The sequence below is a fragment of the Canis lupus genome, chromosome 22, assembly GCF_011100685.1.
Source record: "Canis lupus familiaris isolate Mischka breed German Shepherd chromosome 22, alternate assembly UU_Cfam_GSD_1.0, whole genome shotgun sequence".
NCBI lineage: Eukaryota > Metazoa > Chordata > Mammalia > Carnivora > Canidae > Canis > Canis lupus.
Genome location: NC_049243.1, coordinates 48,408,412 through 48,940,892, shown reverse-complemented (window position 1 = coordinate 48,940,892; position 532,481 = coordinate 48,408,412). Strand labels below are relative to the sequence as shown.

The window sequence follows — 532,481 nt, the reverse complement described above, 5'->3', positions numbered from 1 at the left end:
CATCAAGTTCTCATTTCCAAGTCAGAAGAAAAATCAAGTCCTGACACACATATTCCCTACCTGCCCTTTGCCCACTCACTCTGCCTGGATGGGTCCTCTTCATCTTCAGGCTTCAGGCCACTTCCCTGGGGAGTTTCCCATCCCCCAGCCTGGCTGTCTTCCCTGTGTGCTGTCTCACACCCCATGGCCTGGTGTGTTCTTACTGTCCAGCTCTGCCTACACTGAAAGCTCTGTGTTTGTGTCTGTTCTCTGGCACATGGTGGGCCTCGACATGTTACACGAACACTTTAAACCTCAGGCTAGGAGGCACATGATAGAAGACCAGAATGAGCCTAATGAATCAAGTCCAGCATGCAAGAGTAGCTACAAGAAACTACTAATTTTCCCTGTCCGATCACTCTGCCATTTGACTTACTTATTGTGCCTCTGACAGGGCAAACTAGTAGCTACTGTGATGAGCCGTTGGTGGTCATTATCTGCTCCTGCCAATAACTGAAAGAGAACTAATCCAAAATCCTCTAAAGATATTCTAGTCCTACCTGCCCTTACAGCTGCTGGGTAACACTGGGCATGTCTCCATCTTTTCAGTTTCATTTCTCCAACAAAGCAGAGAATACCACACAATCTGAGGTTTTAAAAATCCTTTGTTTTAGGGTGGCTGGCACACAATAGGCTCCCAAATATTTGAATGAACTCCCTGCTTTACTCTGATATTAACACTGTAGTATGCTTTGTGTATGAATGGAAATAATTCCTACATGATCTTTGTTGGCCTTGGAAAGACATGAGGAGAGCATGAAGACAAACAGGTGCACTGTGCTGATCAGGGCTGAGTTTTTAGAGTCATCCTCCCTCTAGCTATTATTTGACTACTTCTTCCAAATCTAATCAAGACTGACAGGGGTCAGCAGGGGTGTTCTAGATGTAAGACATTGGACAGTAGCAAATGTCATGGGGAGGGGATGCCAGAGGGGAGACAGGTGGCTGAATCAATAACCTGGGGTCTTTTGAGCTCTCAGGTTTTCAGGTTTTATGAAAGCATGTTTTCATGCTCTAAGTTCCGGGCTTATCAATGTACAACCAAAATAGTACACTGACTTGGTCACTGACTGACTGTTAAATACATGGGTCGAGCATGGGTTAGGGAGAGCACCTGGAATGGAAATGCTGGCATTGGAAACAGTAGGACTTACTTCATCACTTATACAGATTCCTATACCCCACCCCCCACCGTTATCTAAAAGTGGGGTGTGAGTGCTCTTATGAGACTTCTGTTAGCCCAAATGGTGGGAAGCCAAGAAGCAATTAGCATTAATTTATATGAAAAAATTCTAGTGCTCCTCGACCCCCAAAAATTACCTTTCCTACACTTTTCTGATACCTACAGACACATCTTGCTAACAGGGACACAATATAAATGGAGATAAAGCCCAGATGCTCACAGGGACAGTTCAAAGCTCTGGTAGCTGGATGCTGTGAAGCTGAGTATGGTCCTCAGGGAAGGAGCTTAGGCTGCGTGGCTCTTGCTGCTTGGGGTGCTTGTGGCCTCTGTAACAGCTCACTGCAAAACCAACACTGAATGTTATTTTTGCTTTTCACCTTTTTTTTTTTTTTTTGTAAGAGTGAAAATCCTCTTTGGATTTCTGTCTGCTAGCAAAAACAGCTACTAATGTAGGTCTTCTTTTTTTGTTGTTTTTTTAAAATATTTTATTTATTTATTCATGAGAGAGAGGCAGAGACACAGGCAGAGGGAGAAGCAGGCTCCATGCAGGGAGCCTGACGTGGGACTCGATCCTGGGTCTCCAGGATCACGCCCTGGGCTGAAGGCAGTGCTAAACCACTGAGCCACCCAGGCTGCCCTAATGTAGGTCTTCTATACAAGTCAAGTGGTATAATGCAACCTTTCAGAAAGCAGAGAATACCTATACCTAAAAGCCAAACTATTTTGAGAAATTTTTATAATATATATGAATCTTTTTCATATTGGCCTATTCTTGTTCTGTTTCCATATTTCTCTTGCTATTTTTTTAATAAAAATTTTGTGGATGTTCTTTCTTTAGGGGTACTAAAATATATATCTTACAGTCTATTTTAGACCTTATACAATTACTTTACTAAATGTATGTCCAAGTTTGGTTTTTGCTGACCACTTTGCATAAATTTTGTCATACCTGATGGAGGATTTTTTGCAGGCTCATTTTTTTATATGGCAAACGATAGTAGTCAACATTTATTGGACACTATGTATAGAGCATTAAGCATGCTATCACGTGAAGTTTATAAGCATTAATCCTTGCAACAGCCCTATAATATAGATTACTGTTCTTATTCCCATTCCACAGAAGAGAAAACAGCCACAGAGAAACCAAGTAGTCTGCCTACAGTCACATCCATAGTCTGGCTCCAGAGCCCAGATGGCCAGCCACTCCACAAACTTGCCTCTCACTGCCAACGTTTCATGGACAGTTTGGATTAACTCCATTTAATTCTTATGATAATACCAAAGAAGGTCTTATTTCCCCCATTTCACAGATGAGAAAACTGAGGAATAGCCAGTTTAAGTTACTTGCCCCAGGGTATATACCCAGTAGAGGTAGGATTGGGGAGCTGAGTCAGGGTTTGAAGCAAAGTAAGTGGGAACAGAAGGATCCGCCTCTTAACCACTGGGTTATTCTGTCTCCATTCACGTAGCAAAGTGCAAACACGTGATGGTGAGGGCATTGTGAAGGGGGACCCAGAAAGCCTCAGAGATGCAGCAGTTCCCTTGAATCCCAGGATGGACAGCCCAGGGCTGGGCTAGATGGTCAGGAGAGGCCATATGTTCGGATGAGGCCAAGTGTTGCTTGTTCTGTATCTCAGGCCCAAAAAGATGAGTTAATTCTTGAAGGAAATGACATTGAACTTGTATTGAACTCAGCTGCTTTGATCCAGCAAGCCACAACTGTTAAAAACAAGAATATCAGAAAATTTTTGGATGGTATCTATGTTTTTGAAAAAGGAACAATTCAGCAGGCTCATGAATAAGATTTGAATTATCCAGCTACAGAAACAGCAAGATGCCAGATGATTTTTCAGACTTAATTTGTGATATTTTAAAGATGCAATAAAAGCTATGCTGATTTGGAAATAAAAAAAAAAAAAAAAGAGAGAGGCCATAGGTAGGGAGGAGAGAGCCTTAAACAGAAAAAATTAAACACATTGCCATCTTAGAAGGAGCCAGTGCCTCCGCTAAGGACCTTGTGATTTTTTTTTTTAAGATTTTATTTATTTATTCATGAGAGACACAGAGACAGAGGCAGAGACACAGGCAGAGGGAGAAGCAGGCTCCCTGCAGGAAGCCCGACGTGGGACTCGATCCAGGGACTCCAGAATCACACCCTGGGCCAAAGGCAGGTGCTAAACAGCTCAGCCACCCAGGGATCCCTCTTGTGATGTTCTGAAAACAATGGAAACCTCTCCTGGGGATCTGAGTTTTGTGTGCCGCACTTGCCAGTAGGATTCCCAGCAGTGGCCCCTCTGGGTGTGATTAGCTCTGAAGGAGGCATGCAGGGGCCAGGGTCTTCCCGTGCGGGGGGGCGGGAGCGGGGGCAGAGGCAGGAGCCACAGGGGTGGTGGCCGGTCCTGGACAGGTCTGGAGAGAAAAGGAAACAAGAAAGTCACAGCAGGTAGAGGATGGCGGAGGATGTGCAAGCTGTCCTGTTTTGTTTTTTTTTTAAATTGTGGAAACACTTGCCATTTAGCCATTTTTAAATGTACGGTTCAGTGGCATGAGGAGCACTCACGTTGCTCAAGCAAATCTTCACACTCACTAAATAGTAACTCCTCAATGCTCGGTCCCCCCAGAGGCCTCCAGAAAAATAAAAAGTAATTCTCTTTCCACCTGCCTTCATCCTATGATATGCGAGGGCCTGGCCTGCAGGCTTTCTAGAGATAGACCCAGGCACGCGCAGCATTGGGGGCGTCTGCCTCTCACCTGATCAAAGGCAGTAAAGAGGGATCCCTGGGTGGCGCAGCGGTTTGGCGCCTGCCTTTGGGCCAGGGCGCGATCCTGGAGACCCGGGATCGAGTCCCACGTGGGGCTCCCGGTGCATGGAGCCTGCTTCTCCCTCTGCCTGTGTCTCTGCCTCTCTCTCTCTCTCTGTGACTATCATAAATAATTTTTTTTAAATAAAAGCAGTAAAGAGGGGCGAGGGTGCCCGGGCCTGGGGCTCTGAGGTCCGTCTGCAAGGACACAGCCCCACTCCATCCCGCAGCGTGACCGGAATGGCCTTCAGTCTTGCTTTCTTTCCCTCGTCCTGCTAACCTCTGGCCAGTCAGAGCCAGTGGAGTTTTTACTTGACGGAGCATCTGGCTGGGCCCTGGGATAAAGAGCCAAGCACTTCTCGGAGCTGACGGTTCCGGAGGCAAGTGCGAGCACTTTCAGGGAGCCTGGTAGTCAGGGGACCGGCCCGGGCAGCAAGCCTTCGTGCCTGGGGACGGTCCTGTCCTCGGACTTTCCCTCAACGGTCTCCACTTCGTGAAGCTCCTCACCCATACTCTGCCCCCCTCGCCACAGAAGAGAGAGAAGGGAGGTTCAGGCCACCTGCCCCAAAGCTCGGTTTGACCACGTTCCCTGCCTTGCCGTCACCAGCAAAGGATGCTAAGACCCCTTCCCTACACCCTACTTTGGGGCAGAGATGGCATTGCCAGCTGCCCCCTGCTGTTCAGCTCGGATTTTAGTCACTGGTAAGACTATACCCTTTGCTGAGTCCTTAGACTTACTGGTTCTTGGGAGGAATTCTTATTATGTCCCACTCAGCTGCCAAAAGTCACACCCATGTGTGTCCAATAAGTATTAAGGACCTACAGCAGGTATCCTGGGAGCAAGTGAGCCCTCGGGATGGAGGTAGTGTCCTCGTAAGAAGAGGAAGCATGAGGTGAGGCCTCTCTCCTCTCCTTCCCTCCCCTCCCTTCCTCTCTGCACCCCAAGCAAAAAGGTAGCTGTCAGGGCACCTGCGTGGTTCAGTCAGTTAAGCATCTGCCTTCAGCTCAGGTCATGACCTCAGGGTCCTGGTATCGAGCCCTGAGTTGAGCTCCTTGCTCAGTGGGGAATCTGCTTCTCCCTCTTCCCCTCTTGCTCTCCTACTCTCTCAAATAAATACATAAAATCTAAAAAAAAAAAAAAAAAAAAAAAGGCTTTCTGTAAGCCAGGAAGAGTAGCCTCACCCAGAGCCAACCCTGATGGAATCTTAATCCTGGATTCCTAGCCTCCAAAGCTGTGAAAAAATGATTTCTGTTGTCTAAGCCACCAGGTGTGCAATATTGGTAACGGCAGCTCCTACCGACTAATTCAGGGACTCATTGTCCCTGTTTGTCAGGGGCCATCCTGGGAATATCCACACAAGACTTATGAGACTGTATGGAAAGTGCTTGGGCTTCAAACAGTGCGTGGCATATAGTAAGTGCTCTATAAATGCTAGTGATTATTATTTTATCCCTTCAGCAACTATCTTTAGTTGCACACCTGCTCCGTGCCAACCATGCGCTAATATACTGGCGGTACAAAATAGGCCAAAGATAAACTTGCGAAGTTGACAAGCCTTTACTGGGTACCTGCACCAAATCAAAGGGGTCTAGTTGTGACTGGGATCATAGTGGAGGCCGTGTCAGAATAGGAGGACAAAGTCAGGCAAGGTTAGTCTCTGGGGGAGTGGCCCATAGGCACTTCTCTCAGTTGTCCCCCAGCCAAAGCCACCAAACCAAGAAGTCACCTCCATCGCTTCCTGTTCCTAACAAATGGGAGCCTAAGAAGATTGGCACCACCTGGGCCTGGTCAAGTGTCCACAGGTGTTTTGCCCAAAGGCTCTGGCTAAGCCCAGCTGCCAGAATTTCCTTTTGATAAAGCCAAATCAGGACACAAAGTTTGTCTGGAATTCCCGAGCATGGCCACAAGATGGCGGACAAGAACGTGCTTGGCGATTTGTGGCGCCAACAAAAGGCTTTTGTGCATGTCAGAAATGCTTATTATGAATTTCTCATGCATTCATATCAGAAGGCCTCATCAGATACAGAGTGTTTATTTCTAGAAGCTTCTTTCTTGGGACTGGCGTTAATGGACTTCCATTCTGTCTGGGACTCAGGTATAAATTCCAGTTGGGCCCGCTGTTCCTCAGGATGGCAGGAGGCATTATGAGGAAGCAACTGGGGTTTTGTGAATCAGGGAAAAAACTCAGTTATTGAGCTTTTCCTTCATGCCCAACTTTGCATTATTGTACATATTTCCTCTTCACTCATTTATTCATTCAACAAATATTTATTAAGCTTGTACTGTTTTCCAAGCACTGATATAAGCCAGATAAGTAAATATATAACATAATGGCAGATGTTGATAAGTGCTATGAAGTAAGGGGACACAGACTGGTGAAGGCTGGTATTTTAAATGGAGTGGCCAAGGAGGGCCTGCCTCTCTGAGGAGGTGACATTTGAGCAGAGACCTGAATGGAATATGGAAGCAAGTCTGTCAAACGTCTAGCAAAAGAACATGCCAGAAGGGGCCCTAACATGAGCATGTCCTGAGATGGGAATATGGTTGGTGTGTTTGAGAACAGCAAAGAGGTCCCCGTGTCTGGAGTGTGGTGAGCAAGGGACGAGGGAGGGGTGACCCAGATTGGTCATGTGGGCCTTGTGGGCCACCCTGGGGACATAGGCCTATGTCAGGAAGCCGTCAGAACAGTAGTTTCTCAATACTGGCTGCCTTTTAGAATCATCTGAGAATTAAACCTTTTTTTTTTTTAAGATTTATTTATTCATGAGAGACACAGAGAGAGAGAGAGAGAGAGACAGGCAGAGGGAGAAGCAGGCTCCATGCAGGAAGCCCAACGTGGGACTCGATCCCCCGTCTCCAGGATCAGGCCCTGGGCTGAAGATGGCGCTAAATCACTGAGCCACCTGGGCTGCCCTCAGTTTTAAGTTTCTATGTGAACTTCCTACTGTAGAGAAGGAGAACGCCATTCCCACCAGCTACAAATGCACACTCGAGGGGAGGACGATGTCTCCATCCTCCTGGCACAGCCATGTTGTGATTTCGGTTAAAGCAATGATCACTGTTACAGGATTGTGCTCATGTGAATGGGATTTTCATATAAGCCACACCAGAGGCTGTGATTCATTTTCCCTTCCATCCCCCATACCATAGTTTGTTCACCCTGGGGTTAATCATTCCTTTCCAAATTTGCTTATTTTCCTGCAGGTTGTTTCCAAATTCAACCTCTCTCGGCTTAGTAAGCCTCCTCTCAATATGACCAAATACACTACCTGTCCTACCAGTTTCATCATCTTCAAGGGTTTCTTCTAGAACCTCCTGAAGGCTTTGTTAAACAAGAAAACACAGGCCCAAGACAGGGTCACTTGCCCCCAGGACAGCAAACCAAGACTTAAATGCTATTTTAACCTCTGCAGGAGTGGAATTTGAAGCCAATTAATCTGCAATTTTCTGGTTAGTGCCTGTGAGCTGATCTGTGCCTGGGCCCCTCTGCCATCCCCCAAAAGATGAGGGATCAGACCTCATCTGCATGATCAGACCCCCTTCCCTTCCTGCAAAGGAAGTCCACCTTGCCAAAAACAATCATTTCCTTTCCTGAGCTAATAACTTCTTGCCGCCCTCCCTTTCCTATACAAACCTTCCATTTTGTATGCCCCCTTGGGGCACCCCACCCCCTCTTACTGCCTTATTCTGAATCACTTCAAGCCAATTAGATCTTCAAATTTACTCAGTTAAATTTTGGTGTTTTTTTTTTTTTAAACAGATTCCAACCTGGAGGCCAACAAGATCCTTTAAAAAAAAAACTCTTAAAATCCCCATCACCTCTTGACTTTGTTACCTCCCCTAGAGTGTATTTCATGCCCTCTTCTCCCTTACTTATTCCAGTTTTTGGTAGGGGACATTTCTACAGTTGATTCCTGAGAAATGGACATGGGGAACAAATTTTTCTAGGGTTTTGCATGTCTGAGAGGTTTTTATTCTAGCCTCCCATTTGCTTTACATTGGGCCAGGTGTAGAGTTCCACTTGGGAGTTTTTTTCCCCAGGAATTCTAAGACCATCCTCATCGTCTCTAAGCTTTTCAGTGTCACTTTTGAAAAGTCCAACCCATTCTGATTATTATCTTTCGGAGGAAAACTTTTTTTCTCTAGAGGCTTGTAGGATTTTCTCTTGGTTTCTGGGAGTTTGAATTTCATGGTGACATATGTTGGTGTGAGTTATTTTTTTAAAAATTTAATTCCAGTTAGTTAACATACCATGTTATATTGGTTTCAGGTGTACAAGACAGTGAGCGATTCAACGCTTCTATACATTACTCAGTACTCATCTTGACAAATGCATTCCTTAATCCCCATCACCTAGTTCAGCCATCTGCCCAGGTGTGGGTCTATATTTTATCTGTTGTGCTATATGTTTTGTGGGCCCTTCCGATCAAGGAACTCCTCTCCTTTGATTTGGGGACATTTTCATGAATTTTTTAAAAAGTCCTCAGGTCCTGGGTTGGCTCAGTTGGTTAAGCGTCTGCCTTTGGTTCAGGCCATGATCTCGGGGTCTTTGGGATTGAGCCCCACGTCAGGCTTCCTGCTCTGTGGGAGTCTGTTTCCCCCTCTCCCTCTGTCCCTCCTCCCCACTCCTCAGCCCCCACGCCCCCCCACTAGTGCTCCCTCTTTCTCTTTCTCTCAAATAAGATCTTTTAAAAAAATGTTGTAAAGATTTTATTTATTTATTCATGAAAGACACAGAGGCAGGCAGAGACACAGGCTCCATGCTGGGAGCCTGATGAGGGACTTGATCCTGGGTCTCCAGGATCACGCCCCAGTCTGAAGGTGGCGCTAAACCGCTAAGCCACCGGGGCTGCCCCCCCCCCCCCCCCCCGCCTTTTTTTTTTTTTTGCCCTGGGCCAAAGGCAGGCACTCAACCGCTGAGCCACCCAGGCGTCCCTTAAAAATTTTTTAATTAAAAAATAAAAATAAAAAATAAAATAATTTTCCCTCCATTTCCTCTGCTCTCTTTAGAACTCCTATTATTTAGATATTCCTCCTCTTTGACCAGACCCAAATTGGTTTATCCTTTCTCTCCTTTTTTTGCTTGTTTTATGTTTGAGAAATCCTCGATTTATTTTCCAGACTCTCATGTATTTTTCTTTTTTTTTTCATGTATTTTTCTTAAATTTCTGTCATCATGTCTTTAATCCAAAGAGTCTAATTACCTGATTCATTATTTATGATCACATCCAGCTTGTATTTCATGATGGCTGCTCTTCTCTCCTAACTTCTAGACTACCACTATGGGTATTTTGAAGTCTTCTTCCCCTGTATTGTCTCTATTTCCTCTCAGCTGCTTTTTTTCTGAGTTGCTTGTTTCTTAGTCTGTTCGTCAAATGGCACATTTCCTCAAATATCTTATGATTCTTGGCTGTCTGCTCAGATTTAAGAGGAGAGGTCTAAAGAGCTGGTTGGGAGCTCTGTGCACAAGACCATGGTCTACATATAGGTAGATCTGGATGAACCATTTTATTGCAGAAACCCAGAAGGTGGCATCCTTAGATTTTTTTTTCCCTTTCAGCTGATCCAGACCAGAGTGTGGAAGTGCAAAGAGGAGGAGGGAGGAGGAAGAGGAGGAGCTTACGTTCAGTGTGTAAACCTTCCTTCATGCCCCCCTGTTGTTTGTTATCTAGCACCTTATCCCCAGGTGCTAGATATTCCGGGTGTCTCCTGAGCCTGTAACCCTTGGTTTTACCCTCGGCAGAGATAAAGCTGCCACTGAGGTAGTGGGGCAGAAGCACCCAGGGGTGCAGGAGAAGGAGGGCTTAATGATCAAAATCTGACCTGATTGATGCCCCACCTTCACTCCTACTTCCTAAGGTACTACGGCTGCTGATTCCTCAGAGCTGTGTGTACGTATGCGTGCAATCTTAGTTGTCCTGTAGCTTCCCTGCTACTGGCTTTGGATCCAGCTTTCTGAAGACGGCTAAGTTACCATTCATCTATCTGCTGTTCAGCTTCCAAAATTGTCAATATTGTCTTCTCTCCAATTCTTGTGAGTTTATACACTTAAAAATATATATTTCACCATCTTTACTGTCATTTAGTGAGTGTAAGGAGGGAGTAGATATAAATATTTGTATTCAGTCCTGTCTCTATCCAGAAGTCCTAATTGCAGCCTTCTTTGTCATGAATATGTTTTCTGTCTCTACTCTTTCCAACAGTCTGTCCCCAGTGCTCAGGAAAGCTGCCCGCTCCCCCAGGTGTGTTTCCCTGACCTGTTTTTCCCAAACCCAAAGCCGTGTCTGCCAGACCCTCAGGGGCCGGCTTGCCATGAGCTCTCCTTCCATGGGACTTCCAGCCATGGGACTTCCTGCCATGAGCAAGTTCGCAGTGTCCACTCAGGACAGACCTGATGGGCTGAAACCCCAGGGATCTGGGAAGAGTGGAAGTGTTCCCATCGACATCCTGACACTGAGAATCAGGCAGCTTCAAATTCTGGTCTGGCCATCTTGCATCTGAAAAAGCTGTTTTCTGATTTGTTTTGTTTTTAATTTTTTTCCATCTGCTTAGTCATTTAGAAACAAGAAAAACAAGAAACAAAACAAAACAAAACCCTGGTGGTGCAATTGCCTTCAGCTGCAAGTAACAGAAACCCCAACCTAAACCAACTTAGGTAATGTGGACATAGTTAGGCTTCCATGATTGGAAGTCTGAGATGGGCCAGCCTTCAGGGCTCATTGACCCAGCTGTTCTATGATGTCATGAGTGCCCAAGTTTTTTCATTTTGTTTCCCATCTACATTATTCTTGTCTCATTATGAAACTAGTTCATCTTATGGTTAGAGGAAGGCTATGCCAGTAGCAGATCTTCCACTGTCATGGTCAATGTGAGTGCACATGCATGAGAGGGAGGGAAAGGGAAGGCAGGGGGGCAAAAGAAAGAGACTTTACCCCCAAATTCCTTTCCTTCATGATTGTGTGGACATATGTCACATGCCACATGTTAACAGGGAATGCCATGCACAGTGGGCTCTGGTCTGGGAGATGGGGAAGTCAGTCAGGAGACCAGAACAGGGCAAAGAAAATGAATGCCTTAAAACTGGAGTGGTGGCTGGGATGCCTGGCTGGCTCAGTCAGTAGAGCATGTGACTCTTGATCTCAGGATTGGGAGTTCAAACCCTAATGTGGGTATAGAGATTACTTCCAAATAAAATAAAATCTTGGGGTGCCTGGGTGGCTCAGTCAGTTAAGTATCTGAATTTTTAAAAAAAGATTTTATTTATTCATGAGACAGACAGAGAGAGAGGTAGAGACATAGGCAGAGAGAAAAGCAGGCTCCTTGCAGGGAGGCTGATGCAGGATTGGATCCCGGGACCCTAGGATCACACCCTGGGCCGAAGGCAAGTGTTCAATTGCTGAACCACCTAGGCGTCCCAGCATCTGACTCTTGATCTCAGCTCAGGTCTTGCTCTCAGGGTCATGAGTTCAAGCCCCATGTTGGGCTTCACTTAAAAAGTAAAAAAAAATAAAATCTTAAAAAAAATAAATAAATAAACATTGGACTGGTAGCAATGGGACCAGGACGGAAAGAAGAGTTTTGGGGTGGATAGTGTTTGAGGTAATTGGGAAATCAAGTAGGAGAGCAACTTGAAGAAAATGAACCCAGAAGGAGGACTAGTGAAGGATCCCAGGGGGCATGAGAGCCTGGAGGGAGAGAAAAACCCACTTGAGGCACCATATCAGTTGGGCCCTGTTGTGGGTTGAGCTTACTTTCCAGAAACATGTTGAAATCCTAACACCTTTGTACCTTTGTACTCGTACAAATGCTAACCATTTGTACCAATATGACTGGTGTCCATATAAGAAGAGACAGAGACACACAGAGATGTGCCGTGCAGTCCTGTGACGGGGGAGCGGGGATTGGAGCAATGCATCTGCAAGCCAAGGACTGATGGCAAAACCAGAAGCTGAGAGAAATGCCTGGAGGAGTCTCTCTAGAGCCTCCAGAGCGGTCACGGCCCTATGGGCAGCCAACATCTTGATTTTACAGTACTAAACTCCAGATTCTAAGAGAACAAATTTCTGTTCTTTTCAGCAGCTGTCATGAATATTTGTTACAGCGGCCCTAGGGAACTAGCACAGGCCCCTGCAAAAAACAGATGGCACACTCAAACAGGGAAGATAAGAAGGGTCTCTAGGAACCATAGCAGGTGCGGGTAAAGCTGGTGGACCCAACATAGCACCATTAAGCACCTGAGTCTAGTAAAAACCTCACCAGTGTCAGACTTCAGGAGCAAGAGAAGGAGCCATCTCTGAAAGCTAGAGAGAGCACGCAGCTGTAGGAGTTGCAGCCAACCGAGGCAATCTGGAAGGGGGAATTCTGGACTTCCTTCTCCTTGTACCTTTCCTTGGCTGAACCCAACCAGAAGCCAGAGCATGGGAGATGTTGATACTGTTCCTATAGACCAGCGCCCTGCTACAGAGAGCAGAGAAGAGATGGGTGGAGACCGGACCTGGAAGGGCCTGTGGAAAATATCCCTGGAAGAAACAGGAAATGTGGTTTCAGCTAGAATGTTCTTAGCCAGTCCATATGCTTGAAGCTTTTTTCAAAGGTAAGGTGTCTCAGAACGAGAGCCAACGAGCGTGACAACAGGTATGTTAGCCACATTTCCATGTGTCTATTTATGCAGGATTCTTCAGATTACAACAGTGTTGGTTCTCTAAACTATCAAAAGACTGGGAGGAGGGACTCTGAGGCAAAGAGAGGATTGAAACCAGAGCTCTCACGAGGGCTGACTTTGATGTTAGTGCCTCTCTCCCACCTGGTCTCCATAACTCATCAGCCACATTTCTTCCGAAGAAATGTGCTCATCAGGTTTTCTCAGCCCTGTTAACCAGCTGATGGTAATTTGCTTCTTGGTTTCCCCAGTTGGAATGGGTCTTAGGGAGCCATGAGAATAGGGTGGGTGTGGTTTGGGGGCTGAGAGACCAGTGCCTCAGACCCCACCTGGCTGTCCAAGTGACCCACCTGGCCTTGCCTGGGTTTTGTTCCTTCCCCTGGAAAAGGTTAGTACTATGCCACCAGTAGCTTGTTCTTAAGAACTCAGGACTCTGGGCAGCCCCGGTGGCACAGCGGTTTAGCACCACCTGCAGCCCAGGGCGTGATCCTGGAGACCCTGGATCGAGTCCCATGTCAGGCTTTCTGCGTGGAGCCTGCTTCTCCCTCTGCCTGTATCTCTGCCTCTCTCTGTGTGTGTTTCTATGAATAAATAAATAAAATCTTAAAAAAAAAAACCTCAGGACTCCTTTACATTTCAGATTTAGGCTAGTAAGTTGTTATGGAAATCATTCAGGCACTGTATTACGTTATAAAAGGCAGAACTTTTAATATCTAAATGAAATAATAAGAATTGAAAAATATACCTTAGAATAAAGCAAATAACCAAAACCCATTTAAAAACTAGATTGTTGTGCCTTCAATCAGTTTAAATCTATGAACCAAACATTTCCAAGGACAGAGGACTCAGAATTATCATAATGGTTCTGATACAGAACCAAACCATCCATTACTATCTCTTCTTGCATAAGCAGAGCTTTCATCCTCATTAAATTGTAAAAATGATGAAGCAGTGGCTTCCATGAGAAATGTAAAATGTTTTCAATTAAAAGATACTTTTAGGGAGAGGATTTTATTTATAGATATCATTACCATATTAGTTAAATTAATGTATCCATGTCAGATAGGTACCCAATAAATCATATTTCCATATTATAAGAATTATTTTGAGCTTCCTCGCCATACAGATTTGCACATATGGAAATGGCTAGAACTGGGATTTTTCTGACCATCTGAGATGAAAGATCACTGCTACAAAAAAGAAATAATTATAATAACAATCACTACCATATCTTGAGTTCTTCCCATGCTTGACCCACATGCATGAATTCATTTAATCTGCAGGAAAGCCCCACGGGGTGTGTTCTATTTTAATGACAGGCCATGTTTTGGCTACTATGCTTTCATCCTAAGGTTTAAGAGCATTTTCTTTTCATTCAGATTTAAATTTAAATCTAAATGAAAACAATTTAAACATTTAAAAACAAATCCAAGATTTGATTTTAAGAAGTCCTGTAGTTCAAGTGTAAATTGATAAAGACCTGGATTACAAGATTGACCATGAGAACACGGAAAAGAGAAATGCTCGCCAGTGAAGCTACAGAGGCTCTTGAAATTTGTGAAATTAACATGCTCCATATAAAATATACGTTTTTTGTTTGATTGATTGACTTTGAGAATTCAATCTAGTTTAATTCTAGGGGGTAACATGGACAAATAAACATGCAGGAATAGCAGGAAAACTCTAACCAAAAGGAGCATTGAGGGAAGGACTCCTCCATGAAGTGATGCAAACTGGGGTCAGAAATTTTATCCCACCTCCTAACAAGTTAGCTTCCCACAGGTTCATGATATAGTAGAAACCACGAGACACGTAACTAAAGCGAAGTGTCAGCAATATCAACATTATCAAGGGTGGGTTTCTAAGCCCTAATTCCCACAGGTGACACAAAGAGGGCCAGGTGGGTTGTATGACAGAGGAGAAGCCCTGGACTTAGGCAACCCAGATGTTTCATAATGCACAGAAGAATGCCTGCCCTTTGCTTCCAGGAAACATCATCTCTGTCTTCCAAGGCTGCTTGCTATACATATATCCTAAAACATAGCCCAGAACAAAGGCATCTTCAGCTCAAAAGATGTGCAAAAATGCAAGAAACCCAGAGACAGTTGTCTCCCAACAGATAGCACAACATATTATGGAAACTTTATAATTAAAACAGGGACAATGGGCCATGAAAAGACAAACAAATGGAATAAAATATAAAGATTAAAATGGACCCAAATTACATGGGAATTCAGAATTTGATGAAGCTGTCATATCAAATAATTGGGAGAAAGCATGGACTTTCAACAAATGGTGATAAGAAAATAAGGTCATTATCTGGGAAAAAATTCAGTTGGCTCCATATGTCACAATGTACTCAGAATAAGTTCCAGATGAAGCAAAGATTTAAATACTTAAAAAATGAAACTAGGTGGAATTGATGGTGCAACATTGCATCAAAATAATAATTATATACCATACCTCTGGGAAACAGTGGAAGGACTTAGCTTTATCTGCAATTTTCTGGGTTGTTTTAAAGGGTTAATAAATGTAGAAGGAATTATAGACATTGCATTTTGAACCATCATTGTAATGATTGACTAAAGCTAAAATTATCAGATGCTTAAACCATTGGATAAAAGTGTGAGGAGTGTGATGGTTACTTGTATGCGTCAATTAATCTTATAGATAAGATTACCATTCAAATCTGTAGACTTTGACTAAAGCAGACTGTCCTCCATAATGAGCCTCATCCAACCAGTTGAAGATCATAAGAGAAAAAGTCTGAAGTTCTCCAAAGAAGTGGGAATTCTGTCTTCAGCCTTCCACCCTGCCAATTTTAGACTCGATTACCTCCATTTTGTTTGAGCCAACTTCTTAAAATTAAATCTCCCCTCCCCTGCCCCATACATAGAGATGTACATCCTATCAGTTTTATTTCTTTAGAGAACCCTGACAAACACAACGAATTACAGGCTATTTACATATCTCAAAGTATATTCCCATGATTAACCTTTTTTTTTTTAATTTTATTTTTTTCATGAGAGACAGAGAGAGAGAGAGAGAGAGAGGCAGAGACACAGGCAGAGGGAGGAGCAGGCTCCAGGCAGGGAGCCTGATGTGGGACTCGATCCAGGGTCTCCAGGATCACGCCCTGGGCCGAAGACAGGCACTAAACCGCTGAGCCATCAGGGATCCCAATTTTTTTTTTTTAAGATTTTATTTATTTATTCACAAGAAACACACACAGAGAGGCAGAGATTTAGGTAGAGAGAGAAGCAGGCTCCATGCAGGGAGCCCGATGCGGGACTCAATCCCAGGACTCCAGGATCACACCCTGGGCCAAAGGCAGGCGCCAAATCACTGAGCTACCCAGGCGTCCCACCATGATTAACTTATTAATTGCAACAGGAAAAAGGGGAACTTTGTAGTAGAGATAACCTGGAGGGTACTACTTTACCTGAGTGATATCAATAACGGGATGAGCAACATCACATGCCCCCTGATGTGATGCACTGAGGACGATCCAGTATTACTGATATAGAAGCCCTGCCAAAAATGAACCACCTGATTCTAATCAAGAGGAAAGCTTATTGTAAGCATGGAGAAACAATCACATCTAAAATGGAGAAACATCGTACAAAGCAAATGAGCTGTACTCTTTAAAACAAAATGTCAATGTCATTGAAGACCAAAAAGAAGAAGGAAAAGGAGAAGAAGAAAAGGAGGAGCTGGCCTTGAATAAAGGAAAGTAAAGAAAGACATGACACCTAAATGTGATATACAATCCTGGATTAGATCCTGAGCCAGGAAAATTTGCTTATAAAGCATATTACTGGACAAATGGCTAGATAATAGAATCAAATTATGAAATCCCCTGACTTGGACTAATGGTACTGTAGTTAGGTAAGAGAACGTCTTTGCGATGTTCTTATGAGATGATTTGAGATACTTTGAGTGAGAGAGAGGGAGGGAGGGAGGAGACGAAGGGAGAGAAAGGAGAGAATGAGATCAAGAAAGCAGTGAGTAAAAATGACTAAGATCAGTGAACTCAGGTGAAGGGTATATAGAGTTTCTTGTACTTTATTGTAGTCTTATAACTTCCCTGATGTCTGAGGGTTTTATTCAGAATAAAAAGTTAAAATTTAAAAAAGAAAACATAGCATTGGAAATGGTTTTTAAAGATTTTATTTATTTATTTGAGAGAGAGAGAGAGAGAATGAGAGTAGAGAGAGGGAGGGGCAAAAGGAGAGAGAGAATCTCAAGCAGATTCTATGCTGAGTGTGGAGCCCAACATGGAGCTTGAGCTCACAACCCTGAGATCATGACCTGAGCCAAAATCATGAGTTGGATGCTCAATATTCTGAGCCACCCAGGAGCCCCAAGCATTGAAAATGTTTTTTTTTTTTAATTTTTTTTTTTAGTTATTTATGATAGTCACAGAGAGAGAGAGAGAGAGGCAGAGACATAGGCAGAGGGAGGAGCAGGCTCCATGCACCGGGAGCCCGACATGGGATTCGATCCCGGGTCTCCAGGATCGCGCCTTGGGCCAAAGGCAGGCACTAAACCACTGCGCCACCCAGGGATCCCCTGGAAATGTTTAAATCAAATATTAACAAGCATGCTTTGAAAAGACAAATGTGGAAGAATTTCCAATTCATGTGATTATATGGCACATTTTTTTGGACATCTCCACTGTTTTAGACTTATGATCATGATGAAGTGAGATATTGCTTGCCCTCCCCCATTATCTGGTATGATTCCTCCTGGGTCCTCACTCCCTATTAACTTGTAAAATCAGTACCCTTTCAAAGCCAGGTATTATTTGGCTTGGTACAAGAGCTGCTTTTTGTTTTGTTTTTTTTTAATGTCTGTGCCTATGACATATTTTTCTTTCTTTACCTATTTATTCCAAAGATTTCTTAAATTCCAGTTTATTTCCTCTTAATGCTCTGATCAAACACATTTCTATATTTAATAGTGTGGCAGCTGTGACACTGTTATGGGGCTTCAGCTCAGGTCAGGCCAGGAGCAGAACCAGCCCGCGCTGGACAGTTGATGCTCAGCAGGAGGGGGCATGCAGTGGAGTCTCGGGTTAGGCTCTGGGAGATGGAACCTGGCAATGAGCAGTAGGGGTGCAGCTACAAGCTTGGAGTTTCAAGAGCAGGCTATCCCAGTCCTGGAGAAACCAAGGCTTTTGGACAAAAGAACTCAGTCAGAGTGGGGACAAGATGGGAGTTCAGGTGCTAAAATGCTCATACCAAACTGGGTGTTGTTCTCAAAAAAGAAATGCAAACATCCCTTTCCTAAGAAGGAAGAGGGGTCAGTATAGGGAGATCCATGTTATCACATACAAGCTCTTGAGCTCACAACTCCTTGAGCTGTTTTGGTTACCTTTAATTTTTGCTTTCACTGTCCTTCATTCACCACCCACCCCGACCCATAGAGCAGTCATTCAGAACTGTGTAGATTCAGCTTAAAGGGGGCTCATCTGTGACTACAGGCGCATTGAATGTTTGTTTTATTTTATTTTTAAAGATTTTATTTGTTTGAAAGAGAGAAACAGAGAGACTGAGAGCACAACTAGGGTGGAGGGGCAGAGGGAGAAGCAGACTCCCCATCAAGCAGGGATTCCCCACGCGGGGCTCAATCCCAGGACCATGAGATCATGACCTGAACCCAAGGCAAAGACTCAACCAACTGAGCCACCCTGGTGCCCCTAGAAGTCAATTTTTAATTGAACATTTCAATATACAGGTGATTTCTTTTGTGATCACTAAACCACTTTATGATATTGGTCACTCGCTGTCACCTGAACTCAGTAGGGAAGTGAGATTTTTTTGGGCTTAGCCTCGCAAGGGCAAGGACCGACATTGCAAATGTTGTCGCTAGGGGGTCTCCCAATCAGATGGGGCGGCCACCAAATGTGAAGTGACCCAATCAGATGGAGGCCAGGGGGCAAGGGCAATGAAAGAATTCACCCAAGGCAGAACAAAGGAGATCAAACTTTGTTGTCTACACCACAAGGGAGTATGGGCAGGACAGCAACAGAGAGAGGTTATCTGCTCCAAAGTGGTGGTGGTGGTGGGGCAGTTGTATTTAAGGGGGAAGGTGAAGAGGGAAGGGATCCTAAGAAATTTTCACTATTTGGTACCTGGGTCCCGGTGTAAGAAACCCATTTGTTAGCCAGGGCTTATGGATATTTTGAGGTGGGTCATCTAATGGACCTGTTTGTATTCAGCCAGAGGTTGAAGGCGGTTCCCGGGAGCCTTCCTACCTTACTCAGATAATGGTATCCAAGCTGGTTGCCTAAAAGTGGCCTCTATAGTCTCCACGTTATGAAGCTTCTCTTCCCCTCCAGTGGCAAGTGACAAAGGTGAAGCTTTATCTATTCTTTATTTAACTTAAAGACTGATCAGTGGTAATAATGCAAGTTCATTGAAGCAATCTTGCAAACTAAGACCTGTGCCATGCTCTCAAACATGCTTCCTGAGAGTTTTTTATTATACATCGATGTTTGTTCATATTGAAAGTAAGTACTCTGATATAAGGATAAATGCAAACAGCATTCCTTATATCACTGGCATTGCTACACTGATCAGAGTTCATGGTAACCTAGGTGCTCGGGTAGGGGTGGAGTGGGAAGGCATGCCCGAAAAGACAAAGAAGTTGGCTCCCTGACCTTGCACAGGCACACCTGGCTGCGCAGCTGCATCATGGATTTGGGCCAAAAGCTGAGCCCACAACTAAGCGTCCTTGCAGCCTTATCTGCTACCAGGTATTTTTCTAGAAAGGTTTCCTGGTCTTTCTGCTGGACGTGTTTTGGGAAAGTTGAGGCCACCGTCTAGGCCCTTCCACCAATTTAGTAGTCTTTAAGTTTTAGCAAGCAGCTTTAGCCCGAATGAGGAATTCACTAAACCTTTTTTTTATCTCTAGATCATGCATTGTTTCCTAGAAAGACTCAGAACCCAGCCGTCTTGCACAACCTCCCCTCCCCTGCCCCCAGGCACCAATACGCCACCGCTGGCACCACTGGGTCTGCACACAATCCAGTGTTATATAGACCACGGTGCTTCCCCTTTACTGATTAACTGCCCTAAAATTCCTTTAAAAATCATCGGGTCAGGCGGAAACCTCAGAGTTGGTTTTTGGACAAGAGTCTGCCTTTTCGCCCAGGTGGCCGCCTCCTGAATAAAGCTCATATTCCTTTCCAACCAAAGCCTGTCGCTTGGGGCGCCTGGGTGGCTCAGTGGTTGAGCAGCTGCCTTCGGCTCAGGGCGTGATCCCAGGGCCCCGGGATCGAGTCCCACATGGGGCTCCCCGCACGGAGCCTGCTTCTCCCTCGGCCTGTGTCTCTGTGTCTCTCATCAATAAATTAAAAAACAAAACTCATCCCTTGAGTATTGGCTTTACCAGGGACAGGCAGCCAAGCCGGGGTTCCCGGTAGCAAGGTGAGGAACAACAGGGTTCAGACCCCAAGCCAGGCGACACAGCTGGGCTCAGTCCTCTGGGGGCATGCAGGGCGCGGACCCCACAGCCTGACCCTTTGCTCTCGCTGGAGGGACGGGCAGGGGCACAGTCTGTCCTGTGTCCCCGCGACGCGGGAGCAACACCCGACACAAAGCTGGCCACCCATCCATTGTCGTTGAAGAGGCGGATGAGCCACAAAGGAAGGCGCAGGAGGCTGTAGCAGTATCAGGTCTTACCTAGGATCAGATCCGCAGTTATCTGCCCTGAGGACGTTAGGTCAGGACCTGTCTGGAGGCAGAGGGTTTGACCTGATGGTTTAATTAAGATATTTTTCAACCTCTGAGGGCTTTGCTAAAACCCGTGGTAGGTGCCTGGGCTCCTAGGGAATGTCTCAGAAACTGAATTCGTGTGTGTGTGCACGTGTGTGTGATATGTGTGTGTGTGTGTGCGTGGTGTGTGTGGTGTGTGTGCATGTGGTGTACATGTGTGCGTGGTATGTGTCTGGTGTGTGTGTGCGTGTGTGCATAGTGTGTGTGTGGTATGTGCGTGTGTGTGGTGTGCGTGGTGTGTGCATAGTGTGTGTGTGTGCATGGTGTGTGTGGGGTGTGTGTGTGTGTGCGTGGTGTGTGTGTAGGGGGTGTGCATGTGTGGTGTGTGTGCGCGTGTGTGTGATGGTGTGGTACGTGTGTGGTGTGTGCGTGGTGTGTGGTGTGCGTGGTGTGTGGTGCGTGCGTGTGTGTAGTGCGTGTGGGGGTGTATGGGGTGTGTGTGGGTGTGTGTGTGGTGTGTGTGGTGTGGGGGGGTGGGAGGTGGTATGTGTGTGATGTGTGTGGTGTGTGTGTGTGATGTGTGATGTGTGTGTGTGGTGTGAGGGTGTGTGGTGTGTGTGGGGTGTGTGTGATGTGTGTGTGGGGTGTGGGGGTGTGGGGTGTGTGGTGTGTGGTGCGTGTGTGTGGTGTGGGGTGTGTGGTGCGGGAGCTCCGCGTGCCCGCAGCCCCGCCGGGCTCTTCAGTTGCGGGCGGAAGGGCTCGGACTCCCCACCTGACTCCTTTTTGCTCTTATTTGTCCGATATCGAAACCTTATCTTGTGCGTCAAGATCAGAGATGACAACGTGAGAGTGTAAGCGGGAGGGGGCAGGGAGGGGGTGGGCTGTGTGGGGAGAAGAAAAGGGGTGGCCGGGAGGGTGTCTCCAGCCAGGAATGCGGAGCCCTGTTCCCCGGGTGGCTGCTGGCGGCTCCGGGAAGACAAAACTCATGTGAACGGGGCCTGGCCCACCCCGCCATCCCCGCCTTGATGGCTACAGGGTTCTGGCTCAGTCCCCTGCACCAGCTCCGACTCCCTGACTCCTGACTTTGGGGGGGGGGCTTTGTCGGGGCAAATATAAATTAAAAATAAGAAGCTTAATTCTCCCAGCTGGAAGGAAGGGGAAGAAAACTCCCCCACCTTCCCCTGCTCTGTCAGAAGTCCTTTCTCCATCCTTCTCAAATGCTCATAAATCTTTTTTATTGGCCACACAAGCCACTTGCCAGTCTGACAACTCAGGATTGTGTCCTTAGAGACCTGGGGGTCATCTCTCCATGTATCACCATGGAGGAAGGTAACACCCCACCTCCCAGTGTCCCCAGGGGGAGATGCACCTAAATTTCACCTGACTCCACATTGTGAAACTTGCCTAACATAAAGGATTTATCCACTTAGCTCCCTAAGAGAGACGCTTTCTGCCTTTGCAACCCTTCTAGCTGGTTGCCTGAGATGCTCATCACATTCTGGTTTAATGTTGTTCAGTAACAGGGACGCCTGGGTGGTTCAGCGTTTGAGCGTCTGCCTTCAGCTCAGGGCGTGATCCTGGGGTCCCAGGATCGAGCCCCGTGTCGGGCTCCCTTCATGGAGCCTGCTTCTACCTCTGCCTCTCTCTCTCTCTCTCTCTCTCTGTGTCTCTCATGAATGGATAAATAAAATCTTTTTTAAAAAGTGTTGTTCAGTAATAAACCTGTTTTCTTTCTCATCTACCTTTGTGGGGAGGTTTGGGGGGTCGGGAGTCAATTTTTTTTTCTTTTTTTAAAATTTTTATTTATTTATGATAGTCACTCAAAGAGAGAGAGAGAGAGGCAGAGACACAGGCAGAGGGAGAAGCAGGCTCCATGCACCGGGAGCCCGACGTGGGATTCGATCCCGGGTCTCCAGGATCGCGCCCTGGGCCAAAGTCAGGCGCCAAACCGCTGCACCACCCAGGGATCCCTCAATTTTGTTTTTAATTCTATTCCCCACACTTTGTCCAACATGATTTTCACATCAAGGACACATGGGGACACACAAAATCCTGTCTATTGACGCAGCAAGCAGGGTCCTGACCAGCCCTCGAGAGGTGACTTCTCTCCTAGATTCCCAGCCACTGTTTTTCCCCCTTGTGGGCTTTTAACTGTGGGCAGAATGTACTCCATGAACCTCAGAATTTTGAACCCTAAGCTATGGGGACAGAATTTCCTAAGTGACCTGAGAGAGCTGCCGATACTCCGTATGGACCAATTCCATCTCCAACCCCAGAGGTCAGGGAAAAATCCAGCATGGTGACAGTCCTCTGAATTACATCACTCCAGGATGGCATCACATTCCTGTTCACTCCTGGTTTGGGGCCCTGCCCTGGGGTGTGGCTGTCCTCTCAACAATTAGAGCGGCCCTCCCGCAGCGCAGGACATAATTACCTGCTTCAAGATACTCCTCTCTGGGATTGCCGTGGATCTTTTCTCTGAATCACACCCCAGAACTTGCATAAACTGGAGCTGCATTATCTTTAACCAGCATCTTCTTTAGAGACGCAGAGTCATCTGGGAAGGCTCTGCAGCTATACTCACACCTCGATCGGTTCGCTTTTTGCAGGCGTCCACCAAGGTCCCCCACTTTAAGATGGAGTTTTAGAAGGAGAAGTTGAGGGCTGAGGAAAGATTGATTAAGGAAGAAGTTATTTTAGGGCTGGGCATGTAAGCAGAGTGCATCAGCAGAGAGAGGCATCTCGGGACATTTACGGAGGGCTCAGAAGCCAGCCTGCAGTACGAGTCGGTTCTAGAGGCGGTCAGACCACCCTGCCTCTGCACCCAGATCAGCGAGCTAGACAACAACCACTTGAGCAGTTGGGCAAAAAATGGCCACGACCTGACAAAGAGCTGCAAGCTTCCCTGATTTTGGACCCGGTTTCAACTTAGCGTCGATCAGAGAAAACCAAATATGTAGCCTAATCCATCACCTAGGACACCCTGATTGTAGTTAGCCCACCTCCTGCCTCCCCGGGCCAGCAGCCTCCAATCAGGGCGCCCCTGGGGCCTTCCCCTTCCCTCTGTGAAGCCCTCCCAGGGATCCTCTGCTTGCTTCCCAGTCTCTGCCAAACCCAAGTGATGGTGTCCAACTCCCTTGTTCCAGCATCTCTGAATAAGTAGCCTCTGCTTTTCTCATTTGGTTGGTCTTCATTTATTTCCACAGAGGGAAGAGCATGTTCTCTTGTCTCGGAAGAGACAAGGTGCGGTCCAGGTTGGCGGATGGGTGGGGGAGTGACAGGGCGATGTCCTCCCCTCCTGCCAAGGTGAGCCTGTATGACATGTCCAGGGGGCCAGGGATGATTTTTTGGGATGGAGCAGAGTTAGTGGTCACCCCAGGCAGAGGTGTATAAAAGATGTCACGCCACGTACCAGCATGAAGCATGAAAGCCCTCATCCTTCCAGAATCTCTGCATTGCGTTACATCACACAGGTTTCACAATGTGGAGTCGGGTGAAATTTAGGTGCATTACCTGTCACCTCATCCCAGCCCTCCCTCCCTAAGGAGGAGAGGATCAGATAGGAGCCTGGGGTGGTTTTCACATACTCTAGATACACCTCCCCCTCACGACATTCCTGTTACTCCAGCATCAGACCTGGGGGGATCATTTTGGAGCTTCATGGGAAGTGACCCTCTGGCCTGTCTCCTTTGGGAAGCAAACCGAAGTCCCACCAGAGGTCATATGGGCAGAGCTGTCGGCAGTGTGGCAAGTGGCAGCATGGACTGGAAGCAGGGAGAAACCACCATGGGACACCCTAACAGAATCAGCAGGACTCTGCTTGACACCCCCTTTGGGTAATCTGATGACTGGTGAGAGGGATGATCGGGTACAAAACACAGGCAGCCTCTTCTCTCCCACCCGAACCTCCACCTTCGGAGGAAGACCGAGTCAGCTTCCCAACAGAAACAGTGACTCAGACCCCGCAGGATAGAGTTTCATGCACTTTCTCCAGCGCTTCCTTCATGAGATGGAATAACTTTCCATGAAAATATTCAGAGGAGGTGGCCCTTGCCTTCGTCCTTTATGCTAAAGTCTTCAGGAAAAGCCTCCTATGTCATTAAAAGTGATTCGCCCACATTTTGAGAGTAACTCAGCCGTGTGGGATGTTCCGGGGATTATAAAGAAACATACAAGACCAGGCCCCCAAATGTCTGTACCTCTCAGACATTAGATTGGACCAGACGTCCTGGCTAACTCCAGTATTGTTCTTCTTTTGTTTGTTTTTGTTGCTGTCCACAAAAGTCCTGTAGGCCTTACAGAATTAAGGCCCCGGGTGAAAAGAAAGACATCCACAAAACAAGGCCAACAAGCATCTATGTGGCTGAAACCACTGTGCACCAGGGATGTTTCGATTTCATCTTGTCATCAAAATGTAGCCAAAAATGGATAGAGGGCTGTCCCGGTTGGCTGGTGACAGCAGTAATGTCTGCTTGGTCTGAGAACGTTCTCAAAACGACCCCCGTGTGAATACTTAACCTGGCGAATGCACTGAATTCCACTTTGTGGACCTTTTTTTGACTTAGGAGAAACGCTTTCCAAGCTCCCTCCGAGGAGACGTGTGGAGCATTATCATCAAACTCCCCGTCTCTCTCATTCTGTTCCAAGCCCCTTTTAGTACAAGTACAATGTGGAAGCTATTATGGGCCTGGGGAGACTTTCTCAGCCTCGCTCATTTGTAACTGTCTGTCACCACACTGGGGTTCTTTCACTTGCTGTTCCATTCGTGCACTAACGCATCTTCGGGCTTCCTATCTATCACTGCACCGTATTTTAGCCAATATGGTTTGCAGTGGAATTAAAACTCCACCAGGAAGAAAATATGCATGAGAGACGACACTAAAGCATGCACGTCAGTGGAGAGAGCTAAGCATCCAGATCCTGGGGTTCTGTTAGAGGCTCTCGGGCGAGGGGTGAGCCTCCCCTGACCCCGATACCAGAGCCTCTGGGGCCCGAGTCAGTCTAATGATGCTAGCATGCTCCCAAAAGGACAATTTACCAGCTGAAGGGCAGTTAGCTGAAAAAAAAAAAATATATATATGTATATATATATTTATATATATATTTTTTTATTGTGATGAAGCAGTGTGCAGCATTTTCTTAAGAAAAAATGGTAGCTCCTAGGCTAGGTTGCATTCTTTCCTCATTTAAGGTGGGGTGTCCTCATTCGGTCTGGAAATGTCAAGGAGAGCCTGAGTGATTAATGGAAGAGCTCAGGAGAGGCTCAGGGCTCTGCCAGCATTTCCCTGTATCTACAGGGAGACAGTTAACCACTCGTGACCTCAGCTTTGCCCTGTTGCTTGCTCTTAATCATTTTGCAGAAGAATACCTTGCTATTTCCAGGCGAATGAAGGTGATGCTTCTGGGGTTGAGGCAGAACCAGCAAGATACAAAGCAGTGGCCAGTTCTAGATCAATCCAAGAGAGAGCTGAACGCTAATTGTCTACCCTGCACAAAAGCCATCGACGTCAGAGTTTTCTACCAAAATGCTTTCTCAAGATCAATTTCTTACATCACTAAACATCATGTGAGAAATTCTTTTGAGGTTTCCCACAGCAACAAGTATGTGTCCATACATGGATACTTTGACATGGCTCTGCTAGAGTTCCTTCCTGGGACTCTGGGCTCCTCTGCCTCAGCCCCACTCAGGAGCACAGCACACCCCTGTTCTCCTAACTCTGCCTTCAATTTTACTTCTTCCCCTATGGGCACAAGGCAATGCTTGCCTCTCTGCTGCCCTTGCACCCAAAGCATAAAGCATGCGGAATATCACGTCCTTCTGCTCGAGGATCAGTTTTGATGGTGGTATCCCCATTCATCAGTGTCACAATCGCTAACTATGTAGTCCCCCGGACCTTGTCTGCCACTATTTATAAGACTTTCTCGGTGTTTGAGCTCTGCACTTCTCCTTGGATTTTGATATCACTGTGACTACTAGCACATAGGACTTTCTTAGCCACAGAACATCCCCATGCAGCCTTGGGTATCACCTGACCCAATACATCGGAGTTCCTAAACTCCTGGTCCTCATCTGCCCAACATCATTGCCTCCTATGCCTCCCCCTGGGGCTTCTGGCCTCAGCGTGACCAAGGGGAAGAGGAGCTCCTGGGCCAGTCAAGGCATGCAGTGGAATTAAAACTCCATCAGGAGGGGCACCTAGATGGCTCAGTGGTTGAGCCCACTTTCAGCCCAGGGCCTGATCCTGGAGACCTGGGATCGAGTCCTGCATCGGGCTCCCCATAGGGAGCCTGCTTCTCCCTCTGCCTGTCTCTGCCTCTCTCTGTGTGTCTCTCGTGAATGAACAGATAAAAATCTTAAAAAAGAAAACAAAACAAAACTCCATCAGGAAGTTGCCTCAGAGCTATTGTTGGAATCTCTAAGAGTGGCCTCACAAAGCCAGACAATCATGACAACTGTCTCTCTAGCTCAGTGGTTCTCAAAGTGTGGTCCTTGGATCAGCAGCAGCAGTAACCAAGGAGTTCCAAATGCACAGCTGTACTCAATCAGACTCTGGGCATGAGGCCACAAACGGGTGCTATCACAAGCCCTGCAGGTGATTCTGATGCACACAGGTCAAGTGGGCAGGGGGTAGGTGAGGGTGTTTCAGGGAAGACTACTAGGACATATTATGCCCTTTACACACCACCTTGTGATTCAGACAGTCACCTGGAGGGTTCATAGCCCTTGGCTGGCCCACTGGGCTGACAGGCCATGCAAGACCTTAGCCTCAGATTCCTGGACTGCTTCAGGAAGTCATCCCAGATACCTAGATAACCAAGGACAACAGGCCAAGATTTCCTGAAATGAGCTCCATGCAGACAAAGGGGATACAGCCCAGGCTGCCTTGCGTCACCACCACTTCCCAGCGCCCCCACCCTGGCTGGAAGGCTAGTGTCCAGGAAATGGACAGTGTTGTAGTGGCCCCAGAGGATCACCCGAGGCAGACTGTGGCTGAGCAAAGTTGACCTGAAAAATCCAGGATTGGCGGTTAAGTCCCCAATTTTGAATTTTAGGCATCCAGTAATCACTGACGAGGAACACGTTGCCTTGACCTTAAAAAAAAAAGAAATAGCGTGAGCACTCCAAGACCTCTGGGAAGATGTAGGTTAAAATAAATTTCTGTGTCAAGTGAATAATTAAGTATTTTACATTTATCACCTTAGGTACCAAGCATAGTACTGGGAATTTCTTGGCTGATCCTTGGAACAACTGTGAAAAACATATATTGCTAGAGAGATGTCAGGCATGGAGAGAATTGTGCTGGTGTCTGAACACTTGGGTTTGGGTCTCGGTTCTGCCACTGATGACAAACAGTGTGAAATAGAGGAGAAGTGGTGCTGGATTCCTGGGTCTTTTCGGATCGATATGTGAGAAAATGCCTAACAGGTGCTCAAGAAATAAGTTTGTGTTATAAATGGCTACTCCCATTTTACATATAAGGAATGCAAAGTTTGGAGAGAGTCTCAATGCTGGCTGCACAGTGGAATCACCCGCAGGGCTTTTAAAAAACCCAGTGATCCGCAAGCACAGCCAGCATAGCAGGCAGACTGAAGCCAGTGGGTGAAGTGAGTTGCCCGAAGCCCTGCAGCCGGCAGGTGGCAGGCCCAGGCCTAGAGCCCAGGGCTGCTGATACAGTCCACACCTTGAGTCACAGGGCAGATGTGGCGTGAGGATGCTGGCTTCTGCTGGGCTTCCCTGTGACAACACTTAATGTGTCACAGGAGGGCTGGTATTTTGCTCGCAGAGCCAGTTTGGAGTCTGTCTTAGGCGGTGCTGATCTCAGAGAAAACGACCCTTTGGCAACAGAGTGGACAAGAGCATAGAGACGAGGTAAAGGTTTCCTTCGGATTAAAGGGAATTACTCTGCCACTAGGGAAAAAGCCAAAACAAAATAGCTGCCTCGCGTCAGGTAGAGCTGTAAGCTTCCCAAAGCACGGTCACACTTACTTCCCAGCTCTGTTACTTCCCAGCTGAACGTCTTTGGGCAACTTACTTAACCTCTCTGTCTCTCATTTTCCTCATCTGAAAAACTGGGATGATAACTGTACCTATCCCAGCGTTTTTCTGTGATGATTGGAGGAGATGATACAGGTAAAGTGCTGAGAACAGGGACAGCATGATGTCAGCACATAATTGAATTTGGGGTTCACAAAAACCTGAGACTCAGCATCCTACCCCGAGTTCATGGCTGGTAGTGCAGAACCAGCATCCAACCCAAGTGTTCTAAGTCTGGATCTAAGGTTCCTCTCCTTCTATAGCTGCCCGGGGCAGGACCTGTCTTCATCAGGGCTGCCTGCCCACACCCCTGTGTCCAGGTCCTTCTCCATCCAACTCCTCCTTCCTCCTTTTTATTTATATTTTTAAAAAGATTTTTTATATTTATTCATGAGAAGCACACAGAGAGAGAGAGAGATAGGCAGAGGGAGGGAGCCTGATGCGGGACTCGATCCCAGGACCCCATGATCACACTCTGAGCTGAAGGCAGATGCTCAACCACTGAGCAACCCCCATACCCCTATTTACATGTTTAAAATTTTGTATCTGTTTTATTTGTTTCTGTGTTTATGTATCTTATTTTTCTTATTTTACGAAAAAAAAAATAAAATAGTTTACTTCTCACTGTAAAGGCAAAATGACAGCAGCAAAAAGCATGAGGTAAGAAAGATCCACCAATGACCCCACAAATCTGATGCAGCTCCTTGCTACACGGTTCTGTCCTAAGCTTACCGTCCTTTCCACCATGGTGCTCACTCTTTAGAGTCCATAAGAACCCCAAGGAAACTTGGTTCATGGTCAGGTTCCTGGATTCTAGCCTCCAAGGTCGTGATTCAGCAGAACTAGGACCAGACCCCCAGGTACTTGTGACAGCGTGGGCTCTGAGAAACATTTTTGTGGCGTCATGCATATTCCTATGCGATTTCATGGAGAGCCTTCACCACAAGCACCCCTCCCTGGCTTCACAGTTATCACGTGTCCCTCAGGGCTTCCAGCAGCCTTCAGGTGTGCGTGTCACAGTACAGGTTGTATTTTCCTCCCAACACAGCTCAGTCTTTGTTGCATTGAGCTCAGATTAAGCACCTGCTGGAAGGAATGTGACATTCAGTCATTTACCTCTGCTAGAACCTGTATACTGACTCCCTTCAAGCTGTCCAGGCAGGTCTGGGTGTGATTAAGCCAAGTAGGGAATCCAGACAAGAGAAGCAGACCCAGAATCTGAGCAGGCTCTATCCACCCGGCAAAGTCAAAGTCTGGAGCAGGAGGTCTGAAACTATAGAAGTTCCAGAAGCTGGTGGTCGGAGCAGCTGGAAGAAGGCCTAAACTACCAGCAGAGGGACCAGGGGGAGCCCGGGACCGGGGCTCAGAATGTCTCAGAATGTCAGGGGGCATTTCGCCGCACAACCCAGAGAGAGAATACCTCACCTGGTCCCTGCTCGGTTAACCACTCTCGCCTTGCCAACTGCTCACAAGATGCCACCGAGTTCTACATTAGAAAAACCTCTCCTGCCTACTGACCTGCTCAGGTTCACCCATCTGTTTCAGTCCTCTGGATGTAAAAGCCTCTCCTTTTTCCTTGCTTTTCCTTTTGTCTTGGTTCATTAATAAGATTATGTGCTCAGCTGAACTGATGGGTATGCAAAATCCTTCCATGGAAGAGGAAGAGCCAAATGACCTGGCGGTACACAGGCTTTATTTTCTATCTTCCCTACACTATGCTGTCAACCACTAGGGACTGACAAGGGCCTTGGTGTCAGGCTTTGTGCCAATCTGTGCACAGAGAACCACTCAGCTGAAAGGCATTCTTAATACCCTAAGACTGAAGGACTTGCCCCAGAAGCAAGATGACCACTTCTCTGGTTGCCATGAGCAAAGCCAGAGGCCTCCAGCTGTTTCCCGAAGTCCCAGCACTGCTGCTCCTGCAGTTCAGACTCTCCCAAGGGTGAGTGGGCGGGACTCAAAATCAAATTCTTCATTTATTAATTTGCAACAAAAGCAGTCATGTCTTCATTTTATCTGGTCAACTGAAAAGCAAGACCTCAAAAACAAACAAAAATAACAAAATACACCGAGGTCAGAGTTATATAGTAAGTACAAAATTAAAGTGAAAGAAGCCAGCTGGTAGGGCTCCTGGCTGGTTCAATCGGAAGACACGTGACTCTTGACCTCAGGGTGGGGAGTTTGAGCTCCACGTTGGGTGTACAGTTTACTAAAAAAAAAAAAAAAAAAAAAAAAAAAATGCCAGCCAGATGGTGTAAGAAGCACTTTCACCAAGCAGCGGTCAGGTAATCAGTTCTCTTTCTCGGTTTTCGAGACATGGACATTATTTTATCCAGGCCGTGAGCCCTTTCTTCTCTGATCCCATGGTCTCTGCTTCCTCTTCATCTTTCCTTTCTCTGAGAGACAAGCCAGCTCTCAAGAGTGAACTCATGGAACGATGGTGTCCTCGCAGTCCTTTGGGTGGGGTTTATGCCAATTTTCGTTGCACTTCCTCATTATGGCTTGATTGTTTTATGAGCATTTCTGATAGCTTCTCTCAGCTGTTTTCCACTCACCTAGTGCCAGACCTGCCTGCATGCCCTCCGGGGCCATTGAGTTCACAGGGTCAAGGAAGGGAGATTTTGAAGGGGCAGGGCTGTGCTGCCCAGCTTGAGAAACTGGTTTTGCAGGAAGCTCGCCTCGGTGAGAAACAGGTGTTCGAGAAAGAGCGACTGGCATGAAGAAGCAGGAATGTATGTCACAGGCACTTTTATTGGGCAAGGTCCAGCTCCTTGTGTCCACCGGGGAGCAGACTCCAGCGAGGTCAGTCTTCATCTGGGGAAAGGTTCAGGAAAGGTTTCTGGGAGCTGATGATGTCACTTGGGTGAAACTGCAGGACTTGCTCATGACCCTTTGCTTACTTCCTGTGCCCTTTGCAAATGACAGCCTGCCACAGGGGACTAGGGCCAGAAGCTCACATCCTATCTTCACTTCTCTTACCCCTAAATCACAGTGTCTTAACCTCAGCGTTGACATTTTGGAGCTGGATCATTCTTTCCTGTGGGGAGCTGTCCTGTGCATTGTTTATGACAACTCAGAATGTCTCCAGATGTTGATAAATATCCCTTGGGCTGGGACGGGAGGGGCCAGCCACCCCTGGCTGAGAACCACAGATGTAAAAGCTACCCTGTGCTTTCAGAATCACAGAGCAGAGGCTGGGCAGGGAGAGCAGCTGACACTAACTGCATCTAATGTCAGGGGATTGCAGAGAGAGAGAATGAGATTGGAATGAGGGAAGTGTTGGAATAAGTGGGTATCTCCTCAAAACAGAAGGCTCAGATGCTCCCTTGCTGCTACATCTCAAAAACATGTTTATGCAGCAAATTGTTTAAGTACACTCTGTGCAGAAATGTTCCCAACTGTAGATTCTGGCCAATTTCAGAGACCCACCATGAAGGCTCCCATATCTATTACATTTACCCACTCAGACTCAAAATAATCAGAATTTCAAAAATATTTTAAAAAATAGAATAAGATTCTGCTTTTTAAAGGATGCCTGAATGGCTCAGTCTGTTAACCATCTGCCTTTAGCTCAGGTCATGATCCCAGCGTCCTGGGATTGAGCCCCATGTCAGGCTCCCTGCTCAGTGGGGAGCCCACTTCTCTCTCCCCCACCTCTCCTTCTGCTGCTCCCCTTGCTTGTACGTGCTTTCTCTCTCTGTATCAAATAGATTAAAAAAATTTTTTAAAGACTTTACTTTTTTATTTTTTTAAAGATAGATAGATAGATTGATTGATTTATGATAGAGAGAGAGAGAGAGGCAGAGACACAGGAGGAGGGAGGAGCAGGCTCCATGCCGGGAGCCTGACGCGGGACTTGATCCCGGGACTCCAGGATCGCGCCCTGGGCCAAAGGCAGGCGCCAAACCACTGAGCCACCCAGGGATCCCCCAGACTTTACTTTTTTAAAGTCCTCACAGAAAAGTTCTCAAAGCCAGAAGTTACCACCAGCATCTTAGGAAGAATTACGGTTGTTGTTGGCATTGCATAAACAACATTGAGGTTAATTTAAAGAAAAGAAAAATTCTACTCTTATGACTTCTCCCAAATCCCACAGCTTTCATATTTTCATTTTTCTTCTAATCTTTTTTAAAATATTTATTTATTTATTTATTTATTTTAGAGATACAGATAGAAAGGACAAGTGGGAGGGGCAGAGGGACAGGGAGAGAGAACCTCAGGCAGACTCTGCACAGACCCTGAGATCATGACCTGAACTGCAACCAAGAGAAGGACACTTACTGGACCATGCCACCCAGACACCTCTTTTCTAATATTTAACCACACAAATACATGCTTTTGTTAAACTGAGTGGGAAGTTGAGTAGACCCAACTTCAAATTCTCAATGCCCCCTTCTATTGAACATTCATGGGATATGCACATGAGTCGTTCTTTTCATATCTGAAGATATTTTGAAAGAAAGTGTGCACAAATGTATATATGTTTCAACCATTAATTCAGCTGTGGCATAATATTTAGTAAAAGGTGTCTGGGAAGACCATTTCAGGCTTGATTACCCAGATGTGTCCTCATCATTCTACTTAATGATAGGACTTTAAGCAAGAAGTGACCTTCTGGAATCATCCAGGGTTCTCATTTTACAGGTAAGTTGTCACCCCAATATATTGACTGTTCTGCCAAGATAACATAAGGAGTAAATGACAAGGCAGGTAAGAATTCCTGATTCCCTGACCAACGTTGATGACTTGTTACCACATCCTCTCCCTTACTGCATGCCCATGAAAGTTTACTGAGGGAAGGACAAGTCAGAATGAACAATGATATTGTAATGTCTAATGAGATTATACAACTGATTTTCACAGAGGGGTTCTTTTAATGTTTTTTTTTTTTAAGATTTTATTTTATTTATTCATGAGAGACACAGAGAGAGAGAGAGGCAGAGACACAGGCAGAGGGAGGAACAGGCTTCATGCAGGAGCCCAATGTGGGACTCGATCCTCGGTCCCCAGGATCACTCCCTGGGCTGAAGGCAGGCACTAAACCGCTGAGCCACCCAGGGATCCCCTTCACAGAGAGTTTTAATTCAGTTTCTCAAACTGCAAGGATTAGGGTTCCAAGTCTATATGACATTTGTTAGAAATTGTCCAAGACCAAAAGTTAAAAAATATGGGCTTAATCTGGTCTCTACCATTTGTGAGGGCTAACGCCCTAGCTGAATTGCTTTACTTCTCTGAGCCTTGGCTTCTTAATTTGAAAAATGTCAGTAATAAGTCCTATCGAGTACATAATAAGAATCTAAAAAGCATTTTATCCTGTGAACCAATAATCTCCCACTTCAGGATTTCTGTCATTTAAGAAAAATTCTGGCACATAGAAATAGCACTCTGTGATCTCCCACCACCACCCTTTTGTAGTTACTGTTGGTTGAACATGCCATGTGAGAGTGCTGTCGTGCTAGCTGACTCATGTAATCGTCTCTGATCTTCATGACAAATCAGAGAGATGGGTATTGCAGTGTTTATTAAACAAATGAGGAAATGGAAGGCCAGAGGGGAGAAATTCTTTGCCCCAAATCACACAGGTGGTGAGTGGTTAAGACTGGAAGTCAAAGTCATGCCTGCCTCTTTTGCTGCCCATTTCCTTTCTACCATGGCTTGTTAGTCTCTGTAACGATAAACAGTACCCAATAACAGTGATTGATTTAAAAATTATAGAATGGAATTTTTTTCCACCATTAAAATATTGGTTTTTTTTAAGGTTTTTAATCATTTAAAAATATTTTATTTATTTGACGGGACGCCTGAGTAGCTCAGCAGTTGACTGTCTGCCTTTGGCTCAGGGTGTGATCCTCAGACCCGGGATCAAGTCCCACACTGGGCTCCCTAAGGGGAGCCTGCTTCTCCCTCTGCCTATGTCTCTCTCTTTCTGTGTGTCTTTCATGAATAAATAAATAAATCTTTTTTTATAAATAAATCTTTTTAAAAAAATATTTTATTATTTGAGAGAGAGAGAATGAGAAGGTGAAGAGGCAGAAGGAGGGGGACAAGCAGACTCTCTGCTGAGTGGAGAGCCCAACTCAAGGCATGATCCTATGACCCTGGGATCACGACCTGAGCTGTAGTGGGACATTTAACTGACTGCATCACTCAGGTGCCCCCAAGGTTTTTAATCACTTTTAATAAAAATGTTTAGTAGACTCTTCTACATAATAGAGTTAGGGAGGGACTGGGGTAGAAGGAAAGGTTGTCCATGCCCAGCACCTGGATGAGGAGAGAGCAGATAGGCTTGGGTGGAGGAGTTGGCAGCAGGGATGGGCATCAGACTCCCTTGTATGATAAGGCATTCACAAAGACACCAGGCCAGTGGATCGAAGATCAGAGTGAGCATAAAGTCCATGAGAACTGAGTATAAACTTGCCAGAAGATGGGTTGTTAGGATTTAGGTTTGGCTTCTTTAGCAGAGAAACATTTATTTAACTGGATGGAAGTCTGATTTTCTTGCAAAGAAACCCAGGTATGTTATCTGGAACTGCCAGAACCAGAAACCCAGCTTCCTTCTATTCTGTGGTTGTGCCATCCTAGACACGGCTTCCATCTCATAGGCCAAGATGACTGTTCTGGTTCCCATATTCTAATCAAGCAGTATGAGGGGAAGGGATGCCTGGGGGTCTCATTGGTTGAGAGTCGGCCTTTCTGCCTTCAGCTCTGGGCGTGATCCTGGAGACCCAGGATCGAGTCCCCCATCAGGCTCCCTGCATGGAGCCTGCTTCTCCCTCTTCCTGTGTCTCTGCCTCTCTGTGTGTGTCTCTCATGAATAATAAATAAATCTTGAAGAAAAAAGAAAGTATGAGGGTGGAAGAAAAGGAAACACTCTCTTTTAGGACCACAATCTAGAAGTCACAGGCATTAGTTTAACACATACCCTATTGGCTAGAATGTGGTCTCAATGCCTCATCAAATGCAAGGGAGTCTGGGAAATGTAGTCTTTAGAAGAGCCACCAAAGCCAAATTGATAATCCCATTTATATCAAATTAGGAGAGAATGGATATTAACGGACAGTTAACACAGAAGGCTAAGGAAAGGCAAACAAGAGAAGGGTTGTTATCCCTTTACCATCTGTAGAGACTGTGAAGGGAGCCACAATCATGAAAACAAAAAACGTCCAGAACCAATTTTACACTGCTCTAACTTTCCTTGAAGTTCTCATTGAAATTGCTTCGATTTTCTCCCATCACCAAATGCTTCAGTGACATCGAAGAAGTCCTACCTTATATGTGTTTTTGTTGGAAAATACTCCCTTCTGTGACTGATCCGGACAGGATAAGGCCTTTTTATTACTTTCAGTTTAAGAACCAGGACACAAATTTGCATACAAAGTCAAATTACAACTTTGATTCTTAAAGTCACAGGAATAAAGTTTTTGGGGAAAAAACAGCAATATGTGAGTGCTTTTTTTTTTTTTTTTGGTGTTAAGATTATAAATTTTTTCACTTTTTAAAAAAGATTTTTATTTATTCATGAGAGACACAGATTGAGAGAGAGAGAGAGAGAGAGAGGCAGAGACACAGGCAGAGGGAGAAGCAGGCTCCATGCAGGGAGCCCGACCGTGGGACTCGATACCGGGTCTCCAAGATCAGGCCCTGGGCCGAAGGTGGCATTAAACCGCTGAGCTACCTGGGCTGCCCACTTTTTTGTTTTTAGAGAGAAAGCAGGAGCATGTTTGAGGGTACCTGGGGGCAGAGCAAGAGGGAGAACCTTAAGCAGGCTCCACGCCCAGGGCAGGGCTCAATCCGACCTGAGATCTTAACCTCAGCTGAAATCAAGAGTCAGATGTTTAACTGAGCCACCCAGGTATCCCATGAGTTTTTCCACTTTTTTAAAAATTTTTTAAAAAGATTTTATTTATTTATTCATGAGAGACACAGAGAGAGAGGCAGAGACACAGGCAGAGGGAGAAGCAAGCTCCATGCAGGGAGCCTAATGTAGGACTCGATCCTGGGACTCCCGGAATCTCGCCCTAAGCCAAAGGCAGACGCTCAGCCACTGAGCTACCCAAGCATCCCCTTTTCACTTTTTAAAAAATTGTTTTGCAGCTGGACTATGTTAAAATAGCATTGGGACTACCTGAGTCCTTCCTTTCTTTCTTTCTTTCTTTCTTTCTTTCTTTCTTTCTTTCTTTCTTTCTTTCTTTCTTTCTTTCTTTCTTTCTTTCTTTCTTTCTTTCTTTCAAAAATTGTTTTGCAGCTATCTTCAGGGATCCCTGGGTGGCTCAGCGGCTTGGCACCTGCCTTTGGCCCAGGGCATGATCCTGGAGTCCCAGGATCGAGTCCCACATCGGGCTCCCTACATGGAACCTGCTTCTCCCTCTGCCTGTGTCTCTGCCTCTCTCTCACTCTATGTCTCATGAATAAATAAATAAAATCTTAAAAAAAAATAAAGTATCTTCAATGAGCATCTTGTGAGTTTTATATTCAGAAAAAAATTTAAATATTTATTTATAAACCACTGTCTTCCTGTCAATTCTTACGTAAAACAAATGAATACAGTATACGTGAAGTTGCTTTGAAAACTATAAGGAAAATTAGAAAGCAAAGTTTTTAGTATGTGTCATAACCGGTTATTTTTCAGGGAAAAGACACCAGCAATGCAGTGGATTCAGGTGCTACCAATTCTTCTACCAAGGCAGATCAGTTGTGTTTCGAAAGATATCTTTTCTTTTTTTTTTTTTTGAAAGATATCTTTTCTATATTAAAGTTCATTAGCATACTACCTCATATTTACTGAGCACTTACTATCTACTAGTCAGAAATTTTTCACACATGAAGGAAGTTCTATCGTTATCTCCTTTTTTTCTTTTTTTTTTTTTTTTTTTTTATTTTTTAAATTTTTTTTTAATTTTTTTTTTTATTTTATGATAGTCACAGAGAGAGAGAGAGAGGCAGAGACACAGGCAGAGGGAGAAGCAGGCTCCACGCACCGGGAGCCCGACGTGGGATTCGATCCCGGGTCTCCAGGATCGCGCCCCGGGCCAAAGGCAAGCGCCAAACCGCTGCGCCACCCAGGGATCCCTATCTCCTTTTTTTCAAACCGAGAAACTGAGGCTTCTGGTGATGAGGTAACTAGACTAAGATAACACAGTAAGTGATCTAATCTATAATTTTCAGAAAAATACTACTTATCAAAATTAATCTGTCTAAATAGACTAATTACCAGTAAAGAAATAGAGGAAGTAAAGAGCTGTCTTCAAACATACCCCAAGTTCCAGGGCACCTGGCTGGCTGGATGGGTACAGCATGTGGCTCTTGATCTCAGGGTGGTAAGTTCAAGCCCCATGTGTATGTACTGATTGCTTATATAAACTTTAAAAAAAATCTTTAAAAAAAAAAAAAAAAGGAATGCCTAGGTGGCTCAGAGGTTTGGCGCCTGCCTTCGGCCCAGGGCATGATCCTGGAGACCTGGGATCGAGTCCTGCATGGGGCCCCCTGCATGGAGCCTGCTTCTGTGTCTCTGCCTCTCTATCTCTCTCATGAATAAATAAATAAAGTCTTTTTAAAAAAATATTTAAAAAACCCACCCCAAGTCCAGATTTGACTGGACTATCCACCTTTAAAGATCAGGTAGGGGAACCTGGGTGGCTGAGTGGTTGAGCGTCAGGGCATGATCCCAGGGTCCTGGGATCGAGTCCCACATCGGGCTTCCTGCAGGGAGCCTGCTTCTCCCTCTGCCTGTGTCTCTGCCTCTCTCTCTCTGTGTCTCTCATGAATAAATAAATAAATAAAAGAAGAAAGAAGAAAAAGAAAGAAAGAAAGAAAGAAAGAAAGAAAGAAAGAAAGAAGAAAGAAAGAAAGAAAGAAAGAAAGAAAGAAAGAAAGAAAGAAAGAAAGAAAGAAAGAAAGAAAGAAAGAACGGACTCAGGTAGTCCCAATGCTATTTTAACATAGTCCAGAGCATGGAAATAGAAGGAAAACTGCCAAGCTGATTTTATGAAACAAGTGTTCTATTGATCCCAGTCCTTGATAAAGATGGACTAAGAAAGAAAACTACAGGCCAATTTCATTTATGAATAACAATCTAGAAATCTTAAATAAAACATTAGCAAACAGAAACCGACAGCACATTAATGGTAATGCATCATGTAGCTGGACTTTGATGCCAGTTGTGTCTTATTTCACCTCTTAGCTACCATACCCACTAAATAAAAACACACTGATTTTTTTTTTTTTAATGTAGGCTCCATGGCCAACGTAGGGCTTGAACTCACGACCTTGACAATAAGAGTCGCATGCTCTACTAACTGAGCTAGCCAGGTGCTCCAAAATACACTCAATTTTTAAAACTGTGTTAAATACATACAGAAATGTATACAATTGGTAGATTTTCACAAATTGGATATACCCATGCAGTAGCACTCATGTCAAGAAACAGAACATTATCAGAATCCCATAAGCCCTTTCATGTCCTTCACACTTGACCCCTCAAAGGTATCTACCATCTTGATTCTTAGTACCATAGGTCTACTGTGCTTATTTTTGAACTTTGTTTAAATGAACTCATTCAGTATGTATTCTTTTGTGTCTAGCTTCTTTTGCCTGACATTATGTTGGTGAGATTCACCTATATTATTGTATGTGGTTAAAGTTGATTCATTCTCATTGAATATAGTAAATATGCCATAATTTCTTTGTCCATTCTACAGTGGATGGAGAATTGGAGAACTTCCGATTAAGAACTATTCCAGTAGTGCTGCTATGAATATTCTTATACATGTCTTTTGTCAAACATGTGTATGCATTTATTTTGGACATCTACCTAAGGACTATAACTGGTGGGTCCCAAGGTATATGTTTGGTGGATATTACCAATTTTTCAAAGTGATTGTACCAATTTACACTCCCAACAGCAGTGTATGAACATTCTGGTTATTCCATATCCTGACTAATCCTCAGTATATTTTGGTCTTTTTCTAGGTTAGCCATTGTGTTGAGCATGTAAGTGTCACATTATAGCTTTAATAGCCCTCATGATGTCTAATGAGAATCTTATGTGTATTGATAATTCTTGAAATTACACTTAAATTTGTCAGCCCACTTTAATTTTATCTCATATTCCATCAGTAAACAGATTCACGTGTTAAAATTGAATGTGGGGGGCAGCTCAGGTGGCTCAGCAGTTTAACGCCGCCTTTGGCCCAGGGCTTGATCCTAGAGACCCAGGATGGAGTCCCACATTGGGCTCCCTGCATGGAGCCTGCTTCTCCCTCTGCCTGTGTCTTTGCCTCTCTCTCTGTGTCTCTCGTGAACAAATGAATAAAATCTTTTTTTAAAAAAATTGAATATGGCGGATACCTTTTGCATCTTCTGTAACCTGGCACTTAAAGAGCTCTCATACCCATAATCCAGTCTCAGAGTGGGGTGTGTGATTAAAGAAAAGAGTCCATCAAATAAAAAATTAATTTCAGGGGCACCTGGGTGATTCAGTTGGTTGATCATGACCTTTGGCTCAGGTCACGATCACTGGGTCCCTGCTCAGTGGGAAGTCTGCTTCTCCCTTTTCTTCTACCCTCCCCCTGTTTATGCTCACTCTCTCTCAAATAAATAAATAAAATCTTTAAAAATATTAATTTCAAAATAGTTTGAGTTCTTGTAATATAATTCTCAGACATCATGAGAAAAATGCATAGACTGCAGCAATGCCTCTTTAAACCTTTTCTCCTCTTATCTAGGCTTCACAAAAATTGGTGCACTAGCAGTTTCCAAGAAGCATTCAAAAGGAGAATTATAAAATAATTTTTAGGGGGAAAGTTTTCTCTTTCATCACCCAAAATCCAAATTTTATATAAGACCAATAAAAATATTGTCCAAAACATCATGCAAAGGGACGCCTGGGTGGCTCAGCAATTGAGCGTCTGCCTTGGGCTGAGTGCATGATCTCTAAGTCCCAGGATCAAGTCCCACATCAGGCTCCTTTCATGGAGCCTGCTTCTCCCTCTGCCTGTGTCTCTGCCTCCCTTTCTCTCTGTCTGTCATGAATAAATAAATAAAATCTTTTTAAAAAATCATGCAAAAACCCCACACAAAGTCTTCTGCTTCTGACTTGACACCTTGCTGAAAGTCCTTGCCAGAGCAAGAAGACAAGACCTAGAAATACAGAGTGTACACATTGGAAAGAGATCCAGATAGTTTCTAGGCACCGATGAGATGATGATGGTCTACATAGCAAATCCCGAGGGATTGACAAAAAGCCTCCTAGATATAACTAGTGGGTTTAACAGGTTGTGGAATACATAAAAATCAATCCTATTCCTACATACCAGCAATAAAACATGTACTGAAATTAACCCACTACCTACAGTAGCTTACTCAAAATGAAACAATTACGTATAAACCATTAAATATGTATAAAATCTGTATGCTGAAAACTACAAAACTTTAATGCTAAAAACAATGAAAGAATTAATGAATTCAACAAAGTAAAGATGTCAGTTCTTCCTAGTTGATCTACAGATTTAACATAATTCTAATCAAAACTGCAGGATTTTTTTTTTGTAGATATAGACGAGCTGCTTTTTTTTTTTTTTTTTTTTTTTAAGATTTTATTTATTCATGAGAGACAGAGAGAGAGAGAGGCAGAGACACAGGCAGAGCGAGAAGCAGGCTCCATGCAGGGAGCCTGATGTGGGGCTTGATCCCAGGACTCCAGATTCACGCCGTGGGCCAAAGGCAGGCACTAAACCACTGAGCCACCCAGGGATCCCTGATGAGCTGCTTCTTAAATGTATATGGAGAGGCAAAGAAACTAGAATACTCAAAATGTTTTGAAAAAAGAAAAAAATTCATAGGGATCCTATTTCTCCATTTTAAAACTTATTCTAAAGTGACAGTAATTAAGACAGTGTGGTATGGCAAGGGATAGGCATTCTGATCAATGGAACAGAATAGAGAGGCCAGAAATAAACCCAGATGAATATGGCCAATTGATTTTGGATAAATATGCAAAAGGCAAGACAATGGAGAAAGGAAAACGTTTTTTTATAAGTTGTATTGGAGCAACTGAATACCAACACACACAAAATGAGCCTGTCCTATTCTCACATCTTCTAGAAAAATGAAGTCAAAATGCACCATGGAGCACCCGGAGGGGCTCAGTTGGTTAAGCGTCTGCCTTCAGCTTAGGCCTTGATCCCAGGGTCCTGGGATAGAGCCCAATATCAGGCTCCCTGCTAAGTGGGGAGCCTGCTTCTCCTTCTCCTTCTGCCCCGACCCCCTGCTCATGCTCTTTCTTTCACTGTACTCTCTCTCTCTCAAATAAATAATTTTTTTAAAGGACCATAGATCTAAGTGTAAAATAATGTATCCAGGAGAAAATCTTCATGAACTTGGGTATAAACACTGTTCTTGGGCAGGATGCCCAAAGCATGATCAATAAAAGAAAAAAATGATTAATTAGACTTCATCAAAATTATGCAATTTTGTGTAATGCACACCAAATTTTGATCTGAAAGATACTAAGAGAACGAAAAGATAAGTGACACAATGAGACAAAATAGTTTCAAATCACATATCTGACAGAGGACTTACGCATGTAGTATCTGAAGAATTCTCTAAACCGAACAGTAAGAAAACAACCTAATTTAAAAATGGGCAAACGGCTTGAACAGATACTTTGCTAAAAAGGGATCATCAGCAAATAGGCACGTGAAAATATGTTTAGTATCATAACCAATAGGGAAATGCAAATTGAAACCACAATGAGATACTCTTAAACACCTATTAAAATGACTGAAATAAAAACAAATACTGTCAACACCAATTGCTGGGGAGGATGGAAAGCAATTTTGCTGGTGGGAATGCAAGATAATGTAGCCACTCTAGAAAATATTTTGCAGCTCCCTATAAAGTCAAACATACAACCCAGAAACCCCACTCCACTGTATTCGCCATTATATTCACACAAAAACCTATACATGAATGTTTATACAGTTCTATTCATACTTGCCAAAAACTGGAAACCACCTTCAATGGGTAAATGGATAAACCAACTGTGGTATATCCTGTATAATAGACTACTACTAAGCAGTTGAAAGGCACGAGCAGGGGTATCAGGGGGTTCAGTCGGTTAACTGTCTGCCTTTGGTTCAGGTCATGATCCCAGGCTCCTGGGATGGAGTCCCACATCCCATCATCATTAGCATGACCATCCAGCTCTGTGCTCAGTGGGGAGTCTGCTTGTTCCACTTCCTCTGCCCCTCCTCCTTCTCATGCTCTTTATCTTTGTCTTTCTCAATTAAGTAAATAAAATCTTTTTTTTTAGGATTTTATTTATTTATTCATGAAAGATACAGAGGAGAGAAAGAGGCAGGGACACAGGCAGAGGGAGAAGCAGGTTCCATGCAGGGAGCCTGATGTGGGACTCGATCCTGGGACACCAGGATCATGCCCCTGGGCCGAAGGCAGGCACTAAACCACTGAGCCACCCAGGGACTCCCAGTAAATAAAATCTTTTTTTAAAAAAAAGAAAGAAAGGAACAAACTGATGTTACAGCCACACCTTGGATGAATCTCATTAAGCTCATAAAGGCATTATGCTGCACTAAGGCAATCTCAAAAGGTTACATACTGTATGATTCCCTTTATAAAATATTCTTGAAAAGAAAAAACTATATATAGAGAGAACATATCAGTGGTTTCTAGAGGAACTGTTCTACAAACAGGTAGCCCCAAGGTGTTTTTTGGGGTGATGGCACTGCTCTGTATCCTGATTGTGGTGGTGGTTCCATGAATCTATCTATACATGCATAGATGTGTACACTAAAAAGTCTATTGTACTTTAAAAAAGAAAATTATATTTTGCATGGCAAAAAGCATCATAAGCACATTCAAAAGACAAATGTCATAGAAAATATATCCATATGACTCATACCACAGAGTACTGCTGTCCTTAATGTATAAAAATCTCTTCAATGTCAATAACAAGGCCAAAACACTCCCTGAAAGAACAAATAATATGAACAAACAGTTAACATTTAAAAGAAACATAAATGCCTTAAAATATAAATAGGGGTGCTTGGGTGCTCATTGGTTAGGCGTCTGACTCTTGATTTCTACTCAGGTCATGATTACGGGATCAAGAGATTGAGCCCCGCGTCAGTAGGGAGTCTGCTTCATTCTCTCTCCTACCACCAACCCTCCCCTCCGCTCATGCTCTTTCTCTCTAAAATAAATAAATCTTTAAAAAAATAAAATGTGAATAGACAGTTCCCCTTATACATAAGCAAAATGCACATTAAAGCTACAGTAATCTACTACTGTTTATCTATGAGATTGGCAAAAATCTCGAAGTTCGACAACACAAACTGTTGACCAAGCACGCTCATTCACTACTGGGGAATGAATATTAATGGATATTAGAAGATTTGGCACAATCTATCAAATATTTTCTCTGACTCAGGCATATTTATGCTATATGTGCAAAATGAGGTACATTCAAGGTTATTCCTTGCAGCATTTTTTGTAATAGTCAAAGAATGGAAACTATCCAAATTTTGTCACTAGGGAACAGGCTAAATAAATCATGGAATATATCCATTCATTGAACTACTCTGCAGCTATAAAAAAGAATGAGAGAACTTTCCATGCTCTGATAATGGATGATTTCCAGCATTATTATTGTTAAGGGAAAAAAAGCAAGGTGCAGAATGGTGTATGCAGAGTGCAGTTCTCTGTAGAAGAGGCAAGGAGTATAAGCATTGACATTGGTACTCGTATCACACAAAGAAACTCTGGAAAAATAAGCAAGAAAATAAAAGTGGCTTTTGGTGGGAAAGGGACGAGAGGGACAGGATGATGGAGAATAAAAGTAGAAACACACTGTTCATTGTCTTACTGTATACTTAATTTTTGAGCCATTTATATAAAATACTTGGACAAAAAAAATGTTCTCAAATAAAGAAGATACGTTTTCAGCGATCAATCATCCATCAGTTCCATGGGACACAGAAGAGGCGGAAGAGGATGGGAAGGATGAAACAGGAAACCAGAAGAAACACTTGCGTTGCACACAGCTTAAAATGCAGAAGGAAGTAGAGCTGGTGAAACCCTGGGTTTGTCAGAGAAATGGGAGCCAAGGAGTAAGGGAGTGGAAGGAAGAAACACTGTTATGGCTGTGGAAGACTTGAATTTAAGTCCTCTTTAAGCTAAATGGAGGAGCTAGGGGTAAGTGTTTTAAGTTCTCCAAGCGTGTTTTCTCTTCTGTAAGATGGAAATAACAAAAGTGATCTCACAAGTTTAAATAAGGTAAAGGCTGAATGAAAGAAAAATGTGAAAGCGCCTTGGAACAGGGACAGGGCTGTGTGCACATCAGGAAACAAGAGATATTGGTGGAGGACATGGAGAAAGGGGAACCCTCTTGCACTGCTGGTGGGAATGCAAGCTGGTGCAGCTACTCTGGAGAACAGTATGGAGGTTCCTCAAAAGTTTAAAAATAGAGCTACCCTATGACTCAGCAATTGCACTACCATGTATTTATCCAAAGGATACAAAAATAGTGAATTAAAGGGGCACCTGCACCCCAACGTTTATAGCAGCAATGTCCACAATAGTCAGACTATGGAAAGAGCCCAGATGTCTATCGACAGATGAATGGATAAAGAAAAGGTGGTATATATGTATGCAATGGAATACTACTCAGCCACTAAAAAAATGAAGTCTTACCATTTGCAATGACATGGATAGAGCTAGAGGGCATTACGCTAAGCAAAATAAGTCAGAAAAAGACAAATACCGTATGATTAAACTCGTATGTGGAATTCAAGAAACAAGAAGATGAACATAGGAGAAGAGAAGGAAAAATAAAATAGATAAAAACAGAGAGGGAGGCAAATCATAAGAGACTCTTAACTCTAGGAAACAAACTGAAGGTTGCTGAAGGGGAGGAAGGAAGGGGTATAGGGGGATGGGGAAGAGGGGTTGTGGGGGGAAGGGAGTAACTGGGGGATGGACACTAAGGAGGGCACATGATGTAATGAGCCCTGGGTGTTAGATGCAACTGATGAATCACTAAATTCTATCTCTGAAACTAATAATATTCTATATGTTAACTAAGTTGAATTTAAATAAAATGTTTTTTTTTTTTAAAGAAAAGGAACAGGCAGCTCGGGTAGCTCAGTGGTTTAGCACCGCCTTCAGCCCAGGGCCTGATCCTGGATCCTGGAGACCTGTGATTGAGTCCCACGTCGGGCTCCTTGCATGAAGCCTGCTTCGCCCTCTGCTTATGCCGCTGCTCTATCTCTCGTGAATAAATAAATAAAATATTTTAAAAAAGAAAATAAAAAAAGAAAAGGAAAACAGAAGAGCATCCTACATCTTTCTGATGCCTCTTTTCTCTGGAGACCTGGAGCCTTGCACCAAGGAAGCCGGAAAGAGCAGGCCTGGAAAGGTTGGATCTGCCTGGGAGGATGGGGAGACAGGGATGGAGAGGCACAGTCACAATCTCTGTCCCCACCATAGGCTGGGGGGAGAAGAAGAGGTCAGCCTGTTACAAAGGACTCTATCTCCAGATGAATTCCTCCTGAGTTTACTCATTTGGTCTCCTCACGGCCGACCATGTGAGGGAGCTTCTGCATCCTGAGAGCAAGGGCAAGCCATTGTTGGGGGCTTTAAGTAGGGTGGGGAGAGCACAGTGCTCAAACCTGTTGTGGGCAGAGAGTGGGCAAGAGGGTCACAGGAAGGCAAGTCTCAGGGCCAGGACGGTGTTGCCCCTGTCAGAGGCAACATTCCAGGGGAGAGAGGACGGTGGCCAGAACTGATGAGAAGGACAGAAGGACAGGGATAGAGCTGAGAGACACTGATGTGGGGAACCAGGAGGGCATCAAAGATACACACAGCTGGCTGTCAGGTACAGCAGTGGACACAGACCTTACTTGGTGACCACAGATAGGGAGGATACTGCCAAGCTCCTTTCCCATCTGAGCAGAGGTGACTGGGCATTTTAAAGGGAGAAGGAGGAAGGAGGGAGGGGAACAGAGGTTCTAAAACAGTCAGGGACATGAGAAATTGCAAAAAACAGGAAGGCAGGGTTGGTCCCTGTGAAACCATCTAGGTTTGCTGACTGGAGCTCATGGGAGTTAGGTTCCTGCCCTCCGACAGAGGTCAGGAGTCAGGGGCCCCGCTGTGGGGTGTTGGCTGGGCCAGTCAGTTCTCTGGGTGGGCTTGGGTTTTCTCAGGCAGGCACAGAATTCTGGTGAGAAGGGAGGTTCAGGTCATCCAAAGGACATGGCCATGAGCTGTGAGTGTTTGTGCAAGTCTTCAGAGGCCACGATTGAGGCCTAGTCTAGAGAGGGCTCATGGGAGGCTGGCCAGGGTTTGGTCAAGGAGAGAATCCCTATCAAGAATTTGGTAAGTGTCTGATGGTCGATTGTGGGCCAGGTAGGAAGAAGCAATGAGGGTGATGACTCCTGGTTTTGCTTGTGGGTGAGATTTTGTTCAGAGACAGAGAAAGTGGAATGAAACCAAGATTCATAAAGAAAAGATGGTGGTCAGTTCTGGCCATGGTGAACCTTAGTGCCTAGAGAGTGCAAGTGGTGAATATTAGGGTCCGGACTTAGCAGAGGTGCCAGGGCTAGAGACATCTACCTTCAAATACTCCCTGAGGGTGTGTGAGCCAGGGCCAGGCAGTAGATGCAGAACAGTAGAGAAGGCCCCAAGACAGAACCCTCGAGACTATCAAGTAACCTCCCAAATCCCACCTGGGGTTAGGAAAGTAGGTGCGATCATTCCCATCTGTCAGAGAACCACACTGGATTAGAGACTGAGGGTGTGACCAAAGTCATCCAGTTACTCCAGAATCATAGCCCTTAATGAATTATTGATCCATTAATTATTTATTAATTAATCCCACCGAATGCATTTTTGCTCTCAAATATTTCAGGAAATGAAATGACTAGACAATTGTGTATTTTCTCTTTATGGATTTTGATTATTTTAATATTTTTAAAAAAATTTACCCACAAAAAACAATTTGCCCACAAGGAGATAAAGACAACCAAAAAATAGGAAAAAAGGAGGTGTCTGGCTCAGTGATCCTGGGGTCCTGGGATTGAATCCTGCATCAAGCTCCCCACAGGGAGCCTGCTTCTCCCTCTGCCTGTGTCTCTGCCTCTCTGTGTCTCTCATGAATAAATAAATAAATAATTTTTTAAAATAAAAAAATTTAAAAATAGGAAAAGAGGTAGAAACAGCCACGTGCTCAACCAGGTCTAATAAATACTTTACTTCATTACGTGCAATATCTTAAACACGCTCTCTTTTTCTCAGTGACATTAACCCAACCAAAGCCATCTGTAATCTCTGCAAGGTCATGAGGTGTCAGAGCATACACCCAAGGGAGGAAAGATCTGAAACTTCTCAACGTCCACTAAAATCAGCACCCCAGCTCCATATGCCCGTCAAAGTGTTCCCGAAGTGGATATGGACACAAAAGCTGGAATAATTAGCTTTTCTTACCACATCTTCATCGTCGTTACCTCTTATGTCTAGAAACATACTTGATAGATCCAGAGAGATAATTAGCTCACCAGTGCCTTTCTCTTGGCCTTCACCTGCTAAAGTACTTTTTATTTTTAAAAATTTTTAAAGAATATTTTATTTATTTATTCATGAGAGACAAAGAGAGAGAGAGAGACACAGGCAGAGGGAGAAGCAGGCTCCATGCAGGGAGCCCGACATGGGACTTGATCCCGGCACTTGGGGATCATGCCCAGGGCTGAAGGCAGGCGCTCAACTGCTGAGCCACCCAGGCATCCCCTAAAGTACTTTTTAAAAATGGTTTTGCCATTTACTATTTTAAACTCATGATATGCTGCATTTAAAATAAATTTGCATTATCAATCAGCTCAGTTAGTTCAACACTGTTTTATTCCATGACGGACAACAATTCAACCATGAATATGAGGAAAACCTTAGTGATGTCCTTCATTTAACCTACATTGTTACTCACTCAGATTCAGAGTTATACATAAGTGCCTATCTTTAGGAAATTTGATTTCTAAGAACTAGGCTGTTTAATCCCACTCTGCCTATGGGAAAGCGTCTTCCCCAGAGGACAGGATTGAATAGAATCCCTCCTACCTTCAAATTCTTATCCTTCCTGGGGCCTCAAATATGACCTTATTTGGAAATAGGGTCTTTGCAAAGTAATTAGTTAAGATGATGTCATACTCATATTCACTAGGATGGCTATTGTGGAGAAAATACAAGCCAGCAAGTTGGTGAGGAAGTGGAAAAATGGGAACCCTTGTGCATTGCTGGTGGGAATGTAAAATGGTATAGCCACTGTGGCAAACAGTTTGGCAGTTCCTCAAAAATTACACATAGAATCACCATGTGATTCAGCAATTCTGACTCTATACACTTAGAAGAATTGAAAGCAGGAACTCAAACAGTTACTTGTGCACTGATATGCATAGCAGCATTGTTCATAATCACCAAAGAATGGAAATAACCCAAATACCCATTATCAGATGAATGGATAAACAAAAATGCAGTGTACACATTACAATGGAATATTATTCAGCCTTAAAAAGATTGAGAGTCTGACACGTGCTATGACATGGATGAACCTTGATGATGTGCTATGGTGTAATAAGACAGCACAAAAAGATAAATGTTGTATGACTCCACTTATCGGAAGTACCTAGGAATAGACAAATTCATAGAGACAGAAAGTAGAACAATGGTCACCAGGAGTTGAGAGGAGGAAACCTGGGGAGTTATTACTTAACTGATTCAGAGTTTCAGTTTGGGATGATGAAAACATTCTGGAAACGGATGTTGGAGATGATTGTACAACAATGCAAATGTACTTAATGCTACTGAGTTGTATATTTAAAAGTGTGGCTGGTGTCCTAGAAAAGAGAAGAGACTGGAGGGGAGAAGTCCTCATGAAGATAAGATGGGCATGGCAGCCACATCTCCACGAGCTGACGGCCTCCAAGGATGGATGGCAAGCATCAGACACTGGGGATGAGAGAAAGGATCCTCCCCCAGAGTCTTCAGGGTGAACATGGCCCTGCTGACACCATGAATTTGGATTTCTAGCCTCCAAAACTGTGAGAGAATCAATTTTTGTTGTTTTAAGCCATCCAGATTATGGTACTTTGTTACATCAGCCCTGGGGGACTAACACAGCATATTTCAGATAGTTAAATATAAAAAAAGAAGCCTTTGATTTGGGAGGTTGGGGAAGGACAGGAAGGGAGGGACTCAAGGGGACACTTAGAAAACTATTTTCCATCAGCTCATCTTAAAAAAACCACCTACGTTTGAATCTTGTCTGATGAAATCTCATTGTCTATTTACTGCTTATCACATGTACAGTAAACCCTATCTGAATGGTATTCCTACTTTACAGGAATTCAGGTGTTAAAAAAATGATAATATTTTTTAAAAATGACAATATATGCATGATGGAATACTATATTTTAGGTGTTTAATATATGGAAAGGTATTTACGAAATATACTAAAGTTCAGAGAAAAGGTTACAAAGCAACCTGACCCGAAACTTGAAGACACATGTATGTCAGTGCATTAACAGTGCCTATTTTCTCAGGAATGTTTCCAAAATTTTTTGCAGGGGAGCCTGAGTGGCGCGGTTTGGTTAAGGGACCAACTCTTGATTTCACCTCAGGTCATAATCTCAGAGTCATAAGTTTGAGCCCCACGCACTCAGCACAGAGCCTGCTTGGGATTCTCTCGCTCTCTCTCTCTCTCTCTCTCTCCTACCCCTACCTCCTGCCCTTTCTCTCTAAAAGAAATGAATAAATCTTTTTTTTTTTAAGATTGTATTTATTTATTCATGAGAGACACACAGAGAGAGGCAGAGACACAGGCAGAGGGAGAAGCAGGCTCCATGCAGGGAGCCCAATGTGGGACTTAATCCTGGGACTCCAGGATCACGCCCTGGTCCGAAGGCACACACTCAACCACTGAGCCACCCAGGCATGAGTTACTTTAGTGATCAGAAAAAAAATCAGGGATCCCTGGGTGGCGCAGCGGTTTGGCGCCTGCCTTTGGCCCAGGGCGCAATCCGGGAGACCCAGGATCGAGTCCCACATCGGGCTCCCAGTGCATGGAGCCCGCTTCTCCCTCTGCCTGTGTCTCTGCCTCTCTCTCTCTCTCTCTCTCTGTGACTATCATAAATAAATAAATAAATAAAAATTAAAAAAAAAAGAAAAAATCAATGTTATTACAAACATTTAACATTCAAAGTCAAATAACTGAATTGATGGGTTGAAGTTAGCGTCTTCAAGCCAGGGGTCCAAGAGCATGCTGCTGTCCATGAACCCAAGCCCTTGATAGCTGGTTGACATTCCTGCCCTCCCCACTCAGTGATCTGGAGAGGAGGTTATCACAGGAGTGATCTGGAGAGTATAGTCCTCCCAAGTTCCCCAGTTATCCTTGGGCTCAGAGCTTTGGAAGCAATGAGGCTCTGAGTTTTTCTCCCACAAGAATGATGTTTCCATGTTTAGAGACATTCTCTACATATTTGATTTTTTTCTCACTGAGAATAACAGTTTAGTTATCTAAACAGTTTAGTTTATATTGACAAATATTTATTTTACCCGGCACTGTGCTAAGTGTTGTGGTGGGGGGAGGAGAAGGGGGAGGCGTCAGGAGGGGGTAGTTTTGTGATCAGAACTGTGAGATCTAGAATCCAACCGACTGGGATTTGAATCCTGACTCTCTAATGTCCTCACACTGTGAAATGGGCAAATTACTTTTAACTGCTTCTTCCATATGCAAAATGGAGATAATACACTTAATCGAATCTAAGGTGCTTTGATTAGAGGCACCCGTTATTTACTCCTAAGAAAGACAAATGTTACCAATTAAACTTCAACATGTTGCCAGGAACAGTAGCCCTGTACAGTGTATGAATTGGTCACACCAGCCAGTCCTGGCTCTGAAATTTCTTTCACCTATGCCAGAAACCTAGCAATATCTTCTGCCTCCTATCACATCGTCTGGCATGTGATGGGCAGTGCCTTTGTGCAGCTGGGCAGCCCCGGTGGCTCAGTGGTTTGGCGCCTCCTTCAGCCTGGGGTGTGATCCTGGAGACCCCGGATCGAGTCCCCCGTCAGGCTCCCTGCATGGAGCCGGCTTCTCCTTCTGCCTGTGTCTCTGCCTCTCTCTCTCTCTCTGTCATGAATAAATAAATAAATAATATTAAAAAAAAATAGCGAAAACCGATTAAGTTTAACAAAACAAAACAAAAAGAACACAGCTTCATTTACCTGGAAGGGAGTCTCATGGCCTTACATCCGTGAAGCCCTTGGTCACAGCTTTGCAGGAAAATATAGAAGTGCTATCACTTCTCTACCAGCACATTTCCAGTTCTATTTCAATGATTTTTGGGCTCACATAGTCCCAACAATGCACATAACGCAGTTGAAGTCCCGACTGTAACAGCGATGAGCAGGTCTGGGTCCATAGGAGCAAAGACAGCTACTTATTGGCTGCTGTCTTGCCAATAGTGATTGTAGAACTCCACCAATTGTAAGGTGCATCAGGATTCTGAGATGTTAGTGAAAGAGTAAAAATGTTTAATATGTTAGAATTAATGAAATCGGTGGTACTGCCTTCTTGGAAGGTTGTGATAGTTACACACATGATTATGACACAATACCAGCCATTCTATAGGGCATAGGTTTTGAAACTTAGATCTAAAATGGGCTTCAAAAGAACTAATACCTGTGATTGTTAAGTAAGTGGAACCCTGGGGCCTTCCTTTCCTTTCCACATCTGCTCTGTTTCCTTCATCCCACCACTTAGCAAGCACATACTGACACTGCATAATTGATGCTGTGCAAAGGGCTCTCCAGGCTCGTGGGCAGCATTCAACAAAACCAAATTCAGCGAGCTGTGGCATGAAAGTGGTTGCAGGCCCTAAGCATTGCTCATGTTAGGTGGAACAGGAAGGTGATCAGGACGTCAAAAGAATAGCTGAAAAAGAAGCAGCTTTTGGAGAAAGTGGAAAAGCCTGAGGCCTTAAAGATGAAGGGAAAAGTAAAAATTGGGGGCACCTGGCTTTCTCAGTCAGTGGAGCATGCAGCTCTTAATCTTGGGGTTATGGGTTCAAGCCCCACATTGGGTTAGAGATCATTTAAAAATAAAAGAAGGAAGGAAGGAAAGAAGAGAAAGAAAGAGAAGGAAGGAAGGAAGGAAGGAAGGAAGGAAGGAAGGAAGGAAGGAAGGAAGGAAGGAAGGAAGGAGGAAGGAAGGAAGGAAGGAAGGAAGGAAGAAAGAAAGAAAGAAAGAAGAAAGAAAGAAAGAAAGAAGAAAGAAGAAAGAAAGAAAGAAAGAAAGAAAGAAAGAAAGAAGGAAGGAAGGAAGGAAGGAAGGAAGGAAGGAAGGAAGAAAGAAAGAAAGAAAGAAAGAAAGAAAGAATCCTTGAATAAGGAATGAGAACTAATTTCTGGTCCTTGCTTCTCCAAGTTCTTGCTTCTCCAAGTCAGACATTTCCTTTTCCATGTCTCCCTTCTAAGCATTATAAGAACATCAGGGTCCTTCATGTCCATTTCATGAGGTGACCTGAGGGAGACTTGACTTCTGGCAGGTCCATGGTGCATTCCCTCCCTTCCTTCTGTATTTATTTCCTATACTTATTAATTGTTGTATAATATGTTCTCAGTACAATGGAAGCACATTTATTGACAGGGATGTCTGTTTTTTTTTTTTTTAAGATTTATTTATTTATTTATTTATTTATTTATTTATTTATTTTTTAAAGATTATTTATCTGAGAGTGCACATGCACAAGGGGGTGGGTGGTGGAGGGAGAGAATCTCAAGCTGAGCACAGAGCCCAATGTGGAGCTCAATCCCATGGCCCATGAGATCATGACCTGAGCCCAAACCAAGAGCTGGCCACTCAACCAACTGAGCCACTCAGCGCCCCCGAGAGAGATGTCTGTTAAGCAATATTGCTTTCATCATAGCCAGGGAGGAACTTGATAACTTACAAATGAAGAATTCCTTAGCATTTGGGAAAGAAACAAAAAAAAAAAAAAAAAAAGAAAAGAAAAGAAATTCTATATCAACAACAAAAATATCTTTGTTAGGCAGGCTATAGTAAAAGAAACACAAAAACACCAAATAAGGAGAATGAGTTTGTGGGGTTTTTTTCCCCTATAAATAGACTTTTGGTTAAAGGGGCAAAAGAAAAAAAAAAGGGGGGGGCAAAAGACTTGAACTTTCCATTAAAATAATACTTTAAAAGCTGTTAATAATAATAAAAATGTTGTTTTTAGACCAGAGTGACACTTACATATATATACAGTATATAAAATTTGTATTTTGTAATAAATGCATGTATTTATTGCTTAAAGGTCTAAAAATAAGAATAAAAGCATAAACATGGCCAAACATAGCAGCAATGAGTGACATAAAGGTCTAGAATTCTGCCAGAAGCCCCTTTCCAATAAAAGCAGAGTCTCTGATAAATTCAAAACTTGCCTTGGTGATAAATCCATCTCCCAGATACTGAGCAACTGGAAAAAAATAATCAATCCCAGTGAAAGTCTGGGAACTTTGGAGGACAGTGACTCTGTCAGTAAAGAGGGAATGCTGGGTGCTCATGTAGGTTTTTAGGGTAAATAGGTCAGAGATCCTGGCTGGTTCAAGCTTAACCCCAAAGGAGAAGTGAGTTGAAGATTCAGGATCAGGCCACAGCACCCACAAATGGGGAAAGCTTGGGGCTTCACGAGGATATGAACCAGGACCTAATCTCTCAGGCACAAGGCTTTTCTGGTTTGTTTCCCTGGACTGCATGGTTCCCATCTGCTCTGTGAGGTTTTTCCAAACACCAAGGATTAGGGTGTAAGTGAGGTTCTCTGAGGGGTATTTCCCAAGGGCTGGGGAATGGGGAGTTCAGGAGTGTAAATTAGACCTCAGAGCTTGTTCTGCCTCAAGCAAAGGAGCTGGACTTCTGTATTTGCTCCAATCAGTTGATGATTATAGCCTAGGTGGGGTGCAGCAGGAGCCAGGAGCTCATGCAGTTAGAATAGAAACTCCCAGGGGCTCCAGACTCTCTAGATGGATGGTGTGGCTCCAGCGCCCAAGGGCACTCCTCAGGTCATTACTTGCAGAGGCTGGCAATAGGCATGCACAACACTGGTAAAAGGAACGCAAGGGGGTCTGGGCAGGGCGACAGCTGTGTCTGCTGTAGTCTTTCTGCTTTCTTCCATGTGCCTGCTTTGTTCTCTCTCTCTCTCTCTCTCTCTCTGCAAATCAGCTTTTCTCTGCCATCTACATGGGTTTGGGCCAAGTATGGCTGCTCCAGGCTCTGTTTCCTCTCACTTCCTGTGCAAGTGCCTGGAAGAGACCAATAGTCTCTGCATCCCTGTTCCATCTCCCCATGACAGAGACTCTCTGGGCTTAAATTGAACCAGGTGTCTCCACCTTAGTCCAACTAACTGTTGTCAAAGAGCCAGGGATGGTCCATAGGTCAACCACTGAGTGCAGGGTTTTAACCTGTGTATGTGTGTCTGTAATGTTGGGGTGGACAGATTAACAAGTTCTCGGGAAAAAGCCCAGGATGGACCTGGTCAACTCCATTTTGATCCCTTGGTCTGGGCTCACTCAATTACACACCCTAGATTTTAGGAAAGCAGATGTCAAAAATATCCAGAGTGAAGAAATATATCTGACTTCAAGGCCAGAGGCCCTAAAAGCTTAGTTGGCTCAAGAGGGCTGGGGACTTAACAAAAGCAAAATTCTGAACAAGCAATTACAAATGATGCTCTTTTTTGAGGAAGAAATGGGACAATATCTAAAAGAAGTAAGGTGGTATATGGGTGACACCAACACGGACAGGCTCTACACGATTATGTACAACACAGAAAACTGTATGTAGAGCCAAGTCAATGAAAGTTATAGAACTAAAGTAACTGGTAGAAGGAATTCAGAGAACGAAATATTCAGGAGCTTTAAAAAATAGATATGATTGAAACAGGATTAACAAAGAGAGAGCTCACTGCTTGAGACTGGGGTGAAAGGATAAATGACCAGCGTGAAAACACAGGTCTTTTCAAGACGGGTTGTTTGAGTGGAGAAAGCAAGTTTGAAACAGATAGCCAGTGGCATCATTGGTAAATATAGAATTAGGCTGGTATGCATGCAGTTAAAGAAAATGAGAGCCATTTGGGTATTGAATTTATGGGTACTTTCTTCTTCTTTTTCCCTCTATTTTGTAAACTATAAACTTCCATGGTTTATATAACAGGAATACACTTAAGAGAGAAAAAAGTAGAACTACTTAATTTCAATCTAGTTTTTTCTTTTTTTTCTTTTTAATAAGAAATTTTTCAAATGGAATGGGAAGAGCACAGTCCTCAAGAGGGTACAAAGGCCTGGATACAAGTGGAATTCTGTTCTCTGACTTCATGTTAGTCCAATCTTATAGTATGGATCCTTTGGTTCCCACCTTCTCTTGGTTAGAGTTGTGTTCGTACGAGTGACACCCTTCTCATTCCATGTATCTGTGCTCCAGGATCTTGTGGCTGAGTAGGATTTCATTGGATAATTATGCCACATTTAAAAAATATATTTTTATTTATTTATTTTTGAGAGACAGAGAGTGAGAGCAAGAGCAAGCACAAGCATGAGCAGAGGGAAGAGCATGCGGAGAAGCAGACTCCCCGCTGAGCAGGGAACCCAACATGAGGCTCAATCCCAGGACCCTGAGACCATGACCTGAGCCATAGGTAGACACTTAACTGAATGAGCCATCCAGGTGCCCAAATATGACACCTTTTGTTTATCCATTCTCCTAATGATGGACCAGCTTTTGCATTTTTTCTATTTTTTGGCTATTGTATATAAAGCTGCTATGAGCATTCTTACTTTTCATTTGTTTTTGTTTTGTTTTGTTTTGTTTTGTTTTGTTTTTTGAGAGAGCAAGTGGTGGAGGAGGGGCAGAGGGAGAGGGAGAAGAGAATCTCAGATTTTGTTCAAACTGTGGAGCCTGATGCAGGGCTCGATCTTGTGACCCCAACATCATGACCTGAGCCAAAATCAAGAGTTGGATGCTTAATGGACTCAGCCCACCTAGGCACTCTATCTGTGGTCATTCTTATTAAAAAAGAGGAAAAAAATAGCAGTTGTATGGGATACTTTTGTCCCACTGTCCCCTCCTCCCTGCCCACCTCTTTCTCCAGCCATTGCTTCAGCCATTGCTATGAGCAGGTGTGATTTGGCACCACCTCGCCCCAGCTGCCCTGCATATGGGGACTTCTCTAGCATGCAGTGTGGCACTCAAGTGTGTGGAAGATGACATGGGTGGAGAAACCTCTCCCTTCTATCTGTGGGTAGACAGTTCTGAGGCATGTTCTACGTAGCTCCTCAGGAGGCCCCCAGGTGCCCACAGTGGTGACAGTCATTGTATTGGCTCTTCCTCTCCCAAGAACTCTGCCCAGCCACTCATTCCTGCTCCCTGGGATCAGACCCCAGCTTCTGTCCATACAGAAGCCCAGGCCCTGCACTGGGGAGGAAGGCATCACAAGACAGCAGCTTCAGCATTTTACCTATAACTGTACGGGCAAAGAGCAGAGGTGAAAACTAAAAGCGTTCGAGGCTTAACTACATTGCAGTGCTCTCTAACTCAGAGACAGGCGAGTTTCTTCTCACTCTCCATCTGTCTCTCTCATCACCTATAAGATGAGAGAGATGCATTTCAATTTCAGAAGCATTGAGAAATAAGAGATCATGCATCTTCTGTGCAAGCCTATGGGGTGGTTGCAGGTCGTTTCCTTTGTGTCTGCCTCACTCACGCTTGTGACTTTCCAGGGCGGAGATGGAGTCTGATGTAAACACGTAAAGACATAGCAGGTGCTCAGCAAACATTTGTGAATAAGTGAATGATGGACAGCAGGGAAAAGGGAAGCTGAGAACGTTGAAGTCAGTTTTGGAAGATTTCCGAGAGGCAGATACTCAGTAAAAGACTTGAAGAGGAAAAAAACAAAACAAAAACAAAAACAAAACAAAACAAACAAACAAAAAAAGACTTGAAGAGGAAAGGCAATCAGATTGAACCCCCAGGAGCCTGAGCAAATCAACGAGGATGTGTGAGGAGGACGGTTTCCCCTGAAGCTGCCCCTTCACTAGAAGGTGACAGACAAGAGTCTAATAGCCTCAGCAGAACATAATGCTGTTGCCACTGTCCCCTTCCCAGCATTTCAGAGAAAAATGGACTCAAAAAAGATTATTTTAATAAGCCCGCTTCCTAAACTAGCTTATAGCAACTTTTCTGTAATTTCTCCCGGTTCTGCTTCTGTAATCCACGAAGCCAATTCTTATCTCAATTCCAGGTGACACTACTTCCTAGATAATGTACTTGGATTTTACAGATTAAGATGTTTACTGTGGATGAACAGAATACTAACTAGATCAAGAATGTCACGCTAATTAAGGACAGAGCCATTTGCAAATATAAAGATACAGATAGTATAAGACATCCAAAGGATGGCCTCAGTACATGTGTCTCAGTGTCTCATTGGAGAATCTTGTTTGGGCCCCAAGTAGGCCCCCAAGAAGGCTGCAAATGCTTGTGTAAGAAACCAGAGAAGGCTTGTAGCTATGGAGACTAGTTTAGGAAAATGAGCAGGTATTTCCCCCTTCTCTTCATTAAGGAAATCGGAGCTGGATTTGCTTTAGGGGAGTTTAGACTGGGCAAAAAAATAGTCTACTATCCTCATCCCATGTATAGGACAACGCAGGGACTTCTGTTCATTGGGATGAAAGAAATCTTCATTGGAGAGCATTATATGTTTAGCAGGTAAAGGCTGAGTTGTTTCTATGGTTGATGTTTCAAGTGGAGGCTTAACCTTTCTAGCCCTTTCAGAAAACTATAGATAATAGATATTAGGCTTGTGTGCTTAGGTAACAGACTAGTTTGGGGACCAACCGGATTTATTGGTTCAGGAATCTCACCACCTCTGACATCCTGCGGTACAATAGGGAGCCACTGGAGGCTTTGAAGCAGAGGAGTGGCATGATCCAACTTTTAACTGTATTATTCTGTTGAAAATAGATCAAAGGATCATGGGTGGAAGTGGGAAAACCAACCGAGAGGCCATTGCAGTCATTCAAGACAGAAGTCATGGTGACTTGGAGCAGTGTGGGTATGGTAGAGGTTGTGAGGAGGTGTCAGATTCCAGTTATATTTTGAGGGAGAGTCTAATGGATTTGCTAATAATCAGATATAGGATGGGAGAGTAAGAGTGAAGTCAAAGGCGTCTCTGGGGTTTTTGACTTGCACAACTGGCAAAATGGCTCTGGCATTTACTGAGATGGGAAAGGCAGAGAGAAGCAGGGTTTGGAGGGGGAGCTAGAGCTGTTTTAGACAATTTAAGTTTGAGATGCGTATCAGATATTATAGACGTTCAGTAAGCATTTGGATATGCTCCAGACTCCAGGATGAACTTTGTTGGAGATAATTCATTTGAGTGTCATCAATGCTGAATATTGATCTTTCCAAACATTACAATACAGCTATAATGGGAGGAAGGTGGGAGGAAAAAGTGTATGTGTGCACGGGGGAGGGGTATATGAGGAGCGGAATCTTTATGCTGTTATAGCAGGAACTCAGTGGTAGATAGCTAGCTAATGGGAAAAAAATCAAGAAAGAGCTGTATAAGCATCATAAGAAGCAATCATCCCTATTACTTCTGCTCAATAGCTCTACATTTTTCTCCCTCATCTTTTTTTTTTTTTTCCCTCATCTTTTTTAAGGAGGAGTATTTTTAAAAAGATTTTTATTTATTTATTTGAGAGAGAGAGAGAGAGAGCCAGTATGAGCAGGGCAAGGGGCAGAAGGAGAGGGAGAAGCAGACTCCCCACTGAGCAGGGAGCCCAACATGGGGGGGCTCAATCCCAGGACGCTTCGATCATGACCTGAGCCGAGGCAGACGCTTAACTGACTGTCACCCAAGCACCCTTAGGAGGAGTATTTTTAAGAGTTCATTTTTATTTCCTTTTTTTAATCACTTTTTTCTACCACATGGAGGCATTGAACTCATGTGGTTTTTTTACAGTAATCTCTACACCCAAGGTGGGACTTGAACTCACAACCCAGAGCCAGCCAGCACCTCCATTTTAATTTCTTTTTTTTTTCTAAAGATTTTATTCATTTATTTATGAGAGACACAGAGAGAGGCAGAGACACAGGCAGAGGGAGAAGCAGGCTCCATGAAGGGAGCTGGATGTGGGTCTTGATCCCGGGTCTCCAGGACCACGCCGTGGGCCGAAGGCAGGCGCTAAACCGCTGAGCCACCCAGGCGTCCCTCCATTTTAATTTCTTTAACAGCTTTCTCGAGATCTGATTCACCAACTATACAATTCACCCATTTAAAATGTACAATTCAGTACCTTTTAGTATATTCACAGAGTTGTGCAACCATCGCTAAAAGCAATTGTAGAAGCTTCTTATATGCCAGAAAGAAATCCTGCACCCCTTAGCTGTCAACCCTCAATCCCCTGTCCCTCTCCCCTAGGTTAGGCAAGCAATAATCTACTTTATGTCTCTATGGACTGGCCTATTCTGAATATTTCACATAAGTAGAATCTTACGGTATGTTGTTCACTTTGCTGGTTTGAGGTTTTTTGACTCTCCTCTTCCTTTCTCCCATGTTCTGTCTTTTCAAGCCCTCCCTACCCCCACCACCAAGCTTTGGGTTCTTTGGTCCCGACTTTACAGAAGCCTCTGTCATCACTCTTGAATTCAGTTGTCCTTAGAAAACCCTGCCCTTCTTTGGCCTTCCCTGATAAGAAGACAGACACTTCCCTACAACCCCACCCTTGACTGTCATTCAGTGCTGTAAATGAATCAGAAACGTTCCAGAGTATCTTGGACTGTGCTACCTGACAGCAGGGCTGCCTGATGATGTCAGCCAATATTCCAGGCAGCCTAATTAGAGTTTACCAGCAGTACCCCTTTACCTTGGAAATTATAAGGGGTAGAAAGCTTTTGAGGGGAATCTATGTTTCAGTGCATATTTTGGATTGGATTCCACAGCCCTATGAAATATTTCTATCCCAAATTCCTCTTTTATACTTAAACAAGTCAAAGGGGGCAGCCAGGGTCGCTCAGTGGTTTGGTGCCGCCTTCAGCCCAGGGTGTGATCCTGGAGACCTAGGATGGAGATCCACGTCAGGCTCCCTGCATGGAGCCTGCTTCTCCCTCTGCCTGTGTCTCTGCCTCTCTCTCTCTCTCCGTCTATCATGAATAAATAAATAAAATCTTTTTTTTTTAAGTGAAAGGAATATTTTTAAAATTGAATTTTATAGACTTGACAACAATGCTTTTGCTTTTAAAGCTCCATGGGGGTGTCTGGATGGTTGAATCAGTTAAATGTCTGCCTTCAGCTCAGGTCATGATCTCAGGGTCCTGGGATCGAGCCCCACATTGGGATCCCTGCTCAGCTGAAAGTCTACTTCTCCCTCTCCCTCTGCTCCCCACCTCCTTCCTGCTCTCTCTCTCTCTCTCAAATAAATAAATTTATTTTAATTTAAAAATCTCCATGGGTTACCTGTGACAACAAACCTTTTCCCACACTGGTATTTGACTGGGGAATTGAAACAGAGTGCTGAACCTGTTTGCAATATAAGTGGGTATATCAGAGGATATTCTCTGGATTTGTTCAAGTGTCCATCATGTCCAGAATACGGTCTTCCTCATAAAAAATAAAATAAAATTAGAAAGAGTTTTATTTTCCGTGCATCCAAAGGGGTTTCTCTCAAGCTTTCAGAGCATAATTTATGGCATTTTGCAAAGAAAAGCACTTCTTCAATACTTGAGGGCTTTTTATATGCATTTATTATGTGAATTAATGAACTACAGGAACTGAGAAATAGTTCCATTTACAATGCAAATATAACATTCGAACCAAAAGAAGGGACAAAATTAAATAAAACATTTCTTGATTAAAGGTATTTCAAAACACTAAAGCTGTCAAATATTTTTTGTGTTAAAAGAGATACAATAAAGATGTAAATTAGACAAAGGACAAGAGTATCTTGAATCTCAGCAAATAAAAGGAAAAGTATACAGAATATACTTTATTCTAAGGAAAATAGGAGGCTATTGAAAGGCTTTTAGTACATAAGTGACATGATTTGGTTTGCTGTGGGGAGAATCCATTGGAAGGGGCCAGAGTAGAATCAGGGAGCCCCGATGGGGAAATTACACTGGTTTGGAGAGATGCTTCTCAAGCTTCCATGTACATGCAAATCACCAGGGGTTCTTAGTGAATCTCCGGGTGAATATGATGCTCCTGATGATCATGGGCCACACTTGAGTAGCAAGGTTCAGAGTAGGGCAGTAATAGCACTGATGGAAAAAATGGATGGATAACCAAGGAATTTAGAGGACAGGTTTATAGGACTAGCTGATTAATCAGGAGGAGATGGAAGGGTCAAGGATGAGTCTCATGTATTTGGGCAAGTGGCTTTGTGTGGTTTAATTATTTGGTGTTAAGAACACTGGAAGAGGACCAAGTCTATGGGGGCAGATCTTGACCTTGGAAAACAAACAAATGGAGATGGCAGGATTTACAAGTCTTGAGCTCAAAAGAGAAGGCTAGAGATATAACTTTGGGAGTCATCAGGATACCCAGACAGTATAATGGACCCAAAGGAGTAAAGAGGAGTAAGGATGAGGAGGCCTGGAGTTTCTAGTATTTAAAGGTTTGGTGAAGTACACTGAGCCTGTTGGGAAGAGGAAGACAGAGAACCCTAAAAGGTGAGAGGAAACCAGGAGTGTGTGATACAGATGCCAATAGAAGAAAACGCTGCAAGGAGGCAGCATAGTCAACCACACCAGCTGCATTTTATTTTTTATTTAATTTAATTTATTTTTTAAAAGATTTTATTTATTCATGAGAGACAGGGAAAGAGAGAGAGAGAGAGAGAGAGAGAGGCAGAGACACAGGCGGAGGGAGAAGCAGGCTCCATGCAGGGAGCCTGATGTGGGACTCGATCCTGGGACTCCAGGATCACGCATTGGGCCGAAGGCAGGCGCTAAACCGCTGAGCCACCCAGGGATCCCCAGCTGCATTTTATTTTATGAAAAATAAAAGACTGCAAATTGCCCATGAGCTACAAATGCCTCCCTAGGTCACTGGTGAATTTAGCGCAGTCTGCAGAGTTGAGGGGGTACATCAGATTGGAGGGATCTGAGAGGGGAGAATAAAGCAAGGAAAGAAGACACACTTTCATCAAGGTTGTGGAGGGAAAGAGATGGTTGGAATGGTAGCAGGGCAATGTGTGGTAATGAGGGAATCTTGTCTTTTATCCTTCAAAATAGAAAAGACAAACATGTTTAAATGTTGATGGGAAAGACCGAGTCAAAAGGGGAGACCAAAGATCTAGAAATGGTGGGGACGCAGAAGCAGCATGAGGTCCTTGAAAATAGAGGGGGGTTGGAGGAAATGGATTTAGATGCAAGGAAGGACCTGTGCTTTTGCATTGTATTGCCTTGTATTGTAGCAAGAAGAGAGGATCAGGGCCAAAGTTAATAGGTTTGTAGACGTGGAGGTGAGATATTAGACATCTCTCATCCCATAGGTCCTGTTCTTGGCAAAGCAGGAGAGAGGGCCAACTGCTAAGAGCAATAGGGCAGAAGTAGGGTGCTGGGCTGTAAGGATAATGGAAAGGATGACCATCCAGGGGATCTTCCAGCTGAAGACCTAAACGAGACAGGTGATCTTACATCTACAGCTGGTCTGCCCCAGTGTTATTTCCAACAGGTGCTCAGATTCTCAGGTATAAGAAAGCAGGTGGGCATTTGGTCCATCAAGGGTTGGCAATTTGCTGAGTCAATGTGTAAGAAAAGTCCAAACAGAAGTAGAGTTTGGTTAAAGCTAGTGAAAAGAAAGTTATCTAGGCGATAGTGTCTGGCACCTAGTAGGTTTACAAGAATTGTATTCATTATTACAGGAGAAGAGAGTTCCCAGCCTCCCCGCAGCCCTCCCCCCTCCTACAAGACCACCGCCACTTACATTTTCCCCGCAAGATATTTGTACAAAATATGGAGATGCTTTTGGAAGTAGGTGTGATATTTATTTTATATAGTTATGTATATATAGTTATATATAGTTATATATAGTTTATATAGTTATAGTTTTCAGTTATTTTATGTGTCCCCACTGCATTATTATCTAGGTGAGAATGTAGAGTCTCAGAAATTAGGTTCTTTGTTCAGTTGTTCAGCTTACCACTGGAATAACATTTGGTGTAGCTAATTCTGAGTTTCAACAAATGATACCACTTAAGGAAAGTAATCATCTGATGAGCCACAGTATGTAATTTATTATAATCATAATAATTTTTTAAGATTCCTTATTGAGAAAATCACATTTTTCTAAATATAGTGGCACTTAAGGTCTATTTTCCCTTTAAAGTGGTTTATTACTGTTACTAGTCTGTAAGGCTTGCATTTGGTCTGCTAGCTGAAAATTAAAAGTTTCTACGGAAGAAGTAGATTTCAACACAAAGGTCCCATTAGGAATAAGTAGTGACAAAATCAGAAACATGTTTCAGTATAAAGAATTAGGAAGTTGGACAAATAATGCTGCTTCTTTTAAGAATGAGTTTCTTCATCTGTAAAGCTAGGAAATTAGAAAATATGATTCCCAACAGAGTCTATGATTGTACTATCCAAATGGTAGCAACTACCCACATGTGGTTACTTAAATTTAAATTCATTAAATTAAATAAAAATTCAGCTTCTTGGTCACACTTGCCACACTTCAAGTATTCAATAGCCATATGCAGCTAGTAGCTACTCTACTAGACAGAATGGATATAGAACATTTTCATCACTGCAGAAAGTTCTCTTGGACAATTCTGGTCTATAATTCCAGTTTTAGTACAGTTGCAGTACAGGGAAAATGTTAAGATGCTTCCATAAGTCATCATGTTGTAATTTTGCACTTAATCATAGTAGACAACATTTTTAGAATATACCTACATCTCACCAGGCCCAATGGATCAGGGGTAAACTAAGGAAAGGTGCACTTAGTGCAATGAAATATTCTCCAGGTAATGGAGAGAAAATACATTCTAGATCTCTCTAGGCTTCCTTCCCTCCCTGCCCTTCTTCCTTCCTTTCCCATATTGTTTAGTAAGTGCTAAGACTTGAGCCGGCTATTGGGTATTGAGAGATAATTGAATCTGTCCTTTGATCAGGGAGAAAAATAGTTGCTGACAACTCAATGTATTTGGTAAGAAATATGATAGAATAATCTTTGGGGTTCTCTGGAAGTCCATGGGAAGAGTACCTAACCCTAATTGAAGAGGCAAGGGAAAGCTTTCCAGGAAAGGTGATACTGAAGATTGGTGGTAAAAGATATGTATGAGTTACAATGGTTCCCAGGCATAAATATTTTGGTTTGCCATTAATTATGACCCTGTTGAAATGCAACAATTGAAAGAAAGAGCAATTTGAACAAAATAAGAAATAGTTCATGAAATTATTAGCATTACAAACTCTGTGGTATGCATCATTTGCAAAGTCACTGTCAAAATGTGAGAATGGTTCTTTTTATCCATTCTGAAGGGTTACTTGCCTCAGTCTTTTTAGTTGCTTCTGCCTTTGACTGAAAAGAACTGTGAGCTGCTTCTGCTAATGTGGTCCTATATCCCTCCTCAACTGTATTTCTCAAGACTACCACCATTTCAAAAAATGTTGCTTCTCAAATCTCTTAGTTTCTCAGAGCAAAATCTTTGGAGTTATTCTTGATTGTTCTATTTTCCCTCACATTTCACATCTCTTCCTTCAGATTCCATTGATCTTTGTCTTCAAAATATATTTAGAATTCTATCCCTTTCCCTAGGTCCCCTAATACCTCTGTGGTCCAAGCCACCATCTCTTCCTGAGTAGAGAAGAGCAAGAGATTTCTCATGGTCTTTTTCTAAGGTTGTCTTTTTACTATCAATTCTCCACACAGGGGACACCCGGGTGGCTCAGGGGTTTGGCGCCTGCCTTCGGCTCAGGGCATGATCCCGGAGACCCGGGATCGAGTCCCACATCAGGCTCCCTGCATGGAGCCTGCTTCTCTCTCTCTCCCTCTCCCTCTGCCTGTGTCTCTGCCTCTCTCTCTCTGTATCTCTCATGAATAAACAAATAAAATCTTTAAAAAAAAAATTCTCCACACAGCAGCCAGAGTAAAACATTTAGAATTTGTCAGATCACATCATGCCTCTGTTCAAATTCTCCAAAGTTTCCCATTTCAGAAAGATAAAGTTGAAAGTCCTCATCATGAACCACAAGTCCTACATGATCTGCTCCAAGCTGCTTCATCCCTTACCGTTCTCTTGCCCACTGAGACTGCTCCAGCCACACTGCTTCCCTTGCTACTTCAGGGATGATCCAACCATACTCAGTCTTCTTGGAACTGCTCAGGTTGGAAAAACACACGGATCATTTCCTCACTTCCTTTGGGTGACTGTAAAAATGTCCCCAAACACAGAGGCTTTCCTTGTCTCTCCTATCTAAAATAGCTCACTCTGAGGGTGTCTGGCTGGCCCAGTTGGTAGAACATGTGACTCTTGATCTCAGGATTGTAAATTTGAGCTAGTGTTGGGTGTGGAGATTACTTTAAAATAGAATCTTTAAAACTGCTCACTCTGTACAACCATCTCCACGATCATTCTTTATCCTTACTCTGCTTTGTTTTTCTTCAATGTACTTATCACCACTTGATGTGTTATATACTTGTTTGTTTACTAGAGTATAAACTCTATGAGAGCATGGATTTTGTCATGCTTACTGCAATACCTCAGCCCCTTGATCAGAGTCTGACTGAGGCATGTGCAGTTCATAACTGTTAATAAGTGAATAAAATTCACATTTTATCTATAATTATATGACCTCCATAGACTGTGAGTTCCTAATGATATGATTACATATTATTTCCAGCCACCAGCTCACTACCTAGAAGGTAAACTCACTATAAATGAAGTTCCTTAAATACACCTCCCTCATGTTGAAACTATAGGACCATAGACCCAAAGTGAATCTTAAGAGGTACTCTGGCTTATAGCCATGCCTTCAGGAGATGAATACTTATTCTATTTTGAAAGGCCACCTGGGAAGAAGAATCCATTGTTTTCTCTGTTTAACAACTTTAGTTCCAGGACATTCTTTCTTAAAACAAATCTAAACCCCATTTGCTTTTATTCTGGGATTAGAAGAATTTTCATAATAAACCTGGTCAGTTATATGTCAGTTATATCTCAATTTTAAACAAAAACAACTGGTCAGTATTTCTTTGTTCTTCTTTTTCTCTCTTTTGTTTCCTTTTTCATGAGGAATCTATGATCATTGTAGAAAAGAAAAGAAAAAAATTATCCATACTATAGTGCTCAAAGATAACCTATATAAATAGCCTTTCATATTTACATGTGTGTATACACATATGTTATAAATATTTTATTGACATATATGTGGGAAAAAGTACACAGATCAAACCCAGCTTGACAAATAATTCAAAGTATAACACTAGTGTAACCACAATTCAGGTCAAGAAATAGCCCCCTCATTCCCACAGCTAATTATTATTCCTTTTATCCTCTCAAATTGAACCACTTTGGATGTCTATCACTGTAGAATAGTTTCATTTGTTTTTAAATTTCACATAAGTGGAATCATACAGTACTCCATACATGCAATGTTCTTTTAATCTGCCTTCTTTTATTCAATTTCATGTTTTGAGCTTCAGTTTGTACACACACTGTACAAACACTGTTTGTGTTTGATCAGCTCTTAAACTCATCAAATTTTTAAGAATTTCAATTATAATTTTTATGTCTAGGATTTTCATTTGATTCCTTTTTTATATATTAATTTATTTCTATTTGTTTATTTATTTATTTTTTTTTTTAGAGAGAAACAGAGAGCATGTGCATGCAAGTGGGATGGGGAAGAGCAGAAGGAGAGGGAAAGAGAATGTTAAGCAGGCTCCATGCCCAGCACTGAGACTGATGTGGGCCTCTATCTCAGGGCCCTGAGATCATGACCTGAGCCAAAAATCAAGAGTCAGATGCTTAACCTACTGAGCCACCCAGGCGCCCCCATTTGATTTTTTTTTATAATTGCCATTTTTTTTCTGGAAAATTCTCAATCTTGTCATTTAATTTCTTGAATATATCAGTCATGTTTATTTTAAAGTTCCTTCTGATTACTTAGATCTCCTATGATCATGTTTCTATCATATAATTTTTCTTTTGGTCTTCCATCCTGTCTTGCCTTCCTGTATGCCTGGTTATATTTTGTAAGTTCTATTTCACTATGCCTGATTGTTTTTTATTGAGCACCATACATTGCTTATGAAAAAAATGTTCAGATGGTTTGAGACTCTAGATGATGGTATCTTCCTCCAGAAAGGATTAAGGTTTACTTCTGGCATAGCACAAGGCTAGGACAGATTGTCTTAATCTAATTTATTGAGCTGATTTGAAGCTAGACTTACTCCTTGAGACTTAGTCTATTTATTTTTTATTTTTTTAAAGTAGGCTCCATGCCCATTTGGAGCCCAATGCAGGGCTTGAACTTACGACCCTGAGATCAAGACCTGAGCTGAGATCAAGAGTCACACACTTAACTGACTGAGCTACCCAGGAGCCCTGAAAGTTAGTCTATTTCTGATTCACCTTCATTTTTAGTATTATAGTGCTTTGTGTTCCCAATCAAAAGTCTGGGTTATTTGTCAGAACTTCTCTTCCTTAGCACTGAAATCCCAACTTTGCTTACCTGGGCCTATGTAAGCACCAACCCTCTGTTTCATTCTTTTGCCACTCAATGGACTCTTTCAAATTAGCAATTACCTCAAGGAGGAGAGCAGCTCCCCATGCCAAGTCCACCTCTTGTGGCTTCCCTCTCTTCTGGATCTTGGCTCCACAAATTTCCTTGCTAACTCTCTGATAACTTCAAACACACATTTTAAAAAATTTATTAATTTGTCTATTAATTTATCTACCTTATCTGGCAATATTCTGAAATAATCTAGGTCAGAATTCAGCCATTGCCAGAAGCAGAATTTTACATATACTATAATGAAATATATTATTGCAATATACATGCATTCCTATAACTTGCTTTTCTCACTTACCCTTATGTGAACCATGAATATCTTTAATAAGTATGTTATTATTAATTTACACAATAATTAAGATGGTACTTAGAAGTTATACAATCCTATGAGTGAATCATAATCTTTTAGCCAAACCCTTATAATTGAATACTACAACTGCTTTTATTTTTTCTTTGTTATAAACAGCAATATGATGCTCATCTTCATATTACCTTTCTAAGTAGTTGTACTTATTTCTTCAGTATACCACCTTGAAATAAAAATATAATAGAAAAAAGTATGAATGTTTTAAGGTTTTTGTTACATTACTAAAGTTCCCTCTAAGAAATTTATACCAACTTACATTTCCACCAGCAATGTGTAAGCCCATTTCCTTATATTTTTAAGCACTTTCTGAATAATAGAATTCTAATTTTTAAACTTACCTGTTTCTGACATGCATAAGCAAATTATTATGTGATTCATCCATAGCTCCATATCAGAAACACTCTTGGGATCACAAGGAAAAAAACTAAACTTGGATCCTGATCTTAAGGAGTTCATGATTCTTCATAGGTTTTTTTTTTTTTTTTAATGATTTTATTTTTAAGTAATCTCTATACCCAGTGTGGGCTTGAACTCACAACCTCAAGATCAAGCGTTGCATGCTCCACCAACTGAGCCAGCCAGGTGCCCTTTTTCACAATTTTCATTGTAAAGGTCCATTGGTAATGTTCCCAGAAAGCCTGAATCTTCCATATAGAAACTTGCTTCCTTGTGTTCTCACCAATTATATTATGTATTTTGGACCCTGCCTTATCTTTAATTACAATTATATACTAAAGACTTATTTACAATACATGGTCCTTGGTCTCTTTCTGTCAGCTCTATGTGTCCACATAGTGTGACCACATTGTATTTTTCCTCCTTTGTGTACTTCCTAAACTTGTCCTGCTTGAGCTCTATTCAGTGGTCTGACCACTCACCCAACTTACCAAGGTCACTCATCTAGATCAGGGTTCAACAAACTACTGGGCAGGGTGCCAATCTGGCTTACCAGCTGTGTTGGTAAGCAAAGTTTCTGCTCTGCTCACTTGAATGCATATTGTCTGTGACTACTTTGTTGATACAGCGGTGACGTTGAGTAGCTGTGATAGAGATCACGTGTTCCACAAACCTAAAATATTGACTCTCCTGCCCTTCCTGGGAAAACTTTGCCAGTCCCTGATCCTTACAACTCTATAAGATCCTGAACTTAATAAGAAAGGTTTCTCCACTGCCCAAGTAAGCAGCTACTCTGAATAAACCTCCAATCCCCCAACACCAGTGGGCATAGGGCCCAGCCTGCTCAGGATGACTTTATTTAGAGTACCACCACTCACAGAAAAACTGTCCTCTGTCTCAGGATTCTGATGGGATGATTTTGTCCCTCCCACTGCTCCAGCTAATCAGAATCCTCCCTATGAATTCTGTCAGACATATCCTGAGTATGCTCCCTTTTACCTGGGCTCCTAAGCCAATGAGATGACGGAGGCCTAAGGCTGACATAATCATCCTGCTCTCCTAGAAAAGAGCCTATTTGGCAGGTAATGCAAGCAGGAGCCAATGAACCCAAATATCAAGATACACAGAGTCCTAATTACCTTCTTTGAATCCCCAAATTGAGTTGCCAGTAGCTAGCTTCACCTTTTACAATTTTACTTTTTAAACTTGACATGACTAGCTTATAAATACTGGATTTCCCAGTTAAACGAGAGAGAAATTACTCTTTTTGTTTAAGTTCATTTTAACTGGGTTTCTGTTGTGTGAAACCAACAGAGTCCAGACAAATATAAAACTGGATCCAGGAATGGAAGGTGCAAATGAAAAATTGTCATGGGTAAGACAAATTGGAAGGCAGTGGGAATTCTTTTTTTGTTTGTTTTTAAAAATATTTTAGGGATCCCTGGGTGGCTCAGCGGTTTAGTGCCTGCCCTTGGCCCAGGGTGCGATCCTGGAGTCCCGGGATCGAGTCCCACGTCGGGCTCCCGGCATGGAGCCTGCTTCTCCCTCTGCCTGTGTTTCTGCCTCTTTCTCTCTCTCTCTCTGTCTGTCATAAATAAATAAATAAATAAATAAATAAATAAATAAATAAATAAATAAATCTTTAAAAAATATTTTATTTATTTATTCATGAGAGACACACAGATAGAGGCAGAGGGAAAAGCAGGCTCCTATGGGGAGCCGGATCCAGGGCTTGATCCTGGGACCCCAGGATCACACCCTGAGCTGAAGGCAGACGCTCAACCACTAAGCTACCCAGGCGTCCTGGCAGTGGGAGTTCGTGTACTGGTGAAGCTGGTGACCCCTACCTGATTGATGCTTGATTTGAAGCTGGCTGAATTACTACTTCTTTGTACTTAGGACAGGGATCATTTGTAGACCTTGGACATTATAGGTACTGAGGGTGAATATTCATGACATCCACATCTCCACAAAGAAGCCTAATGTTTATAAGGCACACCAGTCTGAACAGAAGAGGATGCTCCCAGCCAAAGGACACTGGCCTGGGGTTCTGGATATCTTGGCACTGCCCAATTGTCGGGGATCATGACATGAACTTTTGCCATAGTGGCGTGCCACAGCCCAACACTCAGGAGGCTCTTGGTATAAAAAGTCCAGAAAATGCAATGAAAAGGGTCAGATTCAAGGAACCTAACTCAACAGGTTTGTGGCTTTCGTCTCCTATTCAGTTTTCAAGGGAATTATATCATTAGGGCAAACACAACCTGTGATTAAATTTGCTAAAATCATGGTTCCCAAACTCTGTCCCAAGGTGCCCTGAGTACTGCAGAGCACTCACAGGGGTACCACAGGATAGTTTACATTTTCTAGAAATACAGCAGTATTAAGCATCTGTCGGCCACCACACTGACAGGTGGTCCACAGTTTCAACATTAGATCATGCCACATTCTTTTCAATGATGTCATATATCAGCAGAGCAACTGCTTATATTTTGGCAGCTGCTATGATAAAAAATCAATGTGTAACAAGAATTGAAGAATTGAAGAAATATGTCCAATCTCATTCTAAGGCTTGATAAGTTGTACAGTGTCCAACAGGAACCTATGCATGTAACTTAGCGTATAACTGTGATTACTTAAAAATTAAATTAATAATTTTCTTGTTTTTGATTAAAAAATTTTTTTAAGAGAGAGAGAGCACAAGCAGGAAGGGAAAGAGGAGGAGAGAGAATCTTAGGCTCCATACTCAACATGGAGCCCAACTCAGTCAGGGCTTGATCTGATGACCCTGAGATCATGACCTGAGTTGAAATCAAGAGTTGGATGCTTAACTGACTGAGCCACCCAGACACCCCTAGACTATTTTCTAATTTGCAGTGTTATTTTTTCAAAGGGCTACTAAGTTATTCAGACAGAAATAATTAAGTTGCTTGTACCTAGCTTCTTAGTTAATTGGACTGTTAGGTATTTCTTTTGGCTCAGAATTGCTATGGAAAGTCACTGAGATACTAAAGGTGCTGGGAAGGAGAAAGTTTAGTATTTCTGTGCTTAAGATCATCCCCAGGACTTCAAATCCTCACCAGTAGGTGGGCTGCTAAACCAGTACACCCTCCAGAAGGGTCAGCCTCCACATGCTCCTCTCCAGTATGGCTGCAGAAGGCCACAGAATATGGAGAACCTTTCAAAGAACAGAGGCAAGTACTGTCCCAGTGGCTAACTCAGGCCCTCTCATCAAACCGCCTCACTTTCCAGGAAGGCATCATGTATATCATGGACTGATGATGCCACCTGCTTGTTTCCCCCCACCTTCTTTTCAGATGAGAATTTTTAAGTTATCAGAATTTTTTTCCCACATTAAACACAATAAGGGTGTTAACCTTTACAGCAGGTTGCTGACCTGGGAAAAGCTTACATCCAGACTTGACAAAGAGGAATACATATTATCAAGCCTCCACTTGAACTTGCCTTGCTTTGGAGAAGGGATAAGTACATGAATGGTTATGCACGGGCTGGCTGTATTATGTTGGGGAGGGGGGTGCACCAACAAATTATAAATGGAAAAAGAGAACGTGTGTAATGCGTGTGTGTGTGTCGGTGTATGTGAGCATGCACACATGCTGGGCAGCCAAGGGGGTGGAATGTATCAATCTGAACTAGACTGTTCCATCCTTGTGTCTTCTCGCCCTCTGGTCACAAGAACGTACATACACAAATTTGAATCCCTCTGCTAGCTTTGGTATATGACATTGGCTAAGATGAAGTTACTCTCTTCTCTCTGGGATTACAAAGACATGTAGAGAGATTCTTAACGCCTCACCTAGAAAGCCCACATGAGGTGAGGGTAAGTAGAGGCTAGCAGGGAAGGCAGGAAGAGGAAGGCAGAGTTCTGATTTTATCACTGAACACACCCTTCTGGACTTATCCAAGCTTCATTCAGGAAGCTTGGATTTCCATCACTGAGCTAAAATTTCCCTTTTGTGGTTGTAAAGATTTGAGCTAGGTTTCCATCACTTGTTGTTCAAAGACCATGGACTAATAGTATCACGTAACATAGTTTCATAGGAAAACAAATAAAACTGAGCTGTAAAATCAAGGTATGAAACTTCATGCTTATCTTTTTTTCAGGTGAAACTTTGATGATAGGGTTGTGTGAGGTCAGTATTTTCTTTTTTTTTTAAAGACTATTTATTCATGTGAGACACACACACACAGAGAGAGAGAGAGAGAGAGAGAGAGAGAGAGAGAGGCAGAGACACAGGCAGAGGGAGAAGCAGGCTCCATGCAGGGAGCCCGACGCGCGACTTGATGCGGGACTCGATTCCGGGACTCCAGGATCACGCTCCCGGCCAAAGGCAGGCGCTAAACCCCTGAGCCACCCAGGGATCCCTGAGGTCCGTATTTTAATGAGGATTCTGAGCATAGGTGGTTGTGTGCCTTCTGGAACCAAAGTCTGCAACTCACAGGCACATTTTACCTTTGTGTGGTTGGTTATACAATGTTCCTTAAGCATGTAATTCCCTAGATCTCCTTGAAGGGAAAATTGAAATCACTTTCTACAATTTGTCTTCCTTGTCAGAAAACAGGGCCAAGGGCTTTTAAGAAGTAGAGCTACAGTTCTGAGACTGTGGGATGGATGACATCACCCTTCTGGAGATGATTTCATTTATGCCCTTTCTGGATAGGTCTGAAAGCAAAGCCAGCCTCGGGAGGGAGGGAAATCTACACACACAGCTCCATGAGTCTTTGTGTACTGAAGCCTTTATGAGCTGATTGGCAGGGTCAAGTGGCCACTATTCAGAGGATGACAAGCTCTGTTAATTGGCTTTTTGCCAGGCAAAATTGCATATGAGAATTTTTCTAGTGAGCCTGTTCTAACACACCCTCCTGAACAGCCCACGCTTCCCTGGTGGGAGCCCCTAGTACTACCCTGCCAGGAATGTATTACAAAAGGCCCCTGCCTGGTGCAGTCTCAGCCCTCCTCCTCCCTGCCACTCCCCCTCTCTGCCCCCCATCCTGGTAAATTGCACATCCAAGTACAGTGATACTCAGAGGCAGGGGAGACACTAGAGAGAAAGAAAGACTTTATTAAAGTATAACCTTTTGGCTGAAATGAGTATTTATTACTTTTTAAGTACTCCCTGGAAAATACTCTGAACTCTTTTCTGGCAGATTCCACCACGTATTTCACGTAATTTCTCCTAATTGGAAATGGTTTACCAAGTGACTACAAGCTTCTGTTCCCTACTTCTCCCCTCTGATGTCCATTGGTCAGAGACGAATTCTAGTTGCTACATGAGAAAAAGTTTAGGGACTATGCCCACGGAAATATAAAGCCAGGCCTATTAGCATAAATGTGAAATGTGAAGTGTGTAGAGTGGTCCACAGGCCTTGGGAGAGGAGAAAGGAAGCTCTCACTTGTGGAGCTGAGCCTGCAGGAACCAGATAAAGCAGGTCCCCAGAACTGCCTGCACAGTGAAATGGGTGAGTTAAGGGCTTACTGGTGCCCCACCCCCCATTCCTATGTTGAAATCTTGACCCTCAGCTTGTGACTGCTGTTGCAGACAGGGTCTATAAAGAGGTAATTAAATGAAAATGAAGCCGTTAGGGTGAGCCCTAATCAAATATGGCAGAGGGATCCCTGGGTGGCGCAGCAGTTTGGCGCCTGCCTTTGGCCCAGGGCGCGATCCTGGAGACCCAGGATCGAATCCCACGTCGGGCTCCCGGTGCATGGAGCCTGCTTCTCCCTCTGCCTGTGTCTCTGCCTCTCTCTCTTTCTCTCTCTGTGACTATCATAAATAAATAAAAATTAAAAAAAAATATGGCAGATGTCCTAAAAAGAAATCAGGGCACACATGTATGTACACGCAGGGAAGATGATGTCCAGGTACAGGGAGAAGACGGCCATCCGCAAGCCAAGGAGAGAGGCCTTGGAAGAATCAACCTTGCCAACACCTTGATCTCGGACTTCCAGCTGCCGTCGTGGTGAAGAAATAAGTTTCTGTTAAGCCACCCAGCCCATGGTACTTCATGGCAGGCCTGGCAGACAAATGCAGGGTACTGTGGTACCGTCAGTTGCTGTGAGAGCTTGCTCTCTGAGCTCAATACCCACAGAATGAAACTTCCTTTGCACCAATGTAGCCGGATCTCTTCCTGGGGCTCTAGCGTATATTTTCTTGCTGTCATGTCATCCAACTGGCATGACTAGCCATGCTTCTTGATACCAATCTTAATAATCTGTCTTCCTCTTTTGTGTCTTCACCTGCTGAACATGTGTGGAAATTTGTCAAGCCTTCTGTTAGTTACTTATCCAAGCTACTCATATTTCTCCCTTTAAAGTTCACCATCTAAGTCCCTTTCTTTAATCTGTAAATTTAAATTGCTAATGTGCTACTTGTCTAGCTGCTCTTTAGAAAGTGGCATTTGGGGGTGTTTATCTTTTCAACTCAGAAGGAGAAGTGAAGGGACTGATTGTTGAATTCTTGTTTTCGGCTGCGCTCTTTGAGCTCTGCTGAGACTACTTACTGGCTTAGGGGGAGTCAATAACCAAGGGCTCTGTATTTTGAACGGCTCTATATAGGGGCATGGAAATGTCCTTTGTGGTCCTGAATATGTGTCAGAGCACAATTCATTGCCCAATTGTTATCCTTAAGTCAACACAAAAGACAAAGAGGGCCAGGGGATGAAAATAATTCCATGGGTTAGTAAGTATCTCCATGGAGACCAGCAAATGCATAATCTCTATGGAGACCCTCAAAATCTCTCCTTCTGAAATTACAATAGTATATGATCTCTTGTAATTATATGTTGAGGGTGGAGAGGAAGTGACAAGAGGAAGAGGATGAAAGGATAATCCTCTTCTTTCCTTAGTGGAAATTCAAGCTGTTCCAACTCTAAATTTAATTAATCATGTTACTGTAAGATTCTGACATTAGGATTCTGGGAGATTGTTTCTCTAGGATGGGATAAGAGGCACCTGAGGAGTGCCAGTGTTTATGGGCTCAACACTGACCCAGATGTCTGACATGTAGTTGGCATTCGAAGAATGTGTTAATGGATGAGTGGAGGCAATAAGCAATTGGGCAGGATCTTATCCTGGGCCCAGGCTGTGTCAATCATCTGCTCTGCTGAAACAAAGAGACAGAGGGCCACTGCCCCGGGAATACTAGGTAATGTCTGTATATGACCGAGTGAAACCAGGAACTCCTATTCTGCTCCTTCTTCTCTTGCAAGGAGAATTGTGCTCAGTGGTATAAATATGGTCAAAGAAGGAAATGAAGTTCGGTCACTGTGAGGCAATAAATAGGGAAAATAATAGAGAAAAATGAACAGGGAAAGAGACCAGCTAATGAATGCAAGTCACTATTTCCAGATAAAGTTGCATCCCATTATAATCTACATGTTCTTGGCCTGAAAAGATTCTGGATATGAAGTGGAATTCTGGTTATTTTTTTTTTTTTAAGATTTATTTATTCATGAGAGACACAGAGAGAGGGAGAAGACATAGAGACGTAGAGACCATAGGCAGAGGGAGAAGCAGGCTCCCTTTGGGGAGCCTCATATGGGGCTTGATCCCTGGGATCACGACCTGAGCCAAAGGCAGACACTCAACCATTGAGCCACCCAGGTGCCCCTCTGGTTACTTTTTATAGGAGATTTTTTATGGTCCAAGGCCAGCCTCTCCCACTCCCCTGGCTTATTAGTTGGAAATAAGTTCATGCAATGTGGGCCCCATGAGTTTCCAAGGGTAATGCCTTACATCAGTGCCCAAACATTTCTGCCCACTTGTCTTGTTTCTTCCTCCTTATCTTGCTGCCGTGTTACTGCCCTGACGGCTAACCCTAAAGAGTTTTATTATTTTTTAAATTTTTTTCCTAGAGAGTTTTAGCATGATGATCTCTATTGGTTGATTACAGACTGAAAAAAAAAATCATCTTTAATTCCAGGAATGGCCACTGCTAAATCTTGATATATATATACTTCCAGGTTTTGCTCTGGTTATGCATATACATACATTATATAAACATGCAAATTATATAGTTAAATATAACTTCATATATATGAAGTGGCTTGAGGTCAGGCTACATACATTTGTTTTGCACAGTGTTTTCTTCCTTCACAATGTGTAGTGAAAATCCTTTTCCGTGTTACTAAATATTGTAATACATCATCATTTTTAATGACTACGTAGTACTCACTGTATAAATACACTATCATTTACTTAACAAGCTGTTAAGTTTTTAATCTGTTCCTGGTTTTCCCACAATTAGGGCTATCTCCGAAGGGCTTCTTTTTTGTATACATTCTTGAGAGCTTCTTCGTTGTGACCTTAGCAGACCTTGCTGCAAGCAGACTTTCTGGGTTGAAGATTATGAACATTTTAAAGATTCATACTCTTGCTTGCTTTGCTGTTCATCTCTTTATGTACCCATTTCTTAGGGACACAACCCTGCACACGAGATGGTGAGCTCTGAGGTATCAGGGTTCATGCTTTTCTTAACTTTGTGTTTGTCACATTCTCTTCACAGCGCTTGGGGGAGGCAGGGCTTCACGACTGAGTGAAGATACTGTGCCAGCGTCGGTCCATAAAGGTATCTGAAGGCATCAGGGACTTTGAAGAAAAACACTGCACATTTCCAAAGGGGAAAAGGGGACTAATTTTAGCACCCCACTCCTCATCTGATCTTGGGCACCAGAGCGAACAGAAATTCTCAGGATACAGGGACAACTCAGAGTATAAACGCCCCTTACCTCGCTGGAGGACTCTCAGAGTTTCCTCCAATTGTCTATGATCTCTGGGGGGCTCACCTTCTGGATGGCCAACCTCGTGCAGCAGTGGTGCAACCCGGGCCTTCACGCTCTTGAAGGAACGTCTGCTCCCAACAACCCGAGGGGCAGCAGCTCAGGGGCTGCCAGTGTCCCTGTGAAGTCAAACACATTCTGGAGCTTCTTTCCTTTGTAGTTGGGAGTCGAGGCGACTAAGAAAGTGGAGGCAGTACCGGTGCCCGGAGGCGACCTGGCGCTTTAGCGGGCGGCCGAGAGGCGAGGGAGGGCCGGGATAAGTCTAGACACGGTTTCCTTCGATTGTCTCGCCTTCCTCCTTGCCCAGCACCCCCCACCCCACCCCAGTTTTTCCTTTCTTTTGGGTGGACGCTCCCGCCAGGGTCTGGAGCCCGGGGATGGTGGGGTTCAGCCCCTAGCGCCCAGGTAAGTTCCGGCGCCTCGCATTCCCAGTGGGGCGGGTTCCAGGCGGCCAAGCCCTGGGCGTTCACAGCCCGACCCCTCCCTCCCGCTTCCTCCCGGGGTCGGCGGTAACCTCGCCCGCGCGCCGCAGCAGCTCCGCCCCGGTGGTCTGGAGCCCGCCCCAGACCGAGGCCCCCGCCGGGTACTGCCCCCCCCCCGAGGTCTCCCTGCCCCAGGCTCTGCCCTCGGGGGGTCGCCCGGACCCCAAGTCCCCGGGCAGGATGGAGTGGGGAGTCCGTGGGGTCCGGGAGGAAGATGGGGGAGCGCCCTCGGCGCCCGGGCCCCTGCGCGCCCACCCGGGCGGGGAGGTGGGGGAGGGGTGGGAGTGGGGGAGGGGTGGGTGGGGGGGCTGGGCAGGCGGCCGAGCCCCAGCGCCGGCTCGGTCCCCGGGGCGGAGGCCCCCTGCCCGCGCTCGGGCGGCCCCGGGAGGCGCTGCGACCCCCGCCGGGCCCCCCGCGCCCCGCGCCCCGCGCCCGCGGCGGTGCAGGCAGCTGCGGCCTAGGGCGCCGGGCGGCCGCCAGCCTCCTCCCCCTCCCGGAAGCGCGGGGCGGGGTCCCCGGCCGGGCCGCGGGGGCGGGGGCGGGCGCGGGGGCCGGGCCGGGGCGGGGCGGGGCGCGCGGGGCTCGGCGCTCGCGGCTCGGCGGGCTGTGCGCGCCCACTCCCGCTCCCGCTCCAGGCGGCCAGCGCGCGGCCCAGGCCCCCGGCTCCAGGCCCCCGGCTCCAGGTCCCCGGCTCCCGGCTGCAGCCGAGCGGTGGCGGCGGCGGCGGCGGCGGCGGCTCGCGGCGGGTCCCCGCGCTCCTCGCAGCTCCTCCCCGCGCCCCTCGCAGCTCCTCCCGGCGCCGTGCATGGCGGCGCGGCCCTTCGCCGGCCTCTGAGCCCGCCGCCCGGCCCGGGACCCGCCGGGGCTGGGGTGGCCGCAGACTCGGGCCGGCCCCGCGCAAGCCGGACTCGGGCTCGCCGGCCGCCCCCGCCGCCCCGGCCGCCCCGTCCCAGGAAGTGGCCGTCCCGACCGCCATGGCTCACTCCCCGGTGCAGTCGGGCCTGCCGGGCATGCAGGTAGGCAGAGCCGGGCCGCGAGGCGGGAGGGTGCGCGCGCCGGGGCCGAGGCGGGCAACTTGGCGGTGGAAACACGGCCCCCACCCGCGCCTTCCGGGGTCGCGCCGGCCTCGAGCGCGGGGCCGGGCCGGGCCGGGCCGGGGCCTGGAGGCGCCGCGGTGGTCCGGCTGCGCTGGGGGGAGCCGCCTGGGCGCCGCGCCCCGCCCCGCCCCGCCCGCCCGCCGCCGCCGCCGCCGCCTGGGCGCCGCAGGCCCCGCCGGGTCCGCGGGAGAAGCGACGGGGCCGGTGCCCCCGGAGGCCGGGCCGCGGCCTGGGCCCTGCGTGCGTGCGGGCGGGCGGCGCAGTCGGGGGGCTGGCGGGGAGCCCCGGGCGCGGCCCGCTGGCGGGGGGGCGGGGGGGGGCGGGGGGCGTCCAGGTGCCCCCGCCGGCCCCGCTCGCGGCCCCGCTCCCGCCGCCGCCGCCGCCGCCGCCGGGAAGGCGCGAGCCCAGACCCCCGGGCACGAGGACCCCGGGACGGCCCAGCCCCCGCGGGCCCCAGACGACCCGAGCCCCCGAGTCCCGCCCAGCGAGCCTGCCCGCCCCACTCCGCGGCCTCCGGGCCGGCCGGGGACTTCTTTTGGGAGGAGGGGAAAGTTCAAAGGAACGTGCTGGCCTTCAAGTTCTGTTCGCCTTTGGGGACGGTTTTTTTTTTTTTTTTTTTTTTTTTTAAAGCCCTTTGGAAAACAAAACCACTGGGCACTGGGCTCTGCTTAAGCTGTCATATTTGTAAGCGCATAAATGGTGGCAAAATAATCAGGGTTAAAGATCTCACGATACAATTAGACTCTGTCTTTAAAGTTTTGCTGTCCCAGTTTAGTTTAGCGAGTGAACATAAAGAGCCTTAAAAAAAAAAAGAAAAAGCCAACCGCGGTATCCAAGTGGATTATTTGTTATTTTACGGACATCAGCGGGCCGCTTTTCTTTTCTCTTCTTTTCTTTTTCTTTCTTTTTTTTTTTTTTTTTTTTTTTTTTGACTTCTTCCCTTTGCTCTTTAGGACTGAGAAGTGCAGTGTTTGGACCTGGCATCTCAGGGGCTGAGACGTGAATCTGCCCTCTTCCTAGGCAGATCATATCTCCCCCCCTTTTTACAAAATTTTTTAATAATTTATTTATTCATGAGAGAGAGAGAGAGGCAGAGACACAGGCAGAGGGAGAAGCAGGCTCCATGCAGGGAGCCCCATGTGGGACTCGATCCTGGGACTCCAGGATCACGCCCTGGGCCAAAGGCAGACGCTCATCCACTGAGCCACCCAGGGATCCCCATTACCCTCCCTACCCCTTTAACCGTAAAAAGAAAGCTGGATTTCATTATTCAGGTTTGAAATCTAGAAAAGTAGGAACACAAAGCTGCCAGAATTTAAACAGGTTTTTTTTTTTTCTTTTTTTTTTTTTAAGGAGTAACAAAGTTCGTATCTTGAGTGTACTTGAAGAAAACTGTCCTCGAGCTTTTAAACTCCACAGACATTTAAAATCTAAGCTTCTACAGACTGCTAGGTAAAAATTAGATGTGGTTTCTCGGTATTTCCTAAAGTTCGTGCTTCACTTTGGTTTGAATCAAGAGGCAGGAAGGCAGGGTGAACTGGGTGAAGAATTAGTCCTGACCAGTAGAGCAAGAAGGACCTCTGGAGTTAACTTTTTTTTTTTTTTTCATCAGTATTTCCTTTAGACTGACTTTTCCTGTGTTAATCAGGTTGTAATCTAGTACAGATGCCTCACTTAGAGTTTGTGGTGGAGGTATCAGGCCTTTGTGGAAAGCGAGTCAATTTGAAGAGGCACTTTAAAGCCCTGCTGGCTGGTGCCCTGAAGTCAGTATCAGATGGTTACCCGGTGGGGTCTGTTCTCAACATTTTTTTTGTCCTCACTTTTTTTTTTGCTGTTGTTGTTGTCAAAAGAGTGGGCCAAAGTCTTGGGAAGAGAAGGTAAGTTTCTGTTTCAAGGGAACTGTTTCTGTTTGGTTGAGAGCACCAGATTTTCAGCTGTCACCGTGTTGGGCGTGTGTGCAAAAGGTGGCTTTGACCACTCCTGTACTTAAACGCATCTACAGACTGTGTAATTGTTTTTAATGTGCCATTTGGGGAAGAACATTCCTTTCCTCTCCCTTCTCCCAAAAAGAAAAACAAGCATATTTATTTTTCTACTTTGAATTAGCAGTTGCTACTGCCCCAGGAAGCTTTCCTCAGAGTCGTTGTGGATTAAACGAAAGGCACACCTGCTTTCGACTGTTCTCTAGGATAAAACAAGAGAGAAGCGCTAACCCTTCTGTATCCTGTCCTGATACCTCTCCCCCCTCGTCCTCCCCCTTTTCCCATCTCTCATCTTCTGAACGGGGTTTATAAGGAATTGGATTAAAAAATTCAGGAAGAGTGGATTCAGACAGCTTGAATTTAAGTATCAAAGATACTTGAAGTAAACCTGCAAGGACATTTTAGTATAAACACTATTTTTTGTTGTCTTGCAAATCATTTTTATCTCTAGATTTTTATTGGTGCCTCTGGAGGCATAGGTGTTAATTATGCCATCTTCTAGATGTGGAAGCCAGCAGAGACTAATTGAAACTGACCAAGGAGAGAGTGTGAGCTGGCAAGTGTGATATGAAACCAGAACTTTCCTGTCTCCCAGTCTATACTTCTACTCATCATGCTGTACTGTTGCTTTATTATTAACTTTGCACACGTTAAAGGTTTTTTTTTTTTTTCATTCCAGTTTGGGTTTGCTGAAGGAATACGAGAAATTAGGAATATGAAATTATTCAGCCAGGAACTGTTATTGAACACTTATGGCCCGTCCTAGGTGAGGGGTTGAGGACTACATCCAAATGAGTTAATATTTGTGATGAATGTTTAAAGGAGGTTGCCAGGGGTTCTTTCCCTTTTTACCTCCCACATCCCAGTTTCCTATTAGCATGGGGAGAAAATAAAAAAAATCACAAACTGAATGTAGTAACTACAAATAGACATAAAGAAGTTAGGTTGGTTTGTGGATGTATGTACTCCCTGTCCTTGAACATTTGTTGTTTCAATCAGTTTAATTCAGATTTGAAGAAAAGTAAGCTTCATTTGATGGTAGGAATACTGGCCAGCTTTCAGTTTGTGTAAGTAAGTTGTAACTTAGATTTTGGTTTCTAAGTTTCTTACCGATTTTTATCAGTCATGTCTAAGCTTCAAGCTTTTTTGGTATGTGACCCATGTAAGGAGTATATTTTACATCAAGATATGAAACCAAAGTTTTGGGAGACAGCCTTCATCCTTACTACTTGTGATGTCTTGCCATTGTGTGATGCAGTTTATTAAAAAAAAAAAAAAAAAGATAATTACAACACTAAATTTATTTTCATAGCTGATTGGTTTGCCCCGAGTTTGAAAAATACTGAATATGGTGTGTCACATGTGTTGGAGAGCAGAGTTAACTTAGCACGTTTTGAGGATGTTGTTAATTTAGGATATTTTCCTATTTGAAAGTACAGACGGTTTACAGGAATAGCTGGAGAGTTTAGTTTCTACTTGGTAACGTCATCCTGGCGCCCCCCCCCCCCCCCCCCCCCCCATTGTTGTAGTTGGTTGGAGAGAAACCTTTGCTGAGAATGCTCCTTTAAGTTGGGGTAGCGGGAAGGACATTGAACAGTTTGGACCTGTTGGGAGCTTTCCTCAAGTGCTCCTGGTTACCCTGGGTGTGCACTGGAAATCTGGGAAATGAAGGCAAACAGAAGGACAGCTGCATTTAATTGTGGCTTCAGTGCTCTTGCATTTTTTTTTTTTTTTCTAGTTAGTGTGACATTTGCATAGTTTTCCCCCGTTTCCATGGAAGAGGCCTCTGCTGGTTCAGCCTCTTGCCATCTGCACTGTTGGGGAAAGGCTGGTATGTTACAGTGTGTGGACAGTCAGGGTGTTTGTGAGATTGGGGTTCTGAGGGCACCTCGAGGGAAACACTAGAGTGTGGAATGTGGGTGAGGGTCTCAGAACATTGGATGGGACGGGGAGCTCACATTCACACAACACGTTTTCACTGCAGAGTGTGGTGCCAGGACCTGTGAGAGGGCTGGCGGAGAACCTCCTCTGGCCTTGTGCTCAGGAAGTCAGCAGCCCGCCCGGGAGCCCATCTGGGTGGTCTGCCCACAAAGGTTCCAATGGCTGGAGTGCACAGCAGACAGAGGTGTGGGGTTGGCAAGCGGGTTTAGCATCCCAGAGCTGGAGAGGCAGGGGGGTCTGGGGAAGGGGGTCTGCACTTTGGCTGCTGGGGAGGGTGCTGTGTGTCGTGAGCTTCAGGAATCCTGCTTCCCTGCTGCAGGTAGGAGGAGTTGGATTCTGGGGGCATGCTGGCTGCCACTTGGAAGGCAGTGAGAGGAACCTCAGGCTGGGGAGAGTCGGTGCGCACCAGACTGGTTGGAGGTTCAGGTGTCAGCAGGATAATCAAGGTGGACTTTTTTTTTTAAAGACTTTCTTTTATTTTTAAGTAATTTCTACCCAGCGTGGGGCTCCAGCTCAACCCCAAGATCGAGAGTTGCATGCTCCACTGACTGAGCCAGCCCCAGGCCCCCCTCAAAGTAGACTTTTTATAGCAAGATTGATTTCAAACCTTGGTAATTGGAACTCTCTGTTAACATTTAATAGTATTTTTATTTATTTATTTATTTATTTATTTATGATAGTCACAGAGAGAGAAAGAGAGAGAGGCAGAGACATAGGCAGAGGGAGAAGCAGGCTCCATGCACCGGAAGCCCGATGTGGGATTCGATCCCGGGTCTCCAGGATCGCGCCCTGGGCCAAAGGCAGGCGCTAAACCGCTGCGCCACCCAGGGATCCCTAATAGTATTTTTTTTACAGTCTCCCATCACCCCTGCTTTTGACCCTTTTTGCTATTCTATGCTAAGAGTAATAAGGAAAATAAAGGCATGGTGTACTTTTAGTTGCCTAACTGTGTCTTTTAAATATCCATTTTAGTATTTCATATTCCCTCTTTTCCTCTGTCACCAAAATTTAACTATGTTAATAATTTGTTTGGCTTAAAAACAGATTTGGGAGGGGGGCAGTATTGTAAGAAGATCTTTAAAAATTAAAAATATAACATGGAGGAGTCTAGGATATTTTGGTTGTAATCTCAGGTATGGGAACATTCCTGGCAGTATTTCAGGTAGAGCCAAATGACCTTCCAGTAGAAATTGGTCAGGTTAGATTTTTCTCAGCTGCTGACATAGCAGTGTCCCCTCAGAGTAGTTAAGGGCAAGTGGCAGCCATCCTTGCCTTCTTGTTCCTGTATGTAATACAACTTTTGTGTTCTTGGCGCTGTTGTAATGCGCAGAGCTGAGCTTGCTTACTGGATGCGGGTTGACATTGCCTTACAGTTGAATGGTATTTCTAGGACCTTGGTACAAGATGTAGTGTAGGGAGGGAGGGAGGAACTGAAGAAATGAGCCTTTTGGCACTTGCTGCTTCTTTCTAGAGTATTTTTACAGACTCTCTGAGGCCAGGGTCAAGGAGCCAGAGGATCTCTTGAGAAACATGCCACTTGGCCCTCTGGGTGCCATTTCCCAGTGATTCAGAGCTGCCTGTTTGGGAATCCTGTACCTGCAGGAAACAGACCACACCCAACACAACCCTTTTGTGGCTTTTTTTATGCTTTAGTTCAACACTGTTATCATTAATAGAACCTCGCAGCAGGAGTGAGTGCAGGAAGTAGAGGTTGCACTCTGTTACCCTTCTGTGGCTGTTGAGGGTCAGCTGCTGTCCTTGGACCCGTCAATTCCCATAATTCATGTTTTTTCGGTACAGTGTTTAAAACTCCTAGTGCTGGGGACCCCTGGATGGCTCAGTGGTTTAGTGCCTGGCTTTGGCCCAGTGCATGGTCCTGTAGTCCCGGGATCGAGGTCCACATCAGGCTCCCTGCGTGGAGCCTGCTTCTCCCTCTGCCTGTGTCTCTGCCTCTCTCTCTCTGTCTCTCATGAATAAATAAATAAAATCTTAAAAAACAAATTAAACTCCTAGTGCCAGGTGCTTTGAGAAAAAGAAAAACATGGCCAATATAACACCTGGCTCCTGGAGTGAGTATGGAGTCTCCTAATCCTAAATGGCTCCCTGGTTTCCAAGGTTCAGATTAATAAAAAATAAGACAAGTGGTACCTTTGCTTGCCACAAAGTATACAAACAGCCCAGATTGTGGATTACAAAGGCACCATTTTGTGCATACCCCTGGGAACAGCATTGTTGACTTTAGAGACCTTCCATTATGTTTTCTTGAGGGTTGTTATGTTTTCTTGAGGGTTCATGGTCAGTACAAGGAACCTTATCTGTGCAGCGCTCATTGGTATCTGAATAAATTGTGGGAACATTTCGAGTTTTATATTAATGGTTACGAAATATGTAGTGGGTGTTTATCTTCCTATTATTTTAAGCTTCTTCCTATTTTTAAAAATATTTTTAGGCCCTGAGATTTGAAAGGACCATATAGGTCCAGATTCTTTGTTTTACTTTTAATTATTTAGGATTTTTGTTTAGTTTTTATTTAAACGTTGTTTTTATTTAAACACATGATTTAAAGAGTCATATGGCCTTGTAAGGTTTGTTTGGAAGGATAGCAGTGACTTGCCCTTTGCCTCTTATGTCCTCCCCAAAGGCAGCTCCTTTGGTCTCTCTAAGCTGATTGTTGTTATTTCCACTTTGTTTTTGAAGAAAATTTAAAAATGGCTACCTTTTTTTTTTTTTTTTTTTCCCCTAGTTTGAGGCATTATTTGTGGACTTTGGACTCTGAAGATGGGGATTTAGTTCTTGCCTCCTTTAGGCACATGGATCTCTCTTCTCTCTCCCCAGTAGAGTTGCATTGTAACTTTGGTTAGATTAGGGTGACTAAAACCAGTATGCCTAGCCCACCCTTTAGCAAACCCGGATTACTTTTCAAATTTTTTCTGAAAAAAAAAAAAAAAATAAAATAAAGTAATTATTGGGGCGCCTGGGTGGCTCAGTGGTTGAGTGTCTGCCTTTGGCTCAGGGTGTGATCCCGGGGTCTGAAATCGAGTCCCACATTGGGCTCCTGCGGAGAGCCTGCTTTTCCCTCTGCCTGTGTCTCTGCCTCTCTCTGTGTGTCTCTCATGAATAAATAAATAAAATGTTTAAAAAAATTAATGTAATTGTTGGAGCACCTGGGTGGCTCAGTTAAGCATCTGCCTTCAGCTCATGTCATGATCTCTGGTCCTGGGATTGAGCCCTGTATTGGGCTCCCTGCTCAGTGGGGAGTATGCTTCTCCCTCTCTCTCTGCTGCTCCTCTGCTTGTGCTCTCTGGTGCGCGCTCTCTCTCCGTGTCAAATAAATAAATAAAATCTTAAAAAAAATAATGTAATTGTCTTAGTTTGGGCTGCATAACAACATACCATACATAGACTGGGGGCTTAAACAATAAACATTTATTTCTCACAGTTCTGGAGCCTGGGAAGTCCAAGATCAAGGCTCTGGAAGATTCTGTGCCTGCTGAGGATACTCTTTCTGGGTCGTGGATGGTCTGCTTCTGGCTGTGTCTTCACCTGGCAGAGGGGTGAGGGAGTACTCTCTAGGCTCTCTAAGGGCACTTGTCCCTATCCTGATGGCTCCACCTTCATGATCTAATCACCCCAAAGGCCTCATCTCCTAATACTATCCCTTAGGGGACTGGGTCTCAACATACAAATTTTGGGAGGACCTGGACATTCAGGCTGTATACGGCAATATTTATAGCTTATTCAACCACAAATTCGCCCAAACTGTTGAAACCTTTTTGGAAGTTCAGGTAGAAGCAGACAGGCTATCCACATCACCTTTCTGGAGAAGTCTTCCTGCGAGCCTTCTGACCTGCTCCTGTGTGAACTGATAGTCTTCCTTATTTGGTGCTCTGCTCACAGCCTCTGTCATCTTTTGCCCTCATCTGTGGGATTCCTTGTGCTGCTCTGGCCCACCTGTTTTCATATTTCCCATCATTGTCTGGGTTCACACTGTTATGTTGGTGGAATATATCTTGCAGCGCCTTCCTATGAATAAGGTACACGGGTGATAGATTTTTTGAGGTCTTGATATCTGAAAACTTTCTCTTCTTTTCCTCTTGATTAATATTTTGGCATGGGATATAGTTACCAGGTGGAACTTATTTTCCTCTAGGGTTTTGAAGGCATTTCTCCACTGCGTTTTAGCTTTCATTGTCGCCGTTGAAGACTGCCACACCAGCACTGGATTCTGTGTGCATGAGCTGTTTTGTTCTTCCTTAACCTAGTAGGGTATGATTTTTTTTAGTGATCTCTGTTTTCACAATGACATGTCTTGATGCAGGTCTGTTGTTGGTGATAGGTACTCAGCTCTTTTGATCAGGCGGCTGAGGTCTTTTGTATGTTCATTCTTATGTTATTATTTGGATGTCAGACCTTCTATTGAGGACTGGTCCTCAAATAGTTTTACACTTTTAAATCTATTTTCGATTTTTTTTGGTCATTTTTTACTTGGCTTTCTGGAAGACTGGCCCAGTTTTTTTATTCCAGCTCTTCTAATGAGTATTTCTGCCCTTATTTTTTAAATTCTAAGAGCTCTTTTTGGTTCTCTGAATGTTCTTTTATTGTTTCAGTTGAAATATTTGCTCTTAACTCCCTGGGCATGTTAATTACAGTTATGTTCACTTCCTTCAGAATAGATTCCCTTCCTCCCAGGCCCTGACTCCCCTTTTGCTGGTCATGGTCTCTGTTTCTAATGGTAGAGGCCACCCTCGAATGTCAGCTCGTATTTTAGAGTGGGGGACAACCAAGCTGTTTGGAACTCTGGACCCTTGAAGGGAGCTTTTTAAACCTCCGTGATACCAGGTGCTTCTACCAGATGGGGGAGAGAGGAATGGCTGATGGCCATTTCTTGCAGCTTCTTATACATTTCCCCTCCTGGAGTGGCCCCTGAGCTGCTCTGGTCTGGACCACTTACTGTCCACAGCTGGTGTTCCCTGGCACTGAGCCGCCTCCCTTCTGTGGCCCGAAGCCTCATGCCCACGCTGGATGGAGGACCGTGTGTGGGCGCCGCATCTCGTGCAGCTTGGTTCCCTCTGTCTTGTGTGCCACCACCCTCCTCCGCTGTGTCTGCTGCCCCCTCCAGAAACCCTCAGCCTCCTCTCCACGGACTGTGCTTTCGGGAGTTTCCTTGATAGGGAAGGTGATCTGGGTGTCTGATCACCTTGTTAATTGACTTTCAATTCTTACTTTAGATGCTGCTAGTTTCCTGGGTTGTGGGGGTTCAGCGCTGCGCGTGGGCTTGGTCCTCTGCTTCCTCCATCTCCAGCTAAGCAGGTTTCCTTTCTTCTGTATTTCTTCCCACTTCTGGAATTTCATTGCTTCTGGTCTCCTCTCTCCTCCTGGTCGGCAGAGGTGTAACCTTTTAAGAGAACTCTCTTTATTATGGTTTTGGTGGGATTTCAGGATTGTCCAGAGTAGATGCTTCTGCTCAGTATGCTTTCTACCAGGAAGTCCCTCTCTTCCGTCGTTACCAGTGAATGAGTGGAACGAGTACAATTTCAATTCCAAGGTCAGGACTTTCCAGTGCCCTAGCATGGTGGACTCCTGAGGCCCAGGCCCCCTCAGGAGATTGTACCTTCTCTTTTCTCTTCATGAGTCAGTGGCAATGTAAATACATGCCTGTTTTTCCATATCTCTAACAGTGACCTCCACTTCCCTAACTTGAGCTGAGAACCTACTTTTCTCCATTCTGTGTTTCATTTTCTAGTCTCAGGATTGTGTTGGCACAGAATCATTTCCTGGAGCCTCATACAATCTCTTTGGAGAAATGCTTTCTTCAGTTGATGGATGTTTTGGGGGCCCGGCCCATGGTCTGGAATTGAGTGTGTGCTTCTCTGGAGGGTGGGGGTAGCGTCGGTCATGGCCACAGGTTCTATGAGGTCAGCATAGGACTTGGGTGCACATGCTCAGCAGATGTTGAATAGCTTGCCAGGGTGTTGGGGTGGACATGTGGCGAAACTAATTCGCCATGTGTTAGGGGATTGCACACGGGGGACTGAGGACCATGGAATGGGTTTCTCTGCACGTCCCGTGCCATGCACAGCCTTGGTGCGTGGCCCAGCGCTGCTCTGTAAATACTCGGCGTTTCTGAACAGGTGCATATCTGAAGAAGTAAGGCTGCTTTTTGGGATATATTACCTTAAAATGATTTCCTGTTTCAGAACAAAGTACCACTGAGGGGGACGCTTGATGGGATGAGCACTGGGAGTTACGATATATGTTGGCAAGTTGAACTCCAATTAAAAACAACAACAAAAAACAAAGTACTTTTTTGGGTTGAAATGGACAGTGATAAATCATCCAGTGAAAATGAAAAGTAATCCTGAACTTGGGGGACTGGGCTTTGGTTAGCAGTTCTTTTAGGCATTGTTTTATAGGATAACTTTAAAGCTATGTGCAATGTGGTTACAGTTGTTAAATTGCTACCTGGACTCCTGAGAACTGACACCCACTTGGAGACAGGTATTGTTTGAACATTCCACAAGCTTCCTTGTATTTGATGCATTTTAATTGTACCAAACCTTTCCTGAGAGGTACTTAGAAAAGAAAAAGATTATGTTAGTGCAAAGAGGTATTCACTTCCTCAGTGGTTCCTCATGATAGGTGGGTGTTTACCTTTTCCTTCTCCTCTGTGTTACCAGAATAGGTAAGTGGAAGAAGTAAATGGGCCTTTGGCTTTGCTGTATTGCTCAGTTGAGAAAATAAATATTTGGTATTGCTCTTGGCAGAAGGAAGCTTTGAAGGGGTAGGACAAACTTTATTGCCTTCTCCCCAAGGGCAAGGCTCTGGTGGGCTGCCTCTGCCCTTGGGCAGTCCTCAAGGCCTCTGCCGCTGGGTGGGAGGGCTCTTATCCCGAATTTACGGATGAGAAAATGGAGGTTTAGGAAGCTTCAGCGAGGCCCCTCAGCTAGTAAACAGCCCCTTTGGGGTTAGGGCCCTGACCTCTGATGTCAGTACACCAGAATGTGTCCCAGTGACCTTTTCAGATCCTGCCCTTGCCCTGTGGGGCTCCTGGGCCCTGAGGGTCCTACTACTCACAGCCGTTATGAAACCAGTCCAGGCCTGGTACAAGATGGCATTTCAGGCACTTTTATTCCTGCCCCCCTTTTTTTTTTTTTCGACTTTTAAAGATTTTTGTTCCTGCTCTGGTATTATTTTTAAGTGGTTTCCTAGAAATTAGGATTGTGGCTATGGGGGGGTGGGGAGGGTGGGGGGTGATACTGGGGCATTCAGATGTTTCCTCAGTCCCTCTACTGAGCCCTTAGGCCCTCCCCTAGGTTGGGATTGGGGCCTTGGCTGGCCTCTGTTTATTGCCTTCTAGTTGTTGCCCAGATGAGCTGAAAAAAGTATCTGTAATCAAACCAGTGGTTTTTAAGTTTTAGCATTTCTCATCATCTGAAGAGCTTGATGAAGTGTAGGGTGCTAGGCTATTGGTCTAGGATGGAAACAAGTTTTTCTTTTTCTTTTTTTTTTTTTAATTTTTTATTTATTTATGATAGTCACAGAGAGAGAGAGGCAGAGACACCAGGCAGAGGGAGAGGGAGAAGCAGGCTCCATGCACCGGGAGCCCGATGTGGGATTCGATCCCGGGTCTCCAGGATCGAGCCCTGGACCAAAGGCAGGCGCCAAACCGCTGCGCCACCCAGGGATCCCGGAAACAAGTTTTTCAAGTGCGTGGCTGTCTCAGGGACCACAATTTGAAAACCATTAAACTGGAGAATTAAAAATCCTTACGTTCCTATTGCCTTTCACCTGGGGGCATCCCATAGCGAAGCCCATTTGAAAGCTCAATTGAAAATCAGTGCTGGGGTGCCTGGCTGGCCCAGTCAGTAGAGCATGCAACTCTTTTTTCGGTGGGGGGGGGGAGGGGGGAGGGATTTCACCAGTTCAAATTGTAGTTTTTATTAGTTATTTTATTTTATTTTTAAAAAAGATTTTATTTATTCATGAGACACACACACACACACACACACAGAGGCAGAGACAGAGACACAGGTAGAGGGAGAAGCAGGCTCCATGCAGGGAGCCTGACGCCGGACTCCATCCTGGGTTTCCAGGATCACGCCCTGGGCCGAAGGTGGCGCTAAACCACTGAGCCACCGGGCTGCCCTATTTATTTTATCTTTATTTAAATTCAAATTAGTTAACATATAGTGTAGTATTGGTTTCAAGAGTAGAATTTGTAGAAGTTAGTGATCCATCACTTTAGTACAGTACCCAGTGCTCATTACCTCATGTGCCCTCCTTAATGTCCATCATCCAGTTACCCAATCCCTCCACCCTCCTCCCCTCCAGTGACACTCAGTTTGTTCCCTATATTTAAAAAAATCTCTTATGGTTTGTCTCCCTCTCTGTTTTTATCTTAATTTTTTTCCCTTCCTTTTCCCCGTGTTCATGTGTTCTGTTTCTTAAATTCCACACGAGTGAATTCATTTGGTATTTGTCATTCTCTGGTTTATTTCACTTAGCATAATACTGTAGCTCCATCTGCATTGTTGCAAATGACCAGATTTCATTCTTTTTGGTGGCTGAATAATACTTCATGTGTGTATATACCACATCTTTTTTTTTTTTTTTTTAAAGATTTTTTATTTACTTATTCATGACAGAGAAGAGGCAGAGAGAGGCAGGGGAGAAGCAGGCTCCATGCAGGGAGCCCCATGTGGGACTCGATCCCAGGTCTCCAGGATCACACCCCGGGCTGAAGGCGGCGCTAAACCTCTGAGCCACCTGGGCTGCCCTGTATACCACATCTCTATCCATTTATTAGTTAATGGACATTTGGGTTCTTTCCATAATTTGGCTATTGTTGATAGTTGAGAGCATGTGACGCTTGATCTCGGGGTTCTGAGTTCAAGCCCCACATTGGGTATAGAGGTGGCTAGAAAGAAAATCTTGGGCAGCCCCTGTGTCCCAGCGGTTTGGCGCCACCTTCAGCCTGGGGTGTGATCCTGGAGACCTGGAATCGAGAACCACATCAGGCTCCCTGCATGGAGCCTGCTTCTCCCTCTGCCTGTGTCTCTGCCTCTCTCTCTCTCTCTGTCATGAATAAATAAATAAAATCTTAAAAAAAAAAAAAGAAAATCTTAAAGAAAAATAAGACAAGTCTTGCAACTTATGACTTGTATTTCAGAAGACTGACTTTGGAACTGCTCTGGTCTAACTTTGGGAATTGAATAGGCTTCTGTGAGACTTGTTAGAGTCTTTACTGTTCTATTTTAAAAAAGATTTTATTTATTTGAGAGAGAAAGCATGCACAAACAGTGGGAGCTGCAGAAGGAGAGGGGGAAGCAAACTCCCCACTGAGCAGGGAACCTGATGTGGGGCTTGAGTCCAGGCCCCCGAGATCAGGGCCCGAGTTGAAGACAGATGTGTAACTGACTGAGCCACCCATGCACCCTAAGCTTTTACTATTTTAGCATATATTATAAACCTGTTGAGGAATAGAGGAAGATGCGTGTTCTATATCTTTTTGACATCAGAAGCTTTTGCAAGGACTGCATCTCTCAGAACTAGCATTCCATGGTTCTTTTGGAAAACACTGAACCAGAACAGAAGTCCTGAACTTGATGATCTTCCACAGGGTTGTGAAGATAACTTCTTTTAACTGTTGTTTTTATCAAGTCATTCCCTGCTCGAGAACCTTTGGCTGCTTCCTGACCAAACACCTTTTACTACTTTTTAGTCCTTCTCCCTCGCCAGTTCACTGCTCCTTCTGCCTCTGCAAACCTGCTCACCTGGCAGGATATCCTCTGGTTCCTTTGCCTGGTAAGCCCTGGTGAGCTGTTATTTATGTCATGTTGCCTTCTTTTTTCTTAATTGGATTGAAGGGAAGACCTGCACTGTCCAGCCAGCTCCCTGAGAGTGTGGGGGACACAGGTCCCCATAATGAGCACCTGCTGGGAAGGGAGGGAAGGGACAGTTAGGAAATGAATGAGCAAAACTGACTTTATTTTCTTGCAGTTGCTCTGTTTAATACTTAAGAGGTACATATATCTTGGAACTGGGAAAAATATTCCAGAGCAGTATACTTTTTATTTTTAATTTTTAAAAATTTATTTATTTATTTATTTGACAGAAGGAGAAGCAGGCTCCCCGCTGAGCAGGGAGCCCCATGTGGGGCTCCATCCCAGGACTCTGGGATCATGACCTGAGCTGAAGGCAGATGCTTAACTGACTGAGCCACCCAGGCACCCCTCCAGTAGATTTTTTTAATGTCTGGGATGTCAGAGGTTTTATGCTTTTATGTATAAATAGTTGATTTGACTTTTAATTCAAAAAAATGATGTGTATTTCTGTAAATACAGTGTTTTATTAGAATGTACTGTGATTTGTTAGATAATTGGTCTTACCAGCTTTGCATATTTGGAGGGTGGTTTTTGGGGGGAAGGGAGAGGTTTTGATTTTTTTTTTTGAAGTGCTTTGTAGTTTTTCTGAGGTTTTATGACATTTTCCAGTATAAGGGTGAACATGATATTAAGCATATTTAGGAGATGGACTGGTTCGGGAAGAGTAGTTGTAAGGTTTGGGTTCCTCTCTTTTGTTTGTCAACTGAAGGATTTGAAGTCTATCTAAAAATAGACTTTGTGTCATTCAGAGGGCTTCCCTCTATATTGTCTGCTTCAAGAAACAATGAGGCGCTGATGTGAAGTGAAACTGGGTGCATTTCCTGGCCAATTGGAATTTACGCAGGCTGCTTGTACTTGGCCCCAAGTGGGTGGGGGTGTGGCCTGAGGGGCAGCTTGATGATGGGGGAGGTCTCAGGTCACACTCCCAAATGGGGCTAGTGGTCTTGTAGCTCCAGCAGCCCCGGGGTGTGACTGAATATCGGGGGATGGAATTTCATTTCCGCTTAGGTTCCGCAAGAGATCCTATAGTTTAAAACAGTTTTGTTTTGAAAAGCAGTTCTGCCAAGATCTACTTGATGCCTCCCTACTGGATGGGTTACTGTGTATGTGAAGTAAATGGTTTCTCAGCACATAAATATAAGTATAAATATAAATGTGTGTTATGTTTACCTATGTGTGGGCATATCTGTTAATTTATCTTTTCTTCATTGTGATCTATCAGTAAATAGTATTTAAAAAGCTTGTTTTGTAACACTCTAGGTCAGAAGTAGGTTTTCCTCTTTGTAGCTCCCAAAAGAACAAAGTTTCTATTTTCTTTTTAGTCACAAAAGGCACAGACCCCTCAACATCCTGAAAAAGAGAGTGAAAAGTTACTTAAAATGATAAAATATTGATGACTCACTAAATTCTACTCCTGAAACCAGTATCACACTATATGTTAACTCGCTTGGCTTTAAACAAAAATTTGGAGGAAAAAAAGGTGTAAAAAAATATTTTAAACCCTTTTAAATGGTAATATTTTCAACATTTTTAAAAAAAATATTTATTATTTGAGAGAGAGTGAGAGAGCACAAGCAGGGAGGGGAGAGGCAGAGGGAGGAGCAGGTTTCCTGCTGAACAGAGAACCCAGTTCTGGACTGGATCCCAGTACCCTGGGATCATGACCTGAGCCAAAGGCAGACGCTTAACTGAGTGAGCCACCCAGGTGCTCCCTCAGCATTTTTATACATGGTTTGTTGCACATATCATTGCTTAGTATGTTAGCCATAGCGATCAAGACTGGTCTGAAATTCTGCGAAAATGATTCTTCCCTGTGTCCTTTTGTGTCAGGGTGGTGATAATTCTGTTCATTTCTGTTGGGGAATCTGGTCTTAAGACTCTTTGAAAACCAGTGGAAGGGCCTTCATTTGCTTATGTTCTTCGGTGTCAGAACCCCACCTCCTACTCTGGCCATGCGACCTGTGTGTATTCTACTAAAAGTAAAGTGAAGTGGAGGATTGAAGATGGGCACAGAAATGGGAACCCCCTACTGGGAAAACACTTTCCTGTCCCCCATTAAGTTATTTTTAAAGCAAAAGCATTTATGTTCCTACTACTTGCGTGTAACTATTTATTTTGCTTATTTTCCAGTTGTTTCTGTATGTACATAGCTTTAAGAAATTGCAGTCCTACATAGATGCTTATTTTATATTGTTTTCCATTCGGACGTGGATCATATAAATATTGTCCCCCATTTCCACATGATTGTGTTTTTAACATCTTAACTGATTTACCCTTGCCTCCTTCACATAAGGCATGCGTCTTCCTTGGGACATGGAGCTGTAGCCAGAAGCACTGTCCTGTTTGGTTCTGCTGGTTAGAGTAACCTTCCCACTTTCTTTTGCCTTTGGAGAAAGAAACAGTTGTTCATCATTCCTCCTCCTCCTCCAAAGGTATTATTGGATTGCACTGTTATTGTTACTGAGTTTCTGTGGTTAATTGCTTTGCTTACATCGATAAGCTAGACCACTCACCCAGTGGGATTGCAAATGCATGCTGGGCTCCTCGTTGCTTGCTGAATTGTATCCCAATCAGAGGACACTGCATGTGGACTGGGGCCTGCAAAGACTGTGTGCACGTGTGTGTGTGAGAATGTGCGCACATGTGTGTATGTGCTGGTGTGAACAGTAAGTCAACAGCAACTCTAGCCTGTGAAGCAAAGTGTAGGGACCCGAGGAGGATGAACAGCAGGAAATCAGCCTGGCTGAGTTGTATTCTTAATTAGTTGTTCTTCTGATGCATACTTTATATATGTGATAAGTATTCTAGTTTTAAAATAGCCTTTGTATCATGTGTGGTTCTCTTCAATGTTTTGCTTTGATGCAAAGTTGTAGTAGGTGATCGGTAAACTGGCAGGACTCTGAGGGGTGCAGATATCGTGAGCTAAGATTCCTGCTCTGAATGAACATTCAGTCCCGAATAGGACCATGCATGCAAGGTGCACATGTGAGCGAGGGCCTGCTGGCAGTGGTGGGGCCAGTGTTGAAGTCAGGATGCCTAGCCAGCTGCATAGCGTGGCCTGTGGGGCTGGAGCAGCCAGGTGAGTCTGTTAGCACTAAGACTGTGACTCACCCCACAGCACTTCACATTGTCCTGCTAGGCGGTTTCAGATCAGTTTAGATCTTTCCTCCAAAGGAGTTAGGAAAAACTTGTTTTTTTGTTTTTGTTTTTTAAGAGACTTGGGGGTTTTGGAACTTTGGTGAAGGGACATGGACCTGTACCACTGCTCTTCTACTATACTTGTGTTTTTAATGAATAGAAAAATTTGAGAAATACAAGGCAGTGATAGAATTTAGCATTACTGAATTCTGCTGGAACCTCTTGGTACACAGGAGGCAGTACATACCAAGGGGTAGCACTCTGAAAGTCGATAAAGTGATGCATGAGCTCTGTTCTAGAAGATATATTTTTAAAATATTTATTTATTTGAGAGAATGAGTGAGGTATGAGCTGGGGGAGAGGCAGAGGGAGAAGCAGGCTCCCCACTGAGTAGGGAGCCTGATGTGGGACCCTGGGAAGGCAGACTCTTAGCTGACTGAGCCACCAGGCGCCCCCTAGAAGGTTTTTTAAGGGGAGAAAGAATCTAGACGGAGTGTTCAAAAGCATAAGAGTTTTTAAATAGCATCAAGTGTTTGGAAAAGTGCTAGGAATTCAGTTTTGTTCGACTTGAAAGGGAAAGGAAAGAGGACAAGAGATAGGAGTTGAAGAGTCAGGGATCAGGTCATAAAGGACCATGCTGAGGGGTGTGGGCGGCACCCTATGAGGTGAAGCAGAATTCCTAGGAAAGTTTGCAGCTGCAGCCTGAGACCACTTTCGGATTTTAACAGTTTGGCTGGTCTCTAGGCTAGGAGATGGGAGGACTGGACTGAGGTATCAGTGCTGGGTGGGGATACGGGGAGAGATTCCTGAGGGAGCAGTAGGTGGAATGGGCTGGATTTGGTGGGGGTGGAATGGAGGAAGAGAGGAGTCTGGGGGGCCCTCTAGGGTTCTGGCTTGGGTGTGTGGATGAATGGAGGGGCCACTGATCTGCATAGGCGATCAGCCTGTGGAGGTGAGATCTATTTCAGGTCTGTATCTGGAGGTCTGTATCTATTTCAGATACATGGAGTGTAGGTGGAGAAAAGGAATAGGTGGTTTCGTATCTGGGTCTGGAGCTCGGGGGAAAGGTCCAGATGAGGGACTGAAGCTGCGACTTTAAAAAAAAAAATTATGTTTTTAAGGTTTCATTTATTTATGTGAGAGAGAGAGAGAGAGAGAGAGAGAGGGAAACGAGTGGGAGGGCAGGGGAAGGGCAGAGGAAGAGGGAGAAGCAGGCTCCCCGCTGAGCAAGGGGCCTGACATGGGATCCCAGGATCCTGGGATCATGACCTGAGCCAGAGGCAGACACTTAACCAGCTGAGCCACTCAGGATTCCCTGAAGCTGTGACTTATTAATTAGGTCATCGGTGGTTAGCAGTACCGTGTGAGCAATTGAAGAGGGTGTTGAAAAGCTAGGAGGCTGTGTCTGATCTCACAGGCTCCTGGATGCTCCACCTACTTGCTCTTCCCAGTGAGTGCTTCTGCTCTGAACTCTGCAGTCCCAGCATCAGGGTGTTGCCCCCCCAAGGCCCAGGGTGGATGGATGTGTGTTAGTCCATTGCCAGTGGGCATAGTTCACGCGAGCTGGTGATTGCTTTGAAGTCCAGAGCAGCGTGTAGTTTCTTAGGCAGAGGACAAACCTTTTGACAAAAGTTTTATTAAACTAAATCCTATGCCAGAGCTCCCTAGTACCTAGTACTCAAAATGTGCTTAATTTTGACCCTAAGTCTCTTTCATGGTGGTTGGTTCAATGCATGTGACTCCTGAAGTGGGTCAGAAAGCAATCCAGTGAGCTGGATAGCAGAATTTAACAAGGATGTTTAAACACTTAGTCTTTGGTTACACCTGCAAAAATCAAAGTGGAAGCCTCTAGATTAACTAAACCAAATGAACTTTAGTTTTAGCCAGAGGGATGAAGCGGAGGTCCCTACGGGGGCTTCTTACTCCACTTGGTTCAACCTGGGAGGAAGTCGGGAGGAATCAAAGTGTGTCAGGGGGTGTATTGGGTGATTGTGTTGTTGGAATCATTTTCTTCAATACACGTACAATTTATGCATGCTAAAACGCCAGTTTCTGGCAAGAATTGGATCTTGGGATTGTATCTAGTTGGTTTACTTTTAGTTAATCTCTTAAGAGGCATGATGTTTTCAATAACTTGGGAGTCTGGAGAGGACAATTCATAAAACTTGATGGGGTAAATCAGAACTCCTCAGTTTTATTACTCTTTTAGCCAGAGCTGAGTTTAATTAAAGTGAAATGGCTCATTTTGCAGTTCTGTAAAGAGCAGTGGGCGTTAAGTGTTTTGGGGGGAAGCATGGGCCCTTTGGGGACAGTACCTGGAACAGTGAAGATACTCATGTTCACAGTGCAACTGAGCAGAGGATACACAGATTTTCCCATATACTCTCTGCTCCCCTCCCACTGTCAGTATCCTGCACCAGATTATATGGGTTATGACTGGTGAATCTGCACTGATGCATCATTATCACCCAGGGTTCATTGTCCATGTTATGGTTCACCCCTGTGGCACATTCTGTAGGTTTTAACAACAACGTAATGACATGTATCCACCCTTACAGTGTGTAGAATAGTTTCACTGCCCTGAAAATCAGTGAGGATATTTTAAGAACACAATCTTTTTGGTTCTACTGGAATGTTTTTTATCTGTACACTGTTTCCCCCTCATCAGTTCTTTTACTTTCTGACTTGACCAGAGTAGTTTCTCTGCATGTAGAGGAGCCTGGGTTGCCCTTGGCCTCTGTCATCATGAACACTGTGTGCCTTTGGGGTTCTCAAGGTGCGTGCATTCAAAATTACCTTGAGAGGTTAGCAGCTCTTGGCAGCCATCGTGGAACTGGACGAGAGAAGATTCTAACAGGACAGTTCCCCGTAGTTCCTTGCTGGTTCTCTGCCCCCTCTGGTTGTTTTTGCAGCTGTTCAAGTTAAAAAACATGTATCAACTCCAATAATAGGGGTACCTAGTAACTTCTTCTCTAAGCAGATCTCCATTTTTATTTCAGCTCCCTAAAATTTCCCTCATCCCATCCTTTCCCAGCTGGGGCAGGTGGAAGCTCTCAGCCCAGGGATGAAATAGGTGCTCTTGGGCTTTGCAGGTGTTTTGCTTCTGAGCCTCTCCCAACTCCACCTATGTCCTCACCCCTGCATGTCCTGAGGCCCTGCCAAGCTGCCCCTACACTGTTGACCTGTCCTTAGCGACTCACATGTTTCTGACCTCAGTTTGGTCCTTAGGGTCTAAACCCCTTTCCATAACCCAGTTCCTGTGGAAGGCTGTTGGGAAATGTAAAGAGGGAAAAATTAATTCTGCGTGGTTTCCCCCTCCCCAAACTAAAGATCCCTTTTTAAAAAATTGAGCTATTACAAATTTTAATTTATTTAAAATATTATAGAAGTAATACATGATTAACTGCAAAAAAACCCAAACCAAATCAAACTCAGTACAGAATTGTATGGCTTTATCCCCAGGGGTAGCTACTGTTGAGGGTAAGGATTCTGTGGCTGCCTTAATTGCAAGGGATTTTTCACTCTTCTACATTAGAATTGAAGGGGAAGGCTGGGAATTCCATTTATTTTTTTTCTTCCTTATCATGGCAGTTCCATCGGAAATGTCACTAGTTTCTGACCAAGACCCCTTAAGCAGTCTGGTTTCTGCCAGCACTTAAGTGCTTTTCATACTCCTGATGAGACATGATACTCATTCGTCAACAGGGATTTATTGGATGTCTTCTATGTTTGAAACACCATCTAGCCCAGAGGCTGGGGAAGTAGATGAGCTGTGCCTGTAATGCGCTAACACGGCCCATTGTCCAGCAGACATTCCGGCATGCACAGCAAATGCTGGGAATACAGGGTGATACTAATCAAAGTGGGTGAAAAGAAGGAAGCCTTCCTGGAGGAGGTGGCACTTGAGCATATGTCTGAGTAGTTCTTTAAGGTACTGCTGGGTAAAGAGCATTCCAGGAAGATGGGGTCTTTTCATAGAATTGGCTGTAGTTTGGGATAACTGGTATAGATGAGTTAGATTAATGTTTTTCATTCTTCCCTACTTGAGAAAATGAGAATGTAAAGGTTTTGGAAAGATTTCACTTTGGATGTGGTATATGTACACAATGGAATATTACTCAGCCATTAGAAACGACAAATACCCACCATTTGCTTCGATGTGGATGGAACTGGAGGGTATTATGCTGAGTGAAATAAGTCAGTCGGAGAAGGACAAACATTATATGGTCTCATTCATTTAGGGAATATAAATAATAGTGAAAGGGAATAGAGGGGAAGGGAGAAGAAATGGGTGGGAAATATCAGAAAGGGAGACAGAACATGAGAGACTCCTAACTCTGGGAAACGAACTAGGGGTGGTGGAAGGGGAGGTGGGTGGGGGGTGGGGGTGACTGGGTGACGGGCACTGAGGGGGGCACTTGATGGTATGAGCACTGGGTGTTATTCTATATGTTGGCAAATTGAACACCAATAAAAAATAAAAGAAAGATTTCACTTTGGAGTAGGGTAAAAGCACTAAAAAAGAAAGATGAAGTCTGGGGGTTTCAAGTCAGGTGATACTTCCTTAATGGATTGGATAATCCAGATTATCCAGAAGTGGCCTAAAGTGGCTTTGGTGGCTTCTCACTTTATTTCTGATTTGCTTGATGAACAGATAGCAAGAAGAGATTGGAAACCTAGGTAGGTCTTGATTTCTATAGGCCGGTCCCAGTATATTACACAGTATACATTTTTTTTTTTGTTTTTTTTTTGTTTTTTTTTTTTTCACAGTATACATTTTTAAAAGTTGCACTTAGTCTTCATTCCTGATTCAGAAGGGTGTTTTTTGTTTTTGTGTTTGTTTTTAGTTGGGCTTCATACACAGTGAAGCACAGAAGGCTATTTAGATGGTTTCACTTTATTTTGCATACTTAGAGTTGGGCGTTTGGAACTAAGCAAAAATACCATGCAAATGAGTGTTTTTACCTTTGGGCCAAGAGCTTTGGGCTGCTTTCACCTGGGAGAAGGCTGGCTGTGTCCATGAGCTTTCCCAGGAGGCCAGTATGTGAGGAAGCACCAGTGGGTTTCAGTGATGGTTACCTGTACTTGAAGAGACACTAGTATGGGAAGGAGCCAGACCCTATTTAATAGAAGGCATTAGAAACAAGGAAGCTTTCACCTTCTCTGAGGAGTCCCCTCAGTTGGCAGTGACCATCAGCATTAGTGATGTGTCATTACTTAGGGTGAAAACCCCTTTGTGGATGGTGGAGGTTGGCTGCTGAGGGGGAACCTGCGGCATTAGAGCTATAGCTCTAATGGAATGTATCAGTGAGCTGAATGAGTGAGATTCCTGTAGAAAAGTCAGGATTGTTCAAGAGTTGTAAGATGTCACTTCCTACCCTGTGAGGTTAGTTGGGTTTAGCAGGGAAGAGTGGGTGGCATTAGGCTAATACAGGAAGTTGATAGTCTTAGTTTGTGATTAGCTGAAGATATTTCAGATGGTTGAAGTGAAGAAAACCCTTTGTATGTCACGGGGTGTGTTGTCTATACTGTCTCAGGGTGGTGTTGCCAGTGGAATTGCATTAGCCCAGTTGCAGAGGTCCCTGCTTCGTGACCACTGTGGTGCCAACTGGGGCTAAGGATGGGGGCTTCTTTGTTCATCATTACTTAGGTCTTCCCTGAGAGATCCAGATGTGTCTTGAAGGTCATATAGTAGATCGAATAGTTGACTAAGTAGACTAAATAGATGATTAATTTTTCGTAGAGAAAGATGTGGTGTGAGGGGGAGGAGTGGCATGTGTACATGGCTGGTGTGTGATTTGAGGATAAACCCTTGGGACAGGTCAGCTCCTTGACACTTGCAAGATTTATCTTCCCATATCCAGCCATTAGTTGAAATTTACTACGTGCCAGTCATCTGTGTTTCAACTACTACTGCATGTAATTTGAACATTTGTGACTCAGAAGAAAAACACAACTAAGACTTCAGGTCAAACTACGATGGGAACATGAGAACATTGGTTATATACCAGTTTTTTTTATTTTTTATTTTTTTCCACATAAAGGGTTTTATTTGCCAGTGGGTGGGCAGGACCCTAATCAAATAAGCCGAATCCCATGTCGTCGTCTGACTCCTCGGACTCCTCTTTCTTCTCGTCTTTCTTTTCCTCCACTGCGGCTGGGGCAGCACCAGCAGCAGGAGCCGCAGACCCTGGGGCGGCAGACACGGCCGCAGCCCCACCAGCAGGCACACCGGCCAACTTGCCAATACCCTGAGCCATCACGTCCTCGATGTTTTTCCCGTTGAGCTCGCTGATGACCTTGTTGAGCCGGTCATCATCTGCCTTGATGCCCACGCTGTCCGGGATCTTCTTGACATCCTTGGCGCTGGGGGAGGTGTTGCCCCCGAGGGTGGCCAGCAGGTAGGAGGCGACGTAGCGCATCTCTGCGGCAGCGAAGCCTCACGCGTGCGACCTCGGTGGCGTCAGGGATGGAAAAAAAGCTATATACCAGTTTTAAAATTTTTTCATGTATTATTCTCAGGAAAACTATAGTATGTATGCATTTGTCTCTTTTGCAGGTGAGTAAACCTAGGCCTATAGAAACAAGTAACTAGTAAGAAATGGAGATGGATTTGAAGCCACATGCATCTGGCCGTGGGTGCCATATTTTTCATGCTATGCCAGGTTCTCTAGTGGATTTGCCTACTGCACTGCAGAGTTGGGGTTTTCAGTTGAATTCTCCAGGAAGAAATTGGTGATCCAGCTCCGTAAATGGCATCATCTACTCAGAGGGCTTAGCAGCAGATTGTTCTGTATGGAGAATAATTACATACAGAATTGGGATGGATTTATTGGAGTATTTGATTGGATAGGTGATTGAGGCTGTGATATTGAGATATAGAAAAGGTTACTTGTATGTGTTAATGCATTTTTTTCAGTTTGCTCAGTTGGTCAGAAGGAGTTGGTAATAAGGCCAAGGTTTCTGGGTTGATAGCTGAATACATCTAGGGGCCTTGTAGAGAAAACAATGAATTGCAATTAAAGGTTACACCTCCTCCTCTTGCCTCCCCCACTGCCGTGGCCTACCTGTGCAGGAATCAGTGAAGAGGTGTCTCAGTACAAATACTGGGAAAACAACACACAGTACTCTGTTTAATATAAAACATTGTTTTTCAAAGGTGTAGAAAGAAGGGGAGCTGAGATGTTAGAGGGCCTCAGAGATCAAGGTGGGAATAACTCTAAAAGTGTTTAAGTGGCAATGTGAAGAGTTAATGTGTTATGTCCGTTTCCAGTTGAGGAAAATCCATCTTATGGCTTTTTTGAGCCTGCTGCTTGATTTTCTCTCTTGACACCATTTTGGAAGTGAGAAATAGGAACCTGACTTTCTGTGATGGAGGGTGTGCCATCCTCATTTGTAGAATTAGAGATAGGAAGCCCCGTTGTGGGTGATAATTAGGGAAAGGAGCAACCAGCCTGCTTATCTTTGTGTTGGTTGAAAGGAGGCCAAGGAGAGGGACAGCAGGTAGTCAGGGTGAGGCCTTTGCTGTCCGCGAGCCCTTGAGTTGGCCACTGAACAGAAGAAAGCCTCTGTTTGCCATATTCTTGGTAAAATTGTCTTCTTATGACAATATCATCCATAGTTCAAGCTTTTTGACAGGTCTGATAATTTTCATCATTAAAAGAAAGTAGAACCAAAAATATCAAGAAGTCTTTTTGTAAAATGAATTACTCCAGGGTTTGGCTTTTGTAACGTTTAGTGGAAAGAAGGTCAGTAGGCCATCTGTTTGGGCCATCTGAGATCTTCGGCATATCTGGTGGGAGACCCCAGTGTTGTGGGACAAGGTGATCAGCGCAGACCCACCCTTTATCATGTGTCCGTTTTGAAAGGGGCATCATACTCATCACCTGGGCCCTGCCACCGAAGTTTTCTTGCCATACCTTGTTGTCTGAAAGTGAGGATCCATATGTAATTAAATATGCTGTCCTTTAAACTGAACGATTTGTATATTGAAACTATTTCTCTCATTTTTCAGTGAAATCTAGAATGACAAAGATTTTTTAAGGGTATTAAATAACATCTATATCTTTAGAAATTCCTATGATTTTCCAATTTATTTAAGCTTTGGTGTTTCTTTTTTAGCTTCAGAAGAAAAATTTAAATGGGCTTAAAAAATAAACGCAAATATAGCAGAATTTTTTTCCCAGATGATTTATCTTTTTTATCTTTTTTTTATTTATCTTTTTTAGTATTTTGGTTTTGTTTATTGGTTTTTCTTACGGAGAGAATTGTTTAACAGAAATGCAGTAGTTACAGTGTTGTATAATACAATTCAGGATGTTTACTCTATTATAGAAGCACATTTGCTGTTTTTAGCTTCTTGATTATTGTCCACATTGATTTAGGGTAATGGATTAGAGATGTCTGAAAACTGACCTTTTGCAACCAGAATGGTTTGAGCCAAGAATTTGGGACCACAAACTTAAAATCTTCCTGAAGTGTGAAGTCTAGCCTTTAAAAAAAAAAAAAAAAAAAACCAAAAAAACCTTTCAGCGTATGCATGTGTTTATATGTGTTCATTAAAAATGAGAGTCTTAAAGTCTTAATAGCACTGCTTTTTCTTAGTATAAATTTGTAAAATAAGCTCATTGGTAACAATTGGGGTTATGTAGAAAACCATCGATAAATCCATAAATAACCACTTGTTAATATTTTGGTGTACACCCTTCTGAAGCTGTTTCCTGTGAATGTGTGTTACCCACTTGCCCCTTCCACACACAACAAAAATGGAGCCCTTGTAACATGTACTACTGCTCAGTAATGTGCTTTTTCCTGTTAAACGTTGGAATATTTCTCCATGTCAGTAAATCATCATTATTTTGAGTCGCTGCTTGGTATTTCATTGTATGGCTGCAGAATAATTCCTGAAACTGATCCTACATTGATTGATACCTGGTTAGACAGTTTGCAACTTAAAAAAAAAAAAAAAAAAAAAAGAATGCCAGTGACCCTGAATCTCTCCACTTACCTAGTTATTCCTTAGGATACACTAGAAGTGGGACTTATTTCCTTCCTTTCGTTTTTAGGTACTGTTCATGTATGTATTTGGAGTCTTTGCTGCTTCCTGAGCTAGCTGCTTCTCTGATCACTTGTATCTTTTTTAGTCCTTCATTTTCAGATGATGTTTGTTCTCCCTCTCCTTGTTTGTGGCAGTTTTTCTGCTTTTAACGTGATGTTTATTTGGGTGATGGCTTTTATTACCTTCAACTGTGGTGACTAGTTTTTTTTTTCTTTGAGAATAAAAAATTAGGGTGTCCTGATTTTATTTAGTTTCTTTTTAAAAAATTTAACTTAATTTTAAATTCCAGTTAGTTAACATACAGTGTTAGATTGGTTTAAGTGATTCTGCACTTCCATATGTCACCCCTTCAGCTTCTTTGAGTTAAGAGCAGTATTTGTAACTTTTCCTCCTCTTCCTTAGGAAGTTCTCTCTAAGGATGAGATGGCATTTTCCTTCTGCCCTTTGCTTGTTGTATTGTTTTGTTCCACTGCCTTTTCCTTTAGTAGAATTTCTGCATGGGTGCCTTCGCCTCAGGAGGCACCTCCAAAGGGCGAGTTCTGTCCGGACCTGTGGTCTGTGGTCAGGTGCAGGGATGCAAGAGCTGCCCTGGAGCACCTGCCATCTCAGGTCTGCCTGGCCAGGGGCGTGCTCCTTCCTGCCTTCACTTGTTCCTCCTTGGGATGACTTGATCCCCAGATTCCCACAGCAGCTGCCTTGGGTCAGCAGTACAAAGCTGGCTTATCTTCCTGGTTAGGTTAGTGGGGCTGACCCTGGTCAGCTGGACCTCCTGCACAGGGTGGGGCCCAGCACCCCAGAATCCTGCCTAACAGCCTCAGCCTCTGCCATTCCTAGAAAATAGCTTCTCTCATTTTCAGAGAAGCTGCTTCTTGCCCAGGGCCTAGCCAGTTGAGGATTGGGTCTCTGCTTTTCCTGCAGCTTGGCTCAGGTGTCACTGTATTTGGCAGGCAGTCTTTAGGGCTGTGGCTGTTTCCTAATTTGATTGTAGATGGACTTTTCTTCTCATTTCATTCTTTTATTACCTTCAGTGTAGATTGGAGGAGGAGGAGGGAGGGCATAAATGTGCCTTTCATTTGCCTTTTGTCTCTGGGAATCTTCTTGCAGTTACTAAGCCCGGCTTCCATCTGCATGATCGACTGCGACTTAGCGCCCGAGTATTCACTCTTGGCCAGTCTGCCTCATGTGCTGTTCTCCTTGAGCATAGGACCAAGAAGGACTCGGAAGGAGAACGAAGCTTTTTTTTTTTTTTTTTAATTTATTTTATTTTATTTATTTATGATAGGCACACAGTGAGAGAGAGAGAGGCAGAGACACAGGCAGAGGGAGAAGCAGGCTCCATGCACCGGGAGCCCGATGTGGGACTCGATCCCGGGTCTCCAGGATTGCGCCCTGGGCCAAAGGCAGGCGCTAAACCACTGCGCCACCCAGGGATCCCCGGGAACGAAGCTTTTGTAGTGCATGTGGTTTATCTGGAATAGATAGATGCACAGGTGACTGAGTCTACCAGATACCCAGTAGTAAATGGTTCATTGTTTTGTTGAAATCCTTTAAAGATGTGTCTGTTAGGTTAAGCTTCCTTCCACAGTGCATACTGATGACTTTCCCTTTCTTGCTGGTGGGAGGTCAAGGTGTGTCACCATCATTGGCCAAGGCTGTGATGTTCGCCGGCTCCTCCCGGCCCGGCCCAGCCCAACCCCACCTGTCACCCAGTATGTGACAGGAGCATGACAGCTTCCTTACAGAGGGGACCTTCCTTATGCAGGGGACCTTCCTTATGGAGGTCCCCCCCACCCCCAATTTGGAGAATTGAATACTGAAAAGAGGATAATTTTAAGGAGAAACTTATCATTGGTGCAGGGGCTGGAATCTTTTTGTGTCAGAAGCAGATCCTTTTTTGGGCATCCTCTTTATTATTTTAGCAGGGTATTTTCAGACTTCACCCCAGGGGGGATGGCTGGCATTTCCTGGCACATTTGGGAGGTGCGAAAGTCCGTGGTGTCCTTGGGCACTGCCTTGGGAATGGAGGAGTGGTGGCTTTCTGCATGTTCCTCCCTTCCACTGCCACCAGAGCCACTCCGGGGCCTTGCCCGCCTTTGCCCCAGCTGCTACTTCTCATCTGCTGTGGGTCAGGGCCCTTTCTTAGAGTGTGTGTTGATAGTGGACCAGAATGTTCTGAGAGCCTGAGGTCCCCTCCTGTGCAGAGCAGTGCCTGCGAATCCACGGCTTAGGATTCGTGACCGTTAGTTCTGTTCTTGGAGGCCTTTTTGTGCTTGGAAGCAGAAGGCTTCCTGCTTCCGGAGGGTTGAGGTTTCAAAAATCTGACCTCTGAATCAAAGTTGAGTTACTATACTGGGACGATTGTGTGAGCTTCCTTTAAATCCATGGCACTTCACACTGCAGTTCAGCCTGCGGTTGTGTGTGTGGGGGGGGGTTGGGGGGCAACTTTATTGCATTATTCATTTGATTTGCCCTTCAATTGTTTAGTTCTCTTTTTTGGGAATGCAGCAGCTCTGTAAGTATCCTTTGAGTTGGGAAGGGTTTCACTGAGGCCGTAATCTTTGGGAGGGTAGCAGGACTGGCTGTTTCTTCTTACTCAGCCCAGGAGCAGAGCCTGGAGGCCATCTCCCCTCTTCCTTTTACCTTGCTGGCATTTCAGGTGAGTTGGCTCTCCCTGACACATGGGTGTTTGCCCTCCTCAGACAGGATTTGATACACAGTGGTGCTGGGGACATGAGCCTGGAAACCTGGGTATTTATTAATCTCAGGCGGTGTGAGATTTGATGTGTCTGTTTCCTAATTGGAAATAGGTGAACTATTTTGTATGCTGTTTCTGGGGTCTCAAGTCATCGGTATGAGGGGTGTGAGGGATTACTGTGTTCTAGTTGAATTGAGCCCAGGATCTGTGAGGTCGGCTCGGTTGTAGTTACCATCAGTAAAACACAGGGCTGAGAGGAAGTTGGAACCAACCCACTTACTGATAGAGACGGTTTTTTGAATGTGCAAAGGATAAATGTGGTGTTTTTGTCAGACTCGTTGCACTAACCTAATAGACAAGAGGGAGTTGGCTGGAATGATCCTTGCTCAGCAGTATTTATTTTGATTCACACACCTTCCCAAAGGTTGCTCATTTAAGTCCCCACTTATAATACTTGAAAATAGCTGACATAACCAGTCTACACTGGAGTTGGAGGAATGTGGTGCCAGAAATTATGACATCCTGAGAGTTGATTACCGTGTCCAGAAAATAATGCAGTTTTGTGAACACCTCAGTCTTCAAGGTGTGGGGTAAATGGCCTACGATTAGAGGAAATTAAATGATTTAATCTTTACCTCCTCCAAAAGATACAGAAACCACAACACAAAGGTTAGGTGAATTGCCCAAGATCATTAAGCAAATATGTGGTGGAGGCAAGATTTGAACCAGTTTGTCTCAAAAGCCTACACCCTTAACCACTCCACTTCACACTTATACCATGAGGAAGTGTATTTTATTTCTCTGTTTAATGACAGATACTGGTTATTACTTAAACTGGGGATGGTAGGACATACATATGTGAAGTGTAAACAGTGTGGGATATGGTAAGCAATATGTTTTTACTCCTGCATTATTTTTGCTACAATACTGGTTGAGAAAATAAAACCTTGCATTTCAAAGCAAGCTTAGTGTAGTTCTCTTCCTTAATAATTATGATCTGTTGAAACGTCCTCTTCTGGAGTTCTGTTCAGTAGGCAGACAAAATGGCGCAGAACACAAGTGAGTCCAAGCTTACCGCTTTGCTGTGCTTAATCCTCTTGGGACAGTATCTGGTATGTTTATTAAATGGGCTGCTTCTAAGTTAAAAATAGATCTTCCCTGAAAGAAGTTAAGAATTTATTTTAAATTAGAATGTGATTTCACGGAGCCTTCACCTTTTTTGAATCTGATACTAAAATCATGCTCGTCTCTACTCACAACCCCAGAAATTTTCATAATGCCACAATGAAAACCTAAGAAAACCACTTTTTCTTTTGAAACTCTGAATGGAGACCAACACTGCTCTTCATAAATAGTTGGTCAGGACACATTGAGAGGCGTTGGGAGTCACTTTTGGGTGGTGTGAAGCTTCATGGATACACTTGCCTTGTGGTCCGCCCTGGCCTTAGTGTTTGGGGGCAGATGGGCTGGAAGAGTGGTCAGGGAGGTGAAGTTTTGGCGAATCAGAACGCTACGTGAACACATTTTTGGTTTGTTTTCACCCCCAAAATCACTCATTCTCTGGACATTATAGCTCTCCCTATATGCCAGGTTTTCAGTGAGGTGATGAGGTAAGAGGAACTGAGTGAAGTCTTTGTCCTTGTAGACCTCACAGGCATTTGGCGGACACAGATAGACGAATACAAGTATGCAGTGTATTTGAAACGGTTTTATGGTATATTTTACATGCTACAAAAGGTACTCCCTTGGGTGTGTAATTCAGTGATAATTTTAAGAACTTTACCAAGAGGTGCAGACCTCACTGTGAATTTAGAACATGTACATACCCGCAGTGGGATGCCTCTGTTTCCGCTAGCCCCCCGGCCCCCTGGTTTCCATCACGTTGCCTTTTCTGGACACTTCATATAAATGAATTCAGTCTGTGGTGTCTTGTGACTGTTTCCTTTCACTTAACATGTTTTTGAGGTTCGTGATGTGGCATGAGTCCATAGCGTGGTCCCTTTCATTGCCAAATAGTATCCCATTCTATGGATGGGCCTCATTTTGTCTGTCCATCACCAGCTGACCAACATCCACGCTGTTTCCAGTGTCTGGCTATTACGAATAATACTGCTGTGAACATTCGCATGTGTGTCTTTGTGCAAACTCCTGGGGTTCCAGTCCTCTTGGGAGTGGAGCTGCTGGGGCATATGGTGGTCTAATGTTTTAAGTTTTGGAGAAACTGCCAAACTCCTTTCTGAAGTGGCTGCGTCATTTTATCTCCCTCTAGCAATTTACTGCAGGAAGGGGCAATGCAGTTTTAATAGATTTAATAGATTGATCACTACTTCCAGTTTGATGTTCATACTGTTCCGTCAATATGGCAGAATGGAGAAAAGCAATCTGACAACAACAGAAATTGTTATGTTACTTACCCTCTGGAGGCATTTCAGGCTCTTAGCCGTCTTAACCCACCCGTCCAGGAGGTGTGTTCATCATGATTAGAGTGAACAGGATGGAAATTGAGAACAGTGTGCCGAGTGGACCTGAGGATGAGTTAATAGAAACTTGTCCTTTCTGTTCTGTTTGGTGGATGTCAGGGCCTGTGGGAATATAACTGTGTCAGCGTTAGTTCTGAAAGCCTTCCTTTCAGTCATCCCCCAGCCCCGGACCGCTGCATCTCCTCACTTGATTTTCCTTCTGGTAGAGTCCAGAAGCCGAGACAGCCTTCGGGTACCTGTCCTGTGGTTTTCTTCTGTAACGAGGATGTTTTTTCTGCCTCACTTTGGACTAGAAGGAAGGGTGGGCAGGGGCTGCGTGGGAGCTGAGGTGGCAGGCTGGGCCACTCCTGGAGCACAGGGAATATTGCTGTCACGTGTGAGTGTGTGTGTGTAAGACACAGGATAGGAGGAGGAGGAGGAGGACGGTCCACAGAGAGGGCGGAACATGAATAAAATGAGCTAACATCTCTCTGGAGCTGAAGGTCAACTTGAGGTGCATGCAGATAAAGCGACAAAGGGATGACAAATGTCACCTGAGCAAATGCTTTGTGTTAGGGCCCAACACTTTTTCTTTTGTTAAAACCTGGTGGCTGGTGTGGTCCTCAGGAAGGAGATTCTGGAAGTGACGAGAATCTGTGGAGTCCCTGTGGATTTGTGACACTGATGACGGGTGACAGAACACAAGTGTCCGCTGTGATGCCAGCAGGCAGGACGCAGGCCGCCAGTGAAATCTGCAGGGTGGGGTCTGCTGGCGCCGAAACCTGAGCAGAACCTTGAACCAGGTAGTGGAGGGATGATAATGCGGGCTCACACAGCTGGGTGCCCAGGCCCTTGGCACTGGTGAACTCACTTTGCCTCCCACCACCTTCAGTGCAGGTGCTTTGATTGTCCTCCTTGACAGAAGAGGAAACTGAGGTCCCCAGCACCTCGGTAGCTTGTCCAGGGTCCATCATCAGAGCTGAGATCTGATCCAGGCAGTTGGGCTCCATGCAGGGTCTGTTAACCACTGTCAGGCTGAGAGGCGGTGGCACTGTACCCAAACGAGGACCAGAAATAATATTGCTCCTTCTTGCTTCCTGTTTAATATTCCCACCAGGGAGCGCAGAGCTTCCCTCTTGAAAGCCACTGACTGTCTCAGCAGTGAGCAGCAAGCCAGATGCGAGCCACTGTCTCATAGCTGGTGAGGCCAAGTCCGCTGGCTCTTTAATCTCGTAGGGCCTGTGGCTTTAGCCTCCAGGCCTCCAGGCTCTACATTGCTTTACCCATTTGATTCATGCAGTGGACATTTACAGAGGGTCTCCTACATGCCAGGTACTGGGCTGTCTAACCTGCGCTCCTTCAGGGCAGTGGGGGAGGCTGATGTAAGCAAGGCTTTGTTCAAGGCAGACCAGAGAGAGTGTCTGAAGACGAGTGGTTCTTCCCCTTTCTAGACAGGTGGACCTGAGGGGACTGGCTGACTGGAACCCTGCCCTAGGGGGCCCGGGGCCAAAGAGATTTCCATCACTAGCACTAACTATAAAAATAAATATCCTCGAGGCACCTGAGTAGCTCAGTGGTTGAGCATTTGTCTGTGGCTCAGGGCCTGATCCCATGGTCCCAGGATGGAGTCCAGAGTCCCGAGTCCAGCATCGGGCTCCCTGCAGGGAGCCTACTCCTCCCTCTGCCTGTGTCTCTGCCTCTTTTCCTGTGTCTCATGAATAAATAAATAAAATCTTAAAAAAAAATTTCCTTAACAGGTAGCCTGTCCATTTGAGATGGAGTTTTAGGGGTCACAGTGTAGAGTAATAGAACTTTGGCTTTAGAGCTGAACACCACCCCTTCTGGCTCTGTGTCCCCGGGTGAGTAACATAGACTTTTTGTGCTCTGTTTTCTCACCTGTAGAAGTATTTTCTTCTGAGGGTTGGGTGAGCTGATGAGGAGACTGGTCCTTTCTCTTTGGGAAGTTGGAGGACCGGTGTTGGGGCATGGCAGTGAGGATGAGGGGGAAGGAGTATGCTTCTAGGTTCTGTTGAGGGATGCACGACACTGATTTCTGAAGTCATGGACAGCTCCTGTCCTGTGCTGGGAGCTGGTACTGGGTTCCTTTCACTGGGACCAGGCAGTGGGCAGCCTAACCAGTATGGTGGGCAGTAGACCAGGGCTAATGTATTAGCCCTGGGCGGTCTAGTGTGGGGGTGGCCCATTTTTGTCAGCTCATGAGCTAAGATGGTTTTTCCATTTGTAAAGAGTTGTTTAAAGAAAGAGGGAAAAGAAGAATTCGCAGCAGAGACTATTTGGCCCACAAAGCTGGGGTGTTGACTGCTCCCAGAAAAGGTGTGCTGCCCCTGCTCTAGCACACCACCGTGGAGGCTTTAACCCACCCAAGCATCATACAGGACAGCTGACTTGATAGTCGGAGCAGCTGGACTTCTGAGAAATGTGAGATGCCAACACTGCGTGCATGCGCTCTTGTCCTTGCCACCCCTCCTAGGGATAGAAAAAGACCTTGTGATATCTTTGGTCTCCCTGGTGGGCAAGGTGCATGTATTCCCACTTAGGCCAAATCAACCTTGCTCATTGCCTTGGCATTTTTATTTCATCTGTTTTCTCCTTAATGCCTCTAAAAGCTGAGAATTTTCAGGTAAAGGAAATGTGATTATTGATTGAATTATAATTATACCGAAACTATTGGGTCTAATTTTTAGACTAGTCTGAGTTCCCTGATGCTCGTGACTGCAAGCTTATACAAAATACAGGCAAGGTGAGTTCACCTGTGGGGAATTGGGGGTGGCATCAGATTGCACTCCTTCTGCTGATTGTAGCATTCCACTGTGATAACCCAAGGGCACACCTTGCCAGGTTCCTCTCAGCCAGGCATCCTGCCAAGCTTGCAGCTTGCAAGCACTTTCTCACACGGAGGATGACCCTGGATGCACACATAGTGGGGTTTAAACCCCTGACTAGCTGCGGGGGACCGCGTGCATGTGACTCACCTTTAGCGCCCAAGTGCCCTCAGCTGTGTCGTGAGGATCGTATTCTCTCTCTCCTGGGGTGGTGGTGAGGTCTGGAAAGGCCTGGTTAGGAAGACCGCTTAGCACAGAGCCTTCGTGTGGAGGAGGTTTGGAAGTGGGAGTGGCTGGTATTTGTCAGTGCTTATTATAGTAGGGTACAGTCAGAATCTTTGCCACGGCCTGTTTGTGTTGGTTTTAATGAAGGAGGTGCCCACATTCATTTCTCAATGAGCTGTACAATTTATTTGGAATGCTTTGTGTGTTTTTCATCAAGTGCTTGCCCAATAGCACTGGCCGGATTTCAGTCTGCCTCGGTGTCTGGGCCTGCTCATCATCCCAGAGAAACCCCAGGCCTTCATCTGTCAGCAGGGAGCCTTTCATGGAAGAAAAGTGGACCCAGCAACCCCTAGGGGAGGGGGCGGTCAGAGGTTTGCTCTGTGGGGCACAGAAGCTCAGTTGGCTGGGGGACCAGAAGCTCAGTTGGCTGGGGGACCCGCACTAAGATTTGTGACTGTGGGTAAGCTGGAGCCGCAGGCCCCGGTGTCCTCGCCTCCTGCTGCTGTCATTCCCCTGTGCTCCATGGGGCTTGTGGGTGAGCCTTGGACACTAGGCAAGCAGTCAGAGCCTTCAAACATTTTGCTCAGTCTGCACTGAGAAAGAGCTTAAAACCAGTGAGGGTTCTTCCAGCCTGGACCCTCTGCCTCCCTGGCACAGGGGTCTGAACCTGCTCTCCCTCCCTCTCTGGAGTGGCTTCTCTTGAGCTCTGAGCTCACAGAGCTTCAGACCATGGTTCCTAAGGTAGTGGACACGTGTGTGTGTCTGGGGATTTATCAGATACTGAGGCCAAAACAGTAGATTCAACCAGGTGGAGCGGTCATTTTTTCTTATGGTTTTTTTTTTTTCAACTTGTATTTGTGTTTTTAAAATGTACTCAGGCGGTGTCTACCTTAAATAAACATTTAGTTAAAGATGAGTAGACACTAGTACGAGGATTCCTGAAATCTCCTGATGGTATGTAGATCTACACGTCAATATTCATGGGGTTTAACATCTCTTTTTCTCAATTTTCTTTGTGCCAAATGCCGTAGAATGTTTACTCTGTTTCTTCTCGGTTGTAGGGCTGGGCTGTTGCAGGGTTGAAGTGAAGCGTGCAGTATGGGGGAAATGCGTTTACCATGCCAGATTGTGAGGTAGTGGCTTTGGAATGGCTTCGGAGGGCTCAGGTGGGGAAAGCCAGGGCTACCACTGGGAGGAGGAAGTGCTCTGTTCCTGGACCTGGGCTCTGAGTGTCTTCTCCTGGGCTGGTGGTGAGTGGATTTATTGTAATGTGGAAGGAGTAGGTTTCTGCAAAACCCACAACCTAGGCCTCCAGTTACAAAATGGTCTATCAGTTAGCTAGGAATGAGACTTTCTTTTAAGGACTGGAAAAATCTGTCCATTCTTTGAGCTGATTGAAACCATTTGCTATTTAAAAGTCTTTGTGTGGTAAAGAAAGGTTTTTATTTTGGAGACCTTAAATTAGCCAGTCCATACACAAAACACCCTTTGGGGCTAGAGGCTGAGATGAGCTAGTTACTAGGAGGCCAAAGTCAGTGGAGGCTGGGAGGGAATGGGGTGAAGACTGAAAAGCTGAGCCTTGGGAAGATGCCACAGCCCTGAGGACATCCCTTGTCACTGATGGGATTCCTTACCAGGTGGAGAAAAGCAGGTGAGCAGGAGAAAAGGTCCTCCAGGTGTTCCTGCTGAATCTGTAACGTCCTGCTGTGCTTGGAGCCATCTCATGGACCAGACCACTGGTTCTCAACCTCAGCTGCACGGTGGATCCTCCTGGGGAGCTTGAAATAATAATTGGGATTTCATGGTCCAAAATGATTCTGGTGGGCAGCCCCTGTGAGGAGTCACTCCCCACATACAGCAGGGAAGGCTGCCCTGTAGGCCGCTGCCTGTGACTCCCGGGGGTGGCACAGCAGGTGGAGCTGCTGGTCATCATCGCACCCTTCCCCATAGCTTCTCCCGGACCCGTGTGCTGGTTGGTGTGTGGCTTTTGCTCACTTCTGAAGGAGGCTGAGGCCGTCTTGGAGATGGCACACTTCACTGTGTGTCTGCTCCTTCCGGCCACAACTCATCACTCTGTTTGCGCTTTGAGGGGTGCAGGCTGGCCAAGTAGGAAACCGTTCTGCAAATTTGTCCCTCCCCAAGAGGAGCCCTGGTGTCCTGAATCGGCGTTTGGTGTGAAACCAAAGTCCTGACCTTGGACTTTGTTGCTGAGTCAAAACGAGGAGCTCAGGGTTCCCCTGTTCTGTTTGGGTCATAATGTGTCTAGGGTTGGCTACAGGGGAAGCCCCAGCGATCTGATTGGGGGAGATGTGCTAAATTGTGATGATTCAGTTCCCTGAAAGCAGGACATCCTTCCCAGAAGTATGAGAGGGGCTTTCCAGGCAAGGGAGGAGGCCGGGGTGCACCGCAAGCTTTCTTTGCTGCGTCCACTCCCAGAATTGAGGGGGTTTCAACATGGCAAAGGTTTCTGGTTGTAGGATTCCTGGGAAAATACTCAAGAAAAAATGTTCGGCTTTTCTGGAGTGTTCTGAGGGGATGGTTTTGAAGTGGGAGAGCTAGGTTCTTATCTCTTGAAGCTGAAGAATGAATCTCACAGACAGAGGAGAGTGAGTAAAGCGATAGAAGTTTATTAAGCAAGGATACAGAGAAAGCTCTCAGGAGTGAGACGGATCCTGACAGAGTCGCCAACGTGGGCCTCCTCCATGGACAGTCTTTTATTTAGAACTGACCAGGGAGCTTGTGGCCTTATCAGTCTTGTGGCATTACTTGGTTTGAGTAAGGACTAGTGATAACATCTTTAATGGCTTACTTCTTTGGGGTCTGGTTATTTTTTGTTGGTCACAGATGGCTGTCATAAAAAAAAAAAAAAAATCTTTTCCACCCATACCCAGGGCAGGGTGGTCTTGTTTGTTTCCTTATCTCTGATTTCCTTACATCTCAGCATTTTTGGGATTTTGTTTTGTGAGCCTGATTCCATGGCCCCCTACCTGTCTCTCCCTGCCTAGCCTTGCCTGTCCCTAATGCAGTTTATAGACATTATTGTGGCTTTGTATGTATATATTCCATTTAAGGGGCAGCTTTTTTTTTTTTTTTTTTTTTTTTTTCCCCCGCATGGGGAGACATGGGAGTGATCCCAATAAAGAGTGAGCTTTAAACTTGTTAGAATGGGAGAAAACCTTATAGGGTAATAGTCTTGATTAGACAAATTCCCCCATCTTACTTTGTAGAATGCCTCTTGAAATGTAACAGATTAATTTGATGAGACAGGTGTTCAGGCCATTTTATTTGCTGGTAATTACCTATAAGATGTTTTATTTATGAGAATAATAATTTGTACTAAGAAATAAGAATATGAGGCACCTCGGTGGCTCAGAGGGCTAAGCAGCTGACTTGATTTCAGCTCAGGTCATGATCTCAGGGGCCTGGGATGGAGCTCCACATTCAGTGCAGAGTCTGTAAGATTCTTTCTCTCCCCCTCTCTCTGCTGCTCCCCATCTCTTTAAAATAAATAAATACGTCTTAAAAAAATAGGAGCATAAAGTTAAGCCATACTTGAGAATGACAGTAGTCTTTAAATCTCTCTTTGGGACCATGTTGCATCGTGTTATAAATGGTATGTTTTCAGTAAGTGTTTTGGCCAGTGTTTCAGTGATTTCTAAAAATGTCTCCCAAACTGAGTGCTATTTTGAAGATGACCTCACTTGTGCTTAGATGTGCTTGCTGAAGTCCATGCCAGCTCTAGCAAAGGTAGCAAGTCAACCACTGGTGCGCCTTACTTTTTCCCTCTCACTTAGGCTAATTTGATCCTCTGACACCCCTGTGAGGTAAATAAATACTTAAAGCATCATTGTTCTGTCTTACTGAGAAGTTAAGGACTTGCTCAAAGTCATGCAGTAGTGTTGCTGCAGGAGGACAATTCGGGTTTTTTGATTCTTCATTTTTTGTTTTCGTATTTTGCTGTTGGAGCTTGGGAGGCGAGGATGGACCTGCTCAAAAAAAAAATTTTTTTTTTAAGTAGGCTCCATGCCCAGTGTGGAGCCCAACATGGGGCTTGAACAGCATGACCCTGATGAGATCAGCACCTGAGCGGAGATCAAGAGTCGGAAGCTTAACTAGCTGTGACCTGCTTGAACTTTGGAAGCAAGTGGGCATGTGTTCCAGTTTAGGGCGTGTCGCATACCTGTGTCATTGGACTGATCACACAACTGCTGCAAATGGGAAGGGATCCCTCCTTCAGAGTGGGCACTCTGTCATTTTTCTTAGGGCTTCATTCTGCCCAAGACACATCCAAGACCAGAGAGTTTCACAGCCTCCAACTGCAGCTTTCCACTAACTTGTGAAATGAGGAAGGCCACGAGTTCTGGGACTCTGGCTCCTCTACGGGTGTCAGAATGTAGCTTTCTCCTCTGTTCCAACCTTCAGCTTGTTTTGCAAAAGATGAAATCATCAGTTCAAGTTTTCTGCTTAGGAATTTTTAGTGGGATGTGTCTTTCACAAACTGTCTAAAACTATGGGTGTTAAGATTTATTTATTTATTTTAGAGAAAGAAAGCATGCGAGCGGGGATGGGGGGAGTTGGGGGGTGAGGAGAGAATCCCAAGTGGACTCCTCCTGAGCTCAGAGCCCGACATGGGTCTTGATCCCACAACCCTAAGACCATGACCTGAGCTGAAACTGAGTTGGATGCTCAACTGACTGAGCCACCTAGGTGTTTTAGGGACACCTAAATGTGGGAACCACATGAGCCCCTTGGCAAGTTGCTTGGGCGTGTTGTGTCATGTGCCCCCCCTTCCCACAATACCTTTGCATCTTTCCTTCTTTGCTATCTCATTCTTCTTTTCCATTTATTTATTTATTTATTTTAAGATTTTATTTATTCATGAGAGAGAGAGAGAGAGAGAGAGGCAGAGACACAGGTAGAGGGAGAAGCAGGCTCTCCCAGGGGAGCCCAATGTGGGACGCGATCCTGGGACCACAGAATCATGCCCTGAGTTGAAGGTAGATTCTCAGCCTGAGCCACCCAGGCCTCTCCTCCTCTTCCATTTAAAGTTGCTTGTGCTCCTCTAACTTTGAATCTCTTCTGAGACTGCCTGTGGAGCCAAGCCTGCTTTCCATGTCTGGTTTATGGAGTAGAATAGCCACTGTTACAGGAAACTGAAGGTCTTCAGAAAGTTTTCATTGTTGATAGTTCCTAGCATTGTTTCTTAGGCCTCAGAGCCATTCATTCATTCATTCATTCATTCATTTATTTATTTTTTTATTAAGGATTTTATTTATTCATGAGAGACACAGAGAGAGAGAGGCAGAGACACAGGCAGAGGGAGAAGCAGGCTCCATGCAAGGAGCCCGACGTGGGACTCGATCCTGGGACTCCAGGATCACGCCCTGAGCCAAAGGCAGGCGCCAAACTGCTGAGCCACCCAGGGATCCCCAAAAGAGCATATCTGATGTTCTCTCCAGTTTTTTTTTTTTTTAAGATTTTATTTATTTATTTATGAGAGACACAGAGAGAGAGAGAGTGTGAGAGAGAGGCAGAGACGCAGGCAGAGGGAGAAGCAGGCTCCATACAGGGAGCCAACGTGGGACTTGATCCTCCCATCTCTGGGATCCGTCTCTGGGCCAAAGGCGGTGCTAAACTGCTGAGCCACTGGGGCTCCTCAGAGCCTTTTAATTTGAGGTGGGGATGTTCTGTCTGTGGCTCAGTGCTCTCTCTGGAAGCTTCATGCTGGAACACCACTCAGGTGGCCTGGCCCTCTGGCTCCCTCATTGGTGGTTCATTGACCTCCACCACTCGTGGCCTCTACCACACGTGGCCTCCAGAGGGCTGGCGTCCACAGCCCTTAGCAGATGTTTCCTTCTCTCTTTCTGACGATGCTCTCTTAGGCCTCCTAGAATTTCCCTTATCCCTTTCCTAAAGGAAGAAAGGCCTCCTTATTTTAGTTAATTTTAGGAGAGTGCAGTGGACTGTGCACTGGTTTTTGCATTAGGTGATTTTGGGCTTTATTTCTGTCTCCAGTTCAAGTGAAAAAGGCTTTTAAGAAACTGCGCAATCATGACCAAGCATTGTCAGAAAGGGCAGCTAAGTATTAACACCAAAAATAACTACAACAAAAGCAGTTTTCCTTATGCTCTTTTATCTTTTCAGCATCCTAGAAAGTGTACTATTAGCCCATTTTACAGATGTGGAAACAGACTTGAGTGGTTCAGTAACTTCTTGGTGATTTGGTAGAGCAGAGAGCTGAACACATGTGTTTGGACCCAAGTGCTCAGGGTCCCCTAGAAACCATAGTTTGGCAGGTAACCTAAGCAATGAGAAGGACAATATTGAATAACTGCTCAGTAGTTTATTTTGGGTCTTCTCTCTCCAGATCTTACATAGCCACTGCCCCAAATGAGAGACTGTGCAAAATGAGAGCAGAGCAGCAGCTGGGTGCACCCTGGGTCTCTTTTTAGGCCATGCCTACATTTTCCTGGCCTCCTCTCTGTCATGCTCTGGATTTGGGATGGGTTTTTGTTCTCGATTGTTTGAATATGTCTGTGACTGCTTTCTAAGGAAGTTTGGATCTTGTCTTGCTGCTTACTCCTTTGCTGGGTTAGGTTGGTGAGATGATAAGATACATTCTTTAGTGGTTGATCAGAATCTTGAGGGGGGGGAAGGAAACAACCTGTAAAATGTTAATATACTTTTCCACCCACTGCGTAAAAAAAATGTGCTCTGGGAACTAGGAGACTGGAGCCGCTGCCTTTGCTCAAGGGAGTGGTCAGGTTTGTGTAGCATGAAGCAGTAAATGGGGATTTCCCACCTAGAGCCTTGGAATAATGGTGGCCTCTTCAGGTTCCAGAAGAAAGAAGGTGTCTAGAAGGACACAAAGTTGAGGTTGGGCACCTTTTTTCCCCCCTCAATATTTTAAGAATTTTTTTAAAAAAATATTTTATTTATTTATTCATGAGACACACACAGAGGGGCAGAGACCCAGGCAGAGGGAGAAGCAGGCTCCATGCAGGGAGCCCAATGCAGGACTTGATCCCAGCAACCCAGGATCACGACCTGAACCAAAGGCAGATGCTCAACCACTGAGCCACCCAGGAGTCCCAATTGTAGGAATTTTTACTAAGTTTATTCTTAAATAGTTTAAGACTTGCCAGAACTTGCAACAAACAACACTGTGTCGCTCCCATGTACCCTTCCCCTAGCTCTTCCCAGTGACAGTATCTCACACTGTATAAGCCAGGAAATGGATGTTGGCACAATGCTGTTAACTCACATGCAGGCCTAATTCATCAGTTTTTGCATGTACTTTTATTTGGTGGGGAGTTCTGTGAAATTTTATCATAGTCGGGATGCAGGACTGTCCCATCGCCACAGAGAATCTGCCTGTCACCTCTTACCTGGCATCCCTTCCCCCAGCAACCCCACAGCTGTTCTCCATCACTCTTAATTCTGTCACTTTAAGAATGTTCTATAAATGGAATCATACTCTGTGCAACCCTTGGTGTAGACAGTGTTGAGAAAGGTGGGTGATGGGAGGGTCAGTGGCAGAGGTGTCAGAAGTGGGATTAGGAAGGAGCCCTGGGGTTTAGATTCACAGTGAGTGGGACTTCAGTCTCCAGTTGATGCATTGTTGCCAGCTGTTCTGAGCAATGAAGGAAAACCACGAGCTTTGAGGAAGCTGCCATCTGCCCCCAGGGTTTAGGTAGGTCGGCAGTGGGTCAGTTGGAGGCGCAGCTGCTGTGGAGTCAGGCGGGGGACCAAACAGACATTTCAGAAGAATGATGGGCACAGTTTGCAGGTTGGGATAGGAGAGGAATTAGGGTGCTGGAATTTGCAGCTTTGGAAACGGGAGACAGTAACCTTAGTAGCATCGGAGCATAGGGTGGGAGAGTCAGGCAGATGTGGAAGGATAAGGAATGGTGAGCATCTGGGGCAGAGGTGTGTTGGTGGTGGGACTGTGCCTAGCTGGCACATAGGTTCCAGCTGTGTACCTGTCCACTGTATTGGTGGTGGCTGCGGGGAGGGGGGTGATGGTAGGGAGGGATTCTGAGGCCAAGCTCAGCTCCAGGAGGACAGATCTGTGATGCATTGGTAGATGCTAGCCTGATTCAGAGGTGGGGATGGGGCACACTTGCCACTGACTCCTCCTCATCCATCATTTTCTCCGTTGCTGCAGGGACAGTCATGTGATCAGTAGCAAGTGTTAGAACATATCAAACTTGGCTCCTTCTTCTTCTCAGAGAGAAACAAAGCGCAAAGCTTGGCTTTAACCCAGAGCGGTGTAGTACGGCGTGGCTATGCAAGTGGTACATCTGAAGCCAAGGAGCTTTGAAAGTTGATTAGTAATGCCAAGTGCATTTTTCATTGCCAGAAACGATCCAAAGAAAACAGTAATAGCTATTCAGGTTTAAAAATATAAAATACTTGTCATCATAGAACTATTTTAATGAATTCTCTCAAGGGATTATGAAATACGATGAATTGTTGCAGAAGCTGGAGCTCCAGAAGGACATGGCTGAGTATTGGAGTAGGGAGCAGAATGCTGCACACCTGGATTTTCCTTCCAAAGGGATCCTGAAGGTGCAGGCCAGCCTGCCCTTGCTTTGCCATGTTGCATCGTGACACTACTCCTGCTGTGTGCATGTCTGTTCATTTCCTGTGGCCGGGGCTTCTAGGACCATATCTTAATCAGTGAGAAACTTCTTTGCAGCTGTTAGTTCTGGATTCACCTGGGCAACTTTTCTTGGCTTTACTTGGCTTTAAGCTCTTCGTACAGTCCTTGAGCCCCGAAGGTTTTCCAGGCTTGTGGGGTCGGAGTTTGGGAGCTTTTTCAGAGTCCAGACGTGTGCCCCACCCTTGCATCTGAGGGAATGCATCTTCCACTTAGATTGGTCAGTTCTTAGGGATCCCTGCCTTAATATGATTAAGTATAACAGATGCGCTGGTTTCCCTGGATCTTGTAATTAAAAATAAAGAAGACAAGGTGTGAGTGCATAGGAAGGTCCAGAATGTAGCCAAGGTTTAATGAGCCAGACAGCCTGGTGGTGGTAGGAGGAAAGGGTGATGAACATGAGAATAAAGCAACCAGAAATGGATCCAGGTGTCATTTCCTGGACTGTTTCTGGACATAGAACAGTGGCGATGTGACCAGAGAAGCACCGCAGCGTTGGAGGGCCTTCGGGGCGGACAGTGGGCTATGCAGGTGTTACATGGCACCATACACAGGCATTCGGGCCTGCTCCTTAGTGCTTTTCTCTGGAGACACCATTATTTCTGTTGTTCTCTATCCCCTTGACCCTTCTGTCGGAGGAGAGATTTCTAGATGTCAAGTAGCTTATGGGGTCATATCGTTTAGTAAACACATAAGTGAAATTCCTGGCTCTTCCATCATGAGAAGCCACCTCTTCCTCCTTTGCCTCAGAACGAGGATCTCTCTGGGTCAGCTGTGTGGATGGACATTTGCACTGGGTGCACTGGATCAGCATTTCCAAGTGAGGAGTCTAGCACCCGAAGGGCTGGATGTTTATGTGTAGGCAGCACCCCATCCTGGGCTACCGGCCCCCTCAGCCTTGTTGATCCAGGGAAGGCAGATGATGGTGGGAGGGTGCTGAACTTCCCCTGCCTCAGAGGAGGCTGAGCCACTGTGTGTCCTGACTCCTGCCTGGGATCTGGCCGGGGCTCCAGCAGTGGGGCCCTGCTGCCCATGAGGCAGGAGGGATAGGTGGAGTGAGACGCCGCAGGCCCTTCTCATCCGGGATGATGACCAGTGCTTTAGTTCAACATAAACCTTTCCTTTTCTTTTTTCTTTGTTTTTTGAGGTGGGGGAGGGGAGAGGGAGAGAGACTTTTTAAGCAGGTTCCACACCCAGCGCAGAGCCCAACATGGGGCTTGATCCCACAACCCTGAGATTGAGACCTGAGCTGAAATCAAGATCAGACACTTTACCAACTGTGCCACCCAGGCGCCCCAGCATAAACTGAAATTCCTCAGGATGGTTGCAGAATGGCACCTGTTGTACCAGGAGATCTACTCTGCTCATGGAATAGATTCTGGCAGCAGAATGCTGAAGTTCCTTTCTGAACTTCAGGTCATGATTGGCACTGATTTTCGTATGGCTGTGGGGCTATACGGTGTGACAATGAATTGCCAAAGGGCCAGGGACTCTGCTTGTTTAGTCCCCCACTGTCAGCGCATCAGCAGATGTCTCCCTTGGCACCAGGGACCATGTGTAGCCGGGTTTGCAGCTGCTAACATAGTGGCAAATAGTGACGTACCACACTCAAGCATACAGAGCAGCTGCCGCCAACCTGATGGGTACAGACTTCAGGAAGGAGCTTTGGGGAAGATGGGCAAAGCAGTAGTGTGAACAGCTGTGTCTTTGGTCAGGCCAAAGGAAAATCAGGGCAGTTTAGTAAAATGAAATGCTCCTCCAGAGTGTAGAACGTCCATCTGCACCTGTCCCCTCTCCCACAAGTTGGACACGTTTCTCCTGCAGTGATGTGTGTGTTGAATTTGTCTCCTATTCTTGCATAACATGTCCCCAGAACTTTGTGGCCTGAAAGAGTGATGATTGAATATTTCTCAGGATTTCTGGGGGTTGCCTGGGAGCTTTTCCCGCAGGCCTTGCCTGGGCTTCTTTATGCACCTGTGGTCAGTTGGAGAATTGTTGGCTGTCTGCAGTTGACCTCAGAGATGTGGCTCGTGTCTGGCTCCTCTCCATGTGACCTCTCCAGTAGGCTAGCCCAGGCCTAGTTTTGTGCTGATGGACACATTCCAAGAGGTCAGAGGCAGATGCTGCTGGGAGTCTTAAGGTGTAACCTTGGAAATAGCACAACATCACAGGAAATCCCAAGGCAAGCCCTGATTCAGGCCACCTCTTGGTGGGAGCAAAGGGCATAGTGGCTTTGGGGTGTGGACATAGGGGGATGGAGTTGTTACTATAATAATCTGCCAGCTTGCCTCTGTCCTAGAGAATCTGTGTCCCTTACACCTGCAGGATATACTCCTCTTCTGTTTTTGCCCTGCTCCCCTGGCACAGCATCAGCCTTGAAATCTGTGCTCTGCCTGCCTCAGGCAAGGATGGCCAAGGTGGGGCTACCAGGTTGCAGCTCCTTAAGTCTGGCTTCTCTTGATTCAGAGGGCTGTGAATTGAAAAGACAGTGTCCCGACACCATGCTCGTTCTAGGCACAATTGTGGTGTCAGTTGGTGGTGGTGAATAACCAACCCACCCAAACCTGGTGGTTTAAGACAACAGATTTATTAAATCTCATGATTCTGTGGATGACCAGGCAGTTTGGCCTTTGCTGGGTGCTGTCAAGTGGTTGCAGTGAGCTATTGGTAGTACTGAGGCTGGATGAGCTGGGGTGCTTGCAGACCCCGAGTGGGTCCCTCCCACACACATTTATTCCCAGCCTCACCAACCAGCCCTTTGGGGTCTGAGTTTAGAAGTCCCCACATTTCTGTTGGCCAGACCATTGTCAAGACCTGCGCAGATTCAGGGGATGGGGACATAGACTCTTGGAAGGAGGGCCAGTCACCTTGCAAAGCGGTATGGTCATAGAGAGATGTGATTAATTGACAGGTCTCTTGGTAGCAAGCTCCCACGCTATTCTCTCCAATATTGTAGGAGTTAGGATACATTTTTGTTGGCTTCGTTTTCTATTCTTAAAAAGGAAATGCCATAGTTTTTCTTAGTATGGGGGGTGGGACAGTTAACAGAGAGGTGTCAGGTTAGATAACCTAAAACAAGCTATGCCTTGGTGGCATGTCAGCTTGTCAAGGCTGCTTTGCTTCTCTCCCCAGCTCTCCTGAGCTGTGGTTCTCAAAGTGTGGTCTCTGGACCAGTGGCGTCTGCATTACTAGGGTGCTCTCTGATTCTTGGGCCGCACCCCACCTTTACTGAACCAGAAATTCTGAGGGTGGGGTCAGGCAGTCTGTGCTCTAACAAGCCTGCCAGGTGGTTCTGATGCCCCTAAGACTTGAGAGTTACTGTTCCTGCATATTCCAAACGGCCCTTCCTACTGCTTCCTTACACTTGCAAGCTGGAGATGGTACCATCCTCACTCCCCCTTTCCCGGGCTCTCTGTCCCTCTGATATTCTTCGTAATATGTAGTCTGGATGGTGTTTGTGTCAGTGTAAGGTTGGGGCTTTCTTACTGCTCAGGGACACTTATTGGCCATCGGTCATTGTGCTCAGGGACATGGGTATCGAAGTGAGTAAGACACAGTCCCCGAGTTCCCTCAGCTTTTAGTGAGTGAGATTGTGTGCTCTAGGAGAATGGCCAGTTCAGGGAAATGACAGATGCAGTTCATGTAGGTTGAGCTTGAGATGTCCACATAGAAATATATATTTAGCAAGTAATTGATCTTAGGAGTTAAAATTCAAAAAAAAAAAAAATAGAATTCAAAAAGCAGGGCTGGAGTTAGCAATTTGAAAGTTACCATGTACATGATGATTTAAAACCGTTTTTCCTCAAAGGTGGCTATTCATCAGAATCAATTGGAGTCTTTATTTTTAAAGATTTTATTTATTTAGTTAGAGTGAGAGAACACGAGCAGGGGGAGGGAGAAGCAGACTCCCCACTGAGCAAGGAGCCCAATGTGGGGCTCTGTCCCAGGACCCTGAGATCATGACCTGAGCCACCCAAGTGTCCCTATTTGGGGTGTCTAACAATATGGATTATGCACCCCTGCCCCATGTATGACAGAGAGTGATTTGGGATCTCCCACATGTTCCAGGTGATTCTGAGCAGCTAGGTTTGGGGAACACAATCCCAAACAATGAAAACTGTTTGAGGAGAATAAGTAGAGAATGGGTGGGCAGCCAGCATGGAGCCCCCAGGGGCATGCCTGTGATGCAGCCGCCAGGGTGGAGTCTGTGCAGGAAGATCCTCTGGGACTGGGGGGATGGGGAGTAGACAAGTGGGAGAGCAGGGTTTAGATGCCAGGACTGGAAAGTTACCAGAGGGAGGGCTTCTTGGAGGAGGATCAGATTAGGCACTGCAGTGGTGGCCTCAGCTGGAGCCAGACTGTGGCGGTGACCAGCGAGGGGCGGGGCGCCTGGCTGGTCTCGGTGACTTGCAGGGAACTCTCAAGGAAGGAAGGAGAGCGTGAAGGAGAGAGGTGACCAGGGAAGCCCAGTGTTTCTGTTTTTCTCAATGGGAGAAAACTGAGCAGGCTGCCAGGAGTGGTGGGTCTGTAGAGAGGGCTGAATGGAAGAGGCCTCTGGTGTAGGGGGCTGATGCTGCTGAAGCTGTATCCAGGGGACAGAAGGATGGATTCAAAAGCTCAGCGCTCAGGACTGGCCTTGAAGAAGAGGAGGGCCACCCCCCCTCATCCTGGAGGGATGGAGGTGAGGGAAGGGGTTTGGAGATGGGAGTTTCTAGCTGCTGAATGTGGACGTCTCTCTCGTGTCCCTTTTTCCTGGCAACCCCGGGATGCACTCCTTGCTTACTTTGTTCATTTTAAATGATGGGGTTAGTGTAGTCTCAAAAACAGGGCCTCTGGGGTCTGTGAGACCACCCATGACTTAGTGTGTGCGTGTGTTGCTGGGGTGTGCTACTTCCGTGGGGTTCACGCTGCAGCACAGCAGCACCTCCGCGTTGGCAGTGGGCGGGCTGGGTTTCAGCACTTCTCTGGAGGCACTGCTTGGAACTCCATGTGTTTCACCTTGAAAGCAAGTTAATGGCTCGTGCCTGGTTAGCCCCTAGGGCTCACCTAGCTAATGGTGCTGCTGACCTTGCTGTAATTCTCTCTCGATCCCCTCATCACTCCCCCTCCCAGAGACCCCCTCCCCCCACCATGCCTGTTATACTCTCTCCCTTTTCAGCCCTCCTCCTTCCCCATCTTCCTTCCTTCTCCATGTTTCAGTTTCTTAGAAGGACTGGTAGACATGGAGGGTGGGCCTGGCATCCTCTTGTTCATGAGCAGCATTTTTGAGGGGAGGTGTGTGAGGTGGTGGCTCCCAGGGTCCTGTCTTACTCTGTGAGGTTTCAAGTGGTGCCAGCAGTATTTGTGCCGAGCTAGGCAGTGTCCCCAAGTCTTCTTGCCGAATGTCAGTTTCGCCCCTCAGTTTGTGACTGACACCCCCCGGGGATGACAGGCTGCTGCCTGTTGAGAGAACTCAGCTGCTCACACACCTTTCTGGTCTGGGAGCTGTGAGGATGGGTGTTGGAGTCCCTATGTCTGGACCCCTTGGAGATGTACACTGTGTGTATGTGGTTCACCTAATTAGCTAGTGATTGAGAGCTTTCAGAAGCTTTTCCAAGGGCATGATGTTTACAAGACAAAAGAAAACGGGTTCTTATTGTTTCCCAGGATTGGGTTAAAATGTTGAGGGCAAGGTAGTAGCCAAAGGTGAAGATGCATAGGACTGCATTTGCTGGACTTTAAACATGGCCTGTTACGAAATGATTGAGTACTAGTTAACTAGTTACAGTATATGCCTACCTAAACTTAGAAAATTTGTCGGGGAGGGGGAACAAAGGGAGAGAGTGGAATATTTGCGTAACAAGAGTGTTTTTCAATAAATTCATATATCCTAACACTTTGTCTTGGTTTTTACTTAATTATGCAAATACTGGAGCCTTTCCCAGTTTTTATAATCAGGGTTATTGTCCTTGCTTGCATACTTGCTGTGTTTCATAGAGGTGAGGCTTAGAAATCCCTGTGTCCTAAGTGTGAGGAGCTGTGGTCACAACCAGCCTGACCCTCAGATGAAGAAAATGGATCGGTTCTTGGAAGACTGTGTTCTGTGTATTTTTAAGTATGCGGGAAAATCTGTCCCTGTCTTGTGAGTTACTGAGGTCTCTTCTTTTCCTTTTCTCCTACAGAACCTGAAAGCAGATCCAGAAGAGCTTTTTACAAAACTGGAGAAAATTGGAAAGGGCTCATTTGGTGAAGTGTTCAAGGGCATTGACCTTCGGACTCAGAAAGTGGTTGCCATAAAAATCATTGACCTGGAAGAAGCTGAAGATGAGATAGAGGACATTCAGCAAGAAATCACAGTGCTGAGTCAGTGTGACAGTCCCTACGTAACCAAATATTATGGCTCCTATCTGAAGGTAAGGCTTGATAGTAAGAATGTGGTTTTCCATGGTGTAGTACTTGACCGAGTCAGAGCAGGGCGTGGAGAGGATGTCAGTAGCACAGCAGGCTGTCGGAGGAGGGAGAAATGTTCCTTTGATTCCAAAGGCACCTGGCTCTGATAGTCTTATCTTCAATGTCACCTATAGAAATATCTTTTGGTTAAAATGTTTGTTGAAGTTCCTTTCCAAGAAAAAAGCACGTCTGATTGGAACTTGGTCATCAGAGACACATTTCTTATGAAGGTATTACAACAACAACTGTGGACTTACCTAACCTTAGCATGGTTTTTTGTAAAACCTTGTGCCGACCTGAGAATCTTAGCCTTTTGATATTTTCAGTTATCAAATGTAGTTTAATTTAATGTTAAAAAAAACCCTGCTGGAACTGATAATGGTGCTTAGTGAACTAGTTTATCTACATTTGACTTTGAAGAATTCTAGGTAAGTAAACAGTGACTCAACACCACAAATTGTCCTGGATTTCATCTGATTCTGTGAGTAGGATAAAAGAGCACAGCAAATGGTTTTCCAGTCCATAATGGGACCATTTTAGATGCTGTAGGGCACTCTAGTCACACCACTAAGAGAGCGGAAGTCTGTCCCTTGTGTTCATGTCCTTTGACATATGCCTGTTTTACTGACCTTAGCAATATAGTATCTTCCAAGGTGGTGTTTTGGAAATGTTAAAAATCAGTGGACAAAAATTCTAAAATGACTCTTGTGGAAACGAAAACTTCATAGGTAGAAAGTATTGCTTCCTGAGAGAGGCAGTAGTAAGCCTAGAGAACAGACGATGTGGCTTCTCCTATCTGGGGTTTATCCTCTAAATTCTTCTGTTGTAGCTTGCACTCTCTTCTGTCATCAGAAGGGACAGTGCAGGCTTTGATTTTGTGGAAATATGATAATATGTAAGCGGAAGGATGGACATTTTGAGAGCCATCGATTCACTTAAAATGAATATTTAAAGAAATAAAAATTGAGTGGTAAACCGATCTTTTTTTGGCACTAGGACATAGGTTCAAATGGCAAAGGATGGCAATCTGTCATGGGTCCAACACAGCATTTTGAAATGGGAAGAATACATTTTGGAGTCATGATGTCTTAGACTTGATTCTTGCTTGTCTTGGCATGTGGCTTTGAGCAAGTTTGTTGTTTTTTAAGAAATTTCCCCACTTCCTCATTTGTAAAATGGAAAATTATGGTGTATATCTCACTGTTGCAAAGATTAAATGGTATCAAGTATGTAAAAATAGCTGGTATGTAGTAGGTACTTAATAAGTGTTAATTTCCTTCCTTAATTGAATGTATTCATACCCCATCTCTGAAATTACCTTGCAGTGAAGGACGTAATCACTGAGGTCAAAGCAAGGAGGAAGAAGTGCGCCAGAGATAACAATGGATGTTGTGGTGGGGTGCATCCATTTTGGGTTTTGACAGGGCAGAAAGGGAAGCACTGTATGTATTGATTCTTCTGGTCCAAGAGAACACGTGTGACTTCCATACGGGAAAGCAAAGGTCTTCCTGATGTTAAATTTCTATTGAGGAGAAAACAAACAGCCTAAGAAACTCGACTTGAACTCTGTCTGCTATATCACTTAACATCCATTGTGAAATGACTTTGACAGTAGTTTTCTAGTAAACTCAGAGTTGCTTTTCACATGGTATGTTGATGTATTTTAATACCAACTATGGTACCTTTGGCAAAGAAGGGTGGAAGATTCTCACAAATTTCTGGTGATTTATACCAGCTAATAGTTAACTATGGAAATAAAGGATCAATGGTTCAGAAGTATCTTTTCAACCCAATTCTCCAGCAAAATTTTTATTGCATGCTGGAACAGATTGCTTTCTTGTGGCCAAACATGGTCTTGACTATACATATTTAGAGATTTCCATCTGGTATGTCATGTTCTTGCCTGAGTCACTAATTCTAGAACATATATTCCAAGTCAACCTAACCTTGATCTAGAGTTGTCCAGTAAATTTATTTGGTTAGCATAATGTCAGGTGCTAGAATACCCCCCCCCCACCCCCAATTTATAATAGCTCACATATGATACAAGCTTATTTCTTGCTTGCTGGTAGTCCTGATTTCTGGGAAATTTTCCTCCAGAGAGTGACTGGGGAACCCTAGTTCCTTCGGTCTTGTTCTTCCTTCCACCTTCTATTCATGGCTGTATTCGTGTGCCTGTAAGTCACCGTGAGAGCCTGTGAGAAGTGTCCACACCCCCAGGCCTAGATGCAGAACACAATATTTCTGCCCACATTCCCCTGGCCAGTCCTTGGTCGTATCACCACACTTGACTCTGGAGAGGCTGAGAAAACGTCCCATCATATGCCTCATGGAACAGGCAATGGGCTGGGTGCTCAGTGAGCTGTCCCTTTCCAGAAGTTTTGATAAGTTTGTCTAGAACGTTCTATGTTTTACTGGGCAGATTGTCTTTTAGAGACTATAACCGCCTCAAGAATGCCAAAAATAGGATCACTGTTGTGAAAATTTGACTTCTTAAACCATGCTAAAGTTGATTCTGTTTAATTTGCTTAAAAACCAGGAACTTCTCTTCTTAAACGATATTAGCTGTTAGAAGTTGATCAGGACAAGAATCCAGACCTGTGACTCTATCTGCTGGTTCTTGTATGACAGTTTCATGAAGTGATGAGCCAGAGGCTCTTTTATCATCTTGGTAGGCATGAAGTTTAAGTTTATATAATCCTCTTGGGTAAGATATAAAATAAATTGACACATGATGGGTCAATGGGTCTTCGACACGAAGTTGAAAATTACTGTGCTTTGTGTGGTTTTTGTTGCCTTTGTGAAAACTCCCCCCATAGCATTCAGAGGTAATATTCTTAGTTCTTTAAGGGGTGATGGGAGAGAGGAGCCTTCATTTTCACCTGATGTTAAGGGCTTTCACATACCAAGATTGGGCAAAGAAGACATAAGCAGAAACTGGTTTCTTCCTACCAGGTTAACACTTAAAGGTCTCCTTTGTGTCGGTTTCAAACAGCTGGTGTAGAAAAAGGGAATTAAGCACAATAGGTAAGTAGTGGTCTGAATATATCGAATGTTACTGAAGATGAGGAGAGTGGAGTTTTTTTTACTGTGTGGCTGTGATCAGATCCCAGAACTGCAGTGTAGCAAGTTTTCCCCTCAGCGATTGAAAACAAAAACAAGGTCACTTGAAGGGAGGAGAGGGAATAATTCAGCAGTGAGAACTTATGGTTCTGTTGATGAATCTGAAGCCTGAATGGGTTATAAAGGTTACCATGTACGAGAAAAAGAACTGCATTTGTTGTAGTTCAGGTGTTTAATGTTTGGGAAATTAAACCAGTGAGACTGTTTAATTAACCAGAAGCCTCTGAGTCCCAACCATAAACCGCTGGAATTTCCTGTCACAAAAATACCATCCAAAAGGTCATAATGAAACTCTGTGTGTGCGTGCTTGCATGTGCGTGCTTGCACAGGGGCTGGTTTGGGTGGTGTGCAGGAGGGGAGAGAGAGAATTTTTTGGTTTTTTAGTTAGGCACTAAAGACCTAGTAAGATCATAACAGAGATATGATGTTATGTAGCATTCTAAGCCTGTTTTCTTTTTGTGCAGCATTCACAAGTGCTCCTCATCCTCTTTAGCTCTACAAATCTCTTATGTGTTTTTTTTTTTGTTTTTTTTTTTCCTTTTCCTGGAGATAGGCGGATTATTAGGATCTTCACTTTGAGATTCACAGAGTCAAAGCCAGGATTTTGGTCTTGGATCTTAGTGTAGGCACGTAACCGTTTGTGCGTTCTGTAGGCTGCCAAGTTCCTCAGGGAAAAAATGTAGAAACATAAACTTAACTTTGCAGGATTGTTGATCAAAATTGAGAACGTAAAGTGCCTGGCATGTAGGAGATCTTTAGCAAATGATAATTATTATTTTTTTAATACAAGATATCTGTGCCAAATGACTCAATTAGTTTCTTTTTTTTAAAGATTTATGTATTTTTTAGAAAGAACACGGTGGGGGAGGGGCAGCAGGAGAGAGACTCAAGCAGACTCCCCCACTGAACACAGGACCCTCCAGGGATGGGGTGGGGATGGTACTCAATCTCATGATCCTGAGATCTTGACCTGAGCCAAATCAAGAGTCAGGTGCTTAACCAACTGAGCCACCCAGGTGCCTCACAAAATTCATGTCTTAAAAACAGATTATTAGCACACTAAAAATTAGGTTTATCACTTTCTTTTATAATAAATTAGTTAGTACTTTCAAATATCAAGCCAGCTTAACCAAAGCAAATCAAGTGCAAAGCAAAAAAATCCAGGAAGCAGAAAAGCTGTGTTTATCTTAGTTGTTTTTGTTGTAGTACTGATACTAAGGAAACATATCCATGGAGTGAATAGTGGATTCAGATCCCCAACTTAAGACTAAGTTTTTCTTCAGTTCCTAAAAGTTTTCAGGGTAGTTTTACTCATCAGATTCACTAGAAAACTCATAGGGAAAAGTCTCCTAATGAGTTTCAGAGAATTAAGTGCCCTATTTAAATACAAATTAGTCTGGGAAAAGGGTTGTCTGTGTTGTATACATGTATACTTTTTAATAGTTTTTAAAATTATTTTGACTTCTGATGTCTTTTTTCCTTCTTTCTCCAAAGGGAAGATAGTTTCTGATGAAATTGAAAAACCATTTTGCCCTTAGGAAAAGAAGTAAAAGAAAAACATATAAGTGGCTAGCATCTTTGTGAATGAGGCTGCTGGGTGCGTTACCCTTCACCCACTTTGCTTATACTTCTTGTCCCGCTATGACTAGTGATAGCCTTTCCCTTGATTTTCAGAAGAAGCTGAGTTTGGACAATATAATCTGCATGTTTTCTGCTTTATCTCCAGAAAAAAAAAACCCCAAAACAAACCAAAACTACAGTCTCTTGCTTCCCCATATTGTATTACATCTCATGATCTATCTCAGAAACAAAATGTGAGTATTGTGACATGATAATAAACGTATCTGTTGGGACACGTCTGAGTTTATCTTCACTCATGCTTCTTCCTCAACTGCCTGTGCCATGGTAGCTCCTGCTTTTGTATTGACCTGGTTTCAGACATAGTAAGGACTATTAGGTGGTTTATTAGTTTTGGGAAGCATTTCAGTTCATGTACATGCATGGTATGTGTATGTAAACTCTCCTGGGCCTCAGGAATACTTACACAAGCACAAGGGTTCCTTCTCGCTCATGTCTTTCTTAGGCCTGAAGGCAGAGAGTCCCAGCATTTTCTCACTAATAGAGAAAATATGGTACTGTTGGTAGAGTACCTGAATGATGATTTGCAGATTAATTGGATTCGAATCAATAAGGCAGATTTAAAGGGCCAGAGAGGAAAGTCAGGACTCTCTTCTTAGGAAGGAGTCCCTATGCAGGATGGGACTTTCTGTGGCTGTAACAGGGAAGAGCCTGTGCTCTTGCGGCCCTGCCCAGCCACCTACATGTGGTAATTGTGTGTCTCCGTACCTTCTGCCAGCTGCCCTGTATTGTACCCTCCCACACTGAAGCTACCTGTGGCCACGTCTGGAGATATTTTTAGTTGTCACTAAAGGGGTTGGTGCTCCTGGTATGTAGAAGTGGGTGGAGATCAGGGATGCCCTGCAGAGCACAGGACAGCCCCCACGACAAAGACTCACCCAGCCTGAGCATCCCTCATGCTGTGCCCTGGAACGAACACTGTGATCTTTTTGTCCTAGAATACAGGTAGAAGGAACGGTATTTCTAGGGCTGGAATTGAGACTCTTGGAAATATCTCTAGGGGTATTTTGGACAATCCTCATAGACCATGAGTATGTCCATGTGATTTCTGTGGCCAGACCAAATGTGAGCTTTTTTTGTGAGCATCATGAGCAGGATGTGTCCAGATTCGGGACAGTGATTTTACACTGGCTTTGTGTATGCTAGGCTAGACTGAGAAATGCCACACGGTGTTCTGGGGACAGTGGTATCCAAAAGATGCTTTTCTGGGTGACTTTTGTTCTGATATGAGATAGGACAAAGGCAATAGGATTTCTCAGAACATTATATGCCAAATAAGCATGTTCATAGACCTAAATATTGTCTATGACCCTTTCTAGTCTTGGGTCCATTATAAACTCTGCTTTTTTAGGCAAAGCTCTGGAGAGCAGTGCTGGTCTAGTTTCCCTGGGGATGCCATTCACCAAATGAGAGGGAACATTCCCTCACGGGTGAATGTCTTCATGGGAAGCGTGATTCTTCTTTGGGCACTTTGGGCTTACTACAAAGTAGATACCCCAAGGTATTATTTCATACCTGGACGAGTGCTGTATAACTGGAGGCCCTCATCCCCTTAATATTTTGTATGTTTTCTTGACAACCAAATTTAAAAATTAATGTTAATAAATGAAAAAGCGAGTGAAATACTGATACCTTGCCCCCCCCCCCCCTTTTTTGTGTAAGGTGTTTATTTTTTAATTCCTTTGGTCACTGCCTTTTTTTTCCCCCCCCTAGATTTTATTTATTCATGAGAGACGCACAGAAAGAGAGAGAGAGAGAGAGAGAGAGAGAGAGGCAGACACACAGGCAAAGGGAGAAGCAGGCTCCATGCAGGGAGTCTGATGTGGAACTCAATCCCGGGGCTCCAGGAGCATGCCCTGGGTGGAAGGCAGGCACTAAACTGCTGAGCCACCCAGGGATCCCCTGGTCACTGCCATTTTTACACATGGTACATCATTCTTAGTCTTAAAGATCTTCCACTCCAGCCTCTCCGATTTTTGGGCTAACTGCCTAATCAATAAAATGGCCTATTTCATTACGTTAAAGCAAGCTTTTTTTTTTTTTTTTTTTTTTTTTTTTTTGCATTTCCACCTTTTCCATTTATGGACATCAGGTGAGGAGAGTGGAGGGTTTTTTCCCTCCTGTTTTTCGGTTTGTGGCACCACCGTCATTGATCTTTGTAAGACCCTGGTTTGTTTTCATCAGCTTTATTATATTTCCTCCTTCATCCCCACTGCCTTTTTCTTTTGTAGCATAGGTTTTGATATGTCTTCGGACATGTGTGTCCTCAGTAGATACAATATTTTGTGTACTGTGCATGAGTTTATTTTTCCCTATCACATACTTATTTTTCAAAATTTGTACACAGTAAAATTAACTTTTTTGCATGTATAGTTCTTATAGTTCTGTGCATCTTAACACACGTATGGATTTTTTTTTAAGATTTTAAAAATTTTATTTATTTATTTATTTATGATAGTCACACAGAGAGAGAGAGAGAGAGAGAGAGAGGCAGAGACACAGGCAGAGGAAGAAGCAGGCTCCATGCACCGGGAGCCCGACGTGGGATTTGATCCCGGGTCTCCAGGATCGCGCCCCGGGCCAAAGGCAGGCGCTAAACCACTGCGCCACCCAGGGATCCCAAGGTTTTTATTTATATGAGAGCACAAGCCAGGGCAGAGGGAGAGGGAGAAGCAGACTTCCCACTGAGCAGGGAGCCTAACATGGGGCTCAGTCCCAAGACCCCAAGACCATAACCTGAGCTGAAGGCAGACGCCTAACAGACTGAGCCACCCAGGCACCCTCACGTATGGATTCTTACAACCACCACTGCACTCGAGGACACTGAACAATCCCAGCATGGCAAAGAATTCCCAGTTCATCCCCCACCTCACCCCTCTGGCATCCATTCATCTGTTTTGTTGCTCATGGGGTTTTGCATGTTCCCAAAGTATCCTCTAAATGAAGTCACACACCTTTATTACTTCTTTCAGTTAGCATAGTGTATTTGGGATTCACTCACATTTGTGTGTGTATCAGTTATTTGTGCCTTTTTATTGTTGAGAGGTTTACCATTGCCATAATGTACCATATTGACCTATCGAAGGGCAGTTGGGTAGTTTCCAGATTTTGACCATTATGAGTAATGTTGCTATAAACATTCTCGTACAGTGTTTGTATGCACGTGAGCTTTCATTTCTCCAGGATAAATACTGGAAGTAGGATTGCTGAGTCATATGGTTAACTGTATGTTTGATTTTCCACAGTGGCCGTGCCTTTTTACGTTGGCATTGTCAGCATTTTTTATGTCAGCCATTTTTATAGGTGTTTAATGGTATCTCGTTGTGGTTTTATTTGCATTTCTCCAGTGAGTTAGGATTTTGAGTATCTTTTCATATGATGCTTATTATCCTCATCAGCCCTCTGGACTGGGATACTTTTAGGTTAATACCACCATGTCATTCCAAATAGCTTTACCACCTTACAATCCGAGTTTGATTTTTCTCTCCCTTTTTTCTTTTTAAAAACAGCTTTAAGGAGATAGAATTTACATGCTGTACAGTTTGTCCATTTAGAATGCACTCTCTCCAGTGGATTCTGGTGTATTCCCAGGATTGTGCAGCCATCACCATCATGAAATTTAGAACATTGTTATTACTCCAGAAAGAAACCTATACCCATGATCGGTCATTCTGCATTTCCTCCCAACTTTCCCAACCCTAGGCAACCACCGATTTACCTTCTACCTCTATAGATTTGCCTGTTCTGGGAACTTTATAGAAACCGAATCCTATGATATATGACCTTTTATAACTGGCTTCTTTGATTTAGCATAATTTTTTCAAAGTTCATTATGTAGCATGTGTTGATACTTTTCATGACAGTCCATTGTAGGTATATGCCACATACAGATTTCTGTTTTTTAGTGTTTGATATGTATAGTTTGGTTATTGATTTTTTTTAAAAAATATTTTTATTTATTTATTTGACAGAGGATGAGATAGCACAAGCAGGGGGAGCAACAGGCAGAGGGAAAGGGAGAGGAAAGAGCAGACTCCCCGTTGAGCAGGGAGCCTGATGCAGAACCCCAGGATCATGACCTAGGCCAAAGGCAGACACTTAACCAACTGAGCCACCCAGGTGCCTCTAGGTTATTGACTTTTTAAAGTCCATTTTAGAAATCACAAGTATCTTCTCTGACTCTATTGCATTTTTTTTTAATTTTTAAATTTTATTTATTTATTCATGAGAGACACAGAGGCAGAGACATAGGCAGAGGGAGGAGAAGCAGGCTCCATGCAGGAGCCCAATGTGGGACTTGATCTCAGAACTTCCTGAGCCGAAGGTAGATGCTCAACTGCTGAGCCACCCAGGTGTCTCTCTATTGCATTTTTAACTGAGAGGTATTCTTTGTTGAAAGAAATCTTTAATTCTAATGTGGTTCACTATGTCAGTTTTTCATCTTCTGGTTTGTGTTTTTGGGATCCTATTTAAGGAATCCACTAGTTCCCTAAGGTTATTACAATTTTTTTTTTTCTCTTAACCTTATATATTTGCTTTTTTATTAGATCTTTAATCTGTCTGGTATATAGTGGAAACAGGGATTTTATTTTTCTCCATGTAGTGGGATAGATTACTAGTTTATAAGTGATCTGTTCTTTACCCACTCAGGTATGATACTATAGCACATGAAAGTCTTTTGTATCGCTAGGCCTGTTTCTGGATTTTCTGTTTTTTTTTTTTTTTTTTTTGTGATGCCTCTATCATTCGTGTTATATGTGTGTGATTGATTGTTAGCTTGGCTTAAATCTTAATGTAAGGAACGGTTAACCCTCTTCACCTCTCTCACAAAGAAAAGCTTTGTTGCATGGGTTCTTTGAAGATCTTTACAATACATGGTTTAGAATGAATTTGTACATGTTCTGTTTAAGATCCTACTGAGATTTAAAAATTTATTTTTGAGGAGAATTAACATTTCAAGCCAAACAGAAATGCTTTGTCTTTTCTTTTGGGTTGTCTTACGTGGGCTTTTTTTTTTTAATTTATTTATTTATTTATTTATTTATTTATTTATTTATTTATTTATTTATTTATTTATTTATTTATTTATTTATTTATTTATTTATGATAGTCACAGAGAGAGAGAGAGAGGCAGAGACACAGGCAGAGGGAGAAGCAGGCTCCATGCACTGGGAGCCTGATGTGGGATTCGATCCCGGGTCTCCAGGATCGCGCCCTGGGCCAAAGGCAGGCGCCAAACCGCTGCGCCACCCAGGGATCCCTTACGTGGGCTTTAATAAAGTTAAATTTTCTGCCATAAAAGACCTTGTGGATATATTTTATTTTTTTGCTTTTATTGCTATTTTGTCTGATACATTTTTGGATTGCTTAGTTAAGGGCATTGTGATGATTTTTTTCACATTGTTTTTGGCAATCTTGCCAAATTCTTGTTAGTTTTCTGCACATATGCTCACATCTATAAATAATGATAGTCTTCTGTCTTCCTTTCCACCCTCATTAGCATCTTACATCTTAGGTTTTGGCGTGACCTCTAGTACTATGTTGATTACATAGTGATAGGAACGTTATACCTGTCTTATTCTGGAGCTTAAAGAAAATACAGCTTACATTTTTCTGTAATAGGTGTGGTATTTGATAGAGTTCTGGTGTGTAGATTTTTCTTTTTTAAATAAGGAAGTCACCTCTATTCCTAATTGGAGGGCTTTTTAAAAACAAAGTAACAAACCAGAGCACTTGTCTCCCCCCCCCCCCCCCCCCCCGTAGTTTTAAAGACAGTTATGTGATTTTTCTCTTTCAGTCATGGTGTAAATAGATGGCAGTTGACTAGATCTGAGGTGTACTCTTCCTGACTTCTGAGAAAGAAAATTGGCTTTACAGAGTAAGGAAGATCTTCTCTAGCTGCTGTAACGAAGAAGACCAGAGGGTTGGCATCATGAGCTGAGAACCCATAGGATCTGCTTCTGAGACACTGTCACTTTGGCCTGTAGTTTTGCATAATGCTCCCTGATGGAACAGAGAAGATAGAACCTGACCTTGCCTGGAACAGCAGGCTGCCTCAGGGGCCCCAGCAGTACTTCCTTCTCAGCCTAGTATGTCCATCCTCGCCATGGCTTAGGAACAGTGCCGAGATGGAGAAGTTTAGCCAACTGCTCAATTGATTACAGAGTGATTTACTCAAACCTCTGCGGCTACTCTGCATCGTGGCTCCTAAACCTTCTGTGGGCTCCTGGTGTAGAGGAATAACCTGGCTCAAGGCAACTGAACCGAAAACACTGCACTACTTGTGTGTTGAATTTGGGAAGATGTTTCCAGGTTGTACAAAGTTCTGTATTTGAAACTGGCAAGGAGGCGTGGCTTGTGGGGGCAGTACCTTGATGGAGTGATCTCTTTTGGAATTGTTCAGGTGGTATCTGGAAGGTCTGGGTGATCATTGTTTCTGTGTATGCACCTCGGAGTTGTTTCTCTCTTTGCTGAGGACTAAGACACACTTGGGAGTATTTTCGGTGGCAGTAAGAGGAGAGAGAGGATGGATCCTTGGTAGTTTGGAACTGCCCTGGTGAGCCACATGGTTCTTTATATTTTTTGAATTTACTGTGATACTAAGTATTCTTCATCAGTTGGTTTTACATTCCACTTTGGTACTTCCTCTGCATGTTGGGCTAGGGTAGGTTTGTGAGATACTGTGGCTCCAGCTTGGTGTGGAATGGAGGCTTAGGGATTGGGAAATACCTGCAGGTGCTAGAGAAGGGACCTAGTCAGAAAAAGAATGCCTTTACCCATCACCTTTCTCTTCTTTTCTGGCCTTGCTGACCCCAAGCCCTAGAGATCTGGAGTCCTGCCCTGAACGGAACCAGCAAGGTGTAGTCACCTAAACTTGGACCAGTGTCCTCATCTGCCAAATAAATTCCTTTCAGTCTCTGATTTGGCTTAGCTTGCCAATTAATAAGTCTCTTCTCAGAGAATGAAAGAGAGAGAAAACGCACATGCATATGGTGGGGGGTGAGAGTGGAGAACCCCAGGCAGGCTTCTTACTCCATGTGGAGCCTGACTCTGGCCCTATCTCACAACCCTGAGATCATGACCTGAACTGAGGTTAAGAGTCTGATGCTTAACCCACTGCATCACCGAGGCACCCCTAATAAGCAATTCTTATGCATAATCAGATAAATTAGAAACATGGATTATCAGAGCAGGAAGGGATTTTGCAGGCTCCTGGCACACTCTTTATTTTCTGGATTAGAAAACCAAGGTACGGATGAGCTGAGTGATTTCCTTTTCTCCCAGTATCACAGTTGAGCTGGGTTCAGGGCCACAGGCTGCTGGTTCCTTGTCCACTGTTAGCTTCCCTGCACCTGGCTGTTGTCCTGTCAATACTTCTTTGCCCTTTTCCTCCTTGGATTCCCTCTGTCTGGTGTCTCATCAGTACTTTAGCCCATTTTGCAGGAGCTGAGCCATTCAGTCCTGAGGATCGGGGTCCTCACTGTTGCCTAGTTAGGCACCCACCCTTTTCTCTGCCTGGATTGTGATCCTGCAGGGCTGTGATGTGATGGCATCACCTAGAGAGCTTAAAAACTCCTGAGGCCTGGCTGCACCTGCAGATTCTGATTTCTTTGTTCTCAACTCTTGCCTTGTTGGTGGGAGTTTTAGAAGTTCCCCAGGTGATTCTAACGTGAGGTCACGCGTGAAAGTCGTTAATCTGTAGGATCACCTTGAGGAGAAAGAGCATCACCAGAGAGCAACACACAGAGGGTAATTACCACTAAGGATGTTTTCAGTGTTGAAGAAAATACAAACTCAGAGGTTTAAACAAGAAGGGGTGTGTGTTTCCTAACAGCAAAAATTCAGAAGAAGGGTAGCTCCAGCTCGTGGTCACCAGTGTCCAAATTCTTTTTTTTTTTTTTTTTTTCTTCATATTGCGGTCCTCAGGGTCTTAGCTTGGCCTTTGGGCAGATAAAGGGCCACTGTTTTCTGGAAGAGTGTTCGTTGGGTACAGGAAACCTTTCTCAGAAAGCCTCCCCAGGCCACGTCCTGACATACTTCATTCATCATATCTGAGTCGAAGGCTGATGCCTCCTTAATCAGCCCCTGGCTGGAGGGAGGGGCCACCTCATTGGCTCCCACCAAATAGTTTTACTTCTTCCTTTTTTTTTTAAAAGTTTACTTATTTTTATTTTTATTTTTAGTAATCTCTACAGCCAGCATGGGGCTTGAACTCACAACCCTGAGGTCAAGAGTCAGTCTCATGGTCCTCGCACTGAGCCAGCCAGGAACCCTTAGGATTTACTTCTTGAGCTGGAGAAGAGTGGGTTTCCCTCTGAGTCATAAAGTCAGAGGAGGGAGAAGGGGGAAGTGTTGGTTGAATATATCAACTAACAGCCTCTGAAAAGGAGTTCTATTAGGTCCTGCCCTCAACATGCCCATTTGGGGAGCTTTCTGCCTTCACTGTTTTGGGAAATCTGGCATTTGCTTACCCGTAAGAACTCCCTTCGCAGGTGGCAAAGGTTGAGATTCTACTGGAAGCTTGATCAAATTAGCCAGACACGGGACCTGCAGGTGGCTGGCCCTAGGTCATCTTTTCACAACACCTGCCTTGAATCTGAGGCAGAGTTATCATTTTCAGATGTCCTAGTGCTGAATTTTTATTTAGTGCCACCTAATTTCTTGGGTGGTTTAACAAAAGAAATTCTTGTTGGTCTTGACTTTAAAAGTAAAATAGCCAGTTACTTTTCCAGTAAATTGGATTTATTTGTGGATAGCAGAGGAATTGCAACTAGGGACTAGCAAGCTATAGCAAAAGCCATAGTCAAGTTCAGAGAACAAAAGAGAGGAAGGCTCTTTTATTTTTGTTAATTTTTTATTTATTAGAGCATGTGTATGAAAGAGTGAGCGAGCACATGCAGAGGGAGAGGGAGAAGCAGACTCTCCGATGAGCAGAGAGCCTGACGTGGGGCTCCATCCCAGGATTATGACCTGAGCTGAAGGCAGATGCTTAACTGACTGAGCCACCTAGGTGCCCCGAGAAAGGCTCTTTTATAGAGGAAAGGGGATGCTGGGCAGGGCTGTTATAACCACAAAGTCCATTGGAGTGAATGGGAATTGGAAGTGTAGTGGCTTCTCATTGAGTGAGCTGTGACTGTCTCTTCTTGGCTGGGATGTTGCTGGGGGGAGAAGATTCCTCTTGCTGGAGTGGTAAAGTATAGGCTTCTTTCTGTAAAGGGCTGCAAAGAGTGGTGGGGTGTGAGAGCTGCTCCCTTCCCCTTCCGGCATCCCAAGTCCATTGTAAATGAGGGTTCCTTTATTCAATTTCACACCTTAAATGATTTATTCATCCTTCAGTGCATAGATGAGCATCATCTCTGTAGCTCATGTATGTTGAATGAATGAGTGAATGAATTTGAATTTGTTTTGGTAGCTATGGCCTACTTTTACATAGATCTGGAAGCCTAGCCAATACCTAAAAAGTCTTTCCTATGTGGCTAGTAATTGGACTCCTTTGCAATAATGGGGACCTGCTTCAGCTGCCAGAGTTGGCCGTCACATGAGCTATGCAGGGCAGCCCTGTCTCTCCTGCTCATTTACTTATACTCAGTCTCTGCCAGAAATCCTATTTTGGTTTTGTGGTCCTGTAGCTTTCTTTCTTAGCACCTCCTTGCTTGTTCCTCACCTGTGGATGATTCTGTGGTTGCCCATGAAAGTCTGGCAGCGTTTGCGTTCCTTCTCCTATGGCCATTCCCGTTGCTTATAGCAGCCTGTCTTTATTTGCCGGGGATAAGTTCTAAGACCCCCAGTGGATGCCTCAAACTGCAGATTGTACCAAGCTCTACATGTACTATATTTTCTCTTAAGCCTACATATGTGATAAAGTTGAATTTATAAATTAAGCACAGTAAGAGATTAACAATAATGATTGTAGTAATAACAATAAAAAAACAGAACAATTACAATAATATTAATAACAGTTATGTGAATGTGGTCTCTCTCTCTCAAAATATCTTTCTATACTTACCCTTTTGGTGATGATGTGAGATATAAAATGCCTACGTGATGAGATGAAGTGAGGTGCATGACATAGTCATTGACCTTTTGGATCATTCATTGGGAGGAAGATCATTTGCTTCCGGACTGTGGGTTTAGTGCAGGGAACTGAAACTGCTAAAAGCAAAACCATGGATAAGCAGGGAATTGCTGTCTTAGCAGACTCACTTTCCAGAGAGCCGAGGTCTTCCTGATAACTTGCCTTTGTTTCCTCTTCACCCGAACATTCTAGGGCAGGTCCTTTGTGTAGCATTGCTTTTGTTCTAACATCTGAGATCCTTTGGGCTCTGAAGGATTGAGTGATGGGGGAGTTAGTTCCTGGTCCTTTGGGGCAGGGGACAAGCGGTTTAGATGCTTGCCTTTTGAGAACCTACCAGACCAAAAGGTTTTATTGGTATGTTTTTTAAGAGTCCTTTTGTCCCTTTTCTAATGATTCATCTTTAGAGAAGCAAATTAATTTGTAGGTGAATTTTCTCTGTCCCTTTTTTTTCTTTTTTTTTCTCTGTCCCTTTTAACTGGATATCTACAACATGTATTTGGAGGGAAAAACACATACTTGAATCAAAATTTTAAAACACAGAAACATTTTCCCTCAAAACTCTTTATGAGTATATTGTTTTTTTCCTTTCTTTGTATGCTCAATGCACAGATAACTGTAAACAGAATATTCTGATTTCTATTTATTTGCATTGTTGCAGTGGTGAGGATCAAATATCTTAAGGCATTTCTTTGAAGGAAAGGATTTTTTAAAGAAAATTTTGAGGTGATATACAGTAAAACATATGCAAATAGCTTTGCTAGCTGTGCAATTAGTGGGGAAGTATGATTTGGCATTGGGCAGCTATTGGCTTATTGCAGATTGACTTGCTGAAAACAATTTATATAACCTGTTAAGTAGACCAAGCATTGTGAGACACTGGAAAAGGTGCTTAGTTTACTGAATTTTTGTGATTTTTGGTTGACTTGGTATGAGATTGGTTTTCCAATTTTATGCTTTGGACTTTTCCCTGTCATTATAACTGAAATTGGTAGAGATAGGTCAATGGCAAGGTTGACTATAGACCAGTGCTTATGGAAGCTCATCACCTACATTTCTTGTTTATATGCAAGTCTTCTCTTACTTCTAGCCAAGGCTGGTATAGGGTGGCACATGGATTTTGCAGTCATTATTGCTCATGGATCTTAAACAGGCCTGATGATGTGGAGTTGGCTCGTGTTCAGTAGCATGAAGACTTCTTGCCTTTTCTCTTGTTCCTTTGATGGAGCTTTATTTCTGGACACTTTTCTGAAAGTTGAGATCCATTCAGAGGCAGACAGACTTGTTCCTAGAGGAAAGGGGGCATAAATATGCCAAATGCAAAACCACAATGATTTCTTTGATTGCAGGGACCTTTGGGCCAGCTTGCAGTAAGAACTTGCCTTTAGAAGATCCTTTGGTTCCCATCAGTGTCTCCCTCTCCTCAAAGGGATGGCAACCCGATGGACAGTGGGCACATGACCCTGGCATCGACAGACTTCCACGGAGGTAAGCTGTTCTGTCAGTGCTGCCCAGACAGACAGGCACCTTCCTCATCAGTCCCGAGCCCTCCTCCATCCACACCTTGTACACACGTGGTCAGAGGACCTGAGGCTTTTTCTCTTGCTTCCTCAGGTGACACATGGCCCTTCTTGCACAGGGATTAGAGATGAATGGAGTGAGAGACAACTGTGGCAGTTTTCTCCTGGTCGAGGACAGGAATTTCCAAGTTGGTGGTCTTGAACTCACGGTCAATCCTTTATGACTTTATGTCTGTATCTCACTGTATATTGGGCTGAACTCTAGTCACTGTGAGCAACTGTTGCTATTTGGGAACAAGCCACACAGTCTGTCCCTTCTTGCATCTATTAGGGGAGATACTGTTGATGGAGTTGCTGGTAACCGCTGTGGTGGATACCCTGGCCAGATTCTGGTTCAAGCGTGTGTGATTTCAGAGACCAAGCTTGGAACTTTCTCGAAGGTATTGCTCCAAGTCTTAACCTTAGGAGGGCATGCATGGTGCAGCAGACATTTACCTTTCCTTAGAAAGTGGATTGTAACACCAGATAAGTGTGATTGTCTTTGGCAGAGATTCTGCTTCCTCCTGCCATATTGTTTTATTCTTAAAGGGTTAGATATATCAGAATAAATCAGTGTGTTTCTTAGCATATTTCTGTTGTTGTTTTAATTATTTTCTGTCTTCAATTAAGAGCTTTAGTTGCAGGATTGAAATGAGAAATCTTAACTTCTTGAGAAAAACTGCTGGGAGCAGAGTTTCACTTTTACTGTTTGAATATAAAACTCTGAAGGCTTCCCTATGGTTATTGCAATTGATTTTAGCCCCAGTGTGATCTTCTAACCTTCTCAATAGACCTCCCATTTCCCTTTTTGACAGAAACAAGGAGAAGATCATGTTTGAGTGTGGCAGGACTTGCTGGCCATTGCAGATGTTAAGAAGTCACACTGGTTCTTGCGGGGCTGTGCTCTGTAGATGAGCATAAGAGGTGCTGTGTAGGGATCCCCGGGTGGCTCAGCGGTTTAGCGCCTGCCTTTGGCCCAGGGTGTGATCCTGGAGACCCGGGATCGAGTCCCACGTCAGGCTCCCGGCATGGAGCCTGCTTCTCCCTCCTCTGTGTCTCTGCCTCTCTCTCTCTATGTCTATCATAAATAAATAAATCTTTAAAAAAAAAAAAAAAAAAAAAAAAAAAAGAGGTGCTGTGTAGAATGGCTGCGTATTTGCTGCCTCTTAGCTGTGGTCAGTGAGAGTCCTCACAGTTGACCTGCGAGGTGACCTTACTGAACATTTCCTTTATGACAACTTTTACACATTTTTAAGAAAGGAAGAAACTTCAGTGATAAGCTTTTGGTTTTTTATTCTAACCTCTTAAGGTCACCTTTAGGTCTATTACAAGGATTTCCTTTGTAAGCTCCTGGCACATTCAGGAGCTGTGCTCTTGTAAGGCGCTGGCCGGTGTGGAATGTATTAGTAAGATTATCTCCTGGCTCTTACGTGTTCTTATACTTTTAAGGTCCTCACTATTGTGTTTACCTTCTAAGAGGCTCATAAAGCCATCTGCAATCCCTTGCTCTTTCTCTTACGGACTGTGTGAACAAAGCAGCAGCTTTAATGAACAGTAGCAATGCAAACAGTGAACTTCCATGTGATAGCAGGAGGTTATGAGCTCAAGGTTATTAAATGAATTCAATTCTAGCTTCACTGCTTGGTTTAATAACGTACCAAGGTTGATATTACATTTTCTGATTTTAATCAAGTTTCTGCCTCCATTTTTATATTGGAGAAATGTTCTAATCCAATGCTGGCTGCACCACCAGTGTACAGAGTCTTGTCCATCTTGTTTCAGAAAGCACTGTCTTCGGAGAAAGACAATGATCATATGGTTTCACTCATATGCGGAGTATAAGAAATAGTGCAGAGGACCATAAGGGAAGGAGGGGGAACTGAATGGGAACAAATCAGAGAAGGAAATAAACCATGAGACACCCTTAATCATAGGAAACAAACTAAGGGTCGCTGGAGGGAGGTGGGGTAACTGGGTCATGGACATTAAGGAGGCCATGTGATGGGATGAGCACTGGGTGGTACATGTGTCTGAGGAATTACTGAAAACTGCATTTGAAACTAATGATGTACTGTATGTTGGCTAATTGAATTTAAATTAAAAAAAATAAAAAGCACAGTCTTGGTAAATTGAAATCCCTTACTTGGCAGTTGGGTTTAGCCTGCAGTCCCCAGAGCACATTTAAGAAGTGTCACTGTACCGTACTGAAAAACATTTATGGCAGATATTTCCAGTTTGTTCAGTGTGACATGTGTGAGCCCTTTGTACTGGGATCTGGAGCGTCTTTCCCCACAGGTAATCAATCCTCACAGGCACTTATTTTGTAAACATTGTTAATGGGACTTCACTGATATGGAGAAAGTGCTTGGGATAACCAGTGCCACCCTTTTTCTCCAAGAGTATGTTACACCCAGTTGAAATCATTTTCTGTGTTTGCCTCTGAAGTTCATACTGTCCCTTGATCCTAAGGCCTGGTTATTGGGCTCCCAAGGCCTAAGTTTGGGTTCCTTTCTTCCTCCCGCTGCTGTAATCGGCTCCTGTGCTTGCTGAACCCTGCTGCTCTGCCTTGGTCCCTGTCCCTGGAGCTTGTCTGGTATAGTGAGGGGAAGAGAGACATAGCCAGGCAGGTGTCATCCTGAGGAAGTACTCTGATGGTGGGGCCCAAGGTTGTGCTCAGAGGACACGGCGGTACCCATCTGGGACAGGAGGGGGAGGTTAGGGTGAGGGCAGGGTGGGATGTGGTGCATGGCCTCCAAGATCCGTTTCTTGGAGTTTATGTGGCCCTGATTTAGGACTGGAGCGCCAAGGCTTTGGAGAGCCTGAGAGAAGCCCTGAGGCAGAGGGTGAGAAGGTGCGGGAGATCTAGGAGGGGGGATAGCAGGGAAATTTCTTAATAAAGGTGCTGAACTGAAGGAGGGAGAAAGGAAAGTGACCTGGAGCTTTGGGCCCTAGAAAGGAAGCGTCATCATACTGTGACTGCTCTGCTGTGCTTGTCGCCCTGGGGGGAACTACTACACATGAGTGTTGTGCAGGGTCAGGCAACTGGAATGTGAATCAGGTTTGATCACACCAGTCAGTTCTATACGTGCACCCAATTTCCAGGTAGCATGGTTTTCTGTTCCCAAATTGGAGAAAAAATAAAAGAGAACTTCAGGTGACAAATGAAAGTTTGACAGTCCCTCCTTGCCTCTCTTGGCTCTTGCCAGTGCTCTGCTTGCCCCTGGCTGGCTGAGGGTGAGGAGGGGTTATCAGGGCATGCGAGGACGGAGCTGGGGGTTGCAGAGCTCCCTTGGAGACCTTGCTGGCCAGCCCCAGTTCCATTCCTGAAACCTGAACTGTTTTTATTCATTTGGTTAATTAATTAGAGACTCAACGCATTTCAAAGCACAGATAGGAAGTGTGAATAATGCTATATAAATAATCGGAACCCTCTGTTGTAGTTTCCCTTTCTTTTTTTTTTTTTTTTCCTTGTCTTCTGGTTTCAGAGTTTAAGCAGTAACTGAGTAACTGGAATGACCAAATTGGTTCCAGAAAGCCTGTCTGTTGGCTAACCTGCCATGGATATGCATGTTTTACTCATCATGTATAGTAGGGAAAGGTGTGGGCACTTGAGGACACGGAGATGTGAAGCTTTCCAAGTCTAGATGTGTGACTAAAAATGCAAGTAAGCCATTGTTCTCATGAGTATCCCAAATAACGAAATTTGCCACCTGTAGCTCTCACACTGTATCTTGTTATGTTGGGCCGCTCCAACCTTTGTCTATATGCTGGACCTATTATTTGTGAGTGCATAATTGGGCTTCATGGGGTGGCAGGGGTGGGATGGGTGGGCAGGGAGTGGGGTGAGGGGTGAGAAGAGGCAGGTGTTGCATGACGCCCAGACCTCAATCAGCTGCCAGGGTGGGTCCCTGTGTTGGGGCATGGAGTGCAACTGAGTGTGCCATAGGAGTGACCCCCACCCCCTGGTCTGGGGAGCATCACTGTTTCCTGATCTTGGATGGGAATTTCTACCATCTGTCCACAGTTCTTTACCTTGGCTGCTATTAGTGGTTGGCTCGCTTTTCTGGTTTGTTCTGTGCATACTCCTCTAGCCTAGGCTTTTCACCCCTGCTCAAGCTTTGGTGTCTGGCCTGGGCCTTCCACTTACAGAAGTGTTGACCAGACGAGTCTCCTGGTATGTTCCATGGGAACTTCACAGTCGACGTGCCCAGAGCAGTGGATTTTTCTCTCCAATGAGCTGGGTCTCCGTGAATGAGGAGTTTCCATGAGGAAGGGATTGATTAGAAGGAGTTTGTTTAAAGCAGATAGAGTAACTTAAAGCAGGAATGTACAGATGCCTCCTCCCACCCCTCAAATAGGGTTTGGGGACCGTGAATGATTCGACTTAAATTTCCAAAGTACAGGATCCCCCTAGGGCCCACACTGAAGACGCCTTAGACATGTGGCCAGTGCTTTATAAGGGTGAACGTGTCAAGAACATTAGGCCTTCATTTGAAGCTGTGTTTTCCCTTCCCCCTCCCCTCTTTGCCACCTTCTTCTTCCTATCCCTCCCCCTCTTCTTTCCTTTTCGTTTCTTCTTGAGAGCGAGAGACAGAGTGAGGGGCGGCAGATGGAGATAGGGAATCTCAAGCAGACTCCACGCCGAGTGTGGAGCCTGACTTGGGGCTCAGTCGCACAACCCTGAGATCATGACCTGAGCTGAAATTGAGGGTCAGATGCTTGGCCAGCTGAGCCGCCCAGGCGCCTCTGAAGCTGTGTTTTCCAAGGAACCATGTTGAAGGCCCACATGAAATCCCCAGTGGTCTCTAGGAGACAGAGCTACCAGGATATGTCTCACCAGTGTCTGCCTGGGGTTGCCTGAGGCCCTCCTTTGTCACATTGCCCCTGGGGTGCCTCTAGGACTTTGAAGATGGAAGAACACAGTGGGTGGCTATTTGGAGGAAGGGTGCTATGGACAGGGGAGCCATGAGCAGCTAGCCTGGCAGGTAAAGAATGCTTCTATTGGGACTTGCTTGCTTCCCTGGCCTGTGCCAGAATCTGGTTGAGGAACCTGGAATATGCTGGTTGCTTCTAGAAATGCCTGACCCAACATTATTACACTCAGCCTGAGTAAATTAAAACTTGGAAGAGAGAGTCAAATGTGTGCCAGGAAATGGTATGATTTATCCATTTTATCATTTTGCGATTCCTCTGTGTTGTTTTCTTAGATTTTTGGCTTATTATTTTAAACACAGTTGATTTCAGAGTTACTTCCAAATAAGTATCTGTCCTGGTTCCATGCTTCTTACTTCTCTTTTTGCTATTTGTTGGCTTCAGTTAATCTCCTTCACTCTCTAAAGAAAATGGGTTTGGGGATCATGATTCCGTTTAAGTACATGAATATAATAAGGAGAGTCTCTGAAAAAAAGGAGGAAATTGATGCATATGGTCAGATGCACAACTCTTTAAAGACCTGATTTGAATGGCAGTTTCCCAGATGTTGGCAAATTGGATTTGTTATGTTGTGGAGGAGGACACACAGTGTTCTTGAGAAAGGGCTGGATTGTTGATCCCAACCCCGAGGACACAGTGGTGCTGGTCCAGGCGGAGCCCGTCCTGGGATGCAGATGGTGTGAGTCTGCTGGAGCTAGAGTTGTTTTAGGTGTTGTTTCTGGGTTTCTTGTCCCACAGAGAACTGGCTCAGTGGCCTCTTCTACAGGAACCAGTAGCGCTGGGGCAGCTTTTCCCTTGCACGGTAGCAGCCTGCCCTCCCTCTGCCACGTAGTCAGAAGGAGGCTTGGAAATCTTACATTCTGAGAGGATGTGAGCTCCCCTTCTTAGGAGCATGCTTGTTGCCCACTCTCCACCCCAACTCCCCATCCCCCAAAGCAGAAACGATGTTCCCCGGCCCTCTGCCCATGGTTCAGCCAAAGGGGGCCCAGCCAAAGGGGCCCTGGGCAGGACAGCAGGGCCCCTCCCCTTTGGTGTGCAGCACACGGTGGAGGAGGCCTCCACGGCCGACCGCTGTGCCATTTGGAAGGCATTCGACGCATTCGCCCATTGGCCTAGAACAGCTGCAGCTCCCTGGAGAGGGCGCAGCACATCTGTTTTCTCTGAGAGTAATTTTCAGTATGCAAGTATCTTTCCTTGCGTTTCTGGTGCATAGAGACACGGTACGTTGAGTCCATGGTATCAGATTCCAGGGTGACCCTGGGCAAAAACAAGACTTTTCTTCTGCGTGGATTGAACAAATCTGAAAGGAAATCTTGCTTTCAAATCACGAGGGAATACATTTCATTTTGCAATCAGTCACGAGGGGAAAAGTTGTAGGCTCAGTGCCAAGGATAATATAAAAGATGTGCTTTGAAATAGTCCTGAGGATGGGGACTGGATCCCTTTCTCTCTCCCGAACACACTGTCCTAGTGTAATTGAAGAAAGTCCCCGAAGACATTTGGCAGCTCCATTTTATGTTTTTCTATCCAGAAAGTTGAATGAATTAAAATTCCAATTAGGCTAAATATTTTATTTCACCAAAAAGAAACTCAACTCTGTTTTTTTGGCTAATGTTACCTATAAATTAAAATAAGTATTAATTGTATTTCCCGTTCTGTCTGTCTCAACATACATGTTCTGCATATTTCAACTTCCATCTGGAGTATCTAAACACAGCTGAGGTATTTAGATAAAGTAATTATGCCATATGCTTTCTTTTCGGAAACATGTATTTCTGAGTAAATTCCTAAAAAATGGTATGATATATGCTATCACAGATCATATTTAGATTATGTAAAGAGGGGCTGCGTGGTATGTAATTAAAGGGAAGACTCATTCCCAGGGAAGTAAGTATACTCTTTCCTCGTTCAGTAGTTCATGTAGCACAGGATGACTTTCAGGCATTTGAGTAAACAAAGACATCTGCTTCAAAATAAGGAAGTTGGGCTGTAAGAACCAGTCTTTGCATCCTGTCCGGGAGGAACATGTTCGCCAGGTGCCAGCCAGAGCATCAAGGCTGGCTGCCTTCTAGGAGTCTGTGATCAAGCTGCGTGGATTTTCATACACTGTCGGGTCTTCCTCAGTGGGGCAGAAACAGAGCTGGGGTGGGTGGTGCTTCACGCCGTGGTGGGATGTGGGGTGGAAAGCACGAGACTGTGCCCCAAGCTGCACCCTCTCGGGCCTGACCTCTCAACCCCAGCTGCTGGGTGAGGGAGCCTGGGGTTTGCACATCTGATCCAAGTGCAGCCTGACTGTTTGCAGTAGCTCATCAGTTACAAACAGTATAAATTGAGAACACGTGCATGTATCTGGCTGTTCACTCTGGAATAGAACTGTGCAAAAAAGACCAATTAGTGAAGCAGCCAGAAGGTTGGAAGGAAGAGAGCAGAGGGTGCAGATAGCAGAAAGGTTTCCTTAGTATAATCAAGCACTGGTTTTGCATATTGCATATTGCATGCAGAGTCCTAGACTTCAGAAACCTTTAGGTTAACCTCCATGAGTAGCAGTAAAAATATAAATAAGAATTTGTTCCCATACATTTAAAATACAACATTTGTTTTTTGTGAATCTAGTCATTCCATAAATTGTCTTCTAACACTAAAGACACTTCTTTAAAAATTTGCAAAATACAGTTTTTACTCTTTCTCAGCTGTATTTACCTTCTGATTTGGTCTTGTCTCTTTGGGCTGGGTCTTTCTCAAAGAATTAATACTAAGTCTTTAATAGTAGTAATCACTTATTTTGATTTTTTTGAGATGGATATTTCTGACATATGACATGTAATGACCACTAAGATTTTTACCTAGCAGAAGGATCATTTTGTAATTACTAGAAATGTTTCCTTTGCAGCAGGAATTCATTCATAGCAAGATTAAGGCATAGAACTTGTTCAACATAGCAGTTTATGGTTCTTGACAGTGGTGTTGGCTTTTTTATTAGGATAGATGCGAGGGAGGACAGATCCTTCTCTTTTATCTCCCAGGGCATTTTTTTCATGCTCTTCTTTTCTCTGACTTAGAATATTTGTGATTTTACTTCCTTGATTACTTTATGTCTTTTAAGTATAAACAGAGTGGTTTTATTCCTCTGGTAATCTATGAGCACTCACCATGGAAATTTCCCATTAACAAATTTGGTATCAAGTTATGTCAGCTCTGTGTCGATGGTGATGGTACTCTGCGGGGAGACTTACCTATTACCTACTAAAACACCCCTGTGTGTGTGTGTGTGTGTGTGTGTGCACGCGCATTCATGCATACACACACACAGTTATAAGACAGCCCTTTTGGAAAGAGACAATCCTGTGACATAAGCCCTAAGATAGCATTTCAGGGACTGTCCAGTGTTATTTCCAGTTTACTTGGAATTCTTAAACTGGGCATGATGGAGTGTGGGGCATGTGAATCCCTCAGATGCAGGCAAATATTTTGTAAATTGATGTATCTTCCCAGTAGCCAGATTAGAATTCACAGGTTCATAAAAGGAAACCAGTTAAACATTATGGACAGTGACATTAGAAGTGTTATGGGTCCCTTTAGAAATTGCTGAGAGTGTGTGACATCATGACAGCGGTAATGTTTGGGCTCTGATTCAGTCGGAATATTGAATATCTACGTAGGATCCCCCGCTGCTCCCTTTCATTCCCCGCAAGGAGCCTGCTTCTCCCTCTGCCTAGATTTCTACCTCTCTCTGTATGTCTCTCATGAATGAATGAATGAATGAATAAATAAATAACATTTTAAAAAAGTGTTACCTTTATACTGTAGTCTACTAAGTGTGCAATAACAGCACTGTGTCTGAAAAAGAGCAGGAGTTGGCTGAAACAGAACAGAAAATGCTGGTCACATCTATTTGATCTTCATCTAGTTTTTTGGACCCACTTCCTCCTTATTTCTCTCTCTCCAGGTTCTTTTAGGCTAAGAATTGAAAACTCTGAACTTGTAGATGTGTCAACAACCCCACGAGGTCAATGCAAGCAAGGAATTGTCTCTTTTTTCTCTGTCAAGGTGCATACTTTAATTTAAAAATATTGCTGATAAATGCTAACCATCATCTGAGCTTTCAGCAAGCCCTGGTGCTTTTGCTTGTAGAGGGTCTTGCCTTTATGTTGATGGCTGCTGACTGATCAGGGTGGTGGTTGCTGCACACTGGGGTGGCAGTGGTGGTTTCTTAACACTGAAGTTTGCTGCATTGATTGACTCTTCCTTTCACGAGCAGTTTCTCTGTAGCATGCCATGCTGTTTGATAGTGTTTTACCCAGTTGGAGCCAGTCCTCTCAAACCTTGCCACTGCTTTATTAAGCGCATGTCATATTCTCAGTCCTTTGCTCTCATTTTGTCAGTCTTCACAGCATCTTCACCAGGAGTAGATCCCATGTCAAGAAACTATATTCTTTGCTCATCCATGAAAAGCAGCTCCTCATCCATTAAATCATGGGATCTCAGCAATTCAGTAGACCCATCTTTAGACTCCACCACATCTAGTTCTCTTGCTGTTTCCACCACATCTACCGTGACTTTCTCCCCTGAAATCTTGAACCCCTCAGTGTCATCCATGAGGGTCGGAGTCAACTTTTTCCAAACTCTTGTTTATGTTTATAATTTTGACCTTTTCCCATGAATCAGGAATGTTCTTAGTGGCATCTAAGAACGTCTAGACTGGTGAATCCTTTCCAGAAGGTTTTCTATTTTTTAAAGATTTTATTTATTTATTCATGAGAGACACAAAGAAAAAGGCAGAAGCATAGAGGGAGAAGCAGGTTCCCCGTGGGAAGCCTGATATGGGACTCAATCCTAGGACCCTGGGATCACAACCTGAGTCGAAGGCGGACACTCAACCATTGAGCCACCCAGGTACCCTCTAGAAGATTTTCAATTTACTTTCCCCACATCTATCAGAAGAGTCACTACCAAGGCAGCTTCAGCCTTATGAAATGTATTAAATCATGACTTGAAAGTCAGAATGACTCTTTGTTCCATGGGCTGCAGAGTGGATGTTAACACAACATGAAAACACTATGAATCTCATTGCACATCTCCACCAGAGCTCTTGGGTGACCTGGTGCATCATCAGTGAGCAATAATATTTTAAAAGGAATCTTTTGTTGGGAGGAGTACGCCTTGGCAGTGGGGTTAAAATATTAAATAAACCATATTGTAAACAGTTGTGCTATATCTCAGGCTTGATGGTTTCACATAGAGAGGACAGGCAGGGTAGATTTGGCATTGACTTCTCCTCTCTAGCTGCAAGGGTCCAGTGTGGCATCTTCTTCCAGGAGAAGGCTGGATTTGGATTAAATTGAAAATCTGTTGTTTAGTGTAGCCACCCTCATTAATGATCTCAGCAAAATGTTGGGAGAACTTGATGCCGCTTCTACATCAGTACTTGCCGCTAGATCTTGTATTTTTATTTATGGAGACGACATCTTTATCCTCATGATTTTTTCCTTTGATCTAAGGATTTGGTCCAATAATTTTTAGTTGATTTTTTTGTGTGTGTGCTGTTTCCATCACAACCTTATTTTTAGTTGATTTTTGTGTAGAGAGGCCTTTCTCCCACTTGTGCCCAGGACTAGAAGAATATCTTTGCATCAGATCCTTGCTTTTGTCCTCCTCTTAGGGCCTGGAAGAGGAAAGCCTGGATTCTCTTTCCTCTTCCCCTGTCCTCATCAGGGTGACCCCGTCATCCTTCCGGTAGATCATCCTTCCCGTAAATGTGGTAAATGGCTCCCCTTCCACCATGGGGCCAGAGATCACTTCAGGTGAGCAGGGAGGGGAGTGCTGATGGTGGAATGTGAGGGAGAGAGGCTGAGGTTCCAGCCCGGTTCTGCACCTTTCTTAGAGCATGGGCCAGCTATGGGAAGGTTGTGAGGACTGGTGGAAATAATACGTGTCAGACATCTAGTATGGTGCCTGACGCACAAAAGACACATAGCAGTGGTGCTCCTCCAGTCCTGCTCTAGCCAGGCATGTCACAGGCTTTCTGTGCTGTAGTCCACTCCCTGTGCATCTGTCCTGTGACGTCTCATGGCTCTTTCTTATTCCCTCTAAGAACACTTCTTCCTGCTGGTCCCTGCGCTCCCCTTCAATCTGGCCAACCTTTTCAGACAATGTTGAGAGCTGTTTACTAAAATTCTATTTTTTCTGTTTTTCCAATGTAAGGCCTTTTTCCCTGTTGAAGCAAATTCAAGATGCTGTGCCTGAGTTGGATGTGTTTAAAAACACAGAGAAGGGTGAAGGGGATTTCTTGAGAGAGTCCACATAGTTCCCCGGACACTTCCCTGTACCAAGTTGGGTTGGTTTTCATAAGGATCATCTGGGGGCACTGGAGTCTAGAGGCCCCCCACACCACGTGTGATAATCGACCCAAGGGATTTTCCTATGATTATAGGATTGTCTTACTAACTAAAGTATGTACTGGGTAGCTTGCCTGGGTTCTGAGTGTCCTTCAGTTAAAAATTAGGCAGCGTTATCACTTGTGGGGAAGAATAAATATCCTTCTCTTTTTGACGTGGGACACTGTAAATTTGAGTGAGAAAGGACAAGTTCATAGGAGAAGGTTTATGAATGCATACAGATTAAATGATTGAAGGTAGAGGCTTATTGACCTGACTTCGTAGAACAGGTGAGGCTGGGGAGAGCAGTAGATTTATTTAGGAGAGACAAATGAGTGTTTAGAAGAAAAAACAGGAGCTAAGAAAGTTTGTGATAATGTTTCTCTGCAGATATGAGTGGTCTTTACCCTTTTTCAGGACCATAGGTGGGGTTTATGGTAGGCTAATTCCCCTCTTTGCTCCTGAGAGTAGACCCATTGCAAAGAGGGTTTTTTTTTTGGCAGCCTCATTTCTCTGAAATTGCTGCCTTAGTCAGATGAGAGAAACCTGGGAAGATTTGCTTTCTGCATCTGTTGGATCTCAGATGCCTTCAGTTTAGAATAGTCTTCAACTCCAGAGCTCTGAGGGGGTCCCTACACACCCCTTTGCACCGACCAGTGAGCCTCTCTCTGTTGGTCTCAGCCTCTGTCCTCCCCTCCAGAACCACATTTCCAGCTGCTGCTCCGTCGTCGTGTCTCCCAGAATTTCCCATCAGTGATGCAGGAGCGTAGAGAGCCATCTCTGCTTCCCTTTGCCATCCACCTCATTGTCCTCTCCCTGACATTCTCATTTGCATTCACAGAGCACTCATTTATGGGGGCTCAGAACAGAGGAACATCTTTGGTTGGGCTCTTGGCAAACCACCATCAGCGCCTTCTAGACTTCTAGAATGTCTGTGTTTCGTCCTAACCTTTGGCTTTGATTTTCTGATTGATCTTCTTACTCTCCATCTCTCCCCATTTATTCTACCATGTAGGTAGTTGCTGGTTATTTATTATCCTGTCTAAAAGTTTTGGTGATTTTGCCATCATTTATTAAAGTGAGTTGAAACTCCATCAGCTGGCATTTAAGGACGTCGGCCTCATTCCAGGCTGCTTTAGTGGAACACGCTGGCTGTTGTTTCCTTCTTCCCTATCTGTGTCTGACAAACACCTGTGCTGTCCCCCTGCCTCGATGTCATCTGTCACTGTCCTTCAGAGCAGCTCAGGTGCCCTTTCTCTCCTGGAGTCCATCAGAGCCTTGTCTTTGTTCAGAGCAGACAGGCCTCTTCCAAAACCTCATGGCATCTCGTGTCTCTCGTGGTACCACCGTAGGCTGTCTGTATGAGGTTCGTTGCCCATTTGTCTATTACAAAAGTTCCTTAAAGTCAGGGCTCAGGTCTAACTCATTTTATGTCCCCTCGGTGACACCGAGTGCATGGTATGGTGGGTCTATGTCACTTAAGAACTGCTAGCTAGCATCTCTGAGGAGGGGAACAGTTACATGAGCTCTTTGAGGTCAGGAGCCATGTTCTGTACCTTGAGTACAATTGGAAGGTGCCATGAATGTCAGGGAGGCACCCTGACCGAAAAGCAAGGTAGGGCTTGGACTCAGGCCAGTTTCACAGCCTCGCCGTGGGTGTGGTTCAAGCAGGGGTACTCTGAAGTTAGTGTGGTAATAATAGCTAAAATGTGTGGGCACAGATTGCACCAGGCACACCCTTCTGAGACAGATGCACAGATGAGGAAACTGTGGCTCACAGTGGCTGAGGGACGGCACTCAGAGTCATAATGCTGGTAAGGATCAGAGGCAGGATTCAGACCCACACTCGACATTCTGTGCTCATGCATCTTAGCAAAAAGGTGCCTTTGCTTTAGGAACTATATTCTCTCTCTATTTTTAAGATTGATTTATTTTAAAGTGCGCATGTATGTGTGGGGTGGGGAGGGGCAGAGGGAGAGAATCCTCAAGCAGACTCCCCACTGAGCGCAGAGCCCAATGCAGGCCTCCATCCCAGGACCCTGAGATCATGACCTGAACCAAAAATCAAGAGTCAGATGCTCAATTGACCTAGCGACCCCGGCACCCCCCACCCGTCCTCAAAAAACAAAAACAAAAAACAACCCATATTCTTGAGTCTCTGACTCTGAAGTGTTTTAATAAAACCCGTTGTGTTGTTACTTCTTGGGTGCTCAGCCTTTGTTATGCTTATGGATCTGGAGGCCTCTGAATGCAGTGCAGATGCAGAGCAGAATTTCACTATTTTAGAAATCTACTGTAAAAATCTCATTTGCCTAGTTGTGACCTTTACCTGGATGCCTGTGAAGCCCCCTATGGCTTTCAACGTGGGTAGTACTGAGTGTGGGACCAGCTTGCTCACCCATCCCAGGCTCTTGTCAGTATTTGCTAAGTGGATTCCTTTGACCTAGAAGGTCAACTTCCAGGAACTCCCCAAAATGACAACATTGAGGTTGTTCCTTGACTTTTGGCTCATAACAGCAAAAGACTGGGAGTGGCTCAGTGTTGTCAGTATGGCATGGGTTCATTAAGCTTAAAAAAAAGAGGAATTTCTTTATGAACAAAAACAATGCTCTAAGGAGAAGCAAAGTAGAGAGCAGTGCATAGAATGTTACCATCTGCATAAAAGGGGAAAAAAGAGCTTATAGGTATTTGCATAAAATATATCCCTGAGGTTGTACCAGATGTGTTGGTAATTTGGGGATGGAGGCTGGTTGGGGGGGTGGGAGGCAAGGGTGAGGGAAAGTTTTCAACGTATACATTTTGGTACTTTTCAAATTTTGAATCATAAATTTATTAAATAAAGGAACTGTTTTTCTTTCACTTATGAGAAAATTGTATCATAAGATTGTTTATGATTTATGCTTTTTGAAGTGATTTTTAAAAAAATGAAGTTATTCTGATTAAAATCATTCTTGTTTTAAGAACTCTTCTGATTTATTTTTCTCAGAGTGCCCCACTAAGTCATGACTGGGAAGGTTTTATGAGGAACGTGATTCTACATCTGGGCAATGATACTGCTTGGTCACTTGGTCATCGAGGACAGGTCAAATGTGCCTCTTGAGTCAGACCGTCCTCAGACATTCTTGCCTTGTGGCTTGTAGAGCTATATATATATATATATATTTTTTTTTTTTTGTTCTACTGTGGAATGTGTATGAATCATTGTTGCAGATTTTATTTATTTTACTCAGCCACTCCCATGCAGAGAAATACTATTTAGTCTTGTTAATTGGGCTGTTTTGGTTTTACCAGGTTATTTTAAGGCATTTGTGGGTGATGTTGATAAAGCTAATAGCACTTCGTGTGTGTTTAGTACCTTGAACTTTGCAAAGTGCTTTCACGTTCGTTATCTCATTATATTGTCAGTTAAACTGTGAAGTTTAGAAACGGAGATTATTACCATCTTTTTATGGATGAGGGATTTGAGGCTTTAGATATCTTGCAGGCAGTAAGTGACAACTGTCTAGCTGGAGGTTTCAGAGTGTGAGGTGGCTCTGCTAAGAAGGAGGAGAGAATTAGCGGTCAGCACTGGTGGTCCAGTAGGGCTTGAAGCTTATGGACATTGGCCATGTAGTTCAGGGGTGTTCAGTGGGGGTGATTCTGGCCCCCAGAAGACATCGGTGATGTCTGGAGACATTTGTGGTGATCAGGACTGGGGCTGTGTTACTGACAGCTGGTGGAAAGAGGGCAGGGATACTGCCCAGTAACGTCTGATGCAAGGGCAGCCCCTGCAACAGAGGTTCCCCCGGCCTCAGACGTCAGCGGAGCCCAGGATGAGAAAGCCCCATGCAGTGCGAAGGCAGTGCTCTGCCTGCGGCCCTCCAAGCCTGTCCTACGCTTTCCCCAGCTCATTGATGAACTCTCTTTTTGAACAATTACTTGAGAATCGGTGGTGGTGGAACTTATTTGGAATCTTGACTGGTTTAGGCCAGTTTAAGAGACCTGCTCTGCCTTGTGTAGTGTGTGCATCCTGCTTTGGAGGTGTGATGCCACCTGCAGGTGTGCTTCCTGACGACGCTCCTCCAGATCCAACCAAGCCTTGCTCTGTTCCTGGTTTTCATAATATCCGCAGCATCTCTGTCCTCATCGTGTTGGGAGGGAGGCGGAGTTTATTCCTTGCACCCTTCCCTTTTGGTGGGAAAGGGAAACCAGCTGGGGGTTATAGTTTGGTGATTCTGGCCAGCAGAGGGGCGAGCAAAGCAGAACGCAGAGCTTTCAGGGCTCCTCGGGACCACGGGGGAAGAGTCAGCCTGTAGAAAGGGAGAGAATGAGTGAGCACAGTCAGGACTGGCTGCAGAGGAAAATGAGTGTCCAAGGGAAGGTGGCAGTTGGAGTGATGACTGGGGGTCACTGGTGGGAACGGGGTAGGGTGGACAGAGAATACTGTCGGCGGGCTGTTCATGGACAGAGGATGAGACCGACCTCTTTCCCTTAAAAGTTTGGGCCTGGTGGACCGAGCAGGGAGGTGGAAACCTTGGCCACCGGTCCTCAGGGGAGCTGCCCTGTGAGCCGGGACCCCCACCAGGCAGGGCGACCGGGACATCTTGTGACAGAGGAGCCCTCTGCCTCCTTTCCCTGGGGCTCCCTGTCAGTAGATGGCGATGCCCATGTTCCTCTGAGTGAAGGCAAGTCTGGAAGTCGCCTTGACCTCCCTGTGCACCCCAGGCCCTGTCCCTTCTGCCTCCCCAGCGTCTCCTGATGACACTGCAGCCACTCCACCTGTCCTCCCTGGGCCACTGCAGAAGCCTTTAACTACACTCTGGCTCCTTCTCCACATACACCCAGGGCTTATTCCAAAGTGGGTATCTGCTCTGCTGCCCTTCAGTGACTTGTAGGGCAAGTCTGAAATGTTTGGTGCAGGCTACAAGATAGACCTCTCTGTGTCGCACAGAGGTCACTGTCTATCGGGGCCCCCTGCCCTCCAGGTGCCTTCCCTCTGTGAGGTCCTCAGTGTGTCCCCCATCCCCCATAGCTTCACTTCTGTTGGCCAATCTGCACGTGTCCGCCTTGTCCCTTCCCGCTGCTTCTCCCCCAGCCCCAGTGCCAACTCCTCATTTGGGCTCATCTTTTTTTTTTTTTTTTTCATTTGGGCTTATCTCGAAAGACACTTGGTTCTAACTCTGAGGTCTGGTGGGTGCCTGATATACCCTCTCCTAGCACCCACTCGTGACAGTTACAGTTTGTCACACAGTTGTTGGAGGTCTGTCTTGGGCTCTAGAAGGCGAGCCCCGTGCAGAAAAGGCAGGTGTGCAGCCCCGTGCAGAAAAACCCTGCTTATTGCTGGCTTCTGAGAGAGCTATCCCCTGGCCCCCTGACCCCCCTGCCCCTGGAGCCATTGGAGATGATGGCAGAGTGTGCAGGTGCAGAGGAGCCCTTGACCCCACTGCCTGGGCCGCCTCCCCGTGGCTGGAGCGAGTGGCACATGGAGAAGCAAGTTCAGCTGAGAGGTGTCAACCAGCAGAGCCCTTTCCCGATTCGTGGTGTCAGTGGATTGGAGGGAAAGCGCATTAGTTGTAGACCTCGCCACGATATTGAAGAGATGTGACCTAATGCTGCTTCCTCAGGGCCCTCAGATCCGGTGGACCTTGTGTTCAGACAGCCTTCAGACCCCAGCACGTCTGCTGCCAGGAACAAGCTGGATAAAAGTGGAGGCAGGGCTGGTCTTTCACTCTCTCCTCCTTAAGGAGGTGAGGACTTTATACAACAGAACGGTGGGGTTTTAGCCTTTCAGCTGGGGAGCAGGTCCCTGGCCCTTTGTGCTGCTGTTGCTCAAATGCCTCCAGGTAATAGGACTGCAAGGGAAAATGGGACACTTTGTCCCCCTTTAGGGCTCCCTGAAAGGAGAAAAGTAGCATGTTTAGGGGGTTATTTTTCCATTTCCTTGGTAGGTAGTTAACTGCTGGGCTAACCTGGCAGGGATTTAGGAGCATGGAGCTTTGGAATGGCAGACGGATGAGGTGTGGTCACTCATGTCCTGTTGTTGTGGGAAGCAGTGTGGTAAATCACCATCAGCACAGTACTTTCTTGGGGAGTCTGTTTCCAGCTAGCCAAAGATGGGGGGGATGTGAGGGGAACCCCACCCCCCCACCCCAGAGATCCCTTCACACCCATGAAGTGAAAGGGGTCGGAGCTGGGTCAGAAGCAGCACCATGAAAAAGGGAATGGGAACAGAAATGTAAAGCTTCAAGTTACTTTATAGAGGAAGAATTTAGATTGCCCATGTTGTCCAAAATGCTGGTGGTCGTTCTCTGGAATAATTTATTTCTGTCAGACAAGATGCTTTGGAATGCCTGGAAGGAGCAACACAAACACTTCTCCAGGAGCAGGGGCTGGGAAGTATACCTGGCAGTGGACTCATTTGCAAAATGGAGAGAGGATCAGAAAATAGTCTTTCTGGTAGGAAATTCTCTTGAAACCAGAACACTAGGTGGTGATGGCACCTGTTCAGAGCAGGTGTCCATGACTGGGTTGTGTCTGAGTGAGCAAAATGTATGTATGTAGAAGGTGGATCCCAAACACATCATTTCAGGCTTCTGTGCTCTTTCCAGTCTCTGCTGAAGTTGTCTTCACCATCCTAGTAGCCAGGGGCATTTAAAAGCTCAAGAAAGTGTTCTATATACAGTAAAACTTGGACTATTTAGAATATCATAGAATTGACTCCAGATGTCAGAATTTATTTTACATTTTACAAGGAATTTATTAATTTATTTTACAAATGTGGTGCATGTATCACTGCTTCCTTGAAGCCAATATATGATCCACACGGTTTACCCTTCCCTGGCTACAGCACGCTGTAATTGACATTTACTGAGCTTAACCATGCTGGGCACTGCCCCTTGACACTTCTTTTGCTGCTGGTGAGAGACAAGTGAATCTAAAATGAAAATCAGACCAATTACTTATTTGCTAAAGTAAGTTTGAACAGGTGTGGGGAGGGAGGAAGGTGAGGGTTTTCATGACTTCTGCTAACGTGAAAAGGCCTGAGAAACTGCCACACGGTTCCAGAAGAGCAGGCAAGTCAGTGTCTGCGATGTGGGAGAGCCAGGATCATGGAGGGGCTGCTCTATGGGGGCTCGGTTCCACCTTGAAGGTCCCAGAGAGCTCTTTTGATGCATGCAACAGCTACCATAAAGGATTGAGTTAATAAGGAAGCCTGCTGATGCCAGTGCACCCATGCATACCTCCCAGGTAGTGAACCAGAACCCCGCCAAGGTGTGGTGGGTTGCCCACCCTCAGTATCACTCACAGCTTCCTTGCCACCAATGCCATGACAGGTGTCCACATCACTAGTGGCTGATCTTGCCTGCTTGCTGTGGGTCAGTCACTTAATTAGGTCAGAAGCTTGGAGAGGAAATAACTACCTGAATCCCTCAGGTTAGAAGGAGGAGGGGTCAGGATACCAGCCCTGGTCTGTCTGGCTCATCCATGAGCCCAGGTGCTCCTGACTACCTCAAGGGTGCTCCCTCTCCGAGCGCAATATGGAGATCCAAGAGTTTGCTTGTGGGTTTTCAGGGGAGTATCACTTTGGGATTTGTGTTTAAAAAAAGAACTCTGGAAGTCATGGGGGCTGAATGGCTTCAGGAGAGACAAAAGGAAAAGACACAGAGTGATCACTGGTGAGGACACAGTCACAAGACTTGGGCTGGGACCTGTTGGCTGCCTTTCTGTGAAAAAAAGGGGGTGGATGAAAGGCTGCACTACTGCCCCTGTGTCCCTCTGCTCCCCAGGAGCATCACCTTCCCTCAGCTCAGAGGCTGAGTGCTGCAGGCAGAAGGGCAGTGACCTGCTCTCCTGGATGTGCACTCTGGGTGCATCCTTACTGACACCCAGGGTGGGACACAGGTGACTGCCACTGGCCCCGATGGGCTTTGGGGACTGGTTCTCACACCCAGCTGTTCCTGGGGATCACTGACTTAAGTTGTTTAAAAGGGGAAGCCCCCTCATCCCCACCCCACTCCCCTCTTCAGAGATTCTGGTTCAGCAGGTCCAGAACATGCTGCCTACCTGAGTCTGATGCAGGCTGGCACAAACCGCAGAAGCCCCTAATGATGTAGTGAGGGCTTTTCCTCCATGGGACTCACTTGCACAAGTTCTTTTTGCTCTTAACATATTTGTAAAAATTTCCAGTTCCAAAATAACAGTGAAAACCTTGAGATTATTTAAATTTTTTTCTGGTTTTTAAAAAATAATTTCCCTTTTTTGTTTCTATAGGACACCAAATTGTGGATAATAATGGAATACCTTGGTGGAGGCTCCGCATTAGATCTAGTAAGTATCACAACCGATGCCTAAATGCACATTAAAGTTCTCCTCGGTAAATCTTGGTTGTGAAGGTAATTGTTTTTATCTATGTCTGTTTCCGTCGTCACTGGCATGAGAAAAGGACCAAACTATACCTTAGAGTATCTATTTCTGCTTCTAATAATATTTATTATTATATAATAGTCTTTTTATTCTTTTAAAAGATTTTATTTATTAGAGAAAGAAAGCATGTGTGAGTAGGGGCAGGGGCAGAGGGAGAGAATCTCCAGCAGACCCCCGCCGAGCGTGGAGCATGACTCTGGGATCCATCTCACAACCCTGACATCGTGACCTGAGCCAAAACCAAGAGTTGGACGCTCAACCAACTGAGCCGCCAGGTGCCCCTAGTTCTGCTTTTGAAATCAGTTTTTTGCTGTTTCCTGGGAAGCTGGTAAATCCGTTCATAGAAGCTGTGAAGGATTCTCCCTATCATTCTCTTCCTTAAGAACAGTTTGTTAGCTTGTCTTCCAAAATTGGTTTCAACTTTTTTGGAGCTGAGATACCATCCTTATTTCCTGTTTCAGATAGTAGCCTAGCTTCCAAAACATGTGTGTAACATTTTCATTTATAACTAATTAGAATCGGGATTTTTAAAACTTACTTGATTTCAGGAGTAAGACTGTCAGGCAGAGTGTAATGATTGCAGAACGGTGTCCCCCGTCAGAGCTGTGGTCAGGCAGGCAGGCGAGCACAGTTCTGTTTCTGGGATGCATGTGCAGAGGCCTTGATGGTGGAGCCAGATCCATGCCTGTGGTCTTGTCTCCTATCTGGCCTGGACCTACTGTGCCATTAGTCATTAGTGTGTGCCAGCCACATGCAAGATAGTGGAGACTAGCAATAGGTTGACCTCAGAGTCCAGTCTGCAACTTGCTGCCCTTGGTAAAACATGGCCACATGTTGGCCTCTGACCAGGTGCTTACAAATAACCAGTGAACATAAGGCTTGTGTAAGTTGTCCTAGAAACAGTATATGCAGAACAAATTTTTAAAAACTCCCACAGTTGTTTAGCACTTGTTATCTTGTCCCCACTGCGGGTTTAAATGCAATGAATTCAGTATAGTATACTCAGCACTCTTTTCCCACCTGTCCTGTAGTTTCTAGAACAGGCCTCGTCTGTCATATTGTTAGAAGGTGGGTCCTGCCTGGTAGAGATCGTTGTCAGGATGATGGGCCAGCAGTTTTCACTGCTCTCAGAGTGGATGCTGAAAGAAGCCCGTGTGTCTTAGTGGTTATAGTTTTACACAGATCTTATCCACTAAGAGAAGTGCCCTGTGGTTAAAAGGAGATTTCTTTTCACACTGGGAGTAGCAGTTAGGTTTTTGGGTAGGTGAACCTCTAAAACTTTATTCATCTCTAAAAGTATTATGTACCCAATCTTAAAATATCACATCAAGTTATAAACCATAAAAGCAATTGGTCAAAGTAGTGTTCAAAAGGAAATTTCAAGAAAAAATTATTTTTATTTTTTTATTTTTAAAGATTTTAGTTATTTATTCATAGAGACACACACACACACAGAGGGGGGGAGAGAGAGAGAGAGAGAGAGAGAGAGGCAGAGACACAGGCAGAGGGAGAAGCAGGCTCCATGCAGGGAGCCCGACGTGGGATTCGATCCCAGGTCTCCAGGATCACACCCTGGGCTGCAGGCGGCGCTAAACCGCTGTGCCACCGGGGCTGCCCTCAAGAAAAAATTTAATACCATATCAACAATTATATTAAAATGAGAACAGCCAGATAAATTTCATGACTTGCTTTGCATCTTTTCCATAAATAAACACATGACACAAAGAGCTTTTCATTTTTGATTCTTTTGGGAAATACTGCAAGAACATAGAAAATGATCTCATTTTGTGTAATTAGATTTACTGTTATCCTGGGCACATCTCCTCAGTGGCACGCATGAAATTGTTTGCAGGGACTCTCTCCTTCAACACTAGGCCCTTCAGAGAAGCACTCTAGTCTCTCAATGCTCTGGTTTATTCATTGTTAATGCCACAGTAATTTATTTAGTAGTAACTGTCTTTGGAGCTTTGAAGTCTGTGAAATTGTAGACATTATAATTAGAAAGAGGTGTAGAACTCTCCACTTAAAAAATCTCCTATTGTAACAGTCCCCAGCAGACAGCCATCTATCCTTCCACATTAATGGTGCTGCTGCTAAGAACCAAGCATCCTTTTTTATTTTTTATTTAAAGATTTTATTTATTTATTCATAAGAGACACACACACAGAGAGGCAGAGACACAGGCAGAGGGAGAAGTAGGCTCCCTGTGAGGAGCCCAATGGGAGACTCAATCTCAGGACCCCAGGATCACGCCCTGAGCTGAAGGCAGACACTCAACCACTGAGTTACCCTGGTGCCCCGCAAGAATCCTTTTTTAGACATCCCTAATCATCTCATTTTAATTGATGAGCAAACGGAGACCCACAGAGGTTGGGCATCCCAGCTAGTGGATAGGGCTGGACCTTGGACCTTGTGCCCAGCTGTAGAGCCTGTGGCTCACCCTGGTCCTACACTGTCCTTTCCATTCCTCTGATGTTGTTGTATCTTTCTTTGTATCCCCTTGCTGTTGGCCTGTCCGCAAGCTGCAAAGACAAGGACACATTAATAATAGGAGACAAGAATTATTTTTGAATGTTGAAATCAGTTAGGATTATTTTGAGAGAGTCAGTTGTTTATAAAAGATTTTAAGAATGAGAATATTATTGCATATAAAAATTTGGGTACCATGTAGCTGAATATATCGATTTGGGGCATTTCTCTGAAAAATTAACTTTGCTTTTATTAAATGTCTTTCTGGTAAGAGGTATAGCGCTAATATGTGTGTATGTGACTTTGGAGGAGCCCCACACATCTGGGCATGTGGAGGGAAAGGACCAGGTATGCTTTGTTTAAGGGGAGGGCTGTGCCATCCCTCAGAGCATGTAGATTTCACATGCTCTTTCTTCATCTTTTACTCTCTAGATTCATTTTTTCCTCTTTATGCCCTCAGTAACTGACATAGTCAGCTTGGGCCGCCATAGCAGATTACCATGGACTGGGGGCTTAAACAACATTTATTTCTCACAGTTCTGGAGGTTGGGAAGCCAAAGGTCAAGGCACGGGCAGATGGGGTGTCTTTTGAGCCCCACTTCCTGGCTAACAGGTGGTGTCTTGTATTTTTGTATGAGCAATCTCCCTGGCCTCGACTTGATGAGGGCACTAATCCTGTTCATGAGGATTCCATACATATAATTCTCATCACGGTCCAGAGGCTCTGCCTTCCTAAAGCCATGACACTTGGTGGTAGGTTTTTAACATTTGAATTTTGAATGGTGGGGTGGGCATGACATTCAGTCCCTAACAGGATGCAAACTAAGGCGCCAGTCTAGTCTGACAGACAGCTGTCTCTATAAGCCCTCCCTGTTCTTAGCCATTAGTGTGTTGAAGTATGGAGTGCAGATTTTGTTTTTTTGCCTTTTCACTCTGCATTGTGGTTACCAAGTCTTTTTACTTAGGCTCTCAGACAGTAGTTGAATTCCTTGCATTGAATAGTAATGACACCATAGCCTAGACAGGAAGATGACACTTCCTAGACAGGAAGAGACAGGAAGATGGCCACTCTCTTTCAGCTGAGATTGCCTTTTGACCAGGTCTGGTAGTTAATTTTGGGGGGCTGGCTTTTAATTCTGGAATTGAGGTTCTAACTGGAGGCTGGCTCCAGGTTAGGATGTGGGACAAAGATAGAATTTCCTGGATATTCCCTGGTGGGAAGCAGGGTGTTTTGGATGTTGGTGGGGAGCTGTCTGGGTGTGGGAGAGCTTCCTCAGGTCCATGCCACTGAGCCCTCTGAAGTACCAGTGGTGTCAACTGTCGGAACTTGAGAGAACTGCAAACCTGATCCTCTTTTGCTATTTCATACATTTGGAGGTGGCCTGAGAGAGGAAAGGGACTTTGCCCCAGGGTATAGATGGTTGGCTTCAAGATCAGGTTGAGAATCCTCTCTTGCAGCATGGCATATAAGTCTTGGGCTCCCTGGATAAGACAAACTGAAGGACACAACTGAAAGGTTTCATAACTCCAACTTTGGAATTAACACGGGTTGACTCCGGTGAATTCCTGAGAGGCTGTCCCACGCATGAACTTACAGCCCTGTTGCCTGGGTGTGGGCCTCTCTCTATCTGGTGGAAGATAAACTAATGCTGTTGGAGAGTATGTGTCACTTGGAACTTTCTTTTCCTCTTTCCTGGTGTTGCATCCTTTTAATGTAACTGATACCTTTTACCTGCTATTTGAGCAGCAAAAGATAGTATCTGGCATGAAGAATAGTATTAGACACAATACAGCCTAGTTTTTTGTTTTTTTTTTTTTAAGATTTTATTTATTTATTCATGAGAGACAGAGAGAGGCAGAGACACAGGCAAGGGAGGAGAAACAGGCTCCATGCTGGGAGCCTGATGTGGGACCCGATCCCGTGACTCCAAGATCACGCGCTGAGCCACCCAGGCATCCTAATTTTTTTCTTTTTTTTAAAGTTTATTTATTTTTGCTTAGTAATCTTTATACCCAACATGAGACTCGAACTCATGACCCCACGACCAAGAGTCTTTCGCATGCTCTTCAACTGAACCATCCAGGCATCCCCCAATATAGCTTAGTTATTAAGAGCCACAAATGATTAGAGTAAAACTGGCATATATTTTGTTTAGAATGCACACGTGTGTTCAATCTGTTGATTTTTTTTAATTGGAAAGTTAATGAATACGTGAAATAAAATGTTTGTAGGATCCCCATAGAAGCCCTAGAAGGTGCTGTGAGGAGATGCTGGATTCCAGTTTGAAAACCACGTGTATAAATAATTTCTCAAGTTCTATCTGCTTCTAAGGTGCCATGACTTAGGCACGTAATAGGTATCATGCAGTTGAAGACTTGATGACTTAAAACATGGTAGATTTTAGGTGAATTCATTTTTCATTCAGAAACTATTTGTTGTGTGCTGCATATCAGGCGCTGTTCTAGCCCCTGGAAGTTACTGCAGTGAACAAGGCAGAAGGAAATCCCATTGGCATGGAGCGTAGTTCTGGTGAGAGAAGACAGTCCATTAAATTGTATGTCAGAAAGTGCTACAAGGGGAAGAAAGCCAGCTGGGGTGGATTGGGAGGATTGGAGTGAGGATTAGCAGCAGCCAGCCAGAGTCAGAAAGATTTGTAGTGACTGGGTCAGCATGTACTGCAGGACAGTGTCGAGGATGAAGGATGGCCTTGGAATCTAGCTAAGAAGGAGCTGTGAGTGCTCCATGAAGTGGTCACTCATTCAGAGATGTTTGACAAACTTAAAAATGAATATGCAGCATGATTTAAAACAATGAGATGGCACATTCATTAATGTTAGGCCAAGCTGCTATTGCAGTGCCTCCTGCACGCCCCACCCCCAAATGTCTCACACAGAAGAGAGTGTTGAATGTCATAGAGAGAAGTAGTTGACCCTGGAACAACACGGTTTCAACTGCACGCATTCACTTATGCTGCTTTTTTTTTCCTATATGAGGCAGTATGTAAATGGATTTTCTCTTCCTTATGATTTTATTAATACCATTTTATTTTGTAAGAATACAGTATATGATACATGTAACCTACAAAATGTATGTTAAGAGACTATTTATGTAGTGGTAAGCCTTCCCAGGCAACAGCAGGCTGTTAGTAGTTAGATTTTTGGGAAGTTGTAGATGGATTTTCAACTACGCAGGGGGCTGGCACCCTTCACCTGACATGACATTGTTCATGGGTCAACTCTGTTTCTGTCCCACGTTCGGGGGGAGGGTCACATGGTCATCAGAGCCCTGCTCTGGAGGGTGGCTCTGTCAACTCTCACCTTTGGTTTCCCATGGGCTTCAGTTAGTGTTGCCAAGGCCAAGGCCAAGGCAGGGGCTGTCACCTCTGTGCATAGTCCATGAGCAAGAATTAGTCACATGGCCAAGCCTGCTACTGTAGATGCTGGCCTGTGTGGACTCTTGTTGGGAGGCAGTGTGCATGGCTAGTAAGTCCCTGTTACAGAGGAGGGAGGGAGAGAGATAATTGTAAGTCACCCAGAGATGAGAGGCAGTCTAAATTATTTTTCCTGGGAGTCTTTTATAAAAATGAAAAGTCTACATCTACCTCTTAATGTTAGAGACCACCATATTTATACTGCTTAGAAATGTTAATGGTGGAGGATGCTAATATAGGACTCTGAGAACTTAGTTGGGTGTTCCCCACCAGTGAGGAAGTCTGGTGTAGAGAACACCCGAATACCTTTGATAGTGACTTCTGACACCATGGGGGATCTCCTCTGACTCTTTCTCCCTTTACCCCACTGTCCCTTCCATGGCATATAAATCATTGGCGAGTGGTGGTGAGGTCAGATTTTAAAGGGCATAACCATACATATATTAATCAAAGAGCCAGCTCTTAATGATCCAGGGGAAAGTTTTAAAATTATTTTCCCTGCTCTTCTCATTTCCCCTTGGTGGTGACACCAGGCGGCTTTGCTGTTTCTTTCCGGAGACTTGATAACAGAAGGGTGGAGGTGGTTAAATCCAAGTCTAGCCAAATGTTCCTGATTACCCGGTTGGGTAGAAAGCTGCTGGAGGAGGAAATGGAGACTGTACTCTGTGGTAGGATCTGGAACAACTGGATTCTCCTTCTGTATTCTGGTGTGAATAGGAGCACACACCAGCAGCCCTGCCCTCCTTCCTCTGCTCTCCTGGGGTATCAGAAAAATGCCTTTCCTCTTGAGTATTAAATTGTCTCTGTCCTGTGAACATTCAAAAACTGATGTGGAGAAGACAGACAAGTCAGGATTTTCGGATTGTGTTCTTTGGAACAGTAGTTTTTTTGTTTTATTTAAATTCAACTTGCCAACATATAGTATAACACCCAGTGCTCATCCCATCTAGCGTCCTCCTTAGTGCCCCTCACCCAGCTACTCCAACTCCCCGCCCACCTCCCCTTCCGCAATCCTTTGTTTCCCAGAGTTAAGAGTCTCTCATGGGGGGGAAAAAGAGTATCTCATGGTTTGTCTCCCTCTCTCATTTTTCTAAGTTCCCCTCCTTTCCCCTATAATCCCTTTCACTATTTCTTATATTCCACGTGTGAGTGAAACCATATGATGATTATCCTTCTCTGGTTGACTTACTTCACTCAGCATAATACCCTCCAGTTCCATCCATGTGAAAGCAAATGGTGGGTATTTATCCTTTCTAATGGCTGAGTAATATTCCATTGTGTACATAGACCACAGCTTCTTTATCCATTCATCTTTCGATGGACACCGAGGCTCCTTCCACAGTTTGGCTATTGTGGCCATTGCTGCTGTAAACACTGGGGTGCAGGTGTCCCCACGTTTCACTGCATCTGTATCTTTGGGGTAAATCCCCAGCAGTGCAATTGCTGGGTCGTAGGGCAGGTCTATTTTGAACTCTTTGAGGAACCTCCACACAGTTTCCAGAGTGGCTGCACCAGCTCACATTCCTACCAACAGTGTAAGAGGGTTCCCCTTTCTCCGCATCCTCTCCAACATTTGTTGTTTCCTGCCTTGTTAATTTTCCCCATTCTCACTGGTGTGAGGTGGGATCTCATTGTGATTTTGATTTGTATTTCCCTGACGGCAAGTGATGTGGAGCATTTCCACATGTGCTTCTGGCCATGTCTATGTCTTCCTCTGTGAGTTCTCTGCTCATGTCTTCTGCCCATTTCATGATTGGATTGTTTGTTTCTTGGATGTTGAGTTTGATAATGGAACAGTAGTTTTGATGTATGTTGCTTGGAAAGAATACCCTCGGTCAGATAATTTTGGGAAAAATTAGGTTCTGTGGAATAGTGTGTGCAAATGGCTGCCTTCATCTGAGGTAATCTTTCAGTATCTTTTTTTTCTTAAAGATTTTTTATTCATTTTAGAGAGAGAGCACGTGAGAGCTGGAGCTGGGGGGAAGGGCAGAGGGAGAGGGAGAGGCAGATTCCCTGCTGAGCAGGGAGCCTTATGCCGTGGGGCTCTATCATGACCTGAGCTGAAGGCAGACGCTTGGGTGACCGAGGCAGCAGGTGCCCCTGGACACTATCTTAATTAGAAGTCCGGAATCCCTCGTGGCAGGCTGCCTGACCCAAGGTGGTGACCATCTGAGCCTCTGGTGTGCGGTAGGACCAGAGTGCCCAGCGCGTTGTCTCGCCCCGGTATTCTGCTCGGGTGCCTGCTGGGGGACAGCCCGGTCCCGGTGTGCTGCTGCCTGGCGCCAGGGTCCCGGCGAGGCCCGCACGTTAGGAGGAGCGGCCAGCTCTGAGGAGCCCCTGCCCGCCCCACCGTCCCGCCCGCACGCACGTCAGAGCAAGTCGGGCCTGCGAGCGACGGCGGCACGGCTCCCGGGAGGCTCCAGAAAGCAGCGCCAGGCACAGGTCCAGTTGTGACAAAGTGACAGGGGGACCCTCGCCTGCCGCCCGCCTCGGGCCCCATTAAACAGCTGTTCTGTTGCCACCGTCCCGGCGAAGGCCCTGAGACACACGAGTAGGCCTGTCTGTCCAGGACGGTGTCCGTGTGTCAGTCAGGACGCTACTGTGGAAAGACTCCTAGTTCTCATCCCTTTTGGTTCAAAGCACATCTTTCTCTTCTCTCTTTCTTGAGGGAAGCCGCAAAGTTCCTGCCAATTTTGTTTTTTGAGTCGGTCGACGCGCGCCGTAACCTGAGTCTCAGGAGCGTGGCATAGCGACCCGGCGAGCCCGCGTGGTGCTGTGCGCGCCGCAAGGTCGCTGCCGCCTGCCCCGCCCAGCTCTCACGGCGCTGCTGCTGGATTCTCCGCGGGGGCTTTCGTCCTCACGTTCCTTCTGTGACTGCAAATCCGTGCCTCCCACTCCCCTTCACCCATTTGCCCGGCCCCGCCCTCCTCTGGCAACCACTGGTTTGTTCTCTGTTTACAGGTGTGATTCTCTAAAGCTCCTCTGTCTTGGTAAAAGTTACTCAGGGAGGGGCGTCCGGGTGGCACAGTTGCTTGAGCATCTGATGTGTGGTTTAGGCTCAGGTCGTGATTTTCAGGGTTGTGGGATCGAGCCCCGGGTCAGGCTCAGTGCGGAGTCTGCTGCAGATTCTCCCTCTACTCCTCCTGCTTGGGCTCCCTTGCTCTCTTTCTCTCTCTCTCTAAAATAAATAAATATCAAAAACAAAAAGTTATTTGGAACGTCATAGGGTTGTGGCTTCCTTCGAAGGAAGTGTGAGAATTTGGGTAATGATGGCATTCACAATCGGATCGAAAAACAGAACACCGAGGATAGTCCTATGGATGAAAAATGAGTGTAAATCATGAGAATTCTGGCCTTCTCTCTGACGGCGTCATTATTAGTCCTTTAGGCAGGTTTTGCTGATTTGTGTCATTATTAGTTGTGGTTGAATTCTGTGCCCTGCAGCAATGGTGGACTATTAAACTGGTCCGAGCTGAGCTCTAGAACCTTATTTTTCCATTTTAAAAGGGAGGACGGGACACCTGGGTGGCTCAGCGGTTGAGCCTCTCTGCCTTCAGCCCAGGGCATGATCCTTGGGGTCCCAGGATTGGGTGCCACTTCGGGCTCCCTGCATGGAGCCTGCTTCTCCCTCTGCCTGTGTCTCTGCCTCTCTCTCTCTCTTTCTTTGTTTTTCTCTTTCTCTTTCTCTGTGTATCTCTCATGAATAAATAAATAAATTCTTTTAAAAAAAATTAAAGAAGGGATAGATGCACTTGACATTTCTTTCTTACATCTTTGTACAATTATGATCTTAAGACGTCAGTATTCTTTTGAGTTTCTCACAAGTAAGGGTTTTTAAAGGCCATTCTATATTATTGGGGCAATGTAATATTCTCCTTATGTGACAAAAAAAATCTCCTATAATAAGGGCTTAATCCCCTATCACCCATCTCCCCCCAGGTCTTAAAATTCAGATTTGAAAAGATCTGGGGTAGGGGTGGCCTCAGAAGGCAGTCGGCCCCCAGGCCTGTCTTGTTGACCATGGGTGTGGTGGTGACCATGGTGTGGGGAGGACAGTGCCATGCCGCTGTGTGCCCTTCCAGCTGCTCTGTGCCCTCCCCCCTGCTGTGTGCCTTTCCAGCTGCTCTGTGCCCTTCCAGCTGCTCTGTGCCCTCCCCCCTGCTGTGTGCCTTTCCAGCTGCTCTGTGCCCTTCCAGCTGCTCTGTGCCCTCCCTCCTGCTGTGTGCCTTTCCAGCTGTTATGTGCCTTTCCAGCTGCTCTGTGCCCTCCCCCCTGCTGTGTGCCTTTCCACCTGCTCGGTGCCCTTCCAGCTGCTGTGTGCCCTGCCAGCTGCCTGGTGCCCTACCACCTGCCCTGTGCTCTTCCAGCTGCCGGGTGCCCTTCCAGCAAGGACTGCGAGCTGCCGGGCTCAGGTGGTGTAGGCACGGTGGGCTGCGCACAGGCTCTCTCACTGGCCCAGTTTGCTTTATTCGGCAAAATCTTTTTCTCCGCTGCTTTCTTTACTTTTTTGAGGGGTGAAGGGAGGAGTCCTTTCAATATGTTTTAATTGTTTAGACAAAATATCTGTTTTGGACTGAAGAAGTTTTTAGACTTGAATCTTGTCCATTTAACATATGCCTTTGTTCTGTCATCTGAAACTACTTCTAAGATGATCATTTAACTTTAATCATTCTTTTCTTATTAGTTAGAACCTGGCCCTTTAGATGAAACTCAGATTGCTACTATATTAAGAGAAATACTGAAAGGACTTGATTATTTGCATTCAGAGAAGAAAATTCACAGAGATATCAAAGGTAAGAAAAGATCTTTTATTCCTTTGAAATCCTAAGGCGGGTGGGATTATGTTGTAGAGTTAAATATGTACCGGTCTCCTCGTTGGAGGTTGTTCTGTGTGTATTTGAGGGGTGCCTTTGACATGCCTGGGGCAGGGGTGGCTTTGAGGAGGATCTCCCCAAAACCGTACCTTTAGTGCCTGCTCTTGTTGAGCACAGGATGTCCTTGGCGAGAGAACGTGTGCATTCCTGACGTGGTAACGGACAGAGCAGCACAGCACATAATATCAGGAGGCATCTTGGGTTTTATTTTGCAGCTGCCAATGTTCTGCTCTCTGAACACGGAGAGGTGAAGCTGGCTGATTTTGGGGTGGCGGGCCAACTGACAGATACCCAGATAAAAAGGAATACCTTCGTGGGCACCCCCTTCTGGATGGCACCCGAAGTCATTAAACAGTCTGCCTATGACTCAAAGGTAAGGGCCGCCTCTTCACATTCGCTGGCTCTAGAGAGTCATCCTCGTCTGTGCTTTAGCCTCGCAGCTTTTCCAGGTGGAGTGAAGCAAGTTCCTTGAAGTAGGACATAAAGGTAGTTCCCTCAGACCTTGATTAAAAACAGGTTTTATCTCTCTCTCTCTCCTACATTTCATGTCCTTTATTTTTATTTTTATTTTTTTTAAATTTTTATTTATTTATGATAGAGAGAGAGAGAGAGAGGCAGAGACACAGGCAGAGGGAGAAGCAGGCTCCATGCACCGGGAGCCCGACGTGGGACTCGATCCCGGGTCTCCAGGATCGCGCCCTGGGCCAAAGGCAGGCGCTAAACCGCTGCGCCACCCAGGGATCCCTTTTATTTTTATTTTTAAAAGATTTTATTTATTCATTTGAGATCGAGAGCATGAGCTGAGAAGCAGACTCCCCACTGAGCATGGAATCCGTGTGGGGCTCCATCCCAGGACCCCGGGATCATGACCTGAACCAAAGGCAGACCCTTAACCGACTGAGCCACCCCACACCCCTCATGTCCTTTATTTATTCAGCCCACAGTTACAAAGTTTTTCGGTTAAACACTGTGGCTTAATGGTGGTGGGGAACACTTGAGAAGGAGCACGTTGGAAGGTGGGGTGTGGAGGAACTCTGAGCCATATTTAAGGCACAGGCAGAGAAAGAGGTCCTACAAAAGAAATGGAGACCTCACAAAAATATAAGACCAGAAACTGCATTGCTACATATTCTTTCTTGTTATTTTTAACTCTCAGTTAGGATTGTTATTCCTAATGTAAGGCAAACCATAATTCCTTTTATCTACCTTTTTATCTGTTATCAGTTGTAACCCCTCAGTTTTTCCTGGGTTCTATTTTCCCTGGTGCCTTCAACTAACTTTCTTTTCTCTTTTCTTCTTTCCTTTTCTTCTTCTTTTTTTTCTTTTTTCTTTTTTTCCTTTTCTTCTTTTTTCCTTTTTTCTTCTTTCCTTTTCTTTTTTCCATCTTTCCTGATTGATTGATTGATTTAAAGAGAATGTGAGAGGGGAGTGGGGTGAGGAAAGGGAGAGAGAATCCTCAAGCTGACTTCCAGCTGAGCACAGAGCCTGATGTAGGGCTCCATCTCACGACCCTGAGATCCTGACCTGAGCTAAAACCAAGTGTCAGACACTTAACTGAGTGAACCACCCAGGCGTCCTCTTCAACTTTCTTAAACTTCTTATAGACTAAAAAACTTAGGGATCTTGCCTTGAGAATCTCTGATTTAACCCCCCTCTCCTCCCAGCTGCTCATTCTCAGATTGTACACAAAGTAATTTTCACATGGTTCACAGAGAATTGTCTCTTCTGACCCAACAGTTTCTAGGTGAACAAATATTTAACTCACATACATTTGTGGGCTGGTCATTGTTTCCTCTTTTTAAATGAGGATCTTCTCAATATACAGTAGACTTCCCACCTTGTTCAGCACAGCCCACAGAACACACAGTAACCTTTCCTCCAGCCTTCAGGGCACCATCATGAGCCAGCTGTTTGAAGGGCCTATGTAGTACCAGAGTTGCAGGTGGACCTGGTGTTAGTATGGTAGAGACGGGCTTGGCTCTCTTACTTTTGGGTTGTAGTCGTGGCCGTCACTGCCATAGACATCCCGGTGGCCTTGGTAGCCAAGGCCACTGTTGAGTTTTCAGCCCCCAGGGTGACATAGCGGTGTCTTTGTGCCTAGTGCTTGTTAGCATTTCGCCCTGTGGGAGGGATCACCTCCAGAGTAGTCTCTGCAGCCACTACTGCTGCTGGGGTCATAATCATTTTAGGACTTGACAGGAACATCTGTGTTCAGTTCTTTCTCTTTATTCTAGGCTGAGGCCCATTTATCAAAGTTCATAGAACTGGATTTTGATGGGCACTAGAATCCAAATTGTTCAACTCCTCTGATTACCCTACACTTATTACTTTCTTCCCTTCCTGGTACATGAGCTGATCAATCACAGTGCTTGTGAATCAGGATTCAGATCTTCTATTTTCAGGATTAAGCACCCATCACTGCTCACTTGATGGGTTATAAGGACTCCTCTGAAGTGTCCTCCTTGCCCAGACCTTCCCCTTCCTGTCTCTCTCCTTCAGGCCACTCTGGATGTGTGTTCAAGATTTGGCCCCTAGCTCTTGTCAAGAACAGAACACTCAAACCCTATCTGTAGGTGTTGCAGTATTCTTCTTAGGTAGATTTAAAGAGTCTCCAGCTTGAGGGGTACACACTTGGTTGGGAGCTTGAAAAGGTATGCCACTCTTTTCACTAGTGTTTGTACCTCTTACTCTGGCCTGTGTCAGAAGCTAAATCTTTTATTTGGGTCATGCCCAACACCTCTTCACTGAAAATCATATGCAAATATCATGTTTATGTCAAGTTTGCTTCCCAGATTTGTTGATCCCCAGGAGGCATGGGAAGTACAGATAAGGCTGATGTCAGTGTTTTGAGTCTGGGGCCTTGAGGATAATGTGACATTCCTTCTCTCCCATTAGGTGTGGCTCTGGGCTAGTAGCTTTTGTCATGATCAGTACCTGACAAAGGAACTTTTTTCTGCATTTGCTTTGTAGATAGCCTTCTAGTGACTGCCCCCATTCTCAGAGGCTTGTCTGACAGGGTAGTTGATGCTCATTTTGGTTACTCTGGTCTCAGGATATACAAACTTATTTGGCTTCTTTCCAATTGCCCCTTCCACTCTTTTCCTAAGGTGTCCATCCAGATGTTTTCCCCAGTGGTCTTTGCATTCCACTAAGGAGCTCACAGCCCCAGGGTGGCAGGATTGTGTTAGCATTGTTAGGACCCCATGCTCCCATCATATTTTGTTTTAGTACACTCACTGATTTTTCAAAGGACGGTCAGGTTGGGGTAAAGCTAGAATGCACCTGCCTCACTGGTTTCTTCATCTTACTGAACCTAAAGGGAGTGTAAACCTTAGTTTTATGTACATCTAGAACCTTGTTTAACATAATGGCCTCTTGAGCCAGTATCTTTGACCCTTTGTCATTTGTCTAGACTCCTGAGATGTCCTGAACATGTTTGCACATATAGGGCATCTTACATTGATCTCAGTTCTTAATCTAAATACAGCCTTTCTAGATCATGATTGCCCATGTCCTAATAGCCTTCATTATTACTATTATTTTTAAGGTGAAGTAGGATAGCTTGGTTTAAGAAGTCCTGAGACTTTGAAGATGGTGCCAAGAGAGATAACTCTGCTTTCCCACAAAGCAGCCTCCACTTTCCACACTTTAGCAGGGTCTTGGACTGAAGAATGTGTTAATCTTTTCTTCCCCCCTCCTCTTTCTTTGTAAGGTTATTATGATGGTATGTTAGCAAATGGACTGGACTTGTATAAAAACATTGTCCCTGTTTGATGTCTCTTTCTTTGTATTCATTCATTTGGTTATTGCTGTAGTTGTGCCCAGTGCTAAATAATTTACATCTTTAAAGAGGGAATGAGTCTAGTACTGAGCAGGGAGTGCAGGGGAGCTGAGTGAGGAATGTCAGAGCCAGCTGGGGAGGGCTTCACAGACATAGGGCTTTTCAGCCCCCGCAGAGACGAGGGAGGGATGGATGCTCAGACCCAAGTCTGGTGTGGGAATGGAGTGACATTTGTATTTGGATTGTAGATTGTGGTGAAGAACATAGCAGATGAGGCTGGAGAAATTGACTTGCCTGTTAAGTGAAATATCCTGCAGACACTGAGAAGCCTGTGTCAGGATTCTTTTGTAAATAACTTTTCCCTTTTTTGGTCTCAAAAGCAGTACATAGTCTTTAATCTGGAAAATGCTGGAAAAAATGAGATAAAAAAAGAAAAACATCTGTAGACCTACCATCCCAGCACAAGCTAAGTTATTTTGGTGTCCAGTCATCTCTGAAATAACTGTTTGCAGTCTAACCATGGTGAAGAATAGAAGTAGGTGATATGTTGATGGAAAAAAAATAAAATTATTAAAGAAAGATAAGTAAAGACCAGCAGTATGAGCCTGTCAGTTTTTGGAATCTGCGTGGTTAGCCTGTCCACTGTGGCATGTGACTGGCCCTCTCTGTTCCTGGGGCCGAGCCACTGGTGTCCCCACCCAGTCCCTGTGAAGGATCAGGAATTACCCACAGAGCCTGCTATGAGTGATAAACCCTGGAGGTGGGGGCAGGATGTGAGTAGGAAAAACATGCAGCTAGGAGACTAATGGTAGGCTTTATTTCAGCACGTAGTAATGATTGGGACTTTTCTGATCAACCATGTATTGTTATTTAATGCTAAAATGTTTTTTTCCCTCTGCTGCCTATAAATGTGTACTGTATTAAGTACTATATTTAATTAAGTATATAGTTTCTATCAAATCCATTTTGAGCTGTGTTTTGACTTGTTATAACTGATTTGGGATTCTTGTTTCTTTTTTTTTTTTTTTTTAAAGAAAAGATTTTCTTTTATTAGCTATCTGTAACACTTCCATCTGGATCACTACAGCTTAAAATAGATCACTACCCCTTCCCAGTTATTTAGTATTTAAAGCAGTGGATGAAATCCATACACTAATTCAGAAAAGTTCACATCACCATCAGTTCAGAACAATTGATTTACCAAGCTTATATATTTAAAAAGAAGCATCAGAAGTTAAACATAACAAATAAGATTTTTTTTTTTTTTTTGTCACCATTAAATGTCTGAATTTTAGACAAGATTCTTGTATTGGTGGCTCATGTCCATTGGTTCATTCAACTTTAACACTGGTCTCATCCCCAGTATGTTTTCCAGAACTTTATGGTGAAGGTAGTAACCTTCACCATGAAGCCTCATGAGCTTTCCTAATTCTAACCTGGGCTGCTTTAGCATTTTTACTTTTCTGACAAAGACATCATAGAGTGGATAAGTAGACTGACCAGCCTTTTCTGCATCTTTTTTGATGCTGTTCAGAATCAATTTATTGACCGCTTCTTTGAAGTCATTTGTCTGCATATCTTGTGCTATAATTTTCATCATCATTTTCCAAATTTGGCAGACCTGTTGGTGATGAGCATAAAAGGTCTTCCAAATCTGTTGTAGTAAAACCAGATAGACAAAGCAAATAACCATTGGTAAGTCTTGACATCTTCCATCATGGTCTGCCATGTTTTGACCATGGAGCACATTTTGTCACAGGTAGTTATATCTGTTACCATGGGAATTAGGTAGTTTTTATCCTGAACGTCCTCAGTAATAGGCTTGAATTTTCTAAATGCACCTTCATCATTCTGCAGATCAGCAAGGCTCACTTCAAAAATGACCCTGGAGGAATCAGATGTGAGTTTGATTCCTTGAATTCTTATCACTAGTATTTTTCCAGTATTTCTTCTGTTGAACATAGCTGGTGTTTTCACATCATACCAATCTTTCTTAGAAAATGAATCAACCACTTCTTGGCTCCCTTTTTGCCACCTTTCCTAAGGCACTTGTTCTTCCCAACAAATTTGGAAGCTGCTCAGGGAGCCAAAAGGCAGGATTCTTGGTTTTTTTTTTTTCCCCTCCTCTTCCTCTTGATTATAGAGCATTGACTCTGGTTCCTTTTAAAATATTTTCTGCACGTAGATTTTTTTTTTTTTACACCACTTACATTGTGTTGTATCTGCAGACTTATAGCCAGCTAGCTTTTACTTAATAGGATATTGCAAGGATCTAGAATGTTGTCTGTTAGTAGCAACCCCACCCCCATCGAGAAGAATTCCTGATCATCAGTACCAGAGAACTCTGTGTCATTACTAGGAGCATGCTACTAGAACTGTCTATGTAGGGGAAAAAAAGTCTGTTCGTAGATGTACACCTGCCCTTACAACTTTTGCCTTGGGCCTATGTTGAAAATCACTGCTTGTTTTCTCTTAATACCTAATCTCATGAGGGTGCCTGGGTGGCTTAGTCACTTAAGCATCTACCTTTGGCTCAGGTCATGATCTCAGGGTCCTGGGATTGAACCCCACGTCCAGTTCCCTGCTCAGTCCCCGCTGTTTCTCCCTCTGCCACCTACCCCCCGGTTGTCCTCTCACTCTCTATCTCAAATAAATAAATAAATAAATAAATAAATAAATAAATATTTTTTTTTATAATTCTAATTTCATGGTTTTCCCAGATGGCAGTAAAACCAGTCTCTTCTTATACCTCAATTTTAGTTGCTTTGGAAAATGACTGCCCTTCCCCCACATAACTTTTATTTTAAAACCTAGACATGTGTTCTCATCTGATGCTGTATTTTGTAAATACAGAAATAGATAAATTCTGTTATATTCATGATTCTCTATGAACATCATTGTTAAGTATGTGGTATTTCAGTAAATGTGTTAGAGCAACTAAATCATTCTTCTAAGGTTTAGTGGAAGTAATGCTGCAATGGAATAGTTTTGGCAGGATTCACCATTTTCTAAATCTAAAATTATTTATTTAGGATAGATTTCTAGAAGTGAAATTCGTTGGTTTTAACAAGCTTGGATGTTTTTATGGCTTTTGATACATAATGCCAAATTGCATCCATCAAGTTTTCCACATTAATCAGCAGGATGGAGATGTCTAGAGAGGGAGTCTTCAGGCAGGAAGATACTTAGGAGCCCCCAGAGAAGCCCCAGGGAGAGAAGATAACTCTGAACTCAGCCAGGGGCTGGAGAGACAGAGGGGGTGGGGCCAGGTGTCAAGAGGCCAGGAGCTGTACACCTGGCCCTGGCTGACATAGGAGGATCCAAAGAGGAAGTCAAGAGCTGATGTGACACACAGGCTCTTGGCTTGGCTGCCTGGTGGGATGACACATGTTTTGCCATGACAAGGCTGTACTGGTCGATCCTCTCAAGGGAAGCAGGAGGGCGATGGCTGTGCCTTTTCTCTGAAGTCCTTGGCCATGTCTTGCATGTGGGATTGGGAGAACTACTTCCTCGGTTGGCCATTGGCCCACACTGGCATGTGGAAGCAGGTGCCAGGTCCTTGAAATCTTGTGACTATCTACTTATTGTCCAGCCTGAAGCCTGATCAACAGCCCTTGGAGCTCTGAGGAAAATGAGTATGTGCACATCTCTTTGCTGCCAGCAAAGACCATCATTGGCCTGGCTTTCTAATTACGGAGTTTTTAAGTGGTTGTAGGGTGCTTGGAGGTCAAGAGGTTGTCCATTAGGGGTCAGTGGGACTAAAGCCCTATGTAGGTATGGCTGAGAGGCAGATTAGTGCTAAGTAGCTGGGTTGGTAAAGAGCAGCAGTTCTCATGAGGTGTCCAGGAAGGCTGGAGAAGGACAGCTGGAAGGGAGGGAACCTGTTGTGTAAAGAGCTGTTGGCACACAAGGGCTGTGTGTTCCTCTGTTCTTCTATCCCTCCCTCCCTCTCTGTCCCTGCACTCTTGTCTGCATCCTCCTGCTGCTGCCGGCATGCCCCAGTGATCCACCTTCCTCCTCCTGGGGGCAGGGACTGTGTGATTGGTCACGTTTTTGCAAATTTGCTAAGGTAATACAAGGTAATACAAGGTAATCTGAGCGAAAGGAGAGTCCAAGCTGCCAAGGAAAGGAAAATGGGAGCATGATTCCTGATGCTGGTTCTTCTAGTCTCATCCCTTTTATGCAGAGAATTGAAAACAAGACTTGCTGACAGACCCATCTTCACTGAAAACAAAAGAAATAGAGCGTGTGATAGGCACCGACCCCGCGGGCTGCCGGGTGGGGACACCGCAGTGAGGGTCTCTCCCGCTCACTAGGGTGTGAGAACACAGCAGGTTTCAGAGGTCGGAAATGTCTAGGTCCTGCCATAACCTGAACAGTGTCACAGGCTTTCCATTTCTTTGCCGTGGAGCTAATGTGAGGGATCAAGTAGGTTCTGACTTTCAATAGGCTTCCAGAGCACAGTGACAGAGCAGAACGGGGTGCTAGGCGGGGTTCAGCAGTAGCAGAGGCCACCCTGCACCCATCCCCTGCTTTGCCAGCCTTTTGGTCCTGCTCTGTTTTTACACCTTCCATCTCCTTTGCTGGGGGCTGGTAGCAACTGCCGAGAAAGCCTCCTTACCTAGTTTCTCAAAGACCATCTGCTTTTCTCACTTGCCTCCCATGGTCAAGGGGTTCATAGCCCACTCCTCCCAGCTGACCCACTGTGGCTGCAACGTGTATGGGGCAGGAGTAGGCTTGGGCAGCTGGACCCCACATGTGTCCCTTGCTTCCTGCCAGCAGTGAATCTAGTCAAGCCTCTAGATTGAACTAACCTGTCGTTTGATAGGAAATACAGGAGTTTGACAAACATACTGACTCCAGGAAAAAAAAAAAAACAGACAAATCCCAAATTTGGGGCCTTTTTCTTCCTCAGGATAATGGCAGTAGGGAGATTGGGGAGCAGACCGTTGTTGGTTGAGAGAACCTTAGGTGGCCTAGCAACACATCACAACATACGGGCTTCATGAGGATCCTGATTCCAGTAAACCAACCATGACAATACTTTTTTGAAGAGTTTTGAAAATTAAACTATTACAACATGTTAAATTATTACTAATTTTGGGGCACCTGGGTGGCTCATGGTTGAATGTCTACCTTTGGCTCAGGTTGTGATCCCAGGGTCCTGGGTTCGAGTCCCACATCAGGCTCCTCTCAAGGAGCCTGCTTCTCCTTCTGCCTATGTCTCTGCCTTTCTCTCTGTGTCTCTCATGAATAAATAAATAAAATCTCTTAAAATATTATTAATTTTAAAATTATTATTAATTTTAATATTAATTTTAGGTATTCCTAGGTAGGAAAAAATCTTTACAAACTGAAGTACTCAGGAAAAATGTCACATGTTGTCTTTGATTAAGTTTTAAATACACTATAGCAAAAAATAGATAAAGCCCATATGGCAAATTATTAATAATCATTAACTTCATGTTAATTCTATTAGTAGACTCCACTGTTAATATTCTATTAATATTCTCACTCCTGTGTGCTTGAACATTTTTGTAAGAAACCCCATTTTAAGTTCTGGGCTCTCTGTAAGCATCTTGCTCAACCACCCTGGTATTACTCCTATTTTACAGATGAGGGAACTAGGCTCACAGGTTAGATTTTTTTTTTTTTTTTAAGATTTTACTTATTTATTTTAGAGAGCATGTGAGAGAGAACGGGGGGTCAGGGGAGGGGCAGAGGGAGAGGGAGAGAGACTCTTAAGTAGTCTCCATGCTATGTCTCCATGCTATGCCTGACATGGGGCTTGATCTCACGACCCTGAGACCACGGCCTGAGCTGAAACCAAGAGCTAGATAGGTAACCAACTGAGCCATCCAGTAACCCCGGTTAGGTATTTTGTCTAATGTCATGAGGCTTTGGTTGTAGAACTGGCATCTAAACCCAAATGTCTGAGACCAGCGTGCCTGACCTCAACCCACAGCCATGCTTCATCATCAGCTAACTTGATGGGATGAGGTGCAAACATCCCCTGTCCCTCAGACATGTCCTGTCTGCTCACCTCTGGTCACCTGTCCCATCGCTCCAGGGATTGAGATTAACATGGAGGGCCTCATACTTCCAGCATTAAATGGAAGACGAATGATTGTAAAAGCCACCTTTGGCACAGGGCTAGAAGATGATTTTATACTAAATTTTCTCCTTTGTGTTGCCTATTTGGAAATTATACCAAAGCCTTATCTTTTTTGTTTTCACTTAAAAATAATTATCTTTTACAAAGCTTTAGAAGTACATTGAGATTTTTTTTTTCTTCCCTAAGTGTATATATTGGAATTTATTCCTTCTTGTATCTCTAAAAATACTTTGTTGTTGCAGGCGGACATCTGGTCCCTGGGCATAACAGCTATCGAGCTTGCAAAGGGGGAGCCCCCTCACTCCGAGCTGCACCCCATGAAGGTTTTATTCCTCATTCCAAAGAATAACCCCCCCACGCTGGAAGGAACCTACAGCAAACCCCTCAAGGAATTTGTTGAAGCCTGTTTGAATAAGGAGCCAAGCTTTGTGAGTCATGCGTCCTTAGGGTGGGCATCTCTTTGTGTGTGGGCAGTTGATCTAGATACATCTTACTGGGATTTCTTGAATCAGTCTGGTCATAGTCACCATTGTCTTCATGATTTCATTTTTTTTTTTTTTTTTAATGGATATGATGGATTTGAGTTTTAAGATTTTGAGACCTAGAGAACACATGTGCATGCATGCATACAAATAGGGAGAGCGGCAGGGAGAGGGAGAAGCAGACTCCCTGCTGAGCAGGGAGCCCGACATGGGGCTCTATCCTAGGACCCTGAGATCATGACCTGAGCCGAAGGCAGATGCTTAACTGAGCCACCCAGGTGCCCTGAAGATATTTTTACTATTTTTTAAGAAACAGAAGTCTACTTATTTTCTTTCAGATGATTTCTAGCATCTCATACCTCATTGAGCTTTTGAAGACTGTTCTCCTTAATATTACATGTGGAATCATAAATTTTTAATATTTATAGTGAAAGGTCAGTCTATCTTTAGACGCTTTCAGTAATCGCAAAGCCTGGCTAGAAAAATAATGGCTAAATGTGTCTTCAAAGTAGATGTTTTCAATTTTTTCTTGGCTTGTGTTAAGAAAAGACAAAAAATATAAATGAACCACGCACCTTGCCCCCTTACCCCTTCCTTTTTATTCTTTTTTTTGTGTGTGTGTAATTGACTTTGGCAGAGCCATGTGGCAGTAGCTCTTGATAGCTATAGCCGAATTTTCTCTCTGAATTAGGACATATCTTTGAAAGTTATCTTTGTAATGTGGTGTTATGTATAACACCATATGTCGTTGGTTTGTTTCTAAATCTTCTAGCAACGTTGGCTACAGGCCAAGCTGAATCCCCTTTTTAATGAACTCTTAGCTAAAAACGGGTGACTAATTCTACAAGAACACCATGGTTTTCTAATATGATGTCAGTTTTGGTAAAAGAATGAAATGGAGGAATGCAGCATTTTTTATGAACCTCTGGGAAACGTAGCCTGAGATCACCAAGTCAGCGTTATTTTATTTTATTTTATTTTATTTTATTTTATTTTATTTTATTTTATTTTATTTTATTTTATTTATTTTATTTTATTTATTTATTTATTTATTTTATTATTTTATTATTTTTTTATTTTTTAAAGATTTTATTTATTTATTCATGAGGGACACAGAGAGAGGCAGAACCAGGCTCCCTGAGGGGAGCCTGATGGGGGACTCGATCCCAGGACCTTGGGATCACACCCTGAGCTGAGGGGAGACGCTCAGCCATTGAGCCACCCAGAGGTCCCAAGTCAGCGTGTTACTGATACACGAGACATCAGGTTGTGTAGGCTGTTGTTCTGACCTGTCCATGATGTCCTGAACTTTCTATTGTGATGTGAGCTCCTAGGCACAGTGTGGCAGGACCCAGGAAGATCCACCCACATGTGTACACATCTTCCCATTAAACATAGATTTCTATCATCAGCATACTTGCCCAGTGCACACATCTCTACCCCTACCTTGACCCCAAGCACACTGAGGAAAAGGATGAGAAGCTGGGAATTTGAGCACTTCTAAGACACTTGGAGTTTCACAGGGAGTGAGACACAACCTGAGGTGACCCAGGATTTCTATGTGTTTGAATCTGAGAAACGTGCCTGGCTCTTGTGAGTAAAGCTTTAGTAATTCAGAGTAAATGGGAACTTAGTCACACTGGTGTACTTTGTGTGTTCTTGTTGTTGTCTGCTCTCATTCGGTCTCTTTGGGAGGCATGCTCCTTGTAATTGGACTTGCCATCCTCAAGGGTAAAGCAGTTGCCAACTCTGGAGTATGCTCTGTGACTGTGGCCACGGTGAGCCCAGGACCTGGGTGAGGTCCTCACCCCAATCCCAAGGAAAGTGCCAGACCAGGGAAATGAGCATTTCTAAATTGGGGAAGGTGATGAGTAAGAGCCTTTGGGTACTCTTTCAGCATCAGCTTCTTTCTAGTTTCCTCTAGATGTATCCCAATTAACATTTATCTTATTATTTCGGGGGGATGGAGCCAAACATTAATATAGAAAGTTAACGAGGTAACTCAGAACATATATTTTCTCTCTCCTCAGCATTTGTAATATAAAATGTTTTGTAAAAACCAGGAGGTATATTCTAGCTGTCTTGAATGATCTCTAAAATTCTCTCTGACACACATTTTCTGTGTCAGTGCACTTTTCTAGGGAAAGATTTTTTGGTCTCGTTGGATGGTTACCTGTAGTGTGTTAAGACCACATTAGATACCAGATGTCATGCCCACACACTCTACCTGGATTCCCACCCGTGGATGCTGGATGACTGCTGTTTGAATCATGTTTTTTGTTAGGGAAATAGACTTCGAAGCAGAACTCGATCTTTACGTTTTAGCATGTGTTAACGTTTTGAGGTTACAATCTGTCCTTTGGGGGTAGAATCAGGTAGGACGCAGGGAACTTCATCTCCTGCTTTCTCTGTTTTGTCTGGTGCTTTGTTCCCCAGAGACCCACTGCTAAGGAGTTACTGAAGCACAAGTTTATAATACGCAATGCAAAGAAAACATCCTACTTGACTGAGCTCATCGACAGGTACAAGAGATGGAAGGCTGAGCAGAGCCATGAAGACTCTGGCTCCGAAGACTCAGACACGTAAGTCTGCTCTTCCTGGGTGCGCAGGCTGCGAGTGACTTAGGCCTGTGAGCAGACAGGATGCCCGGGAGTCCTGTGCATGGGTGATGTTCGAGTTCGTTCTTATTGGGTTGGGGTTTTTGGTTATTTGTTCATTTCTTTGTTAATTTGTTTTTAGATAATCCAGTTTGGTGGTGATTCTTGTGTCAGTATGGGACAATTGGGGAGCCTTTTAGCCTATTTTTGTTGCTCGTGGAATCTCCAAGAAAAATCTGTGTGATGGAACCATGCATAATGAACTAGACCTGGTCTCCTTTTCCTTTTCCTGCTCTTAAAGTAGCAGATGAAACTGCATTAAATACATTATTTTAAAGATATAAATGTATGTTTTTGCAATTATCTGTTGTGCTGTAGTCTATGCTAGGGTTGTAAAAGCTCCATACTGGAAGTTACTTATTAAAAACTAGTATCAAGCATCTTGGAATTCCATTAGTTAAAGAGATGGATGAGGTCTCAGAGCTGTTTTGGTGTTTTGGGTGGAGGAAGCTAGATCACCTGCTCTGACATGAAGGGAGGAGACATTAGCATGGTGTCATGAACAGAAATGTTCTGATCTTTAGCACCTCTTCTGTCCTTCCTCACACCTGGCCAAGAAGTCCAAGTTGACTACCAGCCCAGGTCCAAACACCAGGCTGGTTGAATCAGAATTTCTGGGGGTGAGGCTTATATTTTTAGGGTCCCCAGGTGACTCCATTGTAGAGCCAAGAGTGAGAACCACTGGCTCTGGACATTGTGAGATCATGATGTTGACAGATTAGGGTGGTAGCAATGGGGATGAAGAGATGAACAGGCAGTGTGAACGTGGTCCTGGACTTGAGTAAAGGAAGTAGAGGCCATGTAGGCTTCAGCATTGTGGTGGGTGCCATTGAGACGGTGATGCTGGAGAAGAAGCTGGTCAGGGTGGGGAGGAGGCCAAGGCACAGGAAGCTCATTTTGGTGTGGGACATGTTTGAGTTGCTGACAGGACACCCAAGATGCTGTGTCCAGTGTCGAGTGGCATGGATGTTTGGAGTTCAGGTGAGGTATGGGGGCAGCTGTCATGGATCTCAGGTCATTGGAGCCATAAGTATTTACCATGTACCTAGAGTGTATCTGCAGTGTGTGAAGGCTCAGATGCTGAAGGCTGAATGCTAGGAAATGCCAGTGTAGAGGATGAACCTGTGGATGACTGGGGTCGGGGGTGATGAGGGTGCAGAAACTCTGGAGGGTAGGGTGATGAGCAGGAACATGGAGGCTCAGGGTTCGAGCAGGAGATGGACTGAGCAGGAACTCCCTTGTCCAGTGGTGTGCCCGGGATCAGTGGCATTGCTCATGGCATTTGCAAGGACAGAGTCGGTTTTGGGAGTGATGGGAAGGTAAGAAAATGGAGGCAGTAAGTGTAGGTGACACACCCAGGAAATAAGACTGGGAGATGGCTGTAGCTCAAGGGCCCAGTGTGTTGAGGGAGCAAAAGAGATGCATGTTGGAATGTTGATGGGGAGGAGAGGTGACATTCGAGAGAGGGGGTTGTCAGTGCAGCGGAGGATTGTCTTGCAGGAGAGATGCCTGTCTTGACTGGAGGAGGTGGGATGCAGGCTGTGGATGCAGCTGGCATTGTGGGAGGTTGGGAGCCTTGCTGTGATGGTCTCTCTTCTCTGAGGCGGGAGGCAGGGTCCTCTGAACACCTGGGAGACACTGGGGGTGGGTTATGGGTGGGAGTCGAGATGGGAGGTAGGTGTGGAGTGTGGGGGTGACCGGGCGGGGCTGCAGAGTGGGGTCGCCTGGGGCACAGAGCTGTGCACTTGCTCATGGAGTTCTCCTGGATGTCTCTACAAAGGGAAACGGATACGGACAACCAGGCATCTGGGGGCAGCGACTCTGGGGACTGGATCTTCACTATCCGAGAGAAAGATCCAAAGAGTCTTGAGAATGGAGCGCTTCAGCCTTCGGACTTAGAAAGAAATAAGGTAACATTGGCTGGTGCTACAGCGACTAACCCCTGTTGTCAGTCAGCGGGGTCCCCTAGTCCCTTCTGTGTGGAGCCGTTGGTGGGCGGGGCTTCCGCGTGGCAACCTGCTGTGGCATTTCACTGGCTGAGACAGATATGAGATTTGTCGTCTGACGACCCGGAGAGTGAGGTCTGAGAATTGGCCTCAGGTCTGTTCCACAGGGCTGCTTCCTGCTCCGCAGAGCCTGCTGTGTCCTCCCCGCCCAGGGAGCTGGGGTCTGGGTGGAGGGGCAGGTCTCACCTGTGAAGTGACATTCAGACTCTGTTCTGTATATTGGGGTGACTCATAAAAGGTACCAGAATTTTGGGATTAAGTTTTTGTTTAAGGATCTTAAAAACAAATATAGTGCTTTGGTACTTATATGGAGCTGTCTTTTGATAAATTGGTTTTATGTCTATTTAAGTTTATGAAGAACTATTTTAGAGTTGCTTTACTTTTTTTATTTATTTTTATTTTTTGTATATGTTTTTATCGGAGTTCGATTTGCCGACATATATAGTGTAACACCCAGTGCTCATCCCATCAAGTTCCCCCCTCAGTGCCTGTCACCCAATCACCCCATCCCCCGCCCACCTCCCCTTCCACCACCCCTTGTTCGTTTCCCAGAGTTAGGGGTCTCTCATGTTCTGTCTCCCTCTCTGATATTTCCCACTCATTTTCTCTACATTCCCCTATAATCCCTTTCACTGTTTTATATTCCCTGTGTGAGTGAAACCATATAATGTTTGTCCTTCTCCAATTGACTTACTTCATGCAGCATAATACCCTCCAGTTCATCCACGTTGAAGTACATGGTGGGTATTGTCCTTTTTACACAGTGGTGTAGTTTCTCTGAGGCAGTGTGGACTATTTCTGTCCCCTGTTGCTCCTACAAGTCTTGCTTTGATGACAGGTGGGAGTCATTACAGAGATTGCAAAAGTAGAAAATAGGTTCCTGCCCTCTGACAGACACTTGGAACAGCCAGCTTCGGTCTGATTTCCATTTCCAGAGGTTCAGTACTTAGGTCCTGCTGCACAGATCGCACAGTGACGTGATTCAGTGTCACTTGCATCCACACAAATGCCACTTACAGGACTTCTTTCGAGCCTTTCCTGTGGAATCCAGGCGCTGGTCCACCCAGCTACGTTAGTTTTACATTTCACTGCAAATGAAGCATTGCAGTCTAGTGAAAGGTCACAAGACAGTCCCATTCCGTTATCGCAGCAAATGGGTGCCTGGATGGCTCAGTCAGTGGATCATCAGCTCTTGATCTTGGGGTTATGAGTTCAAGCTCCACACTGGGTGTAGAGGTTACTTAAAAAAAAAAATCTTAAAAAAAAAAGATATCACAGCAAACAGAACATTTCAGACGTTATGCTAACGTGATGCATGTCTGAAGTTTTCTGAATTCTTGCAATGTGAATATTAAGACCTTACTTCTGATTACTTTTTTTTCTTCCCTAAGGTGAAAGACATCCCAAAGAGGCCTTTCTCTCAGTGTTTATCTACAATTATTTCTCCTCTGTTTGCAGAGGTAAGATACCCAAAGTCTTTGGGGGGACGGGGCATGACCGGGACACAGTTGGGGGCAGAGTCCTCTTTCTGTGACACGTCGCCAGTAGAATTTGGGAGGTTAGACAGGCTGGCATGAGTAGGCGGAGAGTCACATTGTGGCCCCGTGAGGCCGGCTGAGATTGGGTGCTCGCCTCCCGGCACCCTCCTGCTCTCCTGGCACTGTCTTCTGCCCAGTGCCTCCCAGGAAACGTCATTGTGTCGCCTCCTTGAATGTACTGGCCCAGCCCAAGTCCATATGCCACCAGGGTGATTTTTAGCTTCAGTTGTAGCACTTTCTACAAAATTTGTTTGGGTGCAGCCTGACTGCTTGGCCTCGGACAAATCTATGGCAATGTAAAAAGTAGAATTTTATTTTAAAGGAGAAATCGGGTTCCCTGGAGACTTCATTTGTCCCATTGTGTCTCCGTATTTCACTGTAACCCCAGGGAAGTCCCCTTACCAGCAGGGCCAGGGAGTTCCCAGGTCAGCAGCCCAGGTCACTTCCTCCGTCAGGGACTGATTTCACCCATGTACTGGCCCCCCGGTCCTTCTCAGGGGAGCCCTCCCTGCCTCCGGTAGATACCAGTAGGCATACTGCATTTTGAGATGTTTTCAAGAATCAATTTCATGAGAATGAAGACTGTTCTTCATCTGGTTAGTAGGTGATTCGAAAAGAAGTGGGAGATACCCCTTTCTGTTTTTTTTTTTTTTTTTTTTTCCCTCCGAGTTCTCCTCTGGCTCAGGCTGCCTTTAAGGTGAATTCAGAATGGGTCACACTGGTACCTTCTGTGTGGGGTTCGGAGCTCTCTAGGGGAGAGGCTGTATTGAGGCATCTTCCTGTGGAGGTCTGTGGTCCCTGGTGGAGGTGCCGGACACCCAGGCTTGCTCCCCCTCGCCCCATGAGGCCCGAACCTCAGTCACATGGTGTCATCTCGTTGGCAGGGCCCCTGCCTGCCCCCCTAAGCTGGCCAGCTGGCCGAAGGGCCCCACCTTCTCTGCTGGCAGATGGGGGCCCGGCTGCTGGGGCCGAGCTGGAGCTTGGGGGGTGGAGTTGAAACTGAACGTGCAGGTTCCTGAAGGAAAACTAAATGATAGAGGCAAGTAGAGGCCGCTCTGGGTTGCTCTCTGGCTCTGCCCTTGGCTGATTTTTCTGGGAACCTGAGCTCTTCCTCTCATGTCCAGAAGACACCATCTTGATCTTTATTATGTTTGGGAGAAGTGAGAAATGGTCCTTCAGGTTTACTAGATGCTCCCTTGCTTCCTGTGATCCTGGCCCTCCGCTAGGATCAGTGGGCACTTAGGGAAAATGACATAGATAATTCTTATTTGTCTGAAGCCTTGTGTTTTTTTATTGGGCGTATGAAGAAACCATGCTGAATGCATTATTTAGAATTAATGAATTGATCCTCGAGGTAATACCGCTTTGATTTTTTTAGCTAAGCTAAAGGTAAACTCACAGGTGTCTTTCCTTATGTGTTTCTATCAATAGTACTCAGTAGCCACATGTGTGAAGTTTTCAGTGTATATCATTTTATATAATTCTGATAAAACTCAATAATGAAGGGTCATTATCCCTGTGTTTACAAATAGGGATATCCCCTGGCATCAGAGTGTGCGTGTGGGTGGCTCCCTCTCGTCAGGAGCCCACCCAGCAGCAGCTTTGGGCAGGGGGACTTTCGGGGGGTCACAGGACAGGGCACGCAGGGGAGGAGGGAAGGCAGAGGTTACACGCTCAGGACCTGTAAATACTGTTCTATTTAGTTGTTGGGCGATCGGGAGTTCTAGATGGACACAGGCGGCCACCTCCAGGTCCACTGCGTCATAGTCTGTGACGAGGAGGATAGGAATGGACGCCAGGTTCTGCTCATCTTCCGTGTGTCCCTTTAGCAGGGAGAGAAGGGAGCAGCATGGTCAGGGTGGGGCTGATGCCGTGAGTGATGTGTTCACCACACTGAAAAGCTAAAGCTAAATGTGAAGGATTTCTTAAAGGTGACATAGAGGAGGGGGCTCCTGTTCTGGGAGGCTTGGTTGGGTGTCTGCTACCTGTTGACTGAATGAATGGCTCTCCTTGTCATGTGGCATCTTCTGGTCGCATCCCTCCCAGAGAGGGACTTCGAGCCATCATCCTTACCTGAGGCGGTGCCCAAGACACCATTTTAAGTTCTCACAGGGGCAGAGGGGTCAAGAGGGATGCTGGATTCCCAGAATTTAGGGCTGCTGCTTGCTTGCGAGGCCAAGAATATTTTGACCACACCCTGGACCAAAAAGACCATTTGCTGGAATCTTAAGGAGCCACTTGTTGTCGTTAGGAGCTAAGGCGTAGGTGGCCCAGGGTGCAGCTTCATCGTGGAAACTAGGGCTGAGTGACTGTGAAATTGTCTTTCTGGTTGTAGAGTAAGGTGGAGGTGGAAAAAGAGGGGACAGGTGCCACGAGATCTTGAAAAGCTGCATAGGCAGCTAGTTGTGTTTGAAGGTAGTGAGCGAGGTGTAATGGGTGCCCTCTCTGTGCAGTGTTCTCACAAAGCCGTCCGTCGGAAGGAGTCAGGTGGCCCAGAGCGCAGTCGAAGCTGCGCCAGGGCTCGGGCCCGGGGTGGCACTTAGAGCCTGCACATGGCATCGCTCCTTCAAGTGCTCATTGGTTCCCATGGGTCATGCTCTTCTGCATGCTTGTGTCCTCCAGCTGAAGGAGAAAAGCCAGGCGTGTGGAGGAAACATGGGGTCCATAGAAGAACTGCGAGGGGCCATCTACCTGGCGGAAGAGGCCTGCCCCGGGATCTCGGACACCATGGTGGCCCAGCTCGTCCAGCGGCTGCAGAGGTAACTGCCCCTAGTGGCCTGCGGGTTGGGGCCGCGCGGTGTGTGTCCCCGGCTTTCTTAGTCCTTCCAAGGAACAGCCTCTCAGTCCTCCTTGTTCCTGGTCCCTTGTTATCTTCCCGGCACATGAAGCAGAATCAAGTTAGAGAAGACTTTAGTTCTAGGTTCTAGAAATCGCTGCAGGAATGACAGGATCCTGGACACCAGTGGGGAGGGCCACAGACTCTGTGCTTGTAGCTCTTGCCATGGAACTAGCCAGTGACCTGAAGACACCTGTCTGCTCTTCATGATGCAGCCTGACTACCAGCCAGTGACCTGTTTGTAACTCTGTGTGGTTTTCTACCTTCAGAATTGCGTCCAGAAGGCCAGAAGTCAGGGCTTAGTGAGTTAGGACACGGGCAGGTTCTGTTCCTCATGTGGCTGTGGCAGTTCTCACCTCTGCTTCATGTCAGGAGCCTTGTCTGACAGTAGTGGCTCTGTCTGCGCCAGCCTGCAGGGGCTCCATGTCCCGCCGGTAGCTCTGACTTGAGAAGGAAGTTGGGGGGCCATCTGGCCTTCCCCAACCCACTCTCAGGCTTATTCTAGGAGTCTCCTTGTGGGGGTCACGCTGACCGCCCCTTTCACATAAGGGCAGTCATTTGAGGGTGTTAGAGTGGAGGTGTGCTGTGACACAAGCTCTGTTCCACAGCCCCAGAACTGCCTCACCTCCCAAAAAGCCAGCCGTTTCATTGCTTTGAAAGTCACCTTCCAGGTGAATTGTCAAAGTCCCTTCCAAAGGGCAGCTGGGCCTTGATGAGTGTAAGGAGCATTTCAGATCTTTCTAGAGACACTGACTTGACAACGTACAAAGAAGTGAGGGGTGTGTGTGTTGGGTTGCTTTTGCCCCTTGGAAGTGATGGTCCAACGGGCTGCCCTCTAGCCCATGAAGAGTCCTAATAACATGGGACGTGGGGGCAAGCCTAGTTGTGACAGTTAGGTTTGTCCTCCTCACCTCAGGCTCCTTTGTTAACACTGTCCCAACTTTCCAACTTGCTCCCAAGTGCAGGCGGCTGGACAGTAAAGCCTGTCTTCTTGGCTGCCTTTGGTTTTGAGGCAAGTGAAAGAATCCGCTATACTTTTTGGGTTTACCCCCTAACCCCATTGATTCTAACAAATCACAGGCATGAAAGAAAAAAAGAATCCCAAGTCCCCGGATGCCCACTCATGCACAGTTGTTACGAAGTTCGTGTGTATCCACCCAGGGTCCGTGTGTGCGGTGCCGTTTCTATCGCAGCACCGTCAGAGCGCTCGCTGCCTCGTCCCGGGGCACACCCTGGTTATCCGGGAGGCCTGCCTCTGGTCACTTAGCGACAACCTCACTGTGCGGTGTTCTCCTTTCTCCGAGCAGCTCGGGAGTCCCTTCACTCCTCGTTCTCTTGCATGTATTTCCGGGTAGAGAGAGCCTCTGAGCCGCACGGAGCTCAACCGCACACTGGCGGTGCTGCGATTCCCTTGTTTGGGGTTTGGGCCTCCGCTTTCCTGGTGCCACTTTCAGGACTGACCACCCTGTCCCGAGTGGCCGGAGTTGGTCAGCGACGCGCATCCCTGACTCGATTTCCCCGCAGCCCGGGGCAGAGGGCATGGCCTGTGAGTGCCCCCTGCTCCCGCCCTTTTGCTGCCGACCCGGCTGGTCTGTACCCACGCTACCTGGCAGCCTGCGTGAGCCACACACACGGTTCAAGGTTTTCTAGTTCCCTCCTGACAAAGTAGTGAAAAAGGAGCAAGTGACACTAGCCTTCATAATATGTTTAAGCCACCGTATCCCAGGGCTTTCTTCAGCGTGTCCTCCGTGTAGACAGTTGTCAGTGGGGACTTTATCGTACGTGGTAGTACCACGTCTTCGTGATGGGAAGGGACCAGGCGCCTCCAGTGCGAGCTGGAGCACACAGTGCAGGCGCAGCCGTCGCTGCCCACCGCTGCCCACGGCACGTTTCACGGTGTGCTTCCAGTGGCGCGGGGGGAGACGCCAGGTCCACATTCTTTCCTCTCCTCGTCTCCAGACGCTTCTGTTTTGTTTCTCTTCCCTTTGTGATGTGCAGACACTCCCTCCCCTGCAGCCAGCAGAGGATCGGCTCCTGGGTCCTTATCGGGTCCCTGTGTTCACCCCTGGGAGGCTCCCTGGCCCTTCCCACGTGCTCTCCACCCAGCCGCCACCAGACCACAGCGGCCACTGCCACCGCGTCCTACCCGTTTGGTGCCAAAAGGCAGAACTTCACTGAAGCGGTCACCTAAGAGAAAATAAGAACCGACTTTTGTCGAAAGCGTTTCAGAGACGTGTAGATCTTAATTTGAATTAATGTGTGGATCCTCATGTGCAGCATCCGCGCCTCCCGCGGCTTTAGGCATCTCTCTTCCTTGGAAAAGGAGTCTTCGGATCTGTGGCTAAAGCCTGCTTTTCAGGAGGCTCGGTAGTCATTTATTCTCTGGGAGAGTGCCAAGTATTTTAAATGCCTTAAAAGAGCTGCCATAGGTGGGAATGTTTGAGATTGCTCCCATTTAAACGTCCTCAGCCGTCTCCTGTGACGTGGGGTCAGTTTTAAGGTGACTGAGAGGATGCTGGCCATCAGGGGACCCCCAACCCTATTTTATATTCTGGAGTAAGGCAGTACTGCAGTTAGTGGAAACCAGAGGAAAGTGCCCATGATGCCGCCCCCACCCCCACCCACTGCAGCCCAGTTAGTATTACCATCCGGGTCAGTTCACTGGCTTCCACTGTATATAAATCATAAATTTACCCAACCTGAGATCATGAACCTGAGTCGAAATCAAGTCAGATGCTCAACCAACTGTGCCACCTAGGAGCCCCTATATAATGACAATTTTTAATCTGTTTCTCATTTGGTTTGCTTAATCTGTGTAACCCTGTCTGCTGTGTTTGGACATCAAAGTTACCTAATTTTCACAATTACAAAAACCCCTCAGGGACAGCTTTGTGCAAAAATACATTGCTCTTTCTTTGGACATTTCTGAAACAGTTCTAGGGAGTGGATCACTTGAATGAGCAGCAGTATTTTTGTGGCAATAAGGGTTTCCTGTGCTGATACAGCTATGTGTGCGCCCTAGAACCTCAGTGTCATCAGGTATTACTGATTCTGTGACTTTTGAAAGTGGACTATAGGGCAGCCCCGGTGGCTCAGCGGTTTAGCGCCGCCTTCAGCCCAGGGCGTGATCCTGGAGACCCGGGATTGAGTCCCATGTCAGTCTCCCTGCGTGGAGCCTGCTTCTCCCTCTGCCTGTGTCTCTGCCTCTTTCTGTGTGTCTCATGAATTAAAAAAAAAAAAAAAAAAAAAAAGATTAAAAGTGGACTCTTTCACTTTTGTGATGCTGGCAAAAAGATGCTTTCTGTGCATCTTTTTTCCTCCCTGGAGACCACTCTCCCACTTGTTATATACTTCTAGTTCTTCCACGGACTGAATTTAACCTATGAAAAGTGGCATCAAAATCATTTTTCTTAGTTTTAATTAATTATTTGTATAATAATTAACTGATTGATATTTGCTCCACTTATTTTTTATTTTTTAGTATGTATGTATGTATGTATTTATTTATTTATAGATTTAATTTATTTATTCATAGACGCAGAGAGAAAGGGGCAGAGACACAGACAGAGGGAGAAGCAGACTCCACACAGGAAGCCCGATGTGGGACTCGATCCTGGGTCTTCAGGATCACATCCCAGGCTGCAGGCGGCGCCAAACCGCTGCGCCACTGGGGCTGCCCTCCACTTATTTTTTATGACTCGAGACTGGTAAACCAGGATTTTGCTGGTGGTTTGACTTTCTGCATGGGGGTTACAGAAATGACACTCACTTCCGTTTCTCTCTTTTCTTTCCCCCAGATATTCTCTAAGTGGCGGAGGAACTTCATCCCACTGAAATTCCTTTGGCATTTGAGTTTTTTTTTCTTTTTTTCTTCTTCATCCTCTTCCTCTGAAAAAGTCAACGAGAGCCTTTGCTGACGCCGCTGCAGTGGTGTGCCATCTGGGGGCCACCCCCTCCCCGGCTGCGGGTGCCCACTGTCCGGGGGCGCACAGGCCCTTCCTCATCGGCCTCCGCCAGAAGGAGCCGCTCGGTGCGGCGGGGAGGGTCAGCTCCTGCAAGCGATCATTTTATTTTCTTGTTCTTGTTTTTTATTTGTAGCCATTGTGCACATATCAAGGAAAGTGTCTTTAAAAACAAAAACAAACCCTGAAATGTATATTTGGGATCATGACAAGGCAACTGAAGAAATGAAATCTCAGGTACCCTGCTGTAAGTGGATGACTCCCCCTCCGTGGGAGACGGAGAATCGCTCTGGTGGGTCAGTGTACAGATTTGTATATAGTGTCATTTTTACGGAACCCCTTTCGGCGTGCATAAGGAATCACTGTGTACAAATTGGCCAAGTGCTTCTGTAGATAATGTCAGTGGAGTAAATATTTGACAGGCCATAACTTGAGTCTCTTGCCTTGCCTTTATTACATGTAAATTTTGAATTCTGTGATCAGTGATTTGGGTTTTATTTTGTATCTGCAGGGTTTGCCATTAATAATAATTACTGCCCCTCTTATGGAACACTCCTCTTTATACCTCCACAGATGCAGACTCCCCTCTTGTTTGCCCAATGACCCTTTTGGTACACGTAGAGATGATTTCCTTTCATTTGATGGTACTGTTTCTTAGTGTTTTAAATTGGAACATATCTTGCCTCATGAAGCTTTAAATTATTATTTTAAGTTTCTCCCTGATAAAGTGCTCTCGTCTTAACATTTGTTTGAAATTGTGCCACTGCCAATCCTACGCCAGCTCTGCCGTCCTTCCCAGTATGATTTTCTCTTGCTCCTTGGAGTGAGACCCGCATATCATCTTGCCCACCTAAAAATGTCTGAATGCTTACACAAATAAATTTTATAACACACTCATTTTGCTTACTCTCCTTGAAACATGACTCTTCAGAGGGCAAGTGTACCTGTGAGTGTGTGTGTGTGTGAGAGAGAGAGAGAGAGGGAGGGAGGGAGGGAGGGAGGGAGAAGGTGAGACACTTCACTTCCAGAAAGAAGTGCCCACACTGAAAACGCTGAGCGTTCAATCCAGCTCCCTCTGCTACTTTGAAAAAAGTTGGTCACTGAGAAAATATGGCCGGATATTGATTTGTAAAATTGCACGTTCTTTCCAAGGACCTTGATTGAGAGTGGTTTTGTTTCCTTAATCTAGGCACCCAGGTTTGTTCTTTGTCAGCCAGGAGGGTCTGTGTTTTTCTTGGCTTGTGGCAAGGCCTTGCTTGTGCAGGTGGGAGGCAGGATGAATCACTTCTGGGTCTGTGGGGTGAGAAAGAGAGTTTCTGAAGCTGTTCTTGACTAAGTACACGTGGCATTATTTTATATTTGTTGATGTGAATCATTGTCCTCTCGGAGGGGAAGACAAAGGATTTTTTAAAGATTTTTTTATTTATGAGAGACACAGGCAGAGGGAGAAGCAGGCTCCACGTAGGGATCCTGACATGAAATAAGATCCTGGGACTCCAGGATCACGCCCTGGGCGGCAGGGTACTCAACCACTGAGCCGCGCAGGTGTCCCAAGACAAAGGATTTTTGGAAGAAGGAGGGGACTGGGTCAACTTCGGGATGGAAGGTCTCCTCTCTGCTGCCCCAGTGGCCTGGGTTACGGGGAGAGGATAGAGGCATAGAGCCGGAGAGGTTTGAGTGTGTGCTCATTGTTTCAATTTGTTCATTGAGTGTAGTTTTGAAAAGTCTAAAATGGTCATGATTTTTTTTTTTTAATTAGAAGCTGAATTATTAATTTCTGTAAAGGGTACATTTTGATTAGGGGAAATAGAACTGAATTGCTGGTTTTTATTGTGTGTGTTCTTTTGCAGCAGGAACATTAACTTGGATGATGGAACTGGAGAATGTTTCATGTGTCTACTGAGTGTTTTGTGAGAGAGTGATCTGTTTCCCTGCGTGAGATGCAAGTCCAAGGTCAGTTTTGTTCATTGCAGGAGAATCACTCAAGGACATGACGCAGCATTCTCCGGGGGTGCCGCGTGTCTGCTCTTAGCCAGCCAGCAGAGGCAGTGGCTTTCTCCGAGGTCTGCACTTGTGCATATGGGTGGGGGCGCCAAGATGACGTGCTGGAGCCAGTCTCCCATGCGAGGGACCCTCATGCTGCTGGGGAAACTGGGTTCTAGTTAAGCCTATGTTGGTGCGAGGGTTAGCACGCAGGGTTCGGGGACCAGACTGTCAGCGCAGCGCCGTCTCCCAGGTAGCGCAGCAGATTCTTCTTCTAGAGCTTACTCGAGCATCTTCTGTGGATGAAGCTCCCTGGAGAAGATGTGGTTTGAGTCGGTTTTCAAAGTGGATCTCTTCCCCCATCTCTTCTGGCCTGCTGCTTTCTGTAGACACGCAAACCGAGGTCTGGTTTCTCGGGGCACCAGGAAGCTGTGTCCCCTTCAGGGGCTACTTATCAAGCCAGGGAGGCTGGTCGTGGTGTAGACACTTCGAGTCTTTGTCAGACCCCGTACTGGCGCAGACATCAACTCTGCCGCCTGGGAGCCAGACCTGGGAACCCGGCATCTGGAATGGATTTGCTGGCGCTTGGAAGCCTCTCCATGCCAACCCCCCTCAGCTACAGCTGATGCGCTCACTAGATGGCGGTGGTGCACCTGGCATGGGAGATGCTTTCGGGGAGCACAGCTGCGGCCTTGTGGAAACAGGCAGTGGGCTGTGTCTGGCTGGCTTTTCATGCCTCCTAGAAATCATGTTTCCTGTGTCCCAGCTGGGTGCGCTAAGTGAGGAGGCCACCAGTGTGCTTTGGATGCCTTGGCCCATCAGTTGGCCTCATGACTGTCTTGATATCACCAAATGCCACACACCTTCTGCATCCCCAGTTTCTGTGTGTCTAGTTTGGTTCCTCATGTAGCATTTTGTACCTTTCTTTTGGCAAAATGTGGCTCATTTATAAGTGTCCTTATATTTCCTTAAATATGGCTTTTATAGTTCTGCTATAAAAGATGGCAGTAAATGGGGAGAGTAGTGCAAGGCGTGTTCATTAGTATAGGATCTGTGTCGTGCAGGGGTCGGTAGAGTTCACAGAAAACTATTTTTGTAATTCTGTCTCTTGTATAGAGGGAAGAGGCTGGAACCCCTCACCCCCCTGTTAAAATCCTAATCCTCCAGTGTGATGGTATTTGGAGGTGGGACCTGTGGGAGGTGATTAGGTCGGGAGAGTGGAGTGCCCGTGACGGAGTTAGTGGCGAAGAGAGGCCCCCGAGACCCTCCTCCCTCCCACCTGTGAGGATACAGTGTGAAGACTGCTGGTGGGGAACCAGGAGGGCTCTCGCCAGATCCCACAGCTGCCGGCATCCTGGATCTTGCACTTGCCCGCCTCGATACATTTGGTATAGCGGCCCAAATGGACTAAGAACCAGGGTGTCTCTGAAACTCCCCATGTGTCCTTGGCAGTGGTCTATGTTGCCTGTGTGATTGGCACTTTGGAGTCACCAGGGATCCCAGAGGGCTAATAGAGCAGCACCCACAGGATCATGGAAACGGTTTGGAATTGCTCAGAGACACGGGGTGCAAGCACCTCATCCCCCAGCCTTGTAGAATTCCAGTGACCGGTGATTTGTAGGGGGAGAATTTTTCTCATCCTACCTCTGGGACAGAACAGCTAGTCTCCAGGGGTCCAGGGGCCCCGTTTCACCAAAGAAGCCGAAGGGAGCCCCCCTGCCCTCTTTTATCACTTAGGTTCTCGTCCTTCTATAGCCACTGACATGTTCCCAGCAGGGTTCTGCTCCCCCACAAGCACCAGCTGCTTGTTCATCGAGCAGTGAGTCACCTGCTCTCACACCTGCCCCGTGTGACGGGTGACCCGCCACATCCTCCCCAGGGCAGCTCTGGTCCTGCCACCCACCCACCTTGGACGAAAATAAGGACCAGACAAGGTTGGTGATGTTTTGCCTTAAGACTTCAATATGCTGGATTGTGGCGTGAGGTATTTTTATTCCCTTTTGTTAGTACTTCCACCCACCTGGTACACAGCGTAAGGCAAACGACGCACACATCTCGAGTCCCTCGCCCCTACTGCGTTGACATTTCCATGTACACCAGTCCCAGCTCCGCAGCGTCGGGCCGGCCAGCGGTGCTTGCGGTACAGGCACTGGGAGGGCCGGGCCCCCTCTGGACCGTGGTAGAAAGGGGTGAAGAATACCAGGGAATAGCAGCCCCCCGATCTCCACAGAGAACAGGCAGGCGGATTTTGACTAGTGGGCCCCAGCGGGTGCTGGAGCCCTGTTCCCTGTGTAGTCCGACTGTGGACGATGCACAAGGTCATCCTGTTGCTACCCCATGCCTGGGGGGGCCGGAGGGAAGGATGAGTATAAAAAGGAGAAAAGAATGTTCTTGAAGACAGGCACAATATATACTACTACTGAATGTGCAGCTCCAAACCACAGTTGCAGGATATAGGTATGATCGTGGGGACCAGGGGACCGCGCACCTTACATCACAGTGCCTCCCACAGCCACTGGAAGCTCCCAAAACACCCTCCGTCACGTAACATATCACAAATGGCCCTGATCACGGACATACAGGTTCTCATGCTTGTGAAACAGACAGCAAACACCACAGCTGAGCATCTTCCCATCGTACACACCACTCCTAGGACAGCGAGAGCACAGACACCGCGCTGGATTTCTGCTGCTCGGAACAGAACACCACCCGCTACGGTCTGTAAAGAGTAATCACTGGAACAATTTGGTCAACTTGTGCCAAGAACAGCGTTTCACTGGAGCGTAAAACCCCAGAGGGGAATGTACGTCGTGTGCTGCAAATTGCTTATTAATCAAAGAAGTAAATCCTACTAACTTGCTATTATTATAAAAGTAGAAAGATTGAAAAAACGAAATCTGAAAATGATCTCATTTAAGACTGTGCCATGTGTATCACAAACATTGGAAAATCCTTTTTTTGTTGTTTTAAAATGCACCAGCCTATAAATCAAAATAAGTTTCTTTAAGAAAAAGAAGAGCACTTGCCCTGTCTTTTGGTTGAACGGATGTGGTTGTACTGCTTTTAAGGTGCAGTTGTAGAAGAGAAAAACGGTCATTTGGCACTATATTAATGACAACGTTTTAATACTGGCACAAGCTAGAAACAGCCCACCGGGAGAATGACAGACGAAGAGCCACCAGCATCAGAGGTGGGAGCGCTGTTCCGTTCAGATGACACATTAACAGCTCGAAAAGACAAGGTTAAAAACGGTTTTGTGGAGACAGAGGAGAGTGGCTGTAAAACCATGTTTCTGTTTTCCAGACAGGTGTTAATTTTACTAGGCTTCATTAATACACAGGAGAGGAAGCATCTCCCAGGAAAGCAGCCACCGCTGAGCCAATCAACAAACGTGTCCCGCCGTCAATATACATGAGACTCTTTGTGACTCAGAATGTGGGTGCGGGAGGCCGAGCTGGTCGCGCTGCGGATCACCTCCATCCACCTAAGACCAGAGAATGAGAGGATAGTCAAGGGCCACTTCCTACAAACCTACACAGGTTTTTTTTTTGTAACAGCTCCACGATACTCGACAGTACCTCATCACTTACAAAAACAGCGTGATGCACTAGTGGCTGCTTTTGTAATGCGCCCTATTTTAGCAGGAGAGTTCTCGAATGAACTCTTCGTACCCCAGTAAACAAAAACAAGGCTAAGCGTTCCTCTCAGTGTTTCTGAGGAAGAGTTTGAGAACCACTGGCCTGGGTGCTCCTTCGGTAGAGCAGGGGAAGCGTCCCGGATGGAGGCGTCTTGCCTGGGTGATGCCGCAGCATGCTCCGTGTAAAGCAGGGGCGGGGGGTGGTTTCTTGCTCCCCTGCTCTCCCTCCTAATCTCTGCGGGGCGGCGACGTGCAGCTCATTTTATACATGTGAGTATTTGCAGTATTTCGGTGGTTCTCAGAAGCCCCAGTGGACGATGTCTGCAGATGTTTTTGGTCGTCACAACGGAGGGGGTCGGGGTGCTGCTGCACATCCACTAATGCACAGGACGGGGCTCCCCCCTCCCCCCACGGAATCACGTGGTCTCACAGGTCGCAGTGCGGAGGGTGAGAAAGCCAAGCTTCCTGCCTCCAAGGAACTAGCAGGGCTTTTTAAAAGAAATTCTCTAATCACGGGTCTTTTAGGATCTTGCCATCATAAGGCTCAAGGGTCCTTGCTACAGCAGCAGGAGCCTAGCTCTTGGAATCGGCCCCGGCTCAAATTTGAGAAGTTATCCCCTGGGCTCACTTTCCAAGCAGTGTATCTTAGGAAGTGCTGCTTGGGGGAGGCTTTGACCTGGGCTTTCCACCACCGTGCCGTTGCCACCCAACCACCATTCGTGGTGGGGTGCAGGCCTGACCCTGCGGGCCTCACGGCATTCGTGGGTAGCGAAGGAACACACTCCCATCCTACGGACAGCAGGCCCGGAGAGCCAATCCTCCCTAGTGGGCTGGTGACCACTGCTCTGGGCTGGTCTGTGGCCTGCAGACCCCCTGCCGCCAAAGATGGTGGTTTAACAGTGATGCCAGCTACAGGCTCCCAGTTCCTGGGGGCCCGCATTTCTACTGTAAATTGCAAGAACACTCGGTCAGATTTTACTTTGAAGATCACAGCTCCCGGGCCTCATTCTAGCACACAGGAAATCTTAAAAGGTAATCCTGAGAAGCACTAGGATCTGTTCCCTTCCTCGGGTGGTCTTCTGGCCTCGCACAGCTGGGCATATTCCAGCTAAATCATCCAGAGACGGGGGCGCCTGGGGGGACTCAGTGGGTTGAGTGTCTGCCTTCGGCTCAGGTCATGATCCTGGGGTCCTAGGATCGAGCCCCGCGTGGGGCTCCCTGCTTCTCCCCCTAGCCCTCCCCTGCTTGTGACCTCTCTCTGTCATGTTCTAATAAAAGCACACTTGTTAGAGATTTAAAAGCACATCGTGTGTGTACACAGACTCGGCACTACAGGTTAAGGACTGATGTCATTCAACGGGTGACGGGTTAGCTGCTTTTGCTTCTCAGAACACAGGTGGATACGGGGGTCAGGCCGAGAGGACAGCCTGCCCCGTAAAGGTCAAGGCCACTTTGGAAGGAGTGCCCAGGCCTACGGATGGCAGTGAGTGGCCACTCCCAGAAGAGCCTGGTCCTCCAGGCTCACTTGGGAGGAAGGAGTGGCCGTCTCCTGCCAGGTCCTGGGCGGGCGGCATTACCTTTCAAACGTGTATTCGCTTTCAGCCCTGAAGTAGTACACGTGGGACTTGAAATGCAGCTTGAATACGTAGTCTTTGTGGATGTCCTCGGACTCCGAGGGGATGGTGAGCGAGTAGCCGAGCAGAGGCAGGCTGGCCAGGGGGTGATTGTCCTGGGCGGAGCGACAGAAAGCGGCTTGGCGGGGCTGGCCCTGAGCCTCGGGCGAAGTGCCCACGCGGGTCCAGGCAGCGCCCAGGCGCCCCCCCCCCCCCGGACCCCGGCCGCGCAGCACTGACCTGGTGAGACTTGTAGAAGAAGAGACAGAAGTTCGTGAACACCACCCACAGCTTCTGCCACCCGTTGCTGTTCTTGAATTTCCGCAGCAGATTCCCAGACAGCTGATTCTGCAAGACAAGTCTGCCCGTGAGGGGCGCGGGCGGGGGGCACGGCTCGCGGGCTCCCTGCATCGGCCCGAGGGAGAGGGCCCGGCTCCTGGGGGTGCACCCTCCGGGCCGGAGGGGTCCTCGTCTCCCCGTCGCCACCTCAGCTGCCGGGTGGCCCGGGTGGCCCCGGGGGAGTGTGGCGCACATCCGGCCTCATCCACCGCACCTGCGGTCCGGCCCACAGTGCTGCGTCTCCTCCACGCCCCGATTTCTGGTCCCAGACGGTGACCCCGGAGAGGCTCCAGGCCCCCGAGCGCCATCTAGTGGCCAGGACGCGGGCCGCCGCGGGATGCTCCGGCCTGGCCCCGGGGCTCCTGGGACTCCCCGCAGAGGAACAGGCGTCCCCCCCCCCACGGGCGTCCTGCTTGAACCCCTAGCTCGGGGGAGCGCCCAGGCGGCACGTCCTGAGCGCTAGGGTGGGACCCCGAGAAGGCCCGTCCGCATCGCTGACCAACCTCGTTACCAGGGAGACCGGAAGAGGCAGGAAACGACGATGGTGACAGCCCCACAACTTGGCGGTCACACGGGCAAACTACTACCGTATATAATTAAGAATCTGCCTGAGTCGCTTTATCCTATCCCTTGGTCTACTTCCAGGAAGCATCCCGTTCCCTGCGTGAGTGAGGTCCCGATGGCGGGGGAGCAGGAGGCGGACGGTCCCTGCCCTGGAGACGCCGCGAACAGGCGGGCCAGGCACAGCGTCCCCCCCCCAGGCGACCCCTGTATCAGGCGACCCCCCCCCCCCCCGTGTGCCACCCACCCTCGGGCAGAAAGGGACAGGACGACGGGTGCTCTGAGTGCCAGGCAGGCGAGGGCAGTGTCCAGGGTCGGGGGCCTCCCACACGGTTACGAGTCCGTGAAGGCGCGGAGGGGAAGCTCCCCATCCCGGTCCCCGGGGCCCCGAGAGCCGCCGACGGCTCCACACCGCGCTGGGCACAGCGACCCAGTCCGGGCGGCCTCACAGGAAGGCTCGCGCCCGCGCCCGCCCCACCGCCCGAGGCTCGGAGTGGCCTGCTCTTTGGACTGCTCTTTCCTTGCCTCCCCCGTCCCAGCAGGCGCCGGGGTCCCCCCTGCGCTCCAGCACCCACTCCCGTTGGCTTCACTCGGGGACAGCTCCGTCCCCTTCCCAGGTCTCAGGGCCCCGAAGCCCTGCCGCCTCTCTTTGGGCACGTTCTCAAGAGGCGAAACCCACTGGGCAAAGGCTTAGGTCTGTGTCCAGCACGGGCCAGTCCTGCTGCCCTGACGGGCCACCACCGGGCTCGCTCCCCTGCACGGCGGCCTCCTCTCCTGGAGGCAGGCCTCTGTGCTCTGCCCTCTTCCCGGCTCCCATCGCTGCTCAGTCTTTATTCTGGATCAGACTACGTCCCCCCTCCCAGCCTGCCCCAAGATATGTTCAGATCCAAAGCCCAGGTACCTGGGATTAGCAGAAGTCAAAGATGAGATCCTGTTGGAGTAGGGTGGCCCTAAGGCACAACCAGTGTCCTGTTAGGAGGACACCTGAACACAGACACACAGGGATCCCTCCAAGGGGTGGACGCAGAGATTGGGGCGATATGTCTCTAAGGCAAGAAACACCAAAGAGCAGCGGCAAACATGGGAAGTGAGGGGTGGGGGGTCGGGGTGGAAGGGGTGGGACGGTGTCATGGCAGCCCAGGAAAGGCACAGACACCCCACTGCTGTGCCTTCCCCTGGTCCTCACCTGGATCCAGACTACCCGCCTCTCCCCAGGCCTCTGGCACCAGCCCCTCTGGTGTAAAACACAGGAAGGCTCCACAGGCCCTCCCAGCACTGGACCCCTGCTCCCCACATCTAATGTGGGCCTCCCCCGACCTCGTGCTCTCAGCTGGCCCACAACCTTTGGGTCGCACCCAGCTCATCCTCACATCCCCAATCCTCCTCTCCACCCGCAGGAGATAACCAGGGGAAGAGGGTCTATGTGGGGGGCTCAGGGGCAGCGGAGTCGGTGGGGAGGGGCTGCCTCCCTCTCTCCCTCACCCAGTGGGACCAGAGGGCCTGGGAGAAGGGGGATGGCCCATGCCTGGCACCCAAAGGCAGCCCACCACAGACACCAGACCAACACCATGTGCCCAAGGAAGGGGACCTGGCAAGGGCGGGGTCACCAGCTGGGGGATGGACAGCTAGTTCCTCGGGTATTTGACCTGCATTATTGCTTCCTTACACCCGCGGGCCGGGCACTCGCTGCCCTGCTCCAAGGGGCTGGAGCCTTCCGGGACGGGCTCCGCAGGCCAAGCGGCAGAGTTGGGCTCTGAACAACCAGGGCTGGGCTGGCTTGTGGCCGGCCCTGCACACTCACCTGGCCCTGCACACTCACCTGACGCTGTAGACAAAGGACTGCCGCTGGGAGTCCCCGCAGGAGCTGGTCCTGCAGTGTCAGGGCCCCTAGGGCCTACCTGACTTAGGGCTTTGCGGCATTCTCGAATGGCCTAAGTGCTTCCAGGGCTAGCTTACCGACCTCCCATGCTTTGGCGGCCCTAACCACGTGCCGCAACAGTCAGTACAGAGTGAAGCAAAGAGCACTTCTCCCTCAGTGACGCCCTTCCTCAGGCTTCATCGGACCAGCTGGACAGGCCAGGCCTGATCGGGGGTATCCCTGTCAACCAGACGGCCACTGGTCCTTTCCTACTTCCTCCATCTGGAAAGATTTGCCCCCATGTCTCAGAGAAATCTCTAGTTCTAAAGTGTGAAAGGAGGAAGGATGCTGAGTACAGAGGGCTGGGCAGAAGGACAAAGCCTGTCCCTGTGGGGTAGGAGGGAGGGGACAGTCATTGCTGGCCGACAGGGAGGCCTGGTGCAGCCGGGGGAGCCCTAGGCAGTGCGCCTGCACCTCTCATATGTGCTCATGAGATGTTTTCAGAAACAGGCATGGGCTTTAGGTCACCGCGTGGCAGGCAAGCAGTAAAAGCCACACTGTGGAACCCCAAAGGTCACTTCCAGAGACCAATCTCAGGCAACCCCCACGGACTGGCCATTGACAGACGCTTGGCACGTTCCCAACACCACTGTTTCAAAAAGCAAACCAGTCGCCATCCCTGGCTCACAGTCTCCAGTGACATGTTCTGGGCCCATGTAGGAATTCAGAAGTTTTCAGAGTTTAAGAAGATAACCCAGCGCCTCTGCTGGATGTCATCCAGGAGGCCCCACCTGGGGCAGCAGAGTCCAGCAGAGTCCAGATCGTGCAGCAGAGTCCAGCACGATCGTGTGGCAGAGACCCAGGAGTTCCTCTGTGAACCACAGGCGACACGACCCCAGCCAGGCCCAGCTTCCCCGTGCCCCTGCCCTGCCACCTACCCCGGCACCTGGGTCCTGCTCGAGGTCACAGCTACCTGCCACCTGCAGCTCTCGCCCGCCCGCACAGTGGCCAGTGTCCACACGCCTGTACGCACAGGATACCCTCTGCCCCACGGCCAGCTCCCGGCCAGGAGAGATCACGGTCCCGGTGGCACGTACCTCCACGGCGACGCTGAAGTCCACCATGGAGACGCTGGTGTTGCGGTGCCAGCACACGTGCACCATGGTGTTGCCGCGGTGCGGGGCCTGGCGCTCCAGCGAGGTGCGTGAGGCGCTCAGGTCGTCCTCCGACTCCTGGTCCACCACCGTGGCCTCATCTGGGGATTCTGCATGATGTGGCAAAAGGTGGTACTTTGGGTCTTTGCCTGCCGGGAAAAGGACCCCTTCCCAGACCCTCCCACGTGCCAAATGGGCCAGGATGGCAGGGGGCACCCACTTGGGCAGCCCCGTGCACCCCCCAAGCGGGAAGTCACACTAGCAGCCATCTCCTTGTCAGGGTCTGACCCCGGGTGGGGGGCATGTCCCGCCAGCCCCTCTGCCCGGGAGCCCCAAACACACCTGGGCACTGGGACCTGCGGTGCTCTCCCAGCACGGACGGCCTTCGTTCCTCTCCCTACTGCTGGCACACTACGTGACAAGTGGCGACGCTGGTCCCTGCTCTCTCACACTCTTCTAAGGGGTGTTTTACTTTTATGGAGTGCAAGTTCCTTGATTTTTAGTTTTATTAACACAAATGTCTATCCCCAATGGCCAAACTCTGGAAAGAGCCCAGATGTCTACTGATTGATGAACGGATAAAGAAGATGTGGACTGTTACTCAGCCATCAAAAAGAATGGAATCTTTCCATGTGCAATGACGTGGATGAACCCAGGGGGTATTATGCTCAAGTGAAAGAAGTCAGAGAAAGACAAATACCATATGACCTCACTCATATGTGGAATTCAAGAAACAAAAGAGATGAACATAGGGGAAGGGAGAAAAAAGAGGGAGACAAAACATATGAGAACTGGGATGGGGGAGGTGGCAGGCGTGGGCTCGATAAGGGATGGGCACTCAGGAGGGCGCTGGAGATTAGCACTGGGTGTCGTATCTAAGTGATGAAACACTGAATTCTACTCCTGAAACCAATATTGTACTATATGTTAACTAGAATTTAAATAAAAATTTGCAAGAAAAAAGCACATATGAGGATAAAAGGACACATCAAATTGATAACAGAATCTATATTAAAGTGCTTGGATTATAGGGACTTCTTTTTTCTATTTTGTAAACTTCCACGGACATGATTTTGTATATATGTAATAAAGATTCAGAAATAAAAAAAATAAACACAAATGTCAACCACAGATATGGGGTGTCCCCGGTAGGGTGACTTTTACATGCCACGGGCTGTCCTCCCTCCGTAAGCCAGAGCTGTCCCGCCCCGCCACGGCTGACTCCTGGAGGTGACGCGCCTGTGCCGCACCAGGAAGGATCCTTCCCACCCAACACTTACTGTTGTCAGGGGGGCTGCTGGCAAGGAACTCGGGAGTGGGGCCGCTACTTTTCTCTGCCAAATCAATGGCCATTTGTATATCCTCAACCCACTTTTCCATCTCGGACCTAGAGCTGAAGACACGGACGGCAGGTTTTCAGATCACAGCAGGGAAAAGGGTGGACAGGTGAGAGGTCGGGCGTCCGCGTTACCTGGCCGCCACGATGATGGACTGCCGCTGGCCCCGGAGGGTCAGGCAGTGGGGCACGCCCCACTCATCCTCGCTTTCCTCGATCTGTGGGACGAGTGTGCATAACGTTACTGCCAAGGAGCAAGTGAGACACAACAGTGCGTTTTCAAACATTCACTACACTGGCCACGGCTCAGAAGAGCCACGTAGAAAAATCACAATCAGAAAGCTGAAAGAAGGTCAAAATGCGCTGGATTTTTTTTTTTCTTTTTGGCAGAGCCTGTAAACTTTCCTCTATCCAGTGACTGAGGAGACAGTGAGTCTAAGCCAGGGAAGAAGATCCCATGCAGACTGGCATCCTGCCTGCAGTCACAGAGACCTGCCCACTGGGGAGGCATGTCTTTGGGGGCCGACAGGTGGCTCCTCGCTCTGGGGATGGGTCCTACCTCTCCCTGTGGAAGGTGACAACTGTCTTTCAGGGGTCCTGGGGGCCAGGCATGGAGCAGTGAGAGGCAAACTCCTACCTCATGCCACATCAGCTTGCTTCCTCACTTGATTTTAGAAGGAAGTTACCCGTACATCTCCTGCACGGGAAGAGCAGTGTCCCGAGCCCCTCTCGGGGTGCCCGGGCAGGGCCGAAGGTGCCTGGTAACGACCTTTCTTCTCTTTCCTCAATGTCACAGACTCCTGCTCCCTTTAGCCTGGTGTGCCAACTGCTGGCTGCCCACAGGGAGGGCCCCCCGACCTGGTGCCCACGGCGCGTACTCACGGTCATGCCGTAGAGCGGGAGCTGCCCGTGGACTTTAAACTGATTCGAGGCCGTCAGCCCCCTGCTCGTGTACAGCAAGACGTCGTTGAACTAGAGGAGCAAGGACAAGCGTGGGTGAGATGGACAGGCGCCAGGGACACGACGGGTGCAGAAAGTGTGTATTTAGAATCCCGCACGGCTGCTCATCCATCGATCGCAGCATCTCCAGGCTGAGCCACTCGGGCCGCTCCTCCTGCCCTCCGGGTGCCCTGTGTGACCCCACCGGTCACACCTCACAGGACAGACCGACAGCTCCCGGCACTCACCAGGAAAAACATGCGCTGCTGGAGCCCCTTGCCGGAGAGCTTGCTGAGGCTGCCCAGGCGGATGAACTCCTGCGGAGGAAGGAGACCGGAGGTTGGTGGGGGGTGCAGGCCTGGGGCACCCTGGAGATGCCGGCGGCCTTGTGCCGGGCTCCCTCTCGGGGTGAGAACCACAGCCTTCCTGGTTAGCGTCCCCTGAACACTGTGCTCAGCCGCCTCTCAGCTCCTGTCCCTCCCAGGAAGCCGGCGGGGACTCTGAGGACTCTGGTCACCTGTGCTCGGGCCTGGACAGCGTGCCTGGGGCTCCAAGGCCCTGCCGGTTTCCGCTGCCAGGGAGTGGCAGGACCATGGCCACAGACAGGGTGGCTGCAGGGCCCTGGGATGGGACAAGCCTGTAGTGGGGTACTGGGGATCCAGGGACGCTCCCTGATGCACAGCTCCGGTTCCAGAAACAAGTAACTGCTCTAGGACAAAGCAAGAAGCCAACATGTCTAATTCCTCCTCCCAGATAAGCAAACTACCGAGGGCACGGGGCATTCAGGGAATTAACAAAAAACAAAACAAAAACAACTGGGATGCCTGGGCGGCTCAGTGTTGAGCATCTGCCTTAAGCTCAGGGCGTGATCCCGGGGTCCTGGGATAGACGGGCTCCCCGTAGGGAGCCTGCTTCTCCCTCTGCCCACGTCTCTGCCGCTCTGTGTCTCTCATGAATAAATACAATCTTTAAAATAAACAAAATTTAAAAACCCCCACAAAACTATCATTTTTAAAAATTGTGGTAAAATACACATAAAAATGACCATTTGTAGGGATCCCTGGGTGGCTCAGCAGTTTAGCACCGCCTTTGGCCCAGGGCGTGATCCTGGAGACCCAGGACCAAGTCCCATGTCAGGCTCCCTGCATGGAGCCTGCTTCTCCCTCTGCCTGTGTCTCTGCCTCTCTCTTTGTGTCTCTCATGAATAAATAAAATCTTTTTCTTAAAAAAAAAAAAAAAAAAAAAAAAAAAGACCATTTGTGACCTTTAGTGTATTCAGAGAGTGTATGCATTTCGAACTAGCTAGGTCTGGAGATTTTCATCACCGGAAAGGAAACCCCGTGCCCATTCAACGGTCACTCCCCACACTCCCCTTGCCCTAAGCACCTGGCCCCCACCAATCTGTTTTCTCTATGGATTTGCCCATTCCGGATATTTCCAATAAATCGAGTCTTGTCGAATGTGACCTTTTGTGTCTGGCTTCAGGTTTCATCCACAGCGTGGTATGTATTGGAACTCCCTTCCTTCCCGGGGCTGTTTCACTGTATGGATACAGCACAGTGTGAAAACCCACTCATCTGAGGGTGGACACTTGGGCTTTTCCCCTACTGGCTACTGTGGACAGTGTTCCTATGGACATTCACATTCAAGTTTTTGTTTGAACACTTGTTTTCTGTTCTTCTGGGTATATACAGAGGAGGGCAATTGCTGGGTCCTATGGAAGTTCTATGGTTGACTTATAAAGGAACCACCAAACTTCTCCATCATGCTGCTTCTGAAACAAGGCTGCAAGTTCATTAACATTTTTCACATTCCTCCCATAGAGGTGGGGTCTCTCTCTCTCTCTGCTTCCTGTGGATGGGGGTGCACGGTGACTGATTTGACCAGTGGAGTGTGGAACTGACACTACAGGACTTCCAAGACTAGGTCACAAAACCACATGTAGCCTCCACTTTGTCCCTGGGAACATGTGCTCTTGGAACCCTGAGTGGCACACAGCAGCAAGACCACCCCGGACCCAGGGCCAGCCTCCAGATGTCCCGGCCAGATATCAGTCTTGGACCCTCCAGGCCACCCATCTGGGACTCCTGTCAATGCCACAGGGAGCAGAAGAATCACCCAGCTGAACCCTGCCCCATTCCTGAATTGCACAACATGACCTATACTGACAAGCTGTTGTCAGCTACCAAGTGTCGTAGTTTGCTACGTTATCAACAGACTTCTAGAAGAGCCGCCACAAGGTTTTTCTGTGCTTGTGGCAGCTACTGAGCCAAGGACTCAGCAATTCACTTGATTTTATAGACTTTTGCACAGCCTGACTCAACTCTTTGTCTTCTTATGATATGTGGAGCAAAGACTGTTGTCTGCTGGCAATCTCACAGACATGTTTTGGGAACCAACAAAGGAACATACAGTGAATCCTATGCAGGACCTCAGGATGGATGCTATCAGACCTCAACTATGCAATCCGAGGAGATGATGTCCCAGAAGACATCACTGCCAGGCAGCCGAGGATGGGACCGGGACTCTACCCTGCTGCGCTCACCTGGCACAGCTAGAACACATGCGTTTTCTAACAAATCTGAGGGAGCTCAGAACTGCTCTCTGTGGGGGAGATGAGGTGCCCTGAGCCACACACTGCAAGAACACAAGGGAGCACTGCCTGTGTTCTGGGGGGGCTTCCGAGGCAGGGAACGGAAGGGCTGTGGACGCAATCATCAATGTGTGAGGCTGGAGATGAACACATCTCGTGCCTAGATTTTGCTTTTAAAACCACAGAAGAGGGGCAGGGAAGGCCCCTAATATCCTAAGAGCAAGCTGCTTCCTTCTGGGGGGAATCTAGCCCACACCTCTTGAGTTTTAACCTAAAGAACCTCACCCACCTCCAGTCCTGCTTCCTTTCTGAATGTGCTCCTATAACAGGAAGGCCAGCCCAGGAAAAGCTCGCCCTCAGTCACACAGTCCTCAGGATCAACAGGGTGAGGGGGGCTGATGCAGGCCAAAGTGTGCAGTGGCCTCTATGCCTCAGGGAGAAATCCTGGCCTCCAGGATGTGATACTATCTCAGACTGACCCGGGCAGGGAAGGTGAGCAGGATCAGGCCATGCCAGGAATTAACACTGCATGTAGCTGAGTGGGCAGCTCCAAAATTATCTGCTTACCTTTCAATCTCAATTTTTAAAATTTCTATATTTCGTCCTACCCATTAGGTTATTTGATGATTTAATTAATGATCATCAATTAGCTTTGGCATATGGAATACCCCATCATAGGACCCGTTCCTCTTAGGGCCGTGATTCCCTCCTTCCCATTTTATTCAGGGTTGGCTTGAGGCTGGTTGATGAACAAAAGAAGATGGATATAAAGTAGTTAGTAAGCAGCACCCCAATTCCTACTTCACTTTTGTAAGTAATAATGACCTCTTTTTATTTAGCACATGGTTTGTGCCTGACATCTGCTGGATGCTTATATTAGCTCCATACGTGAGTCCTGTAAGGTCAGTATTTTCATCCTCATTTTTCAGATAAAGAAACGAAGGAGCAACATGATCTAGACATTTGCCCAAGATCAGTGAGTGGCATAACCCATATTTAGCTAACTGCCTTCCACAATGTTGTGCTATGAGTCACTGACATTATAGTAAGTCGAGACTTAATCCCTTTCAAAGAACTATAGGTGGGGGAAGGAGAAAAAATGTCACATTTGTTGTGTTATTTTTATACATTAAATCTCGTTTGATCCTTATGGCCTACAAGGGAGAACATACGATGCCCATGTTACAGAAAGAACTTTCTGGTTGGTCAAACACCCAGCTCCGGTGCAGCCAGAACCTGAACCTAGGGCCTCCTGCTCCAATCTGCTCCTCTTTTTGTAGCATCATGGGAACCTTTCCTCAAAATAAGAAATTCTTTACAGATGGTCTGTTTGCCACATAGCGTAAAAGGCTACACATTTTAGGATATCCAAAGTTAGGAGAAAATCACATTGACGCTGCCGGCCTTTACCAAGGTCTCCATGTGGAAGGGTAAACGTGGTTATTGTGTGCTGAGGCTTGTCAGAACCTTCTCACCAGCGAAGCTGAAGCAAGCCCCAGCTCTTCATTTCCACCCAGCATTTACCACATACACCTCTTCTGACAATCTTTTGCAATTAGTTTTTCTGTCAGTCTTGTCATCAGGCTCCCTGTCAGAAAGACCCAAATCTAGGAGAGGTTCCTTTGTCTTCCCTATGTTACAGGCTTTTAAAAGTTTCCAGGGCAGCTGCCTGGTGGATAAGACAGAAAGCCCCTAGTATACCAGTCACAGCACCTGTCTGAAGATTAGGAGATGTAAGGGTAGATAGCTCAGATCATGATCTCGAGGTCATGAGGTCGAGCCCCGTGTTGGGCTGTGTGCTCAGTGAGGAGTCTCCTTGAGATCCTCTTTCTCTCCCTCTGCCCCCCTCCCTGTTCACGAGTGTGTGTATATGTTCTCTCTTGCTTGCTCTCTCTCAAAAAACAAAAACAAATAACAAAAAAAAAACCAGTAACGCAGATATGCAGAAGACCAAAGATGCTAAAATTTGAGCCTGGCTGACATATACTTTGAAATGGGGGGTGGGTGGGGGGCTCTAGGGGCAAAAATCTCATAGAGAAAGTTGATGTATTGTATCGCCTAATATTTTTGATCTCTGGACAATGATTGCTTCCAAGGAAAAGAGCTGAAAGCAGCAGGCCACCGTGTGTTTTCACATTCCCCCCTGCCCTGGAAGACGCGTGTGTGTGCGCAGCGAGGCCCTGCTTCACCGTGAGTGACATACATTTCTGAAGCACAGGGTAGGTGAAGGTTAACAGCTTAAGTGAATGTGCATCTCTCCTGGAACCACGTTCTGGCTAAGACGTTCTTTTAATTCTAAGTTAATATCATATTATATATAGAAAATTGCATCCTTCAATTTTTTTTTCATATTTACATGGGAATTTATGTACTTTTGGGCACTCATCTTCCTCTGCCTTTATATCATCATTTTACCAAACTGTTTTAAAAAAAATTGGCTTCCTTTCCTTGGCTTCCATTTTCATTTACCCAACTTAAAAAATAAAATAAGCTATCTCAAATGCTCCCAGAACACGGGAGGGAAACAGCAAATTAGCAAATCAACTGGTAAGGAGAAAAAGTAGAATAGAAGGTCAAAGGCTTGCTTTATCTCCTAACAAAATTTTTGACTCATGCTGTCATGTTCAAGGCATCTTCCCAGTTGCCTCGCAGCTGGAAGGAAGCCACATCCCTTAGGAAGAAGGGGTCTTAAACGGGAGCGTCCATATTCAAAAGGTTCAAATTTAAGTCACTTAAACATCGCCTTTCTGGTTTGGCCTCCAGCAGCTGCTTACCCTTCCTGGAATCACAAGATTGTCGATGCCAATCAAGTCTTTCTTGAGTTCATGCAGCTTCTGGAAATTCTCCATCTTGATCATCGTACCGTGAAGCTGTGCCACCATCTCAGTAATCTCTGCCAGAGCAGCTAACGAGGAGAACAGATGCAGAAACTTGCAGCATGAATGGCAGACAAGGGTCTTTCCCCCCCTCCAGGGTCATATCCTCCAGTAGCTAAATTGAGTTAGGAGCCATCCTCCTAGGGAAAACACTGCTATTCCTAAATAAAAATTTCTCACAAAAATTTGCAGTATATGGGGATCCCTGGGTGGCTCAGCGGTTTAGCGCCTGCCTTTGGCCCAGGGCGCAATCCTGGAGACCCGGGATCGAATCCCACATCGGGCTCCCAGCATGGAGCCTGCTTCTCCCTCCCTCCTGTGTCTCTGTCTCTGCCTCTCTCTCTCTCTGTGTGTCTATCATAAATAAATAAATAAATAAATAAATAAACAAACAAACAAACAAGCAAACAAACTTTTAAAAAAATTTGCAGTATGTATTTCTTTGCTTTTCTTGACTTTCCCAAAACCATTTGGAAAATGTAAATGGCCGCTTCCGTAGCTACGTGGTGGACAGCTGTCCTTCAGCTAGAATCCACTTGTAGGGAAATAAGCAGCAGGGGACCTGGAATTTTGTCCCTGGAGCAGAGGTTCCTACCCACTTCCTGTTACCTGGAAAGAACAGAGCATAGGGAGGCCACAGAAAAATCTGGGGCAAAGGAGGGATCCTTCTGTGGGAGGGTCTCGTTGATCGTGTGATACTTTGGGGCACCTGACATTCCAGCCTAGCCCAGTTCTTCCTTCTGCAGAAATCATACTGTTTACCAAGATGACTACAAAGAATAACTGCAAAAGGCAACTTTATTCTGCAGGATGGGCACATCTCCCCTACACTGTACAAATCTGGTATGGAAAAAGACCTGATGCCCAATTAGTACAAGTTTAGGTGACATGTAAATCCACAGCAGCTGAGCATCTAGGTATTTTCATCAGGAAATATTTGTCAACTGGGATGCCTGGGTGGCACAGCTGATTAAGTGTCTGACTTGTGGTTTTGGCTCAGGTCGTGATCCCAGGATCCTGGGGTTGAGCCCCATAATGGGCTCCCTGCTCAGCGGGGAGTCTGCTTCTCCCTCTCCCTCTGCCCACTCATGTGTGTTCTCTCTCAAATAATAAAAAAATATATATATATATATACACACATATATATATAAAACTATAAGATTTGTCTACATATCCTAGATACCAAAGGAGTGATTTTTCTGCAAAAAGCTCAAGTTCATCCCACTTCTCTCCTTAAAACCCTCCCTTGTCTTCTCTTTGTTCTTCCTTATAGTCTTGTAGGTTTATGAGACCCCACGGGATCTGGTCTCTGCTTACTTTGCTAATCTCCTTTCTACTGCTCTATGTGTTCTACACAGAACTAATACTTTCTGGAATGTTCCATAGTCTCTGTCCCCTTTGGACCTCTGTATGTGCTGTTCCTATCTCTATACTCCATACCCTCCCCTCATCCAGGAAAACTCCTATATTTTATGTTAGATCTAAACTAAAAACAACTTTTCCCTCAGAAAGCTCCCTCCAAGCCCGGAAGGCTGGGTCAGGTCACAGGTCAATCACTGCCCAGGTGTCCTGCCCTCTGTATCTACTAGTGGGTCCTATGAGTGGGGGCTATATCCGTGTCATTCTGTCTCATACGCTTGGTACATAAGCAGGTCCTCAATGCATACCTGTTGCACGAGTGACTGGCCGGGGCCCAGATCATGAAAAGTTTCGACTATAATCTGAGGGAATCAGGTGTCATCCAGGTTTTAAGCAAATAAGTAAGAGGTGCATTTAGAAAAAGAGGACACAGATGGGAGGTGTTTATAGTACTTTAGGAGAGGGGCACCTGGGTGGCTCAGTGGTTGAGCATTTGCCTTCAGCTCAGGGCATGATCCTGGAGTCCTGGGATCAAGTCCCGCATCAGGATCCCCACACTGAGCCTGCTTCTTGCTCTGCCTATGTCTCTGCCATTCTCTCTCTCATGAATAAATAAATAAAATCTTTTTTTTTTTTTAAAAAGATACTTACTGTTGTTGTAGTTGTTGGTTGTTAAATGAGTAAATGTGTTAATATTAGTAAGATACCTGGCACAGTACCTGATCTGTTGCTGAGTGAACAGCAGTGGGTAATATCATCATGAAAATAGGACAGGATGGTCAAGAACATGGGTTCTTGCTCCAAGCCTATATATGGGTTTAGGCTCCAAGTTATTTGCCTTCCAGCTGTGTGACTCTGGGAATACTTCTCAACCTCTTTGGTCTCAGCAGCCCCTATATGCAAAATGAGCTCTCCCTTGCCTTATAGGCCAGTCATGAATATTAGGAATCAACAGAGGTCAAGTGCTTCTTAAGGTGACGGGCACATTACAAACGCCCAGCAGCAATTAGCAGCAGTACTTACTCGAGGCCATTTTCCGTAGCCAGTCCAAGAAGGGAGTGATGAGTTTCAACTGTGTAGGTAGAGGAATGCTTCCTGGAGGGGGCTGATTCTTTTTTCTTTTTCTTTTTTTAAGTTTTTATTTATTTATTCATGAGAGAGAGAGACAGAGACAGAGACACGGGCAGAGAGAGAAGCAGCTCCATGCAGGGAGCCCAACGTGGGACTCGATCCCGGGTCTCCAGGATCACGCCCTGGGCTGAAGGCAGTGCCAAACCGCTGAGCCACCCGTGCTGCCCGGAGGGGGCTGATTCTAAGGCTGATTCCACCCAAGATCGAAGGAGAGGAGAGGTCTAATGACCCTCATCACTTCCGTTATGGAAAGACCAAGAGTTAACAGAAGACATGTGACCAGATGCTAAAAAGAACGGAGCCTGCCCCATGTGCCGCCGAGCACCTGGGACCCAGGTCTCAGCCCACCCGCCCCGCCAGGCCCCGGCCCCCGGCTCACCCCGGCAGTCCCTGAAGTCCGGGTGGCTGGGCGGGTGGTGCTTGCACAGCCGCTCTAGGACCTGCTTGTAGTGCATGAGCCGGTGCAGCGGGCGCAGCAGGAAGGTGTTGAGCGGCAGGTAGCACACCTTCTGCAGCTCGAAGTCTCTGCACAAGTTCTCCAGCCGCCGCGAGCTCCTGATGCCCGTCTCCAGCGCCTCCAGAGCCTCGCTGTGCTTCCACAGGTGGGCCGCCAGTTGCTGGGCGGGGAGAGGGGGCGAAAGACAAGCGCACCTGCGTTCTACCCAGTCTGACTCTCCGAAACGAAGATCGCCTTGGCTTTATGGCTTCATTTCATTCTATTTCCTAGTTTCCCATTTCACTCTTTATTTCAGAATTTTAATTAGGTTCTTGGGATGAAAGCAAAAAGCTCTATTAAAGCATTAAGCAGCTGAAAATACTTAGGGTTTTGGAGCAGGACGTGTATGTATAATATTAGAGGTGAGACTGGCAAACTGAGGGGGTACAGATAAGCAGGAGCTCCTTCAGGGGGCCTGTGGTCATCTTCTAACTGTCGCCAGATGACAAATAAGTAGACCCGTTCAGTAAATGTCATACAGTTACCACTGTGCATCTGTTTAACTCACCCCTTTTGCTTATCAGTAAATATCCGCCTTGAGCTACAGACTCTGCTCCAACCCAGAGCGCTGGGTGAGAATTACGCACGGACCCTCCTCTACTGGGGTCTGACAAAGATGCTTCACTTGACCAACCTTTCTTCAGGTTCCTGAACCTTCTCCTTGATCTGTGAACTTCCTTATTGAAAGACAGTTTTAGTAAAAGCCCTACTAAGTCAACCTAACCAGAACTGGATGTCTGGTCACCCTTGACATTGGGTTCCTCATCTCTCATCATCCCCAGATGATGTCAGATCACCCTGTCTTCAGCAAAGAAGGCTGTCAGGCTGGTTTGGCCAGAGCTTGACTTACCCCTGATGTTTCCTGGTCATATGTTTTCACCCTCTGACCCTGCCCCCTTGGCTAGAAATCCCCGCTGTCTGCGCTGTATTCAGAGTTGAGACCAGTCTCTCCCCCACTGAAAACCCCACCGCAGTGGACCTGCGGACCTACCTCAGTCACAATGGCCCTGAATAAAGTCTGCTTTACCCAAGCCATTGAATATTCCTTTCCTGTCACAGCTCATGGTGGAGACTGGTGAGGATAAAGCGCTTACAAGCAAAGCATTAAAGGAAGAATTCATTCTTGGTGGCAGGTGGGGAAGAATGGCAAGTGAAGGACATTTCCAGACAGATAAAGGTGATAAGATGGGCACAAGGACATCTAGGATGAGAGAACAGCAGTTGTCCTCAAGAGTTACTTCCCAGGGGTGGGCTAGCTATTACCCCCACATCTGCATTTCCATGCTCTGCAAAGGCTTCATAAAGAGCCAGTAAGTCCAGGTGGAAATCCCACACTGGGGTCCACCCTGTGGTTCTCTAACCTCAGGATGGGTGCCAGTTATTCGGGACAGAAAAACCAAGAGAACATTCCAGGTTCCCTCATTTTTTTAATCCTTTACCAAGTCCTTACAATTCTACCTCCTAAAAATATCAAATCTTTTCCTTTCTCTGCATAGTCACTGCCCTGGTTCTGGCCTTGTGCTGTCTACAACTGTGGTGGTGTCTCTATTGGAGCCTCTGCCTCCACGCTTTACCCCTCCACATCTAAGCCACTGACACGAATCAGCGATGGAGCACAGCTCGTGGCCTCATGGGTGGAACACAACAAGAGCTCACCCCATCTTGGGACAACCTCCAGAGTCTTCGTCAGGGCACACAGGGCCCTTAGGATATAATCCCCCTACCCCTTCATCATGCTTCTTGCCACTCATCTCAGGGCCACCCACTGAACAACCTGCACTTGAACGGGTCAGGCTCTTGCACTCAGAGCCTCTGCACACAACACTCCCCTGTTTGCTATCACATTGCAGTCCCTTATTGATTTTAAGAGGGCACATCTGTCATATTCCTAGATCTTCAGGGCCTGATACACACAGCAGATACTCAGTAAATGTCTGTTCCCTGCATGCATTAATGAGTAAATGAGGGGCACCTGGCTGACTCAGTAGACAGAGCAGGCGACTCTTGGTCTCAGGATTGTGAGTTGGAGCTCCATGTTGGGAGCAGAATGTATGAACCCATGCATGCACCCAGCCAAGGCAGGAGTCTTGCAAGAACCTGAGTGCCTGGAGAGGCCAGTTCATGGCCACTGGAGCACAAAGTGGAATGTGAAAGATTGCAGGAAGGACCCAGAAAGATCCAAGGCTAGAACATGAAAGTCTCCATCAGCTTTTGGGTTTGGATTGCAATGTCCCATCCAGGGAGACACAGGAGGGTTTTGAGCCTAGGCAGCCTAGCTGTAATATAAATGGTGACTGGGAGCTAAGCTTGTGGGGAGGTGGGGAGGCAGCAGAAAGCTGGTCGAGTCATCCAGGAGAGAGCAAACTGAGAACCAGAAGGAGGAATGTGATAGGAGGTTAAGGAGAGGGAGGCAGGAGTTGTACACATGAGGAGACAGCCTGTGTGAAGGCGGATCTCTTTTGTGTGATTCTGAAGTGCCTTTGTGCACCTGGGCAGGCAGGTGTTTCCAGGCGAAAGTTCAAAGTGTGAGCTGGTGATCACAATTTGGGTATGCGACTTTCGGATGGGGGTGGCAGCCCCTGGCCTAGCTGCCTCATGGGTCATGGTGACAAGTGGAGGCTCTGGGAACCAACAGTTCTGCTGCAGCTGCTGACACCACCCCTGCTGAGCCCCTGCAAATGCAGGCCAAAGCACAGGGGTTTGGGGGGTGAGGGGCAGGAAGGACACTGCAAGCTACAGATCACTCTAAGCATTTTGGACAAAAGTGCTAATCCAGGCTCCTGTATCTGTAGAACCTTTAGCGGCCCTCCCTTCATACTTCACAAAAATTCTTTAAACCCAACTGTAACCACGACAAGAAAAAGCAACCCAAACAAATTCTAAAAAAGGCTACCAGTGGCTGTCTGAGCCTCCCCACCTATTTTTATTTTGCTTGCACAGAGCTCCATGCTATAAATGCTCATGGCATCCGCACACTAACTCACATGCCAGCACAGCCAATGAAGCCGACTCAACACGAAAATGCCAACTCACCAGACATGGGAGAAAGAACTGCTAGGAGCATAAACCAGGTATGTTTTAGGAGGTCTCAGGTGCGAGGTGGACACAGAGGAGCCTGGATGCCCACGGCATGTCAGCTCTCTGTGGGTGAGCAACAAAGGACAGCTGGCAAACAGAACACCTCTGGGGACTGTCCCCAAGGGGGCAGGGAACAGGCTGGCAGGTCTCCAACTGCTGGCCCTGGAGGCCATGGTGGAGGCCATGGTGGAGTTCAAGCCTCCTTAAAGGGAGTGAGTGCAGGTGGGAGCCCCCCTGGGCAGGGTCGTACAGTGGACCCTTGAACAACGCCGGGGTTAGGGACACTAACTCCCCCACGCAGTTAAAAATCGACATTTAACTTTGCCTTCAAACCTAACATTTAATAATAGGCTGCAGTTGACTAGAAGCCTTCTGGTTAACAGCGAGAGCTGATTAGTGCACAGTGTTATATTTATCATCACAAGGAAGAGAATGTACATTTACAGTACCCTGCTGTATTTACAGAAAAAACTGCGTAGAAGTGTCCCCGCGCCACTCAAACCCGTGTTGTTCGAGGGTCAGCTGCCATCTCAGATGAAGGGAGCCCAGAGAGACAAGGGAAAAAGCCCAACTGGGGCCACAAAACAGGCAGAACTTGGGCAAAGGAGGTTCCTACGAGGGAAAGAACTGGAAAAGTATAACAGTAAGGAAGACATGTTATAAAAGAAAGAATTCTCTTAAAGTGAGGAAGTCAGTCTCAAGAGGCTGCACTCTGTGGGATTCCAACTCAGTGACATTCTGGACAAGGCAGAACTATGGAGACAGGAAGAGATCAGTGGTGAGGGGAGGGGGAAATAGGTAAAGGACGCAGCGTTTTTAGGACAGTGAAACTGTCCTGTGTCGTCCTGTCGTCCTGTCGTGGCAGGTATGGGACATCCTGCACTTGGCAAAGCCCCACAGGATGCACCACTCCAAGAGTGAAGCCTAATGCAAATTACGGATTTAGGGAAGAACAGTGTGCATCAGTAGTAACAAATATACCACAGCCATGCAAGATGTTAGTACTAGGGGTCACTGTGCATGCACATGTGTAGGTGGGCAGGATATGGGACCTCTGTGTGAGCTTTCTGCTCCGTTTTTCTGTAAACTTGAAATTGCTTTAAAGAATATATTGGGATGCCTGGATGGCAGTGGTTGAGTGGTTGAGTGTCTGCCTTTGGCTCAGGGCATGCTCCCGAGGTCCTGGGATCGAGTCCTGCATCGGGCTCCCTGCATGGAGCCTGCTTCTCCCTCTACCTGTGTCTCTGCCTCTCTCTCTGTCTCTCATGAATAAATAAACAAAATCTTTAAAGATAATAATAATAATATATATTAATAAAATAACTATGGAAAGTGCAAAGATGTCTTACTGTTACATCTGAGTTTTATGCATCAGCCTGACTTAGGGCATTAAAAATACCACAGCTGTAGAACATTTTAGAGAATTCCTTGCTTCTATTGCATAGGACTCTGCAATCCCACTAGCCTCCATGGCCTCTCTCTTCTCTTGCCCAGAGAGGAGTGTTGTTTTTTGAACACGGAGAAAAAGTGAGCAATAGCTCAGGGCCTCTTAAATAAGATCTTGATCTTTAAGAGAAATAGGAAATCTCTTGAGTAGCTTTAAAGCCTATCTTTTCTGTGTCCCCCCTCCTAACCCCCCCACTGTCACATTGTCCTACCTCATGAGATAGATCATTCTAAAGGGGGAAAATTAAGCACCAGACAACTTAGCAAAGTTCTTGGAATTAATTCAAACTCCAACAGTAACTTTTATTGTACAAATGTCTTAGACGTTGTAGGTGTTCAGCTAAACCTAGATGGACAGCTGGCTGGCGGGCTGGTTGGTTTAGAAATGGTGGCAGTATGAGCAACCAGCCCTCCTTAGGGGCTGCTCTTAGTTCTCAGTTAAGGTTACTAGAGAGGCTTAGGGGATGTAGGCAGATGGCTTTAAAATGCAAATATAGATGTATTTGTATGCAAAGGGTAAACTGTGTGAATTAAAACATCCTCTGTTAAAGGGATTAATAGCTGAAAGTGAAAATGTGAAAATGCAAATTTCAGATGTAAGAGATGGGGCAGATATCAAAAATGAAGTAGAATATTGGTTCAATATGTATTGACTCTTTGGGTATAATTTCATTCTGTTTCGGTGCAGACCCGGCTCCCTCGTTAGAAATCCTCTTGCCTGCTACCGTGACGTCAAGTCATAGGATTGATGGAATTCCTACATGGCTCAGAATCCAGTATGTTTGTCACACTTACAAGAAGCCAAAAACAACTGACGAAAAGTGAAGCGTTCAGTCAACCAATGTTTTTTCTACATATTTTTAAAAATGAGTTCTGAGTGATTTATTCACAGAAAATACCTGTTGTTTCGATTATAACATAGAGCTTTCAAAGAGAAAGTACTAAGAGTGCTTCCCCTCCCCACACCCCAAGTGACTGCATTTTTCTTTTATGTTTCCAAATAAGATGATCTTGAAAGAGGGATTTACCCTGTTATCTGTAGATCATCAAATCAGCTCCTGTGTGCTTATGGACTGCGGTTACAGACCTTCGGCAGCCCCGCCATTATCCCCCCCCTCCCCCGGGCATCCCAGAGCAGCTCACCTTCATACCCTGAATGTTCTTCAGCAGGACATCTCCGATTCTTTGGTAATCTCCTCTGATGTGGGCATTTGAGCGGCCTTCCCTGAGAACAGAGGCAAAGGGGTTGGAAACAAAAGCCTAAGCAGTGGACGCGTTACCAGAAACTGTCCCAAGCCCCAGAGAGCACACAACAATGACCTTTATGCCATCCTTTCCAATCCCATTATTCTGTACCTCTCCCTTCTCTGGGTGTCAGAGAATGTTAGTGCTGGAAGGAGACTTGGAAATTACCCCACTCATTCTGCAGACGGAGCAGTCCACTCGTACTTAGACGGAAGAACTATTTTGTCATTTTAATTTGGTCTCATCTTTTTTCCTCCGCCTCCACACTTGGGTGATTTGGGCGTTATTAGAACTCTTAGCCTGAAGCAGACAAAGAGCCGTGTGGAAAGCCCTTGGAAAGAGAAAAATAGGGCTGAGGAGATACAGGAGACCCACGCATGGAGGTGAGATTGGAGGGAGAAGCAGGCAGGATGGGTGTCCCAGGTACACGGAGGGTCCAGCCTCCCCACCACCACCTGCTGGGTGGTAAATGACAAAGATGTGGGCACTTTCAGCATTGTTTTGAGTATACATTTATATTTCTTATGGCTCCGGGCTGTAGCCAATGTTGATAAATCAGGGACTTAAGCAGCAGAGAGGAAAGGAAATATTGATAACAGTAGGTACTTAGCACAGTCCGCTGTGCTGAGCGCATTACAAGCACGAACTGATTTACCCCTCGGGGCAGCCTTATGATGCAGGTGCCATCTACACCACCATTAAACAGCTTTAGAAACTGAGGCACAAAAACTGTGTGGCTTGACTAATGTCAGCTATTACGAGATCGTGAGCCTGAACTTGAGTCGAGGGGCTCCAGCCTAACCCCTCCAAGCACAGCGCCAGCATATACCTGTGAATTGATGCACTGATGAGAAAAGAATATTCCAGAGACAAAACACCATTTGCAACAATGAATCTGGCTAGTATCTTCAAACCAACTGTTCAGGAAAAGCTAGAAGCCAACTTAAATGAAAGGGATGTATGAAAAAAGAAAAAAGGTAAAAACCTGGGCATGGGGCCTCACGTCGGAAGTGAGAGGTGCTCCGAATGGAACAAAACCCTGAACCCAAGTCAGGATGTGCCGTGATTCAGCCCCACGGGTGCCTTCGCTCTGTGCCTCCAGCATCCCGAGACTGACCTTCATTCTCAGCTAAAGCAGCGCTGAGCCTGTGGAGCCCTCTCGAACTGTTGACCCCACCTCCAATTCATCACGGTTGTCAGGATGGGCAGAGGAGAGCAGGAGGAATGCATGCACTTAAGGAAGTAAACCAGAAGCTAGAAAAGCCAGGGCAGATAGAAAGAGGGGCTGGCTCGTCGCCCAGCCCCTGGCTTCCTGCAATAGGCAGTCAACAGCGCTTTTCATTCCACTGGTTCTAACTAAGCAGATACTGTGGATGAAATCACGGGAGAAAGAGCACCCAGACCCACTGGGTGGTAGCTAAAGCTTCTCTGGAATAAAGGGAGAGAGAGCATCCATTATGCTCCCAGTCTGAGTTGTCAACGGCTTCTGGATGCTTTCTTTAACCTGCTCCTCCTTCCCTTCCACCCCGACACCGCACTCCTCAATCCTTCTGCTTCCTCTTAGCTGCCAAAACAAACTTTGGCAGATTGCCTTCATTACTACTCACTTCTCTTCCAATTAAGTATGGATTCTATCCCCACCACTCCCAGAAGTGCTTCTGTGAAGGAATCCCATCAACCTCGTTGTTCTGCCCCTGTGCAGCCTCTCGGGGTGCCTGAAGCGTGGGGCGCTCTGCTCTCTAGCCTTGGGACGCCTTTCTCTCCAGGCTCCCAGATTCCCCTCAAGGTGAGTTCTCAGTCCTCATGGCCACCTCCTCCTGCTGCAGCCACTCCTAAGAGGTGTGTGTTCTTTGGGAATGCACGGGTCACCCTGTTCTCTCTCCACTTCCTATTTCTTCCTGTGTAATTCCTCGATTCCCCAGGGTCTTGATTCACGATGTCACATCTGTACCCAAACGATGCTTGTAGCTACCGACCCAGGGATTGTCTTTCTCATACCACTCAGAAGGTTCTCCACCAATGACCCTGCAAGTATCTCAAATTCAAGAGGTTCCAGAGTTAATTATCTTCTTGCCCCAACCCAATCCTCCTCCTATATTAATCCCCTTGTTGATAAAACTGTTCTGCCCCATGCTCGAACCCCAAGATAGGAACCGCAGGTATATCCTCCTTTGTCTCCCATATCCACACCCACTGGATCAAATTCTCCCCAAAATGGGGTCCATGGAGAATTTTAAGCAACGGACTTAAACCCAGGCCCTGCTTTAGAGACTGTCCTCGGTCCAAGGCTAATCACTGCCTAGTAATCTGCTCCATCGACTGCAGGGTTGAGGCATCTCTGGATTTCTAGCATATGGTTATTAATCCAGTCTCTACTGAGAAGTTGGTCATTTGGCCACCCTGTTGATCCTGATGTGTGCCTGATTTTAGCGCATTTACTGATTGTTCTTCTCCTCGTATACTTGGAGCAGAAAGGAGCTCCACCTGAAAAGGAGGCTTTTTGCTTAATAGAACTACTCACCCCCTGCGCCTTTGCCATCACATGACGCTCCTGTAGGAGCTGGAAAGCTCTTCTGCCCTTAACCCACTGCCCCCCAACACCTGAACAAAAAGGAAGACCCAGATACTGAGCTAGAATGTCCTGATTTTGACTAAATGCCATACGTTCATAAAAGGAGGCAAGACACAATTGCAATTTGATTCGTGGGTATGTAGATATTACTTGGAACTTATGTAAGTGATCCCAAACCTCTCAAATGGGCATGCCCTTTGACCACGCAGCTAAGCAAGGTCTTTACTTAGTTTGAAGGACATAATTTTGATATTTTAACAGAGTCCTGTGGATTGGGTGGGCAAGGGAAGAAATGGGGTGGGGGCGTCCTCTGGCTTAATATTAATAACAAGCAATTTCCTCCTTCTCACAGATAACACCCTAGCCCAGGGGAAAATGAAGTGCTGGAAACGGACACTAGGGGAGGGGCGGAGCACCATGTGGAAGCCAAACTTCATTGACTTCACTTCCTTTCTTCTTCTGCCAACTGTTTCTTAAAAGAAAATGTACTCATGTTGAAGCCCCAAAGTCAAGGGGACGTTTTCCTGCACTGGCTTGCTAGCAGAGCCCTGCTTCTCTGTCTTTGGCATCTTGCATTTTAGAAACAGCTCTAGGTTCCTACCATCAGTGCCCTGTGCCGTGGGGGTGGGGAAGTGGGGTTGGGGGTGGGGAGACCGTGATGTGGATAAATTCAAACAGGGCCAATTCTAGGTGGTGTGGGGAAAGCAGGCTGGGGCCCAGGAAGTCAATGCAACCAGGTCAGGCAGCTCTGCCCGCCTTCTGTACCCTCCCCTCTGCAGCGCACATGGCCAGTCCCAGCCCCACACGGTTCCAGAATGGGGAGTCAGTCCATGGGAAGAGGACAAAACCCGAAACTCCTGCTGCTGCCTATAGAAACATTGTTCTGTTTTTCCTTCCTGTACATGTTAATACCCCCAAATCTGCAAGTTCAAAGTCTCTGCTTTATTATGAAGAACTAAAAGGTCATTTTATTATTAAGAACATGAAAAAAGTAATTATAACTCTTCCAGAACATCCTCCGGATGTTAACCTCACAAGAAAAGGGTCCTTGTTTAGAAGACAGGGCCACATATTTGTTGTCTGTGTAATTACCGCGCAGCAACAAAGCTGAAAATTCTTTTGACAATTCCACTCTTGAAACCCATGGACTCAGAAGCCTCCTGGATGCAAAATTCTGACCCATGCACCATGATTAACGTACTCTCTAGAGCAACTACGTGTTAGCTCAGCATAGGGGCCGAACACACGCACACACACCATGAATCTCCAAGTCTTCCCGACCCTCTGTAAACACTTCATTCACCATTATGTGAGCTGGTCACTAATTTGGCAGCCGGCAGCCCAAGAAGAGGAAGAAAAGGTTATTAGGACCAGTTCCCTGGGGGAGCGCCACTGACCAACAGCAAGGCTGTCTACAAGGGGCAGAGGAGCCCCGGCACCGGAGGGCTTTGACTCTAGCCACCAGGGAATCCACAACACTGGCTGTAGGAGCAGGTGGGCAAGGCCAACGGGAGAAATCACCACTCTGCTTCCCCCTTCACAGCCCCAGCGTCAACCTAAAATCTACGTGGAGCCCTAAAACAGCATACAGCATGTCCACGACCTCACTGGTGATACAGTCCCCCACTTGAGTATTTTCTGAGAAAAGGACATCAGGCCTGGCTTTAGTCAAGTGTCAGAGGAGATTCCTTACCATGAATGAAGGTAGTGACCGATCCACTGGGCTTTTCAAGTAGCCCACTATTAATCCAAGCATGTTCCCTAAGCACTCAGCCCTCCCCTTCTCCTTGCAACACGGGAAGCATCGTCTCAGAAGGACAAAGCTCACTGTAGCTTGGAGCTGGAGTGTGGCCCGGCCACTGGGCTCTGTGTCTGGGTGCTCCCTGACCCCGGGAGATGGACCCAACTTTGTGAGCCTCATTTTTAGGCTGCATTTGCAAATCAAACATCATATCCTTGCTCTTACTAGTCTCTGTGTTTCCATGATTTTAAAAAGGAAAGAGTCTATATTCACATGTATCTGTGCATCTATGTATAAGTAGAAAGATAATGTGTAAATAAGTAAATGAATAAAGATATTCTATTACTGTGTGGCTGAAGGGGGGTTGCTGGGTTAAAAAAAAACAATTTATCCAGAATAGATTATATTTATTCTATAGCGAATACTTAGATGTTTATATATATTTATAGTACATATTTGTATATTATACATAATACGTAGAACATCTAAAAAATATTAGCCATATGTAATCTATGTAGATTTCAATATTCGTTGGTGGATTTCATTGTCCTTTGAGATTCCCTGGAGAGGAAAATCCAATTAATTCGAATTTTAATTCACATCCCCTGTTGTGAGAAAGACATCTGTGTAAGAGGCGTCCTTACTGGGCTTAGGGCTTTCGGGTTTCCCTTTGGTGGCTACAGGTAAGGGATTTACCCTTTGGACCAGCATTGTCCGAAGGCAGACACGCTCTGGCAGTGTCATGCTCATCAGTCACAATACTGGGATGCTTAAAGCTCTGGCTTTTCTTCTGAGGTTTAGCACCAGGTCCCATTTATTAAGAGAAGCAAAAGTTACAACCCCACTCACAGGCAGGCTTTATAACACCCAGAGGAGACCTGACACTGTTACCTGGGTTCAGTCCTATTACTGAACCACATGTGAAAATGCAACAGGACAGAAAAGCTGTTTTAAACTCATCAGTGACCTGGAGAGGGCTCTCTCTCAGTGTCTTCCAGCAGAAACTCACCTGTGGTTCAGACAATTGGAAAAATTGTTTTCACTTTCCTAGGAAAGCAGCCTACTCTCAAAGCACAGTGGGCTATACAGCTAGGAACATGGCAGATAAGCCAGGAAACTAGTTCCCACATATGATGGAGAACATTTCATTTTACTCATGTGTTAAAAGGAAACAGTCACCAACGTCCCTGGAACCCCAGGTGGACAGTGGAGAGCTAGCTGGGACAGAATATAAATGAAATCAGTGTCCTTGTGGTATCTTTCTTGGCTTTGAAACAAACATGTAATTTTTAACTTTGAATACATTTATAAAAATAAGTATACAAGTGATCCTCCTGCATAGTATATGGGTAAACCCCACACATCCTTTTTTTTCATTGTTTATGCTAATTTTTCTTCCACTGTTTCTGCTTCCAAGTGGTTTTCTAGGTAGGCCACATTGCCTTGTCTCCAATGAGTTTTACTGCTGTTTACTTGGAGAGCAATGATTTTTTAAACCCTTTTTCCATGATCTTATTTTTTATTTTTTAGATTTTATTTATTTATTCATGAGAGAGGCAGAAACATAGAGGGAGAAGCAGGCTCCATGCAGGGAGTCCGATGCAGAACTCGATCCCAGGACCCCAGGATCACAACCCGAGCAAAAGGCAGACGCTCAACCACTGAGCCACCCCGATGTCCATGGTCTTATTTTTTAAACCAATGAAAAATCTTTGAATAAATGCTCTTGCATACAAGAAGCAACCCTGATGCCGGTGAAGCAGGGCATGTGTGGCTCACAGAATCTCCCTGAGTTGTGCTTTTTGACAGCTAACCTCAAAGATTCCGAATTCCAGGAATTTAGATGGGAAAGCACATGTCATTCAGTGCTGGGACATTCAGTCATGATGGGAAAGGAAGCCCACATTCTTCTGCCTTCTACTCCAGAGCTCCTTTCGCTCTAAAGCCTCGAGAACCGTGCTCTTCAGTACAGTATCCCCATATGGCTATTTAAGTTTTAAGTCTACTTAAAATGAAATTTAAAAATTCATTTCCTCAGTCATACTAGCCCTATATAAATGCTCAATGGCCACATGTAGCTAGCGGCTAGTGTTGAACAACGCAGATATAGCATATTTCCATCACTGCCAGGAGTTCTACTTGACAGCATCCCTCAAGAGAGAACAGGGAGCAGGTTTTCAGCTACCTCTCCTGCCCCCAGATTCACAGGCTCCAGGGAAAACAAGATGTTAACCCGACCATCTTGCAGAGCCTCATTTTCCAGAGGGAGGGGAAGGTGGGCATAATTCTACAGGATTGTTTTGACTGTCAAGTGAGGATATTTAAGGGAAAATGTTTTGAAAGATGTTGCAGAAATGCGAGGTGCTTTCCTGTACAAATGCCGCCAGTCTTAAAGCTATCATTACATTTAGCACCTCTGGAATATGCACAGTGATTTCTGTTCTGAGGAAAGGTCAGATGCCCATTGAGCTCTTGAACTCTCCCCAGGTGCCCCTTTCAAAACCTATCTATCAGGCTGGTCTGGCTGCCTTCTGGACACAGCAGAGTGAAGGAGGAAACCAGAATGAAGAACGGGGATTGTGCTGGTTTTGTTCACTGAACACTGGGAAGGGTGACATATCGTAGGGATGCAGTAAATATTTGTTGAATAAACGAAAGCTGATCCTGGCCAAGTCTGCTGACAGAGGGATTCGCATGCACACAGCTCAAGGCTCTGAGGTGGAGAGATGGCCCCTGCCCTCAAAGCCCTGGGCGTATCGCTGGGAAGGAAAAGGTGTGTCACATCCTTGCCTCATCCATGCATCTGTGTGCCTGTGTGTGTGTGTGTGGCGGGGGGGGGGGGGGGGGGGGGGGGGGGGGGGGAGCGGGCAGGAATGGCCTGAGAAGCATGGGCAACACAGGGTAGCAGGCAGTGACTATTTCAGATCACACTCAGGGCTGGGGTTTCCTGGGGACCAGAAGCTGTTTTCATGTTACAAGTGAACAGCAATCAGCCTGCTTCTTTGGAGTTCTTTCCCTCTAAATGTTAGGCTTAAAGCTTCTGGTGCTGAAGGCATAGTGAGAGCCAGACCAGGTGGTTTCAAAAACCAGGTGTGCCCTTAACTAGCTGTGTGACATCTATCAAGTAACTCACCCTCTCTGTGCCTCATTTCCTCACCTGTGGGGTAAGGAAATGACAATATCTACTTGATGACATTTTTGTAAAGATTAAATGACATGATATATGAACAGTGATTAAGAATCTCCAGAACAGGGATCCCTGGGTGGCACAGCGGTTTAGCGCCTGCCTTTGGCCCAGGGCATGATCCTGGAGACCCGGGATCAAATCCCACGTCGGGCTCCCAGTGCATGGAGCCTGCTTCTCCCTCTGCCTATGTCTATGTCTCTGCCTCTCTCTCTCTCTCTCTCTCTGTGTGACTATCATAAATTAAAAAAAAAAAAAAAAAAAAAAGAAGAATCTCCAGAACACAGGAAACATTCAATTCACATTAACCAAAACTCTCACCAACATTGGCAAGCAACCTGGTTTTTTTTTTTTTTTTTTTTTAATGAAAGGGATAAAATAAAAGTGCTCCTTAACAGTAATATACAGAAAGAGCCTCATCTCAGACTGTAATGGTTGTAACATCTCTGTTGATCTAAACCAAGGCCAAGCAGATACCACAGGACAATGCTCTCTGCTCTCAGGTCCCACAGCTGTGCACCTACCTTGTGCCTGAATCAGCCAGCGGCAAAAAATACCACTGCTCAGGAATTCCCAGACTTCATGGGAAGTAAAGAATACAGACACAAAATAGGGTCCTTAAAAGTTCCTAGTACATCACTTACGTGTTAAAAAGAAAGCAAGCAGGGGCACCTGGGTGGCTCAGTGGTTGCGTGTCTGACTTTGCTTGGTCGTGATCCCGGGTCCTGGGATCAAGTCCTGCATTGGGTTCCCCAGAGGGAGCCTGCTTCTTCCCCCTGCATATGTCTCTGCCTCTCTCTCTGTATCTCTCATGAATAAATAAATAAAATCTTAAAAAAAAAAAAAAGCAACCAAGCAAATATAAAAGCTTCCCTAAGACCCAGAGAAGAAAGCCGCAGCTAATAGTTACACCTGTTGAAGAGAATCATGCCCAACAGCCCATGTACTTTGAGAAAAGTAGTGCGTGGAGAGAGGTGTACTTTTCTTCTGCCTCTTGGTCCCTCAGCAAATAGCATGTGTGGTTTGAATCTAAGGCTCTGGCAGAAATTTCACAGGGAGAGAGCAGCAAGGCAAATGGAAAGTTAAGAGGCAGTTAGTTGAGTATGATGTGGAGAGCAGGACTCGGAAACCACGCTGCCTGGGTTCTTTTTTTTTTAAATTTTTATTTATTTATGATAGAGAGAGAGAGAGGCAGAGACACAGGCAGAGGGAGAAGCAGGCCCCATGCACTGGGAGCCTGCCGTGGGATTCGATCCTGGGTCTCCAGGATCGTGCCCTGGGCCAAAGGCAGGTGCTAAACCTCTGCGCCACCCAGGGATCCCCTGCCTGGGTTCAAATCCAGTGTTAACTCTGCAACCTGGCCAGGCTACTCATCCTACCAACCGAGGCTCAGCCCCTCTTTCTGATGCACGGCTGAAACAAGGTGTGTAAGGGCTTGAAAGCATACCTGGCAGGTCTTATTATCACTTCTGTTGTTTCTATTGCAATCCCTCGGGCGCAGAGAGGCTCTGAGGACACATGGCCAGGCTAAATTCTACAGGGGTCACCTCTGATAATATCACTATCCCTGGAGTGGCCATTTCACCATTAAAAAGTCTCTTGGTAGATTAGAAAAAAATTCAAATCCATCATATCAGATTTGAGACCTAAAGGTGATACTTCTGCAGACAAAGCCACCCCGGGCCCAGTGTTGACCAGATGCCACCATGTACTTCCTGCCACGTTTGAGAGGAGGACACACACCACAGGGTGGTGTGCAGAGCAGAAGGGGCTCTTGGGGAGCAGAGCTGACCTCCCAAAGCCAGGAGCAGAAGAAGGGATGCAGGAGTTGGGGACACAGGTGCTGGATGGGGCTCTGCGGGGTTCCTGTGTGGCCAGGGCATGCCAATGCACACTCCTTTTCTCCTCTGAAGAACAAGGAATCCATGGCAAGTGCACTCCCAGCGCCTTTCCTTGTGTTTCAACAACACAGCTGCAAAGTCACAAGCTGAAGATCAGATCAGACCTAAGTTCACGTTGTGCCGCTATTGCTTACGGGCTGTGTGAGAGGGCTCTCACCTCTCTGAGCCCCATTTTTCCCACCATACAACAGGAGTAACACCTACACCCAGGGAAGTGTTTTTCAACAAGGGCAACACGCTTTGTTTGGTAAAGGGCCAGACAGTAAATATCTTAGGCTTTGTGGCCCATACAGTCTGTGTCACTAATATTCAACTGGATAAGCAGCCATAGACAATGCGTAAGAGGATGGGCATGCCTGTGTTCCAATGAAACTTTATTAACAAGAACAGGTGGCAAACCAGATCCGGCCATAGGTCATAGTTTGCCAACCTGTTTTTGAAGATCAAAAGGGAGAAGCTGGGTGGTCATTTAAGTTTTTAACAGTAACGACAACTTTGAGTGGTACGAGGTTCCTGAAGAGTTTTGCACATAGTAAATTCTCATTAATGGTAGTTTATTGTTAATAGTAATGCCATGAACTTTGCATGTGAGTAAGACTTTATAAAAGCACTGTCCTTCCTCATTTGCCAGGCCCCCTCTGCTTTATCAAAGATTAATCCTTACCCTGGACAAAACCAAGACACTTCATGCATGTTTTGAAGGTATTTTGAGCAACTCTTGTGTCCCCAGGCCCTGTGTTTGTTGTAGTAACAAGTACTATTTCTTATTCATTTTTTAGCCCAATGTTGTCCAACAGATCTTTTTCTGTGATGATTTTTTTTTTTAAGATTTAGGGAGAGAGAGCACAAGTGCATGAGAGCAAGCGGAGGGGCAGAGGGAAAGAGAATCTCAAGCAGACTCCACGCTGAGCATGAAGCTTGACACAGGGCTCAAGCCCATGACCCTGAGATCATGACCTGAGACAAAATCAAGAGTTAGACACTTAACCGACTGAGCCACCAGGTGCCCCTAAAATGTGTTTTACAGATTTTATTTATTTGAGAGAAAGAGCATGAGCAGGGGGAGGGGTGGAGGGTGAGGAGGTAGAGAAAGAGAGAGAGGAGAATCTCTCAAACTGACTTTGCTAAGCATGGGGCTCGAGCCCACAACCCTGAGATCATGAACCGAGCTGAAACCAAGAATCGGATGTTCAACGGACTGAGCCATCCAGACGCCCTTAAAATGTGTTTTATATCTTCTATCCAATACAGCAGCCACTAGCCACATGTGGCTAATGAACCCTTGAAATGTGGCTAGTGTTACTGAGAAAACAAATTTTTTAAAACTTTTTCTTTTTTAAGATTTTATTTATTTATTCATGAGAGACAGAGAGAGAGAGAGGCAGGCTCCATGCAGGGAGCCCGACGTGGGGCTTGACCTCAGGTCTCCAAGATCACACCCTGGGCCAGGCAGGTGCTCAACCACTGAGTAACCCAGGCGTCCTGAGAAAACGAATTTTTAGTTGAATGTAGATTTTAAATTTAAATTGCTACAAGTGGCTAGTAGCTGCCATGAGGAACAGTGTGACTTTATAGGTTTCTTTTTCTTAACATTGTTTTCCATTTGTAAACTGTCTCAAGTCTTGGAGGAAGATGAGGCACGAAAGAATTTGAAACCACAATAATAATGAGCCTTACCAAGTTGTGAAGCAATTTAAAGGCAAAAAATCATTCATTTGACCACACCAACCTCATTCCTGAGTTCCAGTCTAGACTAAATGGCACAGGACTGACTAACCAGGTGCCAAGCATGTGCATAAAGAACAGAGATGCCAGGTGGAGAGTGGTCAGTGATACAAGAAGGCTGGTAACAGTCCTGGAAGTTCAGAGATGGAGGACGGGGAGGATTAAGGCCTCTGAACTGTGCTGTTTCATAGATAGAAAAATCAGTGCGGTTAACAGGCTTTGCTGGAATAAAGACTGTCTCAGAATTTCTGACACACAGGGTTGTAACCTAGACTGGCTGCTCACCACCAGATTCATCACTGTGGAACCCTGGGAGTATTTAAAGCCCGTGAGGCTGCGGGATACAGCACACAAGAATGTTCCACAAGAAAAGGCACCGCAGATAATTTTACTCTAAAAGGAGGAAAACAGTTTTTGTTGTCCTATGGTAAGAAAGGAGACCTCCACCAGATGGGACCTCGTCTGGGAAAGGTTAGGCAATTGTGAACAAAGTTTGTGGGACAGTAATTATTATTCAGTTAAATAATTATAAGTGTCACCTGCAGTCAATTTTACAAATATTTTGATGTTGGCAAACAATATAGAAATTAAACGCTTTCCTTATGCCCATGTGGGGAGCAGCCTACAGAGGTCTACTCTAGGAGGACCAAAGCGTAGGCATCATGTAAGTTGCATGGGCAACGCCAGCCTGGGCTTTCTGTGGGCAGCGACCAGCAGCCCCTGGCGGCCTTTCAACAGTATGGGGCTGAGAGGCCAATCAGTCCTTGATGGTGCATGGCTGAGGCTGGAGGGGCCAACTCTTACAGGGGAGAGGAGGAGGGTAGATGGTGTGTGTGTGTACATGTACACACACGTATGGAATGTGGCACGTGCTCAGGCCCGGTTCAAACACCTGCATCTACTGCCAGAGCAGAGGATGCTGGGAGAAGCTGCTCCTGCTCCAGGGAGAGCTACTTTCTGAAGAGTAGAGGAAGGCCTCATCATGCCAGGGCAGGGAGCCCTCAGGAGTCCATGAAAAGGACAGTGTTCCTACCTGCCCTGCTTACAGCAAACTCAGGTGTGCAGTGAGCTCAGGAACACAGGCTGTCCAACCTTTGGGCTCCTTTCTAGCATTTCCCCAACATGGTCCCAAATCCAAATACAGGCCGGAGAAGTAATGAGTTTTAACATTGTGGGTCCCACCTCAGGAGAAAGGTATGGCATCTGGCTATACCTCCTTCTGTGACACTTAAGAAAGGTAAAAAGTCTGTTTTCACTTTCCATGGGTTGAGGAGAAAGCCCTGCTGACCTCCCAGAGCAGTGGGGCAGTTCAGGGGAGATGAAGGAGCCTCCAAGAATGAGGAACACCGTCAAAAGGGATATGTGTGCACTGTGTGGTCCGCATCCATGTGGAAAGGTAGACTATACCCCACTCTGCATCTGTAAGCAAGTGCTCAGCATACGGCTCAAGTACGATTTTGGCTTAAAGGCATATGCTTGGTTCAGCTTAACCCACCAGAGCCCCGGCTGCGAATGCTCAGGGGCAGGGGTGTGGAGGGGTGGTCAGATGGAGGGCAATCCAACCAGCACCCACACCTGCCTCCTCTGGCTCACCTGCTGCTGCCTGAGGTTCAAACGGGGGAGTCCTGGGATGCACCAGGGAAGCCCACAGAGTGACCACACGGGCAGAGTCCCTCGTGTGCAAGACACCGTTTTGAAGTCGTTTGTCTATTATGCACTGGACAACTTAGGATTTTTTTTTCTATTTTAAAAAAATGGTGGTAAAACGTAGATACAGTTGATCATCTTTGCCATCTTCTAAGTGTACAATTAGTTCAGTGGCATTAAGTACATTCGCACTGTTATGTAACCGCCATCCATTCCCACATCTCATCTTCCCCAACAGAAACTCTGTCTCTAAGGTTAGACACTAGCGCTCTATTGCCCTAACCCCGGATTCTGGCAACCACCATTTTATTTTCTGTCTCTATAAATCTGATTACTCTAGGGATCGCCCAAGTGGAATCATACAGTATAGGTCTCCTGGCTTTTTTTTTTTTTTCTAAAGATTTTATTTATTCAGGAGAGACACACAGAGAGAGGCAGAGACAGAGTTCAGAGAAGCAGGTTCCTTGAGGGGAGCCTGATGCAGGACTCGATCCCAGGACCCCGGGGATCATGCCCTGAGTCAAAGGCAGATGCTGAACCACTAAGCACCCAGGCGGCCCTGTATCCTGGCTTTTATTTCACTTAGCCGGTCTTTATACAGTTCACCTGTGCTATAACAGGTGTCACAATGTCCTTCCTTTTTTTTTTTTCATTGTTTATTATAATTATTTATTTATTTATGGGGTTTTTTTGGTATGTTTTTTTATTGGAGTTCGATTAGCCAACATATAGCATAACACCCAGTGCTCATCCTGTCAAGTGCCCCCCTCAGTGCCCATCACCTAGTCACCAGATACCCCTGCCCACCTCCCCTTCCACTATCCTTTGTTCATTTCCCAGAGTTAGGAATCTCTCATGTTCTGTCTCCCTCTCTGGTATTTCCCACTCATTTTCTCTCCTTTCCCCTATAATCCCTTTCACTATTTTTTATATTCCCCAAATGAATGGGACCATATAATGTTCGTCCTCCGATTGACTTACTTCACTCAGCATAATACCCTCCAGTTCCATCCACGTTGAAGCAAATGGTGGGTATTTGTCATTTCTAATGGCTGAGTGATATTCCACTGTATACATAGACCACAGCTTCTTTATCCATTCATCTTTTGATGGACATCATACCTCCTTCCACAGTTTGGCTATTGTGGACATTGCTGCTATAAACACTGGGGTGCAGGTGTCTCGGTCTTTCAACACAACTGTATCTTAGGGATAAATACCCAGTAGAGCAATTACTGGGTCATAGGGTAGCTCTATTTTGAACTCTTTGAGGAACCTCCACACAGTTTTCCAGAGTGGCTGCACCAGTTCACATTCCCACCAACAGTGCAAGAGGGTTCCCTTTTCTCCGCATCCTCTCCAACATTGGTTGTTTCCTGTCTTGTTAATTTTCCCCATTCTCACTGGTGTGAGGTGGTATCTCATTGTGGTTTTGATTTGTATTTCCCTGATGGCAAGTGACGCGGAGCATTTTCTCATGTGCTTGTTGGCCATGTCTTCTTTGGTGAAATTTCTGTTCATGTCTTCTGCCCATTTCATGATTGGGTTGTTTGTTTCTTTGCTGTTGAGGGTTTTTTTTTTTTTAAGATTTTTAAAATTTATTTATTCATGAGAGACAGAGACAGAGAGAGAGAGGCAGAGATACAGGCAGAGGGAGAAGCAGGCTCCACGCAGGGAGCCCAATGTGGGTCTCCGGGATCACGCCCCAGGCCGAAGGTGGCGCCAAACCACCAAAATCACCCGGGCTGCCCTGCTGTTGAGTTTAAAAAGTTCTTTATATGTCCTTCCTTTTTAAGGATAATAACCCGCTGTATGCTGTACCCCGTTTTGTTTATTCATTCATGTGTCAGTGGGCATTGGGCTGTTTCCAAACCTTTTTGACTATTGAGGATAATGATGCTGCGAACATGGGCATAGACGTATCTGTCTGGGTCCTTTCAATTCTCTTGAATACATGCCTAGGCATGGAACTTTTGAGTCATGTATTAATTCTATATTTAATTTTTTGAGGAATTCTGATGATTTTCTTTTCTTTTATTTTTTTTAAGATTTTATTTATTTATTCATGATAGTCATACAGAGAGAGAGAGAGAGGCAGAGACACAGGCAGAGAGGGAGAAGCAGAAGCAGGCTCCATGCACCGGGAGCCCGACGTGGGATTCGATCCCAGGCCTCCAGGATCGCGCCCCAGGCCAAAGGCAGGCACCAAACCGCTGCGCGCCACCCAGGGATCCCTGATGATTTTTTTTTTAATGATGCCCAGCTTCAAAGGGCTGGTAGGATAATATTTTATTCATTTTTGTTTTATAATTGTTCACCGTGAAGCTACTATGAAGATGTTCTTCTTTGGTGGTGGTGGGGGCTGCTGCTACAAACCATTCTGATCCTCAGGCAGTCACCCCCACTCCATTTCTGCCATTGGACAGTCCTGGTGAGACAATACTGCTCCATGTGTGACATTTCTGATCACGATCTGCAGGAGTGTCCCACCCTTCACAGACAGGCTTGCTTTCTGCTCCGGATGAACACCTTCCTTGTCTCTCCACTCCATTGGGTCCAAGCCTGCTCCTGCCCCCGACCCCTGTCTCATCCTGTTCTGTGTGTGCCCAGCCATTCTCCAGACATGCTTTCCTCTGGGACCCTCCACTCCTGTGTACACATTTCCCCCCCAAATCTCTGGTGGCTTCTTCATTTTCCTTTGCTGGTTCTTACTCTGCCATAAGATACATGTTTATGGAAAGTTGCCAAACAGGTGTATTCAGTACGATTCTGTCCCTGGCTCTCCTCCCATCTCACCATTATTCCTTACAGGAGGGGATTCTTCTTGTGGATAGTTTCCAGACTCACACCACTCCACCTGGTTTCTCTCCCAAGCCAGAGGCCTGTGTTTCCAATCATCAGAAGGACTCCATTTTTGACTCCTCAAAACTGATGTGCCCCAAAGCAAACTCATTTTCTTTCCATCATACTTGCTTCTTCCTGTCTTCTTTCAATTTCTTAAATTCATGAGCATCCTCCCAGGTAACCAGGATCAAAGCTCATGGGGCCTTCCCTTCTCCTTGGTCTCATGAACCCTACTTGTCTGCTCAATGACCTCCAGTCTCTACCTCTCCTAGCCAGACTTCTGCACCTCTTCCCAAATGAATCCTGCAAGTTTCTTCTAATAAATGCAGCTGAACCTTCTTGAGAATGGTGTGCACCCAGAGCCTATCCCAAGGGCCTCTCTGTAGGATTCTATCCCCTGCCCCAGCTCCCAGCAATAAAAGAGTCTGTGCGGAGCAGAGTCCACTAAGGCACACTGTGTCAGAGCAGGTCTTCATCCGTCTCTGGGGAGTGAGTTGGCTAGTGTGTATTCTATGCCTGCCAGGCATTTCAGGGCTGGAATTTCAGACCCTGCTCTGAAAGCCAAAGGTTGTAAGTGGCTTTCTCTGAATGCATTTGAACAGCTGCGTAAAACATCTTGGCTCTCAAAAAGAAAAGCATTCTTCATGTTTTCACAAGTCACCAAATCTGTTTTCTCCTTGTTTTTGAGGAAATAAGGTAGCCTGAGCTTTGGCCAGGATCAGTTGGTCCATCCTCCTCTTGGGCGGGTTTCCTGAGGAAAATGCAGCATTTGGATATAGACAGGTGTGTTTACTGATCAGGGCTTCAGCCTCATGGTTCAGGAATATGTCCTGGTAATCTTTCTGCCCTAAGACTTCCCATTGCTGATGGAAGTATAGGACAACTGAATGTAGAATTGCAAAGGAGAAGCATAGTGGCTGTTACTTCAGTACCAAATTTGGGGGGGATTTTAGGTGCATGGTAGACTTTAGATTTTTTTTCCATTAACAACAGTCATTTAAAATAGTATCACTGGGGGCTATTGGTTGCACCTCTTCCCAACTGGGTGGGTCAGTTGGTTAAGCATCTGCCTTCAGCTCAGGTCATGATCTCAGGATCCTTGGATCGAGCCCCACATCGGGCTCCCTGCTCAGCGGGAAGTCTGCTTTTCCCTCCCCACCTCCAATTGTGCTGTGTCAAAATCTTAAAAACAAACAAACAAAAAAAAAAACACAAAAAAACAAAACAAAAAAAACGTTCACTGAATAAAGTCTGGAGTTTAGTTGATGGTCACTTAGCCATGTGAGTTTCTTATTTCAGACAGATGTGCGTGGTACAGAAGCAGCTGACGTTGAAGGAAGGGCAGGCATGAAGAGTAATGCAGAAACTCTCCTGTCATGGCAACTTTTCTCTAAATCTAAAATTGCTTCAAAATAAAGTTAATATAAAAAATGATCAGTTCCCCATCCTTCCTTTCTGTGGATGGGGCAGGACAGTAAGCCTTTCACAAACACTGTCTCATTTAGTCCAGGCAACAGCCTTATGAGCTGGAGACCACACTGTACACGTGACAGATGAGGCATGAAACTCTGCAAGGGCCCCGGGCAGCTAGACAGAGACACCAGGTGGTGGTGCAGCTGCAAGTGTGGACACAGCCAGGACACAGCCATCCCAATCTGCACCAGCTAGTCCAGGTACCCCTATCACAGACTGAATACACACATATATTCAGACACATATACACCTACTTCTATGTGGCCTATAGTTCAGGAACTCGGTGTGAACTCCTTCCTTAATACACCTCCCTGTGTTCCCTTCTTCTCCTTAAATATATTCACTCATGGGCTGCCTCTGCCATGCAGGTATCAATGGCCCAGATGTCCTTTGAGACAGAACTGGCTAGGGATGCCTCGGGCCCACATTGGATATGGTCCACTCATCCGCAAGAGGACCTGGCCTCCTCCCTCTGAGGCTGCAAGCTTCCAGAGGGGCAAAGCCTAACACTCGAACACTAGGCTCACTCACTCATTCGCCCACCTGTGCATGCATTTATTCACAGCTTGTAGAAGAAACAAGAGTTACAACCAAAATGCAAATCAAAGAACACAGAATCCTAGGTTTGTCAAGAGAATTAGGTATCAGTGGCTCCAGAAAAGGTCTTCATCATAGTCATCTCAAGAAGCACTTTAGAAATGCACATTTCTGGGGATGCCTGGGTGGCTAGCGGTTGGGCAACTACCTTTGGCTCAGGTCGTGATCCTGGGACCTGGGATGGAGTCCTGCATCGGGCTCCTGTGAAGAGCCTGCTTCTCCCTCTGCCTATTGTCTCTGCGTCTCTGTCTCTCATGAATAAGTAAATAAATCTTAAAAAAAAAAAGAAAAGAAATGCACATTCCTGAGGCTCACCCCAATGTTCTGATTCAGGAGGGCTGGATGGGGGCTGGAGATGTGTATTTTTTCAAAACTCCCCCTCCCCCATTCCAAGTGACCTTGATACACTGCCAGGTTTGGGGTTTTGCCCAATAGATAAAAACCTTCTAAAAATAGTCAACCTCTGCTCAAGAAACTCCAAGGTGGAGAAGCTCATTACCTCATAAGGCAGTCTCTCATTGCTGTTAGTGTTAGGAAATCCTTCTCTATATTTAGACACGACGTGCCCATTTGGAAATTTATGGTTTAAATTTTGTGCTCTGGTATAACGAAAATGACACTCACTCCCCTTTGTACATGACCAGCCTAAAGAGGGCCAACATATATTCTAAAATTTCTCTTCGAGGACAAAAGCCCATAGTTTCAACATATATTTTTTTTTAAATCAAGTACATTTTCTTATTATCGTATTTCAAATGTGAAACTCAGAATTGGACCTAATGTTCTGACGGAGCCCTAAGCCTTGAAGGTTTCATTTTTCATGCTCTGGCCTCTTTCATGTCTAGGACAGTCACGACAAGCGTTCTTGACCTTGGCTACACATTGGCATCAGTGGGAAGCTTTATGAATTCCTGGTGCCTACATCCTCCCTCTCAGAGATTCCAGTATTCTAGGGGTTCTGGTCAGTTATCAAGATTTTTTAAAGGTTCCAGGTGATTGGAATGAGCAGCCAATGTTGAGAGCTACGGATACAGGCACTGAGACCTCTCCATGTCATACTATTGCCTCGTACTTACACTCACTCAGCCTTTTTGCCTTGAATCCCTGCCAAGGCAAGTCTTCCTCATCATGCACTTGAGGAAATGATTAGCTGAACTTACGGCAGACTTTTACATTTATTCCTAATAAATGTCATCAATCTGGTTTGGGTCCATTGTTGCAAGGACACGCTGTGTCCTCGAGCTGCATACCAACTATCCACTCTCTCTCTCTAGCTTTGAGTTCTTTTGCATGCTTCTGGTATCGTCATGTAAAACATGAATAAAATTATAGATCTCTGAAAGAAACTCTACTAGAAATCCTTTGGGAAATAAATGATAGCAGCTGCTTTTTAGGCAATTGGATATTCCTTCACAGTTAAGGGCCAGATGCTAAAGATTTATGGTCACAGATAAATCCAAGAGCATGGCATTTAATCCTAAGTTCTCTGGGGCGGAAGGAGCTAGCTAAAGCCACCAGGCTGGGCTGCCAGGGTCCTGCTGGGGACATTTCATCTGTGTGACCTCCTCTGCATTATTTAGGTCAACTGCCATTATTTAGGTTCATCAAAGCTGCTAGAGTGACCACAGCTCAAGATGCTCTGAGCCTAATGGGAAGACTTAGAACCATAATAATGCACATCTCACTGGCCACAAAACAAACTGTGAACCAATTTCTCCCGAGTTGTAAGTTCTCTGACTCCACTATGAAAGCATCATCAAGCTTCGTAGGAATGAGGAGGCAACATAACATGTCAGAACACAACCATAAGCTTCTCAGTAAGCTCTGGGAGGTCAAATAAGAAGTTAGATTTGGTAAAATATTTTTTCTTTCTTTTTTTTTCATCTTGAAAAGAGGCATTTCTCTTACATTCACAGCACCACCCTAGAATAAGAGTCTGAAATGGGGTTTCCAATCTTTTCCCATCTCAGTCCTGGCTGCACTCCTCAACCTGGGGAGAAGCCTCTCACTTCTTTCCATGTGAATGATCCTCAAGCACACACCAAGCTGGACACCTGAGCTCGTTACTTCACAACACGGAAGGGCAGCCCCGCTAACCTGCTTCAACTGACGTGTGAATCCTCTGGTCTGGGATCACGTGGAGTGCGACCACCTCATCCATAGCACCTTCAGGCCCCCTGTCACTAAATGCCCTGAGAACACTTTAAAGCAAATTCTCACTTCCACTGAGGGATACAGTAATATAACAGCTTCCACCTCTGCCAAAAACACAAAAGCCTTTTGCTATTTTCTCCCAGAATTTTCCAAATGCATATTTAGTAGACAGTCAAATCCTCAAATGTCTATGTAGAACGGTCTTAGAAAACAAAAACAAAAACAACCCTAAGAATTTTCTGTAAAGATTCTATTTTATTTTTCTATTTTAGGGAAGGGTACGCTGGATTTCGCATCCTGCAGTACACAAAGTGCTTCCCTAGTTTTTGCGCCACCCTCTTCCTCTGATTCGTGTTTATTCAGTATTAAATGGACAGACTTAATGTTCTTCTAAACCCCTCTATTCATGGACATTTGGATCACTTGCAGTCTTTTAATTCTAGTACAGCTATCTCTTGTCATATGTCATTTCACATTATAGATGTATCCTATGACCAATTTCTAGAAGTGGGATTCAAGTTACAAGTGTGTGGTACAAAGGGCCCTATGTTTTTCCAAGAACTTCTTCAACACAGTGTAATATAAGTTTGAGAGCTGCATGAGACACAGATACTTCATCAAGGACTAGAAAACAAGCATCAGTGAACTACAACCAAAACCCCCAAAGGTCCTTCCATATGCCTCTATTCTTTCAATACCTTTGTTGGCTTTCCAGAAGAACCTACCATCTTTATTTTGTGATATTCACTTAATTATGAGAAAACATGTGTTCTGAAGAATTATAAAACAAAGGGAACAAAAATCCAGGATGAGATCTAAATACACACAGAATTGAATGGAAAACCATTTCAAGGTTGGCTTCGCTGAAGTCAGTTTCTTGCCTATATCTTTGGTCATGACAGTTGCTTAGAACGAACAACATAAAAACAACATTATGGGGAGAGAGGAGGGTGTGGGGACAAACCTGATTGTTAAATGTAACTGTACTCACCACAGGGCTAGTCGTTGTTCAGTTTCCTTGAGAAAACTGGTATGGAATTTGTGCAAAGGTTCAAAATTTGGGAAGATGAGACTCTTCAAGGCTTCGGGCATGGCGTCCTCTTTGCTCACTGTGCTCTGAAACCACTGGAATAAAAAGAGGACACACACAGAGTTCAGATGAATGATGGCAATTCTGCAGAAGAAATGCTGCAGCCCAGCATGCTTGGAGAACACGGGAGCATCAGGGGCTCCCAGATCCTACTGTTATTCCTCTCTCCCATTAGATGGGGCGAGAAGCACCCAGCTCATCATGATGGTTTCCCACAACCTGTTACCAGTGGATTGTCAAGGCCAGGAGAAATCTCTGAAATGGGCAGCTACTTCAAATCAAAACTTGCATTCTGGCCAACTCACTGCGTCATTCCTGATGGAGACCACTATAGTATACCCTCTGGTTTGGTCCTTTTGGAGCATCCATTTCTGCTCCTTTGTGAAAATGCTGAGCACCAAGGAAGCTGCACTGGAGAGAGAAAGCCTCTGCCTTCACATTACAGTTACTCATCCTGCTGCAGTGAGACGGGGCTATCTCACAACATTTATCGAGCACCTGGCTTGGGCTGGGGGGTGGGAGGGCAGGTGCCATGCAAGCCCCAGAGTAACAGAAGCCCCGTGATTCCTACTGACCTCCAAAGGCTAGTTCTTTCCCAGAACCCAGGGATCATAAAGATATCTGCAACGCTTTGAATTTGTTTCCAAGACTGAATAGGACTGATTAAAATACTAAAAGGTAGTCTTCTGGTAGGTTTGCTGGCATGGCTTAATTTATTATCAGGGCTAAAACAAGGCTTCTATTCACCTCTGGGGTCTTCCTCAAGCAAAAGTAGCTACATTTGATGACAGGGCAAAACACAAACTGTTCTGCCTTGGTGCAACCCAGAGAGTAAAATGTTTAGCTTTCTCCGCTTCAGAAGCGTCCTTCCTTTGCACTTAAGAATCACAACAATAAAAATTTTTACAGAGCATGGGCCAAATTAAATATACTATGACCGTCTAATTTCTATAACTCAGAACCAAATCCTTTTAATTGGAGTCAGAGAACCCAGCATTTAATTAGATCCAGCTTCTCCCTGAAAGCTACATAGGAGTTGAGATAAGTTATGTAATTGAATACTTTAGGGGAAATGCTATACATACCGAAGTAATGACCTCAAGATCCTTCAGATACGTTCTTTCGGTGGTGGATACTTCCTTAGCAATGAAGTATGCCTTGTCAGTTGGGAACCTCTGCAAAATCCACAGAAGAAACAAGACGTAATAATAACCTAATAACCTTTGAGTACATCTCTCTAAGAAAGTCCTGATTAAAGTGATATGTTGCTAAATTACGATGTTTTGTTAACTGGGCTCAAGGCTAAATAAACTCTTACTTGTTCTCCTTTTTGTGTGAGGAACTAAGAGAAGAGAGTGAATTCCCATGATGAGGAAAGAGCCAGGAATGTTCCCTTCCACAGAGATCTTACCCTCAGTCAAAGGCCTCCAATGAGTATGTTGGCCACTGAGGAGGATTATTCATACAAAATTGGGCATCTGAAAATCTAACCAACTAGTAAAATATCAGAGCAATGCAATTTTCCAGGAAATAGAAGAAACAGAAATCACAGCGGCCTTTGTCCCGGGAGCTGGGGGCCGATGGGGTTGGTGTGTACAGGAAACGGAAGCTAGGGTGTTTGTGGGAATACACAAGGTGGCTGAGCTAAGGGGACAAAGTGAAAGCAGCCGGTGACAGTGCTGGGACTCAGTTCCCTGGAGCCCATTGCTTAGATGAGCAGGCGCTTCTCAGCAGTGAGCCTGCCATGGCTTTTGCTTTCTCTTTAAACAGTAAGTAAAAGGAAATCCTTGTTGCTAGCCACCTTGCTTGCTTCCATGAGAGTCTACCCGCTTCCATCTTTGGGGATATACTCAAGAGCACTGAAACCAGAGACCCAGACACCTGTCTGTCCCTGTATCCAGCGGCAGCATTCGAGACAGCCAGAGGGAGTGAGTAACTAAACTGTCCATCAACAGACAGGTGCATAAACACAAGTGTGCTCTATGCATACAACGGGATAGGATTCAGCCTTAAAAAAGAATCCCTGACCCATGCTACACCATGGATGAACCTTGAGGCCATGATGCTAAGTGAAAGTCAGACACAAAAGGACAAACACTGCAGGATTCCTTCTGTAGGAGGTTCCTAACCAGTAGAATCCAGAGACAAAAAGTAGAATGGTGGTTGCCAGGGGCTGGGGAAAGGGGATGGATGGAGATCTGTTAAATGGGGACAGTTTTGGTTTGCAACAATGACAAAGTTCTGGAGAGGGATGGTGACAATGGTTATGCAACACTGAACATACTTAATGTCCCTGAGAAATATGCTTAAAAACGGTTAAAATGGCAAATGTTATGTATACTACTGCAATTAAAAAAGAGTAACGACGCATGTCCCCACACCTTTCTCCGGCCTTCTTCCTCGTCGTCAGTGCGTGGGCATGCCTGGTCATTCAGCAGCGGGCTGACCAAGGGAGAGGACTGCTTGGTGTCAGGGCTCAGGTTGGGAGACAAGATCACGCTGGCAGGCACAGCTCCTCCTTGGGAGTTGATGGACAGCTCTGAAAGGTGAGGGCTACCAGTCAGGGAGCCTATTTGGGGATGAGAAGTATTAAAGAAAAAAAAAAGTAATTCCTTCTGGGACCAGATTGCTACTTACAATTCTCCCCCGTATCAAATCTTTAAACGTTGACTACCATTTTGCACATCGAATGTGCTTCATGATTTTCTACTTTTTCTGGGAGTTGCGGCTGCCTTCATACTAAAGATTCCATAGTATGAATGAGTCAATGGAGCCAGAGTTCTGTGATTAATGATAACGCAGAGAACTCTGCTCAGGGAATGGCTACAGGGGTTTAGAAGCATAGTGGATCCCCAAATGGGATCTCTATCTCCTTACTACTGCCTTAGCTTCTACGAATTATTCGAGAAAGATAGTGTCTATACCACCAGGAGACATGAGAGAAAGGACTAGAAAAATAGAGCTACTCTAAAAGGAAACTAAATGACTGACATACCCAGGACAGACTACACCTTGTAACAACGGGCCGCAGTCAAAGAAAGAATGAGCAGCTAACTCCCCATTCTACCAAGAACAGAAGCAAGCTTATACCTGGTGATGGCATTCCGTGTCTCTCTCACTGTTTGGGACAGAAACACTTAGCATCACATTTACATGCAAAGCTGGAGGTCATTACATTATCACAATTCCCCTTGATGAGTCAAAAAAGTGACAGGTCATTAATGATTCCTCTGCAAAGGATACATTAAATAATATGAAAACGTATCATTACCCATTATACATCAGCCAAAGGAGAGGACGTGTACGTGAAACATTTTGCCAACAGAATTCTGCGAGTCTCCAAACCTCAGCCCATTGAAGCTAACCGGAATGTTTCAAAACATACTTCCTACCTGCATGTTTTCACCTGACACATTTATAATTCTAACACAGGTTTGCTAGGACTAGCACGAGGCTAAACAAAAGTTCAAGTAGCCTGCAGTCCCATCTGTTACCATTATAAGGAAAGACGATGTGAATGCTTTATTTTCCAAAACTGCGGTTTCAGCTCATGGCTATTCCGCACACTGACAAGGATCTTGGAGAGAAAGGTGGAGTGCAGTTTTCTGGGCATACCCCATTTTCTTGACATCTATCCTCTCCCTTTGGATTCATGCATATCCACTTTGAAATTACAAGATGGGATGGCCTAGAATGGAGGGTAGTGATCTTGACACAGTATGAATGAACCAACCATGAAAAACCACCAGCCCCCACCCCGTCCCAGCTAGACCAGCTAGCTGTGTTGTCAATACATGTGGGAAAAGCTGCCGCACCCAGAACAGCAAAAAAGCAGACATCCTGCTACAGACTGTTGGTCAGAAAAATGATCATCGAAGAATGAGATTTGAAAACATGAGAAAGATTTAGAGAAGTTTGAGTTTTACATTGAAATCCTGGCATTTTTAAAAAACATCACTGAAATGAAGTCCTGGTGTTAGATAAAGACCCGTTCAACCCCACACACCACCAGACCCAGCGAAATCCGGAGAAAAAGGCCAGAAATTGCTTCACAAATGTCAATTTTATTGACACTAGTGCACAACCGAATACAATAATTTCGAAAGAATTGGAACTTGTCAAATAGAAATAGTGACAACAATTAGAACTGCAAATGTTTCAAGGTACTACACTAGTCTCTCCTTTAAAAAAAAAATCACAAAAAGGAAAGTGTCATCACTACAAATAGGAAATAGAAAAGAGAAATTCTGGCAGTCTAGAGATCAAAACATTTCATGCATTTTTTGAGTTGTCATATCAGAGCCGCTTTTTATTTGTCCACCATAATCTGGCAAACTTTGGGGCTTACCTTCAGCTCTCACACTGTGTGCGAGGTCAGGTGAGGCCATTGGAAGTGAGAGCATGCGGGGCCTTGGTTTTGCAGTGACGTGGAGCAGAAAAAAAACACTCACCTCATCAGTGAGAGTTGCAGCCAAGAATAAAAAGCAGTTAGAAGGTTGGCTTGTAGGAGAAGTGGGGGGATGGGGTGAGAAACAGTACCAATGAGGCCCTGGACGGCATCCAGCAGCAGATAAAAAACCACCTGCCCCACCGTGAGGGAGAAAATGTGGGTGGCCACCATCAAGCACAAACACTTCCACCCTCCAAAGGTCAAAAGCCATTGGCCTAGGTGAAATCCCTCTGGGGACATTTCTATTAGTAGACTGAAAAGAAGAGAAAACGACCAGGGTTTCCAGGAGACATCTGTCCTGCCAAGAAGGCAGGGCATATTCAAAGAAAATAGCCGTCTAGAAGAATCCACACTGGACCCCATCAGAGACAGGATTCAGAAAATGGGACACTGACAGTGAACTTGATGACAACCCACGTTCCCAGTTGGAGGAAATGACAGCCCCAGGTCAGCCACAGGTTGCTGGGTGACAACCTGCTCATTCACTCACGTAGCCCAAAGATGTGGGTGATCAGCAACTTCACAGGTAGGACACACAGACTTGGAGAATGACCCAAATTAGGGTCGCCAATTTTAGCTACGTCAGCTAGCTTTGTGTCTACTCCTAGGGCCTAAGAAGGGAAGGCTGATGGGTGTATTTAATAACAGAACCAACAAATCAATAAATCCCAAGCAGCCTGGTCTAATATCTGTCCACTACTCTACAGAAGGGGATGGTCCAAACTCTTCAAGTTTGCTCATTTGAGCTGCTTCCATGGAGAATAGCCCTCCTCTCCCCTTGCAAGACAAACTACTTGAGACTTTGAAAATTTATAGGTGACATGGTCCAAAAAAACCTGTGTAGCTCATTTACCATTCAGCAATCAATGAGATATGTTGATGAGGGTTGTCAGTAGAATTTGGCAGCTTGATGAGAAATTAAAATGCTCTTTTGATTCTGAGCCAAAGTGCTGTGACAACTGTCTCTACAAAGTGGTGTCTATCCTTGGGCAGGTGTGAAGAACTGGGTCTTAAAATCAGTGCCTAAGGTTACAGTTAGTAGAATGACATGTAACCAGTTTTCACTGAAGTAGTCCATTCTACAAACAAACAAGCATGGTTGCTCTGTAAGATAGGAGCCCATTTATTATCTACATAGCCTTATCAAGCCTGTTCAAATCATGCAGCTCTGGTCACCTGCTTTGAAGGCACAGCCCCAAGTAATGAGGAAGCTAACTCAGTAAGCTCATTAATGCCTGCTTTTTTTGTTTTGTTTTTTTTAACCATTTTTCCCCCTCTGTGACAAACTGACACAAAGTAATTTCTTCCAGCAGTGGGCTCTAGGTAAATAATTTATGGGGACCTTTTGAGAAAGCACCTAGATATTAAGGCAATAGGTGGAAAGAAGTTTAAATATAGAGTAGAAAAAGATCAGTTAGACTCCGAAAGTCTGGAAGAGTCTGATTCTTTTAAAAATTATTTTTTCCTATTTCCAGAAATTGCCCTACATTTTGTTAAGGTATTCAGTATTCAGTAACTCTCAAATTCTTCACCTCTTCCAAATGGTTTCATGCCCCCCACGATAGCCGCCTCCCCTTCCCTGCCATTAACCCATATCAAGAGGGCTGAGTTTATGTCACCCCCATGGACTGGAAATGCCATCACGAATACTGCTCTCAAGAGAGGCATTTCTGGTAATTACTTTTAAAAATCCTTTTACATGTACACATTCTCATGACAAACAATTATGGAACTTCAAATTAGCACGGCTATATTTATGGATTCAATTTATCACCTCACTGAAAAATTGGCTTGGCTTGTCGGTATTTTTAATGTAAAATACATTCATAATTCTTCTCTCCTGGCTGCTCTGGGAAAGCTCTACAGCATCACCCAGACTACAATATCGCCTGACCAGCCCTTGTCAGAGATACGTAAACAGCAGGAACATGGTTTATGACCAGCCAGCCAAACTCCATGCTTTTCTTCCCCCTTTTTGGGATTGGGCACGGCTGCACCATAACCTCCTCTGATTGTACTAAGGCTTAAGGACAAATGCACACGAGCCTGGGAAAAGAGAACTTTCTACTCTATTTTCCAAGCAATAGAAAATGGCATTTCGAATACTTAATTGTACCTGTCCTGTATTTTAAATTGGTCAATACATTGGTAATCTGAGTTTTAATTAGCTAAGTTATTTTTCCTGCTAAGTGCTTAGAAAACCTGATCATCATTTTAAAAATAGTAATCCATAGCAGGTTTGTTATATATTTAGATGCTGATTGCTTTCTCAATTCCTCTTTCCAAAATTTTAGTAAGTACAATTTAAACAGTGTGCTGATTCTTCAGTATCCCCTGCTAAAGAACGTTACCTGGCAAGCTTTTAGATGCCACTCATCTATCACGATTTGTCTCCTGGTATTTGGTTCTAAAATATAGATTTTATCTCTACATACCCAGAATATGTTCCAAAGGCACATGTAGGAAATTCATTACAAGATGTAGGTTTTCATGGATCTTTAAAAAGGCTCTTTTTAAATCCATCATCTCCCTCTAAAAAAGAATACAGTAAATTCTCCCTGGAGATTGTCTGTATTTGAAAGGCAGTTATCAAAAGTCAGTATCGAGTGGAAAATGGGTAATCTCTTGAATGGACAGGATTCACTCTAGTGTGATATCTCAGTTGGGTCCCACCCCAATGGAGTATGTGTAGAGGGTAATGTGTATATGTGCTTCTTATTCTCAGAACAAAGTCCTTCAAACAAGGTTTTACAAGCAGTTAAGTATCCACTTTTGGTGTTCATCATCCAGCAACTCAAAGAGCAACCACAATGCAACTTTCAGAAAAATAAAAGAGAGAAATGCTACCAATGGCGCAAAGAGAGTGGATGTTCTTGTGTGCTCTTACTCATGGGGAAAAGAGAAAGGAGAATTTCCCTTTGTTCATATATGGTGGTGGTGGCAGCAGTGGTGGCAGTGTTTGGGTTGGGGGGACATGGTGCTTCGTACCAATGAAAAAATACCATCTTGTACTCAGGACAAAGCTTCAGCCATCAGTGGAAAAGAACAGTTACAATTGACAGTATTTTTACAGCAAGATACCTGTTAGGACAAGTAAAAGCCTCTTCAGTTTAGATTAACAAAGAGATATTAATATCGTGCATACACTGTTACAAGAGTTTGGCCTTCCATGCTGAAAGAATCACCAAGCTCATTGTTACTGGGAGAAGCCAGCACCCTTCCCCGGTGGTATAAATCCATGCTTTATTGAGATGCTGCACTCTTAGGCCATGGAGAGAAGATGAAACCAGACAGTATCTGTGAGAGCTTACATTTTGGGGACACATCAAAACTAATAATGGCTTATTGGCCATGAGTAGCCAACTAGGCAGAGCTGGGCGGGGTCTTCTTTACATTTCCAACGTCCTCCTCCCACACAACTAAATTCTCTTATATATACTAACTATGGAAAGTGCTCTACTCCTATTTGAATTGATGCTCCCAACCAACACATGAAGCCAATCCTTTGGTTAGTTGTCTGAGTTCCCCTATGTAAGCTCCTGCCACAGATACGCTCTGTTTCCATGAGACCTCTCCCCTCAATTACAGTGATCCTGCTCACTTCCAAAGACCTCCTTACCCCCATGCACACACCATACAAAGTGTAGGCTTCCTAGAAGATGAAATCCAAAAAGTTAAGCCCTCCATTTGCTTTCTCTTCCCCACCCTCAGGAAATAGGGTAACACCCCAGCATGTCTCCATGTTTAAGCTTGCTGTTTCATGAACAGGATCACTGTATTCTAGAGGAAACAGGTATTCCAAGTACAAACTGGTATTCAGCAGTGTTAAAAAAAAAAAAAAAAAAAGACTCAGACAGTGCTCCAACAATGCACGGAACAGAAGGTACACCATGCTCTGAGGATAAAGACAGAACATCAGGGGTGGGGGGGGGAGCTTTTTTTCTCCTAGATAGGTACATGCTGACAAACAGTGCATACAATGGAACAACAGAAAAATGTTTTCTCAAATTTATTGAACAAATGACAAAAATGAGAATGAAGTCCCCAGCCTTTTCTAAATTTTAAAATTTGGTGTATTAGATGTTTTTAATAAAATATTTTATCTACAGTATTAAATATACACACAGAAAGAACAGAAGGGAACTGGATTAATAATACAGCCCAAGCTTGTGAAATTTGGTTAGTTAGGTTTTCGCGGGAACTTTCCAGGTAGAAAGGGGGTGAGCGCGAGGGGCTGGATCCATCGGGAATTTAGGTGTGTGTGTGTGGAGAGAACAGCAGGTATGTGGTCTTCACTAAAGAAGGCTTATCTTTGGTCTTTCTGTACATCACTAAAGGCAGAGTGACAAATTCTTGCTTTCTTATGAAGGAACTTTGAGGCCCAGGAAGAAGGAGCTGTTAGCCTAATTTCATGAGGCAGAAAGCCTGTCCGTGAGTCATGAAATGCCAGTCACACCCTTGAGGACTCCAAAATGAACCTGTCCTTGTATCTTATTTGAAAGCCAGGTAACAACCCAAATTCCTAAGAAAGCAGAGCACTGCCTGCAGACTCCCTGTACCACTACCACGTCCACCTCTTACTCAAAAGGAGAATGAGTGAATCACTGGTGCTTTTTACTAAATGTGCATGCACACAGCGTCCTCACTCTGTCCTCTGGTGCCCCTGATTTGTCCCACATTTGGCAATGATTTGTAGTTACCCTTCAATATCCTGAGCCCGCTGTGCCTGCCCCGGCAGCCAACTCACCTATCTTCCAGTGCTCTCCCCATGATGGCATGAAGAGCACAGACTTGCAGTTAACCTCTTCAACTGGCTCTCAGCTACACCTGAAGATCAGCCATCTCATGTAAACGGCTGATTATTAATTCTCCCTGCTTTAGATCTATAAAGCCACCCCAGGACATTCTAGAGTAACCCAATCTAGAACCCACACAAAGACACAAAGGAGCTGCCTTCCCCTGGGAGCTACACTCAAATACCAGAGGCCAAGATGCTGAGGGCTGTTCCCAGGTAAAGCAGAGGTGTCTGATTTCAGTCTATCCGGAAATGATCCTCAACAGATCAGTCTATTCAATTCTGAAAGCTTTCAGGAAAAGAAGATTTTCTACTTCATTCCCAGCTTCCACCAAGAGATGTTTAATTGCTTCCACTGGAAAAGAAGAAAAAGTTCTCATGCTAGAAGTGTCATTTATGGTTTTTGGAATGATGTACTTTTTTTAGGCGGGGGTCAAAGCAAGACTCCCCACCCACCACCTCCCAAACATTTGTATGGCATACAGGAGCAGTGGTAACTTCTGTTCACAGGGGAATTACTTGGAAATCTCTAGGTTATCCAAGGAAACAATAAGGAGCCCTGTTCAAGGATGGCCAACCAAGGGGCAACCAGATACCCACAACACAAGGCCAAATCATCATGGAGTTTGTTTTTTCTTTTCATTATTATTATTTTTTTTTAATAAGAAGAGAACTGCTATATTAAGTGGCACGCTTAGCTTGATCTAAAAGACATGGCTTCATTTTAAAAACCAGCAAGTGGTATTAGAGGTATGCATAAATGTACGCTGCAGACCCCATTGCCTTGTATTGTTTTCACTCAACTAAATGGAGGGAGGCGGAATTAAACTAGCAAGGAAAAACCGGTGCCAGTAAATTCTCTAATGTCACCTGAGTCGTTTGTTCATCATTTACTGCTCTAAAAGTTTATGACTAGTACTTCTCTTTCCATATTGCCCTCACGGATGTGGTGAATGTGGCTGAGTGTGCAACGCATCAGAGAGCTACCAGCAGGGGATTATTCTGAAACATTCACTTCTTTCAGGTTCAGAAGAAACTCACTCTATTTCGAGGATGGCAGAGAAAGATTCTTTTGCAGTTTGATTTATAAAATTCGCAATAAAATAGGCCCATCCCATGAAACTACAGGAAGGCCAGCCAGCCTCAGAGTGAAGAACCTCGTAACTAATCAGAGAAGGAGGGTTTACAGCCTACCAGAGGGAAGATCCAGAAAACAGAGCCTTTTTTAGGAATGCAATTCTGAGGGCTCTTTAAATTCTTGCTGATAAAAGTAAGGGCTGAGGCAAAGAGTGATTAAAATAGAATAAGTTCAAAATAAACCCAATGATGAAGAGGGCCCCCAAATTTCTTAATTTAAGGCTGGGCAAATCACTGGCTAATGACAACAACTGCACCAAACTTATTCTGTGCTGAATAGAGAATAACATTTTAAGTGGAAAAAGTTGATGGAAAGCATGGAACACTGATTATAAACATGAAAAAAGAAGCTGTACGCATATGCACAAGTTTTAACAAAATTTAAAATGACAATTTAATCTTATTCATTTTTCCTTTTTTTAGATACTGCTTCACAACACAATCAAAAGGATTCCAGGGCTAATATGCAAGTTGGGTTTCTGATTCAACAGAGGACAGACTGGGTTCTGTATACTTGGTGCAAATTTCAAGAGGCTCAGGCTATATATTTGAGTTTTGTGGGCCCGCTTTTTTTTTTTTTTTTTTCTTTTAAAGAACTGCTGGGTTTGAATCTTCAAAGAAGTTCTTGGGAATAAAATCAGAATTATTCACATATTAAAGGCAGGCCACGTGGCACAATTTGGAGCTAAATCTGTGAGAAATCCCCAAATATGAGTCACATATGTGGGGAAGAATCTGGCTCACAGACTTCCTTTAATTAAATTCCTGTCTAATAAAATATCGTCAATGGCATACAGATGTCTGTCAAAGGAGCGGTGCAGTAAGTTCCAGAACTCATTAAATGCACTTTTTCATGCTAAAAGAATTTCTTGCATTTTATTTTGCCCTGAACAAACAGCAACAAAAATCAACCACAAAGGGGGCTACAATTTGCATACTTTGAAATACCGTCTAACAAAAGATATTAATGCAAGGTGGCCTGGTGGCTGGAAGATGTGCTTCTAATAGAAGGTTTGTCTTCTATCCAAGGCCTCAAGGTACTGTATTTCATAGAGCAGCTATTACCCGAAGATCTGGGCTCTTTACTGATTCAGGAGACTCTACACTAGCTATTGTCTTCGACAAAGAGATGACAGGTCTTGGGAAACCCTCTGGAAACTGGAATGAATTCACAGGTTACCTATTCTTCACAGCCAACCCCACTGCTGGTCTTGCTGCACACTCTTGGTACAACTTTGTGACCATGCATGTCCTTCTCTGCTACATAGTAAGGCAGGTAAAGACATGGGGAACCAGAGTCTCACAAAAGGCTGGGAGGCTGTGGGCTTTCCCTGACCTCTGCACAGTCAGAGAACATGTCTCCTTTGTGATCTGGCTGCACCGGGCTCAAAGAATGCTTAAATTTACTCCCCCACTCATGCTTAGAATATTAGTACAGGGCAAGCTCCACCAGAGGCAATTAGTGAATATTCTCAGCACTTTAGGCTATGTGGCTTATGAACAAACCATACCCCTTCTCTGTTAAGCACCATTAATCACATCAGGATTGCTGCTTTCATAAATACTGGCCCAGAAGCAGAAATTGAATCACTTGGCTGGTACAAAACCAACCAGAGAAAAAAACTGATGAGCAACCCTAAAAGGGGAGAGTTTGTCAATACAGAACTGAGTACACTACCATTGATCAGCTGTTTTTAGAATACTTCAGATTAAAAAAAATCACTCCTTTAAGTAAAAAGCAAAACAAAATAATTACTGGAGCATGTTTTGCTTTGGAGATTTACATTTACTGATTCACATTGTATGCTGGGTAAGGGAATACCCATTGCTCATTCACACTTCATCAGACTGCTGTGTCATTAGAGGTAAAAAGAAAACTCATTTGAACAAATCACCTTCACAAATAGACCACAGGATTCCAAATGTGATTCTGCTTAACTCACACTGGACTCAATTTTTATACAGCAAATCGACATCTTTTTCTAAGTCCAAAACAGAAATATGCAAGGACATGTTATAAGTGCAAAAATCCCACGACAGAAAAAGTTCTTCCTACGTATTATGGACTGTAACTGCCTAAGTCTACATGATCGCTGGTCTCCACATTTGATTTTAATTATTAATCTGAACAAGATTCTCCAAAATTAAAGTACTTAATCAAAAACGTCCTATTGCACCAAGATGTCACACAGACCAAAGCTGAAGGGCTAGGGGCCAGGGTTCTAGCTTTATCATGCAGTAGCTGTATGGACTTCAACAGAACAAGGCTTGTCATCCATAAAATGAAGGTTTCCCCTAGATGATCTCTAAGGTCCCTTCTAATTTTAAAAATTCTGTGACTCTGTTAAATATATTACTCTAAGGCAAGACATCAACACACTGCTTCATTGAACGTCTTTCAAACTACCCAATAATCAGTTTGATTCATCAATCATGCACTGAATCAAATGATTAGGAAAATAAAACAACAACAAAAAAAGGTTGTATAGAAATGGATTACGTGTTAGTGTCTTCAAAATCAACTTGTCAACACTCATGTGGACAGATAATCATTTGTGAGCCACAAGGTCAGTCAGTACGGCTGTTATATATGGCTGCCAAATTCTCCCCTGCTTCCTCCCCACACATTACTCTTCCCTTGTGATCATGTCACACGGATAAATTTAATAAGGCTGTTGGCAAGGTGGCATGCCAGGATGGATCATCGTTAAAACTCTTTTCAATAATCTGATAGTTATGATCTAAAATTTTGGTTCTACAATTCATTTTTTAAAAAAGTACTAAAGACTGAAAAGTATCAAAGAACAGGAATTAACAAAAGTACTTCATTTGTGATGCTTTCCTTACTCTGCAAGCAAGCCAGAAATTTAGCTATCAGTTTCAGATATACCACTAGATGCTAGAAGGCAACTGTGTCAGGCTGAGGAGTGACCCTGGATGCCCAGCAGAACCATCCGGGGAACCCAAGTGGCACCCCCAGATGAATTAGATAAAAATGTCTAGGGCCAGGGCCCAGGCATCACTGATTTTTTAAAAATGTCTCAGGTGACTCCCTTGCACAGCTGGGGCCGAGAAACAAGCGGGTTAAAACAAGACTCTTTGATTTCAGATGCAGGAATGCTGAGTGAAAGGCACTGGCAGAGGTGGGCCAGTTAAGAAATCAAACCTCTTACTACTTACACCTTTTTCCTGCACACAGAAACATCTGGAAGCCATTGTTCCAAAGAGAAGACACTGTTCACACACGTGTGAACACTAAGAATGAAAATAACAACCAAACTAGGGGCAGCAATACTGGGATCTTTCTCTAGGCTGCGTGTGGTTCAGAGGCAGCCCTTTGGTTTGCCAGCCTGGGAACAACAGTGCCTATTGCGAGGTCTTATTTTACCCCCCATCATCACTCAACAGTATTTCTGAGTTTCAATTAGAAATTCTGACAGCCAGAGCTATAGCTTCTTAAAACATAGCTAACAATTTGACCGACTGATGCAAATCCGAACCAAACCAGTAATCCCTCGTAAATTACAGTTCCACCTGACATCCTTTACATCATTTCCTAAGAAGTCTGGAAAGAAGAAAGACTATTCTTCCCATTAAAATGCTCATTATTCTTGACTAAGATTTCACCAACACTTAATCTCAACCAGCAATCAACTTACAAATGGTCTTGAATTATGTCAATCCCTCACTTTATGAGGCTCCAAAAAAGCAGCACCTCCTCTTAAAGGGGGAAAACGTAAAACCAACACCTTTCCTGGGATCTCACTGCTACGTCAGTCCAAACATTCAGTCAATAGGAGCGTGATCTGCATACAAACTCAACACACACAGAAGATTTCCACGTAAATACAACACACTATACACATGATCAGATTCAGAATTACGTATTTCTTCCTCACCTTCAACCAGAAAGATGAACAGGCTCATGGTAACTTGTCATTACATCTTACTATTTATCTTGTCCACGTTTTTTATTTTTGTTTTTGTTTTTGTTTTTTTTGTTTTTTGGAAAGCAAGCCCACTGTGTGAAGTTTCATTTTTCTTAAAGATCTTAGAGCCAGCCATACCCTATCCAAACACATCTGTCCAAAACTTCCCCTAGTAAATGTTGACTAAAGATTAATGAGTCGCTAGAACAGATCATCTCCACTGAAACACAAGACTCAGGACTCTAGGTTCCCAACACTTGAAGCCGGCCCTCCTACTCATCCTCCTCTTCCTCCTCACTCACATGCAGGCCACCCAAGTGTTTCTGACTTCTCAGCATGGAAGGGGAGCTCAGCACTGCTGGGTTGCCAAACGTGAGCGGCTGGCTCAAAGAGGCCACCATCTCGGAGTCTGAATCACTGGATTCAGTCCCGCTGCTGGTGGAGCCCTCCGTCACTTGCAGGGGTGCTCGCTGGTCTGCCAAGTCGCTGGCACACCCTGACCGCAGGGGGGGGATCTTTGAGGTCGGAGCCCCGAGAGGTGCACCATTAGCCAGCACTCTACCTTCGGATGCAGCCAGGCTGCCCAGTCTCCCCTTTCCACGGCCATCAAGCCCATCCAATGGCTCTGGGGTTGAACTTACTTGGCTGAGGATGAGCGGGTCTGTCTCTGACTTATTGTACCTACTGGGGAGACTTCCGTAAGTATGGCCTTTGGAGGACCGGGGAAGGGCTCTCAGGAGGACCCGGAGGACCCTGGCTTGGGAGAGTCTCTTCTCTCATACTTTCCTCTCGTGGGTCATGCCCGTTTTCAGAAACATAGCCTTGAGACCCAGTCCTGTCCCAGCTCCTATTTGGACTCGACCGTCTGCTCCTGGGAGACAGTGGGGTGCCGGGGGTACTGTGGCCGTCTGAGGCCCTGAACAGCTCATCTATCAGGGAGCTATGTCTGGGGAGTCTGGGGCTCCCGCTCATATCGAAGGTTAGGTCTGCAGAATCGCCGTCGAGGAACTCTCTGGAGGGAGGCCGGGACGACTTCACGGAGCGGGGGGATGCCCTGAGCCTAGCCTCCGCCTGCCTCTCCTCCCGGGAGAGCAGATAAACCCCACTGGTCAAATCACCCTCATAGTTGTCATTTGTTTGGGACCGTGACTGGGACGCTTGCTCCCTGAGCAGGTCGGATTCGCTATCTACGTCACTGCAGTCAATGAAAGGAATGGAAGTGCTGCTGCCTCTGGCAGCCCTGGATGCTGGACCTGTGCTCGGCTGCGGGGGCTGAGCTTTACTCTGCGGACTCCTGTCCTCGGCGGCGGCGGCGGCGGCCCCGTCCTCCTCCTCCTCTTCGGCGGGCGCCCGCGGGGCTCCGGCCGCCTTCCCGCCGCCCGCGGGGCTCCGGGGCGGCGCGGGGCTCGGGCGCTCTTCAGGGGCGGCGGGCGCGGCTCCTGGGGGGGCGCCCGCGGGCTCGGGGGCTGCTCCGGGGGGAGGGCTGGCTCGCTGCTGCGCCTGCGCGGGCGAGAGAGGGGGGTGGTCACCGCGGGCCCCAGGCGGGGAGCGCAGAGCCGACTCAGGGGCTCCTCTCGGACCCCTGCGGAAGCTCCCGGCCACGTAGCCGCTGCTCTCGGCGATCCGCACCGCCACGCGGCTAATCAGCAGTCACCCCCGAGTGCATGTGGTCGGCATCCAGAAGGTTCTCCGGGGGGGGGGGGGGGGCTCTCCTGCAGCCCAGGTGGGGCGCTGCGTCTGCTCCCTGGGGCCTGCAGGCCCCTAGGGGGTTGCCAACGTTTCTTAGAGTCCTTGCAACCCCGCAGGGGGCTGCCCAAGAAAGGGTGGGCAGGGAGAGGTGGAAAACACATCGTGGACTGGAACCCTCCCCCCACCCCCCCAACCCCACCCCCCAAGGCGAGTTAACACGGATTTCAGACAAAAGACAAAAGCTTCTTTGTACTTCTCGGGGAAGAGCAGACAGGTTAGGCACTCTCTTTGGAAGCACAAAGGGACTCTGCTTCATGTCCTTCCCCAACAAAGTTGGTATTCTCTCATGGAGAAAACCCCGAAAACACATCCAGAAAATGAGCTCTCACCAACCTCAGGGCAAGAGTGATAATGTCTCTGGTTGCCAGCTGCGGTCACTGCCCTGTAACATGAGTCCTGGGAACTCACCACCCAGTCTGGTGCCAACAAAGGGTTCTGACCTTGGCCGTGAATGGGAGCTACACCCATCAGGTGCAAAGGAGGGCCTGGTGTCTTCACACAACCACCCCCGTGTAGGGGGAGGGTAGACTCCGCTCTATTGGCTCTCTGGGTGGTTCCACTCCTAAGCTGAGTTCAGGCCAACAGAGCAAACTTCATGGCAAACGCATGGGACAGAGGACATGAAGTCAGCTAAAAAAGGACCCACTCTGGGGCTCATGGAGCATAGGCTGGGGTGCTCAAAGCCAGGGCATATAGCTATATTCTCCTCTACAAAAAGAACCCCAAAGATGAAGGGCAAATAGCTCAGAAGCATACTATGAAACCCAGTACTTAGCAGAGAAAGTTTGGTAACAACCCTCCCCCGACAATTATAATAGTTGATCAGCATTTACTGACTTGTTTTGGCACTTCTGAATTCGGCTCTGTAGGCGGTGTAGCCAGGCTTCTGATGGACTGAATCTTGCTGTGTTTCCTGGAAGAAATCACAGAAGATAGCCAAAGTTAGGTAAGCTGCTGTTATTGTTTTTTTAAATGAAAAATAACAGCCTTATGCACTTCCTCAATATGAAGGCATCTCAAGTAGTGTGTATGGCTGCTCCATGAAGAGAGAGTCATTCTCTTTATACTACTTGTAGGGTTCAGGGGTTACTTAAATTCTGAAAAAATTCTCTGCAAGCCCCTAGTCCTGTTCAATGGTACAAGTGGTCAGGAGCTCCAGCCACTGTTCACTATCTTTCTAGTTCTGGAAAAGTCCCTGGGAGGGAGAGGTGGCTGGGCCCAAGGATAACACTGAATTGCAAGTTCTGGTCTGACAATACAGTATCAATTCATGTATTGTGGGTGATGATTTCCTAGATCAATTCTAGAATAGACGCAATCCCTACTCATCAGCTAACTCTTTCATAGTGGTGAGTTCAGAGAAGATCTGCCCCCATGAATGAATTTACAGTCCCAGTAGCAGAAGGAAAATTGTATTTCATGCCACTAGCACCTCTCCATCTTTTGCCTGACTTTACGGTGTCCTCCTCTTCCTCAGTGAACAAGCATTAGAAACTTTTCAGGTACTCAAACAAAACCATATAAATACAGAGAAATTACATGCGAATGTACATTCATTCAGCTTTTCTTCCAAATACTCCAAACAGACAAGGATGGTCACAACCAGAAGTTCATTTCAGCAAAAGCAAAACAAAACACCGAGTACTCTGAATGTTTATCACCAGAGAATCAGATACATAAAATGTAATACTTTCACAATATCCTAAAATACCAACACCAATCCCCAAATCAGGGTAGGGTTTATTTTTATTTTTTTTAAAGGACTTTTTTTTTTTTTTAAGATTTTATTTATTTATTCATGAGACACAGAGAAAGAGAGAGAGAGAGAGAGAGAGAGAGAGAGGCAGAGTTCTCCGGAGAAGCGGGCTCCACGCAGGGAGCCCGATGTGGGACTCGATCTCGGGTCTCCAGGATCACGCCCTGGGCTGGAGGTAGCAGTTGAGCCAACCAGGCTGCCCCAGGGTAGGGTTTAAAACGCAAGATGCAGAATTATGTACGGTGAGCTACTAGTTAAATGAAAAAGCACACCCCGGAGAAATCCTGCACATTTTCTTCAGATGCATAAATATGCACAACAGAAGTAACATGAAGCTGGCAGTTGTTGCCTCTGGGAGAGGAGAGGGAAATAGCAAAGACGGTTGTTGGTTGGGGGGGGGGGGGTAGCTACATCTGTCACAAGTATTTACACACAGAAAAGGGGAAAATAACTCAGAAACAAAAAAAAAATGTGGATGTTTGTTGTGTTCTCTGTGTTATATTGTATTTTAGGATGTATTAAAATGTAAAAAAGAAAAATGTTGGAAAGAAAAAATCCACATGCACTAAACAGCCTGTAATGCACCATCACATCATGATCTGTTTACCCTTTTATCTTTGTCCCTAGATTCTCTGCTTCTCCCTTTGGGGCAACAGAGCCATGGTCAGGGCAGGGGGCTTTGGACCCGGTTGACCAGGGGCCACTTGCTAGCTCTGAGATGCTAGTAATTTAATCTCTTTGAGCTGCAGTGTCTCATCTTTTAAAAAAGCGAATAGCAGAAGGTTGCCTGGATGGCTCGGTGGGTTAAGCGTCTGACTCTTGAGTTCAGCTTAGGTCATGATCTCAGGGTCCTGGAATGAGGCTGTATGTTCAGTGGGGAGTCTGCTTCTCTCCCTCTCCCCGGCCCCCACTTGTGGTCTCTCTCTCTCTCTCAAATAAATGCATAAAAATCTTAAAAAAAAAAAAAAAAGCAATAGGAGAGCACCAACCTCATGGAGCTGGTATGAAGACTCTGAGTTAATGTATGCAGAGTGTGTGGAAACATGGCGAGAGCTATAAGCATTCACTAACGACAGTAATAAATCCTGCTGCTTCTCATCCAAACTGTATTTAATTAAAAGTTTATAGAAATACTTTCGATTCAAATCCCAAAATACTTAAGGACTCACAGAAGACGATATTTTTACTTTTACAGTGCTTTATCCTCGCTGCCATCTCCTACTCCTCTTCCTCCTCACCTGGCCCTCCAGGTCAGTTCACATGTCACTTCACCCTTGAGGACATACCCCAGCCCTCCAATGTTTCTGTTCATTAAACTGATCCAGTTTTACTATGAGGCACTAGATTGGTAACTCACCAACCCTGGGTGAAGAGAGATTAAGCAAGAATGCACTGTCACCCGGAGAGAATGACTCTTGTCACATCAGAAGGAGTATCGAAATTTCTCTTACCTTTCAAACTGTACTTTCTTATGTCCTCCTTCTTTCACGTAGTCGAGAACCTGCTTCTGAGTCCGACCGCTAAAAGGGAGAAGATGAGAGGGAAGAGAAGACAGCAAGGCATTCTCATTTAAACACAAGACATCCCATTCTTTACCTCCCCCTCTCCTTCCATGACTGGGAGATTTGTGGGCTTTCTCAGCAAGCCAGGAATAAGAGCAGCTCTAAGAGAAACTCTGTGTGTCCATTTCATCTCTTGGTATTTCCCTTCTAAAACAGCAAGTGTTCAAATGACTAAACCACTTAATAATTCTGTGTTTACTTATTAAGCAACCATTGGGAGAGTCTGTATGCTTCGAGGAGGCAGGGATAATTCTGTTCGCTGTGAATCCCCAGCACCTAGACTAGGCCTTGATATGCAGAAGACACTCAAATGTTTGCTAAAAGAAGAAGTGAGGGGTGCCTGGGTGGCTCAGATGGTTAAGCATCTGCTTTCAGCTCAGGTCATGATCTCCAGGTCCTGTGATGGAGTCCCACATAGGGCCCCCTGCTCAGCAGAGAGTCTGCTTCTCCCTCTCCTTCTGCCCCTATGTGTACTCTCTCTCTCAAATGAATAAAAAAATCTTAAAAAAAAAAAAAAAAAAGTGAGACAGTGAACTAATGATGTGCAAATCTATGCAGCATTCTCGGAGGCTACACCAAATGTTAATGAGACACTTGCTTCTACAGAGAAGGAAAATCTTTTCTGGATTAGAGAGTCCTGTCAGGAGTATGTTGTGGCCAGGTGGACTGGACTGTCTCTTGGCTGATGTTAGTTCAAACACAAGCGAGGGGTTGCCAGGAGCCTCCCAGACTGATCACGCCATCACCCCAGCAGCCAGAGCTCCTGGAAGTTGGCTTTCCTCTTATCAGCCCACTGTACCATGCAGGAGTGATCACAGGCAGCAGGAAACAGCTGGTCTCAGGACAAATGTTCCCATGGCAAACTGCAGGGGTGTGACATGGAATCCTTACCTGAACCGAAACGATGACCCTCGACTAAAGAGAACAGGCTTTGGCTTTGGTTTGGGCTCTTCGAAAAGTCTAAAAAAGGCATGATGTTCAACACAGATTTTCCAGAAGGACTTGCAAAAATCCCGACTGGCCATCAGAAATTCCAAGGTGTCCTGGTATGAGCTCTAAAAAGAGAAAATACCACTTTGTGGTTTTTTTCCCCCCATTACCCATGGACACTGGGCAAAACAATGTGAAAGGGGACAGAAAATAAATATGTCCAATAAAATTTCAGTTGTGTATTTTATTATCTAGCAGGACCATAAATTCACCTATTTAGTAAAATACAGTTGTTGCTAATGATAAAATACAGTCACCACTCAACCATTCCCTCCCTCCCCCAGAATTCCTTAAAGGAACTAAAGAAAACAGGAATACTTAGAAGTCAGAACACTTCTTTTGACAGAATTCATAAACAGATTTTGTGTATGTGGCCTACATTTCCTTCTTTAAAAAAAAATCCAAATACTACAATCCCTTTTTTACCTCCTGAAAATAACTGAAACATACTTCTATGTTCTCCCTGAAGGTTCATGCCAACTTTGCATATTGGTCTCAGTCTTTTCTCTGTTGAGCAACATATGGCTCAAGCCTCCAGGTGGCCCCAGGGACCATATAAGAAATGAACATTTCTTTTGGTGGAGCATGAAGTGTCACACTCAAGTCTGAAAAAAATCATGTCCGTTGATTCTGGAAAGCCGAGAGTGTCATTTTCCTATTCCCCGACCGAATGCTCTCAATGTCAGTGGCCATATTTTATAAACAGGACTCCCCACAGTCCTGAATGTTCCTAGCCATTCCAACTATTTTGCGGGCTCTCACAGCTCTGGGCAGTCCCAACTTACAAACAAGTGTGCCGCAATTCTATGTTGGTAAGTAGCCTTCTGGAACTCAAAAAGCATTTTCCCACAGAAAAACAACTTCTAGTGGGTGGCTGCTTCCCAGGTCTGGCCATAAAAGCTGATTTAATGTGTTCTGTGGCTGAACGATAAGCCTAGATGGCCATTTGTCATCTTTCATTCCATGGTAAAGAAACGATCTTCAAGTTCTGCTTGGAGACATCAGGATCTATCATCCATGTCCTCCACTGCCATTTCCAGCAGGGGAAGGAGATGCTCCTTCTTTCCCTGACCTGGTCCTGGGGTGATGACATCTTCGAGGAGTTCTGCAGGAAGTGGGTGGTGCTATCGGAGGTTTAGGGACAAGAGTAGGGACATGAAAACTGGGGCCAGCTGGAGGCCCATGTGGGCAAGGGTATGCCCCGGATCTGGTGGATGCTGAGTGGGGTCTTGAGGAGGTGACCTGGAGGCTGGAGCCCTAGCAACTCATGGGTCAGGCTGTCTACCCAAAGGGGCTCTGTTCACCCAGGTGACAACATGGCTATTGAGCATCTGGGTACGCCTCTGGTACAGACCCTCAGACACCTGCACAGTGCTGGCCGCAGTTCCAGCCTGTGCCCTAGCAGAGCCCCTCCACTCCCCAGGGTCACTGGGTGGTCTGGTCTGGTCTCCAGCCTCCCCACCCCCCAATCCACTTACGTTCGCATCCGGGCGGAGCTTGATGAGAAAGCGCTTCCTCTTGAAGCTCAGCTTCCGCACTTTGGCCCAATTGAAGGCGTTGATCTTAGTGAAACCCTGAGAAAGGTATCAGCCAGTGAGTCAGGAAATGCTTAATAAGCAACATGGGGTTTTGGTCTGCCTTGCGTATGGGGACCTGCCATTGGAATGCTCGAGAAGAACGCCTTCTGCTAGAGAATTCTCAGGATTTGCTGCTGCTGTGGCTGATGCCTGTTTCTGGAGCATTATTTTTCACTAATTATATGATTTGGCATTCAAACGAAGTTTGCCTCCAGGGAAAGGAGCAGCTGGCCAAGGGAAGGATAAACCAAAAGATTTAAAAAAAAAAAAAAAACAACAATAAAAACCATGACAACCAGCACAATAATTAGTGACCATCACTTCCAGAGTACCAAGCACTCCATCAGGACTTTACAGGCCTTATCTTATCAAACCTTATACAAAACTCAGTGAGATGAGTTTATTATCTTTCTCTTACAGATGTGGAGACTGCTGCATGGGTAGATTTTAACGTGCCCAAAATCACACAGTTCATGTGGTAGAATGAGAATCCCGAGATTCCCTTAACCAGCAGCTAATTGTTAATCTCCGTAAATGCAACCCGCAGGTTAGCAATCAACCCCCACTGCGCACACTGGTCTGGCTCCCATGCCCAGCAGGATGCCAACTACATCCAAGAAGGATGGGGAGGGGAGGCCTGGCCTGTGGTGTGTCTTCTAGACCAGAGAACAGTCTCAGGAAAGGACACATCTTCATCTTTGAAAGACAGGTGTGGAGAGACAGGGTGATGGAGAAGCAAGAGGAAGCTGCCAGTTACTAGCTCCCATCTGTCCTGTCATCTCAACTAAAATTAGAATTCCTCCGGAGTCTGCTCGAACACCAGAACCGTTTATTTAAATTGGTAGGAATGAAACAATTAGGCACTGGCAAGAAGATTAATTCCAAGATACAGCCTCTGTACATGATTAAATAACTGAGCAATTCTCAATATTTAGATTGTATCACATATAATCAAAGCAAATTAATTCAATTCTAAGGCACTTCTTTTTCCCCCCTTTATGATTTTTAGAAATGTCTAAAGCTTCCGATTTTAAAAATTTCAGGGTAGGACCGAAAACTCTATCTGGCTCATGGTCATTTTACTCATCAAATACTCCTTAGGTTATTTCAGCAGGTCAAACACTGTGAAGAGCGGTCACCGCCTCCAATACCATCCTGCTTTCAAACCTTCCCTTCTTACTTTCCCACATGAAACCCAACCTTGACTCCTCTTGGGACAGGATTCTGTGATAATTCACGTCCGTCGTAAACATCTGATACTGGAGCAGAGAAGCACTGGGACTATTTTGGTAAAACAGGAAGGGGGAGACAGAACCAAACCTGGCAGAGCTTAAAAAAGTATTTTAGATTATGTACATATTTACACCTTCAAAACTGGTGAAAATGACCCTATTTAAAAGGCAGGCACTTTCTCGGTATCCCTTTGAACCAAAGCACAATGAAATCAGAGAGGGAGACAAACCATAAGAGAGTCTTAATCATAGGGAACAAACTGAGGGTTGCTGGGGGAGTGGGGGTGGGTGACGGGGTAACTGGGTGAGAGGCATGAAAGGAGGGCACATGCCATGATGAACACTGAGTTTATATACAACTGGTCACTTAGCTCTACCTCTGAAACTAACAATACACTATATGTTACCTGACTAAATTTAAATTAAAAAAAAAATGATAAAAAAGAAAAGATATCAAAGCACAGATGACTTGCTTTTGTTTAAAAGAAAAACACTGAGGAAGCTTTTGGGGGGGTGATGAATATGTTCAGGGTCTTGATTTTATTGATGGCTTCAGGACATATACATATATATATACACACATATATATGAACTAAGGAAAATGGATACTTTAAATTTTACTCTACGGTCCACAATACCTCAACAAAGCTGCTAAGAGATAAAAAGCAGCACTGATCAAGAGAACAGTACAATAGCAGTGTGATCAAGAGAGAACACATTTCAGAGTACAGAAAATTATGTCTTTAAGTAAAACACAGGTTAGGATTCAAATGCAATGTTTTGCTACAGACTTACGATAGCATCTGGCTTTTAGGAGTTTATAAAACCGCTCAATCTTAAAAGATACAAGTTACATTTTTAAGTTATGTATAGCTGAAGTCACAAACCAGCTGACTCAGGGAAAACCTAAATTAGGTTTAAAAATCCCTAAATTTGGTAAAAAAAAACAAAAACAAAAACAAAAAAAAAACAAAAAAACAACTAAAAATCTCAATAGGTTAAAAAAAAAGGCCGGGGGCGGGGGGAGGGAGGAAATGACATGGGTATCACGTGCCAGTATGAAGAAAGTGTTTATTTTGGGGGATCTGAAATCCTGATTTTACCATCCTGTGTTCTGAGCACAGGTCCACTGATAAAGATTTCTGTGATCCTACAGAGTCAATAAACACAAGCGAATCTTGAATTGTGCATTCTCCCAACCAGAGCAAGGGCAAATGAACTAGAATCTGGACGCTCAGGGCCTGGAGAGAATTAGAAACCCTGAGATGAGGTTATAGTCTTTCCCCTGTTCACCTAAAATTAACTATAGAGGTCTTCACCTGGCCCACCCAACACGGAATCAGAGCTGAAGGGCCAACTCTGATCTTTCCGTCACCAAGAGAACGGAGTTGTGTTCTACACGCTCTTACCTGAAACACTAGAATTCCCGTGTTGGCAACAGCCAGGTTGATCTTGGTGCCTTCCCTGTCCTTAGCTGGGTGCAACCGGATCCCATACATCTCCAGCCTACGGGCAATCTCCAGAAGTTGGAAATCTGATTCTGCTGGTGTTTGTCCACTGACAAAACAAAAAATTAAAGAGAAAGGCCAGGAGATTTGAATTCCCTGTGTCTATTAATTCGAGATTAAGCAACTTCTCTTGGGAAATAAAAAGGCATTTCATCACAAACAATGGAGCTATCTGATCAGATGACACCCAACCTCCTATTCATTATCACCAAAAGTCTAGCAACGAGGACAAAAGCCCTATTGCCTGTGTAACACAAAACCCTAAAAGTCTAGCTCACATTTGCCCAGTTTTTTTGGAATCTCAAAGAGTTCCCTTTAAGGTCACATAAAAGCAAAACACCACTGTGTTAAAACACGTTTTTAGTCACTTACAATGGGCCTACACTTGGAAGCAAGGTTCAAGGCAACACTGGCATACTATCATCAAAGCTCAAGTACCCTCCTTAAACAAAGCAACAAAACAACAGGCACAGAGCATCTTTTGAAAGATTATTTTAGTGATCACAAAAAACAAAACAAACAACAACAACAAAAAAAACCCAAAACAAAAAACCACCCAAATGGAGAAGATACAAAGACTCTAGATTTTTGTAACATTCCTACTTGGCCCCTAGCTGACCATATCACTTTCTAGATTTCCTGTTAATTGATCTTATACACTTTCTTTAATTCCATAGCACGGTGTCCTACACCCCAGGCCTACTCCAGTAGGACAGGAAATCAAGAAGGACCATGGAGCTCTGGTCCTAAGTGGATAACCGGGGTCTGAAGAATCCAAGGTGAGTAACAACACTCCCATGAACCTCTGTGGTCTTCTCTCTCACCCTTTGCATGTTTCGTCCCAATAGCTACTGGGCGTGTGTGTGTACACCCACCTACGCTTGAAGGACAGAAACACCCCAAAGGGAACATGAGGCGCCCAGTGGGACTTACATGTGGTTGTGGTGAAACTCCACGATTTTGTCTTCTAGCGCATCTTGCTGAGGTATGTACTTGTTTTTTGCTAAATGCTCTCTGTCTGATGCTTCATCAAAATCCCCAATCTCGGCTACCAAGAAACAGAAGAAGAAAACCCAGCCACAAATGATTAATACTTCATAATCTATTACATTCCCCATGGAACATTCCCCAGCTAGCAAACCAGAAGGCAGCAGACAAGGTGATCCCAGCCTTGTGTATCGTCAGGGCTGGATGTCAGAAGACATCCTGTGAGGACATATTTAACAACTGTACCAACATGAAAGGATGGTTCCCCCTCTTTGTCATCTCTACCAGCTGGAAATAAAACTTCAGCGTCCATCTATCTTCATCCATCCATGTTCCTTCCTCCCCACCCAACCAGGAGTACTTCTGTTCTAGGCAGTGAATTCTAGACATGTGGATTATGACCTTATGACTTCTAAAGAAGTCCCAGAATTTCAAATTTTACAATATTAACTTTTGAAACTCTTGTATATAATAATTATTAGTGCAAACCCCAAATGCTTTCTCATGTAGAGAAAAGCCGATAGTAAATAGGCATAAATATACATGATGTAATTTGGTAACATAAAACAAAGTTTATTAAGTTTCTTAAAGTCCTAGAGTCAGCAATGACTGGCCAGGCTGCAGATTCTTATTTATTTTTCATCTACGAGGACTAGGAGGTATATTTTTCTCACGTAACCTCTACAGAGTCCCCAAATTGCTGTGATCTGGAAATCTAAAGGACAGACCTTTAAAGTAATAATTGTGCCTTAACAACACAAGCTCTGGCTCAGTTTATACCAATTTAATACCCCTGGGACAGCATGTCTTTTTCTTTGAATCATATGGTCTGTGTAACAAGCTTAATAAAAAGTAGCCTAATGACCAGAGCCCAGCTGTTTTGAGTAAAAGCTAGTGAACAGTTGCTAAGAAACCTACCTTTCATTTTGTCCTGTGAAGCAGCTTGTCACACTTTGGGCAATGCACCTCCAGTAATCATGCAGGATATGGCCTATATGTTCCTCTAAATCACACCCACTGAGAATATTTGCTCTGCACAAAACAGTGCCAACTCATCTGGCTCCAGCTGGGCCAGTGGAAGAATCAATCATTTTCTAGCCTCCTGCTGCTATGACAAATCAATAATATTACTTCCTAAGTCTAGTAGATCTGCAGTAAGGCCCATATATAAAAGAGAAGATAAGCATGGGCTCAAGGAATACCTCATCATATTAGGTTAAGTCATTTATTAACCACTAGGAGTGACGCTTTCTGCAAACTGTTGGAAATCTTGTTACCTGGGCAGTTATTCAAATAGGCTGATTATAGGAGTCTACTCTAGATACAAGAAAAGTTTTTATTTGTTTTTTTAAGATTTTATTTATTTATTTATTTACTTACTTACTTACTATTTATGAGAGAGAGAGAGAGAAAGAGAGAGAGAGGCAGGGACATAGGCAGAGGGAGAAGCAGGCTCCCTATGGGGAGCCCAATGCGAGACTCGATTCTAAGACTCTGGGATCACGACCTGAGCCGAAGACAGATGCTCAACCACTGAGCCAGCCAGGCGTCCCAAGAGCAATTTTTAAATGACAGGACAGCACAGTTTGTTTTATACTAGTGCTAATGTGTATATTCCATTTCAAGTAACTTCTACCTTAGCAAAGATGGAAAAAAGAAAATGCCCAGCTGAGTTATCAGTAAGCCTTAGAATGAGCACTCCTAGATTAAGAAAGTTAAAATATCCAGTTTCAAGCATCACTAGGACTCAGTACAGCTTCATGTGTCTTGGTGTTTACTGAACTCTATAGAATAGAATACAGAAAGTGCCATCGTTGATGGTTTTATGTCTTAAGGCTAATGTGCCACATTCAATAATGGGTATTAAGTCCAAGAAAAAAAAAAGTCCAAGAACCCAGAACAGAACAAATTTAATTTACCTGGACATCATCTGTCCAAGCTTCTCCTCTAAGTCAACTGAGATTATCAACAATTGCATACTAGTCCTTGAAAAGAGGGGCACCTGGGTGGTATAGTCAGCTGAGCATCCAACTCTTGGTTTTGGTTCAGGTCATGACCTCATGGGTTGTACAACTGAGCCCCACGTTAAGCTCTGTGCTGAGCAAGGAGTCTGCTTGAGATTCTCTCTCTCCCTCTTCCTTTGTCCCTCTCCCCCTTCTCTCTCTCTCAAATAGATCTTTAGAAAAGAAAAATAAAAGTAGACACTGAACACAGAATTCACAGGCCAATATTGGGTAGGGGTGGTGGTGGTAGGTAGACCTATTGCGTTTGAGGAGTACTGTCTTCAATCCATTGGCACTCAAGCTAACAGCAAAATAACACAAAGATATAATTACTGTGTTCAATAGATGTGGTTATTCCCCAAAAATCAGATCACGGTTATCTCCAACAGGACCTCAAAAGAGAAACGGACAGAACTTACACTGTACGATGTGTGAGATCAAGAGAGCCGCGCTCGTGTCGTTGCAGGTCAGCCTGCCTTGAGCCAGGTCCTGCTTCACCTGCAGAGCAAACAGGTACCTGCGAACACAAATACAGAGACCAGCGTCACAGACCTACAGTCAAGAGTCCTGCAAAGAGGGCAGGAGGTGTGGGGTCAAAGTCAGGCTCACTTCTGACAACCTGTCCACACTGTGAGGAACTAGAGAAAGGTACACAGACCAAGGAAAACAAAGTCTGCACCGGCCAGGATGAACTCCCAGTGCTACCAACCTCGAGGTCAACATGCACCGGTTGCCAGAAGGACCCAGAAACATGCTCTAAAACCTTTTCACGCAATGAGTAATACATTTTATTCTACGCTCCATCTTTCCATTTAAAAATCTAAGACTAGGGGCACGTGGGTGGCTCAGTTGGTTAACCATCTGCCTTTGGCACAGATCATGATCCTGGGGTCCTGAGATCAAGCCCCAAGCCAGGCTCCCTGCTCAGCAGGGAGTTTGCTGGTCCCTCTGCTCCTCCTGCTCCCCCTGCTTGTGCTCACACTCTCAAATAAATAAATAAAATCTTAAAGAAAAAATAAAAATCTAAGACTATATTTTTAGTCTCTCTATATATAACTTTTGCAGGGTGTAACTAACATTTACATTTCTTTTCACAGATCAAATATACAAAAAATAACTTTAGGGCTCAGATAATAACAGTAGTTTATTAAGGCTAGGGAGAGCTTTTTTGCCAAGGGAATTGGAGAGATGAGATTATCTTTGTGGTATAATATTCACTTAGGTTCTTCCAAAAGCCTCAGTTACCAGATCTGTAAAAAATTAATTTTAAAGCTATTTTTATATTGCAGAATAAAGCAAGTAAACATTTTTGGTGAAAGAGAAAAGAGGCATTTATAAGTCAAAGAAATTAAATAAAAACAGTGCAATGTAAGAATGGGTTTAAAAAAAAAATCAATATGAACTCCTACATTTTTAGAAAGATATTTGCTGGGATGCCTGGGTAGCTCAGCAGTTAAATGCGTGTGCCATTCGGCTCAGGGCGTGATCCTGGAGTCCCAGGATCGAGCCCCACATCGTGCTCCCTGCATGGAGCCTGCTTCTCCCTCTGCCTCTCTCTCTCTCTCTGTGTGTCTCTAATAAATAAATAAAATATTAAAGAAAAAAAAAAAAGAAAGAAATAGGGGCAGCCCAGGTGGCTCAGCAGTTTAGCGCTGCCTTCAGCCCAGGGTCTGATCCTGGAGACCTGGGATCAAGTCCCATGTCAGGGTCCCTGCATGGAGCCTGCTTCTCCCTCTGCTTGTGTCTCTGCCTCTCTCTCTCTGTCACTCATGAATAAATAAATAAAATCTTTTAAAAAAAATTAAAAAAAAAGAAATATAAATGGATTGTATTTAAAAGGCAAAAGAGAGGCACAAGGATGGCTCAGTCAACTGAGCTTGGTTTCAGGTCAGGTTATAGTTATAGTCTCAGGGTCCTGGGATCTAGCCCCACATAGGGGAGTGGTCCACACTCAGCGGGGAGTCTGCTTGAGATTTATCTCCCTCCCTCCCTCTGCCCCTACCCCACCTCATTTCTGTTCATCTCTCAAATAAATAAATAATCATTTTTTTTTAAAGGCAAAAGAGACATCTCAAGGAGGTGTCTACTGCTCAATGCTGTAGCAACTTGAGTATCAACAAGAATAATTAAAGTGAATCCAAAAAAAATTTTTTAAAAAATTAAAGTGAATCCAAACACATGGAATTAATGAAAATTCATGAGTCCATTTCAGTATTCAAACGAAAAGCAGGAGGGATGCCTGCCTGGATGGCTCAGTGGCTGAGCATCTGCCTTTGGCTTAGGGTGTGATCCTGGGTCCTAGGATAGAGTTCCACAATGGGAAGCCTGCTTCTCCCTCTGCCTAGGTTTCTGTGTCTTTGTGTGTCTCGTGAATAAATAAATAAAATCTTTAAAAACAAAAGAAACAAAGAGAAAGCGGGGAAAACTGAATGCATCACCCTTGGAGGAGACTATTAAAGCAATTCTTGATAACCTGGGGCAAAAAATTGAGCATAGACTCTGCCTCTCCAATAGGAGAGGCATTTCAGGATATCCAGAAAACCCAAGTAGATGAGGCAAAGTTCCTTACAGCTAGTAACTAATAACAGCAAGAATCCTCATTCTACAACCTCTAAAGAGATTAGACTCTGGCAAAGACTGTTAACTGGTGTAAAAACCATTCAGGAGACAAGCGTCTAAATATAGACAAAGTAATGGGACTTGGCTCCGCAGTGGCATGATTGGAACATCACCACCCTAATTCAGTGATGAATATTAGCATCATTAATGAAATGGGAAGCACACAACATCAGTACTGATGGATTCTAGCCCAAAATGTTCAACTTATATCCATCAAGTCTATAGAATTACCTTCCAGTGTTTTTTTTTTTTTTGAAAGATGACAGAGGAGAGATGACGGAGCTAAATGACACCATGAGGAAGCAATCTGACAAGATTGGGAGGTGGGATATTTTATAGTAAAGCCAGTCCAGTTTCTTCAACCAGGTGGGATCATGAAGGAAGAAAAAGGAGGAACTCTGCTAGATTAAAATGAGGTCTCAAGGATATAACCAAGTGCAACTGTGGTCCTACAGCAAATCTCCTTCTAGATGAGCAGATACAAATGATGTTTATCGGACAGACAGGGAAATCTGAGTATGGCCAAGGTGAAATGAAAAGTATATATGGATGCATAGAGAAAAATCAAAGGATAGCACCCTAATGTATTACCTAATGGTCACCCCTGGGCCACAGGAATACAGTATTTTACTTTCTTATTCTTGCTTATCTGTATGTTCTAACTTTCTACCGTGTGCATCTGTTCTTTTTGTAATAATGAACGGTTACTTTTAATTTTTAAAAAGGGGGCCTTTTAATAAGATCAACCACAGAGGTTTCAATAAAAATTAAGTGAAGTAACCCATGGAAAGCTCAGTGACTAAACAAAAATATTCAATAAATGTTAGCAATTTTTCTCTTATAAATGAAAAACTAGGAATGCCTAGCTGGCTCAGTCAGTAGAGCATGTGACTCTTGATCTCAGGATCATGACTTTAAGCCCCACTTTGGGGGGGCAGGTAGACTTAGTAAAATTTTTAAAAAGAGAAAAGAAAAATGAATCCCCTTTAAATTACTTAGGAAATTCCATTAAGAACTAAAAAACTAGAGACAATTTTGTAACCAGTTCTCTCCAAAAAAACCCAAAATGAAAAATACCCCCAGATCCACCAGTTGATAACATTTAACCTTTACCCAGCACACCCTCCCCCCACCCCTGACATTTATTCTTACTCTCACGATCTGTGTCTCTGGGAAGTCAAAGGGAAGAAAAGCAGAGAATATAAAAGAACCAAAACATCAACATACAGGTTTCCAAAGAAGAGGCAGCACAAATCATCTTTCTCGTTTAGGCAGAGGTGACGATTTTTTGAACCTAATACTTCTCAGCCCCATGGCCTTGAATCCTCTATCTGGTTAATTTTTAAAATAAGCAGAAGGCATAAAAGCATTACAATCTGAATTTTTTACCATCCACCAGTTCAAACTCGAGGTCTGTGTTTGCGGGGAAATGTTCAGGGACGGATGAATGGTCGGAGTCTGACAGGCTTTGGGGACTTTGGTGATGGTCTCATGTGGGCTCCAAGGCACCATTGGCTTCTGGAAGCTCCTACATTTAGGCATTTTGAAGACTGCAGGATGAACGTGTCACTCCCTCCTCCTGCTGAGTCTTCCTCTTCTGAGGCCCTTGTAATATGAGAATGACCTTCCTGGGTCCTGTTGACTTCTTAACGACAGCTGTAAATCGCACAAGCTAGCTGCAGTGCTAACTTTAGAGATACATCAACACCCTTCACACTCTACACTGCAGTGATCCCAATGAAATCCACAGGAGCTAAAGGCTAGGTTGAACTCAGCAGGCACGAAATAAAATTAAACTGGCAAATGATGAAAATGCAAAGTGTTCCAAACAGAGCGGGTCCTTGGCAGAAGGGTGCACGTCTGGAGAAGGGGATGATGGTGGCAGGGCCAATCAAGAGGGCTTCTGGCTTCCGGAGACAGCAAGTGTTGCAAATCACACCAATCTGATGCCTTGCTTTAAACGTGTCTATTTTATTTCATTTGGGAGGTCTTGATCTTTCTTTCCTTATTCGAGGGAAAGTAATTGACAATTTCTATGCCAGCCTAAGGAGACCCTTGAGCAGGCCCTTGAAGATTCAGCAGCAACTTTTGACAGATCTCCCCATCTCTGAGAAGAACACAGCCAAGGAGAAACTGGATCCAACTGAAGACAGGACGCCCAGAGCAAAGCGTGCTGAAACTCGTCAGCTCTGCAAGAGTGGCTTGGAACTCTGCAATAAGAAAACCTGGTAACTTCCCTAAAGATCCCTCCCCATCACTGTTTCAAACCCACATCTACTTTTCTCTTTCTAGAGGCCTCGGCCCTGGTGGCAACAGGATACAGTGTCCCCAAAACATAAGGTTCAATAAATAGAAAGGAATTAGCAGCGAAGTGTGATTTAATCTTCTATCTATATAAATGGGAAGCTGAAACCTATTCCTAAGGCCCCAAGAATTAACTGCAAAACTGGAGTTACTCAGAGTCTGCTAACCCGCAGGCCCACCTCCATAGCCACGTTGTCCCTACATCACTCGCCTAAAGTGCCGTCCATACAGTTTCTCCCAAGCCCTCCCTCATTCCCTAGCTGCTACAGAAAAGTGCCTGGTATCTCAACGGTCACCTCATTAAATTTCTGCTTACACAGGAATCTGAGAATGAGGGAGGCAACACACTGGATCTGGAAGGTCCCCTTCCCACTATACCTTGTGACAAAGTCAAAAGCAATGGAGAGCTTCTAAATTTCATATTGATTTTATTCACCCTTGTGTCAAATGGATTCTCTCCTTGAAAAAGGCTTTCAAGATGTCAGTTAACACTGGGAGCCAGAAAACAAAGACGACAACACCCCAAAGCTGCCACATCCAGCCGAGCCTGTGTCACTGGAGAATTTATCAGGTCAGACAGAGTAGTTGGCAACATACCAGGGGCACTTGGGTAATGGGCACAAGGTGTATGGAATTTTATAACAAAAACCAGTATGGCAGGAAACTACAAACCTCTAGGGATAATGATTCACAAACACTGAAAAGGTGCAAAACTCAAAGCAAAGTAGAATGGGAAGGGGGAAAACCAAGGATTTCTGCCACCAACTTCCTAAGCAGCAGAAAGGTCCAGTGACATGCAGCTGGATTCGCCTTTAGATCTACGTCAGTATGCCAAGCTTTGAGCAATGTGCATTCCAACAAGAGACTGAGACACGGTAGCTCCAGCAATGACACCACAGGAAGACTCTACTGTCGTTGACTCGTCTAATGTGTGTTGGCTGTAAGCAGCCCAGCTGCCTCTCCTCTTTGTGAACTGTTCAAGGGTCAACGGTATCTGAGCATTGGGAGCCTGTTCGTGTGAGTGCTGTCCAACCGTTCCTTCTACCTAGAAAGCTCTTCCTCTGAAAAGGATGGACAGATTCTCACTGTTTCCTCAGAGACACTCCAGACTAACCCATCTAAAGTCATCACCTGGTCAACTTCTCTCATATCCTCCTCCTTAATTAGCATCATCTGATATTTTTTCTTGTTTATTTAATCATTTTGTCCACTTCCATAAGAGTCAGGCTTGTCTTCACCACTGTACTCCCAGGGCCTGGAACAATGCTTGCACACAGTGTCCACCTTGAAAGTAGTGCTGACAGAATGTCTTCATCCCTTTGCCAAATGATAGGTCAACCACCCAAGATACTGTGCTCTGTACCAAGAGGGAGGAGAAGGATGGGATAGGCCTTGTCTGACCAGCTACAGCTTGAAAGCCATATGTGGTAAGACTTTGGCTGGTCAGATTGGTAGGTCACTCATAAGGACACTCTTAAAAAGGAGACATTTTGTCTTCATGCGTTGCCACTAGGCTCTGTTCTCCTTTAGCATACCATGTGCGTCATGTAAGTTAGAAAGTGATGGTGATGATGTTTATCATTCATAGCATTCCTATTGGCTCCAGCCACCTTATGTATATCACCACCTTCTCCTCAAACCACCCTGGCTGAGCAACCAGTACAGTCACAATGACAAGGGAATCAGCAGAGACACAGAGGGAACACGTGAATAGGCTATCACACAGGGATCAAAGGCAGGCCCACCTCCATGGTCACACTTCTCTGACTTGGCCAACGTTCAAAGAAACTGATCACTAGCTCACATCCACCCACCCATGGCAGCAACAAAAAAGAAACAGAGTTCACATTTTGGTTTCACAGAGTTTGACTTCCCCAAACCATCCTGTGAAGGAATGGAGAGAAGGAGGAGACATAGGACAGTAAGAGGTTCTGAGACTGCTTCACTTCACAGCATGGCTTTCAAGAAAACCAGGTTCTGAGGAAAATGTGGTACTTTCTTTCTTGCCATGTTTGTAAGTGTAACTGGGGGCAAAGGGTTACACTGGGAAGCAGAGTGCAGATGCTGGTCAGTTTAGTACTGTGCCAATGTTTCATCAGTCAACTGAGAACATAAACTTTCTCTTGTCCTTGGCACCCCATGGCAATAAATACCCAGTTTCCAAACCACTAACCTTGTGAGCTCTTCTTGGAGTTGTGTGTGGTCAGGTGGAAAGAATTTCACCACAAACTTAACAACAACATGCTTTGGCCCTAAAAGGGGAGGGGAGGGGGGGAGAAAAAGCAGTAAAGCATTTATTGATTTCAAATGCAATTAAAAAAAAGACCTCAGAGGATAGATTCTACAGCAACTAAGGAGTCTCATTCCAAGCTGCCAAGAGTACATCTGCTGACGTCCAGGTCACTGAAAAGGTGGTTGAGTTGAGTTACTCATTTATACTTCCCTGTTGCAGAGACACAGATGCCTGTTATGAAATAATGCTTTGGCAAGGGTATTTCAGGTGATTCAACTTTTTCTCTTAAAGACTGTACCCAGAGCATAAAAACAGGCAGTTGTCTTCAAAAATCTATCAAATTGGCCATTGTTATTTCAGATAACTTGAGGGAAAACTGAACATGTCAATCAGTTTATACGATTTTTATATTTTAAACCATCCACAAGGTACAGCTGTTAATGTGTTCATCAAATATGTATGAGCACCTATGTGCCAGGTGCTCCCCTGAGCTCTGGAGAGAAAACAAACAAGACATGGCCCAGCCCCTGGCAGCAAGCCAGAACCTTTATAAACCATCATACAGATGAGTTCAGGCAAAATTGGGAAGCAGATCTAGGATGGGTGGACAGGGAGAGGATCAAGGAGATGGGTAACTTTTCTTTTCAGAATGAAAACAAAACATCAGGGACGCCTGGGTGGCTCAGTGGTTAAAGTGTCTGCCTTCTGCTCAGGGCGTGATCCTGTGGAGTCCCGGATGAGTCCCCCCATGAGGCTCCCTGCAGGGAGCCTGCTTCTCCCTCTGCCTGTGTCTCTGCCTCTCTCTCCCTCTGTGTGTCTCTCATGAATAAATAAATAAAATCTTTAAAAAAAAGAAAATAAAACATCAAATAGATTATAATTTGTAACCTAGATCAGAGCTTGTTTTATGTATCAACATATATATACACACACACACACACACACACACACTCAATACCAGAGCAGTTTTACAGGTTCTGCCATTTAAGAATGACAGCAATGAGTTTGTTCTATGAAATGGAAGGCACCATAATGAAATCCAAATTTTAACAGCAGTTACATAAAAGCAGAAAGTATCTTTTGCTCTACCTTACACTGTCACAAAAAAATAGATGTTCTATTATCAAACAACAGAAGATGAAGATGTAGGCAATATATATAAAATCAGGAGGAAAAACAAGGCAGAGAAATATTAAAGCCCAGAGATGCTGGGCGCCTCTTCCTTGACCATGTTAGCAATTAACAGAACCCCTCACCTGTCAAGACTGGATCATCAAGTAACAACAGCAAAATGGGGAAGACAGGAAAGCCAGCCTCTCTCCTCTCTGTGAGGAATCCCAGGAAGCTACTCAGATCTTTATAAAAACTGAAGCTAGGAAGATGCTACCCCTCAATGTAAAAGGACAGCTTTGTCTCACAGGCAACTAGTCACAGCAAACGGAGAAGAAGCCCCCCTCGGTGTGGATCCAACGACAGACACCTCTTCTGTCTGCATTTGGCAATGCGCTCAAAGACACCTTTCCACACTCAGGATTTCCCAGGACTTACTGCAGGGACCCACGTCATCATCCTGGACCCTTCCTACCGCCCCCCATCAGGCCTGGGGGCTTGGCTCAGCAATGCGTCCCCCACCTCCCCCATGCCCAGCTGCTGGCCAGCCTCCCCGGGGAATATTAAAAAAACAATGGTGGTTTTTCAACATCAATAATTGCTTAATTTAAATGACAGAAGAGCAACATCAATTTCAAATGCAGAAGGGCCCGAACAGACACCGTGTGCCTATTTATTACACCCACATAAATTGCTAGAAGTGGCCCAGTGGGGTTTCTTAGACAGACTTAAAACGATCATGGCAAGGCGTGGTGCTTCCTGTTCAACTAATGGAATGCGATTTTGTTACTATCCTCAGACTCTTGCCCCTGCTGTGGCCGCAGTGAGAGAGCCCTGGGGATGACTTGTTTGACTCTGAACTTGACCTCAAAGTAGAAGGCAGGATGGGGAGGAGGGGGTTGGGGGGATAGTCCTGGTCTGAGGTGAGTAGAGAGAGAGAAAGCAAGCCTTCTTTCTTACTCCCCTCAATCTTCTCCAGCACACAGCGTAAATGCAAGCCAGGCTCCCTTCACTTCTCTTGCCATTCAGGCACACACACACACACACACACACACACACACACACACACACACACTTTGGGGCACCTCATTTTTTCCACGCAGCACTTGCACTCTGATTTTCCAGGCTTTGAAGAAGCAGGACAGAACACCTAACACCAATCTTTTGAATACATGGCTCCACCTTCCCCTTCAAAAGTGACAGTAACAAACACCGGCACGGACAAGACAAGCTCAATTAGTCTGGGGATTAACATCATGCTCTAGTTGTTAAAAGGAGATTTGATTTTCTAAGCAAGGTTTTGAGTACCAAGTTATTAAATATTAAAATTGCAGAAGAGACATTTTAATAGCACACAGATTAGTGGATAATGACAGGAAATCATGGGGTAAAAAAAAAAAAAAGAAAGAAAGAAAGGAATCTGTATCACCAGTGCTGGATGCCACAGGGCACATGACATCTAGAAGAGGAAAAAGTCTGGCTTTATATTTCACATCACTGTTAAATGTGCGTGAGGGCTATACTTACTTCTAATCTGCTTGACAATAGGTTTTAAGAGATCCAGCCACACCTAGAAAACACAAAAGAAAACACAGATTGAGACAAATTCTCAATGAAAGAGCACAAGTAAATGAGACTTGACTGGGAGCTGTTTAAAATAAAAATATTTTTGAATATTTGAGGCCATCTGTTTCTATTTTCTGCAGGATGGTGTATCTTCCATCATGTACCGCTTTCACGGTACAGATCCAAACTTCCTGATAATATCCCTGAGCTTCAAAGTTAAAGTCTCTCCCAGACTCAAATGGTTAACTAAGAGTTTTTCTACTCTTGCTTGCACTTCTCTTTCACGGTTAGCTATTCAGCAAATACTGATGCACGACCACATGGTCTGGCTACAAGCAGAGTGAAATATGCACGCTCCTTAATGAAACAAAATACATGTGTGTCTACACATTTACAGAAGAGCACATCTTTGAGGGATATGGAAATGGAAGGAATATGTAGAGACCATCACCTCTGCACCAGGCACCACCCACAAGCTTTTGACCTCCCAAATCCGGGCCAGAAGGATTCTCGTTGCTCAGAAGAGTAACCAGAGACCTGAAGGGGGCCAATGATCTGTCTAGACTGGCAGAGCCAGGACAGAAACCAGGTCTGTCCAGCGTCAAAGTCCAGACTCTTCAAACACAGGCAGTTTAAGAGGCAAAGATTAAGAGAGAGGGCAACCAGTTGCCCTCCTGGATAAAGCATGACTTAGCCATATTATTCCATTTCACACATTGCTTTTCTCTCAATTCCTTTTGAATTTGTGGTCATCTGGAAAGGGTTCTATGGAAACTCCTATTTGCACATCTGACAAAGACAAGGTTACTGTGTTTAATGTAAAGAGGGTTTTATAAGCAGATAGGAAATACAGAACACTTCCAAACTATGCAAAGAGGAACAGGTAACTGAGAGAAAAAGTAACAATGGTTAATGGACAAAATGGTCAAATTCTGGGGCAATCTGCACTACAGATGTAAGTCTGAAATATTAAATACCACTTCCACCCACCAAACGTTCACTAGTAGGATGATATGTACATGCACATTCCTATTTTATAATACCCAAATTTAGCAAGGGTGCCAGGCAATGTGTAGTGTCTTAACTATCACTGGAAAGATGAATCAGTATGTTCCTGGAGACTACTAAGGGAATAATTATCTAAACCCTTAAAAAAAAAAAAGGAACCCCACTCCTACACATACTCTTTCATCAGGAATGAAACTCTGGTAAATTATGCATTTATGTACACAAAGATTTACATGATGTGTTTCACATCCTAATCACATGCTGTGATTAGCATTCCTAATGGTGGAAAAATTTTTATAAGAACATTAAATAAATAAGTAATCTATAGGGCACATTACCACACAGGCATTAAAAATTATGTTCTTGCTGAATATTTACATCCATAAGAAAATGTGTTCAAGAGGTTGGAAGATGGGTGATTTCCGGTCTTTTGCTTTACTCCATTATCCAAATTAGCTTAAGTAAGCACTAAGCATTCTCATAATGAAAACACCAAAAATGTTAAGCCTCTACTTATTCAGGTTACTCTTTCCCCATTCACCTTTTCAAAGCAATAAGGTTTCATAATGAAATTCTCATTATTGTATTTCCCATCCCCTACTGCTGTTTTCCTCTAAGAGAAAAACAAACAAGGGTGTTAGGGGCATCTGGCTGGCACAGTTGGAGGAACATAGGACTCCTGATCTCAGGATGGTGAGTTCTCAGAATGGTGGGCTCGAGCCCGAGGTTGCATGTAGAGATTACTTACTTAAATAAACTTAAAAAAAAATAACGAAAAAAAAATAAAAATAAAAAAATAAAAAAATAAAAAAATAAAAATAAAAAAAATAACGGCATTAGTTGACTTAGGATCATCTCCACTGTGATAATCATAAACCTCAACATTCAAAAAGGAGAATGCAGTCATTCATAACTGCAATCATCATTTGCGAGATCTATTATTTCCTTTGTAAGATTCTTAACAGATGGGTAAGGCGGCAAATGTTTTTCCATGGGATAAGAAACTGAGATCCAGAGAATCCGGGTGCAGAACTGGAACTTAAATCCTGTTCTTAAATTTTTTAAATTCATTTAACAACAAAAATCACTGTGTTTCTATGCTAGGCTCTGGGAATCCAGTGATGAGAAAAACTTATCATGATCCCTGCTTCATGGAGCTGATGGTCTAGTGAGGAAGAGACGAGGACCAAAAACCCTTTCTGACACAAACAGAATGAAGGGAGGCACAGAGGACTCCTAGGGGCTGGGGCAGAGAGGTCTGACCCAGGCATGGGGGTAAGAGGCTCCTGAGACCTGATGTGAACACTATATTGTTCAAGGAATGGGTCCCTGAGGATGATGGTGTGTGGAGATCTGAAGGGGAAGAGAAGACGAACACACAGGTAAAACCTTTGTCCAGATGCTGGAGGTGCATGGGGAGCGCTACAGCTGCAGAACCAGGCTGGTGGGTCGGAAGGGGTCAGGCTCCCCCGAGGCCATGCTGAGATTCTCCATCCTTTTCCTCAGAGCAATATAAAGTTAGGATATAAGCACAGGGCTGATACGATTAGATGTGCACTTTAAAAAGATTAATCTGGCACTGTGAGAACGGACAGAGGAGCCAGAGCAGATGCAGGCTGACCTGTGGCAATTGTTCCAGGTGAGAGAGAATGTGATTTTGGACCAGGGGAGCAGAAGCAGAGTTGAGGCAAAGTGGGTGGACTGAAGAAAATTTCAAGAGGTAAAATCGAAAGGGATTTATTGATGGATTGGATATGGTGGCCAAGGGTGTGTGTGTGGAGACAATGACCAAAATCACAGCAGGATTTCTGCCGAGGGCCCCTGGATAGATACTGGCACCAGTCACAAAGACAGGAGTTCTTTAAGAGGCCAGGATGGAGGTTCTAGACACTGATTTTACAAGGTGCCCTTGGATTTCATGAGTAAGAGACAGTATGGCAATGATGGGGCACACTTGTTCAGAGCTCAGAAGTGAAGCCTGGGCAGGACATCCCACATCAGAAGTCGCCTCCAACTCTGACCCCACAGAAGGTAAGACGGCCTCATCGAGTCCAGAGGATGAAATGCACGAGCATAGATGGTGCCCTCCGCCATGGAACAGCCAGGTAGGAAGTAGACAAGGACAGAAGGAAAAAAAGGAGAGTTGGATCACAGAAGCCATGGGAGGACAGTGTTTCCAGGATGAATTATAGCAAAAACTGTTGAAAGGTCAAATAAGATGAGAACTGAAATACTGGCTTCTCAGTTGGCTCAGTGGTGGGGCAGAAAGTGGTGCGTGCTGAAGAGGCAGGAAGGATGCTCAGCTTTTCCAAGAAGTTTGGCTGTGAAGCAGGCAGCAAGAGAACAGGGCAATGGGGGTAAGGAATCACATAAGGGCATTGTTTAATTGCTTGCTTTTATTTTTATTTCTTTTTTTTCTAAGAGTAATCTCCACACCCAAGATAGGGCTCAAACTCACAACGCTGAGATCAAAGTCACATGCTCTACTGACCGAGCTGGCCAAGAACCCCTACTTGTTCATTTTTCATAGGATACTGGGTACATCTAGGGATGCCTGGGTGGCTCAGTGGTTGAGCATCTGCCTTTGGCTCAGGGCGTGATCACGGGGTTCCATGATCACGGGGTTCTGGGATCTCTGCAGGGAGCCTGCTTCTTCCTCTGCCTATGTTTCTGCCTGTCATGAATAAATAAATAGAATCTTAAAAAAAGAAAAAAAAAAGAAAAAGAAAAGAAACTAGGTGCATCCAAAAAGCAGGACTGCAAATATGACCAAGAAGGGTTAGTAACCAAAGTCCTAAGGGATGTGAGAAGATAGCCCTAAAACCCAGGGCCATGGCCCAAAATAGAAGGAAGAGCTGTTCCACTGAGGGAGACAGAAAGGCCAACCACACGTGTGAGTTTACAGTTCTGGGTCGGGAAGATAGGGAAGTTCCTTGTTGCTGCCTCTGCTTCTCCTATAAAATCAGAGGGAGGCAGGACAGACACAGGTAGAAAGAATCTAAAGTCGTCGCGTTGCCTGGGACAGCACGTTACCTGGAGAACCCTAGTGGGAGCACTGTGAAGGGAGCACTCACGAGCCTGCAGGCCTGTGCTGGTCCGGCCACTACAGCCTCGGGGAACCCTCTCTGGGAACCATCACCATCGCCAGTTCTGCCACAGAAGCTGCCTCAACTTCCGCAAACCGCTCGGGACAAAACAACCGCACTCTGGCAACGTAGTTGCCAATTTTATGAATTGTTATAAAACATCTCTCGTCTGTTTTTAGCATTTCTGTGGAAAGCATCAAATACAAGCACCAATTGGAGCCAATTGAGCATGTGGTTTTAGAACAAGTAGGTCCGGGAACATCAGACGGGCCTGAATTCGCCTGTTTGGTACGGCTCTGCTGTAACCACGCTAGTAACCATCCATCACGTCACAGCCAACCCGGCCGGAGAACTCAGGGCCTCTGAGAACCTGAGTTACCAGGTTACAGTGGTATATGCAGGGCTCAGAGAAAAGAGCTGCACATGCAGAACTTCAGCCACTATATAAACAGATGAGCTAGAAGGAGCAAGAAGAGAAATAAGGTTGCTGCTTGACTGGAGATAAGCACTGAAGTTTTGCTCTATAGGAAAGGCCATCGAGAAGCATCTGAAGACAATGAGATCACCGTAGAAAGATCACTTGTTCACTCAACCTAGGCAGAACAGAAACAAGTTCCAGACAAATTAAAAAGGCGACAAAAGCACCATCATCTTTCCTTCCCTGCCAATGGATCTCTAGAGGGTCACAACTGTAAAGATCTATCTCTCACCCTACCACCCACCCCTTCGCCCAAGCCACACATCCCTGCTCTCTCCAAAACCATGCTGCTGGTCTCCAGGGCACACCTACACGCCCACGTTACTGGACTATAAAGGGATTTGGTTAAAACGAATGGATTTCCAGAAATGTCACTCCAGTCAGTAAAACTCATTCATCAGAGAACTTCCCTGCTAGTAAGAGGTTGCTGGGGCTGCCATGTCAAACCACCACAGACTAGGTGGCTTGGACAACATGCTCTTATTTCCTCACAGCTCTGGAGGCTCATGGGGTCATGGGCTTGGTTTCTCCCTGAGGCCTCCTCGACTTGCAAATGGCTGCCTCCTGGCCATGTTCTCCTGACCCTGCCTCTGTGCACACACCCCCAGCGTCTCTCAGGTAGCTGCAAATTCCCACTTTGTGAAGTGATAACCGTCAGTAGGATTAGGGCCTACTCTCACTTAACTTAATCACCTCTTTTAAAGGCTGTGTCCATAGGATGCCTGGGTGGCTCAGTGGTTGAGCGTCTGCCTTTGGCTCAGGGTCTGATCCCGGACGCCCAGGATGGAGTCCCACATCGGGTTCCCTGCATGGAGCCTGCTTCTCCTCCCTCTGCCTGTGTCTCTCATGAATAAATAAAATCTTTAAAAAAGGAAATAAAGGTTGTGTCCTCAAGTGTGGTCTTATTCTGAGGTACGGGGTGGTAGAGCTTCAACATACAAATTTTGGGGAGACACAAGTCAGCCCCTTAAGTCTACCTTCCACAATTTGGTTTCAACCCAGCTTTCCAGCCTCGCCTTCTTCCCATTTGCCTACATTTCTGTCAGGCTTCCTATTTTCCTCCAATTTTCTATTAATGTTAGTGTTAGGAGAAACACTTTAATGCTTAGGTGTGAAAGGTAAGGCAGGCTGAACCATCATTCCCAAAGTGGTTTCTCTTCTTTCTCTAAACATCTTCAGTCTCTGTTATTTTGGTAAGTAACATTTTAGGGAGATTTTGTAGGCAACTAAAATATTTGAGGTATTTTTGGAAAGATTCTTACTAAAAGAGACTCAGTGACTTGATATCACAACAGGGCACTGAGAATAGACTATTTCTTGAGCATGTCCTGTGTTGCCAGGCACTAGACAGGTGCTTTTGTGTTTTGTTTTGTTTTAGATTTTTAAAGATTTGAGGAAGAGAATGAACAGGGGTAGGCAGAGGGAGAGGAAGAAGCAGATGCCCTGCTGAGCACAGAGTCTGACCTGGGACTCAATCTCAGGACCTGAGGTGAAGGCAGACGTTTAACAGACTGAGCCACCCAGGCACCCCTAGAAAGGTGCTTTATACAGTCTCATTAAATGCTCCTGACGATGTGTTCATTTTACACAGGAAGGAAGCCAACCTCAGAAAGCTTTTTTAAGCTGCCCAAGGTCACACAGCTGGGCTTCAACATCATGTCCATGTAACCCCAAACCTGTGCTTTTTCTGCAACATAATATGCTGTTCCTCTAAAAGCAAACACACTCAACAAAAACTCCTCTTCAGGGATCCCTGGGTGGCACAGCGGTTTGGCGCCTGCCTTTGGCCCAGGGCGCGATCCTGGAGACGCGGGATCGAGTCCCACGTCGGGCTCCCGGTGCATGGAGCCTGCTTCTCCCTCTGCCTGTGTCTCTGCCTCTCTCTCTCTGTGTGACTATCATTCATACATACATACATACATACATACATAAATAAATAAATAAATAAATAAATATCTTTAAAAAACTCCTCTTCAGGTTTAAAAACCAAAACTGCATACAACAAAAATATTTTCAACAACTATAACCCATAGAAGAACCAGACAAAATGTTACAGAAAATTATCTAGTGTCTAGAATTCATTGCAACCAAGTAGTCTTTCTGCAAGCTGACTTCTATAAGAAATGACTTTACTTTGAATTTTTGTTTATAATAGTTTCTTTAAATGTAATTTTCCTATTAAGGGTTTTCTTTTTAAACCTATTAGACATTTTTTATTCTGGTCAAAATAGATTAACAGCACCTAGACTTATCTTCTTATATGAAAAAACAAAACAAAACAGAAAACATACTTTAGCCCCAACAGATCTGAAGGCTCAGGAGAGACAAGAAAATAGACTCAGGATCCCTATACTTGCCCTAGCCTTCTGCCTTAGGCTTTAGGTTTTAGGCCATAGTATAGAAGGAAGAAGCTGGCAAAATCCATGAGTTGAAAAGGTAGGACTGAGAGTTCACAGGGCAATACCAGAGAATAGAAAGCTCCATCTGGGAAGAGTATTTGGCAGAGTACAGAAAGTTCCTTTTGAGAGTAATCAACTGAATTCTGATCAATATTAGCTTATAAGAGGGATCCCTGGGTGGCGCAGCGGTTTGGCGCCTGCCTTTGGCCCAGGGCGCGATCCTGGAGACCCGGGATCGAATCCCACGTCGGGCTCCCGGTGCATGGTGCCTGCTTCTCCCTCTGCCTATGTCTCTGCCTCTCTCTCTCTCTCTCTGTGTGACTATCATAAATAAATAAAAAAAGTTAATTAAAAAATTAAAAATGTATTAAAAAAATATTAGCTTATAAGAAAAGTACCCAAGACTAGGGAGGAAAAAAAAAACAAAAACCAAAACAAAACAATGAAAGGACTTAAGGTACCAGGGCCTCATGCTCACAGTGTCAGGATTATTACTAATTCTCACCAGCCAGACCAGATGGCCTCGTGATTCTGGGGCACTGAATAAAGTACTAAAGAGTCATCCCTTTAGCAATAAGGAATAATTAACCCTGTACTATACACTACACCAGTCCCAACAAATAGGTCTTAAAATCCAGATGTGAAAGGACTAAATGGTTTCCAAATAACTTAATTGCATCCCAGAACACTCAATAAAAATTTATAGGAACATAAAAGTATTCAGCATTCAACAAGGTAAAATTCCAAATCTGATATTCAATAAAGAAAATCACCAAACATATAAGGAAGCAGGCAAATAGGAGCCATAATCAGACAAACAACAACAACAACAATAACAACAAAAACAACCACACAACTATCAAATCTGACATGGAACACAGATATTAGAATTTAGTGGAGATGGACATAAAGACAATTATTACAACTGCATTCTCTATGTTCAAAGTTGACATACAGAATTTATAAAAAGGACTCAGATGAAACCTCTAGAGACAAAAGCCACATTGTATTGAGATCAAAACAAAAAATATTGAACGAGATTAAAATCAGATTAGACGCTGCACAAGAAATACTAATGAACTTAAAGATGTAGCAATATTAAGAATTTAAAATGAAACAGAAAGGTATTACCAAGAAATTGACAGAGCATCAGAGAACTGTAGAACAACTTTGGGCAGCCTAACATGCATGGAATTGGAGCCACAAAGGAGAGGAGATGGCAGGGGAGGGGTAAAAAAAAAAACAGATAAAAGATTAAAAGAAATAATGGCTGAAATTTTTCCAAAATGAAGACTATAAACCCCACAGATCCAAAAAGCTCAAAAAACTCCAAGTATAAGAAATGTGAAGAGGGCAGCCTGGGTGGCTCAGCAGTTTAGCTCCTGCCTTCGGCCTGGGGCGTGATCCTGGAGACCCAGGATCGAGTCCCATGTCGGGCTCCCTGCATGGAGCCTGCTTCTCCCTCTGCTTGTCTCTCTGACTGTCTCTTTCTCTCTCTGTATGTCTCTCATGAATAAGTAAATAAAATCTTAAAAAAAAAAAAAAAGAAATGTGAAGAAAGGGCACCCAGGTGGCTCAGTCGGTTAGCTGTCTGCCTTCAGCTCAGGTCATGATCCCAGGGCCCTGGAATTGAGCCCCCCATTGGGCTCCCTGCTCAGGAGGGAGTCTACTTCTCCCTCTGCTCCTGCTCTCACTCTCGAACTCTCTCTCTCAAAAAAAAAATAATTAATTAATTAATTAAAAATCTTGTAAAAAATGTGAAGAGAACAGCATGGAAGCACATCATAATCAAATTGCTCAAAGACTGCAATAAAATTTTTTTTTAATTTTTATTTATTTATGATAGTCACAGAGAGAGAGAGAGAGAGAGGCGCAGAGACACTGGCAGAGGGAGAAGCAGGCTCCATGCACCGGGAACCCGATGTGGGATTCGATCCCGGGTCTCCAGGATTGCGCCCTGGGCCAAAGGCAGGCGCCAAACCGCTGCACCACCCAGGGATCCCTCAAAGACCGCAATAAAGAGGCAATCTTAAAATCAGCCACAGAGACAAAGATTATGTACAAAGGAACAAAGATAAACTGGACAGCAGATTTCTCGTCAGAAACAATGCCAGTGGGAATACAATGGAGGAAGATTTTTAATATCCTTAAAGGAATAAAACTCCTACTAGAATTTTACACCCAGCAAAAATGTCTTTCAAAAAGGAAGGCAAACAGGGGCGCCTGGGTGGCTCATTCAGTTAAGTGTCTGACTCTTGATTTCAGCTCAGGTCATGATCTCAGGGTCATGAGATCAAGCCCAGCATCAGGCTCTGCACTCAGCAGGGAATCTGCAGGAGATTCTCTCCCTTTCCCTTTGCCTGTCCCATTCACTCACTGTAAAATATAATTTATTTCAATTTTTCTGTAAATCTAATGCTTTTTTTTTTAAGTCTATAAATGGGGTGCCTGGGTGGCTCAGTCGGTTAAGCATCTGCCTTCAGCTTAGGTCATGATCCCAGGGTCCTGGGATCAAGCCCCTCACCAGGCTCCCTGCTCAGCAGGAAGCCTGCTTCTCCCTCTCCCTCTGCTCCTCCCCTGCTCAGGTTCTCTTTCTGCCTAATAAATGAAAAAAAAAATTTTAAAAAAGTCTAGCAATTGAAAAACAAAACAAAACAAAACAAAACAACCCCACGTATATTCCCAGCATAAGAAATGGAAGATCACCCATTGTTTTATCTTTTCCAGTGATCCATCCTCCTCCCAGGCTCTCCGCTCAAGGAGAGCTTCACATCCTCTTGAGAACTGTGCCATTAACACAGCCACTGTTGTATCCAATGCCAGTGCTGCTCTGCATGGTGACAAAGGCACTCCACAATCTCACTTCTGCTGGATTCCCAAACTTTTGTCTGCCTGTGGCTCTGCAACAGTCTTCATCCTTTACACCCAGCATGTTCCACAGAGAGTCCTTCCTGGTCTTAGATGCCCTCAGATCCCCAAGGAGAAGCAAGGTCAGGAGGCTGTTACTAAGCATACATGAAGGAGATCTGTCCAACCCCGGTGAGGCTGGGAAACCACCAGCAAGGGATATAGCCATGGTTTCTGTGGCTTCAAGCCCCTAGAAAGCATGCCTGCTGCTATAGACTACACTGCGTCCCTCTAAAATTCCTATGTTGAAACCCTAACCCCCCCAACAATGTGACTGTACCTGGAGATGGGGTCTTTTAAAGGTAATTAAGGTTTAATAAAGTCATAAAAGTGGGGCCCTGATCCAATAGGGACCTGGCCTTAAGAAAAGATCTGTCTCTCTGCCATGTCACCGTGAGAAGGGAACCATCTGCCAGCCAGAAATACAGTCCTCACCCGAGTCTGACCATGGTGGCTCCCTAATCTCAGACTTCCAGCCCCCAATACTGTTAGACATAACTGTTTGTTGTTCAAGCCACCCAGTCTGTGGTATTTTGTTAGGGCAGCTTGACCGAAGACACCTACTGACAGCAAACTTTTCTCTTGGCATAAAGAAGGATCAAACTGAACGAAAAGAGGCCAATCTTCTTCCTGAGTTTTATCAGCATTTATTAGAAATTGGAATTGTCGTATCAGATAGGTTAAGTGATGTAATTTTAGTAAAGACTGGTGGGCCAGCTTCACTGGTTTCTGAGCTGAAACACAAGCACAAAACGCCATGGATACCCGAGTGCCTACTATGCACAGGAATCCTGCTGGGCTCATCACTGTAAAGTCTCTGAATTACTCTTTGTGACCATCCTATAAAATCATGATTTACTAATCTCATTTTCCAGATAATGTACAGAATCTACCCAGCTGCTAGAGGATGAAGCAAATGTTTAAAGAGAGATTTACAGGGCACCAGGGTGGCTCAGTGGTTGAGTATCTCCCTTCGGCTCAGGTCATGATCCTGGGGTACTGGAATAGAGTCCCACATCAGGCTCCCCACAGGGAGCATGTGTTTCCTTCTGCCTATGTCTCTGCCTCTCTGTGTCTCTTGTGAATAAATAAATGAATAAAATCTTTAAAAAATAAAAATAAAGAGATTTACAAACCACAATGCAGGCTTTTCCCAGCATCCTTGACTGGCTGCTGAGATCTATCTTACACACCTCTCTCCCCTACTAGGTTCACAGGGCTCTGAGAGGGGCCAGTGTGAGGAAAGGCAGTCAAGTGTAGCAAGCAGCTTTGCACTGGCTGAGACAAGCTTGTGTGTAAATTCTGGTTATAAACCTGGTTGTAAGCATTGAGCAAGTTACCTCTCTGAATCTGCTCCCTGTAAAATGCACAAGATAAAATACCAATCTCACAAAAATACTATAAAGCAAGAGATTGGCAAACTAAGGTCCATGGGCCGAATTCTGACTACCATGTCCTTTTGTACAGCCTGAATGCAAAGATCGGCTTTTACACTTTTAGGTGGTTGAAAAATAAAGATCGATGTACTGTATTTCACAACGTGAGAATTGCGAGATTCAGAAATCCATGCCCCTTGATAAAGTTTTACCAGGGTACAACCATGCACATCCATTTACATATTGTCTGTGGCTGCTTTTGTGCCACGAAGGCAGTGTTGGGTGGTTGCCACAGACACAGTACAGCTTTTAAAGCCTAACACCTTTACCTTCTCACTGTGTATGCCCACCTCTCCTTCGAAGAACAAATGAGATGCAATATGGTGTGTAGCAGAGCCCAGGGCACACAGAAGCTCCGGGACAGTCAGGTCTGTGAGTTCACCCCCATGGCAACTTTCTGGCCTTTCACCAGCCTCCCTGGACTCTAGCTACCAATTAGCTGGCATAGTAAGTACAGAGTCTTGATTCCCAGGATCCCTAGTGTTTCTGCCATGGAAAGACCAATCAATAAAATAGCTGATGAAAACACTTGTCTGCTCCTGTGGGGCAATCTCGTGGGAAAGCTGTCTAGACTCAAGGACGAAGGGAGAGCCAAACTCGCATGTGAACACAGCAATCTATTGCCATTCTATTAAGTGGCAAGCCACGGGACACGTCTCATTATGGGTAGAACATAATTGATTACCAATTATCACCAGTTTACATCCCATCTTGAGAAACACATCTTAGACCATGAAAGCACTCCTTTTCCCCTTAGTGTTTTTCAAACCCTTCCTGAGCAGCAAGCTCTGACAAGGGCTCTTCATGCAATGGAACCCATGAGCCAAGGGACATAAAGTTAAGCTGTGACATGAGCCGCCTGCAAAGGCCCTCAACTCAGATGCCAGGCCCTTGGGGGGCCTCAGTTTCACATGTAACACACACAGGTAGACACATGGGCAAAGCCAGCTGCGATGGCCCACATTTAGACATGTGGAGACCCACCATGCTTCCTCTTGCTTTGGCAGGTGAGGAAGCAGCCTCCCAAATGAAGCTGGTAAAGGTACTAATCACCTTGCATCAAAAAACTATGCTGGGCAGCCCCAGTGGCTCAGCAGTTTAGCACCTGCCTTCGGCCCAGGGCATGATCCTGGAGACCCAGGATCGAGTCCCACGTCAGGTTCCCTGCATGGTGCCTGCTTCTCCCTCTGCCTCTCTCTCTCTCTCTCTTGCTCTCTGTCATGAATAAATAAAATCTTAAAAAAAAAAAACAAAAAACTATGCTGATGGCACACTCGTGTTCATGGCAGATTGTTCCCAACCACCGTGTCCCAGTGGATGGACAAAGCATGGCACATTCCTACAACAGAGTATCACTGAGCCTTAAAAAGGCTACACTGTGGATGCATCTTGACATGATGCTCAGTGAAATATGTCACAAAAAGACAAAGGCTATGTGAGTCCACTTAGAGTCATTTCAAGTAGCCCAACTTCTAGAAACAGAAAGTAGAATGGTGGCTGCCAGAGACTGGGAGGGGGGAAATGAGGAGTTGTATAAGGGGCATGGGATTTCAGTTTTTTAAAGATGAAAACCTGGGGCACCTGGGTGGCTCAGTGGTTGAGCATCTGCCTTTGGCTTGGGTCATGGTCCTAGGATCAAGCCCTACATTGGGCTCCCTGCTCAATAGGGAGTCTTCTTATTCCTCTCTCTCTGCCTGCTGTTCCGCCCCCCCCCCCCCCGCTTGTGCATGCACTCTCTGTCAAATGAAGAAATAAAATCTTTTAAAAAATAAAATAAAAAATAAAGATGAAAACAAGAGTCCAGAGAATTCTGGAATTCACACAAATCTAAATTCTCAACTTTACTAAGCACAGAGGTGAAAATCCAGCCAGAGTTTACTGTTCTCATAGGTGAGAGGTTCTTCCCCAGTTCAACAAAATCAAGACTCATCCTTGACTCTTCCAAAATAGAGTCTGTCAGGCAGCCTTCGGGCATTTTTTGGTCATTATTTCTACTCCTCCGAGCAGAAATTACTGCACTGCATTTTGGGGATAAACTCTTTAAAGACTGTATTTATTTGAGGGAGAACAAGAAGGAGAAGCAGGCTCCCCACTGAGCAGGGAGCCCGATGCGGGGCTTGATTCCAGGGCCCCGGAATCATGACCTGAGCCAAAGGCAGATGCCTAACCAAATGAGCTACAGAGATGTCCCTGGGGGTAAACCTTTATTGATGTTTTATACACATACAGTGCACACGGGATGAGCATACAATTCACTGAATTTTTACATGCCGATTGCATGCATAGACCTGGCACCCAGATCAACAAACAGAATTGGGCCAAAGGCCCCAGAAGCCCTCCTTGTACCTTTCCCCAGGCACCTCTCCTGCCTCATCTAACATCACCGATCGGTTCTGTTGAAACAACTTATTTTTTTTTAGACATTATGAAATTTGCTCTCAGGTTGGGATTTCCTAATTGACAGAGAACAAAATATGTAAATACGGCCAGAATGGAAGGGTAACGGACAACACAAACCTGCGTTTAGACAGAACTGAACCTGAATCACGGCTACCCCTTTTCCTCGCCGTGCACCTTTGTGAAAATGACTTCGCCTCTGGGCCTTTCACTTTCCTCAACAGATAAAAAGAGTACGATGGGTTTTTCTGTAATGAGCGAAATACTGTAGGTAAAACTAATACGATGTCTTGCCCAGAGTTATTCCTCTTCACAGAAGGTGTTGGCAAGCTACGGTTTCCTGTATTACAAATAAAGTTTTATTGGAACGAAGCTACATCTATTCATTTGCGTAATGTCCATGACTGCTCCTGCACCACAAGAGTAGACTTGGGCAGCTGCAGCAGAGACCCCGTGGCCTGCAAAGCCTTTGTGTAGTATTTATCAGCTGACCTTTTATAAAGCGTACTGATCCCTGTTTTAGAACATGGGCCGCCTTAGCTGTCGTGTCCACAAGCAACCAGAACAGTCTGGCACATGGTAAGCACTCATGTGGCATGTGGTGGGTTTTCTGTATTTTGCGGCTGACCACATTCCTAAAGGGTATTATAAGAAGGTACCGAGATCATAAAAATCCAGGCTGATAAAACTTGGAAGAAACCAGCATTGGAGGATCAAGAGATATGTAAATTCTAGAAGGGCACTGAACATGGGGTCAGAAGAACATGGTTAGAATCCCAACTCCAGCATTGGCTATATGGCTGACCCAGATATGGAACAGTCCTGAGAATCTCAGGCCCCTCACCACTACTAATTTATCATTTAAAAAGGCAACTCCAGCTCTTTCAGAACAGGGCAAGAGTGGAATCAGGGAAGCCATTAGGCCTTTGCCGTAATTCAGGCAAAGTTGTTAGAAATGAGATAATGTATCTTCCAGTGTTCTGAGAATCGTTATTTCGACATAAAATAAATTTATGAAACAATGTTCCACAGAACTTGCTACATTGTATTGTAATTATTTGTCTCTCTTACCAGGCTGTGTACTTTTTTTTCCCTAAGCTGCTCACTTCTAATGAATGGAAACCATAACCACTTCTCATGGTCACTTTATATCACGAGGCTTCTATTGTATAAAAGTTGATGACGGAGACCGGAGACCGTGTAGGCACAAAATAATTGTTGGATGAACAGAATGTAGAGTTAGATTTGGCCCATCTGTGGTCATTTGCCACATCAGAAAAAGGAATGGGAGTCAGGGAGGTTTAGATTTAACTTAAGCATGAGGAAATGCTGAAGAGTATTTGGAGACAGAAAAAAGCTGAGAGGGGGATCCCTGGGGTGGCTCAGCAGTTTAGCGCCTGCCTTTGGCCCAGGGGACGATCCTGGAGTCCCGGGATCGAGTCCTGCGTCGGGCTCCTGGCGTGGAGCCTGCTTCTCCCTCCTCCTGTGTCTGTCTGTCTGTCTCTCTCTCTCTCTGTCTATCCCAAATAAATAAGAAAGGAAAGGAAAGGAAAGGAAAGGAAAGGAAAGGAAAGGAAAGGAAAGGAAAGGAAAGGAAAGGAAAGGAAAGGAAAGGAAAGGAAAGGAAAGGAAAGGAAAGGAAAGGAAAGGAAAGAAGAAAGGAAGAAAGGAAGAAAGGAAGAAAGAAAAGCTGAGAAAACAATATTCACACCCACTTTTAGGTATGTGACAGATTTGCTCATTCACCACCTACCCACTCACCTCCTGTCTACACCTTTCTTGCAACACTCTCTTCCCTTGCTCTGTGATATGTCCCTCCCCTGGTTTTCCTCCTCCCCATCTGCATCTCCTCTGAGGGCTCTTCCTTCTCTGGTGCTCCAGGCTACCTTCCTTTCCATGGTCTACCCTCTCATCCAGTTTCAGAGCTTCGATTAATATTTAAAATAATCCTGGTGGGGTGGCTCAATGGGTTAGACATCCAACTCTTGATTTCAGCTCAGGTCATCTCCCCACTTACGCCCTCACTCACTCTCTTCAAATAAATAAATAGAACCTTTAAAATAATTTTTTTAAATAAAATAATCCTGGGTTTTGTTAAGCCTACATTTCTGCTCAGATAGCTTTCCTGTGCTCCAGGAGATACACCTACTGGTACTACCTACTGGACGTCTCCACCAGGGTGTCCACTGATGCCTGAGTCCTCACGTCTGGGGTGGAACTCATTGTCTTTATCTCTTCACACACAAGGCCTTTCTGAGACTTTCATCTCCAGTGATTGATGCCACTATCCTCCCCCAGGTGGCAAAGCTGGAAAACCCAGCCGCTCGGAGCCTGCTTCCCCTCACAAGCCTATCCATTCAATCATAGCCCCAACCACTTCTCTCCCAAAGCCTCTTAAATTCACCTACCTCCTTCCAGCTCTCCACCTTGTTCTTCCTTAATTCCTTCCAACACTGTCTCCAGCCTGAAATATGGCAAACTCCTAAGGGCTTTCCTGACTCTCGTCTTGTCCTATATTCCAGTCTGGTATAGTCCTCTTTCTAAACCATAAATCAGATCATAACATGTTCCCTTTAAAATACACGGACAGCTTCCCAAACACATTAGCTTGGTACAGAGCTGTGCCATCTAACATGATAGCCACTGGCTACACATGTCCACTGAGCTCTGGAACATGGGTAGCATGAATCAAGAAGGGCTGTGTCATTTAAATAAAATTGCAGATTCGAAGACGCAGCATGAAAAAATGAAATAGCTTATCCCTAGTTTTTGATATTTTTTTTTAGATTTTTTTTTTTTTATTTGAGAGAGAGAGAGAGCACAACAAGGGGAAGGGGTAAAGGGAGAAGTAGACTGGCCACTGAGCAAGGAGCCCAAGTGGGACTCAATTCCAGAACCCTAGGGTCATGACCTGAGCCAAAGACAGATGCTTAACTGATGGAGCCACCCAGGTGCCCCATAATTTTTGACATTGATTACATGTTGAAATGATGTTTTCGGACATATCAAATTAAGTTAAATGTGCTTTTAAGTTAATTTCACTTTTTTTTAACATAACTGTTAGAAAATATGAAATTACATATGTGGCTCATATTCTATTCCTACTGGATGGTAACTGTATAAACAGTTCTTTGAGATGTGGCTCCCTGCCTACCTTCCAGCTTCCTCTTTCTCACCTCCTTCACCTGAGCCCTTCCCCTTTACCTCTCAACTCCTGCCTTATATGCAGGTTCCTAAAGGTTGCTTTCTGCTCTATAAACGTGAGACTCCCCTTCACTGGAACATTCTATTAGGTCAACTCCTACTGACCTCATGGGACTCAGTTTTGCAGTACCTGGGAAGGATTCCCATAACACCAATGTTTTTTGCTGCCCCCAGTCCCCCAGGGCCCAATGCCCCATGGCACCAGGGGGGCATTTGTCACATGTCCTGTGCTGGTCACTGACTAAGCTTGACACCCCACTGTATGTTCCCTGTATCTTATAGTTATTGGGTCCCCAGCACAGTGGCTGACAAAGGTTCTAGGTACTTTGTGTACTGAATGTTAGAATAAATAGAAACACAATCAATGTATAGTCTCAAAGAGTGTCTAAAGACTCCAGATACAGCCTGAAGAAAGTGCCATTAGCCAAAAGACAAAAGGAACAATAAGCTATGTTCTAACTTTTGGGTTCAAATGGGTGAAACCTTTGTAAAGAACAACATGACATATTCTTCAAACTTTACAATGATCAAAAGCCATGGGTTAGGCAACTCCAAGCCTTTGGATCTCAAGTACTAAAACGCTTGAGCACAGGCTTGTCTAGTATGCTTGCCGTAGCTTCATTTGTTGTAAAAGAAAAGGCTGGGAACCTAAATATCCTATGACTTAGAACAGATGTTATAAATTATGGCATGTCCATTCGGCAGAATGGCGTGAAGCTGAAAAAAAAGAAGTGGATTCTATGCATGGAAAGGGAAAAGATCCTCACAATACATTAACAGAAGTGGTGGGGAAGATATAGGATGTTGTATATTGCTTCCCCACATTCACGTGTTTCAAAAATATGTGTTTGTATACACACAGACACAGACTTTTATCAGAAGGATACAGAGGCAGCTGGTAACGGTAGTTCCTGGAGGGAGAAGTGAGGGAAAGGGTCAGAGGGAGCCAGTCTTCACCGAGTATTCTCTTTGAACCTGCTAATCCTATGTGCGTAATACTTTCCAAAAAGATTAACAAGGGCTTTCTAGATGGTTTTCTTCTGTTTTAGGGCATTCATTTCCCATCACTTACCGTGATCTTTTTGTGGTCAGGAAACTCGAGGCCAAAATAATCCCCTTCCACGAGGTTGAGGTGGTTGCAAACCGCATCCAGCAATACTTTCCCCGGAGCTCTTTGCTGTGAACAGAAACAACAGGAGTTACCCCCTCTGGCGCAGGCAGAGATGAAAACAAGCCATGGCTCCACCCTGGGAAGCGTCTTCATTCCCGAATCTTCCAGCCCTTCTCAGTGTGCCCACCTCCATGAACACTGACCAGACTCCCGGCTGCACACCTTGGAGGCATTTCCAGGCTGTATTCACACTTAGATGCTAATTCTCTGCCAGTTCCCCCCTACCCCTTCCCAGGCACCACCCCACCCCTTTTTAAAAAATATTTTTTAGAGTGCTTTTGGATTTACAGAAAATTGAAGACAAAGAACAGAGAGTTCCCATGTACCCCTTCCCACCATACACACAGTACCCCTTATTATTAATCTTGCATTGATGCATTTGTTACAATTGCTGAGCCAACACGGACATGTCATCATCACCCAGAGCCTACAGTTTACATCAGGGTTCACGCTGCACTGTACAGCTCTAAACATCTTGACGAATCTATAATATCATGTACTCACCGTTATAGGGTCACAGAGGAATAGTTTCACCATCCTAAGATTCCACTGTGTGCCACCCATTCAACCCTCATCCCCCTACCTCCCGCACCCTCAATTCCTGACTACCACTGGTCTTTCTGCGGTCTCCAGTGTTTTGTCTCTTCCAAAATGCTGTATAGTTGCAATCATATGGCATGTAGCCTTTTCAGATTGGTTTCTTTTGCTCAGTGGTATGCATTTAGGTCTCCAGATGCCTTTTGTGGCTTCTTAGTTTATTTTTTTATTGCTGAATAATATTCCCTTGTATGAATGTACTACAGTTTATTTATCCCTTCATCTACTGAAAGATGTCTTGGTTACCATTCAAATTTTGGCAATTAAGAATAAAGCTGCTACAAATATTTGTGTGCAGGTTTTGTGGGAACATAAGTTTTCAACTCATGATTTTGTGGCCTTTTTGTTGCAGAGGAACCTCTGGCCCTGTTCCTTGGCAGGGAGAATTTACGGCTTTCTTCCCCAGGTTCTCCTAGCACTTTGTGTAAACTCTCATCCATACCACACCTACACTGAATAAAGGCTGTATTTTATTAATCTTTGTATCTGCAGTGCCTAAAGACCAATTTGGAAGTGAATGAACAAAGAATAAAATTTACTCATTCCACCATATTATAAATAGTTAAGTACACCACAAGCCTGTCTCTCCACTTAAATTCTGGGCTACTTATCTCCACCTTTATGTTCTTATTGTCTAGCAAAGCACTTGGCCGTCAATCAAATGCCTGCAGAAATCAATACTCTACATGCATTTTCTTTATATTGAATCTGCGGGGAAAGGAAACCGGCTATAGAAGAACCCAATGTCTACCCTAAACACTAAGAATCATATGCCTTGGTTTCTCTTCACTGTCTGGTGGATTCCTAATGACCCCACTAGTCAAGTGGATCCAATTCCACCACACGGATCAAACACTGGAAGAAAAGATTTCAAAACAAAGTCATTTCCAGTTACTGCTGTTATGCTTTTACCTTCCCTCTGGGAAGAGCAGAGCATTCTAGGAACCAATTAGTAACCCAGGAGACTAACTGAGGGTAAGAACTACAGCCTAACGAGTTCATAGAAGGGGCATGTTCACTAGCCTGGCCCAGGACGACCTGAGGAGCTGTCAAAGATGCTTCAGTGTCCAGGGATTAAGCATTTTTTTCTGTAAACAGATGCCACAAAAAACAAAAAACAAAACAACAACAACAAAAAAAACCAGATGCCACTTTATCCCATATTCCTCATCACTAAAATCCAGAAGATAATCACAGCTATCTGAAGGCATACAATATTCTCTATGGATATTGTGTGGATAATCCCAACCTCACCAAGCTCTTTCAGTGCCTGGTTCAAGGGTCACTGGTAGAATCATCCCACGGGCACTGTGTCAGAACTAATGAGAAAAATTGTAATGTGTAATTAAGAAGGGAAAGGGGCACCTGGGTGGCTCAGGCAGTTGAGCATCTGCCTTTGGCTTGGTCATGATCTCCAGGTCCTAGGACAGAGGCCCATGTCGGGTTTCCTGCTTAGCGGGGCATCTGCTTCCCTCTCTCCCTCTGCCCACCCCCACTGCTTGTTCTCTCTCTCTCAAATAAATAAAATCTTAAAAAATAAAAGGAAAATATTTCGTTCCCATTCTCTAAAGGAAATCATCCCTGCTTTACTTCCTATAGTGGATTTACTCAGTCAGCAACATCATTCCTCAACACTAGTCTGATGAATTTTTTGGAACTTCACAAAGTAATTTTGTTCAAATTCACATCACAGTGTATGTTAACCAACTAGAATTTGTTTTTTTTTTTTTTAAATTTTTATTTATTTATGATAGTTACAGAGAGAGAGAGAGGCAGAGACACAGGCAGAGGGAGAAGCAGGCTCCATGCACCGGGAGCCCGACGTGGGATTCGATCCCGGGTCTCCAGGATCGCGCCCCGGGCCAAAGGCAGGCGCCAAACCGCTGCGCCACCCAGGGATCCCCCAACTAGAATTTGAATTCAACACACACACACACACACAGCAATCACATCATGGAAGGGAGAATGGATGGTGGTGTTGGTTGCACAACATTGTGAGTGAATTGTACACTTCATGGCTAAACTGGGAAATTTTAGGTTATACATATTTTGTCACAATGAAAAAATGTAGAAGGAAAAAGAAACAAGAAAAAGTAATGGGGACGGGGTTCACATCTACAAATAGCCAGAGAAGGTGATACACAATAGAATCTGTTTCAACTTTTTTAAGAACCAGCAAATGAGTTCTTCTAAGAAACTGGAGCTTAGGAAAATATTGAGGGGTAAGACTAGCTGGGGTAAGAGTGGCCATGGCCCAATCACATGGGGAGAGTGAGTGAACACCCATGTGTGTGAGCTCAACACTCGCTAAGATTTCTTGTTTCAAAAAGTGCTTTTACGTGTTAGGCATGAAAGGAACATTGTTGGAGCAACCACAAAGTTTGCACTTGGGGCAGGCTTTGCACTAGTAGCCAGTGATGAGGTTCAAAAAAGTTATAAATCCACCAGCCCTGTTGCTAAAACCAATCTAGAAATAAGTCAGTGAAGTATGAATGGGGGAAGGAGGTATATCCAACAGCAGGGAGAAAGTGAGCAGAGCACAAAGCAGAGACCCTAAGAAGACTGACCTGTAAAGGTTTTTTCTCAAAGTGGGGCTCACTTTAAAGATACACACACATTTCTACTGAATGTTGCAAAAGCTACCAAACACGAGGAAAGGAAACCAAGTGATTTGCAGGGCATTTGCAAACCAACATGTTAGAGGGATACCTGGGTGGCTCAGCAGATGAGCATCTGCCTTCAGCTCACATCTGGCTCCCTGCAGAGAACCTGCCTCTCCCTCTGCCTATGTCTCTGCCTCTCTCGGTCTCTCATGAATAAATAATATTAAAAAAAAAAACCTACATGTTATAAAGTTTAATATGAAAAGGATCTTATGACAAATGAACTTTTAAATTATTACCAAGTATTAGTACTGGGGCTGAGGAAACTGACCTTAAGACTCCCATAGCCTCGGCAGCCCAGGTGGCTCAGTGGTTTAGCACCACCTTCAGCCCAGGGCCTGATCCTGGAGACCCGGGATCGAGTCCCATGTCAGGCTCCCTGTGTGGAGCCTGCTTCACCCTCTGCCTGTCCCTGCCTCTCTCTCTCAAACTCTTAAAAAAAAGACTCCCATAGCCTCAAAGAAACGGTCAGTCTGGACGTCCCCATATTCAGCCAGTCTTGATTAAAAAATTTTTTTAAGATTGTATTTATTTATGCATGAGAGACATAGAGAGAGAGACAGAGACAGACACAGGCAGAGGGAGAAGCTGGCTCCACGCAGGGAACCTGACGTGGGACTCGATCCTGGGTCTCCAGGATCACGCCCTGGGCTGAAGGCGGCGCTAAACCGCTGAGCCACCCGGGCTGCCCAAGTCTTGATTAAAATTAACTCTGTGCCTTACAGAAAAGACACTGAATAGTAGTTATATGTTTTATTCTGGAGAACAAATCAGCAATTAGTGAAACTATATAATCATATATCACTTTTTCTTATTGGCTACTTTTAATGATGCTCCTCTAAAACGCATCTGAATTTTAGCCTAGCTCACAAGTTAGCTGGCTGATTTCAAATTGGGGGCCCCTGTTGATTTTCTGGTCACAGAATCCTATAAAATTATCTTTTAGAAGGAGGTTTTGCATTCTTGGGGAATGTCTGGCCACTCAGTACTGAATAACAAGCAGTATGAACATTCAAATGTGGTCTTAAGGCTATTAAAAATTGTCAAAGTTGCTTTCATTTACTGTACCTTTAAAATATCTCTATGCCTCAGGTTATTTCTATTACATAAAGTTTTATGTGGGAATTTTTTTTCTCTTTCAAAAGAACAGATAATTCTTTCTGGGGTGGGGGTAGATTTTTCTCCCTCTCCTTAATTCCTCAAAGCATCTGAACAAATGATGTCCCCTACTTGGTACAAGCTAAGGTTCTAACCTTTCAAAAGCAATCTAGTAGACACAAATCTATAAAGATAACGTTTGCCCTGGTTTAAAAAATTTGCATCTGCTGAGGTTTCAGAAAGCTGTTTCTGGAAGTGTTTTGTTTCCTTCCTCCACCCACCCCCCCTTTTAGGATTAACGTTACCATGACAACCAGGGCATGCTCTTATCCAGCAGAGAATGGCTTGTCTCAAAGGCCTTGGTCTCCTTTTTCTTACCTTTAATGCCTATCAGAATATTATTCAAAGTTCCATAACTCACTAACCTTCAACAAGTCTAATCCTAGGGCATTAGAATACTGTAGGTTCTCTCACGGACCTTTGCTACTTTTTGCCTAGGATGTACTAACTCTGCCAGCTTTACAAGCCTGCCTGTGGTATAGACAGCAAGCGAGTAGCCACATGCAGGCACTGGGCTAGGTGCTGAAGAAATAAATCAATACAAGTATCTCTTAAGTCAAGGCTACAGCCAAGTAATCAGATAAACTAGAATGTTATGGTAAGTGCTATGTCAGAGAGAGCTCTCTAGTGTCTCCTCCTGTAAGAACACTAATCCTTCTCAATCAGGGTTTCATTTGACTTTAATTACTTCCTTACTCCAAATATGGCCACAATGAAAGTTAAGGTTTCAATATATGAATTGAGGGCAGGGGAGCACAATTTAGTCCAGAGGACACGGAGTCATGACAGGCCCAGAGACATTATCATCTATCTTCTAGTATCAACATAAAAATTAAAACCACGATTGCAAAGTGGTTAGCAAAGGCCTGGCACAGAAGAACAAGTTCTCTATTATTGCTGCTTCTACTGTGAAGGGAAAAATGTTAATTTATAGAATTGATGTCAGGGGAATGAGTTGACATTGAGAAGGAAGATCCATTTTCCAACCACCGAGGCAGTCCTCCGCAATGTTATGGGATAGAAAACCTGGCTGCCACATCGGCGTGCTACATGGAGATGTCTCCAAGGGCAGAGGCCATCCCAGGATCCCTGCTGGAGGTGACTCAGAGAGCAGCACTTCTGAATTTTGTGCCCATCAATCTTAATAAGATTATAATAAGCTTAATAATAATAATTATCATATATAATGTAATATATAATAAGTTTAATAAGCGTCAAGTGTTGATTCTGGAGGAATGGGGTGAGGCCTGAGAATCTGCATTTCCAAAGGGTCCCAGGGCGGTGGCTGCTGGTACAAAAACTCCGCTTTGAGTAGCAAGGTACCAGTCACATCGATCAGTTGTTCCTGAATGACATGTGGATCCTTGAAATGCAGGGATAGCTGGCTGGCTTTATGGTCGCTCTGATTTCTGTTTGAGGCGAACATCAAGCTAGAGGCTTAACTGTAGCAAAAAAAAAAAAAAAAAAAAAAAAAAAAAGCCAAACCTACGTTTATGAGCTTGTGTCCCTCAAAAAGATGTGAAGCCCTAACTCCCAGTACCTGCAAATGTGACCTTATTTGGAAGCAGGGTCTTCAAGATGTAGTCAAGTAAAGATTAAAGATGAGGCCAATACGTTGGCCCTAACTCAATATGGCTGATTCCTTATAAGATGGTGTGGAGACGGAGACACTGGGAGAAGGCCACACGATGTCAGAGGCAAGGACTGGAGTGATGTGACTATTAACCAGGGACTACCAAGGATGAATGAACAGCCTCCCACTGGAAGGTGGAAGAAGCCAAGAAGGATTTACCAGTCTTGGAGGGAGCATGGCCCTGATGACATCCTGATTTTGGATTTGTAGGCTACAGAACTGTGAGAGATTACATTTGTTGTTTTAAGCCATTTGTTGTTTTGTGGTACTTTGTTATAGCAGCTATAGCAAATTCATACCCATCTCTTAGCCACATGGGGGCAGAGACAATGCAGTCACATCCAGAATAGTCCCTTTCGAAGAAATGAGATTACAAGGAACTAACAAGCCAATAAGCAATTTGGAATAACATAGAAACTCTGGCCTTCAAAATTTCCCTAATTTGACCAAATAAATACACTCAGCAAGTTATATACTAATTACAGAAGGTAATTTATCTTTCCTGCTGTTAAAAGATATTCTCCTTTTTACAGCTATTGCTCTAGATGTGAAAGGTGTTCTAGAATTAAAATCCTTTTTAAGAAATATTCTCTTTTGAGACCCTTCCACCTGTGAGATTGGAGAGGCAGGAATCAGCCTTGAATGCACACAACTCACACACATTCCCAACACCCCAGCGATCCCTCCAGGGCTCCACCTTCCCAGCCCCTCTGCACACCGACAGGAGCTGCCAATGGGGCAGAAGTTCAAGGAGAGTACAATTTCAGAAATTCCACAGGAACCCACCTAACTGTCCATAAATGCATGTTTCTCTTAGAAAATATAGCACAAGGCCACTGCCAGACAGAGCTTAATATAAACGATGAAAAGAATGTCAGTCTGTGGCTAAATATGGCCAACTGAATACATGCATCTCCACTACACCCAGAAACCCTGCTTAAAAAAAATTGTAAAGGATAAAGGAAAAAGAGGACTAGATTCACAGAAAACCAAGAAAATGAGACAAGAGACAGCAGGTGAGAAATTCCCCCTAATTGAAGAAGAGGACAGGTGAGAATGCTGAAATCTAATCTCAGAGCAGAGGTGAGAGAGTCTACAGTAGGGAAGCAGCCACCTTACACAGAACCTCCCCTAAAAGGTCAGAAATGGGAGATGCCAGGCACTTCTGATGATGCAGACTACAGGAAAACACTTGTTTTGCTTTATTTTTAAAAAGATTTTATTTATTCATGAGAGAGAGATAGGCAGAAACATAGGTAGAGGGAGAAGCAGGCTCCTCATTAGGGAGCCCGACGCAGGACTCAATTCCAGGACCCCAGGATCACACCCTGAGCTGAAGACAGATGCTCAACCACTGAGCCACCCAGGTATTCTGAAAACACTCGTTAAGTATGTACCCCCATATAGCTTGGAGTTCATAATTTAAAAAAAAAAAGGAAAAAACAAAAACAAAAACAAAAAACCTAAACAAATCCAGAGGGTTATATAAAAAGAAATATTTGTACAAAAAAAATATTTGTACAGCAATTAAGAGCTCCTTGCAATTAAAAAAAATACCACAAAAATAAAAATTTCACTGGAAGGGATTAAAGGTACAGGTGAAAACTCCTAGAAAAAAGACATCCTGACCAAGAGATGGCAATGAGACGAGGGTGCAGGGCATTTACGGGCTCAAGAGTCCCAATGTCTGACCAATGTGACTTCTAGAGAGACCTAAGAGCAAAGGAGATTATACAAGCGCAATGCAAGGAAATCTGCAGAGTGGTGGAGTGTAACTTTCTAAGTTGCAAAGGGCCAGAGAGGACCTCACAGAATGAATGAGTACAATCCATTTCAAGGCTAATGTCTGGGTAATTTTGGAACCCAAAGAAATAGAAGATTCTAAATGTTATAGGAGGAAAAAGAAGGGCTGGTGACTCACAATCAGGGCATTAGACTGCTTGATAGCACAGAACAGAGTCCCTAACATTTTCCCTTCCAGGAGGTCAATAATAATGGCTGGTGGCTTGCCAGAGTCAACAAAGACACTAGAGGCAGATGAGACTGGCCAGGGCTCACCCTGGGGACTTATGGATCCCTTCAGCTGCTGACCTGCGGCTCTGCTAGGCTACCTGCCCTGGGGCACTCTGCGCTGGGGGGACATGGGGGAGCCACAGACTTGCCAAGATCACACTCTTGCTGCGGAGCTGGGATTCAAACCCAGTTCAGAGAATCTGCTCCTAATCTCTGAGTTCCAGTATCTCCATTTTCCCTCTTCTTTTCAAGACCTCTACCTGCAATTTTGATGACTCAAATTGTTCTGGAGAAAACTTTCAAAGGAAAGAGGCTGATGCTTTACAAGAGCTATAATGAGAGGCACCAAAGTGGGTTGGTATGCCACATAATATGACACAGGATGAGCAAAATAAGGCACAGCCCCTGCAAGCTAGGGTGAGTGTGACATAAGCCAACCACGGTCTTCCACCACAAAGGCAGGACTCCTTAGGGAACACAGACATGAGACAACTGAAATGTGGGAGATGGTTCTCATGCTGTTTCTCCAAGCCTTTGGGTGATGTAGAGAGGCAGTGTGATGTCATTATTAGGAATATAAACTCTGGGGACACTTGGGTGGCTCAGTTGATTAAGCCTCTGACTCTTGGTTTTGGCTCAGGTCATGATCTCAAGGTTGTGAGCTTGAGCCTGCACTGGGCTCTGCACCCACTGGATAGTCTGCGTGAGATTCTCTGCCTCTCCCTCTGCCACCCTCTGCTGCCCTCCTCCCCGACCTTAAAGAAAATTTTTTTTCTTTAAGGAATACAAACTCAGGACACCTGGGTGGCTCAGTTCAGCGTCTCCCTTCAGCTCAGGTCATGATCCCAGAGTCCTGGCACCTAGCCCCACCTAGGGCTCCCAGCTCAGTGGAGAGTCTGCTTCTCCCTCTGCCCTTCCACTCTGCTCATTCATTCTTTCTCTCTCTCTCTCTCTCATTCTAACAAATAAATAAAATCTTAAGAAAAAAATTAATGATAGAATACAAACTCTGAAGACATCTGCCTTCTTGCAAATCCCCTATCTCCTCTCCATGGCAGTGTGACCTTGGGCCAGTTACTCTTTGGGCCTCATCTACCCCTTCCGTAGAATGAGCATCATGGCCAAACCACTTCTTTAGGGTTGTGGTGAGGATTGCACGATCTACTGTACTCCAAGCTCTTAAGACCATATCCAACACTCGACCAGGTAATCCGTGTGATGATGGGGAGGGGAGGGACAAAAAGGACTCCAAGCCCAGCAGGAAATCGGTGGTGGCCTCATCGGCAGACACTGTGATCACTGCTGCCGCCGCGAGATACCAACCAGGGCAGGAGCAGGGACGATAACTTCAGACCCGAAGTCTGGGCACCAGGACAAGGCCCTCATTCTGGGAGGATGCAGCTAAATGTTTCGGCCTGTCCAGCTACTCGCTGCGGCTCCAGGGGTGGCCACGCCGTCTGCAAACACACTGCGCCCCTTGTTCCAGCCACACTGAGCCCCAGTGATCAGAGCACTCGTTAAACACACTTCAGATTGGATTTCAGAGCCCCGACTCCAGGCCAAGAGGAGAATGGGGGCTTTCAGCTGCTGGGCTGTAATTCTGGCTACATTATAACCACAGTGACATTAAGACAGAAGTCACTCCCCTGCCTGGGCTCCGAGACTGCACGTGCGCATGCACAGCGGAGGCTTTCCACGGCTCCCCGCAAACCCCCCATGCAGTGAGCTAAACAGGAAAAATGTGAAGATGTGCTCATGCCCTAGTGCTGAGTTTCTCTGCTCTTGACCCTGAGCAATTCATTATCCTTGGATCCCTTTCAGAAGTAATGCATAAAAAATTCCAAAGTTTATCGAAATAAGACAATCTTGACTTTAAAAAAATATCCCTTAGTCAGGGAATAAAATATCACGCCAATAATGAGTAGGGCAAGGACAACCCAGATCACGACTGCTCCGGAAAAGCACTAGATCCTTCCCAAAGAAAAATGCTTTCATTTTCCTTATGTCTATTTAGTTTGGGGTTTATCTCCTTGGGCTCCGTGATCTAATTAAACATCAACACTGCATTCAGTGCATGGAGCCTGAACTTTCTGAAAATACACCTGATATCGTGGACTTACTCCAAAATTATTACTCCAAAGTAAGATGAAAAGTAAATATTTTATTGAATTTAGCTTAACATTCTAACAGAAGGGTGAAGACTTTGTAAAAAGTACCAAGTATCATGTGATTCCCATTTCTCCTCTCTCTTCTCGTGCAGGCAGATTTTTTCCTACCATGCTTTTTAAACACGGCTTTTCCCTGCAAGAACCAATCTCCAAGGTTCTTAGACACCCTCAGGAACACTAAATGAATGAATAAATTATTTTAAATGTTTACAGACACTTTCAACAACACATTTTTCACGTTTTTCAGTTAGTCAGTAGGGAAAATGGGAACGTTTTCTTAACCTGAAAAAGGACTTTCGAATTATTTCTTATGCATAAAGCTTTTGAATTAAGAATATATAAGTTTTGGGGACAATTTAAGAATTCTCAGCTCTGGAGTCCCCAGGAAACCTCCCAAATAAATACTATTTACTTTTCATTCCTTTTCAAGTACTTTACAGGTTTAATATCCTATTAAAGCACATAAGAAGATTGAGAGTGCAAGTGAGCCTCGGCCCCAGATTTGCATATCTGCAATGACGTCAGATTCTTAATCTGAGTTAGTACAACTGATCCTTGAAAAACTTCGGTTTGAATTTCATGAGTCACTTACATGTAGATTCTTCTCATTAAATACCTATCATACTGTAATGGTGTTTTCTTAGTAACTCTTTCCCTCTAGCTTACTTTATCCTAAGAATACAGTATATAATGCACATAACATATAAAGTATGTGTCAATCAACTGTTATCTGTAGGGCTTCTGGATCAACAGTAGGCTGGTCAGGTTTTGGGGAAGTCAAAAGTTATACACAGATTTTCAACTAGACAGAAAGAAAGGGCTAGTGCCCTTAACCCCTGCATTGTTCAAGGGTCAACTGTACTTCTCCTCCTTCGAAAAACTGGAAAGCTCAGATTAATGTAAGCACAGAGGCTCCAGACACGGTGAAAAGAAACTTACAAGTATATAACAAGGGTAACAAAAAGCATCCAACATAAAGAAGATATGGTCTATGTATACAATGGAATATTACTCAGCCATTAGAAACGACAAATACTCACTATTTGCTTTGACGTGGAGGGACCTGGAGGGTATTACGCTGAGTGAAATAAGTCAATCAGAGAAGGACAAACATTATATGGTCTCATCCATTTGGGGAAAAAATAGTGGAAGGGAATAATGGGGGAAGGAGAGAAAATGAGTGGGAAATATCAGAGAGGGTGACAGAACATGAGAGACTCCTAAATCTGGGAAACGAACAAAGGGTGGTGGAAAGGGAGGTGGGCAGGGGGTTGAGGTGACTGGGTGATGGGCACTGAGGGGGGCACTTGATGGGATGAGCACTGGGTGTTATGCTATATGTTGGCAAATTGAACTCCAATAAAAAGAAACAAACAAACAAACAAAAAGGCAGCAACAGAGACCAAAAGTAGACAAAGGGTAGAATGGTGTTTTGCTGGGGGTGGAACAGGGGTGGAGAGTTATTGTTTCAGGGGTACAGAGTCCAGTGTGAAAAGATGAACAAAATTCTGGTGATGGATGGTGGTGATGGTTACACAACAATGTGAATGTACTTCAATGCCACTGAACTGTATGCTTAAAATGCTTAAGATGGTAAATTTTATGTTAGCTGTATATTATAATGGGAAAATATCCAAAAGGACTGATTATCTACTATAGGAATTAGCGAATGGGGGTGGAGAAAAAGTCAAGGGCTATATGGAGTATTTTCATTGTAAACAAAGCATACGTTATAAAGAAAGACAGACACCAAAACTGTGCCTCATTTCCAATGGGCGAAGCTATTACTACTAGGTATAAAAATGTGTGAGATTACATTTGGGAGCAGGATAGAATGGAGGAGTGGGGAGGCGAGGCGCACTGGACAGAGGTTCCAGAGTCGTTAAGATAGGACTTTGATGCCTGGCTTGTCACTTACTAGCTATATGACCCAGACAAGTTACATGGCCTGCCTGAGCATTGATTTTTCCATCTGAGAAATAGAACAATGATACCCCATAATGAGGTGGGTCTGAGAATTCCATGAGGTTAACACATAAAATGCTGGCTTCATTTGTAGTTGAAGGCTTTCCAAGTTTTTCCACCTTTTTCTATCTATGAAAACTTCCTTGAGTAGCTTTAAGACTTATTACATTTTAACCACTATAAAATAAAACATTATATTCCAGAATCTTCTGAGGAGGGGTTGAAGAATGAGATAATGGGAATAAGGGGCAGGGGTGGACAAGTCTGTATGATTCACAAACTAGAAAACCCTAGAAAGCAAGAAAACCCTTGCTAGAGAGAAAGACAAAGTCTAAATGCATAGACTATAGGCTTAGGAAAAAGCTCATAGGTAAGTATACACAGCAAAAGTATACAGAGCATTTCCAAAAATATGGATAGTCCATGAGAAAGACTGAAAGTGTGAATTAAACAGTTTTCCTTTAAGTTATCAGGCAACAAGCTCCTTGGGTATTATTAAAACCAGTGCTGGCTAGCTGGTTTATATCACATTCTTTTGGTTCTTACAAACCTAGTACAAAGAAATAAGGATCGAGTCAGGAGCTATTTCTAGGAGCTAATTCCAGGTTCATCTGGAAAATCAGGTTCACCTGGAAACTTGACACCAGTCACAGCCTCTAAACCATACATATCTAGAGTGTGCATGCACAAAGAGTTCGAAGAAGTATCCCTCCAACAATTCTGATTTGTGCACACATCCACAGTTCTTCATGACACTCAAAACTTGGAAACCACACAGCTTACCTTTTATGACATTCTTTTCAAAGTCACTTGTTTCAATACCTTGATGAAATTTTTTTTTTCAGCTTCCTTGTGTTTCTTTGCTGCATTTGACCTCTGTACTTAGAATTACCATTTGGCTGACTACATAAACAGTTCCCAAATAGTTTCTCAGGTCAGTTCTAACAGGAAAAGCCATGTTGTACTAAATCATGTGTCATTCCTCCTCAAAACTCAGAATCAGAATCTTTACAATGGAAAAACAAGGCCTCGGGGAGATCTGCTCTTCCCCTGTCATGTGTGAGGCCATATCCAAGCATCCTCCCTCTTCCTCACTCCAGTCTAGCCACACAGGCCTGTTTGCAGATCTCAGCCTATATCACCAGGACTAACTGGCCATGTAGTGTCTCTGCCTTAATCTTCACCTGCTTTTATGAGGAAACAAGATAACAGGAAATAAAAGGAGGGGCTGTGTTTTTTCAAATCTTGTTCAGAGAATATACCACCATGTGGGCTGTTGTTACTGATGGAGAGCTCCAAAGTGTCCAGGCCTTCTGTTCCTTTTTGAACTGGATCCCTAGTTTACTCTTAAGTGATCATTTCAAAATGTGGTAAAGAGGATGACTTGGATTCAGCCCAACCTGTTGTTAAATCGTACAGATTTTCAGTTTGGGGCTCACTTCAAGCCCCATGTAAAACCTTATTTTCAAGTAGGCCATCCTAGTAATTGGCATTTTAGGGATACTTCATTTTTTATGTAGTGTTACCACAGCTCAGAGTGAGTGGCAGGGGAATGAAAGGCAAGTCTAAGATGTAATAAGAAGCACAGGTAGAGAGTACATCTTTGAAATAAAATCCTGCCCAGTAGCATGGGCAGCCAACAGCGGCTGAGTATCAGCAATGAGAGAAAAGCCACATTTGAAGATGTTTCCAGAAACAGATGTTTCTGGAAAGAGCAAAAGCAAGCAATAATAACTGCCTTTAAAAAAAAAAAAAAACAATCCTCTAGGGGACGCCTGGATAGCTCAGTGGTTTAGTACCTGCCTTCTGCCCAGGGCGTGATCCTGGGGCCCCGGGATCGAGTCCCACGTCAGGCTCCCTGCATGGAGCCTGCTTCTCCCTCTGCCTCTGTCTCTGCCTGTCCCTCTCCTTGTCCCCCCCCTCTCTCTCTGTGTCTCTCATGAATAAAATCTTAGAAAAAAAAATCCTCTGTGACCTAATAGCACTCAAAATGTTCATCTGCAGCAGCTACATACACATGGATGCACAAACCAAAACCATCGTGTTACCCTGGATCCAGAGTCTGGGTTGTTCACGGTGACCATATTCTGTGGATAGTGTGCACTCGTGAAATGCACTTTGTCCCAATTTTTAAGTGTTTACATGAGGGCTACAAAACATGAATTAAAATACAGGAGGGGGGGCAGCCTCAGTGGCTCAGCGGTTTAGTGCCACCTTCAGCCCGGGGTGTGATCCTGGAGACCCGGGATCAAGTCCCACATCGGGCTCCCTGCATGGAGCCTGCTTCTCCCCCTGCCTGTGTCTCTGCTTCTGTGTGTGTGTGTGTGTGTGTGTGTGTGTCATGAATAAATAAATCTTTAAAAAATAAAATAAAATACAGGAGGGCAAGAAGCACATTTTTGAAACAGACTGTCACCTGTTGAAAATTAAGTATACCTTGATAAAGGAAATAGAGTTTACAGGTTTGCCCAGAAATTGGATAGTTAGACTCGACTCTGGAGGAGAGAGGCAGGGAAAAGATCTGGTTATTAAACTTTATATTGGCCATTCAGTGTCTAATTTCTTCATCATGCACGACGGCCTTCTCAACAGCCCTGCCATCAAAGCCCCGCACAATGTGGGTATAAGCCGGTGCTCTCTTTTATAAAACCCCTGTGAAAATTAAGAATTGGTCTGTCCTCGTTAATGGCAAGATTAGCCCAAACTGCACTGAAGCAGGAGAGAAGATTCCAGAATACACAGGCTTGTAAAAAAAAAAAAAAAAAAAAAAGGCCAGGACCAAAATCATAGCAATAGGAAGTAGGATAGTGAGGTGGGGGCGGTGAGGGGGTGCTGGTGGGAGCAGTGGGGTTAATGGGCACAGAGTTTCACTTCTGCAGGATGAAAACGTTCTGGAGATCTGTTTTACAACAACGTGAATATACTTACCACCACTGCACTGCAGACTTAAAAATGGGTGAGAGCGAAGTTTTATATGTTTTTAACCATTTAAAAAAAAGAAAAAGCAAAGAGGACCAAATCTCTAGGTCTGAGCCTGTGAAAAAGAATCTTTCCTTGACACTAGCTACCACAGGCCAGGCTGGTTTATTAATTTCATGGAACAAAAAACACAAAGCAGCGGGGCGCCTGGGTGGCTCAGTGGTTGAGCATCTGCTTTTGGCTCAGGTCATGATCCCAAGGTCCTGGATCTGCCTAGGTCTCTGCCTCTCTCTGTCTCTCCTGAAGAAATAAATAAAAATCTTAAAAAAAAAAAAGAAAATACAAAGCAGAAACAAAGCACGACAGACCGGTAACACATGCACGCACACGTTCTTCTGTTGGGGCTTCATTCATTACTGAGTAGACGGAGCCATTGGTGACTTTATATTTGATTTTCATACTCATTTTTCAAAGCAGTCACCTCCCGATGGACGGCTCAATGGAAAAATTTCAAAAGCATTTATTATATCATTAGCCGCTCCTTTTTAACTGCGTGTGCCTGCGAGCCACACAGGCAAACCCAGGAAGGGCAGCGATACAGCAAGCTCTGTTTTCTCTGCTGAAATACCCTGTGGCTGTTTCAAGGCATTAGGAACACAGTCTGGCTTTCAGAGCCTGGTGGTTTCAGGGTTTATTTTTTTTTCCTTTCTTCTTCTTTTTTTTTTTTTTTTAAACATGAGCCATAACTTTAATGAACAGCTGCATTTTGCTAACTCCTCCACCACAAATTCTTTCTATAGGACAGTTCCATCAAGACCACATTAGAAAAGCTACAAATATTAAGATAAATATTCTTGGGAAATCTTCTGAGTAGGTGTTCCAGAAGGGGAAGGTGTTCCAGTTAATCATTGCCTTTTGACACACATGTGTAATTCTGAATTAAGGAACTGAGTTTGAGGTTGTAGGTGCAAGATGGATTAGCAAGATACGCAGGGCCTCATATTTCTCCTGCATTTCAGTATGTAACCCTCCACCCAGAAGTCAGCAGCAGTTCACCAATGAAGAAGCTGGAAGCGTGCTGATAAGACTGCTTACCCCTGCAACCACCAGCCCAGTCTAAATGTCATCAGTAAGCCTCTAATTTTAGGAACAAGGCAAAGAGACCGGAGTACCAGGAACAGCACATAAGAGAGCGCCAGCAACAAAGGTCAACAGTTTTATTAGTTGAATTGGTAGGAAGTTGAATGGAAAGATGGATCCAGTGATGCCGTCAACTAATTATATATATAGCCCTAGGAGTACTGTTTTCAGTACTCAGGGGAAGACAGTTGTTGAAACATAAGAAAGAAATAATTTCTCCCATTTCAGCATCAAATGTATAAAAACTCAGTACCACTGGTACAACAGACTAAGTGTGTGTGTGTCCTCCCAAAAGTCGCATGCTGGAACCTAATCCCCAATGTGATGATGCTGTTTGGAGGCAGGGCCTTTGGAAGATGATTAGGTCAAGAAAGTGGAGCCCTCATGAATGGGATTAGTGCCCTTATGAGAAGAGATTCCCATGAGCTATCTCATCCCTCCTCCTATGTGGGGACACAGCAAGATGACAATGACAGCCCTCTATGAATCAGCACTGGGTTCCTGCCAGATGCTGTATCTGCTGGCACCTTGATCTTAGACTCTTCCATCCTCCAGAACTGTAAGAAATAAATTTCTGTTGTTTATAAGCCACCCAGTATACGGTATTCTGTTATAGCAGTTCCAACTGACTAACATGTCTTATGACTATTCTAAAGCAAATTTTACATTCAAAAAGAGAAAAATAGGAAGGGAGCTCTACCCATGTTATTGGGATATCCAAACCCCCACAAAGAGTACATTTGTTACTCTCTTTCTGCAGAGAGCTAACTGCTCCCACCATAGGGAGGGATTTGGGAAGAGGGGGAAGGGAAGATCTAGCAGGTAGGAGAAAGAGGAACCAGCCAAGAAAATCTCACATCAGAACAAGTTCATTAAATCTAGTTGTTCACTTCTTGTGTATGGCACTGGGACCACACAAAGGACAAGCACTGTGGATGCAACAAACTCCAAGCTCAAGAGCAGTTGTTGCTGTGGCTAATAATGGAGAATGGTTTTCAGTTTGGTCAGTAGAAACAGGATGAGGGATGCCTGGGTGGCTCAGTTAGGTTAAGGGTCTGCCTTTGGCGCAGGTCATGATCCCAGGGTCCTGGGATCGAGCCTCGCACTGGGCTTCCTGCTCAGTGGGGAGTCTGCTTCTCCCTCTCCCTCTGCCCTTCCTCCCTGCTCATGTGTTCACTCTTGCAGTCTCTCTCAAATAAATACCTTAAAAAAAAAAAAAAAAAAAAGGAAAGAAACAGGACCAGGCTCGGCCCCAAAGACTCAGGATCCACAGAAAATTGTAAGAAAGGAGAGTTTTAGGGACGCCTGGGTGGCTCAGCAGTTGAGCATTTTGCCTTCGGCTCAAGGTGTGATCCTGGGGTCCTAGGGTCAAGTCCCACATTGGGATCCCTGTGAGGAGCTTGATTCTCCCTCTGCCTATGTCTCTGCCTCTCTGTCTCTCTTAGGAGTAAATAAATGAAATCTTTAAAAAAAAAAGAGTTTTAGCTCTAAGAGGGAATGGACACACTAAAATAAAAATATTCAACAGTATAACTGTTTGTCTTGGAAAGAAATGAGTTACCACTTCCAACAGGGTCTAAATATAAATGGAATAATTGAGAAGATGCTGGCTTTGGGGAGAAGGTTCCTTTTCCTGCCTCATGGTGCTTTCTTTTTTTTTTTTTTTTTTTAAATTTTTTATTTATTTATGATAGGCACACAGAGAGAGAGAGAGAGAGGCAGAGACAGAGGCAGAGGGAGAAGCAGGCTCCATGCACCAGGAGCCCGATGTGGGATTCGATCCCGGGTCTCCAGGATCCCGCCCTGGGCCAAAGGCAGGCGCTAAACTGCTGCACCACCCAGGGATCCCCTCATGGTGCTTTCTTCTCCCCACATCCCACAAGTTCATCCTTCTCCTGCTTTACCTTCTAGCTCTCTTCTTACTTCCTGGGCAGGTCCGTGGTTAGATCATTTTTAAAAGAAAATTAACAGTTCTAAAACATGAGGCAGGATGTTCTGTACCTAGAGAAGCTCTCAGGTGCCATCAAATACTAAGATACTGTGATCCAGCTGGGAAATGGAAAATCCCTTGAAGCAACATGTTACAAATAACTTAGAAGGAATAAAAAAGACCTACAAATTATTGATGTACATGCATGTGTGGGTTTCTAGGTACATGCCCACATATTATTTGCACAACACAATTTACAGGTGGCCTAGTGATCTGTATCTTGCATACATAAAAATTTATCTTGTGGGAGACAAGTGGTTTCCTACCACCACCAGTACTGGCTGGCTGTCCAGGGACAGCACTGCGCTGATTTGTTAACCAGCTTCCAGGACCCGGATCTTTCCATGCCTTCTTGCACACACAATCTCCTCTCCCCCAAATAAAACAATGTTACCAGTACTATTTAAAGAATACCTGGAGACCTTCTCCACTTTATGCCGGGGCAGGGGTGGGGTGGGGGGATTCTACAACAGGTTAAGACCATTTAAATTGGCAAAGTGACAGAATTGAAAACATGTTAATAAAGAGACCGCTGAACAAAAACCCTCAAGATTAATAGGATTAGTCACAAAGAAGAAGGGGGAAACCCACAGATTGGGGATTTGTCATAAACTGGATCCAATTCTGGCCCAGAGAGAAAGGAAAGGAAACTATCAAATGAATTGTTTTTATGAAAAAAAAATAAATGTCTTCTCTCTTTCTCCACTGAAGAATAATGTAGTGCAATTAATCACAGTCATTTTTACCAACACCGAAAAGGTGCTCTAAGTTTCTAGTTTGATGAACTCCTCAAGGCATTGCACCCAATGTCAAGTGTTTTGGGTGCTCACAAATGCCGTTACTGAATATAGTGGGGTAACCTGCAATTCTATAGTGCATGTTAGGCTGAACCCAAGCTATGTGCCCTGCATACAACATACTGTTACCAGCTTCCTACTAAGCAGGTAGATGTTACTCTTTAGAAGTATTTTACTGTGTCAGAGATAAATACTGCATATATACTGCACAGGGCCTCAGAGTCGGGGAGAGGGGCAGGAGGGAGTTGTTGCTAAATGAATAGTTTCAGTTTTGCAAGATGAAAATATTCTAGAGACTGGCTGTGCAACAATGTGAATACACTTACTACTACATGACCTTCAAAAATGGTTCAGATGGTAAATTTTATGTGTATTATACCGCAATTTCAAAAATTTTAGAGTGTGTTATGAGAAAGACAATACCAAATGTCAGAGAGGATGTAGAGCACCCAGCACTGCTAAAGGTGTGCTGGCACCACTCTGAAAAACTGTAGGGATTGCTAAACTGAATATATGTATAGACTTAGCGATCCCATAAACATGCGATGGAAACTCACCCAAAGACATGTGACAACCCCGTTGGAAACAATCCAAATATCCACTATTGGTAGAATGAATAAATTGTGGTGTTCATCCCAGCAATGAAAATGCATCCACTACTGCCACAGTAATACCACGGATGAAGGTCTCAACATAATGCTGAGTCAAAGAACTTGCAGGGAAGAATATAGATCTGATTCCACTGATCATGAACTCATTTGTCATACTCATCTATGGTCTTAAAAATCAGTACAGTAGGGCACCTGGGTGGCTCAGTGCTTGAGCATCTGCCTTTGGTTCAGGTTGTGATCATGGGGTCCTGGGATGGAGTTCCATATTGCGCTGCTGGTAGGGAGCCTGCTTCTCCCTCTGCCTGTGTCTCTGGCTCTCTCTCTCTCTCTCTGTGTCTCTCATGAGTCAATAAATACAATCTTTAAAAAAAATCAGGACAGTAGCTATCCTTGGAGAGAGGTGATAACTGGTGTGGGGAGTCGTCTCCAGGGGTTGAGAATCCTCTATTATCGATCTGGGTGATGGATACTACGGCATATTCATTTCATGTAATCGTATGTATTCATTCACATTCATTGCGATTTGGGCATGTTTCTGTATGATAATTATACTCTAAAAATGTTTTTTTACAAGTTATTGTTATAACTTGATAGACTTCATTGACTTTCATGATTGACCTAACTCTATGTTCCTGAAATCTGACAAACATCCAAGTCCTGAATTATTAGTCCTCGAGCCAGGTTTTGACATTAACGAGGACAGTTTTGACAGCAGTCTGCCACTCTGCCGACAAACTGCCTGTGTGAGGCACATACTGTAGATTTCCATAGGCCTGCTGACTCTGCCTGCATGCTCCCCCCAACAAGGCAGCCCCTCCCTTCCTTCCAGGGATGGGTCTGCAGGCGAGGAAGAAAACCTAAGCAAGGGATCCCTGGGTGGTGCAGCAGATTAGCGCCTGCCTTTGGCCCAGGGCGTGATCTTGGAGACCCAGGATCGAATCCCATGTCGGGCTCCCGGTGCATGGAGCCCACTTCTCCCTCTGCCTATGTCTCTGCCTCTCTCTCTCTCTCTCTCTCTCTCTGTGACTATCATTAATTAATTAATTAATTGATTGATTTAAAAAAAGAAAAAGAAAACCTAAGGAAGCAGCCCATGCTCAGTGGGTTTCTGCCAGGATGGCTCCTAGGTGGGGGCAGAGAGCAAGAAATGGGCTAGAAAGGAGCTGCTCATTCTGTGTCATGTTATGGAAAGTCCACCTCCTGGTAAAAGGCACTCTGAAAAGAACCACCCTCCAGTACTGACCTTCTGAAGTATAACTTTCTTGGCAAGCAAAAATAATAAAAATCATGCACTTCAAGGATTTCTAGTACTAAAAGAAACCCCATAACATGATGAGATTTCAAGGTGGTGGCTTATTATCCCATAACAATTTCCACTGTGTAGAGAGCAATCATTCATTTTTTTATTTTCATAAAACTTCCCTACAAATTACTGACTCATCACGCTGGGAAATCCTCATTATCTCCCAATGGTTGACAACAAAGTGCCCTGAATTGCTTTCACTGGTATCTACTTCATATTCTCCATCCAATTTGGCTAAGAAATTTCAATTACCTTGTTAATGCCTCAAAAAAGTGTCAGGCATGGCCAATACAGAGAACCTCCCCAAGAGGTACACAGTGTCCTCCCCAAGAGAGAGGAAGGCAGCCGAGAGTCCTGGGGGTCAAGAGGTGAGCAAGTCTTCATTGGATGGCAAAAAGCAGAAACATAGCATCCTGAGGCCCCTCAGGATGGGACTCGCCCATCAGGGCCTGGCACTTCCAGGGGGTCCTGACCCAAAGGGGAAAAGGAATGAGTTTGGGAGGGTTGGCTGTGAAGATACAGGCCATGGTAGATGCTCAGAAACACATATCAGGTTTTGCCAACAATTTTTTTTTTTTAAGATTTATTTACTAATGAGACACAGAGAGAGAAAGAGGCAGAGATATAGGTAGAGAAGCAGGCTCCCTGCGGGGCGGGGGGGGGGGGGGGGGGGGGGGGGGGGGGAGGGGGAGCCCAACGCAGGACTTGATCCCGGGATCATGTTCTGAGCCAAAGGCAGATGCTCAACCACTGAGCCACTCAGGTGTCCCTGCCCAACAAATTTTGACCACAGAAAACAGACCAGTGAGGGCTTCACATTTTCTTCCGATGATTTAAAAAAAAAAAAACAAAAACTTTTTTTCTTTTGAAGTTTTTAAGAAAAGAACTCTATAAAGGCAACATATCAAACAAGTAGACTCTTTCCAGAAAATGTCAAATCATTCCATCAAGCTATTCAGATTGGATGAACAAATCGTGAATTTCAGCTTCATAACAATTTATAGACAGTCATAAATAAATGTGAACAGTCTGACTACCAAGGTTACCCGCTACAAAATAAATCTTTATAAGGAGCAGCAAGAACTGTACTCTCCTTGTCCCTGTTGCCAAAACACACAAGGTGGATTAGATGTGGCAAGATTTCCTCATGAAAATGGGATTTCCTTCATGAAAGACTGGTGATAAAGTATGAGAGCAACTTGGCTTTATTATTTTTTTTTCTTTCCAAGCCACAAATTAAAAAGAAAACCAAGAGCCACCTGGAATTGAGAAAAACATCTTCAAAATTAGCATGACACAAAAATTCAAATTTATAAGTGAAATAAGTTGAAGTATTGTTTTAACCCTTAAATCACAGACCTTAAGAGCAAATTTTCCTACTACATTGGCTGTATCAATCAAGTAACACAACAGATTTATGTACAACTTTTCAGACATATTCAGCTGTGATGCAGCTCAGAATGTATATTAGTTATAAAAACAAAGATGACTAAATTCTATTTTGGATCTTCAGTATTTAATTGCTCTGAAGTTAACTTCCTTAAAGGCTGGGGAAAAAAAAAAAACATAACTGTTGACAGTTATGTGATCAAAAGACACAATTACAGAGCTGTGCAAATATTCTCTAAAATATTCTAGAAAAGGAGGGTTTTTTTTTAAATTTTCTCTCTAAAGACAATAAAATTAACTATAAATGGTAAAAATTTAAGTTTCTCTGTTCTAAACAGCAAAATAAACTAGTTTTAATTTTTTTTATTTGAAGATCTGGTTTTCTAATTTCCTTGAGAAGTAAAAAATTAATAACCAAAGATCTGCCAGTTAGAAAAACCTTTTAAAAATGGCCTTTAAAGGCAGCCCCGGTGGCTTAGTGGTTTAGTGCCGCCATCAGCCCTGGGGTGTGATCCTGGAGACCCGGGATGGAGTCCCACATCGGGCTCCCTGCCTAAAGCCTGCTTCTCCCTCTGCCTGTGTCTCTGCCTCTCTCTCTCTGTGTCTCTCATGAATGAATGAATAAAATATTTTTTTAAATGGCCTTTAAAATGGAGCATTCCAGAAAGAACAGATAAACATAAATCAAAACAATTACGTAATACTTCCATGTGTTAAGAAGAAGCCAGAAAATATTTAATAGGCATAAATTCAATATATTTATTGTTGATATAATAATAATGGAAGTCTCAAATGGAGAAAAAAAGCCTATCTTAAATAACCACATCCCAAAGCCAGCAGCACACTCAGCAAGATAAAGAAAAACTCATTATGAACCAATAAGTTTCTCATTATGGAGGCTATTTGGACCACATTTTAAATAAAGTCTAGTGGCCTTTCTTATTCCACTACCTGGGCAGAGTAGTTTACCCATACTAATGAGAATTGCAATGACGAATCTAAAGCCCTTTATGATATAGATTTAGGGCGACTGCTTCCAAATACCAACCAAAAATCAACCCCTTCTCAAGGTATTAAAAGAATATGTTGATCATGTTGTTGATTATAAGCAACACACGCTTTCACCACAAATTATCACAAATGAAATAAACACACCCAATTCTGGTATAGCAATTCTGTGTGTTGCTAACATTGATGTGTGTGTTACGTATGATGTGTATGCATGTGTTTTCAATTGGTGGGGTATGGCTGCCTCTCGCGCAAGATGGCCACTATGATAAATAAAATTTTAAAGTCGTAAATTCCAGAGTACTAGAAATTCCTCAGCTGAGCTAGGATGCTTGGGTGACTTCCCTCAGTCACTGTCTTCTTCCTCGTTCCTCACGAGTTTTCTTCTGTTCCCAGTAAGGAACAACCAAGCCACATCCTGCTCTTGGCCACACAACATTCAGAGAGAACCACATTTGGCTAAGGAGCATAGACAACTAAGGAGAAAGGTAGGACAGTCAGTCCCATGGCTGTTGCCAAATGGGGTGGAGAACAGCCCAAATCCCAAGGTTCAAAGGCCATGGGGGCAGGGTCAGAGGCAGGCTGGCATTCATTCTGGAAGTCACTATGTGTCACCGAGGATTCTGCACATTGGCAGTATTTTTCATCAAGTGCCTCTCAGGGGTTGCTGACCATCTGCTCCACACTGTGACAGGAAGTTTCCAAACCCTGTCTAATCCCCCCTTTACAGAAACCCCACCAGGAAAGACTACAGAAGAAACTCAGGGTAAGGTAAGTAGTCTGCCCCAGGTCACACAGCTCCTAAGAGTATATCTAAGATTTAAGTTTGGGTTTGCCTGACTCCAAAGCCTTGCCTGGGTAGGTGGAGAAGTCTCATTCCCTCCGGGAAAGAATTACATCAGACATTCTTCTAGGCCATAAGACTTCCAAAGAGTAATGCTTAAACAAGGTATGGTTTTAATAACTGAGATATGAAGGTTATTTGAGGCAAAGAAAGTTCCCTTAACTGATTTCTTAGGAGGGCCAACGATTACTCATGGTTAATTTTTCTAGTCTTCTCTCTCCACCTTCTGCATTAACATACCTCTTTCCCACAAAAGTGTCATGATCTTTTCCCCCTGGAATTTCATCTGAGTATTTGCTGCTCCAGCCATACCTCCAAAAGCCCATCTGTTCCCTAAAGAGCAAGTCTGCAAAAACCTTGGAGGAATCGGGTGGTGACTTTTGTTCTTGTCCTAAAGCTGCTTTCCATTCTTAAAACCTTTTTTCAGACCCAACCATTTCTAAGTGTAAGTTTAACATACAATTTAGGTTAATGGTTTGACATGTAACTCAGGTTTGCTTTTATTGTCTGCACTCACGAGGGCTTGTTTGTTTGTTTTTGTATTTTATTTATTTATTCATGAGAGACACAGAGAGAGGCAAAGACACAGGCAGAAGGAGAAGCAGGCTCCATGCAGGGAGCCTGATGCGGAACTTGACCCCAGGACCCCAGGATCAGGACCTGAGCCAAAGGCAGCTGTTCAACTGCTGAGCCACCCAGGTGCCCCTGCACTGATGAGTTTTAATAAGTTAAGCCAAGGGTCAAGGGCTGACAGGAGTGTGCTTCTTGATGACTCTGCAGACAGAAATAGGATCTTCAGCTTCAAGACACAGGGGAAGCAAGCCAACAAGTGTGAAATGATAAAAAAAAAAAAAAAAAGAAGAAGGGGGTCTTCTATTTCACGAGGTCTGTAGTGACAAGTCGGCTTTCCAGACCAGCAGGACTGGAGGGTTTGTCTGAAGCAGCCCAAGAGCCGCATGCACATTGGCACATCCCAGCTTTCAACCTTTTGAAAGGAGCCAGTGAGAGGTCACATTCCTCTTACATAATTCAAAGGGCTGCAAGTCCTCAGGCCACAGACATTGAGAGACACCTGCGGGGGGTCCCTACACATTCCCAAATTGGAGATGCCTCTCAGGGAGTCAGTGTCAGCTCCACTTTTGCATTTAGATTCCCAGACCTTGTACAGGGACGCAGAGGAGACAGAAAACAAACCTGAGCACTCCACAGAGCATTAGTGCTTCTGAAAATGGCCATAGTTCTGGTAGCTCCTATCAGCCTGCAGAGTTGATGGCTTTTTAGAAAAGGGGACAAGAAGCACTGTGCCCACATTTCTTAGACAGTCACTGCTGCAGAAGTTCTGAGTACAAAGCCCCTTTAAGACCGATGCATTCACAAGTCCAATTGCAGCAAATCCTGAGGTTTATCTAACCACCTAAGGTGACACCAGGCGAGCAGCTGAGTCTGCTCAGTCTTACCCACCTCAAGAAACTGCCTCAGCAATCCCGGGAGTTGTAGTGCCACAGCTGCCAGGCAAGCCAGAAGTGAAAGGAGAAGAGGTTATCTGTTTTCTCCTTTTCATTTCATTCTCAATCTTCTGCAGAGGATTCTAAAAATTCAGGCTCGCAGGGCTTAGGACAGGCACAGGTGTGGGTCCCAAGTGCTGATGGGTGAGCTGTGCAAAACTACAATCATACAAACATCTGGCAGCAAGAGGGATGCATCTGTATTGTTCGGGGGCCGGGGCCCTGACAGGAGTCCTGAGCACACCTGTGCCAATCAGAGAGCCTCTTCGGGAATCTGGAAACGCAACGGGGAGCATGATTGTACCTCCCCTTGTGGTGGGGCTTGTGATTCTAGGCTCGTGTCTGAAAAGGGGCATCTTCCACCTTCGGGGAGGCCTGGAGAAGCCAGGAATACAGATTTATAGGTGGGCAGAATAAGGCAGGCCCCTGAGGGAAAGTTTGGGTAAGGTCACTGTCCTCAGCTGCAGTCCCACCCTGGTGTCTGAGAATCTACTTCCATTTCCTGTCTATATCGTCTTGCTAGAGTCCTTCCAGGTATAGCCTATGCCACCCAAAAGTAACTCAGAAATAACTGTTTTTTCCAACATATTTCAAGGACAGAATGTCTTTTTTTTTTTAAATTTTTTCAGTGAATAGGTATCCAGATATCAAAAATAAAGACAAGGCCTGGATGTCTACTAAAAATATTCTAGCATATTTTTGTCCTTGAGTGCATTATGTCAACTAAAATAAGCCAGGCAGAGAAAGACAAATCCTACGCAGTATCACTTACATATGGAGTCTTTCTTAAAGAGTCTAACTCCTAGAAACAGAGTAGGAAAGTGGTTATCAGGGGTGGGGATGCAGTGGGGAGTAAGTGGGTAAGGAGAGGTTAGTAAAGGAGTATAAAGTATTAACTTTCAGTTAGAAGATAAATAAGGCCGGGATGCCTGGGTGGCTCAGCAGTTGAGCATCTGCCTTTGGCTCAGGTTGTGATCTGGGGTCCTGGGATTGAGTCCTTGCAGGGAGCCTGCTTCTCCCTCTGCCTAAGTCTCTGCCTCTCTCTGTATGTCTCTCATGAATAAATAAAATCTTACAAAAAAAAAAAAAAAGAATAAATAATGCCTAAAGATCTCACATATATGGTAACTACAGTTAACACTGCATTGTGTAAAACTGAAATTTGTTAAAGGAGTAGGAAATATTCTCATACACACAGAGATAAATATGGAAGGCAATTACAGTATTCAGTATGTGGGGGGGGGGGGGATTCTTTCATAATATATACATACACAAATCACCACAACGGACACTTTCAAAATCCTTTGATCTTATATGCTGACTATGCCTCAAAAAACCTGAAATTTTAAAAATATTCTAGAACAAAGGATTATAACAAGTTATCTGAGAAAAATAAATAATTTGATCCTGCCAACTTGTATTTGAGATTTTTTTTTTTGATTGCTCTATTGTGGACTTATATATAAATTTATGGGGCAAAACTAGAGAACTACAGGAGAACTGTAAATTCATTTCTGATTTTCCAGAACAGACCATATTTCTCTCTCCCAAGTATTTTGCTAATTGTTAAAAAGTGAACTCCAAAGGGTGTGAGATGTATACATCTGAAGACATATGAATTTAATCTATTACACAATTGCTTAAATGAAACACACATTCCAGAGAAAAAAGCAAAAGGCGGAAGGCAAGCAATGGCCGCCTGGTCACCTGCTGCCTGAGGTGGAGGGGGGCAGGGGGCTGTCAAGGAGCACGGCAGGCTTCTAGCCTCCAGAACTTGTATTTTTAAGCCGTCCAGTGGCCAGAAACAGAACAGTCACCTTTATAGCTGAAAGCAGTCTTAAACATAAAGGAGGGGAATTTTGTCTCAAGAGCAAATTTTCACTCACAAGTACATGTGCGGAGTGGATGCATCCAGTTCTAAGCAATGATGCAGACCATTAAGAAAGAAGTTTTGTTATTAAATCTCTCTTGCTCTCTGGCAGATTTTCCTTTATGCTTAGCTTTGGCCAAAATAAGAAAGAGCCCACCTTTCTGAAGGTGATGGTGGAATGAAGGAGTGGGGACCAGAAGCAGACAGAAGCTTCCCCGCACTGGATGTAGCTGTGCAGCCTCTACCCACTGAAAAGCAAGCAGCTTGTTTTCTGCACCACAGAGCTCCTGCTGCAAAGGCTATAACATTGGGGGTATTTTTAGAATCAGCCTTACAGGTTCTCCTTCCTAGGCTTACCCATCTAGCAAGAACATGTAACATAAATAGGATAGAAAGAACACTTCTATTTGCTTTCCATCTGGTTGCTTCCGAGCTAGAGTTGATTCTTGACAATGAACCTCCTGATCGCACATGCTCAAATGTCAGGCCTAATTTTATCTCTGCCTACATCACATCTGCGGCCACCACAACGCCACCTGAGGGAACAAGACCCATTCCACCTCCATCTCCCACAACATGATCATTGGGTAAAAATTACAAACATGCTTGAAATGTGGTCTTTTGGAATTCATCCGGTCATCACTGAAATCTCAGCTGTGCTAACAGATAGCTTTGGCACTGTAACAGTCACTAAAAGGGGCTTGCATGGGAAAAGCAGCAAGGATGAGCTTCCACTGGCTGCACCCTTCACGGTGATGCTCTTGGGCGGGAAGCTCCTTGGGTTGAGACAGCACAGCACCAGGAGCCTCAGACCCCCTCACCAGGGGCAGGGGGTCAAGTACCCTGTGTGGGAGCTCTGTGACCTTGGGAAGTTGTCAATCCCATCTACGCCTTCAGTTCTCATGGTAAAACTGGGGATGAAAGGAGCACCCACATAGCAGGACAAGATCCTCAGGAAGATTAAATAGAGACTCACATCAAGGAGCTATAGTTAGGTGTTGCTGCTCATCACCGGTGTCATGGCTGTTCATTTAGAAAGTCCATCTGTGGTTCGCCGGGTGGCTCAGGAGTTGAGCGTCTGCCTTCGGCTCAGGGCATGATCCTGGGGTCCGTGGATCAAATTCCCCATTGGGCTCCCTGTGGGGAGCCTACTTCTCCCCTCTGTCTCTACCTCTGTGTCTCTCAGGAATAAATAAACAAAATCTTAAAAAACAAAAAGGAAAAGAAAAAAAGAAAGTCCCTCTGCTTCAGGAGCAAGCAGCACGGCAGCCAGAGGCCAGGTAGAAGAGGCTACGGGAATGTGGGAGAGCTGGTCCAGCCAAGGGGGAAGGCCCTTCTAGGCAGGAATCCACAATGCCAGAATGAAACCACAGCAAAGCCTTGTCCTACAAAATAGATTAAAAAAAAAAAAAAAAAGATCCAGGGCCTGAAGGCCTCTAGGCCCCTGGACACAGAAATACCAAGGTCACCCCAGAGGACTGCACAACCCCACATGGGAGACTGTGAGGATGGAGCAGAGAAGATTCTGCATCTCTTGCATTGCTCCAAGAGCAATCGAGCCAGTGGCTAGGGACCCTTGCCAGGCTCTGGGTTCCCGGTTCTCTGGGGGGCGGGGGGGTGCTGTTGTGGGGCCTCTGTCTCCGCCCAACGGCTCACTCTGTCACAATTTATCCACCCACACGGGATCTCTATCTAATTCACATGGTGCGCCAGACAGCCTCACCCTCCTGATGCAGGGAGGACACAAATACTGAATGAGAGCCCAGACTCCAGTCACACCCTGCCACAAACAGGAGTTCGATCCCAGCCAGAGAGAGTCCACGCAATCGCACTGACATGGTCTGCTGTCACAGCCGCCTCCACACTCCCCAGGCCCATGGCCTGAGATGGCATTTATTTTTATAGTTGGAAAGGGCTGGCTGGTGAGTCCGATCTGTAGGAGGGAGAGGCCCGACTTTGCTGAATATCTGAAACTGTTTAAGATTGCTAATGACAAGAAGATGCTGAAAAATACAAAGCTCTACAAGTGACTTTATTTGAGGATCATAATTATGACTCAGACTTGAAACTGAAATCAGCTTGATGTGTCTTACTCCCCGACTGCTCATCTGCTGAATCGGAACTCACAAAACCATCAGTGCCTTCATTCTCTTGATTGTAGGACCACAGACCTTAAGAATAACGCTTCTATCCTTGCTTCTCCACCACGTCATGAGACGAAGGAAGGAAAAGAGAGCAGGCAGTTATTACTGAGCACTTGTACCGATGCCTGTGTTCATCTTGGCCTGCCAAACACAGACGGATTCTTCTAGAACATGCGGTCCTTTTATACAAGGCCACATTCTCACATTTATCCCTTGAACTTCTTCCAGAGTGGAGAAGGATTAGGCATAGGTGAGTATCTCGAGCTGTGAAGGTCACAGACTTAAATGCACAAGAACTTGACCTTGCATTACTCATACTAATAGGAGGTATTTGCTGCAAACATCTCGTTAATTTGCAATCAATTGTTATTGTGCAACCGTCTGAAGCAGTCTGAAGCAGTCCACGGGGGTCCACAGGGGTCCCTGGGAGAGCCCCATCTGCTGCTCTGCCCTTGGGGCTGGCTCTCTACATCCCTTCCCATCACCCTGGGCCTTTTGCAGACTTCCTGCTCCAACTGGGGGGCGGGGAGGGGGGGAGGGCAGACCATCTGCTGCCTCTGATCAGAGTCCCTGGGAAAATAAAGTTTCTCTCAACAACAACACACACACACAAATATGTAAACTTAGCCTGCTTGCTCTCTCTTCTCTAATCTGATCACGTTCCTTCCAGAGGTGGCCCGGCCACCCCAAGAAATGCCACCCTCTATTTGAGATTTCATTAAAGCAAACCCTGCTGTCACATCAAACTACATAGGATTCCAAGCACAGACGTTTTTTTTTCTTTCATTTTGTTTGAGCGGTCTTGAAATTATAAAACAATACTTTGGAGAGCGAAATACTATTCAGCCAGCATGGTCTCTTACCTCATTTGATTTGTAAATTAATGTGAATGGGAGGGGAAAAAAACACCCTGGCATTTATTGAGCACCTACTGAATGCTGCAAATTGTACCAGATACCTAACATATATTTCCTTGTTTAATCCTAATAAGATTCTGAGAGGCAGGGATTATTTGGGGGAAATTTTAATTATTATGAGGTCATGTCAGAAGCATTAGAATAAATCGCTTACTTGAAAACGTTAAGTAAAGTAGTACATTTTGGTGCCTAGCAAAGCACCAGGTATATAGTATGCTCTCGGATCAACATCCATCCATCCATCCATCCATCCATCCATCCATCCTTCTACTTTCTTGGCAAGGAGCACAGGATTTATTCTAATGCCTCCAAATCACACTCTAAAGGCTAGAGCTAGGGCTCAGCTCATGTCTTCTTGCTCCCACCTGACACGATTGGGACCCACACACACGTCCTTCTCACCAACACAGGCTCTCAGACCAGGTTAGTCCATTGTACACATAAGGACATGGGGGCTTGGGGAGGCTCGGTAACTTGCCCAAGGCTGGGGGGCCAACAGGTGAAGGAGTAGCCATGAGGTGAACCCCCCACTCCACTCCCTTCCCCCAAACAATCTGAAGTACCATCTTTATCTTTAAGGATTTTATTTATTTATTCATGAGAGACCCAGAGTGATAGAGGCAGAGACACAGGCAGAGGGAAAAGCAGGCTCTCTCCAGGGAACCCAATGTGGGACTCAATCCCAGGACCCCAGGATCACAACCGGAGCTCAGACGCTCAACCACTGACCTACCCAGGTGCCCCATCTTTGTTTAGACTGTGGTGACTTTCAGGGTCATTTTTCTCAAGTACATTCTTCTCTAAAAGTGAAATATTACAGGAGCTTTGGTGGGGAGGGGGTGAGCAAACTATAAGCAGAGAGAAAAGGCAGGTGGATTAGCCTTGGAAGCTGCTGTGACAAAGTAACAGAAATTCGGGAGGGGGGGGGGCTTCAAACAGAAACGTGTTGTCACACAGCTTAGGAGGCCTGGAGTCTGAAATCAAGGTGTCAGTAGGTTGGTCTCTGAGACAGGAGACTCTGAGGGAGAATCTCTTCCATGCTTCTCCTCCCACTGGTCCCTCTCCACTTCTGGTGGTAGCTGGAAACTCTTGCTTCCCAGCTTGTAGACGCATCATCCCTCCGATCTGTGCCTCTGTCCTCCCAGGGCAGTCTCCTCCCTGGGTCTCTCCCCTTCTTATATGGTCACTGGATCAAGGGCCTGCATTGCTCCTTCTGGTGGGGAGCACAATGCAACCATTAACACCTTGTCTTCCTGAGCAGCCATGGAAAATCCTGCCCCTTCCTCCTGCTGCCCCCCTTTACCCAAATTACATTCATGGATGAAGTCCATGACAAGACTGGAGATATGTCAAGTGAGCTAGTGACACTGGCTGAGAAAGGAGGCAGAGAGCGCCCTGTGCGGGTCAAACTGGAGTTCGCACAAGAATGAAGGTCAATAGCACTCAGCTCTGTTCTGTGTCAAAAGCTATTCTTTTCCTCTTATGCAAGAGATGCTTGTTTTTTCAAATTTTTTTCTTATAAGTAATATCCCTGTCTTCTATCTCCATCCTCCTTGAAAGAAAAAGAAAAAAAAAGAAGAAGAAGAAGAAGAAGAAGAAGAAGAGGAAAAACCCACCCTACCACAGCTGGGTGTACTTATTATTCCAGCATTCTGGCAACCTCTTTTCATATGAAAAGCAGTATTCCAAAATTTATTCACATATCATCAAAATTAGAACTAAAATGCTATAAGAAAACTACTTTTCTCTATCTCAAATGTTGACAACTTGGAAAGCAAATGTGAACCTTGCCAACATAGCAAAGACCATCTTAAAAACAGTGGTAATGGGGCACCTGGGTGGTTCAGTTGGTTAAGTGTCTGACTCGATCCCGGCTCAGTCATGATCTCAGAGTAATGGGATCGAGCACCCTGTCAGGCTCTGCACTTAGCAGGAGTCTGCTTGAGATTCTCCCTCTCCCCCCTAATGTCCCTACCCCCCTCCCTCTGCAAGCGCTCTTTCAAATAAATAAATAAACCTTCGGAAAAAAACAAAAACTGGTGCTTAATTTGCAATCAAGGCAAAGCCATAATTATGGTAGGCCAGTCCTGTTCATCAAAGTTTATTTTTTAAAGAACAAGTTTTCTCTGGTTGAGAGGTACACTCAAGGGCTCTTAAAAATTTCTCCAGAAAGAGAAGATTTTTTTTTTAAAAGATTTTATTTATTTATTCATGAGAGACACAGAGAGAGAGAGAGAGGCAGAGACACAGGCAGAGGGAGAAGCAGGCTCCATGCAGGGAGCCCGATGTGGGACTTGATCCCAGGACTCCAGGATCACACCCTGGGCTGAAGGCAGGCACTAAACTGCTGAGCCACCCAGGGATCCCCAAGAGAAGATTTTTAAAGTAGAAAATAGGATCACCCAACACGGAGAATGCATTTAAAAAGCCATGTCACAAACACAGACCTGATTTGCTGTCCATTTTCCTTGCTCTCAGCTGGCAGGAAAAGGTTGAAGGAGCCTGTCCCAGAACTAAAAGAGGCTACATATTTTCAAAGCTGAAATTCTCTACCCGAACGGAAAAGGAAATGAGGTGGCAGTGGGGGTTTGGGCTCTGCTGGTACTCTGGCAATCCCAATGCTTTCGGAGAAAGTCACTCCTGTGCTGTGACCTTAATTAGGCCTTGACCTTTTGGGGTTCCGGTTTCTGGGTCTGTAAAGTAAGGATGACACACCACCCCCCCCTTGTAGGTTTGTTGTAAAGGTTAAACCAGCACACGTGAAAGGTACATTGTGGGGCACCAGGCCCACAGCGAAGTTCAATGAATGGTGGTGTTGTTCCTGATTTGTGTTAATGCCTCTGCTGTTTGTATAAATGCCACTGATATTAAGAAGCCAGAACCTAAGGCCAGTCCATTGCTGAGCTTCTGGACTCCCTCCTCCATCACAAATGGAACTGGTTTTACTCCTGGAGAACCCTGACAATTCCTAGGAGTGCCACCCCATGCCCCTTTATGTCTCTTTCTTGGGTCATCAGGAGGAGCAATGCGCTGACCTGTGTCCCCAAGGACGACTGGGACTCCCTTTGCCAATGGGGTGGAGTAGGAAGCAGTGTAAATAAACTGAGATTCTTCTCTAAAGGGAAATGTGAAACAAAATCTCAATGAACAGTCTGAGTGTACTTAAAAAAATACTGTATTTCTTGGCAGATAAAGTTTCTGTTGGGAACAAATGTACATTGTGATCTGTCTCACCACCTCCAGGTAAGCTGCTGGTCTCTTCACACATTCCCTATAGGTCAGGTTTCTTCCCAGCGTCTAAAATCTACAAAGTTTTCCTCCTGGTAGCTAATAACTACCCCACCTCGACAAGTCAGATTAGAACTTTCAGGATACAGAACCTATGCAATTAGTAATTTTTTAAATGGCATCAAGAATAGCTTCAAATTTCCCAATACAATGTGCTCTGACATACGTGCAGCTTATTTTTTAAGTAGTCATCAAATAGACTCCAAGAACACTGCTCACCTTGCTCATTCTGGCCGTGTTAGGACTACAGGATGGTGTTGCATCATCGTGAATGCCAAATTACTGATATTCAGACTTATTCTAGTCTATAGCTATAATCCTTAGAAGGAGGGTGTTGTTTTTTGTTTTTGTTTTTTTAGCTAGTGGGCTGTTGGAAATGCTACTAACTGGGCAATCCCTGAAGAGGCACAGAGGCGACTTGCCTCTTCGTAATAAACCCAGTATTCCAGGATCCAGGCTGTCAGTCTAGATGCTGTGGAAATCAGGGCTGCTGTCACCCCAAGAGAGGAAACCCAGGAATTGGGGTGGGTGGAGGGGTGGTGCTAGCATGCTGCATTCTGGAGCTAACATTCTCTATTTCTGGCCTCCAGCATAATTATCTTACATTTAAGCCTACTAAGGAAAACTACTTAATCTATTAAGTGAAACAAGAAAAGTTACATAGAAGGTATATAAAGAATGTTTTAATTTGCATAAAAACCATACATAAATTCATATAAATCCAGAAAGAGATCTGAAAGATGATAATATACCAAGGTTTAAGGGGACAGATTCTCAAGACTAGAATTATGGGTGATGAATAGGTTTTTCTCCTTGTTTGCTGACTTTATTCTCTAATTATGGTGCAGTAAATAGGAATGACTTCATTGGAAGAGAAAAGCAACACAAGTTTTCATCCACTGTTTGGATTCAAGTTGGCCTGTTCTAGATATGGGGCTGCCCATGCAAGCTACGTTCCCCATCACTTCTCACAACAGAACCTGGCTGTGACTTCTGTCTTCCTTTCAACTTTTCGCAGTACCCACCAAACATGAGAAACCCCTTGCTTTAATTTACACTCTGGTTCTTGAAGCATTTGCCTCTTGCCTCCCTGCTTGTCATCACTGGCCCCTTGGCTCCGTATCGCTTCTCTCTAGTCCAGGTGCCCAAGAGAAACAGTGTGAGGCACAAATGAAATTTACATTTTCTTAATAGCAGGAAAACAAACGGATGAAATTAATCTTAACTTTTTATCTAATCCCATATACTCCAAATATATCTTAACATATAATCAATACGTTAAAATTAAGTTATCTTAATTTTGGGGGTTTGGGGATGTTAAGTCTTTGAAATTGAGGGTGTATGTTATGCTAACAGCCTATCTCAGGACTGGCCACATTTCAAGTGCTCAGTAGCCACATGTGGCTGGTGGGATTATATTGCACAGTGGGGTTCTTCTAGCCTTTAAGTCTGTTTTCTCTTTATTTTCCACTCTTCCTTCATGATTCATCCAATACACCAGCTAAGTGGGGATGGGATTTGTCAGTCTCTCCAAGTCATAGTTCTCAACTACCAAATCAACAAAGCACATCCTTATAATGTGGTTTGGTAGTTGTAACATAGCCTGAATGGGCACCAGATGGGTAGTGGTCTTGAAATCTATTTGATGACTAAATATTTACCCACTACATGATGAATGCAGGTATGACCATCGTGGTCCTCAAAGTCTTCACACAGTCCTTTGGGAAAAGCCACCTAAACAAAGCCAATAGGATACATACTACACGCAAGGAAAGCACATGTTGGAAACCCCAGAGGGAGAACACATTACAATGAATTCTGTGGGTTTTAGAGCCTGGGAAACCTTCAGAGATGAGTCCAACCAAGGCAAAAGAGAGAGGGTGGTCCGAGCAACAAGAAGATAGCACAAAGGCTGAGAAGCATAAACTTGCAGTCTTCCCGAAAAACATGCATACAAGTATGCAAAAAAAAAAAAAAAAAAAGGAAGTCAGGCTGGTGTAAATGATCTTGTTCGACCTGCTGAGCAATTTGAACCTTATCCTGTGAGCAATGAAAAAATAACTGAGTAGTGTTTTTGCAAGAGCCTGATATTATCAAATTTGGGATCTATTAGCTCTGGCAGAGGGTAGGGTAATGGGAGTGTGTGGCAAAAAAAAAGGGGAGGGGGGAGATGGAAATGATTCCAGTTAGCTGCTGTAAAGAGCTCAACAGAGTGCCATCACAGAGGCAGGAGAGGAACCTGACGTGAGCACAACGCCTTGGGACATGGTAGGCCCTCAAAGACGACAGGGTGCAGATGAAGGGACACTAGTGTTAAATCCTTCCACATGTGTCTGGTGGAAATCTCACAGATGAGAGGCCCATGGCGTTAGAACTAGAGTCAGGACAAAACCTCAAAGACACCCACACCATTGAGCATCTAGGGTTGGAAGAGCCAATCAAGAAGGCAGAGGAAGACGAGGTAGAGGAGGAGGGAAGGCCAGGAGACGCTGACAGACCCAGGGCAAGGGATGTGTTTCAGGGGGGAAAGGACATTTCTCATTAGAAATTAGTTCACAGGGGCACCTGGGTGGCTCAGAGGTTGAGTGTCTGCCTCTGGTTCAGGTCGACATCCCAGGGTTCTGGGATCAAGTCACGCATCGGGCTTCCAGCGGGGAGCCTATTTCTCCCTCTGCCTATGTTTCTGCCTCTCTATGTCTCTCATGAACAAATAAAATCTTAAAAAAAAAATTACTTCTACAGATTCTTTCCATCCATAACATGACCCACATGTGGTATTCAAATTCAATCTCTGCCAAGTTTTGCAAAGCTCCCAATATCATCCAAAAATCAATTATTTATTAAAGCCCAAACTACCTTTTGAGGAAAAAGATCAAAGTGTATAAGTAAAGATTGAAACATTTGCCTTTCCAGCTTTCTGATATGAACCACATCTTGAAATGAAGAATTAACCATAGAATAAAAACAACAAAACACAGGTTAGTCATTTAGGGATGACTAGCCCATCTGTCCTTTGTAAAGTCTGTCGACATCAACCAGCCATGTCACAACATTAGCCTTGTAGCTTCTCCGACCTTTGTACTGTTCCTTCTTCTGGAACACAGGCATAGTGGAGAAGAGTCCAGAGGTCCAGGAATGAAGCAGTATGTGGCCCAAACCCACTATTTAGTAAATGTTGGCTTCTTCTCTTTTCCCATCACAGCATTTGGTTTCATTCCCAAAGAGTGGCATAGTATAAAAGGCAGGGCTTTTGGAGCAAGAAAGACCTAAGTTTGGAATATAAGCGTTCCACCTTTTTTTTTTTTTTTTTTAAGATTTTATTTATTTATTCATGAGAGACACAGAGAAAGAGAGAGGTAGAGACACAGGCAGAGGAAGAAGCAGGCTCCATGCAGGAAGCCTGATGTGGGATTTGATCCCGGGTCTCCAGGATCAGGCCCTGGGCCGAAGGCGGTGCTAAACTGCTGAGCCACTGGGGCTGCCCAGCCTTCCACTTTCTAATTGCATTCCAGCAAGTGATGGAAAACTCCTCCATTTTGTTCCCTGTAAAGTAACACAGGTGAAGCTTCTAGCATGCGAGATGCCACCAAAGTAGAGAACCTGTTCTTCCTCATCCTCCTCCTTCCTAAGTTAGAGAACTGCAGGGGGTCAAGTTCCTCCTCCTTTCTCACATTTCTGAGAGTACAAAGCTTTGCACAGTTTGGTTAAATAACACCAGTCTCCTGGCAACACAATTCACCTTTCAGTGATCACAGTACATTTCATGGTGAATAACTCACCACTAGGTGTTCAGGCCACAAAGCTCTCCATGAAGAACAGATGTGCATGGTGATCACTGACGAGTCACACCACTGCTCTCCCAGTCTCCAAGCCATGGATCACTCACTGCATGTTCACTACTCTGTTCCTGCAGACACCACAGCCTGCAGCCATGTGGCCATCTCGTGTCCCAGAGGTAAACCCATGTAACATTTCACATACGTGGACAAATGAAAGAGGGAACTGGCCAACAAAAATGAACATGCAGCAAAGAAGGGAAAAGGCACGAAGGGAAATGCAAACCGAAGGTAAATGGAGTCAGAGAATTAAGAGCCAAGCACAGAATATCAGCATTGCCCACATTTGAGGGACTCTGGGATGTGTAGCCAGAGAAAAGCAGTAAAGGCAAATTTATCACCATAAATGCAGAATGTGGCTGTGAACAAAGGATAAAGGTATCCTAGAGGAGGGGAGGCCACAAAGGGCTTCCCAGCAAAGGAAATTCTCAGAGATATTTCGTGGCATTGAAAACACACAAAGGAGAAAATGTTAGAAGTGGATCCAGACTTCAACAGGACGAAAAGTGACCAAGGCAGAGAAAAACACTCACTCTGTGTCACAAATTACATTGATAGTTACTGTTCAAACAGCTTGTGATGAGTTTTAGTGAAACATTCGCAAATGTTTTTGAGGTTTTAAATTATGGGGTATTACATAAATACTACTTTTACTATTTTCTCCATTTCCCTATGCATATGTTTTTAATGTTTTGAAGAAAAATTTTTAAAGGTCAGGGAAGAATGATAATTTTAAAATTCTGGCTCTGCCTCACTGTGTGACTTTGGTGGAGTTATTCTACCTATTATAACCCAAGTTTGCTCTTCTGTGAAATGGGGATATAATCAACTTCCATCCAGGCCACGGAGAAGGTCAGAATGAGGTGTTTTCATGTTCAAAGCAACTGGCACTCTGCCAGGCTCGTGGTCATTCCCCATATGGTGGCCAATACCAAGATTATACTTCCCCCCTATAAAGACAAATAATCCCAACAATATTGGTGGATGAAGAACGGTTTTATCCTAGGGGGAAAAAAAGACATTTAAAAATTCTTACATAGCAACTGCCTTCATTAATTACAAAGAACAGTGAACTTGTTTCTCTTGCTAAACATGCCTAATCACTATCACTACACAAGATAAAGAATACATCGACCACAGAGAGGCAACGTTTAAAGAAGCTGAGACCAAATTAGAGAAAGTTTCTTTGTGGCACATGTTCTATTTTTGAAGGTTACACTGAAAGATAAGAATACTGTGTTCTAACTAGCAGACCGAAACACAAACCCGTTGACCTGCTATCCCATGAATTTACAGCCAAGCCAGTTGAGGTCATGACTTTTTAGTGCCTGGATGACAGGCAGGAAGGGGTAAACACTGAAAAGTAAATGCAGGCTTTTGACCTGCAAGATGAAGGTCAGCATCACAAACCATTTCTCAGGTGATCACTTTGGCTGGCAAAAGCCATTTATTTATTTATTTATTTATTTATTTATTTATTTATTTATTTATTATTTTTTTTTAAAGATTTCATTTGTTTATTCATGAGAGACATAGAGAGAGGCAGAGACATAGGCAGAGGGATAAGCAGGTTCCCTGCAGGAAGCCCGATGCAGGACTTGATCCCAAGACCCTGCGATCACACCCTGAGCCGAAGGCAGATGCTCAACCACTGAGCCACCCAGGTGTCCCAAGGGTGATTCCATTTAAAATCATGATGCCCATGGGCCTGAGAGCAGCTTGCACCACCACCTATCACAAACCTACCACATAGGGCTAGCTTCTTGGTTTCTAGGTCTTGGGGCTTCGGCCCTCTATTATCCTGTAGGCTCCTTACCAACAGCCCAGAGCTGTCTCAGGCAAGAACTGTGTCATTCTTCTGGACCCATCACACAGCAAAGCACATGTGTGTTGCCCGAAGGAAAGAAGGAAGGAAGGAAGGAAACCAAGCCATATAAGTTGCTTCAAAAGCTTTTTTACAATCTCTGACTTTTAAAAATAAGTACTCTGGCTACCTGATCCTTAGACAAAAATCATAATCAAAAGGAAAACTTCTGGTGAATATGGGTAAAAAACGAGAGGCTTTAATGTGGCAGCTAGAAAGTCCTATCTCATTATTTGTAACGTCGCTGGATTCCATGATCAAATCCAAGATAGAAAGAGAAACTTCTGAAAATGGGGTTAGGCTCTACTAGTTGCACACCAAGATGAAGCTACTGGTGGGGGTGGTGGGAGTGTAAACTCTGTTTTCACCAGCCTTAAATCAACTTTCAGCAGCCTTGCTAATAATGACAGCATTTCCCAAAATAAACACGAGACTATGGTTAGGTACAGGGTTTTCAAAACACCAGGGGGAAAGGAGACTCTCAATTAAATTCAGACCACCACCATGGTCAAATAATGAGTGCATTCTGATGACTAGAACTTTCTAATTAAAGGGGCATACATTAACTTTGAGGTCTTTCAATCCACTAGTTAAATATAGTCCAGACACTTTGAATTTCCTAATCGTTGTCCGCTATTCTTCACATGTCTGTCCTTCAGCTCTTAACCTTCAGAGTCCTTCTAACCCTGGGAGTCAATAGGATTTCACTCCTTTTACACAGATAGAGGTTACTAATTTGGGCTAAAGATTTTCCTGTGCATATAAATGTATGTTCTGTATAAAAAACTAGGAGTTCCTTTACATTAAATATTTCAGAACATGAAATGATGATTATACATACAAGGTCTACTTACTGAAGCCGTGGGAGCAAGTTCAGAATAGGACTTTGCTTAGAAGCTCCAACTGTTAACCACATCATTCACAGGCACGTTTCCCTAAACCACAATTAACATAATGGGGCCCAAGTCCATACCATATAAATCTTTCTGTAGGTACTCAATCTCTCCCCCTGTACAAGCCCCAAACAAAACCCAATCAAAGTAAAAATTGAACAGTTTCACTGAAGTGCAATTTACATCCTATAAAATTCAATCATTGTAAGTATTCAACTCAATGACCTTCAGTACATTTGTAGGACTGTGCAAACACCACAACAATACAGTTTTAAAACCGCTCCACTTCCCCTGAACGTCCCCTCAAGCCAGTCTGCAGTTGATTCCTACTTCCCCTTGCAGCCCCAAACAACCATCAGCTTTCCCACACCTATAAGCTCACTTTATCTAAATAAAAGCGACACCTAGCCATTTGTAGCTGGCTTCCTTCACTTATTAGCTAATGTTTTCTGAGGGTCATCCACATTGTACAGATTCCATCAAGGTAAATTTCATTGATTTTTCAGTGAAGGGCTAGCCTTTCCAATCAAGAGCCAGTTATCCAAAGAACATATCCAAGGGAAATCAAAAATCCCACCCCGGCCAACTGGTCACCTGCAGATGTGGAGCCTATGACCACAGGACCACACTGGCACCTGAAACCTCTTCTCTCATTTACCAAAGAGGGGTATTTCAGTCACCTTGACTTCAAGGCTGCAAGTCAGATCACTCCTGCCTCCACCTCCATCCTGAGGGATCAATAAGAGCCAGTTATATGGCTCCCTTGTTCTCTCAGTGATTCGGGATGTGCCCTCATAACTGACAACTGTTCAATTTCCACCCTCGTGAGATCTTCAAGTTCCTCCTTACTCTTCGTCTTACCTTTTGTCTGTCTAGAGAACTGAGTTACAGGGGAAAAACATATGTTTGCCTGAGCACATCCATAAAGGATGAGGTTTGGCCAACCAGACTGCCTGTGTTCGGGGAGAGGTATAGGTCATGGAAGGCAAAAATGACTATCGTGGCCATTCGTGACTTGAGTGGTTAAAAAAAAAACTGTGTGGGGTGGGGGAAATGCAGCAAGAGCATTCTTAGAAGTGAAGGGATAAGCATGAGATGCTTGGCCCTCACAGTAGGGAGGTGGGAGACATGAATTTCTTAAAGTGCACTTGCTTGGGTATTGTGGAGGTGTGATCACAGCTTTCCATCCAACACTAAGGTATAGCTAGCTGACTTTGTGCCAGAATGTGGCAGCTGAACCCAAAGCACAGAAAGTTCCTTCTTGTCCTCCTCTTTCTCACCAGGGGAGCTCAGGGTAGGTACAGAGAGAGTCTGTATATGGAGTCAGAATTGAGGTGTGTCTACAGTAAGTAGTTCTTAAACGAAACTGGCTTCCTTGGGAAAAATAATGTTTTTCTGTGACTCAGTGGCTATAGCCAGGCTGATGTGTGTTATTTGTGAAATCTCATCACCCTGATTAATGAGGTTGCTCTGGGCACCCTTCCTGCCCTGGCCCCGGCTTTTCACTCAGAGGACAGTTTTCAGTTTCTGCTTTTTAAAGAGGGCCAAGCCATATGCCACTGAGTACATGTGCACTTAAATAAACAATGAAAACATTTGCTCCTTAAGGCAGCAAGTTAGAGCATTCCTCTGTGTGTTTTTAATGTACCATCATTTCTTGGCTTGTTCCCCACCCCACAAAGGCCTTCTGAAAGGTTTATACAGTCACGTTGTTTTATTTTATTTTAAAGACTCTTCTTCAGTCATTAGCCCCTAGGAAGATTAAATGATATGCTATAGTCTAGAAAACTCGAAGCTTTCAACAAGAATCCAAGTCCCAGGAATGTACTGGAAATTGGAAAAGTAAACAAATGCCGAGTTTCTAAGTCATTGCCAGGAAAATTCTAAATAAGAGAATAAAATGAGCCACACATCTTTAACGCGGCTCAGAAAACCGACACTCTCCCATCCAAGGTGACTTCAGGCTTCTCATGCTAGCCCGCAGGCCCGTACAATAGAAGCTCTGTTTCCTTGGACCAGGCCCATCAGACTTTTCCCAGAAGCCAGCTCTTGCATCTCTTCACCAAGAGAACTTCCAGAGGGTAAATGAGTTCTGAAAGGGACATACAAACCAGAGAGCAAGAAAACCCCGCAAGGCCTAGAGAGAGAAAGTGTGTTGAGAAGGCCGGGAGCTAGTCACCACAGCTCCTCCAGCATCCTCCACATGGAAGCTTCTCCACCTTGGCACTGTTGACATTTTGGGGGCTAATTCCTTGTTGTGGGAGCCCTCCTGTGTATGGTGGTTGGTCAGCAGCTTCTCTGGCCTATACTTGCTGGATGCCATTAGAAGACAGCCAGCATAATCTGCAGACATTGGCAGATGGTCCCCTGGTCCATACCAACTACAGAATCGATTTCAGGGCTGGAAAGACTCAGGAGATCTTCTAGGCCAAGGCCCATCATTTAGGAGGAGTTCAACAGAGGCCTTTAAAGAGTAACTCTCTAAGGTTACTGAACAGCCTACTTAGTGGCAACAGAGAGGTCAAAAACAATGGTATCCAAGCAGGCCAACACATTTGGAGAAGTCTTTTTTCAAAGACTATTTAGAGCATCATACATATTTCAAAACTATTACTTGGCAAATAAAACAGTATTAGTAATGCGGTGTGGTCCTGTGGTCCTACTTTTTTTCTTTTTTAAAGCACACAGCGAACAGGGGAGAATGGCCCCACTTGGACAAGCAGGAAAGTGGCTTTCCCCAGCTACTGAGGATAACAGATCTGCCAAGGCCAACAGGCAGAAAAAGCAAAACTAGTTTACATTTATAGAATATATTTTGCAGATATTTATAAAATTACTATTTTATTGAAGATAAAATTTCCCCTGGAAACCAAGCCTTTCAAAAAGTAATGCACACAAACCCTGGGTGCTCTACTAGGAGGGACCTCACGCATCTGTCCATCTCCCTTCAAAGAACAGCCATCCATAGAGGGGCCTATAAAAATAAGATAATGATGTGGTTTGCATGATTACTACCAAATCCGGAGAGATACAGGGTCCATACATCTGACAGTGGTCCAGGACCCTAAGGAAATGTTCCCAGTGATTGCCAAGTGGCTTAAGGGAAAGCCTGAGCAGTATGGTAGCATGGACCATGCTCTCCTTACTCAGGCACTTGCTAACTGAAGACCTGTTTCCTCTTGGTCTTGATTAAATAAGTATTTTAACATGGATACAGAGGTCTCAGGGTAAGGGTGTGGTCAAAACCTGAGTTTGGTTGGGTTTGGTATACTCTAGGGACCTAGAAGGAGTTTAATCAATAAATTCTTAGAAGATTATTTAGGGTAACATTAGACACTATCCAAAGGTGACATCAGAGCAAAAGAGCAATTTTCAGCGTTCCTGGAACATTTCAGTCCCAAATGATCAGCACTGTAGACAAAACAGCAGATAATCTGCGAAGCAGGAAACAAGAAAAAAGGGATCAACAAAGAACTACTTGCAAGTAGTAAAGAACTAGAATCAAATGCACTCATCATTAAAGCAGCAGTGATCGGCACACCTTTTCTGTACACACGCTCGTGCTTTATAGCCATACCCGCTCCAAACAACTTTGTGTTACTATTTTCTTCAACTCTCAAACAGTATTAAAGAATTACATCTCTTGCTAAGGCTATTCACAGAAAGGAGAGGGGGGAAAAAAAAGCAGGATAGTCAAAGAGTTCTTATAATTTGTGAATTCAGATTTCCAAGCTGATTATGGGAGTTAAAACTTAAAGGCAGTTTTTTGGGGCCCAAAATCTTATCTCTACGAATATTTTTCTTTCTTTAGCAATCATGCCATCTTCAAGGAAAAGAGCCACAAAGCTCAAAGCTTAGGAGTCTCTTGTAGAAGAGGCAAAGAAAAAAATCATTTGAATGCATGATGTCAAAGTCCTCGCTGCGGATGGGCAGCCCTATTTTCATGCACTTCACCTGCTGGGATCCACCATTTAAATGGAGCCAGCCAGAGCATGCTTTTATGTCTCTTGGCTAATTCTCAGCGCCAGACAAGGCTGGTGTGAAGAGAAAAGGCTGCTTTAAGCAAAGGTCAATACTAATAGGATACTGCAAGCAGAGAAAAATAGGCACCAAAATTTTATAGCAATGGTCAACTATGCAAGGTAGAATTTCTTTGCCTTTTTTTTTTCTTTTAACTTTTTTTGGGTTCAATTAAAAAAAAAGCAAGAGGAATAGGTATTACTTTCTTAGGCAGAATTAAAATCAATTTTTAAAAAATAAAATACAGGGGTGCCTGGGTGGCTCAGTCTGCTAAGCATCAGCCTTAAGCTCAGGTCATGATCTCCAGGTCCTGAGATCGAGTCCCATGTGGGGTTCCCTGCTCAGCGGAGAGTCTGCTTCTTCCTCTGACCCTCCCTCCCTGCTTGTGCTCTCTTGCTGTCAGATAAATAAAATCGTTTAAAAAATAATAAAATTAAGTTAAATATAACCGGTATTTTCTGAAGCTGTGAATTGTGGTGGTGGCTGAAATGCCCAGACCTGCTCATGGCACCCCCAACCAAACCCACGCTTTCCCATTCCATCCCTTCAGCCAGATGGCATCCAAGCAGGACGCCTCTGCGTTTGGCAACCCACTCCACTTACAACGTGCTAGTCTCATTGAGCAAAGTCTGAAAACTCTGATATAAGCACACAGCTTACTGTGTGACCAAATCAGTCCCTAACGCCTGCTCACTATTGTAGTTCCTCCAGATTTCAGCATCATAGCCAGACACGGCACAGCCATTCATTAGCAGGTGGGACCCCCCCTCACCTGCAGCCCTGCATTATTACACACCCCACGGTGCTCTAATCACAGAACGCTCCTTTCGTATGCTCCACACTCCTAAAAGGCAGGGGCTGCGCTTAACTCCTCTGTACAGCGCTCAATTCCCAAACACAGAGGATGAGGACAAGACTCCGCGTCAAAGATCCACAGCATTGACACAGGAAAAAAAAAAAAAAGACAAGCAGTTTGCCATATTCCTGGGAACAGCTGGCAGAACCAACCCAAATAATTGAAAACCAGGGGCAAGCAGAAGGAATTAAGCTGATTGCTGTATCCTAACGAGATCTTTCATACAAGATGCAAAGAGAACAGGAGGCACAGTTCCGGAAGAGGCCCTCCTTACTGCTTTAGGAACTGCGTTTGCTAAGCTAGCAGTTAAATTTGACAAACATCTCCCAAGCCCCATCTCTGTGCCGGTATGTGCACAGCCCCCCCAGTGCAGTCCCTGTACTGCAAGATGTCTAAACATGAGCCACAGCTTCTTGACCTTTCCTTGGTAAAATGGGTAAAGCGTGGTCTCTTTTGAAATGCCAGTATGACGGCTAAAAATGAAGGTTTAAACAAAATGCCTTGTATATGACAGGTACTCAGAAATGTAGGCCACAGAGTAACCCAGCTCTGGGGCTGGGGGGCATTTCCATCATAGTCCTGGATGACCTTACACATACAAATCCTGGATCATCCTTTTTCGTACTTAGCACCCTATTTTGTGTGGTTCACTTCATTCTCTACCTCTCTGCCCGTTCTCATCAGAAATGTCAAGGTCAAAATGCAAATGCATAGGACAGGATGATGGCAAACAAGACACAGGAGAACAGATAATTTAGAAATGAACAGGCTTCTGATCTACTTTGAAGCCATAGAAAAAAGACAAAATTCATTCAAGACCTATCTTTAACTCCTAGATACTACTGACAACTTCAAAGAAACATAAAACAACATTTAATACTCTTACTTCCCCTGAGGGTAGGGGTTCTGCAGGACCCTTCTGAGAATTTGATGAAAGAAAGAGGCTTTCTTCTCCCAAATATTACATACATCCCGAAATTCTGCTTACGTTTCAGACTATTCAGAAACACAAATCCCCACCCTGAGCCCCTCCCCACAGCAGTAATAAGAGAATCAGCCAGACCTTCTTGTGATTAAAATAAGGCACACGCTGACTTTTAAAAATTATTGTACACACAGCTGGCTGCAGTCCCAACAATTCTCTTGCTCTAGGTTGTGTTAAAATTCCGAAGAACAAAATAGCATGAAGCAAGCCTCGGAAGTTTGTGAAGTCCAAAATGCCTGCTGCTTCACCAAATAATCAAGCCATTACTTCATCCTCTATTGCACACCTGCAATATAATTGCTTCACGAAACCAGGCTCACAGATGGCTTTGAGAGAGGTAAGTCCACATAATAAAAGTTCACAGATAGCTTGGCTATTTGGACAAGGTTTTGGAATTACGGAGATGCTGCCCAGGGCAAACACATCATCTCATTAGCTCCAGTTGATTAGCGGAGCTGCACTTTGCAGTGGAAACCTGACATCCTGTCCTTCTTGGGGGGGGGGGTTACTGTGCCATGCACCCCAAGGGCAACCAGACTGTATTCTAAACAATAAATAAAGCACAGCGTCCCACATGCTGACTTGAAGAGTACAGTCTACGGGAAAATGACAATCATTTGCTGTTATTTAAGGATCCAAATCAGCAATAATCCCAAACCACTTTGTATTTGTAAAATGGTTTATGGCTTCCAAGCACTGTAACATGGCTCAGAATCTCAGAAGGCGGGTATTACTACTGCCAATGCACTCATTGATGAACAAATGCTTTTTGAGCATAGACTGGGCTGGGTGTGGAGAAGTGAAGAGGGGTGGTCCCTGTCTTCCAGCAGCCATGAAAACGAAGAATGCCAAGTCAGCCCCAGGGAGGAAGAGGGTTTTCTCAAGGAAAAGGGCATTGAACTAGAATCTCAGTAATTTTGTGCAGAAAAGTGGGAAGGGAAGAGGCTGGGGAAACAGCAGTGAAGTCAGAAAGAAGAGCCTGTGCAAATACAAAGGCAGAGTCAGAAAAATGGGCAGGATCTCCTGGCTGGATGTGCCTGGCGTCTGGGGAGTAATGGGGGCTGAGGCTGGCAAGAGAGATGGGCCAGCCCAAGATGGCCTGCTGTGGATAACGAACTTTTATAGAGAAGGGAGTAGAAGACGACAACTCAAACAACAATGATGCAGAGCTTTAAAAAAATATTATCAACCCAGCAAGTTGATATTAGGTCTTTACCCAAAGGACACAAAAATACAGATCCAAAGGGGCACATGTACCCAGATTTTTTTTTTAAGATTTTTACTTTATTCATGAGAGACACACACAGAGAGGCAGAGACATAGGCATAGGGAGCCTGATGCGGGACTTGATCCCAGGTCCCCAGGATCACGCCCTGAGCCAAAGGCAGATAATCAACCACTGTGCCTCCCAGGTGCCCCTGTAGCCGGATGTTTATAGCAGTATTATCAACAACAGCCAAACTCTGGAAAGAGCCCAAATGTCCACTGACAGATAACTGGATTAAGATGTGATGTATATATGCACTGGAATAGCAGCCATCAAAAAGAATGAAACCTTGCCATTTGCAATGACATGGATGGAGCTGGAGTGTGTTGTACTAAGTGGAGTTAGTCAGAGAAAGCCAAAAACCATAGGATCTCACGCATATGTGGAATTTAAGAAAGAAAACAAATATATGGGAGGGGGAAAAGAAAAAAAGGAGAGAGGGAAACAAACCATAAGACAATCTTCAGGACAGAGAACAAACTAAGGGTTGATAGAGCGAGGTGGCCGGGGAGGGGGGTATGGGCTAAACGGAAGATGGGCATTAAGGAAGACATTTGTTGTAATGAGCACTGGGTGTTAGATGTAAGTGATGAATCACTAAATTCTACTCCTGAAAACAATTATTACACTGTATGTTAACTAGAACTTAAATAAAAATTTGAAAAAAAAAATAAAGAATTCCCATTAAAAAAAAAGTGTATCAGTGCTTGAGTCCCATCCCCCAATATTCTGATTCAATGAGTCGGATATGGGAACTGGGCATCAGTGTTCTTTTTAAAAAGCTCGCCAGGTGAGATTATTGTGCCCTTGGCATGGACAAGCACTGGGCTAGAGGTCAAGCAGCCACCAGGTCATCCACATTCAGGACTCTTTCCTGGGCTTTGAATAAGAACAATTATTTCCACATAATTTTGCATATCAATTTTAAGAACAAAAAAAAAAGAATGAGGAGAAAAGGGTCTCAGATCAACACATAACGCACACAGCCTTATCTTTCAGGTACAGCTCTTCACTAGAACAGAGAATTCTAGCAATGGTTCTTTGCTATGATATGCAAATTGATATGCAAAGTAACCTAATTACTGCAGATACTAACAAATCCAAAGTGACCTTGATTTCTGGATTATATGTTTAGACTGGGTAGGAAAAAAAAGTCTCAAAATTTCCTTATTACATAGTGAGACCCTGATGCTTTGCTGGACAAGATCAACAAGTCAAGTAGGCTTCCTAACTGACTCCGCCAGCACGCTGTGTGTGGGTGGGGGTGAGGGGGTGTCCTGAGTGATTACACTTATCTGAAGAGCTTCAATGCATTCAAAGGTCATCTTACTGACAAATCTCGAGTTTATAAGCAGAACAGGTGAAGCAGAGGTAGTGACCCAGCAAACTTCCAGAAATCTAAATGGCTGGCACTCCCCCAGGTCACAAAGGTCAGGAGACCTGGGTCACAACTACTGTCCCTTCGACCTCCCCATGTCCCACAAGGACACCACTGACGGAGTTGCCTTCTCTCTTGTAACGCAGCGCTCTCTCAGCCATCATGAATCAACCAGACTCGGCAATAGAATCAAAACCAATTTATGATTCCTGCCCCATAATTTAACACCACTTTAAAAAGAACCACTCACGGGGACTACTTTGAAAGAGTACCAATTTATACTGAGCAAGAAGCCTAAAACACTGATTCCATTCATTTAAACCAACAATATAGCCTTTTAGGTAAGTAGAAGTTGATTTACAAAAAATGTCTAGGGACATAAATTTGGGTTAAAGAATGAAATGCTTTTCACTCCTGCCAGAAGAGAAAGAAAAAATAAGGGGGAAAAAAACCCTCATCTTAAAACAGGCTTTGGTACTAACCTTTGAACATAACATCACAAATTAACCATCATGCCAAGGGCCAGGTTTGTGCCTATTTCATTATGACTTCCCCTACATCTCACACAGAGAGTTGTGTGAGCCTTCACCTCACTGGCTGTATTTTTTTAACATTATATTTATTTATTTGGGAAGGGGTGGGCAGAGCGAGAGAAAGAGAATCTCCACTAGACTCTACACTGAGTGCAGAGCCCGACATCGGGCTCGATCTTACAACCCTAAGATGGTGACCTGAACCAAAATCAAGAGTTGAACACTTAACCGACTATGCCACCCAGGAGAGCCCATTTCTGATTTTTTTTTTTTAAGATTTCATTTATTTTTATTTGAGAAAGAAAGAGAGCACACCGTAGAGGGAGGAGCAGAGGGAGAGGGAGAAGCAGACTCCCAGCTGAGCGGGGAGCCCCATGCAGGGCTCAATCCTAGGACCTTGAGATCATGACATAAGCCGAAGGCAGATGCTTCACTGACTGAGCCATAGAGGCACCCCTGTTTCTGTTTTCTTAATTAAGTAACAGGACATCTAGGAAAACTCAACTGCATGGCATGAGACCAATAAAGTATATAAAAAATATTGTAACTGTATTTACCAATATGTGATCATCATCACCAACACTGGGTGCATCATGAGTGACAGGTGACTCTGGTCATCTGGTCATCTGCCCTTTCAGTCAGGGGCTCCGAAAGTCTGTTGCTTTCCTGGTGCTGGTGACCAGCATCACGTAAGCAACCTGGAGCTGTCTTCCCAGTGTCCCCACCACCACCACTGCCGAGGGAGGGCCTGGCAGTCACACGAGGGTTGAGGGAGGCAACCCTGCAGCCAAATGATGCCACGGGACACAAGCATCTATTCTGTCCTTTTCAGGAAAGGAGAGAGATGATCCGCTTGTTGAGAATGATCAAATCTGGGGAAAAGAGCTCAAGGCTACAGACATTTCATAAGATGGATCTCTATCTGTATTCTTTACAAACTAAATAGGTTTATAAAGTGCAAACCTGTCTTGAAGGATCATCACATTTACCTCACAGTCCAAACCCATCTGGAAACCTGGTCATGAACAAAAGACCTGCAGACTCAACCGTGATGATGAGCAGAAAGATCTGGATGCACAAAATGGTCATGTTAGTGAAGCCACACATTATGGCCCCTTGGCCATGGGGACAGGGCTGCACAGACTCTCTGTGGCCGGAGAACCTTCTCCACCGGCTCAGGCTATGCTCTGCCTTCCTCCAGGCCTTTTCCTGGGCCTGTTTGTACTCCCAACAGATCCCGGGATCACTTCAGCACAGGCCCTTGATAAGCTGTGAACTCAGAGAAATTCCAACTACTTCTCCTGACGACATTTCACCTTGTGTGGAATGCCTCCCCTGTGCTGCCTGGAGCCTCTTCCAAACCTGTCTGTGATGAACTGCATTACACCCGAAAAATGTGCCAGGGGCTCCGGGGACCACCTGAGGCACATCACTCGGCCCCTCAGAGAAGGGTCCCATGTCTTCAGTGGTCTTGATCTGGAAGTCACCATACCTTCCAGCAGGTAGCCCGTGGTCACCTCCTCTGAAGTATAACCACAGGCCTCCTGGGGTGTCTGGCAGCAGGGAGGTGAGGCAGCTCTGCTATGAGGGGAATGTCACCCACTCCCGAGCACCCCCAACCCAGACCTGCTCTCACAGGCCTCGTCGACTTAGTCAATATTTGTCCAGCCTGCCTGGCCTAAGCAAAAGCATGATAACCAACCCCCTGCCTGCTCTTCACACAGAAAAGAAAACAACTGACTCCATTTAAACTTAAGTGATAAGACAATAATATGGTGGCAACCCACAATCAAGTTAAGGAAAGATCCTTCCATCTGGTTAGCCTTTATTTTTTTTAAGATTTATTCATGTAGGGATGCCTGGGTAGCTCAGCCAGTTAAGCATCGGCCTTTGGCTCAGGTCATGATCTCAGGGTCCTGGGATCCAGCCCCGCATTGGGCTCCACGCATGGTGCAGAGTCCACTTGAGATTCCCTCTCTCCCTCTGCCTCACCGCCCATCCCCATGCTCTCTTTCTCTCTCTCAAATATTTTTTAAAAATTAAGAAATAAAAATCAATTATTCACAGCATATAAGGCAGAGCAAAGTGGCTGTGGGGACACTTCGAGAGCCACACACTGCAGGGCACACACTGTACTTTGTTAAGGAGCAGGAAATGTCAACAGAGAAGGCGTGATAGGCAGGAGGATTATATTTTGCTTCCTACTCTAGGAAAAGCCTTTTCAGCGTCCACCCACCCAAGTTTGTTTGCTCTCCCTCCAGAGGTTCTCATCCAGAACACAGACGCTATTGTTCACCACCCCCAACCAACAGCTCTCCTCAAACAAGGCTTTGTCTCCAGGCCTTGGGAGACGATCCTTCTCCGAGCAAATGCTGCCACATAATTGGGCCAAAGTGTGTCTCCCTGGTGGTGTTCATGCAGATCCTGGGAGTGGTGGCAGGGTCACCTAGCACTGAACAGGTGAGACTTGGAATCAGGGACAGTCGCCCCCACAGAAGGAGAAGGCAGATGGTGGTTAAAGGGGACTCGCCTTGAGGTGGGAGCATGGGTCACAGCCCGTCGGAGGCCCAGGGACGCTGCTCAGCATGGGGACTCGGGATGCTGCTGAGCGCAAAGCAACCTCTGAATGGCGTGGAGAGCATCCCTGGGGGCAACTTGCCCGTCGTGACCGTTACTCTGCGAGCCTGGGATCCACCCACATGGGCCACCCTAAGTGTGACATACAGCGCAACCACAGAACCCTCTAGGTGACGGACAGCTAAGGCCAACTTCATCGACCCCTCATAATCTCGAAAATTGGGCAACCGTAAGATTTACTTCTAACTTTCAGAGATGTATGACCTTCCAAATTCCAAATTCTTCTGGCATAGAACAAAGAAACAAGAGAGAAGAATCAGAGGCTCATGTCGTTCTCACGCACACTGGTCTTTCCCTTCTCACAACCAGCAACTCCACTTTGCTGGCTGCACAGGCGGCCCCCCTTGAGTCATCCGTGACTCCTTTTTCTCTCACACCCCAAATCCAATCAGCTCTGTCTTCAAAACCTATCTGGGGGATGCAAAGCTGAGTGCCACCACCAGCTTCTGGGATGACCACAGCAGTAGTGGCCTCCTCACCCAGCCACTGTAGTCCACTCAACTCCGCAGTAGGGATGGTGCTTGTACGGGGCCGAGTCAGATTATGTCACTTGGAATAAAATCTAAACTCCTCCTTCTGGCCTACCAGACCCCTTGTTAATTCTCTGGGCACCTCACTCATTTCCTCTCTCACTCATTCTATTCCAGCTACTATGGCTACCCTGCCGTTCTCAAACACATCAAATACTCTCTCACCTCAGGGCCTTTGCACATCCTCCTCCCTCCTGCTGAAACAACGTTCATCCCAAAATGTAGACTTGCTACTTCACTTCCCATTGGCCTCTAACCATCACATGATCAGAGCTTCCTTAACACATTTATATAAAATAGGAGCACAAAACATATGCCACACCCATACTCTTTTGTGTTTCTGCTTTGCATTTAGTACCACTTGGCATATATTTGGTTCTATTTTTTTCTACTGGAATGTAAGTTCCATGGGGGCATGAGGGCTGTGTCCACTTGATTCACTGCTCTATCCCCAGGGCCCATCTACCACATAGAAGGTGTTCAATCCATTTATCTGTGGGTTTTTTGTGTTTTTTTTTTTTAATATTTAGGTTGGTCTTTTACAAAGCTGAATTCTCTCAAAATGAAATTCATGTGATGTAAACATCATGAGAAAGACTCAAGTTATGGGCCATAAAAAATCACAACCTAATTTATATAGAGCAAATGAATTTAGGACAATATAGTTCTTCATATTCCACTCTGGATTAAAAATCAGATTCACTTAATTGCTCACTAATTCTTTCTCTGCAGCACTCCCTTGTGTTGCATTAAGGAGAGGTTGCATCTGCCCCACTGAGCTGCTCTGATCAGAGGTGGGACTCTAGCTCCCCCTCAGTGGTAATATAATGAGGGGATCCCCCAAAAGGTTTGGAATAAAACCTTGATTGCCCTCTCCCACTTAAAAAAAAAAAAAAAAAAAAACAGAAATGCCCACCATATACATCTGTATCAGAGAGCTCTATGGTGAAGTGAAAATGAAATGTGTATGCAGGTATGTGTGTGACAAATACCTCACTTCTGTGTCAAGAACTTTATTCAACATGGGGCACCTGGCTGGCTCAGAATGGAGCATGTGACTCTTGATCTTGGGGTCATGAGTCCAAGACCCACGTTTGATATCGAGCTTACTTTTAAAAAAAAGTCGTTTATTCAGCAAACACTGACTGTCCTTCTCCTCTGTCACAAATAAGTAAGCTGTGTGCTTCTCCAGGCCACCTCCCAAACTCAGTCATCCCAGGAGGCTGTACATACCCCACACCCCACAGAGACAGAAGACTTGTCCCTCAGGGTCACCTGTCACATACCCAGGACCTTGCTTGGAGAGCCTCAAACACTGCAGAGGCTCCAGTCAATGTCTGCTGAGTGAATGAAGATGCCAGAGCAGACCAGAGCTTCGGATGGCAGATGACCTGGCCCCAGTAACCCTCTGGTTGAGTGGGCATCATGGCACACTGGCTATCATGCAGGACATGGTTGTTCTTACTTTTTAAAGAAAGTTGACAGGATAGCTAAGTGTTTCCCATTGATTTCCAGGACAAAAGTATGCATTTCATTGACAGTTCCTGTGCTCTTTCTGCACAGGCTCATTTTAATTCCATCTCATCGGGTCCCTTCAGTAATAGATGTTGACAGTCCCAGATGCCAGGCCCTGGCAAGAGCATCTGCTTATCCTCTCAGGATTAAACTAAACGACTTAGCCTCCAGGACAGTGGGTCTTTCTCTAAAGTTTTGCAGAAGAAAGAGCATACAGCGTGGTCTGGGCCAAAAGCCCCATGAAAATCCCTGTGCTCTCAGCATCTATTTATCTGGACAGTCACTTACTTGAGAGCTGGGATCTTGCTCATTTTAGGTTGTCCCCGGTGCCTCACACAAGACCCATGTGCAGTAAAAGCTCAATAAAAGCTCGAAGAAAGTGCCTGGATATGAAGTACATACCCCTAGAGAACATACAAGGTTTGTACTCAGTAGGGATGAGATAGTTTTCCATTTTACGGGTAACCTCTCAGAATTTCCTATGTTAAAAAAAAAAAAAAAAAGAATTTCCTTTGTTGGGCTTAATTTAATTTCAATACTTTGCATGAGCCAAAGTAACATGAAAGTCACTTCTTTCTTTGGAGAAAGAAAGAAGGGACTAGATTTACTTGCCCACACATACAGATATCAGGCCAAGCATGGGGTTCCCCTCTGCCACTAGCTTCAAGCACCTCCCTCGATTACTGGCATAGGACTAACATGGCAGGAAAGTGTGTTCTAATGGTCCAAGGAATCAATTCCAGTGGTGGCTGTCAGCTGATACTGAATATTTGAGTACATGGGATGACAAACATTAACGAATTATAAAATAGAATACTCCATCGAGTCAAATTGTTCATCATCAGAAAAGTAGCACTTAGGGGAGCAGCTCCTCCAGCACCTAGAAATAGAATTCATAACATATGACATTCCCAATTAAGACATCTGGGAACTTGATAAAAATAAATAATTATGTAACAGAAAACAAGCAGTGACAATTTAGAATCAGGAAATTTAAATGCCATGGAGGCCAATATCCCACTGAATAAAGAAACCTTAGTCATCAGATCTCGGACACACTTGTGGAAACCAGGTGTTACTACCTCCACCTAAGCAGTGTTTCCATCCGCAGGCACTTCTCACCTCTAGATTTACCAAGCACCTGTTATACATATGTCCTAGGTCATGCTACAGTCTAAGGACAAAATGGTAGAAGACATCATTTCTGTGTCCAAGGGTCTCAGAACCTATTAGACAGGAAAATAATAAAAACCACACAGGTGAAATGGCCGGTGATGGGGCACAGAGAGGCTATGGGAATGCAAAAGAGAAATAGCACACATAAGGAATCAGGAAAGGATCACAAGAAGTGACAGTGCTTGAGCTCCATACTGAAGTTTGCCCAAGAAACAAGGGACCAGGGCACTCCCAAAGCAGCATAGACACGAAGACAAGGAAGCATGAGGAGCATGAGGCATCTGTAAGCCTATCAGCAGGTCCCAGTTGATTCTTGAAGAGCCTTGAAAATAGGTTAAGGAGTGAGTTTGGATCTTGTTCCCAAAATGAAGGGACACCACTGAGGAATGACATGCTCAGCTATGCATAAACGTAGCTAGCATCATGCTCATCATTGTTGATTATGCTTCTCACGAGGTTGAATGTCAGTCCTCTCCTACAAAGCTTAAGCTCCAGTAGGGCAAGGTTTGAGTTTCTCCTGTTCACCGGGTTCCCACTATTGAATAAAGTGCCTGGGACAGAGCAGGTATTGAATAGACAATGAATGAATGAATGAATGAATGAACGAACGAATGAACGAACGATTGACTGAACCCATCTGTCAGTGGGCTTGGGTGAGTAGGCTAAAAGGGGGCATCCTAAGGGAGGGGGAAAGACCAGCCAGACACAGGATTCCTCTAAGTCTACCTCTCAGGTGTGGTCTGGGAAGCTAAGAAGGGACAGTGAGGACAGTGATTTTTAAGAACTCTAAGGACGAGGTGATAGGGATAAGATTCTGAGCTTGGAGAATCTGGTATCTAAGGAGCAGCAAAGGGGAGCTGTCAGATGATACAGGAGTCCGCTTATGCATAGAAAGAGATGTGGCCAGAAATAAACACAGGTGGCCATGAGAAGGCCACTGATGGGACCACGAGGCCACAAGTGAGGGGCTTCAATCCAGAGGCTGTGAAAACTGGATTGGTTTTGTATCACATCACGACTTCCTTTGAGTTAACTATTAATACCACCAACAATGATCGTAAAGCTACAACTGATCTTCCTGAGCTATTTGCTCTGAGCATTTCATTTTCAGCTCTGAGGACTGCTAATAGCTGAAGCATGAACTAGATTATCTCCACAAAGGAAGACTGCAGTTTAAATGCCGGCTCTTGGTTTAAAAAGCAGTTGAGAACAAATATGCCTAACAAAATTATCCCGACGTCAGATGTAAAAAGGACTGATGATCATTCTTTTCATTACAACCAGGATCCACTTAGGTCTTGAGTTTCTGCGAGAACAAGGGAGCAAATTATAGGAAAGATAATGAGCGTGTTTTAATGTCTAGCACGCACCTGGCTTGCTCAGACTGCGAGTGACATCACTAAGCAGCCCTGCATCTTCCCAGAGCCTCTTTGAGATGAAGAAAAAGCACTCAGAAAATTCTCAATGAAATCAAATGAATAGCCGATCCAGCAGAAAGAGAAACGTAGCTATCAAAAGAGGCTGGGATTCATGACCAGGAAATCTAAATTGATCTGCTGTGTTCCAGTTTTGTTAACTCCCGACAAGTAAGAGAATCTTCAGATTTGGGGGGTGGAGGAGGAGAATCTCTTCCATATTAGAACAAATTCAGGAAAACTTAAAATGCATACATGGTGCATTTTCTTCCCTTCTGAATTAGTAATGGCTTTGGTAAGTCTGATAAGGGGAAATGCACACAGTCACAATCTGGATTACTCACTCTATTGAATGGAGTAATGTCAATGAGAACATTAGCATGATTTTAGGTGCTAAAATACTAACACTAGCCTATTTTAGAAAAGTAGTGACATGGAAGCAGCTTTCAAAAGCTTTCATTCTGAAATCAGATCGTAAGACAGGACACAGACCCCCAATGTGGCTTTCAGGTCCAGGGGAGCTCGTCTCTGCTCTAGAAATGAAATGTTCTCATCTGTCCAACAGGGGACCAGTACTTCTGAGCATTAGTGATACGTGAGGCCTTCGCTCAAGGGGAGTCGACTGTCAGCGGCTGGCAATGAAAGACAGATTCCTGCACCTGGGTTTAATCTCATGCTTTCTCAAATTACCCTCAGGCATGTGAGCGCCTCTGAATATTAAAAATTAACTTTCTCAACTCATTATGAGCCCAAACTTCACTTGCAAATATAACCGGGAAAAGACATGGAGGGAGGGAGGGAGTCAGCAATCCAGTTAAGTACCTGGGATTGGTCATTCTGCAAAGTCTGGGGAGTCCCTCACTCACTTAGGAGAATACTAAAGGCAATCGTCCTGTTCAGTCAACCAGTTATTGACATCGTAAAGAGTTATTAGTATTTTTACCAAGTATCCTTGTGTCTGCAGGAGCCAGCTAACCCACCTGGTTTGGGAGGCTCAATTTCTAGCTCTGAGGTTGGTGTGAACATTTCTCATGGAGTGAGCTTCACTGCCTAGGTGCTAAGAGGTAATGGCAGGGCTGGAGAAGGGCATAGATAGGAAAAATTATCATATAGGTATCATCTCTGACTTTTTAAAAACACTTGTACATAGAGGGGAGGTAGTGGCAGTGGTTATTCCAAGTGCTAACAGTTTTCTTCAATGATAGGAATGTTCTAGACATATCTACACTGTCAAATATGGCAGCCACTAGCCAAATGTGGCAATTAAGGAATAGTTAGTTCAATTGCATTTAAATGTAAATAGTCACATGGGGCTGGTAGTTACCACACTGTACAACATATACTTAGAAGACACAACCTAAGGGTGCCTGAGTGGCTCAGTAGGTTAAGGTCTGCCTTTGGCTCAGGACATGATCCCAGGGTTCTGGGATAGAGCCCCAAGTTGTGGGGAGCCTGCTTCTCCCTCTCCTTCTCTCCTTTCCCACTGCTTGGGCTCTCTTGATCACACACACTTTGTCTCTCAAATAAATAATAAAATCTTTAAGAAAAAAAAAAAGACACAATGCGATGTCTGGGTGGCTCAGTGGTTGAGCGCCTGCCTTCAGCCGAGGGCATGATCCTGGAGTCCTGGAATGGGGTCCCACGTCGGGCTCCCTGCAGGGAGCCTGCTTCTCCCTCTGCCTGTGTTTCTGCCTCTGTGTCTTTCATCAATAAATAAAATAAAATCTTTAAAAAAAAAGAAAAAAAGGACACAACCTAACTTTTGTCAGCTGCTGATCCAAATACAAAATGCTAACCTTGAAAATGTTAGGATTTGTTTTTAGGATTATTAAGGAGAGCGAACAGCCTCAGCTGTAGTCAGCAAAAATGCATGTGTGAGGTAGTTTGTCGCTAACTCATCAATCTTCATCTTCAGAGATAGACAGAAAAACAATACTGAGCAAGTTTTCAGTTAAAGGTTATAGCAATTATCTAAAAACACAAATCTTTAGTTTTTATTTTCCCAAAGAATACCTAGAAAAATAGCTGATGAAACCAGAATGTTTTTCAAAACCCTTTTTTTTAAGATTAAAAAAAAAAAAAACACCAAAAAAAACTTTAGTCCCATGACCAATCTCAGACTTGGCTATTCTCATGCCAAATGACTTGGACTCTGCCCAGGTTGGTGGCCTAGTGTCCTACCATCTTACCTCGCTACAAGGTCTTCTGGGTGATTCCACTACCACCACAGTACACTCTGTTGGTTCCTTAGGCACTACCGGGTGTGACATTTTCCAGAAAGAATGCTTACTGTATCCTGTTCTGAAGAGCTTGAGGATAGGTCAAAACCCCATCTACTTTTAGACTTTCTTGATATCATTTTGCATTGATGGGTTCCTCTCAAACTTCTCTCTGGTTTTCTCCTCATTAAAAAGATGTCCTCATTTTCCTTATGAAAATTTCAAACTAAGTAAAATTACAGGAAAGCCACTTTTTCCCCCCACCAAAGCACATACACAGATTACAGCATTTATGTAGAATTATCCTGTTTAATCAAGCCAAAAATGATCCTTTTAAAGTACTGAAAGAGAAATTCTCTCAAGTGCACACAAAGTTCCTCATTACAGAGAAATATGCATAATACCTCGGGTGTACTTATCACCATAATTATTTTAGTGAAATGCATATCCTAAGATAGTAGGTACAATGACATCTTATATTTACAGCAATGTCAAAGAATAAAGCACTCAACAATTTTCTAGAACTTCCCTTTTAAGATCAAATCTCTTTTAATCCTCTTGATAGAAGCCATTTCTAAGTATATTTATAATTCCTTGGGTTCTTAAACAGGAGGACTGAATTTTTTAAGTTTTTTATTGAACATCCCTCAAAGCCAGAACATCAGCTATCAATTCTCATAGCCTGTTGCCCAGTCTCCTGGTTTATAGTTTCCAATTTTCCATGTACTAGGAGCAATAATTAAGCCTGTGTGGGTTAACTGAGTTAATCATGCTCTGAGTGAGGAACCAAAGAGCAAAGTACATAGCTGTTGGCAAAGGATTTCTGCCAAGCGAAGCATTCAGAGGTTCTCTTCCCACCCCACGCTCCCCAGCATCCCTAGCTACGTTAAAATTTTCCACGTGACAAGGAAGCTTAAGAGGTCAGAAGCAGTCTCCAAATAACACCTCAAGTCCAAATTTCAATTAATATAAAATTAACCAGTTAATTTACCATTTGCCAGAATTAGGTTTACTCTAGTAGATAATTCTAGCAATAATATCAGAGCTGCATAGCTAATCAATAACTTAGCGATGCCTCAGCCGTAAGTTTTCTAACACCAAAATCTTGTCATCTTTCATGGTGATCGCATAGCAAACTTTCTGTCTGCAGGTAGCACCATGTTGTTTTTCCTGCTGAGATTAGCTAGTGCTTAAAGCACTTGGGGGATGCTTTTAGGGACTTTCTTGTGCTTCTTTATAGGAAGGTGGGGAGACAAGGAGTGTGGATTGTGTGTAGGGCAACACAGAAATACAAGTCGGAGGGCACACAAGTGCATGACACAGAGAACAGTAATGCCTAGACCATGGATGCCACTCAATAGTTGCTCCTCTGAAACCTGTCTAAACAAAAGATTTATTATCAACTATTAGCAAGAAATGTAAAGGTTCTCTTGCTTCTGTTTTTATTAATTATCAAAAAATTTTAGGGCGGTTTACATGGAGTCTTTTAGAAATCTACTCGTTAGCTCTATTTTTACTTTTCTTTATGGGACCCCAGCCATCTCTGGGCTATGAATAAAGTACAACGGGCTATGAGGAGTGGGTCAATAGCACCCAAGCAGGAATAGTGTGCTCTCCTAAAAAGAAAAGTATGGAGTTGGTGAAATTGAGCAATGAATGAGCAAGTTTGAGGAATAAAGTCCAGATGGATTTTCTGTAAAAATTCCCTAATTTATCAAACCTGGGGTTTAAGGAACCATATATAAACAGAAAGCACCCGAGGTCCAGGCTTGGTAATTAACTTGTTTCTCTTGCTCATTCACCAAACACAGTCACCGAGTGCAGGCTGCATGCTCCATGTCCCGCCGGGGACTGCTCGGCTTTGCTCGGAGAACACAGACACAGCGGTGCAAGAGGGACTGGGGGCATGCAGGAAGGCCATCGGACCCCCTTGAAGGATCGGGGACTTCCTGCAATAAGAGGCATCTCAGCAACACAAGGAGTGAGCATCCAGGGGTCATGCCACGTGTGCGCCAAGGCCCCGGAAATGGCAGGTTAGTCCATTTAGGGTGCCCACTGTGGTAGATCTGGGGCCAGGGTGGGGGAGGGAGCAGAGGAGAAGCTTGAGGGACAACTGATCCTAAGAGCCCCTGAAACATAGCGAGGAGTCTGTTTTCTTGGCAAAGCCATCGACAGTGGTCTAGGTTAAAATTAACAGAAGTGGGGGTAGGACAGGAGACAGAAGAGGAAGTTCAGGCAAGATGACTGAGAGATGGGTGTGGCTGGGCATTGGGGACACTAATGTGACAGTGGTTCTATCCTGTAGGAAAGGAGCCAGGGCAAAGGGAGAGGCCCAGAATATACCTGAGAGAGGCACTCCAGGCATTAGAGCAGGCATCTGAGGAATGGGGGGTAAGGCGTGAGATAGGGGGCAGAGTATAGGGCACGGCAAGATGAAGAATTTTCTAGAAGAACCCTAGCTCTACCCCCAGAGTCACAGCCTTTGGACTGTGACCTTTCTTAAGATTATTCATTCCTACCCAAACCCCTATGAGTGCTATAGCCAATGCAGGGGTTGGTTCATGTCACCCATGGGAAGAGAGGCCCCTAACACAGGACATCTGTCACCTGCTTCCCAGCTCAGCCAAATCTCTTCTCAAGCTGTGAAGAAGCTTCACGGACCTGCTCTGTCTACTGAGTAGCTACTAACCACATTGGCCTTTTGCGATTTAATTAAAATGAAGTAAGATTAGAAATTCAGTTCCTGGGGTGCCTGGGTGGCTCAGTGGTTGAGCGTTTGCCTTTGGCTCGGGTCATGATCCCAGGGTCCTGGGATGGAGTACCGCATCGGGCTCCCCACAGGGAGCCTGCTTCTCCCTCTGCCTACATATTCTCTGCCTCTGTGTGTCTCTCACAAATGAATAAATAAGACCTTAAAAAAAAAAATTCAGTTCCTCAGATCCAAGAACTACATTCTAAGTGGCTACCACAAGTGACAGACACCAAACATTTCCTTTATCACAGAGGTTTAGGATAGAACTGTGTGGAATTTGCTTCAAGTAGCATATGCAAGAGGTGAAGAAATTTTTTATTAACGAAAAGGTAGAAATTCACTTCATCATAGATTAAAGTTCTCAGTGAAGAGGGGCACCTGGCTGGCTTAGCTCAGTAGAGCCTGCGACTCTGGATCACAGGGTCTTGAGTTCAAGCCAAATGTTGAGCCTAGAGTTTATTTTTAAAAAAACAAGAACAATAAAAAAGGTAAAGCGCTCAGGGAAGAGGATCAATGTGGAAAACAAAAACACTATTTTGACATTCTCTTGAATACATAAAATAGTCAAAGAGCTATAATTGAAACGATAAATTTCAAGTGTTGGCACGGTTTGTTAGAATATTTTTCTATTGTATGTATATAAACTTAATATTTATTTATTATGCTGTCAGTGTGGATAAATAATATGAAAATAGTAAGAAAAACATTGCAGCCTCATCAGAGTAGGGTCAAAAAGGCTTCAGTATTTTTCATATTTCATGTTTTTAAATTTATGACATTTTCCAGGAAACCAAGGGCAGAAAACCATAATCAATGAACTGCTGAAAGGAGCATTTAGGAACTGATCCTGTGGGCCTTCTATACAAGTTTACTGATAAATATTAGTAGTTATGCCAACAAGTGAAAGTTCAATGTTCAAATACCAGCGTAGGGAGGGTAAGGACAGTGTTGGAATAAAGCTCTGGATCCTTGGGGAAGCGCTCACATGTGCACATGTGCACACACACCAGTGACCAGTCCCAGGCCCAGGCCATGCCCATCAAAATGCATGGGGGATAGATAGTAGGGCAAGGGCTTATATATTTTTTTAAGGGCTCCCATGAAGTCACTAATATGAAGACAGTTGGAAAGAACTATTATGAATTAGACCAACCATTTTTTTTTAAACGATTTTATTTGAGAGAGAGCAACATAGCATAAGCAGGGGGAAGAGCAGAGGGAGAGAGAGAGAGAATCATGAGCAGACTCTATGCTAAGCACAATGTAGGGCTCGATCCCAGGACTGCTAGACCATAACTTGAGCTGAAAACAAAGAGTTGGACGATTAACTGACTAAACCACCCAGACACCCCTAAACCAACCTTTTCCATAGTCTCTATGCTCACAATTAAGATGTCCTTAGGGGACTCACGGGAGAAAACACAATCCTTTTTAATATTCACAATATTTTCCTTAAGCTCAATTTAAAGCATCCTATTATCCACCAAGGCACTGGATTTAACCCTGACTGTAGGCTAGAATCACTTGGAAGGCTCTTTAGAAAAATACTATTGTCCAGGCCCTCTCCAACCTACCGAATTAGAATTTCCACTAGAACTGAGGCATGTGTGTTTCATAAGATTCCTAGGTGATTCTAGAAGGCAGCCACAATTGAGAACCTTTGCGCTAAATGAAACCGATGCCTTATTTCTTGGGATATTCAAATAGCAGTCATGTACCCAAAATATAAGCCCCAGGAGATCAGACTAAATCCACTACATCTGTCTCAAGTTTCATCCCAAAGGTGCACCCAGGAGGTGCTCACAGCAGGTCTTCCCTTAACTGCCAGTACCCACCCCCGCCCCACAGTATAAGCCCAGGAATCAGCACTCAAAAATTGCTTGAACAAATGGGAGCAATTTATGTGGTTATGGATAATCTTTCTATAAATGAGTGAATTTAATTTTTTTTTTTTTTAGATTTGAGAGAGAGAGAGAGAGAGAGCGAGCATAAATGCATGGGGGGAGGGGCAGAGGGAGAGAGGATCTGAAGCAGACTCCGTGCTGAGCACGAGCCCTACATGGATCTCGATCCCAGGCCCCTGAGGTCATGACCTAAGCTAAAACCAAGAGTCAGAAGCTCAACCAACTAGGCCACAGAGGAACCCCTGATGAGTGAATTTAAATGTTTCTTTCTAGAGGAAATCCAAGAGCTCAGATACAGTCTGAAACTATATCCTGACCTGACAAATCAGTTTGAACACAATAAATACTTATAATGTTGAGCCTCTTCTATTATCAAGGAGCTTTTGCCAGCAAAACAAATTATCAGAAAATCTTAAAACTAAGAACCAAATAGCAAAATAACCTTCATGTAAACAGCAAGTGGGGGCTGCCCCCTTCTTCCCACGTCTCCTTCTCCCCACCCCATCCCGCAAGCTGGAAATGCACCCATGCCAGCGGTGGGGCAGTTGCGGGAACCCATTCCTCCCCCTCACACAGGATGTGAGGGGTGTCCTCACTCAGGTCTCGGGAAAGGAATGGGGGTTTGCTAAATCCTGTCCAGTTACATCATGGAGTCCAACCATTCCTTAAGCCACCACGCTCTGATTGGGAAATTCTGTCTTGGGATTCTGAGTCCTGGAACTGATTTATTTTAGTTCTTCTGTAAACCAAAATCCAACCGTAAAAACAACATAATAACATTAAAGGCAATGTGCAACAAGAAGAAACGTTAGCTCTGCTCCCTAGACCCTAGACCCTAACGCGATCATTTATAAATGTGTTTAGGTGTTGTGTTTGGTTTACTGGTACAGTATCTTCACATAGCTTTCGTAATCAAGGCTGCCATCTCATCCCATCGCCTGCTTTTCCTCACTCACTATGATGCTCTAGTAGGTGAATCAACAGCTCTATAAAACAGGCAGAGGGGAACACGGTGTCCAAGGAGGAAGTCTTGTTCTACAACGCTGCTTATAAATCCTGGACACCCCAGGCAAAATCTGCAGGCTCTGATGCTTCCAAATGTCTTTTTCTGAGACTCTGAAACATCCAATAATCTAGAAGCTGATCTCGTCCTTGGCATTTTGGGTGCTCATTCCATCAACTACATTAATAAAGGAAAGGCTGAACACAGAGATCTGGCCTCCAATTATGCTTAACGACACTGGTGACAGGCATGGAGCCATCAGCGCTGGCCAGACCTGCCATCCTGTACGGGCTCAGAACGTTACAGGGAGCTGTCACCCTCAAAGGGCAACTCCATCTGCCTCGAGGCCTTGGAAGAAGGAAGCTGACTTTGAGCGTTACATCCATCCTGTCCCCCCACCTCTGTCATTTTACATACAGATGGTACCTTTTGCAGCTTCTCCATGAAAACACTTTTCAAATGCATTAATAAATGCATGCCTGGAAGAGTGTTTTCTGTTTCTCCAGGATGTTTAAACATTATGCAACTCACTGCTCCAACCCAGAAAGTGACGGAGCGGGTGGGGGGTTAGACATTAGCCAGTCATCAGGCAAAAGCTTTATTCTCTCCTCAGGCCAAAGTGACCAGCCACCAAAGGCAACCACTCACATTTTATATGAACTAACAATCATGATAGTTTAGCTCAATCTTTTGCAGATACAAGAAGGGTGCGGGGTGGAGGGGGATTTCCTTTCCAAATGCAAAAATGTTACAAATTACTCTCCTTAGACCAGCATTTTTCCTTCCTAGAAACTTGCTACATTTTTGCCTGAGGGAACCAATTAAAGCCATTATTTTTGTTGTTGATTATTTTTAAAACATACCAAATTATCGCCAACCTCCACAATAATCACTCGTGGCCAGTCCTATTTCATTGATATCCCTAACGACACTCACACACATCCATTTTATGGGGCAGCACATCCCAGACACCATTTATTTCATGCATGAATAACCCAGTGTGTTAAGTCTACTTTAGAATGACAAGAACCCGAGTTCACTTGCTAGTGTTTATAAAATTCTGTGGCAGGAGAGACAAAGTTAAGGCATTAACTTACTAGAGAACCACATGTAGGAAATTAAAAGGAACCACCCCTTCTGATCCCTCACTGCCGGAGAGTTTAGAGAGAGATTTGCCAGTTGAATGCAGCTGTGCATCACGAGTGAATTCACCAACCCAGCCCCAGCACAGCAAGATGAATACAGTTGCATGTGGCTGAAGTTTACTTTATAATAAAATCACGTTTCGGAGTGCCTGGGTGGCTCAGTGGTTGGATGTCTTCTGCCTTTGGTTCAGGTCATGATCCCAGGGTCCTGGGATGGAGTCTTGCATCAGGCCCCCTACTACAGGAAGCCTGCTTCTCCCTCTGCCTATGTCCTTGCCTCTGTGTCTCTCATAAACAAATAAAATCTTAAAAAAAAAAAAATCATGTTACTTGGAAACCAATTAGCCAAGTATCTATTATTTGACCTGAGTTAAAACCTCAAAAGAGAAATGACTGCTCATATTTATTTGATGTGCAGTTAAAATCCTAACTTTTTCTGTTTTAAAGTAAGCTCTATGCCCAATGTGGGGCTTGAATTCATGGGCCTGAGATCAGGAGTCAGATGCTCTACTGACTGAGCCAGCCAGGTGCCCCAAAATCCTAACATTTTTTTTAAAGATTTCATTTATTTATTCATATGAGAGAGAGACAGAGACAAAGACACAGGCAGAGGGAGAGGGAGAGGCAGGCTCCCCACAAGGAGCCCAATACAGTCCTCCATCCCAGCCCCTGGGATCATGCCCTGAGCTGAAAGCAGACACCCAACTGCTGAGCCACCCAGGCGTCCCAATCCTAACTTTTTTTTTTTTTTTTTTTATTTATGATAGAGAGAGAGAGAGAGAGAGAGAGAGGCAGAGACATAGGATAGGGAGAAGCAGGCTTCATGCACTGGGAGCCCGATGTGGGATTCGATCCCAGGTCTCCAGGATCGCGCCCTGGGCCAAAGGCAGGCGCCAAACCGCTGCGCCACCCAGGGATCGCCCAATCCTAACATTTTTAAGGAGGTTTTTACTTATGTGAATGGTACTAGTACCTTTATTTTGACACAGAAGATTCTGAATGGTCAAGACCAATGTAGGAGCGGATTAGTAATAATTTTGCTAGTATTTTCATGCTTAACTGAAATCCTCTCCATGGGATCATCCAGGCCCCTCTGATTTCTTATTTTCAAAGATTTTATTTATTTATTCATGAGAGACAGAGAGAGAGAGAGGCAGAGACACAGGCAGAGGGAGAAGCAGGCTCCATGCAGGGAGCCTGACATGGGACTCGATCCCAGGACTCCAGGATCACGTTCTGGGCCGAAGGCAGACACTAAACCGCTGAGCCACCCAGGGATCCCCCAGCCCCTCTGATTTTATGAAGAAATGGCCAAGGGAGAAGGGAGGAAGGGAGAGAGAAACAAAATCTTAAAAAGATACACTTCTATGAAAATATAATCTAAAACGAAGCAAAGATTTTCAGACAAGCTCATCTCCTATAGGTAGTGAATGAATAAGGACTGGCCCCTTGCTCTCTCACTCAGTCTCTGCTGATCAGGACAGGGAAACCCAAGGTCAGTTAAGAACCCATAAAGCTCCCCATTTCAAAGAGAACCTGACCAGCCAGCACTGCATCTTTCAAAGCCAGCATGCTGGTGTGCACACCAAAAGCTCCAGGGAATCTGAGTATCTTGGGGGTATCTTGTGCCTTTTTTTTAAATCATTTTTCAGCCTTTCACATTTTTTCCCTCCAGAGATCACCCTGACAAAATAACCAAGCTTAACAGAGGATGCCATCTGAATAAAGTGTGAGGAGGGGAAAAAAAAAAAAATCCCTGACAAAGCAGCAAATCCATGCATATATTAGTGGAGATGGTGTTCACACTGAGGGCATGGCTCCCTGGGGGAGGCCAAGGTTAGCAGCCACACTTAGCAAACTCCTTTTCTTCTTTATGTTTTTAATCCTTGACCACGCAAAACTCTAGGTTTTGCCACTTTTTAAACAAAGGCTGATTATAAAGCAGCTCAAATCTTTCACCAGCTACAGCATTTCCTTTTGTAGTAGAGAGAAGATGGGCTTTACCAGGAGACAAGGGAGGTTCAAATCCCGGCTCTACTGGTCCCTCCGCAGTTTAACCTTGAATTCCTCCCCTGGAAGTCAGAACCATCCGACTTCACAAAGCTTCGTTTGTGTGGTCTCTGACTTTCTATTTCCCTACACACAACCTGAGGATTCTATTCAACGCTAACAAACAAAACTTCTTGAACGCCTCTGGGGCCAGACACCACTTGAGGGCAGGAAGCCGGGAGTCCTGGTCCTTGCACAGCTCACAAGAGCGTGGCAGTGGTTCCTCTGGCCCTACGCAAAACTCGAAGTACTTCTTTCTGGTACCTTCTCACGGCCCAGCCCCTGGCTTCTTTCTGCTCTCATGGCTCCAGTCTGTGCTCAGTAATTATCACTAATTATCTCTGAAATGTGAGCTGATATGAGCTCAAATGCAAGAGTAGCAATTGTGGCTTCTCACTGCCCCACAGAGACACCCTTAATCCAGGCCAGCACCCGGGACTCTGAACCCCAACCCCAACTCTTGGACAAGATGCTCCAAGCAGCTCCTCCCAGTTAGACAGCTGGCAAAAGTGCAACCTACTAAGTGCTCTTCTTCCCCCCTCTTCACACTTTAATATGGGGCCCCTGAGCACTTAAACAAAGATCGCTTAGGCTCCCAAACACAAAGGTCAAGACAGGAAGTGAGAAGAAAAACGAAGACTGTATTTCACTTGGTCCCCCAAGTGAAAATTTCCTCTTCTCTTTTAGCTTCAACTATTCTCTGTAACTGTTGGGCTTTTCGCGGGCGTGCAAAGAGTGGTATCTGTGGTACTTTTAAAATAATATATTTCATTGGTGTAAGACAAGCTAGACTCAGCAGTGAGGCAAGTGTCCAGGAGATCGGCTTGTCAACACTAAGGGAGCCTCTGGCAAATGCCACCAAATGCTTCCCTCCTTGCTCTCTACCTGTATTTGCAAAACTTTAGTCACTGGTGTTACTGTTTGGAGAATGTCTGAAAATTCTTCCAAACTCGGTTCCATGAGTACAGATGCCAGGCCTATTTTGTAAAGCATTGTGTCCCTAACAACCAGTCCTGCATCTAAACCACAGCTGACTCTCAAATATTTATGAACGAAAGAAGTAGGTAGGTCCTCCACTTCCTTGAGTAATTGTAAGAAGGCTGGTTTCAACTCTTCTGTCATCCTGACCTGTGAAACTGTGATGCCAACACAAGTATGTACTAATATTCAGAGAGAGCGAGCTCCAACAACCGTGATCTGCCTTTTCCTACTTCATGCTTTTGGATTCAAAGGACAACAGAGTGAAACCCTGGGGGAAATTATGGATCATAATTATGTGAAGAGAGTAGCTTTCTGGATTCGTACATTGGCCTTCCAATCTCGGGCCACCGCTTGGCTGGGTCCTCACACTATCACTACACACAGTCTCAAAGGAGTGATTCACTAAATTTAAAAAAAGGAAGAAAAAGAAAAATTAACACACGCACACTCAGTTTCAGCTTCTGAGCCACCTCAATTCTCAGACTAAGAAAACTGCTCTCATCACATAAGAAAGTTGGCTACATAACAGATATAAACCATGACAATATTCACATTTTCTCCTTACTGTTAAGAAACCCATAGGCCCAAGGTGGAGACACTTGCCCCCAGGGCAGCAAACCCAGTCTTAATTGCAGTTTCAACCTCTCCAGAAACAGAATTTTAAGCCAGTCAATTTGAAATTTTCTGGTCAACACCAAAGAGATAATCTGTCACGCGGGCCCTCTCTGTCCCCTAAAAAAAGAGGAGTTAACCGAGGCAATTAGACGCCCCCCCTCCCCCCACTTCCCACAAAAGGAAGGTGATCTTGCCTAGAACAATCCTTTTCTTTTGCTAGTAACTGCCTTGACCCATCTTCCTTCCTGCAAAAACCTGTTTTGCATGACTCCTTGGAGCATCCCTCTACGTGCTCGATGGGATGCTGCCCGATTCATGAATCGATTAAATAAAGCCAATTACATCTTCAAATTTACTCGGTTGAATTTTAAGATTCCCCAGTAGGCTTAGTTAGGCCATTACGAAGCTGGTATCTGTGAACTCATCAGTTTCACATCTCTACAGCTGTTAATCACAGAGGAACTCTCAAGATCCCACGCACTGCCCAACATATCTAGGAGAGGAGTGAACATTTAACAAAATGGATTTTTCCAAGAAAAACATACTGAGACTTTATAAATTACTAATAGTTTAAAAATCAAGACCCAACCAAGCCCGTGGACACACACATTTAAAACCAGATGTGCCACCTAGTATTGCCCACATAAAGAATTTAGGACAGCCCTCAAGAGCTTTTGAAAATAAGAGCACTGGATGTTATGCTATAATGTTGGCAAATTGAACTCCAATTTAAAAAAAATTTTTAAATTAAAAAATTAAAAAAAGAACAAAACACATTTTGCCAGATTTATTGGCCATGTGTTATTGAAGATACACTAACAGCTCAGTCTCCACAGAGAACTGTGATAGACCCTGACCAATCGGGAAGGGGTAATGATGGTTTATTACACGTCTTCCTACTGGTCAAATGTGAAATCTACTATTGAACACTGACTCTAAGTTTACCTACGAGTAAGGATTAAAATCACCTGTTCTCAAAGCTTCTCCACTGGATGCAGTATGGCTGGACTTGGTGGTTAAAAGTCTTAAATAACCACTGGTTTTTATTCTTACCTAAAACCAGATTCTTAACAAACCCTCCACCTAGTCACTATGTTCCAAATAACCAAGGTGAAAAAAAAAAACTGTTAGCTAAATTTTCTCCTGACTATTCCCTTAACAAACAGCAACAAGGCAAAGAATCAAGCAGTCACTGGACACATCACATTGGCCCATGAGAAGGACAAGATTCCTGCCTCTGAGGGAGGAATTTGTCCCAAGAATTGTCCCAAGAATTTAACATTAAAATTGGATTTCATGGTATGTTAGTTGCAGAAATATTCTTACTTTTTGGAGATGCACTCTAGAGTATTGAAGAGCTAACTAAAGCTTTGTGAAAACTTGTCAGCTGTACACTCGTCTTTTGTGAGGTTTTTTGCATGTATGTTATATGCCTCAATTAAAAGTTTATTTTAAAAGAAGAGTGAAAAAATAAATAAAAGAAGAGTGAAAGATGTCAATGGTTCAACAGGGGAGCCTGGGTGGTTCAGTTGGTTGAATATCCAACTCGGTTTCAGCTCAGGTCATGATCTCATGGTTGTGGAATCGAGCCCCATATCAGGCTGTGCACTCAGTGTGGAGTTGGCATGAGATTCTTTCTCTCTGCCCCTCCCCCTGCTGTCCTCCCCCTAAAATAAATATGTAAAACCTTTTTAAAAATAAATAAAAGGTTCAACAAATAGGTATGATGGAAAATGGATAGATGGAATTCAGGCAAACATTAATTGCTGAATAAAAGGAATGGGTATATAAGGGTCATGTTTCTGTAGGGTAGTTGGTTTTTTTTTTTTGTTTTTTTGTTTTTTTTTAGATTTATTTGACAGAGAAAAAAAAGCACAAGCAGAGGTAGCAACAGAGGGAGTGGGAGAAGCAAACTCTCCTCCAAGCAGGGAGCCCAACCATGGGCTTGATCCCAGGACCCTAAGTTCATGACCTGAGCTGATGGCAGACACTCAACTGACTGAGCCACCCAGGAGCCCCTGTAGGTTTTTAATTCTTATAGGAAAATCTAATTGGATTCCCTATGTATTCACACAAATAGTTTAAGCAAATACAGGAAGAGCCCTCATGCACAGCCAGGTCTCTAACCAGAGGTAGTGTAAGCCTGTTGTGAGAGAAGACGACAGCAATGCCCCTAAAGGACTATGAATTATCTAAGCTCAAAAGGGCTTAAAACAACCTCCACCTCTTGAAGTGCAAGGACAGAAATGAGATTTGTTTGAATTACACAGAAGCTGGAAACAGGAGAAAAATGGGTAAGAGAAAGAAGAGTAACTGAAGGAGCTGTGACAACCAAGAGGAAAAGATGCACATCACCCAAATCAAGACAATGGTAACAGTCTCCAGAGAAGGAAAGAGCGTGATCCCCAAGAGTATATAAGTGACACACATGTGTCTCCATTCATCATGGTTTTACAAAAGTAGAATTCTTTCTGGAGGAGAACACCTGTATCTGAGCCTTTGGACTCTTGATTTGAATCCCAGTCCTGACTCTCCTAGACTTCCGAGACAAATCCCTTTTGAACCTCAACCACTAAGAGCAGAGATGGGTATCTGCTCCATGTATGCTGGAGCTGAAGCTGTGAAGATGACCCAGGCAATGCTCGGCTTGACAGACAAGAACAACTGGAATCTTCTTGAGGGGGTACCCAGGGCAACATCGAACTTTGTAAGTGCTGGTGGCTTTTAAATTCAAGCTTATTTTCCTCTTATATTGAAAGACTCCATTAGGACTTTATTGTTTACATCTGGGTTACCCATGTAACTATGTCCCTGTTCACCAGTTAATTAAAGAGTAAAAACAAAAAGTAGCTCAATATATTCACCTGCAAAGATCATCATTAAGAACTGCAAGTGAGAGGGCGCTTGGGTGGTTCAATCAGTTGAGCATCAGACTCTTGATTTAGGCTAAGGTCATGATCTCAGGGTCCCGGGATTGAGCCCCATGTTAGGGCTCCTCGTTCAGCAGGGAGTCAGCTGGAGATTTACTCTCTCTCTCCCTCTGCCCCTTCCCCACCCCCCTCTCTCTCCAATAGATTAATTAATTTAAAAAGAAAAATAATTCCAAGTGAAGAACATTCACTTCTATGGGGTTGATTCAGACAAAGTTAGGACAGCATATGTTACCATAATTTTAATATTACAACAAAGCCAATAAACTAGCAAAATTTATTAGATGCTATGGATCCACAATAATGCTATACACAGGGTCCCTTAAATCAATTCTGAGGAGGGGTAAGCAGAACCTGTGTCAACTAGACTTGCTTTGGGGTTGGCAAACATTTCTTGTAAAGAGCCAGACAGTACCTATATTATGGTCCACAATCCACATGGTCTCATTGTAACCACTCAGCTCTATTGCTGCAGCATGAGAAGCTGCCATGAACATGTCAACAATGGGCTTGGGTGTGTTCTAATAAAACTTTATTGATGGCACTGAGATGTAAATTTCATGTCATTTTCACATGTCATGAAATACTACCCTTCTTACTTTTCAATCATTTAAAAATGCAAATGAAATATAATTTGTTTTATAAGATGAAAAAGTTCTGGCAACTGGTTGCCCACAATATGAATATAATTAACACTGCTGAGCTATATGCTTAAAAATGGTTAACATAGTACATTTTACGGTATATATATTTTGCTCTAATTAAAAACTGTTAGGTCAAAAAATAAAAATAAAAAAAAGACCATTCCTGGCTGGTAGGACTATGAGCTGATATAATCTCCTGGTATTACTCAGAAATAGGATGTGAAATGTACTACTGCTTATCAACCCAACATGACTAGAAACCTGACATCAGAAATCACTAGATAGCAGTTTCCATCCCAGGCCACAGTGAAGCAGAAAGTCCTGCAGTCTTCTGTGTGAAGGCACAGACATTGCTTGGATTCCTGTCATATTTCTGCAGCCTCATCTGAGGGCTTGTGAACAGAGCAGCCTGTCCCTCTGGGCTGTGAGTCTACTGAACTGGAATCCTCCCCTGCAGAGGAAAACTGGATTTGAGTAGGGGACCCACACATTGCCTCAGCAGCCATCCACAAGGCCCTTTAGGATGATGCACATCCAAATGTCCTGGCATGCAGAAGGGGCTGGCCAAAGCAGAGGGCTCAGGGGGAAAGCCAAGTACAGATGTGACCCAAAAAGTTTGGGGGCCATGAGCCTAGGCTCTGAAAGCATTTACGTCACCATCAAAGGAAACATGGCTTGCATTTCCAAACCCCACGCTTCCCATGTCCACACCAATAACCAGATGGAGATAGAGATGCCAAGTTTTTCTCAAATCAGTGACTGTGACCCAGAAAGACAAATCCCAAGGACAACTGCAGCCGGCTGGGCCTGTGATGCCACAAAACCAAACGATCAGGTCAGAATGTGTGGGGTTCGTTAAGAAAAAATAGTGGCTCTTGCTGCAAAATTGGTCTGTGGCTAAAATTCGTTTACACAAAAACATTTTTTCTTCCCATGATGTTAATTTGTTGAATGCCTACATAAAATATTAGCCCTCTTCTCCATGCCTTTAACTCCATCCTTTTATAGTTTTCAATGATGGGTTTTATTAATACTCAAAGAGCATCTTGGGGTGGTTTTTATTCATTAATCTACATGTAATATCTGGAAGTTCTGGAAACTGGTTTGAAATCTGGGACTTACAGAAAATTTTCCAAAGGTAGCGGTTCCAAACAGTGACTCATGACAAACCTAAAACCCTCCCTTTGCCACCAACCAAGCAAATGAGTAAGCTCTGTTAATGACCGAGCTTCATGAATAGGAACTGTGATTAATTTGATGTGGACAGTGTGCTGGACCCTGGTGCCTTATCTACATTTCCTTCAAAGGACAAAGTTGGTATTTTTATTCCCATTTTGCAGAGAAGGACAATGCGGCCCAGAGAACAAACTTGCCCAAAACCACACAGCTAGTAAGTGGTTGGACTGGGACTGGAGCCCAGATCTTTGACACCAAAATTGATGCTTCGCCCCCCTCCCTCTCTCTTTCACTGCCTTTCAGATAGATTAAACAGAAAATCAAATAATGTGAAAACCACTGTTAACGTGAGCTGGAAAATGATTTTAAGCAGCAACCTCCTGGTAACTCATTCTCACTAGGTCTCTCGCTCCTTATCTATAAAGGAATGAGTTGGCACAAATGGCATCTATTAATTTCATGCCTTTGACACCAATTTTTCCCCCATTAGCCAGTCATGCTAGGAAAAATGGAAAAAAGCACTTAAAAGTCATTTAGCTGTTTTTAGTTTATTTTTCCTGTCACACAGAATGATCGACATCACTCCTGGGAATCAAGGGATTATTCTGGCAGGGCAGAGAACTTTATAAGCCGTCACAGAGAAAATCAACTAGTGCACCATTTGATGTTCAGCTTCACACAGAGACTTACTGACATCATCTACCTCTGCCATAAGACTGACTTCTGAGATGGCATTCCCACCCCCCACAGGATCCAGGGCCTCAAGCAGAAGCCCAGTACACATTTGTTGTTGAAAATACAGTGGAAATAATCACCTTTACAATGCAGCAGTAGGAGCTGGGTGTAGCCCAGAGAAGCACGATTAAAACCCCCTAACTTTAGGTACCTGAACAGCTCAATAGGAATATATATTCACCAGGAGGAATGTGTGTGCCATGTTGTAACCAACACCACTAATATGGAAAGACTGAATTCTATTGTCCAACACCACCTGGACGCACCCAGGGATTCAAAACACCACACATTCAGATACGTTCAATGATACCACTTTTCCTATGCTTAGCCCCCTGCATACTTTGCCAAGTGTCTTCAATTCAGCTGAAGAAAATGTTAAGAAAATCATAAGGAAGATACATTTACAATACATACCATCTTTATCTAAAAAACAAAAACAAATGTAACACAAATGAGTTAATCCACAGTTCCTCGAACGCTGGTCAAGGGTCACCTGTCCCTTAAGGTGAGGTTCAATAACAAATCACATCTTAGATCAAGAGATGGCACGACTTCCCAAATGAGATGATGTCCCAGCAAGGTTTTGAGGGGGAACAGCTTTCCCAGTGGGGGTAGGGAAGAGGGGAGAGCATGAAAAAAGCATTCCAGAAGGAGAACACAGTATATACAAAGGTGCTACCTTAGCACACTGAGTAATGTGTTCGGGGAACCAGAGATGGACTACTTTTACTGGAGCGAAAACTTGAGGGAAAGATGGATGCTCCCTAAGTCACCTGTGGGAAATGAGGCAGGTATTTATAGTTTCATTTCATTGATTAGGAAACCAGAACAGAGGCAGGCAGACCAAGGCCTCTGTGGGAATTGGGCTAATGCCTGCCTTATACTCCACTGGCCCTCCCCATCCAGGGCTTAGGGCTCCATGAATGGTACCTTACTCAAGTATTTTCCCCAAGGTCACTAGTGAATCAATGACTAAGTTAGAATCAAGGATATGCCAATGCTTAGAACAAAAGTCACTTTATTTCCAAACTAGGTAGAGATAACCAGTGAAGTTAGGGAAAAGACCTAAAAAGAAATGATGGGTAAAGGACAACCACTAGAGGAATGTCACAGTATAAAAGGTTCAGATTCATAAACATGAGATCAATTCTAAGAAGATAAATATCACATAATGCTTCAGGATGTTTTAGATGATGGATGTGCCATGATTCACTCAATCCCATGCGGCCGCCTAGTCCAGGCAGCTTGATTTTTGCACATAGACTGAGCCATTCCTTAGAAGAAATCCCTTCAAAGAGCAATCACTAGTCAAAAACGCATAAGGTTATGTACTTTTATAGGAGATCATAAGATTTTTTTCTCTATATTGCTCAATATTTTATGACTTTTGAATGGGCATAGATTTTTTGAAAACTGAGAATAGCTTTTAAAACAGAGTCAAGTACAAAGAAAGGTAAAAGAGTATATCCACCACTCAGAAATGACAACACTTTGTCACATTTGGTTCAGGGTTTGTTTGTTTTTTAATAAGTAGAAATAAAACCTCATAAGTAAAACTATTCCCATTCTATCTTCCTATTTGTGTGTTTTTCCAATATGTTTTATATACACACATGCACACACCCCTACAGAAATATAGAGAGCTCTTTGTAGGTATGATTTTTAAATATGAATTAAACCATTCTCATCATTCAAAAATTATGTTCTTGAGATCTATGTTGATTTACATAACCACAGTTTACTCCTTAAATTCTGGCACACTGCTGGTTTAAATACACCATTCTCTATATATCCAACTCGTTTATGGATATTTAAGTTGTTTCCAATTCTACTCCTGAAGATCAATTTCAGTAATAACTACCCTTATATTTATCTTCCTGAGAGATAGACAGAAATTCTCTCTAGATGTGAACACTGTAAACAAGAATAATGTTGAAGAATGTTGAAGGCTCTGTATTAGGGAAGTCACATGGTTACACTGTCTGCGACACCTGGAACACCTCTTGTTAGGAATGTCACAACCTATACTATACCATGATAATACCTGCTGCTCCAAAAAAATACCCACTACCTACCTCCTCCTCAACCTAATGAACAGTAATCATATGATTATGGTAACTTCACTTGGGTCTTACAGATTATTGGCTGTATTCTCCTCTGTCCCAATTTTACTTGAAAAAATATTCTAATTAAAATTCACATGCAACTAACACGAACAGCTATCACATTGCCATTTTAGCACATTACTTCAATCCTGGCCATGCCACCAGGTTACCCCCAGTGAATACAAAACGCACAGATTCCATGAACGCTATGCCTGGATTGACCAATTCCCATTAAAACTCAAATTCAATCTCTTCATTTTAACTGGAGCTTTTTGCTAGTCCTCTCAACAAGCCTCGTTTTCCATGATCTTAAATGGAAAAAACACTTGATCACCTCACCCAACACAAGAGGGAAGTCACAATCATCAGCTGCCCTCCGGCTGCCTAAGTGGCCCTAAAATAAGCCAAGTGCATCTTGCATTACACGTCTGGAGCCGGGAGGAAGACGAACAGCTGGCAAGTAAGAATAATGCGGTACTAACCTATAGGAAGCACAACCAGCACAAAAGAGGGCTGCTGAAATCATCCACCCAGACCAATTCAAACCGCGTGCTGCTTTTTCCTTCTTCCACTCCCCCCACCACAAGCATGTTATATATTGGTAAGACAGCATCTTCATTACAAGCTAAACTCCCTTGCCACATACAATTTTCCATGGTCCTCAGCCCATTCAAAACAAAAAAAGCTCCCCAGGCCGGAAGTACACAGTCATGCAGATTTATGGACGCTGATTTAACTCTGCAAGGAAGGAATGCCACCGGGTCAAAGAAGGGAGGTGGTGAAGAAGAGGGCGTGGAACTAAAGGTTGCATCCATGGCAGGTAGAGACAGGCACTAGGGTTTCTTTCTGAAAGGCAGGAATTCCATCACTGCACCCTACCCCAGGATGGACCAGTTCATAGCAACTCCCCATCACTGCAGCCACCCGAGGGGACGGCTAGCACCTCCCCCTGGGACCCTGAGCAATGCATCCTCTCTCCCCTGGGGCTTCCCCTAGAAAACAAAGGTATGAGACCGCACATGTCCCCTTAGCAACACAATACCTTAGGGTGGGGATCTCAGAATCCCATCCTCCCCAGCAACTGCCAACATCTGTCCATCCCTAATTCCAAGAAGCCCTCCTAAAATGCACGCCCCCCCCCCCCCCCCCCCCCCCGCCTCCCCGCAACAGTGCAGGAATTAAATGCAGACATAAGCCTCCAATCAGTCATGCAGATCTCTCCAGAGCCTTCTCCTGTAGCCTGGGTAGAACTGATTAATATTGCGGGCCTTGACTCTCTCCAGCCGGCAGGGCTCTGGGATGGTGCCTGGCCCTTTGCATCCTGTCTGTGGCCTCATTTAACACTCCTCTTGGCCGGATAAATCTGGCAAGCGGCAGATGAGAAGTCACTTCCAAACACTGGTCAGCTTCTTGGCAGAACAGGGGGATTGAAACAGGAACATAGTTCCGTGTTAGAACCCCCTGCCTTGGGAGAACATGAAAAACCAACTCCAGCTAAAGCAGGGGGATTCTGAGAATAATTCTAAAAAGGCAGGTGGAGAAGGAAGGCATCCAGACAGTGTTAGTAAGACAAGCACTTGTAGGTGAGTTTGAGGTTTACTGGCATTGTTTTGCTTTCACGGGTCCAGAATTGAGCTGGGCTGAGGCCCAGACCTCTAGGTACCATAACTTTGACCTTTCCAATGTTTGCATGGTTTATCTGGGATGCAGGAAATACTTGCAGTGGCTGAACCCATAAAGATGCAGGTGGCTATAATGCCTGAGTCTTGTGTTTTTTAATGGAAGAAGCTGAAAGAGAGCAAAGAAACATTTCAAATGAAGCAATGTTTCACCGATCAACCAGTACTAGGGGACTTCCAACGTGATTAACAGTATCTTAAAAAAGAAGACCAGCTTTATACATTTCAGACACCAGATGAGCAATGAGTGACCAAAGACACAAAAGTAAGAATGTATTATACCTTCCCGTGGGGTCCAGAACCACTGGGGTCAGCCAATGTCCAAAGTCACAAATAATCTATTCAGTCAACTAAACTTAGAAGCACAAAAATCCTCAGAGGCCGAAGAGACCAACAATTAAAAGTAGAGTGCTCCCTCCCTACAGCAGGCAGGCACTCAGAATGTAAGAGAATCATGAAGTAAAAATTGTGTTAAAGAAGCTGAGTGCTGTTTTTTTGTTTTTTTAATTGCATTTCCCCAATATAAAGACTGGTCATTCTAAACTTTTCCTTGGAACCGACTTCTCATTAGGACACACAGGAGTTTACTAGTGTAGCCCAGAGGGCTAAAAGTAGGAAAGAGCCTGAAGGATTATTCCAATTCCCCTGTTTTATGAACATTCAAACTGAAGTTCAAAGGCAACTGGCCCCAGGTCGCACAGCAATTCCCAACATACACACCCCTCTTCGAGGTATTATTAAACACCCCATTTCTATGGCCCCCCGGACTATTTCCCAGACTCCTCCCCCCTCTCCATCCAACCAAAATCTTTGGCCTGAAGCTTAAGCCAAGCTCCACATGACTCACACCAACAACTCTTTCCCCTCTGAAGTGCGTAAGAGATCAAGTTTCCAAGAAACCATCTTGTTATTGGAATTTTAAATGCTGCCATTTTTATAATCAAACACTGTGAAACTTGCTGAAGAGGGCTGTCTGAACTGCCAGAAGCCAACAGGCCTCGATGACACAAAGCTCCAGTCTCTCTGGCCACATCTAGGGCAGCCCAACACTGGGGGGGCAGGTGGGTACCAAGAGAGGCTACATGGAAGCCCCTCACCAACCAAATTCTAAGACTAATTATAGACCAGCAGATGTGTACTGATCCAAAAAAAAAAAAAAGAAAGAAACCAGAAATGAACATTTTAAATTCTTGAATTAATTACCAAATAAAATCACATAAATATACATGAATAATCCTACCAGGTGGCAATATTCCTGGGCTGCTTCTATGGAATTTGTCACTTCATCATGAGGGCAAGAAAGGAGGTGTCGGCAGACGGTTTGGTGACGGACTCTGGCTTTCTTCTTTGCTTACCGTCTTTGCAAACACTCTGATTTTTCTACTTAAACCTGTACTCCTGGAAGCTTTACCTTCTCAGGTTGAATGACATCTGTGTAAGGTCACAAATTAATAAGCATGATGCTCAGCAGTCTTATGCACTATCTAGATGTATTGACCCATCCTTCACACAAAACCATACGGGTTGGTGATCTTCACAACTATTATTAGAGTTTTCAGAGGAAAAAGCATATCGAGACAGAGGCATTCATAGCCTGAGCTTATCAAGTCCTACTAATCAGGTAAATACCGAGTAAAATGTCAGATTCTTATACAGCGCACATTTTAGCCTGGATATCTTCCAAGCCACAGATCAATTGAAGTTGCTTTTTTCTTTCAATTTTGTGTGTGTTTGGGGGGGGGGGGGGGGCAGAATGAGAGAGAGAGAGTTTTAAACAGGCTCCATGCTGGGCACACAACCCACTATGGGGCTCAGTATCACAACCTTGAAATCATGACCTGAGCCAAAATCAATAATCCGATGTTCAACCAACTGAGCCACTCACGTGCCCTTGGAGTTCTTCTTCAAGAAGGATTTGAACAGATACATAAAGAACAAGAAGGCAGAAGGAGAGAATAAGGTAATGAAAATCCAAAATGAGAAGGAAAATATGTGTTTTTAATTTGACATTGATTAGACTGTGTCAAGAAGAAAAATGAACAGGGACGCCTGGGTGGCTCAGCAGTTGAGTGCCTGCCTTCGGCTCAGGGCCTGATCCTAGAGACCAGGGATCGAGTCCCACATCAGGCTTCCTGCATGGAGCCTGCTTCTCTCTCTGCCTATGTCTCTGCCTCTCTCTCTGTGTGTGTCTCTCATGAATAAAGAAGAAGAAAGAAAAAAGAAGAAGAAGAAGAAAAACGAACAAATCCCATCACACTCTCCCCCTTCGGAAAATCCTACCATATCCAAAAGCTTCCAGAACACATTTCTATCCTATCAGATTACCGACACAGTCAAGGCTGGGGGCTGTCTAAATACACAGATGATTCTATCTCTAAAAAAACTTGAGGAAGTTAAGAACATATACTGTCTTTTCTAATCAAAAGTGATGTTGAAGAATTTTTTATATGTATTTTCAGTTGACAATGGGATAGTGATGGTGTTAAAAAAAATATCCGTATTTCAAGTGATACACACGAAAAACATTTACAACAGGACACCGGGTGGCTCAGTGGGTTAAGTGTTGGACTCAGCTCAGGTCATGATCTCATGGGTTTTGAGATTGAGCCCCACCTCTTCTCTGTGCTTAGCAGAGACCTCTCTCTCTCTCTCTCCTCCCTTCTCCTCCCAGCTCACAAGCATTCACTCTCTCATGCTGTAACATAATTTAAAAAAATAAAAATGTTTACAGTTAAAAACAAAAGTTTCCATCAGAAAGCAAAACGTTCCAGAACCTGATGAGAGATGCCAACCTATACATTTTTTTAATCATTCTTTTTTATTCTATTTCCTTTTTATTTTATTTATTTATTCATGAGAGACCCAGAGAGAGGCAGAGACACAAGCAGAGGGAGAAGCAGGCTCCCTGCGGGGAGCCTGATAGGGGACTTGATCCCAGGACCCCAGGATCATAGCCAGAGGCAAAAACAGACGCTCAAACACTGAACCACCCAGGTGCCCCGGTCATATTTCCTTTTTTGAAAAATGTGTGGTAGAATTACAAACAATGTACCATTTTTAAGGGTACAGTTTGGGGGATTAAGCTCATTCTCATTGTTATGCAACCATTATCACCATCCATCTCCAGAACTTTTTTCCATCTTGCAAACTAGCACCTGTGCACCCATTAAACACCAATTCCCCATTCCCCTTCCCTCTAATTCCTGGCAACCACCACTTTCTGTTCTGTTCTGTCTCTACCACGCATACAATTTGCAGAGCTCCCTTGGTCAAACTCAGAATTAATAACAAAATACCAAGAAACCTCCCTCAGATTCCAAATATTGATTTATTAAAATACAGTATAACATATGTATCTAAACTGCAACAAAAATAGTTAGCAAGATCTTAATACTTACATCGAATTCTGTGTACACATAAATTATCATGTAAGTGAATTTATGGTTTTATCATCATCACTTTCATGCAATCGTTCAATGGACTTTTATTTTAGCTCTGTAAGAGCACTCACTAGAAATGAAACGGCTGGGTCAAAGCTAGCACATTTTTAAGATTTTTGACCAGTTGCCAAATTGCCCACCAGAAAGGTTGTTGCTTTAACTTTTAGTGATGCTTCTCAGATTCAAGTAGATTGCTCTGGATTTGGGGGATGGGGAGGGAGAGTAGTCGATAAACAATGACACAGTTCCCACTAAATGTCTGTACTACCTACCCAGCCTTTCCTTGAAGTTATAAGAGACCATTTCCACGGGATCTCTGCCTGCCTGACAAAGGGTATAAGAAATCTACAAAGGTCATGAATGGTCATGAGCAAGGAATCAGATTTTCTGAAGCATTTTTTTTTCCCCATTAAAACAGCTGAAGATAGAACCCTGAAAGAAATCTGCTGCATAGGACTATAAAACACACAATAAACAAAATACAGACTTCTCTCTCATTACTAATATTTTTCAAAAACCAATCCATGAAAGCAAATTCAATTAAAAAGAGTATAGTTTCATAATATTTTACATTATCAGCAAATCAGTGTATTTTGTGATTACACAAGCAACCATTTTGCATGTACAAGAAAAACTGCAAAACCAACATCTTCCTACGTTTTAATAGAGCCTATTAATGGAGCTTCCTCAGGGTGGCCAAAAGGAGCCTAAAAAGAGCTCTTTGCACTAATTTCCCCCAATACAACTCAAAATCTCATTTCTCAAATGAAGCTAAATTCTCTGGTGTTAGAAATTCATCATTTTAAAAATTTCTCCTAGAAATAAATTTTCTTCCTTTGCTTCTCAAAGCAAAACCTTTGATTTTAAAAAAGAGGGAGAGGGAAGGAAGGAAAGAGAGAGAGAATGAGGGAGAGAGAGAATGCCAAAAAAGAAACTTTGTACTGAATCCAGCTTTTTTTTTTTTGCCCCAGCTGCAGCCAAGCCAGCAACGCTTCCCCATGAAGTGGTTCCTGAAAATTGCCTGGTTACTTTTCCCATCTCCCCACTACCATCGGTTATATGAACATATGTTTTCATTTATAGCATTATGGATAGTCTCTAGACAGTCTGTTGAAAAGAAATTAATCCCAGCAGTGACTAAGATCCTGAATTCTCAGCAATTTCTTATGAATTCACGGTAAGGCTATTTATGCTGAGGCTGAAGCTGAATGTGTAAACAGCTGACCAGGGCTAAACTATTGTGCATTAGGCTTCTCTGGCTTAAACCTCATTCTGCATTTAGAGCAACACAGGCAGAAAAATACTTTTCTTATTAATACATTCAATACAAACGCAAGAGACAAAATTCCTATGATAGCTTCGTGTCCGTATCAGAGAGCCAATGTCTCCTTTTTACTGAGCACCTACTATGTGCCAAAAATTGCCTACCTTCAAGGGTGCAATCTAGGTCACTTTGCAGGCACTGCTGCCAACTCAAAAGACCTACTTGTTGTAAACAGAGACTCACCATAGGTAAGTAGTTTGTTCAGAATCCTAGTTACAAGAGTAGAACTAAGGTGTGAACGCTCATCTCTCACTCCAAACCCAAAATGCTAAGACAACACAAACACCAAGGATGCACACATTTAGTGTTTCATTACAAGACGGCTGTTTGGGGATGGGGAGGAGGGCCCAGTGCTTTTCAGGGATGCTCACACATTACCAATGCCACCCTCCTATCAGCACTTTGCCCAGAGGCTGAGAGTTTCCCAGAACCAGAGGGAGGCTGAGGTGGTCTCAGAACATAAAAAACTGGATGATCCTGTGGACAACAGAGGCTGTTATTGCCAAAGATGTTCAGAACCATCTGATAAGCCCCGTTTTGGGTTACGAAAAAGGAGACAAAAGCACAGATCAATTTGTTCCAAATCCCACTTCCAAAGTGTGCATGCATCCTCTCACCCACACACGCCGAGGGACTCTGCACTCAAACCCAGGAATTCTGCCTACACCCAGTACTGTACCTGTTAGCCCAAACCAAAACACCACATGGCCCAGTTTACACAATAATGTGCTGTGAACAGACCAGGATGCTCCCGATACTCATGTGGAAAAGGGGAAGAACAACACGGAGGTTTAGAAGTAAGCTTGACACGTCCTTGTGGTACCTTGGGCCCCAGCAGCAGCAGCCACAGGTCATTATCAATACATCGGCTCAGGGATCCCCGGGTGGCCCAGCGGTTTGGTGCCTGCCTTTGGCCCAGGGTGTGATCCTGGAGTCCCGGGATCAAGTCCCACATCGGGCTTCCTGCATGGAGCCTGCTTCTCCCTCTACCCCTCTCTCTGTCTCTCTCATGAATAAATAAATAAAATCTTTAAAAAAAAAATACATCATCTCAAAAAATAAATAGATAGATAGACAGACAGACAGATAGATAGATAGGCAGGCTCATTTAATCCTCATAACCACATGGGAGAGGGATCCTATCAGCCTCATTTTATGCATGGCAACCCTCAGGTCCCAGCTGAAAAGTGGCAGCAACAGGATTCGAACCCAGTTTTTGCCTAGCATCAAAATCCTGATATCACTGATAAGCCACAACGCTGCCAAGCCAGAGCAGAATATCTGACTCAGAGGGTGGCTACAGTCATTTCCTGAGACAGATGCAAGAAGTACTCTGCAGCAGCACCCAGACAACAGCTACTGTGCTCTCATCACCCTTCATCGTCATCGTCATCACCATCTACAGCAGCAGCAGGGCAGCAAGGCCAAGGCTACTGCCAATAAACACGTCACAATATTCTTTCATGCTTCAAATTATTTTCATCTCCCCAAGCACCCTATCAAAGATTAGAAGCTTCACATTTTTCCCTGAACTTGGCTTGAAAATCACTTTTGTTGCAGCCTAAATCAACATGCAGCTATTAATCCATCACACTCTGCACGTAACCACGTCAGTGCCAACCTTTGGAATTCTACCTACTTGGAACTGAGGAGCTGGTTTTATTTTGATAAAAGCTACTCTGAAATTTTGGGTCTCTGCTTGCCAAAATCAAGTCGAAAAAATGTTGGTGTCAAACAATTTGGAAGTGTTCTAAAACTAATACTCGGAGAATCAGGGGCAGTTGTCTTTTCCTCTGAAGTATAAATTACCACCAAGGCTCCCGGAGATATGGACTTGCCTATGGCAGGGAGCGGGGCGGGGGGGTAAAAGCAAATTTTATTTATTTTTTAATTTTTTAAATTTATTTATGGTAGTCACACAGAGAGAGAAAGAGAGAGGCAGAGACATAGGCAGAGGGAGAAGCAGGCTCCATGCACCGGGAGCCCGACGTGGGATTCGATCCTGGGTCTCCAGGATAGAGCCCTGGGCCAAAGGCAGGCGCCAAACCGCTGCGCCACCCAGGGTTCCCACAAATTTTCTTTAAAGACCAACACCAGATGCTTCCTTTAACACTGACTGACACACAATTTCAGGCCCCTGGAAGGCTTGGTATGAAAGATACAAGTTTTAAAAGTGTGTTGCAAAGTATAAAGTACAGAGATGACTATTTTTCTGAGGGCAGCCAGTGACAGCAGAAGTTAAGAGCATTCAGTCATACCCAAGGGGTAAGGCTTGCATGACAGCTCTCTTGCCCATTTGTGGGGTACCACTGGCTTGTCTTTGGGTTCATGTCAGAGTAATAGCAAAATCATCGCTCTGTGTGAGTGTGTGTGTGTGTGTGTGCGCGTGCGCTGGGGTGGGGTGGGGTAAACCTTCAACTACCAAAACCCAGACCCAACCCTTTGGAAAATACCATCTTTGGATAAATAAAAATTCAGGTAATAAAATCTTATATTGAGTCTACTAAAGACCATGTGGTTATCAACCAGATAAGGACCACACTGCAAGTCTAAAGTTACTGAATGGTAACCACATGCCCTTTTAGCCTTGTGATTCTACACCAAATGATCAAGAAGTTGGGATAGACCAAAATGATGTTTCAGAAACTATTTTTGAAAAATGCATCTGACCATATTGTCACTCTAAACTCTATTATACATACATTTAAAAATATACACAATTAACTATCAGGCTATCACACAATCTAGTATCTTTTCTTGGTTGATGAGGGAGCTTATCAGAGCACAAAATGTAATGTGTGAATAAACTACCTCCTGTAGTTTATCCCACTACTCCCCAGGAGGGACTTTCCATTAAACTGAAGAAAACCATCTCCATCTCTTGATTAAAACCTTGAGAGTGTCCTGTGTCCTCGTTGACAAAATCTTGGACAAGCAGGAAAGAGAGGTCCTGGCCCCATTTTGACCACCATTAGCTAAATGACCTTGGTCAGAACATTTATCTGTTTGAGGCTCACTTTTCTCATTTTGTAAAGGGGATATGGGGATGGTCTCCCAGTTTTTTTTTTTTTTTAAATTTTTATTTATTTATGATAGTCACAGAGAGAGAGAGAGAGGGGCACAGAGACATAGGCAGAGGGAGAAGCAGGCTCCATGCACCGGGAGCCTGATGTGGGATTCGATCCCGGGTCTCCAGGATCGCGCCCTGGGCCAAAGGCAGGCGCCAAACCGCTGCGCCACCCAGGGATCCCAGTCTCCCAGTTTTAAATGTCATCCAAATTCACTTTCCAAAAATACATTTTCATATTATCTACTTTCTTTTAGGATTACTCAAATACACATATAAGCATCTTAATCATAAATTAGAAACTTAGTTTTATAAGAACAGTTTTTAATTCATTTAATCCATAAACATGCATTAATTCCCTGTTATGTGCCAAGCACTGCGCTTGACACTAGGAACAGACCAAAGACCACACAATTCTCTCCTCTCAGTTAAGTGGAAAGACAGGCACTGAACAAGTTACGGACCAAACACGCTATTGTTTAGAGTTACACACATGTGTGCCAAAGTATAAAGAGAAACAAGGGAATGATTAACACAAAATTCAGGCCGTGATTACTTCTGTGGGGAGGGAGGGTGAGCAATGAGGAAGGGGCTTGTACTGGGAATATTATGGTTTTTAATTTGGATGTTTGTGTTCTTATTTGTTAAACTATACTTACACATTTTATAGTCTCTTTTGCAAATATGCCATACCTTAAAATCTCAAGTTTCAACAGATTATGTAAGAAATAAATCATGTACAAACCCAAAAGACTGCCATTGCAAAACATTTCTTTAGAATCCAAAGCATTCAAAACATACACAGATTCAGATTTTAGCATAAGAGCTTTGATGTGATTGGAGGGGGCAAGTTAAAGAACAATATTTCAGTTTTTGTTTTAAGCCTCCTTTTCAAAGTACAGAAGTTTTTCCAATTAAGTCAATGAACAGCCCCAATTGGGCGTGTTTGGGAACCATTGATCAATCTCATAAATAAATTTACGCTAGTGTATTATTTAATATACACAAGTCCCACACTTTTCTCAAATGCATCTCTCTACCTGAAGCTCGAGAGCTTGAAATATCATAAACAATAAAAATTAGGTTTCCAAAAAAGTCAACAGCCTCAACCTCGCTTAATTTTGAAGACTTCCAAAAGACAGGGAAAGGAGCTGTCACACATCACATATGTAAATTGAAAGGACAGAGGTGGTTAACCAGAGTGTTCATTTCCCAGTGGAATTTCCTTTTTTAAAAACCACCACTGGCAACTGTCACTAAGAAACAGTATTGCTTCAGGTTTTCCTTTGGTCTTTTTTATTCTATAATGTTCAAAGACAGGTATAAACACAAGGCCCCTGTGATCTTTCTTTCACAGACATTTGTCTGGTTACTATTCTGCCTCCCCAAGACGCAGCCCTATGTAGCATCAATCATTTCCATAGCCAAAGAATTTATGTGTCATCAGAGGACCAGAATTTGGATGGAGAATGTGGGAGGGAATTGTAAGATCTTTTCTACTAAAATATCACTGTCACCATAAGGAAAAAGTAAGATGGACTCAACTGGAAGTTATTCTGAATGCTACAACCCTTGAGCAAAAATGAAGAATTCTTCCTTAAATAAAGGGGTCAGAGACTGACCCTGGTAAAAGGGGCTTTGTATTATAAATGTTTAAGTCTTACCATATCAAGTAAAAGAAGGACCACAACAACAAAACTATCATTTTCCCCAAAAGTCCCTGAAAGATTAACAGGGAACAATTATGCTTGTCTATTTCCAAAGGCAGAGTTGTATCATGAAAATTCACCCACACATCACCTGATCTGTGTCACTTGTGTATAACTTACCCAAAAATTCCTATTATTTCTCTGCTTAGTGTTACATGAAATAGTGTAACACACACACAAAAAAAAAACAATTATAGCTTAACTTGGGCATTCTTATAAACTGAATCACAGCTGATGCTCATTATTCACTATAATCTGTTCTGTAAAATTGCTGTTTATTTAGCAAATACTGCTCCTAGGAGAAAAACAGGGTTAGGTTCCTACGAGTATCTGGTCACAGCATTTTCATCAACCTATTAATCCAACCCATAATTTCATTCAACGTGTTTCTATTTAAAGATACTTTATTTCACATCTATCGTCAGTTAATTAACATGGACCTCACAGCTAACAGCCCTGTAACTCATGCCTGAATGAAGCTCATGTGACACACGTATTTCTCTCTGTAAGGCACTTCCCAGAGTTCTTGTACCTGAGAACACCAGAGAGCACTCCAGCTCACACCTGGGGGCCATGTGAAACTGTGAAATCACCAATAAAAAGCACAAACACATGCAAAAGGTGATACTACAGAGACCATGAGGAGGACAGCTGTTTACAATGACAGCTGAAACCAGAGGGCAGTGCCCCTCATTCAGCCTTCACTGCAAACACATACAGTGGGTAACTCAAAATTCTCACCATGGCTCTGCGCCATGTCTGTGAATGATCTCAGAGCAACGCAAGTAGTGATTTGGGGTTGGTTACAAATAAAGTTGAGGGGGTACAAGAATTTGCAAATACCAGAACCTGCAAATAAGGAAGATCAGCTGTAGTTCAACAAATCATAATGACTCAGCACGTCACAATTTTAACAAATTAATACCTAAAAATGTTTCTGAAGTTTTGTTATAATTTTAAAAAACATATCAAGTATTTCTTTTCCGGACATTATTCCACCTTATGATGGAACAGCCTAATACTTCTGTGGCCATAACACAACATTTCCTTGCACGAGCCACCTATCCTAAGGCTGTTCACACTGTCAGCTAGGCAGACATTGTGTCACTCCTCCAACCATCCTTCTCCTGGCATCCACTATGGAATCTTCTTCCACCCAAATATAGCATAAAGAGCTCAAAACTCACAAAATGTTCCAAACACAGAGAACTGTGTTTCCTCTAGGTATATAATCTGCACTTCGCCCAAGCTAGAAATAGATGTGTAACTGACACATTTCCCCCATTAAAATGGTTATGTCTTGGGTTGGGGTAGGGTGTGCCCATCTGCCTATCTGGAGAAAATGATCCACGGAAACGGCCTCTGTGATACCAAAGGTGTTGAGGGCTTTGGCCATTATGTGACGTTCCCTTTGTAAGGCCCGGTGGAAAGGTGCGATTCTGGTCTCAGGGTGAGAAACCTAGGAGTCTTCCCGCGAATTGGTTCATTCTTGGCATACAAATCATGGACTAAGTACACAATGTGGGTCGCTCTTCACGATGATTGCTGGAAAGCAAAGGGCCGCACTGGTGGCTCACCTTTGGGACTAAGCAGCTTCACTTGGTGAACTGGCCTCCTCCCTGGATCCAGTTTATATCTTGCCCTCATTCACCCTTTGACTTTTTGGTTTTTAACTTACTTCCATTTTACACTCTCTACACTCTTTTGTAACTACCTCCAATCCTTTGTAAGGCTGAGGGAGCAGGTATAACAATCTGACCTCCTAACTTCCTCCAGAGAGGGTCTCTCTCCTGCTTTTGGTTCCAACAGAATTCCGCACTTACTTTTCCCTGCCATCACCCCTCATTAGTTCAAACTGCTGCTGTTGGCCATGCATCCTCCCAGGATGCTCTACCCTGCAGGACTGTGGGTAGTGACAACCCACACCAGCATAAGTGACCTGGCTTGGTCATGTCAGGCCCCCTGTGACCTTCTGAAAGAACAGTTGAGGAAATCATGTGTGGGAACCAAAGTGGGCCGCACCTTGTCAGCTGGGTGTGTGGAAGACTGCATACCAGGAATAAGCCACACACCTGGAGTGGGACACCATGGGCAGATGGCAGGCATACTCATCCAGGTGTGCAAAAGAAAGGCTGTCCCCTTGAAGAAGGCAGGTGCCCAGGACACAAGGAGCCCGGTTCTCCACACTACGTAGAGTACGGGCAGGCAGGATACTTGGGTTCAGTGAACAGCTGGATTCCTTAACCTAATTAACAATTAATGTTCCATTTCAGTGCTCTGGTCTAGGAAAACAATGACAAAGCCTCTATTGACTAAAGTGCTGTGTTCCTTAAGTGATGTCATTCTGTTTGTTTACAGTTCAAGTACCTGGTTAAAATTAAACTTTTCTAAATACCCCCTGTTTCCGTATGTGTGACTAAGGACTTTGAGCTTTTAAAATTATCCCCAAAGACAACAGAGCATACAGGAACATATACAAATCCCACCTGACTTTTGAGAATTTGCTAACAGAATCATAGTCACTTTTCCTAGACAAAAACAAAAAAACAAAACAAAACAAAAATTTAAGTTACAAGAATCAGAAGATGGTTAAGTTTATTTTCCTGATCTGCCCATGATAATTAAGAATTTGTTTCTAAAGTTATAAGAACAAGACACATCTCTATTTTTTTGTTGTTTCAAAATTGCTACTGCCAGGTAATCATGTCATACCTTTGTAATTACAAAACAAAAGTTTGGTTGTTTTTTTTTTTTTAAAGAACTGCTCTGTTAGCCCCAAAAGATTTCTCAAGAATTAATACTGGCATAAACATCTGCTATTCTCACTAGCTCAGGCCTAACCATCCACCTTACTCGGGGAAGGAAAGCTGGAGGAGACTTTTTAAAAGAAAGCTTTGAGTTGAAACAAGTAGAAACTGTCTCATATGTCACTCTAATCATCGGTTTCAATTAAAGCATTTGCTTCCTATTACTGAGGTATTAGGACTCTGTCATATATAAAACATTGACTATAGAAGCTGAAAATTTGTTTTTGCATCCAAACAAACTTCTGAAAGCATCCTATAAAATGTTTATCAAGAAAGTAGTAAGACAAACAGGAATTAAAATAGATATGGGGGCAACTAGGTGGCTCCATCAGTTGAGTAAATGACTCCTGATCTCAGCTCAGGTCATAATTTCAGGGTCCTGAGATCAAGCCCCAAGTTGGGCTCCATGTTCAGTGGGAGTCTGCTGGAGATTCTCTCCCCCAGTTCCTCTCCCACACCCCCTCCTCACACTCTCTCAAATAAAATCATTAAAAAAAAAAAAAACCTAGATACTTGGTTTTATTAGTCTAAAAACCTTTATAATTAATAATCCATTATTTGAATTCAAAAACATGAAGAAAAAAATTACCGTGGAGTACTCAGAGCACGGTAGTATACTAAATGAGGTGTTCCTTTTAAATTTAAAACCTTTCAAGAGCTGAACTACAGCAATTCCAATCAACATTTTGAAAGCTAATGAATCTAATTAAGAGACCACACGGGAAAGAAATGGTTTTTAACTTCAGCACTAAGCAATAAACCAAATTCCTCTCTTTGGTCTAATTTATGTCAGGGGAAAAGAAGTGAATCTTCCCCTAGCATCAAACACCACATAGCAGAATGGTCTTCTTGGCTCCCCTCCAAGTGGTACCCAATCTGGGAGCACTCGGCTCCCAGGAGCAAGCAGGGCATCTTCGCTAACCTGGGAGCACATCTCCATCTATGCCCACCCAGCAGAAAAAGAAAGTACTTACCACCAAAAGGTGTTCACATCCTATTTTAATATAATGCTAGCCATTGCCAAGCATTTTCTTCACATGAAGTAATGAAACAGAACTTTGAGTCTTAACTCAGTAGAGCGTAAGCAGCTCTTCAGCGAAAGCTGCTGCCTAACTCTTCAAATCCAATTTATGGAGGAAACTGAGCCTTTTGTCCAGGAGTGATAAATGCAGTCCTCTCCAAACTCTTCAATTACGTGCAAATGGTGGTGAAGTGCTTAGGCCACAAAATGATCCAAGTGGATCAGGTACTCAGGGGATGGAAAGATAGAGTATCCATGGAAGGGAACAGAGCAAATGTTACTTCTCTTAAAAGGGCATTTGCTGGGAAAGCCATACTGCCAACAATCAATCAGCACAAAGTTGGGGCTGACTGTATTTTCATCACAAATGTTGTACCCAATTCTATTCCGCCTTAAAATTGTGCAAAATTCTCTGGTATTTATGTGAACATACTTAATTAACAAAAGATCTCCCTAAAATTTTAATCAACTTCTAATCGGCCCAAAGGATCATCATCATTGATATTCAAGAGCTTGTTTGAGGTGGATGGAAAAAGACTCTAGAAAGAAGATGCAGGGTTGGGGGACTGACTCACTTCTTTTGTAATCCTTTCCTAATAGGACTATAAGTTTCAAGTACTTTAAAGAAGTTTTTTAGGGATGCCTGGGTGGCTCAGTGGTAGAGCATCTGCCTTTGGCTCAGGGCATGATACCAGGGTCTTGGGCTCAAGTCTCATATTGGGCTCCCCAAAGGGAGCCTGCCTCTCCCCTCTGCGTAGGTCTCTGCCTCTCTGTGCATGTCTCTCATGAATAAATAAAATCTTAAAAAAGAAAAAGGAAGTTGTTTAAAATTACACTAAAATCCAACACGTGTGCAGGGGTAAAAACATAAGACACTTCTAAAGTAGCCAACACTGAAATCAGTTTTAGGTCGTTTTCATTACAAAAATAACTGATGGTCAACACTGAGGCCTTTTATCAAGCTAGGGGAAAAAAGAATTACCTAAAAGGCCAATGCAAGTTGTATGGATTCTTCTTTCTCAATAGAATACAACAACAAAGTAGCTGATTCTTCATCCTACAGAATTTGCCAATACCACCCTCCAGATGACAGCAGTCAAAACTCAACTTTCTGCCCACAGAAAATACCCTTTAAAAGTAGATCTAGGGGGCACCTGGGTGGCTCAGTGGGTTAAGTCTGCCTTCTGCTCAAGTCATGATCCCACCCCACTCTCCACTCAGTGAGGAGTCTGCTTCTCCCTCTCCATGTTCTCATTCTAACTTATTTAAAAAAAAAAAAAAATGTAGAAGCTTTGATTTCACGAAATTCATAGATACACAATTGAAAATTCGAATCTCTAAAATCTATGTAATTAAAGACATTAGTCTTTCACAAGGTTTCATACATCAATATAAAATATTCTTAAGTGGTGTTTTTATGTTCTTATTTTTAGATCTTTGGAACAAAGAAGATATGCCCATATTGAATAGGAAGAAAATCTATTTTCTAGAATATATATACATATGTATATATAGCAGCATATGCACTCACTGAACTTATATTCACTAAGTCCAGATTTTTAAGAATCTTCTTTAATATTAAAAATGACTCCCCCCCCAAAAAAAAAAATGACTCCCCCAGAAAGGTTTCCTATTCAGCTAGTGAATGTATACTATTATTCCAGACAAAAGCATTTAGAAAGCCAGTTTCAATGTGGATAGTAGACACTAATTTTCTCTGTTGCCTTAGGGGAGGGAAGAACATTCAAAATATTTATATATTAAAGAAATATGTGTCTTTGAGAGATCCTGCACATAACATTCAGGGTGGTCCATGCAAAAACAGGTCCTGTTGAATACAAAAAGACTTTAAGCAGAGCCTGTCAAAGCAAGATGCATGGCTATGGTGCTCACATAAAACAGAAACATAAACAAGCTGTATGGCAAAGAACAAAACAGAGGTTTGTATTTTAGGCCAGCCGTATGGAATATGTCCCCACCCAAAGAGGTTTCCCTCCTCTTTACATGGAGTCCAAGCCATCAAACAGAACATGCTGGCGAGTAGGGCCTCACTCATCGAAACTGCTCAACATCTCTTCACGAGGCATTTCTTCCAAGGGTCCTTCGGGCCCAGGCCAGCACATGGCATGCACCTCTGGAAGTGGAAGCACACACACTGGGCACCTTCCTGCCTACATACACGCTGAGCCCCTGGAACTCTGCTCACACTGTGCATAGCTTTTTGTAAAACTTCACCTGGGGCTTATCTGTGGCAGAAACCCATCCTAATCCCCAAACTCCACCCAGCTCTTCAGATTGCCAGATGCTACCTTCCCACCATACTCATGAATTTCCCTTATCTCACCCTCTGGTCATTTATACTTGTCCACGTTTTTATACTATAACTGTTCATCCACTGTCTGCATACACACTGGATCAGAATCCTCAGTAGGGCAGAGATAGCTGGTCTTCTACTTTCTTCCTACCGATTCATCCTCTAGAATCCTGTCATACGGTCTACAACAGTAGATTAATCTCCAGTGACTCACAATATGTCAAGGGAGACAACGCAGTGCCTGATTTTAAGGGAATACTGGGTTTCCAGATTATATACCACATTCTTTACATTCCACCCTTCCCCCTTTCCTTTTCCTATCTCCCCCATCCTAAAATTTTCATCATAAACAAACAGGTAACAAACTGGAAAAAACTTTACAAAAGCAACTCTCACACTCTGGGGTAATATCTACCAACATGGTGATTTTGTGTTTAATTAAGATTATCATTCTTTATTGAACCACAGGTAATTTCATCACACAGTGAGAGTTTCATAGCCACAGGCTCACCTCCATTGAACGACTCAGATTTTCCTCCAATCCTTCTTACCAAATGACTTCTTTCCTTTTTACCCAGCTCTAACATTTTCATTTTCCACCAAAAGACCCAGAGTGTCCACTAACAAAAGATTTTGTACAATTACTCATAATTTTGTTAACATGTCAGCCCTAGAAATGCATGGAGGTTCCCTTTTTATTTCCTTGCCCCCCCCCCCCCCCCCCCCCCCATAAGTCCTATACCTTCATCCTCCTCTCAAACAGCTCCAAGAAGGGGCAGCACAACCATGTTTGGACAAACAAGAACCATCCACCACTTTCTCTGGCCAGGCCTCAGAACACCACCCAAGCAGTTGCCATGGAGACTGATTTATGCCAAAGCTTAAGGCAGCTTGAGCTTGGCTCGTCTCTGGCTGACCCTTCTCTGGCTGATGCTTCCTCCCAATAAGGTGTCCTGTCCAGTGAGACTTCGGGCTCACCCTCTGGAATGGAGCCAGAAGCCTCGAGCTTGCCCTTCTCTTCTTATCCCTCCTGGAAGAGCTCTAGCCTAGCACAGACTAGCACCACCGTGCGCCCAGGACTCCAGATGGACATCTAGTTTGGAGCTGCAATCCGCCACCCTCCTTCCTCCTCGACATTTCTCCTAACTCAAAACCATCTTGTGCTCCTCTTGCATAATCTCCCCGAGCTGCTCCTCTCTAGCCTACCACCAGCCATCCGGCGGCCCAGCCAAGCATGAGAGGCCTGCTCTGTACCCCCTGCACCCCCAGCTCACCCTAGCCCCTTTGCTAGTTCTTGCTGTACCCCACTCCAGCTCGGACTCCAGCAGGAATTTCCCAACATCGGTGCCTAACCTTGACCTCTACCCTTTCCACTCTGGAGGATCAGTCCTTTAGCTCTGATTAGATCTCCTCTCCTGAACTACTTAGTTATCCTGTGGCACAGAAGCCACTTAAAATAACTGAAAATGCTAGACAGAACATAAAAATCTTTGTCAATGCACTGCTGCCATCAAATATGGACACTCAGGTCGGAGAGCTTGAACTGCAAGTAATAAATGGGCTACAACAGAGACAACTCTTGCCCTGGGAAGCTTTGCTAAACTTGGGGGAATAGGGCCTCTGGTTTTCATGATGGGGATAAAGGGAAGCAACACCCGAGGGCCTGGCCAGAGCAGGAGTCAAACAGGAGCCACATGCCCATGCTTGGCACATATGTCCAAGGACTTGGACAAGGACTTGGGGTCCTTCCTTAACATGGTAAATCTGTTACTGAATCCTGGGGTTAATGATTTTCCCACAGCCACAGGAAGGCATCAAAAATATGCGGAAAACAGTCTGAAGATATATCAGTCCATAAGGAAGTACGATCCTCTGTGAGGATTAAAATGTAAGATCTAGTCCGGACCACCAATCCAGCATTCCCAGACAGGAAGTTGGAGTCCCTCCCACTCCAAAAATAACAAAGGCAAAACATGCTTTCTCTATTACCTGCTTCGCAATCCAGGTATTATTTGAGAAATGCACATAGGAAATGTTGGCAACATTTATGCATTTCCTGTTCCAGTTTTATTTGGTCTTTGACTAGATAGGACTAGATTTATGACCCTAAATGGTTTTCTTTTTTTAAGGTTTTATTCCAGAGAGAAAGAGAGAGCGCACGAGCAGGAGGAGGGGCAGAGGGAGAGAGAGAAGCAGACTCCCCTGCTGAGCAGGGAGCCCAAAGTGGAACTCGATCCCGGGACCCTGGGATCATGACCTGAGCAGAAGGCAGACGCTTATGCATGAGCCACCCAGGTGCCCTGGCCCTACGTGGTTTTAATTAAATCTTGTCTGGAAGCAATTTTTCTCCTAAAGTCTTCATACAGGTGACACTAGAAGAAGTCCTGACATCTTAGCAAAGTCAGTTTTTCCTGGCTACAAATTAAGATTTTTTTTTTTTTCTACTTTATTTTATGATAGTCACACAGAGAGAGAGAGAGGCAGAGACACAGGCAGAGGGAGAAGCAGGCTCCATGCACCAGGAGCCCGACATGGGATTCGATCCCGGGTGTCCAGGATCGCGCCCTGGGCCAAAGGCAGGCGCCAAACCGCTGCGCCACCCAGGGATCCCCAAATTAAGATTTTTGAAGGAAAAAAAAAAAAAATGCCATTGGGTTGAGGGTTATGATTCAACAAACTCTTACCATGTTTTGTTCTTCAGTCATACAGTGAGTTCATTAACAATTTTTTTAAAGACTTTTGTGAAGCCAGTTACAAAAGGCCCCATATTATATGATGCCATTTATATGAAATGTGCCAGAACAGGCAACCTATAGAGCTGAAAGCTGGTTGGTGGTGGCCAGAGGAGGGGAGAAGGGTGTAGGCAGTGACTGCTCATAAGTGTGGGGTTTCTTTTTGGGGGGGGGGGGGGGGGGGAGACGACAGATATGCTCAGAAATTCACGATGGCCACACAACTCTGTAAATATGCTGAGACCCATGGAATCCTATATACTTCAGGTGAACCGTACGGCCTGTGAGTTACAGGAGATTAAGCGGTTTTAAACATGGGCCTGGCAGTGACCAAGGGCTTGGGGAAGGGAAGGGGCGCCGTTCCAGGAACACAGTTGCCCCGTGCAAGATAAAGCGCCACTGGAGCCCGGCTGCACAACAATGTGAACACACTCAACTGTGCACTTATAAGTGATGAAGATGGTAAATCTGCGTGGTATGGCGTTTTCTTCCCCCCTTTCCTTTTGCTACAATTGGAAATTTCAAAAATTAATTTTAGAGGAGAAGAGGGTGCCTGGAAAAACAGCACCCATTTCAAAGTGGCTGTCACCTGTTCTGTCTCCCGCCAGGACACGGACACAGCATCCGGGTGGGTGGAGGCGGCTTCCCCCCACCTTTCTCCAGCACCCCTCTGGCTCCCTTTACCACCTCCCCCGGAGTTCCTTCACACTAGAATTACACTAGGTGTAATCCAAAGGTCATACACAAATTCCTTCAGTGCAATCTCTCCTCAGATGGTATCTTCTCAGGTCATGGGAGGCTTTTTGAGGACTTATTTCCATGAGAATGTTGTACTGGATTCCATGGGGTGGACAACCTGGGCAGTATGAGGAGGCTCTTGTGCCTGTCCCTGTGCCTCTGGGTGGGGGAGGGTACTCCACAGAGAGGACCACAGAAAGTTCTCGTAAAATCGATGCCGAAATTGGGGCACATGAAATTCTGAGCAGCTATGCAACAAGGCTGCATAAGCCTGAAGGTAGAGGGTGAGGATAGGGACCCCGGGCCCTATCCTTACATCAACACTGGGGGTTACAGCTCTAATGCAGTAATTCTGGAGGAGACACAACCCAGCCCATAGCATATATATAAGGGTAAACTACCAACTATGGGTTTTGTGTCACACGGTAATCACAAAAATAGTCCAGTCTATGGCCATACATGAGACAACTTTAAACACCTGGTCTAATTCAGAATTTATTTACTCAGATTTCTAACAACATTTGTGTCTTATGTTCCAAAGAATGGATTAAAAGTTGCAAATTAAAAGCTTGAAAATACATGCTTCTTGGTCCAAAACATAGAAGAGTGACAAGACGGAATAACTACCATCTCTCAGGAATATTTTTTTAAAAACTGACCCATCCACTTGAAAGTAAGAGCAGTATAATTCTGTTTTGGTTTTGTTTTTTGTTGTTTTTGTTGTTGTTGTTGTTGTTTGGTTCAGCATGTGTTTAGGTACCTGCTATAGTTGAACTGGGGACCCCAATATTCCTGTGAAGCCCTAACCCCCAAGACCTCAGCATCAGGCCTTATTTGGAAACAGGGTCATTACAGATGAAAGCAGTTAAGATGAGGTTCTCCAGGAGTAGGATCGGCCCCTCATCCAGTAGGACTGGAGTCCTTACAAAAATGGGGAATTTGAACACAGGAGCACACACAGGGTACTGCTGGGTTTCTGCTGCCATTAGCCAAGAACAATCAGAAGGTGGAGACTGGCCTAGGGGTGTCCTTCCCCAGAGCCTTCAGGGGAGTGAGGCACTGCTCACATCCTGATCTCGGACTTCCAGCCTCCGGAATGGTTTGCAGGTACTTAAACTGCCCAAGAGATTGAATGCCAGGCTTTACTGAAAAAAAGTAATACTCTCAAGTGGAAACTGTTCGTTTGGACTTGGATGGTATGATGGTGACTTTCATGTGTCAACTTGACTGGGCCATGGGGTGCCCAGGTATTTGGTCAAACTTTTCAAACATTCCTATGTGTAGGTGAAGGTGTTTTAGTAGACTGCTCTCCCCAGTGTGGATGGGCCTCATCCAATCAGTTGAAGGTGGGAGGAGCGCTTTCCCCCAAGAAAGAGGAAATTCTGTGAGCCTGACTGCCTTTCCACTGGCACAGGAAGCTTTTTTCCCTGCCATCAGACTCAAACTGAAGCACTGGCATTTCCAGGGTATCAAGCCTACTGCCTTCAGATTAGAACTTACACCATCAGCTCTCCCGACGCTCATGCCTCCAGACTTAGACTAGAGCTATGCCTTAGCCCTCCTGGGTCTCCAGCGTGCCAATTCACCCCAAGGACCTTGGGTCTTGCCAGCCTCCATAATCATGTGAGCCAATTCCTTATAATAAATCTTTCTATATGCACATATAATATATACGTCCTGTTCTTTTTTTTTTAAGATTTTATTTATTTATTCATGAGAGACACACGGAGAGAGGCAGAAGCAGAGGAAGAAGCAGGCTCCATGCAGGGAGCCCATTGTGGGACTCAATCCCAGGACCGGGATCACACCCTGAGCCAAAGGCAAACAATCACTGAGCCACCCAGGTGTCCCCATCCTACTGGTTCCATTTCTCTGGAGAACCTGACCAACCCAGACAGATCTGGCAACTTACTCAGTGTCCTCATCTATACAATGGGGATACCACTGTTGTCTTGAAAGTTGTGTGTATAAGAGACAAAGTAGGCCAAGAGCTAACACGTTTCCAGGCTTGGTCAATGGGAACCGGCGGGGAGCTGCCACTGCCGCCACCACCGCCACCATCAAACCCAGGTACTGGCAGGGACCCACTTGCACAGAAGCAAAAGCCATCTTCTAAAAAACCCAAATGGTTATAAATACATTTATTAGCATAAAACAGAGACAACCCAAGAGAAAGAATTACAGAAGCTCCAGACACTGAAAATAGACATTAGAAATCCTAAAAACCCAAGGTGTGACAAATCACTACAAATGACAACTTGAAAGACCATTTTGACAGAAATGTTAAGATATCAAAAAAAAAAAAAAAAAAAGATGTGAAAGTATGAACAGATGAATTCCAATACTGTTAGGAATCAGGTACTTCAGTACCTTAAGCATAAAGAGAACTTCCTTCTCAGTCACTCTACACACCTGTAAGAATACAACAGGTGTGCACCGTATCAGAGTCCACTCCGGCGAACTTTCTACCATTTCCTTGTTGCTGCTATTCCAAAGAAAGGATGAATTTCACTTTCCAGAATACTCCAGGCCAGCCTCCTGGAAAAAAAAACCTACCACTGAAGACTGCTAACAATACGAGATGTAATGCCAAAGTGATCTTCGTTGCTGCCTTGCTCAACTGGCAAGGATACAGAGACCCAAAACAGGGAGGATGGGGACCCAACCTGCAGCCAGAGCCGCCGGCGGAACTGGGTCAGCAGCAGGACAGCCCTTGTCTGCACACGGAGGGAGGTCGGAAGAAGGAGGGGAGGAGGGAGCACCAGAGTCCGAACCCAGCCATTGACCCCACCCGCGAGGGGGTCAGGCACAGAAACTGCTGAGTGCCCAGGTACCTGCCGTGTCGTCCCCCCACCCCCATTTCAACATGGAAGATCCAATCTCTAAAATTCTTGGTATTCACCACCCTGGGATATTCTTAAAAACCAAAGAGTTTAATTAATTAATGGCTTTAAAACGACACTCAGAACCCTGGGCTTAAAATGTTCTGTATCCTCCCAGGAGTAACTACAGAAGACTGGTAGTCAAGTGGTTAAATTCCATGCCTGGCTCTGCCCAATAATAGGGTGCTTCCTCTGCCCCTCCCTCCCCACCCCCAGATGGGGAGATGCCACTATCTCCCCCAGAGATGCAGACCATCCAACTAGACACAATGCCTTCAGACTCAGCACCGCCAACCTCAGCCCTGGAGCCCACACACATGGTGTGCCATCACTCCTGTTCCTCGGGTCAGGGGCAGCGCTCTGGCAGGACAGGGACACAAAGGAGGTGGTGGCGTCTTCCACCTTCACTCAAGACAGCCTTCTCTTCCAAGGACTTCCTTTGTTAGAGAAAATGGGAAAGGAGCCCATATCCCAGAAAAGTGAAAAAGAAGAAAGGTTCAAGAAAAACAACTCATTTGGAGTCCATTGCAGCAAAGGATATTTCTCGGGCAATTGACAAAGAATATGCTCAGCTCATAAAGAAGAGCAGAGGCAACACGGGAGGGCTGGGTGCACAGGTCAGTACAGACAACGTCTGCCAGGAATCGAAGTTAGCAGACACAGAAGAAACTGGTTTTGTGGGTCCCTTGGCCTCTGCAGTGGGGGTTGCTGCTGTCTTGAAAGGCAGAGGAGGAAGGGCCAGCAGACAGGTGGGTAGAGGGGACCTGGGCCCACATTCTGGGGTGGGCACCGATAGGTCTGCTGCTGAAAGCGACATGAACACATTTTCCTCTGAAGAAATGAGCAGAAGACCTTGTGGATGCAGAAAACCAAAGATCAAACCAGAATGAGGAGCCCCCTGGTCTGTCTCTTTCTCAGGCAGTGAAGCAAGTACATGTTCTAACTTCTCTTTCCTTCCACACATCCCTCAAGAAACATTCTTTGGGATGCCCACATGGAGTTGGAATTTCACTCATCATGTATAACTCAAAATAAAACTACTTGTTATTTTTAAGGAGCTACGCCAAGTAATTAGTGCTTACATTTTTATATACGGCACAGAATGAGTGCATCTATGTGTATATACACGCACGCTTTTGTAAGAGTGTTTTCATTATCCTGATGATTACTGGGCGTAAATAAAAAATATTATCAGATGCGTTCCTCTGCTTCACCTATTACAGACCCAACACTTATCTTTCCCCCAGCCCCCATGAGTGCTCATAGGGCCGGCACGATCATAAATGTCCAGTAAGACACTTTAGTGCAAATAAATGCATATCTATTCATTCTCCCTCTCTCATCAGAATGTGGTGAGAGGACCAGGATACCTGAGGGGAGGAGAGCGTGGGAGACTACAGCAGCTCTTAAGTCAAAAAGGGCTTTCTCAATATACCATCTACCTCCTGGCTCCAAAGTTTAGCCATAGCTTTGCAATTACTAATGGAATTTCAGGAAATAGAGGATTAACGTAGCAACTTCAATTTCTCTGAGTATCTACAGCATCCTTGGTCAATCATTTTACTGACCCTGAAAGTGGTGCTTTATTAAAAATTTGTAACATGGGAGTAGCCCTGGTGGCTTAGCAGTTTACTGCCGCTTTCGGCCTGGGGCATGGTCCTGGGGACCTGGGATCAAGTCCCACGTCGGGCTCCCTGCATGGAGCCTGCTTCTCCCTCTGCCTGTGTCTCTGCCTCTCTCTGTCTCTCATGAATAAATAAATAAAATCTTTTTAAAAATGTGTAACATGGTGAATTATGACAGATACAAATGGATTAGGCCATATGTGTCCCAGTAACTAGCCAGCCTGGGACGTGGAGACAGTCAAATTAGGTTGAGGCTGGTGTGCATTTCTGGCAGCAAACTGAATGAATGAATGACTAGGTAGGTATTACTCATCTCTTCCCTCATGGTCTCGGCTTCCTATATAACTGAAGGCTATATAAATAGTTTGCCAAATGTTTTCCTCATGTTTTATTTTTACATTTAGAGCTAGAGTTTTAATCCTCCTCAAAGATTTTTCCTGTATCTGGTAGAAGATGAAAAATCTAAATTTTTCTTTCAAACCAATAGCTAAGCAGGCCAGCACCATCTATTAAGCAAACCATTCTTTTCCCACCCAGTTTGAGCGTGCTTTTCCCACATATCATTTCCCACAAGTACTCAGACTCTTGATTCTATTTCTGCACTAGTACCTGCTATTTTAATTACAGTGGTTCTAAGAGTCTAACGTCTGAGAGAGCAAGGCCATTTTACGTATTTCAAAAAAAGTCTTGGTGATTTTCACACACTTATTCTCTCACAGGAACTTAAAAATCACCTTGCCTCTTACTCTATCCTCCCAAGAAATCATAGTGCTCTAATGGGAATAAGACAAACGTGTCAATTCCCATGGAGAGATCTAATATTTGAGGATACAGTCTCCCCACCCCGGAGTCCAGTATATTCCTTCACCACTTGGATCTTGCTTCTAAAAGTTCTTCCGTAAAGTTTTACATTGTTCTTCCGTTCCCTCCTAGTAAAATATCTAAGTAGTTTTCACTCTCGGTCACAATTTTGAACTTTGCCCCATTTCTAAGTGGTTATTCCAAGGACGGAAAAAAAAAAAAGGCCACTAGTTTCTATGTATTTCTTTTTTTTCAGTCATCCAAATTCACTTAAAAACCGAAGATAATTTTTTTAAGGACAACTGAATTAAGTGTATGATGATGTCCTTTGGAAATAATTTCCCAGTTTCTTACTGTTCTCAGAAGTTACAGCCATTAAGATTAAGCTTATTAGAAAGTAGACATGTCGTAACTTACTCTTAGAAGTTAAAACCTTCAAAACACTATGAAACAGTGAGAAGACAATCATGCGTTTTGATTTTAATGGGAACTGTTTTAGTATTTCACCATGCAATTGAATGTTGTTGGATTTTGGTAATCAGTCTTCATTTTCGATTTCTAGCTCTTTCATTCAGATATTAAAAATCATATCTAAAAACAACTACGATACATTTTTAACATCTAGTCACTTTTTTTTTTTTTTTTTTGTATTTTAAGATATCCTAATCTCAAACTATTCTTGAATTCATGGAATAAACCTAAGTCATGCTGACATTTGAAAAAATACCACACATGGTATTAATTTGTAAATTTAATTGTGTTTTACTCATACAATTGTTGTAGTCATAGTAAAATTGACCTATACTTTCCTTTTCCATATCACTTATATTAGGTTTTGAGGCTATATCATATAATAGTATGTATTATATTTTTATATTTTAGAAAGTATCTATTCTTTCTAGACTGGCTATAAAACTATCTAGACCTGGGGTTTTTTTGTTTGTTTGTTTGTTTGTTTGTTTTTAAACAGATGAGCTTAGTAACTGACAACCTAGTTGCAAATTCAAACTTTTCCTGATTGGGGAAGAAATCCTCATAGGTAGGTATACATATACACACCAAGGGATGGTAACTTTCTCACCTTTCCCATATCAGAAAAGGAAATATGAAGGGAGTCCTTGTGATAGCTGGGGCCTCCCTGAAATATGCAGGAAATTGAGAGCAAAATCCAAGTTAACTCCAGACACTGGAGCACAAGCAGAAGATACCAAATGAGTTAATACCCTAACAAGTCAGAATTGCATGTCAGTCCTTATCAACAACTTGAATTTTTAAAGGAAGTAAAAATATTCCTTAGCAATTTAAAACTTCTCCATTGAATTGAGTGGTGAGGGAGTCCCAAAGTTTTCAGTTTCTTCCCCCTAAGAGATCAACTTCTTTACATATACAGAGCCTTCCTACAAGACTTCTAACAACAATTAAAACACCATTACCTTGTAGTGGTTCCTTACAAAGGGACCCTGGCTGGCCTGGCTCAGTACCCTTCACTCACGCCTTTCCTGGGGTGAATTTATATCTGTCAGATGGGTGACTTTGGGGGAAGAAGCTGGGTGTGCCAGTGACTGAGTAGGGAGTCTGATTCGGGGCACAGATACCAGCATGGCCAGCCAGCAAGAAGCCTGGTGTATATCACTCATTGGCCTAACACTGTGGCCATCCATGGGTAGCATGCTTCTTTCTCAGCTGGCTCTGAACTCAGGAGAAAAAGAGCTTACTTATTACTCATCCTTCTTAAGGCTAAACCATCCCTTTATTTCAACAAGGAACTCTAATGTAAATATAAAATGGGCTGAATGGGATACTTTGCCAGTATCCTCAACCATCTATAGCTTGCTAAGAAAAGCCTACACACTAGGCCAGAGTTAAATCCAAGGCAGCACTACTCATTTAGAAGTACAAAACCTGGGACGCCTGGGTGGCTCAGTAGGTTAAGCATCTGCCTTAGGTTCAGGTCATGTTCCCAGGGTCCTGGGATGGAGCCCCATGGCTGGCTCTCTGCTCAGTGGGGAGCCTGCTTCTCCCTGCTGCTCTGCCTACTTGTGCACAGTAGGCTGAATGAGTAGGCTCATGCAAATGCTCCCTGTCAAATCAATAAAATCTTAAAAAAAAAAAAAAAAGACACAAAACCTGCAGGCATGGGACATAGGGGGACAGGCAAGCCTCCAAAGAGAAGCCCATAAACATGTGGACCTCCTACATAACAACAAACACCATGAAAGGCCTTCATGGGGTCCTCACTTAACCTTCTGTGGACAGGAAAGCTATTATAGACTTTTTGGGAAAATCAGGCAATACTATCAAAAACATCACTCCAAAGTTTCAAAGTCCTGAATTCTCAATAGGCATACATCCAAAATGTAAGATCTTTCCATGCCTTAAGTGAGTCACATTAGTGCCAATTTATGAAATCTACCCTCATAGCATAGAAATCTGAAAACTATTTTTTTAAAGATTTTATTTATGTATTCATGAGACACACACAGAGAGAGGCAGAGACACAGGCAGAGGGAGAAGCAGGCTCCTTATGGGGAGCCAGATTCGGGACTTAATCCCAGGACCCTGGGATCACGCCCCGAGCTGAAGGCAGATACTCAACCACTGAGCCACCCGGGTGCCCCCTGAATACTATCTCTGATGAACATTCTTTTCCCTACAAACCCTAGCAGTTCTCCTCCAAAGTAACAGTAAATAAAATCTGAAGTTCCTGCACTTCAAACCGTGGTTTGTAATCAAAAAGAAAAAAAAAAAAAAAGACTTAACTGAGCAAGCAAAACTGAATGAAAACATCAGGCCCCCAAAGATTCATGGAGTCACTGGTTAAGCAAAAAAGGCAAATTTCATAGAGGGGAAGAATATACTCCAGTCCCTTTATGAATCCTAAGACTGCAACAGAAATAGGTTACAAAATAGTATCTAAATGGGAAGATCTACAGGTTGCCCTATTAACTGCTTTATTGCTCTCTTCTTTTCCCCTGACTGCCAGTATAGTTTGCTCAGGGTTCTACTCTCCTGGCGTCACCTTCCTATGCTTCCCTGGCTCAGATCTTAAGAACGCATTCTGTCTTCTATCCAAGTAGCAGCCTGGCCCAGGGAGCATCGTATGGTGTTCTGTGCTCCCAAGCCCATCCCGGTGAACAGCTAAACCACTCCCTGCAGGTCAGCTAGAGATAATTTCTCTGTGTGCACCCCCTACCCCCTGAGCGTCCTCCTCTTTGCCAGTCCCTCCACCCCTTACTCGATTTCCCAAGATGGAGAGAATGAGGAACACCCAATCCACACATCTCATTTTATAGAAAGGTATTGGAGAAGACAGAGTGGTTGCCTGGCTCACAATTATTCATGTCCGTGCTATTTGGCCATGGGGAGCTGCCACAGACTTTTCGACAGCCCCCTTCTTTACTTACGCTAGGCACAGCCTCATCCTGTGGCTTACAACCCAAAGACAACTGCCTGGCAATAGCAGAAAATATCAGTATCTTTGCCTAGTTGATTTTTGACAGTTTTGTGCATTTTTCCCAATTTTCTAAAATGAACACAGATTACTTTAGACGTATTAAGGAGCTTCAAAAGGTTTTAGAGTTAATCTGGGTTTAAAGATCAAAAGTTTTGTGCTCACTAAATCCCAGAACCTGTTCAAAGACGCAAAAGCCTCTAATGCTCAAAATTATCATGTTAACAAGCAATTATTAAGATCAACTAATAGGTATCTTTGTGGATAAGGACAATATTTTCAAGATGCCCCAATCTCTTGGCAGGGGGAGGGGCAGATGGGGTGGTATTCAGGTCTTTAAGTAAAGAAGCAAGGACTCATTAACCCCACAGCCCCTTGGCTCCTAGGCATGATCAGTGACTATGACCAATAAGTAACCTGCTGAAAAACATTAGACTATCACAACTTGGCTTTCACAGAATGCTTTCTTTCTGAATAATTCTTAAAACTCTCATAAACTAGAATTACATATTCTATCACCTTTTTCCATTTCTCTAACCTGTAACAGGCAACACAGCAGAGATAAAGGGAGCCTTATAACTGCAGTGAGATATCCCAAGTTCCACATCCTTCTACCAGTGTGCAGACATCTCCCTCCTGGTTTTCATTAATGTCCTGTGACCTTATTCCTCTAACAAAAACTCTTGAGATTATGCTATCATGTCCTGTCACTGCCATAAATTAATATTTGACGTTGTCACTCAGAGGCCTCAAGCTGTGAATAAATTTTAAGTAAAGAGGATTTCATACCAGGAAAATTTGCCTGAATGCTATACTTTGGGGACACAACTTAAAATTTGTAAAAAAAAAAAAAAATAAAAATCTGGTCCACAGGTTTCCAAATGCTACAACACAAGCAGAATAAGTAGTTTTTGTTTTGTTTTGTTTTGTTTTACTTGTTTGATGTTCATGGTCAGAAGAATCTCTGCAAAGGAGGAGAAAATGTGAGCAGAAGGACAAAGAATAGAAAATTTATCATTTGCAGGGAATTAATTAGAATAAGGTCCAAATCGTATGTCTTGGCAGCTCTCCGCTTGGAATGTCATACATTACTCAAAAACAATATTTAATTGCAGATCTGTGTGCCAAGTTCGGCAAGGAGATACCACTTGGCTTGCTTACTTGAAGACAGGTTTTATGCAATATTAAAAGAGAAAATTAAAAGATTAAAAGTTTGTGAGAATCTTATTCAACTGGTCAATTCACATAGAAATTGCTAAAAAGTAAAGAACACTTGGCATCTTTGAATGTTAACATCTTTGGTAACTTTAGGATCATTTTTGAAATTGCGTCTTCACAAAGCGTTCTCAATCATAGGATAACCCAAGACCCAGCCAACACCACACCTGGAGGTGAAGTGAACCTTAGGGAGAAGTGATTTGCCAAAGGTTCCCCAAGTAGATCAATAGGCAAAAAAAAAAAAAAGGTCTAGTGGCTATTTACTCCTGGTATGTGCAGGAAACCCGCAACTGCCAGTGAAGGTCACTGAGAACCCAGACCCAGCCTTAAAGGAATTTAACATCTCTGTGGGAGGCAAGAGCCATAAAATAATAACTAATGACACATAATCAAGCGATAAACGCCAACACCAAACGATGCTGTGAATGTTAGCGAAACTTCAAAGTCACCTTGGATGTTTTCAAAGTATCTCCTATCAGTCATCTACAGAGTGGAGGTCACATACTCAGGAGCTAGTATTTTAACTTATGTTTAACAAATCTGTTCCTACCTCCAAACCTTTTCCCCCATGGTTGATCCTATTTCCATAGCCCAAGCCCCAGCTGCTACCCTGTGAGGAGTCACCTGAAACGCAGTGGAAATGAAGGACCAGCCTGTTTATCTTTAGAGCTGAAATCAGCTGTGGCTGTTTTAACTAGTTTCCTTTTTTGTTAATTGTGGTTAAAAAAAAATCCATATAGTGATACTTTTTTTTTTTTTTTTTAAGATTTGACAGAGAGACAGAGAAAGCAGAAGTAGGGGGAGAGGCAGAGGGAGAAGCACTCCCCACTGAGCAGGGACCCTGATGTGACTGGATGCCAGGACCCTGGGATCAATGACCTGAGTTGAAGGCAGATGTTTAATTGACTGAGCTACCCAGGTGCCCCAGCAATACTTCCCATCTTAATGCTCCTTAAGTGTATATAGTTCACTAGTGTTACATATATTCATGTAGATCTCCAGAATTTTTTCCAGTTTACAAAACTGGAACTACATTCTGCTAAAACAGCTCCCTACTTCCCTTCCCAAGCCTCTGGCAACCACTGTTCTACTTTCTGTTTCTATGAATTGGACTACTCTTGGTATCTCATGTAAGTTGGACTCATGCAGTATCTGTCTCTTTGTAGCTTATTTCACTTAACATCCTCAAGGTTCATTCATCCACATTACAGCATGTGACAGCATTTCCTTCCTTTAAGGCTAAGTCTATTCCATAGTATGTATATTCTACATGTCAGCCACTCATCCAACACACATTTGGGTTGCTTCTACCTCCTGGTTACTGTGAAAAATGCTGTAATGAACCTAGTACACCAATAGCTCTTCAAGATTCGGTTTTCAATTTCTTTTTAAATATATACCTAGAGTTAGCACTGCTAGATCGTAGGGTAATTCCAGAGGAACTGCTGTATTTTCCATCGTGGCTGCCATTTTACATTCTCACCAACAGGGCACAAAGGTTTCACTTTCTCCATATTCTCACCCAGTATTTGTTAGATTCTGGTTTTTTGATAGCAGCATCCTCATGGGTGGGAAGGGATATCTCACGGTGAATCCGATTTGCATTTCCTGAATGGTCAGTGATGTGTGGCATAACCATTTAAAGATTGAGAGAATACTGGGAAAGCAATAAAGGCTTGTGTTTTCAACCTGGACCAAGACATCAAAGGAACTATTTTCACCAGAATCAGTGAATGGACAGACGTGAGAAACACAAGAGGATGATGTGGGGAGGTGCTCCTCAAGAACTCTCAAGCTAGCACTCTCCCATTACAGATTCATGGAAAAATGCTGGGGGAGGAAGGAAAATTATTCAAAACCAACCTACTCCTGTGGTTCGCTTGATTGAAACAGCCAAGATTCCTCATCTAATGCAGTTGCCCATACCACAGGTCTCATTTCAAATATGCAGATGTGTGATTTAAGAGGAACCTTGGGTGCTACGAGTCTCCTCCACTTACTAGGAAAAGGTCCTATCCTACACAGTGCTCCAAAGGAACCAGAGCAGAAAAGTGGTGCATAAATTGCAAAGCTAGGAGTCACGGCACCAAATGGCCCAACCATTTCTCAAATGATACTTCATAAGGAAGCTGAACAAGGAAGAGTCGCTGTACTATACGTAGGCACTGAATGAGATCTCAACAAAACTCACATGTGAGTCCTAATCCCCAGCACCCTATTTGGAAATAGGGTCTTTGCAGATGATCAAGTTAGAATGCCTAGGGCCCTAAATCAGCAGGGGAGAAACAGAGACACACTGAGAGAATACCAAGCAAAGATGAAGACAGAGACACATTTACAAGCCAAAGAACACCAAAGATCATAAGCAAATCACAAGAAGCTAGGGGAGGGCCCGAGAGAGATTTCTCCCTCAGAGCCGCAGAAGAAACCCAGTCCTGCCAACATCTGGATCTCAGTCGGTTTCCAGAATGGGGAGAGGATACATTTCTGTCATTGAAGCTGCCCTGTCTGCGGTCCCAGGTTGTGGCAGGCCTAGCAAACTAGAACACATTCTGTTTCAACAAGGGTCAGACTGAGTCGTTACGTGGCTGAGGAGCCCAGGAAACAAGACTACCTCTAATGGGTCACCTCGATGTCACAGCAGTTAGTGCGGCCAGCAGGCCTCACTGACACCACAGATGGCCTGGAGGGATCATGTGGGTCCACGGCACCCAGAAAAAGAACTTCAGTCCAGTACCTTGTGTACCACCCAGCAAAGACCAAAAACAAAACCAACTCCCCAGGCCCCTTTGTCAAGCATTTTAGAAGCCAGACAGAGGGCAAAAATAATTTTGGAAGCTAAGCAATGTAGCTCATACCCACATAAAACCTCTCTCAAACAGCCCTGGGTTGGCAGGGCGCCGAACGGCTGCTGGCAGTGTCTGGTTGAACCAGTTTTCTGGAGAAAATTAGAGTTTTCTTTTCTAAGACTGCCATGTACCTCTTAGGAGGTTCAAAAGAGAAGGCAGTGGTGAGCACTAATGGAAAAGCCCACCTTACAAAAATCGCCCTGGGGATGGAAAGGAAGGGGGAGGGGGAAAGAAAAAGACAGACTAGCTTTGTTATCAGCAAGTTCACGGTTAGCAAACACTAAGACTTCGCCTGGAATGAGGGTTTCCTCTTTGTTTTTTTAAAAGATTTTATTTCTTTATTCATGAGAGACACAGAGAAAGAGGCAGAGACACAGGCAGAGGGAGAAAGAAGCAGGCTCCCTGCTGGGAGCCCCATGTGGGATCCCGGGTCTCCAGGATCACACCCTGGGCCAAAGGGATATGCTCAACCACTGAGCCACTCAGGTGTCCTGGGTTTCCTCTTTAGAGGGGAATAATGGGCAAGAGCTTAAACCAGGAGCAGTCTGGGCAGGGCAGGGGCCCAGACACTTCATCATGCGGTCAGCAAACAGGGACACTAGTTATCCCGATGACATCTACCTAGATGCAGGCAGCTGTTAAATACAACCGAACCCCAGCTAACGAAGGAGAAGAAATACTTCCCAGCATCGTGTTACAAAACCAGATATCCCATGTAACAGCTCCAATAAAATACATCATCTCGGTACTTGCTGAAAGCATTAAATCAGGCCGAGGGATAATCAGATGGCTAATAGGGATATTTAAGTTGTGTTTCAACTCCTATTTGGTATACACTAGAGCCACACACAACTCTGGTTGGCTTTTTTATCTTCATCTTTTGGATTCCACTGATGAAATCACGTGCAAATTATTATTTTTTTTTTTTTTAAATATTTCCATCAGTATTTTCTTTTTTTTTTTTTTTTTTTTTTTTTTAATTTTTATTTATTTATGATAGTCACAGAGAGAGAGAGAGAGAGAGAGGCAGAGACACAGGCAGAGGGAGAAGCAGGCTCCATGCACCGGGAGCCTGATGTGGGATTCGATCCCGGGTCTCCAGGATCGCGCCCTGGGCCAAAGGCAGGCGCCAAACCGCTGCGCCACCCAGGGATCCCAATCACGTGCAAATTAAAGCATGTCCATGAATCACAGGATTGATATGTGAATAAAGGTATCTGTGTCGATGTCTGCCAGGTAATGCAAAGTCCAGCGGGAGATGGGACTAAGGATGGAGGGGTCACAGGGTGTAAAGAGAAACCCCTCACCCAAGGCTGAAGTGAAAGCACAAGAAAAGAAACAAGCAGAAGTTTAGAGGTATGAGCTAGAGGAAGCCACACCTGGTGGTCTTAATTTTCTGTGAGGTGGTAGGCTTGCTCAACCCCTAAGATAGCATGTCCTGGCTCTTCCCCATTCCCCCTGCTGACTGGCCAGGACAGCCTGCTGGCCATGGTGCCATCGTTTGTAGTCTTCTAGTTGGGCTCAGCAGGAGGAGACATTGATTGGAGACACGTGGCAGGAACAGAGGTGGGCTTTTCATCACCCACCTCTCTTCTCCCCTCCTTCCTTCTTGGCCCTGCTAGGGCTCTGGTGATGGCCATCACTCCTGCTGGCCAGTCCATCCTGCACGGCCACACCATGAGCGGCCTAAGAACCAATCCCTCTTGGGGCACCTGGGTGGCTCAGCGGTTGAGCATTTGCCTTCACCTCAGGGCATGATCCCGGAGTCCTGGGATCAAGTCCCACATCAGACTCCCCACACTGAGCCTGCTTCTCCTTCTGCCTATGTTTCTGCCTCTCTCTCCCAAATAAATAAAACCTAAAAAGAAAAAAAAAAAAAAAAACAGTCCATCTTCCTGCCTCTTCAAACCTAAAGATGACAGCGCCCCGTGGGGCCACAGGAGAGTACACTGCACTGGCCAGAAGGGACTAGATGACCTGCCACGGCCACACTGTACACAGCAAAGCAGTGACTAAGGGCTTGCTATCAGAGGAGCTAGAAAGCTCCAATGACCAGGTAAGATCTGAGGTGGTACATTTGCAGCAGCCACAAGCCTCTGCTATTGTATACTTTTTTCCAACATCCCTTCACTGGCTGGTGTTGCCACAAAGAAGAAAGGAGCTGTGGCTACTGCCAGCATCACAGCAATGCAAGGGACAGACACCCTAACAGAAGTCACTGGGTTCTGAACCATGAGCAGAGCATCAGTGAGGGAGAAGAGGTGGCTACAAGGGTGAAGAGCAGAGGTCATGGGAGGGACAAGATGGAGAGGCAGATCAAGTTGGATTCAAAAAGCCAATGTCACCATGGACAGAGGAGAGTAAAAAAAAAAAAAAAAAAAAAAGTCACAGAATGCTAAAAGCATGGGCTTTCATAAAAATGTTACCAAGTATTTATTATTGAACATCTATCACATTCCAGTGTCTCCTGTACCTTCAGAGCCATCACAAATGCCTTTTACTCTTATTTCTGTTCCTAGTTTAAGGGGCATATACTCAGAATCAGGAATGGAGGAATGCTTTAGATTATAACTCTTACAATGAGTTTTTAACTGCCTTCCCCTCTACCAAAAATAAATAAATAAAAATCTATTAACTGTTCAGTGAGAACAAAGACTAGAGGGTTTTATTTTTAACAGGTGTGCTAGGGAAAAGGCATCTTGAGCCTCAGGGTGAGACAGACTTTTTTCCTTCATTCTCTTAATGTTAACTATGCATCTGTTATGGGTTGCATTGGGTTCCCCGAGACTCATATATTGGACTCCTAACCCGCAGTACTTTAGAATGGGGCTTTATTTGGAAATAGGACCTTCACGGAGCTCATCTAGTTCAAATGAGGTCATTAGGGCTGGGGTCGTCATCTTGCAGAGCTGGCATTCATATAGAAAGAGAAAATTGGAGACACTTACCCAACACAGGGGGAACGCCATGGAAACGTGGAGGCTGAGGTGGGGGCATCACATCTATAAGCCCAAGAACATGAGACCACCAGCAAACCACCAGAAGCTAGGGGAAAGCTGTGGAATGCATCCTCCCTCACAAGGATCCAACCCTGTGGACACCCTTATCATGGAATTCCAGCCTCCAAATGGAGATGGAATACACTTCTGTTGTGGAAGCCCCCAGTCTGTAGTATATGAATTGCCTGGTCCCAGCAACCCTAGGAAACTAATACAGATTTTAGGTATTTTTTCCACACTCTAATAACTCGACAAATGCTCTTTGGTCTTGCTTTTCAATGTTGTAGACATTCAGCCTTCTATCTAGGCCAAAGGTAATTGAGCATGTGTGTTCTGTTTGCAGACAGAAACAGCTTCTGATCACTGGAAGATGACCTAACAGCCTAAGGCACCTTATGCTACACCTCGTAAGTAAACTGCCTCAATGGGGCACCTGGGTGGCTCAGTGGTTGAGCATCTGCCTTTGGCTCAGGGTGTGATCCCGGGGTCCCTGCAAGGAGTCTGCTTCTCCCTCTGTGTCTATGCCCCTCTCTGTGTCTCTCATGAATAAATATATCTTAAAAAACAAAAAAAAAGTAAACTGCATCAAAATTAAATGACAAGCTGAGGACTGCTCTCACCCCCTCCCTTTCTAATGACTTGGAACCAGGTCCTTTCAAGACCCCAAATTTCAAGGCTCTCCCAGCCTGGCCTTCCCTTCAGCACCGTGTGCTGAAGAGCATAGCTTCTGAATGACAAGGAAATGGAAATGCTAAAACAGAATTTTCCTAATACAAATGGAAACCAAGCAATCAACCTCCATTTGATACTTCCAGTCTGTGCAATTTACATAATCACTATGAATCTTAGAGGTTCATTTACAGAGTCACAGATTCTTCTTCATGATTAAGAATAAGGCAGTGCCTTTTATTAGCAACATCAGCAACGTTCCTTTCCCGTCAATTACAGGAAGACGCGATTTCTAGTACAGCGGTTGTCATGGAAAGCCTGTGCTGGGTGATGTCCTAGTCCTCTGCGACAGCAGGAAGCCACCCAAATTGTGAACCTAAGGGCTGTACGGTCTCCCGCTCTCTAGGTGCTCCCATCCAGTGAGATGCCAAGTGTGATCCACTCTACCTCCTCGATTCCTCCTGGGCCTTCCACCAGAGTCTGTATTGGTAGACACCACAGAGACAGGACAATGACCCAAGGCCTCTGGTCACTGGGTGTTCCTCCTGCAGGCTTAGCCCTGTTCAATCCCAGCCCCCCAGCCCTGGCCACCTAAGGGCACCGATCACCAGCACGTGCCAGGAGCCAGCATGAGTGACCTGCTGGGTTATCCTCAGGGCTACCCTCAGGGCTCCTTCTGGCCCTGGACATTCTAATGATGTGGGAAAAGCAAGGCTTCAATGTACAGATGTGCAGGGCCAGGACCCAGCTCCCCCCACTTCCCAGCTCTCTGACCTAGACCAAGCCCCTCATGGCCTGCAAGCCTCATTCATGCTCCATTCACTGCTCAGCCACAAGTGACAGAAGGACAGACTTATCGGCACAATGTTTGGCACATGGCAAGGGATTTTTAAAAGGCAGTCATTTTTATTCACTTTCTTATCACTAGCCGCACCTTGCCTTGTGTGTTCATAAACATTTACACAACTCCTATCGTGTTTTCCAGGTCACTTTCCATAAAATAACACCAGAGCCACAGATTCCACTGTGGGAATCTAGTCTAGCTTCCTGTTTATATAAGTAAGGAAAGAGAAACCCAAAAAGCAGTCACTTATAGTTGCAAAGTGTTAAAGCCTTTCGGAACTGCTCACTTACAGAAGACCCCAAATTCATCAAAATCATTCCATCCCTTTCATAGCAGTTAAAATGTCCAACTCAAATGTTCAAAGAGATGAAGACACTCTTGTAAAAAACAGCAGATAATTAAGAATAAATCAGTGTGATTTATGTTCATATTTCACATTAACATTCAAACACAAGAGTACCTCACCAGCTAAGCACTTCCTTCAAAGAACCCACAGAATCCACACCGTGAAGAGCTGTCCTGGAAGTCTTGACAGCCTGCATCTACCTTGAAAACCTTCATCCAGCTTGTGCTAGAATGCACATAAAAATTAAGCTAAAAGAACACCCCTCCATTTCAAAGCTAACGAAGTGGAGGCATAGAGAAACTACAAATACATTAAAAAAAAAAAAAAAAAAAAGAAGTAAATGTGCTTTTCAGAAACAGAATTCAGAATTCATCACAGCTGTCCAAGTGATACTTCATGCTTACAGACCTTCCAAAGTCACCTGGGATACATCTATTTTAGGAAAAACCCTCCAAAGAAAGGTCAAATCAACTGTAAGACTCCGTAGAAAGCTATGGGGCGGGGGGGGGATACTTTAGGAGGGGGAATTCCACTTGACAGGAGCATACTATTTTCATTTTATCTTAAAGTGCTTTCACACTTTTCCCCCCAATTTCACCTAGCCAAAAACGCTAGCATAATCTCAATTCTGTTCAAGAACAACCCAGGAACTAAATCTTAACAGGATAAGAAAAAAAAAAAAAAAGACACCTTTTAAAAAAAATTATTTATTCATGAGAGACATGCAGAGAGAGGCAGAGGGGGAAGCAGACTTCCCATGGGGAGCCCAATGCAGGACGTGATCCCTGGACCTGGGGATCATGCCCTGAGCTGAAGGCAGATGCTCAAGCACTGAACCACCCAGGTGTCCCAAAAAAGACAAACTTTCTTGAGAAGTGGATTCGAGTCCAGAGCTCTGCAGTGTTTTTCTGTCTGACTCCGCCTCAGCCCCACAAGGTAGGCATCCTCCACACTTAGGGAGGAGATAGGCTGAGAATGGTTATCTTACACATCCAGAGCCACGCAGCCAGGGAGTGATGAAGAAGCCAGGATCCAGTGTCCTGGATTTTCCCCTTCTAACCTCCTGTTTCCTGGAATCAGATAATTTATTATCTCCCATTAAGAGGGTGATAGGGGAGCAGCTCTCAAACTCCCTATGTTTTCTCAGCATATTGGCCCATTTTAACATCAGATACAGACATTCTCAATTACAGGTTTGGTTTTTTTTTTGTTGTTTTTTTTTTTTAATTTATTAGGTTCTGAGAGACTTTCAGGGAGAAAAGAACAAACAGCTGTATGGAATTCCTGCAATCATGTCAGAGCTACGAGCAGACTTTGATCACAGGCATCTAAATTCAAGTTGAAAGGAACGCACACAAACATTTCGGGCCAACATCTAAATTCTACTCTTGGCTTTCAAGGAGCTAGAAAGGAAGGCTAACAGTATTAGGCTGAAATGATTTATGAAGAAAAAGTTTTAATCTATTAAAATGGCCTTTAAATTTAACCTCATGAGGCCAGACCCAGACAGCACCATTGATCATTCCAGTTAAATAAAAACCAGAAAGGACTATGCAAAGCAGAGTGAACATAAAAATACTATTTCAGAAACTCTGCTAATAAGAAGAGCCAAAAGCAACAGAGATAAGGAAAGAAAGAGAGACTTATTTTTAAAACGCTGGGTGAACTGGTGAGATTTCTTCCCCTCATTCTGGTTCAAACTGCAGCTGCTTTAAGAGCTGGGCATACACAGCTCCCTTCGGTTTTAAAATGGCCAATTAAACTTTATTCAGGTCTCACCACCACCAACTCCTCCCTTCACCACACTCCCCTTCCAAGTGCATTTCATGGAGGGAGGGGGAGGGGGGGGAGAGAGAAAGAGAGATATCAAGTAGTCCTGGAACCCGTCTGCCTTCTAGCATCACTCTAATCTGATCAACTGGAGGGAACAACCCACCCCACAGCCAGGGATCAGTAATTCCAGGGGAATAAGAAGCCCAACATTTCTAAGAAAGGAAGATCCATCCCCCCCCACACACACACTAACCCCTGCCCCCTGCCCTGCACAAGACCTTCAGTTAAATATATATTCCATCTCTTTGGGGACAAAAAAGTAAAAGCGACTTTCAGCGGCTTAGGAAAAAAAGAAGGAAGGTAGAGGGATGAGACACATAATTCATACAAAATAAAGACCAAGAGAGAGAAAAGGAACGTGCTTTCCTAAAGACAGTTGCTCTGGGGGAGGCGTCAAGCGGAGGTCCGCAAGGAAGCACGGAGCTTTAAAACCAAACTAGTCTGACTCCTTTTTCTGAGGTCTAGCTTCTGAAGACAGCTTTAAAATTCTAGGACCATTTAAGACCTCTTGAAGAACCAAAGCACTCAGAGGACAAGCTCTCAAAGGATGTCAAGCCCAGTCCCGGTGAAAATTAGATATTGAGTTTCATTTCAAAAGGTAAGAAAATGATCTTTAATCATTTAAGAACGGACCATAAGAGGGGCACCTGGGTGGTTCAGTCGATTAAGCACCTGCCTTCAGCTCAGGTCATGATCCTGGGATCCTGGAATGGAGCCCCACAGCAGGCTCCCTGCTCAGTGGGGAGTCTGTTTCTCCCTCTGCCTCTCCCCCCATCTATGCTGACTCTCTCAAATAAATAACATCTTTTTTAAAACAAAACAAAGGATGGAGCATCAGAGACACCTAAGTAGTTCTGAGCTAACACAGGCCATTTTGCACCCAGTAATAAAAACCTCTATGGACTCTTATTAGGACATGCCAATTATTTCTTAAAAATTTTAAAGGTCTTCTGTCTCCAACAAACGGATTTCCTACTATTAATGTGTTGTCTAGAAAATAACTGATTTCTTTCATTCTTTTCATTCTTCTATTTTCCACTGTCAACTCAATATAGGTTAGCCTTAGTTCACTGAGATTGAAGCAACACCCCCCCACACAAATTAAATACTGACATTTATCATAAATATCATATATAAATATCATATATGCTGCATAAATATCATATATAAATCACAGCACACTTGTTCACCCACACCACCTTTTTTTTTTTTTAAGTACTTTGTAGGTAACAGTAACTTCTGTGTCCAATCAGGTCTGGTTGTTTTAGAGGGTTTTTGTTTTGTTTTGTTTTGTTTTTTTAAAGTTCCTTTTCCTCAAAAAGTTTACCATCTTCCTGGGCAATTAACAAATACTAGTCCGGGAAAGTTAAACAATCCATCAACAAAGATGTCAACGCAGAGTCCCAGCTTCCAAAAAAAGGGAGGAAAAAAGGCCTTTAACATCATCTTGACCAAACACCTCATTTTGCAGATAAGCAAACGGGGTCTCAGCAGGGATGTAAAGGACCTAATTAAAGAGAAAAAAAGCTCAGAGTGCCGTGGTTCAAAGTCTAATTAGAGGTGCAGAAAACAAGCACTGTAAGGAGAAAGCACAAGACCCCTAGGAGGAGCCACAGGGGCCCTGGATGGTTGGTGGGGCGGTGATAAAGGTGTTGGAAGCGAAGCTGGGTGGCGTTTACAATGAGGAAAGCACCAAATAGCTCAGAGAGGAGAATGTGGTGACCTTCCCCTTGGGAGCCATTGGAAAGGTGGTGATAAGTGCGGGGAAGAGGGGATGGTATTGGGGGTCATGCAGGCGGGGCTTCAAACCCAGGCCTATCTTAAATCTGTGCAAAAAATGGGGGAAGGGATTAAAAGCTCTTCCCAGGGTGCCTGGGTGGCAGAACATTTGCCTTCGGCTCAGGTTGTGATCCCAGGGTCCTGGGATCGAGTCCCACATCAGGGCTCCCCACAGGGAGCCTTCTGCCTGTGTCTCAACCTCTCACTCTGTGTCTCTCATGAATAAATAAAATCTTTTAAAAATTAGTAAATAAAATAAAAGGTCTTCCCATGGGTGCCCTGACCTTAACAGGAGGGCAGCACAAACCACCTCTCCAGTTGGAGAGTCAGAGGACTGAACGTAGGTGTTGGCAGGCAGGCACACGCGTCAGGTGTCTGCTGGGTCCAGGCACCCCCAAGTGTAGGACTCGACAAGCAGGAACACAAGAGGCTGGCCCTGTCCATCCTACCAGCTCATTCTATACTCTGGAGTCCCAACCAAGCAGTCAACAAGAGCAGGTCTCGCATGCAATGCTAACACAGAAGGTGAACTGGCAAGGACAGGGGTGGAAAATGAGGACACCACAGCCCCAGCAGCTCAGCGGCCTAGCCCTTGAGCTGGGAGCCTCCTTCCAGCCTCCCCACACTCACAAATCCACTTCATCCTCAGGCATCTGGGAGCTATACACGCTTCTAGGGGAAGTAAGGACAAGACACAAATATACGGAAGGCACAATGACAGGACCCTCTGATAGCTATGGTTGACACGGAGCTCCTCCTGCCACAACTCTCCTCTCGCTGGGCCCCGCTGGGCATGCTTCTGGAAGGCTCCCACACCGCTGCCAGCCTGCCTGCACCCGGCCAGCCACTCCTGCCAGCTCAACACAGACCAGGTGTCTTCTCCCATGAGCAGCTTTCCCACATGTTTTTATCGGGGCTGCTCCAAAGCAGCAAAAGAAATAGGCTCCCTTTTATATCCCCTGCTCTTCTCAACTCTTCCTACAGTGACCTTGCTAATGAAAACACAAACTGAATAAACACTTGGAAGAGAAAACCATCTGCTTCATGCAACCAGCCCAACGTCAGTAGGAACAGTGTTTGTTTACCAGTGGGGTCAGGAAGCCAGGATATATAAAACCTTCTCAGAGATCTTAAGTGGGGGATGGCCCTCGCTGGGGCCAGAGGGGGGCAGGGAGAAGTGTCATTAACCCTTTCGGATCTGCAGGAGGCACTTCACATTAGAACCTCGGGTGGGAAGAGAAAGCTGCAGATCACAAACCACAGGGTGAGGCTTATTTGCACAGCATTTTCCACATAAAGATGATAAAATGCCATGTAAGATTTTACTATAAATACTGTGTTTGAACTTTCCACTCTGCAGAGGAAATACCTCAGCCAACTGTCCAAGTTCAAGAGCAAAGGTGGTTGTTAAAACTACCACGTAGAAGAAACTGGAGCTCACCACTGAGGCTTTCCCAAAGGTTAAACCCTTAAATAGCTCTTTAAGAAAGGCTATGAACAATAGAGATGACCATGCAGTCTACAGTTTGGTTATTTGTGGTTGCAAATGTTTAGGGAATTTGTATTTTAAATGACTCCACCTGCTTTCTACCCTAAAACAAAACTAATGAGGAGAGGCCCAGGAAATTCAATCCCCAAGGAAATACAGGGTTGGGAGAAGAATGTTCACAAAGGGAAACCGCCAGGATGGCTGGCCATGTGCCCTGCTCATCTGTGTGGTGAATGTGAGTGAGGAAGGGGAGGGAGGTCATTCTCTGGAGGTGCCCAATCAAAGGAACGATCGATCACGTGTGGGCAAGGGCGACACTTCCAGGGTCAGAAGCTCAGCCTTATGAATTCACAGCAAAAAGTTGCAGAGCAAGGTTTTCCAGCAGTTATGGGCATATGTGCACCGTGCTCCCATCCTGAGTGCTAAGACTGAGTCACTGTGGCCGGCCTGATGCCTTCCAGCTGTGCGAAGGCCTGGCTGTTTCTCTTCTTAAAGAGCACAAGGTAGCAATTTAGAATCAGCTCTGTCAATAAAAATGCTGATAGCTGCCTTTTTACAGGCGGTTACAGAAAACATCTGTTACCCACTGGTTGAGAAGAAACACTCTGGCCAAACTAGAAAAGTTAAAATAGGAATGGATGAGACATGTGGAAAAAAAAAAAATGACATTAATTCGACTTGTAAGATAAACTCATTCTAATGTGCAGTCAGTAAACAATTTAATGAGCACCTAATACATGCCAGGCACTGTGCTAGGTGCTGGATTTGAGACACTAAGGCAAGGTCCCTGTCCAGCAGAGTGGCAAAGGCACCACTCATCTTACTTGTATTAAGTGCTTAGTATGTGCCGAGTTGGTCCAAATAAAGGGTATGGAACAACTTTATTACCCTAGAAGGAGGTAGGGTTTATTATCAGCCTCATTTTACAAAGGAGAAAGGAGTCAGGAAAAAAAAAAATGGAATTTGAACCCAAGCAGTTCAGCTCCACCCTTATAATAGGTGTATAAGCAAAGAGGTCTGAGGGAGGGAAGAAAAGGCCTCAGCCACTGTCTCAAAAATTAGTGTCTGGGTAAAACCATTAGGGTCCTTAAGGGTGCATAGGAGTTTATGGGGGAGGAAAGGAAAAAAGTTCCTTCCAGACAGAGGGCTTATAAATGCAAAGCACAGACATCAGCAGTTATCAAGTAAAATGGTCTTAAAAGATGAATACATACTTCCATTCCTATTTCTTAGGGAGATCCCATACAGCTCCTAGCTAAAAAGAACAGCTAGGAACCGTCTTGCATGCTTTGGTTTAGGAAAACTGAAGAAACGCAGTCAAATATAGTTCATGCACCCAACAGCAATATTTGATCACTTCTTAATCCAAACCACACAAGGGAACACCACTTAATGCGTAGCTAGAGACTTGGGCTCAGAAGTCCTTAGCACAGTACCAACAGGAAACCCTGAAACTAAATACCTCACCAAACCAGTCTGGCAACGAAGAGAAGGCAAGGGAAAGGGGGAGGGGGTACATGTTCCAGAAGGCCTAATTCTAACAGGCTGGCAGGTGCACTCATTTATGTTTACAGTTTCAGCAGATTAGCATCAGCCTTGTTCACCAGAATACACAGACATTCCCCAAGTCGTTCCCCAAGTCCTTGAAAGACGGGAATTCCACAACAAGAAAATAAATGTACAATAAATTGGCAGTTTGAAACACAGGTATTCTGAGGTGTATCTTTCCCCGAGACACTTAATGGTAATTCACACTCTCGGAACAATATTAAGATGAATATGATTTAGTGAATCATATTGCGTAAGTGATTAAATGATGGGTTACAGACGTTTATGTCGGCTATTAAATCCCAGTCCCTCTAGCCAACAGGAATAATAGACGGATCGTCAACACTTTAAAAACAGGTTGTGTTCCCAAAGTTGTTTTTAAGTGGCTGTTTAGAATTTAGGAGTTTTTTCTTCTCCATTGACAATGTCAGATGCAGTATATAGTCCCTGAGACAGAACACAGAAAACTAAATCCAAAGTGTGCTGTGAGGTCTATGGACCCCAATCCATGTAAGGGGTACAGATTCCGGATGAAAAGTACAGTCCAAGTTCTAGAGAGCCAGAAATGCTCATCTCACCCTCCCAGCCTTGGGCCCAAGAAATTCGCATCTGCTTGTAATTGGTGCTGGATCCCTTAACTCCAGCAGGAGGAGACTGCAGAGGAGGAGGCAGGGGCTTGGAGGAAAAATAGCAGAACCATAAAGGTAAGGGGGTGAGAGTCAGGGTACAGGGCTCCCACGGATGAAAGAGGCCAAGGCTCCAGCTTCCTCCTTCTCTGGCTGGCTCCCAGACACCCCAATTCCTCCCCTGGCTGCTGGGATGGTGGACCTCTGCAATTCAAGGGCTGCCACGCTGTGGGCCTAGATCAGGGTTTTTCTACACTCCCTCAAACACAGACATCCACTTCCTCTTGACATAAAAACACGCATGCAGGTCTCTGATGGTTTTCTCAGGATTTTTCTAGCCCGTACCTTAGAGAAGTGGGGCATGCATATATATACACACACACACACACCCCAATGTGGGAGGAATACCTGTAGTGAGCTAATCAGAGCTGCATCCACAAGACCCCAATTCCATCCAGTTCAAATATATACATAGGATACATGCCTCTACAGACACATACATACTTGTATAGGAAAGTCTGTATAATTCAAGTGCTCTGCCCCCTGAGACCACTAGCAAGGCAGTGCATGCATGAACCTAAAAACTGGGACAGCTCAGAACCAGAACAGATCAGAGCAGTGTGGTGGGGGTGGAGAGGGAGAGCGGACCCCCTTCCTGCCATCTCCCCCTGGGCACTGACCACTGGGGAGGAGATGAACCTCCCCGTGCTGAAGGCTACCCACACACTTGAGTTCACAGATATACCCCAACTTACTGGAACTTCAAATGCCTCCTGGGTGTCATCCAGCATCTGGATTTTGATGGACATGAGTTTTCCGGAAGGTGTTGGGGGCAGCTTCTGTCCATGTTCTAAGGTGCTGACCCCTGAATTTTCCGGGGCCCCCAGTCGAGATCCCGGACTTGGCTTCTGCTCTATTTCTCCCATGGTGAAAGCAGACTACACAATTATCTGCAGAAAGCAATGAGAAAGAAAGATGCATTAGAAGAGGAGACTCGGGGCACCTGGGTGGCTCAGTCAGTTGAGCATCTGCCTTCCGCTCAGGTCATGATCTCAGGGTCCTGGGATCAGGCTCCTCATTGGGCTCCCTCCTCAGCGGGGAGTCTGCTTCTCCCTCTGCCCCTCCCCCTGCTTGTGCTTTCTCTCTAAATTAAAAAAAAAAAAAGGAGGAGACTCATTTCAAGCACCTAAGGGACATCCATGGTCCCCAACAAGCCTTCCTTGAATCCAAGGATCCGCAGCTTGGTGGGCTCTTGGTCCCCTACACAGGACTCATGTGTGGGGAGGCTTCAGTGCATTCATGAAAAATAAGGTCACCTTCAACCACCAACCAACATATGCAAATAGCTGTGCATATTTTAGCATATTTTCTTTCCTAGTTTTTTTTTTTTCTTTCCTAGTTTTATAGTCCTCTCTTATTCATACTCTGAATTCAGCTGTGTTCAACCTATTACTCAGTAAGCTAGGCACAACTTCTTGAACCTGGATGGAAGAAGACAGACAATGCCTAAGCCATACCATTAGCATCCATTAATTATCTCCTATGGACACACTAACCTACTAGGTAACACGGGTATTATAAAGATGAATAGATAAAGCACGTATGGTTACTCACAGGGTAACAATAAAGACATAAGAAAAGCAGAATTTTAGAAAAGCCCATCTGAAGAGGATCTACCCTACAGGCTGGAGAAAGATGGATGGCGGGAGCTGTGGGGACTGCGGGAGGTTGGGGGGGGGGGGTTGTCTAGTGACAAAGCTACCGTGACAGTCTGTGCCTGAGGGGAAAAAGTGGACAGTGGTGATTGAAAGGAAAATGTGAGGCCATAAAACCCACTTTTATGGAAAAATTTACCCATTGTTGTTAACAGTAAGCGACCCAGAGGAGGATATAAAAGTATAGCAATGACTAGAAAGTTTTATATCAGGGCAGACAGGAGAACATGGGTGGGAAGATGGGAGTTTGGGGACTTTCAGGGTTTTGCAGGGGAAGCTGCAGCTGGATTTGGGTGGAGGGTTCAGAGTCCATCTCGCTGTAAAAGCAAAAGCCACAATGAAAGCAAATGGCAGGGTGGTGGGGGGGGGGGGGGGAGAGGCAAGAAAGCAAAGAGAACCACTGTGCCTAGTCAAGAGGGTGGTCATGGGCTGAATATTGTTTCCCCACAAAAAAAATTTTTAAAGATTTTGGTTGAGAGAGAAAGAAGAGAGTATGAGTTGGGGGAGAGCCAGAGGGCAAGGGAGACTCCCCACTGAGCAGGGAGCCCCGATGTGGGGCTCGATACCAGGATCCTGGGATCATGATCTGAGCCAAAGGCAGAAGCTTAACCAACTGAGCCACCCAGGCATCCCTTCACCACCACCCCCAAATTCTTATATTGAAGTCCCCACCCCTAGTATCTCAGAGTGTGACTTTATCTGGAGAAAGGGTCTTAAGAGAAAGATTACATTAAAATAAGGCTATTAAGATGAGCTGTAATCCAGTCCAACTGATGTCCTTATAAGAAGGGGAAAGCTGGACACACAGAAACCAGGTATGCTAGAACAGAGGAGCAGCCACGTGAGGACACAGGGAGAAGGTGACCGTCTGGCATCCCAGGAGAGAGCCCTCAGGAGAAACCAAGCCTGCGGACACCGCAGTCTGAACCTCCAGCCTCCAGAACTGTAAGGAAACACTTCTGTTGTCTCATCCCTGTCCCCAACCTGTGGTGCTTTGTTATGGCGGCCCTGCAAGAAGAGTCCATGCAGAAGATGGGAAAGAGGCACAGAAAGAACCTGGAGACTGAGAAAGTTAGACAAAGGGCACCAGAGGGGTCGCCTGTGGCATGAGGAACAGAGCTAAGCAAGGTGTCTTACGTATTTGAAATCACCCTTCAGAAGCTTTGTTCAGAAAAAATAATGCAGTTTGCAAATCTCATTTGGTAGATTGTCTTTCTCCTGAAAAGCTGGGCTGCCGGAGGTCTCCAACAAAATTCCATCTGGAAGCCCCTCCCCGCTTCCTCTCAGCACTCTCGCTGTGAGGCCAAAGGCTGGCCCTGAGGTCAGCAGAGGGGAGCCTCAATCTGGCCCTTGACTCCAACCACCCTAGCCTAAAAAGATGCACCCTTGGGGTGGATGGAGAAAGGGTCTGACGACCGCCTAGAAACACCACTTACTACATATTTCTCCACAAACTCTTCCACCAAAGCCCATGAGAGAAAATTATTCCTTTCTATACAGTCTTTCAAGGTTGGGTTCTGTAGCAAGGCAACGCTAAAGGACCAGCCTTTCTGAAAACTGCACCTCCTTTTTTTTGAATGCCCACCTGGGACTTCACAGATCTGTTATGAAAGGAGCTTTCTAATTTCTGCCCCAAATAAGCATTCTCTAAGAATCTAGTTCTAATCTGTCCGCTGTGTGATTTCTGCTTTGCTTAACTCACTGTTCATCTCGAGAGGTGCGACTGGGACCAGGCTCATCTACAGTACCGAGCACGGGGCCGTGCAGCAAGTGCCAACAGGTCATCTGCTTGTTGAGTGAATCAGATGTGGGTATACACATCTGATTAGTTATGAAATCAGTTTAAAACTACCTTCGCCAACTAAGCAAAGTTATTTCCCTGTCAGTTTTCTGCTTGATGTCTCATGGTTAAAAATAAACGCAACCTCCAGAGAAAACGGACATGGGCTCAGTGTGCCAGCCCCAGCCAACTCTGTACTTTTTCCTCATTTAATCTTGATCCCTCCCTGCCTCTCAAAGCATCCCCTGCTGCCTTCCTCCTCCTCCTCCCTGCCCTCCATCAGGATGGACAGGCCCGGCCCCCTGGCCTCCTCTGCTGAGTCAGGGAGATGTGGCTCAGATGCCCACAAGGTGGGGATGGCAGGGAGGAAGGGGCCTGGTCCCCCACATCACTCCCACCTCAAAGGTACTAGAGACCCTCCCTACAAAAGCACTTTCACCTTGTCCTGCCTGAGCAAAGGGCAAGGCCCCTCATCTCCTAAACTGAACCCGCTCTCTTCCTCAGGCCCAAGATCTCCAGATGACGATGTACTGTCAATTTTAGCACCTTGGCATTTAGAAATTAAAGTGAGTTAGTTATTAATAGATATTTAGTACCTTAAATTCCTTTCCCTCCAACTTCAAGTGATCTCATGCCTGTATTATTTCTACTTCTGGTTATGGACATTTCAACAATGTAGTCGCGTCCTTTGTTTTCCTAGCTGCATGCAGACTACTGCTGTACATGGAAACTACTGCTCAACTCAAATATAAATCTAGCTAAGATGTCTGAGTTGAGCATCCTAGGAATGTCACGGGAATATCCGAGGAACGCTGGCAAGTCAAAAATGGGTGACTAGGGTGATGCTGGGTATCAGAATCTGAGGGTCCAGGAACACAACACAGCCTCCTAGGCAAACAGGTCTGACAACCCTAAAAGCCTCCTGCTTATACAGATCAATCCAGGCTCCATTTGGACTTTGCCTCCATAACCACCTCTGACTTCCGAATTCCTTAAGGAATGATCAAAGTAAGGCAAATTAACACTTCTTTCCTTGTGGTACATTTTTACTGACACGACCATTCCAGACCTGAAAGTAAAAAGCTTCTCCTGAAACGACTTTATTCTTTGGCTGTATGAAACAGTAACTACAACAACAACAATTTTTTAACTGGCAGAGAAAAGACGAAAAAGTTAGAAGTGCCCTGTCATAGTATCCTGGCTTCAAGACTTCCTCTTGGGGGCTAACTGGGTGGCTTAGTCGGTTTAAGCATCTGCCTTCTGCTCAAGTCATGATCTCAGGGTCCCAGGATCGAGTCCTGCATTGGGCTCCCAGCTCAGCAGGGTCTACTTGCTCCTCCCCTCCCCGGACCCCTCCCTGCCCCTCCCTTCTGCTTGTGCTCTCTCTCAAATAAATGAAAAATTAAAGAAAAAAAGAAAAACAAGAGAAAGACTTCCTCCTAGAATGTACCCAAAAGCAACAAAACACACACACACACACCCTCCATCCCTGAAGAAACACATCTATACCTCTAAACCACAAACTAGGGGAAAGAATCACGATCAAGGGCAGATAGAGGAGAAGGAAAATGCTTGGAAAGGCTGCCCAAGCCTGTAGAGTCGTGCTCTCCAAACATGGAAGATACCCTGAGCAACAAAGCCAGCAGGAACTTTCTGGGAACAATGGGAATAGATGCAGAGGTTAGTACAAACAGCTTCCCTGGGTGCCCACTAAAGGTAGAGCTGATGGGGTAACAGCACAGGTAGGACACACCAGCAGGACAGTCCATCGCCAAGGCCAGGTGCAAAAGACAAGAAAGGGCACTGGGAACGCTAGCAGTCCAGCAAGCAGAGAAAAACAGAGGCTGAAAGGATTATACACACACACCCTCAGGTCACAACAGTTCCTATGAGCCTGGGATGCGGCCCTGTCTCCTGGCTCTCAGGATGCTCCTACAAATAACCAGTTCATAAAGCACTCACCAAACAACAAAGGGCCTTTACTAAAAAGCTGGAAGGAAAAAAAATATGAGGACAAAAGAATTAGAATTTCTCCAAACATATCATTCCAACTTAAACAATGAAATAATGGACTCCATAAACAAAAACATGAGAGGATTTATGAGAGGGAGGTTTGGGTGGCTCAGTCAGTTAAGCAATCTGCCTGAGGCTCAGATCATGATCCTGGGGTCCTGGGATCAAGCCCTGCACCAGGCTCCCCGATCAGCAGGGAGTCCGCTTCACCCTCTCCCTCTGCCCACCCCCACTCATTCTCTCAAATCTTTTTTTTTTTAATATTGTATTTATTCACTCATGAGAGACCCAGAGAGAGAAGCAGAGACATAGGCAGAGGAAGAAGTAGGCTCCCTGCGGAGAGTCTGTGCAGAACTCGATCCCAGGACCCGGGGATCACACCCCAAGCCAAAGACAAATGTTCAACCACTGAGCCACCCAGGCATCTCTCAAATAAATAAAATCTTAAAGAGGATTTATAAGAGTTCAGGAAAGCTGTGGGAAAAAAGGAGAAGAAAATAAAGCAGGAAGAAAGACCTCAAGAGAAAACCAGAGTATGAATAAAATCATCATTGCTATAAAATACATGTTCATTTGCCCCCAAATTCTTATGTTGAAACCAAATCCCCACTAATGGTATGTCGGGGGAATGAGGGGTATACTTTGGGACGGGATTATATGGTTGAGGGGGGCCCTCATGAGTGGGATTGGCATCTTTATGCAGAGACCCCAGAGTCCTAGCTCAGCCTCTCCACCACGTGAGGACCCGGGGTGGGGGGGAAGCCTGCAGTCTAGGAAGCAGGTGACTTTCTGTTGGACTTCTAGCCTCCAGAACCATGAGAAAGAAAGTCCTGTCATTTATAAGCCACCCAGTCCATGGTACTGTTACAGCAGCCCACAGAGAATAAGACAATCATAAAACGGAAGTGGCTAAAACGAAATACACACAGGTGAAAAGAGGAGGGTCTTGAGGGGAAAGATTGAGAAATAAGAGCAAAAAAATTTTAAACACAGTGAAAAGTGATAGCTATGGAAGACAAACAGGAGATGCAACTCATCCACAACCAGTGACCCTAAAGAAAAAAAAAAATAGAATGGGGGGTGGGAAGTTTAAAGGAAAACATTCCAGAAATAAAAGGATTCTCCATCGTAAATGAACATAGGTTCCAGAAACAACTCACACAGGATGATCAACACCAAGACACTTCCTGTATCAACCTTCAAAAATGAAGAAGGAAACAATCGGACGCCCAGGCACCAAGTTCAAAGTACAAGGGGGCAGAAGTCCAGACTCACCCACAGCAATGTTTAATGCTCAAATTGTCGAAACCATCCTCAAAGAAATAAAAGAGGAATCAAAACTTGGAATCCAAATTTTCAGTCAAGTAGAAGAGTCAAATATTTTTCTTTCAAAGATTTTGAGAGAGAGCATGTGTATGCAGGGTGGTGGTCAGAGGGAAAATTAGGCTCCCCGATGAGCAGGGAGCCGGATGCGGGCCTCAATCCCAAGATCCCAGGATCATGACCTGAGCTGAAGGCAGATGCTCAACTGATGACTGAGCCACCCAGGCACCCCTAAGAGCCAAACATGTTAAATGTTCAAGAACTCAGACTATCGTTGCCCAAGCCTTTCCAAAAGAAACTCCTGGCAGGATAAACCTCAGCAAAACAAGGGGTGAATGGGGTAAAACACTGGAAAAGGATTACTGGTCAACTTTAAATCCATTTACACCATAAGAGGGAGGAAGACAATAATAGCAGAATATAGTTAACTCCAGACAACTAGAAATAATGTAACTGAAAAAAAAAAAAAAAAAAAGGGCAGAGGACCAGCTGAGATGTTAAGCAGCATGATAAATTAACTGTTAGCACAGGTTTTAAAACGGACAAAAGAATATTTAAATCTCCAAAGACATCCACATGGTTAATAAGCACAGGGAAGGATATCCAACATTGTTAGTCCTTCTGAAATGCAAATGACATCCCTAATGAGACAGGTTTTCACACCCACGGTGCCGGGCCAGTAACAAAGTGTGTTATTTAGAGTGTGAAACAGCTGGAATTCTCCTACATTGCTGGTGGGAACATAAAAAGGTGCTGATGCTTGGGAGAACATTTTGGGAGTTTCATTAAAATTTAATCATAAATTTTAGCAAATAACCCAGCATTTGGGTTCCCCTAACTGAAGCCTAGGCATCTCCCCAAGGGACACAAAAATACATGTCCACACAAAGGAAGAGGGAACAGGTGGAAAGGAGACAAATGTCCATCACCTGGTGGTATATCCAAAAAAAATTGTAAAAAGGACTACTATTCACCAACAAGAATAAATGAAATGCTGACACATGCTACAACACGGAAGAACCTCAAAAACACTTTGCTAAGTAAAAGAAGCCAGGTGCAAAAGACTACATAGCAAATGACCCTACTTGTAGGAAATATCCAGAAAAGGCAAATCTACAAAGATGGAAAGTAATTTCCTGGGGCTCAGGAGATGGGAGTGGGCAGCAAAGGGTCATAGGGATGGAGATTTTTTTAGGGGTGCTGGAAATGTCCTGAAACTAAGTTGTGGCAGTAGTCACACAATTCTGTAAATGTACTAAAAACCCCTGAATTGTACACTTAAAACACATCAAAGTTAGGCTATATAAATTATACCTCAATCAATAGGCTAAAAAGTATGTATGCACAACTTGTCGCGATGAGCACCATGTGATTTAGAGAACTGAATCACTATATTGCACACCTGAAACTACTACCATGCTGTATGTTACCTGGAATTAAAATAGCTTTTGAGAGAGAGAGAGAGAGAGAGAGAGAGAGAGCACAGGTGCATGGGGTTGGGGGTGCTGCAAGACAGAGGGGGAGAGAGAATCCCAAGCAGGCCCTGAGCCTGACCCAGGGCTCAATCTCATGACTCTGAGATCATGGCTTAACCAATTACAGCCAGATGCCCCTAAAATAACTTTTTTTTTTTTAAGTGCGTGCACCCACACAAATATCCTTATGAACACACAGAACCTTCCTGGAAGGACAAAGACGTGACTGGTAGGAGAGCTGGCCCCTGGTGAAGGATGGGACTGAGCAGGATATTACCCATTCAGAAATAGACAATTTAAAAAAAATTCATCATCTACTAGGAGGACATATCTTAACGACCTTGATCCCATTGAGAACACGAAACCATTAAAGGAACTGAAACTGCAGTATAGAAAGGTGATCAAGAGGAACATTTGCAAAGAATTTTTTTCCTTCCAGTTTTAAGTAGAAGTCATTTAAATCAACATTACACTAGGGTCAACTAGAATTTAAAACCTTAAAAAAAAAAAACAGGACTTCTGTAAATATACATTTAAAATAAATACACACACAGACACATGTACATAAATAAATGCCACTGAAAAATTCTGAGTGAAGAAAAACTCACAGAAGACTGTTACTCACAGAAGCCCAGGATGCAGATTTTAGGAAGCTACAGGACTGGGTTCTAGAGCCCCCAAAGCACTTCCGAGCGCCCCAGGCCGAGAGGGAAGGAGCACGTATTAGCCATGTTGTGAGGCCAAAAGGAGCTACACTCAGAAGAGCAAAGGGCGAAGGGTGTGTAACCCCAGCTCTGCAGGGTAACAAAGCCACCTTGTGCTCCTCCCCGGAGCGGAGCAGGCAGGCAGGGAGGGAGGGGCTGCCCCAGGAAGGCTGGCGGCCAGCAGAACTCAGGAGCACCCAGGCCAAGTTTGTCTTTTCACAGGGACTCAGATAAGGGGTTTTGAGAAAGTTCAAAACCAGCTATCTCTCCGGATAGATTTGCTTACTTCAAAAAAACGTCTGGGAGCAAAAGAAACAACTGCAGATCATCTGTGTTGTATCAACCAGAGACTTCAAACAGGCAAGAGACTGCTGGGCCCGTTTGATCACTTGGGAGGAGACCAGGACATTAACTGTCTTGGAGCAGGGGTGCCCCGATTCTCCAGCACAGGCAGGGAGAGGACGAAACCCCCATCAACTTTCATAAACACTATCTTCATGGTCTTTTCTCTCCAACCCTAGTTAAAAAAAAAAAAAAAAAAGTACTAAGTGAATTAAACAGGCTAGCTTAAGTACCCCTAACAAATCTCCAGAAAGTACTTCAAGAAAAACTCAAGAGTGGAAGTTTCCTCAGGTTCATAGACATGATTTCAAAAGTCTGGTTTTAACTGGATCCCTTTTCTACTCAAAAACCTAATCTGACCGATACAGCAAGTTAAATGTGAAAATTCCTAGCCAGGCATTCCACGGCCTACCCTGATGTCTCTACTTCTGAATAAACAGTCTCCTAACCCAGCTGGCCACTGCTGTTCTATTTCTTCCTTCTCAAATAGTGCCTTTCTTCCCTGATTCCGATGTCACCTCCTCCAGAAAGCCTTCCCTGATCTACTTTTTCAAGGAAAAAAAAAAAGCCTCACTTTATTGTCTCTGAGGTTTTGCTTATTTTCGGCTTGTAACCTCACTTGTTTTCCAGGCCTTTCTCCCCTTTTCCCACCTTGCCAACTAGATGACAAGTCCAGAGGGGCTGCGTTACCTGGAAGAGTGACAGGCTCCTCCTGTGTCAGAGCAAGAGACGGCCCTGGCTGGAGGACTGTGAGAACTTCAGGCAGCGTGCACACACAGATGCACATCTCTCTTCTAGATGACCCCTCTCTTCCCTGGAAAAGGCACACAAAGCCGGCCGGCTCATGCAGGTGGTTTTTAAACCCTGGTTGTAAATGAGCAGCAACATCATCACCTGGGAGCTTGGAAGAAATGCAAATGCTGTCCCAGCACAGGTCCCCTGAACCAGAAAGGCTCAGGGTGCCCTCCGGGAGGTTCTAGAGGTTCTGATGCAGGCTCTGGCCTGAGAACCCCTGCTCTACTTCCCAGCCTCCCCGCGAGGATCAGCTAAAATAAGTAAATCCACCTGACAACAGACTGGGCGGTAACTTCACCAAGAAAACATCTGTGGACCATGTTTTGCCACGTGCACCTGACACAGTGAGAGCCTGATTTTTTTTCAAAAGCTCTTGACAAGAAATGGTGGCATTTCTTCTCCAGTCCCATTTTCACATATAGCCCAACCTTGTTCTAAAAATGATTGAATACAATACTTTCATCTGCACGTTCACGGATTTGGTAGAAGCTTCCCTGCACTGAACAGATAGGCAAAGGCAAGAAGCACGTAGAATGGAAGTGGAGGTAAAAGGTGTTGGGAAGAGGGCTTTTTTTAGCCCAGTGGGGTGGGGGGGGGGGGGGGACAGTCTCCCATTAGTCCCATGTCAGTGATGTCAATTTTTTTCTTTTTTTTTTTTAAGATCTTATTTATTTATTCATGATAGACACGGGGGCGGGGGGTGGGTAGAGACCCAGGCAGAGGGAGAAGCAGGCTCCATGCAGGGAGCCTGACGCGGGACTGGATCCCGGGACTCCAGGATCGCGCCCTGGGCCAAAGACAGGCGCTAAACTGCTGAGCCACCCAGGGATCCCCATCTTTTTTTTTCTTTTTTAAAAATTATTTATTAATGAGAGACACACGGGGGGGGGGGGGGGGGCGGGGGCAGAGACACAGGCAGAGAGAAGCAGGCTCCATCCAGGGAGCCCGACGTGGGACTGGATCCTGGGACTCCAGGATCATGCCCTAGGCCGAAGCAGCACCAAACCGCTGAGCCACCGGCTGCCCTCAGTGATGTCAATTTCTTGATGACTCTGAGGGTACAAAATTAAACGTTAGCTCCTCTCCATTCTGCCTCTAACACAAAGGCCAGGGAAAATAAAATGTCAGGAGAGAGCTGGTCTTCTTGAAGACAAAAACAAAACAAAAAACAAAAAACCCCAGCCTGCGCCCTCCCTCGGTTCCCTTACACAAGGCTGCTGAGTGTCAACTCAGAGGCTGCACTTCGTGGGCTGCTGTCGAGCTCACTCTATTTAAAGCACATCATTTTCGGGGTGCCTGGGTGGCTCAGTCCATTAAGCATCTGCCTTCAGTCTCAGGAGACCCACATTGGGCTCCATGCTCAGCTGAGAGCCCATTTCTCCCTTTCCTTGTGCTCTCTCTCTGTGTCAAATAAATAAAATCTTTAAAAATAAATAAATAAAAATAAAGCACATCATTCTCATCCACTTACTAAAGAAAGTCCTCTTCCTTTATCTCCAGATGACACTTGTCAGCCTCTCCACAAATATTTGTGGAAAACACCTAACCCCTGCCTACCCCCCCCCCCGCCCCGCCGTGAGGGAGCAGTGGGTTGCTTACTGAGCATCTCCGAAAATAACAGACTGTTTAGACTACTATTCGGATGTCACAATAATTGGGATCGTGACCATTCACAGGCATTTAGAAGAACCTATTATGTTTCAGCAACTACCCTCAGCCTCATAGGGGACCCAAAACCAAAACATGGCACCATATGGTTTGTCTTTATGGTATGTGTTCTCTATCAGGCAGCAGACATCAGATGCTCAGAGGTAATTGTCCAAGGCAACATGTTTACTTCTAACAACAGGTATTATGTAAATTTTAGAAGCTACAAAAGAACTCAGGAACTGAGAAAATAGGTATTCATTCTTTCATTCAATAAAAGTGTCTGCCAGGGGCACCTGGGTGGCTCAGTCAGTGAAGCGTCCAACTCTTGGTCTCAGCTCCAATCTTGATTTCAGAGTTGTGAGTTCGGTACCCATGCTGGGCTCCACGCTGAGTGTGGAGACAACTTCAAAAATAAAAATAAAAAAAAGAGTGTCTGCCCTATGCCAGGAGCTATGCCAATAGTGGGTACAAACTAACAGAGGCAAGAAAGTAGTGAAAAGAAAATGAGATGAGTAGGTGAGAGGCAGATTTCAGTGGGCCTGAAATAGGCCAAAGTGTAGGAGGTTCATCTGTGGATCAGAATGAGGCACTGTGGTTTTTAGGATGGGGAAACCATGCAGTTTTAAGAAAATATCTGACAGTGAGGTGGTGGCTCAATCAGGACACCAGTCAGAAAACAGCTGTAACACCCCACATAAGAAAGGATGGTAGTGGGGTGCCTGGCCGGCTCAGTCAGTAGAGCCTGCATGGCTCTTGATCTCGGGGTCATGACTGGAGCCCCACGTTGGGTGCAGAGATTACTTTTTTTAAAAATCTTTTGATAAAGAAGAAAGTCCATTCATGAGATCTGGTATGATCGGATAGTCATGGGTATGGAGTGAAAAGGGATCATTTGAGAAATGGAAGAAGAAGGCAGAGTGACCATTAGTAATTCAGACAGCAAATATATTACTCCATACTAATCTTTATTAAATAGACTTTATTTCTTAGAGTTTTGTATTTCTGAGAAAATACAGAGGGCTCCTCATTACCCTCTCTCTCCTCACACACAGTTCCTATTACAAACATCTGCATTAGGGTGAAAAATTTGTTACAACTGATGGAAAGGTGCTTTTTTTTTTTTTAAGATTTTATTTATTCATGAGAGACACCGAGTGAGAGGCAGGGACGTAGGCATAGAGAGAGGCAGGCTCGCAGAAGGGAGCCTGATGTGGGACTCGATCCCACAACCCTGGGACCACAACCTGAGCTGAAGGCAGATGCTCAACCACTGAGCCACCCAGGCATCCCTGATGGACCAATTCTGACACATTATTATTAACTCGAGTCCGACTCCAGTGTACCTTGTGTGGGGTGTAACAAGTGCAAAATGTCATGCATCCACCACTATGATATCACACAGCATCACTTGTCTGCCCTAAAAATATCCTGTTCTTCACCCCACCCCCTTCTCCATCCTATCCCATGACAACCACTGATCTTCTTATCGTCTATCCTTTTACCTCTTCCAGAAAGTCCTGTGGGTAGAATCATACAGGATTCTTTCAGACTATCTTCTTTGACTAAGCAATATGCATTTGAGGTTCCTTCATGGGTTTTTTTTTTTTTTCATGGCTGACAGCTCGTATCTATCAGAATAATATTGCATCGTCCGCAGGTACCACATCTTATTTATCCTTTCACCTAGTGAAGCACATCATGCTTGCTTCCAGTTCAAGGCTACTCTGAAATGCCTTTTAAGTTACAGAAATGGAGGGTATAGATGTCACCTCCGAAGGGTGCCAGCTCGGCTTGAGGTGAGAGATGAGACCAAGTCCTGCTGTTCTGTGAGCAGACACTTGGCTGCCAATTTCCAGCTCAGACAAGCCCACACCTCAGCAGGTAATGCCGCTTATCTCAGAGGTCCTACGAGATAACTCTCTTTACTTTGTGGGAAAATGACAGAACTTAACAAATAACCGAAAAGGGAGGAAGGAAGGAAGGAAGGAAGGAAGGACAGGAAAGGAAGTAGGAGGGATGGAGGGAGGGAGGATGGAGGGAGGGAGGGTTGGGATCGATTGCTTTCTTTCACCCACTCCCCTCCCTCCCTCCTCCTCCCTCCATCCCTCTCACTCCCTACCCTCCACTACCTCCCTCCCTCCTCCCGACAAGAGACGAGATAGAGAGAGAAAAGAGTGCTAGGTATTTTCTTTAATAAACTACAAGGCATTAAGTTTGTTTTCAGATTAAGTTAGGATATCCTCAACAGCCTCATTATTAAATAAGGAAATTTTTAGTAAAAGACTTAACTGACATTCTATCGTCTTCTGCTAAGTTTCAGACACTCTGGAAATGATGCTTAAGAAATAAATGCCAAGGGCAGCCAGGTGGCTCAGCAGTTTAGTGCCGCCTTCAGCCCAGGGCCTGATCCTGGAGACCCGGGATCAAGTCCCGCGTCAGGCTCCCTGCTTGAAGCCTGCTTTTCCCTCTGCCTGTGTCTCTGCCTCTCTCTCTGTGTGTCTCTCATGAATAGAAAGAAAGAAAGAAGAAGAAAGAAAGAGAATGCAAGACAGAGAAAAAAAGAAGAGCAGTAAAAAGAAAAAGAGAAAGAACAAAGAAGGGAGGAGGTTGGGAGAAAGAAAGAGATGAAAAAGAAAAAAAAAAGAGAAAAAGCAAAAGAAAAGAAAAAGAAAAGAAAAGAAAACGAAAAGAAAAGAAAAGAAAAAGAAATGCCAAGGGGCACCTGGGTGGCTCAGTGGTTGAGCATCTGCCTTTGGCCCAGTTTGTGATCCAGGGTCCTGGGATCGAGTCCCACAAGGGGCTCCCTGCATGGAGCCTACTTCTCCCTCTGCCTATGTCTCTGCCTCTCTCTGTGTCTCTCATGAGTAAATAAATAAAATCTTAAAAAAAGAAAGAAAGAAAGAAAAAGAAATAAATGCCAAGCTGTGTGCCTGAGTGGCTCAGTGGTTACATGTCTGCCTTTAGCTCAGGTCGTGTTCCCAGGGTCCTGGGATTGAGCCCTACGTCAGGCTCCCTGCTCAGCTCCCAGGTCAGGGAGTCTGCTTCTCCCTCTTGGTCTCTCTTTCTCAAATAAATAAATAAAATCTTAAAAAAAAAAAAAAAAAAGGCAAAGAAATGCCAAAATTTAAATGCATCCTGCATCTTGCGGAAGGAACATTCTCCTGACATCTATGCTAGAGTGAGTAACGGCATGTTTCGCACAACTTTAAGAAAAAAAGAAAGCATTTCCTAAAGCTTACCAAAGCCAATGAATCATAAATGACAGGGCTTCCCTTCAGGGTGGGAAAAGGAAAGCAATTTCTATTAAAGCCATTAAAGAATAGACTGTTAGATTTCTACTCTCACACAGTTTCAATATTATTCAAGAAGTAAACTAGGCAGTATTATCACAGACCAAATGACACAATAAAACTCAACAGAATTGCAAAGGGTATCACATCCTGAAACACTTCCCCTAGAATTAATCATTAATTAAAATAGTGAAATGTCAAGGTAAGAAAAGTAAGTAATAAAAAAGTGAAACTCCTTGTAAAAAACAGTAAGTTTAAATGTCAGCCTGGCTGATAAATAAGGTATTTAAATAATACTGTGCATTAAAAAAATAATAATTATGACTAATATTTTTTGCCTTGGACTGCAGAGGGAAAGAAAACAATCTAGATACTATCAGATTGTTCACCAATTCTAATCCTAATTTTTGACAGGCTTGAATGCATTCTAAAATTAACCTTTTCAAAAAAAAATAAATAAATAAAAATAAAATAAAATTAACCTTTTCTAGATTTTAGGCTTCTCATTCAGAGACTGTAGGGGGAAAAACATATACAACTATTATTTTAATTTAGCCAACACTTCTATAGCACTTTCTAGGACAGATCATTGTTCTATGAGCTTTATAAACACTAACTTCTTTAATCCTCACAACTACCATTAGGTGGACACTATCATTGACCCCTTTTACATATAAGAAAACTGGGACCAAGGGATTAAGTCAACTTTCCCACGGTCACCCAGTTAGTAAAGTGGCAGATGCAGAACCAGATGGCAGACAGGCTCATCTTCACCACCATCATCATTGGCCCTCCTGGGCAAGATAACCTCTAAAATTGTCACCCTCTCGAATACTCAGTGATCTCAGGACTCAGTATTTCAGATGCAATCAGCCTCCCCTGAACACCTTTTCTAGCACAGAAGTGCCAATCAAGCCACCACCAAGCTAATCACTAACACAGGCTACGAAGGATGCCAAAGGGGCAAACCCATTAAATCCTCAAAATGCTTACCGAATTATTACTAGACCTGTAAAGAGTATGGCGTAATGTCTTTTTATGGTTCAAAGTTATGAATTGTTTAAATGCCTTAAAACCTCTCTCACTTCTCTGAGCAAGGATTTTTCACAAATGTCTGTTCAGGCAGTAGACAGCGCATTCACACAACACCCGTGGATTAGCCGAGTTCTTAGAACTGAAGATACTCTGAGCACAGGCCAAGGCACTGCCCTTAGAAGTGCTGCAAAACTGCATCGCTTCTGCCGGGCAAAGTCAAAGAAAGATAACCCGCAGAGAGCAAAGAGTCGGCTCCCACGGAATACACTGCTGGGTGAAAACAAACAGACATGAAAGCACACGTAGAACTTTCTGCAGCCACATGTCACGAGAGAGAAGTGGGTTTCTATTAACAGAAGTCACAACCCAGGGGACCTGGGTAGCTCAGTGGTTAAGCATCAGGGCGTCCTGGGATCGAGTCCCACATTGGGCTCCCTGCAGGGAACCCTCTTCTCCCTCTGCCAGTGTCTCTGCGTATCTCTGTGTCTCATGAATAAATACATAAAATCTTTAAAAAAAAAAAAAAAAAAAAGCACTTCCTTGTGCTATGATGTCATTACTACACAACCACCATATAGACAGCTCCCTGCAGAAGAAAGGTTCCTGGGGAGAATCTGTGAAAAACTAGTGCGCCAAGAAGGGGAAAACAAGTCCTGGCAAGCTGGTAGCTGAATGGCAGGTGCTGGTCTGTCTGGCCCTCATTAGCTGGGTCTCCTTGTTCCCTACAGCCTGAAAGCAGGTACCAGCTCAGTTTCCCAGATGGGGAGCACCTGAGGCTCACTTAGTTCATAGAAGCCAGCATCCCGAAGGCACCAACATTCTATAATCCACTGGAACAAGCCATTAAAGAAATACAAACCCACCCAATAGAATAAATGAGAGCAGAAAGAACACTACCTGGACAGCAAGAAATGGCACATAAGGAACACATATTTTCCTCTAACTCCAGGTTTTCATAGAACGACTTTGCTGAAATGCAAAATTCACCTGTAACAGAAGCTCAATGGTATTATTATATATAATATATATCATATATTCTGAGATCATAAAATATAAAATCAGAAATAAAGAACAAAGTGAATCTTAACCAGTCATTTGCAAGCTTGACTACTCTGTGCCACAGTATGGCAACGGTGAAGACATTTTTCTTAAAGTCCCTAACAACAGTTTCAACATTGAAAATACAAGTAAATAGTATTCTACCAAAGTATCATTGAAAGGAAAATGGATTGTTCCCCACACCAATATAAGCAGGAAGAATGAACAGTCTTTATCTAAAGAATTCTGAAACCGAAAAGAGAATATAAAAACAAATTAAAAGTAAAAATTAAACAAAAAAAGTGTATTATCTGTTACAGAAAACATGAAAAGACCAAAAAAAAAAAAAAAAAGGAAAACTCAGAGGTGCCTGTCTCGTTCAGTAGGAGAAGCATGAGACTCTTGATCTCAGGGTCATGAGTTTGAGTCCCACACTGGGTGTACAGATTACTTAAATAAAAAGTTAAAAAAAAAAAAAAAAAAGAAGGAAAACTTGGAAAATAATTCTGGAATTTACATCTCCTCCAAGTCTATATATAAAAATAAGCCTGGGAAATTCTCCCAACATTTCACAGATAAATAACCTTTTTTGTTGTTTTTTTTTTTGTGTGTGTGTGTTTTTAAAAGACTCCATTTATTTATTCATGAGAGAAAGGCAGAGACACAGGCAGAGGGAGAAGCAGGCTCTATGCAGGGAGCCCGACGTGGGACTCGATCCCGGGTCTCCAGGATCATGCCCTCGGCTGAAGGCAGATGCCCAACTGCTGAGCCACCCAAGCGTCCCTTTTTTGTTTTGTTGCAAACTCATTTTAGTTAACCCCAAGCAAAACAACATTTCAAAAGAAAAGTTATATTCAGGGCAGCCCCGGTGGCGCAGCGGTTTAGCACCGCCTGCAGCCCAGGGCGTGATCCTGGAGACCCTGGATCGAGTCCCACGTCAGGCTCCCTGTATGATGCCTGCTTCTCCCTCTGCCTGTGTCTCTGCCTCTCTCTCTCTCTCTCTCTCTCTCTGTCTCTGTCTCTAAGAATAAATAAATAAAATCTTTAAAAAAAAAAGAAAGTTACATTCAAAAATTCTTAATAAAATCCTACAAAAAAAAATCCTACCTAAGTGACAAAAGCGCACGCAAGAGTATCTACTATGAGTAAGTTAAGACTTAAGCTAGGAATTCTGAGATAGACTAGACCATGGAAATAGACCATGTAATTCATTATAACCAGAAATGATAGTAGCATAGAATAACCATGAGATATCAAAAAAACACATTCAAAAACTGAACATGTTATTTCTTTGTCTAAAGATTTTATTTACTTATTTGAGAGAGAGAACATGAGCGAGGGTGGGGGAGGGCCAGAAGGAGAGAGGGGGGCAGACTCTCCACTGAGCAGGGAGCACAACATGGGGCTCAGTCCCAGGACCCCGGGATCATGACCTGAACCAAAGGCAGATGCTTAACCAACTGAGCCACTCAAGCACCCCAAAAACCAAACATACATTCTTAATATTTGTGTGTGTGTGTGTGTGTGTGTGTGTGTGTGTGTATATATATGTAGGCCCTGAAAAGTAACTGGTAGTAGGCACACCAAAACAGATTTTCTTTGGGGGGTAAGATTATAAATGATTTTTCTTTTCTTCTGAGAAGGTCCAAAGGTCAATATGAAATAGATACCCATCTACAGACAGTGTGGAGGGGCAGGCCCTCTCCAGGACAAATGGCAGGGAACTCTTTTTGGCCAACAAGGAAATGCAGACATACAAGCCTGTGAAGAATTTCCAGAAGAGCTGCCCAGTCATCCTTCAGAGCAGGTGACAGAGTCCCAGAAAGGATCTCATCCCTGCCAGGCATGAGAGCTGGGCAGTCAGGGTATAAAATCTATCTCAGGGCAGGGGACATGTGACTACCACCTGTAGAGCCTGCCATGAACACAGGATCCTGTGGTTGAGGAAAAGAACCACGGAGGTAAGCTCCACCTCCACTGTACTAAGAAACCTAACATCAATTTAACGTCTTAAAGTTGTCACTATTTTGAAACAGAAAAGTAAGCTTAAATATCTGTAAGTCATTCCAATGGCCCCACATCTAAAATTCAGACATTTAGAACTTAGTGTTGGTGCACCTCAGCAAGAAGCAGGGAGCACAGAGATCCCTCCTCTCAAGCCTTTGACTCTCAGACCCAAATGTGTGTGATATGTGGCCAAGTACGTCAAATACAGTAAAGGATATTTAAATAAGTGAGAGTAAAGATGAAATGTTCAATGCAAGGTACTGCAACAAATGGGTGGCCATTTGGGAAAAAAAAATAAGTTGGACCCACACTTCCTACCAAAATAAATTTGAAATGGATAGACGATTTAAAGGCAAATAATTAAATTAAGGTAGAATTAATATACAGTGGTATATTAGTGGTATAACCAGCTTTACTGTCACCTGGCCCTTAAATTTGAATTAAATTTAAAACCTTTGATTCTCAGACATTCTCAGCTTCCAATGTCCACTTCCACCACACAGGAAGGCTACATATATTCTGTATATCATGCGCCTCATGTGGCGTCAAGCTGCCTCTGAGTGGCTATCTGACAACGGCCAACTGTATGGAGCTCCACTCCTGATCATCAGCAGGGATTTATCTATATGTGCCCCAGATAACAGAACTTCAACAGTGGTTGAAACAACAGTTTCAAAGCTAAAGGTCCTTGCATTCTCGTATTTATTATGACCATTATAAAAAATTTTACCATTCTGACATGAGCTATTTTATTTCTATTCAATTTTTAAACTGTAATTCATAATGATCTTAATCAATCCTGATAAGCAATTATGGCCAATTAGAAATCTTTTTCAAAGACTGATTTATTGGGGATCCCTGGGTGGCTCAGCGGTTTAGCACCTGCCTTCAGCCCAGGGCCTGATCCTGGAGACCCGGGATCAAGTCCCACATCAGGCTCCCTGCGTGGTGGAGCCTGCTTCTCCCTCTGCCTGTGTCTCTGCCTCTCTCTCTCTGTATCTCATGAATTAAAAATAAAAAAAAAAAAAAAGACTTAAAAAAAAAAAAAAGACTGATTTATTTATTTTAGAGAGAGCATAGGGGGAGGGGTAAGGGGACCGTGGAGCCTACTGCAGGACTGGATCTCATGACCTGAGGACCTGAGCCGAAACCGAGTTGGACGCTGAACCAACTGAGCCACCCAGGCGCCCTGGCTAACTAGCAATCTGAAGAAGACAAAGATAAATGGAGAGAAAAACCCCACTAGGGTTGAGAAGGAACCAACATGGTAGCTAAGACAGAATTCTTTAAATGAATATATAAATTTTCTGCAATACAAAAACCCACGGAGAATATTTATAGAGCATGACAGAGCAACATAAAATCCATCTAGAAAATAAGCAGGCAGTGAAACTAAAAGAATATATTAATTTTATGTAGTTCCATGATTAAAAATACACTGCTAAGGGCCAATCATCAAAATGGATAGTCATCAAGAAGAGGACTTGAGAAAGGAAGCTAGAAGCGAAGATGGCTTTATTAAGAACAAATCAGGCTGCAATCACCTCATTTCTGTTTTTGTCAGATTTTTACTTGGGGAGCTCAGGAGATCATTAGAGCCGTACAATAGCTGGAATTCAACGAGGTGTTCCAAAGAAGTATTCGTGACATGGTTGTGCATTAGGAGGAGTAAGGGCCGAGTGACAGTAAAGCTGGTTGCAACTGAACAATGTACCCAAAACGTTTTAAATAATTAAAGAACATCTCCCTAGACTATGAGTCCCAGAAAAAAGCCCAGTCCTTGTAACTTACCGGATATCTTTTGTTAGTTGCTTCAATGAAGGTTTTAATGGCATGCAAATCATATTTATGGATAATGAACCACTAACACAAAGAAATGCCAGGATATTTAATAGAAATGTACCAGCTAATATAACCTTGTATATTAATTCTACCTTAATAAAAAAAAAGATAGGAATGCATCAAACATCCCAACATTACATGTCTTTGTAGTATGATATCTATGATACCACTGCTCTGACAGGTCTCTCTAAATAAAGAAGGCAGCTGGCTGCTTCTACTTGCGCACAGATTTTTCTTTGGGGGGGAATAAACATATGTAAGAACAGCTTGGTTTTCTAGTGACTCCACAACCATAATCAGCAGAAGATACAGTATGGCATCTTACTGTAAAAGACTGCTGGGCTCCGATCAATCAATCAATCGGTCCATCCATCCAACCATGCATCTATCCATCCATCCATACCTTGTTGCCTAGGTGAGGAACTGGAAACGCAAACACATCTCACTAACATCTATTTTGCTTCACAGAATATCCATTGAAGAATAAAGGGACAAAATGATTACCAACATGGGCAAAATTCTCTGACTTCCTCATGTTTCTGGTTGGTTTAAAACATCTGCCTATAATCAATGTTTTTCTCTTAAAATGCCAAAGGAATTTTTTGGGAGAATTTTTCCCTGGAAGTAGAATAGCAAGTAAAACTCAATGTTGTACACCTGGTGTTGATGGAAATGTGATATGACACTTCTAGAACCAATATGCATTGATACCATCAATAATGTGGACTCCCTAGAATGTGCCATTTTGGAGAATTTATCTTTGAGAAACCATCCCAATAAATAAAGAGGCATCAAACACCAAGGTGTTCTTTGTATTCTCATTTACATTCATGTCAGCTCAGGATACCCAAAGAACAGTTAATCAAATTACTTTACATCTGCTGCCTGGAATAGTGTACACTCAAAAACTATAAACATAAAGATTATGCAACATAAGAAAATCAACTTGATATACTGTTAAGGTAAAAAAAGAAAACCCACAAAAATAGGGGCACCTGGCTCAGGAGGACAAGACTCTTGATCTTGGGGTTGTAAGTTTAAGCCTCATGATGGGCAGAGTTTGCCTGCAGACATGCATGCATGCATGCATGAATGAATGAATGCAAAATTGCACTTGCACAGTGATTATGGACACCATAGATAGGGTCTCAATGTGACAGGTGAAGAATTTGATTTGTTGGAGCTGCAAGATTGTGTTTTTCTTCCTTTTAAGTCAGAGATTGGTTTTTACTGCTACATTGCAGGAGGGGAAAAAAAGAAATATTAAAAAGAAAAGAAAGGAGTACAGTCTCCTGTACTGCCTTCATAACTGAGATGAAATTCATCTTGGTATCTACGGAATATGAACTGGTTATATTCCTAATATTTACTCCCATTTGGATGAATATTTGGAACTCAAGTGTCCACTGTTACACAGTGGAAAAATTCTCCAGCCAGCCCTGGAAAGCCTGTTTTACTGCAATGAAGTTTACCAGTAGTATGAACAAGAGCTAACTACTATGTATATGGCTCCATTGCTATTGAAAAGTATATTCTGGGGACGCCTGGGTGGCTCAGTGGTTGTCTACCTTCAGCTCAGGAGTCCCGGGATCTAGTCTCACATCGGGCTCCCCCCAAGGAGCCTGCTTCTCCCTCTGCCTGTGTCTCTGTGTCTCTCATTAATAAATAAGTAAAATCCTTTAAAAAAAAAAAAGAGAGAGAGAGAAAAGTATATTTTGTAGCCCAAGTCAAGGTCCCCCCAGTGCTCATTTCACCTGTTTCAGAGACTCCTAAGGTTGCTCTATTGGGGGTGGATGGTTGGGGTGGGGGGCAAGTAGTCAAGGAAGGGTCTATGCTGAGAACCCTGGCAGAGGATTCTGGGCTTCTGCAGGTCAAAGCTCTTGGGAGCCCTGTGAGAACACTGCAGGAACCCAGCCGTACAGCAGCATCAGAGGTTAACAGCCAGGGGCAGAACTAGGGGTTCCGGGATCCCTGGGTGGCGCAGCGGTTTGGCGCCTGCCTTTGGCCCAGGGCACGATCCTGGAGACCCGGGATCGAATCCCACGTCGGGCTCCCGGTGCATGGAGCCTGCTTCTCCCTCTGCCTGTGTCTCTGCCTCTCTCTCTCTCTCTCTGTGACTATCATAAAATAAAAAAATAAAAATTTAAAAAAAAAAAAAAAAAGAACTGGGGGTTCCTATAATGCCTCCAGCAGTGCTGGGCAGGGAGCATCAGGTCGGGGCCATGCTGTGTGTGTCAAGTTTCCACTCTTAGGGAAGGGGGAACAGGAGGGCAATAGAAATCAGGAGCTGGTCTAGAGGAGGTGGCAGGAGGCCAGTGTTTGTACATTTAAAGCATTCAAATGGATACTCAGGAGTCAAGGACTACCCATGTTATGTTAAAGTTGGTCTTTAATGTGAAAAAAACAGAAAGCATATGCTATAAACTGAACTGTGAATCCCCGACCCTTCCCCCAATCAAAAAGGAATACGTTGAAGCTCTAACCCCAAATGTGACTGTCTTTGGAGATAGGGCATTAAGGAAACAAATTAAATGAGGGCACAGGGGCACCTGAGTGGCTCAGCCAGTTAAGCGTCTGCCTCCAGGTCAGGTCATGATCCCGGGGTCCTGGGATGGAGCCCAATGCGGGGCTCCTGCATTGGGCTCCCTGCTCAGTGGAGAGTCTGCTTCTCCCTCTACCCTTCCCTCCTGCTTGTGACATCGCTCTCTGTGTCAAATAAATAAATAAAATCTTTTTTAAAATAAATAAATGAGGTCATAAAGGTGGGGTCCTAATCTGATAGAATTAGTGGCCTTTATAAGGAAGGGAAGAGAGGGGCACCTGGGTGGCTCAGTGGTTGAGTGTCGGCCTTTGGGTCAGGGAGTGATCCTGGGTTCTGGGATCAAGTCCCTCAGGCTCCCTACAGGGAGCCTGCTTCTCCCTCTGCCTATGTCTCCACCTCTCTCTGTCTCTAATGAATACATAAATAAAATCTTAAAAAAGAACAGGAAGAGAGAAAATCTCCCCTCTCCACACACACTGCTACCAAGGAAAGAGCATGTGAGGACAGTGAGGAGGAGGTCCTCTGCAAGCCAGGAAGAAAAGCCTCACCAGGAATCAAATTAACTGGCACCAAGATCTCGGACATTCCTGAACTGTGGGGAATACATTCGGTTGTTTTTTGTTTTTTTTTGTTTGTTTGGTTTTTAAGATTATTTATTTATTTATTCATGAGAGGCAGAGAGAAAGAGAGGCAGAGACACAGGCAGAGGGAGAAGCAGGCTCCATGCAGGGAGCCCGACATGTGGGACTCGATCCCAGGTCTCCAGGATCATGCCCTGGACCGAAGGCAGTGCTAAACCACTGAGCCACCTGGGCTGCCTCATTCGTGTTGTTTAAGCCACTCAAGTCTATACTATGCTGTTCTATTTATTCATGAGAGACAGAGAGATAGGCAGAGACAAGCAGTGGGAGTAGCAGGCTCCCTGCGGGGAACCTGATGTAGGACACGATCCCAGGACCCCGGGATCATGCCCTGAGCCAAAGGCAGGTGCTCGACCACTGAGCCACCCAGGCGTCTACGGTATGCTGTTCTGACACCCAGAGCTGGAACACTGTGGTTTACAGAGCTACTGGAAGTGTCATCAATTACCTGGCTGGGAAGGAAACAGACCCTGCAAATTTCCTATCAGCCAACCTTAATTTTGCTAGTAATAAGTTTGGGCAGGAGAAAACAGTACAAAATAAACATATGGAGTTAAAGACTTCAAGGTAGGATCTTCCTCGAACTTGGATTTATAGTGAAAGTATCCCTAAGAAAGAAGAGATGGAAATGTCTAAGAGAAAGGACATTTTCAACAAAAAAAAAAAAAAAAGAGAGAGAGAGAGAGAGAGAAAGGACATTTTCCTGAGTTTCATCAATCATTAAGATGGTCACAGAGGGGGCAGCCCGGGTGGCTCAATGGTTTAGCACCTGCCTTCAGCCCAGGGCCTGATCCTAGAGACCCAGGATCGAGTCCCACATCAAGCTCCCTGTATGAAGCCTGCTTTTCCCTCTGCCTGCGTCTCTGCCGTTCTCTCTCTCTGTGTCTCTCATGAATAAATAAGTAAAATAAAATAAAATAAAATAAAATAAAATAAATAAAATAAATAAAATAAAATAAAATAAAATAAAATAAAATAAAATAGATGGTCACAGAGGGACGACAAGGGAAGAGCATCCATTTTAAAAGTTTTGCATAGTAACTGTCCATATACCAATGCAAAATATCCTCACAGGAAGGAGACTGTTGTGAAATAGTTTTAAAAGAAAATAACACAAGAGGGGTGCCTGGCTGGCTCAGGTGACCCAGTGTGCAACTCCTGACCTCAGGGTTGCAAGTTGGAGCCCCGCATTGGGCATGGAGCCTATTAAATAAAATAAAATAAAATAAAATAATAAAATAAAATAAAATAAAATAAAATAAAATAAAATAAATAAAATATAAAAATAAAATAAAACAAAAATAAATAAAATTAAATAAATAAATAATAAAATAATACTTTTTTTGTTTTTTTGTTGTTGTTGTTTTTTAATTTTTTTAAATAATACATTTTTAAAGAAAATAACAAAAGAGTGGAGATCGCTTCAGTTGCCCCACTACAGACATCTGGGCATTGCTAAAGTGACAATTCTTCAATAGATGAGCTCAAAAAGAGAAAAGCTAATACATAAAGGCGATTATAGACAGGGTCAAGAAAACCAGAGACAGGGGCAAAAGGGAATGATACAGTGGTAACAGGAGAAAGAGAGAAGACAGGAGCAAATCTCAATCACTAAATACAGATACTTTTATTACTATTTTAGATATTAGATAATCTAATATCTAAAAATATTGTATCATGGGAAGACAGAGAACTTCAATGAGAAAGAAAAAATAAGCTTTTAAACAAGAATCACCCAAAAGGTTTCTATTAACAGAAATCACCAACTCAGGGCACGTGGGTGGCTCAGTGGCTGAGCGTCTACCTTCGGGTGGGATCCTGGGGTCCTGGGATTGAGTCCTGCATCAGGCTCCCCACAGGGACCCTGCTTCTCCCTGTGCCTATGTCTTTGCTTGTCTCTCATGAATAAATACATAAAATCTTTTAAAAGAAAGAAAAGAAAAGAAAGAAAAGAAAAGAAAAGAAAAGAAAAGAAAAAGAAGAAAAGAAAGAAAAGAAAAGAAAAGAAAAGAAAAGAAAAGAAAAGAAAAGAAAAGAAAAGAAAAGAAAAGAAAGGAAAAGAAAAGAAAAGACAAGACATCACCAACCCTGGCTGTGAATAAAATTCGAACTGAAAATAAAAATTTGAAATATATTTCTTATATCACAGGTTCAATCTTACAACCCATGAGGATCATGACCTGCATTTATTTTTTTTTTAAAGACTTTACTTATTTATTCATAGAGACAGAGAGAGAGAGAGGCAGAAACACAGGCAGAGGGAGAAGCAGGCTCCATGCAGAGAGCCTGACATGGGACTCGATCCAGGGTCTCCAGGATCACGCCCTGGGCTGCAAGCGGCGCTAAACCGCTGCGCCACCGGGGCTACCCCATGACCTGCATTTAAACCAAGAGGCCAACACTTAACTGACTTGAGCTACCCAGGCTCCCCATAAACCAGTTTTTAAATTAAAAATTTAGGGACACCTGGGTGGCTCAGCGGTTAAACGCCTGCCTTCATCTCAGGGTGTGATCCTGGAGTCCCAGGATTGAGTCCCACATCAGGCTCCCTGCATGGAGCCTACTTCTCCCCTCTGCCTGTCTCTGCCTCTGTGTGTCTCTCATGAATAAATAAATAAAATCTTTTAAAAAAATTAAAAATTTAACTATACCTCACTTGAGAAGTCTCTGTAATATGCATGGCAATAATAAATAGTGTCTATACTGAATATGTATTTTATTTTCATATTACATTTGGTCGGCTAGGAAATTTCTATTCCTACAATTTACATAATCTGGTGAATTAATTTATCATTTATTCAAATCCTTTTCTGTACTGCTCATTATAATATCAGGTTTCTTAATGGAATCTTTTACTCTCACATGATTGAAAGCAGTTACTATCAACCTGTGATAATGACCAGAGTGGCAAAAAAAAAAAAAAAGATTTGTGTTTACCAAAAACAAAACAACAACGACAAAACCCAATTTACGTTTCTGACAATCACAATCTTAAGCAGTCTGCCTTGGCTGCCAACCTACTTCAAACCCTTCAGAGGGCATTAGTTCATGCACTTGGCCACCCTGTCACCTAAATCTCACTCCCAGCTAAAGAGCATTCCTCCATCAGCCAGCACCCAGCAGGCCACCCAGCCTTGTCACTCCCTGGGAGCATAAAGGTAAGTGGCCATGTATCCCACAACAGGTGGAAGTGCTCTCTACTGCCCCGGGGAAGGAATGCTGAAAGCAGGTGGAAATCTGACACTCACAGTGCTGGCAAATGTCCATGGGCCACATCATTTTAGGGCCAACCTGGAGTTTTGATCTCAGAAACATCCTGGTGTGAGAAGCCAATACTTTTTCCCCACTAAAGATTAAGGCCAATGTCAGTTAAATAAATGACTCTGGGACCACATGTATAATTTGGATATCCAGGACAAGCACTCCTGTTTAATACCACAAACCACTTCGAAGGAGGACTGCTCAGGAACTCATCTCTAGGAAAGAAGGGCCTTCAAAGGGAATTAACTGTGGTCAGCGTAGCCCTCACCAACCTCATGGCCACAGTGAGGCCCATGTCGAGCCCTCAGTATACGTGGGCAGTGCATGGCATTACTATAAACCATTAAGAACCTCCCTATCACGTCTCTATCTTGTAACTACATTCATTCAATTCATTCAACATTCAAGACACTTCGTTCTTACAGCAACTGCTCCGGACCCCTCCTGGGTGCTGCCAAAACAGGAAAGGTCAGCCTCACCAGAAGAGCCCACACCCTTAAGGATGACCAATAGCCAAATTCAAGTTGATAATATTGCCAACTCATGTTCAGTAGAAAAAACACTGCACCCACTAGGAGGAACTTGAGAACTTGGAGAGACTCTGTCTTCGCCACTTGAAATACCATGTTTGAACATTTTCCCCCTCAGGATTTGATGTGACTTTTCTCAAGTCACAACTCATTGTCTTAATGATTTGACTGACTCCGTAAGAATGGTCAATGTATATATTATATATCATATTTAATAGACCGATGTAACTAAAAGTAAAAAGGTGACAGACATAATTGAACAAAACTCTGATCGTGGACATTACATCAACAAGAGGAAAATGGGAATGAGAGAACTAACTATTCATTTCCCCATAAGACCTTTCAGCTAGATTATTTCAACAGCCAAATGGCTTTTGCAAATACAGTCTCCAGCTCCACATGGTAATCCATCTGACTGCCCAGATTAAAATGTTTTCAATTCAACTACAATTCTGTTACTGAATTCCTACTGAAAAGCCTTTCATAGCTCTCTATTACGTACAAAACTGAATATATGATTAACATCCAAGGTCCCTTAAGGTGACCCAAACTTACCTTTCCATACTTTTCTCTCTCTCTCTCCTCAAGACACATAGCCCCCTTTCCTTACCTCTGTCTGGATTATCCTTCTCTAAATCTCCACCTGGCAACATTTTGTTCCTTTACCAAAGATTACCTAAAATGCCACATCCTCCTCGAAATTTTTCCTGTTCTTCTCCATTGGAGAGTTCGGAACATACTGTATTTCTCTTCTGGCACTCATCATAGTATGCTTTATGTTATGGTACTATCTTTACATTTAATTGGGCTATCACATCACACTTAAGACATTCAAATATATGATGTGTTAAAAGAACACCATCACAAAAGATAAACTCATAGAAAGACATATCATTTGCACAGGAAGGAGTACAATCAACAAGAATGCAATCATTTTGGAAAGCTATATTGATTTCCAGGTCAAAAAATGATGAATGAGTGGTATAAAATAGTATGGCAATACTTCAAAAACTTAAACATAGAATTGCCATACAATCCAGCAATTCCACTTCTGGGTATATAGCCAAAAGAAGTGAAAGTAGGGCTTTCACCAGATAGTTCTATACCCAGGTTCATAGCAGCATTATTCACGATAGCCAAAAGGGAGAGGCAAACCAAAAGTCTACCAACAAAGGAGGGGATAAACAAAATGCGGCATATACATGCAATGCAGTATTATTCAGCCTTGGGGCTCCTGGGTGGCTCAGTCAGTTAAGCATCTCTGGCTCATGGTTTGGGCTCAGTTCATGATCTCGGGGTCATGAGATCAAGCCCTGAATTGGGCTTCGTGCTGGGCATGGAATCTGCTTAAGATTCTCTCTCTTCCCCTAGCCCCTTCCCTGCCCTCTACTCCCCCATGCTCTCTCTCAAAAATAGTAACAATACATATATATGTTTCAGCCTTAAAAAAAGGAAATTCTAACATACAACACGGATGAACCTTAGAAGATATGATGCTAAGTGAAATAAGATACAAATGAACAAACATTGTCTGATTCCTCTTATATGAAGTATCTAGAAGAGGTAAATGCAGGGAGGCAGAAAGCAGAGTAGAAGTTGCCAGAGGGCTGGGCATGGATAACCAGGGAGTTATTGTTTATGGATGCAGAATTTCAGTAGAGGAAGATGAAAAAGTTCTGGAAATGCATGGTCCTGATGGTTGTACAACAATGTGAGTGTACTTAATGCTGCTGAAAGGTAAACTCAAAAATGGTTATAATGGTAAAGTTCATGTTATCTGTAGTTTACCAACACAACAACAAAAAAAAAAAGAATGAATAAATGTCAGAGAATAAAAATCATCTGGGATGTATTAAAAGACTCCTGAAAGGAATGATATGCCAAGAATAATGTCCACCAAGAAAGGTACAATCCTATTCCAAATGCCAAGAAACTATATAACAAGGAACACAGTACTTGATTATTTTCCATCTTCTACTAGTATCCTGATCTTATGCAGCCTTACACAAAAAAGTAAGTCACCCCAGGATAAAATTCTAGATCAAAACAGCACCTGAAGAACCAGATTAACCCCAATGCCTGAACGCTTTACTTTTTTTTAAGATATTATTAAGTAATCCCTACACCCAACGTGGGGCTCAAACTCACAACCCCCAGATCAAGAGTCAATGCTCTACTGACTGAGCCAGCCAGGCACCCCTTTACTTTCTTTACTCTACTTGTGCTGTCAAGAGTTCTCTGGAGCCAGTTTGAATCAGCTCGTAAGAGCTACTATTAAATTTTGGGAAATTTTTACTGGCCAGTTATTAAAAAGGCATAATTAAAAAATAAAGTTACATTTAAATTAAAAACAAGATAATAAATATTCAAACATTATCAGTTCCTGATTTTGTGCCTACGTTTTTACTGTCATCTATAATCAAGGTGATTTTCACCCACTGCATCCATATAGTGATGATATTACGGAACAATGTTCAATGATGTCACATTGGTAGCCTGAAACTGACCATGGTGGTACTATTTACATCATGGGAATCAGCGAACACTATGAACCGGGGGGTTGTTTTGGGTTTTGCTTTTCAAGAGAAGTGTTTATTAAACTGGTTCCTCCCCATTCAAAGTACTCATCATTAAAATTACAGACCTTATAAAAAATAGTCATCAGCTTAAAGATGACCAACTATTAGCATTAGCCAAAAATGTAAAAATGAATTTTACTTCAATCAGCAAAAACAGAGTAAGTAGTGTAACTGAAATATCCCTTTAGAAAAGAGTTTCTGGGGATTCCTGGGTGTCTCAGCGGTTTAGCGCCTGCCTTTGGCCCAGGGTGTGATCCTGGGGTCCCAGGATCGAGTCCCATGTCGGGCTCCCTGCATGGACCCTGCTTCTCCCTCTGCCTGTGTCTCTGCCTCTCTCTCTCTGTGTCTCTCATAAATAAATAAAATCTTAAAAGAAAGAAAAGAAAGAAAAGAAAAGAAAAGAAAAAAGAAAAGAAAGAAAAGAAAAGAAAAGAAAAGGAAAGGAAAAGAAAAAAAGAAAAGAAAAGAAAAGAAAAAGAAAAGAAAAAGAAAAGAAAAGAAAAGAAAAGAAAAGAAAAGAAAAGAAAAGAAAAAAGAAAAGAAAAGAAAAGAAAAGGAGTTTCTCACAAATTCCTGAGATTATTACTGAGATACTACAAAGGAAGCAGAGCCTGCTCCCATTTCCCAGAATCCCCACAGGCAAGAATAGAGTAGATTTGAGAAATCTGGGAAACATCATTTCATATTTTTCCCTTCAAATATGTTTTAATGCACAGTTTTTAAAAAGCAAAAAACAGGATCACACTACATATACTGCCTTAAAATTGCTTCCAGATTCTAATAGTATAAACAATGTTCTAATTATATCTTCTCCACATCTCTATTATAGCATGTAACTTTAAAATGACATATTAAAATACTTGTCAAAACTGAAGCAAGATTACGCTCAAGGTAGAAGAAGTAACAGAAACGGTACAAAAGAATAATAAAACAGTGGATGCAATGAACAAGAGTGGATGTTTTGCAATACTCCCCACATGAGCCTTGCAACCTTCAAAATATCCCACACATTAGTGTTTTTAGCAAACAGCTCAGCTTCATCCCAATATGAGTAATTATGGCCTAAGAACCCATGCAGAAGGCAGATAATAATATGCACTGTAAAAATAATCAACAGGAGTAGCTGTAGCTACTGAAAATGCATTTATGAAAATGCAGGGCCCCTTGTTCAAAAATTAAGAATTTCAAGACAGTGGCCACAGAACATTAGTCTAAGCGCAGAGCCCTTTTTGAATGTGTAGACAAGAAAATCAAAGGTAACAGATTCAGAGTTCAGAAAAAAATAGCCCTCCATCATTTGAAAAATATTAATGATAAAATGGTCTCTCTAAAAAAGGGCGCTCAAAGACTAGAAGTTTCCAAGATTACTACCATTATTCTAAGAGATTTTCAAATAGACTGATAGAACAGAAGTAGATTAGGAAAAAATTACAGAATAGGAGCCACACAACAGCAACAATAAACAGGGCAAGCTTCAGAAAACACAAAGAGACAAAGGGAACAAACTTTAAATTAATTAAAATTAATTTACTCAAAATTAAATGGAAAGAAACAAAGATACATAAATGATTACAAGAAGACATGCTAGACTTAGATGCTAGATTTGAACAGAATACAACAACTACATTTCTTGAAAAGTGAAGACTATTTGAACTATGTGTAAAAATATTAACAGATCTAATAGAAGAAAACTTTCTGATGCAAAAACACACCTGAATGTACAGATACTGTAGATACTGGTACAGAATATCCCAGGAAAGTGACCTAAAACAACCAATGCCCAGAAGGCTAGTAAATAGAGCTCTAAACTCGAGGAAGAATTAAAGATGCTATAGGCATATCGATTGAGAAAAACCAGTCCTGAGTAAGAGAGAAGAAACATTAACCTGGCCTTAGCTTTCTCCTCCAGAAATACCCAATGCTGAAAATGGACAACAATGTCTGGAATTCTGAGGGCAAAAAAGTGTGACCCAAGAACTTGATATTCGGCCAAATTATCCTCAAATATAAAGGCAAGAAACAGCCACTCAAGGCAGTGAAGAACTCAGGGAATGCAGTCCCCACAAGGACTGCTTTAAATAAAACAATCCGACAGTGAGATCCTGCCAACCAAGAATGAACTAAAATGAAAAACAAAACCTCAGGAATGACAAAACCACAGTAAGAAGATGGGTGATAAGTACTAAGAGCTACAAGAAATTATGTTATTAGAGCAGAATATAAATGCTACAATCCTTTGTATTATAAAAATTTGTAATTGACAAAAGTTTGCAGCTAAGGGGAAGAGAGGTAGCATAAGATCAGTGCTAATTTCTTACAAACTACAAAAATTTCTTACAAGTTACAGTAGGTGTTCTTTAGCATACATATTTTCCTTTCTGCAATAAGCATGTATTACTTTTAAATCTTTAAGAAGTCTATGTGTTTTAGAATAATCACTATTGCAGTGGAATGATGCCACTGGAAGCCTTACAGAAACATGTTGGAAATGAGCATTAGGTGAGAAAGTTAAGCCACACACAAAGATGGGTCTTTCAAGAAATTCATCTGAGAGGACAGAACACATCAATATAGGAGGAATGGTTTGGGAAAGAAATTTTCTTAACTCATTTTTGTTTTTTAAGATTAGGAAAAACTCAAATCTTGTTCACAGACGAGGAGAAACCAGTTGAAGATTAAAGAGGTATTAGGGCTCTGGTAACCCCGCTTTTGGGTATATTTCCATCTCTCACTTAAAATAGCAACTGAGGGCAGCCCTGGTGGCTCAGCAGTTTAGCACCGCCTTCAGCCGGGGGTGTGATCCTGGAGACCAGGGATCGAGACCCACATCAGGACTCCCTAGGTGGAGCCTGTTTCTCCCTCTGCCTGTGTCTCTGCCTCTCTCTATCATGAATGAATAAATAAAATATTTAAAATAAATAAATAAATTAATTAATTAATTAAAATAAAATAGCAACTCATTTTCTCCTAAGACAGATACAAACATGCCCACGTAGAGTTACTTGTAAAAAACTATGTCTTAAGGGCACCTAGGTGGCTCAGTCAGTTAAGATTCTCTTGATTTTGACTCAGGTCATGGTCTCAGGGGCTGGAGATAGAGTCCTATATTGGGCTCCCAGCTCAGCAGGGAATCTGCCAGAGGTTCTTTCTGCCCCTGCCCCCACTCATGCTCTCTCTAGCTCTCTCTCTCAAATAAATAAGTAGATCTTTAAACAACAACAAAAAAATACTATGCCTTATGTAAACTTTCATAGCAACCATATCTCACATCTCAACTCTGGCCTTGAATTCCTTAAAAAATAGAACCTCGTTGCACCTACTGTTTTTGAAAACAGCCAACAAGTGCCTCAACAAAGACTGGTTGGTTAGCAAAAAATTAATTAAATCAAGCTGCCCAACACCTGCTACAGAGAGAGCTTCAGCAAAACCCTCAACCTGAATTTAACCATGAACCACCCCCACTAGCCCAGTCAGAGGCAGAGGCATGGTTGAGGTCACAGCCTGGGTTCAAAGCATGCCTCTTATTGATTATAGCTGTGTGACTTTGGACATGCTGCTTGACTTCTGTGTGCCCCAGTTTCCTCAAATGTCGTAGTATCTACCTCTTGGTGTTTCGTTGAGAAAGGGATGTGTGTCAACCATGCTTAGAACCATCCCTGACGCCTACCAGGTGCTCTGAAAGTGTGCACAATTACTATTCAAGGACAGGGAATGGCAGTCGAATAGAGACAAAGCAGAGCGCTCACGTGCCCCATAAAAGTGAGTCACTTCACAGAGCTTTCTCTAAGAACTGTCTTTGCCAAAGCTAACAACACGATGCCTCTGTCCAATGACCCACACTGGGCCCACCCCTCAAATCTCTCAGTTTGTCAGTTCTATCAAAGGGCTATTTTATTCACTTTCAAGCCTTCCAAAAACATTTGGAATCTGCACAAAAGAAGAAATATGAAACTTGTGGGCAGCGATAAGCAGAAAGTCTAAGCTTCTGCTCCAGGGTTTTCCTTACAGCTCCCACTAGAGTTTCGGCCACAGTGCCTCATGTGTGTTTGAGAACTCCTCAAGTGTGCTGGACTCACAACCCATGAACTCCGTCAAATGCTCCAAGTCAGCAACCTTTGAGACGGTTCCAATACACACCAAAAATACATAAAGTTCATCCCACTTTAAAGCAACAGAATAGATCTCATTATTGATCATCTGCCAAATGAAGGCGGAAAGGCAATCACTGCAAAGTGTGGCTAAATTTGGTCATCTGGCCTACTACTGGGCAGCTGGCAAACAAAAGTCTTAAACGTTCTGGTCAATTTCCTTCCAGTTTGTGTATTTCTAATATCTGAAACAAACATTCTAGAGTTGGAAAAAAAGAAAGCAGCCAGGACTCCAGTGGAATCCTCCCATACCCCAGCAGTGGAGACCTTTCTGTCACCATTCTCTGAGACTATAAACTGTGGCCAATCCCTGGTTTTTGCTTAAAGAACCTCAAACAGGATGAGAGCACTTCCCCATCAGCATCAGCTTACCAGATAAGGGGGGGGGGGGGGGCGGGTAGCGAACACAGCACGTGGGGACAGCTGGCCTTCAGCTACCACTGTCATCACTTCTCTCTGGGTCAGGGTCCCTCTCACTAGTCTCCCACCAAACCACTCCCCAACCCCAAACCCTTGATCAAGAAAAAGAACACATGCGCCAGGCTGCAACTACTTCCTTGTCATACTGACATGTGAATGAATGGTAAGTCCTTGTGATCAGTGGGTGATTGTGTGTTACCATATCCTGGGGAGAAAGACCCAGCCAAGCCCAACAACACTGATGCTTCTGTTAATTTGCAAGGACTTAATGAGATGGGCCTGCCTCCCACTCCCACTCTGTGCCTCCATGATTGTTGGTTGGCTTTCTGAAATCCTGAAAATACTTCATAGGCCTGCATTCCACGGATGCAAACTCTTAGGATCCCAAAGACTCCAGGTTGAGAGGCAAAAAGCTAGAGTAACTGAAAATCAACATCCAAAGAAATTATACCTGGGTTGATTGAAATCCTGAAATCAACCAAATTCCTCCTTTAGGAACTTTCCTAAGTACCACCTGAAATTTAAGTAAACCATGGAACCATGCACTGACTTTTTACTTATGCCAACTGCCCATAAAAATTCCTCTCCTTCTTTGCAAGGACACAACTCTCAGGAACAAATGACCTAATTAAACGAGATTTCTTGGCTCACAGCAATGCAGAGGCTAAAACTCGATGAAATGATGCTGAATTTGGAAGGGCCTGTATGCCAAGCTGATTTAGCCAATAGGGTTTGCTTATCTGATATGTATATCCAACTCTAGAGCTAAAAAAATGAGTGACAGCTGTCCTTAACTACTTTTATTTATGAAGCTGCCAGAATGCATATTTCCTCTTATCTCCTGCATGTTTTTCAAAACGCGATTATGTGGCAATATGAATGCATCTTTTTGGCACAATTTGTCAGCCTGCCTTGGCTACTGGGTCAGTGCCAGCGCACTACAATGGAGTGGATCTGTTGTCTCTCACTTGGGCTTTTCAGAAATGTGCTAAATTATCCCATACTTTCACTGGGCTCTAAACCCTCCACCCTATCTGATTTTGCACAGATGTTCAAAGAGAAAGAAGTTTTCTTTTTCTTTAAACGAATGTCAAGGGCCTGGCAAAATCCTGTACAAAGAAATGCAAAAGTCAGCACTGTGTTGAAAAGCTGGGAATTAGCTCACTTCCTCCTTGCTCCAGCCTCTCCATTTCCCAAAAGAATAAATAAATAAATAAACATGGAAACCATCACCCTTGCCCGAGGTCTAAAAACCACCCAGAATGTAGGCAAGTTATAGGTTCACAGGTGACTTCTCTCTGCTCCTTTATGCTGAACTTTGAGGAGCTGTTAGATCTGTGGCTACCTATCTTAGGGGAGCTTTGCTAGAGGCAGCCCTGTGCTTCTCATCCTTTTGGCTGCAACCCTTGGGGAGGTGAGGTCATGGGGAAATTCCTAGGGGGTCACATAACTGCTTGGTGGCACTGGTAAAGTAGCCCGTCTGAGCCGAGGCCCATGCCCCGTGCCAACTCCCATGATGCCCTATTTTCAGAGTCTTGTTTATTTTGCCAGTTTCTCCCTCTTCCCATCGCTTCATCCCCATGGTCACCAAGACCTCCCTAAGCAGCCAAAATCTAATCAATAGCCTGGGCATCTGCTGGATTCCTGCTTGGAAATGTCTCATTTGTGGCTCATCAGAACTGGAATTCTCATACTTTTTCCCACCCCACCCAAAGGGAACAGCACAGAGCAGAAAAAGCACAGCAGGCCTTCCGAGGCCCTGAGTTGTCAGTGACATCTTCTCTTTGTTCCATCCAGAAGAGAAGTGCTAGACTGGCGGAGGCCAGCAAACCCCCACAGAGCCGGGGGAAAACAGCTGTGGTCAAGAGATTTTAAAACAAAACAAAATCCAAAAAGCAAAAAAACAAAACAAAACCTCTCAGACAGACAGAGCTTGGTTTTCTGCACGCACGTGAGAAAGACAGAAAAATGGGAGTGTGTAGACACATGCAAGGCACTCCTGTGTTTGAACAACAAACCTATCACATAATAAATCATAACAATTCTCTTAGACTGACCCACGCGTACTGGACTAATCTGCACCCCTAGAAAATGAAAATGTCACGTAATTCTCTCATAACAATTTAGATCTGGTATTATTACTACTTCTACAGCAGATTTTTGCAGCTTGGCAAAATAAACATGATGGATAAACCACATGACTGTATCACTGCTGCCACCAAAGATCCACCAAGACGACAGCAAACACACCTTTTTTGAAAGGACAAAACAATTTCCACAAAGAGGAAAGCAGACAAGACAATCAGCTGACCCTTGGGTGATGAATGAAGAGCAGAGAGAAGTAATTGATGATGGTGCCCTAAGTGATGCTCTGAGGGGTTCCAACAAATAGGCCAATTCCTTGCCAAAGTCCCTGGGAGGCCATGCCAAAGAGGAGGGTGAAGGGCAGGGTGAAACAGAGGGTGCAGGTCAGATACAAAAAGGATGGACCTTGGGTCCTCAGGTCCCCTCCCCTACCTGCCCCAATAGCCAATTAAGAGGCTTACTGTCCAATGAAATTGAATGGAGGAGATTAGGAACTCAATGTAGCACCAGGCACAATGAGAAAGAGAGATGTGATTATGTGCTGAAAATGCAGCAAGAGATGGTGGGAATTAAGGAAAAGTCTACTTACTACCCCCATGGGACCCATTGTCCCCTTCCTCCATCCTGTTTCCAGAATACTCTTAGCTTATCCCAGGCTTATTCCAGGCAAGGCTTGAGAAATCATTGTCTGAAGAATCTGAATGAACACACAAACTGACATTTGAAGGTTTCCTCCAACAGAAAGACTGGTTGCTGCATCATCACTTTAAAGAAATATCAACAATCGACAAGCCCTGTCCACATACACAGAGATTCAAATCTGATTTTTTACTTACTCTTAATACCTGCTCTTAATAAACAGCCAAGGATCAGCAAACGTTTAAGGAAAGCTTAAAAAATGAAAGTGTGGACCAAAATGTAAAGGAAGAAAAAAGTCTTCTGAAAAATGCAGACATTAGATGGAACAGAGGAAAATGTTTTTAAATCTAGAATTAAGATCCCCAGAGAGAACATCATGTCTCAAAATATAGGGAAAGATGCTATAAAAACAGGCCAACAGCTCTTGGAAATTAATAATATGGATAACTGAAATTTTTGTTTCTATAGTTAGCTGAAATGTTAATCTAAAAAAATTTCATAGAAAGCAGAGCAAAAAAATAAATAAATGGAAATTTAAAAAGATAACTACGGAATCTGTAAGGCCTAATCCTCAAATAATAGGAGTTACAGAAAGAATTAAAAGAAAGTATTTTTTTTTAAATTCAAGACATGTTCCAGACTGATAGACCAAGGTCTCCAAACTAAAAAGAAAAGCAAATGCCCAGAAGTAATTTTAAAAGGACTCACTGAGATATATGCCAAATATTGTGAAAATATGAAGAATTAGGTGAAGATTCTAAAACGTTTCAGAGAGAAAGAAAAAGGAAATAAGTCCCATACAAAGAATCCTAGAAGACAAGGGAGCAACATCTTCAAAATTTCAAAGATCCTATTTTCAATTTTTAATTCCACATGTAGTAAAATTAGCAAGCAAATCTAAGCATAAATTAAAGGCATTTTTCCATGCCTTTAAAATTCTAAAGAAATTTAGCTTCATTGCACCTTTCTGAGAAAGCTACTGGAGTAGGCATCTATCAGAACAATGCAGTAAACTATGAAACTAGAGTATATAGAATACAGAAAAGAATGGGTCCAGGAAAGGAAAACAGTGAAGGAAAGCCTCTCAGTGATGGTTGTGTACCAGGTCTAGAGTACAACCCATTCAGAGAGGAGTCAGATGATAAGAGTGTCGCAGACATTGGGGGAAAAAAAGATGAAGAGGCTGAAATGGTTATATGGGGCAGACTGGGTGGCTCAGCGGTTTAGTGCCGCCTTCAGCCCAGGGCATGATCCTGGAGACCTGGGATCAAGTCCCACGTCGGGCTCCCTGCACGGAGCCTGCTTCTCCTCTGCCTCTGCCTGTGTCTCTGCCTCTCTCTCTCTCTGTGTGTCTCTCATAAATAAATAAAATCTTTTTAAAAAAATGGAATTGTTATATGATGTGTTCAGAGTTTGGTGAAATTAGTTGAAAGAAAACTGACGGATCTCAGGATGCCTGGTGACTCAGACGGTTAAGTGTTTACCTTCGGTTCAGGTCATGATCCCAGGGTCCTAGGATGGAGCTCTGCATCAGGCTTCCTGCTCAGCGGGAAGTCTGCTTCTCTCTCTGCCCCTACCCCTTTTCTGCTCATGAGCAATCTGTCTCCAAATAAATAAAATCTTTTTTAAAAAAATTTGGCGATCTGTTGGAATTATTTGGAAGATATTAACAATAGATACGTAGAAAATTAAGCAAGTTATTAAGAAGTAAATTATCTCCAGGTAAACAAAGTTTTTGAAGAAAGCAGTCAAAAGAAAAAAATCTGGCTCAGCAGTGAACACTCTATACAGTGATAATACTGTACATACCAAGTACTGAGTTAACCAAACACATTACTCTAACCACATTGGGAGGGGGAGGGAAGGAGTTCAGAAAGCTAAGTCATTGTCCTAGTAGGAAGTACAGAGGAGGACCTGGAACCTGTACTTCTTGAACAGCCTTCCACCTCATCATCCTGTTTTCAGAGCTTCTTTCAGCCCATGGGGTCTCCCCACACACTGTATGAGGGGATCCACCAAAATGACAAGGGAAAACGTGGAAACGATGAGATAGGCTTCAGGAAACAGATTTCAGGAGGAGAAGCAAGGGGCACTCCCAGGAGAGATCCTTGATGCTGACTAGGCCAGAGATCCTACATCAGGTGCTGGAGACAGAAGGATGTCTGGGGCATCCATGGGGGACATTAAAGGGTGCTGACCAAGCCAGAAAGCAACATAGCCTAGACTGCAGCAGCTCAGAACAGTTCCAGACAAATCTCCTCGAGGAGAAAACATAGACTATCTTGGCATCTAACAAATTCAAATACTCATTAAGGGACTTAGGTAAGAGTGAGAGTTCTGAAATAAATTAGGTAAGTATATGGAAAATGAAGCAAAGAAATGCTAGATAATTATTAACTCCAGGGAAAGTAGAATTGGGCACAAAGGGGAAAAAAAAAGCCATGTTATAAACATGGGCCATATGGCCAACAGCATGGTGCAGCTGTCAATAGTCACAGCAGAATCTATTACAATAGTATGACCCCCCCAATGCTAATCTACTGGGAGTTTGGTTTTTATTCTCTTATAGCTACATGTCAATACCACTGACTGTTTTTAGAAAAAATAAAGTTGGATCCTATGTTACTCTTTAAACCAACATAAATTTTTTAAAAAAAACCATAAAGCTCTGTAAGAAAATATGAGACTTTTAAAAATGCTCTCAGATTGAAGAAGATCTCTCTAAACATAACCTAGATTCGAGACACTATAGAGGAAATGACCAATAAAGTACAGAGCCAAAAAGGAAACTACAAAGTAGAACAAAATATTTGAAATACATTTGACAAACAGCTAATTTTCTCCATATGCAAAAGAACTCCTGCGAATCAACAAGAAAAATACTGGTGACCCAAGAGAAAAATGGGCAAAGGCAGGAATAGGTAATGGAGTGATTGCCAAGAAAATCCAAATGGCTTGTCCACATTTGAAAATATGTCCAATCTCAACTATTTTTTCAAAGATTTTATTTATTTACTCATGAGAGACACAGAGAGAGAGGCGGAGACATGGGCAGAGGAAGAAGCAGGCTCCTCGCAGGCGGGACTTGATCCCCAGACCCTGGGATCACACCCTGAGCTGAAGGCAGATGCTCAACAGCTTAGCCACCCAGGCATCCCCAACCTCAAAAAGAAAAATGCCAAATGAGATGGTCTCTTTGCCCCATCTGTAAAATTGTGATCATGACAGTACCTCTAAGGGTCTCTCTCAGGATTAAACAAATTAATATTTGTTAATATTAATAATAATAATAATAATAGTTTTTAGCACATGCTAAATACTATGTAAGAGTAAAATGAATAAATGAGTATTAACTCTTGGGAAGGCAATATGGCCATATATATCTACACTGAAAAAAATATCCCTTTGACACACATCCTACTTCTAGGAATTTATATTTCAGATATACTCACAAGAGACATCAAGGATCCTCACTGCAGCACTGTCTATAAGACCAAAATCTCTGAAACAACCTAAAGGTCTACCAACAGGATAACTTTACAGATAACTGAAGGCAGTCCTATAAAATGGTTATGATGTGCCAATAAAAAAACAAGAGCGATCTGTACATATTAATCTGGAACAATCTTCAGAGTGTATTAAGTGAAAAGAACATACAACACAACATATATAGTATATGGTATCATTTATGTTTAATGTCGATGCATGAAGTATTTCTGGATGTTATGCTCTTACATGATGAGAGATTATCACATAAAAGAGTCCTACCAGGTTTGTTTTAATGGTAAGAATCATGAATGATTCCTTCCCAAGTGTTGGAAAAGTCTCTTCTCTTACAGCGAATAAACTTTCCCCATATGACTTTATTGTCCCTATTTGCTTAACAAATCTTTTCCCCATTGCATTGTTAAAACAAACTTCAGTCTGTCAGAGTTCAGACTGCTGTGAACTCTGAATTACTGGGATTTAAAACTAAGGCATGTTGGGCTATGCGCAGAGTGGCATGCTCTGGGTACCTCTTCATAATTAAATAGTTCTAATCGGCCTTAAAACACTATTTCTCAGAAAATGTTTCATTTCCTTTAATACATAATTGCCAAATTATAGTACAATTTTACAATTTTTTAAAGATATCACAAACTCAAAAATAGGCTCAAGCAAAAGAATTTTAAATCAAACGAAACATCATAGTATTTTTAACATAAATGGTAGGATTAAGCAAAAATCCTATCATTTCACTTCGAGCAGCCCTAACTGCTGAACTTCTTGGCCTGCCAGACTGACTCTATGTCATAAATCAGAGACTCTCCTCTCACACGAAAATACACGTGAGGTCACAGAGAAGGAAGCTAGAACAACAGCGATGAAGAATGCTATAGACCTCATTCAACAATGAAGAGTACAAGCCTGTTTCACAATAAATAAAAATCTCAGCTCTCTAAAGGATTAATAATGCCACCACTGGATTCACAGTAGTAGGTGTAAATGCCTATAAAGCAAAGGCCACAGATGTGTCGCTCTGTTGTGGTATCAAATACAAATCAAGAGTCAAGAGATTCAATCAGGAAAAAATCAAGAGACCTCAACATAAACCCACCAAGAACACCCCAGACTTTCTGGCTCCTTCAGTCTCGAAATTAAAATACTCTTTTTTTCCTTCTCAAAACAAGAGTCCCTGAAATGCTGCCCAGTGGGTGTCAGGTAAACAGAGTCCAGATGTTCGGTGCTCCCTCACAATGGCCAACAGAGCCTGCAAATCGACAAACATTAATGGAGGCAAAATACCTACATGCCAATTCCCTGATCCTTTTTTTTCCCTCCTCTCCCCCATAATCTTCAGATACAAGGTTCACCCAAAGTAAGACTTGGCATTGGTGCCAACAGCATTGCTCAGAGTCAAGCAACCCAGCAATTTATTTAGAATTCATCGAAAGGGAGGTAGCCAGGAGGATTCAAGTCATTGGCCACTGAAGTCGGATTTTATGGTCACTAAGGAAGTTTTTCTTCCCCTAAATGAGCATTTTTCAGCTCTCAAAGCTCCAATTTGAAAGGCACCTCAGGGGGATCCCTGGGTGGCTCAGTGGTTTAGTGCCTGCCTTTGGCCCAGGGTGCGATCCCGGAGTCCCGGGATCGAGTCCCACGTCAGGCTCCCAGCATGGAGCCTGCTTCTCCCTCCTCCTGTGTCTCTGCCAATCTATGTCTATCATAAATAAATAAATCTTAAAAAAAAAATAAAAAGAAAGGCACCTCAGCCATTCATAGAACCTTTTTAAGGATTCTCTAATGTCAAAGAGACTAAATGGGCCCATGCATAGCAGGGACTGAAATGAAGTCCAGAAGCTACAGGATGGGTACTCTGGAGTAGATAAACAGTGTCCAAGGACCAGGGTGATGAATACAGTTAGACTAACTGTAGATTTGTGACTACAAATTCAAGGCTTTGGGGCACCTAGGTGGCTCAGGGGGTTGAGCATCTGTCTGCCTTCAGCTCAGGTCATGATCCTGGGGTCCTGGAATCGAGCCCCATGCTTGGTCAGGAGCCTGCTTCTCCCTCTCCTGCTGCTGTGCCCCCCCTGCTTGTGCTCAATCTATCAAATAAATAAGTGAAATATTTAAAAATTAATTAATTCAAAGCTTTTACAGATGATTTGGGCCAAACAGTGGGTGAGGTCAGTCAGCTCAGGTTTGAGACATTCAAGGTAATTTCACCAAGAAGCCCCAAAAGGGTACCTCAGTTCCCTCATTCAGTTTGATGACCACTCGTGACTGTAGGCCATAGTCTGTGCTGGGCAGTAGCTACAACAGATGTGAACAAAATAAGCCAGCATCTACAGGTTCACCAGGGAAAAGTGCTTTTTTCCCCAGCACACATCACTGAGAAGGCAAACATTTCCCCAATTCTCGCACACGCACCCCCTTGGAAATCCTGCACCACTTTGCAGCCCCCAAGCTGGCAGACAGGCAAGCCCCACAGGAGTACTAATTCCCAGAGGCATCCTTCAGAGCTAGGTGTTTCCTTTCACACTCAAGACTGTTCTGGAAACACTCTTGCTACAGTTCTATTTTCTAATGCATGAGAAAGGCTCAACATTTCTAATGAAAAGTGGTTCCCAGACCCCTTCCCCCAAATACCACTGAAGGGAAAAAAAAATCCACTGATAAAAAAGACAGGATGGGCAGAGTTCTTCTAGCCCCTGAAAGCCTTCTAAGCACATTCTGGGAAATCTCCACATGATAAATATTCCAAGGGCAAGCCGTCAGGGGACCACCCCCTCCCCACTGTGAGCTCAGCTGCATTCCTCAGAGGAAAGGTCAACAGGAAATGACCTCACCAGACCTTTCCCCTTAATCACATTAATTTAAGTATTACTGAAGCAAGACTGAGGTGGGGGAGAAATTCATAAAACACATAAAACATCTGTATAATATATTATATATCTGAAGAAAATGAAACATTAAGGAAAATGTAGATGTTGATAATGGGGGCCCGGGGGATAAAGAGTATATATAGGAACTCTGTACTTTCTCTTCCTTTTTGCTGTGAACCTCAGACTCCTCTAAAAAGCAAAGTTGGCCTTAATTAAAAAGCAAAAAAACCCAAGAAACTATAAAGCGAAAATAAAGAAGAAAGCAATCTGTGTTTTGCCAGACTACTTTACTTTTCAATTTCTACCATGACCTATTACTTTTGCAATTAAAAAGGGCACACGCACAAGAAACAAGGTTATTTTTTAATGTTTTATTAAAAAAAAAAAAGACTCTGAAACACAGCCAATTCCCACGTGAAATGCATGAGGCTGGCCTTGTGATCTACTGAGGCCACCCAGGCCACCCAAGCCCTCCTGGAGGCAACCCCAGGGAGACAGAGGGAGCAGTCTGGCCCAGGCTGCAGCCCCATGATGCACATGCCCCGGCAGCAGGCCAAAAGCACCCACCTGCCAGAGGGCTGGAAAGCCTTATTTCACAGCTCCTGTATTATATGGCTTCAGTTTAAAAACCAAACTCCTTCCCACCCCCCAAACATGAGCATCCAGTTACAGAACACCAGGCTATGGTGACTCCAACATGTGGCTTTAGCCACACTTGGGTTTGTAAGTAACCCACAGTATGAACCGTGTCTGTCAGAGGCAGAGCAGCATCTTCAAAGGTGAAGCCCAGATTATGTCTTTATGACTGTGACTCAGCCCCCAAAAATTTCTTGAAGGAAAGAAAAAAATAGTATTACAATGCTGGAAAGGATGAGGAAATCCTCTGCTGGCTGATGAGACTGTCATCATGCTGTCTACACAAGTGCCTGCCACTTGAGACTAGGGAGAGGCAAGGGAGGCACTCGCCTTGGGAGCAAAATTGAAGGGAGTGCCAAGACAGCTCCCATCATTAAGAGAATCATTTTTAGCGACTCTTATTAAAAATCAAAAGTAATAAAAAAAAATATTTCACAATGAACAGCATAATGCAATTTTCAAATAAAAGACAGGACGTGACCATCACCTTGCGGGGTCCATCTGCTCTGACCCCAGTTCTGGGGGGGCTAAGATGCAGCCATACTGTGGGAAGATCCCACCCTGAGCTAAAAAGAAGAGGATGGGCTTTAGGACAATCTGATTTCACCTCCATTAGCTAGCTGTGTGACCTTGGGCACATTACCCAGTCATATACGGCTTAGTTTCCTCTTCTGTAAAATGGAGAGGATATCTTCCTCACTGAATAAATGCTCAAGTAAAAATAAACGCAAAGTGCCAAGTACAGGGCCCCAATAGGAATCCAGGGGTTCTAGGGCCTCACACCAAGTAGCTGGATTCCAAGGAGAAGCCAGAACGTGTTTCCTAGGTGCTGTTAGCTCATGCAGTAGACTTTCAAGCAATTTTCAGGGAATCAGTTGGACAGGTATGGTGATGGTCCTTACCATCACCTAAAGACAAACTTTTCTTCTTGTCCAATCCCAGTACTGAGTTGGCTGGGGGAAGACAGTGGGGGTGAGGAGGATAGAGACATGGAACAGTGCCCAGGTGCTACCCAAACAGACTGGCATGGCTAAGAGACAAAACAACCTCTGGGTGTCTCAGGGGTAGTACAGCAAAGCATGGCCATCTTTCAATAAAAGGAATCAAGCCCCCAGGACAGTTTCTTATCCCCTCCAGTCCATGCTAATTTACCTGTCAGCCTGGTGAAGCAAATGTTTCCACCCCCACCCGCCAGTCACCATCCTGCAGCCACAGGACTGTGGACCTGGTCATGCTGACTGTGGGATTCATGTATGTGACCTCAGGATCATTATTATCACTTTTCTCAGGCTCTTAAAGTCTAGAGTCTGAGTTCATCCTTATGAATTATTCTACCTTCAAAACAAAAGCATCCCACGACTTGGAGCACAAACCCCAGGCACTCTTGAACTTCACACCATAAATAAAGAACCACCTTTCTTTCCATCACCATCTCCCCAAGAAGACCACCTCTCACCCAAGTGTCATGAGCACCTATATTCCTTTGTTCTGTGCCGTGGAAACACTAGGACAAAGAAAACAACCTTCAAGTAGATGGTTTCAATAATACAGCAGGGAAAGATTTGCAATGCCTGAAGTATGTCTCACACGACTGTTCACATATGTGAACTGGCTCTGCTTCATGCGCAGAAAAATGTCTTAGGTTTTCCTCTTCTTGTGTCTCTGAAACATAGTTTACTTTTCTTTTTTCTTTTTTTTTATAGATTTTATTTATTTATTCATGAGATTTTATTTATTTATTCTCTGTAGAGAGAGAGAAAGAGAGAGGCAGAGACACAGGCAGAGGGAGAAGCAGGCTCCTTGCAGGGAGCCTGACATGGGACTTGATCCCGGGACTCCAGGATCACGCCCTGGACCAAAGGCAGGTGCTAAACCATTGAGCCACCCAGGGATCCCCAGTTTTCTCTTTTTTAAAAAAAGGTTTTATTTATTTATTTGAGAGAAAGTGAGAGAATGAGTGGGGGAGAAACAGACTCCCCACTGAGCAGGGAGCCTGATGTGGGACTCATCCAAGGACACCAGAATCATGACCTGAGCCCAAGGGAGAGACTCAACCAACTGAGCCATCCCAGGTGCCCCTACTTTCCTCATTTTAAATAACAAGACTGGATAATTACAAAAGCAGTAAAAATTCAATATGGGACATTTAGATAAAGTTCAAAGGAAAAACTAGAGACCACTCATATAAGTCCTCTCTAAAGGAAAAGCATGGGTAAAACCCTTTTCTCAACACACATAAATGTTTATTTTACATAGAACTTTACACACGTGTTCATCTCAAGTAGCAAGCTAAGTGTGTAACCACAAAAGAAGAGGTAGGTGACAAGACACAAGCAGCTCAATGAGTAGCATAAGAAATAAACTCAAGAATCTCATCATCCTGCAGAAGGCCAGGAGGTGGGGGACTACATTTTACAAAGAAATGTAAGAAATTATCTGAGACAAAGTTTACCTTTTAAGGCAATTTTAAGTATCAACAAATATTTATTGAGCACCTCCTAAGCTCCCGGCACTTTGCCAGGCACCAGGAATGCAAACGTATAAAATACTTCAGTAGCAGGGGATCTCAGTAAGTGGAGACAGACTTCCTAAGCTTCTTAAGATTTTATTTACTTACTCATAAGAGACACACAGAGAGAGGCAGAGACATAGGCAGAGGAAGAAGCAGGCTCCCTGTGGGGAGCCTGATGCAGGACTCAATCCCAGGACCCTGGGATCACGACCAGAGCCAAAGGCAGATGCTCAACCACTGATCCACCCATGTACTCCAACTTCCTAAGCTTCTTCCTGGGCTCTGCCAATTATAAGCTGTATGACCTTTAGCAAGTCATTTAAACTCTCTGTGCCTCGGTTTCCTCATATACAAAATGGGGAATACAAATCTGGGCAGTGGGGATGATTAAATGAGTCAGTATATCTAAGGCACTTAGTGCTCAGCCTGAGACTCAGAAGTGCTAAGAGTACTCTAATAAGTAAAATGAGTGGTGAGGAGAGAAAACACACTATAGAAACAGGGGGTCCAGATCAGCCCCCAGAAGGAGATGGAAGCCAAGATGCCTGGGTGGTTCAGTGGTTGAGTGTCAGCCTTTGGCTCAGGGTGTGATCCCGCAGTCCAGGGATCGGGTCCCACATTGGGCTGCCTCGAAGAGCCTGCATCTCCCTCTGCCTTTCTCTGCCTTTCTCTGTGTGTCTCATGAATAAATAAATAAAATCTTTAAAAAAGCGGCGGGGGTGGGGGGGGACAGAAGCCTTAGGAAGGCTTCTGGAATGAGGTACGCAGGGACTGGGTGAAGAACTGGGTAGAAAGCCCTTGCACTCCATGCTGAGGGATGATGAGCTGGTGTGGAGATGGGAAGGTGTGAGACAGGAGGGCTCCTGTGGCTGGTTTTGGGGGCAGCTCAGGGGGAGGATGGAACACAAGAGGTGAAGACAGAAAAGGAGGCCAAGACACCAGATTCCGTGCAGCCGCCTTCTTTTCAGTGACAGCAAAACAGGTAGAGTTACCTCACATCATGATCGCTTTGAACAGGGAAGCTTTCCGGACTATTCCAATTAAGTCAAAGGGTGCTGACTGATGTATTTTTAAATTACGTTTACAAGTAAGCATTTTCTAAAAATTCTACAAAGAGGCAGAGATGTAATGAGCTGATCCTTCACATATGCTCTCCAGACAGCCCTGAACTCATCACAAAGGTCTCTGAGTCCTTACAGCACACGGCAGACCTAGACTAACATAGTTCTCGCTGGGGGTACTGCTTCAAACAAGACAGAGAACAAGACAAGATGATGAATTTGGTGTTCGCTACTTCACAAAGACTGGAAAAAAAGGAAAGGAAAAAAATATAGGGACACCTGGATAGCTCAGGGGTTGAGCATCTGCCTTTGGCTCAGGGCATGATCCCAGGGTCCTGGGATGGAGTCCCTCATCGGGCTCCCTGCATGGAGCCTGCTTCTCCCTCTGCCTATGTCTAGGCCTCTGTCTCTGTATCTCTCATGAATAAATAAAATATTTTTAAAAAATTAAACATACATAGAAAATATGGGGGTGCCCGGCTAACTTAGTGAAGCAAGTGACTCTTGATCTCGGGGTTGGGAGTTCATGCCCCACGGTGGGGATAGAGATTACTGAAATCTTTTTTTTTTTTTTTTTTTAAGATTTTATTTATTAGAGACGGGGGGGGGGGGGGAGAGAGAGAGAGAGAGAGAGAGAGAAAGGCAGAGGGAGAAGCAGGCTCCAAGCAGGGAGCCTGACATGGGACTCGATCCTGGATCTCCGGGATCACGCCCTGGGCTAAAGGCGGAGCTAAACCGCTAAGCCACGGGGGCTGCCCTACTTAAAATCTTTTTAAAATTTTTTAAAAACATTTTTTTAAATACACATGCATCAAAAATAAAAGTGAAAGAAGCCATGACCAATACCTTTGCTAAAAACAAACTTATCTTTATCTAATGTGTTTGTCTTTGTTGATATGTTCCTGCAGTTAAGATTTAAAGCTTCATAGTTTAATAATATAAATGATACCTACCATGTCATGAGCTTCTTGTAAGTTGCCAGGCAGTCCGTTTTTATTTACAGTTGACCGCTAAACAATGCAAGAGCTGGTGGCACTGACTCCCCACATGGACAAAAATCCATGTATAATTTTTGATTCCCTAAAAACTTAACTACTAATCACCCACCACTGACTGGAAGCCTTACCAATAACATAGTCAATTATCATATATTTTATAAGTTCTATATTGTATTCCTAGAGTAAACTAGACACAAGAAAATGTTGTTAAGGGAAAAAAAAAAAAAAAGGAGAGGCACCTGGATGGCTCAGTGGATTGAGTGTCTAACTCCTGATTTCAGCTCAGGTCATGATCTCAGGGTCCTGGGATTCAGCCCTGTGCAGAGGCATCCAAACCTTGTGTAGTGCCCTCCCTTGGAATCACAGCTGGCCTGTGTGACCAAAAATGCTGTGGAAGTGACAGTGTATGACTTCCAAACCTAGCTCATAAAAGTCATGGCAGCGTCTACCTTGGACTCCTCAGAAGTCACTCACTCTGAGAGAAGCGAGCCGCCATCTTGTGAGGACACTCAAGCATCCTGCTCAAGGAGAGGCTACAAGGGGGTGGGGGTGGGGGCGGGGGGGAGTGTCCTTGGAAGCAGATCCTACAGATCCAGCTGACATCTTTACTGCAAATGTGCAGACAGGAACTAAGCCACCCTCAAAAACCTGACCTGCAGAAACTGTTCAAGACAATTAATATTTACTATTGGTTTAAGTCACTCAATTTAGGAGCCATTCATCATGCAGCAATAGATAATTAATACATGCCCTGAAGCCTGTGTTTTCTCCATACCTACACTGCCTTTCAGTAATTTCTATCACTGTTTTTGTGAATTATTATCACTATATATTCACGTAGAGAATGAGCAAAATAGTTACTGAAATCAAAACTATACACCCTATCAGTTCTCTGAGATAAGCGCAGCCAAGATTAACATATCTCCTTCTTGTCGGCACTATTACACTTTGGGATTTTATATACACAATTGTTCTTTTTGGTCTACACCATCACAAAACAAGCAGCTGACAGGGTTCATTTTTACAGGTGTGTTTTTGGCACGTTTTGTTTAAAAAAATAAACCACCATGCTAAGATACTGCTACATACCTATTACAATGGCTAGGCTGAAAAATGCTCATAATATCAAGAGCTGGTGAGGATTCCACTTCTGGGTATTTGCCCATGAGAATTCAAAACTATGTTCGCATCAGAATCTATGAATGAGAGCCACTTGGATAGCTCAGTCGGTTGGCCATCTGAATTTTGGTTTCAGCTCTGGTCACAATCTCAGGGTCGTGGGATCGAGCCCTGCAAAGGGTTCCACACTAGCGAGGAGTCTGCTTGAGATTCTCTCTTTCTCTGTCCCTCTGCCCCTCCCCTGCTCACACTTGCTTGCACTCTCTCTAAATAAATAAATAAAATTTTTAAAATATTTTAAAAAAGAAACCCTACCCGTGAAAGTTTATAGCATCTCTACATTTATAGACACTGTATTCATAACTCCTCCTAACTGGGAACAATCCAAATATCCTCCAGCAAGTGAATGGCTACACAAACCTGGTACGCCCATACAGTGGAATACTGTGAAAGAACCATGGAAGTGAAAGAATCATGAATGCTCCCAACAGCTTAGAAGACCCTCAAAGATGTCACACTGACTGAAAAGGTCTCAAAAGGCTACATGCTCTACGATTCCATTTATACATTGTTCTGTAAAAGACCAAGCAGCAGCAGTGACAGAGCAAAGACCAGTGTCTACAGAGGCTGGAGAAGCAAGACAGTGACTATAAAGCGGGAACAATGTGGAAATTTTTGAGCTGTTTGACATGGTTCCATGTCCTGAGTGTGGTATTATTCACACAAATCGGTGCACATGGTAAAACTCACAGAACTGTATACAGGAGGAAAAAAGTCACTTTCACTAAATCTTGATTTTTAAAAAAATAGATGCACAGGTACTTTCCTTTTGAAGCAATTTCAATTCCCTTTTCCCTTAAGAGATATATCCTTTTTTAAATCATTCTCAGGGCCAAGGGCCCTCTTGACTTCCAAATCTTAAAAAAAAAAAAAAAAAAAAAAAAACTGCTGATCCCAAGGACTTTTACAAGTAAGTTATTGAATCAGTGATTTGTATCTTAAGAGACTACCTTCTTTCAATTACCATTCCTTATTTTCCTCTACGGCTGAGAATGAATCCCCTGGCTCCTGCTTTTTTTTTTTTTTTTTTAAGATTTTATTTATTTATTCATGAGAGATACACACAGAGAGAGGCAGAGACACAGGCAGACAGAGAAGCAGGTTCCATGCAGGGAGCCCAACATGTGATTCGATCCCAAGTCCCCAGGATCACACCCTGGGCTGAAGGCGGCACTAAACCGCTGAGCCATCCGGGCTGCCCAGAAATGTCTTCTTTTGGACAAAAAAAAAAATCTATATATGATCCCCTTGAAGACAACGATGTGTGTCTGTTTGGTTCACTGATGTGAATGTCAAGAACAGTACCTACCTTCTGAAAGGGGCTCAACGGATCTTTGTTAAAAAAGTAAGATCAGTTTTACTCTTTGTAACTTGTGAAGACGTTAAGAATTTAAAGAGTTGTGATGTCCCCATGCCTATGATCTGTGATAAGATTTTCCTTTAATCTATCAAAGAGAGGCTCTTTTCTAAGGACCTGGAAGAAAAAAGGGAAGTTGGGCACATGGCCCCTAACCCGACCTCCAGGAACTAATTCTGGTGACAAGGGAGGAATTCCTTACCCATTTGTGTGAAACAAGCTCTGCCCAGCATGGCACCCCTGCCCTACATCCTCCGCCCTCCCCGTAAGCTCTCGAAGCACTGCACTATTCCGAAAGGGATGCCAATGGAATTCAGAAACAGGCACTGCTTTAATTGGGAATATGAAAAATAGGCAAGACTTGGATGTGTTACAAATGTTTTGCTGGGGGGGAGGCGGGGATCAGGGCTGCGAAGATCTAGCACCTTCACTTCTTAAGTGCTTCCGCCACAACAGAGAAAAGTCAGCAGGTAAAAATTCTCACGTTAGAAGAAAATAAAGCAGTATGCACAGCGCCCATTCTAGCCTACTGGAGGGCTCCTGGCTCTACTTTGGGTCTTTCTCAACCTCCAGATTTATAGGCCAGGTATGCTATAAACATGCCCTGAGCAAGCTCTACCCCCTTTTTTTTTCCCCACTCTGGAAGATGCATTCGACCACGAGTGAACATCCTTGTGGGGATAATATATTACAAGTGACAAATGACTTATGACACTCCTCATAAGGAATCGTTAGGTTAGAGCTGCTGCTCTTGGAGCACAGACAGCATTAATGTGATGGTGAACTTGCTAAGTTTTGCACGGCCCTGGGAGGAAGTGGGGCAGAGGCCTCGCTTTTATATTTCTGCCAGTCCCTCCCCTGCTGGTCCCTGCACCAGGAAGGTTTTATTTCCTCCCTATGTTTGCCTATCAATCCTATCCATCTGGAAAGGCTAATGGTGTCTGGGCACTATATCTCAAGTCTCCCTGGCCCCCTGCCCCAGACACCCCCCCCACCAGAGGAGTGGTCCCTTTTGCAGCCTAAAAAAGAGGCCTCCTCTGGGAGGTGAGGGGGGAGGTTCACACTCCATTAGGTGATCCCACCATACTTCACCATAGAGGGAGCAATCTGAGCACTTCTCCCAGGGGGAGTGAAAGCGCTCAAATGTGTGATGAATCACTAGGATGGCTAGAGGAATCTTGGATATTAAGGCAGGAGCCATGGATGCTATACGTCCTGCCCTCCCCTACACCTCCACCACCATCACCAAACTGTCCTGACCAGCCAGTGGAAAGGGTAACCCAAAGTGTGAAAGTGATACCCTGCAAAAATAGTCAAGATACAATGAGAGACACCCCATAGGGGCCAACTCTGAATCTGGGTCTCTATGCTTGAGATCCACCTCTGCCCTTTCTGAGGTTGGTACTAAAAACTAAGAAATACCCCTATTCTGCATCCTGTGGCTCAAGATAGGCATCTGTCCCTTGCAACAAGAGACCTAGGGATGCTCGTACCATAGATTTATGTACAGATGGTTCAATACAGCAAAATACTGCAAGCAAAAAAAAAAAATTATTGGTAAAGGGTAATGTTAGTTACATTACATATTACATAGAATCACGTAAGAGTAATATCACAAAGGCATTAAACATTTTCATTTCAAAGAAAACTCAATTCAGAAAACATTCAATGTGAAAGCAGAAAAAGTGGCTTCTCAGTGTAAACGCATCATTCTCTCAAATTATGAAAAAGGTATGTTCGCATGCACAGGTAAAAAATACTGGAAATATACCAAATGTTGCCAAAAGTCAAATGGAAATAAACCAACTTTTAATTTTCATAATCTTTGAATGGCAGGATTACAAGGGATTTTTTACTTTGTTTTATATGTGAATACTTTCTAATCCTGTTACAGGAACATACTATGAGGAGCGCCTGGGTGGCTTAAGGGGGTTAAGCCTCCATCTCTTGATTTCAGCTCAGGTCACAATCACAGGAGTGATATCGAGCCCCACCTCCAGCGCTGCCAGGAGTCTGCTGGAGAGTCTCCCTCTCCCTCTGCCCCTCCCCCTACTCACACCTGTGCTCTCTCTCTAAAATAAATAAATCTTTAAAAAAAAAATGCTACAAAGTGAATGTTAAACAAAAACATACTTCTTTAATTAAAGCTCAGCTCAATTGCTACTTCTTCCAATCAGGATCCACTGTCTTACTATCCTGAAACTTCCACCATTACTATAACTTTTGCAAAGTTGTTGTCATATTTTACCTTTTATTTATAATTACTTGACAATTCTCCCATCCACCCTGGATGCCATGCTCTGAGAACAAGGACTGAGCTTTATTTTTGTGGAACCAATGGTAGTTAATATATTCAACATAGATGTTTATAAATATCTGTTGACTTGATAAGCCCTTACATAAACTAGAGTAAAAATAAAACAGCACTGAATATGCAAACTACCCTGGTCAGCTGGCTACTGTGATGGTAATGGGGGAAGGGGGGCTGAGGGAGATTTTTTTAAACAACTTTTTAAAAGTTGTATCAATTAAATGGAAATAGAAATATTACTGCTCCATAGTCTGTATTTCACTCACCTGGATATTTTACATTCAATTCATTTGCTTAATATTAAAGTTATTACAAAATCATTTAACTTTTCCTTACATATATTTGTGTCTAATTTTTTAATTTGGTAAACCTCTGGTTTATCCAAATCTTGACGTTTTCAAGTAGCTCACTCCACTAGTAACATTGGCTTCCAATAAGATCTGATGGCAGAGAACCAAAACCTCTGATAGGACTGTAAAGGAGACATCAATCTCTGATTAATAATGTCTCCTCAAAAATCCCCTAAACAGGGGCACCTGGGTAGCTCGGTGGTTGAGCATCTGCCTTCGGCCCAGGGCATGATCCCAGTGCAGGGATCGAGTCCTGCATCAGGCCCCCTGCAGGGAGCCTGCTTCTCCCTCTGCCTGTGTCTCTGCCTCTCTCTCTGTGTGTCTCTCATAAATAAATAAATAAAATCTTAAAAAAAAAATCTCCTAAGCAATATTAAGTATATGTCATTCTAGGTTGACAAAAATGGCAGGTTCTGCCATCATTTTTCTTAAAGAAATGAAGTTATTCTCAAAATATTTCCTGTAATCCAAACTGCCAAATGATCAATTCTAAACAGATGTCCTACAAGGACACCTTAAGAAGGTAAATTCATGTTGATTTAGTTGCAACACTTACACACAATATCAAATGCCTAAAGCCCTTAAAAACAGTTCATCTCTCACAGACATTTGGTAGGACCACTAAGTCACTTCCCACATAATAAAGAGAAACATGTTTTCTCAGAGATAATGGTAAACATCGGAAGAAAGATAAAATCTTCCAACTAATGTATCAGCCAAGATGCTTTGGATGGCAATAAGAGAACTAGAAAGTAAGTAAAATTATTATTTAGCACATGAAGCCCAGTATTCTTTAGAATACTAAGCTTTAGGGCAGCCCGGGTGGCTCAGCGGTTTAGCGCCGCCTTCAGCCCAGGGCCTGATCCTGGAGACCCAGGATCGACTCCCACATCGGGCTCTCTGCATGAAGCCTGCTTCTCCCTCTGCCTCTCTCTCTCTCTGTGTGTCCCTCATGAATAAATAAAATCTTAAAAAAAAAAAAAAAAAAGAATACTAAGCTTTAGGTGCAGGAAGATCAATGATTCAGTGACACCCACAAGGACTCTGGTCCCATCTTTCAGCTCCATCATCCTCTTGCCTTCATCCCAAGGCTGACCACAACATAGCTGCTATGGCTCCAGGCATCACATTCAGCCTAGTCCTTGGGTCTCTTTTTAAGGGCACAGAAATATTCCCCAGAAACCCCTTCACACACATCCCAGATGTTGGAGGCTTCTGGGAAGGATCTGGCTTGATGATGAAAGGAGCCTGAAGAAGCCTAGGCTATTACTGACCTGACTGTACCAGGTGTGTGAGAGGATGAAGCTGTAGCAGCCATTAGTCATAATAGCTAATTAGGAGGCGGCAGCCTAATTAACCACTAGGCAACAAGCCCCAGTACGAAACGCAACATGCTGGGGATGGCAGGGTGGAAAGAGAGAAAGAACCTGGGTCCTTGATGATACTGTGAGCAGGGACACCAAACTGGGAGACCCTTACAATTCCTTGAGGCAAGTGAATGTCTGATGATGGCTTAAACTATCAGCCAGACATTCTACAATTTTAAGACAAACGTGCTTTTAAAGGTTCCCCTCAGGTTTCAGAGAAAGAGCACCAGTAACTTGCCCAACATCACAAACATGGACAGCAGAGCCGCCTGGTTCCGGCGCCTACACTCCCAACTCTTGCTACCTCTGATACCACCTTCTACCTCTCACATTCTCAAATGTCATGGGGTGTTCATTACACATATTTTAATTCAGATCAACCAATATTTATTTACCTTCTCTGGGCAGGAGAAACAAAAATTAGGAAAATATACTTTCTGACCAAATAATGTTTATTATCCAGTTCAGAAAATGAGGAGAAAACAGAGACAACAAGAATAACTCCTGCCAAAATAGAAGAACTAAAACCCTCTCATAACTACCTACATACACCATTCCGCCTTCTTTTTAAAATGTTCCATCTTGGGCCGCCTGGGTGGCTCAGTCAATTGGGCGTCTGACTCTTGGTTTCAGCTCAGGTCATGATCTCGGAGTCATGGGATCAAGCCCTGCATCAGGCTCCTCGCTGAGTGGTGAGTCTACTGGAGATTCTCTCTCCTCCTTCCTACCCCTGTGCCCCTCCCCTGATGCACATGTGCTTTTGCTCTCTCTCAAGTAAATAAATAAATCTTAAAAAAGAAATAAAAAAGAAATAAAATTTATATGTTACATCTTGCTTTTCCCTAGGGTTCCATTTTTGTATTGATTTCAAAAATATTTCTTTCCCATAATTCTTCTGTGTTCTAAAAAACAAATACAGCTCTGAATTTTAGAAATTTATCTGATCATAATCTTAAACCCTTGTTTCCTCAGATTTTCAAAATAAGCTGGTATTTTTTTCTCTTGCAAGTTTAAGTCTCTTCAACTAAGTTTTAGTTAGGAAAGAATAAAACTGCTCCATCACCCTCAAAGTAAATGGAAGTCAAACTCTTGAAAAGAGCAACACTAGCCTAAGCCTTACACATAAAAATGTGTTATTTTTCCAACGTTGAATAAATTCCCTGGCCTTTAATAAGCTCAATAATTAGATCATGTACAATGTTTTCCTGATAACTTTTGCTTTTCAAAAGATAGCATCAAGAAATAAAAAGGTCAAAACAGACTGGTGAAAATATTCACAATACACAGATCTAACAAAGAACTTGTATCCAGAATATATAATCTCCACAACTATAAAATAAAATGACATTAAGGATGTGTAGTTGATCATGTCAATTATCCTCAAAAGCTATGTGAAATGACCAGACAAAAAACAAGTGAAAAGACAAAAGATTTAATAGACAAAAGACGATAAACAAATAGCCAATAAGCACATGAAAAGCAACCATTAGCCATCAGGGAAATATACAATTAAACCACAATGAGACACCAGGACACATCCACCAGAATGGCTAAAATGAAAAAGACACAATTTCCAGGGTTACTGGGGATTACAGTAACTGGAATGCTCAGATGTCACTGGTAGAATGGAAAACAGTACAAACACTTGGGACTGTAGCTTCTTATAAAGTTATGCATATACTTGTTGTAAGAGCCAGAGATAAAAACAGATCTCCACACAAAGACTTGTTCACAACTGTTCAGACCGCTTCATGCATGATAGCCCAAACCAAACGACCAGAGTGGCCAAAGGTGAAGGAGTGGACGGACAGATGGTGACATGCCCAGGCCCTAAAATGCCACTGGGCAACAGAAAGACATTGGTAAGACGATGGGAGGGAGGAGTAGAGAGGGAAGAGTAGGGAGGAGGTGGGAGAAACAAGTGTAGGAGAGGAAGGGGGTCAAAGTCAAGGAGAACTTTAAAAAATGGGGAGGCACCTGGTGGCTCAGTGGTTGAGCATCTGCCTTCCGTTGAGCATCTGCCTTCGGCTCAGGTCGTGATCCTGGGGTCCTGGGATCGAGTCCTGCATCGGGCTCCCTGCGTGGAGCCTGCTTCTCCTTCTCCCTGTGTCTCTGCCTATCTCTCTCTGTGTCTCTCATGAATAAATAAATAAAATCTAAGAAAAAAAACAAAGTCAAGGAGAAAAGAAATTGTACCTTGACATAGTCAAAGGGCAGAACTCCTAAGAATCTTAAAAGCAGCCAGAAAGGCGCTGGGTGGCTCAGCTGGTTAAGCATCTGGGTCTTGATCTCAGAGTTGTGAGTTCAAGTCCCACACTGAGCTCCATGCTGGGCATAAAGCCTATTAAAAAAAAAAAAAAAAAAGGCAGCCAGAGAGAAAAGACAGACTACTCACAAAAAAACAATCAGCCTGAGCTGACACTGCAGCAGCAACAATGGAACCAGGAGACAGTCAATTAATACAACAGCAATCCAGAATTGCACACCCAGGGCATTTATCATTCCAGAACAAAGATATTTAAAGGCATACAAACACAGATGCTACCACCAACGGACATTCACTAATAAAACTTCTAGAAAATGTACGCCAGGAAGAAGGAAAATTCTCCCAGAAGCTAGCTTCTCAGAGAAGTTCTACTTTCTTCTTTGTGCTGTTAGGTCTAAGCTTGAATAGTCTCCTTAAAAAAAGATATAGTCTTTTTACAATGTTACCCAGCATTAAAGGTTAATTTTTTTAAAAGATTTTATTTATTTATTTGAGAGAGAGAGAAGGCACATGGGGGGGAGGGGAGAGAAAGAGAAAAGCAAACTCCCCACTGAGTAGGGAGCCCAATGCAGGGCTCCATCCCAGGACCCTGGGATCCAGACCTGAGCCAAAGGCAGATGCTTAACCAACAGAGCCACCCAGGCCCCCCTAAAGGTTAATTTAAATTGTTAAATTAGAATGAAACGGAAACAAAATCAAATATCAAATTTTCAAATTCCCAGAATAGCAACCTTAAAAAACTTTAAATGCTAACTGGAAAAGACATCAAAAACGAGGTTTATATATTCACTGCGAGTATTTCCCAAGGGAGTGTTATGTGCCAGGCCTATACTAGATCCTGAGTTAACAGGATGAGAACAAAAAATGAAACTCCCCATAATACTGGATTGACAAGCTTTCTTTTACAAGATACGTTTATGGGAAGCCAAAGTCTGTGTGCAGAGTGACATTACTCTTGTGGTTAAGAAATATTGTCATAATAGAGTTAAAAGCAATCTGGTTTGGCCGCTGGCTCCTTTGTTTGAAAATGTATGCATAAATATGACAATTTTACACATGAAATTAATTCAGTGCAAATGATGAATTCCCACAACACTTACTTGCCAATCTTCTCGTTTGTCTAGTATTTCCATCCCCCGTTAAAATAAGAAAACCGCCATCCCAACCTAGGGTCCCAGCCAATACTGAGCATGTATTCAATTTTAGTCATGGTGTACCTGATGGTCCCTGGCTTAGTTCACAAATATCAAAAGCTGAGAGGCACCATATTTAATATCTGTCAAGTGCTCACTTTTGCTTAGCATATCCACTGGGCAAAACATTTTTAACTGCTGAAAACCAGCACAAGGACAGCCTAAAAAAGCCAGTTTCCCACTTTAAAATCAACATTTGCCAGGGGCTTCTTGATTAAAAACAAAGGCAGCATTTGGCATAAGGAGGCTGGTGAAATCAGTACTTCGAGCAATTTGAATGGAAACCGTTGGGCTCTGATCTTTCTGGACATGTGGAAGCGGTTAACCTGGAGGAAACGGAGGCGGACGGAGAAACTCTACGCATTCAAAAGCCAGGAAAAGAAGTTGACCTACGGCTTCCCATTCCGTAGCCAGGCCCGGAGAGCCCGCCTTTCAATCACGAGCATCCAGGGATGAGGGAGAGGCAGGCACCGCAACCGAAAAGCCTACCTGGTACATACACCTGTACACCCAGGGTGGAAAGGACTCCAGCCTGCGACTATATTCGGGTATTATATGGGCCCCTCTCTTTTCTGGAGCTTCTTTAGTTACAGGGGAAGGTGCACTTCTCCAAAACACGAGGCAGTTCGCGGAGATGAGCAAGGCCTGTTACAAAGGGCTGGTTTCAAATGCCCAGGACTCAATGCTACCAAATCACTGGCTCGGGACCTACAAATCCGCAAAACTTGCCCCGCTCTCTGGGAAAGTCACAATGTCATCTTTCCTATAGAGTGTTGAGCGCACAAGAAGACCGGGCTCTTGCCTTTTCTCCAGTGGGCTCTAACCTCTTCTAGGATGGAAAAAGGTTTTGCTTCTGATGGTTGTCGCAAGCAACCTCCTTAAAAATTTCTATTGTTTTCCAAATGAATTAAACTCTGCTATGCTCAATGAGTATGAGAGGATGAATTCCACCGTTTAAAAAAACCAACCTTTTCGATACTGTATTTAATTCTTAAACTTTCCTTGGACAGTTTCTCTAATGAAATACAAAACAAAAAAACATCGGGCAGCCTGGGTGGCTCAGCGGTTTAGCCCCGCCTTCAGCCCAGAGCGTGATCCTGGAGACCTGGGATCGAGTCCCACATGGGGCTCCCTGCATGGAACCTGCTTCTCCCTCTGCCTGTGTCTCTGCCTCTCTCTCTGTGTGTCTCTTACAAACAAATAAATAAAATATTAAAAAAAAAAAAACATCCACCCAGGTTCCCTTCGGGCTCAAAATAATTATGAAATAAGTGCAACACACCAGAAGAAAACTCTCTAGGGTAGATTTTTTAAATTTCCTTGTGGTAAATTTGGCTACAGAGTAGCATTAGTGTTCTATCATGACCCAAGGAATGAAATCACTTATACAAATTCCAGGAAGAGACTATCAATGTGAGAAGGCACATTATAAACCTAACTGCAGGATTTCCATAGGGACAAACTCCCTAAATGAACCACCACGCACCAATTCACAAGGGGTGGGCTATAGAATCTGTGACCCAATGGGGCACAACATCATCACCAACTATTTCAAGTTTCCTGCCCACATGAAAGAAACAGGAGATTCTGGGAAGGCCTGGGCTAGGGAGGCATCAACTCAGTATCTCCACCAACGCTTTGCCCGGTGAGCCAGTCACTGGCCAATAATGTCTATTTATTTTACCCAGAGGCAGATCTATTAGCCAGACATTCTAAAAACACAAACGTTTTGTTGTGCTTGGAGTAACTCCAATATTGGTGCCTTGCTGCAGAACGATGCTGCAAGAATATAAAGTGAGCCATGTGGATGCTGAACCCACATACGAAGCGCATGGTCAGAAACTGTCATACCAGAGGACCAACCCTCTGGAAAGGCTGAGGGTAAACCCCCAGCCAGCAGGCTGTGGAATGAGGGAAGAAAGCCAAAGACAGGAGAGATATCAGAAGGGCCCACCCACCCCATTGAACAATGAGGGCGATTTTTAAGGCAACTCCCTCAAAGCTCTCAGCACCAAAAAGGCCTTTCTTCCTGCACTCCAGTTTAGGGGGAGTAAGAGAAGCAAGACAATGCTAAGGGGATGTTCAGAAATGGGCTTGGCAAGTCACCACGTGCAAAACACATTAACCCTAACCCAAGGGGTCTGGCTCTGGGAAGACTGCCTGCTGGGTGGGGAGGTAGTGGCCCAGAAAAGTCCAGGCCCTGGGGGGACAGGGGAAACCGGGGAGAGCTGGCCGAGCAGGTCGAGCCTGGGAAGCTAGCAAGAAAGGCATTAACAATAATAAAATGGAACAGCCAGAGGCCACCAGGGTACTCCAGAAGGCCCCAGACAGCGCAGACCGCTCCGCTGCTCCAGAGGAGAGGCACTCAGCCCACCTCTCCAGAAGCCCATCTGATGGCAGGGGCCCCGTTCCTCTGTGAGCCCCACCTCCCTCCTTTCTGGGGTCCTGCACCGACCCCAAGGCAGCCGGGCCCCAACGACACACCAAGTCCAGAAGGATCACGGGGAACGCATCCCCCCACCCCCCCTCAAGTCACACACACACACACACACTCAAGGGTCTGGCCGATCACACAGCTAAAGTTTCCGGAACTTAAATCATAAAACCACAATCAGAAGTTGCTGTCTCGAAATGCTCACCACAGAAATCTGTGTCTTTTGCTTGAAAAGAAAGAAAACAAAAAAACCAAGTTTGCTCTCCATAAAGGCAGGCGGTAAGGAGAGACCAAATCGAACTTAGGCGGAGGGTGTGTTCCTCTTTGTCACCTACCGAGGTGCTCGCGCCGCGCGTGGGCGAGCGGCTGCACCCGGCGGCGCCCTGGCACCCAAGCCGCGGCCCCTCCCCCGCCCGCGGGCCGCCCCCGGGGCCAGCAGGACGGCCGGAGGCGCGGAAGCGGCGTCCCGGGCTGTCAGCGCGCCGGGTGGGCTGGGAGGCTGGGAGGCTGGAGGAAGCCGAGGGGGGAGGGCGCCCGGGCGGCGGGGGGCGGCGGCGGGGGGGCGCGCAGCGCGGCGGCCCGGTCCGCGGAGGTGGGCGCCGCGCGGAGGGTGCCCGGGACCCGGAGGCCCCGCGCCCCTGCTATTGTGCCGCGGCTGCCCCGAGCCCGGCGGACCCGAGCCCGACCCCAGCGCCGCCCGCCTCCGCCGCGCAGGACCCCGCGGGCACGCCCCCGTGTCCCCCGCGGCCCCCGCGGGTCGGCTCCGCGCCCCCGACGCGCGCAAGTTGCCGCCCGCCCCGCCCGCCCGCCCGCCCCGCCGGCCGCGGTCATTGTTCGCCCCGCGCCTCCTACCTCCGCGGCGCCGGCTCCCGCTCCGGGCCTCCGGGCTCAGCGGCTCCGAGCGCCCGGCTGCCGAGGGCGCGGCGGCTCCGGGTGCGCGTGCGGCGGGGGCGCTCGGCTATTAATACCCGCGGGCGGCGGCGGCGGCGGCGCGGGAGCGCGAGCGGGGCTGGGGGTGGCCGGCCGAGGTCCGAGCCATCAGAGGTGGCGCGGGGCGGAGGGGAGGGCGGAGCAGGCGGGGTGGGTGGGGAGCGGGCTCAGGGTCGCCATGGCCGCCTCGACGCCGGGCCGAGAGCCGCTCGCGCGGGGAGGAGCGGCGCCAAGCGGGCGGCGGCCGCGTCCCCGCCCCGCGCCCCGCGCCCCGCGCCCCGGCCGAGCGCCCGCAGCCCCGCGCCCGCGCCCGCGCCCGCGCCGGACCCGCCGCCTCCGAGGCCGGCGAGCGGGAAGTGCCGGCGGTCGCGCCCCTCCCCGGGCCTGGGCCGGCCCCTCGGCGGGGGGAGCTGGGGCCGCCGGGGCCGCGGGACGGCGAGAGAGCCACAGCCCCCTCCAGCGTCCGGGTCGGCAACCTGCGCGCAGCGCGCCCCGCCCCGCCCCGCCCCGCCCCGCCCCGCGCGGCCCGGGGGCAGGTGCGCCGGGGGTTGGGGGGGGGCCGCGGCCGGAGCGCCCCCCCCGGACCCCGCGAGCCGCCCTCGGATCGCGCCTTACTCGGTCCCGAAGCCAGAGCCCGTGTCTCCGCGCGGCGCCCCCGAACCGAGCTCGGGGAGCGCCGGGGAGCGCCGGGGAGCGCGCTGCGCCACGGGGACACGCCAGGTCCTGCCGCCGTGAGGAGCGCGGGAGGCGAGCGCGGCACCGGCTCAGCCCGGAGGGCCGCAGGGAGGTCGGTGGCGCGGCCTCCGCCGCTCGCTGGTTGAGGTCGTGCAAGGGGGTGCGTGGGCGCCCACCCAGGGCCCTACGGGGTCGCGGTCGCGCGGGAAGCGGGTGTGAGCACCCCCCCCCCCAGCCACACTCGCGGCCTTCCGGCACCACCCGGGGCTGCGAGACACTTAATCCCGGAGGGGCGGCTCCCCTCCCCTCCCCGCGCCGCGGCCGGGTGTCCCCCAGCCCGGCGATCCCCAGGACGCCCCCCCCCCCCACGTGCCCCACCTCCAGGAACCGGACGGAGCAAAGCCCCGGCGGGGAAAGGAAGAGGTTGGAAGCTGGTTTGCGGAATTTAATGAAGGGAGCGAGATTCAGGACCTGGGAGGCTGGGACCGCTGGGGGGGGGGGGGGGGGGGCGGGACACAGTCACTGTCCCCACCCTCCAGATGGGAGCTCCTGCTTCACCGTCTCCATCCCCCCTTCCTGAGCCCCCGGGGCCCCCTTTTCTCCTCCTCGCTGTAGACTTCCTACTCGGGGAGAAAGGGCGAGCGGCAGCAGGTTAGCACCCCAAGCGACCCCCTGATAGATCCCGAGCCTGTGAGGTTCCCGCCTTGAAGGCCGGCGGCTCCGCAGCCCTGGTTATTTTGCGCCTCGCAGGAGTTCTCGGGCCTCAAGCCAGGTGGAGAGGTTTCAAGGGAGAGGCTATAGCTGAACCCAGAGAGGAGCAGGGCAGGGGCCCCTTGTGGCGGTGTGGGTTGACACAAGTGAGCGCATTAGAAGTACGGGGGGGGGGGGGGGGACCTGGGGCAGCAGGTGTGAGTAGTTTCTAGAAAGGAGCAAAGAGACAAATTTTTAGTATGCGGTACTGACCTGTATTTTTTTAACGCTTGCATATTTGATGAAGGTGGAAGTGCAAAAGGGCCGTGTACACGGCCTCAGACCTGAGAAGAAACAGCAGTAAGGCAGTTTGTGGCCAAAGAGAAAAGACAGGCTCTGAGCAGTTGTGTGGCTCTGGACAAACCATAGATCAGAGGGTTTAGGCCAGTGCTTCTCTAAGTGTGGCTCTCACACCTCCAACACCTGGATCCTAAGAAATGTAAATTTTGGGGTGTCACCCCAGACCTATCTTATCGGGTTCTTCAACCTCAGAGGGCATCAGAATGGCCTGCAGGGCTAACTAGTAGATCTTCGGGCCCCATCCTCAGAGTTTCTGATCCTGTAGCTCGGGGGTGGGGCTTGAGAATTTGCATTCCCTTAGCCGGTATGCTGGGCCCACACTCAGAGAACTGCTATATTAGCATAATGGTTTGGAGTCACCTAAGATTTTTTTTTTTTAGAACTCATTGCCCTGGGGCGCCTGGGTGGCTCAGTGGTTGAGCATCTGCCTTCAGCTCAGGGTGTGATCCCGGGGTCCTGGGATCAAGTCCCACATCGCGCTCCCTGCATAGAGCCTGCTTCTCTCTCAGCCTGTGTCTCTGCCTCTCTCCCTGTCTCTCATGAATAAATAAATAAAATCTTTAAAAATAAATAAATAAACTCATTGAGCAGGGGCAGCCCGGGTGGCTCAGCGGCTTACCACCGGGCAGGGCAGGCTTACCACCTTCAGCCCAGGACATGATCCTGGAGACGCAGGATCGAGTCCCACATCGGGCTCCCTGCGTGGAGCCTGCTTCTTCCGCTGTCTCTCATGAATAAATAGAATTTAAAAAAAACAAAAACAAAAAAACAAAACCTCATTGACCAGGCTTCACCTCGGCCAAGTACATCAAGATTTATGGGGTTGGGATCCAGGCCTCAATATTTTTAAAGTTCTGCAGGTGATTCCAATGTAAAGCCAGGTTTGAGGACAATTGTTTTAAACTTTAAAGTATATGTGAATCACCTGGGGATCTTGTTAAAATGCAGATTCTGGTTTAGTAAGTTTGGGACACTATTTCTTTTTTTAAAGATTTTATTCATTCATTTGAGAGAGAGAGAGAGAGCATGAGCGGTGGGGCGGGGTGGGGGGAGGCAGGAGAGGAAGAAGCAGGCTCCTGGCTTAGCAGGACAGTCTATGAAGGGCTCTATCCCAGGACCCCGAGACCATGACCTGAGCCCAAGGCAAACGCTTAACTGATTGAGCCATCCAGTTTGGGACACTTTTTCTAACAAGTTCTCACATGCTATGTATTTTGCTAGGCCAGGGACTGCCCTGAGTGCCACACAGGCACTCTGTCATATTTCACAACTATAAACAAAAAGCCATAGAAATCAGAAAATAGAAAAGTAACATTTACCCAGTCATTCTCTTTGGAAGACACACATTTTCACCACACTATAGTGTTTCTTTCATCTTCTTTCTAGGTCTGAAATAAGGTTTGTGGTTTTTTTTTTTTTTTTTTTAAGTTTTCACTTTTTTTTATTTATTTTTTATTTTTTTAATTTATGATAGTCACAGAGAGAGAGAGAGAGAGGCAGAGAGAGAAGCAGGCTCCATGCACCGGGAGCCCGACGTGGGATTGGATCCCGGGTCTCCAGGATCACGCCCTGGGCCAAGGCAGGCGCCAAACCGCTGCGCCACCCAGGGATCCCAGGTTTGTGTTGTTTAGCTCTTAGCACATGTATGATCACCATATATCTGATGTTTTATAATCTTAATCTTGCCAGCATTTTTGAGGCAAGGACTTTTAAGGGAGGCCGTCTGAGAGGGTTTGCAGACCAAGGGATAGAGTTAACACAGGAGAGAGTAGAGGGCAGGCCAGGGGCACTAGCTGGGACCGACTAGAGAACCTACCTCCACCCCCACCTAGCTTCCAGCTCTCCAGAACATTCTGTGCTTTGTACTTCATCTCATTGAAAGCACTTTTTAAATTCCTCTGCCTGTAAAGCCAGGGATACCTGGTCTGTAAAATCTGCTGCCTGGACAATGAATCCCTAAAAAACGGATGCATTCACTTGTCATTTTTTCATTTGTGCCTTACTTTCAGACCATAAAGTTTTGTAATTAATTAGATCCCCTTTTTACCCCATGACATGGGGTTATTTAGAAATCTTTCTGAATTAAGTGGCTACACTGTTCTTAACTTTTCCCTTTTTAAATTGTAACTGTTTGTTATTACAATAAATGTGGTACATGCAGAATTAAATAAGCAGTACAGAAGGTATTAAGTAAAGCATATAAGGGACCCTTCCCTTCATTCCTGGTCCCCTTTCTCAGAGATCAGTTTCCCAGGGGTTCACAGCCCTCAGAAATGTTCTAAGCTTAGAGACACCTTGGGAGGCTCAGTCGGTTAAGCATCTGACTTCCACTCAGGTCACGATCTCAGGGACTGAGCCCCACATTGAGCCCATCATTGGGCTCTGCACTCAGTGGGAATTCTGTTTCTCTCTCTCCCTTCCCCCTGCTTGTGCACTCTCTCTCTCTCTCTCTCTCAAATAAATAAAATATTTTTTTTAAATGTTCTAAGCAGGATGCCTGCGTGGCTCAGTGGTTGCGCATCTGCGTTGGGCTCAGGGCATGATCCCCAGTCCCAGGATTGAGTCCCACATCAGACTCCCTGCGAAGGACCTGCTTCTCCCTCTGCCTGTGTCTCTCCCTGTCTGTGTATCTCTCATGAATAGATAAAATCTTTAAAAAAAAAAAATCAAATGTTCTAAGCTTTTACAAAAGCATCTCTAAATCTTTTATGCTAAAGCAATCATGTGTCACAGTGAGAAGAAACCTCTTATTCCATAGTCACCATCCTCTCTCCAGGAAACATACCACCACCACCACCGCAACCCCACCTTTCTGGGTCAGGGCACTCCGAATATCTGGATGTGAGAATAGCTGGCAGTAACATGAGAACCTACACTAGAACCCAAGTCAAGGAAGAGGGGATTTGCCCTTAGCATTTGTGGACTGCCCTGGCAGGGACTCCTAATACTCACATTCACCCTGACTGGAGGCTGGACCTAGTGAGGGCCTCACTGCTATATGGAACATGGAATATGGAATATGGAAGTGTGAGGTGATGTCACTTCCATGATTAGCCTACAAAAGACTGAATTCCATCTTGCTGGCCCTCTCTCTTCCCAGCCTTAGGTGAACCCAGCACCATATTGAGAGGTGTCCCATGAAGGACCCCTGTGCCAAGGAACAGAGGAAGCTGGTAAGGTAACCAGGCCTCAGTCAAGAACCCTTGAGACACTGAATCCTATGACAATCAGAGGAGGGAGCAAGGAGATCCTTCCCAGTCGAGCCTTGAAATGACTGCAGCATTGTGAGGAATCCAGAGCCAGAGGACCCAGTAAGGCCATGCCTAGATCCTTGACCCACAGAAAGTGTGAGATGATATACATTATTGTTCTAAGCCACTAAGCTTAGGAGTAATTGCATTATGCAGCAATGGGTAAGCAACAAACACAGAATAATATAGTAGGAGTAGTAACATTAGAAAGACACACATCCAAAGTTAATAGGAAAAATATAAATCTAACTGAGAGTAGGTGGGAAATAAGACCTTGGGGTTTTGAGCTGTATTTCATTTCATCAGAATGGAGCCCTACCCTTTCTGGAGTCCTGCCACCATGAGGCCAGCACTCACTCATCACCGCTCCCCTTTAATGGAACCAGCAGATACTGAGTTGCAGAGGAAGCAATTGCCAGGAAAAGCCATGTATAGACTCCAAGAAGGGTTCTAGAGAGGAGGACCTAATTATTTCACAGAGAAGTTTCTAGATCTAGGGGAGGAAGAGATAGCAGTGGAGGTGGCAGAAACCTCCAGAGAAAAGGTTAAGGAGAGATGGGGTTGGGGGGGGAAAGTAGAGACTAGGAGCCAAGGGACTGTCCAGGCAGGACCCTTCTGGCTTAAAAGGTAGTGGCTGCCAATCTTGGTACATATTGCAAAATAACTTTTCCAAAGATGCTGCCATAACTTACTCCTCCACTGTGGTGGTTTTAAAACACGGCCACAAATTCTTTGATTCTCCTTCTTGGAGAAGTGGGGTGGTTCTATGTCTGCTCCCTTTGAATCTGGACAAGCTTGCGACTTGGTAGAGTAGAGGTGATTCAGTGTGACTCGGTCAGAAAAAGCCATGCATCTTCGAGCTTATTCTCTACATACACTTGCTCTTGGAGCCCTGAGCTGCCATGTAAGACATTGCAGCTGCCCTAACACCACTATAATCAAGAGGCCACATAGTGGTGCTCCACCGGACAGTCCCAGAGGACCCCATCTCTTACCATCTTAGCTCAGTATCAGGAAGTGAGTAAAGAAGAGAGTGGGTTCTCCAGCCCCACTGTACCTATCCCCGGGCTCAATGGCCACCCCAGCCTTTGGGTCATACCAGCTAAGGATACTGTGAAGTGGATAAGATCCATCCCCACTGTGCCCTTTCTAAATTATCCACAAAATCTATGCTAAAATGGCTATTTTATGCCATTAAACTGTGCATGGCTTGCTGTGAAGCAGTAGATGACTGGGACACCCACTAACCATGCTTGAGAATGCTTACTACTTACACCTTAGCCCACTCTTGGTATTGGCAAACTTTTATATTTGCCAATCCTTTTTTTTTTTTTAAGATTTTATTTATTTATTCATGAGAGACAGAGAGAGAGAGAGGCAGAGACAGGCAGGCTCCATGCAGGGAGCCCGACGTGGGACTCAAACTCGGGTCTCCGGGATCTCGCCCTGGGCTGAGGGTGGTGCTAAACCGCTGAGCCACCCGGGCTGCCCTATATTTGCCAATCCTATAGGTAAATGGAATCTTCTTTTTTTCATTATCCATTAACATTTCTTCATCCATGAACTGACTTTATATCCTTCACTGGTTTTGCCGTTCAGTTGTCTCTTCTTGTTGACTCATATTATCTTGATTCTTTAAGGAAATTAGCCCTCTGCTATCATATACTGAATGTTCTTTTCTGTTTTTTTTTTCTTTTCTGTTTTTATATTTGTTTATGGTACTTGTTTTTGCAATAAGAAGTTTTTAATTTTGGGACTCCTGGGTACTTCAGTGGTTGAGCATCTGTCTTTGGCTCGGGGTGTGATTCCTGGGTCCTGGGATCAAGTCCTTCATTGGGCTTCCCACAGGGAACCTGCTTCTCCCTCTGCCTATGTATGCCTCTGCCTCTCTGTGTGTGTCTCTCATAAATAAATAAATAAAATCTTTTTTAAAAAATCTTAATTGTTGTATTATCAGATTCATCCTTTTCAATTTTTTTCCTTTTCTTCCTCTTCTTTTTTTTTTTTTTTAAGATTTATTTATTCATGAGAGACACAGAGAGAGAGAGAGGAACAGACACAGGCAGAGAGGGAGAAGCAGGCTCCATGCAGGGAGCCTGGAGTGGGACTCGATCCCAGGTCTCCAGGATCAGGCCCTGGGCTGAGGCGGCGCCAAACTGCTGAGCCACCTGGGCTGCCCCTTCTTTTTCTTTTTAAGGAAACTCTATACCCAACATGGGCTCCAACTCATGATCCTGAGATCAAAAATTGCATGCTCTACCAACTGAACCAGCCTGGCACCCTTGTTTGCTTTTATGATTTCACATTTTTGCATTATGCTTGAAAGGGTCTTCCCTGGCTTTTTGAAAAATCACTGTATTTTCACACTTTTAACCATTTATTTTTATATAATTCATCTATCTAGTATTTATTTTAGCATAAGAAATAGGACATGGAACCAACTTTTCCTTTTTTTCCAAAGGGCTAAACACCATTTGAATAATGACAATAGGGACGCCTAGGTGGCTCAGCGCTTGAGCATCTGCCTTCCTCTCAGCGTGTGATCCTGGGGTCCAGGGATCCAGTCCCACATCTGGCTCCCCACAGGGAGCCTGCTTCTCCCTCTGCCTGTGTCTCTGCCTCTCTCTCTGAAGTCTCTCATGAATAAATAAATAAAATCTTTTTTTTTAAAGAATAATGACAATAATTAATAATAATATGGATAGTAATAACCCAGATAGTTATAATAATCCATCTCTTCTACACTTGTTTGAAATGCCAATTTTATCATATAGTAGAGTTCATATTCTTTTCTACTCATCTACCTATTCTTGTCCCAGTAGCTAAATGTTTGTGTTCATAGTTCCATAACATTTTACTATCTAAAAGAACTTATACCCCATAATTTCGATGTTTTCCTGCCTAGTTTTACAAATATCTTTTTCTGGATGAATTTTAGTATCATTTTGCCAAGTTCTAAAAGATAATCATATGTACCTTGGTAAGAATCACTTTGAAATTTTTACCTTTACCTGTAGGGGTTTTTTCTATCTATAATAGTAATAATAGCCAAAACATATGTCTATTACTACTTCAGTGAATACATTCTTTTTTTTAAGATTTTATCTATTTAGGGGAATCCGTGGGTGGCTCCGCGGTTTAGCGCCTGCCTTCGGCCCAGGGCACGATCCTGGAGTCCAGGGATCGAGTCCTGCGTCGGGCTCCCGGCATGGAGCCTGCTTCTTCCTCTGCCTGTATCTCTGTCTCTCATGAATGAATAAATAAATAAAATCTTAAAAAAACAAACAACCGCTAGCATGCTTTGTGTAACCTGCCTTTTTTTCCCTCACTATACTATAGTGTATTTTCCATTTAATGTAGACTTACACATTCTACTTTTTATACATACATAGAAGATTTATTTTTTTATTTATTTATTTATTTATTTATTTATTTATTTATTTATTTATTTATTCATGAGAGACACACACAGAGAGAGAGGTAGAGACACAGGAGGAGGGATCCCTGGGTGGCGCAGCGGTTGGCGCCTGCCTTTGGGCCAGGGCGCCATCCTGGAGACCCGGGATCGAATCCCACATCAGGCTCCTGGTGCATGGAGCCTGCCTCTCCCTCTGCCTATGTCTCTGCCTCTCTCCCTTTCTCTCTCTGTGACTATCATAAATAAATAAAAAATTAAACAAAATAAAATAAATAAAAAGAGACACAGGAGGAGGTAGAAGCAGGCTCCCCAAGAGCAGGGAGACTGGTAAGGAGCTTGATCCCAGGACCCTGGGATCATGATCTGACCTGAAGGCAGATGCTTAACTGACTGAGCCACCCAGGCGCCCCTCTACTTCACCTTCAAAAGGAGAAATTTAGGAGGAAACCATAGGAAGGTCACAGAGTGCAGTGATTTTGAATCTGGCCTGTGATCTTGCCTTTTGATTATCAAAAAATGAAGTGATACGTAAGGGGAAAGTATATCATTGTTGATGGTTACTTGAAGCATTTGCAAGAGAAAATTGAGAACTGAAGTAGGAATGGGGTTGGGGAGGGTATCTCTATCTATATCTATCTATCTATCTATCTATCTATCTATCTATCTATCTATCTATCTATCTATCATCTATCTGCTCATACCCACGTGTATACCCACAATGGAAACAGCAAAGCTCTTTGTCTTATTGATCTCATGTATGAAGGCCCATGCAAAATAACTCTGATACTTAGTAATACATGGTAGGAGTTCCATATGTATTACGTAATTATTCTCTCCTTTAAATTGGATCTTCACACATTTTAAAGCAAAAATAGAAAAAAAAGTTCATTCCCCCTCTGCCACCCCAACAATTGCTGCCAAAGATCCTTAAAGCTAATGCACGCTGGAAGATTATCAAACATAAGTTAAAGGAGGCACCTGGGTAACTCAGTGGGTTAAGTATCTGACTCTTAATTTTGGTGTAGGTCATGATCTCAGGGTTGTGAGATCTAGCTCTGTGGTGGGCTCCACGCTCAGTGGGGAGTCTAATTGAGATTCTCTCCCTCTGCCCTTCCTCTTCACTCCCTATACACATGTGCTCTCACTCTCTCTCTCTCTCTCTCTCAAATAAATAAAACTTAAAAGAAAAAAAAAAGCATAAGTTAAAGAAGAAATCATCTACTTGCCCCTACCTGGATAGGATGACAAACAATTAGCCCACATGGACACCTGCATCTCTGAGCTTTTCTGTTCCCTCAGCATAGCTAAGGGCAATTGGTCCTCTTAACCCCCAAATTATCACCAAATCTGTGGGGGGAGTTTCTTGACTAATTGGGCTTTAACATCTTTATCCTCCTGTGTGGGATCACGGCTGCTAAAATACGGTTCTTAATCCTTGAAAAGAAAGTAAATCCTAAACACAACCACACCTTTTTCCTAAGCAGTAGGATATTGCTTTTCTCAGCAAGAGCTCTGTTCTTCAGCTCATTAGTAATGGAGTTGAAGGTGGACACATGTAGCAATAAACTAGTACTTGGTTGAATTATTCCTCTGCCCTTTCATACAAATTAAGAATACAAGGGGAGGGGCGCCTGGGTGGCTCAGTTGGTTAAGCATCTGCCGTCAGCTCAGGTCATGATCTCAGGGTCCTGGATGGATCCTCAGTCTGGCTCCCTGCTCAGCAGGGAGTCAGCTTCTCCTTCTACCATGCCCCCACCACGCTCTCTCTCTTTCCCTCAAACAAATAAATAAAATATTTTTTTAAAAAAGAATACAAGGGGAAAGGAAGAATTATTTATGAAGTAATTTCTTTTTTTTAAGATTTTATTTATTTATTCATGAGAGACACAAAGAGAGAGGCAGAGATATAGGCAGAGGGAGGAAGCAGACTCTCTGCAGGGAACCTGATGCAGGACTCGATCCCAGGACCCTAGGATCACCACCTGAGCCAAAAACAGATGCTCAAGCACTGAGCCACCAGGGGCCCCCGTGAAGTAATCCTCATTAAACATTCAAGCATAACTTACATAAGTATGCAATGCCTAATCACAAATTATCTCTAAATATTTGTTTTATTTTTTTTAAGATTTTATCTTATTTATTCATGAGAGACACACAGAAAGAGGCAGAAACACCCGCGGAGAGAGAAGCAGGCTCCTTGCAGGGAGCCCGATGCAGGACTCGATCCGGGGACTCAAGGATTGTGCCCTGGGCCGAAGGCAGATGGTCAACCGCTGAGCCACCCAGGAGTCCCAATTTTTTTTTAATCTGTAAAAACCAAGAGATTGGCTTTAACAGTTCTAAAGTCAATTAGTGACCCAGGGGCGACGGTTTGGCCCGCCTTTGCCCAGGCGCGATCCTGGAGACCGGGATCAATTCAGCTCCGTTGCATGAGCGCTTTCCCTCCCTCTCACTCTTTCTCTCTCTCTCTCTCTGTGGCTCATTAAATAAATAAAAAATATTTTTTAAAAAACTAATAACAATTAATCTACAAAGAAGAGCCATACCAAAAAAGAAAAATGCAAAAAGGAGAGGTAGAAAATTTTCCTCTCTTAGAAAAATAGGCAGATGGGCAGCCGGTGCTAGCGGTTAGTGCTCTTCAGATCTGGAATCAGGAATCCCCCGTCCCTGCAAGCTGCTTCTCCCTTCCTGTTCTCCCTCTCTTTGTTTCCCTGAAAATAAATAAATCTTTAAAAAAAAAAAACATAGAGCAGATTTGTATATTATCAATGGTTCTTCAAGACTGCTCTATAATTCAAGATAGTAAAACTTTATTTTTTTAATTTTTTTAAAGATTTTATTTTATTTATTCATAGAGACAGAGAGAGAGAGGCAGAGACACAGGCAGAGGAAGAAGCAGGCTCCACACAGAGAGCCTGACGTGGGACTCGATCCCGGGTCTCCAGGATCACGCCCTGGGCTGCAGGCAGCACTAAACCGCTGCGCCACCGGGGCTGCCCAAGATAGTAAAACTTTAAAAAATGGCAAAAGATTTGAACACTTAACAAAAGAGGGTATACAAAGAACCAATGATGAAAGAGCTTTTTATTAGTCTGAAAAACATAGATTAACAACACAGTGAGATGCACTATTCATCCAACAGAATTGCTAAAATTAAAAGACGACCAACATCAAAATTTGATGAGGAGATAGAGCGACTAAAACTCATACATTGCTGATGAAAATGTAAAATGGCACAACCACTTGGGGTGGGGGGGTGGGGAGTCTGGCAGTTCTTTATAAAGTTAAACATATACGCACTGCAAAACCAAATAATTCCACTCCTATGTATTTGCCCAAGAAAAACAAGAACATATGTCCACAAGAAGACTTGCACAAAAATGTTCACAACAGCTTTGTTCATAAAACTAAAATAAATAAATAAATAAATAAATAAATAAATAAATAGGAAGTGGAGGGAGCAAACAGATGCCCATCAACAGAATGGAAAAGTAGGCTATGGGATACTCATATACAATGGATTTATAATTCAGTAATGAAAAGGAATAAACTAGGGGTGCCTGGGTGGCTCAGTCAGTTAAGCATCTGCCTTCAGCTCAGGTCATGATTTCAGGGTCCTTGTATCGAGTCCTGCATCAGGTTCCCTTCTCAGTGGGGAGTCTGCTTCTCCCTCTTCCTCTCCCTCTCCCTCTGCCCCTCCCCCTACTATGCTCACTTTCTCTCTCTCTCAAAATAAATAAAATCTTTTTTTTAAAAAAGTAAACTACTGACATTAATGAATCTCAAAAACATTTTACTGAGAAAGGAACTTCACACGTATAAAGTGTACATATTGTCCTTTTCTATTTATGTGATGTTATATGATACACAAACCAAATACACAGAGAAAAGCTGAGAATGGAGGTTGTCTCTGAAGGGCAGAAGGTGGAGATCGCCTGGTGAGGACAACATGAGAAAATCTTCTGGAGTGATTATGATGTACTGACGGAGTTTTGGGTCACGTAGATGACTTTGTGAAAACCTAGTGAGTATAGACTTTGAGATTTATGCATTTCATTATATGTAAACATTACCCCAAAAGAAATGAAACAGAGCAAATATTGAACTCTGGCAAATGCTATTCACTCTGAACTATTGAGGAGGAAGAGTACTTTTGCCATGTACCTTGAAATAGATTTTTTTTAAGGTTTTATTTATTTATTCACAGAGAGAGAGGCAGAGACATAGGCAGAGGGAGAAGCAGGCTCCCTGCAGGGAGATCAAGGAAGGACTTGATCCCAGGAGCCTGGGATCACACGCTGAGCTGAAGGCAGATGCTCAACCACTGAGCCACCCAGGCGTCTCACCTTGAAATAGATTTAAAAGGAAGGTCAGTTGATGGATGGTTAGTGAGAGAGAGAGAAATAGATAGAGAGGTGATAAAGGAAGGAGAATAAGACGTTAATTATAGAATGTTGGTGGTGGCTAGAAACATATTCACTATAAAAATGTTTTCATCTTGTATGCTTGAAAATTGTATCATAAAATGATGAAGTCCACCTCTAGGTAAATACCCAAGAGAAATGAAAACATATGTTGTTTTTTTTAAGCAGGCTCCACACCCAGTGTGGAGCCCAATGCAGGATTGAACTCATAACCCTGAAGTAAAGACCTGAGCTGAGATCAAGAGTTGGATGCTTAACCGACTGAGCCACTCAGGCACCCCAAAACATATGTCCACATAAAAGCTTACACAAGTATTTATATGAGCATTATTCATAATAGCCACAAAGTGGAAACAACTGGAATGTCCATCAAATGGTGAACGGATAAACCAGATGTGACATATCTGTAATGGAAAAGTATTTGGCAGTAAGAAGGAATGAAGTCCTGACATGTGCTACGACATCCATGAACCTTGAAAACATGATGCAGGGTGAAAGAAGCCAGTCCCAACAGATCACAGATTGTAGGACTTGCATTTATGTGAAAGCTCAAGGATAGGCAAATCTACAGAGATGGGAAGGTTAGAGGTTGAAGGGAAGTGGGGACTGACTCTTAAGGGGTGTGGGGTGTCTTTTTGAGGTGATGAAATGTCCCAAAGTTGATTGTGGAACTCTGAAAATATATTAACAGCCATTGCATTGGACACTTTAAATGGGTGAATTGGAGGGTGCCAAGGTGGCTCATTCTGTTAAGTGTCCAACTCTTGGTTTCTGCTCAGGTCATGATCTCAGGATCATGATCTCAGGGTCATGAGATGGAGCCCTGCCTGGAGATCTATGCTCTGCTTGGAGTCTGCTTGTGATTCTCTCTCTCCCTCTGCCCCACCCCTCTCTCTAAAATAAATAAATAGATCTTTTAAAAGATAGGTGATTAGTATGGTATCTAAAGTTTAACTCAATAAAACTGTTATAAAGAATACAAATCTAGGGATGCCTGGGTTGCTCAGTCTGCTGAACAGCCACCTCCTGATTTCAGCTCAGGTCACAGTCTCAGGGGCCTGGGATGGAGCCCTGAGTTGGGCCCCCTTCTCAGCAGGGAGTTTGCTTCTCCTCTCCCTCTGCCCCTGCTTGCTCTCTCTCTCTCTCTCTCTCTCTCGCGCGCTGCGCGCGCTTTCTTTCTCTCTCTCTCAAATAAAACAAAATCTTTATTTTGTTTTATTTTCTTCTTTAAAAAGAAAAGAAGAAAATACTGGAAGGAACATTATTAGGATCAGTACTATTATCACACAATTAATTCCCTGATTAATTATAGATCTCTTGCTTAACATGAACAGAAAACATCTTTGTCACATATTCTAATACATATGTTTTAATACATATTTCTTAGGAAGGAATTTCTAAAGTCATGGAACATATGAACCTGGTATTAATCTTTGATTTGTCAAGCTGATTCTAACTGGAGGACTCGAATATTCTAGCAGACATTTTGGAGGTCTGTTTTTTTGTTCATTTTTCACAATTTCTAGCGACAGATGTCTTCATTCAAAGTTAGAAATGTCTGAACACACCCTGCTGGTCACCCCAGGTACCTTTGAAGTCCCAGAGGGGCAGAGAGACCCAGAAAATGAATGTGTGAAATGAGGAAGTTATTTTTTATATAGGCCACCAGTTCTCAAACTTGGGTATATATTGGAATCACTTGGGTGTCTTTAAAAAAAAAAAAAAAAAAAAAAAAACGCTGACACTTCTTATTCCTCCCAGAGATCCTGATGTAGTTGGTCTGGGGTGCAGTGTGGGAACAGAATTTTTTAAAGCTCCTCAGGAGATTCTAATGCTCAGTCTGGTTGCAAACCACTGACTCCAGACCTATCCCAAGCTCTGGGAGAGCCAGGTTGGAGCAGAGGCTGAGCTCAGAACCTAAATCCAAATAGTGGGATCTCACCCCCTCCAGGTGGCCCCAAGATACCAGAACCCCCAGCAAGGCTGACTGAGTGTGATGCCATCATCCTATTTTAATTTTTCCAAAGAAAACACATAACATGATTCCAAGTCCAAGTTTCCTCAGCCTGACCCCACCCCCCAGAGAGGCACCACTGCTGATGGTTTCTTCTTTATCTTCTAGGGAATCAAAACCAATTCAGATATATGCTCTTTTTCTCTTAAAAAAAAAAAAAGAAAGAAAAGAAAAGAAAATGTAGAACTTTTATGATGCTATTTTTTTTCTGGGAAAAATCTTGGAAATAATTTCATATCAATAATTACAGAGCCTCCTCAGGGACACTTGGGTGGTTCAGTCGGTTAAGTGTTGGCTCAAGTAGTGATCTCAGGGTCCTAGGATTGAGCCTTGTATGGGGCTCCCTGCTCAACAGGGAGCCTCCTTCTCCCTCTTACTCTCCCTCTGTACTCTCTCTTTCAAATAAAATAAAATCTTTTTAAAAATTGAAAATTAAATAAAGTGCTTCCTCATTTTTTTTTACATCTGGTATTCCATTATATCGATGCACCAGAAATTATTTTTATTTTATTTTTATTTTTTTAAAGATTTTATTCATCTATTTGAGAGAGCAAGAGAGACAGAGAGACAGAGTGACAGCAGGAGCAGGGGTGGGGGGCACAGAAGGAGAGGGAGAAGCAGACTCCCTGCCAAGCACAGAGCCTCATGTGATGCTCAACCTCAGGATTCTGGGGTCATAACCCCCGCAGAAGGCAGACACCTTAACCAACTGAGCCACCCAGGTGCTCCGCACCAGAAATTATTTTTAAAATTATTTATTGACAGGCATTTCCTATCCCGTATTATAGCCAGTGCTCCCATGAATCACCCTGTCTGTGCCATTTTGCACAAGCATGAATACAACCACAGGATGAATTCCTAAGATCAGAATTGCACATTTATAATATTGATGGACATTGTGAAATCGCCCTCCAGGGGGTTGTTGCAATTTACACTTAAACCAGCAATATATGAGAGTTCCTTCTTCTCCACTGCCTCACCAGAGCAAGGGGTGGGGGGTGTCCCCCATTTAACTTTTTTGCCGGTCTAATAAATTGAAAATGATATGTCAGTGTATGTTGGTTTGCATGTCTTTCTCCTTACTGGTGAACTTGAATGTCTTTTCCTACATTTAATATTCTTTCATAATTCCTCCCCTATGGTTGTTTACTCATATTCCTTGTGGTCCACTGGCAGCACAGAAGAAATAAAACCTCTCAGAGCCCATGGTTCCACCTGCTGTCCATACAACCCATTAAGTTAGTGATTCTCCTGGGAGGAGCAAGGAGGTGGGCGGATGGATGGACAGAAGTAGAAGCCCTTTACCTTGACAAAAGGAATTCATGCTATTTACATAGCCGAGTGGCCCTTATACATCATCATTCATTCATTCCTATAATATCCACTACAAAGCATAGCCTAAGGACGAAAGTTGAAAGAACAGAGGAATTAGGATGTGTGGCTCAAAATTACTTATAACTATAGATATCTTTCTTCCAATATCCCTGTGTTTCTTTTTTATGAGTATTGATGTGCAGTTCTACAATCATTAGCCATCATTAAACTACCATTTCATGTTCTTCACATTTTCTTGGCATTAAGCTATTCCAAACTGAGCTAATTATCCAAAATTTGAGACCATGCTTCCCCCATTTGCAACCTTTATGCTTCCAGCATTTTTCCCACAACCTAAAAGTACAAAATTTCCGATTTATGCTTCACTGTTTCCCCAAAGCCTTCTCTGACTTGAGAATTGTATGTGTGTCTATCCCTTTATTTAGTTTGGTTTCCTTTGGTGTAAATTTGAAGACCTAATAAGGACTTTCTAATGGCATCTAGTCAATCCCACAGGCTTCTTGTAGGACAGAGGATACCAATTTCTTATTTTAAAGCATTTCCAAGGAAAGACCTTTCATTTTCTCAAAAATTCTCTATTCCAGTGTTTGTGATCTAGTCATCAAAATAACTTTCCACCATCTAGTGCCTCAAAATGATCTCATTGACCATCTTAATGTAATTTGATGCTGATCACTCCTACATCTTTCTTTAGTTCTCACAAATCAGTCATTGAAGCAGATCCGCACTGTAATTAACTTGCGACTTTGATTTTTTTCAATGGTAGAAACAATTCTATATTTGTTTCCAAATTCAGTTGTGCAAAAAATATCATCTAAATAAATGTCTATTCCAAACTTCATCCCTCCAGGCAGGAAGAAACTCACCCCCAGGTGTGGAGGGATTGGGGGTGAGTAGGTGTGTGCTTCCCTCACTCCCTCATCCACACCTCTCACAGGATAAGAGTTTCAGCAGGTCAGGTAGTATCAAGGTGTTAGGGAGACTCTCTGGAGGCCACATTCCTGTCCTGGGCTATAGCTCTGCTCTCTCCATGCCCTGCTGAGGGGCAGAGGCTCTGTTGGCAAAGCTGAGGACCACAGGTGAAGCAGGGTTCCTGCCACCTATGGGATCACAGGCTCTTCTTTCCTTTTTAGCGTGAAAGAAATCCCTTCTCTTCTCTCTTTCCTTTGGAGGCACTACCTCTCTCTCTCTCCTGCTGCTACAGAAAACCCAAATATCTCGGGGCACCTTGGTGGCTCAGTGATTGAGTCTTTGGCTCGGTCATGATATTGAGCCCTGTATAAGGCTCCATGCTGGACTTGGAGCCTGCTTAAGATTCTCTCTTTCCCTCTCCCTCTGTCCCTTCCCCCTAAAACAAAACAAAAACAAAAACAAGAGTTAACAAGTGTTAGTGAGGATATGCAGAAAACGGGACCCTTGCACAATGCTTGTGGAAATGGAAACTGGCACAGCCACTTGGGAAAACAGTCTTCCATTCCTCAAAAAAATAAAAAATAGAACTACCATGTGACCCAGTGATTCCCACTCCTGGGCATAGGATACAAACTGTCAGTTATAAGATGAATAAAATTCTGGGGATCAAATGTCCAACACGGTGGCTACAGTTAACAACATTGGATTGTATACTTGCAATTTGCTAAGACAAATTCTCACCACACACAGAAGAAAGTAATTATGTGAGGTGATGGATGTGTTAACCTGATTGTGATAATCATTTCACAATGTATGGGGGTACTGAATCATCATGTCGTATATGCTAAATACATATAATTTGTATTTGTCGTGTATATCTCAATAAATCTGGGGGGTGGGAAGGTGTCAGCAAGGCTTACCTTCTCTGAAGGCTCTAGGGGAGAATCTGTTTTCTACCTTTTTTATAATCTCAAGAGGATGCTTGAGTTCCTTGCCACATTACCCCAACATCACATGTCCTTGGTCACCTTCTTCTCCCACTCTAACTCTCTTGCCTCCATTTTATAAGGACTTTAAAAAAAGAGAGAGAGAGAGAGAGAGATTTTATTTGTTTATTCATGAGAGACACACACACACAGAGACAGAGACACAGGCAGAGGGAGGAAGCAGGCTCCACACAGGGAGCCTGATGTGGAACTTGATCCTAGGTGCCCCTATAAGGACCTTTGTGATTATATTGGTCCACTAGGATAATCCAGAATAATTTCCTGAGGGCAAGATCCTTAAATTAATCATGTCTGCAAAGTCCTTTTTAGTACGTGACAATATAATCACAAGTCCTAGAGATCAGGATGTGGACATCTTTGCAGAGGTGGAGGGTGCATTTTTGTATCTACCACACCCACCATCTCCTCACTTTTCCATCCACAGAAGAGAACTAGAGACAGAACGATATGACTTAGTCAAGGACTGAATATTTATTGAGCACCTACTATGCACCAACTATTCTTTTAAACACTAGGAATAGAGAATAAAACAGATAAAAATGCTTCACCTCAAGAAGCTTCTATTCTAGGGGTACCTGGGTAGCTCAGTAGTTGAGCATATGCCTTTGGCTCAGGACATGATCCTGGGGTCCTGGGATCCAGTCCCGCATCGGGCTCCCCCGCAGGGAGCCTGCTTCTCCCTCTGCCTGTGTCTCTGCCTCTCTCTGTGTCTCTCATGAATAAATAAATAAAATATTTTAAATAAAATAAAAGCTTATATTCTAGTGTTGGGGAAGACAGAATATGCATAGTATATGTGCAAAATCTGTAGTGATTGAGATGATAAAGAATTCTAAAGAGAATAAACAATAATACAGGAGGAAGGGAGTGAGTGCCTTCAGGGCTTGCAATTTTGGATAGGGTGGCCAGGAAGGCCTTATGAGAAGGGACAAATCCAGAAAAAAACAAAACAGAAGACAGTGATGGAGAACTACAAGGAATATCCATTTAGGGACACCTGGGTGGCTCAGCGGTTGAGCATCCGCCTTCAGCCCAGGGCGTGATCCTGGAGTCCTGGGATCGAGTCCCACATCAGCTCCCTGCATGGAGCCTGCTTCTCCCTCTGCCTATGTCTCTGCCCCTCTCTCTCTCTCTCTCTCTCTCTCTCTCTCTCATAAATAAATAAAATCTTTTTTAAAAAAAGAAATATCCATTTATAAGAAATATAAGAACCATCTGTATGGATATTGGGTGAGAGGGAGCAGTATAGGGAGAGGGGAAAGCCACAGAAAGTTCCTGGTATGTCTGATACTAGCAATGAAGCTGGTATGTCTGGGGCAGAAAGGCCCAGGGCTAGACTCACAGGGGTTGGGGACACAAAAGTGAAGGAAGAAGAATGAAAGAGAATGACAGGACTTTGGCTTTGACTCGGGGTGAGATGGGCAATGTTTGGAGAGTTTAAACAGAGGAGGGACACCATGTGACTCATGAAAGCAGGAGCTCTCTGGTTGTTGTATCAAGAGTTGAAAAAGGGGTGGACGCAGTAGCCCAGGCAGGAGATGATGGTGGTGTGGATCAAGGGGTAATGATACAGGTGGCAGGAAGTTGCCAGAGTTTGGCAGGGCCAAGAGGATTCACTGACAGACCAGATGTGGATGTGAGGGAGACAGGAATAGGGGGCCAAGGATGATTTAAGTTTGTTTGGCAACTGGAAGAGTGGAATTACCATTTATTGAGTTAGAGATGACTAGCGAAAAGAGGTTTGGGGAACAGATAGGTTCCGTGTTGATCATGCTGAGCTTGGGTTGTCCATTCAGTATCTAAGAGGAAATGCCAAGAGACAGCTAGATGTATGGTCTTAGGGAAGAGGTCCAGTCTAGAGTTAACAATTTAGAAATTGCTATGGATTGAATGTTCACATCATATTTTGAAACCCTAATCCCCAATGTGACAATATTTGGAGATGGGGCTCTAGATTAGGGAGGTGATTGAGGAGGACATGAGGGAGGGCCACCAGGATAGGATTCATGCCTTTGTAAGAAGGGGGGGAGAGAGAGAGAGAGAGAGAGAGAGAGAGAGAGAGAGAGAGACATCCCCCCTCCCCCGCTCTCCATATGCAGGAACCAAGGAAAGGCCATATGAGGACACAGCATGAAGGTAGCCATCGACAAGCCTGACAGTCCTCAGCAGGAAACAAATCAGCCAGCATCTCGTCCTTGGGCTTCCAGGAACCAGAATGGTGAGAAATAAATGTCTGCTGTTCAAGTTGTCCAGTCTGTTGTACTTTGTTGTGGCAGCCTGAGCTGACTTAGAAGTTAAAAGCATCTAGGTGACATTTGATGCCAAGGACCGAGGAGCTCACCAAGAGAGTGAGTGAAGCTAGACATCCAAGGACTGAGGCTGGGGACTCCCAGGACTTGCAGTCAAAATAATAAGGAATGGGTTTCTCTGCTTTTCACGCTGAGTCATCCACAGTAAGTCGTATCTCTGCCATATGGAAGGAAGAATAGATGATGTGACAGAGAGCCAATTTTGCAAACCCCAAATTGCAATGTTTGTTTATTTCTAATTTGATGCTAATTTAAGTGCCCTCAAACATGAGGCTCACCTTTGTGTGTGAGCTTGCTCAGGATGCTGTAACAAAGGACCAAAGGCTGGGGGCAGAACAAAAATTAATTTTCTCACAGTCTGGAGCCTGGAAGTCCTTAGACTCAAGGCATTGGCAGGGATGGTTTCCTCTGGGCCTCTCTCCTTCATTTGTAGGTGGCCATTTTCTTCCTGTGTCTTCACATCATCTTACCTCTGTGTGTGTCTGTGTCCAAATCTTCTCTTCTTATGAGGACACCAGTGTTACTTGATTAGGGCCCATCCTAATGACTCATTTATACCCAGTCACCTCTTTAAAAGCTCTGTCACTGGGGGATCCCTGGGTGGCTCAGCGGTTTAGTGCCTGCCTTTGCCCAGGGTGTGATCCTGGAGTCCCGGGATCGAGTCCTGCGTCGGGCTCCCGGCATGGGGCCTGCTTCTCCCTCCTCCTGTGTCTCTGCCTCTCTCTCTCTCTCTCTATGTCTATCATGAATAAATAAATAAATAAATCTTTAAAAAAATAAAAAAATAAAATAAAAGCCCTGTCACTAAATAGTTGCATTCTGAGGTACTAGGGTTTAGGACTTCAACCTACGAATTTTAGGGGGACACAACCCGATTCATAACACTGCTTCTAGAAGTAAAAGAGTTTTCCTTTAGTCTTTGTGTCTTTGTGTTCATATAACTTCTCACTTCATCTGTGACTGAAACTGAGGCACCCAGGAGCCTTCAGTGTCTAGTCCTGCCCAGTAAAGAGACCCTGTCTTCTAGGGACACTGCAGAGTCCACTTGAGTGACCACTGGCTTGGCTTGTAGTTTCTTGGGCATATTGTTCAAAGGCTAGCAAACACTAAGTGGACTGAGAAACATCAGATGAGGGTATGACCTGCAGATGTCACCTCCCAGCCTTTCCTCAGTGCCATGGTGGCAAAATCCTGCCACATTTTGGGGTTCTCATTGTGTTCACTTGCCCTGCCTTTGCAGGGGGAGCCATGTTGGGTGAATAGATAAAGACACTGCAGAAGCACTGGTCTAGTGTCTAGAGGACCCTTAAGACAGGGGGGAGAGTTTTAGTAGCTAATAGAGCAGGTTGCTTGATCCCCTTGACCTCATCACCTCTTTGTTGGTAATTGAAGACAATAGCCTTTGTCTTTGGTGTCCCTAAACTGATTTTTTTCCTAAAGCAGAATATTTGGGACCCGGTTTGTGGAGCATAGAGGGATCAAGACACCAAAACACAGAATAGGGGCCTGTAAAATGGCGACTCTGCTTTGTGTTCAAAACTACACTTGGGATACACACAAAATACTGTATGTTAGGAAATCTGAGAAAATAGTCAAGGAGGATGACATGGGAGCAAAATGGAAATCACAAAATAAGTGGTAGAGAAATAAAACAAAATGAAATATAAAATCTGACTTCAACCTAATCTGATTCTCTAATGTACTATAACTTAAAAATTTGATATTTAAAAGAAAGTAGAAATATTCAAAATACATATCCATTAAAACCAGTAGTTCTGAAAGATTAGAACATGAATATTATTTTGTCTTCTTAAAAATATTTTTTAGGGCAGTCTGGGTGGCTCGGTGGTTTAGCGCCTGCCTTCAGCCCAGGGTGTGATCCTGGAGACGCAGGACTGAGTCCCACATCAGGCTCCCTGAATGGAGCCTGCTTCTCCCTCTGCCTGTGTCTCTGCCTCTCTCTCTCTCTCTCTCTCTCTGTCTCTCATGAATGAATAAATAAAATAAAAAAAAAGAAATTCCTGTATAAATACTTGAGTTTGTTTAAAAAAAATATATAAAAAAATTTTTAAAACAAATAATTAATTAAAAAATATATATATATATTTTAGGGATGCCTGGGTGGCTCAGTTGGTTAAGCATCTACCTTTGGCTCAGGTCATGATCCCAGGGTCCTGGGATCGAGCCCCACATCGGGCTCCCTGCTCAGCAGGTGGTGTGCTTCTCCCTCTCCTGCTCCCCCTGCTTCTGCTCTCTCTCTCTCTGTCAAATAAATAAATAAGATATTTTTAAAAAATATTTTTATATTATATTGAAAAATCTTACAATAATATATAAAGTCAAATGGGAATATATGAGAAGTAATTCAAGGTATTTATAAAAAAGATATCACATAAAAGCAAATATTGTTCAACAACACTCCCAGAACTTGTAGAGTTTATTTGTAGACCACAGAATTCATGCTGTCCAACTCACCATCATTTGCCAGAATTATGTGCTATCTATGTGCTATCTTGGTTCAGTTATGTACTGGCAGTGTAACCCTCAACATCTAACTTAATTTTTCATAGCCTTTGTTTCTGCATTTGTGGAGATGAAAATTGCTTTCTCACATGGCTTTTTGGAGGATTAAGTAAAATCATATAATTAAAGCATTCATGTAAATAAAACACCCTTCTCTTAAAAAAAAAAAAAAAAAGGTGGTGGTGGGGAGTGGGGCAAAAGAAAATATTCTGCTGGGAAGTGGTGCCTGACCTGGTCATTCGTCAGTGCCTCCTTGGGGTTTTCACACTTCATGGACTGGGCTCCTAGGGATACCCTAGTGGCATGTGGCCTCCTGTCTCTCCTCGATTGAACCCATGTGTCTGGCAGACATCTGTTGGATTATTTGACCATCAGACCCCACCTCCTCCACAAATGCAATCCTAACCCATCCCATCAGGCAGCACTCAATGGGCCTGAGATGGGCACTCAATCCAAGAGGACCCTAAGTCCCTTCCCTAAGAATCTGGAGCAGAAGGGAAGAGAACCTATGTCATCTATCTCTATGGCTGTAGCACGTAAACTCAGAAACTGTTGTTGATGGATGTTTCTACCATATGAACTAGAAAACAGAGACACTGACTTTGCAGTAGGAAAGAAGACAGACACAAATATTCAGAGGGAAGCAGAGGCAAGAGGCAGAAGGGTGTATTTGTTTCCCAGAGCTGCCATATCCAAGTGTCTTAGACTAAGATGGCTTAAAAACAACAGAAGCCTATTGTGTCATAGTTCTGGAGGTGAGAAGCTGGAAAGCAAATGTCAGCAGGGTGATGTACCCTCTGAAAGATCTAGGGAGAATCTGTTCTATGCCTTTCTCTTCGCTTCCAGTGTGTCACCGTCTTCCTGTTCCTTGGTTTGTAAAGACATCGCTCAAGTCTCTGCCTCCGTCTTCACCTGGTGTTCTTCCCTCTGTCTCTGGTCATCTCTCCTTCTCCTTGTCTTTCTTTCTTTTTTTTTTTTTTTTAAGATTTATTTATTTATTCATGAGAGACACACAGAGAGAGGCAGAGACACAGGCAGAGGGAGAAGCAGGCTCCATGTAGGCAGCCAGATATGGGACTCGATCCAGGATCCCAGGATCACGCCCTGAGCCAAAGGCAGACCCTCAACTGCTGAGCCACCCAGGCGTCCCTCCTTCTCCTTTTCTTATAACGACACCAGCCATATTAGATTGGAGCCCACCCTACTCTAGGGTGACCTCCCCTTAGCTTGATTACATCTGCAAAGACCCTCTTTCCAAATAAAGTTCTGTCACAGTTAGGTGTTCGACCAATCTTTTGCGGGACACAGTTCAGTCCAAAACAGGAATTCTGGGATGCCCGGGTGGCTCAGCGGTTGAGCATCTGCCTTCGGCCCAGGGCCTGATCCTGGAGTCCCGGGATCGAGTCCCGCTTCGGGCTCCCTGCATGGAGCCTGCTTCTCTTTGTGTCTCTGCCTCTCTCACTCTGTCTGTGTCTCTCATGAATAAATAAATAAAATCTTTAAAAAAAAAAAAAAAAACAGGAATTCTTGGATTCTCTACTGCCTCCACCCCTGGTTCCATTTCTAAGGCGGCTGTATCCTGGCTTTTGTATTTCTTGTAATGCCTGAGTAATAAAGCCCATTGTTACAAGAGCTAGCCAGATCTGATTTGTGCTATTTCTTGTCAGAGAGTCCTAATTAATGTGCTAGGCATGTTCCAACGCTGTGATTATTTCCTCTTTCCACACCTGAGACATGCTGCAGTTTTTACATTTTTTTTTGCTAAGTGCCAAAAGGGTGGGGGTTGGGGTTGGGGGTCAAAGAGGAAAACCATGCAACTCACAAAATGCAGATTTCTGATCCAATCACTCTTCTGAGAGTAAAGTCATCCAAAGATAGCATTTTCCAAACCATATTGTACAAAACAGGGTATCGGGAAAATGGACAACAAAGATGGTTGTATTTTAAATTTTATTTTTGTAAAGCATTGTATATGAGGAAACAAGACCTGAGAGATTTGCAATTTGCCCAGGGACCCACGGCCAAAGCACCAAATTTGTGACGGAACCGCGGCCTCTCCTTCCCACTGACCATCAAATTCAATGTGAAGTCGTGAAGACCAAACACTGCTGTAATGTTTCAGAGTATCATTTGATGAAATTGTCTGAATTTTCAACTGTCTACAGAGAGCCTTCTGGGTACCAGGTACTAAACTAAATGTTCCAGAGACAGAGACCGCCACCAGCACCTACGAAAGTACATAAATTAAAATCATTATTATCTTTAGAGAAGCAGAAAGCAGATCGTAATTCGGTCCAGGGCCCACTCCACGAGCTCTGTGCGAGAAACCAGTGAGATCCTTTCTCCCTAATTCTGCATTTCTCATGTTTTTAACAAGACCCTGTTTCCACCGTACATGAAAATTTTGCTTTTGTCCCCCGTTCTAATCTGTGCTTCTGAAATGAACATTTTAGTTTAAAACATATGCAATAACTGACTGAACAAAAAATGAAAGGGGACTGTTTTAGATTAACAAAGACTCAAGAGACAGAACAAAAGAACATGTGTGGAATTTGTGTGGATTCTGACTCCAACAAAACAAATGTAGAAAGGCTTTTTAAGACAACCAGGGGATTTTTATTATGGTCTGGGTGTTATGATTCCAAAAATTATTGTTAATTTTGGTAGGTGTGGTAAATGGCCCGTGGTTATGTAAGAAAATGTCCATAATTTTTAGAGATACATGATGAAGTATGTAGGAGTAAAATGGCATGAAATCTGAAATGTGCTTGAAAATATTACAGTGAAGCAGGAAAAGAGAAAACAAATATGACACAATCTTGGTGATGACTTGCTCCACATTTTGTTTTATAGAAATTTATTATACTATCTTTTCTACTTTTGTTTGAAACTTTTCATGGTAAATTTAGAAAATACATATAAATAAAGTACCTATAAAGTTATCACACGAGAACCTGTCTTTATGATGTAATAAGTGCGTAAAGTCACACAGACATTTTGCATTACATAGTCTCGCAAGTGAATTCTTGGTGCTCTTGGTCATGGCAGCGTATCTTTTTTTATTTAATAAAGTTTAAAGCAAATCCCAGACATCATGTTATTTCTCGCAGGCATCCTTTCGGGATGGTTTGCTCAAAATAGGAAGGAAATAAAAAATTACTGCTTCGTGGCAGTTTCATTCTGGTGCAGGCAGTTGGGGGTGGACAGGCAGTCAAGACGGCAGTAAATATAAACATATCAAGTAGTGTTAAGTGCTAACAAGAGAAACAGGTGCAGTGAGGGCACACAGAATGATGGGGCAGGTGCAATGTTACGTGGTGGCAGTCAAGTTTTCCCTGATGCAGGTGTCAGAGCAGAGCCCTGAGCCACGTGAGGAAGCCAGTGATGGGGAGAGCCCTCCAGACAGAAGCAGCAGCATGGATTCGTGAGTCTGGGGAAATTAGCAGGGGATGGCAATGGGTGATGAGGTCAGAAAGATGCCTGGGCCAGATGAGGTAGGGCTGTGTTGGGGAGGGGTCCCCAAGTCTACTCCCAGGTTCAGTGATTCACAGGAGGACCCACAGACCCAGCATGTGGGTCCACAGCTACGATGTATTACACCGAAAGGATCCCAAGCAAAATTACCAAAGGCAAAGGTGCATGGGACAAAGTCAAGGAAGCCAGGCACAAGCTTCCAGAGTCCTCTGCCTGCAAAGTTACACAAAACATGCTTAATTTCCCCACGCAACATGTTGTGATAACACGTGTAAGGGGGTGTCCATCAGGGAAACTCATTACAGACTCAATGCCCCGGGGTTTTTATTGGGGGCCCACTACACAGTACCCTCTGCCTGACACGTATCTAAATCCCAGGCTTCCAGAAGGAAATCATGTGTTCAGCATAAACCATATCCTTTGTAGAAACAGTTTAGGCCCAGCAAGCCACTCTTACCAGTTAGTGGTGGGAACCTTCCAGAAATTTAGGTTCCCAGATGCCTACCAAGGGCTCACCCTGTAAACAGGCCCACACATGCTTGCAAGAGGTCCCTAGGTGTTTGGGGCCTGTGGGAAGGGGGAGCTTCAGAGACTCTGTGGGCCAGTAGAGGCCCAGGAAGAACCAAATGAGACAGCCACCTGCCAGGGTCCAGGGCCAGGTGCCAATGTGTCATCCCAGAAGGCCAGATGGGGCCAGTCACATTTCAGCAGTTTACCGGCAAAGGGACTAGAAAATGCTAGAAGATCACAGCAGGAAACAGCACACATCTAGAGGAACGAGCATAATTCTGGGGTCCCTTGCCCATCCTGCCACCATGAGGTCAGCTAAAATGCTTGCTATGGACCGAATTCCGCCCCCTCCCCCAAATCCATATGTTGAAGTCCTGCCCCCCAACGCGATGGTATTTGGAGGTAGGGTCTGTGGGACATAATTAGATTTGGAAGAGGACCTGAGCACAGGGCCCTCACAATAGGATAAGTGTCCTTACAAGAAGAGTTAGAGCTCTCTCTACCTCGACTGGCCCCCGTGTGAGGACACAGCAAGAAGGTGGCGGTCTCTAAGCCAGGAAGAGGGCTCTCACCAGAGCCTGAGTGTGCCAACACCCTGATCTTGGACTTGTGGCCTCCAGAACTGTGAGAAGGTGAATGGCTGTGAAGTCCCCCTCCCTATCTTCGGTACTCTGTTATGACACCCGAGCTAAGACACCACTTCGACCCCAGATGACATTAAAGGCAGGAAGAACTATTGGGACTTCATCAAGATAAGAAGCTTTTGCACAGCAAAGGATACAGTCAACAAAACTCAAAGACAACCTACAGAATGGGAGAAGATATGTGCAAATGACGTATCAGATAAAGGGCTAGTTTCCAAGATCTATAAAGAACTTCTTAAACTCAACACCAAAGAAACAAACAATCCAATCATGAAATGGGCAAAAGACATGAAGAGAAATCTCACAGAGGAAGACATAGACATGGCCAACATGCACATGAGAAAATGCTCTGCATCACTTGCCATCAGGGAAATACAAATCAAAACCACAATGAGATACCACCTCACACCAGTGAGAATGGGGAAAATTAACAAGACGGGAAACAACAAATGTTGGAGAGGAGAAAAGGGAACCCTCTTACACTGTTGGTGGGAATGTGAACTGGTGCAGCCACTCTGGAAAACTGTGTGGAGGTTCCTCAAACAGTTAAAAATATACCTGCCCTACGACCCAGCAATTGCACTGCTGGGGATTTACCCCAAAGATACAGATGCAATGAAACGCCGGGACACCTGCACCCCGATGTTTATAGCAGCAATGGCCACGATAACCAAACTGTGGAAGGAGCCTCGGTGTCCAACGAAAGATGAATGGATAAAGAAGATGTGGTTTATGTATACAATGGAATATTACTCAGCTATTAGAAATGACAAATACCCACCATTTGCTTCAACGTGGTTGGAACTGGAGGGTATTATGCTGAGTGAAATGAGTCAATCGGAGAAGGACAAACATTATATGTTCTCATTCATTTGGGGAATATAAATAATAGTGAAAGGGAATAGAAGGGAAGGGAGAAGAAATGTGTGGGAAATATCAGAAAGGGAGACAGAACGTAAAGACTGCTAACTCTGGGAAACGAACTAGGGGTGGTAGAAGGGGAGAAGGGCGGGGGGTGGGAGTGAATGGGTGACGGGCACGGGGGGTTATTCTGTATGTTAGTAAATTGAACACCAATAAAAAATAAATAAAAAAAAAATAATAAAGGCAGGAAGAAAAGGGAGGAGGCCAATACTGAAGTGACATGGTTGAAAAATCTAAGCATTTATCCAAAAGAAATCAAGTAATTTAAAAGAAACCTTTCAGGGCACCTGGGTGGCTCAGTGGGTAAGCATCTGCCTTTGGCCCAGGGTATGATCCTGGAGTCCCGGGATTGAGTCCCACATCAGGATCCCCGCAGGGAGCCTGTTTCTCCCTCTGCCTGTGCCTCTGCTTCTCTCTCTGTGTCTCTCATGAGTGAATAAATTAAGTGAATACATATTAAAGCAATAAAAGATATCTTTCTTTTTACAGAAATAGTCTCTATGAAGCATATCAAAAATCTATAAAACCTAATTTTAAAAATCCCCAATTAAAAAAAGGGGGGGTGGGCGCCTGGGTGGCTCAGCAGTTGAGCATCTGCCTTCGGTCCAGGGAGTGATCCTGGAGTTCCGGGATCGAGTCCCACGTCGGGCTTCCTGCATGGAGCCTGCTTCTCCCTCTGCCTGTGTCTCTGCCTCTCTCTCTCTCTGTATCTCATGAACAAATAAATAAAATCTTTAAAAAAATTTTTTTAAATAAATAAAAAATCCCCAATGGAAGCTTCAATTTTAGTGCTTTTAAAATGTAACATTCTATGTCAACACAGTTGTTTAGAGCACTTTCCCTAGGAAACCTTAAAATTTAATCAGAATTTTAAAAATGTTAAACAAAGAACATAAGCAGAATTTTCATGTTTCTGTATTAGATGTATTAGAAAAACATAACTGAAAACCATATGAATTTTATGGGAACTGAAAACCAAATAAACCAAAGAGTGTCTTTTGAAGTCAGTGTACAAGGTTAGAGGTGGCTTCCAAATCATTTTGTTTGGATCTTTTTAAATAATAGTGAAAGGGAATATAAGGGAAGGGAGAAGAAATGTGTGGGAAATGTCAGAAAGGGAGACAGAACATGAAGACTCCTAACTCTGGGAAACGAACTAGGGGTGGTGGAAGGGGAGGAAGGCGGGGGGTGGGGGTGAATGGGTGACGGGCACTGAGGGGGGCACTTGACGGGATGAGCACTGGGTGTTATTCTGTATGTTGGTAAATTGAACACCAATAAAAAATAAATTTATTTTTTAAAAATAAATTTATTATTAAAAAAAAAAGAAATAACATTTCTAATGCCCAGTGAAGACAAAGTAGCCAGAAATTATAGAGCCACAAAAAACTTTAGTGCTGAGTTATAGGAAAAGGGGAAGTACTTTGATTATGCTCTTGCCCCTAGAAACACTTGTTATTTCATATATATTAATTTTTCCCCCTGAAAGAGACTATTTAAACGAGAAGAGGATGACACAGTGAAGTAGAGTTTAATATTTTCCCTTTTACTACTCAGCAGAGTGGAGTGCTCACAGGGAGATCAGCTTGGTTAGTGAATTAAAGAAGCTGCATTTTGTACATCTGAAGGGTGTGCGTAAACTTGCAACCCTGTATGCATTCAACGAATACTTATGAGCACCTACCACTTGCTAGCGCTGCCGGGAGCTAGGTGTTTGGGAGGGTGAAGGTAAGATAGACTGGATCTCTCCTACCGTGGGAATGAAGTTGTTCACCTCACGAAGTGGAGCTGAATGTGGCATAGGTGGTCAGGGAGGACCTGCCCCAAGATGTGCCCATTAGGCTGAGACCCCACATTAATGCACAGGATTTAATCAAGAATGAGAAGGACAGTTTGTCTGAAGGCAGGGTCCAGAACAAAAGCATCCTGGAGCATATGCCCCTCAAAAGCCAGGGCAGCATATCAGTCAGGGTTCTTCAAAGAAACAGGACATGTATGTGTGTTAAGAAATTTGTTTCAAGGAACTGGCTTATGCGATTGTAGGGAATGACAAGAGCAGAATTTGTAGGGCAGGCAAGCAGGCTGGAAATTCTGCCGCTGGAGCTGATGCTGCAATCCTGAGACAGAATTTTTTCCTCCTTGGGGAAATTCTGATCTTTGTTAAGACCTTCAACTGATTGGTTGAGGTCCACCCAGATTATCGAGGGTAATCTCTGTTACTCTAAATCAGCCGATTAGAGATGCTGATGAAATCTACAAAATGCTTTCATGGCAACACCTAGGTCAGTAGTTAGTTGACTAACCTAGCGTAGGTTGAATAACTATAGCCTAGTCAAGTTGACACAAATAAGCAACCGTCACAGATGGGACCAACATTATAAGCAAGCCAGAGGAGCTGATCTCCATGTATACCCAGCAGGTCATAAGTGGACTGCGGTATAACCAGCCAAAATTGGGCTGGTCAAGGGCTAAGCCTAAGAGTGCTGTCCAGGTCTGGCCTTTGATCAAAGTCTTCTTTAGATTATTAGGGTTGAGGAAGCCACAGTCCTCCTATGCACTCTGTTTTTCACTGGAGGCTTTCCTTCCCCATCTGGCTGCTGCTGAAAGCAAGGCCCTCCCAGAGAACCAGACCTCAGCTGGAGCTAAACCCTAGCCGCCAACATAGAAGGACAGGGCTTTATCTTTACCTCTATTTTAACTCTGCATTTGTCCACTTGGCAAATATTTATTGAGCTCGTACAGTGTACCAGTGATGTGCTAGATACTAGGTATAAAGAGGTAAATAATAGCTTACATTCTAGCAGGGGGGGACAGATGTTTATAACAGCAGACAGGTAAATGCCTCAGATAATTTCAGATAAAGAAGTGCCAGGAGGACATGAAACAGTGAAATGTCATAGGGAGTGGCTGGGAATGGGGACAGGTATTGGTCAGGGTGGTCAGGGAGGACCTCTCTGAGGAGGCGACATTTTAATTTTATTTTTTTATTTATTAAAGCTCTTATTTATTCATTCATGAGAGACAGAGAGAGGCAGAGACATAGGCAGAGGGAGAAGCAGACTCCCTGCAGGGATCCTGATATGGGACCTCGATCCCAGAACCCTGGGATCACAATCTGAGCTAAAGGCAGACGCTAAACCACTGAGCCACCCAGGTGCCCCTAGGAGGTGACTTTTAAAAAAAAAAATTATTTATTTTGGTGGGGAGAGGCAGAGGGAGAAGGAAAGGGAGAGAGAGAATGTCAAGCAGACTCCCCACTGAGAGCAAAGCCCAACACAGGCTCCATCCCATGACCCTGAGATCATGACCTGAGCCAAAAGCAAGAGTAAGATGTTTAACTGACTAAGTAACCCAGGGGAGTTTTGAATAGGAGGTGAATTTTGAGCAGGGACCCAAGTGATGACAAGTTGGTACATGAAGAGCAAATATCATCCTGTTGATTCATTAAACCATTATCGAACAAAACCAAACCAAACCCTAGTGTTTATCACATGAATTAAGCCTCTTCCTATTCTTTCTTCAGCATGAGATTCATGCATTGTATTTATGTAACAACCACATTTTCTTGTTTCCATATCTGATGCTTTGACATCCTGGGGCCTTGCTGACCCTGGACGGACAACACCTCCCAGAGCTAGCCAATTTCTAGAGAGAAAATTTGCCTGCAAGATCATCTTTTAAATGCCAACCAATCCAGAGCCCACACCCTCAACCACTTCCTCTCTTGGGCTCTCCCTCTCTATGCCCCTATTCCCGTGTCTTAATCACCCCAGAACCATATACCAGACAATCAGGGACGGATCTCCTATACCCTAGAGCCCACTGGGATTAGCAAACTAGCAAATCCTAAACCAGCCCAACATGCCTTGCCTTGTCTTTCCCAAGGAAATCACAACAGGTGGGCTCTTGCTCACATTTTCTCCAACTGACTCTGGTGCTTCCCCATGGAGCTCTGTGTGGTGTGCCGTGCCCTCTGTTTCTTCCTTCTTCCTTCTTGAACCGTCGGATGAAGGCTTCATGCGTTACTTAATGGCGTCATTACGGAAGGAGTATGAGGAGTCGGGCTGTGGGGGGGGTCGTTCTGGATGTCGGGGGGGGGAGGGCTTTTTCTTCTTTCTTTCTTTCTTTTTTCTTTCTTTTGTTCTTTCGTTCTTTCTTGTCTTTCTTTCTTTCTTTCTTTTGTCTTTCTTTTCGTTCTTTCTTTCTCTCTTTTTCTTTTTCTTCTTTCTTCTTTCTTCTTCTTCTTCTTTCTCTTTCTTTCTTTTTTAAGATTTTATTTATTTGAGAGAGAACATGAACAGTCAGGGAGAGAAGAGGGAGAGGGAGAAGCAGGCTCCTGGCTGAGCAGAGAGCCAGATCCAGGGCTCAATCCCAGGACCCTGAGATCATGACCTGAGCCAAAGGCAGACGCTTAACCAACTAAGTCACCCAGGCTCCCCATACCCCGTTTCTAAGAAAGATTGAGAAGAATAAAAATATCTTCCTTTATAACGGTCATTTCTGTGTCTGTATGTCTTATCATACCTAATTAAAACAAGTCCCAGGTACATTTTTTTTTAAGTTTACATTGATCTTCCTTAAATTTCTACCTGTTAGCCTTGGATCGGTGTCCTGAGTCGTCGTCATTATTTGAAACTCCTCGGTTCGTCCTCTCTCACTGTATGTATCCCTCTGCTCTTTGTATCATCTGCAGAGTTGCTACATGTATCCTGTATGTTCATGTTCATCTCACATTACACCACTAGGAGAGTCAGGGGCCACATCCTGGGTGTGATATTCCCCTAGAGACCCCCTAAGTCAATGCACTGCCACTGTATAACCCAGGCTTCAGGTCACCTTATTTTATTTTATTATTATTATTTTTTTGTGATTTTACTTATTTATGAGAGACACAGAGAGAGGCAGAGACACAGGCAGAAGGTGAAGCACGCTCCTTTTTTTTTTTTTTTTTTTTTGGTGAAGCACGCTCCTTAAGGGAAGCCTGATGTGGGAATCGATCTCAGGACTCCAGGATCATGACTTGAGCTGAAGGCAGATGCTCAACCACTGAGCCACCCAGGTGCCCCTGGTCACCTTATTTTAACTTCTCTAAAATCTCCTTATCGCAAGCCTGATGTTTCTCCACCTACAGCACGGTAGCTGATGTTAATTGCCTGCAGAAGTTAATAACAGCATCACCTTACTTATCAATCCAGAGTCAACTTCAAAAAAAAAAAAAAAAAAAAAGGAGACAGGATGCAATTCTCCAGGACTTAGGCTTAGTTGATCTACATGGTCTTCAGTAAAAATGTTATTTTTTAAAATGCTTGGGAGAAATATTTGCCAAACAGTAACCTATAGGTTCTAACATTTCAACTTATCCCCCTTAAAAACAAAACAGGGTGCTCTTTGCTCTAAGGGACAGTCATCCCTTGTTTGCTCGGCAGAAGCTCAAACGTTGCTGATAGAATGTTCGGGAATTGGGGGATGTAGCATGGCAATGGCACTCATTCATAGCAAAGATATAATTAGTGGTGAGTCATGACATACAATTCCCAAGATGTTAAAATTAGTGGATTCTGGGCACTTATTAGTATGAAAACCATGAATTGCCCATAGTGAGGAAAATGCAGAAGGAAGAAAAATTAAAACCGAGAAATATATAATTAGAAGCAAAACTGTTTTTAAAAAGTTATCTCTATTTTTTTTCAGCCTCTACTCCCACTTCAAACACAGTGGAATATTTTAACATTTCCCATGAACGTTTCTTAAATTAGAATATGGAAAGTATTAAACTAATGCATGTTTTTATTAAAGCAATGAATGCTGCTTTTAAAATAAAATTAGTCTTTGAAAGGACCCGGGAGTTCATTTTTCTTTTTAATTTAAAGGATAGGAACTGGCTACTTTACTTTGATTTAAAAAGAAATGATTATACTCTGTCCATCCCATGCTTTTATGTGGTTTTATTGCATTTGGGGCTCTATTTTTTTTTTCTCAGCACAACAAAGAAATATCAAAAAGGATCCCAAAGCAAGAACTTTTGCATTCTTTCCATTAAAAAAAAAATTCTCAAGTTTTGGTTGCTTTTAAAAATTAACAATCTTTTCTCCTGACCCAAAACATGTGCTTTTCTCCTTGTTATTGTAAAATGAGGGGAGAGCAGACTCTGGGAGTAGCTGTTGTGTCCTCGGAAGGAAGCCAGAAGAATCACAGGTAGGATTTTGGTGCCAATAATTCACAGGAGCCCCGTGACCAGGTGGAAGGAGAAAGCACCGTTAAAGACTAACTAGGCCAACAGCATGAAGAGTACAAGCAAGAATAAAAATCCACCCCTGAAATATAAATGCTGACCTAATTTTGAGGCAGGTTGATCGTACAAATGTTGAATAATAACACCCAAGATATCACACAGTATCTATATTCAAGCGAGCCATGCTGAAAGCATTGGATGTGTTTAAGACCCAGAGAGAAAAAGATTAAATATTTAAGAACCAGATGATATTTATGTGTGCATTGATTCTGCTTCAGTTAATATGTAATGAATTGCTTTTATTTTCTTTTTAATTTTTTTTCTCTATTTATTTATGATAGTCACAGAGAGAGAGAGAGAGAGAGGCAGAGACACAGGCAGAGGGAGAAGCAGGCTCCATGCACCGGGAGCCCGACGTGGGATTCGATCCCGGGTCTCCAGGATCGCGCCCTGGGCCAAAGGCAGGTGCCAAATCACTGCGCCACCCAGGGATCCGCTTCTATTTTCTTTTAAAGATTGTATTCGTTATTGGAGAAAGAGAGAGAGGGTACAAGCAAGGAGAGAGGCAGGCAAAAGGAAAGGGAGAAGGAGACTCCTGGCTGAGCGGGGAGCCCGATGCAGAACTCGATCCCGGGACCCAGGGATCACAGCCTGAGCTGAAGACAGACGCTTAACCGACTGAGCCACTCAGGTGCCCCTATGATGAATTGCTTTTAAAGGTTGGTGTGATTCGAATCAATACAGGTCCTTGTTCTAAGTGACTTAGGAGAATGGAAAAATAGAGGGCAGGTCTTTGCTGCCTCACGCACTCCATGGTATGGCAGAGGTTGTAGGGGAGGAGCAAACCATTGGGGTTGGGTTGACTCTGAACAGGGAAGCAGGGGAATCATTCTCGGATGTTGTCCCTTCTGGAGTGAGGAGCAGCAGAGGGCTAGTTTACTCGTGCATTCACTCATTGAGCATTCAGTCTACCTTTCATTATGGAAGATTTCAGCCACGCAGAAGTAGAGACAATACTATAATGAACTTCCATTGGCCAACTTCAGCATTTCCAACTCTTGACCAATCTTGCTTCATTTATAACCCACACCCCCCACCCAACACCCACCAATCCACACAATCAGGCATTGTTTCAAAGTGAATTCTAGATATCATATCATTTCATCCATAAATGTTTCAGCCTGCAGTGCATGCGTGTGTGACTATTTTTAGATATGATCACAGTACCACTACTTTCACTAATCATATTCATGTCCAAATTTCCCCAGTTGTCTCATTAATGCTTCTACATTTGGTTTGTTTGAAGCACGGTCCAAACAAGGTCTGCCCATCACATTTTGTCAACGTCTCTTAAATCTCCTTTAGTGTATAGGTTTTCCTGTGTTGTTGTTTTTACCTTTGCAATTTTTTTGTTGTTGAAGGAATCAGGTCATTTGCCTTATATAGTTTTCCACATCCTGGATTTTGCTGACAACATCCTTGTGGTATAAATATGTTCCTCTGACGCCAATATATCCTGTAACTGGTAGTTAGATTTAAAGACTTGATCCAGTTGAGTTCCATTTTTTTAAAGGAATACTTTATTTGTAGATATTGTGAACTTCCAACAGGAGGCAGATAATATCTGGTTGTCTCTTTTTATGTGGTTTGTACTCATAGATGATTCTTGCTTAAATTCCTTATTTCATTTGCAAACACTTGGACACTGGGTATTTTTAGAGGCAGTAATTAAATCATGGTTATGTATTGAAAGCAAGCTTTCATCTTTTAGACATACACACTGAAATATTTACAGATATTCCAGTTCTATCATTCCTTCTTTATTTGTAGAAGCCGAAATGTTCTAGAATGAGAAATGTCTAGAGGAATACAGGTCAGGTTGGAAAGGCAAACCAAAGGAGTCATTCTTTCCTCCTACTAGGTTTTGAAACAATTAGTTAATTCTCCAGGACTCCTTAGGACTAGTGAGTTGGGTTTTTTTAATGGCTGCAATATGGACGAAGGAATTTTAACATATCTGACGTGTGGTGTGGTCTCTTTTATCCAAAAGCTTTAGGACACAGCCACCAGAACTAATACTCAACTCTCAGAGCAACCTCTGATTAAAGAAACAAGGGTGAAGAATAATGGAGTGACAAGAAAAGGGACAGGAAGAAAGGATTTTTAAATGTGACATCAGGGACACGGGTGGCTCAGTGGTTGAGCATCTGCCTTCGGCTCAGGTCATGATCCCGGGGTCCTGGGATCAAGTCCCACATCAGGTTCCCTGAAGGGAGCCTGCTTCTTCCTCTGCCTATGTCTCTGCCTCTCTCTCTGTGTCTCCTATGAATAAATCAATAAAATCTTAAAAAAATAAAAATAAAATGTGGCATCATGAGGAAATGCATTAGGGAAAAGCAAGAGGCTTCAGAATGAGAAAATATCATGTTCACTTTCCCAAGGATCTTCTGCAGTGTGGCCGGAAGCCCAGGCAGCACGAGAAAAAGTGATGTGAACTTTGATCCCAGCTGCCACAGGCTCCCGCTGGACTGGATCTTCTCACATGAAGATCTTTCCCCCTACTTTATTCCAGTGGCCACATGTGATAAGAGAACTGAGCCCCACAGCTCCTAAGTCTCTCTGCTAAAAGGTGGGGGGGGGGGTGCTGAGGAGGAAGGAGGTGGACCCCCATCCTGCCATTCGATGTATATAATGAGCATGAATAATAAGGCAATGGTGAATGTTCTTGGCTGATTTTCTTTTATCTTTCTTGGCTGATTTTTTCTTTATCTTTCATGATCTTGGCTTTCTTGGCTGATTTTTTCTTTATCTTTCATGATTTTATTTATTCATGAGAGACACAGAGAGAGGAGCAGAGACACAGGCAGAAGGAGAGGCAGGCTCTGCAGGGATCCTGATGCAGGACTCGAACCTGGAACCCTGGGATCACGACCTGAGCCAAAAGCAGATGCTCAATCTCTGAGCCACCCAGGTGCCCCTTGGCTGATTTTTCTATCACCAGGTACCCCAACAACTGTGATAACTCACCTGGAGCAAGTCATTAACATTCTCTCTTTCCAGCCAGGGTCACAGAACCTCTCGGCCTCCCACCCTCGGAGTCAAAGCCAGGGGGGCACCTGCTCCAGCCCAGCACCACATGCACAGCTCTTGAAACCTGTGCACCCAGGGGCCTCAAGAAGCCAGCCTAAAGGCCGCTGCAGAAAGATGAGCAGACTCTTTGTAAGGGGATAATTAATTAGTCCTGAAACCTTGTAGCAAATGGGGTACATTAATAATTCATAGGTAGCCGCTCACAACTTCCCCCTCCACCTCCTGGAAGATAGGCTTCTTGTGTTTTTAGCTTCTTGGGGGAGCCCCTAGTTCAGCAGTTATTAGGGAGAGCTGGGCAGTAGCCCTGAGCCTGGCCGTGGGAAAAGTGCAGAAATCATACATGGCCCATTGGGATTGGACTGGCCTCTTTGATCCCACAAGACAAGCAGGCAGGAAATTGAAGATTCACAAAATACCAAAATGAAGAAAATCTGAGAAAGAGGGAATTGTGGGCAACAGGGGTGTTTTTCCCTTCCCTACAGATGGTAGAGACAGAGACAGCAGAAGAACGGAAGGAAATCTAGGCCAGAAGAAGCTATGCTAATAACTAATAGCAACACCTATATTTTTATAAAGACACCTTTACCATTTCCAGAGTGCATTATCCTATTTGATCCTCAAAACATCTCCTTAGGGGAGGTATAAATTCACCTTTTTTTCAGACCTATTTGTTCACCAAAATATTTATTGTATGCAGGCACTGGATAGATTTCAGGAAATGTGGATATCAGATGCTGTGTCCCAGGGTTTAGGTGTTTTTCTTACAGTTTCTGGCTGTACAAGCCTGAGCTACACAAATAACTAAATGACGGTGGCTAAGGTTGTTGCTACTTGTGGATACACTGGTTATAAATAATGTACTCATGATCATAGCAGCGTTATTCATGGTACTCAACAAGTAGAAGCAACCCAGGTATCCACTGACAGATGAATGGATAAACACAATGTGGCCCATCCCTATAGTGGAGCATTATTCAACCTTGAAAAAGAAGGCCATCCTGTCACCTGCTACAACATGGATGAAACTTGAGGACGTTATGCTCAGTGAAATAAGCCAGTCACAAAAAGACCAATAATGTTATGATTCTACTCACACAAGAGATCTAAAGTAGTCCAGCTCATAGAGACAGAAAGTAGAATGGGGGTTGCCAAGGGCTGGGGTGTGGAGGGAGGAAGAATGGGGAGCTATCATCTAATGGGTACAAGAGTTTCAGTTTGGGAAGCTAACTAAGTCTTGGAGATGGGCTGTAACAATGCAAATATACTTCCTACTGAACCATATGCTTAAAAACAGTTATAATCGGGATGCCCAGGCAGCTCAGTCAGTTGAGCATCCAACTCTTGATTTTGGCTCAGGTCATGATCTCAGGGATGTGAGATTGAGCCCCAAGGCCCAAGGGTCCACGGGGAGTCTGCTTGTCCCTCTCCCTCTGCTCCCCCTCCCGCCCTGCTCACTCATGGAGCAACTCACTCTCTCTCAAATAAATAAACAAACAAATAAAATCTTTAAGAATAGTTACAATAGTACATTTTATGTCTTGTGCATTTTACTATAGTTAAAACAATAATATGCACAATTCATACAACTGAGAGAAAGAGAGTTGTCTGAATGATCATACTTCGAATGATGACAGTGGGCTGGAGCTGTAACTGTTTATACTAATGTATCCTACCTGTTATCATTTATTATCAATTCTCCTAGGATCTTGAGATGCTGCAGTGGCTTCCTGAATAATCACCGTGTATCCCACCCTCATCAGCACTCTGCAGTGGTGTGGGAACCCCACAGCACCCCGATGCAATAGCCATCATGGTTGTTCACCATGGTGTACAGAGGTGGGGGACAGAAGGAGGAGAGGCCTGAAACCAGCTGAGTCTGTCTCCAGACTCCTGGCACTTAACCAATAAACATACTGCCTCTCTTAAGATTAAAATAACTCTTTTAAAAAAATTATTTATTTATTCATGAGAGACATACAGAGAGAGGCAGAGACACAGGCAGAGGCTCCTTGCAGGGAGCTCGATGAGGGACCGGATCCCAGACATGGGATCCCGACCTGAGCCAAAGGCAGATGCTCAACCACTGAGCCACCCAGGCATCCCTAAAATGACTCTTTCTTAAAAAAAGATTTATTAGCTATTTGAGAGGGTGGGAGGAGAGTGCGTATGCAGGGAGCCAGAGGGACAGAGGGAGAGGAAGAGAGAATCTCAAGCAGACTCAGCACTGATCACGGAGCCTGATGTGGGACTCAGTCTCTAGACCTTGAGATTATGACCTGAGCTGGAATCAAGAGTCAGGCATTTAACCAGTGAGTCACCCAGGCACTCAAGACTAAAATAATTCTCACCTTAAGATATTAACTAATGATAGTAGTACATGAGTACTATGCATAAATAAATAAATGAACATTATTAAGTGCATGTACCTGGACTTTACTGATAGGGTGTCCACCAGAAAAATTTGGAGTCTAAAACTTATATCTGGGGCATACATACACTTAAACTAAGGCCTTGTTTAACCGGGCATCCTGTATTTCTATTTGCTACATCTAGCAGCTTTATCTCTACTAGACCTTCAGACCCTCCAAAGCCAGGATCCTCACTACCTAGTGCAGTAGTTGGCACATTGCATTGGTCTTCAATAAAATTTTGCTAATTATGATCAGGAAAATATGGGATCCCTGGGTGGCTCAGCGGTTAAGCATCTGCCTTCTGCTCAGCACATGATCCTGGAGACCCTGGATCGAGTCCCACATCCAGTTCCCTGCATGGAGCCTGCTTCTCCCTCTGCCTGTGTCTCTGCTTCTCTCTCTGTGTCTCTCATGAATAAATAAATAAAATCTTAAAAAAAAAAAAAGATTGGCAAAATATTGGTCATAATTGAATCTAGGGGGCTGGATCAGCTACATAATTTACAGGGCCCAGTGCAAAATGAAAATGCAGGCCTCCTTCATAGAAATTATGAAGAATTCCCAGACAGCAATAGCAAAGCATTAAACCAAACCTGGGGTCCTCTGAACACAGAGCCCTGTGTGCACAGGTCCTACACACCCATGAAGCTGGCCCTGCAGCAGAGTGAATACACAGGGATCCATTCTACTGTTTTCTCTACTTTGGTATATTTAAAATGTTTTCCATTTATTCGGGGTGCCTAGATGGCTCAGTTGGTTGAGCATCAACTTTTGGTTTTGGCTCAGGTCATGATCTCAGGGTCATGGGATGGAGCCTTGTGTTGGACTCAGTGCTCAGGGGGGAGTCTGCTTGAGATTCTTTCTCTCCCTCTGCCCCTCTACTCTCCCACCCCACACTCGTCCGCGCGTGTACCTTCTCTCTAAAATAAATAAATAAATCTTTAAAAAAAGAAATAAAATGATTTTAAAGTTTGTTGGTTGCCTAGATTTTCCTTGGTAGGCAATGGCATATAATGACGGTTCTCAAAGTGTAATCCCCAGGCTAGTGTTACCGGCATCACCGGCAAACTTGTTAAAAATGCAAATGTCTGAGTCAGCCTCAGGCCCTTCTAGATCAGAGGCTCTGGAGGGTGGGACCCAGCAGGCTGTTATATCAAGTCCTCCAGGGGCTTCTGCTGCTGCAGTTTGAAAGCTGCTGGTATATATGTTGCCCAAGGCCATACATTTAGGTATTAGCAGAACCAGGCCTCAAGCCCAGGAGTCAGGCTGTGAGCGCAAATTTTGTCCATGATTCTGTGCAATCATGGGACAGAAGGTAGAGCCAGAGAAGCAATTAGCCAGCAAAAGTCTGTGGTGTGGACTAACCTGATCTCACTCCTCACTGAACAAACCAAGCCCTTCAGCCCCCGCGGATCACTGTACAGGTATATCTGCTAAAAGGTACAACCCTGAGGGCCCGTCAACAGCCACTATCAGTGTAGACCGTTTCTTTAAGACATCACTGAATCACAGCCTAGCACACGCACGGATGGTCAGAAGGATAGCTGGGTCATTCCACATCACATTAACCTTTGTTAAAATTCACTGGGCTAAACTGTGTTCCCCAAAAGATATGTCAAATTCCTATCCTCAGGGCCCAGTGAAAATGAGGTCATAGGGTGAGGCCCTAATCTAATAGGGCTGGTATCCTTGAAAGAGGAAGAAGAGACCCGGGAGAGTTCCCTTTCTCTCCAGGTGCATGCAGAGAAAAGGCCACGTGAGGACACAGCAAGAAGGTGGCCATGTGCAAGCCAGGAAAAGAGGTCTTGCCAGAAACCAACCCTGATACCACCTTGACTTTGGACCTGGAGCTCTGGAGCTGTGAGAAAATAAACTTCTGTTGCTTAAGCCATCCAGTCTGTGGTATTTTGTTATGCTCACCCTTGCAGACATTAAAAAAAAAAAAAGAAAAAAAAGCCATATGAAGATGAAGGCAGAGATCCGAGCAATACATTTATGGGCACAGTCCACAGGACTAAAATCCTTTAGAGTTAGAGCCAAGCTAACAAAGTGCCAAGTCAAATATGTTATAGCCTGCTACCTTGACAAATATTCCTTTATAATAATCTGAAGGCCAGGTTCTAATAAAAGATTCTTGGACTCCCCAGAATATTCCAGACGCTTGGAGGAATAGCCAACTAACTAAAGATACCTCTGCTTGTTAAGAGCTAATTTCTCTCTGGAGAACCTAAAAATGATGATGGATAACTAGCAACAATAAGAATCAGAGGGGCCAAAGGTAGCATTACTTTACTGCTTTCCCTCCATAGAAATAAAGGCCGTGCGCTTTTCCCTGAAGTGAGGCACAGCGAAAAATTTCTAGTTTCCAATTTAACAAAGGGTTGTGAAGCCCTTTTTAAAATGGTTTAATTATTCCTCTAGGTCAGATTCCCTCTTTCAAAATAATTAGATTATGGTGATACACTGAAACTAGCTTTTTCAATAACATTTTTATTTTGTAAGTTTTAATAGAATTCAAATGTTTATTACTACCTATTTTTATAATCTAGCTCATTCACCCTATTTATTTATTTATTTATTTATTTATTTATTTATATTTTAAAAATATTTATTTATTCATGAGAGACATAGAAAGAGAGGCAGAGACACAGGCAGAGGGAGAAGCATGCAGGGAGCTCGATGTGGGATTCAATCCCCGGTCTCCAGGATCAGGCCCACCCCGGCTGCCCCTCATTCACCCAATTTAAATGAAAATGTGAGTAGGCTAATCAGTAGTTAGGGGGCCTTTTAGGAACTTTCAGTGTTTGGGGAATACTTTAACAAATATTTATATTAGAATCATTTTCTGGGGGCCCCTGGGTGGCACAGTCGGTTAAATGTCCCAGTGTTGGTTTCGGCTCAGGTCATGATCTCAGGGTCGTGAGATCAAGCCCCATGTTGGGCTCCAGGCTCAGCACAAACTCTTCTAAAGTTTCTCCCTTTCCCTCTGCTTCTGCTCCTCCCCTTGCTCACTGGCTCTGTCTCTAAAATAAATACTTTTTAAAAAGAATCCTTTTCTGTTCAGCATATACTTATATAAATAAGTGGAGGACAGAGAAGTAAGCCAGAATTTCCTTTTACTTTGAATTAATAACCTATAGATGTTACATAAAATCTAATAATTTTGACATGCAGAATAGTGAAAGAATAAACTTCCCCAAGGAATGATATTAGAAATTTGGAACACGTCACTGGTGTTTGTTAAATATTACTTTTACTGACTGCGTTTATGTTACCTAAGTGAACTCAGTATTTGGCTTGTATTTGTTTGCATGAGTCGTGGCCTGGCTAAACCTCACCATCTTTCAGGACTGCCCGTGACACATAATAGTAGTAACTGAATGGTAGACAACTGTCCTTTAAAAAAAAAAAA

At 44.5% G+C, this 532,481-nt stretch overlaps 2 protein-coding genes and 1 pseudogene across 3 annotated transcripts; 1 reads left to right on the top strand and 2 right to left on the bottom strand.

Annotated features, from left to right (window-relative positions):
• The first annotated feature begins 79,225 nt into the window (after positions 1 to 79,225).
• On the top strand, positions 79,226 to 199,907 carry STK24 (serine/threonine kinase 24). Of its 2 annotated transcripts, none has more exons than XM_038569903.1 (11): positions 79,226 to 79,361; positions 128,491 to 128,721; positions 164,707 to 164,763; positions 175,444 to 175,552; positions 175,849 to 176,006; positions 185,772 to 185,957; positions 188,448 to 188,593; positions 190,449 to 190,578; positions 192,066 to 192,134; positions 194,835 to 194,971; positions 198,846 to 199,907. In XM_038569903.1, exons 1-11 carry the CDS (start codon positions 79,320 to 79,322, stop codon positions 198,880 to 198,882), a joined length of 1,302 nt encoding a protein of 433 aa, XP_038425831.1. In that variant the 5' UTR covers positions 79,226 to 79,319; the 3' UTR covers positions 198,883 to 199,907. The 2 variants fall into 2 exon arrangements, with proteins under 2 accessions (XP_038425831.1, XP_038425830.1); XM_038569902.1 differs by lacking the exon at positions 79,226 to 79,361 and adding an exon at positions 126,918 to 127,010.
• Positions 102,453 to 102,811, bottom strand: LOC485529 (annotated as a pseudogene).
• Positions 199,908 to 202,965: 3,058 nt separating the features above from the next.
• On the bottom strand, positions 202,966 to 488,886 carry FARP1 (FERM, ARH/RhoGEF and pleckstrin domain protein 1). Its single transcript, XM_038569904.1, has 27 exons — positions 488,789 to 488,886; positions 426,806 to 427,000; positions 303,077 to 303,181; positions 285,051 to 285,093; positions 282,354 to 282,432; positions 275,677 to 275,774; positions 273,201 to 273,315; positions 272,169 to 272,316; positions 269,429 to 269,524; positions 267,852 to 268,015; positions 266,850 to 266,918; positions 264,480 to 264,555; positions 263,147 to 263,393; positions 249,964 to 250,151; positions 248,668 to 248,757; positions 247,484 to 247,617; positions 226,553 to 226,634; positions 220,769 to 221,006; positions 217,798 to 217,928; positions 212,679 to 212,747; positions 212,374 to 212,463; positions 211,627 to 211,709; positions 211,436 to 211,548; positions 210,099 to 210,265; positions 206,484 to 206,591; positions 206,208 to 206,359; positions 202,966 to 204,477 (listed from the first exon to the last, which is right to left on the bottom strand). Exons 2-27 carry the CDS (start codon positions 426,974 to 426,976, stop codon positions 204,396 to 204,398), a joined length of 3,138 nt encoding a protein of 1,045 aa, XP_038425832.1. The 5' UTR covers positions 426,977 to 427,000; positions 488,789 to 488,886; the 3' UTR covers positions 202,966 to 204,395.
• Between the last annotated feature and the right edge of the window lie 43,595 nt (positions 488,887 to 532,481).

Excerpts from the sequence above, each read along its gene's own strand:
- FARP1 (XM_038569904.1), bottom strand. The coding sequence starts at position 426,976 with ATGGGAGAAATAGAGCAGAAGCCAAGTCCGGGATCTCGACTGGGGGCC. Across the intron at positions 275,775-282,353 it reads CTCCAAGAAGAGCTCACAAG|GTACCTGTTTGCTCTGCAGG; the intron begins GTTAGTGGTTTG and ends TTGTGTTCGCAG. Across the intron at positions 263,394-264,479 it reads ATTCAGAAGTGCCAAAACAA|GCGCAGCAGCGAGCCAGCCC; the intron begins GTCAGTAAATGC and ends TCGCCCGCGCAG.
- STK24 (XM_038569902.1), top strand. The coding sequence starts at position 126,933 with ATGGATTCAAAAGCTCAGCGCTCAGGACTGGCCTTGAAGAAGAGGAGG. Across the intron at positions 185,958-188,447 it reads TGAATAAGGAGCCAAGCTTT|AGACCCACTGCTAAGGAGTT; the intron begins GTGAGTCATGCG and ends TTTGTTCCCCAG. Across the intron at positions 192,135-194,834 it reads TTTCTCCTCTGTTTGCAGAG|CTGAAGGAGAAAAGCCAGGC; the intron begins GTAAGATACCCA and ends TGTGTCCTCCAG.